We start from the raw sequence: 487,513 nt of genomic DNA on the forward strand, positions 1-487,513 counted from the left end.
GTTCCTCTTAACACTGCTTTCTTTGTGTCCCATAAATTTGGGTATGTTGTGTGGTCATTTTCATTGGATTTTAGGAAGTCTTTGATTTCTTCCTTGACCCATTGATGATTCAGGTGAACATTTGTTTAATTTCCATGTGTTTGTAGGCTTTCTGGAATCAGTGTTGCTGTTGAATTCTAATTTTAAGCCACGGTGATCTGATAAGATACATGGGGTCATTCCAATATTTTTGTATCTGTTGAGGTTTGTTTTGTTACCTAATATGTGGTCAGTTTTTAAGAAGGTTCCATGAGGTTCTGAGAAGGTATATTCTTTTATGTTTGAATGGAATGTTCTATAGATGTTTGTTAAGTCCATTTGAGTTATAACATCTGTTAGTTCCCTTATTTCTCTGTTCATTTTCTATCTGACAGACCTGTCCAGGGGTAAGAGGGGAGTGTTGAAGTCTCCCACTATTAGTGTGTTGTTGATAGGAGCCAACCTGTCTCTTTTTGTTATGAAGTTTTCAATAATTACATACTTAAATGCCATATTCCCCAGATCTCTGAGCAGTTGAGGGCTGTTTATCAGGTAAAACTACAGTATAGAATCTGCCTGGAGAGCTGTGTCTGAGCTTGACTGTACTGGCTCTCAACTTAACAGGTAACATTTACACTCGTAAAAAGACAGAAGAAAAAACTACTTGCAATAGAAGATTAATGGCAGAATTGACAATAGTGGAGAACAGCTTAATATATTTTAAAACTGGGTTGGATTAAGAGACTTAAAACTACATACCGATTTAAAACATGAGACTTATTGCTTTTTAGTGTAGAATGAGCTACAATGAACTATTATAACATTTAACAGTTAAACATAGGTGAATTTAAGTTACATGTATGCACACACACTGTGAACAGGAATTGGGCGAAGTGGATGCTCTCAGTGATCCCTACCAAAGGCAAGCCACTGCACAAAACACACATGTAACAGTCAGCAAGAGGAATTTAGTGACAAAAACGTAAGTAAACTGGAAAACCTGGCAGGGTATACCTCAGGAAAGATGGCGGGACTTGGTCACCTGACCTGGCTCTCAGTTAAGATGGCGGTGAAGTCACCTGACCTCAGTTAAGATGGCAGTAAGGTCACTTGTTGTATGGAAAAGCCGTGTTTTTTGAGCTGCAGGAGTTTTAAACATAATAACAAGAGAGACCTTGAGACGTGATCCGCCCTGTGGCTGAGCTGCTGTGCCACAAGCCACAGTGGGGAACAAAGGCTGGAATTGAAAACAGCTGCCTTGTGGATCCAACCAATCTTGTCGGCTACAGTAGCAGTGGCAGGGACAGTTTGAGGAAGAGTGGAGCCGGCAGGACACCGGCGGAGCATTTACAGGTGGGTCACTGATAGTTTGAGGGTTTATACCATAGCTCAAAACGTGAAAACCCACGAAAACCTTGTTTTTTCTCCTTTCTTTTTTTTTTTTTTTTGGAACAACAAAAAGTAAGGAGAAAAAAATCCGAGGGACCCTGGGCCCCAAATCAAATGAACCGCACAGTGTGTGCAGTGCTTGCGCGGGAGGACTGACCCTGGGTTGTCTGGTCATGGTTTTACCTATGGAAAGCAACCAGAGATGAATGTCAGCGAAGGGCTCAACCATAGCCTTGAAGGCTGCAGGTGGCTGGAAGGGGAAACGTCACCACCGAAGCTGCTGGTGTGCACAGAGGTCGGTGTTGAGGCAGATACAACGCAGACCATGACACTAAACAGGGTAAATTTCAAAATGTAATATTTGAGGAGAAAAGGAACACCAGGAGGTAGAATGGAGCTAAATCCTGTGTTCACAGGGATAAACAGATTAAGAAATGGAACAAAGGGAGTGGTGACCTCAGGTTAAGACTGCACCTGCCTAAATTTCTAATTTGTGAAAAGGAATTAAAGAAAAACTTAGAGCTATGTGTAGTGGTACATGCCTTTAATCCTAGTACTGGGAAGGTAGAGTCTGGCAAATCTCTGAGTTTTAGGCTAGCTTGGTCTACAGAGCAAGATCCTGAAAAGCCAAGCTTAGACAGAGAAGGAACCATTGAATATAGAAAGCTGGTGAAGATTTAATTGGACGAGGGGGCCATGATCCAGCCCCAACCAGCAGCAGAACTTGGCAGCTTCGGCCATGTGGTTCTGGAGCCAAGGACAGAAGAAAGGAACTATGGGATTCCCCTCCACAGCTAAGGAAAGCTGCTGTGTCAGGAGCGTCCCTGAACGGAGGCCTAGAGAGGTCACCATGTGAAGCTGTGAGGGTAAAGCCTGGATTGTCTTGGGGTCCCCAAGATGTTGGAGATGCTGGAATCGTGGGATCCCTGCTACCTGAGTGGAACCAGCCCAAGAGAAAGAAGTGTGTTGCAGTCAACAAAGATGGAATGTTTTTGAAATGGAAAAGTATATCCTGTGCCATTATGTATTAGAAGTATGTGATCTAATTTTTATTTTGATTTTATAGGGATTACAGTTAAAGAGTGCATGAATCTCAGAAGAGACTTTGAACTTTAGACTTCTAAATATTGTTGAGACTGCTATAGACTGTGGGGACTTTTGAAGTTGGACTAAATGCATTTTGCGTTATGCTATGGCTATAAGCCTTTGGAGGTCAGGGAATGGAATGTGGCGGTATGACAAAAATGACCGTCAAAGGAAATGGCAATATTAGGGAGTGTGGCCTTATTGGAGGAAGTATGTCGCTGTGGAGGTTGGCTTTGAGGTCTTGTATATGCTCAAGCCACTCCTGTTGCCTTCATATCAAGATGTAAAACTCTCAGCCGTCTCTCCAGCACTATGTCTGTCTGCACACTGCCGTGTCCCACTGTGATGATAATGAACTAAACCTCTGATCTGTAAGCCACCCATTAAATGCTTTCCTTTATAAGAGTTGCTATGGGGGCTGGAGAGATGGCTCAGAGGTTAAGAGCATTGCCTGCTCTTCCAAAGGTCCTGAGTTCAATTCCCAGCAACCACATGGTGGCTCACAACCATCTGTAATGCGGTTTGGTGCCCTCTTCTGGCCTGCAGGCATACACACAGACAGAATATTGTATACATAATAACTAAATAAATATTTAAAAAAAGAGTTGCTATGGTTATGAATCTCGTCACAGCAATTAGGAGCCCTAATTAAGACACCACTGCAGAAAAAAGAATTTCTAACCAAAGTTACAGGAGCATCATTCAAACACCCAGAAAGCAGTTTGATAGCCTGACCATTCAGCAAAACAACAATAAGATACCCTCCAGGGTCTATCACCTCCCCCCCCCAATTCAGGGACCTTGCCACATAAACTTTATGACATCAATGTAGCACGTATTTTTCATGAATGCTAAACTCAGAAAAGGTTTTGTTTTAACAAAATTGATATCATCTAATAAACAATGAGATGCCCTAAAATTCTAACATTAGTAAATTAAGACAACAATATGTTATAGGTTTGCAAAATATATGAAAACTGTGTACTTCTGTGTAGAAAATACATCGATGAAGGGTGATTATATAAGCAAATTCTGTGGCATAGTTCCTGCGTTCTCCAGGTTACCTTGCAGATAGGTGGTTGCTTCTAAGATTTTCACTGGTTAGTTCATATATTAAATCTTTGATCAGTTTGCTTATAATGTGATAAGAGAATAACTCTATTCTTTTGTAAGTAGATATCTTGTTTTCTTAGTAACATTGATTGAAAACAAATGTTCTTTTCCAACTGGCCTGTATGTCCACAAGCAGCTGACCATAGATGTTGATTCTCAATTTTATTCTGTCAGTCCAAAATTACCAAAACTCTGTTGTGGTTACTGGCAACAGTGAAAAAGTGATTCTCCTTTTTTTGAGGCAGCTTTTTACTTTGTAGTCCAAGCTGGCCTTGAACTTGCAATCCTCTTGTGTTAGACCCCTGAGTACTGGGAGTAAAGCCACGTGCCACCAAACCTGGTTTATAATAATGCTTTGTCCAGCACAGCTCCCGAGACGACCTGTGTGGGCCAGGGAGGAAATGGAGAACTGACAGACAGACATGAGAAGAACTGACTTCCACTGGGACTCTGTGGCCACTGAAACGCCCCTGAAAACCAGGGGGTCATGTGTATAGACAGGTCCTGGAGTGTGTGTCAAGCTACTGGATGGAGAAGCACAGGTTCAGGAGGCTTCTCCTTGACCAGTCTCACCTCATGGATGCAATTACCTAGTAGCATTTAAAACATTTTTAAAAAATTTTCTGTGCATTGATGCTTTGCCATGGTTGTTGGATCCCCTGGGACTGGCATTATAGACAGGTGTGAACTGCCATGTGGGTGCTGAACAGGTGTGAACTGCCATGGGGGTGGGAATTGAATCCCAGTCCTCTGGAAGAGCTGTCAGTCATCTCTTCAGTCCCACATTTAAGACCTTGAAAGCATTAAAAGCAAACACAAAACCCTTTGGCTGGGCGCCTCCTCCATCCACAGGCACATTTGGCTGCCTTTTTTTTTTTTTTTTTGCCTCCTAGCACTTGGCATTTATAAATGGGAAACACTAATTGAATTCAGTTGGTTATTTAAAAAGAAGACATTGTGGTTGTTTAAATAAGAATGGTCCCTGTAGGTTTGAATATTTGAAGACTTGGTCCCCAGTTGGTGAAACTGTTTGGGAAGGATTAGGTGTCCATGGAGAAAATTTGTCACCAAGGGCAGGTGTTGAGGTTTCAATAGACTGGCACCGTTCTCATCTGCCCCTGGAACCATGAGCCCCAAATTAATGCTTGCTTTTACGGGTCATCCCCGCCATGGTGTTTCATCACAGCAACTGAAAAGTAACTAAGACAGAAGTGACTGTTGGGACCGTTTGGAGTCCTAGCCTCCAGCTGCTCTTCCCTGCTAGAGATCTTTACTTTCCTTCTGATTTGAGTTACTGAAAGCTGTGTCAAAGTTGTTTATCAGCTCTGCTTCACGAGCACGTGTTGCCTTGCCTTGAGGATCAGAGGATGAGGTTTTCACCTGTTGGCCCACCTGACTGTGTTGGGTATATAAGCCTCTGTGGCGCGATTGACGAAAGGGCTTCTTACCAGTGACTAGAGGTCTGTGTGTTTGTCTCTGTGTTTGTGTGTTTCAACCTCCAGCCCCTTGCCTGAAGCTCGGGAACTGTATGGTAGCGCAGACAGGCGTTGTGCGCTGCACATGAAGTCGGTAGCTGGATGACTGTGGATCCAAGAGGAATTAGAGGACTGGAGGGTAAATATGTTCAAAATACATTGCATGCATGTGTGAAATTCTCAAAGTAATAAAACTGTATCTTCCTCAAAAGAATGTTAAGAGTTTTGTTCTGGATTTTCCAAGTCAGCTCTAAATCCAGTGACAAGGAACAGTGAAGTGAAGGACAACAGATGCAGAAGAGGAGCAGACGATACAATGCTGGCGGTTAGGGACTGAATGACACCAATGAACGTCAAAGAGTGCCAAGAAGCCAATAACCACCAAAGCTGGAGAGGTGAGGAGGCAGTCATAGTACCTGCTCATGGAGAAGGCACTGGCCGAAGGTTTCTTTCTTGCTTGTTTTGAACGCTTTAAAAGTTGTAGATGCTTCCTGGTAATTGTATCCATGAGGTAAGGCCGGTCAGGGAGAAAGCCTGACACACACTCCAGGACCTGTTTATACAAATGACTCCCTTGGTTTCCTGGGGTGTTTCAATGACCACCCGGATTCCCTGAGGAAGTCAGTTCTTCATTTCCTCCCTGGCCCAGACAGGTCCGTCTCTGGAGCTGTGCTGGACAAAGCGTTATTGTAAATGTTTGACAGATACCAGGTAGACATTGCCTAGGCTCCGGGTCTGGCAGAGTGCAGGTTGCTGAAGAGGGGCCACCTCCAGCACCCCCGACTCGGGGCCCACAGCTGCCCAGTCACTGCTTGGAGCTGGTTCCACCTCCCCCAAATATAACAGAAAATCTGTCAAGCTAAACTGAAGGTGTATTGGGAACACACTGGGTTGGGATGGGTTAGGGGCCTCGACCATGTATCCATTCCTCAGGTTTTTCTGGTTACTTTTTTTTCTAAGTGGTTGACTTCATCGTCCTCTTTCTGGCAAGGAAGGGCAGGCCTCCGGAACATAGTTCAAGAACCAAATGAATTGCAATGCCGTCATCCTACATCCCAGGTTTCCCAAAGTCTCCCCAAGGCACCAGCATATAACTACCCATCTCCAGATTTCTTTCTCCAGAAGCTCAGAATTGCACTCCTTTTTCCCCTTTTTTATCCTTTGCTCTTCTTCCTTTCTCTCGTGTTCCCTCATCTAACAAGCCAGAGTTCCCCAAAGTCAGTGTTCATATTCCTTTCCCTGTTTGTATCCGTGTTAGGTGCCATTTTGCCAAATCCTGCCTGGCTCTAGGGACTTGCTCTAATTAGAAACAGTGAAAAGCTGGGATCAGGTGGCCTTTGATGGAGAAACTGCAACTCCCTGGAGTTCATCATGTTTATCATATGCAGTTGAACAGAGGCAGGGGTCATTGTATACAGCTGAAGGACATGGGGTAATTACAGATAAACAAGGAAGCAGTGTTTTCATATCCAGCTAAACAAGCAAGTGGGTTTAGTTAATCTCAGTAGAAAGTCTCTGTAGCGGAGACCCAAAGGAAGGCCTCACCATTTCCCAGAGCCTGTGGGTGTGGGAGGGGGCCTTGCCATTTCCCCAAGCCTGTAAACTTGACAAGTCTTTAAACTAGCTCTTGAGTTGGGAAGACACAGCTTCAACCTGGGTCACACCTTCTGCTGGAAGCCATATAAGGACCTAGAGGAAGGAAGTTTTGGCTCTGTCTGCTTGCCTCTCACCTTGCTGGCAAGTCCATTCCTTCACTGCATTACAGTCTACTTTGGAATTCTAGTGTACACTAAAGACCAGCTGAGACGTCACAGTCTCGTGAACTGAGAACTGCTGGATTCTTGGGCTTTCCGTTCATAGTTGGCCATTGCTGGGCAGCTCGTGAATCATTCATATATATATATATATATATATATATATACTTATATATATAATATATATACTTATATATATACACAAATATACACTTTTATGAGCATATGTTCATTCTAATGTATAGATACACATGCATACGTATATATATTATATATAATGTATATATATTCATTCTGTAAGTTCTAATACTCTAGAGAACCCTGACTAACTCAGATTTTGGTACCGGGAGTGTTTTAGAGCAACAGAAGTAGATGATGAACCTTTAAGGATCTGGAACGGCTTTTCAGTTTGTCAGCATTCACAGTAGCCCAGTAGCTCTCTAGTTACTGAAGCCTCTCCTGGGAGCTCAGACAGGACTCAAACTTAAGAGAGAAATGCATTTGATTCTTTAGATTTATCAGTTGCGGGTGGTGATGGATTTATGGACTCTGTATGTGAAACTTTGGACAATTTTGGAAAAATTAAGGAAGGTGATACTGCTGGTTGGTTGCTCTTAGTATTTCTGGATAAACTGACAAAGGATAGGGATGAACTGAGTGATAAAACTGACCAGATCCAGATGTGTATAAGAGTCTAAAGATTTCCGAGTGTGTCCTGGCAGAGAGTCTCTCCAGCAGCCACACAGCCCAAGTTGCAGACAATCAAACTGAAGTCCTATTGTAAGGCTGCCCGAATCACAGTGCATATTCAAGTTCCAGACGTTAAGGTAAGGGCATGAATGGGTAAAGAATGGGATCCTATAACCTGGTGTGGGGATGTGTGGGAGGATACCACTGAAGCTAAGAACTCTGCATCCTCAGAGTCTCAAGGGTCTCACTAACCTGAGGAAGTAGCACTCTCAGCCCTACCCCTTGAAATATTGTGTGAGAAATTATGCCCAAATCTAGGCTAAAAATAATTACCTTCTCATCGTTCTCAGGAAGTTTACAAATGCAGGGGTGCCCTCCCTGGCTAGGGTGAGGAGGAGGTTCTGGGTTGGAGTCTTTTCTCTAATGGTCCAAAATTAACTAGCAAGCTTTCAACAGAGGACAGGTCTGCAAACCCTACAGCTAATAGCACGTTCACTGGGAAAGCTGAGATTTCACTCAGCCCCCTTCAGACACAGACCAGGATCGCTCCTGTAGAACTACACCCTGCCCAAGCTGCCTCAGTCTTTCAAGAGACTTCAAAAATATTTTGTACATATGTGAATTGCATTATAAAAGACTAGCAGGTATTTGGGAGAAGCCTACGCATTTGGCAAACAGTAGTAGTGAAAAGGAATTAAATTTACTTGAGCTGCATATAGAACAGCACTCAAATGAACACGGGCTGCGAACCACTAATTTTTGATACTACAAACTGTGCCCAGATAATGTTTAGGCTAAGGACTTGGCATCTCTTCCTGGCTACAAAAGAATGTTTAGCATTATACACATTATTTTTTTGTTAAAACATCAGTCACATTTATTGCTGCTTAAGAATTTGGCTAGCATCCTGATAGTGTTTTATTAGATTGTCCCACATCTCTACGCTTAGTGGATTTATTTTTTGAGATGGAATTTCTCTGTGTAGCTTTGGAGCCTGGCCTCGGACTCACAAAGATCCGCCTGCCTCTGCCTCCCCAGTGCTGGGACTAAAGGCATGCACTACCACTGCTCAGCTGTGGAATATTTTTTTTAATATTAAAACTTCTCCGTTATGGCTTCAACCCAGTTCTAGTAATGCAGGTAACTTAAAAATGCTTATTTTACTAATTAAGTTTCCATAGCACTCACATTACATGGTTATTTATTAAGACATTTGAGTTAGCAGCTGCTGTGAATTAGCAATTGCGTGCTGCTCTTCTGCATGTGAAATCTAATACATTATTTTCACTATTAAACTTTGGCATCCCCATAAATCTCATTTTTATAGCAATCACCAATTCTCTTTCAGGAAATAGTAATTTTTCTGTTTATTTCAAGAGTTTTAGGCTTGAGTGGGTACTGAATAACCTATAAAGAAAAACTATGTGCAAGATACAATATTTTCTTCAGAAGTTACCCAAAATAAGATGCTGGTTAGAAAAGGGGGGGGACATATCCTGTGCTGTTTCCATCCACTCAGTGCATCTTCCAAAGCAGGCGTTTGAGAGTCTGCTGTTAGCCTACATGAGGCTACAACGAAGCAAGTTATAAATCTTCATCACAACATAACCCACAGTGTGTAAAACAGGATTTATTCTTTATCAGTTATTTACAGTTTTGATCCAGGGCTCTTGTTGATTTTGACACTCGCTCAGCTTTTGGAGGAGCCCCATATGGGCCTGTAGTCTAATCACCTCTGACCATTTGCCTCCAGTCCAGGCACCTGCACCCGCTAACTGGGGACTATTGCACCATGCTTTGCGGATCGCGCCTGGTCTAAGAGCATTCCTCCACGCTGTACACCTCTGATCTCAATTTCCTGCCCACAGCCACCTTTCTAACAAACTTGAGTGGGACTTTTAAAATCTTCCGCCCTACTTAGCTCCTCCTACCTGCCTTTTACCTCCACCCCAACGAACCCCAGTTCCTCTTCCCAGTTCCTCCAGCAGCACGGGAAACAGCCCCCGGTACATCTTCAGGGCTTGCAGAACGCAGGCTGCCTCAGCCTCTGCGGCCCAGCGTCCCCGGCCCTTCCGACTCCGCGCTCGCACCGCCTCCCGACCTGCCCTGGGGCGCTTCCCCGCCAGCGCCTCGGCCGGCTTCGCCACTTCCGGATCCCCGGTGCCTCCGCTTTACCGGTCCGTCCCCCGCCCCGAGCGCTTCGCAGCGGTCGGCCCGAACCCCAAACGCGACGGCAGCGGGGTTGCGGGCCTAGGGAAGCCGGTGTCGTCCCAGGCAGACGCTGAGTCGCCGTTCCGCCCACACAGCCTCTCGGACCGCGAAGCGGGCACACCCGGAAGTGGCGCGGAACGCGAGCAGCGCGGCGCGGCCAGGTGCCCGGAGGTGGAGCTCGCGGGAGCCGCTCTCGGTGGCGTGTGTGGCTTCGGGGCGGGGGCGCGGCTGCGGCGGGCCGGACGCCAGCTCGGCTTCTATGGCCAGAGATCCGGCTGCGTTCCGGGAGTCGAGCGCCTCAGGGGCCGGCTGGGCTGCGGAACAGCGGGCGTGAAGGGGGCCGCGCTCTCCTCCCACGCCGGGGGACCGTCGCCTGCTGTCGCCTGCCATCGCCGCCCCCTCTGCCCACTCTAGGCCAGGTGAGGCGCGCGGTTAGCGGGGAGGTGGCGGCCGGACGCGGAGGGCCGCTCATCGGCCTCACCAGCCCTCCCGAGAAGTGCTTTTCCATTCGCTGCCGGCCGATCCAGAGACTTATATTTCTCTTTTCCCCTTTCAGGATCCGCCATTGACTCCCAACTTTGAAGATGCTGGAGTCATACGTAACTCCAATTTTAATGAGCTATGTGAATCGCTATATCAAGAACTTGAAGCCTTCGGATCTCCAGCTTTCACTATGGGGTGGGGACGTGGTTCTCAGCAAACTCGAATTAAAGTTAGATGTTCTGGAACAGGTATGTCGTAAGCTGTCATTGGCAACATCTCCGGCTCCGTAGACATGATCTGTTGACTGTTTTGAATGACAAGTTTCCTGCTAGTATGTATTGGCTACTGTGTAGCTAGAGACTTCTTATAGCTCTATTAGGATTCCCGGTTTCCAACTGATAGGAAAACAGTTGTGTTCTTGCTAGCAGAATTTTTCATCCTGTTTACTCAAGCATTGCCAGATATGCTCAGGCACAATTTCAGATGAAGCTGGAAGGCATTTCATTCTTGTTCTACTTTTGGGTCAGTGGAAGAGTGTGAAAGGCAGCAAGGTCACACACATGTCAAAGTTTTGCTCCTTTTTACCAGGAAAAATGTAGACACAGATTGAGAATGATGATAAAATTGGAAACATCTTTATTAATCACCTCCTATTTTAGCATTGAAATGATCTGATGCAAATGAACTGTGACTTCAGAGTTCACGTATTTATTAATTCACTTACCACACTTATCAGTAACACATGCCAAGTACTTTGGTTCTGCTTGAGGGTACAGATTATCTGTGGAAGCTGAAGGACCAGAGACCAGCTGTTCTGTAGGCGATAGGGAGATTTGATCTGATGGGGATGATGTGTGCTCTGTCGTGTTATTGGACAGTCTAGACAAAGCCCCAAGAAACTCAGATCCTTCCTCATTCCTTCTCGGGCTCAATGGGATGTCTTATTTTCATTTACTATTTTTTTTTTTTTTAAGAAATGAATTTACCATCAAGATAGAGACGTGGGATGTTTCTAGCTCCCTACAAGGTTCTCCTGTGTAGCTCACACACCTGACCCCTAAGACACTGCTAATCTCACTTCTGAATTTTTGTTTTACACGTTCAGAGGATTTGATTTAGGAACTCATGCATGCTGGTCAAGTGTTCTGCTATATATACTGGCAGTTTTATTTCTGTCAAGAAAGTGTTTTCTTTTAATTTATTTGTGTATTTACGTACTGTTGAGGCTCAGCTAAACTGGAATGATTTCTGAGTTCTGTTTAGCATCCTTCCTTGATTAGCCCACGTTGTTGAGTCAGCAGTAGTTTGTTCTTGGTATTCAATCATGGTATATATGGCCACAATTTAGCTGGTTGTTGGTGGTGTAGGTTTCAATCCCAGCACTCAGGAGGCAGAGGCAGGTGGATCTCTGAGTTCTAAGGCCAGCCTGGTCTACAGAGTGAGTTTCAGGATACTAGGGCTGTTACACAGAAAAACCCTCTTTCAAAAACAACAAAGAGTGCCACAATTGATCTGTTCTATCGTAGCACTTTTGGTTGTTTATATTTTTGGCTCTTATGAAGAAAGTGCCTATGAACATGCTTAAATGTACATAAACAGTAGGCTTTTTTATGTAAGCAATAGTTTCCCTTACGTACATACCTAGGAAGTAGGCATGTTTGGTTTTTAGTATGTATTGCTACTAGTTTAATGGTATATTAATAACAGTGTATTAATGGTCATACTATGGTGGTTTTAATTATTTCACATTTTTATTCCTACTTGGTATGTTTGTTGCTTTGAATTTTTGGCTTCTGGTGGATGTGTAGTGATATGCCATTGTATTTTCTTTGAATATCCCAAATGGCAGGTCATTTGGATATTTTTGCTAGATTCTGGGTTTTTTTTTTTTTTTGAGACAGTAGGGGAAAAGATGAGAATATTTGCCCTTTCTAACTGCTGTGTAGGAATTTATTTTGTTTATGTTGTTTCTGGGTATTGAATCCAGGAGCTCACATGATTAAGCTTGCCTTCTGTGCCTAAGCTATACCTCTGGCTCCTGTTTTGTATCTGGGAAATGAAGTCTTTGTCAGATATGTGTTAATATATCATCTCCCAGTTTGCTTGCTGCTTTTACTTTCTTAAAGACATAATGATGAATAGAAGTTCATAAAGTTATTGTCCAGGATATCAGTGTTTGCCTTTGTGCTTAGGGCTATTCCTATCCTGATTAATTTATCTAAAAGATTTTGGTAGGTTTCTTCAGACCTATTGCCTATGCCATTATAAGTAATGCTACTTTTGGATCTTCTAAGCCTGTTTTTTAAAAATTGGTATATAATGTGCTAGATACCATTGATGCTTTTAGTTTATTTTATTATTGCATGGCTAGAAACTTAACAAAATGTGGAGCCGATGTGATGAGACTAGACTTTCAGATGACAACCGGCAGGAGCTGGTTCTCTCCTTTAGGCATGATCCAGGTGATGGAACTGAGGTCATAAGGCTTGAGTGGGCCAGCGCTCTCACCTGCTGAGCCCTCGTGCCTACATTCCACTAGTATTTTTATTATTTTTTGATATGAGTGTTTTGTCTGCATGTTTGTCTGTGCACCAAGTTTGTGTCTGGTGCCCTTGGAGAACAAAGGTGTTAGATCTCCTGGAGTTAAAGATGATTGTGAGCTGCCATGTGGGTGCTGGGAATGGAGCCTGGGTCCCCTGCAAGAACAAGTGTTCTTAACCACTGAGCCATTTTTCCAGCTCCTGCGATTATTTTTGAGGTGTTTTTTTTCTCTTTGCAGTTTTGTTAGATTTTGCTTATGTATTTTGTGACTTCTTGTATATTTTATATGTTCTTCATGAATTGATCTTTTTATCACTGTAACATGTCCAGTTTGACCTCTTTTTTGTTTATTTGGTGTGGCTGTGTTTGGGTGAATGTATTTACGTGTTTGTGAGCGTGGTGCCTGTGAGCATGGCATATGTGTATGAGGTGTGTGCACATTGGCATGTGCACGTGTTTGTACCTCTGCGAGTGTAGGCCAGCGGAGGACACTTTGTGCTCTGCTCTGTCTCCTTCCACTGTGCTTCTCTAGGCAGGTTAGTTACTGAAGCTGGAGATAGACTGATGGCTGCAAGTCCCAGCAATCCTCCTGTCTCTCCTCACCCCTAGGACTAGAGTTAGAGGTATGACTGTGCGTATGTTTTATTTTTATTCATGAGTACAGGGATCTGAACTGGCTACTCAGATTTTCCTAGTACAAACCGTCACTCACTGAGCCATCACTCAGGCCTGCCCCTATTAGGTTTTCATATTTTGGGTGGGGTTTCATGGAGTCCAGGATGGTCTCCCAACTCTTCTGATCTTTACTGTCAACTTTTTTCTCCATCCCACTATGGTGTCTGTCTTACCTGATAATTATAGTTTACTTTAGCTTTCTGTACTTACTGTTTGCCTGCTATGTGTGGTGCCTGATCACCAGACTGGCCTGTGGACAGACCTGTGGGGGCATTTCCTTAATTGCTAACTGCTGTGGGGAGGCCCAGCCTGCTGTGGGCGGTGCCATCTCTAGGCAAGTAGTTGAGCAAACCAGGGGAAAGAGTCAGAGAAAGAGCATTTCTCCATGGTCTCTGCTTCAGTTCCTGCTCCAGAATCCCGCTGTGACTGCTGCCTTGGCTTCCTGTGAGCCAAGTGACCTGTGCTCTCGAGGTCGCTCTTCCTGTGATGGTGAACTGTGACCTGTGCTCTCGAGGTCGCTCTTCCTGTGGTGGTGAACTGTGACCTGTGCTCTCGAGGTCGCTCTTCCTGTGGTGGTGAACTGTGACCTGTGCTCTCGAGGTCGCTCTTCCTGTGATGGTGAACTGTGACCTGTGCTCTCGAGGTCACTCTTCCTGTGGTGGTGAACTGTGACCTGTGAACCGAGTGACCTGTGCTCTCGAGGTCGCTCTTCCTGTGATGGTGAACTGTGACCTGTGCTTTCAAGGTCGCTCTTCCTGTGGTGAACTGTGACCTGTGAACCGAGTGACCTCTCCTCTGGAGGTCGCTCTTCCTGTGGTGGTGAAACTGTGACCTCTCCTCTGGAGGTCGCTCTTCCTGTGGTGGTGAACTGTGACCTGTGCTCTCGAGGTCGCTCTTCCTGTGATGGTGAACTGTGACCTGTGCTCTCGAGGTTGCTCTTGGTCAGGATTTGGTCACAGCAGTAGACACAAACTAGGACACACAGTTTGCTTTTTCTTTTCATATCTGAAGTGTTTCTTTATATTCACATCTCTTACAGGTTTAAATCACCTGACAGTCTTTGCCTTTTAGTTGGAGTATTTAATTCTTTTATGTTCAGTTCTTATATTTTTATGGTTGGATTTTCATCTTTCATTTTCAAATTACTTTCAGTGTCTTAATGTCATTTTTTTCTTCTAGTGTGTCTCTGCCATTTACTTTGTATTTAATAGAGATTTTTAAATCTCCTTTTTCTTTTGATTCCAAGTTATTTCTGAGTTATCGTCTTAGTGATTGTTCACAGGATCTCCATTTTGTGTGCCTTTTCCTGGGGTAGATGTGAACAAACTTCCATTGACTTTAGACACTGACAACAAAGAAATGATTCTAATAAGTCTGGCTTAGGGAGCTAGCGAGTACATTAGGGTTACTTGCAGGAGTGTGAGTGTCTCGAAGGCACCAGCACCACTGAAAATCCCCCCTTAATGTGTGTGACAGCTCGTGTGTGATGCACTCCTGGAGCTCACTGCACCGTTTGCAAGCTGCTCTCCTTACTACTAACCTGGGGGAGGGGACTGTTAACCACCTAACACTGAGGGCTTTCTAACTAAGGTACACTTCATTAGCTTTTTGAATTTTAGAAGTCTTCCTCTTCCTTCTAGGAGGAAATGTTTCCATTTGAAAAAAAATAGCCAAACAAGTCACTATGATACACTTTCCTCTTCAAAAACTCTCTTCCTTCCTGCTTTATTAGTTCTTGGAGGGGGGGCATGAACCATGTCAGTTTACTTGAGGTGGGGCACTGATGACTGTTCAAGATGCCCAGGTTGCTGAATTACTGAGTTTCCGAGGGGAGGTTTTATTTAGAGCTCGTTTGTCAACCTGTAGGTCTCAACCTGACAAATGACCCTTTCATAGCAGTTGCATATCACATGTCCTGCATATCAGACGTTTATTATAGTTCATAACAGCAGAATTAGTTAGGAAGTAGCAATGAAGATAATTTTATTGTTAGGGTCATCATAACATGAACTGTATTAAAGGGTTGCAGTTTTAGGAAGGTTGAGAACCACTGATTTAGATTGTAATGGGTGAGGGAAAGACAGCTGCATCATTGACGTATTCACCCAGCATAGGTGATACACTCCTAACACTGATGTGCCATCGCAGGCAACCCTGTGAGTCTGTTCTGAGAGTCCCGAGTCTAGAGAGTTGGGAGAGCTGTTCTGTGTCTCCAGGAGGGTGTGTTTCAGTTTAGCAGACACTGCACACCCTCCCCTTCTGTAATCTTTCTCCAGTGGGAGAAGACAGGAAGAGAGTCCTGCAGCTGGCCGCTTATAACCATCTGCTCACCTTTCGTTCTTGTGGGTGGGTTTTCTGTACAATCTGGTATTACTCTGGAGAACTTCTTTCCATATTCTGCTAGTGATGAATCTATTCCTTATTGATTTGTGTGTCTTCAATCACATTTTCAAAAGTGTACATATCAAATAAGGAATCAGAGCTCACTGCTTTAGATTTGAATATTGACCATCTTTGACCATCTTTTTATATACTTGTTGGCATTTGTGCATCTTGTCTGTGGAGAAGTCTCTGTTCAAGTTGTTTATTATCCTTTTCTTTCTTTTGGGATAGGGTCTCACTGTGTAGACCTGGCTGTCTGTAAACTCACTGTATAGACCAGGGGCTGGTCCCAAACTCACAGAGATCCACCTGTTTCTGTGCAAGTGCTGGAATTAAAGGTGTGCACCATTGTGCATGGCTTATTTATTTTTTTTTAAATAGGATTTTGTTGTTTTAGAAATTTTTAAGTTTTAGAACTTCTATACAGTAGATATTAACATTTTCCCAGATAAATGTTTTTCATCTATTTTCTCTCATATCTGTTAATGTGGCCCACATACTCTGTTGTTTTGTTTGCTATTCAAAGGTTTTAAGTTAGATGTAAACTCGCTTGTTTTGTGTTTGTTGCCTTTTATGTTTATTTAATATTTTAAAATTATTCTTATGAAGGAACACTCCCCCATCATACCTTATCTAAGAGTAACTTGTTTTATAGATGAGGTCCTTTGTTTCCTAGTCTGACCTGAAAACTTGATCCTCCTGCCTCAGCTTCCTGAGTAGCTTGGATTATAGGTGTTAGATTTTTGAGAGATGTTCAGCTCTCATCTTAAATCTTAGCTAGTACTATCCCGTGAACAGCCATGTACAGGTGTTTAGGGAAGCGTCTCTCCCTCCTTTGTGGAGTTCTTGTGGTCAAGCCCCACACTACTCTGTAAGCACTCTGCCTCGTGTTTGTGTAGATAGTCCACAGTGAAGGGTGGGAAGCACACCATGGTCAAGATGGAGATTTATATTTCTAGGACAGGAAATAGCAGAAAGGAAGTAATTTGCTTCTGGTTACTTCAAGATCTAGGTACAATAATCAGTATCTGTATTTTTCCCTTCTCAAAGCAGATACATTCTTACTTATTTATCACAATACTTTGTACAAACATTCTTGTTGACAATCAGGTGACTGCTAAATATAGAATTTGATTTGCATTTCTGATCTGGCCTGTATGACTTATAATTCCATTCGCTAATGTAGAGAACTACTTTTTTTTAGTATGTTGGTAGTGGCTCAGTTGATGATTAGCATTCAGAATTTAATTAAAATTGATTTGCATTCATAGACGGCAAATTTGTTAGACATTTTGCAAATACATTGTTGCACAAGTTAAGAGGTGCGAGAGGTAGAAATGTAACCACTCATAGTATTGTGATTGAAGTTAGTGTTGGTAAAGGAGGTAGAAGGTCAGCAGTTTTAGTGGTTAAAAGCAAGGACTCTGGAATCTGGTTTGATTTGTATCCTCTCTTGTGCAGAGGTTTCATTTTGTGAAATTATCTAACCCTTCATGCCTTAAGAGTCATCATTATAAAATGTGGATGATATCTAATCTTCTCATAAATAATCCCATGTAGGGGTGCTGCTTATAATTGGACTTAGTATGCAGTAAGTATTTAGTAATATTGTGGTGGTGTAAGTACTGATTAGCATATATTCTTTTTTTTTTTTTTTTTTTTTGGTTTTTCGAGACAGGGTTTCTCTGTGGTTTTGGAGTCTGTCCTGGAACTAGCTCTTGTAGACCAGGCTGGTCTCGAACTCACAGAGATCCGCCTGCCTCTGCCTCCCAAGTGCTGGGATTAAAGGATTAGCATATATTCTTGTGCCAGTATTGGAAGAAGATATTACCTCTTTAAGCTTATAATGAGATGCACTTACTAGTAAAGGTTAGCAACAACAAAATTTTGGTAGTCTAATTTTAGACAAAAAAAAAAAAACCCCAAAAAACGAAAAATAAAAACAAAACAGCAGCAAAAACTTCTGTCTGTAGTCATACTTTTGACCCACACTTACATAATAGTAATAATCATTATCAGTGCTAGCCTCCTTAAAGTGGGCTTTGTGTGAGAAACACAGTTCAAGCCCTCAAACTGTTTTCTCATCTAAAGTTGCAGATAATGAGAAGGAGTATGTCCGGTGTGACTGGGTTAGCACATGACAGATTCAGGATTTGGGTCTGTGTCTGATGGTTCTACAGTAATTGGTTTTAACCATTTACCTATACATAGATGTATTTTTATTGTTATTGAAACAAGTATGTTGGCAAAAAATTGTATGTTTAATAGTTATTCAGTTTACAGGTTGCTGCAGTATTGTTGCGGTGCAGCAAATATAGTTTCTTTGATTTGCCACAAAAATTTTCTCTAGGAGATTAGTCTAAAGTGATTTTGGTAAAATTTATATTTGTTAAACTTCTGCCTGGTGATAGTGGAAAGCAATTGAAAGCATTTCGAGTTGATGCCCACATCATAGCTAGGTTAAATCATTAGGTGAGCACAGTAGGCGTTCAGTCTGTTTTGTCAGGCCAGCCTCCTGTCTCCAAGTAAGCCTCTTTCAGCTTGCTTTGGGAACATGTTTTGTGGCATATTGTGAGAGAGACAGGAAAAAGTACGTTGTGGGTAGCACAAGTCTTGCTGCTAACTACTTCTGTGGTCACTGTTGCTCCAGCATTTGTAAAAGCCTGTAGCCTGTGCCCAGGTGGGAGGCAGTTCCTGTTTGCTTTATTAGGAAACTGAAGCCTGGAGAATTTAACTTTTTAAATGTAACTTGTTTAGCACATTTTTGTGGTTTATTATTACCTATACTTTTTCTGTTTTTTTTTTTTTTTCTCCCAGTTTTTTGAGACAGGGTTTCTCTTGTGAAAAGCTTTGCCTGTCCTTGACTTACTGGCTCTGTAGACCAGGCTGCCCTCAAATTCACAGAGATCCACCTGCCTCTGCCTTCCGAGTGCTGGGATTAAAGGCGTCCACTGCCACTGCTTGGCTGTTTATTCTAATTTTTGATAAGTAGTAATGTCCCCCAAACTTTTAAAAAAATTTTCCTTTAAGGAAAGAACTTATATGAGAATAAAAACACTTATGTATTTACTTTTATGATTTTCTGTTGTAAGGAACTGAAGTCACCATTCACATTTTTAAGTGGCCATATTCATGAGCTGAGGATCCATGTACCGTGGACAAAACTGGGCTCCGAGCCTGTGGTCATTACGATCAATACAATGGAATGCATCTTGAAACTTAAAGATGGAATCCAGGTAAGAAACTGCTGAGCCTAACTATTAATGATTTTATTTGCTTTTGGGTCTGTCAGCTGTCACATAAATCTTATGTACTTTCTGCAAGTCCATTAAAGTAACATAATTATTTACAAGGAGCTGTTTTATATTTTGATCTAAAGGGTGTTTTTTATTTTTATTTTAGTAGAGTTTTGATTAGTCAGTTGTACCTTACTAGGGATGATGTAGAGTTCTCATTCCCTGTACCCTCAGCATACTGGATGTTTATTGATTTGACTCTGAAACAAGACCTTGGTTTGTAGACCTTTGTGCTGGGACTGTACTTGGATATCCCTGCCCCAGTGTTGCCTGATTGCTTTCCAGTCTGAAGAGAACTGACAAGTTTGAAATGCCATTCTTTATAAGATCTATAAGACAGTTGTAGTGTATAAATCTTATTTTAGATAAAACTTTTAGTTTCTGTGATATTAGGGTTATTTATGAACTAATAAAATTATTTCCTGTTTTAAGTAGTTTGTTAGAGTGACTCACTGGGCTTTTATACTTTTTGTTTTTATTAAGTTTATGTGATCTTTGATTCAAAATCTGTAATATACAGCTTCACTTAAATAATATGATTCTGGGAAAAAATAGACCAGTGTTACATTCTCACAAAAATTTATTTTGTGAACTTTTAGTATTTTAGATTGTTCATAAATCTGTAGTGGTATTGCAGCCTAGTTTCCTTTTATAATTATATCTGGTAGTTAATAGTCCGTAACCATCATCTTCCTTCAAGTTTTTTTTTTTTTTTTTTTTTTTTTTTAAAATCTGGCCTTGGTTATACCACCATATGGTGCTCTACTTTAAAAGAAGGAAAATCACCCAGACACGGTTTTCCTCAGTGGGAGGTGGAAGTTCGAAGGCCGATGTCCTATAAAGACTCACTTTAGAGAGACAGAGCACAACCGATTACAGGGTGGGGATGGGTCTGTAATACACGACAGTGCAACCTCGAACTAATATTTGATATTGGGCCCTGTGGATAGCCACTGCGGGGTGATCAGATGTCCCTTGCACGGTATTTGAGGTCTGAATTTTGTGGTGCGTACAGCAAAAGGCCAAATGTCATAAATAGAAACCATTCTCAAAACAAGTGTTTTCTATTAATGTTTAAAATTTTGGCAAGAAAGAATTTTGAAAATTACATTTGACATTTGGACAAATTATTTATTGTTATACACCCCTGGAGAGTAATACTCATATTTATGCTAGTGGTTAGAATTAACATTTTGACAAAATCATTACAAATGAAATGACATTTTAATGGTATTAAAACTGTTTTTAGGTTTTACATTTTGATTAGTAGTTTGTAGTAAAGTTAAAAAATGACAGGAGTGAGAACTGAGGAGCTCTGCTCCAGTGCAGCTGCAGAGCAGAGAAGACTGGGAGATGAGGGTTTGAAATGGCAGGAACGGGGTGGCATGCGCGTGGAAAGTCAGTGCTAAATGATCCAGAGCTGTCTGAGCCTTAGCTGCTGTCACTGTGCCACGCACAGTTGCTGAGTGCTCTGTGGGAGCTGTGTCCTGTTTGCAATGCTCAGTCCCTTCCCCAGCACCTGCTGACTGCAAGTGCTACTCAAGCTCTCTTGTCAGCAGAGCCACTTAGGGAAAGAGTTCCAGAACTTAGTGTGACTGTGGCCTACAGGGTCACAGCCAGCTGCCCTGACATGCATTGTATTCCACTGTAATTACAAAACTTGTAGGATGTGAAGGTGACCAAGTTGTGTTAAAGTGAAGATTACATTGTGGGTCATGCAAAACTACTTTTGATACTTAGAAATTTCCTAGTAATGTATTTAACTATTTGCTGCTTACTGTGGTAGTCATATCTCTGTCAGTCATTGTCCCTACCTTTAAATCCTCTGGCTCTTGGCCTATTTTTTTTTTCTTTTTGAACTTTATTGATTCATGACATACTATGAACACTCTAGTGTAATCTATTAAAGTCCTCTGAACATAAAACTCAAGAGCTAAAACAATATAATAGCGTATATTTAACTGCACATCCCTTCCCCCCGCCCCCTTTCTCAGTGTTCAACCTTTGTGGACTTGCTCTGTAAAATAGTAGTAGACTTTCTACACACTTAAATTCTGTGCTGGAGAATATATATCTATATCTGTATATATACATGTATTTATTTTATTAAACCTTGCAAAGTATTTCTTCAACTTAAGTGAATAGAAATTTGTCCTAAAACTTACTCTGATTTTTATATCATCTAGAAAGTAAATGTTTAAAATCTTTTTTTTTTGAGGCAGGATTTTTTCCATGTAACAGTCCTGACTGTCCGGGAACATACTCTGTAGACTAGACTGGGTCTGTCTGCTTCTGCCTCCTGAGTGCTGGGATTAAAGGCCTGTGCCACCACCACTCAACCATTTTTTTTTTTTAAAGGGTCTCAGTATGTAGCCTTCTCTGTCTTGGAACTTGCTGTGTAGAACAGGCTGGTCTTGAACTCATAGAAATCCACCTGCTTTAGTCTCCCTAGCTGGGATTAAAGGCCTATGCCACCAGACTTACTCATGTTTAAAATCTTTAAAGTTAAAAATTCAGTAATTTCTAAGGCTGTCTATAGAATTAGCTTTATTATTAAGATTGAAGAAATTGTTTTAACCTACACCAAAGCTTCAGTATATCACACTGAAGAACTAATGAGCTTTAAATTTGTTTTTGGCTAATACATGGAGTTGTAAACTCTCCTTAGTATTTGGAGTTATAGGATATGTTTTTCCAGTGATCTTTTCTTGCATTTTTAGGAGTTTTGAGAATTCCTTATTGGCTCAGAATTTCTGATTTGGGCTGTGGAATCACCATACTCTATTGATTTTTTTTTTTCATTTCTTCTAGCATTGGCCATTGATGACCTTGATATAATGTGGATAATATAGTCCAGTTTCTGTTTGTAGCCTCTTTATTTCAAGACTGAGAAGCAAGAATTTTGCTTCTCATATCCCACGGCTAGCATCTTTACTGCCGTTAGAGAAGGGAGCCTGTGCCTCCTGTGATGGGCTAAGTCTTCCGGCCTCTGTAAGAGCTCCAAAAGCTACACACTTGGTAACAAACTTTATAACTGCAGGCCTTGGGTTTGAGCTCTTGTTTTGTGTGTTGTAACTGGTAGACTGGCCCGTAAGTCCGTAGACCCTCTCCTCTGTTCGTTAGCTCTGCAGTCACAAGCAGTGTGGCATCATTGTCCTCATTGTCCCCGGCTTTTTTACATGAGTGCTGGGATCTGAACTCAGGCCTTGTTCTTGGTGGGGGACAAGTACTTTACTAACTGATCACCCCAGCCAGCTCCTTTATGCTTTTGTTGTTGTTGTTGTTGACACAACTGTATGAAAGGTGAAATTAATATACAACCAACTCTTTAAAAATGTACAACTTAGTACAACAAATGGTGGTGGCGCATGCCTTTAATCCCGGCACTTGGGAAGCAGAGACAGGAGAATCTGAGTTCGAGGCCAGCCGGGTCTACAAAGTTAGTTCCAGGACCAGTTCCAAGGCTACAGAGAAACCCTATCTCCAAAAAACCAAAAAGAAAAAAAAAGTACAACTTAATAGATTGTATTATTATATTTACTGTAAGGGTTGTTGTATTCACAATATTTTTCAACCACCAGCACAGTCGAGTTTAAAAACTTTTTCATCACCTCATAAAATGCCCTCTACCTATTGATGTGTGCTGTAATCGTCTTCCTATCTCTATCTCTGTTTGTATATTCTAGAATGTTGCCTAAAATAATAAGGTATGTGACAGTTGTGTCTAGCATCTTTTGCTTAGCTTCCATTTGTTTCTATTTGCTCCACAGGTTCAGTATGCAATAATTTCTTGATCTAGATCTGATGATTAGATGCCTGTTATTTTCTTCTTAAATGTACTCATTTTAAAATAACTATAGCATGTGTGTGTCCGTGTTTGCATGTATGAGCAACATATATATGGAAGTCAGGACAACTTGTGGGAGTTGGTCCTTTTCTAGCAAGTGATCTCTGGGAATTGAATTCGGCTTTGGTGGCAAGTGCCTTTACCCACTAAGCCATCGTTCTTGCCGTTCTGAACCTATTTGTTTTGTTATGGCTTTCTTTTTAGTTTTTAAAAATTATACCGAGCGTTTATATCTCAATTGAGTTTTGTCTCAGTTTTTTCTTTTAAAAATTATTTTATGAGAGTTTTATTTGCTCATAGAGACCAGAGAGGGTATCAGGTCAGGTTCCCTCAACTAGAGTTACAGGTGGGTATGAGCCACTGTCTGGGTCCTGGAATTGAGCCTGGGACCTCAGGAAGAGCAGCCAGTGTTTGTAACCACTGAGCCATCGCTCTAGGCCCTGGAGTGTTTCAGATTGTTTATATTTCATGTACTTTTTAGTATGGCTGAGTTATGCAGTCTTTCTCCTTGACTTCTGGTTTACCTTTCTGTGAGTTCGGTCAGTGGCCAATTGTGGTATGGAGATACTAAATGGAAAATTCCTAAGCAAACAACTCATGTTTTAAATTTCACATCATTCTTGTTAGGGTCGTGAAGTCTCTAGGACATGAAGTAACTCTTTTCCCAGCATGTCCTTGTAGCATATGCTGCCCACCTGTTAGTTCATTGTTAACATGTAGCGAGGTCTCATGGTTCTGCATTGCTTGTACTCAGGTAACCTATTATACTAAAAAGTAACTTCAAAGAGCAAGAACAATAATAATGCAATTTTGATATGCCATAATTGTAGCACAAATAATAAAATCCCAGAGACAGATTTATGGGTTAAAGCTTAAGGTCAGAGAAGCAGAGCAGTCCATGAGAGATCTTACCTCTACCAATGCTCAGACTGAAAGGACGATCCTCAGACTGCCTAGACTGCACTGTCTCTACCAAACCTCAGACTCCATGCTCCAGTGAGTTCCTGTCTCTTCCCCCTTTTATTCCTCTCTCCACCCATCCTTGTCGCTCCTGTCCCCACCTCCCTAGTGCTGGGGGTAAAGGCATTTGATTCCCAAACAAAGGATTAAAGGTGTGAGCCACCAGCACCTGGATCTGTTTCTGGATTGATCTTGTGTAGCTCAGGGTGGCCTTGAACTCACAGAGCCTCTGGCTCCCAAGTCCTGGTATTAAAGGTGTGTGCTACCATTGCCTGGCCTCTAGTGGTTTAACTCTGCACTCTGATCTTCAGGCAAGCTTTATTTATTAAAACAGAAATAAAATAGCACTACACATAATCTTTTTTTTTTTTTTTTTTTTGGATACAGGGTCTCATGTTGCTTAGGCTGACCTCAGGCTTGACTATGTAGCTGAAGATGACTTTACATGTACTCCTGCCACGGTCTACCAAGTGCTGGGGTTACATGTATGTGCTACCATGTGTAGCACAGTTCTATCAGTAGTAGTTCTGTTTAATCTTACTCAAAAAATTTTATAAAATCATTGTAAATATGTTTATAAAAGAAAAGCAGATTATATCTCTATTAGGTATTTGTCTTCTTGCTGGAGTCTTGGCGAGGAGGCGGTCACATTGAGTCTGCAGTCAGAGCAGAGAGCAGGGAACGTTTGTGCTCTGCTGATCTCGCCTTTCTGCTCTTTCACTGCGTCCCTTGGAATGGTAGAGCCCCTGTGTATTACACTTCAGTTAACCTAATCCAAAAAGTCCTCATAGACATGCCAGAGATCTGTTTCCACGGTGATTCTAGATCCCATCAAATTAGGAAGATTAGCAATCAGATTTCAGGTTCTACTCTACAGTGTCTTCTTTTACATACATATATATATATATATATATATATATATTATTACTATATATATAAAATCCTTTTAGTTTTTGGGCATGATATGTGTTTGTGTACTTGCTACAGAGTTCATGTAGAAGCCAAAGGACACTTCCCACCTCATTTGAGGCAAAGTCTGTTTTGTTTGTTACTGCATGTTACTGCCTTTAAGCTTTGGGGATTTCCCAGTCTCCACCTCCCACTAGGATTACAGATGTGTGCCACAGTGCCTGGATATGTATGGGTTTCTGAGGATTCAAACTCGGGTCTTGAAGCATGCATGTCAGATGCTTTACCCACTGAGCCATCTCCTTATCCTGCATCAGTTGCTGTCCATGGACACATGCGTGTGTGTGTGTGTGTGTGTGTGTTGGGTGCATTCATGCCATGGCATTTGTACGGGTGTTAGAGGTCAATTTAAGGGAGTTCTTTCCCTCCTTTCACAGTATTGGGTCTGGGGATTGAACTCAGGTCTTCAGGCTTGACAGCAAGGGCTTTAACTCACGGAGCCAGCTTGTTGGCCTCAGTTTTAATCTCTAAGTCAATTTGTTTATGGGAAAGCTAAGAAATGCTTTTATTCCTGTAAGTAAAATTATTTCAGCATTGGCAAAACAAATACCAATTTAGGAGAGGAAAACGTTCTTAGGGTTTGCTTTATGTACTGCTTTTTATTAATAGAAGTTTTTCATATGCATCGGGGAAACCCCAGTAAGAGTAGATCCACCTTTAAGGAAACTTACTACATTAATATTACTTTCTTATATTCAAGTGAGATGAAGTTTAAACTACTGGAGAATATGGATGGACTCGCCCCCTCTCTCTTAATGCATTTTCTTTTTTTTAAAAATTAATTTATTAACTATACAGTGTTCTACCTGCATGCATGAATAAGAGGGCATCAGATCTCATTACAGATGGTTGTGAGTCACCGTGTGGTTGCTGGGAATTGAACTTAGGACCTTTGGAAGACTAGGCAATGATCTTAACTGCTGAGCCATCTCTCCAGTTCAAATATGGACTCCCCAAAATAAGTCATGTATTTAATTTTTAGCCTTTATTACATACGTATGCATGTTTTCTTGTAAAAATTAAAGGTATTTGGACCTTAATGACTGTCTAAGATATCTGATTATGGATAATGTAGAATGAATGTTAGAGAACTGTAACTACTGAATAGGGATTGCTCGTTAATTCAAACAAGAACACAGTAAACATTATGCATTTGCTTTTTCCTATAGCTCTTCTTTAGGAGCCAAAGTCTCCTTCGTAAGAAATAAAGCTGAAACACATCATTATCTGAAAACTGATAAATTTTATGCCTGCTAATAGTATTATAATATATAATTTGATGTTTCTGATTTTACTTCAGTTATTTGAAGACTTTAATGGATAAGTTGACTTCATTGATACTATTGAGAGTAATTCTGTGTTCGATTGAAATTGACCTGAAATACATCTTTTTGTATTTTTATACTAAACACTCTGCATTTCTGTTTTTGACTGATGGTTTTGCTGAGGATCCATCCCAGAGCCCTCAGAACTCTAAACAAATGCTAACTCCGGCTAGCCTCCCAGTATCTCCCTTTTAGAAGTTATGCATGGTCAGTAGATGCTTGTGATGTTTTTTGTCTGCATACTTATCTATTTCCGCTTTTACTTTTTGATCTTATTATGTTGGCCAGATGTTGAACAGATCTTTGCTTTTCCTTACCCATATGTTTAGAATGTGGTATTTAAGATTATGGGAAGTTGTGTATATTTCTTTCTAGAAGTATTTATAGTATTGGAGGAGGTCGCTTGTTCATCCCAGCCTCCCAGAATCAAAATAACCACACAGAAACTATATTAACTAAAACACTGCTTGGCCCATTAGCTCTAGCTTTTTAATGGCTAACTCTTATGTTAATTTGACACATTTCTATTAATGTGTATATCGCCACGTGGCAGTGGCTTATTGGCAAATATTCTGTTTGTCTGACTTGGTGGCTCCATGGCATCTCTGATTCTGCCTTCTTCCTCCCAACATTCAGTTCAGTTTTCCTCCCCCCCACACCCCCTATCAGTAGGCCAAGACAGTTTTTTTATTCATTAACCAATAAAAGCAACACATAGAAAGAAGGACCTCCCACACCATTCTAGTTTGCTTTTTGAGTTTCTGGACTTCTTCTGTCTTTTTATTGATTATTCTGAGTCTTAGTCTCACCAAGTAGCCATAGTTGATTTGCAACTCCCCATATCACCCAGGCTGGACTGCGCTCACCCTTCCTGTCTGCCTCCAAGCACTGTTGCTAAAGATGTGCCCTGATGCCCTCGACTCTGCCTGTCTTTATCTGACTTTTCCTTAGCCAGCCCTTGTCTTACTAAACTCAGTTAAGGGAAGAGGAGTACCATATTCTCTTGGCAGTGCTATCGACAGTTGGGAAGTCTAAACCCCTGTCTGTTTTAACAGGTTCTCTCATAATTTAGATACATTTATTTGTGCTCTGAATTTTTTGCCTAAGTAATCAAATCAAATCACTAGATACAAAATGTTTTCAGGTTGAATAATAGCTATGTTTTAAGTAGTACATTTTAAATGAAGACAAATGGTTTAGAATACTGGTCATGACTCAGTTCCTGCGCCACTGGCTTGTTTTGTAAATATGGGTTTTAGGACATGACTTTATTTGTTCGATTGCTGCTGTCTGTGATGTTTTCTTACGTCAGCAGCACAGATGAGTGGAAGCAACAGAGCCTATATAGTTTGCAAGTCTTTTACATAAAAAGTCTTGTTTTAAAGTTCTATAATTATTTGAAATTTTCATTTAATTCCATTTAAATTAAAAATATGGAATAAAATATTTTCGTAGAAATTTCTTTATTGATTATTAAACATTAGATAGTCTGTATACATTTTTGAGTTGATACTTTATTGAAAAGTTGCTGTTTATGCTATATTAATATTATGATGAGACAATTTAGTAAGGTAAATGTTATGTTAACAGATACTGTGGTATCCGTATAACTAGAACCTCTGTAGTCATTTTGTGTTTTCTAGAGAAAGGGAAATGAGGTAATGAATTGTTAAAGCCAAATTATTAAAATATATATCAAATGTTGTTATAGAGAGACTTTTCATGTGTCTGTGTTTATATAGATTTTAAGGTTTTGGATGCACACACATACACACATACACACAACTCTCTATTACCTTGGCAGAACAGAGCCCCTGAAGCACTGATACTGGTGATGCTGGACTTGCTAGTCTAAGTACTGGTGATGCTGGACTTGCTAGTCTAAGTACTGGTGGTGCTGGACTTGCTAGTCTAAATTCTGTCAAGTTTCTTTCCTGTCATTTTCATATATAGAGCTTGGTAACTGTCTTCTGCCATTTCTAATGGCTGGCTGAGAGTCCTGTCATTTTCAAGTTCTTGAGTGCCAGAGACTTACAGCTCCCTGGGTCTCATAGCCCTGGAAGCTCAGGCTATGGCCTAGTGACTTTTAGGTGTTCATGTCAGAGGTGTGTTGTCAGCTAAGTGTTACAGTGACTAACTTGGGTGTTGGGAACAGTAACTAGTGGTACAACCCTGAGCTTTGGTAGTTAATACAGTATGCTTTTAGCCCGTAACATCTCCGGCCCTTTTCCTGTGGCAGGGCTGACAGTCTTCTCTCCTGCAGCAGCTTGCGTCCTCCGGCCAGCTCCTTTGCTGCTGTTCTTGCTGTTGTACTCTAGGCGGGAAGCTCTAGAGCATGTCTTCCGCTGCTGTTTCTAGGCCACCCCTCTGCCTGTGATATAAGTTAGGAAAAGTCTGGGAGCGGTGGCTGGAAGGATGGCTAGGCAGTTAAGAGCATGTACTGCTTTTACAGAGGATTTGAGTTTGTAGCCAGAGACAGCTTATTTGCTTCCCAGCTGTCCAGCCCAAATAAACACACAGAAACTATATTGCAACACTGGCCTGTTAGCTCAGGCTTCTTATTAACTAACTCTTACAACTTAAATCAACCCATTTCTATTAATCTGTGTATTGCCACGAGGCTATGGCCTACCTGTAAGGTTCCGGCATCATGGTCTTTCTTTTGCAACTATATGGTATCTCCTTGACTCTGCCTACCTTCTCTCTATATTGCCATTCAGATTTCCCGCCTGACTTTATTCTGTTAGCCATTGGCCAAAACGGCCTCTTTATTAACCAATGGTAATAAAACATATTCATAGCATGCAGAGGAGAATCCCGCATCATGAGTTCAGTTCTTAGCACCCATGTGGATCCAGTGCCCTCTTTTGCAGAAGGCACCTGCACTCATGTGCATGGGGGGGGGGAGAAAGGAAAGGAGTGGGGAGGAGGGAGGAAAAAGGAAGAAAGGGAGGGAGGGCGGAAGAGAGAACTAAAAAAGAATCATAAAAATAGATTAAACCATTTAGGAGAAGCCCTGTCTGGTTCTATGTTGCAACACTGGGATGTTAGGGGTGGAGGGTGGAGAGTCAAGGATGGGAAGTACAGGTGTTTGGGGTGGAAATAGGACACAACTTGTTTGAGAAACTGGATTATTCCAACAAACTGAGAATAGCCTGCTGATAAGACAGAAGTCATCTGCTTAGAAAACTAAAAAGGGGGTGTGCCGTGCCTGTGCTCAGGTTTCAGTTCTATCTGTTGTGTGTGGCCAGTTCCCTCGCAAGCCGTATATCACCATTCACAAGCCTGGTTAGGAGTCAGTCACAAGCATCATGTGACACCTATATCACCAGCTTTCTTCTGAGTCTTTAGGGCAGGGTTTCCGCCATCTTACCTGAGAACAGCTGAAGGGTGAGCAGGGTCAGCAAGAGTTAACCTAGGAGTCATGCTTGGTGTCTTCTAAAGTCTGTGTGATGACTAGAGTGAGGTAGAGGGCTAGAGGGGAGTGAGCTAGAGGGGAGTGAGCTAGAGGGCTAGAGGGGAGTGAGCTAGAGGGGAGTGAGCTAGAGGGCTAGAGGGGAGTGAGCTAGAGGGCTAGAGGGGAGTGAGCTAGAGGGGAGTGAGCTAGAGGGCTAGAGGGGAGTGAGCTAGAGGGCTAGAGGGGAGTGAGCTAGAGGGCTAGAGGGGAGTGAGCTAGAGGGCTTGAGTTAACTGAGGAGTCATGCTTGGTGTTTTCTGAGGTCTGTGTGATGACTAGACCAAGGCCTTCAGAGTGGCCGTGGCCGCTTGACTTTACTGCTGCTAGAAGCTGCGTGGGTTTTCTTCATGACTGTAGAGTGTTCAAAACAACTGGTTGTCAGAGAAGGGACTGCTTCATTGGTAGATCCTTCTCTGAGGTATTGGGTACAAGGGAAGAGTCTGACAGTTGTCAATCAAGTAGCTCCTCTTAACAGCTTAGATAAAGACAAAATATCAAAGGTGCTTACAGTGAAGGTCTATCAGTCATGGAATTGACATTCCCAGTTACTGAAGCCAATTTAGCTACCCTTAGGAAAATCTTCAAATCTATCTCCCTGTCTTGTTTGGGCATTTTGGGTCTTCTGTTCTTCCCTCCTGACTACCTTTGGATCCCAAGCAGAGCCATGCTTCATCTCCATTCTCTCACACTGCTCGAGTCTAGCTCAAAATCTCTTTTGTGCTTTGTTGCTTGTGTTTCTTTTCCTTCAGTGTTTCCATTTGTCTACTCAACTGTGTTATCAGAAGAACAAATCCTTTTCTTTGTTTTGGAAATCTAAAGTTTCAAATTCTAAGACTTACTTAAATGAGTCCTGAATTTATATATATATATATATTTTTAAAGATTTACTTATGTATACAATGTTCCTCCTGCATGTGCACCTCTATGCCAGAAGAGGGCACCAGACCTCATCACAGATGGTTGTGAGCCATCATGTGGTTGCTGGGAATTGAACTCAGGACCCCTGGAAGAACAGCCAGTGTTCTTAACCTCTGAGCCATCTCTCCAGCCCAAGTACTGAATTTTTATCTGATCTCCATACCTATATAGTCATCTTTGTTGATATGATGCACTTTCTGGAAATGCCCTTTAACTTTTATCCTTTTACTTAAAAATTATATATATATATCCTTTAGGAAAACTCACTTGACCTCCCTTATGATAGTGTGGTGGAGTTTAGGAAGAAATATTTTCTTATCCAATTCATTATCAAGAATCTATTTCTCAAGCCTGAAATCAGTGGGCCTCATCAACATCATTTCAAAGCTAACACAGATATTGAAGTCAGATCATATTACATAGTCTTTTGGATCCTGAGAAGGAGGAAACGTTATTAGTTGAATTAGGGCATTAAAAACAGATGATTTCTTTGGAATGACATAAGGAGAGTGGGGAAGGAATTGAGTAACTTTTCAGAGTTCATACGTTTCATTTTAGACTTACTATACTCGGGGTGCTAATATTTAATCCCGCTTACTGCATGTATGTCTTTTGTATGCATGTGTATGTGTGTATAGGTACACTCGTGTGCTTTCATTTTTGAGGTCAGAGATTGAAGCTGTGTGTCCTCCTGGAATGTGTATATAGGTTTGTGTATGTGTATATAGGTGCAGTCGTATGTTTTGAGGTCAGAGATTGAAGCTGTGTGTCCTCCTGGAATGTGTATATAGGTGTGTGTATGTGTATATAGGTGCAGTCGTGTGTTTTGAGGTCAGAGATTGAAGCTGTGTGTCCTCCTGGAATGCTCTTCACTTAGTCTTTCACTGAACCTGAAGCTTTTCTGTTGTGGCTATTGTAGCTACCAGGGACTTCTAGAGTTCCACTGTCTTTGCCCCCAGCAGGGTTACTGTAGAAGGTGCTGCTTTTTATGTGGGTGCTGAGGATCTGAACTCAGGTTGTCTACTTGTACAATAAACAGTTGTACTAGTTTATGGTAATTCAACTAGAGCATCTGGGAAGGGGTAAGGTCAGTTGAGGAATGCTTCCAACAGATGGGCCTGTGCGCATGTCCTGATTAATGATTGATGTGGGCAGGTCCAGCCCACTGTAGGTTGTGCCATCCCTAAGCAAGGCAGCTTGACTGTATAATATAAGCTGTACAAGCAAAGGGAAAGAAAACCAGTAAGTGGTGTTCTTCTGTGGTCTGTCCTTCAGTTCTCGGCTCCTGGGACTTGTTTTGTCTTTCTTCAGTGATGGGCTATCACCTGTAAGGCTGGTAAACTTTTCCTTCCCCAAACGGGTTTTGTGCAGTGTTTTGTCACAGCTGCAGAAGGCAAACTAGAACAGCAGTTTTTGTAAGTCATTTCCTCAGCTAAGTTCTTATTGGTGTTTCCCTCAGCGTGCAGTTTTCTCAAGTTTCGCAGCTATTTTTTATTGGTACCTCTGCTTTTGAATGTTTTTTTTCCCGAATGATCAACTTAATTTTGCTGCTTCCCCACTTGCAGCTTTCATTTCTTACCCCACACAGATTATGTAATTCAAGGCCTTCCTACTTTCTCTTCACAGTTTGCTATTTTATTGTTCTCTGCAGTACCTAAAATTAGGCTACACATTTCTCATTTTTGTAATAAATAAGCTGGCTTCCCTTTTACTCTTTTGTTCCTCCTCTCTTGTAGTGACGTCTTTCCCAGCCTCATGCTCTTTGTGATGCTCCTGGGACTCCCGAAGGCCTGGCCAGGGTTGTGTGCATTGAGTATTGGGATACTTTCCAGTCAGTATCTCCTAATGCTTTAATTTCCATCTTTACAATGAGGAGGATATTCGTGTGTCATTGGGTTGAACAGGAAGAGAGTAAGAGGCGTTGAGTGTGATGTTTGACAATGTGACAACTTGAAAGTAGCATGAACACAGATCCCCTGTGTTTTCCTCCTACCTTGCCTTACTCCTTAGGTTTTTAAAAGGAAAGTCTTAGTTTCCTCATTTAAATACTTGCTGCCCAGCACATTCATGTGTTCAATAAAGGAAACTCTTCTTTATACCACATGCAACCACTGATTAGCTCTGAAACTGTTCTTAACATTTTAATGTGCGTGGATATGTGCTGTAGGACAATTGTCTTGTACCCTGTAAAGATTTGTCACTTGTACTGGTTTAATAAAATGCTGATTGGCCAGTGCCAGGTGGGAAGTATAGGTGGGGCGATCAGAACAGGAGAACGCTGGGAAGAGGAAAGGCTCAGTCTGCAGTCATCACCCAGATGCAGAGGAAGCAAGATGAGACTTCCTTGACCAAGCCATGTGGCTAACACAGACAGGAATAATGGGTTAATATAAGAGTTAGTTAATAAGAAAGTCTGAGCTAATAGGCCAACCAGTTTATAATTAATGTAGGTCTCTGTGTGTTTTTTTGGGACTGATCAGCTGTGGAACTGGGGCGGGGGAGACAGACAGAAACCTTTGTTAACAGATATGTCTTCAAGTAGTATGTAAAATATCTGAATAGAAGTACCACTTTCTGTGTTATGTTTTCTAAAAGTGCCCAACATATGCTTTCTTTGCTCAACTATTACTTGTTCAGGAAAAGTACATTTCAATGTATGCTTTATTAAGTGCCTACTTCCCACTCTGAATTCTGGTAATTGTTATATGATGTGGGTCTGGTCAGGATGCCTCTCTCTATATATACTTCCTTCCCTACGTTTCTGCTCATTTCACTTTCCAAATTCAGTGCTTCAGGAAAGGGGTTATAAAGAGGGTTGTCACAGGCATCAGTAAAGAATTGTTCAGTGTGTTACTATTGACTGTAGCCGAGACAGTGTCCTCTGTGAGGTCGTTGAAAAGAAGACCGAGAATGACTGACAGCTGAGTCGCCTGGGACCAGAACCTCTTATCCGTAAGCAGGTAGTGTGGAGCTCAGACACAGATGGCCCACCCCCTAGACATGCTTTCAGTGCCTACACCTTTATTACTAAACTGTGGACTGCTAAGTGGTCCTCTTGACTTTGGGGACAGATTAGTAACTTCTCAAGAATGAGAGGGAGGTTATCACTATCTTTCCTACCCTCTCTCAGCTCTGGGGAATAGTAAGCTGTTGCCCGTGGTTCTTTTTTGCCCTTCCAAGCATTCATCCGCGTTGGCTTCTGCTTTTCTGGTGCTCTGAAGGGTATTGGTGCTCTCACGGTTGCCTTCTGATCTGAGCCTTACAATACGTATTACCAGAGGGCGTTGAAGGAGAATATTCCTGAGTCTTGTACTAGTTCATTTACAAAACCTTTTCATGTCTCAGGAGCTCTTGGTGACCAGAGCTGCTGGGTGAGCCTCTGTCCTTTCCTGCTTCTGAGTTTGATGCCAGAAAGCAAGTGCACATCACTTTTCTTTCCGCCCACTCGGTTTCTCTCTCCATCAGCTCTCCTGTACCCTAATTCATTGCTGTTTATAGAGATGCTCTTACCTGTTTGAACTGTCCTCACTCTTCTCACACCTTTGTGAATCTGATAGTTGATCTTTTTCACTTTCTCAATGACTAGACCTGTAAAGGCCAAGGGACAGGCATGCTCCCTGAAGCCATGACCTGTCAAACGCAAGTAATGCGTCTATTTGCATTCAGTATTTGCTGCATTTCTCTGTTAGGAAGAAATGACATTCTTGCTTGCTTAATGAGGAGTGAAGATCAGTATTTTCAGAAATAGCTCAAGAGAAAACATTTTTTTTTTTTGGCAATGAAATATGCTCTACAGATATTTTGGAAAAATTGAAACTCAAGATAGAAATGTAATAGTTTGGGGTTAAAAGTTATCTCAAATATTCTGACTAGCATTTTTGAAAACATGTTTTTTTTTTTAATTTGAAGTTTTAAGTTTTCAATGTATAAAAATGTATAATATTCCAAAGAGATGTCTACTGGTAAAAAGTAGAAGAGGAATTTAAAAATAATGATGGAAGTAATTCCAGTTTTACTATGTATACACTTATTTCATGATTTTATTTTGCTTTATTTTTATTTAATTGGATTGGGCAGGCTTTGATTAGAAGCCCAATTGTAATTGAGACAATTAAAATATAATTGAAGTCAAATTCATATTTCCAAAAGGATTCTTACCTAATTATAATATGTATATAATTACAGTTTTTAACCACAGTTAGAAAAGTATTCACATATTTGGTAATGTTTGTTTCATAGCATATATTCCTTTGAGTACCATAATTAATGCTCATTTGTATACATACTAAAATTTCAAGTTTATTATAAATGTATTAAGTTTGCTTTTTTTTTCCAATGACAACAGTGTTGTTCTATAGAGGAGCTTTATTAACTGCACATTTATTTATTATTTATCTTAAGGGAAGCCTTGTTGGAAACTCATATTTAGTCTGCCGTATTCCCTTTTGCTTTTAATAACATTTTAGAAATAAAAGTAACTTCTTTCTTTGGCTGTAAAATATTTGTCATCTCCTGTACCCCAGATTTATTGGACTGTGGTAGCGTTGAGTGGCTTTTGGCTGAAATGTTTATTATGACATCATTGTAATCTGATGCAGGCTGTGATTTCAGATGGTTTCAGTGTTAAATATTTTCATAATTATGCTGGTTTTGGCTGTTCACGTAAGACTTTTTTTCACATCTCCTTAATGAACGTGTTTTACTTCTGGGCCTTTGAGGCAAACACATTTCAAAAATGAATAGTGTGCTTTTAATGTTAATATTGTGCAGAGTATCTAACTGGACTTTTTAAGGTCGTTCCTTGAACGAAGGATAATTATAGTGAAGTTCTGCTCATAGTAGTCTTGAAGCCTTTGAGGACTGAAGCATACCCCCAACTAACAGAAGATGACATTGGAAAGATTGAATTATGATATTGTTTTGTGGAATGAAACACTCTGGAATTGTTATGTGTTATCTTAAAAAATGAACAAAAGTTTAGGCAGATTGCCTTTGTTTATGATGTCAAAAATTTGGTTTTTGCTTATATGGGGTTTCAGACAATATTTTCCCAAATGTGCCACTAGCATCTGAAGTTATGCTGCATTGTAAAAGAGACTCAGCTTTTATTAGGATATATTTCTCTTGAGTTATTAAATAAGGGCTTTTCTCTTCTTGTTGAATGTATGTGTGTGTTATGCTTGTATATAGATATATGTATTGTGTATATGGTTCACAGGTGGGTGGGTGCTTGGTACATGTGTATGCACACTTGTGGAGCCCAGATGCTAATGCCAGGTGCCTTCTTTTGTTGCTTTAGTCTGTCTTTAATGAGGCCGGGTCTCTTGCTAAACCTGGAGCTTGCTGATTCTGCTAGTCTGGCATTTCAGCTCGCCCTGCTGACCCTGTCTCTACTTCTTGCATACTGAGATTAAGTAGACTGCTGTGCCTGACTCTTGAGTAGGTTCTGGGAATGCAGACTCTTGTCCTCACACTTGTGCGGCAAGTGTTCTATCCATGCCGCATATAACCCAGCCCCGAAGTTTTGTTTTATATATTTTTGAGATTTTATTTTAATTTTATGTGTATGGATGTTTTTTCTTTATCATATGCATGCTTGGTGCCTCCAGAGTTTAAAGGAAGGTGTCGGCTCCTCTGGAACTGGAGTTATAGACAGTTGTGAGCTTCCATGTTGGTGTCCAGGTCCCCTGCAAAAGCAGCCCAATGCTGTTATTTGCTGAGTCATCTATTCAGTCCCCGAATTTCAGTTTTGAAAGAAGGCCTTCATGTCTTTTATTTACTCCTACTACAAAATTATATCAGCATATTTAGTAATTATTTGTGTGTGTATGTGTGTGAAATAAAAACTAAATTTCCCCCATTGTAAATGTCAATGTAATTACTGAGTGGGGAGTGAAGGTTGGAGGTCATCATCCACCCTCTGTGTTGGTGCTCCTCACTGCACGTTTGCATGTCGCCTTAAGTTGAGCCTTTGTTCTTAGAAAATAGTGCATTGACAATTGTACTTATCTTAATATTCTGTCTTTTCTCTTTTCATACCTGTTTTTATTTTACATTTAATTAAATTTGTGTATGTTTATGTGCATGTATGTTTTAAGGTGTAACTTACCTTGTTTTTCTAAATAGATTGACTATCTTCCTATTAAAAACAGAAAAAGAAGGAAAGGAAGAAAGGAAGAAAGAGAGGGAGGGGGAGAGAGAGGGCGGGAGGGGGAGAGAGGAAGGGAGGGGGAGAGGGAGGGGGAAGGAGAGAAGGAAGAAAGAAAGAAGGAAGTACTGCTTGGAACTAGCTAATGTTTTTGATAGATTTTTGAACTTCTTGATGACAGGTGTAACTAATTTATCTCAGGAAATAAGTCCACCAATGAAGACATGACTATTTTATAAATGTTGATTTAGGACATGAAAATTATACTCATTTCTATTTTATAAAAAGATAATTAAAAAGTATAATTTATGTTTTTATGTATCCATATCAAACCCATGTAAACTTTATATTTACTACTAATAGTAATTTAGTAAGTATTGTTAAATAATATGCGAAGATTGTAAGACATAAGTAGAGATAACTAAGATGACTGCTTGAATTCTAAATAATGAGAATTTTAACATAGAAGCCATAGAACAGAACATTAATTTCCTTTCCATTTATTTTGTGTTTAGATATGGAAATCATTAAAACATTTTCCTGAATAGTCATATAGGTTTGTAAAGCCATAAATAAGACATCTTTGGATAGTGCCAGATAATTTGTTTTGGAGCTAGCTAAAGAAGTGTTAAAGCAGTTAGTGTATGTGCGTGATGTGTGCACTGCCTGTGTGGGCCCGAGGCCGGAGCTGCATGATCTCTGTCATTCTCCACCATATTCCTTTAGGCAGGGCATCTTCTAGACCTGGAGCTTGTAGACTCTGGCTCCGTCTGTGCAGGGCTTACAGATGTGTGCAGCACTGTTATTGGTGAGCTGTGTGCAGGCTGGGATCCGCAGTCCTTCTGCTGTGTGTTAAGTGCTGTTAGCTGCTGAACATCTGCCCAGGCCTTAAATTAGTTATTGTTAAGTACTGTTCGCAAATGTATAATTTAAAATTGGTTACATAAATTTTGAGAGCTAAAATTTGGAAAGCCTGACTTTTAGTAATCTTAAATCCACATGCTGACCAAAATTTCCTAGTCCTTGAATGTGACCAATGTTTCTTTTTTCTTTAAAACAAAAATAGGATGACCATGAAAGCTGTGGTTCCAACTCTACCAGCCGAAGCCCTGCTGAAAACACAAAATCATCCGTCAAACCCCGAAGAACTCAGCAGACTGCTCCTACAGACCCTGATTTGCCACCAGGTAACTTCACGTTGAGATTACTGTTGTTACTGACCATGTGTTAGTGTTTGTAGAATATATATTTTCTGTCATATTTGCTGTCATAAAATGTTTAGGTCATATGCACATGTGCTTTGCCACATGACTTGAACATGCTGGGTCCAGAGCCCTCACAGATGGCTCCTAGTAAGACTTGGTCTGTCCTTTGTGGCTGTAGTCAGAGCCTCTCCCAGCAGAGCCTCAGGGTTTTCTTGCCTTGCTTTGTGCTAAGAGCCAAGAGAAGGCACTGGATCACTGTGTTACTGGATGCCAAATTACCAGGGAGATGATAGGATTTTGTAGCTGTAGCTGAAAGATAACCATAGATGCAACCTGTTTTATTTCCTGATGTCTTTATTCATCCAAGATGGTATGAATTGCAAACAAACACTTCCTAGGCAAATATTTAATGAAGAAAGATCATTACCCGCTAGCGTTGTAGACTCATTGCTGCCTTTACAAGTAAGCTGTCAGTTACTTCTCTTTTGATTTTTAAATTTTATTAGTCATGTTTTTGTGTGTTGTAATGGAGACTGGTGTATGCTTTATTGTGCTACATTTGTAGGTTCTCTGCTAGTTTTAGTTAACATCAGAGGATAGAGTTAGACACACCATTTTGCCAGCCCTGCCACTCTAAAATATGTGTTCAGAGTTCCTGGTGCCCTTGAAGTGAGAGTCCTTTGCACGTGCTATGGACAGCTTGGTGCTGATGCTTCCTACACCTGTTTCACCAAGTGACTGTCTGGGCTAGAGAAGGAGCCACAAGATATTCCTCATTGTTTCCAGAAGTTTCTCGACTTCTTACTAATCACTCCTTTGGGAAAAATTGTCAAGTTAGACTGGTAGCTTATACTAATTTATTAAATGTGTAGCTTAATTTCTTCAAATTCGACAATGTATCTTCTTAGAATTTCCAGCATCACCCATGGTGTATAAACTTGTCTCTTGCTCTTTCCCTGTCTCTCTTGCTTCCTCTTTTCCTATATCTATCTTCTCTTCTGTCAGTTTAAGGTAAATCAAGTTTTGTTGCATATTTTGTTGCATATTTCTTAAGAAAAACCTCAAAATCTTGTTATTTTTTTAACTTCAGATAGAACAATTTTAAGGCTGATTTGTGAACTTGGGTTCTAGATATTTAATGACTTTTTAGAGTTAGCATTAGGATTTAGACTGGTAGAGTTATGACAGTTGGCTAATTTTCAGTGTCATAAAAACAGCTGTGTTCTACGTGGGCAGCTTGAGGTAGTTTGCGGCTTAACATGTGCTTCCTGCCTTGTCTGAGAAGCTAGGAAGTTGTTAAGCAGCAACTAGATCCACTAGCTACTAGAAGTCAGGACAGTTAATTTTTGCTAAAGGGGGAAAGAGAAGAATTTGAGAATCTGACTGGGTAAGCTGATAGTGATCATTTATTCAAAGAATGACCTTTATTGCTATTATTCTGTCTTGTTTTTGTTTTTCAAAGTAGAGGTAGACTCCTGTTTCTAGCTTTCTTAGGGCAGAGTTATGTCTCTGTGGTTATAGTTTTTAGTTGGAACATTTGTTTGGATTCGAAAATGATTTAAAACTTTAACATTTAAACATTTTTATGAATGTTTTGCCTGCAGAGGCTAGAAGAGAGCCTGGGACTGGAGTTACAAGATTTGGGCTGGGCTCCATTGGAGAGTAGCCAGTGCTCTTAAGTATGGAACCATTCTGCCAGATCCTCCAGAAATGATGTTTAAGGAAGGTTTTGGTGTTGTCAATATAGGCATTTTCCCCTGAATAAATAGCTTTTTAACAGGCAAAGAGTAAGAATCAGTATCTAGAACAGTCTTTCAGTTGTGTGTCTTGACTGATTAATTCATCATTAAAGCAGTTTATTGGGTCACAATAAGCATTTTTAAAAACACCTCAGGATAGAAAGCCTCAAGATAATAACATGTAGTAAATGTGAGATCTGAGGTGTGTGTGTGTTTGGGCTAGGATTTGATATCATATCTGTTTGGGCTAGGATTTGATGTCACCTGACTGGCTGAAGGTCAGCATATGTATTTTCTTTAAGTCAATTATAGAGGTCCAAGAGCAGTCTTTTGTGGTGATGAGAGTCTTGAGTTCTAGGCTCAGCTCCTCTGAGACACTGTTTCCCTGTATGTTTACTGTTTTCTGCTTTCCTCCATGTTCTTTGCATATTGTTTGTTGTTCTTGTTTGTCCCGCCCCCCCCCCCCCCCCCCTTTCTTTTCCTTTGCTGGGTATCAAAGCTTCACACAGGTTAGGCAAACACTGTACCACTGAGGGCTGCACTAGCTCAGGTTCCTGTATTTTATTTTGGTGTAAGATGCGTCCATGTCTCCCTTCAGTTCTGTATTCTCTGAATTAGAGTTTGGCTTTTATTGAAGGCTTTTTAAAAAATGTTCTTAAAGAGTATTGGTTTGACTTCAGTTAGAGTCTATTAATTGACTTACACTTTTCTTTACAAAATATTTTCTCTTTTAAATTTTCTACTTTAATTGTATGCTAGGATGCTCAGAGATAAAATTTGTTTCACTATGTAGATGTAGTACAGACGCATTACAGCTCCCCTCCCTCCCTCCCTCCCTCCCTCCCTCCCTCCCTCCCTCCCTCCCTCCCTCCCTCCCTCCCTCCCTCCCTCCTTCCCTCCCCCCCCCCCCTCTCTCTCTCTCTCTCTCTCTCTCTCTCTCTCTCTCTCGCGCGCGCAGCGCGCAGCGCGCGCGCGCTGCGCGCGCCGCTATTTAGAGTTTAGTTAACCTCAAAACTATGTACTCATTGGACCAGAAACTACATCTTAGTCATTTTTGATCAGTAGCACGATAGCAAGCAAACACTTCTGTGAGAGGCCGCTAAGGCCACGTAAGCTGTGCTTTTGTCAGTCTTCTGAGAATATTGTGAAATCAGCTACACATGATTAGTAATGACTGTGGCTGTGTGCCAGTAAAACCGTGGTCTTGACAAATTTCATACAGCCCATACCACCCTGCGGACCACCCTTTCTGACCACGATGCACATGATTATAAGGATGTAATTACTGATGATTTGAGTTCACATTTGCTGTTTTAAAGTCTTTTCTAAGATGTTTATGTTCCTGCCCTACCCTTGCTTACTGTTTTCGGAGAGCTAAAGTAGCTGTTGCTCTGTGTTTTTGTAGGTTTTATGGCTGTGCTTGTTGGGATAGATGGACGGAGCACTTAGAATTACACTTCTTAGACTTGGAGCCTCACTTTACTCTGTGGCCACATGCACACGCGCATGCACACGCACATGCACTTTGGTTACTTGAAATTTTTCTTGGTCTATTAATAGCATTATTCCAGGACATTACTGTATCTTATAATTTATTTTAAGAAAATCAGTGCTATATAGTAGAGTAGTAGTAGTTTTTCTAGTCTGCTACACTAATCTTTTATTCTTTAGTATGTTTTCATTTACAGTTTTATAAAATAGTTTGGCATATAGGCAGATAAATCTTTGCATACATCTCTTTATTAAAGAGATTCTTACTAATTTATAGAATTAAAAGATATAAATGTGTAATATATAAATATATACAAATACATATACATAATATATTTATGATATAATATACATAATATAAATAATATATTTATATAATATATACATATTATATATAATATATGAATGATTTTAATTTTTTCAGTATAGGTGACAAAATTGTTTGACAATCCTTTATTACATCAAGGTTTTGATGCATTACTGTTTTTACTATTATAAATGTTCTATTGAAATTTTCAGGCCGGGTGGTGGTGGCGCACGCCTTTAATCCCAGCACTCGGGAGGCAGAGGCAGGCGGATCTCTGGGAGTTCGAGGCCAGCCTGGTCTACAAGAGCTAGTTCCGGGACAGGCACCAAAGCTACAGAGAAACCCTGTCTCGGGAAAAAAAAAAAAAAAAAAAAAAAAATCCAAAAAAAAGAGAAATTTTCAGGTGGAAAAATGCTATCCCATACATTTTATAGCTATATCTAATCAATATTTTATCATCTTATTTCTGTTTTGTCACTTTGTGTAAAAAAAACTTAAAATATTCTATTAACATATTAATATACTATTTTCAGTTACTGCCCTTTGACTTTTTTTTTTATATAAAATACCATTAGTTTTGTAGGATTAAAAAGACTTATTTTTGTGTATGCATGCATGTGTATGTCCACATTTGTGCCATAGTGCACGTATGGAGAACAACTTGAAGTTGCTTCTTTCCTCCCACATGTGGGTCAACCAGGTCAGCTCGCTATGTTTCTGAGGCAAGTTCTTTTACATCCTGGGTCATCTTGCTATCCTGTTCCTTTGTTCTTTATTTTCCCTCTTTCGCTTCTGGGCAGTCTAGGTATGTTCACACACATCCATTTGTGGCATAGGTATGTTCACACACATCCATTCGTGGCATAGGTATGTTCACACACATCCATTCGTGGTATAGGTATGTTCACACACATCCATTCGTGGCATAGGTATGTTCACACACACCCATTTGTGGCATAGGTATGTTCACACACACCCATTTGTGGTACAGGTATGTTCACACACACCCATTTGTGGTACAGGTATGTTCACACACAGTAGCCTGGGGTTAACACTGAACATTGTTTTTCTATTGCTCACCACTTTATTTTTTGTGGGACTCAGGGTCCCATATTGAGTGGCAGGCACTTTCCTCACTGGAGCATCTCCTCAGCCTTGTATCCCCTCCCTCCCCCCCAACAGTGTCTCTCCATACAGCACTGATTGTCCTGGAACTTGTTAAATAGACCCCAGAGATCAGCCTGCTGCTGTCCTCTGGCAGCTCTGTGCTCCGTAATGTTCTTTCAGCTGTCTCTGTCTTCTTATGCACTCGTGTTTCTCCTCTACCGTGTGTCTTAGATATTGCTGTTCAAACACAGTCACTGTGTAGTAACATTGCTGTACTTTAATTTGTTAATTGATTTTTGAGATCATTTCTTGTTATGAAGCTGTGGAACTCTGCTTTCTTCTGTGTCAGCCTCTAGGACAGCTGGGAATGTAGGTATGTGACGCCATACCAACTGTTGACAAAACAGGCAGAAACCAGACAAAGTATGTCTGTAAAACAGTGATCCTTGTGTGGGATCTAGTGTTAACTTTTTTTTTTTTTTTTTTTTTTTTGGTTTTTCGAGACAGGGTTTCTCTGTGGTTTTGGAGCCTGTCCTGGAACTAGCTCTTGTAGACCAGGCTGGTCTCGAACTCACAGAGATCCGCCTGCCTCTGCCTCCCGAGTGCTGGGATTAAAGGCGTGCGCCACCACCGCCCGGCTTAGTGTTAACATTATTAAATATGGCTTCTGGATTAGTATATTTGTTCATGCTCATGTTTCCTTACAGTGTCTTTTAGGGCTGTCTGCTAGTCTAGTTTATTTAAACTTTAATTTCATCTTTACAGAATATTCTAAAACAAGTCATCTCTTACATACTTTGTTTAGTAGCATTTCAAGAGTATTTGCAGACTTACAGCTAGCTAATTAAGCCCTTTCCTTACTTTGTAGGATACGTGCAGAGTCTGATTAGACGAGTTGTAAATAATGTGAACATCGTTATAAATAATCTAATACTGAAATATGTTGAAGATGATATCGTCCTTTCTGTCAACATCACTTCTGCTGAATGCTATACTGTGGATGAATTATGGGACCGTGCATTCATGGATATTTCTGGTGAGTAAATGTCAAGAAAATAGTGTTTGGGCATACTTCTCTGTAAGTGATAAAATTGCATTCATTTCTTAACCTTTTTGGGTGTCTTTTTTTTTTCTATTTTTCTTTGAGACATGATTTCTCCGTGTAGCTTTGGTTCCTGTCCTGGAACTAGCTTTGTAGACCAGGCTGACCTCGAACTCACAGAGATCCGCCTGCCTCTGCCTCCCAAGTGCTGGGATTAAAGGCGTGCGCCACCACCGCCCGGCTTTTTTGGGGGACCTTTTGGTAGCTGTAACATAAAGCATATGAAGTGGGAAAAGTGCATGTCCACAAAAGTTAGCATATAACTATGGGAGGTTAAAGCAGTTGAAGAAACCATGAGACTGGCCTGGAGAGGTGGCTCAGCCATTAAGGGCTAGGCTTACAACCAAAAATATAAGAAACCATGAGATTGCTTTTGAAAATTAAAAATTTTTATTCTCTTTTACCTATCATATGGTTTTTCAACTATGATACACAATATTTTACAGTATAATGGGTTATACCAATAAAAATTAAATTTGCTTTGTATTTTTATTGCTTTTTTAATGAAACAGAGCAAGAATATTGCCTTACATACCTTTATAAGAACATCTGGAAGTCTTTGATTGTCTTGAAGCTTTTGGCTATGACTTGTCTCATTCTCTGCAGTGCTGACCCTGCAGTGGGTGTCATCAGCCATGACTCTGCCGGACATCCACGCTGCTCGTTAGTCAGAGGAGGGTCTAATTAATCAAATAATAAAATTGGCATATGTCTGATACATTTAGAAATGCGTTCTAATTTTCCTTTATTGCTCACAGTGGTTTTCTTTTTTCTTTTTTAAGCAACTGATCTGGTGCTGAGAAAAGTTATCAATTTTTCTGACTGTACAGTTTGTCTTGATAAAAGAAATGCCAGTGGTAAAATCGAATTTTACCAGGATCCTTTATTATATAAATGTTCTTTCAGAACTCGCCTTCATTTTACATATGATAACCTAAATTCCAAGATGCCATCTATTATTAAAGTGAGTATCTCTTTTTCTAGTAGTTTGCTTACATATCTTTATTGTTTATTGGTTCTTGTGCATTGTAATTATAAGGAAAATCTCCAAAGTAAAAATGAACTTCATCAATATATGTGCTACTTGTTTTTATAAAAAGTTAAATATATTTTCATTTTGAATTTTTTGTATAATGTGTTCTGGTAGAGATATTTTGGAGGCAACCTCTTTTGCAGTGATGAATGTCCTTTTTGGTCTTGCTGGCTATTACTGGTCCTTACCTTGTTTACAGCCTGAGGACGTCATATGAAATCGCAGCCCAAGGCCCTGAGATTTCACTGCAGTACCACTCAAGAACTTAGCACAGCAGTTCTTAAAATTTGCTTGTCGTTTTATAAGGCTTGATATGACAGCCTAACCGTATACTTTAGCTTATTGGCTCAACAATTTCTGCTGCTGCTGTCGAGCTGAGTCTTACTCTGTGTAGCCCAGGCTATCCTGGAATTCATTATGTATCTCAGGTTGACCCTAAATTAGTAGCAATTTTCCTGTCTTAGCTTCCTGCATGCTGCAACAGGAGGCTCCACTCATGCGGGAGAACACACACAAAATGACTCCTCCCCCGTCATTAGATGGGGATCATTATTATGTTCCTTTTATTGAAAATAGATTTTTTTTTCTCATAAAATGTCCTGATTATGGTTTCCTTTCTAGTCCTCCAAGGGCCTCCCAACTCCACCCCCATCCAGATCCCCTCTGCTTTCTGTCTCTCATAAGAAAACAGCCTTCTAAGAGATAATAAAATAAAACAAAAACTGATATCTCAGAATAGGACAAAACAAAGAGAAGGAAAGGAGCCCAAGGAGAGGCACAAGGAGCACACTCAGGACTCTCTTAAAAACACTAATCTGGAAGCCATGATACATACCCAAGGGACCTTTGTATTCCTTGTCTTTGTGTGTTGATGTGTGTGTTGGTCCTGTTGTTCCATTTGTGTTCTCCGTCCTCTGGCTCTTATACTTTTCCACCTCCTCTTCTGCAGGAACCTCTGAGGGGAAGGATTTGGTGGAGACATCCATTTAGGGCTAGTGTTCCAAGGTCTCTCATTTTTTGCATAATGCCTGGATCTGGGTCTCTGTATTTGTTCCGTCTGCTGCAGGGGGAAGCTTCTCTGATGATGGCTGAGCAAGACATGGTCTATGCGCATAGCAGAGTGTCATTAGAAGTCATTTTATCGCCGCATTCTTTTAGTAGAATAGTAGTATTTGGTTTTCTCCTAGGTTGCAGGGCTATCTGTGGGTTACTCCACAAGCTCTGTGCCACCATTGCACTAGCACAGCTTCCAGGGGACACCATTGTGGACGAGAGGGATTATAGCTGGGTTGGTGTTTGTATTTTTCCTTTGCAGCATGCAGAGTGCCTTCCTGCACCAAAACTGCTGGAATTTGGGGGTGAGGGGCTCTATGTTCACCAGCTGAACTTTTCCATGTTCAATGAGCTGTGTAGGTATTGTCTCAGCAATAGGGCCTTGCTGGTAAAGTACAGTAACTTTGCCTACATATTTATGTATGAATTTTTGTTTTTCCTTGATAGGAATCAGTTATCTGTATTTTACTTTTATTTTCCACTGTGTTCAATCTGTATTGGTTTATCTATATTTGTTAATCTTTCCTTCTATATTTGAGTGTGTGTGTGTACGTACATATATACAGGGGAAAGTGTTACTAAGTAGTATTGGTATCTCTGTCTCAAAATAAACTTCTGTTCCTAAGCCTTGGATTGGCTATTGAAACACATACACATGCTTTAGAACCTTGATTTGTATTCTAAGCGGACCTTGAATTTGTGATATCTTCCTGTTTTATCCTCTATAATATTTTGTATTATAGGCTTATATTGTATCATCATACCTGGCTCCAAAACACATTTTCTAATCAAATAATAGGTGTGTGGAAGCTTTACTATATAAAATAAAATAATCTTGCTTGCTAGTGCAAGTTTAGTTGTCCCTTCATAGGATTTGCTTAGAGGTTGAAAAGTGCCTCAGAGCAACGAAGTTTGCTTACAGGTGCTTTTTTTTTTTTTTTTTTGGAGACGGGCTTTCTGTGTAGCTCTGGAACTTGCTCTGTAGACCAGGCTGGCCTCAGACTCACAGAGATCTGCCTGCTTCTGCCTCCCAAATGCTGGGATTAAAGGTGTGTGCCACCACTGCCTGGCTTATAAGTGTTTTTAACTCTGCTGATTGCCACAGAAACTTACTTATCAAGTGGATGTGGTTAAGTTTCTGATCACTTAAGTTTTTTCTTTATTATTCATTTTTATTTTTAATTTTGTAGACCTTTCTCATAGGCTAAAGTGGATTTTGAATGTATTTGTGTTTTGGATACTGTTATAATTTTCCATGTTTCCTGTGAAATGTGTTTTAGAGATTGTGTCATAAGAAATAGATCATATGGAAACATTTCATTTCCCCTCTGTTTTTGCTGTTTACTCTTTTTTTCTTAAAGAATGAAGTTTGTATATATTTAGTTATGTATAAGTAATTCCTTAGGAGAGGTTTTAATATTATAGGTATAAATATCTTAATAGTGGGTTTAATTTTTTTGTAAGGCTTGTAAATCTGTCTCGAACAGTTATCTCCAGAGAGATTTAACCAGGACATATAGCCATTATTATTAAGGGGACTGTTCATAGTATACTCTATATTTCCAACTTGTTAGGCAAGGAATGACAGACAGTTCAACTGGCATTTTTTTCTTAGCATTATAAAGAAAATCTGTGGGCATTTGATTGTTGAGAATCCATTTAGGTTCTTTGTCTCTTTTTGGTGAGGAAATGGTTACAAGTTGATGTGTGTATTAATGATAGATTTTCCTTTTCTCTTGCTTGTTTTGCTAAGGCCGCCTTCTATTGTGCTGTTGTTACTTCAGGGCTTGCAAGGCACAAGGCTGCAGGTGGCTCTGCACCATGGGAGGTCTAAGGAGCTGGAAACCAAAGATAGTCTAATTGTGACAGACATAACTCCAGAGAAGCCCAGGCTGGGTGTTTGGTACATGTGTACCTGTAATCCTAGCAGTCTGAATACTAAGGCAGGAGTTCAAGACCAGCTTGGTTCTGCTCTCATACAAATTTAGTAGCAAATTTACATTCTCCTTCCCACTCATTTCCTATCCTGTCATGGCTTATTCACTGTGTGACTCTTAGGTAACTTTTGTATTTGAAGTTTTCTGTCCCCCGTAGACCCACCCCACATACATCTTTTTCCCTGGCAGGTACTGTTTTTCGAATGCCTTGATTTCCAGTAAGGTGATGACTGTGACCTCTTTTTCATGTTTTGTAGATACTCAAATGCTAGTTATTCACAATAAACCTCGAGGAACTTGATTTTATGGCTTGTGTGTCCCCTCATGTTTATGTAACAAAAGGAAACTATTACAGTTTAGCTGTGTTTGTGTCTCATAGTTGTCTTTCTTTTTAAGGATAACTTTGAGTACTATGTCTTTATGGTAGTAATCTTATTCTTTTCTTATAATTAATTCATGTTTTAAATGTTCTGTCATGTTTTAATAACATTAAAGCTTGTCTGAAAAATTCCTTGAATAGTTACTTGATTTTATGTATTTGATAGTAACACTTTATTTCCATATTTATATATTTATAATGGGAATCTTTTACCCAGTTTTAACATATGGTTTTAGAATGCCTATGGTTAATTGAAAAGAATGAAGTCCTACTAAAATGCTATCATGAAATTTACTATGCTTTGAAGGATGAAGGGTGGAAATACTGTTAATATTTAATTATTTGGTGATATAATTTCTCTTCTAGAATAGTCTAGAACTCTAATATGAATATATCTTCTGGTTATTAACTCTATTTCCACAGTATTTGTCTTAGTCTGATTTTCATCTAAAGTATAATTATTACAGTAAATACTTTTTAATTCCTAAAATTTTAGAGTAATATTTTGGTTTAATTATTAGGAATGCTTTTTATATTATATGTCATTTTAGGACTTGAAATTGGTCAACTTACTTACTTTATTTTTAATATTTATTTATTTACTTATTATGTATACAGTGTTATGTCCGCGTGTATGCCTACAGGCCAGAAGAGGGCACCAGACCTCATTATAGATGGTTGTGAGCCTCCATGTGGTTGCTGGGAATTGAACTCAGGACCTTTGGAAGAGCAGATAATGCTCTTAACCTCTGAGCCATCTCTCCAGCCCCTGGTCAACTTACTTTAAAAGATACTTTAAAACATTGTTTTGATAATGCTTGTTTTTTTTTTTTTCCAAATGCAGATTCATACTTTAGTAGAGAGTCTGAAGCTTTCTCTCACAGACCAGCAGCTGCCCATGTTCATCCGTCTCATGCAGCTGGGGATCGCTCTCTACTATGGAGAAATCGGTGATTTTAAAGATGGTGAAACCGAGGACCCTGCCTGTCACAGCAAAGACGCATTAGGAAGCCTTGCAGGTCAGCACAGTGCAGACTTCACTGCTTAAAACTTGAGCTGCATCTGTCTGCAGCGACTGTTTGGTCACGCCCCATCCTGACAGCGTTTGCTGAAGCTAGCATGTGTTCATGTGTCCCCCATTCTGATGTGTATGTCATCACAGCTCATGGCTTTAGTTTGCAAAGTTCTGATGAGTAAATATTTTGAGTGTTTTCATAGGCACTGGCCTTTAGTAAGTTTTTTATCCTTGTAAAATATATGCTAAATATTGCACATTTCAGAGCTTTTTCTGTTTTATTATGAACTAGTGTTTTTATATGTTTTGGATTCAAATCACATTTATGAGTTTTCTTTGTCAGCCTGTGACTTGCTTATGATGTGTGTGGGAGGGGCAGTGTGGGTGTGCCTGTGGATGTCAGAGGAGACGTGGTGCAGTCCTTTCTCTCTCTCGGCTGGGCTGGTGTGGTCAGCCTGCGGTGCCAGCGCCTTTGCCCTCTGTGCCACCTTGTCAGCCCAACTGCCTCATGTTCAATAGGTGGTTCTTGAACAGAAGTTGTCAGTGTTGATAGAATAACTTCTGCTTGCAGTGCCGGGGTTGGAACAGTTATGAAAGCATGTGCTTTGCTTCTTAAGGACGGGAGCAGGGTCAGCCGGCTCTGTAATAACAGGGACCCTGCCTGGAGAATAAGGTGGAGAGAGTGGAGAACACCACATGTGCACAACACATGAAAGAAAATGCTAATTTCTGTGACCTAAGAGAGTGACTAGGTTTTTTGTTTTGTATGTTTTCAGAGGAAGAAAACAGCTCTACTGTTTGCTTCTGAAGAAGCTTGATTTTTTTTTTCCCACTTTTAAAAATGAGAATGCTTTACTGTTTATGATATGTGTGTATGTTTGGAAAAACTTGCGAAACTCTCAGAAAATTCTGAGCAGCTTGATGGTGACATTTGCTGGTGTCCTGGCTTCATGGGAGCCTTCATTCCTGGGCATCTGCAGCTTTCCTGTGTGTGTAGACAGTGCGGCCAGACTGGTTCATTTCTTTGCTGATTTCTCACTCTTGCCAGAACTCTGCTGAGCTTCCCTCACCTATTAATGTTTATCTTTCTCTCTGTTTCTCTTTGTGCAGTTCCTGGTCTCTTTCTCTCTGTTTCTCTTTGTGCAGTTCCTAGTATCTGAATAAGTCACTAGTTTTCTTCTGCAACTCATTTGCTTTTAGCTTAATCTACCATATGTTAGTGTTTGGAAGTTAAGAAACTTCTGTGATTCATGCCATTTTAAGCATTTTAGAACACATGCCTTCTATTTATATAGCTATTTAGTGTCCTGTTCTAACACTGTGATCTTTATTTTTCTGGACTTTTTCCATTGATTTTCTTTCCCTCATTGTTTTTTATTTGCCTTAATAAATTGTATTTATTCTCTGAATTGAGACTCTTACTAGCTGGCTGGGCTGGACTCAGATTGGTAGGCAAGCAGTGCTGCACCAGCCTCTGGGGTGACCAGTGATGTGCACCACTGTATCCAGCTGCCTGGTAGTTTTGATCGAATGCTAGACACTGTGGAGTTTATCTTGCCGAGTTCTAGATGGATTTTTGTTTCAACAAATAGTGACAGTATCAGAAATGATTCATGTGAGGCTTTAAGTCTGTTAGATGGCAGCAGCGACTATCAGCTCAAGTTCCCAGATCTGCTGTATTGTCGTCTCGTCTAAGAGAGAGTCCTGAACCTGAGTTGGGCTTCTCCTTTTATGAGTATGGCTTAGAATTCTTTCCAGCAGTAAGTTGGGGTATTGAAGAATTCAGTGTTCTGGCCTTCCCTCATTGATGATAGCCATTTTGTGTGGAAACCTTTTATTTCTTGTATTTTATCTTTTTTTTAAATTGGGAGGATAAATTCTCCTGAATATTTTAAATACTTAGGGTAAATATATGGGATTATAAAAGAAACTAATTATATAGTTCTATTTATCCTATTTAAATGTTCTTTATTTAGTTAAAATGAGTTTATTTTGATTGGCAGGTACTGAAGATGAGACAAGAATAGACATACAGTATCCTGCTCAGTACAAAGGTCAAGAATTCTATTCCCAGGACTGTGAGGAGCCTCAGGGATGGGTGTCCTGGGCCTGGTCGTTTGTTCCTGCCATCGTGAGTTATGATGCTGGGGAGGAAGACTACCTTGGGAGTGACCCTGCATCAACCATGCATCAACAGAAAGTGCAAACCCTGAAGGACCCCATTGTTTCTGTTGGGTTTTATTGCACAAAGGCCACTGTGACTTTTAAAGTAGGTTTCTCTTTCCTTTGTTGCTAGTATCTGTTATCTTCAGTGTTTAAATATTAGCAGTACTGCAGTTTAGCCAAGGGGGCTTAGTGGATGAAAGGTAGAATGTCACAATTCTTCATTAAATTGCACAATCCTTCTAACTGAATTCTTGAATTTTGATTTCCTCTTAAAGTTGCCACCACTTTTCTTTCTTATCTACGTCATATAAACTCCCCTGTGCTGGGTTATTCAGTTGTCATGTAACCCTGCTTTAATAATAAAATCTCATAGCTGGGGCTAGAGAGATGCAATGTCTTGGTGATGAAGAGTTTTGGTTCCTAGCATCATGTCAAGTTCCAGGGGATCCTACGCTCTTTTCTGGCCTCTGTGGGTACTGCATTTTTTGTGCACATAGCCCCCACATAGACACATAATTAAAAATAAAGTCAATCTTTAAAATGCCTCATTCTATGATTTTTTTTAACAATATTTTGTTGACACTTTAATTTTCATATTAACGAGACTGAATGTGATATTTTCACACACACATGTAGCATGTATCAGAAGCTAATTGTCCTCTTTCCCTTTTTTCAACCCTCTGCCATGCCTTCTCAACCTTAGTAATCACTATTGCACTTTAAGGCCATCTTCTTTTGGCTTCCTCCTTTGTTTTCTGTTGTTGTTGTGTGTGTGTGTCCGTAATGTTTTCTATTCCCATCCATTTTCCTGGACATTTCATTCTTTATTACTGAGTAATAAATACCCCATTGTGTGTGTGTGTGTATCACTTCAGTGTCATTTACTTGGTGATAGGCTTCTAGGCTGCTTCTGTATCACGGCTTTAAATAAATGAAGGCATAATAAGTATGGGCATTAGGAACCTTATTAATCTTTGGATATGTCTGAAGTGGGTGACTGGATCATCCCCAGGATTCTCGGTACTGTTGTCCATTGACCATGTTCTTTGTATTCTAATGCTTGTAATACATTGTTTCTTCTTTTAGATTTACTTACTTTACTTCATTTGTATGAATGTTTTGCCTGCATATGTTTGTGTATGTGTGATTCTGGTGCTCGCTGAGGTCCTGACACTGGACTTAGAATAGTTGTGAGTCCCCACATGGTACAGGACACGGATCCAGCCCTCTGCAGCTGCGGCAAATGTGCCTAACTGCTGAACCATTTCTCTAACCACATTTTTAATTAATTAATTTATTTTTGCATTTTAATTTTTAAAGGAGTATTTTCCTCTTTTTGCTTAAGAGTTCAATTTCGTTTTTACATCCTCTTCTATTTTAAACAGCATTCAACATACTTTACTACCCTCTTTACTAAAAATGAATATAACTGTATATTCAAATACAGTATACAACACATATGATCACAGCGAGAAAAAGGGAATGTTCTTTTGTATAATCATAGTTACTAGTACTTTGTTAACCCTTATTTGTTCTTTGACAATATTTTGCCTTCCCTTTCAAATATAACTCAGCTTGAATTTTGAGTTGTTTCCTAGCTTTTTCTAATACCATTGCCATACACATCTTTAATCAGTTCTTAATTTTTGCAGCAAATAGTTACTTATTTGACTTAGAGTCTCTTGTAGCACAGGCTGGCATCAAATATGCTGTTTAATAGCTGTGGATAATATTGCATTTATTTTTTTCAAAAATTTATTTATTTTTATTTTATGTGCTTTGGTGTGAGGGTGTAGGTTCCCTAGAACTGGAGTTACAGACAGTTGTAAACTGCCAAGTGGTTGCTGGGAATTGAATCTGGGTCCTCTGGAAGAGGTGTCAGTGCTCTTAACCGCTGAGCCATCTCTTCAGCCCTCAACATTTCTGATCCTGCATCCTCTACCTCTGAAGTGGTAGGAAGGGCTACAGCCACCCACTGCTCTGCCCAAATTCAAATATTTATTGATGCCACCTGAGAACAACTCAGTGAGGTCAGCAGTCCTGGTCTGTTAGGACTTACATTGTAATTAAAACCAATGTGAGGGAAAACATGTTTATGAATAAGTTAGGTAAGAAAGAGAGGAAAGTAACAGTGAGTGTTGCATGGAAAGGGAGAGTATTATGCATTTTAAAACTGGTTGACTGAGAAAGGTTGTCTTGTGAAGGAAGCATTTTAAGCAAAGGTGTGTGGAAGAGAAAGCCTCGTGGGTATATGGGAATGCGCTCATTCTGGACCAGCAAGTGTTCAAGAACTATCAAGGAGGCAGTTTAGAACACCAGAGCTAATGTGTAAATAGTGTAGAAGTATCAGACAGTGGGGGTTCCAGCAGAGCAGTGAAAATCACTCAGGTCGTTGTAAACTTGCCTTTGTTTTGAGTGAGTTAGGGAGCTTTTAGATAGACTCAGACTATCCCTTCGAGGGGATCCTTGAGAGCACGGATGCTGCCGGGGTCAGATTTGTACCTCTGCTCTTCCCGGATGGCAGTGTGCTGTCATTTGTACCTTTCATGCTTTAACACGTACAGTAATAGAACACTTGGTGTATCTGTGCTGTCCTGCCTTCTTCACTGTTCTGTATTTTAAAAACTCCAACCTTATCCATGTTATGAATATTGTTTTCTAACCCACTATGTCAAGTTAGTCATATTCCATACTTCTTACAAGCCCTCCACAGACTGAGCTTTTCAGCTGAGTTTTTCAGGATGCTTTTTTAAAAAAATAAGTAGTGAGGGAAGTAAAAGATGAAAGTGAAGTACTACTCTTTCTAATGACTTTTGCCTATTCACTTTTAAAACTGAAATTATTTTATAACATTTTTATTAAATTACAGATAAAAATAATTGTATTCCATAGAACCAGCATATAGGCACTTATATGCAAAATGTCTATGGAGGGTCAGTATTTGTTATTATTCAGGAAATGTTTTTAAAATGTAAAGCATTTGTGCTTCTCAAATTTTCTTTGAGGAAAATACATTAGTATGTAGGAGGAAAACAATGGAATTCAGGGTTCCGCTTGGATTTGAAGAATGTATGGACTTAATTTGTGGTTTATATTTTGGTCAGAAAATAAGGTCATGTTTCTATATTACCATTTGGAACACTTGATATTAGTCCAACAAAAATCATGCTAAATTAAATGTAGCATTTTTCTAGTAATGTTTAAGTTGTTCTTGTAATGTTTAAGTCCTTTTAATCAATTAATTGCTTTTTCTTTAGAGTAATTGTAGACAGCTGAAGGCTGATCAAATTTTAAAATTCAATTTTACTTTAATATTTTAGCTTTCAGAATTGTTTAAAATAACTTTGAGTATACCATTACTAGAAATATTAAATAAAAGCTTATCTGTAACAGAAAATTTATAGAATTATTAGAGTAAATGAGAATGATTAGTTGCTTCTCAGTATAAAGTATTTAGACTTAAAATTATAATTTCCAGTTGAATAACTTTTATTTGGTTTAAATTTATTTGGTTGAAAATTGTGATCTCTGTTTTTGTATTTCAATTTGAAGAATATTATATATCCATTTTGCAGCATAATTGTAACCAAATCATTGCTAAATCCATGAAGGACACGTTAATTAAAGAAATAACCCTTTCATATGGGAAGGAATTTTACAATTCCAGAAAAGTTGCAGCACCGTTTCCCTGTGTTTGTTATGAGTTTGTGCTATCATGGTGTGTTAACCAAACCAATAAGCAAAGACTGATGCAATGTTGACCTTTTCTAGACTGTAATTAACCCCTGTAATTTTCTTTCTTTCTTTTTTTTTTTTTCTGTTCTGTGATGCAGACTAGGATGGCCCATTGTGTTCAGAGAAGTGCAGTTGAGGTCAGGTGCGCCAGCTCGCCTACTCCCAGCACCTGGGCTTCAAAGGCAGGGGATTTGTTGCAAAGTTGAGGCCAGTCTGGTGCTCTCATTGAGCTCTAGACAGCCAAGGTTAACAGGAAGAAACATCAAAAAACCAATCAACCAAACTCTTTTCCTTTAAAAATAGTGAGGAATCTTGGAAATGATTGAAATATAAATTAAATCATAGTATATATTATATGTTATATATGAATAAAACGAGTGAAAGTCATAGTATAATAATACATTTTTGGTAGATTATTTGAGCCACTTTGAGTGGAACTGTGAATATATGTACCTTTTTCTTTTTAAAGTGCTATGAAGGAGTTAAAATGTTGCATTTATGTTGAGAATAGCATGTTTGACTGGTCTTTAGGCCATGGATAATTTGTAGCAGCTGGTTTTTTTTGCACCTGTTTTTCTGCTTAGTAATTAAATTTCCTGAATCTTAAAATTGGCCTTATTTCATGATGCAGAATGAAGATGACAGTGCATTGCTTATTTACGGCTAGTTTTGATTTACTTAATATTCTTCTGTTTCTTAGCTCACTGAAATGCAAGCTGAAAGTAGCTATTATAGCCCACAGAAAGTAAAGTCTAAGGAAGTTTTGTGCTGGGAACAAGAAGGAACTACAATTGAGGTAATCTTTAAGCATCAGACATGGTAACGCGGGCTCTGTAACAGTTGTGTATTTAAAATACTTAAGTTTATAATCTTGCTGTCTTTCTGTTTGAGTCAGCATTGTCGGTTGAAATGATTATTCCTTTTAATGTGCAACCTGAATTTGTTTCATAATGTGTGTCTGTGTGGTATGGGAGGCATGATGTTCACAGAATGACTTCCTCTGAGGCTGTGAAAATCTTAGTGTCTCGTCTTTGAATGTTTTTGAAAGACAGCATGCCTGTGTCATGTAGAAAGTCTACAAAGAAGCCTGTAATGTCCTTATTAAATACAAGTGTTTAATTCTTCTATCCCCCTTCCCTTACAGGCCCTTATGATGGGAGAGCCTTTCTTTGATTGTCAGATTGGATTTGTAGGTTGCAGAGCCATATGCCTTAAAGGAATTATGGGCGTTAGAGATTTTGAAGAGCATATGAACAGAAGTGAAACTGTAAGTCAAGATCTTCCCTTATTTTAGATAGAATTCAAGGATAATGAAGTATACTGATTACCATATAAGATCTGCTTGGTACCTTCATCTGTGGCTTGAAAGGGGTGCCTTTTTTGTTCCCTCTCTATGTAAGGAATTATGTATCTCAGGAGATATAAAAAGTTGATAGCACTTAACACTTGAACAATCCAAATATATTTCATTCATAAATGTTTCCTTATTGTTTATGGCAGTTGCTTGGAGTTCCTTTCTGGATTATTGGATGTTCTTTGTCAAAATGAGCAATAAATATGGTGTTAGCCTTCCTCCCCTTTTCATAGGACATCAATAAATATGGTGATAGCCTTCCTCCCCTTTTCATGGGACGTAAAGCTTTACTGACTTGTGTGAAGTACTAAATGAGTCTAGTATAAAAAGCTTCTTTAGTAGTCTAATGACTTTTTCTCCTGTTAAGATTTATACATTAATTTTTCAGGAAGCCTGCTTCTTCATTTGTGGTGAAAATTTGAGTACAAAAGGTTTGACATACCTTACAAATTCATTGTTTGATTACCGAAGCCCAGAGAACAATGGCACCCGTGCCGAGTTTATCTTGGATGCAGCTCACCATAAGGTCAGGGAATAGATATTTGAGCCAAATTCTTGTTGTGGTTGGGTGGACACATTGTGTGAATACTTATGATTGCTGTTTGCGTCTCAGTTTCTTCCAAGCACTGATTGTTTACTGAAACACTTGGAAATTATTTGTTCCAAGCTCTAGACCTAGAAAGACTTAAGGGACATGCAGAAATGTTTGGCTTTTTGTAGCGTAGCCATAGTTGTCTCTAACATGTAAAATTGATGAAAAGGAACAAACTTTAATTTTCACTGCATACTTTTTTCCTTTTTCAATTTTTCATGTAATATTGTATTAATATACTTAAAGAATATTTGTGCATTTTCAGATAAATATGTTCAAAGTTACTATTGTATTTAAGTAATACAAACTCATAATTTACATTTTAATTTTTCAATCGAGATTGACTTTCATAGTTAAAATTAAATACTTCAATGTTTCCTGGTGTGATGAGCACACATTGAGAACATTTTAGTGTATCTTCAGTGTTTAAAGTGTCTCATGTCAGTATATTGAGATAATTATGGACTGACTGTTTGAGGGATACATTACTCCACAGTTTTGTGATAGTGATAAAGTTCAAGAGTGTGTGCTACACACTCGTTAGAGCTGTTCATTCACTAGACAGTGTTCTAGATGTCACCTAGAAGGAGGTTAGCATTGGAGGAACACTACATTTATTTCTTAGGAGTGAGTTCCTTGGATAAACCTCTCCTCTTTGGCTTTGGCAATCCTTTGGGTTGATGCAATGTATATGGTTGTGAACCAGATTTATTCTGTTTTAACACTCTGTTCTACCTCATGTTGTGCTTGCATTTCTTGACAGGAGACATACACAGAAATAGCTGGCATGCAAAGGTTCGGTGCTTTCTACATGGATTACCTGTATACAGTGGAGCACAGCAGGGGCAAAGGTATGGGTTCTCTCGCCTTTGCATTGACCTCTGTTGAAGCAGCAGAAAATAAAGGGCCTTGGCAGACCGTATTCTGTTATATTACATTTATCTTCAGGTATCTTGGGGTGAAGGGTTTAATTTTAGTTTTGTAATAGAATTTTAGTGTTAGAATGTTCTGGCTTTTTAAATCCTTCACTTGTATAGCTGTGTGAAAATACATTTAAAATAGCCAACTATATTATTAGCATTTATGCATATTACATATAAAATTATACATATACAATTTCATTTTACAGTAGCATGTCAGAAAAAACACTTATTTTGAAGACTACATATAGAATTTTTTTATTTAAAAGTTTGTCGTGAGCTGAACAGAGGTGCTAATAGACCTTGAGTAAATGGCAGATATGAACTGTGTTAAGGTCAGTAGTGCAGATAGGAGGAGCTGGGCGGGTGTGAACTGTGTTAAGGACAGTAGTGCAGATAGGAGGAGCTGGGCGGGTGTGAACTGTGTTAAGGACAGTAGTGCAGATAGGAGGAGCTGGGCAGGTGTGAACTGTGTTAAGGACAGTAGTGCAGATAGGAGCTGGGCGGGTGTGAACTGGCTTAAGGACAGTAGTGCAGATAGGAGGAGCTGGGCAGGTGTGAACTGTGTTAAGGACAGTAGTGCAGATAGGAGGAGCTGGGCAGGTGTGAACTGGCTTAAGGACAGTAGTGCAGATAGGAGGAGCTGGGTGGGTGTGAACTGGCTTAAGGACAGTAGTGCAGATAGGAGGAGCTGGGCGGGTGTGAACTGGCTTAAGGACAGTAGTGCAGATAGAGGAGGTTGGGGAACTCAAAGCCAAAAAACAGCAGCTTGTTTGAAGGGTTGAAAATTTCAGAGTTGATCTTGAAGGTAAGGTCTTTTATAAAGAGAGAACATACCAGCAATTTTTTGTCTTTTTTTGTGATGTTTTTATAAGTGTAGTTTTCATTGATCAGAATTTAATATGATATGCACTCACTTTTTTATGTCTGACTGATGGCTTAAAATACTAATATAAAATGGACTTCTTGTAGGTCCAGCAAATCAGCAAGACTTTCCTTCAGGGAAAAATGAGGACTTGGGAATAGTCCAAGAAAAGTCTACTAAAAGCCTTGTTATAGGCCCTCTAGATTTACGCTTGGACAGTAGTGCAGTGCATCGGATTTTGAAGATGACTGTCTGTGCTTTGGAACATGAATATGAGCCATACAGCAGGCTGAAACCAGGTTTGTTTTTAACTTCATTCTTGACTGCCAAGATATTTTTTTGGTTGTGTGACTCAGTTTTTCTCTGCTTTTCACTTTTGCTCCATTATATTTTGCCTGATAGATGCTCACATGAAAGCCCATGCTGCCACATGAGTGAGTGAGCTTGTTTGTAGAAAGATTAGAAATGAAATTTGCAGTTTTTGCTGTAAGGACTTGATGTGCTGTATTCGCCAGTGCTTCATTACCATGCTTTTTTAAAAAAATTATTGGTGTTTGGTATTGATGTTTTGCCTGTGTCTATGAGAAGGTGACAGATCCCATAGAACTGGAGTCACAGTTATGAGCCACCACGTGTGTCCTGGGAATTGAACCTGGGTCCTCTGGAAGAGTAACCAGTGCTCTTAACCATTGAACCAGTGCCCCAGCCCCATTGTTATGCTTTTACTAGTCTTTTTAATACGTGATTGCGAAATATTACCTGAACATGTGGATTTAACATTCAAGAAAACTTAGGAACTGCTGATAAAATTGAGCTTGCTGTACAACTAATTTTAATAATGCTATGAAGATAATTATATTTTCTTAAAATAAATTACTTTTAATTCAATGAAATGACTCCATAAAAGAACTTACCATAGTAAGAGAATACAGTGTACTGGCTAAGAACTCACCTATGGAGTCACCTACGGTTTGAGTTTCAACTCTCATTCTTTTTTAGTTTTTCAAGACAGGGCTTTCTCTGTGTAGCCTTGGCTGTCCTGGAACTTGCTCTGTATATCTGGCCAGCCTTGAACTCACAGAGATCCACCTTCCTCTGTCTTCTGAGTGCTGGGATTTAAAGGCTTGTGCCACCACCACCCTTTGTTACTTCCTTCTCTTTTTTGCCTACATGTTCTATGTGAGGGTGTTGGATCCCTTGAAACTGAACAGTTATGAGCTGCTTTGAACCTGGGTCCTCTGGAAGAGTAATCCCTTAACAGCTGAACCATCTCTCCAGTCTCTTTATTTAATTTTTTATTTATGGGTATGTGTGTATGTTTGTATGAATGTATGTCACATGTAACGGGTACCCATAGACACCAGAAGAGGTCAGATCTACTGGAACTGGATTTACAGGAGCCTTCTGACAGCTGGGAAGAAATTTTGGTCCCCAGAGGCACAGTAAATGTTCTTAGCTACTGAGCCATATCTCTGGTCTGTGATCTCACTTTTTGTAACATTTCAAATTTTCAATTCCTCTATATATACTGAGTTAAAGCTTTCATGAAACATAGATAATTGTTTCTTCAGTATTCATTCTTATAATAGAAGCTTCTGTAGTAAAATTAAAGACTGCGTCTTCAGTTTAGTCATTGATCATGCTGACTAGGATGAACTTTGTGGAGTTTGGGGCTGGGACTTTAAAAGGAATGAACAAGCCTATTGCTGTTTTAGACTGAGCTGAAAGCTGCATGTCATCTGTAGGAATGTCAGGGCATCAGGGTGAAAAGTCAGTACTGTGGTTGCATCAGTCAGACCTGGATCCTATAGATTTGTGATGAGATATTTGTCCAAGGTTAATATTCGGTGTCTTCCTTGATTGCTTTCTGCCTTTTAATTTCAAGCTGAAAGTTGACTTCAGTATAGAATAGTGATTAGCAGTTGATGATTTTAGTCATCAGTACAGGAAACAGGCCAAAGTGGTAGATATGGCTTTATCATTTTATTTGCCAAAAGTGTGACGTGACCTCTTAACCCCATATAGTTGACATAAATTCAAAGAGTTTTATTTCTAAATGAAAAACGAAAACAAAACACAAGGAGACTTAGTGTTTCTGTTGCTGTGAAGAGACACCATAGCCACAATTCTTATAAGGAAAACATTTAATTAGAATGTCTACAGTGTAATAGGTTTAGTCCATTATCTTCTTGGTCAGAAACATGGCATGCAGGCAGACATGGTGCTGGAGAAGGAGCTGAGGGTTCTACATCTTGATCTGTAGGAAACAGGAAGAACTGTCTACTACACTAAGGGTAGCTTGAGCAGAGGAGTCCTGTTAGCCCTCCCCCACAGTGAAGCTCTTTTTCTAACAAGGCCACACCACCTAAAGTACCCTTTGGGGCCATTTTTTTCCCCCAAACCACAGAGCAGTGACTATTTCAAGGCAATTGCCAGCCAGCTCCTAAATAACCACACGAAGCATCTTATTAGTTATAAAGCCTCGGCTGATAGTTTAGGTTTGTTACTAACTAGCTCTTACAACTTAAATTAACCCATTTCTGTTAATCTATGTTCTGCTCCGAGGCTCATTTATGTCATCTATGAGCTGCTTTTGTGTCTGCTGGGAACTCTTGGCATCTCTGCTCTTCTTCCAGTGTTCCTTCTGTCGAAATCCTGCTGAGCTATTGGCCGTTTAGCTTTTTATTAAATCAGTCACAGTGACATATATTCACACAGTGTAAAGGAATATTCAATGGCACAATAATTATGTCATATATATTTGCACACACATGTATACAATGCACATATATGTATATATGTAAACATACAATATTTAAAAATATATACAATTTGAAATAGTTGGTTATTTGATAAATATGACACACATCTATTTATATATATGCCTAGTACTTGGGTGATGGGAATCATAATATATGGCCAGCCTGGGCTAGGTAATGAGACCTGGACTTAAGAAAATAAAATAAGAGTACAAAGCAAAGATGTTAGTCACCAGTGAGAAAATAGATTTGTTCTACAGCCTTTGGTCAAGGAATTAAAACTAACAATTCTACTTGTTACACATATGTAGAGAACAAAAAGTAAAAGAAGTTATTAAAAACTAAAATAAACTTAAGAATTTAAATTTCAAAACAACAAGCAAGAAAATAAACACTCCCCTCAAACAGAACAAAAAAAAAACTACCTACAGTGCGGTTAGTTCTTGTATTGTTCTTGAGAATTGTCACTGTACTATGTTTCCTTGACACTCCTTTTTCTGTTTGGATAAGATTTCAGGATTTTTTTTCTTTTATATCTCCAAAGTCTTGGAAATCTGAGAGGTCTTTAAGGACATACTTTGCTTTGCTTGCATCACTTCCTCTCTTTTCTCCCCATCATCCATGGTGTTTGTTTTTACCAAGTTCCTCTGCTTGCATATGTAGAGACTGGAATGGTGCATTGTCGACACTCTGATGGTAAGCTAGTCTATCATACATATCGTTATGTATTGAATATAAATATATAAAATATTTACATTCAACTTAAATATAGAATATATTCAACTAGAATTTTACTTGCTGTATTGTCCGTTTTTGTTTGCTTCACTTTTGTCTTTCATGATCACTTTTGTTTAGATCACTAATTTTTGTAAAATGTCACACATTTTCATTAGTGGTACATCATGTTAGCAGAATTTCTTACATATTTGCCTATAGATATGTATGGTTACTTGTTTTACATCTTAAAAGTTGTTAAGCCGGGCGATGGTGGCGCACGCCTTTAATCCCAGCACTCGGGAGGCAGAGGCAGGCGGATCTCTGTGAGTTCGAGACCAGCCTGGTGCTCCAAAGCCACAGAGAAACCCTGTCTCCAAAAAAAAAAAAAAAAAAAAGTTGTTAACAATTCTGCTGAATTATTTTTCTGTACTTCCCAATCAGTATAGATTTAAGTGAAAAGCTAAGGGTACAATTCAATGAATTTTGCAAGCTTAACCCCATTTAAATAACTGAAGAAAGAAAAATACCATCAGTTTAGAAATCCTCATCCTGCTGTCTTTAGAATACTTCTCTTTCTGTCTTCAACGGTAATCATTATCTTCACTTCTAATATCTAAATACTTTGAGTTTTTGAATGCTTCTTTCTACTATTTATTTTTGAAATAAGGCCTCATTGTCTAGCCTTAAATAGCCTGGGACTTGCTATGTAGCTGTGACTGTCCTTGATCTCACAGAAAGCTATCTGCCCATGCCTCCCGAGTGCTGGGATTAAAGGCCTGCACCACCAACTTGACTGAATTCTTATAAATGGAACTAGGCACCATTTGCTCTTCTTATATTTGTGGTATTTGTTCTTCCTGATGCATAGACTTCTTTTGTTTGGATATAATGTGATTATCCATTTTACTTTCAATGAAAACTTGGTAAACTTTTAGTTCTTTTGCTATTTTATAGCAAACACGGGATTAAATGATTATCCATTTTCACTCTCAGTAGATCCTTCCATACTGCATTTGTGAGTGACTGATTCATTTTAGTTTTGTAAGAGTATGAGACTTTCAGTTGCTTTTGATCAGATTACAGCCTGCTACCAAATTTTTATCATCCACAGCAGAAATAGTTTTATGTCTTGAACAGTTGGAGAATTTCATTTTGTACATATTAAAATTATATGAAATTTAAGTGTGACTATTTCTAATGTGTATGGTGTTTTAACCCAAGGCCTCATGTTCTAGGCAATTACTTAGCCACATTGAGTCCCATGAGTAGAGATTTGTTGATGGTCTTTGGCTGCTGTGTGCTCCAGTGTCTGAGTAGCTGTGACCTGCTCTGGCACACAAAGACTTGTGTTTCTTTACAGTATGACTCTGCAGATAGTTTGTGACCTTCTTGTATGCCTCTCAGAATCCAGTGATTCCCACTTTCAGTTTTGTCTGTTCTAGTGGACGTCCATTGAACTGCCACTTGATTTGCAGTGCTATGATAGCTAATGATGTCTAGGTTTTATATACTGTCTAGCTGTTAGAAGAAGTCATATATTGGGTGATATGTTACCCCAGTTCCATTTTTCCTTAATTATTTTTATTTATTTTTTTAATACCCATCTTGGGGCCTGGAGAGATTGCTCAGAGCATTTGCTGCTGTTTCCTGGAACTTAGATGCTAGTGCCAGCACTCTGTGGCTGCTTACAACCACCTATAACATGAGTTCAGGGGATCTGACAGCCTCTTCTGGCCTCTGTGTGTACCAGGCCCATATGTGCCGCACAGAAATACATACATGCAAAAAGCTCACACACAAAATAAATCCTAAAAGAAATCTATCTTCATAGGGATCTTTGTCTCCACCTGTACATATCTTTATCTGTGTATCTGTCTGTGGCAAATTTTTTTTTTTAGTTTGTGTCTTGTCTTAGTACTTTTAATTTTAGTGGTATTTTAATGTTGAGAATTGATATTATCTTAAAGAAATTAGAAATTCCTGAAAGGATATATCAAAATAAAACTTTTAATCTCTAAATACCTCAGACTTATACATTTATATTTAGTAATTTGTATTATAATTGAGAGTAACATATTTTATGACTTTAAAATTTTTTAATTTCCCTTAAAAATTGGGGAATTGTTTAGCTCAGTTTTTAGTTGATTAAAAAATTAACTTATTTACAATATTCTTTATTGAATTTTTATCATTTTTATTTTAGAAAGTAAGGATGAAAAGGAAACAGTACTGAATCCTGAGGAAGTGGCTTCTCTGGAGGAATATATTCCTACTCGGCACACAAGCGTTACTCTTCTCAAATGTACTTGCACGATTTTCATGGCAGAATTCAATTTGCTAGACCGCTTGCTTCCTGTCATCATGGGCGGAAAGGTACATCTGTTGTTCAGTGACCTATTCCTGTGGGGCATGCATAATTTTCAATATTAAGGTGTATCCCTTATGGAGTAAATTCATAATAACTACAGTTGTTGATTTTTAGAAAGTAACATTGTTAAAAAATGTTTAAATAAATCTAAGTTAATGCCATGTAAGGAAATGCTGAAGTGTGGCGTCTAGAAGTGAGCGCTTCCACTGCTGTTTTACTTGACAGTTGTTTAACAACTTCAGCTCGTGTCTTCTCTTCTGGGTGTTCTGTCTCAGACAGTTGTTAAATTAGGTGTTAAAAATCAAAAGATTTGCTGAGTTCATTTCTTTTAAACATATATTTACATTCTGTAGTGCCCCCCTTTTGCTATAGCACAGTTCTGGAGGCCAGAGGACAACCTGTGGGAGTCAGTTCTCTTCCTACGTGGGGCCCAGGGATTGACCTCAGGTCTTTAGGTTTAGGGTGAGTCACCTCACCTGCCCTTCATTTCTTTATTTATACAGTGAAGGCAAAATCAATATTGCTGTCAACTTCTTTCCCTTATGACAGCACTGCAATCAAAGGACCAAGTGACTTATATTATGTGTGAAAGAGCGTGTGCTTGTCCTACACTGCAGCTAAATTCTTTATAGGTCCCCAGCTGTACTTCAGGAGTGGTATTTAGAAAGCCCTAATGTCTTATCTGAATGAGAGAAGCCAATAATCTAAGGAAGTCGTCTTGTTCCTATTCAGAACCGGAACTGGGCTGTTTTAGGACTAACACACTTGTGTTTGTACTTACTGCTGATATATTATCAGGGCTCAAAGAAAATGGGCAAGAAAAGTGTCCAGTGCCCTCTTCTGACTCCTGCAGAGTAGGCACAGCCTTACACAGATACACTTGCAGGCGAGATAGTCATACTCATGAAACAACCCCAAAACAAAATCTAAGGAAGAGATATTTTCTCTGCAAAGGAGCAGAGACGGAGTGCACAACCGACTTGCACTAAGAAACTACACAAGTGAGAAGGAGAAGGAGTGGAAGAGCTAGTGAGTTGGGAACCTAGGACGGGGTATCTCAGAAAAGCATAATTGAAAATGAAGGCGAAGCCAAGAAAAATATTGAGGACAGCTTTTGCCAATAAACTCTTAGAATTTATTAAGATATTGGAGTTTTGAATATGGACTTTAATCCTAGTAGCATCTAGTAAAAACTTTAAGTAAAGAATATTAACAGAAATTGAGCCGGGTATACTAGTTGTATGCCTTTATCCCAGCACTTGGGAGGCAGAGGCAGGCATGTCTCTGATTTTGAGGCCTGGTCTACATAACATTCAGAACTACATAGAGAGGCCCTGTTTAAAAAAAAAAAAAAAAGAAAAAAATGAATTATCATCAGAAATAAAAGGAACTACTCCAGAATGTTAAATGTGTCTGTTTAAAGAATTAGGGGCATACACAGTTCCTGCAGATGTTTAGTCAAAGGGACTATTCTGTATGATTCTTTCATGCGAAGTTTAAAAAGAGACAAAATTGAACTACAGTGATTAAGTAAGAATGCTGGTTTCTTCCAGTGGTAGTGTCTTGACCAGAAAGGGAGTTAGTCAGCCTTCTGGAGTCCCTCAGATGGGCGGGAGTTACACAGAATCATTGTGCTTCTCAATTCAGACTGGTGTGGTTCATTTTATGGTTTTTTTTTCCCCCACAGGAAGCCATAGTAATTTAGAAAGCAAAACAAAACAATAGCAATTTGAAAGTAGTTTCATAATTACTGAGGATGAAAAAACAGTGAGGGTAGAATGTTCAGCCATCAATTATAGCCATATTGTTTCTCTGAGAAAATTACTGACTTTTGGGGTAGAGAAACAGTCTGTATGTAAATAGGTTGTCTCAAGACAAAGAAGATCTTGATTTTCTTTATTGAAAACTAGAACCAAGTTACTTTGAGAGTTAGTTCCAAGAAAGGTAGCACTTCCAGTAGAGTACATCCTCAAGCTTGTCTGTGCCTGTTTGTGAGCAGAACGGTACATGGAGCACTGCCACTGCCAAAAACTCCGCAAGACGTAGGACTTCAATGTGTGTATTCTTAGGAAATATCTTAGGTCATATTTTGCTTCATGTATACTTTATTATGTCTTTTACAGTGTAATCTTAGGTTTTAGAATGGTTATGGAAATAAAGGGATGATAATACTCCTTTCAGTTATTGAAAAATAAAACTCATTAGCTTAAAGTTCAAGACTAATTTAACCTAAAATGCTTTCTTTAAAAGCTGAGACATACTTGAAATATCTAAAAGATATTTGTATTTAGTTATTTCATTAGAGTTCTAACAAAGGCATTTCTAGAGAGGTTTTCCACTGTGAAATATGAGGGTCTGGAATTTGTTTAGAGAGATGTATGTAGATCAGTCGCTGTTCTGTTAAAATTAATACCCTTACTTTCCAGAACTCAAGTAACTTCATGAATGCCACAAACTTCCAGTCACTTCGACCTTTGCCATCCATTCAGATATTGGTGGATAAAATTAATTTGGAGCATTCTGTTCCAATGTATGCCGAGCAGTTGGTGCATGTGGTCAGCGGCCTCCCTCAGCCTTCCGATAGTCTGCTTCATTATTGCTATGTCCACTGCTACCTCAAGGTAAGGACAGAATTTCCCTAGGTGTTATTGTCTGGTCACTTTAGGAATAGCAAATGTATTTCTTTGTTTTTAAGGTTGTAATTTTATAGAATCAGTATTTCATAAGCTAAAATTTAAGTAAGACTTAGTCTACTGCAGTGTAATTAAAATGTCTATTTTAAAATTTCCTTTGAATTCCTAGAAATTAGTAGTTTGATGTTTATAAGGCAGTTGTGATTTTACAATTTTGAAGATTTAAAAATGTCACTCATAATGAGTTTTGTAAGCAGTATGACAATATGTTTAACGTGGATACTTTTTAAAACTCAGGATGCTTGAAAATAAACATTAATATAGGCATAGTGCTTCATAACACTTTAATGTGCTTTTTCTAAGTCAGTTTCTTCTTGTTGAAAATAAACATTAATACAGGCATAGTGCTTCATAACACTTTAATGTACTTATTTTTAGTTTCTTCTTGTTGAAAATAAACATTAATATAGGCATAGTGCATCATAACACTTTAATGTGCTTATTCTTAGTTTCTTCTTGTTGGACTCAAATTAATTTCTTGATATAAAAGACATGTCTTACTTGATTAGTGGCATGCATGCGTACATATGTGTGGATACATACCCTTGTCCATGTGGCTCTGAAGCTGAGGTTGACAGCAGATGTCCTCTATCACTCTGCCCATGATTTCCTGATAGTGGGTCTCTGCTGTCCCTGCAGCTCATGGATTGGCTGACCAGTGAACCCTTGACTTAGGTTACAGACATGTGTCATTGTGGCTGGCTCTTATCCCTGGGTGCTAGGGACCAAAGTCAGATCTTTATACTCATGCAGCAAACCACCTCCCCAGTCCTTCCACCCCAAACTTAAAAACATTTCAGATATACTCATTAGGTCAGTGAGGTGGCTCAGTGGGCAGAGGTGCTTGCTTCCAGGCTTGCCCGTGTATGGCCATGTGTGGTGGTGAAAGGACAAGGGCCTGAAAGATGTTTCTGCTGCGCTTCAGAGAGGCTTGGTGGCAAGCCCCTTTAATCTGATGAGTCATCTTGGCAACCTAGTTTTATACCAATAAATAAATAGCGCTGTATTCTATGTGATGGACTCCATGAAAAAATTAAAGTACTTCCCAGTCCTTCAGTTGACACACTAGTGCACCTTAGTTATATGTGTGTAATGTAAAACGGTAGCACACCAAAGACAGTCTTTGGATTTCTTCAGATAAATTTAAGTGTAAAGTATTGAAATGTAACTGTTGTCAAACCATCTCAAACAGAACATGTTTTCTCGGTGCTTCATTTGTGGAGTAGAACAAACATGGTAGCATATTTCTTGTGCAGCTGATGAGACATCTCATCCTTGCTTACTCAGCTCTGAACGTTTGATTGTGCTCTGTTGTCTCAGGTGTTTGGTTTCCAGGCAGGACTGACATCTTTGACTCACAGTGGATCTTACTGCTTGCCTGTACCAGTTATCCCCTCTTTCAGCACTGCCCTGTATGGGAAACTTCTGAAACTCCCTGCTCTCTGGTAAGTAAGGACTGGTTAGACTCTGTGGTTTATGTTCATTTTTATAGTTTGTGGATGGGAAAAAAAATCAAACATGTCTATTTTATGCTCAGGTATTAGCTTTATACAAAACTTTTGAAAGCAATTGAAATTGTATTTTTATTGAGACCTAATGTTGTAGAATAATCTTTTTGTATGCTGTGAAGTGCCACTCTGATTGGTTTAATAAAAAGCCAAACGGCCAATAGCTAGGCAGGATTTCCAGGCACAGAGAATGCTGGGAAGAAGGGAGAGTTACTAGGAAATGCAGAGGGAGCCAGACATGCTGGAGGACAGATAAAGCCATGAGTCAGTGGCAAAACTTTAAGAGAAATAGGGTAATTTAAGTTGTAAGAGTTAGTAATAAGCCCAAGCTATTGGCTGAACAATTATAATAAGTTTCCATGTGGTTATTTGGGAACTGGCTGGCAGGAAAGAAAAGTCTGCCTACAACTTAAGAAAATGAAAACCTCTTTTTTTTATTAACGTAATTTTTTAAATTGATTCTTTGGGAATTTCATATCGTGTGCCCCAATCCCACTTATTTCCCTGTCCTTCCATGGCCATCCTTTATCACTGTACCTCTTCCCACAAAAGAAAATTAAAATGAAAATAAAAGAGAGAGAATAATGACTTCACCCCTGTTTTTCCCACTTCTCCATCACATGCTTATTTGTCATAGTGGCCTTGGGAGCTGCGGTGTGTGGCACAGTGGACCCTTTTGTCCAAAGAGCTTTACTTGCAAATGTTCATTGCACTGAGTTGTTGGTCTGGTTCAGGGCCTCTGGCTTCTGGTGCATCATCAGTACTGGACCCTCACTGAGATTTCTCTGGGATCTCCTGCTGTTACCCGTTGTCACGGAGTTCCTGTGGCTGTGGTTCCACAGGACCAGTCTCTTCATGTGTTCCAGTAGGTCATAGATGAGGTAGATGTTGGGATGGGCTAACTCAAAGTCCTGGGTGTGGGCCTGGGTGGTAACTGAGCTGGTCAGTGTTGTCCTCCGCCAGGACCATTCCCCTCATGCAATGGTGAGGGCCAAGTCTCCCTCGCCTGTGCCATTGGGGCCAGCTCTTTTACAAACAGGACAGGTGAGGAATGGGGCCAGCTCTTCCACAATAGGACAGGTGAGGAATGGGGCCAGCTCTTCAATTTGCATGGCCATTTCTTCTGTTATGGCAGCTGGCGGTGGAGGGAAGGTTTTGCAGTCACCGAGGGTCCTGGGGACAGCTATCCTGCGTCCATGACACTGCACAGCTCTTCTGCTGAGTGAGGGGCAGGGCCAGGTCTCCAGTGCCCAGGCCACCCGGGATAGGTGGTTACACGAGTGTTGGACGCCAGCACAGACCCTGGCAGCAGCAGGGCCACTGACTCAGACATGGCCCTGATGTGTCACTATGGATGTCTTTCTCTGAAATACTGTGTTCCTTTAATAATGTACATTTGATGGTGAACTTAGTAAGGTGTAGCATGAATAATAAAAACCTGGAAACAGATATTGGGATTCAAACTGAAGAGCAGAAAAGGAAAGCAGCCAGCCCCTAGCTCTTGCCTCTACCTCAGACTGAAGTGGGTGATCCTGCCTTGAGAAATCCTCAGACCCTGAAACTTGTCTCCTCCATTTTAAATTCCTCTCCAGTGCTGGGAGTAAAGGCGTGCACCACTACCACTCAGTCTCTTTGGCTGACCAGTGTGGCTGTTGGGATTAAAGGTGTGCTCCACCACTGCCTGGCCTGTATGGCTGACGTGTGTCTGCTTTGCCCTCTGATCTTCAGGCAAGCTTTATTTATTAAGACACAAATACTATATCACTGTATTTCTCCCATATTATGTATATCCCCCTTATAGAAGGCTATAAGTAATGTAAGAAAAATTATGTACAATAAGTATAAGAAAAACTATATACAATAACTACAATATATACAATATACATCGACATTGTATTTATTTGCATTTGACAAATTCAGAAAAAATAATCCATATCTATCCTATCTTGATAAATTCGAAAGGTTGTACCTAATTCACTTTCTATCCTAATTTGCATTATCAAATTATCTATAATGTCTCTAAACCTTTTACACTTTACTCCTCTTTAGTGAGTTTCTTTTCTGAATCTGTTAAGAAAGGAAAACTATGACTATTTAGTCTTCAGTTACCTCAGAGACCCAAGAAGAAAATACCATTACCTGAGTAAGCAGGAAATGCAGGCAAGCAATTTCCAAAAAATGTGAGAAATGACAGAAACAGCTGGTTGCCTGGACAGTCACCCAAAGTTCCTCTGAAATGTTGAGGCATCCATTTTTAGCCTACAGATCTAGAATATCCGACAGACTTTTCTCTGAAGCAGGATATTCTGAAGAACTGTCCCACCTTGTCTTAATGGTGGCAGTCACTCTCTTTTGTGTCCTGCTTATCCGGTTAGGACAGCAAGACTGTCAGCAGTCGAGGCAAGGGCACTTCCTTGCCCAGTGACTTTCTTTTGCTACAAAGAAAGTAAACTTCTTGAGTTTCTTCGATGTCCATCATCTTCTCTGAAGTAGATTGGTGCTGCCAGGAGCAGACATGTCTCATTGTCATGAAATAGAGCCTATGTTATTTCAACATCTTAAATATCATATTCTGTAGATATCTGAAGTGTTTAAAGATGACCTGTCTATCTAAAATATATCTTTGTTTGACCTTGAACATACCTAATGTGACTACAAATTCAACTATTACAGGTGACTAGTTTCTAACCTGCATTTCCTTACTATCCTAAACAAAGGGTAATAATTTTCAAGGACTATAAATTTGCATTGCATTGTTAAATGAGCTGAATAGGCACAATTTCTTGAACAAGGTTAGAAATGTATGTGTAGTATGTTTTAACAAAATTAATCTCAAATTTATATCAATATACAAAATTTGTATACAATATCTAAAAGTTCAATGTAAAATATTTAAAGCTAGTTGTTGCTTTTTAGAAGTAGATTAAAAACTACCTTTTTATCTATAAATTTTTTAATTCATATTTATATCCTCCCTTTTTTCTTTCCAGAGTAGACTTTAACAATCTACCGTGTATCTTATAACTATATTCCCCTTTTTCTTTTGAAAACAAGAACTCTCTTGTTTTGATCTAATATCTAATATCCTTTGTTCAACTTTCCTACTGACTGTAACCAATAATAATTTATAACCAACCCCCCTAAACAATGAAAAATATCCAAAACGCACTGAATGACCAAAAATCACCTACCCCACCTCATGCGAATGTCGGCAGCATTTTTTTAAATTTGCTTCTTGCTGTCTGGGGGTGACGGTGTCTTTAGGGATCCTGAAAAGAAAATTTTGGGTTGTTAAGTCCTGAGAGTGGTATCATTTGTTGTCCAGTCTCTGCATAATGGGAAAGTACAGGATTTGCCCCACAGCCTGGCTGGAGCAGTCTGTGAGGCTAGATCATCTCAGGTCACCACGATTGTTCTGAGCCATGTGTGTAGTCTCGTTGTAGTGAAGCAGATCTTTAGGTGGTATGTTTTAGCCTTAGTGGTGTTAACATAGTCCTGGAGGAATCCTCATTGTGGGGCCCCATCTTCCTTCTGGAGATGTCAAAGTTGCTGTAAGGCGTGGTCATGGTACACTGCTGAAAACTGATAGAGACTCAAACCGAAATCATGTATAGAAAGATATAATGCAGCATTTTCTCAATTTACTTAGTATTTTATGTGACCATTAATGTCATAACCAAAAGTTTAGAATATATGTTATTCTTATAAATTTTATCCCCTAAGAAAAGCTGTTAAAGAGCCAATATAAAACCATTGGATTATGAGATTAGTGGCAATAAAGCAGTCCTTAAATATTTGTTTTTCTTCTGTCCATATCAGGTGGCTCTTCTCATGAGACAGAGACTTTGAATTACACTTTAATAAGCATGCTTAGGTTTAGAGAAGGAGAGAGCCACACTCAAACTCCAAAGTCAGCTTTAATCTTTAACTGGATTGGGACTACACAATAACTGTTTGCCTTATATGTCTGTAGAGAACAGCAAAAACAAGCATTTGGGAAGATTTATGAAATTTTTCCTGTTGTAAATGTGATATACCAATAGGCCAATTTACTCTTCTTGAGACTTTTTTTTCTGAATGATTTGTTGTTGTTTGTCCAGTGGTCTTAGGATTCCTTAGTTAGATTTCTTCATTCTCCTGAAAAGACAGAAACAGAACTCCTTCTTAACCTTAATTTTGGGGAGGTTGTCTTTTGGCAAGTTATTTCTGATCAAATGAAAAGCATTTGCTAGTTTTGTAGGTTAGTTTGATTTAAACAGCCATGATGTTTGATGAACTATTATCATCTTTTCTAATTAAGAGGTGTCTCTTGTTCAAATCAAATCTTTATTAATTTTGATCCATATTTTTTTTCTGTGTAAACAAAAGCAAAACCCCTTCCCCCCATCATTAACACATGTCCTGGTTTCCATTCTGAGGTCAGTATATCTTTAAAGTACAGGGTCTGATTTAATTACATAGTTTTTCTACCATCCAATGTCTCGCCACAGCTGCTGTTCCTTTCTTAGCATTTAGAAAAGCCAAAGTTAATGAAGCATTAGGTAGTCTGTTTATGGGTGTCTTTATTATTCCATTCTGTTCATTTAAATATCTTTTAGCGTTTGATTTGATCTTTCTATAATTACCTGGCCTTAGGATTGTGTGGTATACCTGTAATATGCTTTGTATTATAATAAGTAAAAAACTGTTTAATTTGCTTAGAGGCATGTAGTAAGAAGGAGTGGGCCGCATCCCGCCGCATGGCTAGTTTAACCCCAAAATAACCACACAAAAATTAATACAATTAAATTACTGCCTGGCCCATTATCTCTAGCCTCTTATTGGCTAACTCTCACATCTTGATTTAACCCATTTTCAATAATCTTTATTTCACCACGAGGTCGTGGCTTACCGGGAAAGATTCAGCATCTCTGACCTGGCGACTTCATGGCAGCTCTCTCTGTCTGCCTTCCTCCTCCCAGCATCCAGTTCTGTCTTCCGGCCTATCTAAGTGCTGCCCTACCAAAAGGCCAAGGCAGTTTCTTTATTCAACCAATGAAAGCAACACAAATACAGAAGGACCTCCTACAGAGACATATACTGTAGCATTGTCTGTCTATATTTGTGCAGGTATACTCATGATGGCCATAACTTCTAGCAAATGTGTGATTACTGAATCAGCCTTTTCCAAACTCAAAATAGTTGCTGATCGAAAACCTGAATAGGTATCAATGATGTGGTGTATATATTTTAATTTTCCAAATTATACAAAAGGGAATACATTCATCTGCCATATTTCATTCTTTCGAGTACTCTTTGGGTTACTTCCTGCAGGTAGTGGTGTTTGATTGTATAAAGAACAAGTAGGACATTTTCTTACAATTTCCTTGGCTTGTTGTCACATGGTGGGAAAGTCTTCTTTTAAACCTTTGCTATTGATATGATGGTTTTTAGGAAATCCTGAGGCCTTCAGCACATTTCCAATCAATAATTGATCGATTTCTGTATTATTTTGTTCTAGAGGACCTTGCATACTACTATGGGATTGGATGTATATTATAAATATGGGGCAATTCCTATTCCTGATTGCATTTTGTAACCGAGTAAACAATAAAGTCAATTCTGTACCATCTGGTATAAATCCAGTGGTTACAATATGTAAAACAACTCTTTTTGCATGTTGCAAATCGGTAACTATGTTGAGAGATTCTTTAAAAGCCCTTATTACCATGAGAATAACAAATAGTTTGTGATGACTGAATCATAAGGGCTTTGATCCACTTTACTTAAAAAATTTGATTTGTTGCCTGTCTTTCCTGATTAATTTGCATCAGTATAGAATGTAGGGCTCCAGTTATTGGTATTTCCTGTACAATGTAAGGAAGAATTCAGTTTTCCTTATAAGTTGAATTCTATTGCTTTTGGTATAGTTGTTGTTAATCTCTCCCCAAAAATTGCTACAATTTTTTGCCAGGGTTTACTTTCTTCCCATAATTTGTTTATTTCATCATTATTAAAAGGTGCTATAATTTCTTCTGGGTTTTCTCAATTTTCTTTTTAGAATTAACTCCGAGTCCTTTTCCACATAACTTTTTAATTTTTTACTCGGTTTATGTACTAAAAGATCCATTGTAAGATAGTATCTTCCCTCTGCATTAAAACTCATGTAGAGAAATGCTTGGAGGGTGATATGACCAACATACAGTTAAGATTCAAATCCACATGATCCACGTGTGCCTTCTGTAATTTCTCTTCAGTCAAAGCCAATTCTCTCTCAGGTTCAGCTGATAATTTCCTGGAACTACTTAAGTCAGAAGATATTGGCAGACAGATCTCTTTGGGTTCAAGTCTACCCTGGGCTACACAAGATTGAATCTGTCTAAAAGAGAAACAGAGCTCATACAAAGGTGATCCCAGCCCTTGGGATCACATGCCTTTAATCCTAGCACTAGGGAAGTGAAGACAGGAGTGATATTCCTGAGTGGAGAGAGATATATAAAGGGGGGGAAGAGACAATGACTCAGTGAAGCATACAGTCTGAGGTTGGTGGAGAGAATTGCTGGATTGCCACTTTGTTTGTGTCTTGGTAGAGGTAAGATCTCTCTAGTGACTTGGCTGCTTTGCTTCTCTGATGTTCAGCTTAAATCCCATTATCTGTCTCTGGGTTTTTATTATTCGTTGAACAGACTCCATAAGATGGGCTGTAGGTAAGCTTGTGGGACATTTTCTTAGTGACTGGAGGGTGACCCAACCCGTTATGGTGGTGCCATCCCTGGACTTGTGGTCCTGACTTCCACAAGAATGCAGGCTGAACAAGCCAGGATGAGCAAACCAGTGAGCAGCACCCCTCCATGGCCTCTGCATCAGCTTCTCCGGGTTTTTGTTGTTTTTGAATTCCTGTCCTGACTTCCTTCAGTGATGAACTATGATGTGGAAGTATAAGGCAAATAATCCCTTTCCTCCCCAAGTTTCTTTGGTCATGGTGTCTCATTGCAGTAATTGTAACCCTTACTAAGACACAGGGTAGTTTTGGGTAGCTTGTCTTTTTTATACAGTAACTTGAACATGTATGTATCCCTGTTGTTGTTCTATAGCTTCAATTTTTAGAATGTTTATTTAACTAAATTCCTTTTGGCTTGTTTTAATAAACATCTACTGAAAATGAGTTACAGTTAGGTCCTGAAGCATAATAGCTCCAGGCATGAAGAAACCAGTCATGATACAAAAGTGATTAAATTCTATATATAAGACTAATCTAATTTCAAAGTTGGTAGACTTAACAAAGATTTGAATTATAATGCACAGGTCATTGCATTCTTGAGAAGAGTGCCCTTCTGACACAGCTCACTAGTTTGCATGAGTTTTGAAGGTTGATAAAACAAGGTGAGCATGTGCACTATTCTCATGACAAAAGCCTGTGTGTCCCAAGGTTAAAGAGAAGACACCACCACTCAAAGACCCAAGTCTACACAAGCAGTGACTGTAAGATCTGAAACCTTCCTCCAGGTCTGAAATTTAAACATGCTTAGTGAATGTAAGTGTAGGCATTTGTAGGCCTGACTGAAATTATGAATTTTAGAACACAAGATTTGACATGTAAAGTTCAATGAATTTTACTTTATCAACCTTATAAATTTTCATCAGAATCCCACCAAACGCAGGTGATGTTCTTTGCTACATTAAAGATTGTCTTCATTTTAGCTTTAAAGGAACTATAGATTTACTTCATATATATGCATATGTCTTTTCCATTTACCCTTGGACTATAATAGGATGTGGTCTTTTGTTCCGTGTTTCAACCATATCATACATAACAGCAGTTCATTGTATCTTTAAGGAGCATTGTGGATAGACTTTATTTTGTTTCTCAATTCACCAGTAAATGAACATTTGGGTTTTTAAAAAATAAATTCACAATAGTAATTATAAGTATATTACAAGAGAAAGCTCTGTTATTGTCCATAGGCCATGACAAAAACATATTTGTATTACACTTTCACACTTATACATTAGCAAATTAGAAGTGTAAAATCCCAAATCATATAAGTAATTGACTTACATTTTTATTTGCGCAGTTTATACATTTTATAGTGATATTTGTCTACATTAAGATTATATTAATGTAAGGTCTATTATGAATCTTTAAAATTTATTATTTAATATATAATATATTTTCAAAAATAATTTTATGAGCATATATTACCAAAATAATAATTTTCCTTATGACAGGTTCCTAAATCCTTTGTGTTGGCTGATCTTTCACTTCATTCTTCTGAATTTTTTTGTTCTTTGCTTCATTTGTACCCTCTGCTCCCAGTAATTCCCTTTCCACTGATAAAATCTTGTCTTTACGGCACCAGCCACGTACATGGTGCACATACATACTTGCAGCAAACATTCATACACATAAAGTAAAAACAGCCTGAGCTAATGGGAGCTCACCAACTCCAGCTGGACTGGGACTGAACGAGCATGGGATCAAACTGGACCCTCTGAATGTGGTTGACAATTGACTGAGGGGCCAATGATAATGGCACTGGGGTTTGTCTCTACTGCATGTACTGGCTTTTTTGGGGGGGATCCTATTCTCTTTGGATGCACACCTTCCTAAGCCTGGATCTAAGGGGGAGAACTTCCCACAGGGCAGAGTACCCTGCCCTCTCTTAGGACTGGAGGGGGGGTAAGGGAGAGGATGTGGGGGGGAGCGGGAGGGAAGTGGGAGGAGGGGAGGAAGTGGGAATTTTGATTGGTTTTATAAAGTAATAAAAAACAAAAATAAAAGTAAAAAAAAATCTTTATTTTGAAACATGGTCTTTCTCCAAATCTCTGACTGTTCCTGAATTCACTATGTAGGTCAAGCTAGCTTTGAACTCAGAGATCCATCTGCTTCTGCCTTCCAGATATGCCACCATATCTGACTTACAAAGTGTTTTCATTTCTTTTTTTATTTTTATCTTTTATTTTTCCATTCAAAAATTTCTACTCCCCCCCCTTCCATTGCCCTCCCTCTCCCCTACTCCCCTTCCTCCCTCCCCCTCCAGCCTTAACTGAGGGCAGGATGCCCTGCCCTGTGGGAAGTCCAAGCCCCCCACCCCCCCTACATCCAGGCTTAGGAAGCTTTGCATCCAAATAGTCTAGGGTGCCAAAAAGCCAGTACAAGCAGAAGAAATAAAACCCAGTGCCTTTATCAATACCTTCCCAGTCAGCCCCCATTGTCAGCCACATTCAGAGAGTCTGGTTTGATCACATGCTCCTTGAGTCCCAGTCCAGCTGGATTTGGTGTGTTCCCATTAGATCAGGCACACTATCTCAGTGGGTGGACCAGCCCCTCGTGGTCCTGACTTCCTTGCTCATCTTCTCCCTCCTTCTGCTCTTCAACTGGACCTTGGGAGCTCAGTCCAGTGCTCTGATGTGGATCTCTGTCTCTATCTCCATCCATCGCCAGACAAAGATTCTATGGTGATATTCGAGATAATCATCAGTATGATTATGGGGCAAGGCCAGTTCAGGCACCCTCTCCTCTGCTAACCAAGGACCATTTCTTAACATGACAGGATGTAGTGTACATGGTGTCCTTAGCTAGCACTGGTGATGTTGGTTACAGGGTGCTCAGAAGCTCTGCCCAGGACCTTGACCTTGCAGTGTAGCTCCAGGCCGCATTGAGAGAGCACAGAGAAGGACAAGTATTCTAACTCTGATGGAGTTTAGTCGGAGGAAGCAGACATGTCTGTCCATTTCCAAACTGTTATCACTGCAGTGCACATGCTGGGCTTACCGAGGTTTGTGTATGTTCATTTTTAGAGTGGTTATATAGGAGAGAGTGTACACTGTCATTTAACCTATCATTTAATTTTTAGAAAGAACTTAAAAGATTATATTTTGAGTATGAAATGTTATGTCAGTTAAGTAACTGTTCTGTAAAAAAGAATCTCACAATTTCCCATGTTTTACCTAGTCTCATAAGTTAGTAAGATTTTGTATTAACTTAATTTTGGAAAATAATAACCTAATCTTATTTTATTGTACAGGATGTGAACAATAATAAAAATAAATTTTGGGAACCAATCTATGTTTTCAAACTTGGCATTTGGGAACTCTGTAGGAATCTTTATGTCCAGCTGTTGCTATGGAGTGTGTCCTAGAGAAGGGCTGCTTGTGCCTGGAGGGTGCATGTGGAAGACTCCTTAGTTTCTTTGCATCCAGTGGTAGGAAGAACCACACTTCTAAATTTTCTTGTTATGTATTGAAAGCAAGAATTTTTAAAAAATAGAAATTGCATTGGCACAGAAATTTGATTGTCTCTATATTAAAATTTGCCAGGAAATGACAGATCACAGTCTTTGAAATTGTGATTAGGGTATATTCATTTAAAGTATTTGCTACTAAGCAATTAAGATCTACTTGTTTCTGTTTCCTTCAATTTATTCTGGAGTTTGTCCAAGTTGAGTTTTAGTGAGTTGTTTATCCCACTAGTTACTCTAGGATTTATTTTTCCCTAGAGAGTGATGTTTGAATTGGTAGTTTGAAAATCTATTCTGTAAAGTGAACATATATTTATACCATGATTTCTGAATATAAACCCTAGAAATTTGCCAAATTTATGACTTTATATTAACCAATATAACTGTTAAAATGCAGCTTAGTGATATTTTAAGAGAAGTCCAGAACTTGTTAGATGCTTTTGTATGATTTTATATTGAGCTGCTTTGTTTAAATAAATGTGTAGTGGTATAAACACAAGGAAAAGTCACACTTTTATTGTATATTTGCATTGACATATTAAAGAGTCCCCAAGTAGCTGTAAGTTGTAAAATCTATTGATCTCTAAATATTTTCTGAAGCAAAGATAGTATAACATGATGATTTGGTGAACTGGGTAATAAGAAACACAGACCTTTGTTACTTTCCCTAGCTTGCTAACCTGTGAAATATAATTAAACTACAAAAGAAAAACCTTTCCTATTGATATTGTTACATCAACAATAGTTGGTACATTGTATCAGCTGCTGTGTGTTGCCAAATCATTTTGTTTATTTTAGTTTAAATATTAATTCAAAAGGAGTGTAGTAAATTATACTTGAGTTTGTAGTTGGTATAACTGAAAAAGAAAGCCTTCAAAATGTTATGTGTGGCAAAATTACCTTGTTTGTATAGAAAAATGACTTGTGCAAAGTATGTTTTTTTAATAATAAATCTGAAAAAAAGAATTACTCTTCAGCCTTGGGAAATAATAAATGTAGAATAATTAAATTGTTTTTGTATTTGCGTATGTTTACATTTTAGTTAAAACTGTGCAATCCATTAGGAACCATTTTACATGACATCAGATGGTTTGAAAGTTAAAGTATAAAGTAGGTATTTTTATTCTGAGATACTGAAGTCCCACTTGTACCAAGTATCCACTCTGTAATAACTGTATAATTCATGTTATAGTAGGGGTTCTTCCAGGAGCATGGCTTTTGCTGTATTCCCCTGCCCAGGACTCTGTTGAGATGAAAGTACATTGTCTTAGGTTCGTGATACATTTTTCACAATGTAAATGACTCGGTGGTTTGTATTCTTTACTCGTGTTAGTAGTGATAGAATGTTTTTCTGTCCAGCTTCCCTGATGGTGGTGGAGTCAGGGTGGAGGCTCTGGTAGGAGGACTCCACCCGTCCAGCCAAAGTGGGGAGTCCCAGGTTCAGTGAGAGGCTGTCTCAGAAAATGTGTAGAGTGATTGAGGAAGACCTGATAATTGGCTTCTGGTTTCGTTGTCTACACACATGTACACATGTATAAACATATATGAGCATATACATGAGCATGTACATATATATACATACATACACACATGCATAGCATACACAATTTCAATGTAGCCTAATTACTATGTTCTATATAAGTGCTATTCACTTTATTTGTATTATTTTCTTTGTTTTCGTGTATAGGGCCAAAAGATCTCAGACTGTTGTAACTGAAGGTATTTTTGAACTGCCAAATCTCACAATTCAAGCGACAAGAGCACAGACACTTTTGCTGCAAGCAATATATCAGAGTTGGGCTCATATTGGAAATAGCAGCTCTTCAACAGTGGATGAAGCTCTGATGAATGAAGTCTTCCAAACTACAGGTAAAAGCAGTTTTCCTGATAAGGAAAATCTATTTCAGAGTTAACTGATATTTAAATTCCTGTGTTGACATGCTTAACTTATAGTATATTTCTATAAAGTAAATACTAACTTGACTGACATTTATACCACATTTTCTCAAACCTCTTATCATTTCGTGGGCATCTTGACTGATTTCTTAAACTGCAGTTGTAAGTAAAGCAGCGCACATGGATACCCTGGTGTCTCTGATGATTCTCTAGGTCATGTCTGTCTAGGGATTGATCCATTTCTTTTGGAGTTTGTGGCTTATTGAAATAGGGGATTTTAGAGAATTCTTCAATGATCCTTCATCTCCTACATTTATATCTGTTGTCATGCACCCTTTTCCCTCGCTAACATTTGTCTTCTCTGTTTCAGTTTGTTTGGCTAAAGGTTTGCAATCCCTGCATATCATTTTAAAGTGCCATTTCTTCACTTCACTGATTATTTTTTAAAATATCCTCTATTTAAATTTCGACATTTATTATTTCTTTCCAACTTCTGAGTTTGGGTTTGACCTGTTTTTGTGTTGCTAAAACCTTAGTTATATGTGTATGGTATTTAGTTCTTTCTTATTTAAGTATAGTTATTCATACATGTATGTATGTATGTATATATATATATATATATTCTCTCTGAGAGCCACCTTTGCTGTTGTATTTTCTTTGATTCTAGGAATTTTATTTTCTCTGCCGTCTTCAGTGACATACTTGTCATTGTAAATCAAAATTTCAATTTCCATGTGGTTTTTGTAGTTTCTTTTGCTGTTTATTTATAATTTTATGTAATTATGATACAATAAAGGTCATGAAGTTTAATATTTTTATGTTGGTCAACATTTGCTCTTTTAGCCTAAATGTGATCTATTTTAGAGAAAGTTTCAGCTTTCTCCTATAAAGGCATTTCTAATTAGAGTTCTTTTCTGCCAGAAGGACTGGGAATTGGGGATCTAACTGACTGGGTGTAGACGGCCCCGTATGGCAGTCGATAGGAAGACATTTGTCTGCCCATTGTCTTCTGTTCTCTCTCCCTAGGCTGGCCTCACACTTGGGATCCTACTTCCATTGCCTCCTGAGTGCTGGGGTTGCAAGTGTGAAGGCATTTCAGCCTCTCTCTTCTCTTTTGGCCACTGACACGGGGCCTACTTTGATGGTTTTGTCATTTCTATTCACGTTAACCAGGGCCTGCATTTCAGCTTCATGGCCTGATTAAGTTTCTGCCCTCTCAGTACCTCACAGAAGGGGTTAAACTACATGTTTAATGTATTCCACCTTGTAGAATACATTGATACACCATATTCATACTCTGAGTTTCCATGTCCAGGTAAGCTCACTCTATTGCAAGACTATTTAATTTTTTTTTAACTTTTGAGATTATAATACCATTATATCATTTCTCCCTTCACCTTCCTCCCTACTCTTGCATATACCCCTCCTTATTCTTTCTGAAAGTTTTCATTAGTTGTTGTTATATGGATATTGATATGTGTCTATACAAACATATTCCTAACCTGCTTAGTCTATATAATGTTATTTTTATGTCTGTTTTCAGGGTATTTGGTATTAGATAATCAATTAGTAAATTCTGAAATTGTCTGAGGCTGTTTTTGAAAGTAATGTTATAATTAAAATTATCTTATTTTTCATATTTCTGTTTTAAGTGATATTCCATCTGGAGGTCTTGTTTTTTTTTCCTTTTTATTTATTTTTTATTCTTTTTTAATTAAAATTTCCACCTGCTCCCCGTTTCCCATCTCCCTCCCCTCCTCCCAAATATTGCCCCCTCCCCCCACTCCCCTCCCCCTATCCCCACTCCTCTTCTCCTCCCCCCACACCATTCCCCCTCCCTCTCGATACTGAAGAGCAGTCCAAATTCTCTGCCCTGCGGTAAGACGAAGGTCTTCTATCTACGTCCAGGAAGATGAGCGTCTAAACAGGCTAAGCTCCCACAAAGCCAGTTCATGTATTAGGATCGAAGCCTAGTGCCATTGTCCTTGGCTTCTCATCTGCCTTCATTGTCCGCCATGCTCAGAGAGTCCAGAATCAACCCATGCTTATTCAGTCCCAGACCAGCTGGCCTTGGTGGGCTCCCAATAGATCAGTTCCACTGTCACAGTGGGTGGGTGCATCCCTCGTGGTCCTGATTTCCTTGCTCATCTTCTCCCTCCTTCTGCTTCTCATTTGGACCTTAAGAGCTCAGACCGTTGCTCCAAATTGAGACTCTGTCTCTACCTCGATCCATCGCCAGATGAAGGTTCTAAGGTGATATGCAAGATATTCATCAGTATAGGATAGGGTCATTTCAGGTTCCCTCTCCTTAGTTGCCCAAGGTACCAGCTGGGAACATATTCCTGGACACCTGCGAACCCCTCAAGAGTCAAGTCTCTTGCCAACCCTAAGATGGCTCCCTTAGATAGGATATATACTTCGCTGCTCCCGTATCCTCCCTTCCTATATCCCAACCATCCCAGTCCCCCGAGCTCCTCCCATCCTCCCCTTCTCATGTTTCTCATCCTATTTCCCCTTTGCCCCATGCCTTCTCACCCGCAAGTTCCCAGTTTTTGCCCTGCAATCTTGTCTACTTCCCCTCTCCATGCGGATGACTATATGATTTTCTTTGGGTTCACTTTCTTATTTAACTTCTCTAGGATCACAAATTATATGCTTAATGTCTTTTATTTATGGCTAGAAACCGATTATGAGTGAGTACATCCCATGTTCCTCTTTTTGGGTCTGGGATACCTCACTCAGGATAGTGTTTTCTATTTCCATCCATTTGCACGCAAAATTCGAGAAGTCATTGTTTTTTACTGCTGAGTAGTACTCTAATATGTATATATTCCACATTTTCTTCATCCATTCCTCCATTGAAGGGCATCTAGGTTGTTTCCAGGTTTTGGCTATTACAAACAATGCTGCTATGAACATAGTTGAACAGATACTTTTGTCATTTGATGGGGTATCTCTTGGGTATATTCCCAATAGTGGTATTACTGGATCATGGGGTAGGTTGATCCCAAATTTCCTGAGAAATCGCCACACTGATTTCCAAAGTGGTTGCACAAGTTTGCATTCCCACCAGCAATGAATGAGTGTGCCTCTTTCTCCACAACCTCGCCAGCAAAGGCTATCATTGGTGTTTTTGATTTTAGCCATTCTGACAGGTGTAAGATGGTATCTCAAAGTTGTTTTAATTTGCATTTCCCTTATTGCTAAGGAGGTTGAGCATGACCTTAAGTGTCTTTTGGCCATTTGAATTTCTTCTGTTGAGAATTCTCTGTTCAGATCAGTGCCCCATTTTTTTAATATATCCATAGGGTTGTATCCATGAGTATAATCAACTTTCAAACATTACTCCTAAATAATTATATCTTAAAAAAGATTTATTTATTAATTATGTATACAGTGTTTTGTCTGCATGTATACTGCAGGCCAGAAGAGGGTACCAGATCTCATTACAGATGTTTGTGAGCCACCATATGGTTGCTGGGAATTGAACTCAAGATCTCTGGATAAGCAGTCAGTGCTCTTAACCTCTGAGCCCCAAATAGCCCCCAAAAGAACCAGTTTTTTTTTTTTTTTGCATACCCCTCTAATCCTTTTAGCCATAGTCAAAGACTAATCTAGTGTTTGCCTGTTTGAGTTTTTCTACTCTTGAAACTTTATATAAATAGAATCTACAAGACACTTTTGTGTGTGTGTTTTCAGCATACCATTTTCAGAGTTTACGTGTAGTATAGAATGTATCATCATTTAATCCGTTTTGTATTGATATAACAAAATACCTAAATTTAGGTTCATTACAATTGGAAGAGATTGTTTTGCTCACAGTTTTTATGGGTGGTGGTTTCAATATGGAGGAATGTCCTGCTTGACTCTGGGTGTGTTTGAGAGAAGTAGAGGGGACTGAGGCTAGTTCCCTAGTGCAGCAAGGAGAAGCTCCTTCGTCCTTAGTTAACCTTGGACGCACTTGTAAGAATCAGCTCCACCTGAAGTCAGCCTTTCCTGTGAGCTTGTTACACTTTGGTCTCCATATCTTTTTCAAAATGGTTATTTTTTTTTTAATGTGTGTGTTTTCCCTGAATGTGCGTGGGTGTACCTGAGGAGGCCAGAAAGGAGGGTATTGATCCCCTGGAGCTAGAGTTTGAGGCAGTTGTGAGCTGCCATGTGGGTGCTTGGAACTGAACCTGGGTCCTCCGCAAGAGTAGCCAGTGCTCTCAACCCCTGAGCAATTTCTCCATTTCTCAATCCCCATTTCTTAATGGTTTCACCACTTTAACCTTGCCACACTGGAGACCATTATTTCCAGCATGTGAAATTTTGTGGAACACACTCAGGCACCATGCCTGCTGTAGAGTGCCATTGTGCGTGTTTCTCATTTGTCCATCAGTTGGTAGATCTTTGACTGTTAATCTGTTAGCTGTTATGAAGTGTTGTCATAGCTATCATACAAGTTTATAAAATACATATTGTCATTTCTCCAAAGTGTATTTCTCAGAGTAGACTTGTTGGATCTGGAAGTCACTCTGTATTTAATCAACTGCCAAACTTTCCAATATTGTAACCGTTATATAGTCTTATTGGCATGTGTGATGGTCTGCCAGTCTCTCAACACCTATCCGTATTTTTATCTGTATAGTTGGTGCTCGCTCGCATTGTGGATATAAAGTGGTGTATTTGAGGTTTTGATTTTTCTTTTGCTCCATGGAACATTGCTGAGTACATTTTTATGTATAAATTTGCTATTTACAGATCTTCGATTGAAAAATGTCAGAGGTTTTTGCTCTTTTAAAGTGTGGATTATTCTTTTGTTTTGAATTTTGGAAATGCTTTATATTTTGATTCCAGTTCCCTTATGGCTTTCAGACATTTTCTACTACTTTGTGCGGTCTTTTCATTTTTCTGATGGTGACGCTTTTTACATTTATTTTCATTATTTAGAAATTTGTTTCTTATTTATTTTACTGTGTGTGCTTCTTGGTCATTCTTAATTTTAGCCCTTTTTCATTTTTAAATAACATAGATGCATTTCTGGTCTTTTACTATCCATTGGTTGTTAGGACAAACATTTTGAACTAAGCGCACCTAGACTCATTTCCTTTCCTTTCTTTCCTCTGTGCTTGTTCTATGAGCTCTGCTGGGAGTAGCGATGTGCGTTTGGAGTACTTGCAGCAGCCTTCCTGCACCCGCCACGCTGTGTTTCCATAGCTTTGGGGAAGTTTATCTGCTTTTGAGTTACTTCTGTCTCTTTTCATAAACCACAAGTTGTTACTTATTAGAACTCAAATTTTACTGGCTATAACTAAGAGTTTTAAAAGGATAGGATTAAATAGAACACATGTACTATAATAAGGAAAATGTTAGACTTGCTGCTTCATAAACGTAAAAGGTGCACATTATCGTTAAATAAAATTCTGTTTTTGTAAGAATATGGGTAATGTTCTGATCAATTACTTCCTCATATTTTAGTTTCAGAAACTGAGGGGATGTGAGTCATGTCTGGATAACAACAGAGAAAGAAATTAAAAACATTTTATAGTAGCCGAGGAACTTTTTTGAGTCGTATTAGTCTTCATGTAGAAAATGTAGTGCAGTGGTCCGACTCACTGTTAAAGATAGACACACACACACATACACACACAGCATTTTAATAAAAAAGTTGTTGATAGTCAAATTGATATCTAGAAATAATGATTCTATGATTATGACAATTTCATACAATTAAATGAGATAGTAGAAATAATTTTATCATTGAAACAAAGTAAATGTTCAATAGTTAAGTTACATATATGTAGTTTATATTTTTTATATAGTGAAAACTATGTAAATAACTGAAAAAAACCTCTTTCTGGTATAGAATCGTTTCACTGCTGCCATAGAATTATTTCATGGCTTTATTTATTATTGGGTACCTAAAAACATAACTATTTGCTTAAACCCATTTTTTTCATTTTATAACTGATGGTCTTTGGTCTTGTCTATTTAAGGTAGTACAGGATTGTTGCTTCTCATGGGGTCTTAGAATGTGCACAGTAAGTGACTCATTAGTCTTCTCATCCTTCTCGTTGGCAGGAATGTTGCCACACACATGGAATACTATGCTTTATTTCAAACTTCAAAAATTCAAACACTTTTGGGAAGAAATTTCGTTTTCACTGATAAGCTAAATTATTTTTATAATGTATCACAGAAGCAAGAGCTTATTTTGGTGTTTTGAACCTTATGAGCTCCTACTTTTGAATGGGATTATTTATGAGACTTTAAGAGAGTATGTGTAAATGTTGAATTATTAAAGTTTTAGTGATGACTCCATTCTGAAGCTCTAGATAGCTAGAAGTAAAAGTATATTAAGATATACAATAAAGGTTTTATTCTTAATTCCTGTTAGTGAATTTCTTATGTTGGTCAGAGTCTTAGTTGATGTTTCTATTGCTGTGATTAACACCATGATATAAGCAACTTGGGGAGGAAAGGGTTTATTTATTTCATCATGTAGCTTATATCCCATAGTCTAAGGAAGTCAAGGCAGGAACCTGGAGGCGAGATCTGATGCAGAGGCCATGGAGGAGCACTGCTCACTGGCTTGTTCTTGATGGATCTGTCTGCTTTCTTTTTTAAAAAAATTAATTAATTAATTAATTTATTATGTATACAATATTCTGTCAGTATGTATGCCTGCAGGCCAGAAGAGGGCACCAGACCTCATTACAGATGGTTGTGAGCCACCATCTGGTTGCCGGGAATTGAACTCAGGACCTTTGGAAGACCAGACAATGCTCTTAACTTCTGAGCCATCTCTCCAGCCCCCTGTCTGCTTTCTTATAGCAACCAGGGTTACCAGCCCAGGGGAGGCCCTACTTACAGTGAGTTAGACCCTCCCGTATCAAATACGATGACATTTCTTATACATCAATTCAGTTGGCTTCTTACCCAGTGTTGTTGTTGTTGGAGGTTATAGATTCTGGTCTTCGCATGGGAAAATTTATGCTCAATGTGATATGCTTTTTTCCCTCTGAAATATAACTATTCACTAAGTCAGTTTTTGAAGTAAGATCTTTGAATGTTTCTATTATTATTTTTATTGTTTCAAATTATTTTCCTGGTGTTTGAGACCTTTAAATAACTTGTAAAGATTAACATCTGGTAACTCATTTGAAATTATTTAATGGAAGTCTATTGAATACTTGTACTTCATTTAAGATGTAAATTAAAAGAATATATTAGAGTTGTAAAGTTTGGACTTAATTTGTATTACTATATGTAATCATTTTTTGTAGCTTTGTTAATATTTCTGATAGTCACAAAAACAGAGCTAATAACTCTTATTGTTTTTCCAGAAGATAAAATACAAAGTTACATCTGAATTCTATTTGCTCTGGAAAACCATAACTTCTACTTTCTATCAGATTGTTCATTATTTTGTTGACTTAGTTCCATTGATCTGATATTTCCAGGGAAATAATTTATAGATTTAAAAAGGTGTAAAATAATGATGAAGTGGATACTTGAATTCCTCATCTAACTGATGTCTTAATGTTAAAATAGAAATCTACTTTCCAGAAAGTAACTGTAAAAGTATTTTATGCAAGATTTCATATGGGATACCGTAATGGTTGGATAATAAATTTTACCTCATAAACTGAAATTCAATAATACAGTAGCTCTCTCAGCTCGGTAGCATCTGGTCTGTTCTCTCGAGAGCCAATATTTTCCAACTCATTAGGATCATGTCATTCTGTATGTCGTCAACATTGACTTACACAACTGCCAACTATTAAACAGGTCTCTTGTGGAGTGAAGTCAAATATTCCTCTTACTTTACTCTTCTGTCTTAGAGGAGAGAAGAGAATATACATACTGTAACATTTAAACATCTGGTTTAAAACCACATCAGTGTAACTCTGAGCAAATTTACAGATTTGGTATTCTTCCCAGGTGTGCATATAAAAGGGTTTTAGAGTTATTGAACACTCTTTAACCACCGAGGGGATGACTGACGGACAGTGGGATGTTTTCTTTCTCCTCTCTTCTCAAACTATCTATGCCTTCAAATCTGAAAACATGTCTTAAGTGTTTTAAGGTAGATATTTTTGATTTGTTTTAAAAAATCTTGCTGTATAGTGACATTGGCTATGAATATTTATTTAATAACAATTAATTGAGTTACATCTATGTTCCAATGAAAAGATGAGTACTTTTCTTTCTCTTTGTCTTTTTGACTGGGTCTTTCTTTCTATCACTTAGGCTGGCCTCTGTCCTGTAATGACGCTTTCTTACCTCTAGATTGCTTAGCTGATAGGCTTACTTCTTAGGCTCAGCTAAAACTTCTTTTTTTTCTTATTTATTTATTTATTTATTTATTTATTTATTTATTTATTTATTTATTTATTTATTATGTATACAATATTCTGTCTGTGCGTATGCCTGCAGGCCAGAAGAGGGCACCAGACCTCATTACAGATGGTTGTGAGCCACCATGTGGTTGCTGGGAATTGAACTCAGGATGTTTGGAAGAGCAGGCAATGCTCTTAACCACTGAGCTATCTCTCCAGCCCTAAGCTAAAACTTCTTGACATTTAACTTTAAGCAAAACACCATTATCTTTTCAAGTCCTGAAATACATATTTATGTATTTATTAGTGTGCTTCCATATGTGAGTGTATAATCTACATGTATGTAATATGTGCATGTAAACATACGGGTACAAGTTCATTCAGAGATCATAAAGAACTTCAGAGTGTCTTTCTCCATCACTCTTTACCTTGTTGACTTGAAACAAGGTGTTTCAATGAACCACAAGCTTGGGGTTTTGGCTAGGCTGGCTGTCTTGTGAGCCTTGGAATCTGCTCTTTGCATCTCAGCTGTAGTGTCAGAAGCGTGAGCAGCCATCCTAGCCCTTGGTGTAGGGTTTTTTATGCTGGGATTCAAACTCAAGTCTTCATGCATTCAGAGAAAGAGTTCTTACCCACTGACCCATCTCCTCAGGATCGAGTTCTCTATTTTAAAATGTCAGACACCTGTGCTGTGCTTGTTCCTTTGCTGTTGCTGTGATAAAACACCACAACTTACAGAAGAAGAGGTTTATTTTAGTTCATAGTTCTAGAGAGATGAGATCCATCATGATGGGGAAGTGGGACAAGTGGCAGATATAGACCAGGACAAAAAGCCAAGAGCTCATATCTTAGAGTGACCTGGGAGAGCTCATATCTTAGAGTGACCTGGGAGAACTCATATCTTAGAGTGACCTGGGAGAGCTCATATCTTAGAGTGACCTGGGAGAGCTCATATCTTAGAGTGACCTGGGAGAGCTCATATCTTAGAGTGACCTGGAAGTAGCAGACTTTCACTCTGCCCCTGTGACACACTTCTTCCTGCAAAGTTGTACTACTGCTAGTCCTCCTGCCCAAACAGCACCACCGACTGGGGGACATTTCTCATTCAAACCACCATACACACATGTACATCCATACATAGTGCATACGTAATATGTGCATACATACACAATACACACATAGTATGTGAATACATACTTAATACATACATAATATGTGCATACATACATAATATACTCTATATACACACATTCATATTATAAATGATTTGAACATCATGCTTCTTTTCAATTGAATTCATGCCTAGGCATTGTGGATTCATTTATCAACCATGTTATCACTACTAATAAATGACTGTTAATAGATCCATAATTTATATAGGTCTCAAGTACTAATTTGGGATCTTAATATGATGTGTGTAACTTAATTTTTTACTGTATTCTCTTTTAGACATTTGATAATGTTTCTAAGTGTTTTTTTTTTTTTTTTTCCAAATACCTCTTAGCCCAAGAATGATTATTATTTGCGGGAGTGTGGGAAGCTCATCATCAAAAGGGATTGGGTGAATGGTTTGAAGTAGAAAAAAAAACACCTTTTATAAAATCTGATTCTACTGTGAAGACTTGAGAAAAAACTCAGATTAAGTATTTCTTTGGAATTTTGAAAAACATGCAATTTTTGTCTTTCTCATGATTTGTTAGTCTTATAGAAAATATTTTATAAATATCAAGAGTGTATATTGATGTGAATGTTGGTAACAATGTGGCTATAGAGGAATGTGTAAATCTGTTAAGAACACATTTTTGCCTATGAAGCTATCTTTATTGATTCTTTGCTTATTAATGTACTGGTCTGTTGTCATCACTTAATAAACTTGAAAAATTTATTATATCATATGCTTAGTTTTAGGGACAGTTAATTAACCATAAATAAACATGGTTGTAGTATATTTCATATCAACTATTACAGGATCAAGCAGGACTAAAGATACACAGTGGTTTTATGTGCACAATGTGTAAGAAGATGCTGATGATGTAATGTGCACCATCAGCGGTACTTCTGAAAACATATTGCAGAGGGGGTATCTTCAAATGACAGTAGTGTATCATCTCATAGTCTGGGAGATTAAATGTCTGAGGTCTGTGTTGAGAGCTCTAGGGGGGATTCTTTTCTTGTCCTGCCCTTTGGTGGGTGTCAAGCTTTGCTTTTCTTTGGTTTGCAATTTCAGCTCTGACTCTGTTATCATCATGATCCCTCTCCTTCCTCCTCCACTTTTCCTCCCCCCCTTCTCCTCCTTCCTTCTCCCTCTTCTCTTCCTCCTCTCCCCTCCTTTCATCTTTCTTTCTCCTCCTACTTCCTCTTCCCTTTTTTCTTCCTTCTCTTCCTCTCCCTCCCTCCTCTCTTCTTCCTCCTCTTCCTTCCTTCCTGCTCTCCTGCCTCCTTTCCTTTGTCTCTTCTTTCTCCTCCTCCTCCTGTCCTCTTCTCTTTCTCTTCCACCTTCTTCTTCTTCTTCTTCTTCTTCTTCTTCTTCTTCTTCTTCTTCTTCTTCTTCTTCTTCTTCTTCTTCTTCTTCTTCTTCTTCTTCTTCTCCTTCTTCTCCTTCTTCTCCTTCTTCTCCTTCTTCTCCTTCTTCTCCTTCTTCTCCTTCTTCTCCTTCTTCTCCTTCTTCTCCTTCTTCTCCTTCTTCTCCTTCTTCTCCTTCTTCTCCTTCTTCTCCTTCTTCTCCTTCTCCTTCTTCTCCTTCTTCTCCTTCTTCTCCTTCTCCTTCTCCTCCTCCTCCTCCTCCTCCTCCTCCTCCTCCTCCTCCTCCTTCCTTCCTTCTCCTTCTTCCTCCTCCTTCTTCCTCCTCCTTCTTCTTCTTTTCCTGAATAGTCTCTTTGGTGTTTCAGTCTCCTTTGTATAAGGACAGTTACTCGATGTAAAACTCTTCCTGTAGTGAAGACATGCTGGGCGGAATGGGCACAAGGCCTCTTACTTTTCATTACCATCTACCAGAAGAAAAGACAAGAAAGACTCTGGCAGCCAGTCTGCTCACATCTGAATGCAGTCTTTAAGGCGTTGGCCTTCCTCTTGACTGGATTCTTGCCCACTACTTGCATGTGTTGCACTAGTCTTCCACATGGTCAGAGTGAGGCTCTAAGAACTGAGAAAGAAAAAGAATTGGTTTGTCATCTGCCCAGAGGGGAAATTTCTTCCTGTGTCAGTATATTCAGGGTCTTTGGTGTTCAGTATTTCTAGTGGACTTTCTTGTCAAATACTGACAAACTGGATTAGGGAATATGGAACATTAGATGTGACCTGATTTGGTTTGCACGCAGCAAGGTGGAGGCAGTTTTGCTCTATGGAACCTGTTAAGCACCTCTGTGTATCATTGTGGGCTTTTAGGCTGTGACTCTTTCCAGAGAACAGACGCTGGTTACCACTGCCACAGAGGGGTTAGGTTATCACTGTAGGTTACCAGATACAAAGGGGGCTGTGGACCTGCAGCCATAATCGGAGATGTCTTTGTATAATGTGTTCAGACTGCATGAATTATGAGTCCTCTCTGTCAGCAAACCGTATTGTGATTATCATGACATGATGTCAGCAACCGACCACCGGTCGTAAGTTAGTCCTCTATCATCTGGGAACTGTAGTACTGACACATCCTTGCTTCAGGTCTCCAATGTTTCTTTTCTGTGTATCACAAATTATTTGTTTTCCTTTCTGATTTCACTAGTTAAGATTCTGTAGTCACTGCTTTCTAAAGTTCTCTGTTTTCAGTGTCCTGGTTCTATCCTTGAGCTTTAATCACTGCATAGAAACGATGACAGGGCTGAGTAGAGGAAAATGATAACTTATTTTAACTTTCTGTCTTTTTCTGGCTTAGTTAGGACCTTCACCAGTTTTTATTGGGCACGGTGACAGTGGAGCACTTGTTCAGTTGTGCAGAGGGAAGTTCTTTGCCATTTCACTTTTTTTTTTTTTTTTTTTTTTGGTTCCTGTCCTGGAACTAGCTCATGTAGACCAGGCTGGCCTCGAACTCACAGAGATCCGCCTGCCTCCGCCTCCCGAGTGCTGGGATTAAAGTAGTGTGCCACCACCGCCCGGCTTGCCATTTCACTGTTAAGCGAGATGCCAGCTTTGATTTTATTTTTCAGCTGACCTCTCTAGCTCCATTTCTGATTCTCAAGGTTGTTTCACCATTCTAGCCCTAGTTTGTGTTGAAGAATACAAACAAAATGAGATATCCTTGCTAACTATTTTTTTTGTTGTTGATGTGAATGTTATCAGCAAGTTTCTCAGCATCCACTCTTTTGTTCTCGGTAGATTTTATGTTTCTTTTAGAGAATTCCTCTTTTGCCCTGTGAAACAGTAATCCAGTTTTTGAGGAATTGATCCATAACTCAATTTCTACTTCTTTTGAATTCTATATTTATTAGTTGGAAGACCTAAATGAGAACAGTGAGATAGAAAGAATGTTGCTTGTGCAAGTCAGAAACGATACCCATGCTAAGTGAAGTCTGATTCAGAAGTGATACCCATGCGAAGCTGTTTCCATGGGAAGTGAAGTGTGATGCTTTGAAGGACGAGTCTGGTGCATATTTCTGCTCTACTTCATCATAACCAGGGCGATGGGAAATTGGAGGAAGAGGACTTGGTAGGTGAGAGAGTGAGGAGAAACTTAGGGAAGTGCTGTGATGCAGCTGTTAGCATTGGCAGTCTCAGAACTTATCTCATATTCCTTCTTTCCTCCTAAAAAGCAAAAGTCAAAAAATGAACTCAAGTCTGGACTGGTTCAGCCTCACTAGCTACACTGAGCTCATCTTTGTTTGTGGTGCTGGAGAATGAATCTGGAAATCCACCCGTGTGGGCAAGGATGCGTACCCTCAGCTGCTGATGTGGTCCCAGACCTCCTCAGCCATGTCGTCTCCAGTCTATTTAAGAGGTCGTTATTTCTCTTGATCTTGCTAGAACTTTTATTTGTGACAAATAATCTTGAAGGATAAAGCTTGTCATAAAAAATAGGGTAGAAATCTTAGCGTAAAATCCATGTAAAATGATTGTGATGCTATTTGTGATACCAATATTTGTAGCTTTGTTTTCCAAAGTGATGTTTTTCTTTTATGTTTTGTTATAGATGTTCTTATTCATACCATTAGGTTTCTAGGTCAAGTCAGACTTTCATATGCTCCAAATCTTATTTGTTCTTTCAGATTATTATAATTTTTTTTTTTTTTTTTTTTTTTTGTTTTTCGAGACAGGGTTTTTCTGTGGCTTTGGAGCCTGTCCTGGAACTAGCTCTTGTAGACCAGGCTGGTCTCGAACTCACAGAGATTCACCTGCCTCTGCCTCCCAAGTGCTGGGATTAAAGGCGTGCACCACCACACAGGGTTTCTCTGTGTAACAGCCCTGGCTGTCCTGGAACTCACTCTGTGGACCAGGCTGGTTTTGAACTCAGAGATCTGCCTGCCTCTGCCTCCCAAGTGCTGGAATAAAGGTGTGCACTACCACTGCCCAGACCAGGCTTATTAATCTGAATAAGTTTCCTCTTTAATTTTTTTTTAAAAATTCAGTCAAAAAATTTATTATTTCTTCCTTTGTAGTAGTGAATTATTTCATCAGCTCAGTCTAACAAATGTGGTGTTTATTGTTTTCAAAGGTCTTCCAACCTAGCTGAGAAATACATAACATGTATTTTATTTTATTTCATTTATATGTGTGTGTGTGTGTGTGTTTATACCACCAGTGAACTGCTATCTGTAGAGGTCAGAGAAGGGAGTTAGATCTCCTGGAGACATTGAATTGCCTGAAATGGGTGCCAGGGATTGACCTGAGGTCTTTGGGAAAGAGCAGCTATCTCTCCAGCCCCAACATGTAGTTTTTGATAACCATCATTCTGTTGCAATACCTTTTTTGCCTTGTTTTGTGATAAAACCTCACTGCCTAGTTTCGGCTAACCTTGAGCTTGTAGTCCTCTTGCCCCAGATCATGGCCTTGGTGTTAAGGTTTGACCATCATGCCTGGCTGAATTGTAGTAGCTTTGTGCTATGATATTTTCTTCAATTCAGTTTGCTGTAATAGATGATACTATTATGCACCATAGGCTATTCCTATTAGCTATCATTATTTGCTTGCTCTTAATACTTAGAATTAAGCACTTATTAAGGCTATTTAATTAAAATAATAAATTGTTGTTTTGATTATCTCGTTAGGTATTTGCTCTAAATTTTAAGATAAAAAGAAAAGAATAAAATCCTATTTGTTTTATTCATCAATTGACTATTAGAAGAAAACATTTAATTTTCATGTAATATTAGGTTAATGTTGTTTATGAATTGGAATAATTCATTAGTGGATGTCCATATACCTTTCTTTCCTGTCTGAATTGACCATCATTTCAGATCTTTCCCCTAGGAAGCAGTCACCTTGACGTTTCAGTAATTGTTCATTTCTCTGAGAGCCTGCTTGCAGACTGACTCTGCAGCCAATCCAGCTTTGACTGTGCATAACTCAAAGCATGACCCCTGACCTTGAGCTGACCAAGCTTCTGTCCTGAGGGGCTGTTTCAGGTGCTGAACGCCTGCTTCTTGTGTTGGGCCACTTTCTCTTTTTATTACTCAAGTCTTCCAAGATTAATCATTTTTCTGTCTACACTACCATGTGTTATGGAGGCTTTCTGTTAATTTCAGCCCCTCTGAGATTGTGCTTCTCACTATTCCCACAACTCCATGACACCATCGTTTGCACAGCAACCTGCGAGTTTTTTTCTCTTGGTTGTTTTCATTGACTTGTCAGCATCCCGACTGTGTTATTGTCATGTAGCTGTGACAGAAATATGGCAGAAAAAAGGGAGGTAAGAACGATCTGTTTTGCCTCATGATTTCTGAGGGTTTTTGTCCATTATATTGAGGGAATAATGGATTCATGGCAGTGGGAATGTGTGGTGGAGACTCCCAAATCACAATCCATCAGGAATTGGAAAAATGAGTTGGAACCAGGTACCAGGCTTCAAAGGTGTCCCTTAAAAGATAGCCACTCAGAATAGCAGTACTTGCTAATGGGGAGCAAACATTCCAGACAGTAGACCTGTGGAGGGCATTTCAGATCAAAACCATAACATCTTTGCATTTAAAAATCCAATAGAAATTAGACCAACTATGTAATTCTTTACCTTCTATATATTTTCAGGATTGAAGTTTGGCAAATTTTGCTCAGTGTTTGTATTTGTGCATGCATTTTAATATACATAGGTTTTCCCATATAGGCCAGGCTGGCCTGTAACTCTCAATCCTCCTGCCTTTGTTTGCCAAATACAGAGCTTATAGACATATTCCAGCAACCCAGATCTGAATAAAATCTCATTGGAATCTAAATATTATTTGCGTCCACTTTTATTTCATAATGGTTGAATTGCCGTAATAGTTAAAACACTTGTTTTTATTGATTTTTTTTGTGAAAAAGTGACCATACTCATTCATGTGTTTGCCTTGTAACTCATGAAAATTGGCTTAGTCTGATGCTCAAGAACTCTCCTGTGCTTCAAGTAATCTTCACTATTTATTTTCACTCTTTAAAAAATTATATTTTGAGAGGTGTGTGTATGTATGTATGTGTAGGTGTGTGTGTATGTATGTGTATATACATGTATGTGTAGGTGTGTGTGTATGTATGTATGTGTAGGTGTGTGTGTATGTATGTATGTGCATGTATGTGTAGGTGTGTGTATGTATGTGTATATGCATGTATGTGTAGGTGTGTGTGTATGTGTATATGCATGTATGTGTAGGTGTGTGTGTATGTATGTATGTGTATGTATGTATGTGCATCACTATAAGGTCATGGCCTATCAGCAAAGTTTCAGCACGTCTGTCTCCAGCAGCAGCTCCATGGTTTCTTTCTGACTCCTCCCTTTTTTCCTCCCAGCATTCAGTTTAGTTTTCCATGCCTCTTTAAGTTCTGCCCTATCAACAGGCCAAGACAGTTTCTTTATTCATCAATGGTATTCACAGCATACAGAGGGGAATCCCACATCATTTCTTTCTATATTTTCATCCAGTAATGTTTTAGATGTATCTGGGTTAATAAGGTCTTTGTTTAATACCATGCATGTGCTACAGATTTCTGAATTACGTACGTGGCTGCAGTTCAGTTGCAGTCATAGCTCTGGTTAGATTTTACCTGTAGTGAGTTTCAGGAGTTTAAACTTAGGCTATTACTAAGAAGACAAACTACCTGAGGGACACAACTTAAGGGAGGAGTTGTGCTTGGCTCTGGGGTTAAGAGACATTTCAGAAGTTCATTACACTTAGTGGTGGCCTGGGAAGCAGAGTCAGGCTGGAAGGAGGAGTTGGTCTGACTTTTACAGGTTTGCCCCTAACTGCCTACTTCTACCAGCTGGGTCTCTGCCTTGCAACATATTCCCCTAAATAACAGCCGTTTTAGGAGTAGGTGTTTAAAACGTAAGGCCCCAATCTGGCCTGCTCTACAGTCCTCAAGCTAACAATGTTTCTTGGCATTTAAAGCTGCTAAGGTGTTTCAAAAACATAACAACAACAACAATCATAATAACAACAACAGCAATTTTACAGAGACCACATGTCACCTATGAAGTGTTTGTTGTTTGGCTCTTTGTCAAAGTTTACTGACTTGTAGCTCAAGTTGACCTCCACTTCTTTCTGTAAGAACCCTGGGAGCAACCAAAATTACATGGTCCTTTGTAATGAGGCCGTGTTTGGTAGTCATCCACCTTACATTGTCCTTTGTAACAAGAGCTATGTTTAGTAGTCATCCACCTCATTCCTGAGGAATGTGGGTCATGTATCGAGAGACCGTTTGAATGTTGACAGCAGTAGGTGCCTGTGGATTGATAAGGTGTTCAGAGTGTCCTTCCAGTATTGCACTGGAGTTATACTATGTTCTTTATTTTAAAAGGTACACTGCTGACCTCTATTGTGTGGCCTCAGAAGTTAATAAAAAAGTCACAGCTTAATTTTGGTGTCTCCAGTGGTATAGCATCAACTCGCTGATAGGTAGAGGGTGTGTGAAGTCAGCTTTCTCAGCAGCTGGAGAGGGATGAGGGACAAATGAGCATGGCCACCTTACAATGTAATTCTCTTCATGCTTAATCTACCAAGGGGACACCTTAGTATCAGACACTTGTTTCCTCCCTCTTTGCACTATTTGTGATGCTGTGTTTCCCTGTCTAGATGGAGATGATTCCAGACAGCAGTACTGTCATTTGCCTTGACCAGCAGCGAGGTTCTTACCGGTTAGCTCCTCTTGTGCCATCAGCACCGGTAACATGGGTGTTTGGCCAGGTGTTTTTTGTTTTTTTTCCTTTACAGTTTGTGGCACATAATCTTTAGTTTTCAATCCTGCTACTTTCTAATAGAAGCAGTTAGGCCAGGGCAACCATTTATGACAGACACATCTAAAGCAGTGTTGACCAGATGGAAGTGGCCTTGAGGTCTGTGCACTGCAAGTAGGGGCTGTAGTTGGACAATCGTAGTGCTGTTTACAGACGCTGAGCTCTAGTTCTGTGTCGCCATCAGTGAACCTCCGTGTGTGACAGCAGTGTGCCGTTAACTTCAAGTGGTTAAGTTTTTCTCCTAGGTTTAGCCAAATGTGCTTGAGGCAAAAGTAGCAGAATGCCAGAGGCTGGGTAATTTATAGTAAACAAGATATTTGTTGGCTCATAGTCCTGGAAGGATACATTTGCTAGAATATAAAAGTTTATTGCCATCCATTGTCCAGTTACCCACTTCTTTTCAGTCTGTGTGGTATTTATTTCCCTTACTTGTCTTGTTCTTACTGGGAAATTCAGAAGAGTGACTCGCAGGCCTCAGATGTGACCATGAATTAGACACCACAAAATGCTTTTGCTAATGAAACATTGCTATAGTTAGCTTATGACTATGCTTACTAATTTCTCTTTTTGAAAGTCATAGACACTTTCTTGTTCTGTAATAACACAAGGGGGAAATAGAACCACCCTTGGGTAGCAGTTGATAAGCAAGACTCTTCGTTTGAGAAAGATGTTCAGTTGCTATGCATTTCCATTATTTTTCTATGTCTGAACATACTGCAGAGACATAGAAACTCACATGCCTAAAGCCATGTTATTCTTATGTTCTATAACCGTGTCATTTGCAGGAGGACTGTTGTTGCCATAGAAACTGGCTCTGCCCCAGATAAATGGGGTGCTAGTCCGTTACCATAAATCTTTATTCCAGTCTTCATTATAAGGATGGTTTTCATGTGTTTTCAACCAGAGTCCCTCGTCCCAGGTTCTTAGTGTGGTTGATTACATCCTACTCAGCACTGGTGCAACATCCTTATCTCCTCATGTCTGATTACAGCCTGAGGAGCCTGTCCCTCACTGAGAAGAGAAGTAGCCAATTTGCTTCAACATTCGAATGGTTCTTTCTCCACTGATAAATGATAAGGAAACCTGCAGGCCATGGCATGGTGATTTTTATCATAGGGGCCCTGTAATAACTTTCAGGGTTCAGGGAGTCAGTATTAGTATCTTTGTCCATGCTGTTGACAGAGGAGTCTGTTCAAGTGCTATTTTCTTATGGTATAGTCAGGTCCTCAAGATTTAAATTCTAGCTCTCCCCAACCTCCTTCCCACCTATGCATCTGTCGTGTTTCATTGCTTATGGTATTTCACCATGCTGCTTACATTCTGAAAATTTATTGTTTCTTTAGTGGAAATGTGGATATAAAATTTTGTGTGATTTATCATTATGGTGAGTAATTACATTAATAGGAATAACAATTTATTGGCTTGTTTCATAATTTTACGAAAGGCAAATATTTTTTTTTTAAAAAAACTATATAAAGGAAAGTAAGGTAAAACTATGAGGAATTTAGATGGTATAACGGAGACCCTCATCAGAGCAAGGACTGAGCTCCCAAGGTCCAGTTGAAGGGCAGAAGGAGGGAGAAGACAAGGAAGTCAGGACCACCAGGGGTTGGTCCACCCACTGAGATAGTGTGCCTGATCTAATGGGAGCTCACCAAATCCAGCTGGACTGGGACTCAAGGAGCATGTGATCAAACCGGACTCTCTGAATGTGGCTGACAATGGGGGCTGACTGGGAAGGTATTGATAAAGGCACTGGGTTTTATTTCTTCTGCTTGTACTGGCTTTTTGGCACCCTAGACTATTTGGATGCAAAGCTTCCTAGGCCTGGATGGGGGTGGGGGGGCTTGGACTTCCCACAGGGCAGGGTTTCCTGCCCTCTCTCAAGCAGGGAGGGGGAGGGAGGAGAGTGAGGGGGGAGCGGGAGGGGAATGGGAGGAGGGGAGGAAGTGTAAATTTTTGAATGGAAAAATAATAAAAAAAGAACAACCAATGGTATTTTTTTAAAAAAATAACACATGGATTTTAGACATAAAGCAAAGAAAACCAGCCTACAAATCACCATCCCAGAGAGAACCTAGATAACAATGAGGACCCTAAGAGAGACATACATGGATCTAATCTACATGGGAAGTAGTAAAAAAAACAAGATCTTCTGAGTAAATTGGGAGCATGGGAACCATGGAGAGGGTAGAAAGGGAGGGGAGAGGAAGAGGAGAGTAGAGAAAAATGTAGAGCTCAATAAAATAAAAAAAAGCACAGAACCTCAAGACATTTGCTTTTTAAACTTCGTCGTGTCAGTTGTTCTCCAGCACCCTGTGAATTCTTAGTCAAATAGCTTTTAACATTTGCTGCAAGTGATGGTCTTAATGCAGTTATGAGGAGTTCATTACTAATGAGTCGTTAATTCTAGATAGTTTTCATTAGTATAAGGAAACTTCACAATTAAAAAGATTCTTTTACTGTGTGTTAGAAAAATATATCTCACTTGATTTTAAAATATTACCTAAAATAATTGTTGAGTAAAAACTTGGCTATACAACATTACTTTCTCAAAATTATAGAGATTGTTACAGAAAAATGTTAATAATGATGCCAGATATTAGTGTTTGCTATGTGCCAGGCACCCTTTTGAGTGCTTGATATCTCTGTTGCTTCAGATGGTGTCACATCAGTTAGAGAAAGGGACACTGGACACTGTAGCACAGGGCGTCACATGACGTCACGCCGTGTACACTGCGGTGTCTACTCTGTTAGCACTGTTGCCCGCCCATGCTGCCTCACCAGTAAAGGACGGTGCCGTCAGATCAGTGTAGCTGATACCCTCTCTGGAGCCAACGTCTCTCTAGTCTATAATGTGGAGCTGTAGCGCTGCATTCAGAAATCTCACAACATAATTTTTACACTAAATGAAGCATTATCATTTCCTTGTATTTAGGACGCAAAGAATGCTTCCTTTTTTTTTTTTTTTTTTTTTAAAGAGTTGCAGTATAGTTAGCTATCATGATGGTTCTGTACCACTTTCGCACCTGCTGCTGTTGAAAGGGAATGATCAGTTTATAAGTACTAAGAGTTAGGTTCTTTTAGGTCATTCACAACTGTGTTATAAAGTATTTGACATTTTAGGATTTAACCTCTTAGCAAACATCACGTGACATTAGCAGCATGGTGCAATGAGAGCTCTCACAGGAATACTTAGAATGGTAAGGACGACTTTGGGTCTGTGAGGCTGTGTGGGCTTGACGTGACATTTATTTGATATATGAGCTGTGACATAACTGTTGCATGACCAAGATGTGCTTGTAAGTGCTATACTATGCAGATGGGCTTCTTCTGAAACAGCCAAAATAAAATCTTGAATGTGTTCGTTTACTGGGAAAATAATACTTCATAGAAACATATGGAAACATTTTTACATTTTTATTTCATTAAATGAGCCTTTTACTTTTTAAATATTTTTATGATTGTTTTAGTTAATATGTCATTTACCTCATATTTTCCAAGCTTAGTGCAATGGGAAGTCTTACACGGGAAGTACTGAGATATGTTGGGAAACATCCAGCTTCCATTTAGAACCGTGTATGTCAGAACTAGAGTCGATACTATGGGAAGTTATGATTGGATGGCTTGCATTCTTCAATTATTAATAATAAGAGCAGCCACAGCTAATTCTCTTAATTTTATGGTGGGTCTCATGAGGCTTTGTATAGAGTGGTTATTTTCTTTTTACTCAAATTATAAAATTGCAGAACATTGAAGGAAAACACGAGAACAATGTGACTTTAATTTTTTTCAATCTTTTTAATCTTCTGCCTTTATATATAAATTTTATGAGGTTTTTATTTACTATGCATATACCATTTTATGCTTTTCATAATATTTGAAAATTTCTTTTTTTTGATGGTCACATACCACTAGCATTGTCTTTCTCACGGTTGACAGACATTTTTCGCAGACTGTTTCTAGCTCTCATTGCATCTTCTCTTCTGCCATGGAGCAGTGATGTGGAATGATACGTATACTGTCTTCCCTTGGCTTTAATAGTGAGTAACCATGGCTTTTATCATCTTTAGCTTTAATAGTGAGTAGTCCATGGTTTTATCATCTTTAGTTTTAATAGTGAGTAGTCCATGGTTTTATCATCTTTAGTTTTAATAGTGAGTAGTCCATGATTTTATCATCTTTAGCTTTAATAGTGAGTAGTTCATGATTTTATCATCTTTAGCTTTAATAGTGAGTAGTCCATGATTTTATCATCTTTAGCTTTAATAGTGAGTAGTTCATGATTTTATTATCCTTAGCTTTAATAGTGAGCAGTCCATGATTTTATTACCTTTTAGTTTCATCTGTAGCATGTGGCTCCCTTCCTTTGTGTCCTTGATTGAGGAACGAGCACTTTGAACAGTTGCCTCTGTAGCTTCAGGTAACACCCGGTACTGACAATTGGTGTATTTAATCGTGTATCTTGGAACCTCTTCTAGGAGAAATTTGATAAAATAATCATTCAGATGTGACAAGGTATATAAAATTCACTATTCAAAGTGAAACACTACGTTCCTTTCTAACTGGGAATGTTGTAATGTATCTGCGTAGACTTTCTGCCCTCACTGTAGCTTTAGTGATAATGCTACACAGGAATTCTGGTTATCTGCTGGTCATGTCCTTCTACTGCAAGACACATTGGAACTTCACTCTCTGCATCAGCCCATTATCATTTCATGGCTCCTTTTAGAAACTTTCTTTCTTGAGCCCCTTCTGAATAACGGAATGACAGTGTTTATGATATTGTGCATTGTTTTCTAAGTAATAATTGTTAATATCAGTTTTACTTGGAGTATAGCAAGAGAGGGTCTCACAAACCAAGATGGTTGGTGTTGGTGATATTTCCTATTTAATCAATTTGCCATCCTTAAATCACACTCTTTACCCAAATGTTCATACTTTTGTAATTAGTTTTACTTGTGAATAGTGCTGTGGCCTGGGCTCTGTGTAATGAACCAGCACCGTGGTTCAACTTTTCCTCCTTATCATTACTTCCTTGGAGAATTTCAAAGCAAGTTTCCCAAGAGCTTTGACTAAAATAATATCCATAATAAAATTGATGCATTCATTGTTCTAGTTGGAAGTAGTTTTTAAATATGAAGACAAAATGAGGATATCTTCAACTTATTAATGCCATAAGGTTAAACAATTTTATATATGTATTTGGCAATGGTTTCCTTACTTGTAAAATTGCCTCTTTCTGTATTAATTTTGTATTTCAATTTCTAATTCTTTACACTAAAAGACTATTTTTTTAAACTTAGGATCAGATTTTAGTAACAAATAATAAAAATTAGTTGTTTTGTTAAAAATATGAGAATAGATTGCTGAATAGAGTTTAGATTTTCTGTTTTGGTGACGAGTTGAGCTAGTATTAAATTTTTGTATAAAATTTTGTTCTGATATATTTCATATTTAAGTACTCATACCACTAAGTGATTATCGAGTTTCTTTGTCCATGATGACCACATAAGAACTCTTTGTACTTTGGGCGGTACTGTTAGCGGGTTCCTTGCTACAGTGAATAAACAGATGACCTCAGCCCTTAGCCAGCCTTCCATTGCCACTGCTGACCCAGTGCTTAGGCTGTAACTCTATGCTGCCGACCCGGACCCAGGGGACTGTAGGCAATTTTGAAGGTGTGGAACCAAGCCATTTCTCCCTTGGACTCATTTCCACTTTTATTTCCTATGGGACAGCTAGCCGTCCTTTAAAATTGTTGAGTTTTAAAATTGTTCACCTTGTCTGTGATTACTGTGTGCAGTAGTTATAATACTGGCTCCGTTTTAGCTCACTGATTTTTTTTTTTTTTAAGTATGGCTGAACTGTTAGTGTTAAACAATTCTCAGAGTTGAAATTTATAGTTTATCACGTGCTTTTCTGTTACACACTTTATTCTCTCTGGGTGTATGTTTTTCATGGATTACTTTTATTTTATGCTTATAGAGTAAAACTTTTTGACCTGATTTTTGTATCAGGAGTGTGCGAACTGACAGGTTATATGAAGTTGAAAAGAAATTTAATGAGTTGTAAAATCCAGTGCTTCATTTTTCCTTGGTAACTAATATGTTGTTTGTGAGGAAGTTTCCTAAAAGATTCCAAATGAGTAAGCCTCCTGTTTGCCTAGTAGCTTTCCATTTTAACACCAATAATTAACCACTTTTAAACAAATTGAATTTTATTCCCTAAGAGGGATAAAGATATTTTTGGAGTATGTGAATGTTTGGGGCTTAAATATGTTAACCTCAGTTATTCAACCTCACAGGTAAAGTATATCCATATAAAAACCATATGTTTATAATAAGAAATTTGCTCTCAGTTTAGTTTTTTTTCTCATAAAATTATAGAATTTATTTTTTAGGTTAGTTTTTTTGTAACCTTCTGAGACAGTATCTCATAACCCAGGCTGGCATCAAACTTGAGCAACACTCCTTTTTCAATCTCTCGAGTGCTGGTATTAAGACTGTGAAAAATAGGGGCTGGAGAGATGGCTCAGAGGTTAAGAGCACTGCTTGCTCTTCCAAAGGTCCTGAGTTCAATTCCCAGCAACCACATGGTGGCTCACAACCATCTGTAATGAGGTCTGGTGCCCTCTCCTGACCTGCAGGCGTACACACAGACAGAATATTGTATATATAATAAATAAATAAATATTAAAAAAAAAGACTGTGAAAAATTATGTTAATCTAAATATTTTATTTGACCTGATGTATTAGTCTAAGTAATTGTGTTTGTAAATATGGAAAAGCCATGGGTTGTCTGAGCTGCATCTTAAAGAGGCCAACTCATCATAAGCACTGAACAGTGGGTTAAGTGCTGCTCCACGTTCAAATGGAAGCCACAGAAAAGAATACAAGCTTGGTTCAAGACGAGTTGACATTTTTTTTAGCTCTCTGTCTGTGCTTGTGTGTGGGGTGGGGGGCAGGCACATAACATAACGTAGCTCTTTTCATCAAGATGCCTGATCTAAATGAATGGTATGTTCTGTGAAGGATAAACATTTTATTTATAGATATAAGGAGTGTTATTTGAAACTGTCAGGATTCCTAGAAAACAGACATTGAGATGAGATCATATTGAAAACTAACTGGGAAGTCATACTTCTGGGAAGAAAAAGCGGATTATAGTTTTAGACAAAATCATCATGTTTTGAAACAGATTTGACAGGAGTCTCTGCTAGTACAGAAGGGAACTCTAAAGACAAGGCAGTGGAGGAGACATACCGTGGTGTGAATGTCTAGTTGCTTCTGTCAGCATCACTCAGACATAACCGTGCATTTCCCTGGTGGGAGTATGCCTTTGTCAAGTAGTTGGAGACAAACTCTGTAGGACTGGAGGCTTTGGGACAGTTAAAGTCTTTGCAATTAGAGTGTTCTTGTTGAAAGGTAATTGAAGGATCATATCTGTGTTAGCACAGGAATGAAGGTGTGCTGGATATGAGTATGAAATTATTCAGCGAGACCCTAGATACTATTTGATATTTATTCTGTGCTAGGAATCGTGCTGGGCAAATATGGTGGGAGCAAAACAGGTATCTCCCTATTTTCATATAGCATGAAGACAGGAAGAATTTTTTCCTTGGGTATATATAGTTTATTTAGTGGGTTATGGAGTGCCAGGGGAAGAGAGAGAGAGAGAGAGAGAGAGAGAGAGAGAGAGAGAGAGAGAGAGAGAGAGAGAGAGAGAGAGAGACTGCCTTTCCAGAAGGGCAGACAGAGGAAGAATGTTTCAAGCTGATGAGAAATGGGTTACAAAGGACCTATTCTGAACAAGATGTAACAGTAACAGAAAAGAGGGAATTTTGCCTAGAGTTTTTAAGAAAAGGTGTATGTACATGTATCTGAATAGCAAAATGAGGATAGAGATTTTAATAGTAACTATTTTCTAGAGTCCTTGAAAACATGAGAATTTTATAATGCGGAAGTCGTCAGTTTTAATCAGAAAGGAGGCCATTGCAGTTTAATTTATGAATTAGAACATTAACTGTTGCTCACCAGTTTCTGTTTTGAATATTCTGGATACAATTGTATCTTGACTTCTGGCTTACCATGTTATGGGGAGCCTACCAGAGAAGTCCATTTCGATATAGTTTCTCATGAATTGAAAGTCTTTATTTCAATTGGCCTGGACTAAACTCAGGTATTCAGGACCCAAGTGTAGCTTAGAGTGTTTAGAGCAAGGGGCTTTTAAAGGCAAACTCATATCCTGTTATCTTTCTAGGCAGCTGCAGGGGGAGGTTTTGTGCAAGCAAGCAGTTTAACAGAAGCCAAGATAAAATTAGCTGGGTCATCTTTTACCTTTGGTTCCTAGAATAGAGTTGGGTATTTTCCCACAAGGTTTTCCATTAAGGAGATCAAATTCTGGTCAGACTCAAAATGTCCTCAGCAAGAATACAAGATGGAGGAACTTCTGCAGTCTTACCCTGTCACAACTATAGCATGTATTTACTTCAAGAATTCTGTATGTCTGGAGACTTCCTTGATTTCCACATTATTCATTGATGAAAGGCCCCAATTGAACCCAGAGCTCACAGAATTGGCTAATTTATTAGCCCAGGGGTTCCCCTGCCTCTGCCTACCATGCCCTAGGATATCAGGCCAGCTGCCGTATTTGCCTAGCATTAATATGGTGGGGAATCTCTGAACTACAGCATCACACTTAAATGACAAAAGCTTTAACTCCTGAGCCATCTCCCCAGCTTCAGGTAACTCTAGTTCTGCTGGAAGCAGCCAGCCTCCTCCTAGAAGTCTTAATAACTTTTGTTTTCCTGGCTCTTCTTTATTCTCATCCTTCCCTGATGTAGCACTGTTTCCACCAAGCTCTATGTTATCTCTGAATAGTCTTTCTTAGTTCTTTTCCTCTTGTTGATGGGGCCTCTTTTGTTGCCTGCTGCACTCCAGGTCAGTCTGTCTTCTCATCTTTTTCTGGTTATCTTAAAAAAAAAACTTCATATCATTTCTTTGGATTATCTATAAGAGCCCTTTTCATTATAATTTTATACATCTTGCCCTACTGTTTTCATAGTATTTTTCATATTTCATTGAAATGTTTTATTTAGTATCAGTCTATAAGTTAATGTAAGACAACCATGGTAGAAATAACAATATATGTAGGTAGATGGCAAAAAACAAACATGTTTGGAAAGGATCTATTACAGCTCTGGTATTTCCTAGTTTTTAAATTTAGGGAACATGTTAAGTGCTACCGTTACTTCTTGCTCGTCTTGGTGGGCATGGGAGAGAACAAGTGGTGACGAGCCAAGGTCAGGCCATGATGCTGCTCTGTTGAGCTTTGAAGAAAGCGTTAATTTGAACCAGTAACAGGTAAAACTACCTTGCTTCTGTTGGAAGTCTTTCTTTGATGTATTTTGTCATTGTTTTGGTGGAATAAAAAGTTGAAGGATGAAATTTATATTACAAAAACAAAGATTTTGTAAGTTATTACTTCATGTGAAAACTAAAAATATCTACCATATTCAAGTATTCCATTTTTACAGTGACAGTTATTGGCCAGTTTATGTTACTTCACAAGGAGAAAGTGCTCAGAAACTGACTGGTGTTGCGAATAAGTAGCACTGTCCAGGTATAACATATCGTGTGGTGGTGTTTGCTGGTCTGAAACTATTTTCAGGGTCCCACCCCTTCTCACTGCAGGTCACCTAACTCTGCTCATGTGTTTTTGTGTTTTCTGAGCCATTGGTCTTAACTTGGGTGGTCTCCGTGACCATAGAGCCATCTAGTGCCCCCAGTGCATAATGCTACTGTAGATAATGACTTAGCCTTTCCCAGAGTCCTTCAGGAACCCACAGGTCAGCAGGGCCCACGCAGGAAACCATAGCCGCTTTAAGTTTTCATTGCTGTGCTAGGTCATGCTCAGAGGGCAGTATTTTACCACCCATCTCCCCATTTGCAGGCTCTTGTATTCTTCCTACCCCTTTGTCTGGGATAGCCATAAGATTTTTTTTTTTTTTGACAAGCCTTTTTCTCAGTCTGTTGAATAGCCAATAGTGTCTGCATTTGCCACTTGTTCACTGTAAAGAAAACCTTCTCCCCTGAAGGCTGAGGGCAGCTTTGTCTCTGGTATTAGCATACCTATTGATTGGCAGGCAGTTTGACACGTTGCCTGTGATTGTTAGTAAACATTCCAAATGCTTTGTATCCCAACTCTTCTGATTCCTTAGGATGTGGCAGAGCTGACACACTCTGTGTTAATCTGAACTTGGAACAATTATAAGCATTCTGTCATGAATTTTGAACTCTCAGTTACATTGGTTGGTTCATTATTCGAATGCATAAAGTTTTAGGTATGAGTTAATTAAAAATGGTCAGATACTTTGTCTTCTTGGTTAAACATGTTTGCAGGACAGACTGTGCCATTAATGGTTTTGTTTATTACAGTCCACAAAATAAACACTGTTGCTCTAAATGCCAGGGTGGCTCAGAGCCTTGGTGGTGGCTCTTAGCGATACTGTGAGGTGTGCTTTTGTGTCGTTACCATTTCACACGCGCTCAGTCTCTGCAGTCAACTGTCAGTTCTTTAAATCTACTGTGTGTGTGTGTGTGGTTACCTGTGTGTCATGGCACACGTGTGGAGGTCAGAGGACAAGGAGTTGGTTTTCTCCTACCACCATATGGGAACCGGGGAGCAACTTAGGTCCCTAGGTGTGATGGCAAGCACCTTTACCTGATGCCTCATTGTTCCTTTAAAAACTCTTAAAATCTCCCCATTTATTTGTTTTATTTATATGTGTCAGAGGGAGAGACAGACTGTATTTTATATATATATATATGAAAACAAGCTATCTTTTTCCATTATACATACCTGTCCAAGTTCCCACTCCCTTCCCTTCTTCCATTCCCTCCACACACCCTCTTGCCCTACCCCATCCAATCCTCAGAGAGGATAAGGCTCATTGCTTTGTGGAAGGTCCAAGGCCCTCCCTACTATATCTAGGCTGAGCAAGATATCCATCCAAAGAATTAGGTTCCCCAAAGCCAGTATAAGCAGTAGGGATAAATCCTGGGTGCCATTGCCAGTGGCTCCTCAGTCTGCCCCAGCCATTCAAATGTCACCCACATTCAGAGGGACTAGTTTGGTCCTATGCTTGTTCCTTCCCAGTCCAGCTGGAGTTGGTAGCTCCCATTAGCTCAGGTAGACTGTTCCATTTAGAGTTGAGCACTCCATGGTCACTAAATGGATACTGTTACAGTGATGTAGGTAGCACCCCCAAGTCAAGCTTCCTGTATTTTTGTTCTTTGGACCCTCTCCTTGAACCTGGGCTATCTCTGTGATGTGCTTTTCACTAGTAGGTTGTGGGGAAGGTGATGCTGCTCTCTAAGGCTGGGTTGTAAAAAGCATTGAGGTTTCTGACCAGTACCTTTCTCATGTGCAGGAGGGTGAGAGGCCACTGAAGTGAGGTAGTAGTGGATAGGCTGCAGGACGGGGAGACCTGTATCGACCAGAGTCATCTGGAAGACCCGGGGTACGTTCCAGATACAGGAAAGCACACATTCCTTGTGTGACTGACTCCTGTTTCTTGATTACCAGCTCTTTGACCTCAAGTTCAATGGAGAGCTGTGTGTTAGGCAGAATGCATTCAAGCTCATTTTCTAAGTTATCTTTCATGTTTTGTCAACTGCCAGGTGGACTGTGAGCATTTGGGAGGAAATGGAGTTACTTATAATTACTGATGGCCTGAAGTGCTTAACAGATATTTTAAAGAGTATTAATAAGGTCAAACTCAATTAGGTCAGGGTCTTCCATATGATGGCGAGAAGACCATGCCTTGTATGTTCATGTACTTCCCGAGTTTGTTTAGGCCAGTGTACTTGCGCATCACGTTTGAGAGCTCAGTGTTTTATTCGTGTTTGTAGTTTAGGAAAGGAGTTAATTTAAGGCAGTTAAATGTTGTCCAATGTATATTTTAAGCTTTATTATCTTATATTAAGAATTCCATCTTATATAAATAGCAAAGTAGAATTTTAAATATTATACAGCTAAATGTATAACTGGTATGTTAAGATATAGTTATTGTGATTTGTAATATTATAAACATTATGTCATGATATAAATTATAATAGTGAAAATCTACTTTGTAAAGCTATTCACATTTTGCACTTAAATAAATTTATGTATAAATTTTATTATATTTAAAAGTAAAAACCAATTTTACTTTCCTTCACCCATTCCAAAAAAACTTAGTAAGCACACTTTACTTTAAAAATGACACAATCCTTCAGTTATTTTGCAAAACTAGCATAATCATAAATTTCCTATCCATGATTTTTTCCAAAAATACTAACCCATATTGTTCTCTCTGGACCTGTTCTTAGGATGACTAACTCAACTGCTCAGATCTCCCTTTATGTGTTTGATGGAGCACTTGGCTTGCTGGGGCCCAGCTGTGTGTTTATGTGCATTGCACACCTGCAGGGTCCTGACAAATGGCTGTGCTGTGCAGAGGGTACAGAGTTACCCTGGCAGTGCTGCAAATAAGGAAGTTTCTGTTCTGAAGTCCATATGTGTGTGTGCTTGAGATGCCAGCTGGTGTGTTTATGCTGCATGCACAGATGTAAAAGTGCCAACTGATTTTATACCAAATGAAGTCTAACCTGCTTCTATGTACTTTGTGTAAAAGTTATGAAGTGGTATGAATGTTCTTACAACTTAGGTCTTTCAAAGTAAAAGCCGCTATTAAAATTATGAATGCAGGACATGATGAGAATAGAGGATAGTTACATAATGAGAATGTTACTGCTTTACCATTAGGTAAATAAAGCCTTGATTTATTATAACCATTAATGATGTGTATTCTCTTTGGTGGCTAGCACAAATTGGCTCCGTGTTGAATTGCATTTATGGAGACTGAAATGTGAAGGTCAAATTTATAATAGCTACTTAGTACAAAGGCTTTACTTTGCCATTTATAAAACTATATTTAACTTTAAAAATTGAACTGATAGTGAGTTCTTGACAGTTTTACTACATGTATTTAAAGTAAATTCGATTTCAGTTATTATAAATACCAGGAATAGTATTTTCTAAGTTTAGGAATAATTTAAACCTACATTAAAAAAAAAGTAAAACCAACTCTTTAATCAAACCTTTGAAAGAGGTATCAAGCAATTTTTTTAACATATGCTCTCTAACCAAATGAAGAACCGAAGATTTCTTGGAAATTGATCTTCTAATATTTGACAATAAGTTGCCTTGTGTCTGTTATGACTGAGGAATTGGATGTGGATTTGAAACTGTAAAGTTTATGCTTATTCCAGCCATACTTCCTAAAAAACTACTATAACTCTCCAGTTAAACATTTTTAGCGTTCAGTTGGCTTCTAGTATTAATTAGATATATTTCAATTAAGCCATTTAAAAATATTAGCTTTTACTATATTTGAAATCGGTAAAGTTAAATTTGTAACTATTTTATGCAATCATTTGAATAGCATTTTAGTCAGCATGTCTTCATTTTCATCATCTGGTGTGGTATGCTTTTTTGTATAGACAGGGATATATATATATATATATATTTGATATAATTTTTAACATGATTTTATCTGAAATCTTACTTTCATTGACTTTCAGCAAATGTATAACTTTTAGCCTTTTATATGAACCTTAAAAATTTGATTTTTGACTTAACCAGGTTTCTCAATTCATGCTGACAGTTTGATGTGTGATAAGTTTGTGTAATGAGATAGAAAGATAGAATAGAAACTTTGCCTCTTAGTGTCTGACCTGAGCGATACAATGTTTCTGACAAAGCATATAATTTGTCATATAACATAGTGTGGAATAGCTGTATGAGCTTGGTCTGGGTAAAGACGGTACGACAGAAAGATAGGTTGCTCGACCTTTAGTTTGCTTCAGTTTTTCCACCAGAGAAGTGGAACATTAATTTCAGTTAAATATTGTTGTGGATCTCTAGATAATGAACAAAGGAGCCTTTCTACATGCAGTGTGTGGAGCATGTAGGCTGCGGTCAGTGAGACGGAATATTTCTTTCACAGCAGCAGTGGTAATGGTCTGAAATAATTCTTTACGGAGAGGTGTGTCAGCTGGCGTGAGGGTGGGCAGACTATTGTCATGCCCTGCTTCTTAAGGGATATTTTCAAAAGAGAACCAAGACAGAAGCTTTTGCTACTCATTTGAGAGATTATGTTCCATATATTATGAGGTTATTTAGTATCAGGGCCAACTGCCTTTCGTAGGATATCACTTCAAACACTGTTGCCGCCACTGCAGGTTGCAAGCACATGATTGAAGGCTTCTAGTTCTCAGCTCCTGCACAGATGTCTTTCAATAGCTGTAGCCAGTAATTTCTTCAAATTGCTCACTTTATCAGCAGCACATGTCATCAGGCCTGAAGCGGTTGCTCGCGTCAGGCTGCAGGATCTTTAGCTTACAGACGCAGCTGCAAACAGGTGAACAGGCAGAAAGTAATTTGTGTAGCTTGGTGGCTGTCAGACGAAAGACAGGCAATCTGTGTTTAAAACAGATTGCAGGCCTGTATGGGCCAGACGAAAGGGATTTCTCCAACTGCAAATAATTCTGAGGTTAACATATTTTCTTTTCTGCCATTAGGTGATTTGTTAAAATTTGAAACAATGAACATTATAGATCTGCACAGAAATTGGAGACAAGATGAAAGAGAAAATCACTTACTAAATAGGTTTATATCTGTCCTTCCAGAAAGCATTCAGGCTATAGAATAATTCTTTGATACTTATGAGAATGTAAGTCTTTAAGTTACATTAAAAATGACTGCTATTAAAAAACAATGCAACCAGAACAAGACAATTTTATGAAAACATTTAATTTTAAGATTGTTATATTGTAAACATTAGAATTTGTTTTTTTCAAACATTGTTTAGTGTTTTGTGTAAATTTTTTCTAGTGTATTTAAAAAGTAGTGTATTCTAGTTATGTTTCAGAAAACTTGAATATACAAAGCTCTAAAACAAAAACTTTCATAAGGAAAAGACTTCCAGACAATATGTATCTAAAAACTTCTTTTTGGTTTCATTTTTTTGGACTATTAGAACATGGGGTGGAAGGGTACTTGCTTTCTTTTTTTTTTTGTTAAGTAGGCATACCTTAGAAAATTGTTTCATAGCCGGGTGGTGGTGGCGCATGCCTTTAATCCCAGCACTTGGGAGGCAGAGGCAGGCAGATCTCTGTGAGTTCGAGACCAGCCTGGTCTACAAAGGGAGTTCCAGGACAGGCTCCAAAGCTACAGAGAAACCCTGTCTCGAAAAACCAAAAAAAAAAAAAAAAAAAAAAAAAAAAAGTTTCATAATAGTGTTAGTATTGAGAATAGTCCTCATCTTATCCATAGATCTTTTTCATTTTTTTTAAAACATTTTTTTTTCTTTTTTTCTTTTTTTTTTTTTGGCATCAGCAGAATATTTATTTAGAGAAAGGGAGTCTATGGCCAAAACAATTATGTAACCTTGGCTGTCCTGGAACTTGCTCTGCAGACTAGGCTAGCCTTGAGCTCAGAGATCTGCCTGCCTTTGCCTTGTCCATGTTGGGATTAAAGGTGTGACCACCATTTCCAGATGTGAGAAATACTAATATTGATGAATTATCTTCTGAGACTCTCACTTCAGGGTTAGGCTATGTAAGTGCAGTCTCTATACAGAACAGCAAAACAGTATGAAGAAAATGTGAGTATCTCATTATGAATTATAAAATTATAAAGCATGCATATATAGTGTCATGTGCACTCATAGTCATGTGATTAGGTGTTTCAAATATGCATGCCATGGATGCCCCCATTAATTAACCAGCTCACTCCTGTCTGTGTGGCAGGTAGGAAGTCAACTAGAGCTCATGCTGTTGTCCCCCGGAACTGCCTTGACTCGTAACCCTGAGTGAATGTGTGCTGAGTTTTCCATTTTTGTTTTTTTAATTCAAAATTAATTTAATATTGTAATAGATAATGACGATGTATATTTTAAAACAGTTTTATGTATGTAATCTGATGCTGGTTTTGTTTATATTATGTGACTTTGGGCAAGTTGTTAATTGTCTACTTAGTATTTTAATGATCACAATACCATTTATCTAAGTCATTGTTTATGTCATATTAAAAATCATGTTAAGTGTTTTGTCTTGCAAGCATTTCCACTATGCACAGAGGGGAAAACCCTATACAGGGCCTCTTATTCTGGAGTCTCTGGGTCTACAGCCCTACCTTTACCTCCTTTGTGTAAGATTGTGAATGTTGCATATATGTGAGCGTGTGTCCGTGTCCGTCTGTCTATGCAGGCGTTTTTCTGTTGTGCAGACTGATCCAGAGAGAGGACATTGGGTGTCGTCCTCTATTGCTCTCTACCTTGTTTGTTCAGACAGGGTTTCTCATAAAACCTGACATTTGCTATTTTTTTTTCCTCTAGTCTGGTTGGCCAGAGAGTTCCTGAGATCAGCCTGTGTCTTCCCCCATTGCTGAGATCACAGATACATATGGTCTGGGTGGCGGGAACTAAAGTGCAGTCTCTGTCTACAGCAATCCTTGGATTTTTTACTGGAGATTCAAACATTGCTTTCCTGTTCAAAGAGCAAGTGTCGTTACTTACAGACCCTTCTCCTCATCCTTTAGAAACTGATCTCCAAAGTTAACACGGCCACCACCACCATCTCGCAGGCTCATTGGACTCAGGACAAAGTGTGGCCCATAAGTCACACCCAGCCTAGCACCTATGTCTGACTGTAACGAAAGCAATCATTATTATTTAGTTTTTGGCTAGTTATGTTCTTTGTCTACTGTGTGTAACAGTAGTAGAACTGAAGAAGTATAACAAACTCTACATTTTGCAAATATTAAAATACATTTATCTTTAGCCTATTAGAAAAAAACATTTGCTGGCGTTCGGTGTAGACTGAGCTCTTTTTAAGCAAAGCTTCACTTAATTCTGGATTTCATGTTTTGTGGTTCTGATATGTTCTTTTGTGTCCCTGATTCATATTGATGAATATGCTAGATTTTTTCCTGTGTTTTATTTCATGCCTAATAAATTATACCTATTTAAGATGTGCGTTATATTTGTACCACTTTGAATTTTTCAGCACCTGTCATAGGTGTTTTCCACTAGTTGTTTAGGACTGCGACTGGTTCCTTCTGGGGCACCTGCAGTGGGCGGACGGGGCCTTTGCCTGACTCATTTATACTTCTGTTGATTTTTAGTTAATTTCTCTCTAATATTTTAAAATAGATGTTATAGTATTCCTAAGTTATCATCTCATAACTATGAGACATTATTATTTCTCTATTTCTATATTTCCCTTGTCTTGTTTTAGTGTCCTTAATTTTTAGGCTTGTTTGTAGCACAGCATTTCACATTTTCACCACTGATGAATGTAGAATAGCCTTCATTTCTTAATTTAACGAGTTTTGTCAATGACTGAGGTATTTCTGCTGGGAAATTTCTTGGGGACTCTGGTCTATGGAATTGCTTCTGCTTGAATGAGCAGCTGGCTTCCTGTGTCCAGGCTCTTCATGGGTCAGCACAGCTGAGTTCTGCTGCATCGCCACTGTAGGGTTTTCACGTTGTAGGTGGTCCAGAGATGGACAGGGGCTCTCCCAGGCTCTGGTTCTGTTCTGAAGGAAGGCTGTTTATAGCTGCTTCTTGACTAGAGCCTCGTACTGACTACTAAGCATTGCTGTCTCAGCTTTGTATTTCAAATATATTTACCATACATACCTGCATTATGCATTTATCAAGAGAACAGTATCACCATAATACATTTTTTTTAATTGGACGTCCTAGTAAATCTATTTTATAGGGCAGTGCAAAAAGTCCTTAGTCTGAAGGGCTAATCAGAGTCTTTTTATGCGCCGGTATGTGCTGTGCAGTATAAGCTGAACTATATTCCACAAGGGAGGAACATGGAATGGGTTACATACACCATTCCTGCACATGTGGAATAGAAGACTCCATCACTCCTGCTAGGCAGGTGATTGTATCTGAGGCTGCTGGTGAGGTGACTGCTTCCACGGACCCCTTCAGCATCAGTTGTGCAAGATGAAGAAGCTGAAAGTGTTCTGCAAACATTTTCTAATATCTAGTGGGCAGCAGTGAGTGCTTGCTTATCCAGAGGAAACAATGCGTGGTAGCATTGCATAGTGTGTGTAGTTTTTCTGACTTAAACGTTTTCAGGGATGCAGTAAGATTTTGCACTTTTTTTCTTAGTGGGAATGCAACTTCCTGAAGTGTCTTTTATGGATACATACAAGTACTTGGAAAAAAAATACACGTATTGTTTTGTTTTTCGAGACAGGTTTCACTGTGTAGTCTTGACATTCCTGGAACTCACTCTGTAGAGCAGGGTAGTCTTGAACTCACAGAGATCTGCCTGCCTTGGCCTTTTGAGTGCTGGGATTAAAGGTGTCTGCCACCACCACCTGGCTGAAAATGTTTTTGAAGAGTAAGTCGTGTTTCTTTGTAAGCTTAACGCATTCTCCAAAAACTGTATTTTATAGTGTTATGTTTGGGCAAATGTTGGGACATAACATACATTTTCAGCATACACATTGGGCTAAAACTATATAACTCAAAAAGATTTGCAGGCCATACCTGTATATTGAAGCTCCTTTATTTCTCTTCTCTGATTCTTTGATTTCCTCAGAGAGAATATGCGTCTATTGTTTAAGCGTTGAACATTTCTTCACAAAGAAATGTTCTTGTATATGAACTAAAAGTTAAATCAAGAAGATATTAATTTGGTATGTTTTATAATTGTTGTTATTATTATGACTTTTGTTTTTCAATACAGCATTTCTCTGTCCTGGACTAGCTCTGTAGACCAGGCTGACCTTGAACTCACAAAAATCTGCCTGCCTCTGCCTCCCAAGTGCTGGGAGTAAAGGCGTGCACCACTATCTCTCAGCCAATTGTTTTAATTTTTAAACCTTTGAGGGAGTGGGTTTTTAAAAATTCTGTCATTGATACAGCTTGGTTACTCCCTCTCTCCTTCCCCTCTCCCTCCCCTCTCTCTCCCCTCTCCCTCTCCTCTCTCTCCCCTCTCCTTCCCCTCTCCTTCCCCTTCCCCTCTTACTTCCTTCTTCCCCTCTCCCTCCCCTCTCCCTCCTTTTCCCCTCCCCTAGCTCTTTCCCTTCCTCCCCCCTCTCCCTTCCCTCTCCCTCCCCTTCCCTCTCCCTCCCCTTCCCTCCCCTTTCCCTCCCTTTCCCCTCTCCTAGTTACTTGTGTTAATTGTGTCTGATCTCAGTCTGCTTTCTGTCTCTTCCTGGACTTCCTTCCAAATCATATGAAAGGAATCAAAAGTGTGAATCACTGGAGATTTAAAAGCTTTTATTGCTGCACAGTAGTCTAGGATACAGTTAAACCACAGTTTTGATTTATTATGAATAAGTTATATTCAGAACATAATCTTTCTCTTCTCTTTGGTTAATATTCAAGAGTACTATTTGAGTGCCACGGTAGCTATATATTTAGTTTTTGAAGAAATTATCCAAGTGCTTTGAGTAACTTCTATACCAGTTTGTACTCTCTGCACAGCACGTGACTCCATGTCTGCACATCCTCACCAGCACGTGCCATGTGTTCTCTTCTAGATGATGGGGTAGTTGTGCAATGTTACTGTTCTTGTGCTTGTTTTCTACCTTAATGCAAGGATGATACCTTTTTGTTCCCAAAGCTTTTACACATGTATGCAGTGAAATACGAATATATCAAATTCCTCTCATCACCTTCATTCTCTGCTTTTATCTTTCCATCTTTGTGTCTCTGTTTTCTGTTTATAAATCTCCCTAGTGGAATGTCTATTCTTATTTTAGACTATATTTTATATTATTTGTGTATTTAGAGGAGTTCTTACATATTTTAGATATGTTGACTCTTTGTTGGATATATGGTTTTCTCTTCTCATTCTCGTATGCCAGGTTCTGTAGTGGGGAGCTGCTGGCTGTGTTCATGTCGCCCCAGCTCCCAGTCGCATGGCTAGCTTATGCCCCAAAATAACACACAAATTCTATTCATTTAAACACTGCTTGGCCCATTTCTGTTCATGTGTGTAGCACCCCCAGGTGCACTTACCGGGAAGATTCTAGCCTACGTCCATCCTGGGTCAGAGCTTCATCGCATCTGCTCTGGATAGGAGAGCATGGCGTCTGTCTCTCAGAGGAGCTGCCCTGCATCTGAGCTCACTTCCTCTTCCTCCCAGCATTCTATTCTGTCTACTCCACCCACCTAAGGGATGGTCTATCAAATGGGCCAAGGCAGTTTGTTTATTGACAAATGACCTTCCTCCATCAAGGTTCCTTTATTTATTTATTTATTATTATAAATTTAGGTTAAGAAGTCTTTGCCTACTTCTAGGTCCCAAAGATGGATGTTTTTCACTGCTGTAAATTTTTGAAGGAATTGTATGTATGTGTTTCATTTTCTTCCACTTGTGAATTTTTTCTTTCTTTTTATAACTGAGTAAGATCACTAACTCTCACTAATTGAGTTGCTCTTACACCTTCGCCCGTTAGGATTCTGTTTCCTCCCCTCATTAAAGTGTTGTCTTTACCCCATTTGTATGGCTGATTAGGACTGATTCTCTTCCTAACATAGATCTACTGAACTTTCCTTTTCACACCACCAAACCTCAAAGAATAGACAATAAAAGTAGACAAATGGTATTTCTCTAAGTAAAAATAACCCAGAGCAATCTCCACCAGAATTTACGGAGTATCATCAACACAAAGAGAGACGAAGTGCTGGTGATCACAAGATCGTGTTCAGTGAAAGAAAGCAAGTTAGGTGGTGGTTACAGGGGAGGGGAGCATTGGAAATGTAGTAATAGATCAAAATACCCAAAGTTACATCTAGACAGGCTTTTGTACATTCTCTCTGGAGAAGTGTTTTCAGGTCCCTGTTCACCCCCAATTTTGAAACAGGGTCTTGATGTGTAGAGCTAGCTGACCTGGAACTTGTTATATATATGAGCTTGGCCTTGAACTTGAGACTATGCTCCTGTCTCTGTCTCCTGAGTTCTGGGATTACAGGTGTGACCTTTTCCCCATTCTGAAGCATGGGCTCTTGTTTGTCTAACGCTTCATGTCTACAGCCTGCTTCTCTGTTGCATGTGTTCAGCTATCTCTACTCTTACATAGTACAGGACCTCAAGGTAGGATTAGCGTCATTCACTGTGTCCTGGATCTTTGTGGATCAATCACGGTCAAGACAACTGCAGAACATAAGTAGAACATCAGTAGGGCCTATCACATAAAAATGCATACATATATTTATGCCAGCTAATACCCAGTGTTAACATAGAAGCTCTTCAAAGCCTTCTAAAATAACACCAAACAAAGACAACCCTAGACACATACAAAGATAAGCAATGAACACAAAGTTAAAGAAAAATGTAATATGATAAATATTAAAAAATAATTGGACATGAGATTTTAGAAAAAATTTTAATAAGACATAGAAAGTTTATTTTTAAAATCATGTAGAATTAAAGAATATTTAAATATGAAGGATAATACTTCATGTTTTACTAAACTTTGAGGTGAGGAACAGAAAGGAAATAGTATTTCTGGCTATTTATGAATATACTCAAAATGAGTGGTAGAAAGACAAAATTATCCTGTAATATTTATGAAATTTTTGGCACACAAAATTATTCTGTATCATAAATGACATTGTTCAGTACTTTGGTTCTTTCATATATAACCTTTCGTGCATGGTGCAAAATTTTGTTAACACCTCTTATTCACGATATTCTTATCCATACAATGATGGTAGTAACATTTATATCATAATCTTTTGTGAAAATTGAATTCATTTGTATGCATAACACAATGCAAGTCTTCAGTAAATGTCTGATTGCAGATTTTCCTGTGAAATTTAGTTTTCCCCTCCAACCTATGAGGTTTCACTTCAGCCTATGGGACTTTACCCCAACAATGAGGATAGCAATATCTGTATTAGGGTCTTCTGTGGAGACTGACTTGTTTATATAACACATAGTGAGTTCCGAGGAAATGTTAATTCATGAGAGATGATCCCTCACCTTTTCCTCTTCTCCCCATGTCTTCATCAGTATTATATTCTCTAGGGTTCTCTGCTTGTGTGAGCCTCCTCACCACTTCATGACAAGACCAGGATTGACCATTAACATTAAAGTTCCTTAGCTTCTATATTAATAACTGTTCTCTGGTAGAGAGATTAATATCTACTTTTTGATTAAACTCCTCTGCCTTTGTTCTAAGAAATTGCATTCTAGCTTACAGACTATCTTGTCCTGCTCTAGTTCCAGCTCCTCCCTCAGGCAGTTTTCTCTGTAAATATCCGTGCCAAAATAAGTTAAACTTATTTATTGTGTTTTCTAAAACTGAACATGATTTTCAAACTTCCTCTTGAGTTTTATGTAATATTTTATCTGTTATTTCATGTTTTGAGACCTACTAATCAAGATCTGTTTGTAAGTATCATTATGAGAGTTCAGCCCATTTATTTTAAAATTGCATCCTTTTACCTTTTAAATATTGAACTCTGAAACCTAACACACATACTGTAAGAATATCTGAGGTAGATAATTAAACTATAATTAACTTTAAATGCCTTGGTGAAGGAATATAAAAATTATTTAAATTCAATCAGCTAGTACATTTGCAGTTCTCTTTTATTAGGTGTGAAAGCTAAGAATCCCCTGCCAACTCTTGAGGGCTCAATCCAGAATGCTGAGCTGAAGTACTGCAGCACATCATTGGTCAGATGTGCCTCTGGGACCGTGGGATCCATAAAAATCTGTGCCAAAGCCCCAGGTATGTGCAGCTGTGCCGTGTAAAACTTTATTGCCTCTGTAGGAGAATCGGCCTCGCCTTTTACAAGGAGCTTTTGCTGAAACAAGAATTTACTCATTGTTCCCGGGAATCAGAGCTTTCCATTGTTTTATTTGTACTTAATATTTTAAACAGTTCAGGGATGATACTTACCAATTAATTTGGATTTAAGGTGAAGAACTTTGCATAGTTTTAATAGTAGTTATGAGGAACAAATTAAAAGAATATTCATTGTTATAGTTTTGACAGCAATGTGAAATGATGTATGATAATTAAATATTGAATGAAGATGTTAGTAGAGTGGGTGTTAGAAAAGTTAGTTTGTAGTTGTCTTCCTGCCTTCAGTGTTCTGTAATGCTCTCTGTAAGCTACTTGCAGTTCTTTTAGCAGTCTTACACTCTGTTATATCATAGTACATATTTTTCTGAATTGTGTCTCCATCATTTCATTCTATAAACTGTTCTGAGCATGCTCTACATTCATTAGCACAGCGTCAAAACTTAAACAGCCAAAATAGCTTCATCAGTCACTCTTTCGATTATTAACTAGATAGACAGTTAAAGTGACAACTGTTGATTAATCATCGTTTTAGTGGTATAATTTAAGACCAACTATCTCCAAACTAGGATATTTTACATAAATACTATTTTTAAATTTTCCTTTTTTTTTTTTCCAATCAATATTTCTGTTCAGGTGACAATGGAAAAGAAAAGTTGATTCCTTTGCTTCAGGGCCCTTCTGACACTCGAGACCTTCACAGCACCAAGTGGCTTAATGAAAGCAGAAAGCCGGAGTCACTCCTCGCCCCAGATCTGATCGCGTTCACCACCCAGGTCCCCCAGCACATGGATGACTGCCACCTCTCCGGTACGTGCAGCCTCTAAGGCTTCCTTCATCTGCACTTAGAAATGCCTTTAAATGTGAACCTTTCAGTCAATTTATGTTTGTTGGGATATACTCTGTAGTTTTTTTTCTAAAATGTTGTTTCTTTCATATGAGTATTGATAAATGAAGTGTTTATAAATTATGATTTTATGAGGACTTCAAACTCCATGTGTATCATGCAACCACAGAATTGTGTGTGTGTTTTAGTTTACAGCTTTTTCCACAAGGCAGATTTTCTAATGCTGCAGCGCTTTGGCTGTGACCCCCAGTTTACCATACTGAAATGACATATTTGGACCACTCAAAGCTTTTCCAGAAGTAAAAGACTTCGATACTGAAATTAAAAAAAAAAAAAAAAACAAAAAAACAAAAAAAAACAACTAAAAAAATTTTACCAACTCAGGAGTTGTGATTTCTTAGATTGTGTTTTTATTGTTTTGCATTAGCATCTATTCAGAATCTTAGCTATCTTGTTGAGAGCCAGTATCATAAGTTTGAACGAGGGCCAGGAAAGAAAATTGAGAAGACAAGGCCGGAATTAGCCATGTGTACAATAATGTACTTGGTAAACCCAGGGTAACCAGTGGGGCTAGAAATGAGGGGTCCTTCAAAGATTTCGGAGAGCTTTACAGATGGTGCAGAAGAGGGGAGATCTGTTGACATCATATGGGATATACAAAAGGAAGCATATGCTAATACATCCAACACAGAAATTTGAAAAGATTTTTAATTGACCAGTCAATAAGTATGTGTAGACAGAGACTAAAGAAACAAACGGCTACAGATTCAGGACTGTCATAGAGATGTGAAATTAAGTTTTGTAACGGTTATATGCAGCTGAGTCATTAGCCACATTCTAAACTGGACATGAGTCGTTCAAAACACGAGTTTGAAATGCCCGTACCAGGCTGCTGGCCAAGAGAAGACTTCAGAAGGAAGCAGCCATTTACAAAGCAGCATGCTAGCAGCACACAGCCAGATGCCCAGACCAATGGACAGCATAGAAGACCCAGTGATGATCCCACACAACTAAAGCAGGCTGAATATGCACACACGGAAAACCTAAAGTTTTCTCACCCAGCTTTGAAAGGAAGCATTGACTCCTTAGAACTCCTAGCATCCCAGAAATAACAGGAACAATTGAGCAATTGAGAAATATGATCCCATGAAGTTAACAGCTTCTGCACAGTAAAAAGTATAGGGGATAGTCCAGGACCTGCTACTCCAGAGGACTCCGAGCATCCTGGAAATAACAGGAGCAGCAATTGATGATTATGATCATGAAATTACAAACATTTATGCACCGCAATAGGAATGATCAGCGGAGAGAAGACACTGATGAGAGTCAGAAGCTCTTTTCCAGGTATTCACAGGGTGGGGAGTATTAGCATGGAGTATGCGACAAATGAGATCAAGTGTCAAAAGAACAAATAACCCAGTTAGTCAGTGGGCAGATGAGTGCCACACACACTTACCCAGTGATAAGATCCTAGGCCAATAAGCACATGAAAACAGGTTCAGATCTTTAGCCCTTATGGAAATCCATATTTACTACACTGGAATTCTGTCTTATCACAGTCAGAATTAAACTATTCTTTTTATAATATCTAATCCAATACAAATACTGTATAGATAGAGCATTGAGAGAATAATGACGGGAAAAGTATTTGTACATGTCTTTTCTGAATTTTTATCAGTCACAAGACATGAACATGGATGCAGTCACATGGATGCAGGAAAGGATTGGCAGTATATGTTGTTGAGGATGTAGATAGGTAAAGTCACTGTAGGAATCAGTTTAGAGGTTGTTTGCTGACAGTAAAAAAAAAATGGAAGTATTTTATGATTGAGCTGTACCATTTCTAGATATGCCTTAAAGAGTCATTCTGGGCTACAGAAACTTTTATTGTGCCCATGACTATTTTCATATTATTAACAAAGTCATGTTATGGAATCAACATATAACCATATATGCTCATTTCTGGATGAATGGGTGAAGAAAATGCGCACGTGCACACACATACACATGGAATTGCAATAAAGTGAAGCATTTTGACCATTAATAAATCTCAATAAAGAAAAACAGTGTGCTTCTTTAAGAATTATCCTCTTTAAAGAGAAAGACTTTAGATTCTAATAGTAGTATGTTCAGCAAGACTGATACAAGCATGAGATGTTGCCTATAGATAAACTATTTTTCCTGGTATTTAAAGGTACAGTTTTTGTGAATCAAATGGTCTCTTAACTGCCCTGCTCTTACAGCACAAAAATTCCCATTGGCAAAACATAAAGCAGTGAATGTGACTGTGTCGCAACACAACTTTATTTGCTGAGATGGAAAGTGGCTAGTGTGGTCTTTGGTTTTCCTAGCTCTGTGTAGATAGGTAAGCCTGGTGATTCAATAAACCACCTTTGTTAATGTCTGTTTAATTATATTTTAAAAATGTGTATTACAGTAAGCACCTTTGCACAATTATCTGTGCTATAGTTTTGGTTAGGATTTGTGCTCGAGTCCTGAAATAATCAGAGTATTGAGCTCACAAGACCACCAGGTTCTGTTCTGCCATTTAGTAAAGCATGGGTGTTGTTTGTATCTGTTTACTGTTGAGTTAAACAGTCTTCTACTTTTTTGTCTTGCCACATACAGAATTAGAATAATGAGCCGAGCATATTTAAGTGATAACACAATCTTTTTCCTAACAATATTAAGGTTATACCTTATAGTTAAAGGCCATTCTTAGGGTTACAGATTGATTTGCCTCTCACGAAGTTTCCAAACACTAAAAACAAATTGGTATAAGGATAATTATCTGTGACACTTAGGGCATTTATCAGTACAAGTTTTATAATTTCTCGTGGTGTTAAGGAAATTCACATAGTCATGATTAGATTTATGTTTGGTATTTTTATGGATTTGTGTGCACAATGTTAATGCAATCATGCATTTTGTTTTAAAGAACTACTCTTTTGTCCTTGCTTTTTACTCATTAAATATAATGTACTTTTGGTTTCTGTATTCAGGTTATCTTAAAATACAGTATTTCTACCCACCTTGGAAATACCAACCACATTCATGGCTAGGATATAGTAAGGAACTCATAAATATTTTTATAGAGCCAGTTTCAATGTGAGTTGGATTAGTCTTTTGAGCAGCAATCTGGATTTGAATCAAATGTGTGCATGTATGCTTGGGTATCACTGATGTGACAGCCACGTCATAAGTCAAGATGCTTGGATGAAAGGTATGCAGTTTGTAAACTGCCCTTTCCAGATGGGCCCCGCCTGACTGGACGTACACACATCCTCTGCATACTGCCTCGGACCTTTGCCCATCTAGGCCTTTTTTCCTTGGTGTCTTCCTCCCCTCTGGCTGTCACAGTCTTTCTGTCTCCTCTCCTACAGAGTTCCCTGATTTTGAGGGAGATAGGTTTGATGGCGACATCTCATTTAGGACCTAGTGCTCCAAGGTCTCTTATTTTGCACAGGGTCTAGTTGTAGTTTCCTGTATTTGTTCCCACCTATTGCAGGAAGAAGCTTCTCTGATGATGCTGTGCTCTGACCCGTGAGCACAGCAGATCGTTGTTAGAAACCCTTTCATTGCTGTGTGACTCTATCAGAAGAGGGCTGGTCCTGAGCCATGATGCCTGGCCAACCCAGAACACACAGTGATGACATTCACAGTGCTTTGTCTCACAGTGCTTTGTCTGGGTGTTTTTTTTTTCTTTGAACCTTATAGATCTTTTGTTTATATGTTATTGTTTCAGATTTTGTTTTTATGGCGTTTCTGTGTGTGCAAATTTGCTTCCCAGCTTCTATATGTGTTTCTTGTGCTTTTTCTTTGACTCTTTTGTTTGTTTTTGCCTCATTTTTCTAGTTTGTTTTAATTTTATTTATTATTATTTTTGCTGCCCTTTTGTATTCTAATGAGAGAAAGGAAAAATGAATTTAGATGAATAAGGAAGTTCGGAGGATCTCGGAGGAGTTGGGGAAACATAATTGGAATATGTGGGGATAATCTGTTTTCAGTTCAAGACGTTCCTGACTCTGGAGCGTCCCGTCTCCTTTTGTGGCGCTGTCAGAAGCCTCACTTCATGCACAGCATGCTCCGTGCGCCTCCCCTGCATGCTCTCTATACTCGACAGTGTTTACCTGAGGGGAGGGTTCTTGTGGGCTCTTAGCATGCCAGTTTCCATGGCGTCGTCCTGGTCCCTTGGTAGGACTGCTACATGATGTGAGCATTTTTATGTTCATATAAGTTATTAAAAGTAGACATGCACCACAGCTTTTTCTGTGACTTTTTCATTAGTCAAAGCGTTTTATCACTGTAATTTATTTGTAGATAATATTTTTGTTTTTGTTTTTTTGTTTTTTGAGACAGGGTTTCTCTGTGGTTTTGGTTCCTGTCCTGGAACTAGCTCTTGTAGACCAGGCTGGTCTCGAACTCACAGAGATCCGCCTGCCCCTGCCTCCCAAGTGCTGGGATTAAAGGCGTGCACCACCACCGCCCGCCTGTAGATAATATTTTAAAATATGGACCCTCTCTTTTCTTTATATTTTGTGTTTTGCCCATGATTTTATAACATTTGTTGCTAAAAAGCTCTGTGTTTTTATTAAGTGTGGGTTATAAATAGGAGTTGTCTTAGTGTGTGCTGTGTAGAAATAGAGACAGTCACGAAGGACTCATACTCAGGTTTGCCCTCCCTGACCCAGTGTCGGGAGACCTTTTCGCACATGGCCCCTCTGTTGGCTCAGGTCTACTGGCCTGTGTGCTCTCTTTGTTTCTCACTATAATTATATGGAGTTATAGTTGGCATATGGTGTTTTTTCCTGTTGACAAATCTTAACATCTATCCTTGTTTTTTTTTTCTCTGCTTAGAACCAGTTCTGTCTTAAAATATCTGTGCAGTTCCTGCCTCCTTTTCTGAGACTCCTCAGTCCCTCTCCTCACCCAGTTGGAGCACTCTGCTCGTATGTCATCGTTCATGTGTTCTTCTCTCTCAGCATTGTGACAGTACACCCTAACATAGTCTCTCTTTCACCATCTGACAGTACTTTCCAGGGTTACTCACTGCTTGTCATAGTTTTTTCAGGTCTTTGTAGTGTTTGACATGTAACGAATGCTTGAGATGATTTGGTGGACAGTGAATAAGTAAGTGAGCATTTCTGACACGTAGTCAAGGTTATGAGTGTATTGACTGATAAATAGCACGCACTCAGTATGTACTAGCCTTCGCATCCTTTTCCTTTCCTCTTCTTAGAGGTAAACTCAATGGTGGAGTGTATCTGCCAGCATCTCCCCCTGATAGTTCTAATTACCACAAGGTAGCTTGTCCCTGGTTACAGCTTTCGTTGTTCTGGCTTTCCTCTTGACAGTGGCATGAAGTGACATGTCAGCCTCAGAGTGCCTCATCAAACTGACCTCTCCTCAGCTTTCCCTCCACATCTTCTCTCATCTTGTCTTTCCCACTGAAGCCTTCATCATTCCTGGCTCTGTTAGCATAGTAGTCTCCATAGACCTGATATGTTGTTTACAAATCCCGGGAGTCAGGGCACTGACTTTTGTTATAGATTATTATTTCAAAGATGACTCTATAAGTTTATACTGTCTCCTCTAGGAGTCAAAGGGCTTACTGCTTTTCTCAAAACAACCAGTTCCTCCACAGGTTCATATAGTGTGTGTCTTTTGGCATGCAAACATTGTGTTGCAATGTCTCTGTCACAATGTCTGTGGGACATGGGAACAAAGGTAACTGGTGCAGCTATATTGATATCAAAGGTGTGCTAGCAACATGGTGACTAAAACTTTAGTCTCTGATTGGGGGAAGTCTTTTCTTCTGCAGCAGCCATACAACAGATTAGTGCAATTTCAGGTTCTTCATAGTTCCTGATGCCAGAATAATAATGTTGTTCTTTATGGCTCTACCCCCCGACACACACACACACAAAAAACCCACCTCCCTGCCATCATGTTTCTTTTTCTTCCCCATGTATAGGTTACATTTATTTATATTTGTGTCGGTAGGTGGCATATGTACATGCATTTACTGGTGCAGTGGGTGTCTTTGTATTGCTTTTCATCTTATTTTAAAATATGAAGTTCTTAATAAACTTGCATGTCATCCTTGTGTGTGTTCCACAAACATTGCCTGCCTGCTGCCTTCCTTCCTTCCTTCCTTCCTTCCTTCCTTCCTTCCTTCCTTCCTTCCTTCCTTCCTTCCTTCCTTCCTTCCTTCCTTCCTTTCTTCCTTCCTCGCCCTTCCTCCCTTCTTCCTTCCTTTTTTGAATTCTCAACTGAACAGCTCAGCCTAAATATTAATCAGTATCAGCCATTTTCTATATGTTTGAAACTGATACTTAAAATTGGTTCCAGTGAACTAAGCCTCATTGTCTCTAGCATTTCAATACTTGGTTCCCAGTTGGTGGCTATGTTTTGGGAGGCTTAGGAGATACCACCTTGCCACCAGGAAGCAAGTGAGTTTCAAAGCCAGGAGCCATTTCCAATTCACTCTCTGCTTTCTGTGGTTTAAGAGGTGAGCCCTCAGCTTCTGTTTCAGCTACCCTGTCTGCTGTTTGCTGTCTTCTCAGCCTTCTGGAACCATAAGAACAACTGAACTCTCTGTCAGTTACGATGGCCATGGGGTTTTGTCAAGCAACAGAAAGGTGACTGATATAGTCTTGCAGTGTAGCCCAGCCTGACCTGGATTTTGAGATCCTTTCTCTTCATCCTTGCTGAGTGCTAGGATTATGAGCTTGTGTCACCACACACAGGACTGGCTTTTCTTTAGTGTAGCAATACTGAAAGAAACATTTTCATTCTAGAGTTGGAAAGATAAAATTAGGTATTTTCAATGCTATTCTGCAATAATGTAAAGTAAGTGTTCCTTATAACATAATCTTTGACAATTTATTATAATATTGCAAATTTAAGACAGTCTTCTTATTCTCCAGAATAATTTAACTTTGTAAACTAGAATAAGGGTTTATTTTATTTTATTAGGTTTTTATGAATGGAAATAATTTTATCTGTTACTTATCAAATATGGTGGGCTTTTTATTGTTAGTGGAAAGTTAAAACTGCAATTCTGGTGTCAGGAAATTAGTTTGATTGGATTGATTAAATGTAATAGAAAGTGCACACCAAAGTTCTTTGGTCAGGTAGCAGTTTTTAAGAGATCTAAACTCAAGACTGTGCTTTCATTAGGGAAACATCTTGTTTCTCGAAATTCTCTTCCTAATGCAAAATTAGGGGAATTGCCTTGGAGTTACGCCTTCAGAATTTTTGACAGGACACTGGCTAGAAATGCTTTTATATTGTACCAATTAAAGACAATTCACATTTGTGATTTGGATATAAATATGTAAAAATTATACCCATCTATCTAACTATATTTCCTCTGTCTTCCCTGAGGACTTTACTGTGTACTTCATCTGTAATTGTTGCCAGTTTCTATCTTGTTCCCACTGGCTTCTGGTGCAAAAACCTTGTCCTCTTGATGACAGAGCTTGCCCGAATGATTTCATGCTCCTAGCATTTTTGTTCATGGGAATTAGGAGCAAAATGTAACTACAGCTGAACAGAGAGTCTATTTTTGTAATTTTGGAGTTTGGGCTCTGTTATTGGAACTAAATGAAGAGATGCAGGTGTTCTCCAGTCCAAAGCCTTTGGGATTTTGAGGGTAAATGCTTGAAAAGAAAATGCATGTGTTTCCAGAGTCAGACAGCAGCTGTGAGACAAGGATTTATGTTTTTCTCAGAACTTTGCGAGTTCAGAATGTTACATTTAATCACAAGCACAGAGAGGGGAGCAAATGTTAAAGATGTTGTGCATACAAATGAGTGTACTGATGCCTTCACCATGCAGACTAGTTGTGGGGATATGTGTGCACGTGTGAGTTTACCAATGTCTCCACCATGCAGACTAGTTGTGGGGATGTGTGTGCACGTTTGAGTTTACCGATGTCTCTCCACCATGCAGACTAGTTGTGGGGATGTGTGTGCACGTGTGAGTTTACCGATGTCTCCACCATGCAGACTAGTTGTGGGGATGTGTGTGCATGTGTGAGTTTACCAATGCCTTCACCATGCAGACTAGTTGTGGGGATATGTGTGCACCTGACTTTTAAGCATGATGTAAACAATTTCTAAAAGATTATGGTAGTTACAGAATATATATATAGCATTTTGAGAATGTTGCATTTGCAGTGGAGAACTTTTTAATCCACTGATTATGAAACAACCTATTTTCTATTTAGAAACATATGCATGCACATACACATGAGTTAGTAGATGTGGAAAATATTTTCCATATGTACTTTGATTATAGCTTTTTATGATAAAACTTTTAAGTCATAACAATCTTATTATAAAAACTAAAATATTTTTAAATACAAGTGTAAGTCTATAATAATTTTGAATTTTGACAGATTGATGCTTAAATTTTTATATAAAGCATATATAAATATACTTAAAATGCTTTCCCAGATAATAGTTTCTTTGTATTTTAGTTGCTAAAAACTAAAATATTTCAGTATTTGTGTTCTTAGGTTTTTTTATTTTGCTTCCTTTTTGGAAAAAACTTTCTTTTTGACTTTCCGAGGTGGGTCTTCCTGTGTCCTCTGGCAGGCTTGCAGCATTCCTGTCTTCTGCTCTAGAGTGCAGGGACTTTAGGTGTGTGCCGCCACCATGTCTTGGCTATCATGCTTTTTCTTTTTTGTATATTCATTCATATTTGCTAATTTATGTAACAAGTACTATGTTACAGATTTTCTGCATATAAAACTGTAATAGTTAATCATTGTTGCTAGTGTAAAACTCTAATATGTTAAGGAGATAGACATACAAGTCATAGAAGGACAAGTGAGTGGTCTGGTGGACAGATGGGCTTGTGGTCTCATCTGCTGGGCTCACGCCATCTTTGTAGATTGTAGTACTTGGACTAAGTTAACCTTTTTGAGTATTGGTTTCTCATATTTAAAAAATTGATTCATTTTTCTCATCTATTATTTTTGTGAATATTAAGTTTAACACAATAAACTCATTGTTAACTAAAATGTAGTGATAGCTTTAATTGTTTTTTGATGAATAGATAGTATTAATTAGACATTTCAAGTTTTTCTGATTCTGTTATTCTCCTTCCGTGTTCTAGTCATCCTACCTGGTCCCTTTCCACTTCAGTTCTTCCTGTGGTTACTTTAAAACCTGGGACTGTTTGGCTCTGAAACTGGGCAGTAAAGCCTTCACCTGGTTCCAGAATGTTCCTTCCACATGGATGTGTCTCCTGAAATTGTGGTTGGGAGACAGGAGCAGTTTCAATAGCAGCAGGAAATTACTTTGCTCCTTTGAAAATTCCTGGGTTCTGGAGTGAAGCTGGGGACGAGTTTTGAGGGCAGCACGAGGACAATACTGTGCAATTTTTCCTATGTGTTTAGTAAAAAGTGATAGAGAATAGTAGTCATTTCACTACTAAGTTGCAGATTAATATAAAGGAAGTAGTTGGGAAATAGGCTACATGTGAACTAAGCTGTAAACTGTAGAATGTGTAGTATTTAATCATTTATTTAAAGTCTCTTTAAGTGAATCAAAAGCCATAATTATTACCCAAGTTCACATTGTAGAAAGTGATGTAATTCTTCAAATTGTTTTAGCGTTTTCAAATGCTGGTTTCTGTAGTTAACGTCTCAGTTGCACTAACTGTGTGAAGCTGGTTGTTCAGAAACTTTGACAAAACATTCAAGGTTGAAATTCCTGTTAATCTTTGCTCTTTCTCCTTTTCCTAGGTATTTAGCACCAAAGCTCCATCCCAAAAGCAGCTTTTGTATCTCATTGTGATAGAATTGGGAGTTCCTTAAAGGCAAAAACCATTGTTAGTATATGAGGAAGGCAGAGATAGTTTTGCTGTTTGGATATAGCTTTACTGTATACAGGGTTTTGTCTTTTCATTCTTAAATTGCTCAGTGGGAGAAGAACGTCTGGGTGTGAAGGATAATTTGGAATAAAGGTAAACTAATGACCCTGCATAGATACAGAGTATTTCAGTGTCTGCTTAGCTTTTTGTTGTCGAGGGAATCAGGCAGATACTACAAGAAAGTTGAAAGAGAATTCTTAAAATCCACAAACATTTATAGACCAGTAATAAAGTGGGGAGATGTATAAATTGGCTTTTTTCAGTAGTGAGGGAGACTCTTTTTCTCCTTGAAGGAGTTTGTTAATATTTGCATACCTATAGTAAAGGATTATTTTATATTGCTTTCATTTGCTTACAATGTAAGTGTGTGTGTGTGTGTGTGTCTGTCTGTCTCTCTGAACTGAGCTTTCAAAGGTGATGAAAAGTGCAGCGTCCAGAGAACCAGATTCAGATAACCTGGAAGGTGTTCTAAGCAGACAGAGCACCATGCTGAAACGCATTATTTTTCCCTTATCTCCTAACTGGATTCCAGATGACTAGGCTAATTTTTGCTTGGATAGTTTAAATAGAGGCACACAATAGAAGTGATGTGGTCAAGGAAGGTTCAGTACATGGAGGGAATTCAGGGGAAATGATATCACTGGCAGAGGGCAGCGATGGACAGTTTCCTTATGTCTGAGCGAGGTAATAATTGTAGGTAAATTTGTTATGGATCTAACTTGAATTTGGCTTTTGAAGCCTTTGCTTTTAAAGACTTTTTCATCTAGCCGTTTGGTTAGTAACAGAAAAAAAACTCAATCATAGAATTAAAAAAATACCCTAGAGTTCATGTAGAATTATGAAAGCCTGAAAGTAGACAAAGCAATCCTAATCAGAGAGAACACAACTGAAGACATCACAATACATGACCTCAAATTCTACTACAGAGCCATAGTGATAAGAACAGCATGATTCCAGAACAAAATAAGTATAACAGACTAGTGATGAAATACTTATCAGAAATACTGAATAGGTGGCTTAACTTAATTAAGAAAACCTGACTTCAGTATCTAGAATGCAAGTTGAGTGGTCCACAGAGACCTGTAACTCCAGCCCCTTTCAGACCTCTGTGGATACACACACACACACATGTGGCATACACTCAACACAGATACATATACATGTATAGGGATAAAAATAAAGTAAATGTTAACAATCCATGCCTCTGAAATAAGAATAGCATCTTCAATAGATGATAGAAAACTTAAAGATAGTTACAAGAGAATTAAAGATTTATTTCTCATCTTTCACAGAAATCAGTTGAAATTGGGTCAAAGATCTGAAATGCAGAACTTGAAATGATGGAGACATTATTACATCTAGACATATTATGGTATTAAGTAAAAATTTCTATTTCAGGAATAAGCTACATTGTATTGAGCCCTGGTCAAAGGACTCCTCTAGAAACCCCCAAATATCACAGGCTCTTGTCAAGGCTGCGGACTACTCTCCATTATTTCCCCCCAATAGATAGATCAATCACACCCCAGATCATGGTCCATGCTCAGGATGACTTGACCAACACATAATGAACTCTAGCTGCTTTTCTTTTTCTTTTTGGGTAATCTTTTGTGTGTGCTCCTATTGCTTCATTATTTATTTTGTCTTACTGATTTTCTTTCTTTGTTCTAGCTAATGTTTTGAATTTATTTTTTATATTTTTGTCTATTGTCATTTATCTTGCATCTTTTTGAGAGAAAAAGAACAGGAAGTTTGTTGATTCTGGGCATAGAGAGGAGATGTAAGGATTTGGGAAGGAGAAAGAATTGATCAAAACTATTGTGTGAAAAATATGTTCTAAAAGCTGAAATAAAATCATAACAACTATCAAAAAAATCTCAGGGTGAGTTGTTTTTATTTTTCTTTTTTTTTGATGGTGGTTGTGGTGTTTTAAGTGTTTGAGCCTCGTAAATAATTAATTTTACACAATTAAAACATTCTGTTGAGAAAAAAATTTAAACAGCAAATACTTAAAATCCTAGTATGTGCATAGTCATTCTGTTTTAATCTTTAAGGAGAGAGCTAGGTTTTGTTTTTGTAGTTGTTTCTCTTTTATATTTATTATGAAAACTCAAAAGGAAATACTTTAACTACTAGAAGCCTTTCTATCAGTTTAAAATGTTAGGAATTCTAAGTAGATTACATTTCTGTACTCTTTCCTGTATTTAGATTTTTATTTGAAAAGTAGAAATCTGAAGTTCGATGGGAATAGCTGAATGAATATAGGAGAAAAAGTTCTACAAACTCTATTATGGGTTAAGTATGAAGTCACACAAATACTCCCTTGACAGTAATCCCAGAAGGCACAAGCAGAAAAATAAGTTATTAGTAACATATAAGAAAAGATAAACTGCAGGCAGTCAACAAGGTAGATCGTAGTATAACAAAGCATCGTACTGCAGGACTTTCCTCTCTGCCACTTTGTTTTAGAAACAGGATCTCTCTACATAGCCCTGGCTGTCCTGGAACTCACTATATAGGCCAGATTGGTGTCAAACTCACAGAGATCCTCCTGTCTCTTCCTGGCTCACATATTTTTAATAACTTACTCATTGCTATTGGTAATTTATGAGACAAATGACTTTATTAGTCTTTTGGGATTGTATTAACAAAGTCTCCAGAATTCATAAAGCAACGTTTGTGTCAGACATTTTAGGAGTTATTCTCCATAATTCTAGTTCTAAGCTGTACCCTAAGAGGGTGATCCATGATGCATTGAAAGAATTGTGTTTAGGTCTGCAGAGATGACTTTGCAGTGAAGAACATGTGCTGCTTTTGTAGAAGTCCTAGGTTTAGTTTGATTATCCACATCAGGTGCCTCACAACTGCTTGTGACTTCAGCTCTAAGGCATGCAGTGCCCCCTTATGGCCTCCACAGGTTCTCACATGCATGTACAGGCCTGTACACACACACACACACACACACACACACACACACACACACTCACTTTATATAAAGCATAAGTATGTTTATGTCAGTTATTTATGATAATCATAAGTTGTTTTTGCTATCCAATAGTAAATTATGAAATTCTGAATGTACTTCTAGATGTCTCTTGGTAAAAGGAGCCCGTATAAATATTTTCTGTCATTGGAAAATGTTCATATTAAACGCTTGTTTCAAAAAGTAGTTAATATAGCTTACATAGAAGAGGACCGGGAGTATAGCTCAGTGGCAGGACACTCGCTAGGCCTGTGCACAATCCTGGATTCAATTCAGAGCACCATGAAAATAATAAGTAAAAGAAAACAATGCCAAACTGCTTTATTTACTACCTTTCTTATAGCTGTGACAACATGCCTAAAACAACAACTGTAGGAAGTGAGACTTAATTCTGGGTCACAGTTGAGCCTTCTGGAGGAAAGTGTTCCCCGTTGTAGACCAGGGTCCCAGAGTGAGTGTAAAGGAGGAAGAGGAAGCCAGCAGAGCACCTGCACACTATCCTCTTCCTGCCTGGGAACGCGACGTGTACCCACCAGCACGCCTTCCCCAACACTGTGTGCAGCAGAAAGCAAATCCGCAGTTGCTGCTGTTCTAGTCAGCTCCTTGCTCAGCACAGTCACCACACACGCTCTCACAGTATTGGCCAGCAAAGCCTGGAGGAATGGTAGATTAAGTGTGTAAATGCTCTTTTGACTTAAAATGCTTCCATTTTTTAATACATTTGTTGGGATATAATATCATAAATTCTTAATGGTTTGGAGTGTGTTGCCATTGTAGATGTAACATCCTTAAAGAACAATATAAGAAAACTTTAAAATTGATAATACCTTTGCTTTGTTTTTTTGAAGAGTAGGTCAAACTAGTAGTAGAACGGGAAGATAAAAAAGATACTTTTGTGCAGAAACCTGCTGGTCAAAGTGTTTCCCAGACAACGGTTTGTGCTGGCTCTTCCTTTTGGTTATACCTTTATTTCCAATTAACCTTTCTTTTCTTTGAAGCATAATTCATGATTATTATCAAAGATTTTTAATTTTGAAACTAGGTCATTAACGTGATATAAGTGAGTAAAGATTGAGAGGAAGAAAAAAGTCAAGCATTTAAAGAGGTCTCATGTGAATACGGGGCTCAGCAACTCCACAGTGTAGATGCTGGGGCTAAACAACTCCACAGTGTAGATGCCGGGGCTAAACAAATTCCACAGTGTAGACGCCGGGGCTAAACAAACTCCACAGTGTAGACGCTGGGGCTAAACAAACTCCACAGAGTAGATGCAGGCCACAGGAAGTAGCGGACTCCTCACTGTTTGACAGGTGATGCTCAGTCATTAAGTGGAGGGGAATGAGGAAGCAGCATTGATTTAGCTGAAAGAGGTGTCTTTAAAAAAAACTGTTTAATAGAATTAAAGTTTCTAGCTTTCCTTATAAAAGAGTTGCTAACGCTGTAGAAAAATTTCAGGATAGACTTTCCAGATCATTTGTAGTTCAGAAGAATAAAGTGAACATCTTATAGGTGGCCAGACATTGCTTTTCAGATGTGCGCAGGTAGAGAGTGAAAGAGGAAGAACTAACTCTTGCAACCCAGAGTACCTACTGTTGTGTAGAGGAGCTCAAGTGGCCAGGTGGTTATCTTCTTTCATTCATTCATTCATTCATTCATTCATTCATTCATTCATTCGTTCATTCATTTCCCGAACCTTGTGATAAAGAAATTAAGACCTTTTCCTCTCTCTTTTTAAAAATACATTCTCTTACTTTAATATGTGTGAAGGTTTTGCCTACATATGTTTGTGCAGCACATGTGTACAGTGCCTGTGGAGGTCAGAGAAAGGAATCTTAGCTTGTGACTTGATACGGACGGTTGTATCTACTATGTGGATGCTGCAAATTGAATCTGGGTTGTCAGCAAGAGCAATTGTTTTCTTAACGATGAGACAGCTCTCCAGCTCCTTTTATTTGATTCTTTTTTTTTTTTTTTTTTTTTTTTTTTTTGCTTCTTGATACCTTTGAAGCCTTCCTGGTACTTGCTTTGTAGACCAGGCTGGCCTCAAACTCACAGAGATCTTCCTGCCTCTGTCTCCCATGTGTTTAGGATTGAAGTCATATGACACCACTGCCCGGCTTTTTGCCTCTTCTTAATCAACTTATAGTTCCTCAAATGAGACATAGGGTATGCAAATATGTACAATGTAGTTAAGATCTTGTGAAATGGGATAGGATTTCTGCAATAAGTCATGACAAGTGAGCCTTTAGTTGTGAACTACATGAGGAACAGTAGGTCATTTTGGAGCGGTACTAAGTAATTCTCTGTACCCAAAGCTTACACATAGTTTGGGAACAATGTTACAAGTTCATGTATGAGAGAATGTGCAAGCCTCTTCAGAAGGTTTTGAGACTGAAGGTCATTTGAAGGTGTTTGGACTGAATTCTGAATGGAAACTCAAAAGGTTTTGTCAGCTTAATGTTTGGAAACCAATTGGATGGTGGTATGGTTGAATATAGAAGGAGGGTGGGGCCAGCTAACAGAATGATCTAATGCAAACAAAAGTGATATTATCTTTATAAAGAATCCCACAGATTTGTGCCTCAATAATATGTTGGAATTAATAGAAATTGTTGGATTTGATGTACAAGGGAAATGGCACAGTTAATAAACATTCAAGTGTGTGTTCAGAGATCTGGGTAGTCATGAGTGCCTTTCTGTAAGACGAGAAATGGCAAAGAGCTTGGACGAGCCTATCTTAGACTGCTGTTCTAAGTAAACTGGAAGCAATAGATGGTGGTTTAACAATGGTTCTGTCAGCTGCCAGAGGGCACACCTGGTAAGGGTCCTCTTAGTGCTTCAAGAATTTAGAGAGCTCATTCATATGCCTCAGACAGTTGGGCTGAACTCCACTGCTCAGATGACTAACCCAGTGCTACAGCAAAGGCCCACTTCTTGATATGATTCAATTAAATTCAACTTGAGTTTAGGAGGTGACATTCAAACCATAGTGATATCAACACTGATACTTCTCAAGTTCTTCATTTGTGTTGAGTGTGGCTCTGAGTGGTCACCTAAGCAATTTGATTCAAGAATATATGTTCAAAAAAAATTCTCTGTTCAGTTCAGTGCCCCATTTTTTAATTGAGTTAATTAGCAATTTAAAGTCTAGTTTCTTGAGTTCTTTATATATTTTGGAGGTCAGACCTTTGTCTGTTGTGGGGTTGGTGAAGATCTTCTCCCAGTCAGTAGGTTGCCTTTTTGTCTTAGTGACAGTGTCCTTTGCTTTACAGAAGCTTCTCAGTTTCAGGAGGTCCCATTTATTCAATGTTGCCCTTAATGTCTGTGCTGCTGGGGTTATACGTAGGAAGCCTGTAATCACAGGACTTCAGATGCACAGCAGCCCGAGGAGGAGGCTTAGTGCAGCTGGAGAGGGAGTTCCAGGCCTTCCTGGCACAGTGAGGTCCTGTGCTAGCCTCCCCCATCACTCAGAAAAGTCTGCTGGATGAGTAGTCTTGAATAAAAATTTATTTCAATAACTGTTACGTGATAAGCCCATTTATTATGAGAATGAACTTGAGACCAGAATAAGGAAATGGGTTGTCAGCCTGTGTTTCACCTCATAATCAGCACTGACCAGTTTGCTGCTGTCCTCCCTTATCAGTTCACCCACTGGCATTAGTGTTTGGTCCTGTCTGCTTTCCTGTTAGTATTACTGACTTTGTCAGACACAGTGGCTTCTTCTCACTCAGAATAAGTATATGCTTGCAGTGATTCTCTTTTGTTAATTATTTAAGAATGGTATCATTTTTTATTATATTAGATGAAACAATATGAAACTTGACTCTTGTGTCTTTGCACATTCATTGCACAAGTGTGAAATGGATTCACTGTAGTAATTTTAGAATGTCTGGTTAGGACGACTAAGCCGTAGAGCAGATTAAAGAGGTGAAGATAGAGATCCATGGCTTGTAGGCTAAGAAACTAGGGAATTGTATGCACCAGATGAATGTTATGTTATAGAATTTTCTCTTAGAGGCGAAGAATCTGAGTAAATAGGTATGGATGTGGGCAGAAGCAGGTAAGATGTCTAGATTGACATGTGGGCTGGTGTGGTAGAAGTTACGTGTCTTTCTTGTTGCATGCAGGCATCTGCCTTGGAGGTGAGAAGAGATTGAACTGGTGTGGATTGAAGTATATGCCAGTCAAAGCTGATAGATGCCACACACAGGAGCGGCCTGGCCCAGTCAAAGCTGATAGATGCCACACACAGGAGCGGCCTGGCTCAGTCAAAGCTGATAGATGCCACACACAGGAGCGGCCTGGCTCAGCAGAAGCTGATAGATGCCACACACTGGAGCAGCTGACTCCGGGGTTAAACATAGTTAGATTTACTGTTGAAACTCTGGATCACAGGCTTTTGTCTCTAAATAGCCTAGATCAGTCTTGGCCTTAATCACCCAGGAGAGACTAGTGCTCAGATATATTTAGTGAAGACCCTGGAGTAGGTTTCTGTGCCGTTGGCGGAACAAATTAAGCCTTGACTGGTTGAGTGCTTCTCCCTCTGCAGTGCGGTGTGGGAGGGTCGTCAGCCTGTTCATCTTATTGGCAGCAGAACACTCTTAAGTAGAGTTTTCCCATGGAAGCGGTGTCTTACTTGAAATTCCAGAACTTTTACTAAAAAATTTATGAAGTGGGATGATAGTAAGTTCCTGAAGAGTCATCAAAGCAAGTATGTGATTAATTGGCAATTTATTGACTTCATCCCCAGAGCCAGTTTAAAGAAAAGGGAGGGAAGTTTAGATTTGAAGCTATGCTTTGATTGCTGTGTGAGGTCTGTTTGAACTTTCTGGTTTGGCTGCAATTAATTAACTCAATTCAATTAGTATGTGAGTAAAAGTACACTTCTTTGGATCTATCAAAGGTATATTAATGGATGAGGTACTGACAGAATTGTGATTCCAAGTCTGGTTAGCATTAAAGCGCACTCACATTTACCTGTCATCATTAATCTCTTAATAAAACGTAGCAATAACTACTCAGTATTTTGTATGTGTATTCTGAATTTTTTCAGCATATATCTGTACATATATATATATATGTTTGACTTCAGAGGATAATAAATTAAACATAAATTAGCTTTAAGCCTCCCTTTAAAATGGTATTTTAAGATGTTACCTCTTCAGTTCATTTGACTGCTTTAAAAATCTTTAGAAATTACTATCCTCAGGCTTTGTAGCCTGCTTGTATGTATAATTTTATACATACATATAAAACCGAAGATTTTTAAAAATTTCCAGCTTTCTTTTATTTGCTGTTAGCTTTTAGTGGCTGTCTTAGAATTGTCAAGAGAAACAGAAGTGATAGATATAACATATATTAAAGGGAGATTATTAGATTGGCTCCCATGATATGGTTGGAATACTCAATGACTTTCTTGAAAAGGAGAGACCAAAGTTGGTCAGTACATTAAACTAGGTCCGTCAGCAATCCTGTCTGGTGCCTAAAGCTTGCAGGATTCTTGGAGAACCCTGGTTTTTAGTCCACTAGCCCAAAGAAGCTAGTTTTAATATCCACAAAGAGACCAGCAAGGTTTTCAATTGACATTGGGAGCCTGAAGAAGTTGCCTTAGTATCATCAAGGGAATCAGTAGCTACAAGGTAGATAAACATGCCAGTTAAGTAAGAGTCAGGAGAGCACAACCACCAGATCTTTCTCTCTCCCATTTTCTTTTTCTGGGCCATTTCTCAAAGGCACATTTCACCTTCAGGAATATTCTTTCCATGTCAATTAAGTCAGACATGGTCATAGGTCAACCTGATGTAGACGGTCCCTCACTGAAGCTCTTTCCATGTGATCTAAGTCGTGTCAAACTGACAGTGAAAATGATCCATCAGTGCGGAGTCACAGCTTGATACTTGCCTCATCTAAGCTGCTTCTCTCTCTCTCTCTCTCTCTCTCTCTCTCTCTCTCTCTCTCTCTCTCTCTCCTTAGTGAGTTTCAACTTTGAACCTGTTTGAATAAAGTTTAGGCGAAGAATTTGTACCATACACTATAATCTCCGAGGTGGAAACTCTCAAGACCCATTTCGCTATTACTAATGATTCTCTGTCAGGCAACAGTAATTCTCCTTATTTCAAAGATCTTTTGGTATGAACTTAGTTGCTGAAAGCAACTGAAATATTCACAAGTTACTAGCATGTACTTGTTTCCTAGAGACATATGCTTCCCACACAGTTTATATTTCTGTGTGTGAGTGGAGCCAGGAGACCCCTGGACAAATAGAATTCACAGTTATCCACTTCAAAGCTTGACTTTAGTTTTGTTAATTGAAATATGAAACCTATGCCATTTTATGCCTCTCCTAATTTACTACTTGTACATATTCTCTTTTCATTTCTTTGTAGGTGTGTACGTGAGTTTGTGTATCTGTTAAAGACTATCATATTTAGTAGTATTTTAAAACATCATGTGCTATACCATGTAGGTTTGCAAATATGTGCATAAATATTTGCAATCATTTTTTTCTTGGTGGATTGTTTCATTGGTGTATTGATTCTCTCAGACAAGAAAGTAATGTGTGCCTTACTGTGGGCGAAAGGTGGGGCAAACAGAGGCAGAGTGTGGGGACATATCAGGGTGATAGGCAGGTGAATATGAGAAAAATATGATTAAGTGTGTATTAAAGCATGATAATGAAGTCCATCAGTTTTGAAGAGACCAAAAATTGAAAAATAGCACAATTCCAAAGAGTTAATGTAAAAATAATGACTAAGCTGATTCACTTCTTGGGTATTCAGTTCCTGAGCAAACTTATAGAGAAGTATTGTGAAACCAACTGTGCTGCAAACAAATATCCATTGGATACCTGCTGGGAGTAATATAAGGAATAGAGAACTAGATACATGCTAGAAGTAAAATACCATCTCACTATTGTGTTTCCAGTTTAGCTATACCTGCATCGCACTGTCATTTTAGGACCAAGGAAGGAGTAGGTTATAGACTAAGAAATTGAATGCAGTGTATGGAAATATTCTAATATTGAGAATAAATGAGAGCCTTTTCATGAGAAGAGTTGATCTAATTGGAGTACTTTACACCCTTCTGAATAGCTTAGTTAAACCACAGGGATACGGTGATGTAGTCTCTGTCAGAACAGATCTCTTTCTGAACATGCATTTTCTACTGTTCCCTTTCTGTCTTGAAATTTTCTAATTAATATCTCTTCTAAGGTGATGAAACAGTCAATATAACAAGGTAATATTTGAGTTTGGTTGGAAGACTACACAAGGAATTGACCAGGTCATATATTCACTCTGACCCTGATTATTGAGATATTTACACAATTTACCTGTCTATGGGTGTCATATACTGGTAATGCTAATTCTGAGATGTAGGATCATGTGAAATGATGAATATATTGTCTTCAAATTTCAAACAATAACATTTTAAATATTCCTGCTGGGTAAATTTCTCAAGGTTCAAGAATTAAGTATATACTGGCTAGTTTTATGTCAACTTGACGCATGCAAGAGTCATCAGAGAGGAGGGAGCCTCAATTGAGAAAATGCATCCATAAGATCTGGCTGTAAGGCATTTTCTTAGTGATTAATGGGGAGGCTCTAATCCATTAGTGTCACCCCTGGATTGGTGTTCCTGGGTTCTATAATAGAGCAGGCTGGCAAGCATGTAAAGCATATCAGTAAGCAGCACCCCACAATGGTCTCTGCATCAGCTCTTGCCTCCAGGTCCTGCCCTGTTTGAGTTCCCGTCCAGACGTCCTTCAGTGACCTACAGGGATATGGAAGTGTGAGCCAGACAGACCATTTCCTCTCCAACTTGCTTTTTGGTCATTGTGTTTCATCTCAGCAATTGAAATCTTAACTAAGGCAGATTGGGCTAAAACTTTTGTATATATGTAAAAAAAGAAAACAGCTAGAGTATCATACTGAAGTAATTATAAAGAAAAATTTTATAAACTGGGAGAATATAAGTTTACTCTCCTTGGCTGACACTTCATATTCTTAGGCTCTCCTATTCAATGTGACATCCAGAAACCACATAAATGGACTTAAAGATTCAAGCCTTTGTCAGAAATCCAACATCCCTTCATGATGAAAGTCTTAGAGAATATAGGACTAGAGGGAATTTTATGTATACATAAAATTATTTTTGAGAACACAGAGCCAACGTCAGCCTGGATGGAGAAAACTTGAAGGCATCCTTCTGGAGTCAGAAGACTGAGGTGAGGTGTTCACTAGCCATACTCCTTTTTACTATTGGGCTCACTCCTAACTGGAGCAACAAGTCAAGAGAAGGAAATTAAATGGATGCAAATAGTAAAAGAAGTCAAACAATCCTATTTACAGATCACATGATACTATACATTAGAGATCTCCTAGAAAACTACTATAAATGATAAATAAATTCATTGTTGTGGAAGAGAGTATGAAATCAACTTTTAAAAATCAATAGCTTTCCTGTGCACCAGCAGCAAATATGCAGAGCAAGGAGATTGAGCCCACACTCCCATTTGTAGTCACCATAAAGATATCAGGGATAAGTCTACGGAAAGAAGTAGAGGATCCTGCAGCAAAACCTTGACGTCTCTGCAGAAGGAGAAAGACACCCATGCTCATGGGTTGGTAGGGTTCACATGGTTAGAATGACTGCTTTCCCAAAAGTCTTGCTGGAGAATGATGTCCCTCTTATATAGAATCCTTTGGATATATAATAAAGAACCATCATTACAGAGAGAAGACTTGTACTCTTAAAACTGATGTTAAAAAGTTAAGTATATGTGAATGTGCATGTGTGTGTGTGTGTACATGTGTATGTGGGTGCTCAGAGTCTAGAAAAAGACATGAGACCTGGACATAGGATTGTGTCCTTCACAAGAGTAGCAAGCACTCTGAACCACAGAGTCATCTCTAGTCCCCTTACATTTAGTTTTTAGTTCGACTCACTGACATGTTTCTAGTTTCTGATGTTGAGAAGTTGACTTCTCATTCCTTTCTGGAAAATTGGGATGATAGAATCTTTTATATGTGTAAAGTAATGTATTTTAGGTATATAACATGTTAATGCTTGCCTGTTATCATCAGTATGTAGTGTTTAAATCACATCATGCCTCACTATTTGCTACAGACTGAACACGATAGGGGAAGATTGCTTATAATAAGCACCAGGGAATCATCATATGTGTTCTTATTCCCATGTTATGTTTTAGAATTTTAACTTTGAAAGTTTGTTCTTTTAAATTATGGCCTCTGGTTTCCAATAGCATGTAATTGTTTGGCTTGGGGCTCTTACCTTTACTACTTTTTAAAATAGAGACAATTTCAGTCCTGAAAATGGATTCTTTCTTTCATGGTCCTGATTACAGTTATTAGGAAGCCATTACCCCTGATATTTGTTAACTAGTAATTACTGAGTTATTTAGTGTGGCCACTGTTGGGCAACAATCCCACCTTCTGAGGTAGAGTTGAGGATTAAGGATTTCCTAGGATGAGTTTCTGTCCTTTGTGATGGTCCTGGAATAATTTGCATCTGCATTAATGTTTCTAGCAGACTTGTTGCGTGATGACAAGAGAACAGAAGACACAGTCAAGTACTGGCCATTCTGCCTGTCCTAGGGCTTCCCCTGTTGTGATGAACATCATGACCAAAAGCATCTTAGAGTCCATCATCCAATGAAGTTAGGTTTGGAGTTGATGCAGTGGCCATGGAAGATGCTGCTTTCTGGCTTGCTTCTTATGACTTGCACAGCCTTCCTTTTTATAGCACCCAGCACCATAGTGGGGTGGGTCATCCCAAGTCAATCATCAATCAAGAAAATGTACCACAGGCTTGTCTACAGGTCTTTCTGGTGGGACATTTTTTCAATCAAGGGTCTCACTTCTAAAATGACTTCAGCTTGTAGGAAGTTGACATAAAAACTATCCAGCACACTCCCTATAGTTATTTACTTAGAGTATAGTTATCTGGTGTGGGTTAGTAATTGCCATTTTGACAGGCAAATTCCGCCAGTAACCATGGTCACACGCCTGGTGAATGGATGGTCAGGGGTTGAATTATTCATATTCTTTGACCCTACGGGGCAAGGAAAGAGCCAGGTGGGATTTTGGCAGATGCGCTCTGGTTTATGAGTGCTCCGTCACTTTTCACATTCACTTTATTTTCATTCTGGCTTGATTAACCACAGAAGTGTAGGAACAGAGACAGGTGTCTTGCTTAATGATCCCCGTAGGAGTTAGAATAACACCTTTTACTAAGATTTGCAATTTCCTATTTCAATAAGGGATGTAAGGAAGGAAAGTAAAAATTGGGCATTTACTATTATAAGATCCTATTTATCATACTTTTATCTTACATCTTTTAAGCAATGAAGACAATTTCTTCATTGTTAAAATGAGAAAATAGGCTTAGACTTACATATCTCAAGAGGGTTTGTTAATTGTCTCAAAGATACATCAGTCATAAGCAGAAGCACCAGGAATGGAACCAGTAAGTGTGTGCCCTATCGCTCTATGTTCTGTGTGCTGCTAGGCACAACGAGAGCAGAAGAGAACTGTAGGGAGCACTGCAGATCTTACTGTTGCACTGCACTGCCCATGAGTGTCTGACTTACAATAATCTGCTTGTATTTGATTAATCTTGATTGTGTTCTGATGAAGAACTTTAATTTACTTGACTTTCAACCTGCTTAATAAAGCTAGTGATTTATTGAATATCTTGGGACCACATCCCTGACAGGCAGTATTTTAAGGTGAAATTGGCTGTGTGAGGATTTTGTTAACCTGACATTTTGTGGTTTCGCCTCATAAAACTGGTAAAGGACTCCCAGTGTGGAATGTTAATGGGGTGAAGTAATGAGTGCAGGCTGGGGTGGAAGCAACCAGACATGAGTGATCCTATAGTCCATACTCAGTGATCCCTGGGAGGGTTTTGTAGACAGTAACCTTTAAAGGTAAAAGCAATAGGCGATCTTTTGAATCCAGCATTTGATCAAGTTGTGAAGCTGTGCCTAGATGCTAACCAGTGCTCCGCTCATGGGAAAGTAATTAATGTTAGCTAGTACACTTTCTCATGATCATTTTCAATCTCTGATTTCTTCTGGGCCATCTTTATTTTCTACTCATCTTCCAGTGACTGGACCGTCAGTTCCTCTTGTTTATCTCAGTTATTGAGAGCAGTATTTGAGTTTAAGGTTAGTTGTGTTGATTTTATTTTACTGGATCAAAGAAATATGTGTTTTTCCCTTTTTTAAATTTTTCTTGAAAAATTTACAAATCACCAAAGTAAGACACATTTAGAAATGTCTTATGCGGTTCTGAGCTCTCACTTTTAGATTCCATCAAATGACTTTTTTTTTTACTTTTCTCTGCCTTTTTAAAAAAACTACTTATAAGATAAGATTTTGTGTGAGAGAATAAAGTGAATAGGATTTTTCTACTAAGAAAGTTTGAAACCCACAGGTTCAGCTGCAATGAAATTCAAAAGTACACCAATTTTGAAATATTTTATAATTTTTGGTTTGAATTTCGATGATAGTGTAAAAGAATGATCTTAAATCTTTTGCTGTAAAGGTGAAGTAATTGTTGATAGATGGAGAAGAATTTTAAGGCTTTCTTATCAAGGTGATCAGTGGTAGAGATTATAATTTTTTTAAACTTGTTATGTTTTGATATTTTACATTTATTTCCTCTGCTGATCACACTGCTAGGATATCTTTGAGATAAAATTGGAAACTCTTTTATTAACCTATCTCATCTCGTAAGTTCCTGAATATGTAACCTAGTTTGTGTTGTTCCTCTCAAGACTAAACAGACTATAATCTGATTTTCATTGCTTTGTAGTCAGGCAACAAGTTGTGAACTTATTTTCTTTGTGATTCTCTTAGCTCCATCCTATTTTAAACTCATCCTTAGACTTAGTATTAGTTATAGAATTTGCTCTCTTGTCTTTTGTTTCAACTATTGAACTTTGGTTTTTTGTTGTTGTTGTTATTTTTTGGGGGGGTTCTCTTGAAACCTTGCAATGACTCTTGTATTTGCTTTCAGATAAAATCTGACAGTTTCACCAGTACACCTGCTTGTATTATCTGGTTTGGTAAACAGAAGTCAGTCTCATCTCAGGATTCCCATTTTCTTCAGAATATTGCTTTCCAGATTAAAGGGTGCTGATATTTTAACATGCCTCCCAAAGGCAGTTTTGTAAAAAGCGTTTGCTACAAGTGCCCATCAGAGAGTAGTTCTAACCTGCGCAGGTACGTGCTTTAAGTTAGAATGTGGCATATCTAGAGAATTTTAATTCAGATTTCTTAATATGATTCTTCACGATTACAAAGACTTGGATATTTTTGTTAAGGTGTTTGGTCTGAAGCAAGCATATCAGCTGTGGTGGTTTGAAAGAAAATGGCCCCTGAAAGGGGCGGCACAGTTGGGCAGTGTGGCCTTGCTGGAGGAAGTATGTCACTGTGGGTATGTCCTTTGACATCTCAGATATGTGCAAGCCACACCCAGTGAAATAGACTATTTCCTGTTGCCTGTGAGACAAGATGTAAGAACTCTCAGCTCCTTCCCCAGCAGCACGTTTGCCTGCATGCTGCCTAGCTTCCCATCATGACGGTAATGGACTAAGCCTCTCAACTGTGAGTGAGACACTGTAATTACATGGTTTCCTTTATGAGAGTTGCCATGGTCACAGTGTCTCTTCACAACAATGGACACCCTAACTACGACATCAGCCTTCACTTATTAAATAATTTGTGTTTAATCTTTGTAGCTTTGTTTTTATACCTTTTGTTTTATCTTTCTGTTTACATGACAAGTATTCAAACCATGCATTCACTTCAAGGTACAATTTCAGAAATAATAGTGATTTTTTTAAGAAAAAATTTGTTCTGACTAAATTATTCATTAATCATAGAATATGGTTATGAGAATCATTAATCAGTCATTCTAAACTTCTACTGTCATGATTTATTTAACAATTATTTCTTTATATCAAATTTATTGAACTAAAAATAATTGTCTATCTCTTTCTCAGTCCTTCTCTGTAGAGCTTTCTTTTTTGCATATCTAGAACATTTATATATTAGACTAGAAGAATTGAGATGATTGTCACACAAATAAGTATATGTATATATATCAGTCAAATGAGGGAAGCTCAAATGAAAAGCGTCACAGTACCCAAAATATAGAAGACTGGTTTAGTGGCTGATGTGCGAACATAGTTGTAGTTCAGCACTTCCCCTTCTCCTTGATTTTACCTCTGTGATGTCTGCTTTTATGATCAGCTATCGTTCATAAGTAGTGAATGGGAAATTGGATGAATCAACAGTTCATAAATTTTAAATTGTTCACCATGTTGAGTAACATGAAATAATCCTGGCTCCATCTGCACTCTTCCGTACTGGACCTGAATCATGTGTTTGTCTAGTATGTCCCTGCTTCTTAATGTTTCTCCTGCAGCTATCCCGGCTACAGTATGGAACCTGTGACACTGCCCTGCTTGTCATCAGGGACTCACACCGCCTCTGTGCAAGACTGGTGATTTTGGTGATTCAGATCTGTCACAGAGCTCCAGGGTGAGACGTTCTAGGGACAGTAAAAAAGAAAAATGCTGATTTTAGTCTAAGAAAATGAAAGACTAAAAATGTAGAAAAATAAAATTGAAGGTGTGTGTTTTTATATATTAGTGTATATATAACTGTGAGAAAATTTAGAAAAGACTGATTAAAATTTTCTATTTATAGATTTTTGTCTTTATATCCATTACATGATTTAATTTTTTTTTTTTTTAGTTTGAGGAAATTTATCTGCTTTGAGTGTGAGAAAATGCTGTTAGTTACAGATTTTATAAGTACAATTGATTGCAGGTGTATTTTTGTTGTTTTCTCTTGAGCCATCAGCTGCAGTGGGTTACATAGAGCACAGCCACTAAGCATTCCCAGCAAGCTTTACCTTCCTGTTTGGTCTATGATCATTTGTTCCTGTGGGAATTCCACAAAACCAGGTTTTAGTGTTTTGGAAGATTCTTACAACAGACAACTATATGATGATTCCAACAGATAAAAATAGGGAATAATAGCTTTTATTTACCTTCCTCTTCTAATTTTTCCCTTTTTCCCTCTGTCTCCTTCAGCCTGGCATGATCAACATTTCCTACCTGGCATTCTGTCTTGAACAATATTGGATATTTTGTAGCATCTCTCATCTGTAAGATTAAATTCTAGCATGACCACGAAGTTGTGATAATCAAAAATATTTTCAAAGCATATCATTTTTCCTCTAGAAACAAAGTTATCCCTGTTTGAGAATCAGTGTTTGGAGTCTGTGGTTCATTTTAGCTGGAGTGTGTATTAGCTCATTAAAGATGCATATTTAGACAGCAAGAGTTTTCCTTGTTATTTGGGAATTTAAATTATTTAGATATGTTATTTGTACTAGGTCTCCTGGTACCATTTTTGAAAACGTATGGGACTAGAATAATTTTATGTTGAAGTACCCTTTCAAGCCTTTTTGACCATATATATTAAAAATTATAGGGTTGGCTGAGTTTAGTGGCACATGCCTTGGGAAGCAGAGGCAGGAGGATCTGTGAGTTCAAGGACATCCTGGTCTACAAAGTGAGTTCCAGTATAAATGTTGGTATAGGTATAGGTATGGATATAGACATAGATTGATATATGGTGAGACGTATCTTGAAGAAACAAAAAAATGTGCGGTCTTACAGAGACCTGGGACTGCATGTGTGTTTTTAAGGTGGAGGCTTTGGAAAAGAAAGAACCACTGGGATTCAATTAGGTGTTGAAGAAAGAGTAAAGTCCGTACTGGATTTTGTTCTTGAGCCATCAGCTTCCCATGTATTTCTTACCCCGATGCCAAGTGCGCGTTCCCTTCCATGTACCACCTCTTTCTTTCTTCTTTCAATCTTATTCTGTCTCTCAAGTGTTTCCTTTCTTTCCCTTTTTAAAATGTGTATGTGGAATGCACACACACGTTTATGTGCCCATGTGTTTGTGTGTGGGGTGTTTGTATCCATCTGAGGCTAGAGTTACAAGGCCTTGCCTACTGCATTTACATGTGTTCTGTGTATAAAATTCCAGTCCTCATGCTTGGCAAGTACTCAGCCACCCAGTCATCTCCTTAGCCTCTGTTTTCTTTGCCTTCTGTATTTTTTATCCTGACATTTTCCACATATGTTTGTTTGTTTGTAAGTTATGGAAATAGAGTTGTTGATTGAAAAGTGGCTGATGAAAATGAAAACAGTGTTCCCTTGGGTTAGCTCAAGGGGATGTTTGACCTCGTCGTTACCTACAAACTGATACTGGAACCATAAATGGTCTGCATTTTAATTGTCTTTTAGGTAGTTTCCAAGTTTTCACATTAACCTCTTTTTAATATAACTAATAGTAATTGGGCAAAAATGTAGCCCCTCATCTTAAAAGCAGTTTGGAACCAGTTTAGAAAGTCAGATGGGATTCAGTCTCTCCAAGTTTTTGTTATTCTGGATAATGATTGCTTTTTCCTTAAGCTTCCATGCTTAAACTCAAAGTATTCTTCATATTGCTTATAATAGCTAATTTATTACTCATATGTTCAATTTCCTCAAGATTTTATACCCTTTTCAAAGTAATAAAGTGATTTCAATAAGATCTTAACTTCTTTGACTTGTGATAGTGAACAAGACAAATAAAAGAACAGTTAAATGATGCCTATTAGCAATTCTTAGCTTTTTCTGTTGTTTTATGATGGACTGGCCCTGTAAATTGCTTAGAAAAGTTTGCTTGAGAAATCATTTGTGTTAATTTGCTTGTTTTTTTCCCCTTTGAGAGAGGCCCATTGTGTAACTGGCTGGCCTGCAGCTTGCCATGCAGACTAGACTGGGTGCTCACACAGAGAGACCTTGCCTCTGTCTTAGTCTGTGCCTCTGCATCCTGAGTATTGAGATTAAAGGTTTGCAATAGTAGTCCTCGTCTTAAGTAACAGTTTTTAACATCGCATTGCAAGGGAGTGATTTACTACAGTAGCTATGATAGTGACTGCTAAATGACCACAGAACAGCTCATCCATATCAAATAGTTTATATTCTGAATTCTAGAACCGTCCAATTACAGTTGTAGGACAGTTGTTGTCCCTTTAAAAGGAACTGTTTCGTTTTAATTGACTCCTGTCAAATTAGCATAAGTTAATCAGTGATCGTTTTGAAATACAAATTTTAGAATTTCAATTTGTTTAAGTGACACTTAACACTGAGTTAGGCAATAAAATACAGCCTTAAGGGATAGATGTTACATCATCAGCATACAGTTATCTATATTGTATTTGTACATTTTGCTACAAATGCGCACAATGCTCGTTTCTTTGACTGTTATAAATTTCAGGGGATGGTGCCCTCTGAGAACTGCTGCAGGAGTGGTGGGGTTTCATTTGATGGAGGGCATTGCTCCTCACAATGTTTTCTAGGTGGCTGACATCAGGTGACTGAATACGTCCTTGTAATGATTCAAGATTAACCTAATAGTTTAAGGGAAAGGGATGCCTAACTCGGTATATATAGCTTACATTTCTAGTTTAAAATTTTCCCGCCACCACATTGGTAACTCTAGCAGTGCAAGTTAGAACAGAGCTTAATTGTTTATTGTATTTTTCCAAAAATCCTGAATTTTATGGGGTATGTTATGGGGTATGTTAGTTTGTTTAAAGTGTGGCATATCTTTAGTTCTCATGTGTTAAACTCTGCATGAAGACTCATGGTATCATTCAAATAATAACAGCCAGCACTTCCCCCATTCCCCCCAGGTGTGTCTGGTTCACAAAGAAAATGGCCAGCTTCTCTATCTGTGACCATTAGTTATAAAGAATATTTTAGAACAAATCTCAAGGAGATGGAAGCATGGGCATTAATAAGAGAGTTAGTGAAGATTTATGGTCCTCACCTTAGTCCTTTCATTAAGGAAATAGGCATTTTATGTGAATAAGGGAATTTAATTTCTGTGTTCAATTATTTCAGAAGTTTATGTCAAATCAGTTGTGCTTTGATACATTCTCAGGAATTCGCCTGTAAGTTGAGCATTCCAGGAGTCTAGACTTGGAAAGGGCCTATAGAAGTCATTGATATACATATCCTCATGTGTTAAACGCTACAGGAAGACTCGAGCATCACATAAATAATGATAAAATAAAACTTTTCCAAGTTGCGGTCATGGTGTCTTTTCACGGCAATAGAAACCCTCACAATTGTCTCCAAAGGAAATAAAGTATTCTGTAGCAACAGCATCATACTCTGTAGGATTCTACGTGGTACATATTTATTGCCCTGTTACTTTGATTGAGATCTCATAATTTCTGTGTAGTGTTGGCTGTTTATTGGGAAAGTTATTCAGTCACTCTGTTTTATAGTTCTTTCAGTTGTCATGAAGAAGTGGTATTACTTTCTAGGTGGCTGTGTGACCCAGGCAAGAAAACAAATGTCCAGTTCTCACCTTGTTGCTTGGCACAGGCTGACAGTCAGTAAATGGAAGTAGTGATCTTCACTGCGATCCATAGCAGGACTTCGTGCCATATGGAGTTCATATATTTCTCACTGACGCCTTTCCAGTTGATCAAATTCTGAGTGATCCCAGGTTTCCGTAGTTACACAAATCATTTACTAATAATAAATCATTAGTAGATTTATATTAAAAGAGTTCATGGTGACTGGAGAGATGGCTCATGGGAATAGAGCACTGGCTGCTCTTCCAGAGGTCCTGAGTTCAATTCCCAGCAACCACATGGTGGCTCACAACCATCTGTAATAAGATCTGGTGTCCTCTTCTGTACTGCAGGATACATGAAGGAAGAAACCTATATACATAATAAATAAAAATCTTTAAAAAAAGAGTTCATATATATGAATTTACTACTGTACAGATTGTCTACCATTTTGTTACTATACTGATTAAAATGATACACTTATTTTTACATAAAGAATTAAATATCTGAATGTTTGTCACCACAGGAATGTAGAGCATCTTCAGTGTTTGTCAGAATTGATTGATATTTGATTTTTAAATTATTGTTGTTGCTAACATTGTTTCACATAAATATCAGAAGTATATTTATAGCCATTTCAGAAGTTGTTAAAATTTTCACTGTAATGCCTGACCAAAATTTAATAAGTTTCCTTTTTTAAGAAGTAACTCAGCCACTTTTACACAATATAATCCAAAACTTAGATGCTGGGGGATGATAGGAAAGTACTCAATATCTTTGTTTAATGAAAGTAAAACATATTTCTGATTATTTTGTGTGTGTAGTAAAAACACTGCAGTTCATAATTATATTAAATGTGAGTTAAAGTTTTTAAAAATAGATTGATCTGTCTTGGGTGGCACATGTGTAGCGCCAAGTCCCCATGCCCTGACTCAGAAGCAGGCAGGACTGCAGTGACACTGTGGCCTTGGATCCACCGTGTATTTGGTTTTGAATTACCTTTCTTCTATAAGCATTCAAAAAACCTTTATAGTCACAACGTTTACCGTGTCACGCTGTTGTACTTCGCTAAGATCTAGGTTCTGTTTTGGTAAACTGAGATTTTTAAAAAATCTTTGTAAAAACTCTATTTTCTCATGAATTGCAAGTGTTTTCCTAGAGCCAAGCAGTTGATTTGTTCCCTTCCTCTCTCTCTTCCAAGATTGTTAATGTGAACCTAATATTATACTTGGCAATAATAAATTCAGGTTTGTTTGTTTGTTTTTTGGAAACAAGTAATCGGAACATCCCAAAAGTATTGGTCTCAGTTTTCTGTTGGACTAGAAAATGTGGCACTCTCTATCCACCTTTCTGATTGGTGAATCTCACCTTAGGCCTCATCTGAATGACTGTAGTCGGCTACCCAGCCAGTTATTGGGGGACAGTAGCACCACCTTGTGGTGCCTCCTTCTCTGCCACTAACAGATAAAAGTAGATTAGTCCCCAGTCTAAAATTACTCTGAACATATACATAGTGTTGATCACTTCCGCTTGATATTTCCATCTTTAAACTTAAAATCCGTTTATTTCAATGAAAGTGTAGGAATATATTTTTGAGTATATGACTATTCCAATAGCAGTTCTTGCTCAGTTCTGAGTTATATAATATTATTATGAAGCCTTTGATCTTAAAGTTATTTTGAGAATTATATTTTGGTGTGGGATAGTATCTTAGTCACTGTTGTGTTGCTGTGAAGAGATGCTAGGACCAAGGCAACTCTTGTTTTTTAAAAACTTGAGTTGTGGGCTTGTTTACACTTTCAGTGGTTTAGTCCATAACCAAAATGGCAGGGAGTATGGTGACAGGCAGCCGGTGTGGTTCTGGAGAAGGAGCTGAGAGCTAAATTCTGATCCACAGGGAGTAGGGACAGGAGAGGAGGGTGAAGGCGAGACTGACTGGACTTCATGTGGGATACACCTCCTTCAATAGTGCCACACCTCCTAATGCGTCCCGATAGCTCATCAGCTGGGGATAATCATATTAATATATCAGCCTATGGGGGCCAGTGCCATCCATGTAGTAATTAAATCCTTAAGTTCTTTTTCCCGTTTGAGACAGGCGCTCTCTCTCTCTCTCTCTCTCTCTCTCTCTCTCTCTCTCTCTCTCTCTCTCTCTCTCTCTCTCTCTCTCTCTCTCGCCCTCTCTCGCCCTCTCTCGCCCTGACTATCCTGGAATTCACTATGTAGACCAGGCTGGCGTCAAACTCAGAACTCTATCTGCCTCAGCCTCCTAAATGCAAAATTAAAGGTCCATGCCTCCATGTTTGGTGTGATTGAATTTTTGTCTTGACTATTGATGTAGTAGAATATATGACTTTATTTCTGTAAAATGTAGTTCTTTGCCAAAAATGAAATATACTGATAATTTCATTGAAAATAATTGTACAATCATAAACAACATTTAAATGTAGCATTTTAAATGAATATCAGGATATTGATTTTATTCCAAAGTTTCATGGTACATTTTAAAATTTTTGAGCATACTGTTTCTTAGTAGTATTTTTCCTTAGATTGCTTTTTGGTTTTTGTTTTTCTGAAACAGGGTCCTTTTCTTTGCCCTAGGGTGTTTTAGATCAGACTGTATGACTCAGATAGGCCCAGTATTCTCGACAAATCTGCCTCAGCCTCTTGAGTATGGATTTTACAAATGTGAGCTACCATGCCTGGCTTACTTTTAGGTCTTTAACATTTTTTACTTGAAAGCAAAATTTGTGGATTGTTAGGGCAGTATAATTTCTTTAAAGAATCGAGAAGGTGAATGTAAATTTAAGGATTCATAGATATGGTGGATATTCTAGTAGAAGACAGTCTTCATTTTATATAAAAATACTGTATGTATCTTTAAAAGCAGTTAGGACTTTTATTTATTGTCTGCTGTGTTGGTTATCCTTGTCTGTAATAAGGAGCAGTTTAAATGTAGAGCGAGACAGGCCTGACCATCTAGTTCACTGATTAGGTGAAGCACAGCTCAGTTATGCTCTGAGTAAGGCTGCATATGTGGTTAGGGTGTAGAGTGTTGTGTGCCAACATAAGGACCTGAGCTTGATGTCCAGTGAACATGGAAGTTTGCCTTTAATTCCAGCCAGAAGGCAGATGTGGTACCTCTAAATGGTCAAACCGGCTGGCGAGAGTAGCTATAGTTGAGCTTTGGGATAGATCGAAAGGCCCCACCTTAAAGAATAAGGTAGAATTCAATGGGGGAGAATATTCCCAACATCAACTTTTGACCTTCATATGCATCTACATGTTGCATGCCATATATACACCTGAGTCCATATGTGGACAGACATACATACTCATGCACGTTATACACATACACATAGAAATAAGAGTTTGATGCACTGGGAATCGGAGGCAGGCTGCTGGAGGCTCACTGTGTGATGTGTGACTGCAATGCATGTAATCCCAGCACTGGGAATCGGAGGCAGGCTGCTGGAGGCTCACTGAGGGGCCATCTAGCCAGCCCCTCATTGAGCTTCAGGTTCAGTGAGAGACGCTGTACAAACTGAGGTAGACAGCAAGAGAAAAGGCAACCAGTGTTGAGCTGTCTCCAGCACAAACTCTCATGTGCAAATATCTTCCCTTCTGCCCTAGATTTTGACTCGGTGTACAACAAGAATAATGAATGACCACATACAAGGAATTACTGTTTTTTGTTACCTGGTAGCAGAATATGAAAACATTTTATTATAACTTTTATAACTATAAGAAACTGCTGTCTTTGAGAATTCTGAAACTTTGTTTTTGATTGATACTGTTTAAACATATCCATGCCCCCTTTAGTCTAACCCAGCAGCAGTAATAAAGGTTGAGATAGGTAGTCTATTATGTAACTCAGAAAACAGTGTGTAGATGATCGGGTGCCAGCGCAAAGGAGTTAATAGTGATGGCCAATTTGAAGGATAAATTCTTGTTTTGTTTTGTTTTTTTTTGTTTTTTTTCGAGACAGGGTTTCTCTGTGGTTTTGGAGCCTGTCCTGGAAGTAGCTCTTGTAGACCAGGCTGGTCTCGAACTCACAGAGATCCGCCTGCCTCTGCCTCCCAAGTGCTGGGATTAAAGGCGTGTGCCACCACTGCCCGGGTGAAGAATAAGTTCTTAACTGTTTTAAAATTTTTTTCTTTGTTCTGAACGTTGGTTGTAAGTTCTATGACACAGCATAAATGCTTGGAGGTCACCATGTCACTTGGTGTCATTACAGGAAGGGGCCTTAAATGATCTTACCTGAAAATCCAGTAGACCTTCAGATATGTTACCAGGGAACTGAGACAGGTATTTAATATCTCAGAGTAATGAGTCTGAAACTCTATTCATTTTTTTATATTAGTGGTTGGCAGAGTTTTAAAAAGATTATTATGTATAGTGTTCTGTCTGCATTTATGCTTGCAGGCCAGAAGAGGGCACCAGATCTCATTACAGATGGTTGTGACCCATCATGTGGTTGCTGGGACTAAGACTCTGGACCTCTGGAAGAGCAGGCTGTGCTCTCAACCTCTGAGTCATCTCTCCACCTCTGGCAGAATTTTTTGAATGTAGATAATGAATATTTTAAGTTTTTCTGTTCTGAGTTGTGGCTGCTGCGTGCTGCTGCTGCTATTGCAGGGCAGCAGCCAAGAACCACATGTAAGCAGATCAATAGGATGCAGTCCTGTAAGTTTTATTTAGGGATTAGTTTTCATTTCATGTGGTTTCTTAAGTTTTGCATTGTTCTTTTGCTATTTTAAAAAAAAATTAACTAATCCTCCCTAGTTTTCAGATGCTATAAGAACAGATTTTGCTTTACAGAATACATTATGCTTATTCCTTTCTAAACCAAAATGAAAGTCAGGTCATGGACACTCCAACAGAGCACCAGAGACTTCATTTTCCATGAATGAACTATATCATTGTACTTCTATTGTAAATGTAAAGCACACTGGGGTATGTGCATGTGTTTACACATGTACACACATGCATGTATGTGTAGGCATGTATATATTTGTGTTGTGCACCTAATAAGGAGGCCACAAGTGTCCCTTAGATGTTGTTCCTCAATAGCTACCAACCTTGATTTTTAAACATATTCCCTCGCCGGGACCTCTAGGCCTCAACAGATATGCTAGGCCACCTGGCCGAAGAGTCCCCAGGGGCCTCCTGCCTGTCCAACGTTGTATTAAAAGCATCATGCCCCGTTCCTAGGTTTCTCATGTGCTAGAGATCAATCTCAGGTCTTCATGCTGTAGGAGAGAGTACTTCCCTGACAGATTTGGGAAGGATAACTTTTAGAGGCTGTGTCTAGAATGGTTACTATGTTCCCTTAGGTTGTGAGACTAATTAGCATACCCTTCTCCTACCTAGACTGGCTAATTAATGAGTAGAATTATTTTGTTCTCATATCAGCAGTTGCTGCAGAATAACTGTTATCATGAACAAGAGTAAATGGACACAAAGGTGCTGTTTGGTATGATTGCCTGAGACATACATGAATCCTCACAGACCCCCTGAAAAGCCTTCTTTATGTGAACTGCTGGTCCCTATCTTTTGAACACTACAGTGTTTCAGTCCTTGAGTGTGCTTACAAAAATGCCCCCACCTTTTCCCCACCAGACACTGGATCTTCCTTTCTGTCTGTCCTTGAAAATATTGTTTCACCGACTGGTCACCTTGTTGGATAACTGAAAAAACTTCTGCTTCTGATTCATAGCAGTTCCAGTTAAGGAAGGAGCTCTTCTCGTCTTTATGGAATCTCATCACATTAATAGGACTGTTAGAGGAAATGGGATTAGATACAATTATTAAAAACATGAAGTTGGGCGGTGGTGGCACACACCTTTAATCCTAGCACACAGGAGGCAGACGGTGGCAGATCTCTGTGAGTTCGAGGCCAGCCTGGTCTACAAGAGCTAGTTTCAGGACAGGTCCCAAGCAGAGAAACCCTTGAAAAACTTGGAAAAAAACCCATGAAGAACCTTATAACTAAAGTACTAATAAAAGCAATGATCAAGAAAATAGCCATCAGGTGTGGGTGCACACACCTTTACTTTCAGTACTTGGGAGGTAGAGGCAGGCAGAACTCTCAATTGAGGCCATCCTGATTTATGTAGTGAGTTGCAGGCTAGCTATAAAAAACCAATAGCATGGATGAACTAATATTTGGATGGAATAGCTAGTGGTTGTGACCAGCACAGCTGGCGGCATAGCATTTACTTCTAGGGCTTTATAATTTCAGGGCCAGGTCCTTGAGGACACATGCTTTGAAATGATATTTCTCCAGATTATAAAGATCAGAGCCAGTGTGAGCCAACAGACCTTTTCATCATGTGCTGTAACTTTCGGAGCATCGAGTCCCATCCTAGTGTCTTCGTCGTCTGCACTCCGTCTTCTCTGCCTAGGTAGTGATTAACAGAGCAGTGACGTTTCAAGTCAAAAGAAAGAGTTTCTGTTATTATGAGAAAGTTATTACCTTTGGTGTATGTTGGGGGAGGCTTTAATCTAGTCTAATACATCACAGTTTTATGATTTGGTTACACATAGGGAGTGACCACATAGCCTCATGTACCAATCATACTTGACCTAATTTGATATGAACAAATAAGAACTATAATATAAACAGATGGTTTAAATTTAGCCTTTTACTCAAAATAAATAGACATTGTTACGTATTTTATTATAATTCAAAATACAAAAAGTACTATCAGTCCTTTGAATTATTATAGGAAACATGCTCATGGTTGGATGCATATATAACATTTGAGGTTGGGAAATGCTATGGAGTGAGATAAAGCTAGTAAATGACGGGCAAGAGGCAACAGAGTTCGGAAGAAACAGTGACTTAGAGCCTAAGGGATGAGGAAAGAAGTGTATTTGCTTAACATGAATACTTTATGGACAGCAGTATCAGATACTAAAAGAAGTAATTATTTTGAACAGAAACTGCAAATACAGATTTTGATAGTCAGATGACCTGATTTTGAATCCTCTTCTCCAGACTTATTAACTTCAGATATGTTACTTAGATATGTTTTTTTCTAAGGTTCAATTTTAGCATCTATAAAGAGTTTAAATATAACCTACCTTCTTGGGTTGTTAGGATGAGTGTGGGAAAGCCTGTGAATAGAGTGGTAGCTAATATTTTCCATGTGTTATTATATAGTTTACATCCTGGATTACCATTAATGAATAAAGAATCTGCTTTCGACCTATAGCAGGGCAGAACTTAGGTGGGGAAAACTAAACTGAATGCTGGGAGGAAGGAGGCAAAGTCAAAAAGAAGCCATGTAGCCCCACCAGAGCTGGAGGAAACTTTACCCAGTAAGCCACAGCCACATGGGGATACACGGATTAATAGAAATATGTAATAGTTAACCAATTAGAAGCTATAGCTAATGGGCCAAGCAGTGATTTTAATAATATAGTTTCTGTGTGATTATTTTGGGGCTGAGCAGCTGGGAGCAAACAAGCAGCTCCTGCAACAATCCTCTTCCTCAAGGACACCACAGCAGTAACTCCCTCTTTCTCAAGGTCAAGACCATTCATGGTTTCCTCTCTGCTGGATCAACTTCAGCAGCTATAGATGTTGCTATGGGATAATGTTCTTATACACTGTAAAGATTTGTCATCATATTTAATAAAATGCTGGTTGGCCATTATCCAGGTAGGAAATATAGGCAAGGTGACCAGATGAGAATTCTGGGAAGAGGAAAGGCAGAGACACAATCACCAGCCAGATACAGAGGAAGCAAGATGAAAATGCCTTACTGAGAAGATACCAAGCCACGTGGCTAAACATAGACAAGAATTATGGGTTAATTTATGTTGTAAGATCTGGTTAATAATAAGCCTTGGATAATAGGCCAAATAGTTTATAACTAATATAAGCCTCTGTGTGCTTATTTGGTCTGAATGGTTGTGGGACCATATGGGACAGAAACCCATCTACAAGATGTGCTGCTTCCTCTGCCATCTTAAGAATCAGACACTACCCTGGGTTTCATTTTCTCTTACCCATGCACCATATTCAATTACTTTGTTCATATAAAAACTTCTTATAAGAATCCTCTATCCCCTGTCTATCCATGTCTTCTTGTGTTTCTAAACATTTCTAACCAATTTGTTAGTTGGTTAGAACAATTCCCTTTCCATCGAAGATGCTCTTGTCCAAGTTATGAGGGACTCAAGTTTATCCAGTGTTTCGTTCTCAGCCCTCACTTTATCCTTCTGGTGGCAGTATTTGACAAAGTTGGCATTTTCCATGTTTGGATCATTTGCTCTGCTTCCTACATCTCCGGGCGCTCGTAACTCCATGGTCTGATCCCTCAGGATTCCCTGGGCCTCTTGGTTTTGGAGGTGCTCAGTGCTGAGTGCTTGGTACTCTAGCCTTTCTCCTTCTGGTCCTCACCAGCACTGCTGCTGCTGTCATCTCACTCAGAGTTCTCAATGTCATGGTTTTCTACTCTTCTCTTTATCTCTCTTGAAAAAGCGTATTGCCTTTCATTGTAAAAAGTATTTCTATTAATTAACTGCGAATTTCAGACAATGAAATTTATCACATTACTGCCAACTCCTCCCATCCAGTCCGTCTCCCTGCACCTCTGTTGTAGTTTAAATGCTGTTCCCCTCCACCAGTGTTCTCATTCTTTTGAATATTTGGTCCTCAGTTGGTCGATGAGGGGGAGGCTGAAGAGATGTGACCTTACATCAGGAAGTAATATCACTAGGCAAAAATTAGTTTCAAAAGACTTATATCATTCTTAATGTATCTTTCTCTGCCTTCTGCTTACTGATCAAGATGTAAGCTCCTTATTTGTACTTAAGACTGGCTCCCCCCACTACTGTAAATCTTGTCAACTACTCAGCACTAGAGAAGTCATCAGTCTTAAAGGAGAGCCTACAGTCACTACTAAACCAGCATAATAACAATCTTCATAACAATCTGGTCATTTGTCCGCATATCTACAAATAAGGGTAGTCCTCACTCCTTATCAGGGAAACTACTTTTTTAAACAGTTGGAGACCATTTCAGCAAACCACAGTCAATCAGAAGGCAGGGTTGTGGTACCTAGTCCCAGCAGATACATCTGCAAAACAACCCCATCGTTGAGTCTCTGGGAACATTGTGGAAGGAGTGGAAAGAGATCAGGGAGTTTTGTCTCTTAGGAATGTTAGAAGTTACACCCATGAAGTATTACCAACGTGTCTGCCTGAACATGAACTGAATGGGATACCTTTAGTATACATGGCACAGTGGACCAGGGCATGGGGTGGGGATATGGGTACAGGGATCCAAGACAGCCACCACACACGAAGAAGCACAGACAACCAAGGGATGCTGAACGTGGGTGAAGTCGTTCTCTAGGGAAGAACACGCTAATTTTTTATATAATACTGGACTGTCAATCTGGACATACATATGAGTAACATTATATAGACTGAACTGGTTATATTTAGGAATCTGTATGTATATGCATAAATGCATGTAAGAAAAATAATGAAAAAAAGAGGTCATGAATTTGAAAGAGAGTGAAGAGCAGTATATGGGAGACTTTGGTGTGAGGAAAGGGAAGGGAGAAATGATATAATATTAAAAAAAAGTTTGACTTTTCAGTCTTTCCTGCCACTGTGCCCCTTCTCTGCCCTCAGCTACTCTAACCCTCTAAAACTGTGGTCACAATTAAACACTTTCTTTTGTAAGTTGCCTTGGTAATGGGGTTTGGCATAGCAATAGAAAAGTTACTAGTACATTCATTAATTGTGTTTTTTCTTTTTGAAAAATAAACTGTCAAGTTCAATTTGTGCTATACACCCCCCCTCCCTCTCCTAGGTGTAGGGCCATTCACTGGAGCATGGTCTGCCTACTAGGAGCCACATTCTTAAGGAAAACTGACTCTCTCTTCCCAGATGCCATCAGCTGTCCATAGATCCTCAGTGGGTGTCATGAGTCTCTCCCCACTCAACTCCAGTATATTGATTGTCTTGATCTTGTGCAGGCAGCCACAGATGCTGTGAGTTTATGAATAGGGTGGTCCTGTCATGTCCAGAAGACTCTTATTCCCATCTTCCCCAACCTTTGAATCTCATAATCTTCTGCACTGGCTGCGGAGCTTTGGGGAAGGGCTAATGACGTTTATGGTTGAGCACCGCACTGATGTGTCTCTACGACACTGTGACTAGTTGTGGGTTCTGGGCTAACTACTACCTACTGCTTAAAGAAACTTCTTTGACGAGGTCTGAGAGATGCACTTATCTATAGCTAGAGAGATAACAGTTTATAAGGTAGTTTGATGCTGTATCTTTCCAGCAGACAAATAGATGTTCATCCCTAGGGCCTTTGAGTGCCTCAAACATGGATTCTTGACCAGATTTGTCATACAAGACATGTTTTTCCTCCTGTGGAGAAGGCCTTAAATAAAACCAGAAAGCAGTTGGTTGCGCCCTTGACATTACATCACTGCTATACTCATGAGCATATCTTGCCAAGGTGGTTGTTATTGCAGTTTCCAGGGTTCACAGCTAGGCGACTCCCAGAAACCTGTATTGATATCTCAGTATGACAGCTGCAGGAAGGAAGCCTGCTCAGCAGAACTCTGTTATTCTGCTTTGAGACCAGTGTGTGTGGTGTCCCCAACAGTGCACGATGCGCTTCTGCTTCCTCTCCAAGCAAGTCTTAGAAACAAAGCATGACACCATCTTAGCTCCTTTTACTCACATTTGCTGTCTAACATTGTGGAATAATATAGTGACCCTTCAAAAATATTCTAATTTAACTAATATGCCATATTGAATTTTTATCTGTTTTACTGTAATATTAAATGCTTAATGAATTTTTTTAAACTTGTAATTTTGACCATTTGCTTTGGGATATAGACTCAAAATCAGAAGCTCAACTATTAGCTGAGTCTGATAGTAACTGAATAGTGCTACCATGTAGGTGTATATAATGTTTTACTCCATGTAGAATCCAAGTAATAACATATAAATCTTTCATCTAAAAATATTTCATTGAGGAACACTCATTTCAACAGTCATTTCCTAAAATGCAATTCTTTTGTCTTTGCTCAAGCAGAGAAATTTAAATTACATATTTACAAAGGAGCCGCATTCCTAGTGCAGATCATGTTTACCACATCAGAGTGCACCACATCAGAAGCTAACTGGTTTCACGTTCAAGGGCTTTGAATACATTTAAGAAGCCCAAGCATTTCATTTTGGCTGTACTCAGAGATGGATTTTTATACATTTACTTTAAAAAAGATTTTACTGATAAAATGTTAAACATAAAGTACCATTTGTATATTGAATACTTTTAATTTGGATAAATGTTAACATGCTTTGTTAATTTATTTTTGCTTATATCTTTTAGAAACAAAACACAATATTATGATGTGCCAAGTCTACATGCCTCAATTTTTAATAATGTATTTCTCAAATCTAATTGTTTTAGATAAAAGTCAGCATTCTTTTTACTCTCTCAGCACAGTGAACAGAGATTCCTTGAAGTCATCCCCATATGACACAGTATTGAAATTTGACTAGTTAATGCCCCCCCCCCCCCCATGTTAGAGACCAGTTTGTTTAAATCAGAATTCATTCAAGCAATCAAGAGTTTCTTAAATGTCTTGTCTTTTGGACCTTTCTTTCCCCGTGTTCCTCCAAGGCTCTTATTAGAAGTGGCATCACTTCAGGTTTTTTAGAGTTTTACCCTCATGGTCTATTCAACTTTTGTTCTGTCCCTTTCATTTCCTGCATATTAGAAGTTAGATTTGCTACATTCAAGTTAAATTTTGTTGCTAAACTTGATAGATACTGGTAGTGTATATTTAAAATATCAGAGGTGGCACATATATTTGCTCACTGATGAAGTCATGATTCCAGGATTGATTACTAAGTGGAGATAATGTTATATTTTTGTTGTGGGTTTATTTATTTTGAATTATTCTTTTAGCTTATAATTACATCATTCCCTTCCTCTCTTTCCCCTCCCCTCTTCCTTCTTTCTTTTCGCCTCTCTTCCCTCCATATTCTCCCATACATCCCTGTTTGCTCTTTTTCAAATTCTTGGTCTCTTATTTCATTAATTGTTGTTTCATACATATATTATGAGCATAACATCTATGAGAAATCTTCTAAGTCATCTTCTTGGACATAGGACACAGCACTAGCCTTTCACAAATGCTGTTATTGTCCCTCTCCAACTAAGTTGACTAGAGGCTTTCTGTCATAAAGTTTTTTAAGGTTTTAGAAGTAGACTTAATTTCCTAAGATATATTGCTGTTAAGGACAGCAACAGAGAAGCCAAGTTCAAGCAAAATGTGCAGCTTTGATTTTATGTTCACCACCTGTTGTAATAGGAGCGGTGGGCTGCATTCCCACCCAGCTCCGCACGGCTATCTTTCCCGAAATAATTACACGGAAACTGTATTCTTTTAAACACTGCCTGGCGCATTAGTTCTAGCCTCTTATTGGCTAGCTCTTACATATTGATCTAACCCATTTCTAATATTCTGTGTAGCACCACGAGCCAGCTTACCAGGAAAGATCTTAACCTGCGTCTGTCTGGAGTGGGACAATCATGGCGACTGCCTGACTCGGCTTCTTTCTCCCAGCATTCTGTTCTGTTTACTCCACCCACCTAAGGGTTGGCCTATCAAATGGGCCTAGGCAGTTTCTTTATTAATTAACAAATGAAAGCAACAGATAAATATAAGACCCACCTCCATCAACCACCTACTCCATTTCGGCAAGCAGCTCCTTTTTTAGCATCTGCCCAAGTGGCTTTATAATCATCCCGTGATCATGTAGCTTTCCTGTTGGCAAAACCCAAGATAAATATGTCAGATCTCTTTGTACCATGAATTACCAAGTTTTATCAATTTTTGTTAGTATATTAGAAATTGCTTTCGGTCTTTATATTATCACTGTAATACTTGTAATAAGTGGCATTGGTCGAGGCTTCAGCAATCCCCGAGAGAAATCACTGCTGTTTCCACCACTCTAAGGGACAGCCTGAGTGTCCTTGCCTCTGTGCATCGTATGATGGGGTCTGTTGTTCCTCTCGTGTTTCTCCAGCTTTCCTGTCAGTTCTATAAATGAAAACATAAGTAATTGTGTACTTAAGGATGTGGCTCCTGGTTAGCCTAATGCTTTGTCTGTGAATAATAGAAGCATGTCCCCCAAATAGTTCCTTCTACCAAAATGCTGAGATGGTTTCTGTGCTCCTTCTCCAGCATCTACTGCCATTCTTGTTATGTAAGAGACACAAGTTTAGAACACATTCAGTGAGCACAGAGTTTAAGTGGGAACATTCCAGGGCAGCGCTGACTTATTATTTTATACTATTCCATGCTTGAAAGAAAATCTCTGCTCTCAAAACGTCTTACACCACCGGAGACTGCAGTAAGTGATACTTAGCCTAGGAATCTCAGTGTGTGAAGATAAATGCAAACTCACATACACCTTGGGTTATTGAGTCCTTACTATGAAAGTATTAGGATGCACTCTTTGGTTATTGTGCATAGATATTATTTTACTTCATCTGTATTAGTTGCTTTATTCATTACCTCCACTACACTAAGAATTGTGTATGTATTCTTATCATCATTTTAATATGAGAAAATACAAGCCTAACCTTAAGGAAATAACTCTATTGAAATTCAATTCCAGATCTTGTCACCATGAAATAACCCTACAGTGAGGATTTGAGAACCTAGTGATTTGGGAAGGACTGCAATCTGTAGCAATTGAAATGCTTGCTAGTAGTTTAAAGTTATTGAAGAATCTTAACAGTAGTCCAACTATTGTTAATTTCTCCTCTAGGTTTACTTTTAAGTTCGTACTATAATATTCTGGGGAAAATTGTTCTTTAAGAGTGCAATTTAATCATATCCATGTCTTCATGCTACTTTCTACTCTTCCTCAATTGCTCCCAGCACCATCCCAATTTGATTTCTTTTTATTTTTTAATATAAGATACAGAATTGGTTTACAAATTTGATACTAAACATGCCTCAGCAGCATTTCTAAGTTATATTTTTTGTGTCCCACACATTTTGTTAGATTTGTTTATGATTATTTTATTAGTAGTATTGATAGCACTACAAATAATGCTTTTGAACTGTCTTTGAACGTGATGGAATTAAGATTTTCAGAAATGTGTTATTAGATGATTTCTCCTTGTGTATGCATCATATCTTGGAATTATTCACAACCTAGATAGTATAGCCTTGCATGCACTTCCGGGGCTGTGTGTGCATGTATGCGTTCATGTGTGTGTGTTACTGTTAGAGCCACAATGGAAAACACCATGATCTTATCTTTAAATCATAATTTTGTACTCTGCCTAAGTGGGGCATTTCGAAGGCTACAGTCACTAGGCAACAAGAATTTGTCAGTTACTTTATAATATAATGGGTCTGTCTTATGTGTGGACACTTAGTTACAAAAATGATAAGTGTTTTTTGATATGTTAGATTTTGATGTGGGTACATGACTGTAATATAAAGTTAGCCGTTTTAAGGTTGAACAAGTCACTGGCATTTAAATGTTGCATGGTCTCTAACTCTATTTAAGTGTTGTATGGCCTCTAACTGTATTTAAATGTTGTATGGCCTCTAACTCTTTAAATATTGTATGGTCTCTAATTCTATTTAAGTGTTTTATGGTTTCTAACTGTGTTTAAATGTTGTATGGTCTCTAACTGTATTTAAATGTCATATGGTCTCTAACTCTATTTAAGTGTTGTATGGTCTCTAACTCTATTTAAATGTTGTATGGTTTCTAACTCTATTTTAGTTCCAAAACAGTATTGCTGTTATTATCCTGATCTGTAAGAGGAATTTGGTATTTTAAGTAATTACTTCCTATCTCCCCAGTTCGTGACAGCCACCAGTATCTTCTGTTCCTATGGTCTTTCTGTCCTGGAGATTCTATGTCTGGCTTCTTTGATTTAACATGAGGTTTTCAGACTTTATCCATGTTGTGCTATATCGGTATTTATTCCTATCTGTTACCACACTTTGCCGGTGTCTGTTGCCCATGATTTATTTCTCGACCGATTATATTATGAATGTTCATATTGCTCCTACCTGGCTGTTGTGATTACTGCTCCTTAACACATACACACATGCCTACACGCACACTTGGACAGTGTGCGTCTAGAGCAACTGCTGAGTCAGTTGTGTGCTAAGTCTTGAACTTTTCGGGAGCTGCTGATCTCCTTTCCATAGTACCCGAGCCATTTCATTCCCACCACCAAGGTTTGTGGGGGCATTTTTCCATGTTCTTATATACACTTGTAGGTATTGTGTGTGTGTGGTTTTTAAACATTTTGTGGGCATGGATGGCTAACTTCATTGTAGTTTTGCTTTCATTTCTGAAATGATTACTGCTGTTGAACAGCTTCTCATACATTTGTGGTCTTTTGTATATTGGGCCTCTCCCCTCCCGTCGGGTATTTACATGAGTTCATTTGAAGATCTGTTGAGTCTTGTGTACAGAGTTGCCATTGGCTTCTTTTCTGAGAGTTTCAACCACCAGTTCTCTCATTTCCACTTTGTCTTTTTGGTTTGGCATTTCTGCCAGCCGGCAGATAGCTGCCTTCTTCTGGGTGTCATTCTGGAGTTGTTGGGCATGGCAGTAGAATGTGACAGTTTGGAGAGTAATGTTTAATTGTTCTTCAAATTTCATTGTCCACAGTCCTCTGTTAGCAGATTTCCAGGGTCTTACATAGCCTTGTGCTACAAGGTTAAGATGATTTTCGTAGTTTTTTTTTTTTTTTTTCCCTCTCACACAGGAGTTAGAACATGGTCTGGTTACTCCATCTTGGTCCCAAATAGAATATTTTTATCATTATATAGGAGAAGCTGAGGTTGAGAGTATCCCATTTCAGAAGAAACCTGTTGAGATTCTTGTGAGAAATTCATCTGAGCTCTTCTGTGCCGTCACCATATGGGAGACTCTTCTTTTTTCTTTTTCTGACACTCTGCTGACTGCTTTAGATGGGTGTGGAGACTAATCAGTTGCTTTACTGTGCCAGAGGTTGTGATATTGATTAATATTCTTTGGTGAATAGAAAGCTCTCTAAATTAAATGTGAATCTAATCTATGATTACAGGCAAGAATTGAGAAATTTAGATAAGGGCAAATACTTGTTTGGAGAGAAGGAGTCTGCAGATGCATGCGTCACTTGTGGGTGAAGCTCCTCCTCCTTACTTGGGATGGTGCTCTTGCTCCTCCCAGCATAGCTTACAAGATTTTGTAGGATACACCTTTCTTTTTAAAATAAGGAGCTTATGATATTAGGAATTATTTGTAAACTGTTCAAAAGGGTTTTGGCAATAAGATATGTTCAGGCAGATAAAGTTTGTGTAAGGGCATAACCTTGTTTTTAATAATTGCAGATTTGGACGTAAATGTATATTAGTTCTTCAATTTACTTGTAAATGGTTAATAAAGATAATATGTAAGCACAGATACGTGCACACAGTAAAGATAATATGTAAACACAGATACATGGACATGGTTAGTATAGATTATGTAAGCACAGATACACGCACATGGTTAGTATAGATTATGTAAGCACAGATACACGCACATGGTTAGTATAGATTATGTAAGCACAGATACACGCACATGGTTATATAGATAATATGTAAACACAGAGACACGCACATGGTTGGTATAGATAATGTGTAAACACAGAGACATGCACATGGTTAGTATAGATAATGTGTAAACACAGAGACATGCACATGGTTAGTATAGATAATATGTAAACACAGATACACGCACATGGTTATATAGATAATATGTAAACACAGAGACACGCACATGGTTGGTATAGATAATGTGTAAACACAGAGACATGCACATGGTTAGTATAGATAATATGTAAACACAGAGACACGCACATGTTGGTATAGATAATATGTAAACACAGAGACACGCACATGTTGGTATAGATAATATGTAAGTACAGATACACGCACATGGTTAGTATAGATAATATGTAAGTATAGATACAGCTCAAAGCAATTTTCCCACTTTACATTTAAAATTGTTACGTCATTTAACCTCCCATTAGCACTGTGCTATCAGACCTCAGCAAACATCTTTTAAAGAGCCACATAGATGATAAATATTAGGCTCATGTGCCATATAATCTTTGTAGCAGCAGCTCATTTTCTTGTTAGAGTGCAAAGTTAACGCAGACAGCGAGCAACAAGTGTGGCTGTATTTCAGTAAATTTCCTTTATACAAGTCAGGTGACTGGCTCAGAGTATGTGGACTGAAGCATATGTTACCATTAATAATTTATTTCCCTTGTCAGTGCTTAAATTTAATCTTTTATAATTGTATGTCAAGCTTTAAAATTAAAGAGTTGATGAACTTGAGTGTACTTGTACTGTTGTTTTGAGATGGAATCCCGATTGCTGCATGTGGCCCTGAACTCACTGTGAACCCCGACTGGTTTAAAAAAAAAAAAAACCTCTGTTTTTCCTAAGCCTCCCTAGTATACGGGAATAGGCATGAATCACAATGTAAATAAAATCATTTTTAATTACATGTTATTCTAAACCTCCTCCTTATCGTTTAAGACATTAGGGTAGGGAGATACTAATGTCCATTATAATCCTTCTTTAATTGAATCAACAATTCATATATTTTTGTCTATTCTGTATTTTTGGAATATATTTTGTTTATTTCTTTTTGTATCCTAGATAGTAATTGCCTAGTATTAACTGAGTAATATATTTGCATTCTTAATCGCTGTAGCCAGATACTCAATTCAATACCAAATACTGTTTAAAAGTTAGAAGTCTCTATTTTTAATCTTCTTATTCATCAAATCTTTACATCCATGTTAAGCTTCTAACCTTGATGTTCTCTGTAATACTTAGTGTTTCCAGCTCTCCAGTTTCACCTAGATCTTATTTTATGATTTTGTTACTGAGAGAAAACACAAAATTGAATCTCCTATCATTTAATCCACTGTCAGATAGGGTCAGATAGGGTAAAAAAAAATCCTTTGTACTCCAGAACAGTACTATTCCATAGAGTTCTGTGTAGTGTGGAAACAGCCGTATTCTAGATTATCCTCACATGCTCTAGAAAGTATCAAAAATATTAGGCAGGCTAAATTAAAGATGGAGTTTTATCTTCATTTTCCCCCCTCAAAGGCCAACTTATTAGTGTGGGAAATCAATTTTAGGTTACTTTCTGATAAACCTGAGCCTTGGATTTTTGTTTGGTTTTAAAGAATGAAATAAAGCAATAAAAATGTTCCAAGGATAACAGTTTTAGAGTTCTGGTACTTAAAATCAGCCATGGATTTGAAAGAATTAAAAAAACAACTTGCAGCTAGAATAGAGACTAGTATCCTGTTAGTAGATGCTGTTCTGTGATGTGTTCACTAGCTCTCAGGTGAAGGGTGAAGCTATGATATTAAATATCAGATAATACTTGAAGTAAGGATTTACCATTAATAAAACTTTTAGTATGAAATGGTCTGTAATTGAACAGAAATACATAGTATCATCTCATCTGTCTTCTGTTACAGTGATTTTGAAAGGGTTAAAACATCTATTGGGTTAAACATTTAAGGGTTAAAACATAGAAATTTAAAAACTTTAAGATACTATAATGTGGGATGACTCAATATTCTAATTGATTTAGAACATCATAATAAAAATATTTATGAGCAAGACAAATGGCTAAGTTGGTATTAAAAAGATTTCTACTTTAGTGTAGGGTTTTGAGTTTGGATCCTTAGCACCCAGACAAGATATTGGGTCTGCTAGCCCTTACGTGCAAACGCAGGATTGAGTAGGTGGAGACTAAAGGATCCTGAGCCCTGATGTCCAGTCAGTCTAGCAGAATTGAAACCCAGAGAAATACTGTCCCAAAAATTAAGTGGAATATGATTGAGGAAGATATCCAGTGCAACCTTTGGCCTATACACACATGTGCACATGTGCCCATATATATGTTTACACATGCATGAGCATATACACACACCAAGATTCAAATAAGATTTTATTAGACTTTCTGCATGAATCTATAATCATGCATATGGTATTTTATTCTGTGCATTTGAAATTTTGCCCAGATATGGGAAATTGTATATATCATTAAGATTAAAATGCTAAATCAGTATAGTATAATATGAAATAATAAAAAATCTGAGTCAGATGCAAGGGGATTGACAATCAACTTTGTAGTTTCTAAAACAGTGTTAGAGAGATTATATCTTGAGCTGGTTGGCAAGAGTAACAACAGGGAAGTACACAGATACATTTTCATTCTGATACACATGCATACGTGCACTCTGGAATCTAGTAGTACATGTTCAGTTCACACCGTCTCACTGTGAATTCAAGACTAAGGGAAATATGTAGTTCTTTTAATGTGTGTGGGGATCCCAACCTTTTGACAATGTAATGGGCTAGAAAAAATTACATATAAAAAGTCTCATGGTGTTTGCAGTTGTTTCTTATTTATATGGGCCACATTCGTAGTTCTCCTTCATGCTTGTTCCCAAAGCACCTGTGACACCTCTACCACCTTTATTACATGACAACATTCTTACCTTTATTGAGAAAACTGAGTTCTCAGTGACCAAAATGAACCAAATTGTTAGTATTGTGGTCAGTCGGAGAATTCAAATAGAACATGTCAGAAGGATGTGTCGAACTGGAGGTTTAGGGAAAGATAAATGCATTTCTAGTTTACTAGTGTTAGTCAACATTAGTATCTAGTTACTTGACAGTCCCAGTGATGACTTTAGAAGACGGGGAAGGATCCTCTATAGCTGTAGAATGACCCCATTACCAAGCTACTTCCCTCCAGGTCCCCCCCACTCACTCCTCATGGTTAATGGGCTCATTACCATTGTGCATTTACCTCTTGCACAATATGAGCTACACTTTATATGTTTATTACTTCTGCTTTTAAAAGACAAAAGTGATCTGACTGGCATTTAGAAATAATATTTTATTTTATATTCACTGTGAAAAGCAGCATTTGTTTTCTACTGCTGGGTTCTTCGTGCCTCAGAGTTGGGTTTCTGTCTGGTACAGTTTTCTTGTGGCCCAAGCCATTTCTCTCATAATTTATTGCAGGATGCTGTCTCAGTGCTGTTTTGTTTTGTCTTGTTTCTCTGGTTAGTGCTCAGGCCCAGGTCATCTGTGGCTCGGTCTTTACACAAAGAGCACCGTGTGCTCTGCCGGCGTGCCTGCCTCACTGTCCTGCAGCCTGAGTACAGGTGTGGTGTGCACCCTAACTACAGGAGTTCGTCGTTTATGTCTGTGCAACTGTAGTAATTCTAAAATATTTTATTTCAGGTGCTGTGTTTCTTTGTAGTATACAAGGATTAGCAGTTAACATTGACCCAGTATTGTATGCATGGCTCCTCTATCAGCCGCAGAAAAGGACAAGCAGACATATGCAGCAGGTGAGTGGGTCTAAGTTTTTATTCTAACAAAACCATCTTTTCTTTTGTTGTGTTGGGTTAGATGCTGCTGTTGTTAGTGACTCAGATTAAACAGTGCAGTTATGCCATGGAGTTAGATGCTGCTGTTGTTACTGATTCTCTTCTTATTTATGTGCCAGAATCTCTTTAGGCCCCATTTTATGCTTTTTAACAATCTGTAATTTTATTTATAAGAACTTGTGTTCAGCATAGTTTGGCTGTTGAAGTAACTTTCTACATAGTTGCTTATAAAGCGGAAAGATTATCAGGACCAGTGTGGACAGTCCTATCTGTTGTTGCACTCTTTGGATTTTTTAAATAAATTTGTTTTGAACTTTAACTCTGGCGATTTGATAGTTCCTGCAAAAAAAGTTGTGACATGTATTCATTTAGAAGACTGTAAATTGCAAAGAAAGAATAGGTCATTGTAGTTTCTAGATTCGTTAAATGAAACATGCTGTGTTAGGATACGTAATTTTCACAATGGGTACTGGTCACTGGTATTCCATTCTGAAGGATAGGAAGCAACTGTGTGAAACTCTCATGAGCAGACCTGGATTTCAAAACGCTTGCTACAGAGTGCTGTTAGGGTTTCTAAAGGATTGTACCATGGTAAACATGCTGAATTTGAATCTGCAGAAGGAGAGCTGTGTCCGCTTTTGTTTGGTATTCCTCTACCGTGACCTCTCTCAGTCCCTCTGTTTCATCCTTTCCTCTAAAATTTAGAATTATGTCTTTGTTTTTTTTTAATTTTTAGAAACATACTCATTTTATTCCTTATTATGGTTATAATTCTCAGAGTACTTGATTTTCTCTTAGGTATGTTCATGATGGGCAGTGATTGACGGGTTTATTAGGCCACTGACTTAGAACTCAAATCTCCTGCCTTAGTGTCCCTACTGGTGGAATTATAGACATGTGTCACCACGCCTGTCTAAGTATTTAAAGTGTTAAATAGATTTTAAATATAATCAACATAATACTAAATATATTGTTACAACCAGGTACAAAAATATACTTGTTTTCACATTTTCAGTTTTTTTTCTCATTCTTCCCTTCGCTGTCCTGTTGGCATGCTTTGTGAGACTGTTGTTATTGGGAGAGCCACACTGCAGCCAGCCACATGTGCCGGGTTATCCCGAACACCAGCTTACCATAGCTGTCATTCCTTGTTTCCCCAGCTGCACTTTCCTCTCATTTGTGGCTAAAGCCCAGTATTTGGTGATTCATACAGTTCCACATTGATCTTTGATTCTGTAGCAAAATTACTTTTTTTGAGGATAGGATGTGGGGACCTGACAGCCTTGTCTTGGATGTCACTGGCAGCAACCTCACTTTATTTCACTGTCTAGCTCAGTGCCCTGTGCTCAATTGAGATCCATAATGCTTCCCAGCTTTCTCTAACTTGTTGTGTTCTGTGCTGTGACTGCCACTTCATCAGACAACGTAGAATTCTGAGAGTTTCCCCAAAGACTGGACTGTCCGTATCCTCAGGAGTTGTCCCCTCCCCCTCAGTAACATTACTTCCTAACTGTCACGTTTACAACGCGAATTTCAGACTTGAGGTGGTCTCCCAGTATTGTGGTTATATTTCCCTTTACAACTTATGCTAACTTACAGCTTTATAGATTTTCACACAGAATTCTCAACCCTCATTTGAAAATACTGTGTGGGAAATTCCGTAAATAATATTAATTGTTATTGCAGCATTGTTATGTTTTTCACTTTTGTTAACCTCTCATTAACATATAAATTTAATTGAATTACTTGTATTGAATTATTTGTATTGAAAAAATTAGTACCATTATCTTTCAGTATCCTTGAAAGACTGTTGGTTCAAGGAACTAAAATGTGTTGATGCTCCAGTTCCCTATGTGCAGTGGTATAGAGTATCCCAACCCAACCTCATCATATCCTGCCACACACCTGAGTATCAGTAATAATGCAATAATGCCTGATGCAATGTAAATGCTGTGTAGAGTTGTTCCCCTGCGTGTTTTAGGGGAAAAGGACATGAGAAAAGACCCCTATAAGCTTAGTAAAGTTGCATTCTGCCCTGAATATGCTTGATCCACAGTTGGCCAAGTTCATAGCCAGAACTCATCCACAGGCAGGGCTGGTTCTGGAGGAAATCCTCCAGTAGTGTTGTAACATAGTTCCAGAGTCCAGATGGATATTACTTTTGAGAGAGAGAGAGAGAGAGAGAGAGAGAGAGAGAGAGAGAGAGAGAGAGAGAGAGAGAGAGAGAGAGAAAGAGAGAGAGATTAATTTACCCCAGCTTACCAAATACTGTCCTTGGTCCGTGCTTCACAAAGATGCTCATTTATTCTTACTCTGTCTTCCAGCAGCCTGTGGTAGCAGTTCCTCTTGTTGCTGCAGTGAGCAGGAGGAAAGAAGAGGAGCTCTCTGCTGGAAGTGCCCCATTGGCAAAGCAGCAGTCATATCAAGCCTCAGAATATGCCAGCAGCCCTATCAAAACAAAAACAGTCACAGGTATGTGTCAGGAACAGATTTATCAGTTTTTTGAGGATTAGTTTACCTTATTCTTTCCTGTGCTTTTGTTAGAAGATAATATTAATTATTGGGGTAGAAAAAAATTAAACACAACTTACCATTGTATTGATAAGTTCTAAACGATTAGTCTTTATTCTTTATATAATCTAAAAACAATTGGTATAGTGATTATTTTCTCCTTCAGAGTACTGGTGTGTACTGTAGCAGTGGTGGTCTTGTTCTGGGGAGGGTTCTGTCTTTAGTTCCTCCAGCTTTAGAACACTCATGTTGTATAGGATACGTCAAGATTTATAGATGTTAAATTCCATGGGCATAATGTCCTGATTGTGAATTATGCATCCTCTCTCTCAGGTGCCTATCACTTTTGCTTCTTTTGGAACAAAATATGGTAGCAATAATGTTGTTTCTTGAGAACAAACATTTCTTTTACTTAGCATTTGATTTTTGAAGTTTTTAATTAATTTATAGTGTTTGCTTTCTATAATTGAAAATAGATTTTTCTTACATAATATGTACTGATCACTGTTTCCCCTTTCTCTACTCCTCCCATCGGGATCTATTCCCTTTCTGTCTTTGATTAGAAAGCAAACATATAACAATTATAATAAAAAAGATAAAATCTAATACATTGCAGTTGGATCCAGCAAACAGATGGAAAAGTGTCCAAGGTTAGGCACAAGGAACAGAGACCCTAAGGTTTGCACACTAGGGTCCATAGAGACAGTAAACTGGAAGCCCCAGTCTACCTGCAGAGGACCTGATGCCGACCTTGCAGGTCCTGGGCATGTTGCTTCAGTCTCTGTGTATTCCTGTTGATTTAGAGGGCCTGGTTTTCCTGGTGTGCTCATCCGCTCTGGCTCTTACACTCTTTCTGCCTCCTCTTCCACAAAGTTCTTTATGCCTTGAGGGAAAACATTTGATGAAGATATCCTTTACAGGGATGCTTGGTCCAAGGTCTCTTTTTCTCTGCATAATGCCTGGCTGTGGGTCTCTGTATTCGTTCCGTCTGCTGCAGGAGGAAGCTTCTCTGATGTTGGCTGAGCAAGGCACTGGATATGTGATCTATGACTGTAGCCAAATGTCATTAGGAGTCATTTTATAGCTATGTTGTTGCTATTAATATTGTTATTATTATTGTTGTTGTTGTTGGAGCAGTAGTGTTTAGTTTTACCCTAAGTCCTTGGGCTCTTGTGTTTGATTACCCAAGCAGTGTTGGGTATGGGTTCCTATCTCGTGAAGTCAAATCAGATTTCTTTGAACATACACTACACATAATAGCATGTGGTCCTCATTTTTTATTTACATTATATAATAAATTCATGAATTTGGACAGTTATTTGTATGATCATTTGCATATATCTCCAAATTTTAACTGCCCTCTACAATGGAAGAATGAATTTTCCAACTCTTGTTTTTCTTTTTAATGGGATGAGTTTTTTTCAATTTCCAAGGCAAGGCTCAACTTCAAACCATTCTCTTGCTTCAGTGACCTGTACTAAAGGTTCATACCACAACATCAAGATTTATGACTCATTTCTTACTATGTCATTTTCATATTCTTTTTTTAATTTTATTTTTATTTTTCTGAGACAGGGTTTCTTTGTAGCTTTGGAACCTGTCCTGGAACTAGCTCCTGTAGACCAGGCTGGTCTCGAACTCAGAGATCTGCCAGCCTCCGCCTCCCAAGTGCTGGGATTAAACCGTGTGCACCACCATCACCTGGCTTCATTTCCATATTCTTATCCACTGATGCAATGTTGATTGCAAGTTTGTCTCTAATGAAATTATGTAGCATTTTTAGTTCACAGTGACCCAAGCATGGTGATGCAAAGCACTGTGTTTGATCTGGCTTTTCATTTTCAACAAGAAGCACCTGTGTCTTTTTTTTTTTATTCTGGCGTAAGCAATGCTAGCACCAGGTGGCAGGGCATGTGCTAAAGGACTGGGAGCACAGTTAATATCAACAACACAGCAGCGTAAAATTTTCTGTGCTGTCAAGAAAAAGCTGTGCCCTCCCTAGGTAATGAACCATTAATGGTAATCACAGCACACAGAGGGGACTCCCACAGCATCATTGAAACAGGGATAAAAAGAATGTACATTATCAGGTTAAGTCTCATTGAGTCTACCAACAAAAGCCTATGCAGCCAAATATTGGTGCTTTTAACTGTTGCAGATAACATGAGAAAAATTTTATGAATGTATAAGCCCTTTACACATACACGGGGTTCTTCAATGAAGACAAAACATGGCATCTTCCCTTCTGTTTTCTTCATGAGTTTACCATGTTATTCTAAAGTCAACAGTTTCTTTAAATAGTAAAAGATTCATTCTGGTCATTCGCAGTATATTTTTCCAGGACACTTTTAAATGGTGAGACTGCCAATTCAAGTTAATACTGTTGATTCTATGGCACTGATTTTTTAATATCTAATTTTAATAACTTGATTAAAAGCAAAATGAGTAACACCACTCCAGTCAGTATCCATCTATAGCAATTCATCTCAAAGTGCTCAGGCCGTCCTTAATTTGTTAAGTTTGAATTTGAACAGGTATGTTCCTAATTAGAGTGTGGAATTAGTAGTATGCATTAAAACTACATTTTTGTGGATTTATGTATTTCAGAAGTTACTTGCTTTAATCATGCAGTTTAGCTAAAGTTCCATTCTCTTGTAATTAGATATTTAATTTCATTGTAAAATATTAAAGAACTGAAGATAGACATTAATGTGTAGTGTGTAGTTGATTTTATTCTCTGAGATAAAATGTAGTTGAAAAATGTTTTTCTGCCTTAGAATAGAAAGCAATTATGTTTCAAGAATTTTCTCCTTTGGAATATAGATAGAGACCCTATCCACTATAGAATATGATGAGCATCGAAAGTTCCAGTTCACTCAAATTCACTCCAAAGAATCAGTGAGTTTGTTGGACCTATTACAGGTCGACAGCACCTCTTTAGAGTGGAGCTGTATATCCAGCCCATGGGTTTTTGAGATGGGATCTTGCTCTGTAGTTTATCCTAGTCTGGAACTGGTAGTGTTGCAGTCTTGGCCTCTGGCCTTCCTTGTGCTGGTATCACAAATTTTGAAACTCTGCCTTACTATTTTGATTTTTAGCCTAGCATTTATTCAACCAGGGGAATGAATTAGGATGTGTATAATTTTGACCAGCTCAGCTCTCAATTGTATAATTTCTCAGTTTTAACTGTTTCATTGTAAATTTTTTTTCCCAGAAATTCATTAACTTGAATCATTATAAAAGTGATTTGAATTATAATGTCAGTTAACTGTGAAGTTCTTTGAAAACATATTGTGGTGTTGATAAGTACATTGCAAGTGTCTCAAATATGAAGTTCTTTGAAATAAGTAGGTTAGTCTAGTTTTTATATGAATTGGCAAGAATTCAGCAACAACTCAAGTTTGTTTAATACAGTCTTTTCACTCCCTTTTAGCAGTCAGAAGAAGATAGTTTCCAGATGAGATTCTGAATGTCACATAGTGATGACATACATTTTCCTGGTTGGCTCAGCATGAGATGCAATTTTGCATGCCATGTCACGCTGACTAGCAGAATCCAAAAGCCATTATTTCCCGAGGGGCTTTCAGTAGTGATAGCATTGGATGCAGTTTGTGTTGCGATGAAAACTCCCAGGCACTGTTGCCGTTTTGTTACAGGTCGCTTAAAGCTTTAAAATACCCTCTAGCCATTAGAAATTAGAAAGGAATTGTAAAGGTCATTTTTTCTTTCAGTTATTTAAATGTGTATTGCCAAGTGAGGTTACCAAAAAATAATGATCATTGTAAAATACAGATCAAAAATAAGTAAGATATGGGAAATAATTTGTAAATAAAGGATTAAAACCTATAGCTTTGACACTAACCCCAATTCAAATCAAACTAATCACATACTCCAATTTACTTCAATTATAAAACAGTATTAAAGTTATTCCTAATAATATGCTATGTGCCAAGCAAAGATGTGTGGAAGCTCTTTAAAATTGTACACACACACACACACACACACACACAACAGGTAGAGATCACGTTTTTGTGTGTTTTAGATGTTAAAAAGAAAGTGTAGATTTGAAGCAGAGTAAAGCTTATTTCATCTAACATTTTCTCTAACAGTCCCTACCTTGAAGGTCTTGGGAGAGTAATCTTGTTTTTGTTTTCTCCCTTGGGTCCTAATCATATGCAAATTATTTTAAGTCCATTCCATGGCTTCTCAGATAGAACACTTGCTGTTGAAGCCTGGTGATCTGAGTTCAATCCCTTGGACCCAGTGTGATAGGAAAGAATGGACTCCAGGCTGCTTCTCCCTGACTATCATACACATGCTGTGAACAAGGGCATCACAAACTAATGATAAAATATAATCCAGTATTTCAATGAATGTGTGCAGAATACTTAGTTCACATTAATACTACTCCTTCTTGTCTGTTATCTCAAGCTGTTTGTAATAACAGTACTTCTTTTTCAAAGCTGCCGCAGAGCTATTTTGCTATAGCTTTCTGCTTAAGTGTCTTCGGTGTTCCTCAGTCTGGGATGTGTTGTGGCCTACGCTGTCTTAGATACATTTGCCCCTGTGCCTCTCCCTGTCCTGCCACTTGACATGTTTCAAGGCTACAATCAAGATTCCTGCCCCAGTGGCTCTTGATTCTTTCTCCTCTATCTCCAGCGTCGGTATTTAGGATCTGCTGTGTCTCTGCAGTGTCTGTATCACAGGGTAGCTTCGGTATTTAGGATCTGCTGTGTCTCTGCAGTGTCTGTATCACAGGGTAGCTTTGGTATTTAGGATCTCCTGTGTCTCTGCAGTGTCTGTATCACAGGGTAGCTTTGGTATTTAGGATCTGCTGTGTCTCTGCAGTGTTCGTCTATATCACAGTGTGGCTTTGCTGTTTAGGATTTGCTGTGTCTCGCAGTGTTCGTCTGTATCGCAGTGTAGCTTTATTGCAGCCTCAGTTTGAACATGCAACATGTATTCTCTGTCCTGCATATACCATTGTCAAGACAGCACTCTGAAGAAAGCTGCTGAGATGCCTTGACTCACTTTCAAGACTGTGTGATGAGGTGCAGTGTTTTTACTGCGTATGATTCTTCCCGTTGTAATGGGTGCATAGTAGTTTAATTATGGAAAACAAGGATTTTTAAAGTATTTCTTTGGCATGAAAGTATCAAATTATTTTAACTTTGGGTTTTAGCATGTTAGAATGTTTGATTTAAAAGATTGCTGTTTGAGTTGCTGAGTGAGTTTCATGAAAAAATATTTCAGTGGATTTTGGTTTAGGATTAGGACAAATTCTAACAATTTGAATAGTATCTCAGCATACTTCTGACATTTTTAATATATTTCCATGAGGTGGTTTATTCAGCATTGATAATTAAAAGTTCAAGTCACAATGCACACTGAGAACATTGCAGTTGGTCTTCATACCTGTCAGTTGTTTCGTGCTAACATAGGGAAGCACCTCTGTATCAGAGCATGCACATTTGCTTTAATATTTATAAGTGATAAAATTATGTAAACCAAAGAATTGTTTCAAAATAAATTTCTCCATGTTCCACTGTCAGTAGATGTTTGATTTGTATGCCTGTGTATCTGTAATTGGTATTTGATTTACTGGATCTGAGCGGCAGTCTTTCAGGGAGTATGTGTCAGTTAAATATTGTGTGGCGGCAAACACAGTAGCCACAAAATAACTTTATGGTTGGCATAAAGGGCTGCAGCTTTAGGACAGTTATCTGTTAAGTTTTCCTTTAGATAATGAGCTGTTGTTAAGGCCTGATGTTGTCTTTGCTGTAAATGCATCACCAGACAACTTTTTCTCATTAACATGAATGAGTAATATAAATGTGCGTATCTCTTCTTGACTACTGAAGCGCTCACTGAGAAGGAGGTGGAGGAGTGCTCCCGTGCCAGGCTGGTGCCAGGCTGCCTGCCCCACGTCTACAGAAGGCCCTGCCCCTGATATCCAACTGTGCACTAATAAGAGAACATAAGCTATAAGTAGGTTCCTTACACAAAGGGATCTTATTTTTAAAATAATGTCAAAATATGCCAATAGGGAGATTTCCATAAAGATGTATATTAATTTTTCTTTAAAATATTAGCTGATTATGGGTTCAAAACAGTATTTTCTGCACAGGTTCCCATACTAAGTGCTTTATAAAACTAAATAAAAGAAACGCATAGTTCTTTTAGTTAAATTAATGCTGTTGTGAGTGGAGGTCATAACCATATAATTGGGTAGTTAGAGGTGCATCTTTAAAGGAAAACCTGCTAGAGGCTTGAATTTTCTTCTTGTTGGAAATCATCTCGCATCTGACTGATCTCAGTGATGACACCTCCCACTTTGTGGGCTTGAGTTGATAAGTTACATGACCTAGACAGAAAAACTTACTGTTGAGAGTGTTTTCTATGAGAACTGAGTTGTATCAGCTGATTAAATGCTTTTTGAGTCTCTGAGATAATAGATTAACCTTGGGTTCATGAGAATCTCTAACATCAAGATTAAATCATTTGAAATTACATGTTATTATTTTCTCCATTGGTTTTACATAATGAAGACACTAGCCATTTTATAACTGAAATCATTTTGCAAACCTCCAGAATAGCTGACTAATTGATAACATATTTCCAGATCAGTGGAGCACAATAAAGGAATGTTTTGATATGATGATATGGACTAAAATTTTGTGGCAAAAATATTGTCTCATAGTTTTGTGACCTAAGCATTTCTTTAGGTATTTCTGTAAGTGAATGGATGCATGTGTTTCTGTACTTCATATGTGTGTGTCATCCTCACGAACGATGCATGTGTTTCTGTACGTACATGTGTGTGTCATCCCTCATGAACGATGCATGTGTTTCTGTACTTCATATGTGTGTGTGTGTCATCCTCATGAACGATGCATGTGTTTCTGTACTTCATATGTGTGTCATCCTCATGAATGATGCATGCGTTTCTGTACTTCATATGTGTGTGTGTCATTCCCTTATGAACGATGCGTGTGTTTCTGTATGAACAGTATTTTGATAGGAAATATAAACATTATTAGCTTTCTTTAGTGGGTCAGAAGCTGACACTTAGCATGTCTAAAGTGCTTTTCTTGTCATCTGGTGCGTGCTCAGCTGAAGCACTACATTAAATTGGTTCTCAGTACAGTACTTTTTCACAGCAATAAATAATAAATATATTAGTAAATAGTGATATTGCCTTCCTAAAAATTATTATCTATTTTATTTTTGAACGAATAAAATTTATGTCATGGAATTACTTTATTCATTGCTGAAAGAGAAAATGTTTCAGAGTACACTGTGATAAATATTACTTTAATAATCTCTAGTAAGAAAAAGTAAATCATTTTAAGAATTATTTGTAGTATGATAGAAATTTGATAAATCCTCTTTGCATTTGATTAAATAAGATATCATAGTGCATATTTGAATGACAGGAAATGAACATACAACTTGAAAGAATAGACCTTTGAGGACTTTGTGTGTAGAATCTAATATTTCTGTTGCCACCTCTGTCTAGTGAGAGGACTTTGTGTGTAGAATCTAATATTTCTGTTGCCACCTCTGTCTAGTGACTTGGGATAAGTTAGTTACCCTCCTTGTGATTGGTTGCTTTATTTAGCAATCTTGTTGCATCTGGATAATAGTGTGTTTCTTCTGGGCTCTTGTGAGTTCAATGGTAGACTATTTGTATGTGTAGTCTCAGTAGGTGTTGTAGAGGTTTCAGTAATGGTTATTGTTCGATATTAGCAGAGAGTTATACAGAATATCCTGTCCGTAGAAACATGCTGAATTGTAGAATTTGTTACCTTGCTGATAAAGCACGAGACATAAAAGTGAACTGTTCAGTTTTAGAAAATATGGTAGATTAAAAATAGCATATTAAAAATAGTGTACATTTGTATTTCTAATATCCACATCGTTTTTTAATGATAAATGTTAATTATGTTTTTCTTACTTGCACAACACTTCCAAGCTACAGTCTGCTTTTAAGACTCTTATCACTTGAGGATTTCATACGTGGGTCCTGTATCTGCATTACTCCCCACACTTCCTTCTTTGAGATCACTTGTCAGAACGCTTGTGCATGTAGACACGTCATCGTCAGGTGGAAGCGAAGTTGTAATGGTTGTTACATGAACCTCTGTGGAAATCCTTTGTATTCAGATTTCATAAAAGATTTTCATTAAATTGATAGAAATTTAAAATATGTTTAGGCAAGAGGTCCCAATGAGTATAACGTTAATTATATATTAATAAAATCAAGATAGGCAATTGCTACAAAGGAAGTTACATCCAAATGCACATAGTTAGAGCTACAATATTCACTTTTGACGTTCTTCTGACTGACCCTCAAAGGTGCTTATGACTTGGCTTGTTTTTTAGTTTCCCCTTTTCTTTATTTGATAAGTTCTCACTAAAATTTATACACAGTTTTAAAATATCTTTGGGTTATATCACAAAATGTTGGTGTTTTTCCATTTTGGAAGATATTAAAATATGTTTTTGTCAATGCTTTGAACTGCCTCATCTTTACCTGGTTGAATTATAATTTTTCTTGAAGGTAGTAATTTGGTATTTTCTGTATTTCTATCACCTTTTCGTGCTTTTATTCTTCTTTCTTCCCCTCTTCCATTTTTTGCTTATAAATTTACTTTTTGTGGTTACATGTCCAGTTTAAATTTAATATGAATCTATTAAGATAAATGTACATAATTTGCATGTAGCTTAAAGTAATCCTTTAGTTCTGCTGAACAAAATTTTTATTGATTGTGGAATATCAATTTTATTATTTATTATGACAAGATTTTTATATATTTTAATTGTGTCACTATCAAATTTTTTTAATTGAGAAACTCTATTAGTAAGACATCGTCATCTGAAAGTTTCATTTATTGGAAGACTTTATGATGATGAATTAGTGCTCTGCCGCGTTTTATTGGCTTACTACTTTTGTGCTGAGAAATTAATGAAGTCACAGCTTAATCCCTGTTTATAAAGGGGTGCCTCTCTGTGTCACCTCCTCCAACTGTCAGTGGCCCCAGGGGATAGGGTCTTGTGGCACCTGTGGTCTCAGGTGATTGCGGTGATTTTAAGCAGGGAAGGAAACTGTCTTAGAAATCATTTCAGGGTAGCTTGTGAGGCTGCAGGGACTGTGTTTGCTAACAACCAGCTGCTTTTACACCTAGAGTCCCGAGCACTGTCGGTTCCAGTGAAGACCATGCTACACATTCATGAAGGTCGTAGAAGTGCTGAAGAAAGAATGAAAGAATTTATTGGAATACTATGGAATGCAGTGAAGAGCCTCACACTACAGGTAAATTTAAGTATTATAATTATAATGGCTTTACATCTCACAATCTTTTATAATTTTAGCATATTTAATAGTGATATAATTTTTCTGTCAACATTCCCGTGGTCTGTCCTGTCTCTTATACACTAGTGTACTATGTTTATTCCAGACAGCATTTCCATAGTTTGTCTTGTGTTTCTTATACTCTATATCATGTTTATGGTACAGTTTGTTTTTTGCAATCAAAATTATGTTAAAAATATATGTTTTATAAGAATGTGTGTATTTTGAAATGTTTCTTTAAATTTAAAACAACTCATTCTAAATATAATTTTTGAAATATTATTCAATAGATTTCAAAACTGATTTTGTGGATCAGTCTTCTCTCAGAATTAGGAGAAAAATCTGAGTAGTATCAATTAGTATATAAAATCTGTTCATCTTTTTCTTAATTACAAAATAAATGTGAAAATTATTAGCCATATCTTTATGTATATTAATTTTATCCTAATTTATTTTGACTTTTTAATGCATATAGCACAATCTATTTGTTGTTCAACCTACAGTATTTTGGAATTGGCATTTTTTTCAACACGTTTGGCATTATTAAATCTAGTAGGAAAAACTTACCTTTTTAATAAGCATAATTTTTTATTAATTTTTTGGAAATTTCACATCATGCACTCCAATCCCCCTCATTTCCCAGTTCCTCAGTATCTACTCTTTACCCTTTCAGTATCACCCCCAAAAGAAAATTTAAAAAATTAAAGTATTAATTAAAAAAAAACACTTTCTCCTCATCTTTCCCACTTCACTGTCACCTATTCATTTTCCTAGTGGCTCAGAGAGCTACTGAGTGTCGTTAGTGTAACCTTTTGTCCAGACAACTTTGTCAGTAATTGTTGACTGCAATGAGTTGTTGGTCTGGTTCAAGGCCTTCGGCTTCTGCCATGCCATCAATACCATGGACCCTCATTGAAACTTCTATGGGATCTCCTGCTGTTGCCCCGATTTATGGAGATCCTGTGGCTGTGGTTCCACAGGACCAGTTCCTCCACTTTCTCCAGCAGATCACAGATACCGTGAATGTTGGGCTGGGCCAACTCAGAGCCCTAGATGTGGACCTGAGTGTTAGCTAAGTTGGTCACTGTGGGCCTTTCCTGGGAGTCCCCCCCCCCCCCCCGGCAGGGGCAGAGCCAGCTCTCCCTGCCCATGCCATTGTGGTTGGGTGTTCTGTTCCATTGGAGAGGGTGAGGCCAGCTCTACCAGGGCCAGCAGGGCCAGGTCTCCTATTGCAGCAACCAGCATTTGTGTTTCAGCAGGTCTGGCAATATTATATCTAGTAGGAAAGATATACTTTCCTAAACATTTTATATATGATAGAATTTGGTGATAATATCATTTTTGGATATTTACACCTTTTTACATAAAGTTACTTTTTTGTGATTCTTACAAACTTTTTGTCTGTGAAGTACATGTCCATTTTTCTTTGTTTCATATTGCTGATTTTTTTTCTAGTAAAAGTATTACCAGAATCCTAGAAAATGAGTTTATATAGTACACATGCACACAGAGACACACAGTGCCCTGACATGAAATGTCCTCTGTGGAGCCTTTTGAAAATTCTGGAACTCAGAAAGGCATGTGAGTACATTAGGCTACACTGTGGACACTCACTGCCATGTCCCTGATATATTTGGAAACTAAAGCTACTTAATATTCTGTTACTGTGACAGAGTACTAGAGACAGTCAGCTTTAGGAAGAATGTGCTGCTTTATGGCCTTCGGACAGTGCTGGGCACTACCCTGCAGCAGGAAGGTGTGGCAGAGCAGAGCTGCTGACTTCCTTCAACTAGGACCTGCCTTCTAAGCAATGTAGCTATGCTCTCATCAGTGGACATCAGCACAGGTGTTTAGGGAACATTGTGTGTCCACACGATATTATAGTGACCCAGATGAATAGTCAGTGATTACTAGAAGAACTAGTTGACATCATTCTGTGGTCTGTAATGCATCAGTTAACAGAAACAACCAAGTAAGCTAGACCATGTCACTAAGTACTAATATCAGAAGCTTTTATATCTACAAGTTACCAAGCAAACAATTTGTGTTCTATATCTTACCCAGGATGAATTAACAGAATCAGAAGCAAGCAAAATAAATGAACAACAAAATCTGTAGTTACAGAACACTAGGTGATAACTCAAGTTAATAACCACGTGACTCAAGTTTAAGTTAACTTCTTGGTTTTGTTTGTTTTTTGTTTGTTTGCTCGTTTTCCAGGACAGGGTTTCTCTGTAGCTTTGGAGCCTGTCCTAGAACTCGCGTTGTAGACCAGATGGGTAACTTGTTGACCGGATGATTTAGGAAATGACAGTCTGTCGAGGAGGTACTCAGCATTCTAGTTTTGGTGTTTGAGTAGTAATGTCATTTAAATATTGAGTGCAGCTTTTCAGGAGTAGAAGAAAGTACAGTTTGATTTATATGTGTATTCGAAATGACTGTCAGATATACTGGTACTTCAGAGTACTCCTTTCTAGAGTCAACGAACAGAGTTATTGTACAAGTGTTATTTGGAGAATCTTCCCAGAGATGCTTCAAACAAGGGGAATATGAGAGGAAACTCACTACATTAGCCAGCAGAAGAGGAATGTCCCTGAGAGAAACTCATGACATGCGTGGGAGGTGACGCTTGAAGGGCTATGTAGTCTGGGGTGTCTTAAATCTCCAGAGTCACAGCTCAGCTTTCTATTGTTCATCTGTCTATGAAATATACCATGAATATGTAAGGTTATTTCCAATTTACCGTTCTTGTTTGAATTTTGTCTGTTGTTTGATAATGATGCAGTGACCATACTAGCTGTACTTAATATCATTTCATTGTCAATTATTCATAAATAGAGATAATGGTTCTTTGTTTATTTTACATGAAATTAGATGAAGTACACTTAACATAAAATTTATCAACCTTATTCTTTGAAATGCGTGTGATTATGATTCCTCATTTTGAGTAATTCTATTTGCACATGATTATATCATTGCATAAGTTATCTGGCTCTGACCTACAGACTTTAGTTCCTGTGTTCCAGTCATGGTCTTGTGTAAAACCTATTGTATATATTTAAACGTTTCCAGATGTAAATGTATCATATACGTTTTAGAGGTAAAATTATATGTATTCTGATTAAGTAATTAAAATCTAAGTTAAAATATTGTTTGTAAAGAAAGCATTCTTCATTTTCTAAGATATTTTATGGACCAAAATGTAAACCAGAGAACTCTGAACCACTCATCAGATAAAACTGATCATCATTACTTTAAAGCCATCAAAAAATTATTCTATTAGCAAAACTTTGAAGAAATAAATGTATTTGCTTTCAGAGTTTATGGAAAGTTGAGTTTGGAGCCAAAGTTGATATTTGTTAAGACCATGTTATTTTATTTAGGGCAGAAAAACTTGAAAGTATAAATGCATTAACAATATTTGGTATAGCCTATTTATTTTTTCAGTGGCAAAATAGGGCTTTTATACATCCTTATAATGGTTATTTTGTAATAGTGCATGTTGACTTTGACATTTTTCTTGGTTGGGGATCTTTTAACAGATTATATTAGGCTCATTTGTTCTTTCCTTTTTTTTTTTTTAAATCTTGAGAACCATGGGTTCCAGTATTATCAAAGATGATCTTACATTTCAGAAATTTACAATTTTATTCTGTAAACACATAATTAACAATGGCATAAAGTTTCAAAAATAGCAATGTTCTGGCCTAGAACTAAGAAAGCATTTCATTGCTGTTGAACTCCGCTGTTTTGCTCATGTATATTGAGGTTCAGGTTGGTGTCTTACAACATTTCAGTGTTTGATTTGTTTCCGAGTCTCTGACCCCTCAGCAGTTCTCTGCCATTACGCAGAGAACTACTGTCAATCATACTTTCTCAAGTAAAGCGCCGTAAGCCAGTTAAGCCAGTGCAATCGAATTCTCTCCTGGGGAATTTCACCCACATTGTGGCCAGTGATTAAATAATCATATTTCTTGATGTCTGGTGAATTCCCTGGCTTATCTTCAGGATCAAGCATGAATAGATATATCTTATGGACAGATGAATTTCACGTTAATTATGAAAGCACGTTTTATAGCATCCACACTGACAGTTCTGTCTGTGCATGGTAGCTTGTTAGCAGGGAGAGATCTGCAAACTCTAGGAATTTCTCCCCCCCCCCACCAAAATTGAATGGGAAAAGTATGGAAGGTATTCCATGTTTCCCTTTGAGGATTTATTTTGTTTTATTTTTATTTGAAACTTAAACTGCTGTATATTTAGATCCCATACCGAAGTATTTCCATGACATATTGTGCTAACTGTTTTATGTCATTTTGGCACAAGCCAGTGTCATTTACAAAGAAGGAACTTGAGTTGAGAAAATGTCCCCACCAGGTTTGCCTTTGCACTAGTCTGTGGTACATATTCTTGACTGATGATTGGTATAAAAGGCCTCACTCATTGTGGGTAGGAGATATAAGACAGCAGGATGAGCAAGCCATGGTGAGCAAGCCAGTGAACAGCTCCTCATGGCTTCTGCATCTGCTCCTTCTCCAGGCTCCTGTTTTGAGTTCCAGACCTAACGTCTCCTAGTGATGGACTGGGACTGAGACCTGTAAGATGAAATAAACTTTGTCCTCTCCAAGTTATCACAGCAATAGAGACCCCAAATAGGAAACAGGCTAATAAGAGAAGGAATGAATTTGGCTACAGTTGTATGTATGTGTTTGTTATGGCATAAATAGAAGACTGTTAATTTTGAAAGCCCATGTATATAAATAGGTAAATAAATAGTCACATTTTAAAGTATGTGCATCATGTATATCTTTTAAAAGTCTTTGAAGGCCAATACATTTAGTCTCACGAATCGTAAACAGTGTTTGTTTGTGGATTTGTTTAGCAATGTTCAGTTGACATCTTTCTGTCAATGTTGTATTTCCCCTAGGGAAAATGACTTATTACAGATACCACAACTCTGTTTGAACTTGTCCTACTAATAAGTGAGTTTTATTGATTGTACTAATAGATTTCTTCTGTGGGGAACAAAATAGTGAACAACATAAATGAAATGTTTTTCATTTATGGTGGCAAAACTCATTTCCTTATTTCACCATTATTGACTGAGTCCCTAGTGAAGTCGGGCACTGTGTTATGTGGAGTGGGACAAATGAACGACAGCGCTGACTTCGAGTTTATGTTCTGCCCAAGGTTTTCTAATGGTCAGAAATTCTCTCTGAAATATTGTCAAGTAATTTTTTATGCTGCAAGAGAGTCTCACATATTAATGAAGCTCTCTACCATTGTGTTTTCTCAGTCTTTATTTTAATCTTTTCCATATCAGGACTATTTCCTTTGTCCCTGTGTTATGAGTTCCAGCTAAGATCATTGTTTTATTTTCAAGCATTTTTACATATTAACAGTTTAGTTTTGCTCCTGCAATTATTCACATTTATTATGACACAGAAAGCCACACAACAGTGTTAAAAACAATATGCTGATTATACAAAGTGTCTCACATGTAAGTGCTGGAAAGAAATAGTTGATTATTTCAATATTTTTCTTTCTTTTAAGAATATTTTTGTTAATTCCTCAAGGATTTCATATAATGTGTTTTGATTATATCAGCCTTCTAGATCAACCAGTCTCCAAATCCATACATCTTACTGCCTTCATTTTTAAACTTATTTTATTCTTCATCAAAATATAATTATATATTTTCCCCCTTTTTTCACCTCCTTCTATCCCTTCCATGCCCCCCTGCCTGCTTCCTCTCAAATTCATGGCCTCTTTTCGTTGTTGTTACGTATCTGTCAGATCATTGGTGTTAAAGAGGTCACTGCTGAAAAATCATGAAGGAAGCAGTTTATGATGCTCATTTTTTCTTAAATTTAAAATCATTTCTTAAAGAATAAAAGATATTCACATAGAGAATGCCTTTTTATATCATTTTTTTAAGTAAATACAATGATTCCTAAAGTTTTCATTTCAAACGAAGGCAGCATATTATTTGGTAATAGGAAGCGGTTATCTTGTAAAGGGCACCCAGGACAGCATTAGAGACATTTGATGGGCATTGACTCCTTAAGGTTTTCAGGTTAATGTCTAAATACTTCTCTTTAAATTACTTGCCATCACATTTGTACAGCACATAAATCACAAAAATTCTGTTTTTTCCCTTTCATTGAAAATAGATTCTTTCCTCATAAACTATATCTCAATTGCAGTTTTCTCTTCTCGACTCCTCCCAGTTCTTCCCTACCCCACCTTGCCTCTTGTCTGCATCCAGTCCTTTCCTGTGCTTAGAAAAGAACAGGCTTCTAAATTTGAAGTCTCACGTATAGAGCTGGAGAACGACATGGCATAGATCTGTTCTAATAACACATAATCTTGAAATTTAAGGAAAAGAATACATGCAGTAATTTCATTTGTTAAAATATGAATACCAAACTTCTTTTCTTTATTGGTGTACCATTTGTATCTGATCCCTAACGACATAGTCCCTGACCTAGTAGGAATTAAATAGAGGTGGTTCTACTTCAAGAATTTGTAATAATCCCCCTACTTTCACCCATGAATGTGTTCAATGTTGGCAGAAGAACATGTTGCTACCAAAACTGAAACAGGATCCTTGAAACAGAAAGGCTGTTGCCATGGAAAGATGAAGTCACACAGCGCAGCTGCAGTGCAGTAATGACCAGGATATTTTTTTAAAGATCGTTTGTGTTTGGTGTGGTGCAGAGGGTCCCAACCAGGTGGTTTCCATGAACAAAATCTGACCCCGGACTCAGGATGTCTTACTGGCAGATTACTTCACTTTTTTTCCCTTGGATTGTCAGGACCTTACATTAATGCAAAATTTACAGCCACACATTTATGCCCAGTAATATAAATCACTCAGAATTTTACATTAAACCACAGTTTAGACACATGGTTTAACAGTTATTCTAAAAATGTAAAAAGATTCATGTGATAGCCTCAGTGTATAGAACATATGTCACTTCATAATAATTTTGAGTGCTTTACATTATGTGTGTGTAGATTCTAATCACCAACGGAACCCTCATCACATGCCGCCTACTTTAGAAAGCTCATCTTGTAGACTTTTTATCTTGCTCCTGCATGGCTTTACTCTTGATTCTGTATACATTATTACTGTTTCCATGCTGGGAAATAGTTGACATTTAAGTTAGTAGAGTGGCATGTTTTATGATTTTGGAAATTATAGAGTGCAATTAAAATTGTATTTCTAGTTCTGACTTTGTGTATGTGATCACATGTTTTAATATTAGTAAACAATTGGCCTCATATCATTGAGAGCATTTTTAACATAACATCAGTATCTATATGAATTGTTAATCTTGATTCAGATTTTGTTCTTTTAACCTGAATTTTAGGTTATGCCATTGTAGATTATACAATTAAACATCACTAATACATTGTGTTAATTATTTAAAACATACTAATGTTACATATAAGACAAATTAGACTTATTTCTCAATGGAGTACTTTGTGATCTTGAGCTGACCAACTGTGATACACTTGTGTGCTTAAATTGTCTGAGCTTCAAGATAAGGTTCTAAAACTAATAGAGACAGGTTGATATGTCACATGCATTTGTTTTCACAGAAGGTTATGTGCCATTTTTCTTCATTGTATTTAGTAGTTTTACATTTCCAGATGTGTGAAGCCAACATAAACAATGTTGTTTATATGTAGATTAATGATTACTTATTTTATCAAGGAAATCTAAGTGGAATTCCATTTTCTCACTAGAAGTACCTCACCTTGAAAGAAGGGATATCACTATAGACATTGTTATCTCTTTGTGAATATAGTGCCCTTGGTGGTCTAATTACCTGAAGTACCCAAGACTGAAAAACAGTACACTTCTCATCACCCCTTCAAATACATCTTTGTTGTGCAGTTACATAGGAAACTAACAAGTTGTAGTTTGTATTTGCTTAACAAAACAGCTCAAGTATGCTAGAAATGAGGCAATATTGTAACCAGATATAAAATATTATTTTGTAATAATCAGCTAAGACCAACAGAACTTAATATTCACTGGTTCTGAATTAAAAAACACAGATATTAGTGAGTTTTACATGTGGACCTATTTGGTCTTGATGCTCTATAGGTCTCGTGAGTTAAGTAACCATTCTAAATTTTTAAGGGGAATTAAGCATTTTATGTAAAATTACAATTTACATAATAACTTGTAGACTCAAATGACAAAAAGCACTTTGATTTCTAAGATTTTTTTCATTTTATCATGTGTAATACATATTGGCACACGCACACATGCACATATATTGCCTCTTTGGGTGTATGCACAGTTTGTTACAAAGACACCTTCTTCCAGGGGTTGTTTATAGCAAGGAACTGAGTGTATTAAGTATGTGTTCATCTATTTTAGTCTGTAATTTTAAAATATAGGACCCTGAGTGGGCATAACAACAGCATTATTTAAAAAACAGTTTGCAGCTTCATCTGGCTGCTGCTAACCAAAGCTTATGAACTGGAGAAGTGGGGATATCTTTCTCCATTTCCCAGCACTCTTTCTAACTTGAGCATTATTCTTGGAAACAAATGGTGAAGGGCAGCTGCATTTTTAACTCATGTCACTCGATGCTTTGATCAAGTTTATAGCTTGAAACAATACTTTTTAAATTGTCATTTGTGTTTAAGTAAAATAAGTGATGAAGACACACTCAGGGCATGTCTCCATTTTGACTTCATTATTTATTGTGAAGATAGCTGCAGTTCCAGTGTATGTTTGGTCTGACCCAAGTATTTCAATTCTGCTTTTCTTTTCTAGCTCGATGTACAGTCTTGCTGTGTGTTCATTCCAAATGACAGCCTGCCTTCCCCAAGTACAATTGTATCTGGTGACATCCCTGGAACAGTAAGAAGTTGGTACCATGGACAAGCCAGCACACCAGGAACACTTGTCCTCTGTTTGCCGCAAATAAAAATCATCAGTGCTGGTCATAAGTGCATGGAGCCCCTGCAGGAGATCCCCTTTGTCATACCACGACCCATCCTTGAAGAGGGTACATTTACATGGTTTTCATACTGTAGTTTTATGCTGGCATGGATAGACTTCCCCCCCTCCCCGTTTTTTATTTTATCCATTTGAGTGTTTTGGCTGCACGCATGTCAGTGCACACCTAAGTGCGACTCGAGACATCAGCAGAGCCCTTGTATTTGGTGGGCATGGAGCTACAGACAGTTGTGAGCTGCCATGTGGGTGCTCTGGTGTTAACCGTGTAGCCATCTCTCCTGCCCTGTTTTGTTTCTAATATATTAGTATACATCCACTCTATCTGAATATTTATTATAATTGTACTGTGTCATGGTATTTTTGTGCTTTCATACTTCTAAATCATCATTTATAGATAAATGTACATTATCTATACAATATAATATGCTTAGAAAACTCAAACAGGGAATATTAGAATGAACATTGGTTTGAGCTTATTTTGAAAGCTTTGCTGTACTGTGATTATATTCCTTCCCCCTTCTTACCCCTCCCCGATTATCACTGCCTCTTTTCCACCAACCTTCCTTCGCCTTCCCTACCCTACCCCTCCCTGATTATCACTTCCTCTCTACCCACCAACCTTCCCCCCCCTTCCCTACTCCTCCCCCATTATCACTGCCTCTCTACCCACCAACCTTCATGTCCTTTATCTCAAAAAAAAAAAAAAAAAAAAAAATCCAAAATACCATGAGCCAGGACAACAGCAAAAAGAAAAAACTCAGAAAAAGAAAGTCAGTAGTACAAAATAACACCAAAAGAAAGAGAACATGTAATACACAGGGAGCCTGTTTTCTCTTTGCCAGCTACTCCTGGGCACAGGAGCTGCCCTGCATGGGATCCATTGGAGAAATGTGAAATCTCGTTCCCAGTAGGTACCAGTTACATAGCTTTTTGGTTAGAGTGTGCTTGTTTTCACTTCTCATTCTTAGTGCTAGAATTTTGTCTGCTTTCAGCCTGTGCAAGTCTGTTGTGTGGAGCGGCAGTGGGGCTGTGTCCCCGGCACCCAGCTGCCTGCATGGCTAGCTTATGCCCCAAAATAATTACACAGAAACTGTATTCTTTTAAACACTGCCTGGCCCATTAGTTCCAGCCTCTTATTGGCTAGCTCTTACATATTGATCTAACCCATTTCTAATATTCTGTGTAGCACCATGAGCTGGCTTACCAGGGAAGATCTTAACCTGCATCTGTCTGGAGTGGGAGAATCATGGCGACTCCCTGACTCGGCTTCTTTCTCCCAACATTCTGTTCTGTTTACTCCACCCACCTAAGGGTTGGCCTATCAAATGGGCCTAGGCAGGTTTTTTTTTATTAATTAACCAATGAAAGCAACAGATTAATACAAGACCCACCTCCATCATTTCCCCTTTTTCTGTTTAAACAAAAAAGAAAGGCTTTCACTTTAACATAGTAAGATTACATATAGCAAAACAGTTATCAAGCAAAAATTACAATTACAATATTTATATCTATTTTATCTTTTATCATAACTAAGAAAAACTATATCTATCCATTCTTCAACTCCATCAAAGACTCCAGAGGATATAATACAAGTCTTGAGGGTAATGTCACCTACCCTGTGATCTTATGTGTGTCGGACATTGTTCATGTGACGTCCTCTGGCTCTTGCTCTATCTCTACTTCCTCATAGATCCCAGCGCCTTGTAGAGTGTGCGTGTGTCACAGCCTCTCGCTCTCAGCACTTTGTTCACTGCACATCTGTAGGTGCAGGAGCATGTCTCCAGGAATCTTAGTCACTGTGTCCCTTTAACTGAGTAGCAGTATTAGGGTTTTACCCAGGCTTATGACCTGTCTACTCTCAGCTTTTTAACCTCTTTATGGTATCATACATGGTTTTTATTTCATGGACTGATCTTAAATCCAAACAGAATATGGTTCGTTATTCTCATAATATTGGTTCCTCTATTGTACTGGCACATTTTGCAAGCAGGGCTCTCTTGTGGGTTGCAGGTGTTTAGCTGGGTGAACCTGATTATAACGTTTTTCTGAAATTGATGATTTCTCTGGAAGTGTGTGAGCACCTTCTAGCACCATGAACATGAATTAATATGGGTGAAGCTTCTAGTTGGACACCACCTCGATTTTTCAGTGTTCGATGTCGTAAGTTTTCCCTTCAGGTATAACCATCAGGCTGTGGAAAGTAATAACTTTGGAATAGCTTGTGGTATTTGGTGACTGTGCGTGTGTGGCATCTCTGTGAACCCTTTGTCCATCAACTCAACTAGATGTAATCAATTCCTTACACTGGCGGATTTACTTGGTGACATAAAATGACTAGTTGTGGTCTCTTCTCTCCATTGTATGTTGAGTCCATTTAGCTTCGTTTCATGTATGTATATATTTTAGGTATAGTTTCTATAATAGTAGGCTTTTCAAAAGGCCCTGTTTGACCACGCCCCCTCCATTTCCTCCTTTGCCTGCCCTCTCCTTTTCCTCCCCATCTTATTTTATATATATAACTCCATATATTTGTTATCCTATATTGTATTTTCTCCTTCCTTGGAAGTCCCCCCACCCCACCTCCTTTGAAAAACACACATCTATAGCATAAAATCTGACACTCAGATATAAGAGAAAACATGCAATGTTTGGTATTTTCTGCATCCCGGTTACCTCACTCAGAATGATTGCTTCTAGTTCAGTCCATTTACCTGAGTTTCCATTTCCGTAACAGCTGCATAATATTCCATCGTGTAACACTACCACGTTTGAATTACCTGTTCACTAGTGATGGTGATGTAGACTGTTCCCAGTTTCTGGCTATTATGAATAGAGCAGCAGTGAACATGGATGAGCTAGTATCTTTGGATTACATTGTAGAGTCCTTTGTGTATATACCCAAGAGTGCTGTAGCTGAATCTTATGGTAAATTGATTTTTAGCACTTAAGGACCCTCCACAGGATTTCAACAGGGGCTATACCAGTTTGCAGTCCTGCCCGCAGTGAACAGTCCAACTTGATTATGCTGGATGATCTTTTTCACGTGTTCATATTCAGATAGCAGGTCTTTTTATGGAGAAAGTTTGCATTTCTATTCAAAAGGGATATTAGTTTATAATTTTCTTTTTTGGGGGGGATGGGTCTTTGTATGGTTTTGGTATCAAGGTAATAGTAGCTTTGTGAAGAAAAATAAGAAATGTTCCTTCAGTTTCCATTTTGCTTAATTCAAGATGTCCTGTTGTTCTTCTAAGGTCTTGTAGCATTCTGCACTGAATTTGTCTGCTCTGGTGTGAGCTGTGTCAGAATGAAGTTGTCCTTCTAGTGCCTTCTGTGAGCTGAATTGGTGAACATAAATGGATTAAATTTGATTCTGTCTTAGAATGTTTTTCTTTTTCTATAGATTATAATTGATAGTTTTATTGGGCATTGTATTCTGGACTGGCACCAGTAGCCTCTTAGAACTTGTTCACCCCTGTCCAGGACCTTCTGGCTATCAGAACTTTCATTGAAATGCAAAGTTTTAACTCTCATGGGCCTGCCTTCATAGGTGACTCTCTGAAGCTTTTAATTCCCCCCGCCCCCCGCCCCATTAGTTTGCTATTTTGGTTATTTTGTGTCATGGGGAAATTCCTTTTTGATTTTACTGGGTGTTCTACATGTTTCTTGTACCTTGATAGTCACCTCTTTCTTCAGACTTTTTCTTTTATGACTTTGTTAGAAATATCTTCTATGTCTTTGTTCTGGGACTCTTCTTCTATACCTTTAATTTGTAGGCTTGATCTTTACATAATATTTCCTAAATATTTTGTGCTTAGATTTATTTAGGTTTAACCTCTTCTTTGACTTAGATATCCATGTTTTTCTACCTTCTTCTTAAGGCCTTAAATTCTCTCCTCCATGTCTTTAATCTCCTGCTGAAGCTTACCTCAGAGGCTTTTGTTTAACATAAGTTTTTCACTTCTAGCTTTCTTTTAGTTTGCATTTTCTTGTAAATTCTTTCATGTTTTGAACTCTTTTCATTATTTCATTCAACTGCTTCTGTATTCATGATCTTCTTTGAGGCATTTATTCATACCCTCTTTAAAGTTCTTAAGTATGTTCGTGACTGTGATTGGAAAGTCCTTGTCCTGTGCCTCAGCTTCATTGCTTCTCTCAGTGTCTACCACAGTAGGGTTCCTGGACTCCAACGGAGCTATATTGTCCTGACTTTGTTTATGCACTGGGATCTGGTGCAGGTACCTGGTCTAGTATTTGCAGGGTAGGTGAGTATTCTGTTCTTTGGTAGCTGTTGTCCAGTGGTAGTCACCAAATGTAGAGGCTGCTAGATCTTTAAATCACGGTGAAATGTGGGGGCCCCGGTAGACGTCATTCTGATGATGTGTGAGGAGTCACAGAGGATTGAAGATGAGCTACCAGGAAAGGCTGAGTGGGACCGCCAGGAGGTACTAGGGATCCCTGACTCTTCACAAACAGTGTGATTTGGGGTTTGGCTGGTAGTTTGGGGTATTTTTATAGTCCAAAGTAGAAATAAAAAAGGGTGATTTTAATTGCAACCTCTTGGGTTATGAATGAGTACTTTATGTAGACGTCATTGAATATGTTTTCATGTTTCTAATGTGTTTACACCAAGTACCTATTGTGAGATGGCTGGAACTGCGGTTCAGTTTTCAGTGTGTCCCTGATCTCTTAGATTGCCGCCCTTTCAGTCGCAAATTCATACCTCTTTGAAATTGAACATACTCGTTTCCAACAAAAGGTGAACTTGGAAAAGTTGGATTCATAAAGAAAATAATATGGTTTTATATTACAATAACAAGGTTTAATGCTTGATTGTACTAAATCGGTCAACACCTTGTTCATGTTATTAGATCGTAAGATTAGAAATTAGGGTACTTGGATTACTGTATATTTTGTCTTAAGCCAAGAAGTAGAGAGCCTGTGTATGTTGTAGCTCACGATTTGGTATTCAGTTCCCTGCCTTTCTTGAAATGAAAGTTGAGTTGAAAACTTCTTTTCTGGATTGGTGGTATGACATATTAAAAGGAGGCTTTTTAAATTATCTTTTATATTATCTTTCTCTTGATAGAAGCCTTCTTTCCCTAGCATCTTTGACACAATCATTCTTTCCTAATTGGGTATGACGTAGCAGCACATAGTCTGTAGTTGCTTTTCCTTCCTTTTTCACCCCCTTTCACCATCATTCTTAACCTGATCTTAGTTAATTTTGTTCTACCTGTGGTCCCTGTCTTACTCTCTGCTCAGGTCCATCATTAGCATGGCGTGTGAAAGGCACTGAACTCACTGTAGTACCTGTAGTCTATATGACATTTTCACACAGCTCTTAGTAAACCTTTTTTGAAAGTTCATTGGTAATTCAAACAAATTCTTTAAGAGGCTTTCTAGAAGATTACAACGTGATTAATGGGATGGTGTGGAAGCTATCTCACGAGATATGCAAGGCTCTCTCTGTACTCACTTATGTTTGAAGTTCATGACATGGGGCTCCATGCTGAAATGTTTCATCTGATTTCAGATGCAGTGGGAAGAGATGGTCTCTGCTGTAGCCAGATTCAGCCTGTGTAGGGTATTTGGGTCAAAATCAACATCTTGAGTTGCATTAGGGAGCACTTGCAGCCAACACCTCTGAGCAGATGGGTTTCTACCCTGTGCCCAGCAGAGGTTTGTTATTTCTTCTTTGAAAGAGCTGCCTGTGACTTTAATAAAATATTTTGACAGAAATGGAATATTGAGATCATTTGTAAGTTAAAACTTTGCTGTTGTTGGATTTAGTGACTTTCATAGGACCTGATGTGGAAATTGTTGCGCATCTGTGTAAGATGCAAAGCCTCTTTTCCTTATTGCCCCTGTCGGTGTGTATGCATTGTTTCATGTGAGGAGCTAAAAACAGCTTCATAATCTTCTATCTGTTGTGAGGATGGAGGAGTGTGTGCAGTTGTGAGGATGGAAGAGTATGTGCAGTTGTGAGGATGGAGGAGTGTGTGCAGTTGTGAGCATGTTGGAGTGCTATGCAGTGTCTTCCCATTTCTTGTAGACTTCTTGATTTAATTCTTAAATTATGTATGCAAATAAAAATCTTTTGACTCCCAGAAAATAACTTCTAATTTTCTTTTGATGATAATTTTAAATGTCTTGAAAATGACCAGACACATTTTACAAATGATGTTAAATTTTAGGCTTTTCCTGAGCCCAGACTAGGTTTTCAATCCTCGCACCTCAGCTTCCCATGAGATGAGACTATACGTCTGGGCTGTCACATCTTTTGTGGTGCTCCTTTGAGCCACTTCAGTCTGGCTGCCATGGCTGCTGCAGGCACTATTCTCTTGTTACTCACAATCAACCTCTTCAGTCCTTTATTTCCCTAAGGGTTTGGTAGCTCTTAAATGCTAAAAGTGTATTCTTGCACCATCTACTTCACTCTAGCCTGTTCTGTATTTCTGAATGTCTAGAACATTACATTAGAACAAAAGCTAGTGTGACCAAACTAAATGCTTGCCTAGCTCCCTCATCACTTTGTAAAGAAAGCATTTTTTCTTGGTCATTAAGAAAAAGGTAATTGTTGCACAAGTTCTAATTGATCTTAATAAAGACCTGGAGCCAGATATCAGGGCAGATGTTGAAACATCTGAAAGAGAAAGGAGCAAGCTACAGACAGTTCTTACCTTGCCAACTCCCATCAGAAAACAGGCCTGAACCCTGTCTCCTCCTGCCTGGTATTCCTCTCTCTGACAAGTCATGTCACTTCCTGTCTGTCTGTACTGACCTCCAGACCTCTATGGTTACCTAGTGACTAGCTCTGCCCTCTGATATTCAGGCAAGCTTTGTTAGGCACAAACAAAATAACACCACAGGTCATTTTCTTCCTTTTTAATTTTTGTATTTTAAAGTCATTGTAAACTGTGTTTGATACTGTTGTGACACTTAATTTTAGGTTCACAACAAAATTAAGACACAATTGCAGAAATGTCCGATATAGTCCCTGCCCCTTCACATGCATTTCTCACTTGACAACATCACAGGCATGAATGCTATATTGGCTATGATTGATGGGCCTATTGAGGCATCTTTGTTTCTCAACATTCATAGTTTATTTTAGGACTGTCTTTGGGGGATATATGTTTTGAAGTTGAGAGAAATGTATAATAAAAAATTTCTTCCATTAACTTTTTATACATAGTATTTTCATTGCCCCCAGAATTCTCAGAACTACACTGACTCATCTCTCTGCTTCTTTATCTGTTACAACAGCTGGCACTCAATGACCTTACTATTTATTGTCTCCTAGCTTTTCCTTCTTAGACCTGAGATAGTATGACACACAGTCTTTTCACGTCAGTTTCTTTACCTTAATAGTGAACAGTTAACATTTCTTCTGTGCGTTTTGATGGTTACTAGCTCCTTCCCTTTTCTATGCTAAGCTTACATTGTCTGTAGGACAATTTATCTGTTCATCAACCAGAAACATTATGATTACTTTGAAATCAGGGTAGTTTGTGAATAATACACTCACATATTTGTAATATTTTTATGTTAACTCCATTGGATAATTGCAGAAGTATGTGATTGTTGTATCATGTATGCCATGTTTACTTTTGTAAGAAATTGTCAAAATGTCTTCAAAGGAGGTTTGTAATTTTTGTTTGCAGTGCAGTGAGCATTCCTCCTTCCGAAGCATTGCATCCGCAACACATCATGTTGTGTTTTGTCTTTCCAACAGCCATGGGATGCTTTCTCCTTGTCTTCAGTTGCATGTTCTTTGTGACATGTGATGTGAAGCTTAAATGCCATCTGTGTAGCTTTCTTGTTGTCAGTGATACCTTCTAAGGCTTTTACTTTCTGAATAGAATTTTATTCTTATTCAGTTCTAATAGTTTTGTGTTTGGAATTAGAATTCTTTTTTAGCTATCTCACTTAAATATTTTCTCCCAATCTATGCATTTGTTCTCAACTCTCAGATATTCCTTTATTCTTTAGGGCTGCATAACAATTTTAAGTTCATTGCAGCCACCTCATTGGCTCTTTTTCTCATGGACCTCTCCTTTGGGTTATTGCTGAAAAGGATCATCCATTTTTTTTTCCTGTTACCCTTTGATATTTTTCTTAGTTTTGTATATTACATTTAGTTGTAAGCCATTTTGGATAATTTTGTGGCATGCATATATGCTGCTCATTTTTAACAATTTTTGTAATTTATCTAATCTTAATATATTAAATATATTTTTAATTCATGGATTTGTATTATAATTTATTTATTTTTTTGTTTTTATATGCCAACTGCAGTTTCCCCTTCATCCTCTCCCCCCAGTCTCCCCTCCCCCACACACTTTTCCTCCCCTGTTTCTCTTCAGAAAAGGGTAGCACTCCCATGGATATCTTCCAGCCATGGTTTATCAAGTTGTCGGGACACTAGGCTTCTTCTCTTCCTACTCAGCCCAGACAAGGCAACCCAGTAGGTGTAAAGGTTGCCCAAAGCAGATAGCAGACTCAGGAGCAGCACCTGAACCCACAGTAAGACCTGGCTACACAGCTAACAGATGTGCAGTGCCTAGGTCAGTCCCGAGCAGGCTTCCCGGGTGTTCCAGGAGCACAGGTTAGTGGATTCTGTGGGTTTTCTTGTGGTGTCCATGAACCCTCTGGCTCCTACAATCTTTTCTTGGCATCTCCTGCAGGGTTCCTCGAGCTGTGAGTCTCTGCATCTGTGTCTGTCAGTTGCTGGATGAGTCTTCTTTGATGACAGCTGAGCCACAATCTATGAATATAGCACATTATCATTAGGAATCATTTCGTTGACTCCTCCCCCCCCCGCCCCCGGGGCATGTTTGTTCTATCCTAGGTCTTTGGTTTCCTGCCTCTGAGTCCTGGCCATCAGGAGGAAGCTCCCTCTCTGGATCAGCCATTGTTTGACCACTCCCACAATTTCTGTGTCACCTTTACCCCAGCACATCTTTTTATTTTTAATTTTTTTTAAATTCTTTTTTTTAAAAAAAAAAAAAAAAAGGAAACAAGCTATCGTTTTTTCATTTTACGTACCAATCCCAGTTCCCACTCCTTCCCCTCCTCCCTTTCCCCCATCTACCCTCCAACCCCACCCCTCATCCACTCCTCAGATGATAAGGCACTTTGCTTTGTGGAAGGTCCAAGGTCCTCCTAACTATATGTAGGCTGAGCAAGGCATCCATCCAATAGAACAGGTTCCCAAAAGCCAGTACCTGCAGTAGGGATAAATCTGGTGCCGCTGCCAGTGGCCCCTCAGTCTGCCCAGCCATAGAACTGTCACCCACATTCAGAGGGACCAGTTTGGATCTATGCTGGCGTCTTCCCTGCCTGGCTGGCGTTGGCGAGCTCCCGTTGGCTCAGGTGGACTGTCGCAGTGGTGTCTCCGTCATGGTCTTGACCTCTTGGCTCGTATTCTCTCTCCTACTCTTCAGCTGGACTTAGGGGGCTCATCCCAGTGCTCCACTGCAGGTGTCTGCCTCTGCTTCCATCAGTTGCTGGGGATACTATCTATAAAGCAAAAGATATTGAGCCTATAGTCCATGATCCTATAGAAGCTAACTAACAAGGTGATCCCTAAGTAAAACATACATAAATCCACCTGGAAAGAGGAAATAGACAAGATCACCTGACAAAATTGGGAGCATGGGGATGAGGGGAAAAGGAGGGTTGGAAAGAAGAGAGGAAGAGGGGAGGGAGGAGGAAAACTTGAGGGAATGGGATAGTTGAGATGGAGGAAGGACAGAGATAAAAGCAAGGAAAGAGATATTTTGATTGAGGGGGCCATTATGGGGCTAGCAAGAAGTCTGGCCCTAGAGAAATTCCTAGGAATCCACAAGGATTGACCCCAGCTAAGACTCTAAGCAATAGAGAGGGTGCCCGAACTGGCTTTGCCCTGTTGTCAGACTGTTGATTCTCTTAAATATCACCATAGTACCTCAGCATAACTTGGACAAATTATGGGTTGAAGGATTTGTGGCCAGGTTGGTGTTCCAGTTCCTCCACTGGAAGTCTTGTCTGGTTAAAAGAGATGGCGAGTTCAGGTTCTGTGTACCCCTTTGCTAAGAGTCTGACCTAGGGTCACCCTCTTAGATTCCTGGGCGTTTCCATTGCACTGTGTTTTTAGCTCTTCTCAGAGATGCCCTCTCTCCCCCGCCACTCTTGCCCCACCTTATCCCCCATTCCCATCTTTACCCTCCAACCAACAGCAATGTCTGTTCTATTTCCCTCTCACAGTGAGATTCATGGATCTCCGCTTGGGCCATTCTGGTTACTTAGCTTCTCTGGGTCTGTGTATTATAGCATGACTCTCCTAATTACTTTATGGCTAATTCCACTTATAAGTGAGTATATATCATGTTTGTCTTTCTGGGGCTATGCATTGTACCATAGTTCTCCATTACAACTAATATTCACTTATGCGTGAATACATACTGTGTTTGTCTTTCTGGGTCTGGGTTACTTTACTCAGGATATTTTTTTCTAGTTCCATCCATTTTCCTACAGATTTCATGAGTTCATTGTGTTTTCTCGGCTATTTGAGATTCCTCATTTTTAATTGAATTATTTGGTTTGTTGCAGTCTAGGATCTTGAATGTTTTATATATTTTGGATATTAGTCCTCTGTCAGATGTGAGATTGGTGAAGGTCTTTGCCCACTCTGTGGGCTGCCCTTTTGTCCTTTTGACAGTATGCTTTGCTTTTCAGAGACATTTCAGTTTCATTTGTTAATTTTCGATCTTAGTGCCTGAGCAATTGGTGTTCTTTCAGGAAGTAGTCTCCTGTGCCAGTGAGTTCATGGCTATTCCCCACTTTCTCTTCTATCAGGTTCAGTGTAACTGGCTTTATATTGATATCTTTGATCCACTTGGACTTGTTTTGTGCAGAATGAGATATTGATCGATTTGCATTCTTCTACATGCTGACATTCAGTAAAACCAGCACTATTTGTTGAAACTGCTTTCTTTTTTCTATTGTATAATTTTGACTTTTTTGTCAAAAATCGTGTCGATGGGTGTATGGATTTATTTATAGCATGCCATGTAATTCTGCTGTGGGTTGCCACATACACAATAATAGATATATCATTTCCCCCTCTCATTTGACAGCTAGATCTCCTGTCCATACAATGTCATTGCCCATCGTTAAATGCTATCCATTCTAGAGTCTCCAAACACAGGAACATTTATATCCACCAAAGTGGGCAAAGAGGGTTTTGGGACTTCTGTTCTGCTTTTATCTCTTATATTTAATTCTGATCATATATTGTTTGTAATGTACACAATGAAGGGTATAGAAATATATCAGTAACATATAAAATTAAATTGATTATTTTAAGTATCATGTAAATTGTTTATACCTGAATCTCTGGGATCCCACCTTTGCTGTGTCAAGTGCTACATTTCAGATAGAAATGATAGATAATTCTCTGTTAATTATCTTCTCTTACAGGTGATGCATTTCCTTGGACCATCAGCTTGCATCATTTCAGCATATATACCCTTCTTGGAAAGCAAGTGACACGCTCCCTAGTGGACCCTATGGGATGCACCTCTACTCTAGCGGTCACATCACAAAAGCTGCTTCCTCCAGGCCCAGATGGGAGGCATTCTTTTGTCGTCTGTCTCCACGTTGACCTGGAGCCACTAGAGATAAAATGCTCTAATCCCCAGGTTGGTGCATTTGATTTATAAAAGCTAAGTATCTTTAAAACATGTTCATTTGTTTTATCAAAGGACTTTTCTTCTGTTTTACTCTATCTCCTCCCCCCCCCTTTAAAATCTGGTCATCACCATTGTGGTGATTAGATTAAGAATGGCTTTGAAGTTCTGTCAAGTTTTATAATGAGAATGTATTGATGATAAAATAAATTCACCTTTTGGCTGGTAGAATAAAATTAGATGTAATGTTTTGAAATTCTGATGAACTTTTTTTTATATTTAACTGGAGGGTATACTAAAGCGAGCGTTCTACTGAAGTATAATTTTTAATCAGATGCTCACAAACTCTTTCCTCATATTGCTATTTAAATTAGAAAAGAACATTGTTTCTTATTAAAAGTCCTTGCTATTCCCATAACATTCCAGCTGTAATATACCAATCATGTTATATTCAGCAGTTTTACAACTACTATGAATTCATATCATCTTAGTTTCTGTAAATCATTAGTTAACATGAAATTTACATTTCTTAACTTCAAATATTTTGTATATTTTCCACATATCCAATCAATGTTGAATACTATAGAATTCAAAAATACTATTTCTAAAAACAATCTTTTTAGCATAATACTTTAATCTGGGGACCAATGTTCATAAATCTCTATTCCAATTTTAGTAGCTATTAACCAATTTTTGGAGTGTTTAAACAAATTCAGTTACTATCATTTCCTATATAAAACTTTCTTTTCAGTATAAGGCAGTTCTTTTCTGCCTGCTTATTTTTAAAATTTACTAACATTTATTTATTGGGGTGCATATACATGCCACGGCAAGAAGACAACTTATAGGAGCTGTTTCTGTCCTCACACCATGTTGGTATGGAGCGGGAACTCAGATTGTCAGTCCTGTTTGCAAGTGCCTTTATACAGCTTGTTGTCACCCTCCCTGCTTTTCTGTGTTATATGCTATGTAATTTGGTTTCATAGTGCTGTGATTACTGCTCTAGTTCATGGCACGAACCTGGGAGAACTGGGTCTAAAAATGTGGCAGATTAAAGGCTCACGCAGTGGCCAATTTTACTCAGAGCATCAGACAATTTATACCCTGAGTAAAGTATACAATCACAAGGACAAGCCACAAAGTGGCAAAACCACATTTTTCAGAGCATGCATAACAGAAGCTGAAGTAACTCTACTCCTGTGCACCACACCTGGGAGAAGCACACAAACATGTTCATTCTGAAAACAGTTTTCTGTTTTTGAGGAAACTGAGCTTACAAGACTTGTCTTGTTTTCTTTCCCAGCTTTCCATTACTATAACAATAACCTAGATAATGACAAAATAAAATTTAACAATATGTAAAAATGAAAATGTTTGGTTTGTCATGTTACCAAGAATAAGAGTCTGGTATTGTTTCAATTCCCAAACTCTGGAATTAGTTTCTTTTCTCTTCTTTAACCAGTCAACTCTTTACTTGTTGCTCAGAGTTGAAACATAGGCAATTTGTACAAGATTTTCCCTCTTCTGTGCATCCTCACTCCCTCTCTATCTCTTCCCCTCTCCCCTTTTATGAAACAAGGCATTTTTGTTCTCACCTTGCTTCCTTGGTCCTTGTAGAGACAGACTGCTGAGTGAATAACTGTTAAAGTTGTTAGTGTGGGCATAGACCTCAGTGGGGTATCTATGTAATGTTCTAGACCTCAGTGGGGTATCTGTGTAATGTTCTAGACCTCAGTGGGTATCTATGTAATGTTCTAGACCTTAGCAGCTTTCCATCTTGTGTTTGAGACCTCAGTGTGTGTCCATCTTGTGTTCTAGACCTTCATGGATATCCCATCATATTCTGGATCCCATTAGGTATCCATTTCATGTTCTACACCCCAGTGGGCATCCTATGATGTTCTAGAATGTTAGCAGGCACTGATTTCATGTTCTAGATGTCATCCCTGCATAACTTCATCTCCACAGATTACAAAGGAAAAGGAAATGGGGTTTCAAAGAAATATAACCAACTTTTGAGGATAGTTTTTTCGGGTGGCTTAATGAGTGAAGGTATCCCAAACTTTTTTTTTTCTAACTGGGTAACTGAGTTTTTCATGTTCTAGTGGGCATCCCTTTCATGTTCTAGATCTCAGTAGCCATCCATATCAAGTTCTATATTCATAGCAGTTACTGGTTTCATTTTCTAGTTCTCAATGGGTATCCATTTCATGGTAGATCTCACAGATAAGCTTCCAGATGAGTTCCATTCTTTACTGTATAATTTTCTTCATCTATTAATATTTAAAGAATTAAACATTTTTTATTTAGCCAGTAGTTCATAGTCAAATTTTCATTCCTAGTCATTTGTCCCCACAAATAGTTCATAGAATGTTGCTTCACAGGTTCTAATCTTTCATTTATGTCTTAATTCAGTTTCACTAAAGTACACATAGCATGCAATAAACTCTGTGTTTTAGTTACCCACTTAGAAGAAAAGAGTTTGGGATACCTTCACTCATTAAGCCATCTGAAAAAATATCCTCAAAAAGCTGATTTCTTTGAAACTGCATTTCCTTTTCCTCAGACATCTCTGGAGATGAAACTATGCAGTTGATTTTGTTCAGCTTGTTTCATTCGGCTCAATCATACTTTGATTAATTCATATTTTACACATGTCAGTCCTCTTTATTGCTAAGTCACATCCAGATATTATGTGGTTTTGCTTTAATTTGTTCAGTGCTTGTTATTAAACATTTTAGGTTTTCCAATTTTGAGCGATCACAGATAATGCTATAAATGTCGGTTTTATGTTTCTGAAGACACCAGCTTTTGTTTTTAGGGATACTACTTGAAATGGCTGGATATTATAGTATATCTATATCTGTATCTATATACACTCTTTTCTAAACTACCAAAGTAGATTTCAATTTTATATTCTCAGCTAGAAAATCAGAGTTTCTGTTACTCTGCAGTAATATTTAGAATGGTTAGCTAGACTTTTTAATAACACATTCTAATTTTGTTGTGATTTTAGTTCTCAATGCTTCAGTTCAACTCTATGGTTGAAAAATCATCATATATCTTCAGAATGTTTACTTTATTTGGGAGGAGAAAGCGATGTGCTAATAAGTTTTTCTTTGAAAAAAAAATTACATTTGAGATTTATGTCATTGTTTTCCAGGTTAGACATAATGTGCTTTTACATTGTTTAAGAAACATAAAAGTTGAAGGAATTAGAAATAGTAACAATAAAAACAGTATTGTGCCTCTTGAGTAAATAATCCTCAATCTTCAGGATTAGGACTTATTTCCTTTGGTTAATGCTCCCCTTGCTAGACAGTTCTTATTCACAAAAAGAAAACCAATTATTCTCAAGGATTTGGGTTGCAGCAAAGTCGTTTAAGAGAAAAATCTCTCAAAGTCAATTAGAAAATGATTTGAAGTATTGTTTTTATGGAGTTTTCTTTAGTAATTATAGCCATTGGATCATTTTAAAACAAGAAACATTCGTGACCCAAGGTCTCAGAACTCCTTACACAAAGAGCAGTAGGACATAGTATAGCTCGCCCAGCTTTGGCTAAGGAGGCATTGGCAGCAGGATTTCCATGCATCTGTTCTGCCCTCGTGAGGAGCCAGCCTCAGCATCTGGATGTGTCCTGCGGCTGAAGCTTTTTATAAATAGGAGAATTTCACTTTTTAAAAATGGCAATCAGAGTATGGTATCCAGCTGTGGATTTGCTTATGTATTGTGTTTGCAGTACCCCTGGGCTTGTTTTATACAGTATATGCCAGTATGCTCTCATACAAATTTCATGATTAATGCTTATTTATGAAATCTTGTATAAATATCTTAGAACTCAAACAATTTGCAAGTTAAACAGTTTTCCTCTTTCTCTGAATATTGGAATGACATATCCCAGGGGAAGTAGATTGGCTGTGTTTTCTATCTCTATAATTCTCATAATATAATATTTTCCTTTTCCTAGTCTATTTTATATCACTCTCTTCATTTGCCTTGAAAGAAATCACGTTTCAGATTTTTTTATCTCAGAAAAAATGAGAACAGTTAGGTATGGAAACTATCCGGGAAGGAGGACAGGAATCGTTCCATAGTTCACCAAGGAGTCCCGTTCCCAGGACGTGTGCTCGCTTTCTCCTGCTCGCCATTGTCTCCCTAACGCTCTCTGCTGATTGCACTGCTTCCATCCGCAGAAATGCTGCTTTGTTTATCAAACCGCACAGTGTGAGTTTGCGGCTAGTGTAAATAAATCGTGAACCATGATGTACTGGTTATTTGGGGGCTTGTTAACTTTCTCCTATCTAGTATTTTAGTGGGTTGTAGATAGTACTTGAAAGCTTGACTCTTCTCCTCCTCTTCTGCTTAGGTCCAGCTGTTTTATGAATTGGCTGATACGATGAGTAAAGTCTGGACTCGGATTCAGAAGAGAGGCAATCTTAGTTCATCTTCAGTCTGTCCAGAGACCATGGCCGGCCCTGTCCCCAGTTCTCCAGTTCGGAGCAGTGCTGGCACAGCTCCACCAGATACCAGCACGCGCAGCCCGTCCGCTGACGCAGTAACCACCACCGAGGTAAGTGCTTCTGAGAATCCCTTACCCATAGAGGTGAGATAACGATGGAGTCCTGTCTCTGTTGAAAGTTAGTGACCTCAGCACCTGGGAAGCTGACAGATTTGAGAAGATCCTGAAGGGGCTCTAGTGAGATCTGTATTCTGTTCCTTTGAACTGTACAGAGGTTGGGGTGCAGAAAAAGTCGTTTGGGGGTTAGGGAAACTTAGAAGGTGAGTGAAAAAGAGGCTATCTTTTCACTTTGTTGCTTAGGGTCGCCTTGTGAATTAGGGTGTTACTATTGTCAACTTACTGGTTTTGAGCCGTTGTCCTCAGTGTCCTCCTTTTCCTGTGCCATGAAGTCAGCTCTTGATTTAGCACTGTAAGGACAGATGGGATCCATTGTTTATCTTATATAACAAACACTTGGTAGTGATCCATTGAATGTCCTGAAGTGAAATTAAGTATAAGATATAAGAAATGTTATGAAAACAAAGATGATAGAATATTTATGCAATATTATTTTTAATAAATTCTTGAGTTTTAAGATACAAAGGAAGATAATATAAGATCCAGTAATATATATTTTACCGTGTGAATGTTGTGGCATAACTATTAGAATTCATAGCCGCAAAGTCAGATACACATAATTAGAAAGAAACTTACCCAGGATTCATATGCAAAGGCTACAGACAGAATTATATAGGTCTGTATTAAATGTCACAGTGGTGGTGTTGTTATGTATAATTCTCTGAAGCAGTTTTGAACCGGGCACAGTTTGACCTTTATATAAATTTCTGGGGCTATTGTTGCTTAAATGGTAAAAAGATGGGGAAACACATAATGAAATTTTTTGCCGAAATGTTTATCAGCAGCAGTTTTGACTCTGGTCAGTCTGAGAGCCCATCTTCACCGTGCAGGGCTGGTGTATTCTCCACAGGACCTTACTCGCCTCCAAGTCCTAACTTTTAAATGTCAGAAATGACTTTAGTCATTAAACCAACCTAAACTATCCTTGTATTTCCAGTGTGTGCTCCTGTGCCCTCTTGCTGAGAAGCCCTGGTCTGAAGCAGGGGTGGTGGGTGTGTGGTTTTGTGTGTGCAGAGAAGAGGTGTTTTCCTCTGGAAACAAAGCACTCTAGCAGAATAAACGATAGGACTCAAGGACTGGGATGTTCTGTTTATGTAATTCTACAAATCAGGCAGTCAGGTGAACTTCTCCAATGGCCCACTTTGCCTGCTCTTAGCCTTCACAACAGGTGGGAAAGATAAATTTCTTGTCCTCACAACCAACTTCTCTCTCCTGTTCATGCCAAACCTCAAGCACAGCGACCTAAGTGGGGAGAAGTTTTCCTCTTCTCCCAAATGAGAAAGAGTTCGACAGACAGCATTCTGTCAGAACAGTGAACTCTCACATGGGAGCCTCAGTGGTGCTGGTTTCCAAAGCTCTGGCATCTTTCACAGGAAACTCCTGATGCAGTGCAGCTGTTTCCAGATTTATTTACTTGAGCACTCATTGAAGTAGTATCCTTGCTATGATGCTGAGGATAAAAATGGTTTGTGTAGCAGACATTTGAAGTAACAAGTTGATAGACAAAGATGCCTCCCAAGGAGTTTGGTACAGGCCACTAAACTTTCTGTGCAAGATGCACGCCTTTAATCCCAGCACTCGGGAGGCAGAGACAGGCAGATCTCTGTGAGTTCGAGACCAGCCTGGTCTACAGAGCTAGTTCCAGGACAGGCTCCAAAGCCACAGAGAAACCCTGTCTCAAAAAACCAAAAAAAAAAAAAAAAAGAATTTCCTTAAACAGTTGTTTGCCAAGTCCAGTGTTCACGGGAATGTCAACCCTGAGACTTCATGTTATGGAAATATTCTTTTGAAAAGAAACATTTAAAAATCATTACAAGGGTAGGAACCTTACAGGGTTTCATAGCCACTGTGAATTGTTGTTCCCCTTTCATAGTACGAGTGATGTTTGCTATAACCATGCAGTGTGTGACCAGCACAACAAACCTGGTGTCTCGACTGTGATTGGTAGTAGAAACACACAGTATTGACATTTGTACAGAAACCAATACAGTATTTCTTCTGGGAAATTTATTAATGGTTTGATGAGGAAATAATATTTGAGTTTTTAATAAATTAATGACATTTTAATAAATGAGACCTGGGTACAATTTTTTTTTAGTAGAGTTATTCTATAACAGGCCAGAAGAACTGAAGACATTTTAAAAGGAAGAGATTCAGATAGTGAGATCCACCAGGGATGGGAGGCCTTTTTGCTCATTTACTTTAAAACTGCAGATGGAGCTCAGGTAGCCCACCTGCCGAGTTTGCTTATGGCCCTGGGTTCAATCCCTAGATCTGCTAGAGAAACAAAAGGCAAACTAATTCCGGCTTTAATTATTTTTTTCACTGCCTCATGTCAGTTTTGAAAATTAGAGTGTTGATTTTGCTCAGATTTTGTTCTAGAGATAAGTAATGAATTCCCTCAGAGGATTTATTAATTTGAATTAATTTGATTTGACAAAAAAAACTAAAAATGAAAGACTTTTGATGCAAAACATTCCAGAATTAATCATCAGGAAACACTATGTAAGAAAGCTTACAGGAGGCAGTGCAGTCAGGGCCGAGCAGCAGAAGTGGCAGTCATTTGCCAAGTCTCCTGTTAGTGTTTCAGAGGCAGGAGTCAGACACCTGCTCCCGGAGAAGTTCCTTCAAATGCTTTGGCTGGTTTGTCTCCATGTAGGAGGCCTGGTTGAGGTGGTTCTCATGTGATGGGAAGTGGCAAGGCTGGATCTGGCTTTACATCTTGGGTGTTCGTGTTTTACATATCTCAAAGTTTCCTTTCCTCTCAATAAAATATTTATGTAGTGGTCACATTGAATTGTGAGCACACCTGAATTGAAATGTATCTCCTTGATAATTTTGTAGTAAAGGATAACATAAAAACATGGTGATTGTTTTCATCGTTTATAAGAGTGTTTCCGCTGTGGCTCAGCTTGGGCCTGATTAGTTCAGCCGCAATTCCAACTTTGGGCCAGGTGTTCATTTCTCATGCTCTTTGGTTTATGTTTCTCGAAATGTGCTTCATGACTTTCTAACTTTGAGTTACCATATAATGGGTACCTTTATTTTTCCTGAATTTCTCTGTGTGCTCAACTTAATAGAAATAAAACTTTGTTCTCGCCTTGAGAAGCGACTGCATGGGAGCATGAAATGCAGAGAAGCTGTGCCACAGGAAGCTGTGCAGATGCTTCCTTGACCATGCATCCCTGCAGCTCTGCGATCCTCTGCTCCTCTTGTCATCAGTGTGCCCGTGCTCTTTCCCATCACAGAAACCTTCATATTAGCAACACTGTGTGAGCCCAGAGCAGGGCTACATGTTTTGATTACACTTGTACTCCCGGCCCTTTCCCTGTTGTTGCCGATGAAGGGAAAAATAGCCACGGTATTTAAGTCCTAGTCATTTGGCCATAGAAGAATGTATAGTATTTCAGGTAGACCATGAATATATGTGTACATGTATTGTGAGCTGAGCTGGGAAATTTAGTGGGCTGCTTACCACAGACATGCCATTAAAAGGTGAGCCAAAGTTTGATAAACCAAAAGATGCTTCTAACAGTATAACTGTCTTTCCGTGATCCTGTTACTCTGCTGGCTGAGGTGGAGGGATAGAGAGTTTCAGGCCAGTTGGGGCTGCATGGTGATTTCCAGTCAGCACCATGGGTAAACACTGTCTCAAAACCCTGACAATCAAGCAAGAAAAGAATCTAAAATGCGGGGCTGGAGAGACGGCTCAGCGGTTAAGAGCATTGCTGCTCTTCTAAAGGTCCTGAGTTCAATTCCCAGCAACCACATGGTGGCTCATAACCATCTGTAATGGGGTCTGGTGCCCTCTTCTGGTCTGCAGGCATACACACAGACAGAATAATGTATACATAATAAATAAATATTTAAAAAAATCTAAAATGCCAAGTAATTGCGTAAAACACCAGTTCTCCATAAAACAGAAACTGATGTGTTGACCTACCAATGTGTAGAAGCTAGTTTCACCCAAAATTTAAATAGGATTGTTTATTAATCAAGAAATTAAATTGGTTTATTGCTTTTAAAAATCTTAATGTTCATAGTTGCTTGATGGACATCAGTTAATTAAAAATGTAATCAACTGTTAAAGCAAAACTGTCGTCAGATTTTCAATCATTAAGTGACTTTAACTTAATCGCTGGTCGCTTCAACTTGTTCAAATTGCTATTTTTGATGATAAATTTCGTATGAGCTTTTTTTTATTATGCTGCTGTTCTAAGACTAATAATTATTTTCCTAAAATTAGTTTTACTTTATTCCTTAGTTTATCCTCAAATTCAGTGAGAAACTTTTATTCAAAATATGCAAATCATGGCATTTATCTTCTTATCCTTTAAATATCATGAAATAAAGTGTTTTGTTTAATGCCTTCCCTATTCTAAAATAATCATATCAGAAAAGATCTCTGGTGTTTCACTTATTATTTATAGATTTAAAAATATTCAGATGTAAATTTATGTCTATTATTATATCATTGGTATCCACATTGAAATTTAAGTTTTGAGTTTTATTAATTTCTAATTCAACACTGTATTCAAAGGAAGTCATTGATATTTTTATTTACAATTTCTGTATGTTGCTGTCTTATTTGTTTTTGTAGGTCAAAACTATTGTTCTTAAATGCCTTGGAATATGGAATTTACTAGAAATTAATTGTGCTGATAAATACGGTCTTACAATTGTTTGTATTAAGTATAAGTTTTTGTGTGATCCGGATGGTTTAAATTTTGCTGAATGATACACTGATATGTTGGTGCAAGCACCACAGATACAGCTTCGCTTCCTGTGTTTGTCTGTGTTGTGGTAACCTGGGAAGTACGTATCAGACTTCAGTTCTGTGCTTAAAGGCAGGTTTGCTGGAGAGCAGTGAGAGCAAAGGTGCTGGAGACTCAGCAGGCCACTTGTTACTGCTGACTTAAGAGCAAACAGCAGTGGAAGTGTTCAGGCCTTGGGGAGGTTATGTGATTGAACAGGAATGCTGGGGTTATTTTGATAAGGAGGAGGAGCAGTGTGGCCAACTGTGATCTTCCCTGAGCTCTGAAGAGGGTCCATGCATGATAAAGGGCTGAAGTGTTTGTTCTTCCAGATGAATCAATACAAATTTACCTAGAAAAATAAACTCAGCATTTAGGTTAATTTGCCATGAACTTTTATGTTAGACTTAGACAAAGAAGGGATGGAAATAGTTCAACACTGCCATTTTGGGTTCAGTTTTCACTATAGATTTGCAAACCAGAGAGGGAAAGTAATGCTGCAGCACGTTTATTGCAGCCAGTGCTGTAAATCCAAAAAGAAAATTGAAACTGCATGATGGAGTAACGTAAAGCTTTTTATCAAGCGTGCTTACTAAGCTGAAGCCACAGCTCAGCGTTCTTAGCAGGCTGCTCAGGACTGATCAGAGTTGGGTGTTTTCTCCTCTCGTCTCCTCCCATGGGGCATGTTGCTGGTTGGAGGATTTAGTTAGGAATGTTTCTGTTTTTGAAGCTCTTGGTTAAGAAGGTGTAATAGCCGCATCATACTGTCTTTATCCATTTGATTTTGTAAAAAGAGTCCTGTTTTGGAAATGGTTTGTGCTTTTTAGATGTTGTGCTAGACAACTAACTAAAAATAAAATTTCTGTAGCTTCTTAAGTTCTAGAAATTTCAACTATGGTAGATTTAGTGTCTGCTCATTTTAGAGAACTATGAAAAATCTGCAAACACCTTTTGGTTATGTTTGGGACACAGAACTGACTAATAATTCCTGTCACACCTCCCGTGTGAGCTCTCCACTCTCACTTGATGGAAGGGTCTTAAGCTAAAGCACGAGGTCACGGGAAAAGCTTCTGTAGCCAGCTCCTAAGCACCTGCTCAGGACGTCACGTTTGCAGGGAAGAGCGTGGTTTCTGCTTCCTTTTGTGTGGCTTTAGTTTTCACCCTCGACTTTGGGTATGGTTGATCTATAGATGGTGGCTTCAGCTCTGCCCAACTCCAGTAGAAACAACACACTGACCGCCATTGCATGGCTTCTCAAGAATTCTAGCAGCATTTTGATCGTGCACGCTTACATAACCTAGAAAATAGACATTTTGTTTGAGACATTCAAATCAACAGGGAACCATGAGAGATTATGAATATATAAATTGAAAGTGTGTGTCAAATTAAACAAATGACAAAATCAGAAAGGGAACAGATACTAAATCCTACCAGAATATGCAAGTAGGGTTTCTTTAGTATTGGTGTGCCTTGGGGTTAATAATTAACCACTTGTGAAATCTTTACTATGTATACACTTCCTTTATGTTCATGGTCTTATTTATTCTAGATTCTGAGCAATAAATATCATCATAAAAACTAATTTACAAAGGAGGTAATGGACTCTGGAAAAAGCAATTGTTATAAAATTACATGAGTGATGTCTAAAGTCCTTATCCTAACATGTTATACTGCTTACTAGACTCAACCTAATTAAGTAGATATAGATATATATGTGTGAACCAATGCCTCTTTTAACAAATGAACATACTATATTTGATGCATTTCCATTCAAGTTTTATGTGCCCAGCATGGAGGCTCTGTCTCCAGCAGCATCCTTTCCTGCACCCGAGACTGAAGCTGTGCAGCTCCCGTTTACATTCAGATCAAAGGACTTATTTTGTTCTAGGCTACTTAACAGTTTTGAAAACAAGAAGACACCCCAGACAAACAAACAAAAAAACCACCAAACCTTTCACAGAAAAGTTTAATATCACGGGACTTAGGATCTTATACATACGGAGAGTTCAGTATATAGTTGAATAGCTCATACTTTATTATTCTAGGTGCCAGTCATAAAGAGCATTTTATGAAATCTAACCTAGTCCGTCAAAATAAGTTAATAAAATATTTTCTTGATTGTTAAACTATGCAAACCATGTTGTTACATTTTTTTTCTAAATTCATTCATAAATACTCTATATCAAGAGCACACATTTCTCCTGTACAGAGATGCAGGATAAATCCCTTAAGCTGCGTGGGTCTCAGCTTCCCTGTAGCAGCTAATAATCTCCATTCTAAAGCAGAAGTAGACAGTGAATTATGGCTTTGACCGTGATCTTATGAAAATGCTGACTTTGGCTCTGGGCAGCTTGGCAATCCTTGCTTTAGTTAGGAGGTAACCATTGGTCCAATCCTTATACACCTGTGGAGAAAACTGAATGTCATGAACCTATATTATGTTAGTAAACTTTTTGAGTAGTAGTGTTTGTAATACTTAGCTTTATGTGTCAGTGGTATCATTTACATGGTTAGAATATTTAATTTGGAAAAGTTAAGAATGACAATTTTGAATTTTAACTTTATTTTACCTGTTTTTCGTGAGCATAAACAATTGCTGGTTTCTTGCTCTTCCTCACCACAGGGAGATTCTGTGCAAGCTGGTGAGGAGTCCCCGTTCTCAGATTCTGTGACCTTGGAACAGACGACCAGTACCATCGGTGGGTCCAGTGGCCGCATCAGCCTCTGGATGCAGTGGATGCTGCCAAAAGTCACGATAAAGCTCTTTGCTCCAGACCTAGAGAGCAAAGGCGCAGGTACAGGAGTGCTTTTCCTCCCTACTGTAAAGATAAAAAATTACTGCTTTTAGAAGAAATGCAATGTTACTTTTCCTTGCTGTCGTTTATGATGTGATTACCACTTATAAAGTTTTTAAGCATGTTGCTTAGCATTGACTCTCATTGCTGTATAAAGTTTATGTGTACATGTTCTTTGACTTTGTAAAATCTAATTTTGCTTATTGGTAATTAAATTTTACCCCAGAAGATAGGAGAGGCCAACCCTCTGTCCATAACTGCATTGAATTAACAGTATTCAGAGATCATTGGCTAATAAGATTCATCTATTCAAATAATAACTATGGTTTCTCTTAACGTGAGCCTTCTCTTAATATCAAGGCCCTTTACACTAATGTTGCTTATAAGTGTAAAAGTTTGTATAATCTTAACACCCTTTATTTGGTCAGTATGTGTTAGCTAGTGTGAAATATAAAATAGTATACATTTGGATGTTGATTATGAGAGACTCTTGATAATGGCACTTGTTTCTTTGCAGAGGTTTGTATGGTCAGTGAACTAGAAGATCTCAGTGCGTCCATAGATGTACAGGATGTGTACACCAAAGTGAAATGTAAGATAGAGAGCTTCAATGTTGACCACTATCAAAGCAGGTAAATAACAAGGACTGAGTATAGGAAAAGCTGTATTTTCTGTGAGTGCAGTCACCATAAGGATGTTTCCATTTTACACTCTCAAAGAGAATGCTTAACAGATGAAGTTGTTTTCTTAGTATTCTTTTATTCTTATCCAATAAAACTTTATAACATGGCATATAGCTCTTCACAAATATTCACACTAGTGCTTTTACAAATCACCTCTTGAGTGTATGCCATGTGTTAAAGATTTGCTAAGATGCCTAGAACACAATTGACAAGTCTGGTTATTGCTTGCTCTGTAGTCTACACTGAGGCAGAACACCTGCTCATGCCCCTTAACACGCTGGGGACTTCTCCCTTATTATAAATCATACAAATGCCATTACTCTGAAACCACATTATTCCCTGTGTAGTCCCTCTGTGTCAGAAGTTAAGATTCTATGAAAGTATGATTTGTTTGTAGTAATACATAAAAAGTGAAGATAAAGATGCTTTTCAACATTCTAAAACGATCTAGTGGTTAATGTTCCTAAATAAAAGGACAAATCCATTTTTCTTATTTGGCTTATAATATAATTCCAGTGTTTTATTTTTAATTTAAAACATAGCACATATACTATAAAATCCAAAGGTTTTTTTTTATTAAAAATACTTTAAATAGTATTGTATTTTCAATTTCAAAGTAGTTTCTCTTTTGAATAGTCTTAAAATCTATTTTCTTATGGATTTGTGGCATTCATCAGCTCAAGAGCTTCTCATGTAGCTGTCAATGCCCAATGTGTTTCTGTGCATGCATTTATCTGCTACATTCCCTAAAACAATCTGCAAACGTATTTCTTGTACTACCTCTATGTTTGTCTAGTCTCTATGCCAAGCTGCATCTTTTTGTGCAAGCCCATTGCCATTATGAAATATGAAATATTTCAATTGCTGTGTAGTAGAGCTTGTCATACTACTGTCTTACTAATCAAGTGCTAGTTACTTTTATTATATTAAGAATGAATTGTTCATTGGCATTTGATTTTTATTTCTTTAATTTTTCTTCCAGTGTGGTCTATTTAAAATTAAATGATTTTTCATGTAATATAACAGTGCAAGAACTGAAGTAATTTCTTATACGAATATAATGCACTATAGTTTATTCTTAATTTTACTGTTTTATGTAAATTTTACATTATGGATAAGTTATTCGTAATGTTATGTTTATTGATATATTTTATATGCTGGGCTCTATGCTAAGCAACAGGGATATAGGGCTTAAGAAAATAGACAAGGATTTTAAATCTCTTTATCTTCTCGTTTTGTGGAAGAGACAAAATGGATTTAAAAAAAAAAACACAAAACAGTTCAATCTGTCATTAGGAGAAATGCACCCATGCCGAGCCATTGGAATTCCATACTGATGGCGCTACTAGGTGCATCACTCCGTCTGTGCTTTAGTACAGAAGTGGAGCGCGGTTTACTTTAACTCTGCTGATCTGGTTGTGTACCGTCAGAGAACAGATGAGGTGAACTTGTGTTTTCCAGGCCAGGGGAAGGTTGGCAGTCAGGACATTTTGAAGGAGTATTTCTACAGTGCAAAGAAAAACCTGTGGTGAGATTCATTTAGTAATTTTGATATTTGAGAGTATATTTGAAATTGTTTGTATTTGTTCTGCTTTGCAATAGGACTAATTTCAGAATGAGAACTTTGAATAAATTCTATTACACTTTCTCTAAAATTATTTTAAAAATTAAAGTTGCAGCCGGGCGGTGGTGGCGCACGCCTTTAATCCCAGCACTCGGGAGGCAGAGGCAGGCGGATCTCTGTGAGTTCGAGACCAGCCTGGTCTACAGAGCTAGTTCCAGGACAGGCTCCAAAGCCACAGAGAAACCCTGTCTCGAAAAAAAAAAAAAAAAAAATTAAAGTTGCTTATTCTTTTAATCTGCTCATGTTCTGTAACCATATTCTTTTGTAGCAATTAAGTAATCTTATCAAAAGGCAAAGGTAGGATTATATCACATTTATTACTATATTTATTATTTCTGAATGCCATATTGACTTTTTTTTAAAGATCATTACTTTTGTAAATTCATCCTCCATTGCCCTTACTAGAATTGTAAAGTAATAATTGTGTATAGAAAGCAATTATTTTTTTAATGACTTCCATTTGTAATGATTTTGCAGGAGAAAGTACAGCTGGAGAGTGTATTTAGGAAAGGCTCAGACCTGAACCTGTGCAAACTTGAGCAGAATTAAAAATCTTTCCAACTTTTTTTCTTTTCTTTTTTTTTCTTTTTGGCTTATTGTTTTTATTTTTTTCCTTTTCTTTTTTCTTTCTTTCTTCTTTTTTTTTTTTTTTTCTTTTTACCTTCTTTGCTCCCGTCTATCACCTCAAGCCATGGGGAAGAATGTTGGTCTTTGGGGCAATGTGGAGGTGTCTTCCTTTCCTGTACTGACAAGCTGAACAGACGCACCTCGTTGGTTCGACCCGTCAGCAAGCAGGACCCTTTCCGTAGTTGTTCTGCCTTCTTTACTTCTGTAAGACATCATTTTAAAGCTATAACTCAGAATTCCCCTAACAAGTGCCCAAAGAAGGAATTGAGCTGCCCACACAGTCAACTCTTGATGTTCAGTCTTGACAATCAAATTCACTTTGTATTTGAGAACTATAATGTATTCTCATATCATAGATTGGCTTTGTACCATACTCTGGAAGTCTGCTGAAATTAGTATTGCTACTCTGTTTGTAAATAAGAATTAATATTACCATCATTATAAGAAAATCAAAGTAAGTTGTTATGTAAAATGGCTTTCTAGCTGAACTTGTATTGAATGATCAAGAGTTGACCAGTACCGCATCTGTCACCCCTTCTTCACTTCCTGTCCAGACTGCTTTTGGTTTTGTTCTCTTTCTGTTGTGCAGTAGTCATTTTCTCATAGATAATTGGAAGTACATTTTTTTATTGTTATCTTAAATCTAGACAAGTTTGTACTTCTGTTGTTTCCTGGGTAAAAAATGAAATGAAGTTGCTCCCTAATAACTTTCAGAAGTATCAAATATATATTTTTCTAATGGTGGAACATATGTAAATATGTTATTAGACATTATTTTAAGTGACCTTCCTAAAGTTAATAAAATTCATACAACTTTAAAGTATAGCTGATGCCTATTCTACTAAGTTACTACAAACATTCTTTCCTCAGTGTCTGCAAAATACTTTATGTTCTTTACATAAAGCCCAAAAAGGCGTAAGTATTATCCTTGTAAATACTTCATATGATTTTCTCTTAAATGTACAGCTTATTAGTATATTTACATAATAGCAAATGCTTCTTTTATTTGATAGGCTAGAAGCAGAGTCTGCGAGTGGGTTTGTGTCAGCATACACTGCTTGTTTTCTCTCCTTTCCTTGCATGCTCATTGGATCTGTGAGCAGCAGTCTTAGGCAGCCAATGATGTTACCACTGAGCCCCAAGAAACACTCTCAGTCTCATGCCTCAGAGAACCCACAAATTTTATTGTGATTTCTTTTAAATTTCTTGATATTTTTCTTTTTACATTTTAAAGAATTAATTGCCCTGGAATAGGGTTGGAACTCCGTGAGGGACGGCAGGTCCCATGATGACTCCTGGCGGCTCAGTCCTCACCAGAATTACTCCTATGACGATTTCTTAGTTATTTTTTGTCTGTAAAAATTCATTTTAGATGGTATAAGATGCTAATTTTTTTTGTCATATAAAAGAAATATAGTACCTCAGTTTGGGCTGTGTATCTATTCTCCTTATTTACATGGGTACAGCCATCTAGAGAAAATATGAAAGCCTTTCCCTTGTATAGCCTGTCTTTCAAGAACATTTATATTCAACATGTTTCAAAGATTTTTAAAGCATTGATAATATTGAAATGCCTTTTATATTCCTTTTTTGTTTTGTTTTTCAAAACAAGGTTTTTCTGTTTAGGTTTGACTGTTGTGGAACTCGCTCTGTAGACCAGTTAGGCCTCTGCCTCATGAGTATTGGGATTAAAAGCGTGCACCACCACTGTCTGGCACCTTTTATACTCTTTCCAGGGTTTAAATAAAATCATATTATGGACTAATTATTTAAATTAGTGTAACCTTCTCTTCAGAGCTGTGGTCTCTTCCACTGGGGTGACGACAAACCCTTGCCACCTGTTACTGCCTACTGGCCAGCAGCACAGGGATCAACATGGTAGCACTCTATCTTGCTTTACTGTGGTTCTGCTTGTTTCAAGCATAGAAAGAGAAAATAAGGAAATCAGAAGACACAAAGAGGAAGTTTGGAAGGGTTAAATGGTGTCAAGAAAGTCTACCAAGGGAAAACAATATTTAGCACTAAATGATTACGTTCTATGTTTTTCCGGTGGTCAAAGAATTAACTTGAAAAGCGCATACAAAGTCGATTTTCACCTTTCTTCATTATAAAGTCTAGTTTAGAAATAAAAATTAGCAGCTTGCAATTGAGCTCCAAGTCGTGTACTTACATAGCATGTGTAAGACTTGGGTTCAATCCCTAGCAGCACACACTCATATCCGCACAATGCACCCCCGAACCAAAGCAAACAAACAATAGGAAAAAGTAAAAAGTCTGCAGTAATATCTTAATATCTGAATTGTGTGGTTATTCCTCTCATCTGTCGTTTGGTTCTAGGCATCAGTAGACAGAAAGGGACTCTAGGGTGATGGGGTCACAGACTTGGAGACACCATGGCTATCGCTTCCCACCTTACCCTGTTTTTCTATTGTGCTCATTCTGTTCGCTTCTTCTCTATTTGAGTTCTTTTATTAATATCATTCCATGGGCCCTAGTATCTAAAAACAAAAATCTTCACTGGAATTAGGAAGAGGTGTTAGGAGTGAGATAGACTGTACCAGTCTAATTTTATGATAAGTTGATGTGTAAAATAGAATTTTATGTACCACTAATTAGGGGAAAATAGTTTTCCTAGGGAATTGCTAACTCTCAGGTCTGTCCATCTAATATAGCCATGCAGCTTTAACCTGTCTGTAGAACTGATCACTCCCATGTTTATTAAGAAGTGTAGGATGACCAATACAAAAAGGTCAAAATAATTGTCTGTTTTTCCCTCTCTCATACAAGTACTGTCTTCTCTTTAAAAATGACATGTGTATTGTGCTTGCCTTTTCTGGAACAGACGACTGGAAAGCCTCTAGACGGTGCTCACCAGCAGCATGGGTTTCTTTCTCTCACCTACACAAAAGCCGTAACAAAAAACGTCCGCCACAAGTTAACTTCGAGAAATGAGAGAAGAAGCTTTCATAAACTATCTGAAGGTTTACCAGACAGCTCACCTCATTTTCTTCATGAGATTCTTGTTTCTGCACAAGCGTTTGATATTGTGCTTTGCTTCCCTGTACTTAATGCCGTTGCAAGCATATTTCAAACTAAACCGCCAAGGACCCAGAAGGAGAAAAGGAAGTCTTCTGGCCAGCCCCTGAGGACCCGTACGCTGACGTCCCGCAGTTTGCCTTTGATTTATATCAACACAAGTGTGATCAGAATTTTTGTTCCTCAAACCGCAAAAACACAGTCAGCTGTCGAAGGTATAGTTTTCTGGTTTCATTTTCCCCCATGTGATTGGAGTATGGAGATGGGTGGGTGAAGTGCTTTAATACAAGTGACAGGATAAAAGAACATTGTGCCACAGCAAATAATATTCATAATGCTAAAATTTATGACGATTGTGTTATAAACCCTCTAACGGGATAGGAAGAAAACTTTTCTGTTTGTTGTTGTATGTTTGGTTTGGTTCTTTCTTTCCCAGTGCTGAGAATGGAGCCTGTGGCCTCATGCACACATCACCTCTGCACACATCACCTCATGCACACATCACCTCTGCACACATCACCTCTGCACACATCACCTCTGCACACATCACCTCACGCACACATCACCTCACGCACACATCACCTCACGCACACATCACCTCACGCACACATCACCTCTGCACACATCACCCCACGCACACATCACCCCACGCACACATCACCCCACGCACACATCACCTCACGCACACATCACCTCTGTACACATCACCCCGCGCACACATCACCCCGCGCACACATCACCCCGCGCACACATCACCCCGCGCACACATCACCTCTGCACACATCACCTCACGCACACATCACCTCTGCACACATCACCTCTGCATATATCACCTCACGCACACATCATCTTGCACACATCACCTCTGCACACATTACCTCTGGGCTGAACTCCTAGCCTAGCAGTTAATTTCTTAGAACTCCATTTCACATATTATGAGTCAATATTGATTATAAACATAACTTTTAAAAAGGTACATGGGTTTATTTCATTATCAACTTACCAATTTTAAAACTGCACCAAGACTAGGAAGCAGTGTCAGCGAGTTAATTTTTCTGAATGTATTAGTATAAGATGCTACTTTAATAACATCCATCTTAGCCATGCTCATGGACTACACCTGCAATCCCAGAAGCAAGGCAGGGGCAGTAGGATTGCCACAAGTTCAAGGCCATTCTGGTCTTCACGGTGAGTTTTCAGCCAGCCAGCCAGCCAGCCAGCCAGCCAAGGCTACAAAATTAGATTCTGCTGCACCTGTGCTTGCGCCTGCATGCGTGTGTATCTAAATTGTAACGTACAATAATGCCATTGCTTTATGAGTGAATAGCATTTTTATGTAGGTAAATATGGCATTTTGTTTATCCATTCATCTTTTGAATACTTGGTTCATTCTGTTTCTTTTGTGTGTGTGGGGGGGGTTAGTGTTAGCATATTCTGTAAATTTCGGATTCAGTATCTATAGGAGTTCCTGTTTTTAGTTCTTGATATCTCCAAAATATAGGCTTCCTGAATCGTGCAGTAATTCTCTGCTGCAGCTCTGTTGTCGAGAAGCTGCTGACCTGTGTTGTCGCCTTTGTTTAGAGCAGGGTTGCTGATTTTTCTTATGGTTGTTGTTGTCATTGTTTTGTTTTGGTTTGGTTTTGGTATTAATATTTCTGTATACACATATTTAAGAAGTGAGAAAGGGAACCAACTCCAGCTGACACAGTACAGCCCTGTGAGCAGAAGTTTTGCCTGTGATGAGGCTGAGGGCATGAGTTCATCATTTAACTCTTGATGTATTTTATATTATACTTACCAAAAGCTTATCAAAAAGTTCTGTCCATCATTGATATCTATATAATGTCTAAAGCAATAGAAATCTGGCAGATAAGAGAGGTGATTAAAAAAAATGTAGCTTTATTTCTTCTGTACAGAAGTCTCTTTTTAAGCAATTGCAGTAATAAGCCTAGAATTTTACTACTTGATTTTAAAATTATTCATGGTTTTTTTTTAACCTTTATTTTAGTGGCAGTGTTATAATGTGTATTTTCAGAGTTTAAGTGCTTTTTTAGATCACTTTGAAGAGCATTGTGAGACAGAGAATATTGCAGTAGGTATCTTTGGAAAGATAGACACTGAAAGCAATTTTAACATAATTAAAGAAATCTTAGTAGAAGCAGCAATATCATTGTTGTGATTATCACAACAATGTGACTGGCTAGTAAAACAAAATGAAGGACAGAACTCATTATTTCGGAAGTGCTTTGAAAGGAAGTATGTTGGAATGATATCTTGAGAAAAGTAGTTAAATTGAGAATATCTGATAAACAGTCTCAGTGCGTATGATATACTAAATGCAGAAACTCTGCCATAAAAGTGGCCTAGTCTGCACTTAGAGATGGTTGTGTGCCTCACAGAGCAGTCTGACTCATGAACTACATTTCCCTTTGGTATGCATGTGCTCATTATGTTCATGTGTGTTGAACCTTATTGCCAACATGACAGTAACTAATTTAAGCCTTTTGTTGTGTGACCATTGTAATGGTTATGATATTATAACTGTGATATTACACAGTTACCAGTTCAGTATGCTTTCAACTTTAGGTATTTTATTCTATTGAGCTTATGAACAACTTTAAAGGAAATCTCCCAAACACATTTATTTTAGATTTGACTGTTGTAATATGAGCGGCAGGGCTTCGTCCCTGGCACCCAGCCGCCCGCATGGCTAGCTTATGCCCCGAAATAATTACACGGAAACTGTATTCTTTTAATCACTGCCTGGCCCATTAGTTCCAGCCTCTTATTGGCTAGCTCTTACATATTGATCTAACCCATTTCTAATATTCTGTGTAGCACCATGAGCTGGCTTACCAGGAAAGATCTTAACCTGCGTCTGTCTGGAGTGGGAGAATCATGGCGACTCCTGACTCGGCTTCTTTCTCCCAGCATTCTGTCTGTTTACTCCACCCACCTAAGGGCTGGCCTATAAATGGGCCAAGGCAGTTTTCTTTATTAGTTAACCAATGAAAGCAACAGATAAAATACAAGAACCACCTCCATCATTTGACTTTAGAAAATTGGGTTTGAAGAGAAGAATCTTATGCTCATAATTTCATTAAAATCCTATTTACTTTTACTGAGTTGTTTTTAGCCTTTTCACTTAAAGCGCACATTCTTGTGCACACAGAAGTGCACACATAGAAACAGAGACTGCACTTTTGTCTTCCAGCCACCCAGACCCAAATAATCGCACAGAAACTGTATTAATTACAAGGCTGCCTGTCCAGTTTTTCAAGCTTACTCCTAGCTAGCTCTTACATCTTCAGTTAACCCATAATTCTTGTCTGTGTTAGCCATGTGGCTTGGTGCCTTTTATCAGTGAGGCGTTCTCATTTGCTTTCTCTGTGTTTGCCTGGTGACTGTAGACTGAGCCTTATTTCTTCCCAGAATTTTCCTAGTCTGATTGCCCCACCTATACTTCCTGCCTGGCTACTGGTCAATCAGCATTGACCAAACCAATACAAGTGACAAATCTTTACAAGATACAAGAGCATTATCCCACAACACACGCACAAACAAATATGCACACACACGTATGCTGTTTTACTGCCACAAGGATGTTCTTTCTGGATTACAGTTTTTGCTGATGTAAACCTTGGTAATATAAAGCTTTTAATAACCTCTGATGGTGATCAAAGTATCCTTAACATTCTAGAGTTTTATTCAGGTAGGTGATTTTGAAAGTCTGGGGTGCTGTTTGCATCTTAGACAGTTATGAAGATTCTGACCTGCAGGGCCGGCTCCCGTGTTGGTTTTTATTCCAGCAGAGAAGGCTGGTTTGGGGGTAGCGAGCATCTCCTGGGTGAGTGGTTCGTGATGGGGCTCACTATGAATAGCTAAAGCAAAGAAGGACGGCATTGATTTTCCTGTTGAAAATGCTTTAAAAGAGAATTCCCTTATGTGGCCCAATATTAAATGTAGGGTAAATAAGCCAGAAAGGTAAGCTCATCTGTCCATCTATAAAGTAACTGAAGAAATCACTCAAGGTATTTCCTCATATAAATTCATAGTTTCATTATTTTTTCTCATAAATGAAAAAATAAATTTGAAAAATTAAATTCTTTTTATAATGAAATTAATGTTTTAATTCAGTTTACTAACATGAATATTGTCAGTAAGAAGTTCTATGCTATTTTACTCTGTAACCTACCGACAACAGACTTGGCTCTAACAGAGTTCTCCTCTTGGATCTGACTATGTAATTTTCTTCCATATGTACCCCGTTTACTGCTTCTATCGCAGTTGAGATTTCGTGCGGTGGGCAGTATCTACAGCCTGGATGGACAGCTAGCAAGTCCACTAATTAGACTTCTGTGGTCTAGTCTATTCTCCAGGCTTACTATTTATTGATTTAATTGATGCCTTCTGCTTAATCAGAGGCCTTACCCACATGGAACTATTAAGCTTGGTGTATAATGCAAGATCTGTGAAATGTAAACACTGCCCCTAGGATGAGGACCTATAATCAAGCGAGACTCCTGTCATTGGGAAAGAGCACAGCTGTATGGGACGTCGATGTCCGTTTGATCTTTCTCACAATGGACTTTTAAATTATTATGTTTACTGAGATGTCCACATGTTAATATTTATTATGATAGTTCATCTCCTTTACTCCCTTTCTCTTCCCACCTCCTCCCCCTCCCTGCCTCTGAAGCATTTTCTCCCTTTACATCTTCCTCTTACATTTGGCCACTAGCTTTATTTTGCCTTTTTTTTTTTTTTTCTCAATTCTGACTTTCTTCTTTTGGACTAATCAAAGTCAGATCCTACCAAGTGTACTACTGAAGCAGCTGGAAATAATCTCCTAGCTTTTACATTCCTTGGGCAGCGCAGTTTGGGAAATAAGGATTCTGTCTTTGTAGGACATTTTGGAGACCTTGCCTCCCAGCCCTTCTGTGTTCTCTTTGTGGCAGATCCTAATGTTTCCTTGAGAAAAAACAGGTTTCTTTTTCTTTCTTTCCATGTTTCCACACCGCCTTTTTCAGCGGTGTTGCTAATGCCTCAGACAAGGAGAGCAGGTATGCTACCACTAAACTATATCACTGACCTTCCTGGTTTTTAAGTGTATTAACGTAGAGTGCAGAAAGTTGTGTATTATGTCAGTAATGTTTACATAATCGCCAAACAGCTCTCACACTTGATTTCCTGTTAGAAGTCATCATTAAAAAGGCCGATCCCTCCCAAATAATCTGAAGTAGCTGTAAGCTCTAAACAGATGAGTGTGTCCTTTATAAGAACATGAGGTTACATGATTTTCTGTTCAATACAAAGAGAGGACTTAGAGCTCAGATGTCTCTCTTTCCAGCTTCATCGGAAGTGAAGCCTGTTCCTCACCCCATTTTCAGGTGCAGTCCTGGCAGCTCTATGCCTCTGACAAGAAGCTACCATGTTTTCTCATGTTAAATCATTTGCCCTTAGTCATCTTCGGCATTGGAGACATCCCATTTCTCTTACGTTTTCTGACATTTTGTAGCTGAAAGTTCTATGCTGTGTTGTAGGAGGAGACTGCTCTTTCGTTTCTATGCTGCCCAGACCTGAATAATCACACAGAAACTATATTAATTACAACACTGTTTGGCCTATTAGCTCAGGCTTCTTATTAACTAATTCTTACATTTTAAATTAATCCATTTTTATTGATCTGTGTATCACCAAAAGGCTGGTTTACCAGGTAAGGTTCTATTTTGGGATCTTTCTCCTTCAATAGCTACAGGGCATCTCTTTGACTCTCCCTACTCTCTCTATATATCTCCGTTGAGATTTCCTGCCTGGCTTCTTTATTCTGCTAAGATATTGGCCCAAACAGCTTCTTTATTAACCAATGGTATACAACATATTCACAGTTTACAGAGGTGATCCCATATCACCGTGTATAATTGTGATATATTTAGTTACTATTACACATGTAAATTTAAATGTTTGAGTATTTGTGTTGGCTTATTGATATTCTGTTGTATGTTTATAATGTTAAAATTTCAGAACCAAAAATTGCTTTCAAGAACTCTACAGTAGTATGATTATAGAATTAACTCATCGTATGACTTTAGTATTATATACATACACTTAATAGCAACATTGATATTTTGAAGTACAGTTGAATTTTTTTGTTTTTTGGGGGATTTTGTTGTTGTTTTTTGGTTTTTTTTTTGTTTTGTTTTTTTGATTTTTTGAGACAGCGTTTCACTGTAGCTTTGGAGCCTTTTCTGGAACTGGTTTTTGTAGACCAGGCTGGCCTTGAACTCATAGAAATCTGCCTGCCTCTGCCTCCTAAGTACTAGAATTAAAGAAGGCGCCACCACCGCAAGACTCAGTTGATTGTTTTTTGATTGTGATAAACAGAAAACCGTAACATAGTATTTGAAGGAAATAGACATTAAAAAGCATCAACAATTTTATTCTAAATGTAACAGTTTGATGTCTGTTTTCTCATGTATCGGCCTTGCTGTATGTATTGGCGTCCCATTTCCTCAAATATTTCTCATTATGTATCAGAGACCTCACATACACGTGTCTCTCCCTCTGTTGCAGTGAATCAGGCGGCAAAGGAGGACACGATGGTTGTGAAGGTTGGTTCTGTTTCCATGGCTCCCCAGGCTGATAACCCACTCGGCAGGTCTGTCCTCAGGAAAGACATTTACCAGTAAGTTGATTTTCTAATGTTCAATCTTACAGTTATTTTGTCCTGCAGAATACAGTGATCAATAAAACTCGCTTGGTGTGGCCTCTAGAAATACTATTCACTGTGAATCGTTTGATATTCAAACCAGGCTTTTCTGATTTTCCTCAGTTGTGGGTTTCTGCATTCATTCATACAAACCAAGTGTTCCTGAAATGTTGGTGGAGAGCAGAATGTAAGCACCACGTCACCATAAACTGAAGGGAGCAGCCTTCATATTTGAACAAATCTCTAATCACATAAGAAAATGAGGTCCATTTTAGAGATACCACCTCCTACTGGGGTCTTGTTGTGTCCAAACGGAACATTTTCTTAATTTAAGCATAAGTCATTATTTGACATGTAGGCTTGTGGGTGTCGTGTGCATCCAAGCTGTGAAGAGAAGCAAACCTCTAAGGGGAAGTTTCACAGTAAACACTTTCTGTGAAAATGCCAGGCTCTGGATTTTGTCACCAAGTGTTTGCAAACCACACCAAGCGTATTCGGATGGCCCCACTGCTGAGCATATGCGGTGAGCATGATAAAAATAGTACACAACTCATGCTGGTTTGGGCACTGCTACCAGACGTGGACGTATTGCAAATAGTGCCCAGTGAGAACAGTCACAGAAGTACGGACGGATAAGTAGATGTCTCACTCTGCCTGCTGGTCTGGGCTTCAGACGTCATAGCCTTAGTCCTTCAAATGCCTACTACTGTCCAATAGTCAGAGCTTTGAAAAGATTCCAGTTTAAGTATCACATTTACTGACTAGAAGATGACAGGGTCTCCCTACAGAGTCAAAATTGACCCCAAAATCTTGATCCTACTGCTTCAGCACCACTGTCTCCCAAGTCCTGAGGTCATAGCTGTGCAACACAGTCCCCAGAATATAGTTCCAAAAAGACCATCTTTACGTGGGTATAGATTTGATTTATAAAGTTTTTCTAATTTGCTTTGATTTACATAGTGATCTGTTTCTTATATTACTATTTTATGTAGTTTGTAGTATTTTATCTCCTTAGCTTTTAGTTGAATTTATATAAAAATCCGAGGATATCCGAGCTCAGTGGGCCTTTAAGAATTTTCTAACCCATCTTCTTTGGGATTTTAAAAATTAAAAATTGGAACTATTGAAAATAGCTGTTGCTTGTCTAATAATGAACTGTCGTTAGATCTCAGGGCTGTTAGGATATAGCTCAGAGGTAAAGTGCTTGCCTGTAAGTCTGAGTCCTACGCTTCAGTTTGTAGCCCTGTACTAAGAGAGGAAGGGAACAGAAGAAAGGACTTTTACGTTTTCTAACATTTAGGAGTTTCTGTACTTCAGGGATACATGGTCTTCATTTAAGGGCTTATTTTACTTTTGTTGGAAAAAAAATCTGTGTTAAAGATCCTTATGGCATTAGTGAAATAGACAATGAGACTTCCTGCCCTCTCCTTTGCCCCCCTCTCTTTCCAGTTTCAAATTCTTCGGTTTGTAGTCAGTGAGCTGGTTCCCGCAGGTTTGCTTCTCGTCCCTTCTGGACTTGTTTCTTTTCTTACTTTTCCTTCTGCTCCCTCTAATGTCGGCATCCCTCGGGGCTCCTTTCTCTTTTCTTTTGCCTATTTCTGCTGTCCTGGCTCGGGAAGAATTGGATTCCAAGCATGTCTAGTAACTTTGATGCCCCCACATAGACTTGGCTTGCCCTATGTGCCCAAGGGTGAGCCCACACGTGTGCTAGAAACAGCAGGTCTTTTGCAATGCTCACATTCCCAGTCACTTTCATGTAACTAAACTAACAGAGGTTAACCCAGAAGTTCATCAGAAACATTTTAGGATCTCATTGAGATGCTGTGTCCTCGGTATCAGAGAACAGAAACTACCCGGCAATGAAGTTCAGTGTAGGAGTGACTCATTTAGAATAAAAATACAGGTATAAAGCAAAAGACCCTGTGTCCTAGGGCTTTGTTTATTTTTATGAATATTTTAACCATAAATCTCAGTGGACAAGGCCGAAAAGATTTGTATTATATGTTCCTGAATATATGAAACTTTCAGATCACAAAGATTCACAATAATAGTGAATTAGTACTTCTTATGATATGGTATGAGGAAAATAATTACGGAATAATTATTACATAAATAAGATTGTTTACAATTTTGGCCAATGCAGCCTTTAGCCCACCATCCCCTAGTGACTAAATAAAAATTCCTGTCATAATTTTGCCTTTATCTTTCAGAGGACACAGCCCTGTTCACCTCATCAGCTTTCAGATGCACTCATACTCCTCCAGGGACCGGGCATAAGTATGCATACGTACATACACAAACATACTTACATGTCTTTATGATACCACAAGAATGCCTTTATGTTTCATGTGGGAATATAAAATGGCTTTCAAATTATCAGTCAGTTTCTTTTAAGATTAAAGATAGTTATCATATGGTGCAACACATCAGCTGTATACCTATGTGACCACACAGAAGTTTATATTAAGATTATTCAGAATAGAAAAGCCAAAATGTAGTATTACACGTGATTAGCCATCATTCTGCCGTAGGGAGAGATGGAGCAATTATAAACACGGTAGCATGGCCTGACCTTCTGTGTAGCGGTGGGGAGGTAAGTTATCCTACAAAGTCAGAGCACATTACTCTGTAGATAATTCGGCATCTGGGGAAACCCGGATACGTGTGTTGCACTCTATAGGACCTTTTCAAAGCGGAACAGCCAGCTAGAAGAAATTGATTTGCATGTTTCTTAAAAGACAAAGCCACACTAGAGGTATGTCAGCCCATACATTGGTCACAAGCAAGCGTGACTATTCTGCCTTTCAGATATGGTGAGCCAACGCTGGGGTTTTTATTTTTACAGGAAACACTATTGGGTTTTATTGAGAAAATTATTTTTTCTTCTTAAAAAAAGTTTATCAATCTTCTCCTGTGTCACTGTTAGACACGGAGGCAGATTACAGCTCATTCTGTTGCGTTACCTCTTGGCCCTTGAGTAGTCCTGTCAATAAACCAGCTTTCAAGTCATTTTAAAGTATTGACTTCAGCAGTTTTAGAAAATGGTATTTGTAGATTGTGTTTCATACACCAAGATGTTATGAAAACTAATAAGTATGTTATGAAGATTTCTAGTTATTTTTCTACACACTTTTCCCATACAGTGGAGAAATACTGAGCTCCACTTAGATATCTAAGAATCTTACAGAACTGATAAAGAATGTGGAAACCATTTGAGATCTCTTTAACATCTAGGTTGTTATGCTGGCATATTGTCTAAAAATTCAGAAAAGCTTTTGGTATCTATTCTTTAAAAAAATAAGTAAACTGAGTGTAACAATATGCTTTTAAAACCAGTTATGAAGTAACATATATTAAAAGAATTGTTGAAAGATTAAAATCTTTTTCTTGTGTCATTTTTAGTAGTTTCTCAACTTTCCTCCTGTTCTCAGGACAGCCAGGTCATTCATGCACTTCCTTGTTTTGACTTAGGTTCCTACCACAAACACCACCCCCTGCTTATGTCCTTCTTCACAGTTTGTGTGAATTGTCTGCTTTTCCTGCCAACTCTTTGGTAGGGTCTTCATTTGCTAGCCATTTTAGATCAGATTGGAATCTGATCTTATATTTCAGTTTTTCTTCACAAAGAACTTATTCTCTTAAGAAGTCTTCATGTTGCATGAAAATTACCTATGAATTTTTGCATACTAATAGACGTCTTTTGTAAGCGAGACTTCTGACCTATACACCGTGGTCTCTGGCGGTTTTGTCCACTATATTTTAGCTTGACGTACTCTGAAGAGTAGAGTAGCTGGCAAGCATGGTGACGCAGATCCTTAATTCCCAGCATCAGAAGGTGGAAACCGCAAGCTTAGGAGTTGAAGGCCAGCCTGGGCTATGTGAGGTCTTTTCTTTAGAAGGAAAAAAGGAGGGAGGGAGGGAGGGAGGGAGGGAGGGAGGGAGGGAGGGAGGGAGGGAGGGAGGGAGGGAGGGACGGAGAATCACTATTTTGGTTTCCACTGAAAACTCTCGGCGTTGTTCCCCCGCCCCCAGGTTTGAGTACAGACTCTGTGTGTGCCTTGCATCTTCCTGAGCAACTTGTGAACACTAGTTGATCTCACTTTGTCCCTGAGCCTGAAACAGCAGTGTAAGGTACAGAATATATGGTCAGACTTGTCTTCTTATGCAAATACTGAGAAAACGTAACCTTTGTTACAAAACTTCACTTGATGACCAGTATTTTGATTGCATTAAAGTTTACCACAAAATCTTCATGTTTTCTAAATGGAAACTTTATTATTTTGAGATTGACAAATGTTTATAAAATACAGATTAAAAGCTTAAATTATAGTGGCATTCATGTGTTATTGAATTTTTTACTATTTATTTATTTTATGTGCATTGGTGTATTTTGCCTGTGTAAGGGAGTCAGTGCCCCTAGAACTGTAGTTACAGACAGTTGCGAGCCACCATGTGGATGCTGGGAATTGAACCTGGGTCTTCTGAAAGAGAAGTCAGTGTTCTTAACCTCTGAGCCATCTCTCCAGCCCTCTTTTTATTGAGTTTTTAAAAACATTATTATTCAAAGTGTGGAATATACTGTCTTGTTCAGAGTTTCAGCAGGTAAGAAAATGTCCATTTGCAGGTACATAACTGTTTTACCCAGTACTTTTCAAAAATAATTTAACATTTAATTTCAATTCTTCTCTTGTATATAGTCTCAGTAGTCTGTATTATGGCGGCCCTAACTTTCTAAAGGGCTGCTGTTCCTATTCTGGTGAAGAGCATTATGTGACTGAGAAACTAGTGGCTGAGAAGGGCTCAACTTTCCAACTCCCCTTCATTCCAGCTGCATATCCAGCACTTAGATAGAAGAAATTTACAGCTGAGCTTACGCTCATTCCTCACATGGGCTTGACATCAGCGACAACCAGTCATGGTTCTCACTGCAGGGGACATGTGTAAACATGACAGTATGCGGGGTGTCGAGAGGGCTCCGCTGCCGAGAGAACCAGCTGCTCCTGCAGAGGACGGATTGATTCCTAGCGCCCACAGGTGTTTTATATCTGTCAGTAACTGTAGTTCCAGGGGACCCCGCACCCTCTGTGATTCCTGGAGTGCAAGGCACACACATGTGTGCAGGCCAACACTCACACAGATAAAATTAAGTATTTTTTCAGGAATTGTCATCATAAGCTTTCTTTTCTATTGGTGAATGTAGCTCCATTTCCATTATTTTCTTTTGTAGTCTGCTAAAACTTCTATCTTAATAGGGAGCTGTAGTCTCCAGATGTGGTGTTGGCATTAAATTCTACAAATTGCCCCCAAATATTCTGTCCTCCCTTCTCTCAGTCTCTGATTTCCTTCTAATTCTGAATATATAAATGTTCTCCAAATTGTCATTGTGTTGGTTTTTGTCAAAGTATGTTTCATTATCTATGATGTTATGTCCTAATCTTATAATATTTGGTATGGGCTTCAAATAACTCCCCTTACAATCCAGCTGACTCAGAAGAGTGAGTACATAGAGAAGTTTGCCAAGAGTTTTGTTTTAAAATACTATTGGCGGAGTTGTAGCCCGTCATGATCCCTAGCTGATCTGGTTGAGGGCTTGAGATAACTAAAGTAACCACATCTTTTGTGGCTTCCTGTAGCAGGACATAAGTTTCCATGAATATGTGTCTGCTGCCAGAAGCTTCCTCAGCAATGGTCTCACAATGACTCTAAGCTCCGCTGTCACACACTGTAGAAACTTTTAAGTGAGTTTTACCCTATATTGAGTTCTCTAACTTTGTTCTCATAATTCATACTGGAACAAAACCAGAATAGGAGAATATGTTCAGATCCTATCGTGAGTTCCTTAATTTGGAAAAGAATAAATCCATCTTATGGTACTTTCAAATGTCCATGGGTTTTGAAGTGTACCGGATGTGGGATGTATCAGCTGCTGATTGGGTTCTTTCATTAAGGCACTGTTTTCATACCAACTTAATATATAAGCTTTTGTGGGCTTAAATATAAAAAAATAAAAGGCATAGTGTGCCTTTAAAATATACCCAAAGAGTCAGCAAGACGGCTCAGCAAGTAAAGGAGCTTGCCCCCAGTTCTTGAGTTTGAGTCCTGGGACCACGCACAGTACAGGAGACAACCCGCTGACAGCAGTCGCCCTCGGGCTGCTGCTTCTCCACTCACCCAGGACACAGCACACAGCACAGACAGTTTAAATATATGCAAAAGAAATTATAGCTGTAAACCTGTGAAACATTGGAATGTAATGCTTGTTTACCCTGGCTACTGACATGCCAGGCAGATTTTTAGAAAACACTGAAATCCTTTTTGTTCTCTTAAGTGCCTGATATAAAATATCTTTTCTCTGGTGATAGCAGCGATTGAGTGTTCTAATTGAATAACTTCCTGTAGGTTTGTTTCCTGTGGCTGATTATGGATGTGGATGGATACATGGCATACACGTACTTTTTTTTTTACATGTCTTTTTAGCAGACTTGTAAATGTGACATGCGGTGTGGGCCATTTAGTGACAATTGTAGCCTGTGTTGAGTAGTAGCCATTTTTAGCCAAGAGCCTCGTATCTCTACCACTGAGAAGCTCATTAGAAAGAAAACCAGGAAGCAAGGATCATATTCATATTTACTCCATATACATAGTAATATGTCTTGTACTCAACAGTGAAGTGACTTCCAAAGTACCAGTGTGCATGACTCCTGCCCCCACACTCTTCCTCTGTTACTGTGTCTGCTGATGTTGCTGTTCTGGGGTGGACAGTGCAGGTTTCTATGCACTAGAAACGATTGTTCTCTGCCTGAGACCATTCCTTAGTCCGATGTACTTTTCCCTGTAATTTCTGAACTTGGATCAGAACTGGATATGAGAAAAGGAGTGAGGAGCACTGGTCTGTGGTCAAGGTGGTGAAGTGGCCATTTAGTTTTTTCTTATTTGTACTTGATTTATTTTTTGATGTTCTATATTCCGTAGGAGAAAATATTAATCATTTGTACATATGTACACAGGCACATTAATACTACCCAGCCCCCTGCAACCTACAATTCCCTGTATGCCAAAGGTTAACTCTCCTGGCCTGGCCTTTATAATCATTGATAAGTTTTAAGAAAACGAAATGTTGGAAGTGGGGGAACAAAAAAACAAAAACAAAATCCACTGAATGTTGATTTCAGTGTTGAATTAAAACTCAATATTAGTTTCAGTTTTTAATTTGTAAAGACTTTTTTCAACCTGTATTTCTCACCTATAAATTTTCTTGTCATACATTCTGAACCAAAGCAACGCAAACAAAAAATATAAATCAATAATTAGAGCATTATCTTAACATAAGCTCATATTTTAATATCAAGACGTCAGTACTTATCCTCTGGTTCTTTTGATGCAGATCTCCTCGTCCATCGGGGAGCCTTCGTGACTGTGGTTAGGACGTTAGCATTGGGAGCAGGTTCAACCCATGGTGTTTATCGCCTCAGTTCCTTAGTGACAGCTGTCATATACATGTGTGTTTGGTATGTAAGGAACAGAGCACAGGAATCCTCAAGAAATAGGGCCTTGAATTCTGGGAGTGTGTTTCCTTTCACCTGCTCACCTGTCCTCCAGGGATGGGTTCAATACACTGACACGCAGTCAAAGAAAATCCATGTCCTCTATCAGCTCATCAAATGCACTGGGGTAGATGGTTTTGCATTGAGTACAGTTTCAGTCACTTTGTGTTCTGAATAGAATCCATGAAGCTTATGTTCAGTGAGACATAACCTCAGTCTTTTCAGGTGGTTTTAATGAACACCTGATAAAACTGAGGTATAGTACCACTGAACTTAGAATTTCCCCAGATCCAGGAGACATAATCAAATGCATAGTATTACAGAATTATAACATCATTTATTCCATTTTAATGGCAGAAGAGGCATGGTGGTAATGTTCAAAAAGATAATCCCTTAAAATTTCATTCATTCTTGTAAAGTGTCAAGTTATGCTGTAAAAACTAGTTAAATTGTGAAATAAGAAAAATTTAATATATATAATTGAACATAAATATATATGTGTCATATCAGGCATTCTGGAAATTTTTGCTTTTATCTAGATCTATATTTTGTCTAATTTCAATTATTTTATTTGAAAATACATCCTCAGAAATGTAGGATTTTTTAAAAAACAAACAAAATACTTAATGATAAAACAGAAACATTTGTACACTGTCCATGTTCAAGTACAGTTATTTGAGAAAGAAATCTTATGAAGTTTATTTTTGTTCTAAAAATATTCAGGTTCAGGTGACAAGTTGTTTCATAGGATGATACAGTTTAAAATGTTCGACATTTAGCTTCATATCAAACTAAAATAAAATGGCTACATCGTTTCCATTTTGCACATTTGCCCTGTTCTATAATACACAATATGAGTCATTCTGTTCTCTAGGTCACTGAGGAGAAAATGGTGCTGTGCAGCTACAGTACCTCCTCGGTGTGGCTCCCGCGCTGCCGACTCAAGAGTAGCACAGTGGTCCTGGCAGAAGCTGCTCTGCCTTCTGGTGGAAGCCGCAGCATCTAGGAGCTGTTGTAACAGGGGCTTCTTTTAAATGTGTCTGGTCACCTCGAAAGCTGTGTAGACATTTCCTGCCAGGAGCATGAGAGGAAGGAAGCGCCAGGCCAGAGTGTTTGATGTGTGGTGGCTGTAATTCCTTGCATGTGTTTGGTGGCTTTTATATGATGATCAGTGCTCTGCTACCAATTGTGACAGTGGTGTGGTCCAGGTTATTAAAGTTCAGACGTCTTTAATGTATAGGGCCTATAACTATACCTAGCAGCATTATTGTAATTAAGGATCTTTATTTTAAATAGCTACCTCTCATTTTCATTAAAATATTTATTTTTTTATAATTGAGTAATTTTCTTGATGGCCAAAAGAGATGGTTCTGTGTTGGGACTGCAACTTATTACCCTACTAGAGACACTCACAGATTTTAGGTCTCCTCAGTTTACCTTGCGGATAGGATTTTTAAATCAGCATTTTCCCCACAGTTTGAGTATATAAATGTTGAAAAGCAAATCTCGCTTCCCAATGTATATGAATTACTGTTTTTATTGCTGACAAAAAGTAACTTCGGGCAAGGGAGATTTGTTTGGACTTCCGGTTTGAGGTCTGTACGCCCATCATTGCTGGTAAGCCAAGGCAGTAGGAGCAACTCACGGCTCTGATGGTAGAATTGTGGAACTGCTTGCCCAAATCTTGGCAGACCTGGAGGCAAAGCACCAGGTATGGTAACAGGAGTGTGGGGCAGACGTCCTGCAGCCTCTCAAGACCACACTACCAGTGGCAAGAGTGGACATAGGAACATATGGGTACATTTGTAGCTACACTACAGTAAGGCTTTTAATGACACAGTGCGACAATTATATGCTTCTTTATTTTCAGGCCACAGACTAAGAACATTTAGTGGTGAGCTGCACTGGATTTAGGATAGATTATTGATTATATATAATTGACCCGATTTAAGCAATACTATTGCTTAGTTGTAGACAGTGATTTGATTATAATGTCCACAAAGGGAAATTCCTGTCTCTTACTTTGTTGTTTTTATTCTTTGAGTCTTTCACACCCTGCATCTCCATCCCGTTCATTTCCCCCTTTGTATCCATTCATATCCCGTCCCAGTGTATTCACCCTCTGCCTTTGCAGCCCCCCCACCAAATAACATTTAAGAGAAGGAAAAAAGAGAGATGGAAAAACCAGTCTCATCATGGACTGTAGAGTGAGTCTTGCTGCAAACCCTTTTATCCATATATGTCTTCTTGCAAGTGTTCATTACAAAGAGTCATTGGTCTGGTTCAAGGTTTCTGGTTTCTGCTACACTGTAGATCCTGGACCTTCTCTGGTGCTTCTCTTGGTTATCTATTGTTCTGTTGCCGTGTGTTGTGGAGATCTGGCAGCTTTGGGTCTGCAGGATGGGTCCCTTCACCTGCTCCAGCAGATCATAGATGCTGTGCATGTTGGGGTGGGCCAAGTCAACCCTGGTTCTGGGCCTGGGTTCAGGGTTCAGGGTTGGTCAGCCTGCCAGCCCTCCCCTTTCCTTACCACCAGGGTGAGCTCTCCTGCCTTGGCTAGTTTACCCCTTGAAGTGATGACCAAGGGGCAGAGCCAGTTCCTCTGCTTTTCTGTCTCCAGGGTCAGTTTTTCTACACCTACACCTTCAGGGCCAGCTCTACTCTGTTTCCCAGGTGTGGAATAGGGGGCTACTCTCCTGAGTGCTGCAGCTGATGAGAGGCAGAGACAGCTCTCCTGCCCTTATGACCTCATTGCTAGCTCTCCCACCTACCTCAGGCATTAATGGGCAGGAGGTTGTGGGAGGGGGCGACTCTCCCCCACCCATGCCGCCACATGACAGATAAGTAATGGATACAGCTCAGTTCATCCATGTTTACAACCTCTGGGCTTCCTCACCCACATCTCTGCCAAATGGGTTGGCTCTATTGGGCTGCCCAGGTGAAGTCCAGGGCCTGCTGTTTTGAGTGTTGCAACTAATGGCCAGCAAGGGCAGCTCTCCTGCTCTTGGCAACCTCAGGACTAGCCACAAGGGAAATTCTAAGTAGCCATCAAGAATGATGTGTATGCCGGGCTGGAGAGATGGCTCAGAGGTTAAGAGCACTGCCTGCTCTTCCAAAGCAACCACAATTCCCAGCAACCACATGGTGTCTCACAACCATCTGTAATGGGGTCTGGTGCCCTCTTCTGGCCTGCAGGCATACACACAGACAGAATATTGTATACAATATTTAAATAAATATTTTTAAAAAAAGAATAATGTGTATGTCATTTATTCACATAACATGGGATGCAGATACGTAGTTATTCAGTAATAGGGTCTGAACTGTATCTGTACTGTGATCTCTAATGTGTCTCTGTGGTGGAAAATGGCCACAGGCTGGGAAGGGTACAACTGGTAATTTATAACTGTTTGAAATTTTTGGGTAGACCAGATTAAGGTGATTTTATGATTATTTATTTGAATTGTATTTGTCATATACATAAACATAAATATTGTCAGGTTAAGCAATTATTTAAAAATATACAACTATTAAATGATGATAATTATATTCCAAATTAGTATTCAGCAAGTAATGATAGATATGGTATGCTTGTTTCTTGTGAATTAAATCGTGTAAACCTTATACCATCTGAAGTTGGTAGTTGTGTTATCACGATACTATAAAAATGCATTCAAGCTGCAGCTTAAGTCTGCACAGCCTACTACCACAACCCAAAACACCTAGTATGCGCTTTCCATACGGGTCTTCTATCATTAATGTGAACCTGAGTTTTGAAATGCTCTGGGCGTACCCATCCACACAGACAGCAAGCCTTCGACAGCCTCAGCTCGACCAGTTGTACTCCGCCTGTTAGAACCCGATAATTCAAATGTATTTCTCTGAGCTAAGACTGAAGTAATCCTGCTAGGGCTGGAGAGGAGATGATGATAAGAAAAAGAATACTTTTTCTCTTCTCTGTATCTCTCTTATTACAGCATTAATTTTTTTCCTTAATAAAAAGACTAGCTTATGACCAATGTGTGTATAGAGAATCTTAACCTGTGATTTCGGTTCTTCAGAAACAACTTTGTGGTATTTGTGGGCTCAAAAATGCCCATATATTATAAATTAACACAATTTTACTTTTAAAGTAGTTGGATTTTTGCGTGCCAAATGTCTTTTTCCTTCCAAGGTGTTTTAGTTTAAATCAGTTCTAAATGTAGCTCTGGTGGTACTGTTTTCATCTTCTTCAGCTTGATGTCTTACAGTTTTTCACCAACTATATAACAGTTTGTTTCAATAGCATATTATATCTTAAAGCTTTGTTTCTAATAGTGTTTTGTATAGAACATAGGTGACAATTGACTGAATTTATAGTCAAGGTGTAGCTTTGGACTAAGTTGTTTCGGAAATGTCTTACCTAAAGTGTCAGCATTGTGGTCTGTGTGAACCCTGTGGATGGTGATCTCATAGGAGCGCTTGAAGACAACAGCAAGGTGCTGTTGTTTTATCTTCACCATCATTTTTATGTAATTATGTGTTTTTTCTTCCAGACACGTTAGAGTTTGATAGTAGAATTCTAATGGAATGAAACTATCTAATTAAAGAAAACAAAATTTAGATGATACAGAGAAGCATGTCAGTGAAGTGAATATGTTAAGATAGGAAAGGAATTGTCTTTGGTTGCAGTTTAGACCCCCTGGACTTCTCACCGTCCGGTCAGCTCAGTTGTAATTTAACTTTATAAATGTCCCATTTGATTTTTTTTCTCAATATAGAAACTAGTTAGAAGTTGACTTATAACAAATTTTGTAAAGACTCCTTAATTAAGAACTCTGTAGTGGTTTTAAATGCATACTGCAGGGAGGGGGAGGAGGAAGGAGGAGCAGTTGTTCCTGAAGCCCGGCTGTGCCCTGCTGAATCAGACTGTCCATGGGGCATCCAGCGTTTCCTCCCTGCTTCTCAGTGGTTCTCCTGCAGCCCAAGAGCGTCCTGCCCTGAGTCGCTCATCCGAGAACCACGTTGATTTTCATCTGAGCGTCAGCCATTTTATCTCCTGCTGTATTTCCTTTTCAGATTGCTGTCATTTGTGCAGAGTTGGTGATAAATATGTAGACATTTAATTTATTCAATATGCAAAAGTTGTACTTGGTTTTACGTTCCTATTTTCTGGCTTGTTAGCATTTTGTAGATCTCAATTGAACTATAAGTGAATGAATTTTGCTACTTTACATTGAATTCCCAAGATATGCCTATTCAGCAATGAGCAGTAAATGGTTCAACATGAGCTGCTCCTTGTGTAAACATGCAAAAGGCCTGCCCCAGACTAAATCAATTTAAAAAGGAAAACATTAAAGCTATGTTTCCTGTTATACACTTAAAGTCATCTTTGGTTCCTTATGATTACATTATTGACCAACTATTGCAGACTTGAGTTTATCCTCCTCCACCACCTGTTGAATGGTTCAAATGGTCTGGGTGGAGGGTTTCGGAAGAGCCAAAGCAATTACAATTATAACTCCTACGTGGGAGCCAATACAGGAGCCTTCTGTGTTGGGGGAAGGAAGTTATGTGAATTGTGCTTCTCCCTCTTTCCTGATTTGATTGCTTGCTTTCAAAAGCAGCAATAAGAACAGAGCAAAGTTCATAGAATGTTTTTAAGCCATATGCTTTTGAGACAAGAAGATTTGATTTCTATTTTTGATAGTGAATGTGCCTAGACAATATTTAATTGAGAAAGGAAACAATACTATGAGGCTTTCTGTTGTAAGATATTTGCATCATTCTTAAGAAGGGTGTTGTGACTTTTAAGTATTGTAGTCCTTGCTAGTAGTATATTTCCTTTGTAAAGAATTGAAAATAAGTTATTAAGAAAATTCAATAGGGAAAAGTTGGACTTGTATTCTATAAATCTGAAAAAACATCTATATTAAATTTATTACAGAAAAATCAAACCAAACTCAGTTTTTATATTAACTGCTTCCTTAAAATATATTCTTCATATTAAGTGTTATACTTCTGTAGTTTCTAATATAAACATGAATTTTCTTGAGAAAGTAAATTGGAAATATATTTATGTGCCCTGATTTTGATATCTTAGGTTCTAAGAAATTATTGAATAAACTGTTTTGCAAAGATACACATAATTTCAATTAATCTAAATTTTTCATAATAAACGTTTTCTTAGCCTTCAGAGTAAGAGATTTATTTGCTATCCAGCATGCTATTATAATGGTTTTAGGCTAATAAAAATGTAGTTTGAACACATTAAGGACCAGTGTTTTCTCTTGTGTTAGTTTGTTTATTGTTTGGTTTTGATTTTCCAAATTCTAGTGCACATTTTATCTGGCTGTGTCTCTTTGTGTTAATTTCTAGTTATCTCATTTCTATTTAACAGTTTATGCTGAGTCTGAGGAGAGTTAAAATAGGATAATTTTTTTTCTCTTCATACCTACTAAAGATTTTATGATGTAACAACCTCTGCATAGATGGACATGTGTTCTCAGTAATCTTAAATAACCAGAAACCGAGGCTTTCTCTGGATAGCTATGTGCTGTGTAACAATCTTTTTGTACACTGTGAATATGATAGAGAATAGATAAGAAACATGGGTTAATTTAAGCTGTAATAACTAGTTAGTAACCAGCCTAAGCGATCAGCTCAGCATTTATAATTACTATTAAGTCTCTATGTGGTTATTTTGGAGCTGGCCGGTGGTCCTGGGGAAAAACTCCCTCCCTCTTCCATCATTTCTGTATTCTGTTAGACAAAAGTAAAATGACCGCTTTGTAAAGTAAGCCCTCCTTTTAGTGCATGCATCTTCATTCTCACAGCTTCTTTGGATCCTTTAAACTTTACCTAATACATGGGTGGAACTCATTTGATGCTCCTCTTGCCTGTCACCTTCCTTCTTCCCTGCCCGTTCACCACAGTAGCTTTTCAGAACCTTATGTTTGCTAGATCTGCTGTTGCCACACCTTTGGGTCTTGTTTCCCCAGTGAGATAAGTCTTCACTTGTATGAGACAGGACCTTTGGAACTTTAGACCTAAGTATTTTCTGTCTCTCTTTCCTGGGCTACCAGTCTGTTAGGTGGTCCTTGTGTGTTTCTAACTGTGTTCTGTGCTCAATCTTCTGTTTGCTTAATTACTTCTAAGATCCCCACTAGATGTGAGGGGTTGAGTCATGGCAGGAATCATGCCAGCAGCTAGGGACTACCACAGAACATGAAACACAGTGCCCAGTAACTATCTATTCAGGGGCAAATGTAACTTCACTCATTTGAGGAAATGCTGTTTTGATAAGACGATGTGGTTTTGATGGTCCCACGACTAGAGAGATGTTGGACTTGGCTCTCCCACTTACTACACTTTTCAGTAGTGCTTGTGTTGCCCAGGTATTGACATGGGTCATTTTCACACACAGAGAGAACTAGTACAAGGTAAACTGATGTCATATTTAGTGAAGAAATGAGAGGATGCTCTGTGTGAAGAATAATGCCTTCCAGGAGAGTATTGAGTGGTGACCACGAGAGAATTTGGGGTTTGTTTGTTCTTTTTTTTTTTTTTTTAATTAAAATTTCCAACTGCTCCCCGTTTCCCATTTCCCTCCCCCTCCTCCCACATATTGCCCCCTCCCCCCACTCCCCTCCCCCATCCCCACTCCTCTTCTCCTCCCCCCAGTCCATTCCCCCTCCCTCTCGATACTGAAGAGCAGTCCAAATTCCCAGCCCTACAGGAAGACCAAGGTCCTCCCACTTCCATCCAGGCCCAGGAAGGTGAGCATCCAAACAGGCTAAGCTCCCACAAAGCCAGTTCATGTATTAGGATCGAAACCTAGTGCCATTGTCCTTGGCTTCTCATCAGCCTTCATTGTCCGCCATGTTCAGAGAGTCCAGTTTCAACCCATGCTTATTCAGTCCCAGTCCAGCTGGCCTTGGAGAGCTCCCAATAGATCAGTTCCAATGTCACAGTGGGTGGGTGCACGCCTCGTGGTCCTGATTTCCTTGCTCATGTTCTCCCTCCTTCTGCTCCTCATTTGGACCTTAAGAGCTCAGACCTTTGCTCCAAATTGGGTCTCTGTCTCTCTCTCGATCTATCGCCAGATGAAAGTTCCTGTGCCATTCTCCTTGGCCTCTCGTCAGCTCTCATTGTCCGCCACATTCAGAGAGTCCGGTTTTATCCCATGTTTTTTCAGTAGCAGTCCAGCTGGCCTTGGTGAGCTCCCAATAGATCGGCCCCACTGTCTCAGTGGTTGGGTGCACCCCTCATGGTCCTGACTTCCTTGTTCATGTTCTCTCTCCTTCTGCTCCTCATTATAACCTTGGGAGCTCAGTCCGGTGCTCCAGTGTGGGTCTCTGGCTCTATCTCCATCCATCGCTAGATGAAGGTTCTATGGCGATATGCAAGATATTCATCAGTATGATTATAGGATAGGTTCATTTCAGGTTCCCTATCCTCAGGTGCCCCAATGAACTAACTGGGGACATTGCCCTGTTTGTTCGTTTTTGTTTTCCTGCATAAGTTGGGAGATCCTGGTTCTGCAGACCTACTTGGCTTCCACCCATTGTCTGCTCACTCCTGCTGTCCAGTGTCATAGTTTTCTTTTTATTGCAAATATATTATTTTCTCTTTTATCCTTTTATTTTTCCCTCTTGCTAGTAGTTGACCTTTTGTTTGGCCTTGTTGATCATTTATTCCACTGATTTCTGCTCTCATATCCGACTCTTTCTCATTTGTTCTGTGTTTTTATGTGTAGCTTGTTTGTTCTGAACCTCTCTTTCTCAAAAAAAAAAAAAAGTGCTGTGAAAACGGTAAGACAGCCGCCATGCTGGGTAAGTAAGGGCAGCTGCACACCTGTAAAAGCAGTGGATGGTAAGTCGGTCTACATAGTATTTACTAATATCATTCATCTTGATTGTCAATTTAGGACAAATGTGGTTTTGATACTATATTAGTAAACAAATAACTGTTGGATATCTGTTTGCTTTTTGTCATTGCCTTCTCAGGAGAGCCTTGAACTTAGGAATTCTTCGAGATCCTGGATCAGAAATTGAAGATAGACAGTACCAGATAGACCTACAGTCCATCAATATTGGTACTGCCCAGTGGGATCAACTCAAACCAGAGAAAGGGAGTGGCCCAGGAGGACCGCTAACAGAGAGTGAAAGGAACTCTCAGAACCCAGCCCTGGAGTGGAATATGGCCAGCAGGTAGTGAAGGACTGGGAAATGGCCTCCGCTTTCTAACCTTAACATACTCAACATAAATGTTTTTATATTATTTCTGCTTTTTATTACAAACATGAAATCCATTTTGCAACTATAGCTAGTTTGTTTTTATTGTTCTTATAATAACTCAGAAAGATGCTTCCTGGGTTTCATAGTTAATATAAACTAGGCACACATAAAGAGAGTAAATCCTATTATTTTAAATTTTCTAGGGAATTCTCTGTCACTTTCGGTATGTGTTCTAGGAGGTTGCTTGTTTGTTCCCGGCTGCTCAGCCCCGAAATAATCACACAGAAACCATATTATTTGCAATACTGTTTGACCAATAGCTTAAGCATATTTCTGGCTAATTCGTTTCTTAAATTAACCCATCTCCATTAATCTGTGTCTTGCCGTGAGGCTGTGGCTCACCAGGTAAACTTCCGACATATGTCTCCAGTGGGACTCCATGGCTTTTCTTTGACTCCGCCTTCTTTCTCCCAGCATTCAGTTTAGTTTTCCCCTCCTAACTCAACTCTTTTGCCCTACCACAGGCCAAGATAGTTTCTTTATTAGCCAGTGGTATTCACAGCATACAGAGTGGAGAATCACAAATCAGGTATTTTCTTGCTGAGCTAGGCCATTCCTGTTTTTCCCTTTAAGATGGAGTGATGCTTCCTTAGCCTTAGGGGCCCAGATCTAAAGCAGCTCACAATCTCAGTCTGTTGTCTTGACCCCAAGTCTGCCACTAACCTCTGATGGTGCTTTGGGTTTTAATTCCTTTTTAGTTTTCAACACTACATATATCGCCTGGCGAGATAACAACAGTGCTTGTAACAGCTGCTCCTTCAGTGTTTCTTTTTCCTCCTGAGATTCAGCTTTGAAAATAATTGATTTATAACATTTTTAATTACTTTTTTTAAAAGCTTATCATCACTTCAAGTGTTTGTCAGTGACAGCACAGAGGAAGCACTCTTACTTTGAAACAGAAAATGGCGTTGATTTGATGAGATCTCCTTTTCCTGCTGTGGTAATGGGGCTTTTCTAGTCAGTGTCATTGATTTAATTCATCCCCCAAGTGAGAACAGAACAAGCGATGGGAACAAGGACCTTTTCTTTACCGCACCGCTTCAGCCGATGCTCGCTCTTGGCTTGCTGCCATCTTTTCCATTTACCGTCTCTCTGATGCGCCTGTCTTGGCGCTCCCCTCGGAGCACATCATGTTTGCTGTTTCTCACGTCGGTCATTTCGTGGAATCTGAGCTATTAGGCTGTAATTATGGTGTCTCTCAGGAACTAAACCTTCCTCCACAGTCACAGATTGCAGTGCTCTTCCTGCTGCTCTCTGCCCACCAGATCTCTTAATTCTTTAAAATTGACTTTCCTGAAATCCAATACTTATGTGTCACACAACCAGATGATCCAATTTGCTTTTTTGGCAGTTGCTGTATAAAGCTCTGCCCACTGGAAATTTCACAAAAGACATTACTACTCTCTAGACTATTCTCATTTTTCTTAGATACAGAAAGACTTGCATTTTATCTGTATTTTCACATGAGGTATAATTTATGCCAATTTTCTGCTTTTAACTTTATCATTTTATCATATGGGAATAATATTATGAAAAATATTAAATTAACTTAAAAGGAAATTTGGAGGTGTGGTTTCTAGTCAAATATAAACAATGATATTTTATAAAACAAAAATTAAAACAGCAGAGAGTCACTTGGAACCTCTGGTATTTCCCAGTCATCTTCTGTGTTTGCCGTATGTCCTTTGAATTACTAGCTATTGTGGGTGCCAACCAGAAATAACTTATCAAATGTGCAGAGGTTTAAAGTAGAATTAAAATAAGCCAGAAGCTGTGATGGAGACAGCTTACTGCAGGCCGAGTCTAGAAGTTGTTTCCATTTGTCTCTTCAGGCTGATAAAGATCCTTCCTTCTTACAGTCTTGTTTAGAAGAAGCATCAGATTTCAAATACAAAAGCTATTGAATATACAAAGAAGGCTTTAATATCTGTATTATTTTCCATAAACTCAAATGGATCTTCAAGCTTAAAGCAAAAAGAGTTAAGAGATGAGCACCATGGCTCATCCCTACAATCTCAGCACTTGAGAGGCAGAGGCAAGAGGATCACTGCCTGCTCAAGGCCAGGCTTGTCTTACAAAGGAAATTCCAAGCAAGCCAACACTGCATAGGGAGACTTTGTTGAGGAGTAGGAGGGAAATAGAATATGCTGATGAACCTAGTGAGACTGGAAACATGGCCATTGTCATATGGAACATACAATATTAAAAATAAGCAACTAAAAATTACAAAAATAGTAAGCTCATTGATGGTAACAAAAGAGCTGTGAGACTTGGTGAGAACAGGTGGGACTGCAAACAGAAGCGCAGTTCACTGAAGGCCTGGAACGACCGTGACATGAAGTGGCTAGAGCGCGTCCGCATCTCTCAGAGGCAGTGTTTGAAGATTGTACAGAGCTGAAGGGCTGACTAGATGATACCCAAATAGGCACTCTCAAGACGGTGGTGCTATTTTTAGGAAGACTCAAAGTTATCCTTGAAAATATCAAGTGACAAAAATTTTCTTTTTAAACTCTTTGACTAACATTTGTTTGTCTTATCTTTTTAGCATACGGCGACATCAAGAAAGGAGAGCGATTTTGACCCCCATCTTGACAGATTTTTCTGTCCGAATCACTGGAGCGCCTGCCATTATTTTCACTAAAATAATCTCCCCAGAAAATTTGCACACGGAGGTTAGAGCTGAATATAAACTTGAGTTTAATTTAAGTAATGGAGTACTGTGCTTGTGTCTGCTTCAGCCTGTCTTACATCAGATTAGCTCACCAGTAATGACAGTCACCATGGAAACTAGCACTGCCCATGCTAATCCTCTCAGGCTGCTCTAGTAACTGCATTTTATAGGTGAGGAGACTGTGGCCCACCTGGGCTTGTGTTTACTAAGGGAACATTTCAGGTCTGTTAAGTGAGTTAGGAGCCATAGTATTTTCAGGTAACCATGCATCTCTTATAATCCATTGTTAAGTGAAAAGGGCTTTGTATATTAATTTAAAGCAATAGAACGTTAGATTCCTTCTCTGACTTTCTGAAAATTAATTTTTTATAATCTCATTTGAGGTTTATAATATTTTAGTTCAGTTTCTTTTTAATTAAATTTTTACTTATTTTTTTTCATACAATGTATTTGATCTTATTCTTTTCACTCCCCACCTCATCCTAGGTCCTCCCCAATTCACGGTCAGTCAGTTGGTCTCTCTGTCACTGTCTGTCTTTCTCTCTCACCCCCTTTCTCTTTTTATCAAAAACAAAAAGAGGCTGGATATGATTGCACAATACCTTTAATCCCAGCACCCGGGAGGCAGAGGCAGGTGAATATCTGAATTTGATGCCAGCCTGGTCTACAGAAGTGAGTTCCAGGACAGCCAGGGCTACAGAGAGAAATCCTGTCTCAAACACAAAAACAAAAGAAGCAAACTAAAAAACTACCAGAAAGACAAAAAAAAAACAAAAACAAATCAAGCTTGCATGTACACACACACATGCACATACACGCACACATGCACACACACGCACACACATACACATGCACATACACGCACACATGCACACACACACGCACACATGCACACACGCACACATGCACACACACACACATACACATGCACACACGCACACACGCACACACACATACTCATGCACATACACACACACGCACACACACATACACATGCACATACACACACATACAGCATGAAATCCATTACGTTTTGTCCAGCTATTCCTGGCCTGGGCATTGGGCTTGCCGTAGACTGTGAATTCTATGCCCGGTGACATTCCGTTAGAGAACACTTTTTTGCTTTTCTCTTTCCCCACAGGTAGCAGTTGAAAATAGCTTTTTGGTTAAGGGAAAGACTGTGTCTACTTCCCCTTCTCCATCCTGGGATTTTTGTCTGGTTTGAGCCTGTGCAGTTCTTGCGGGTGCTATCTGAGGCTCTGTATCAGAAGTATATCACTCTTGTATTGGAAGGTCCACCACTTCTGACTCTTACAATCTTCCTGCCTTCTCTTCCTTATAGATCCCAGGCCTTGAGATAGGGAGAGCTCTACAGACGCCCCATTTGGTGCTGAGATCTCCGAAGTCTTTGACTCTCTATACAGTGTCTCGTTGTGGGTCCCCATGTTAATTACCTTCTTCAAGAAGAAGCTTCTCTGCTGAGGGTAGACTGCTACTATGATTCGAATCTCAGTTTAGGATTGCAGCTGTGGGCAAGCAGGAGAGAGTGGTTGTGGGTGGAGTCTCCAAAACATGGAGCAGGTCTGGAAGGAAAGGTTTAAAGGGGAAGAACTAGGGAGACCCTGGGGCTGGCTGCACCAAGAGACTGACTTCCTACTGGATAGAAATGGGCCCGTATTATAGCCCCCAAAGGTGTGTAAGGAGTATGTCTTCTGTTTGGTTTCTTAGTAACAAAGCTGGTTTTGTACAACACTTCAGGAGGTGCTTTTCTTCCAAACTGTCACTGCTGTGAAAATATGAACCAAGATGCACATGTTCCAATACATTAGAGAGCTGTTGAACTTCCTATTTTTATTTGGTTCACAAAAATTAAATAATGGGTCTGGTTTGTAGCTCCCTCTTAGAGTACTTAGCTGCAATGTGTGAAACCATGAGATTGACCCCCCAAAACCACCTCCAAAATAAAAGAAGAACAAATAGCCAACAACAAGAAGAAACAAAAGAAAATGGACAAGGAAGAAAAACACAGATCACTTTGAAATAAGAACTTTTTCCTAGAAATATTTCTTTCTTGTATTCTTAAGAACTTACTATCACAAAGTTAAGAAATGAAAATAAAACTATATCAAAATGTAAATACAATTCTATCCCAGCTTAATTAACTGGTAATTTGGTTTGAAGGCCTTAGTAATAATTCCTCATCCCCAAGGGAAGGACTGGAAGGGAAGAAGGAGCTGGGCCGCTTTGTGCCTGCTGGCGTTGGAGGCCTTAGTGGCCGCTTCACTTCCGTTCCTCCCATCAGCTCCTCGCACTTTTCTTAGTTGTCTCATGCAAGTGCCCAGTTCCCCTCCAGGGTTTCCAGGAACTGACCCAGTCAAAGCAGGGCATTCCAGGAGGGATGCAAGTGGAAATTATTCTTGCTGTTATAAGTTACTCACCCTACCCACTGCATTTCATACTGTTAGCACAAGGACAGGCGTGGTCATCCTCCAGTTATAGGACATATCCACTAATACAACTGTTATTTTTGTAGAAATTTATATTCTTTTAAGACATGTTATAATGACAAGACAATTTTTTAAAAGTACTCCTAATCCTTGTCCTTTTTTTCAATATGTCTTGAGAAATAAGAATTCAAGTCTAATAAACAAATACAGCACATTTGTGAAGAAAGTTTATTTAACTAAAAAAAGAGATTATTATGCCAGACATGTTCTTTATCCTTTATTAAAAGCAGCTCTAAACTGTCTGCTGTGCATTTAGTCCAGCCATGGTGTCCTTAAGTCTATTCTTTGTATGACACAACGAGATCTGCTGGACGTTTGCAGACATTTGGACATTGTCCACGTGCGTCCCATGACAAGAGGCAGGGCTTGTGCTTATGAACTTCTGGCGCTTCTGGGTTGCTTTGTTTTGTTTGCCTCCTCTGAGTGGCTTCTGATGCTAATGTTCCAGTGACGCGGTTATGAAAACAGCACCAGTTAGGCAGCGGCCATCTGCCCAGTGCTGCCAAGGCTTAGCAGTGTCAAGAGAGAAGTCAGTGTTCACACTGCGGAGTCTCCAACTGGAGTTTTCACTGTCACTCCAGAGCAGGTTGGCAGCTGTGCTCGGGTCTGCTGTGGAGCTGGACGAATATCAAAAGGTGGAGAAATTCCCTTTGCTTCTTGACTTACATGTATAGCAAGCAACCCAACAGAGAGCACACCCTTCTAAGTACTTGTTAAATTGATCAATTAACATATGCTAGTGGCTGTGCTTGTTAGTTTTGCTTTTCTCATTAATAAGTATGTGTATTGGAGTCCCTAGAGAGTTAGAGAGTTAGTGGTATGCATCTAATAACAAGAATAAAGTATCTGATGACTATCATTTAAAAATTTTCTTTTGAATCTGTCTTCCCCTTCTTTAGGAGATTTTAGTATGTGGCCATTCCTTGGAAGTGAACATAACCACAAACCTGGACTTCTTCCTAAGTGTGGCTCAAGTTCAACTCTTACATCAGTTAATAGTAACAAACATGACTGGATTGGAGCCATCCAACAAGGCCACAGAGGTAACTGTTACCTGGTGTTGATTTCTGCGAACATTACAAAGGAAAACTTAATTAACCAAATGCTTTCTGTTAACTAACCTCTGTTAACTTTTTTCAAAATGTGATCATATATCATTTTAGATCGATGTTTTATGTATGTTTTAATTTGAGTAGTCCCTTTCCCTCTTGTCCTGCAACTTCGACAAATCACTGTGGACCAAGCTTGGAAAATCTCTTACTAGGATGTGAGAGCCTGGTGCGATTTTTTACATACTCAGCTGTATTCTGGGAGGGACCTCGTTATGTGAACTTTGTGAGCGTTCTATAGGAATATCTCCAAGAAATAACATCAAAAGCGTACACATTGTATGCTTGGTAGTGGATGGCCGTGATTATAATTTGAATACATGCTTAAAATTTCAGTTTTCTTCTGGTGTTGATTCACTGAAAGCCTACAGTTGCCTTCCATTGAGTAAAATGCTCACAGAATTGCTGGAGTGTACCTTGTTAGATGGACCTCAGAAAGCTTATCTTTGCTTCTGTTTCCATACTTCAGTCGGATCTCTACGGGAACTGGTCTTCCCAGAGAACTCAAGTCTGAGCCGGGTGATTCAGAATGCGCCTTAGGTGCTCCTGGTAGATGGAGGGCAGGCACTGTGGCCTTGTGCTCTAGGCACAGGGACATGCGGGCACAGATCTTCACAGGGAAATGTGGTTGTTCTGCCCATCACATAGGTGAGGGCTTGGATCTTAGAGGATAAGCAACATGCCTGAAATAGGCCCAGGGTTAGGAAATGAGGCGCCTCAGAGTCGAATTGCAGCCTTTCAAGCCTTCCTATCTGCCAGAAGCTGTGTTGTTCTCCTCGTGGTCTAAATTAATAAATAACAATGTTAAGTATGATAAAGCTTAAAATGTTTGTAAATGGAGTTTCTCTAACGTGATCACCTTTTACCTCTCATAACGCGTTAATTCAAGTAATGGTTTTAAAATGACTATACATCTATGTAGTACCCAAAATGTTTCCCTAGCATATAAGAAAATCCATAAAAAATATAATTGTTTGACATGAAAATGAACAAATTAAAAATATTCTCCATGCATTTTCAGTATGTTTATGAAGCAACTGATGATGGAGAAGAGAATTTTATATTTCCATGGTACTTCTGCCTGTTTATTTGTTGTTATTGACTCTCATATCAAAGAAATGTAACTCAGATTGTGGATTTGTTTGGGAATTCATACAACTTCACAACACTGTTACATGTCATCCACATACTTGTGTTGGTAGGTCAGGTCTCAACAGATACAGAGACACTTCGAATTCATAACGGCTGTGACAATAACTTGAGTCATTCCTTACACTCATTAGGTAGAAGGCATGATGGCGGCTTTTAAGATGCCTGTAGCTCCTTGTTCTTCTTGTGGTCATTTTGAAAGCAGAGGCTCTGTGATCCTTTACAAAGGGCGAGCTTTATGTTCTGTGCATTCACAATTGAAAGGGAAGTTCAGACAGGGATGACAAAGAATAGTTTGGTATTAAAAAGTTATTTGAGTGAAAGCTCATTGCTGGGGAGAAGTCAACACTGAGAAGTAGAGCTTTATTTGGGGAGAAAACAGAAAGCTGCGTTTGTACTTACTACTAAGGCATTTCCCTTATATAAATGAGAGGGAACCAGGACCCGAGAACCTAAATGAACGCTAGTTGTGGAGTACTCTATAGCCCCGGGTTATCACGGAGATGTAAAGACAGAATGGAATGATGACTGTGGAAGTAAGGGCCGGGAGGAAGGACATTCTCTTTCAAGAGTTCCTAAAACTGACTGCAAATATTATAGTGTCATTGCATTAAAGCTTTAAAGCACGGTTAAAATTTGAATGCATGTGGATATTTTAAGAAATAAATCAGAGTATTCTTATAATAAAAGAAAACTAATAATTATTGTAAATGTTATCCTAAAGTTATCACTGTATAGATGTATAGGACATTATAAGAAATATTTCAGAAACAAAAAATTCTGCCATCAGATTATTTTATTCCAGTAATAGAAAAATGTTCACCATAAAGATTATTTGTATGTTATTTTAAAACATTTGGGAGGCATCAGTCAATAAGATGGAAGATAACAATATATCTATAAAATCATGAAAAATACATATAAGATATCAAAACTATCTATTAATTCAATGTATTTTTCTAGTGCATGTTGTTTTCCTTGAGTAGATATCCTAAACTTTAGTAATTAAGACCATCTTGATGAGCCATCTCAAAGTCGCTTCTGTGCTCTTGAATCTCCCACCTCATCCTGCTCATGTTTTCCCACTTTGATCTCAGTAAGCTGTTTCTTCCTGATATTTCCCTCTACATTTCTGATACAAGACCAGATGACCACCTCTTGATTCTCTATGGTCTTAGCTGCTCACGTACTATACCGTCCATCGTCCCAATGGTTACACTTTATAATTCCTCTTTGCCAGTGTGAAGTGTTTCTTTATCAGAATTTCATACGTCATATTCATTGCATAGTAGAGTAGGATAATGTGATCTTCCTTTTATTTTTCATATTTCCTGAAATTAGTTTTAGCAGTATTTATTTACTTCATTTTTAGAAATACTGTTTTGAGAACTTCATACATGAATATTACATCTACATCACTCCTACTCTTCTTCCTCCCCCTCCTCCTGTTCCCTCCTTCCTCTCCAAATCATGACCTTTCTTCTCTAATTATTATTGTTCTGTATATTCAAAAATAGACAGACACACACATATACAACCAAAACCCACTGAGTCTGTTTAGCCTTGCTCATATTTCCATGTTCAGAGCTACCCGCTGTGATTGGACAGCCTCTGTGGGAACTGGTCCGTGGAGGATACTGCGTCTCCCTCTCAGCAGCCAGTGACCACTGTAGCTCACCGTGCAGGGTGAGACCTAGTGGAATCTCCTGTATCGCCGTGCAGTTGAGAGCTCCCGGGCATTGTCACTGCCGTGTTTAGGGAGCATGAGCCATGGGCGTCTGTGGTTTTCTTGTCGTTGTCCCCAGTCTGTATCCTATGCATCCAGAGTCTCAACACCATGCTTAGCGATTCACTTTCATACTTGAACCCATACAACATAACCTCTGTCCCCGTCCCTCACCTCAAGCCACGTTCCCTGCATGTTTTCCTCCTTAGCAGTCTTAGTCTGTCCTGTAGACCTCATGCACCTTGGCTCAAAAGAACCAGGTAAGAGAAAACTTTGATTTTTGAAGTAGATGTAAAGATTTTTTTGAGACAGTCTAGGTGTCAAGAAAGCAATGTTTGATGAATATAAACTAGTGAATTTACCAATGACTTTGTTCCACCTTAAGTATTTTGAGTTATTATACTAATATAGTATAATAGCATGTAAAATTTGAAATGTGTCTTTTCATCACTGGCTAATATAGTTTCCTTGGATGTTTTTAAAGTTTATACTATAGACTATAGCATATTAGATATTTCCTATGAGCTGTGATTGATTATATGGAAAGAAAGTGATGATAGTGATTTTTATACTAGATATTAGTAATTATTATTTATTAATATATAATATATGTAGTATATATTATATATTAATAAATAGTAGATGTTTCAGGGATTTATTTTTTCTTTTTACTTTAACTTAGAAATAAACTGCTTTTAGTTTGCTCTCCAATGTAGGAGTAGAAACTTTTTGTTTGAAGTTAAGGATTTGTTACCAATATTGTAATCTAAGAATCACAGATTTGATTTAAAGAGGCCTTGAGGGTAAAGAAGAGGGAAAGGAGCTCCTACGTGTGTGGTGGTGCATAACTTGAGTAAATGGGGGAAGGAAGGGGAGTGTTCATCCTGAGAACACGGAAGGCAGGGCGCTGTGAGCCCAGCATGAGGGAGTGTGCTTGTGTCTTGATAGAGAAGTTGGGATTGACAGAGAAAAGCAGTCTGTTCATTTACTCTGTAAATATTCACCTCCACCTCTGCATCAAACAATATCATGAATACTAAAATAAATAATGCATGTCAGGTGTCTTCTAGTGTACATATAATCATAGTTCATTGAAAATATCTGTTGTTTCTCACTTGTGCCAGGATTTCTAAGCTAAACTCTAACCAGTTTGCTGTCTGATCGTCCGTCGTGTATCAACCTTACTGAGAATAAAGGCGTGGTTGTCAGGGACGCAAAGAATCCAGGCATAGAAGTTAAATTTGCCATTAATGAGTATTTAAGGGTAAAGTGATTGCCACACAAGTTTGAAAACCTGATTTCAGACCCTGAGAACTCGTGTAAAGCCAGATGTAGTGGCAAGCATTTGTACTCGCAGCAATCCTGTGACAAGATGGGCAGTGCAGACAGGAAAGTTCTGGGGGCTCTGGCCTTTCATAGGCAGCAGCAGACAAAAAACCCCACCTCAAAAGAGGAGGAAGGGATGTGGGACAACACCCAGGATTATCCCTGCCCTGCACATGCACACCATGGCACACACGACCACATTCAGTCCAACTCCCCTGACCCCTGGTACATATCCATCTCAACTTTATGCCCTCTTCAGTTTTTGTTTGGTTTTGTTTTCCTAAACCAAATCAGTTTATCTAGCGAAGAAACTATTTAAGGAAAGAATGAAACATATTTTGAAGTATATCTTGGAGAACCAGTTTAAAGACTTGAATGGATGGGGTAACATAGTCAAGGTGTTACTTTTGTGAAAACCAGTATGTTTTTCTCTTGCTAGAAGATTTGTAGTGGTGTTCACTAGAACATAAGTGTATTAGAAGGAACGAGAATGGCAGACCACCGACTGGGAGCGTACATGCTAGTGATCCTGGGATTGTGGAAGAGGAGGCAGAAGCATCAGGAGTTCATGGTGTTCTTTGGCTCCATGGAAAGCCACCCTAGGACACAAGGAAACTTGTCCTAGAAAAACAGGAATGAAGAGGTAGGAAGAGAGTGTGAGAATGGGGAAGGCAAGAAAGGAGTGGAGGAAGAGGAGGGTAAAAGGGAAGAAAGAAACAAGCAAGGAAAGAGGAGAGGAAAGAAAAAGTTACCACAGAACCATTATTTCTGAAGAAGAATGTGAGTATAAAAACAATCCTAGAGAATAAAATCTAGCAAAACAGAAATAGAATTTTATACCCATGACCAAATAGTATTTACCTAGAAGTACAAGACTGACTTAATTTTGATAATTGAAACATCCAATGAAGAGAATTTTAAGAAATAGATCATTAAAGTGAAAAGTGTTTGGCAAAAGCTTGGGTGCTGTCCTGAACAAACGAGGGGTAAAAGGAGGGGCTTCTTTTGCTTGGTAACTGACTTCTGTAAGAACCCCTTCATGCTAAAGGCAGAAACTAGAGCAGAGCAAAGCTGTCTTTAGTTTCTCTGTTCCATATGGAACTGTGCTTCTAGCCATGGTGGGAAGGCAAAGAGAAGAACGAAAGGTTTCAGGGTTACGCAGAGGGAAAGTCAGAGGCCCTCCTCTTGCAGATGAGATGGACTTCTATGTAGAAAACCACAGTACACTAAAATTTAGAGGTGATAAGTGAATTTGTCAGCTTTCCAAGATATTGTTTGTATGCCCTTGCAATGGGCTATTATAAAGGAAATTAACGAAACAATTTTATAAATTTTAGAACATCACGAAGAATAAAATACATAGAAAAATTAACAGAAGAACTACAAGTTCTAAATAAACTTTAATATTCATAATGAAATGGAAAAACTCAATAGGCAAAAATCTTTAAAAAGACGGATAAGTTAGAGACCTATACTGCTTTTTATAAATGCTTAAGACAGAGGCTTGATGGTGAAAATGGTACCACATTGTGGTGAAGACAGCAGAGTACAGGGCCAGCTCTCAGGTGTGCAGCGGGGGCATTTTGACAAAGTAGTCCGTGCTGGTCAGTAGCAGAAAAGGACAATCATTCCAGTAAATGGAACTGGACTAGTCCCATGCCAAGGTCTTTACACAGCTCATAGGGTTGAAGTCCCTCATCAAAAGCCAACACCAGACTCTTAGAACTCTGGACATACAACTTCATGACTTCAAGTTAGACCCTTCCTTCTCTTTTAGATGTTATGCCAAAAACTCATGGAACCACTTAAAAAGAAAAAGATTCTCTAAGAATTTAAATTTGTATACTACAAAGGGCATTACTAACAATGAACTTATATAATGGGGGAGAATACTTGAAATTTGTGAATCTAAGTTCCCTATCTGCAATGTGCAGAATCCTTATGTATCAGTACTGAAATACTGTATATGGTTACGTTTCTTGTATATATATATATATATAAAATCTATAATAAATATATGTATATATACTTCATATATTGTATATATGTATAATGTTTATACAAATCATAAAATTTATGACATTTTATATTTATGTTACTGAACTGTCAAACTAGAATATAGAATATAGCTACTCACTAGCATTTTGAACAGGAATAGGTACAAATATTTTGAAAATGGTTAAGATTTGAGGTCTCGGCAAAGGCTGTAACGTTCATTCAAAGTCACCAAAGCCCCCAAAAGATGAGTCTCTGATGTGTCAGAAGATGCCCTCACTTCAGATCTGGGATGGTTGCTCTGTATCTAGAAACCCAGTGTCCTCTCCATCTGTCATTTCTAAGGCATCTGTGTGGATTGATCAGGTTCTAATCAGCATATTCAAGGGAAGAAGAAATGGATTGGGGAGCGATGTGCATAGCTATCCATGTAAGAACAAACTCTGAAGCGGTATGCATCATTTGTACTCACATCCCGTCAGTCAGAACTTAGCGTGTGTTCACTTCCAACTGCAATAAAAGGAACAGAAATGTTATCCTTCTATAATATCCAACTGGCCAGCCGGGCGCACGCCTTTAATCCCAGCACTCGGCAGAGGCAGGCGGATCTCTGGGAGTTCGAGGCCAGCCTGGTCTACAAGAGCTAGTTCCGGGACGGGCACCAAAGCTACAGAGAAACCCTGTCTCAAAAAACAAAAACAAAAAAAACAAAAAACAAAAAAAAATCTAACTGGCCAAAATTTTACCGCCATATTCTTTTTTTTTTTTTTTTTTGGAGCCTGTTCTGGAACTAGCTCTTGTAGCGCCGTATTCTTTTCCAAGAAATATTTGGACATGAGGAGACCATGGGTGAGTCCATGCAGATAGTCCGCAGTCTTAGCCACAAGGACTTTGAAGTTACGGTCTAAGCAGAGTAAAAATATTCTTCTTGAAGCAGCTTTGCATCCTTCACAATACAGGAAACATCCTCAAACAGCCTAACATTTCATATACATCCTATACTAGAAATAATCACAGCATGCAGAGCAGTGGGTATTACTGTATAATGTGATGATAGGCCTTACATTTTGAGACAAGTCTGCTGAGTAGGCTTGGTTGACCTAATTTTACTATGTAGCCCAGGCTACTCTAAACCTACAGTATCTCTCATACTTCAGCCTCTCAAAATGCACCCTGCACCCAGCTAGACACCTGGGTTTTTTGGTGGTAAAGTACATTTTTCTGTACCATGTGATTTTGAAGCTAGGGTAGCCATGTTGTACATCTGTTGGGGGAAGGGCCACTTGTTGGTTCCTGGCTGCCCAGCTAGTTTAGCCCTGAAATAATCACACAGAAACTGTATTAATTAGATCCCTGCTTGGCCCATTAGCTCTAGCTTCTGGTACATCTTAGTTTAACCCATCTCCATTAATCTGTGCATCACCATGAGGTCGTGGCCTACCAGCAAAGTTTCAGCACATCTATCTCTGGTGGCTGCGGCTCCATGGCATCTCCAGACTCCACCCTTCTTTCTCCCAGCATTTAGTCCAGTCCTCCCCACTACCTAAGTTCTGCCCTATCAGCAGGCCAAAGCAGTTTATTCATTACACGTGGTAATCATGACACACAGAGGGGACTCCCACGTCATGCATGGCGCAGTCATTGGCTGGTGTGGCTACAAGCTCAGGAGAGGGCAGTATTTGATAAGAAGGTCTCTGAGAAGAAGCTCCCCTTCAGTGGCTCATGCTCTCATCTGTGACTGCTGAAGCTTTCGTTGGCCACAGTCTGTTCTGATTCCTGATCACTATCATGTGCAGGGAAAGGAGGAGAGAGGAGGTGAATGCACAGAGGCGAAGCTGGGGGCAGAGGGTGTTGATGGCATCATCTGATTTCTTGATACAATTCTTGTACATATGGTGAGAGAAATATTCTACAGAGTTCTGGGCAAATCTTCCCTTCCTTGTCCTCCTCTGTGAAGTAGCCACAGTGGAAGTAATTGGTGACACTGTGACGATGTAGTGACGGAAGTCACACAGCACTGAGACGTAGATGGCACTTTACAGTATGTGAGGAGGATACTGCACACTGTTAGGACACCGGTATCTGGGTGTCAAGGTGTAGAGTGGATGAGTCAGGCATGGTCCCGAGAACACGGTGGACGACACTGAGTAAACGCCTCGCTCCATGAGCTAACAGCTGCATTCTGTAATTCATGGAAAATACAAGATCTGTACAACCGACAACCCCAGGGAATTCAGAGACATTGGCACCTAACAGTGAGTGGGGACAGACTCGGGACATGCTGTGACACACTGACCAGAAAGCTGGGGCCCTGTGAGCATGGAGAGCATGCTGGTGTCCTTCACAGCTCCAGCCCATTCCAGCCTACAGGGGTCTGTAGGCGTGTGGCCTTCAATTTCCCTATTGCCATGTCAGAGGACTTCCAGCTAGGAACTGAAACCTTAGCACCACGTAGTCTACATATTGTTTCAGAAAGCTACAAGTAATCTATCTTGTTTGTTCTTACACTATGACCACACTTTTCAAAGCAAACTAAATAAAAGAGGAAGAGGGCTGAAGGCCCTGGGTTATGCTCATTTGCTTGTTTGTAATGATTGTTACTCCTTAATAGCAAGTAATCATCTAATTAGGCCTCCTCACAGAGGTGGTGTAAGGAGTAACACATGCTCACTTTCAGTCAGTGCCTGAGAGGGGGTGAAGCCTTTGGGGGCAATGTGGAGCATGTTTTTGGGAGAGAGACCAGAACCACATCTTTGGAGATGTGCTGTGGGAGGCCTTTGAACCAGGCGGCCTGTGTCCTGGAGAAGGATGTGAGCCACTTACAACACTAATTGAGCATAGCTTCCTTTGCCTCCCTTCCTCCCCCACTTGACCACTTGGTCTTAGGCACTTCCTTAGCTCTATTTTCCCGTCTGCCCCCATCCAGATGCCTTGCTAGTCTGTCCACTGTGTGTGAGATGGCTTTACTGTTTTTTAAGAAAAAGACTTGCTTGTATAAAAGAATTCATTTTATTTCATTCAGCCATCACAAAATCTACAGTACATTATCTGGGCTCCTTTTCTATTCTCAAAGTAATGGATATTTTTACACTCAAAGTGACATTTGTTTCCCCAGACTTTCTCCTGTTACTACATCTAGACTCTACAAGTACCAGTGGATAAAAAACACAGCAAGGTCACATCTTACAGCACGTTATTGTCAAACTGTCCTTTGCTCCTGCTGCCTCCTCACGCTCAACAAACCAGTGTCCTCACTGGGCTGCCGTTCTGCCCTCCCGACCCTAGACCTCACTCAACTGTTAGACCATAATTTATCTTCCTGTTCATGCTCAAGTGTCTTCTGTCTCTTTAATAATTGGTTCTTTCATATGTATTTTTCTATTTCCCAGTGATTTTTTTAGAGCCATGTTCTTGTGTTGAAAAAAATATTTTATGTATTTTATGGAAAGAGAAATTCCCAAGGAAAATAGTTTATAACTAATTTGCTATCATTCTAGTGATAGCCAAGTGGCCGCTGAGAGTCATGGACTGGAGCTCATGATTTAGCTTCGAACATTTTTACCAAGCCAGCTGGAAGCTTTTCTTGCAGTCACGTAAGACAGTTGCCATAAAGGATGGACAGCAGAGCCATGAGAGACAATGTGAGACCAGCGGCAGTTTTCATGTGATTTCAGTTCTCGTATTTGTAGACCTTTGCCTCTTTCTCAAAGGTGTTTCATATCAAATACCTAAAATTCTTCTAGATCATAGAGCTATTTAAGATAAACACCAGGGCTTACACTTTAGTCATCTTCCTTCTGTACTTTTAAGTTTTTACACAAAGGAGTGTGAGCTAGGTGGTCCCTATACTAACCACAGTTATCTCCCCCACACAGACTAAGTGGTCCCTGTATTAACCACAGTTATCTACCCCCCATCCCCCACTAGGGATAAACCCTGGTCCCACTGCCAGTGGCCCCACAGACTGACCAAGCCACACAACTGTCACCCCCATTCAGAGGCCCTAGTTTGGTCCTATGCAGGTTTCCCAGCTGTCAGTTCAGAGTCAGTGAGCTCCCTCTAGCTCAGGTCAGCTCTCCCTGTGGGTTTTCCGTCATGATCTTGGGCCCTTTGCTCACATAATCGCCCCCCTCCGTTCCCCCCCCCACCCCCAGTGCTTGGCTACTCTCTTCATCTACTCCCATCAGTTACTGGATGAAGGTTCTATGATGGCAGGGTGGTTATCAATCTGATTACGGGGAAGGCCAGTTCCAGCACCCTCTCCACTACTGCTAGGAGTCTTAGCTAGGGTCCTCCTTGTGGATTCCAGGGAGCTTCCCTAGCACCAGGTTTCTCCCTAACCCCACAATGGCTCCCTCTGCCAAGATGCTTTTTCATTACTCTCCCTCTCTGTCCCCCAGAATTAACCAACAGTACTTTTTAAGAGGATGAAATTTATTATTTATGAATTATTTTGTAAACCTAGCTTTAAAAAATACTCGAGTTCTCGGTAATGCTGTTGCAGTAAACAAGACCCCAGATCCAGGCGCTCTGCATTCGTGTCCATTGTCTGTTCATTGAACAGCCTGAGACTGTCTCCCACAACCCCCCCCCGCCAGTGTCTTGCTCTTTTTTCTCATCTCTCCTTCCTCCCTTCTTCTTTCCTCCTTCCCTCCCTCTCCTCCTCGTTTCCCTTTATCCCATACTACTTCTTTCTCTCCCTCTGCTCTTTTAACTCCCTCACTTCCTAATGAAAATGCTCAGAATATGTTGAGGTAGTTCCCTAACTTACGTGAGTATGGGGACTACACAGAGTAACCTTTGTTCTTGTCTCCCTCACTGGGCTGGAGACTCCTCCTGCCTAGGTCTGTTGAGCATCTTAGGGCTGAAGACAGACACCCCGTTCCTTTTTACCTGCTCTTGAACGCTTCAGGATTCCAGTACTTCCTTTATGCCCGTACCTAAAAATGTTAGGTTGAACTGTGATTGTTTTATGTTTTAGGCTTTATTTCTAAATATGGAAAAAATAAACATGAAAATGTCACTAGAGATTGAAACGGATTGGAGTGAGAAGGAAAACTGATAGAATAATGCTGTAAATTAGTGAGAGGATGGGATTTTCCTGAAAAGACAGACTGACATTAGAGTGTGTTACACTTGTCGTGCAGCAGGGGAAGCCAGTTGACAGCAGAACTCAGTACGTTTGTGAGTGTAATTGATGGGCAGCCAAGGAGATGCCCACCTGATGATTTGTTTTTATTCTGATTAGGCTGTACCCTTGTATCTTAGGAATAACAACTGGGGCTAGAGGTGGAAATGGAACGGGAACTTGTTGATTATACTGAAATTCTAACTTTTTACTTGGTGCATAGAGATCAGAATCTATAGAAATGAATACATAATAGGAGATTTTAATGAGTTATTTAAAAATAAATAAAACTAGAGCAATATAACAACATAAATTCAGAACTCGGCGGCGAAACCTCAGACTTTATTCTTTCTGGAAGCCCAAGGGAAAGAGATCCAGATACTAGACACTAGTAAGCTGCTTAAAGGCTATCCTAGTTTTTAGAGTGTATGCCGTCCATTTAGATAATTTTAAAGTTTTAGACTTACACTGTAGTATAGAAGATTCCCTTATGCCTTTTACTTAGTAATGTTCTGTGGTGGAAATTTGCCAGAAGTTAATAACCAGCACTGATGCATTATTAATTGGATATCACAGTTTTCATGGGGTTTACCAGTGCCCCTCACTGGGAGGGGATTTTGTTTCAGGATCCCTTCCATAGCACCACATTGTTCTGTCTCCAGGGGTTGCCTCAGACCAGAAGCTCTTGACCTGTGGGTTGAGATCCCTTTGATGTTTGACTGACCCTTTGACAGGGGTCACCTAACACCATCAGAAAAACAGATGTTTGCATTATTGTTCATAACATGTAGCAAAATTGCAGCCAAGATGTAGGAATTAAATAATTTACGGTTGAGGGTCACCACAACATGAGGAACTGTAACCCCTGTCTTAGACGTTGTCAGTTTCTCACAGTCCCTTGTTTTGCATGGCATTGGCTGTTCTGAGTAATAGATTAAAGGCAGTACCTATCTAAACCATGCAAAATCCTTCTGTTCAGATTGATGTGTTAGGGTATACAAGTAAAATCCTTTAGAATCTTTAAAAATACACCTGTAAGTGTTAAAAAATTAAAAACCAATTAATCAACATGTGTCACAGTGTGAGTTAATCAGCAATGTGCCAGGCATTTCCACCTCTCTTACATCCTTAATATCTTCATCTGCAGAATGAGGCTTGAGGCTTGCCTGTTGGGCTGTCACTTCCTCTGCTAGTCGCCATTGGTGTTTTGATAATCTGAGAGAAAGCCCAGGATAGACCTCCAAAGTGGGGACAAACAGTAGTTAAAGTGACTTCATGCGACAGGTTTTCCTAAAACTGATAATAAATCCTAAATTTATTTTAAACCAACCATTTGGTATACACACAATTTTATGGCTTATAAAAGGTAAAAAACAAGTTTAAGATGGAAGAAGACAGTCTGGTGGCCGGGAAATGAGCGAGCAGTCTCCGGCTACAAGTTTGCATGTTAAAGAGATGGATGTGTGTTTTTACCTAAAGAGCCTTTCTTGGCTGAATGTTTGATACTGCAAGGCATAGTGCTTCCTCATTGTTTTTCTGGGTTTGTATTTTAAATTTGTAATCACTGCTGAGAATATCATATTACATAAATACATTATAGAAAATTATGGAGATATGTTTAAGGCTTTCAGAAGTTTTTAGAGATTCTGTCCTAATCCTAAGCCAAACTTTAATTATTAATTAAAAGCAATGTTTTTATTAGATTTTTCTTCGTAACTTGTTATTTTTTGTCAATTTCACATCATACACCCCAACCCTACTCATTTCCCAGCCCTTCCATGTGACCCATCTGTTAAAGACTAGGCTCTCAACCAAAAAAACATGGATGCTTCCTCAACTTTACGAATAAGGGAAAGTCTCCACTGCTGTCTGACTCGAGGAGGAGAGATTCTGGACGTGACCCCTGCATGCCTCATCCTTATGTCATTTACCCCTTGGTGAGGGAAAATGAGGCTCAACTCTTAGAACTCTCAGTTCTTGGGATCACAGCAGAGGAATTGTTGTGCTGCAGTGACTTTGTCTTTATCTTAGGGGTCGGGGACGCCCTTGTCCTAATTCTCCCCAACTTTCTCAGAGACCTCACTTTATCGGCCACATTCACATTGAAAGGACGGGGGGGGGGTCTCTCCCCACAACCCGAGAAGACAGTTGTGAATAGGAATAGTTTATATTTCTAGTCATGGATAATTTCTCTAATACTGCATTTCGTGTTCTCCAGGAAGTGGACCTGGCTTTCTAGGCATTTCTGTAAGTCTCTCATGAAGTGACTATATATATATATATATATATATATATATATATATATATATATATGTGTGTGTGTGTGTGTTGTTAATATGAAGTTAGATGCAAGCCTGGAACACAGCCTGTACAAAGTCTTGAGGTGGGTCTTCCTCACTGAATTCCATGAGCAAGGGCATCAGCACTGTCTCTGTATTCTACATTGAGTGTGCAGGGGGTCCTTTAAGTCAGATATTGTCTCCAGACTGGCTGGAGAGTGCATCTGGGGGACTCTCAGGGAAGAGTCCATCTCCTTGCTTTCTCTAAACCCAAAGAGACCTTCTGTATTCCTTCGCCCTGTGTTCATCCATTTCCAAAGCCAAAAGTCTGTACCCAGTTCTTCTCACACTGTATGACTGTAGCTGTGGCAGGGACCATCTCTCGTGTAGATTGTAGTCACCAGCGTCTATCATAGTCAACGTACCACATTTCAAATAAAGACACCCATTAGAAAGCCATGAGCTGGGGAAGGACAAGGAGTAGGAGGAAGATAGTGTTATAGACAGCTTCCAGACACTGACATATTGCGACATCACATTCACGTTCACATTTTTCTATGTCACCACTGATTTCATCCAAAGTCTGAAGTTATGGGCAGCTTCATGATGGCAGATGTGTTTTCAAGAAAGGCCAACTTTTGCCTGAAACCTTGAGTTTTATCACTAGCAAGAAATGCTGTATATTTTCCTTCAAGTAGCAAACTTACTACTTTAGTTGTGGAGAAAACATCTGTGAAATATCAGTTAAGAATGACAACAGCTTTCACACTCATTCCTTCAGATAACAATGATCTTTCTATAAAAAGCTCAGCTGGTGCAGCGCGTGATTCAGGTCCTCATCTGCCTTTCTCCAAGGCAGCTTTTGTTCTGTGACGTCCAGAAAAATGCTGAATATTAAAATGATATATATTCAGGGGTCACTGTTTCATTAAGGAAATCATTTTCTTTGCATGTGTGTGTGTGTATGTTTGTGTTAGGGCTGCACTGTGTGTGAACATGCATGTGGAGGCCACAGGCTGACATCCAGAGTCTGCTGTTAATTGCCACCTCTCTCATTGGGGTTGGTCTCCATTGAACCCACAGCTCCTCAGCATACCTGCCTCCGCCATCCCCACCTCTCTGTGGCCCCTCCCTAACTTGCTTCCCCACATTTTTCTAGCATCAGTTACTGGATGAAGGTTCTATAATGACTATCTGTAAGTGAAGAGTTCATATTTGCACTTAGTCTGTGCTTATTCTGACAGCAAAATCGATCAAAGCCTATATCATAAAACTTAAGCTAGAAATAAAGAAGTAGGGGTATTTACAAATACACAGTGTGTGTGTGCACGCACACACTGGAGACAAAAACCAAAGTTCACTGGTATGTTAGGTTATGGGAACCAGGCCCTTTGCTCCTCACCTGCCACCAGTAAGTTAGGCATGCTGGTGTTTTGTTTCTTTGTTTGGGAGGAGAGCATCGTTTGTTTTTATCTGTGGTCTGAAGACAGGCTTGTGTTTTCAAGAATTATGGGTATAGTTATTTCTGTACTTTGTAGTCTAATTTAATGACAAATGAACTAACTTTCCTAGAGCTCCATGATACAGGACTGTGGCGTCCAGGGATTGGAAAGGCTCACTAGTAGATTAGGTCAGATGACTAGAACAAGTTTGATAGGACTTTTTTTTTTTCTAACTAGCTAACACAGCTGTTTTAGCTTAAAACAGTACTTCTGTTTTGATGTGGTAAGAACATTCTTTCTGTAAAATCACCCATTCCTTAGAATGAAGATAGTATTGGACCTTTGTAAGTCAGATAGCTTTTAGCAAGGAATTGTATATTATATAAAAATATTTTATTTAAACTGAGTCGGTTCTGTTGCTTGATAATGTTTCTAAAAGTGCCAAAGAGTAAGTCAGAAGATGCCAGAAGCAACCATGGTGGGAAGAGGTACATAGTGGTTGCATCATTTTTCTGGTAGGTGTAACCAGGGTTGAAAATCCATTATTACTATGTGTAAGATATGTTCCTAAGAATGGACAAAATAAATTGGTACCCTGGGAGCTGCAATACATATCAAAATAAAACACCTTCCAGTGCTTCAAGTCGCTGGCCACCTCCATTACATTGCTGAGGAAGCATTCCTCATTAGGCAGCAGTCATGTTTCCCCAGTCAGTGCACTGTGTGCTCTAGACAACTCTCCTGCTTCAGCCTCATATGCCAACATACCTAATGGATTCCCACATGTAATGAATGCTTTGTCCCAGTGAAACCTTGGACCTACCAGGCATTTCCTTATTTTGTTTGAGGCAAGCATGTTCTTGTTAACAGGTTCTGGTAAAGTATTTTAAGGCTTTGGTTCCTAAAGTATCCTTTCTTAATTAAAGTCCAGAGAGCAATATACCCTGGGGAGAAAAAAGCACATTTGTACAAAATTGCTTGAGGTTTTGAATATCGCACAGTAGTCACGATAACACAGTTCCGATGTCTAGACAATAAAGTAGGTGTGGCAGCACATCAACATGTGTTTATTCTCTCGTAGTGCAGAGTGATTTAGAAATACCGAATCTACAGTGCCTTTAGTTCTTGTGAATGGAAAGGGTGTGAAGTGAGTTGTTAGCATCTGATAGATTTGACAGAACTGAGTGGAGTAGAGCACGCCTTTGGGGTGGGTGAGGCAATTCAGAAAGTAGAGGCCTGAAGTAGCAGGAATAATGCCTACTCCCCCAAGTTGTCTGCAATGTATGAACACACCATTAATTTTGAAAGGTCTAGATCCCACCTTTTGACAAAAGGGAACTACTTACCACCATCTTCCAAAGGTAGCATTGTGAGGACAGCAAGGAGCATAGCTGAAGAGCAAATGCAGGCCCTGCTGTAGGGGACACATTAGTGCATGAGCACAAGCTGCTTCCTCGCAAGGCCCTGCTATAGGGGACACATTTGCGTGTAAGTACAAGCTGTTTCTCACACAGTTACTCAACTTCACCCACTTTGCATTGAGAATTATTTCTTATTGTAGACACCAAAAGCTCAAGTAAATTAAATGAAAAAAACAGCTTTATCAACATTAGGAAAGTATAACCCCAATAACAAAATAGGTGAAGGCATTTGCATGCCTCCCAGCTGGTAAGGAACTTACGTGTAGAATATGGAAAGGGATCTTACATCTTCTAATAAGGTGACCTGGTTTAGGATCTGGGCAAAGGGTCTCTACAGACAGATTAAACACTTGGGGGAAAGCTCAGTGTAGTGATTAGCACTTGGGAAATTGAAAATATCGCCTCCAGAGGGCTGCCGCTCTATACCCACCAGCTTGGCCACAGCCATAAATACAGGGGAGCAAGTGCAGACAAGGAGGTAGAGACACTGGGACCCCAAGAAGTGAGAAAATGGAAATGGGAAGCCCCTTGAAAGATTAAACATATGCTATGGAACACAGCCATTCCATTTCTAAGTATGTAGGCAAAAAAATGAAAACATGTCCGTCTAAAGACATATATAGATATTTAGATTGTCTTTATAATAGAAAGCAACACATGTCAACAAGTCAATGAATGCTGAGATAAAATGTAACATGTCCATGTAGTCGAATATTTCTTGGCCTTAAAAAAACAAATCACATGTTACAGCATGGGTGACTCTTGGCAATATTGTACAAAAGAAGTGAGCCGTGATTCCGTTTGCATAAGTTGTCTCAAGCAAATCTGCAGACACAGAAGTGTTACGTAGCAGATGAAGTGACTGCTAAGAATGTAATAGCATAACTCTGACTACCAAACCATGCATATGCTTTAAGTAGATTAATATATATGAATTATCTCAAAGCATATATTTTAAAATTATTTGAGAAGTGGCAGTGTTGACAAATATACAAAGAAAATCAAACTCATGAATTATTGGCAGGAGTGTAAATGAGTACAGCCACTATTAAAAATGATACAGAAGTTTTACAATGATCTAAAGAAGAACTTCAGTGTGGTCATGCTAGTCGTCTTATATCCAAAGGAACTGAAGTCAGAATGTTGAGAGGACAGCTGCAGTCCTATGCTCATGACATCATTTACTCTAGAAAAGATAGTGAATCAATCATTATAAATATCAACCAACTCACACACACATATAGATATATGGAAGGATAGACAGACAGACAGACAAACTTATGCCCAATTGAATACTATTTGGCCTTAAACAGAAAGTTTTGTCTTTTGTGGCATATAAATTAATCTAAAAGCCGGGTGGTGGTGGCGACGCACGCCTTTAATCCCAGCACTCGGGAGGCAGAGGCAGGCGGATCTCTGTGAGTTCGAGGCCAGCCTGGTCTAGAAGAGCTAGTTCCAGGACAGGAACCAAAAGCTACGGAGAAACCGTCTCGAAAAATCCAAAAATAAAAAAAAAAATTAATCTAAAAGACATTTACTATCTGAAATAAATCAGTCACAGGACAGCAAATATTTCTTGATCTCACTTATATGTTACATCTAAAAATGGGGAACTTGTAGAGAATAACATGATGGATGAATTTGGGGGAAAAATTGCAAGTTGTTGATTAAAAGTTAGAACATTTCTGAAAGACTGGAGTTGGATAGATTTTAATATCTGTTCCACAGGAGGATGACTATATTTAGTAATAATGCATATTTCAAAATAACCAACAGAATAAATTTTGAATGTCCAGCCACAAAATAATTAAAGAAGAGTACGCAGTAGGTATATAAATGAGTAAAATCTTATTGGTCTATATTGTGTGTGTGTGTGTGCGCGCACGCACGGATGCATGCATGCATGTGCATACCTCTAACCGTGATTTGTCAGTCAAAAATATAGTCGTGTTTGCCAAACATAGAGGCACACACCTTTGATGAGCAGGTGAATCTGGTTTTGAAGCTGCCTGGTGAGTTTCATAGTGAGCTCTAGGATAGGTTTCACAGTGAGCTCTGGAACCCTGTTGTAATTGGATTCGTCTTTGGGCTGCCAATGCATTAATTATAACAACTTTGCCTTTAGCTTAGGCTCATCTCAACTAGCTCTTATCACTTAAATTAGCCCATATTTTAAAATCTGTATTCTGCCATGTGGTATTACCTCTCTTCCATTTTATACCTCCTATCTCCTGTCCATGTCTGGTTGGCAACTCTGCCTTTCATCTTCTCAGAGTCTTCTCTCTCTCCAGAAGTCCTGCCTAACTTCTTCCTGCCTAGCTATTGGCCATTCAGTTCTTTAATAAACCGATCAGAAGGCATATTGACAAAGACATCTTCATAGTGTAAACACATATTCCACAACATTTCCCCCTTTCGTCTAAAGAAAAAGGAAAGTGTTTAACTCTAAAACAGGAAAACTATATATAATAAATACAATTGTCAGCTAAGAATTACATTTACAATGTCAAGTCCATTTGTATTTGGCAATTTTGGAGAAAATACTCTATTACCTATCCTATCTTGATGAATCCAAAGTTTATCATAACTTGTATTAACATCTTTAAAATATCTTTTTAGAACTTAGAACATATTCTTAAATAACCAAGCTTTCATGTTTCGCAATCTTATAAACTTTACATCTCTTATGTAAGTTTCTTTTTTGAATTTGGTAACAAGGAAAACTATAAAACTATAATTATCTAGTCTTCAATCCCCATCAGAGATCCAAACTAATAAAGTATTACTTGAATAAGCAGGAAGTAAACTACTTCCAAAACTATAGAAATAACAGAACAGCTGGCTGCCTGGACACTCACCCAGGTTACTCTGCAACACTGGGCATCCATTTTCATCCTAGAATATCTGACAGACTTTTCTGTTAACAAGAGTTTTGAAGGCCTGTCCTACCTTGTCTTGGCAATCACCTTCTTTTGTTTCCTGCTTGTCCAGTTTGGTCAAAATACTGTTAGTTGTTTGAGACAAGGGCAGTCTCTTGCCCCGTGGCTAACTTTGTCACAATAAAAGGAGACTCCATATGGAGGTTCTTCGAGCCCATCCTCCTGTTGTGAAGTAAATTGATGCTGCCATTTGCAGGCCTGTCTCACTGTCAGGAAAAGCCTCTTAGTTTACAACATTTTAGTGCCGTTTCTGTAGGCCTTTGAAGTATTTAAAAACCACCTGTCATCTAAATATATCTTTGTTTAACCTTGAAAACATGCCTAACATGACTACAATTTTGTTTTTTATAGATTAGTAACTACTAACCTGTATTTCTTAAATATCCTAAATAGCTTTCTAGGACAAGAAGGTCACCTTACATTTTTAAATGAGCTGCATAGGTACAAAACCTCAAACAAAAATAACCTTATTTTTGTTGTAGTGTACAACAAAAATAACCTTAAATTTGTATCAATATATAAAATTAAACTAGAGTAAAAGCATATATAGAGTATGTTCTTTAAAATTATAACCTTAAATTTGTACAAAAATCCATACCAATGTAAAATATTTGAGATTAATAGTTGCTTTTTAATTAAAAGTAGACTCACTAATCTACCCTTATATCCTATCATTCCTTTATCTCCCCAGAAAGCGGTCCTTGAATCCAACCTCCCTTGCTTAGTTTTCTCCCTTACCATGACCAGTAACAACTTTTAACCAACCCCTAAATGATGTCAAACATTCATAACCCACCAAATAACCAAATCCACCCACCCTGTCTTTTGGGAATGTGAGTGTCATGTTTTCTAGACTGCTTCCTGGTTTTTTTGGGGGGGAGGGGGGCAACAGCATCTTTGGAAGACCCTGAAAAATTTGGGATAATAGTCAAGTCCTGGAAAAGCTAGCTGCATTATCTTTCATTTAGACTCTGTGATGGGAAAGTGTAGATCTTATCTGCAGTCTCGGCTGGATCGTCTCTGAGCGTAGACATCTCAGCGCAGCCTTGCAGTTGTGGATGCAGAGCTTTGAGGAAACTCAACAGAGGCCCTCTCAGAGGCTGGATCGCCTGGGTTACTTGTCTTTATTGGTGTCTGATACTTTTTTTCAGAAAACACATAAACTTTCAAATGTGTGTCTGCATTAGCACAAGTAGAAAATGTGCAGTGTGCACATCCAGCTAAACATATTTTTTTGTTTTGTGTTTGAGCAGGTAGAAGGCATTTGTTAACTTTATAAGTTTGTTTGAACTGCATAACCAAATCTTAGTTTATACCATATGAAAGGATGGCATGTCTTAATTAGTCATGAGGACTCTGTAGCCAACATTGTTTGACACGTCTCATCCAGTCTCAGAGCTGTTCTCATAGTAGAGGGATCAGTATATTTATCGTCTGTCTTTCTTGGTTTCTTTTTTCATGTCTGTTGTCAAGATTTTCAAGAGGTCTCTCCCAATCAAATCTGATCTTCATTAATTTTGAAAAGAACCAGCCGGGCGGTGGTGGCGCACGCCTTTAATCCCAGCACTCGGGAGGCGGGTGGATCTCTGTGTGTTCGAGGCCAGCCTGGTCTACAAGAGCTAGTTCCAGGACAGGAACCAAAAAAGCTACGGAGAAACCCTATCTCGAAAATCAAAAAAAAAAAAAAAAAAAAGAAAAGAACCATAACTTTTTTTTTCATGTGGAAACAAAGTCATAATCTCTCCCCCAACACATTTTTTTGACTTCCATACTGAAGTGAAAACATTCTTAAAATATATTGGTTGGTTTAATTTAGCTGTTTCCATAATCCACTGTCTCTCAGCAGCTGTTGTTTTGTTCATTAGCATTCAAAAAATTCAAGGCACCCTGTGAATTTCCCATTCTTACATGGCTTATTGTTTTTATATTACTTTAGTCTTACTTTAAAGACTTTATTATTTTTAAACTATTTTTTCTCTGACTGTCTATACCCATTTTCTTTATTTGCATCTAAGTTCGTTTGTGTGTGTGTGTACCGCCTCCTCTGACCATGTGAGCCAAATTTTAAACTGCTAGGCTACTCTTATGTGGCTTATGATGCTGCTGTATAGCTTCCCCCTCACCTCAGGTCCACCTAACCATCCCAGCTCTGGGAAGTTGCAGTGTCTATGGTCCAGCAGGCATGTCTATCTAGTTTCCCCGTGCATAGTAGCTCATAGCAGGGCCTCTTAAACAATGAGCCATGCTTCTGTGCCCTGCAGGCAGTGGGCTCTGTGTATGTGCTTCACATTGGATGCCAAATGTAGTCAGAATTTGGGGGGGCCGCCAGCTCACAGATAATGATGTGCAGACTTGGTAATTACAAAAACTTGGCCTTTAGTTTACGCTTGTCCCAACTAGCTCTTATAACTTAAATTACCCATATTTGTTAATTTGTGTTCTGCCATGTGGCATTACCTCTCTTCCATCTTGTACTTCCTGTTTCCTCTTTGTGTCTAGTTGTCAACTTCACCTTTCTTCTTCCCAGAGTCCTCTCTGTCTCCAGAAGTCCCACCTAACCTCCCCTGCCTAGCTATTGGCCATTTAGCTCTTTATTAAACTAATTAGAAGGTGCCGTGGCAAAGACTCTTCAGAGTGTAAACAAATACTCTGCAGCACCTTTTCTCAGTAATAGCAATAGTAACAACATTGATACTAATAGGTACATGAGGGTTGCTGTGACTCTCTTGTTCTTAGCACGCGTACACACAGGATGACACAACTGGACTTTGTGTTCTTAGCGCGCGTACACACAGGATGACACAACTGGACTTTGTGTTCTTAGCGCGCGTACACACAGGATGACACAAGCACTTTGCAGCGATCTTGCTTTTATCTTTTATGTTTTCTTCATCAATCATCTTTTGCCATCAATATCCCAGCACCATTACCCCATAATTTGTTCTTTGAAACAGTTTCTTTTTGGGGTTTTGATCTTTTTGTTTTGTTTTTGACAGGGTTTCTCTCTGTAGCAAGCCTGGATGTCCTGTAGATCAGGCTGGCCTAAAATTCAGATCCACCTGCCTCTGCCTCTGCCTCCTGCCTGCTGTGATTAAAGGCAATCCTCATCAAGCCTAGCAAGACGTTCTTAGAAAAAAAAGACCAGCAGGGTAGGGATGGTTTAATTTTCAATTCATCTTCCTGCTCTGACACACTGAGTCTCAGGTGGCCTGCATTATATCATTTTAACTCCCACCAAAATAACCGAAAACTATAAACACAGCCTGTTTTCCCCACATAGCTGCACGCAGGTGTGAATTAATGGAGATAATGAAGCTCCGCCTCATTCATTCATCCATCGATCAGCTCCCTGGTTCAGTACTCTAAACTCCAAGTTGGCTTTTGTTCTGGAAAACAGTGATTTTCAAACACGCGTGCCCCTAGTTCCAGTACCTCACAGATGTCTTTTCACATCAAATAAAACCCACAGGACTAGAAACGGGGCCTTTGGACGCTCTCTTCCTGGGGCTTGAAGCAGTAAAAGCTCCCAGCTCCCTCCAGGTTTCCTGCTTAGTTCATTTATTCTAAAAAGAAGCAGTGGAGCATTTGCATCCAGCATTGTGTGTGTGGTAGCAAATAAGGTTTTTTATATACCTACAGTTACTGGTTTTGCCATTTAGTAGAGAGACATCATTAACAATCAAAAAAGTATAAAAGCTTTTTGAGTTGGGGTAAAGAGCATTAAAGAAAGTAAGATTCTGGGAAGCAGACACTATAGATTGTGGTTTCCATTGAATTATAGAGTGGATGTAGATATTCAAATCCCACTTCCATTATCAAGACTATGGTTTTGATCAAATTACATTTCAGGGCCTCGGGTTTAGGGGGTTTTCTTTTTTTTCATCTTAAAATGTATAAAAGAGGGAGAGGGAACTAGTATTGGTATGTAAAATAATATTGTTTCAAAAATGAAGAAAACCAACATTAAACTGAACTATAGCACTGAAAAAATGTAAAAAAAATCATATATACTTTATAGAGGTGATATATATGATGAGACAGTGTCTAGTAAATATTACCTGTGGGTTGATACTGTTGCTTCAAAGAATACCCAGTAACCAATTAGGTTATCACTGTTACCATCTTAATCACAGTTATTAGCCTAGGTACCTATCATGTGTACATGTTTGTACACAGAACTTATATGTGCATCATATTCCCAAGCCCCAGAAGCCTGTAATCTAGTTAGGAGAGAAAGTCAGGACTGAAGTCAGCGGTAGAAGGTATTGTATGCTGTGCGCCTGCTCTGTGAGAGAGATCACATGTCCTACGGGATTACAGGAGACTGTGGTTGGATTTCCTTTTACTCTCGCCCCACATTGGAACCCCAAAATGTTGTTTGGTTTTTACTCTATACTCCTGGGGACTCACCACCCAGCTCCCAAATAAACCACCACATGTGGAGGCTTATTATTACTTATAAATGTCAGAATACCAAAATGTTTATTGGGTTTTTTGGTGTTTTGTTTTTACTCTTTGGAGCTCTTTGCTCCTTGTTGCCCACCACCCAGCTCCCAAATAAATCATCCACGGAGGCTCATTTTTACTTATAAATGCCCTGCCGTGGCTTAGCTTGTTCCTAACCTGCTTTTCTTAACTAAATTGTCTCATCTACCTTTTGCCTCGGGGCTGTTTCCTTTTCCTCTGTATAGCTAGCTTTCACTCTTACTCCAGGATGACTGCCCTATAGTCCTCCCCTCCTTGTTATCCCCCCTTGCTCCTCCTCTTTCTCGATTCTCCTTTTATCTACCCTCTGCCTGCCAACCCAGCCTCGCCTATCCTTTCTCCTGCCTTGCTATTGGCTGTTCAGCTCTTTGTTAGACTATCAGGTGTTCTAGATGGGCAAAGAACCACAGCTTCACAGAGTTAAACATTAGCAACACATCTTTACATTGTTAAATGTTCCACATCATGCACAAAAGAAACACTTTAAAGTAATATTCTACAACAGGCTGGTGAACAAGATAAATGATAACATGGAAGCTGGCAGGTGAGTGTGAAGTCCCAGCATGAGAGTCTGAAGTTGAGGAGTTTGAGTGCTGGGCTAGTAAGGAAGTCCCTTGAGCTGAGGAGATGGCTTAGTGGATAAAGGTGCTTGCTGCCTGGTGCTGTTCCCGCTCTGCTGCTCACAAGGTGAAAGGAAAGAACAAATTTTTACAAGCTCTCCTCTGACTTCTGCATTTGCATTGAGATACAGTGGAGAGGGAGGGGGACTTTGATGATTGGTTGATTTTGAAAGAGGAAGTCTCAGAGAGTAGGTAGCTTATCCCATGGCAATATTCTGTCATTGTCTGCTGCCCTTACACACAATTGCCACTTTCACAAGTGCTGTCTTGTGATTGGTTTGCTCAGGAAGTTTGTGTAGCTCTTCTTCATGTGGAATGTAAGTTGTTGGACCTCAGCTCCAACTCAGGCATCTGACACCAGGCTGTGTTCCCTCTGCTTTACTGAGTGCCTTTGCCCGTGCTGACTGACATTCCTAAATGCCCTTGTAGGAGCCTGAGTAGCATCAATTAAAGAGTTGACATTTTTAAACCTGTCACCTGAAGTCATACTTGTTGCTGTCTTTCCAACTTTATCTTCCATTATTCTCAGTCTTCTACTCTTTGAGCTACAGGGACTTTTGCTTTTCTAGATACTTAGTCCTCCTCTAAACTATTGCTTATGTGGTTCCCTCAGCTGTGGTGTCCTTCCTACTGTCTCAACAGTTTGAATCATATCTTCTTCCAGTCTTGTTTCAGATAGGTTCAGAAAGCATCTTCAGCAAATAACAGTCTCTAGGCAAGAAGGCAAGTGCTCACTTCCCCTTTGTAAATGACTTGGTCCATTTGTTCCCATTATGAGTCATTCATTAGATATTTATGAACACTATGTAACAAATATTGTTTCAGGTGCTAGTGATAAAGTGGGAGGGGACTACAAACTTTATTTTCATGGGCCTTTTATTCTCCTGGGACTCATACTTATAATTTGATGAGGACACTTGGGGAATATTTTCTCTTTGAACCTTTCAGAAGGAGTAAATAATAGAAAGGGAAGACAGGAATGACATACTGGTGTTTTAAGTATTTTATTTCTGGCATTGATCATCAGTATCCACGTGGAAACCTTTGGTGACAATGCAAAATCCAGTTGAGACAGACTTTCTGGCAGGTAACTGTGACCCCCCAGCTACTTGGGAAATACAGTTAGCCAGTGTAGGATTTCTGTCTGTCTTTCTTTTTTTCATCTCTTAATTTTTGGGGAATGAAACTTTTACACTACTGTCCAAGAAGTCCCACAGGACAAATGTCCAAACTTAAAGTACATGTCAAATTACCTTTATAGATAACTATGTAGAAAATTACCTTCTTAAAATTCTAACTCTCAGAATTATATGACTTAAAGTACAACACAATATGATAACTTCCTGGTGATCTGATCAAGCTGAACAGAGCTATTTTTAGAACTCTTTGCCTGATTCAAACACAGTCATATTTGTGGGGAAAAGCGTGGTACTGGTTTTCAGGGAAAGACAAAGAAGACGGGAGCGTTTTCTAATGCAGTAGAACTGAAGTAGGACTTAAATGTTCTCTCAGCTTGGTTACCTTTCATTTCAGGACTTTTGCATTATTATCTTCAAAGTATTAGTAATATGACAGGAAAAGCATGAGGCCTTCGTTCAGTGCACACTGGATCTGCTGCTACGAGGGTGGGGTATCCAGTGAGGCGCACACGTGATCCTTATGAACTTCACTACGTCAGGAAGAGGACAGAACACTGAGGGTTGAGTTGCTTTAAAGAAACTGTAGTTAACTAAACCAGGCTTATTTGGGAAATAGACTAGGAACAAAACTTGTCTGCTAGACAGTAATAACCTGTGCTAGATAAAATTAACTATGGATATGCTCAACTTATTCTGCATATTGGGAGAAATTTGTTTTAAAGCATGCTAATTTTTTGCTTTTGAGAATTGTAATATCTTTAAAGACGTATGTGATTCACGTCATAATTGAATAAGAATTTATATACATTTTATTGGTAGGCATTTCTTCAAGTTCAGCTTAGCTGAAATACTTAATAGCCAGTGTCCTACATTGCTGCAGAAGCTAAACATACTTTTGTTTGACTCTTACAGAGAGTGCGCAGGCTCAGTAAACTTTGATCTCCTTCAGGGTTGTGGCTGCTTACATCTTAAAACAAGTTTATGAGAGTGGCTGATGTGATGCAGTTGTTTCTAGTAAAATCAGACCAGCTATAAGGAGCCCAGCGAAGTCAGTGTCTGAGTAACTCTATGAGAAACAGACTCCAGCTCAGACTCCACTGTGAAGCCTGACGGGGTGGGCACTGGCAGCTGAGTCAATCCTATTGCAGATCATTGAGCAGCCATGGGACAAAATGGTTTCCCCATTGACATCAGTAGACGGAGCTTTAGATTTTATCAGTAGAAAAAATAGATACCTTGTACACACAGTAGCCACTTTTAAAGCATTAACATGATGTTTTCTGAACCGATCGTTCCTGATGCAAACCCATCTGTGGCAAGGTGCGCAGAATGTGGTGTTTTATTTTCTTAAAACCTGAGCTCATTAAAAATGAGAACAAATCAGATGTAAAAGTCAGCATATAATATAAAGAATTATATCTGCATACAATGACCAGCCTGTTCTGATTCATTACACATGTGAGAGGAAGAGAGACGCAATGAGAACTGGCCCTGAGTTCAAAGTTTTTCTTGTATTAGTTGTCTTGAGTTTAGGATCTCAGAAAATAAGTTTATGCTGTGAGCTTATGTGTAAAGGGAAACTGGTATAACTAGTAGGTGTTCCTTCCTTCCTTTTTTCCTTCCTTCTTCTTCTTCTTCTTCCTCCCTCCCTCCCTCCCTCCCTCCCTCCCTCCCTCCCTCCCTCCCTCCCTCCCTCCCTCTTTCTAGTCTGTTATTTTGGAACAACACCAATAATTATCTAAGTATTATAGTCAGTTAACTCTAGTCCTGGCCCCCTTTCCTAATTTACAGCTTTGATTAGAACACACGTTGCAATAAAACTCAGCCTTGACTGAGCTGCCTCCGTATTGCCGTTAGTGCAACAGTGTCGTGAAACGTGATGGTTTGAATTGATGCTTAGCAGACAGGAGTGGCCAATAATAGTACTTCAAAGAACTGGGAACACCATGAAAGGGAAAACTGAGACATGGTGCTCTTCACCGTTCCATCTGTTGAGGGTAGTGTTGTTTGTGCTGCTTTTTGGCATAATCACCTCATTATGGAGAAAACTTGCTTGTCATTGACTGGGACAGTTACGTTGTGTGGGATTGTGTGGGATAACATTTGACTTAGAGAAAATAAAGCATTAAAAGCCTTTGTTTTATTATACTCTATAGTATTCAAGTTTATACCTTGATTCTTTATTAAGTTTCAGTTTTGTTGTAGTTTAAGACAGTCTTGTGTACCCAAAGCCTTTCCTAGAACTTGCTAAAAGACCAAATATGGCTTTTGGACTCTGAATCCTCTTGCCTTTACCTTCCAAGTACTGGGATTACAGGCATGTACCACCACCCCAAGCTTAAATTTACTTTAAAAAAAAATTGACTGGGCTCGCTGAAGGAAGTTTTTCACATGAATGTCTATTCTGGTTTTTTTAATTTACTTCACTACGGGCTGAGGCTGCAGCCCAATGGTAGGGCACTTGCCTAGCGTGTGTGAGATCCTGGGTTCACTCCCAAGTATCATGAAAATATTTAATGCCCAAAGATATATGTTACCTAGCATATCAGTGAGTGGAAATAGTAATTCACCATAATTTTCTGATCTATGATACTGAAAATTTGGAAGTATAAAATTATACTCGTTTCTTAATAAAATTAATACAATTTGCTATTTACATAAACTCTCCAATGTGGGCAATCTTTGTATCAAAGTCCAGTAACAACTTCTTCCAGCCCCAGCATGCCATACCATTCCATAAATATTTAGATAACGAAGCGCATGAGTTTTCTCAAGTTTATAAATATGCTCATTTGTAATTTCAGAATGCTGTGACCACTCCTCCCTTTTAACTGTATTTGATTTTGTGAGGCAGACATGATGTTTACTTGTTTGAAGCACTGCTGAGTTTGAGTCAGGGCAGTAAAATTAGGATACATGTCACAGTGATACACAGATGTGGTTGAAACTTTGATTCTGTGGTTTTACACTTGACTTTTTATAATTTATAAGATGTGGAAAATGAACTCATAATTGGAAAAGGCTCTTTTGATCAAGGTCAGAGTCCTGTGTTGCCTGTTGAAGGGTGTGTCACTGCTGTGCCACACCTGCAGTTTCCATGAGGGAGAACATGGCGTGTCCACCTGGCCAAATGTGGACATGCTTCTGCTCACCATATAGTGACCATTGGACAGAAATGTAAGGCGGTCGTGCAGAGTGATCGGTTGGAGTGACAGCTAAGTTTCCCGTCATTGTCATCCATCAAAGCAAAAATTAACATAGTAGGGCTGGAGAGATGGCTCAGTGGTTAAGGGCACTGGCTGCTCTTCCAGAGGTCCTGAGTTCAATTCCCAGCAACTACATGGTGGCTCACAACCATCTGTAATGAGATCTGGCGCCCTCCTCTGGCATGTGGGCGTATTTGGAGGCAGAATGTTGTATACATAATAAATAAATAAATCTTTAAAAAAAAATTAACATAGTCCTTGACAGATCTCAGGAGTTTCCTTCCACACATTTCTTCATGTAAAATATTTGAACATATATTTATAGTGTTTGTGTTAATCAAGGTGATGTGTGTGTGTGTGTGTGTTGGTTTGGTTTGAGGTTTGTGTGAAACAGGGTCTCATCTTCCACCCTGGCCTCAAACTCATATTGTTCCTATCCCCACCTCCTAGATGTCAGGAATGCACTCGTGTGCACCACACCTAGCTAGGGCTGCTTTTCAGAGCCATTGTTGAAATGCTGACATGACCCATCTTATCTTTCCTGTTCCAGAATGTCACTGATGAGCACCTAACTAGAATAAGGAGAAACCCTTCACTTGGTTCTTGGATGCTGTCCCCTTACCGATGTGCTCGAGTCACTTCCCCTGGGGCACTGTGGGAGGCTAGGAAACACCTGTCTACATTAAGAGGAATTAGCTGCAGTTCTCGCTCTACCCCGCTTTCAGCACCATCTCCATGTGCTGCTTGTCTGCATATGCATAGCCCTGAAAGGATGGGGAAATGCACTGAAATCTTGTAAGAAGGAAACTATCAGCATGACATGTTTCCCTAGGTATTGGAAACCTTCTTCTATTGGAGCCCACTGATAGTGAAACTGTAGAATTCCTGTGATTTAAGTGCCATCTGGTTGTGCTCAAGGCTTTAAAGCTGTTATCTCCACGTAAAATTTCAGAGTCCTATACTTTTTTTCTTCACCAAACTATTCATTTTTAAGCCACAAATATTTTTCCATCTCTTTCAGATTTTATCTAAAAGTATATTTTAGCAGTATTTTTAAAAGTTCTTAAACAATAACAATTTATCTTGATGGATGGCCTGCTGTGCTTTTTCATTTTATTTTAATTAGCCATTGTGGAACCAAATTCCCTTTTGTTTTAGTCTTTGGAATAGTGTTTAATTATTGTTATCATGCCAGATATCTTAAAGGTTATTTTACCAATACAGTTTCATTTAACATAACCCATATGGAATCAATAGTCTAGTTTCCTAAAGTGAATGCTTGGAAAATCTTACATTCACATGTTAAGACTACACATCCTTTCCTCATTAGTTGGAAAGTCCGGGGATTTTGGCACAGGTTCTGTGTGGAAGCATTGTGCAGCTTTTATATGGATTTTGTTTTTAGCCTTTGATGACACTGTTTAGAATAGGAAGTATCTAATAAGTAAAGCATTTTGTCTCAAGTGCTGCCAGTGTGTTTAATATATGCCTGGAGGTCTGAAACATTATCTTCTTCACTACAGTAATATGCATTTAATTCTCTGCAAGCAGAAGGTCGAACTTTTAAAAAGGGACGCAAAGTACATTTTCAAACAGAATAATTCAAAACATATGGAACAGGGGACCAGAGTTATGTACAGTTGGTTTTTATGGTTTAATCGTGATCATGTTAATGCACACCAGTAGCTAATTAAAGAAAACTTTTATTGTCCATTTTAAATAAGTTAGGTAAAGAGTGGAAGGCCTGCTATAACAGTACTGCCCAGAGAGACAGCTGGTTTTGAGAACTTAGTCACCTTGCACAGTAACAAACAAAAGTTACCTGGAGATGGTTACACTGTGAACTTCAGTTTTCCTCAGAGCAGTGGTAAACTTGGTGATGCCCAAGTTTAGAGCCCAACACAATGAATCAGAAAGTGTTTTTTAACAGTGGGCCAGATAAATCTACAGTGAGCTGAGACAAACTGCTGGATTTTCAAACATGTCTCAGTAGCCACTTCATCGTGGTGCTTGGAGACTTAGAGGAATGGAGGAGACCCAGACTTTTAGCTAGAGTTCCCATTGAAGGGATGACTTTTAACACTGCAGAATTTTTACCTCTTTTTCTTCCAAGGACAGTCAGCCTTTCATCTTCAGGTCACTTATTCAGAGTTCTGTTGTGGTCAGTAGTGAGTAGAAGGAGCTTCTGTGAAACCTGTGTTGAGGAGCCCGTGTCCTGTCCTCCCTGCAGACTGGACACTCGCTTTCCTTGCCTTTCCCAGCAGTATTGGTGTTTTGTGTTTCCATGTTAACACCTATAGTTCTAGGGAAGACTAGATTTTAAACATCCATCTGAAAATCAGAAGCAAATTCTTCATGTATAAACACTGCAGCCTCGGGTATGAAATTGCGGCTGAGTTTCCTGATTGAGACACAAAAATAACTTATGAGACATGAGCATTTGCTTGGGGTTTGCCATGGAGCCCAACCTGCAGATTTACTAAACTGTATAAAACTTTACAATGCCTCGAAATGCGGGCAATAATCCTTGTTACTGAAGTATTTGTATTGCTTTTTCAAATGTATCTGGAGGTATATTTGAAAATTTTGACATAGTGGCATATGCTTGAAAATGAATATTATCTTGAAAACAAGCAATGTCATTTTTTACGTGGTTTCTAAACTAAACCTTTTCACATTTTCCAAGAATACCAACAAGGTATTTCTCTTTACTTAAAAACTGCCAGCCTTCTCCTCAATGACCTATTGAGTACCTCCTTTAGCCTCAGTTTATTCAGCTGTAAAATGGAATAGCGATATTTTCTCCTCAAAAGATGAAGCAATTAGATAATACAGTGTATATAATATGTAACAATATGTAGCAAACAATAAACACACTTGTTCCCAATCTGAGACATTATATAGTGGGAGAAGTTGAACAGCATGGAAGGGAAGGGAGAAAGCCAAGCTGCACCCAAAAGAATTGTATAAATAATATAATTTTTATAAAGAGGAGGTTGTTTTCACTTACCCTGCATAAAGTTCTTTATTTTTATACTCAGTACATCACCTCACTGGGTGTTCTATCAGTCAGTCACCTCACTGGGTGCTCTGTCAGTCAGTCACCTCACTGGGTGCTCTGTCAGTCAGTCACCTCACTGGGTGCTCTGTCAGTCACCTCACTGGGTGCTCTGTCAGTCACCTCACTGGGTGCTCTGTCAGTCAGTCACCTCACTGGGTGCTCTGTCAGTCACCTCACTGGGTGCTCTGTCAGTCAACTCACTGGGTGCTCTGTCAGTGACCTCACTGGGTGCTCTGTCAGTCAGTCACCTCACTGGGTGTTCTGTCAGTCACCTCACTGGGAGCTCTGTCTGTCAGTAACTTCACTGGGTGCTCTATCAGCCTCACGCGTTGATGCTCCAGTGTGAGAGGGAACTCCTCCAGAGACTAAGAGGACCGCTTGCTGTATGCTCAGCACACAGTGTGCAGGATGCAGAACCCCACAGGCTTGTGAATGAGTCTGTGAAAGGTTTTCAGAGCTCAGGACTGGGAGTCTTCCCACATGTGTGTTTGTGTCTTAACAGTAGTAAATTCAGTCTGCTGTGTGATTTGTTTTCCGTTACTAGTATAGGAAGAACAGTTATCACTGCATCTTCTTCAGTGTGTTGAGGACGTATTACTACTTATGCAGTGATAGAGATCATATCATCTAAGTTCTTCACCTGAAAAAGCTACAGACCTATAGCAGCTGCCTAGGTTAGAAGACTATGTGCCAGGCACTGATACTTTATGAGACTGCATTCCCAAATCCCTGTACCAGCTCTGTGAGGAATAATTAACTCTATCTTATGCATTTCCTTACAGAGGTGATATGGGATTCCCCTCTGTATGCTGTGAATATGTTTTATTACCATTGGTTAATAAAGAAGCTACTTTGGGCCTATAGCAGTACAGAATAGAGCAAGATAGAATTCCAAGCATAGATAGAGGACAAAAGAAGGCAGAATCAGAAAGACGTCACGTATCTGCCGCCTTATCAGTAAACCATGAGCCTCGTGGTAAAATATAAAATAATAGAAATGGGTCAATTTAAGATGTAAGAGTTAGTTAATAAGAAGCCGGAGCCAATAGGCCAAGCAGTGTTTTAATTAATTTAGTTTCTGCCAGGCGGTGGTGGCGCACGCCTTTAATCCCAGCACTTGGGAGGCAGAGGCAGGTGGATCTCTGTGAGTTCGAGGCCAGCCTGGTCTACAAGAGCTAGTTCCAGGACAGGAACCAAAAGCTACAGAGAAACCCTGTCTCGAAAAATCAAAAAAAAAATAGTTTCTTTGTTATTATTTTGGGTCTGGGTGGCCAAGAAACAAATGAGCAGCCTCTGTCAACACAGGTTTGCAATTTTGTTCGAAGTCCTGTAATTAGAGAGTGTTGGACTTGGTCTCAGGTTTGTCTGATTCCAGTGCCCATACAGAGCTATGCCTCACTATTACTTATAAGAATCTCTGAGAAATATGAGCACCAGTAGACACTCTCATAGTTGTAGGAATATGGAGTATTAATGTATAGCCAGCTGCATGGGATATCCTGCTGTACCTGTAGTTTGAATGTATGTTTATATGTGTGTGTAATAGCCCATTGTTTTGGGAGCATGATTAACCAACATAGGAGAAAATAATGCAATCAAGAAAAGTAGTAAATACAATATGTAGAATGCTGCTGTGGCCACAAAAGTGTATTGTTTGCCACAAGCCTTTTGTAAGAAGGAGTGCACACTAAAATAAGGATACAGAACACAGTACATTGTAAAAACAGTGGCATAGCCTCTCAGTGCAGCACAGTGTTGTCTCCTCTCCCCTGTGTCACGTGATTGCGAGAAATCCATTGCATTAGCATACGCAGGATATCACAGAGAAACAGCAGTTGTGGGAACTCTGGCTTATATGCAGTCCGCCATCTAACCATACTGTTCTAAACTATCAGATATTAATACCACAGTGCGTTTTAGCATGATATAATTTATGCTGTAGGAGAATTGTGTGATGTACTAAGATCACCCAAAAGGGCAAGTTTTGATGGCTGACCCTTTGCCAGCTGTCGCCAGCACAGTGCAGTGCGGTTAGGGCAAGAGCACAAAATAGGTAGAGTGACTTCAGAAAACACGGTTCCCTCTAAGACTAGGAATACACTGTTTTGTTTCAAATAGATAACATTTTGTGCTTCTCAGTTTACCAGAGTCAAGATAAACATTGTTGGCAAGCCTTTCAAAAGTGTTCCCTTGTTATCTTTGTTATCTGTTATTTGACACTTTAGCCAAGAGTCTTCGGCAGTCAGCTTACAGTAATCTGAAGCATTTGGCAAAATATTTTTTAACCAGTCAAATTGGAATCTAAAGACTGATAGATAACACTCGGCGGTTACACTGAGCTTTAGGACCGTTTCTCTGTTACTCGCTGCCGTGGTCCTGATGCAGTCCTTCTGGAAAGGTTGGACACACTCAGTGACCTCACAGGTTTTCGTGCTGCTTACCTTATAGCTTCACTCCTGGGAACCTGCCCTGAAAGTTCTTACCATTTCACACGGATGTTTATTGGCAAGAATTAAAAGCTCAAACTTCTAATTATATAGAAATTGTTGAAAAATTACTCTTTTAAATCAACTGTGTGCAGCTCTTTACAGGTTCTTTTAAAAGGTACTCATGGATGAGGATAAGGCAGGAGAGACAGACAGACAGACAGACAGACAGACAGAACGAGAAAGAGAGAGACTGTGTGACTGTGTGTCTAGGCCTGCTTGGCTCTAGAGAACTCAGAGCAAGTGTGGGCTACATGGCAAGACCCTGCCACAGAAACAAAGCAACACACAAGGATAGAAATGGGTTTCAAATTTGTCTCTTCAATATAATTATAATCACAAAAGGGCCTGAGCAGCAGAAAAAATACTGAATATGGTATCCTGTTGATGATACTTGCTAATGCAGTGGGACTAGGGAAGGTTTGTTTTCCTTTCCTTATTTCTATGGATTCTCCATGTTTATATGGATTAATCTGTATCACTTCAAAGGGAAGCAAATGAAACACCCAGTGCCCACTAGGTTGTTAGGGTCCTGGAAGGAGAAGCTGAAGCCTCGGAGGACTCTGCCCATCTGCTGCCACCAACATGGCCTTCCTTCTCCACAGGGAGTCAGAGGCCTTCAGTACTGGGTTGTTGATTCACCCTTCCCTCCTCCCAAGTCCTGTTGTAGAAAAAGATAAATTAACATATTTTTAAATGTCATGCAGTTATTTTAATTTGATCTTTGCCCTTCAAAGTCTAAACTTCTTTTATTTTCCTTTTCTTATTGTTCAAAATCCTATAAACTAGTCTTATAATAAGGATGAAAAGCACAGTAGAATCTGAAGCCATGTGGAATTTATGTTTACCAACAATAAACCTGATTGGAGGATGGAATCATTTATTATATAATATGGGGAATTATTTTAAGATTACTAAAGTAATTATTTGGAGTAGCATTTTAAAAGCTGATTTGTATTAATATAAAGTGAGAAACTGACACCCAGAAGTACATTTTAATGAAGGAAATTTGATATTTGTTCTCAAGAATTTCTTGGCATTGGTTTCAGGCTTCTTTTTTTTTAAAGATTTTATTTATTTATTATGTATATAACATTCTGCCTCATGTATGCCCGCATGCCAGAAGAGGGCACCAGATCTCATTACAGATGGTTGTGAGCCACCATGTGGTTGCTGGGAATTGAACTCAGGACCTCTGGAAGAGCAACCAGTGCTCTTAACCACTGAGCCATCTCTCCAGCCCCGTTTTCAGGCTTCTTGACTGTCGGGGAAACTGAGGCATAAGGATTGCTGTGAATTTCAGTCTGCACAGCATGATTTCAGGCTAGCCCAGGCCAAGGAGCAAGGAAGGCCCTTTCTCAAAAAAAAAAAAAAAAAAGAAGAAGAAGAAGATTTCCCTTAGATTATGAGGTGATTCTGGGGTAGGGAACGTTCACATAGCTTTTGTGGTTGTTATGGCTTTAAGATGTACTAGGTCCATTTTACGTTCCTTTAAATAGCTTATTTAAATAGCATTGTTCATATAGTGACACTTGATACATAACTACTTTGACATATCTGCTTGTTTTTTCTTAGATCTCTAAACAAGAACAGAAAAAAATGGACACATTTGATGGAGGCTTAGCTGAAACTTGTTCCCGACACAGCGGTGCTTGGGACAGTGGAATCGGCAGTGACAGCGTTAAAATCCAGATTGTGCAGATAGAGCAGTGCAGCGGCGCCAGTCAGCACCGCATAGCCCGGCCCTCCCACCAGTCCTCCATCGTGAAAAACCTCAACTTTATTCCCTTCGACATATTTATTACGGCCAGCAGAATCTCACTAATGACCTATTCCTCGGTGCCCTTACCCAAGTCCGCAGTACCAGAACAGGAGGAGGATGGGACCACAGGCAAGAATTCCCTAAACCTCCCAGAAGTTGATGCTGACGTAGCTAAGCCTAACCAGGCATGCATCTCCATGGTGACTGCTGAAGATCTCTTAAGCGGTAGCAATTTTTTTCCTTCAGGAAAAAAAATAAGGGTTCTCTCCCTTGAAAGCCTGCATGCATCTACACGGTCATCTGCTAGACAAGCACTTGGTGTCACTGTTGTCAGGCAGCCTGGCCGAAGAGGAACTGGCGACATAGAGCTCCATCCGTTTCTCTACTTGATTGTCTCCCAGCCTTCCTTGCTTCTGAGTTGTCATCACAGGAAACAGAGAGTGGAAATGTCCATCTTTGACGCTGTGCTTAAAGGTGTGGCCCCTGACTACAAGTGTGCAGGTAAGAGCCTTGGGATATACTCGAGGATCGCTCGCACTGCTAGGTGTAGGGTTAGTTCTGGTTTCAAGATGATCAAACAGGAACAGCTGACGGATCAGACATGCTTTCTCTTCACAGAGTATGGTAAATACATGTCTGCAACTGACTTGAGTTTAAAAAAAGTTGGGAAAATGTATAAATATTTACCATTAGTATTCTCATCGCATCCCTGAATATTTCATCATTTTCCTCAATAGTTTAATGACATGGGCTCTTTCTTAGCTGTAGAGGTACTTACAGTGTCTAGTGTTTGGGAATCATAGCAGTTTTTACTGGTAACAGTCCATAGGTAGGGTATCCACATTAGTACAGTTGCTTAAGAAAAGAAGAATAAAAGGTTTATTGTTTATTGTTCATCTCACTACAATTGAATAAGTTTACATGCAATCAAGAAAGATTATCAAAGTGTAGAATACTAAGATGTGTATACCTTTTATGAAAAAGTTTATTAATGGTATTGACTAGTCACAGCCCCTACCATGCCTTTCTTATATTATCATGTTATAATAACCATATATTATTATATAGAACTTCTGAAATTCTTTGTATCTAGGGAACATGAGCTGTTCAGAGTTAAGATGTATGAGCCAGTGGAAATGGAACCGAACACAATGTAAGAGACCCTTTTCCTAATATAGAGTTGGAGATTTGGCAGCAAGCCAGAGAGTGAGTGTCTAGGTATGTGAGTCAAGACTTGAAGAAGAACCTAGCAAGCACATGAGAGTTTGACACCTAACAGATGGCAGCCAACAGTGAGACATCTGGAGAACTGAGCTGTCTGAAAGTCAGACTGGTTAATTCTTCTCATTAGAGAAGCCATTGAGCTATTTTCTTGTTCTTACAGCAAACACAACTTAGAAAGGAAGGGCTTCAGGCTCATCGCTTGAGGGGTTACATGCAATCAGTTCATCACAGCAACCATGGCTTGGCAGGCCAGACATGAGGTGGTGATCATGTTGTTGTTCCCAGTCAAAGCACACAGATGGATGCTGGTACTCCATGTACTTTCTCCCTTCCCCTTTTCTTCTTTTTCCCATTTTACTTTTGAAATCCCACTCTAGCCTTGGAATGGTACCTCTCCTATTCAGGTGGATCTTCCCTTCTCAGATAAATCATTGGAATGTCCTCACAGTAAAACCCAGAGGTGTGTCTCCCAGGTGATTCCAAGTCCATTCAAGTTGACGATGAAGATGAAAGATCACAACCATTTTACACAGCACATTACTGGAAAACAGATAGCAAGGTTAAGGATGAAGACTCAGGCCAAGGGTGTAGAACAGGCTCTTTCCAAGACTGCTTCCTGGTCTCTCCTGTAGTCCTCTGTCAAATAGTATCAAGCCGGCGGCTCATACTAGGCATCTGAAGGCCAACTGTTCACCTCTAAAGAACTATTAAACCAATGACAATTTAAATCAACCTTGCTGAGTATTTATACTGTGGGTATTGGTAAATGCCATCAAAATAGGTCTACTATTCTGGGAATTATTTGTTATCATTAACTGGCAACTCCTGTCTTCCTTCTTCAAACATTCTCATCATGAGACCCTGTGATGTAGTAGGTACTTCAAGGCACTGGAGAGCTCAGGACTTATATTTTTATCTGAGGACTTCTGCCTGATTAACTGATGCTTCTTTATAGTTCGAATTAGCATTGGTTGAAACTTGGTACAGATTAGAATAGCAAATCTTAATTCCCATCACTTCCTCAAAGTCACTTACCTACAGTGTCTTATGTAGGTAGGCATCTTCAGTGGCTCTGCTAAGGGATAAATGGGAAAGACAGGGAAGACTGGGGGCAGGCAGGAACATCTCTAGCATCTTCCCAAACTTGTACTGTAGATAGCCAAAATCACAGCTCATGTTCTGTATGCAGAGTCTGCTTGTTCATTCCAGGCTTCCCAGACCTGAAATAGTCACACAGAAACTGTAGTAATTGTAATGCTATTTGGCCAATAGGCTAAACGTATTTCTAGTTAGCTTTTACATCTTAAATTAACCCATTTTTATTGATCTGTGTATTGTCACATGGTTGTGGCCTACTGGTAAGGTTCTGACTGGCATCAGGCGTCTGTCTCCTGCAGTGGCTACATGTCTTCTCTGTGACTCCACTTACTCTCTTTATATATCTTTTCCAGCCTGACTATATTCTGCTAAGCCATTGGCCAAAAGCAGCTTCTTTATTAAGCAGTGGCAATAAAACATATTTATAGCATACAGAGGGGAATCCCACCACATCAACACTCTTTACTTACTTCAAGCTCCTATGGGTATGCTGTGAGTGTGTGTGTAGGCATGCATACATGCCTACGTGCTCACACGCGTGCGCACACACACACGCATGAGGCAAGCAAATAGTCCATAGTAACAAATGGATACTGCCAATGATGGGTTTTACTTTTTCAAAAATGTAGAAATAGGTTTGACTTGCTTAATCTATTTTATTAGTATATTTCTAAACCATATGTCTATGTCTTTTTGTCGAAATTTGTATTCAAGGTTATAAGAGCTGAAAGCAAAGAAACATATTTGGATGATAATATCTTCTTAGAATAAAGAATAAGGAAAGATTAAGGTATATCTTTAATGGGTTGGAGGTAAGGTGTAGGACCCAATCACAGTGGAGAAGCTAGAGAAAATGTCATGGACCCAGACAAATCATCCTGTCTCCCTGATCGTTAACTTCTCTGCTGAAGTCACCTTTTGATGAACATTTGCATGGGACGCGAGCATCTTCACATCCTTTGCCCACAGGGATAGGTCTGTCCACCTATCTCTAACGTGCACCAATCAATGTACTTACAGTCACACAGCCTGCTCAGAAACCTTCCCTCTGGAAAGTACATCAAGGGGACTAGTTTTTAAAACAATAAGTACAATAAACTTTCAGCTTCCAGGAAGTTGAACCATGCACTTCCTTTGAGCTATTTTGAGTTTTGCTTTCCAGTGGGTCTTGTTAGTGTGCCCGCACCAATAAACAGATGGGTTTCAGTTCATTGTCGTTAGTTACTCCGCCTCTTAGGTCACCTTATAAATAGATGGATTTCAGTTCATTGCCGTTAGTTACTCCGCCTCTTAGGTCACCTTATAAATAGATGGGCTTCAGTTCATTGTCGTTAGTTACTCCGCCTCTTAGGTCACTTTATTTGCTGCTTGATTGTTTTCCCTTCAAAGTGAAAATGTCTCCTTATAGAGATCTCACTTTTGATGATGTGTCGATAGATGGTACCTTGGGACGAGACACTCAGGGACTGATAGTTACACGGCTCCTGCAAATTAAGTTGAGTCCTCCAGCAAAAAGAGTCACCATGCTCTCCCCAGCCTTGCCGGCTGTGTCTGGAGGAGAGAACAGTGTCCTGTTCCTCTGAAGTGGGGCTACTCTTCCTAGTCCCCTGCTTCACATTCTGCAGTCATGAAAGGGAAGCACGCACTAGCTTGTGTTTGATCTTTACCACATACATTGAATGTCACAGTCAATCGCTTTCAGGATTTTCTTTGAAATAACATAAAGGTTCATATGTGCCAAATTTCATAAGGATCACATGATAAGGTCAAGAAACACAAATTCCAAGGCAGAATTTATATGCCCAGTTCACATATGACAGTAATACTATATAACCATATGTTGAATATAATATACTATATGTAAATGCTATTCTTGAAAGCAAGCCAATCAATAAAGCCTAAAATAAATAATGCTTTAATAACACATTTCAGATAGGCTGAAAATGGAATGGATGGGTTCTATGGCAAGAATATCTCTATAAAAATGGCATTCAAGGGACATTAGAACACAGAGATTAAAGCAACAGTGAAATTAAAGAAAAACTGGATATTGAAAAGATATTTTTAAAGCCTATTATATGCCAACATACAACAGTCATTTTTATTTAAAGAGTTATGTAAATAAAAAAACTATAGATTTCCAAGCCTTTAAAAGCAAGTTCTTTGGCATTGTCTGTATCTAAAATATATTCTTAAAGGATATGTAATGCTAAACAGAAAAAATGAAATACATAAAATGGAAAATATCAAATTAGAAAGAGTCTAAAGTTATAGTCATAATTAGAACTAATAAAAGGTTGACCAAACTTTATCACCATGGGAAAATGGTTTTTGGGAAGGCTACCGACGGCAACTTCAAAAGCTTAGCCGTAAAAATGATTGTGATGTCAGACAAACTTTAAAACAGATCCAATTAACCCCAGAGTAATTCTAATCTATTGCATCTTTTGAAAGTGTATGGGCCTCATTTTTAAGCTGACGAGCTTGCCACTTCTCCGTTTCCAGCATTGTGCGTGCAGTGAGAGCCAGTCGTCAGCATCCGCTCTTTGCCGGCACACAGACCTGTGACTTAAACATTGAAAGCGTTTTGATCTAGTTCCCGTGTTATCATCATGCCTTGTGTACTTGGTCTATCTTTTTTGATATGCACACACACACACATGTATGCCTGCAAACACAGGAAGTACTGAAGTTTGTATGCAGCAGGTTAACCATACTTTGATCTTACTTGTCTGCCAAGATTCACACACCAAACTGAGAAGCTTGTGGTTTCATCAGTGTTTCTCTTCAATTCTGTCACTCAGATCCTGGGAAGACTCTGCCGGAAGCCCTTGACTACAACACCGTGTGGCTACAGACAGTGCCTGGAGAAACAGACAGTAAAAGTGGAATTCCACCTTCCCTTGTTACGCTACAAATTAAAGACTTTCTTAATGGACCAGGTATGGAAATCATACTCAGACACCTTATTTTCTGTGTGAAGACAGACATAGGCCCATCGGGTCTGTCGGTAAGTTTGACTCTCTTCCCAGATAATGAATATTTGGCGTATTTTTCAAAAGATGAGAAGATTAGCCTAAAGACTCAAGGGCAAATGTGAGTCTGAGGGAGCAGCCAAGTCCTCAGTGACAGAGTTCCTGCCTGATATCAGGGCATAGTTGCCTGGAAGCTGAAACCTTGTATTTTCTTGTTGCTTTTTCAGAGAAATTAATCTTAATTGATTTCTTTTCTCTTAATGTTCTTCTAAAGGAATTTATGTACTTTTTTGTTCCTCGGTTATCTTACTGCATATGAAGAAAATTATATGGATGAGTTTCATGATACATATAAAAGGGAGCATGCATAGATGAGCGCACTCACTTCAAATGCATAAAAAAAGGGTTTTGAGGTACAGTAAGCACTTGGCTGTAGATCGATAGCTTCATATCTAATCTTCACATACATGTGAAGAGCCACGGGTTAGCTACTGCTGCTCTCCCTGTTCTGTGAATAAGGAGACTAGGACTGAGACATGAAAGCATTAGCTGAGTTCTCGGGACCCATGAGCTGTTCAGACCGTAGGTCTCTGTGCCTTTGAGGAGTTAACCCGGTTTGCACGATGCTGATGAGCACGGCTGGGTCAGATTCCTCCTCTGTCTCCTCCTTTTACCCTCACTCTCCCCACCCTGCTCCCATCCCTTTGGTGTGAGCTCCACTATTTGCTTACTGGAACTGACTGTATTTAGTGTCATGTTTACTTAAAAGGCTTCACAATGTAATAGTATTCAAAGAAGTATTGTTTTTTCCATGAGAAATTTAAAACAGGGACATTAGACTGTCTCACATCTCTAGTAGCAACTAAAAGACAGCAGTTTTGAAGAGAGATACTATCCCTGTGTGAACCATGCTTAATGTGTGTGCTGCGGCCTGTCAGTCACTTCTGCATCGTGGTAGCTAGAGAAGACGGGTCCTACCTAGCAACAGTGGCGCACACCTTTAGTTCCAGCACTTAGGAGGCAGAGGCAGGCAGATCTCAAGTTGGAGGCCAGCCTGTTCTACAGAGGGAGTTCCAGGACAGCCAGGGCTACACAGAGAAACCCTGTCTTGGATTAAAAGAGAAAAATAAAGGCCAGTCCTCCAGTCCTGATACCTGAACTGAGTAGACCTGGCACTGCCTGTGCTGGTCTTCACTGCCCCGGCTCTGCAGCGCGAATCTCCAGGGCAAATGGACATTCTGATTCTGTTCATAGAAAATACACACATGTGATCTTACAAAATGACAGCAATGGGGGAAGCTGGTGGGTGGGGAAACCCCGGGTTTAGATAGCAGATGGGCCAGAAGAGTGTGGATCCTACTTCCTAGTGAGTGAGGAATAGTGGATGTTATTTAATCCAAACACAATCAATTGTAGGGGAAAAGTAACAATTTACATCCCACTAATGAGACAGGAAAGAGTATCACCACTGAACGTGTGGAGCATGCTCCCCCTCGCTCTGTCGACTGCGGAGTATTCCCGTTACAGACTACAAGACTGGACATGTTGGAACAAAGTGGAAGAGTTAACGTGCAGTCAGCTGCTGGAGGAGAAACAGGAATTTGGGGTTACTTCTTACTTTTCATTCAGATTTTTTTCTAGACAGTGGAACAAGTTTTTCTCTGTCCTACCAGCCAGTTCGCAAATAATGACATGAAGACTTATTATTAATTATGAAAGCTTGGCCACTAGCTCCGATAACTTAACCCATTTTTCTATTACTCTAACGTGGCATTATCTCTCTTCTATCTTGCACCTCCTGTTTTCTGTCTGTGTCTCCTGGTGTCTCCCATGCACCTAGATTCTCCTCCTTTTTCTTTCTCTTCCCCAGAAATCCTGCCTATACCTCCTGCCTAGCTATTGGCCAATCAGTTTATTACACCAATCACAGCAAATATCCCACAAGGCAGTCTTTCAGTTTGGCTAGGAGGTTATCTTACAGTTCAGATTATTGGTTTGTTGTTGTTGATAGAGGGATGGGGTCAGTGGCAAATTGAACTCCATATTTGCAAGACAACCAGATGCATTTATATGAAGAGAAATGCCAGTATCTGAATAGTTACATATTCATAATTCTAGCATTTAGTGTGACAACATTGTAAAAACTCAAACATAGGAAATGGTTGTAAAGCATTTATATTTGTGTTTTTCTTAAGGTATTTTCAAAATTTGGAAGGAAATAGATATATATCATTTCTGATTGCATAGTTAAACATAATGATAATGTACTTGTAAATTCAAACTTTTAAAATATTGATGTAATTGTTTTCCAACTATATTTCTTCAGTCTGAATTTGTTCCTGATGCATCTCTGCAAATGGGGTTTTAGTGCATGTGTTGCTGAAGTCTATTCTACTGCACTCCAGTGAAGTGGGGGCTGCGAGTCTAGACATTGCACCATTTGTAGCAAAGTGTCTTGTTTTGTTTTCACACTTATCTGTGTGCCTGTGTGTGCTGCACAGTATCTGGTGACTTCCCACAGTGCACTGTGGCACACAGGTGTGCTTGCAGGGCGTCACCAGACAGCATGCAGGAGTTGGGTTTTGTACTATGATGTTTTAATCTTGGTTGTTTTAGTCTTTTGACTTTTGTGGGGCGAGGGGCACTATCCAGCTCCCAATAAATCACACAGAGACTTATTTACTAATGCCCAGCCTTAGGTTGGCTTGTTTCTTACCAGCTTTTCTGAAATTATCTCGACTACCTTTTGCCTTCAGGCTTTCCCTTTTCTTACTTTGTGTATCTTATTTCCACTCTTACTCCGCGGTCGGTTGGGTGGCTGGCCCCGACATCCTCCTCCTATGTTGCTCTCCCTCTTTCTCTTTCTCCTATTTATTCTCTCTGCCTGCCCCCCGACCTGTCCTCTCTCCTGCCTCACTGTTGGCCTTGAGCTCAGGTGTTCTGGACAAAGAACCACAGCTTCACAGAGTTAAACAAATACAGCATAAATAAAAGTAACACATCTTTACATCATAAAACAAATGTTCCACAGCATAAACAAAAGTAACACCCCTTAAAATAATATTCCCAACAGTTTTGATCTTAGTGGTGGAACTAGAGTTGTCGAGCTTGGTAGTAAGTGCCTTTACTACCCCTTATGTCGTTGTGCTGGCCTGGGAAGATTTTATATGCCTGAATAAAATCCCTTTTAGATTTTTGCGAAAGCACGCATCATTTCCCATCACAACTGACAGTTTTCCAAAGGCACCAATGACAGTTGAGCCAAGCTAGACATTTGTTGGTAGAGGAGAGTGGCACAGAGGAAGAAGAGCAGGTGTTAACATGCTTACTCTATTATGAAAAACATTGAACGTGGTTCAAGTTCTGCAAACACTAAAACATTTTTACCCAAATACATTTATTTGTTTATTTTGTATTAAGGGACTATTAGTTGGAATAGCATGTCAGCTCTGTGACATACCTTCTAAACACTAACAACTGAACTGCTTTAAAATTTACTGAGACAAAATCTCCCTTGTGGTAAATGATGTCAGTTCCACCCAACTGTTCCATTTCTCTCACTGTTTTGCCAGGTTGTCCCATTATATTCAAGAGTTCACAAAAGCTGCAGCTAGAGGATTAATTAAAAGGGAAGCAAAAGGCACATTAAAAAATAGTCTCACATATAAAGAGTATATTATGGTGTACATATTAGCAACTCAATAAAATTTGGGGCTTTTGTTTGTTTTTATTTTGCCTTACCTCTAAGAGGATGGTCGCTTGTGCTAGGACTAGGGAGCAGTGCAGATGACAGTGTTCTCCATCACTGTTTCTTTGCTTTGGTAGAAGCATCACAAGTAGCACAAAGCATAGCAAATAATACTTCTTTTTTTTTCTTTTTTTTTTTTCTTTTTTTTTTTTTTTGGTTTTTCGAGACAGGGTTTCTCTGTGGTTTTGGAGCCTGTCCTGGAACTAGCTCTTGTAGACCAGGCTGGTCTCGAACTCACAGAGATCCACCTGCCTCTGCCTCCCGAGTGCTGGGATTAAAGGCATGTGCCACCACGCCCGGCAGCAAATAATACTTCTAATTTTATTGGCAACATCAGTGTTAGTATTAAAGTCTTTTGCGACTTGTTTTTAAACTCAGTGTGTACATCAATCATTTCCAAAGATTGTCTTTCTTCTACATCTCTAAATTGTATTTGAAATGTTGAGGGAAAACTGCCTACCCTTCAAGTTCCCTCGAAGGTTATGAAGGTGGTTGCTCTGGGATTGTCTTTCAGATCCATTTTGAGGCTCGGTTTCTCTCAACAAGGTGACACAAATACTGTCCTTTGGCGTTTAAATTGGTAAAAATGAGGTGTTGAGTAGTGTGTGTGTTTGTGTGTGTTATTTAAATAGTACTTAGGCTCCCACAAAGCCAGTTCATGTATTAGGATCGAAACCTAGTGCCATTGTCCTTGGCTTCTCATCAGCCTTCATTGTCCGCCATGCTCAGAGAGTCCAGTTTCAACCATTGCTTATTCAGTCCCAGACGAGCTGTTTAGACGCTCACCTTCCTGGACGTAGATAGAAGACCTTCATCTTCCCGCAGGGCAGAGAATTTGGACTGCTCTTCAGTATCGAGAGGGAGGGGGAATGGTGTGGGGGGAGGAGAAGAGGAGTGGGGATAGGGGGAGGGGAGTGGGGGGGAGGGGGCAATATTTGGGAGGAGGGGAGGGAAATGGGAAACGGGGAGCAGGTGGAAATATTAATTTAAAAAGAATAAAAAAATAAATAAAAAAACAAAAAAAAATAAATAGTACTTAGGCAACTGGCAGATCTAACCCCCGTCACAAGTTCCTCCAAAGTCTTCCAGGCCCCACCTCATTCCTCAGAGGCAAACAGTGCCCATTGGCAAGGTCACTGGCTTGGGGAAACCCAGGAGCTGCAGCTACCACAAACTCTGGAACGGTACTTCCAGCAGGTGAGAGATTAGTTGGAACAAACTGGAACCATTGCAGTTCAGCTATCCTGGTTTCTTTCAACCTGTTTTTAAAATGTCGTCATTTGAATACACATTCTAAGCCCTGCGGAGCAGCCCACAGCAGGTTAATTTGAATCGTATGAAGTGTCAGTGCCCTCAGCTGACATGAGTTCTGTTCCGTGTGTGAAGCCATAATAAATCCATTCCCAACCAAGGAAAATTCCCCGTGAGAAGCTGAACTAATCCCGGCCTTACACTGGCATGCTAGCCCTGTAATTGAAAGCAGGGCACCTGTTCCTGGACAGTTAGCCGACATAGGGAAGAACCGGTGCTGCTCAGATATTTTCACACTGAGAAGTCATTCGTACTTGGTGCAGCTCAGATTCCGCTGTGGAGCGCTCTCTCTGACATCACACACAAGTGCAGGAATGTGCTCGCTTGAGCCCAGCTCAGAGTTTGTTAGCCATAGCTGTTCTTAACTTGGAGAGCTCTTTTTTTAAAAAAAAATAATTTAATCAGAGCTGACACATGAGCAGAACTGGTAAGGACGCAGCCTTTTCTAATTAACTCGAGGTCATTTGTGAAGACTTGTGGCTCCCTGGGATATTTTTTTCCCACTGATCTTTTGCAGAAAAATTTCTGAACCACTGTCACTTTAGCCATGAAGTGATGTTTAACCAGTAACAAAGAACACAAGTGTCCAAGTGGGGTATCATTCTGAGTCATTTCTATTTTACTATGAAGTAATAATTAGCCTACCTCATTCATCATTATTAAAGTAAGTAATGAGATTATATCAGACACAGGTTCCGAAGGGGTTGCCTTTCTTTCCATCTATTGTATATTGCTTCATAGTTGAAGCTGCTGAACTGGGCTTAGGTTATATGTTAGAAAAGCTGCTGGGGCCTTTTTCCTCTAAGAGTCTCTTGTTGAGTCTTTCCCTGATTAACGTGTTCATTAATTTATCCATTTAGTTTTTCTCATTCCTTTTTAGTTTTGGATTGGTTTCATATCTCTCTCTCTCTATATATATATATATATGTGTGTGTGTATGTATGTATATTTATAAATATATATACACATATTATATATAATTATATGTAATCTGTTTTCCTTTATTTATTCATAATCTTTTTTAAATTTTCTCATACATTACATCCCAATGGCAATTTCCCCTCCTCTGCTCATCCCAGCTCCCTCACCCTTCTCAGATCCCCCAGATCCACTCCTCCTCCATTTCCCTTCAAAAAAGAGCAGGCCTCCCAGGGATATCAACCACGCATGGCATAACAAGATGCAAATAACACTGGGCACAAGCCCTCATATCAAGGCTGGACAGGGCAACCCAGCAGGGGGAAAGGGTTCCAGGAGCCGGGGGGAAAGTCAGAGACAGCCTTGCTCACACAAGAACATTTGTTGGGGTGCAGTGTGTAGTACGGGACGGTTGGAGAAAGAAGGCTCTCTAAGGCCTCTGCAGCAACAAGAAGGTCCATCCTCTCTGACCAACTGAGCCCCAACAGCCATACAAAGGTATATTTACTGTTAGACAAAGTATTTCCTCATACCAAGGCCCCTAAACTAATTTACGAGAGCATCCCGTGCCCCCAGGACTGTAGTCCTTTACTGTGTACTGTTTGCAGTACACAATATTACAAGGACCTCAGGTATGCCTGCGGTGTCTTGTGATCAAAGTCATGGGGTGGCTACAATGCCCCTTCAGCAAAACCAGCATTGTTTTCCACAAGGATTCTTTACTACAATAATTCTTCAAGGTCAGAGTACTTCAAGAAAATGGCTGTTCATTCTTATGTCCATAATACAGTAACTCTGCTAAATCTACCCTATTTTTCCTTCCCAGGGAGATGTGTGTTCCCCTTGAGCCATCATCCTTCTTACTTAGCCTCTCTGGGTCTGTGATTGTGCATGGCTATCCATCCTCAACTGTTTCTCTTCTGCGGACCTACTGCATTTGAATTAACATGTATACGTATGTGCTCTGAAAAGTAATGAAACAGCCCCTAGGTACAATGACGCACCATTCAGACGGATTTTATATGGGGGTAAAGTAGAGGCTTCAAGGTTTAAATCGCGTGCACGTGTAAATATGTCTGTATTATATTAGCTTTTCTTGGTGGAACTCTGCTCTTGGCTTCTGCTGTTACTAAATCAGCTACTCAATGGGATTTATTCAGTGCTATTTTAAACGTTGTTGGTGGGAGGGTCTATGTAAGATAGGCTGAAGAATCAGGGACTCAAGGTCATCACAGCTGTACAGTAAGTTCCATGTGTCAAAGGCGGGGAAGGGGGTTTCTGAAGAAATTTCAAGAAAAAAAACTAATTTTGGCATTATTCACGTAGTTGCTGTGTGTGCCTGCGTTGCCTCACAACGTGGCAAGTACAAGGAATCCGATGACAACTGCAGAAGGCCCTTCTCCTTTTTCACCTTGTTGGGTCCAGGGTCCAAGATGAGGCTGTCATTTATGGTGGAAACATCTTCATCCGCTGAGCCATCTTACTGATCTTCTTTGGTGGGGAGATGGGGGTGTTAGTGATGTTATCATTTTTATTATTTTTATATTTTTTCATTTTACATACCAACCATAGTTCCCCCTCCCCCTCCTCTCTCTCACTCCTCCCAACCCGTGCCATCCACTCCATGGGGAGTCAACAAAACAACAAAGTTAAGGCATCTTACCAAGTCAGGAAGATTCAAAGTGAAAAGAAAAGTATCTCTGAAGTCTAAACAATATCTTTTTCTTGATGTTGCCCTTCCTTTAGTCACTGGAGTCTTGGCTCCGGTTTGATCCAGTTTTCTGCCACTGTAGGGCTCACAAGTACAGTTAAGAAACATAAACAAGCCGGGCGGTGGTGGCGCACGCCTTTAATCCCAGCACTCGGGAGGCAGAGGCAGGAGGATCTCTGTGTGTTCGAGGCCAGCCTGGTCTACAAGAGCTAGTTCCAGGACAGACAGCATATAAATATATGCTATTTATATCCCACTCCTGTTACCCCCATCATATCTCCTCCCCAACTTAGTGTTTTATTTTGTTTTTTAAATAACCTCCTAAGTCTAATTAGTGCTGCCCATATGTGTATGGACTTGCGGTCTTCCACACGGGCATGGGCAACCTACCAGTGCTCCCTCCAAAAGAAACGCGATCTCCCAGAAACCATCAGCTGCTATTCACTTCTTAGCATCAGAAGCCTTTCCCTATTCTATGCTGGAACTTTCGCTCTCTTGATTTTGTGTAGGTAACCGAGCTGCGGTGAACTGCTGAGGAGCGGTCATGTCTAGAGGCCAGTGTGACACAGTTCTCCTCCCCATCACCTCGCTCCACTCTCTTGTGTCCCCGAGTCTGTGTTGAAGAGCAGTGTGTCCGCATTAAAAGCTACCCCCTTCAGGAAGAAGCTTCCCTAACCAGGTTGAGAGCATCACAAATTAAATATTTATTAGAGATTTAAATATTAGAGATTGCGTGGCCACTTAGCAAAACAACATGAATAAATTCTCTCTTAGGGCCTATGACCTCCCTAGCGATGCGTTTCTACCATGTTTGTAGTACCAGACATGAATTCCTTCCTGTATAGCAGACCTCAAATCTGATCAAGAGAGAGTTTATTGCTCCCATAGTCTTTTGCCTACTGAACCCTTCTTCCTTATATGGCAGGTCATTGCTGCTGTCTGTAGAGTCGGGTAAGACTACTGATGTCTCTTCTCCCCAGAGAGTGCTTTCAGGTGTATGAAAGCTAGCCTGCAGGGATAGAGTTTCCTGGTCAGTTCACATTGATTTTTCTCCTCTATTCAAACTCCAATTTAAAAAAAAAAAAAAAAGATATGATTAGCCTATTAGTTATTAACTTGTGTTTTCCATACATCCTTAATTAGTGTACTTCCTAACCCTACATCTCTCCTATCCCCCAATCCCAAGCCCACTTAAATGTTAGTTCTCAGTATTTTCCTTTCCCGGTTCTTTTGGGTCATAGCTGTTGTACTCTCTCCTTTTATTGTAATTTTTACTTGAGTTAGCAATGCATTTTTGGAAGGGGCTAGTAGATTGTAAGTGAGAAAAGTGGAGAGGGGGAATACTGGGGCCAGGAAGGTTCAAGCAGATAGTGGGATGATAGGCATGGGATAGGGGAAGGGTCAGCCAAAATTGTGAATGTGTATGTGATGAAACAAACTGATATTTAAATAAGCCTTTTGCCTTTTTATGTCAGTTTTTCTCAAATCAAATCGTCCTTTTCACCCCTTCCTCTTGCTCATCCCTTCCATTTCTGTGGTGGTCAGATTCTTCACAGCTGCTGATGCTGAGGGTGTTGTTGCGTCCTCCCATCCCTGTGCTCCCATCTCTAATCCACTCTCCTTTTAGTTAAGGCCTTTGACCTGGTCCTGCACTGCACCAACTTCTGGCCTCTGCGGGCCTGTGCCACCGGCCCTGCCTCTAAGCTTAAGGTCCTCCTACTCAACGGTTCTGCCTCTCCTGCCCCTCTCCCCTGCCCTCGGGGTACCAAGTCAGAACTTTCTTCACTCCTTCCTTCTTTGCGCCTTCCTCTGTGTTTCCTAATGTGGGTGGTGTTTTTGTTGGTTTGTTTGTATTTAATCTGGTTCCTGTTTGCTTGTTCACGTGAGACTGTATTGTAGTGAGTTTGGTGCTGTCCCATCGGATGCAGATGCCATCCGAAGAGCTGTTTGTGTGACGCTGGCAGTCACTGGTCCTCAGTGCTTGAGTTCTGGTAGGTTGTAAATACCGGCTTCCTGCTTCTTGGACTTCTCTTTGATAGATTTATTTTAGCTGTCATCATGCCGAAAAGAGAAAGAGGCTCTCGCCCATTATTTGGTTATTCTGTGTATCTGTCATCAAAAAGCAGAATAAATGCTTACTTCATTCTCATTATTTGTTCATTTCAAAAGTGAGTTGGGTTTCTGTCTCATCCCAATGATGGCCAACTTGTTGTTATTCTATGGTGTTATTTTAAACTGGTTCTTTTTAACGATTTCAGATTGTAGCATCATTTGACAGTAGGAGCCTCTCTTGACATTTTGAGACCTGATGCTCATTCCCTTGAGAATTCATGCTTCCTGTTCTTCTCCCATGTGTGGTCTAACCCCTTCCCCCGACTGCGCTGTAGTCTATGTCCCTTCCCTGCATGTCACTCTGCTCTCAGTGACTGCTCATGTTAGCAGCAGCTAATAGAAATAGAGAATAGAAACCTACTACACTGTAAACCCAAAACAGTGCCCTGCTCCCTCCAGGTCTAATTCCTTGTCACTATTGAGAACAAGACAAACAAAAATGTAGGCACCGAAGAAACTCCAAAATTAGTGGAACCTTTGATATATTTAGCCCCTCATTAGTTTCTTCTCTTTCCACAGTGACGGAATCCCTAACACAAAGAACTTTAGGAAGGAGAGATTCATCTTGGCTCAGGATCAGAGCAGGTGGTCTGTCTGCAGGGCAGGCAGCAGGAGCAGCTCCTGTCCGTGGTGATGGAGGCTACCCACTCATATCTCAGTGAGTCGGGAGCAGAGGAAGGGGTTCTGGATTCAGCTGACTTTCTCACTCCCCTTCGTATCCAGGACAGACCCCCATCCATGGAATAGTGCTGCTCGCTCCTGCCTCAGTCAGTCCTCCCCAGAAACACCCTCATGGGAGCTCCCACAGGTGTACATCACTGGACTGCCAATCAAAATTAACAATCACGCCCTCATCTAGACTTCCCTGAGGAGAGAGGCTCACTAGATGAGTTTAATCCAGCACATATAGCTAAGTAGTAAAAAGGTTTGGTTAAAATTATCAGGAAGTCAAGCTGGTTGGAGCATGTTACTGCTGTGTTCTGCACTCACTCCCTCACATAGGGCTAGGGATACCACTGTCCGTCTGCCCAGCCATCCTCCTGAGCTGAGCTTTAGTGCTCTAAAATAAAATCTTATCTTTTATAAATAAAACTCCAAAGGAAGGAACACTTAACAATGAAGCTTTCCTTCATAGATGTTAAGATCTGAGTATAAAAAGCCATATTGAACCCATTGGGTTTTTTTGTAAAAGATTTGAAAACACATCATAAATGTAAGTAATATGACTAATGGCGCAAGTCAAGTCGGCACATTTTGAATGAGAAAATAGCTGGAACCGTTTTCAGGAAAGTTCTCCGGTCGGTGTTTGGTCCCCCACAAGGTGTGCATTACCATGACCTGAGGAGAGTCACCCTGGGCTTTGAATTCCCACTCTGTTTTCATTATTGTAATACGATTCCTTCCCGTTCACTGTTGAGTCACCTTGCAGGATGAGGGAAGCATGAAATACTGTAATTTATTTGTATTGGTCTAATCTCCTTTAACTCAGTAGTCAGTCCGTCATTCTGTTTCCTGGTAGCTGTTGAGAGAGTTTGGAAGGGCAATTAGGATCTAATAATTGACAGCCAGGGGTTTATTTGGTAACTTTTAAAGATACAAAATATGTTCCAGGCTTGGTGAGAAACTTGATCTGGCAGACAAGATGACTCAGCTGGGACATTCCATTACTATATTTTCCTAAAATCTCAACTTTGAAAATAGTCCATTTATTAAAGTTTAGTAAGGATTATGAAAAAATTCAAAACTCTCAAGATCAAGAATCCGATAATAATTGGAATAAAGCCCACATTAACAGTCTGTGCTGATTTAGTTACGTTTACGGTTCACACGCAGCATTATTGTATATAACCCCCGTGTCTCCACTGAAAACAGTTCTGAGTCTGTTTCTTTCATTTTTGTTAGTGATGAGTTTATTGTATTTTAGAGATTTGATGGCCCAATTTTTATTTTTCTATGTTTAAACATAGCACACTTTTTCTTACAATTTTTCCATTTCTAAAAATATCCTCCTTGTGCTTGTGAAATTGAAAATGCTCATCATGAAGGTGCTAATTTTCTGCCGCACACACACACACACACACACACACACAATCTTAAGAATGTGGAAGCCTATTGACACTTGGTAGTACAACTATCAGGAAAATTTACTGAATGAGCAGACATGACAGTTGTGATGTCAGTGGAAGAACTCAGACATGCTGCTGAGCTCTCTGTGCCAACAAGTGTGCACATTCCAGGCACTTGCTGGGCTGGCTGGCGGAGGGGCGCTGCCTGGTAGAGTGGTCTCACCTCATTGCCTCTTGTCCAGAGGAGGCTTGCACAACAGCCTGTTCTTCAGCGGGAGGGCTCTACGGTCTCCCTAAAGGGAGAGGGCCTCCGTACGTATGTATGCAAACAAGCATTCGGTTTTTTTTAAATGAATAATTTTAGTGTTTAAATACCACCATTTTTCTTTGGAAAGCTAGCATTACAATTACCTTGTGCTATGTATAGCTCTCGGATTTCAGGCTTCCTGAGAACTTTCCTCAGTTGCTGCTCAGTGATGAAGAGAATATACTTGTGATATCACATTTGTCCTCATCAGATCCTGAAGAACTGACACACAGAGCAGCTTGGACATGACTGCACAGGGTCACGGCTGGTGCTGTAGGGCCAGGGAGGTGCTCAGTGGTATGGGCAAGTCACTCAGGATCCAGCCCCTGCCCCAGGTCAGCAGAAGCCACACTTCACACTCAGGAGACAAAACTGATGTCTGAGAATGGAAACACTCGGACATGATCTTCATATTCCCAGGGAGCTGTGCTTCTGACGTTCTGAGACTTCAGAGTGGCCTGTGTAAGGATGCATGTCCCATGGCACTTGCTCATAGTCCTGTTTCTGCCCTAGAACAAGACCCTGCTGATCATGTCTGCAGTGGCAATCTCCTAGAGTCTCTTAAAAGAAAGCAAAGAAGACAGGAAACTGTACTTGCCCTAATTAATTACACATACGCCTTCTTACTTTTTACTATTATGCGAATAGATATTGTGGGCCGTCCTTTCATCTGCTTGAGGAAACGTGTCTTTTCAACTTCAGATTATTCAAAAAGTTATATTCACTAAAATAAAGTCAATAATACAGCTCAGATACATGTATAGTTGAATATTACCAAAATGACTAGGTTTTTAGAATACATTTCTTTTTATGAATTAATAAGAATTTGAACTCTACTGATTTACAAAAGTCTGCATTTAACATTTGTTTTGCCACATGATCACAATATGTGAAAGACTGTATTTATTCCCATTATAAAGTATTTAAGATTCCTCCAAACTGACCTGTGCTTTTGAGTTTTACTGACTAAAGTCAGCTTGGGTTTAAAGCTCCTAATTTTCATCTGCTACATCTTATGATGTTAATAAATTTAATAATAACCCTATAATTTTCCTGACATTTAGAAATGGTATTGCATCATTCTCAGATTCTGAAAAGGGGCCACCATGACCTCATCGTTTATGGTTCAGAATAAATGTTGAACTGTCTTGGGTGGACTCTGGGAGAAGTAGAAACTTAACTTTAAGAGCACACTGAGGCTTTGGGTATTCCCTGCCTGGGGGAAGTCTGGCTCCATGTGAAGTGAGCTAAAGGTGGACCTGCTAGACCCACAAGGTCATGTAAGCCCACTTTACTAGCCTTTGTGATAATATGTGGGATTCAGATGTGGAGGGGGTCTTTCCTATTCCCCATCGGACACTCAGTAGCCGTTGAAGTAATTGTTTGTCATTAATTGATGTGGGAGTGATTTCTTTCTAATCTGTTGCTTTCACTGGTTAATTAATAAAGAAACTGCCTTGGCCCATTTGATAGGCCAACCCTAAGGTAGGCAGAGTAAACAGAACAGAATGCTGGGAGAAAGAAGCCGAGTCAGTGGGGCGCCATGATTCTCTCACTCCAGACAGACGCAGGTTAAGATCTTTCCTGGTAAGCCAGCTCGTGGTGCTACACAAAATATTAGAAATGGGTTAATCAAAGATGTAAGAATTAGCCAATAAGAGGCTAGAACTAATGGGCCAAGCAGTGTTTAAAAGAATACAGTTTCTGTGTAATTATTTTGGATAAAGCTAGCCTTGCGGGCGGCCGGGTGCCAGGAACTTAGCCCGCCGCTCATATTACTATAATTAATATGCAACAAAGTTGCCTTCTGTTGTACACGTCCATGAATTTGAATGAGACATGACTGCATAGCCCTCTACACACCGCTCTCACCCCTACTTATTATACTGCCATTCTCTTACTCTAACTTTAATGTACCGTACTTAATAAATTTTAATTTAGTTTATAAATTTTTAAAACTGTGAATCATGCTTTTCTGTGCCATCTACAAGAATTGTGTCTTATTTCTAGAACTCCAAGACTCCTTACTTTTCTACCTGGAAACTCACCTATGTTTCTCAAAAAATTTTATATTGTACCTTATACTTAAATCCATTACACATTTTAATCTAGTTTTTGAATGAGGTTGGGATCAAAGTACTTGTTTCTATTTGTATACATATCTAACAACACTTGCTAATACAACTTTGTTTATTTTGTGTAATTGCTTTTGTGACTTTTTCAGAAATATGTGTTTGTACCATTTCTGGATTCTATGTTATGATCAATGAAACACACATGCTCGCACTTCACAGTCAAAAAATCAAAAGAAAACACAATAATATACATAATCCAGACTCTCTGCGTATACTCCATTTTTACATGGCTTTTCTCACTCTATTAATTTTTAATAATTATTGTATTATCTTTACTCCTTTAATCTATGACTGGCTGTTTTCTGTTTCTCTAAAGACTTTGTTTTATTTTTTTATAAACTATTTGTTTTCTTTTATGACTCTGTTTATTCCCTCTCCCAAGCCTACATGCATTTGTCTAACACTGTGACCCATTTAGAGGTCTTTTATATATGAATCTATCCTATTGTGTATCTGTAACTCTCTACTGTCCAGGAGCACTTCTTAAAATGCTAAGCACTTCTTAAAAACTTAAACTGCACCATTGCTAGGGGAAATACAGCAGTGCCTGACTGCCCCGCCCAGCCCAGCATGGCGGAGCTGTCTGCTGCCTCTGAGAGCCATGCTTACTCACATCCCCATTTTTAGGCACACAGCCGATCTATATTGCCATTAAGCAAGTTGTAGAATTTTGCCCATAAAAACCATTTAAATGTTCCATAGCAAGATCTGCTTAGAGTTCACGCTGGCAGCATGGCCCAGAAAGCCAGCATTCCAAATTTGTGTGGCTTTTTTCCTGCTACCACGGAATCAGGAAGATCTCTCTTAAAGGAGCCGCAGCATGCCACCAGCAAGCAAAGCCCATTCGGGAAAATAAATGTGACTAAACTTTGTTTTCTAGTGTCTAGAATTTCTTTTTAAGCTTTGTCAGATTTTGCATGGATTTAGCTCCACATTGGGAGTCAGTTTGTTGGAGGAGAGCCGCTTGTTGGTTCCCAGTTGCTTAGCCCCAGAATAATCACACAGAAACCATAGTATTTAAATCACTGCTTGGCCCATTAGCTTTAGCTTCTTATTGGCTTACATCTTAATTTTGCCCACCTCCTTTAATCTGTGCGTCGCCACCAGGTCGTGGCCTACCAGCACATCTGTCTATGGCAGTGGCTCCATAGCTTCTCCCTTGACTCCTCCTTCTTTCTCCCAGCATTCAATTGTTTTCCCTGCCTGCCTAACTTCTGCCCTGCTATAGGTCTAAAGCAGTCCTTTATTAACCAACAATATTCACCACATACAGAGGGGAATCCCACATCATTTGCTTTTCAGAATCTCCCAAGTAGCCATCTTGGAGATTTTGCAGTCATCTTTCCAGTGGGAGAGATGATATTCCTCTCCTACTTGGGTTCCTGAAACAGTATTGAAGGAGTAAATGCACAACAGAGGAAAAGTGTATTATGTGCTTAATAACTTTGCTATCGGGAATGGTAAAACAAGCTAAAACCAATTTTCCTAGACCCAGAAATTTTATTCATGTTCACATCAGGACCTGCATATGTTGTGTGGGTAAACAACCATATAGAATTTATATTTTTATTGATATAAACAAATTACAACAGATATGAATGAAGTCTCTTGTGGACTGTAGTTGTGCCTAGGTAGGTTCAGCTAGTTTCCATCTAAATGAGTGTGTCATTTGAGATCTGCAGTAATGTGGAGGAGACTTCCTAAAGAGCCTGTTTCTAAACTCACTCCAGTTGTGCCTTGTGTCTGTAGTCCTGACTAGCTGCTGTCCATCTGGAGGGTCAGCGTGTTTCTTCTCGCCTTCCTAAGGCTTCGCATCTCTCATTTTCCCTGGTATCTCTTTCTTGTGCCTTTGAAAGGCACACAAGATTACATCAGCCCCACTAGATCATCTCCATCTCTGTCTAACCTGGGAGTGACCTTGAGCGTAACCAGTTTGAAGAATTTTAAGAAATTTCTATCTAAACATTTATTGGAGTGATGCACGTGAGCGTTTATCAGAGCAGATTGCACAGCAGGTCATAGAGTCTCAGGTTACAGCAGGTCATACAGGAGAAATGGGCGTGAGGGAGGCAACCTGGTCTGAAGACTGATCATGTTTGGGAGACTAGCACTTTGCCCTGCACTGTTCTGGTCCTGTGAGGATTTTGGCAGAAGTTTCTATCCCACCAAGTCCCACAGCCATTTAGTCTCAAATAAACACACAGAAGTCTATATTAACTATAAACTGATTGGCCTATTTGCTCAGGCTTCTTATGAACTCTTATAACTTATATTAGTTCATTATTCTTGTCTATGTTGGCCACGTGGCTTGGTACCTTTTTCGGTGAGGCAGTCACATCTTGTTTACTCTGCACTTGGCTCATGACTGCAGACTGCAACGTCCCTCTTCCCAGAATTCTTATTGCCCCACCTCTACTTCCTGCCTAACTACTGGCCAATCAGTGTTTTATTAAAAATAATACCAGTGACAGGATAAAAGACGATTGTCCCCACAGCATGAAGAGTTCTGTTTCTTTAGGAGACCAAATGCCAGTTTCAGATAGGTACCAAACTGGAAAGCCTGCTTCAGTTTGCCGTAGAACCCGAGGGGAGAAGGACCTGTCCAGGTGTGGGCCTTGTGTGAGTGGACAGCAGTTTAGACCACTACGCAGCTCAGTAATAATCTCCTTTGGTCAGCTACACACGGAGAGGTGACAAGTAAAGAATGCACTGCGCTGGCACTTGGATTAATGTTTAATTAGAAAGCTCCAGTAAGTTTCTTTCCTTTTTTTTTTTATAGCTGACATCAACTTGGATGTATCAAAGCCTTTGAAAGCTAACTTGAGTTTCACCAAACTGGATCAGATAAATCATTTTTTAAAGAAGATTAAAAAGGTACACAGCTTTGAACATAGCAAAGAGACCTCAGCCCCATCGGACACTATCCTGAATAAGGACGAGCCTCCCGTCTCCAGATGTTACCACGGAAAGTCATCTCAGCCCAGAGTTCACTGTGATGGAGTGCAGACTTCTTTTCAAGAAAACATGTGGAGAGCCACTTCCTGCTTTCAAAAAGTTTCTGTCCGCACTACCCAGATTGTGGTCTCCATGGAAACTGTCCCACATCCTCATACACCGTGTGTGTTAGCATCGCTATCAACCCTCAGTGGAAGCCTTAGTGTCAGAGCAGCACAAAGAGTACCAGGTGAGTGACAGAAAAAGGAGGGTAGGGTGGAGGGAGGAGGGGAGACAACAGCACCCTATGTTAGCAGATGAAAGGGCAGCATTTTATAGATCTGTGCTATGTGGAAATAAGTTCCAGAGTCACTAGAGATTCGGACATTTCTAGTTTGTGACCTTATTGCAGAGATGCTGGTTCAGTGTAGTTTGGAGTAGAGCTATTGTCGTTTTGTTGAGGTTGTGATGTCCTGTGAACCTGGGGTATTCCAGGCCCTGAACGGCCCCCTCCAATAGCCCCCGTCCACCTCCTGAGGCTCGCTCTTGCCGTTGCCTTCAGGACTGTTTGGTCATAACTTTCTTCGAGCTGAGAAGGCTGTGACAGCATTTCGGCTTTTTTGAAACATTAGAACAGTACTTTTCACAGTGTGGTTTGTGACACGCGGTACAATCTGTGACACATCAGATCACCTGAGACCGTGCTGGGAATGTGTGCTAGACCCCCACCAGGCTACTGAATCAGACTCTGGGCACAGAGCCCAATAACCTGTGTCTTGTAAGCCTTGCAGGTGACTCTAATGCAGTACATTGCACCACTGGGAATGATTTATTCTAACATGAGAAGTTGCCATGGTAGCAGTGGCAAGAATGCCACTGAGGCATTTTGTCAAGCAGCAACACCTGGGCAGGGAAGGCTGAGCCTCAGTGTACAGCCCACCAAAGGCCTGCTGAGGACTGTGGCAGGGCAAGAAGCTAACTGGCCATGACGTCGCCATTTTTCTTTTGGCCACTATGACTAAGTTGTTACGTACTTTCCCACACTAATCAGAAAGGGTGGACACAAGGAATGTGAAAAGAAAAGTCAACACAGGCAGGAAATAACCATTGCAGCCAGACACTGCTACTGGGAAAGCTGAGAGCCACGTGCCAGACGAGTCCTAAAGCAGATCTCAGGAGGGAACCGTACGTTTTCAGTCCTGCCTGTGTGGAGGAGGCTGTGCACTGACGGTCCTTGAGCTGTGTGCATCTTAGCTGCACACCAAACGTAACGACGTGGCAGCTAGAGACTAATTGTGGTTTAGTTTTAGAGAGCCAGTTTGAACACAGTAGTTTTAAGAGGTTTTTTTTTGTTTGTTTGTTTGTTTGTTTCAGCTTTTATAGTTGAGTGGTAATAAATTCAAGCCAAAACATAGATGATTTCTTTTTCCTCACTGATGTATTTGTAACCAGCCCAGCTAAAAACTCTTCTTTGTTGTCTTTAAAGTTAGAAATGAAAAATGCAGGGTTTGGGGGCATGAAAGATTCTCCAACCCTGAAAACTACAGTGTCAAGTCTGCTGTACCCAGGCCTTTCTAGACACCGTCCCTCCGTCATGGCTGCCATGCTGAGCTGTGTGCAGGCCCTGCTCCTGTCTTGTCCTCACTCCCTCTAAACTCATTTGCTGGCTTTATTTTATTCACTTTTAAAGATATTTGTTCTTCATAATTGTTTTTTCTACAATACAATTGAAAACTTCTCATTTAGCCATACAAATGGCTAAATAAAAATTTATGAATAAATTATTTTTGTAATTTCCCCTTTTATATTAGAGAAATTATATACTCTCTTCTTTTATAATTATGTTCTTCTTATCTTGTTAAACACAAAAATAGAAACTTGGGCTTTGATTTAGAAATACTTGTTATTACTCTGCTGGGCAATGTCCAGCAAACATTTTAAAGTTTTTTTGTGTCACATTAAATCAAAATTGAAATTAGTCATTTTGTTGAAGAAATTTACAATGGTGAAACCATAACCAAGTTTAGTCAGCAAAATCTGTTGTGTGTAAGTTAGCTAAGCCTGGAGCGGGCTCTAGTTGTTGCTGAAGGCTGGCGTCGGGAGCCTTGGAATAGAGATCTCTGCACATCTCCTTCGGTTTGGGTTGTTTTTAGTAGTGGGGTAGAGCCTCCCTTTCTGCAGCCCAAGCTGCTCTGGTACTTACCTTGAAACAAGGCTAGCCCTGAACTTGGCCATCACACCAAGATCACCACACAACTTAAAAGTACATATATAGTTGTAACTATTTTTAAAAAACATAAATTAAGCATTTAACATTTATTTCATTGTGTAGTCAGATGTCTTCAGTTCCGTGTTGTTCAGTTATTTAAAATGCTTACAAATATGTGTACTTTGTGTACTTTGGATTTTTTTTATTTGTTTTTGTTTTGGTGGGCTGGGGAGTTTTGTTGCTGTTGGGTTTAACTTGTTTTGTTTTGAGACAGAATATCACTCTGTAGTCCTAACTACGTAGTATGTAAACTAGGCTGGCCTCATGCTTGGAGATCTGACTCTGCCGTCCAGGTACTGGGCTTAAAGATGCGCACCACACCTGGCAAGTAGGTATAGTTTTGGTAAGTGGTAAAAATGAATCTCTCTCTCTCTCTCTCTTTCTCTCTCTCTCTCTCTTGCACACCCTACCAGTAGTCATATTTCTTTTTGTAGTTTTCAAGTGGTGATGTTCTGTATTCAACCCAATTTTTATGGTGTATCTTTGAGCTCAATGGAATTAATGTCAGATTTTTATAGGTTGACTCTAATGCAGAAATACTTAGCTGAGTCTTTGATTTTACAGTTTGTGTAACCGTTGTGAGCATCTGCAGCAGCTGCACCTCTCAAACTATTTGCTCACCAAATTGAGCACAGTGACAAAGTCGTCATCTCAGTTGCGCCATTAAACAGAGAGGAATGGCGCTGCACACGGCACAGCATCTGCTGCGCACATGGTGTCCTGTATAGAAGGACTCGAGATAAAATAATTGTCGAAAATTTCTTCATTAAGACCTCAACAGTTCGCACTTGTTTATCCGAATCTGCATAGCTCCCCTATGAGAGATCACCCTTGGGGTTTCTTCGGTTCTCGCTCACTTTCTCTTTGATCCTGTTTGATGTGCTGACTTTAATAAACACACTCAAAACCACTGTGCAAGCACATCGTGGAAAAAACTACAAAGGAGCAGCTCCAGCAGCAGAGCTCTGCTAATCCCTAGCTCACGCAGGCTATTTTTAGAGAAGTATTTTTTTAACACTCTTTATGTGACAATGTTATATAAACAGGGAAAAGCAGTTCTTTCCAGATGAATTTTAATTTAAGAGCTGAAATAGATTTGTAATTCTAGAGGAATCCTATGTGCTAAGTAACTCTGAGAAAAGCCCCATTGGGAATGTGCTGTAGCCATGTTCTCCCACTTGCCGAGAGGACAGAAAAACTGAGTTTGCCTAATGATTGTTCTTTTATCATCTAAGCTGTTAGAAGCTTATGGAAAGTATGTGGGGAAAGGGGACAATAAAGACATGAAACAAGAAAGCCCATGTTTTCCCCCCAAACATTGTCAGTACATTTGTACAATCTGAAGACTTTCCTATTCATTTAATCATTTAAAAATGAATAGTTACAAATTATTTACTGAGCTTGTTAAAAGAATTCCCATCTTCATTTTGCAGAACAAAGCAGAGCAGTTAAGTATTTTCTGCCTAAAGGAAATAAATTGGCTATCCAGCTCTCCTCAGACCCCTGTACCCTTGCGGACTCTGAGTCTTGCTGTCTCCCCGTTGTACAAGCCTGTGAGGCAGCGGCTCAGCGACTGACTCTCCGGGTGCCGCAGTGAGATAGCCCTGTGGTGCGACTGCGGATGCGATGCTTCTGCTCTTGTCACTTGGTACCAAGTGTTGCAGGAAATCTTACGAATGCTTTAACAGAAACAAGACAGACCTGAGGTAGAAACTGTATCTTATATTCTGAAATATTTTAAAGCCAATATGTCTTAGCTGTCTGTTAAATCTGTTCCACTGTAGAATATGTTCTTTAAAAGCTGCAGCTTCCCCACGTGGGCACATACAAAGCATGTCATTTTGGAGACACGCAAACTATGTAGTTATAAATTCCGAACTGGCAGCAAGTCTCTTTCCACAGGAGGGTGGGGATTGATCTCACACTGCAGCTCCCTGTCAGCGTAATTTATGGCTCTAGTAAGATGGCACGCCTTAGAGTTCTGCAAACAGGAGTACACAGTTGAGAGCTGGGAAATCCCTGGACTTGAGGTTGCCGTGCTCTTTCTTGTGGACGATTAGCAACCTCCAAATAGACAAAGCACTTGGAAACACAGCATGAACAGCTTGCTGACACAGGGGAAGAACCTGGGTGAAGCCATTGGTTGGCATTTAGAATAGGAAACCATTGACAAGACTCTCTGACCATGGAGACATTGAGAATTTTTCTCCCAGGCAGAACATAGTGAGTTGAGCTCACTGTCAAAGCAACAGTGGTTTAAATTACTTTGCCTACCCTTGCTGTACTTTGTATATAAACAGAACAAGAGAGGGAAAGGAAGCATAGCCATTCTCTTCTATGGAACTAGAATACTTCCCCTCATGCTCCAACACATTCAGGACCAGCAATACCTCACACACCAAAAGTGAAACCAGGTCATTACATGAAGCAAAGCCTTGGCCCCACTGTTTATGCTGTGCTTATCCTGAAGGAGATCTCCATGACACCCTCATAGCCTTTGGGTGCCAGTTAGCATTACATTAGATATGACTGCCTAAAATCCCATGTTCAGTAGTTAGCCCGTGACAGCACCCAAAGACCCTTACTGCTTTCAAAAAGAAATACATCTCTTTCCAGGGTCTGAAGGACAGGAAATAAATTTCTTGACTGTAAAAGACAGAAGACAAACTTAACTTTTAAGGATGCAGTGAGGATGGAAGCATAAATATAAGCTAGTTGACAGCTAGAGAGATCACCAACAGTCCTTAATGAATATTGGGTGTGGGCATCAGGATCCTGTCTTTTTTGATACTCTGTCCCAAGTAGCTTAAACCCAACACTCAAAGAAAAGTGGAATGTTCACTGGCCTGCAACATCTGGGATTTTATTTGTCATTTTGGCATACCTGGCAAGCACAAAAGAAAGAGTGAAGGGGATTATCTTGACAATGAAATGAGTTACCGAATCTTGTGATAATGAAAAGCAGAAGAATTCTTATGCCTTTCTATAGTCCCTGAGGTAGAGGTGCATTTATGGGTTTGCAGAAGTAAAATGTAGGCGGGCAGAACAGATGGGCCAGAATCCCTGAAACACAACACCTCCTCGTCCCTGGACTGAGAACCACTGTTAACTCCAGGCCGAGTTCCTCCTTTACCTCTATTATAAGGTTTACAGTTTCCCCGGTAAAAGCTGGCATAGTGTCTTTTCACCCTGAAATTACTCATAGACTGCTTGTTTTTTTATCTGTGAGAATGTTTTTCTGCACGTTCTTGGCATTCTCCAAAAGGTACGAAGTTCTAAAACTTGAAAATGAAATAAAAACTAGTAAAATATATAATTTCTCCCCCAAGTAATAATTTATATTACTTCTCTAATATGATTAAAAATAAAAAAATACATAACTATAAGAGACTCAATGTTGAAATGGTATTTTTGCTATGGTTGTTATAATGTGTGAGTAGATAAAGTATTAGACAAGAATGAACACTATCAATCCCACTACTTAGGAAAGGTCATTTTAATGTTTTATTTAGTGTGTGTGTGACGTGGGGTGTGGGTGGGTTCACATGCCACAGCACACACATGACGGTCAGAAGACAGCTCTATGGAGTCAGTTCTGATGTTTCATCATACATGGGTTGTAGGGACCAAACTCACATCATCACTGACCATCACAGTACCGTTACCAGGTGACCAAACTCACATCATCACTGACCATCACAATACCGTTACCAGGTGACCAAACTCACATCATCGCTGACCATCGCAGTATCGTTACCCGGGGACCAAACTCACATCATCGTTAACCATCACAGTACCGTTACCGGGTGACCAAACTCACATCATCGCTGACCATCAGAGTCCTGCTACCCACTGTGCATCTCACTAGCACAGAAAAAGGCTTTCTACATGGTGTGGAGGATGAATAGCTATGAGTGGTTAGTATTTTAAAAAGCTAGTCAGTTCTTGCTATTTGGACATGTTTATACAGAAGTTATTTATTTTGTTGATACAAGTTATGTCCCTGCAATGCCCACATCTTCGATTTTGTGGTGTGCATTTGCTCTGTGGAAAGGAGCTATGTCTGCACCATGCTTACTGTTTGTCAGGTACGTTTGTGTTTTAGTTCTGATGGGGTTCCCACATCTGGCAGCCCAACAGGAATCATTTAGAATCCAGAGTATAGTAACTTCAGAGAAATAGAAGTAAGCACTGTGTCCAGTCTCTGATGTATTCATTTCAAGGCTGCATGAAAAATGAAAACTTTGTAACGAGCCACAGAAGAGGCCATTAGGGTGATCTCCTGTGCAGTGGTGAACATGGTGTACCTGCCCAGCCGCTCTAGAGGGAGATGAGCTCACATCAGAAAGATAACCATCTCTGACTTTGTCTTCTGATTCATCACTGACCTGAACTCCATTTGAACCTAGTTAGACAAAAAACAAGCAGAATTCCTGGCCCAAACTATAAAATGTAATTAAGCCCTTTTGAAAGGATGTGTAAAAGAACATTGCCGTACCCCACTTATAACACTGCCACCACCACAACCAATAAAGTTAAATCAAGCGCTGCCTGTAATGGATTAAAATAATAAATGTTCCTGGATTTCAGTGTTTGAAGTACTTGAAGAAAACAGACTTCCAACATCCCGAGTAGCTGAATGTAGGAAAGACATTTATTAATGACGAGTTCAAGGATGTGGCCTGCTCAAGATCATTGCTTTCTGTTTACCGTTACACATCTCTTGTGTTTTTACACAGCTCACATGTGTCCGCACACAAAAGAATCGTTGATTGTATGAATATGGTTCTCTTGGGGAACCTTTCTGACAAGAACCCAATCACCACTGCTACACCGCCTGTTTAAACCTACCAATCTACCTTCCAGGCTTGTCTCTACCAGGATTAGCCTCTTTCTCCCATCAAATTTAGTTACAAGATTTCAAACCAAATCTAAGTTTTTGTGGCCCCCAGTGATGTATTTTTCACCATAGTCCGTGATAGTGGCATGTGCCTGTCTTATATGATGCCAGGGGTGGTGGATCAGTGCTTTCTGCTTCAGTTTCTCTAGATCTGGTTGCATCTGGATAAAAACAGCAACTGTACAGACTTACATATTTATTTAAACAGTGTGAGACCTGTAAGACAACAAAATTGCTGTCAGTTGCCATGAATTTCATTGCACAGAAGGTTACCGTGGAAGAAAGGTCCTGGTAACTAAGCACTAAAGATCTCTTCCTAGCAGCCTTCCGTCGTGTCCTGACACAGCACCTTCAGTTTAGTGCTCTGTGGAGTAGGCGTGTGTTGTGAGTCCCAGCCCTATAGACTATAGGAAACTACAACCCACCACCCATGCAATTGAATTTGTGACGATACTGAGTTCTGTTTGTGGCCACAGCAAATTGTCCTGTTGTCCACATAAGCCAATAGGCTGTGTGCTAAAGAGATTACTGGCAAAACAAGGCTGGCAGGAATGAATGAATACAAATATATCTGAGATACTCTTTTATATGCTGACTGGTCCTCTAGACCTGTTGGCCATGTCGGCGTTACGTGTTGAGGCTGTGCAAGAGAGCTGGGACAGGATAGCGTTTATTTACAGTGCTGTTACCACTTGTGAAATGGAACTGCGATGACCAAGGAATGGAGTCTGCAGAGCAGCAGAGTGTGTAAGGCCGGAGGGCAGGTGGGTGCGCTCATCCGCCCCTTACTCACTGCCTGGCTGCTGGGGCAGGTGCTGCGCACAGCTGCTTCCTACTGCGGAAGTGTGGGTGCTTGGCATAAACTAAATGCCTTTTTTCTTTTTTAATCTTCTTTCCTTCTCTCAGCAAAATTATATCACTTGAATGCTGAAGTCATCTATCATTAAATGTTTTGAGTTAAAAATTATTTCTAAATAACCTCATGGTCATTTCCTCATGTAAACCTTATTGTCCAAACTGATTGCATTTAATACTAACTAGATAAGTAATGGTGTCATGAAGTATTAGTTAATAGGTGTCCCATGTCAGGGAATCCTGGGATGAAGAACAGTGAGCTAGTCTTAACTGCCTTGTTGAGTTAGTCCTGAAAGGGTAGAGATTTGCCCAAGGACATTCTGAGTTAGAGAAGACTTTTCATGGCCTCTGGTTTTTCTTTTGATCAGACTTCATTATGTAGGCCAATCCCAGTTTCTAAGCCATTGCAGCACATTACCTAGCAAGTGCTTTTGCTTTCAACATTAAGTTTCTGGCCAGTCTTCATCCATGTGATGACTACAGAAATGACTTTGGGAGGCACGATGGCACCACCTACCTGTAAATCTACTAGGAGGATCTGGGGTTCACGGACTGTGTAGGCTACACCTTGGCCACCCAAGCAAAACCAAAAACAAATAAAAAGCAAAAACCGCACAACAGAACTTTCTTTATGGAAATTAGCTACTGTGTTGATCTCAGAAACTTCACAGATATCTTTTACCATCCTTCTTCTCTAAGAAGGCTGTCGTTTAGTCTTGAGTAGGTGGCCAGATGAGCCAGCCTGCCTTCCATAAAGTCAGTTTCTAACGAACCCATACAGACAAGGCAGAGCATGGTAGCAGACTGGAAAGGAGGGAAGAGCTGTGACTTTCTGCTCTTTGCATTCTGGTTTTCCAGGCCAAGAGTTTCTAAAGACAAATATACTTTCCCTAGACAAGGACCAAGTATGTACAGCCAGTGTAGAAGATATTCTTCTTTCGTGAGAAATTCTCCTTTTATATGGAAAGGAGAAAAGAAAAACTTCCTCTTGTCGCTTATTTTCCTGGTTTCTTGAATTCAGAAGACCAGGCTTGGGTTAAAAGGTGGGAGTCCCAACTATTAGTCTCTAAGGAGCACTGGGTCAGAGGTTCCAGGAACTCTAAATTCTCCCTACGAGAAATTAAAAGGTGCTTTGGAGAAAGCTGCACTCTGAGTTCTCACTTCCTGTGGCTGCTCTGTTCACTGAACAATGGCTCCATGTTTTATTACATTACTTTATTCTGACTTTTCATTTATGCTAGTAATAGGCATATATGTTTACATAGGCTTATTGCAAAACTGAATGTAAGTAAGATCCAACCAATTTACACCTTCTGTTTAAGGATGGAAAACAAGGTGTTTTGTTTGTTTTTTTATTTTCTGTTAAAACGCCCAAATGCTGTATTTTATGAGATTCAAAATATTTGTTTGAAGGAATATAAAAAGAAAAGATTTTGGCCTTTGGTAGCTTCATCATATTTTTGTGAATTGTACTTAAAAGATTTTTTTTCTTCCTTTTTGAGGCATCCTGATATTTCACTGGTACACAAATTCGCTTCTGGATGTTTCTAACATATCTTTGCTGATTTTTAGTAGCCCAAGATTGCTTCCAGCTGGATTTAAAAACAAAACAAAACAAAAACCTCACCTACCTGGCTCTGCTTTGCTGGCACATGTCATCACTGAGCACTCTGCAAACTCAGTCTTCAGGGGCTCCGTTCAGGTGCACTTGGCGCAGATGGCATGTGGAAAGGAGGAGCATCACATGGGCCTAGCACATCCCGGGGCTGGCAGACTGGCGGTGTTCTTACATGGTTTTCAAAACAAGTGGTTTGCATTTATTGGTCTTCTAAAGGAATATTTTAAAGGTCATAAGACTGTTTGTTCCTTGAATGTAGTCTTATGCTCACTTGAAAAGTGCGACAGTACGCAAACAAAGCACGCTTCCGTTCATCACATCGGTCACTTCTGACATTATTCCTCAGTGCTGTCACACCTCATTTATTCTAATTAAATGTCTGACATTGGTTTCCAAAAACAAATTAAAAATATAAACAGATTTTTGAAAGAGGTAGTTCAGTTGGAAGCTTGAGCAGAAAAGTTATTTCTTTAAAGGAGAGGAGACAGAAGTTCCAGTCAGAACGACCCAATCACATGACTGCTGAAGACAGCACTGCATCTTGCCACAGTAAGGAAGTTATCAGAGCAGAAGGCGGTGGGGTTCAGGGTCTGTGGTCGCACCGCTGTCGGGTGCTTGCTGTTGAGATCACAGCCTGGGTTTGTAGAAGTTAGCTGAAGCACCTCACCTTGTTGAAAGACAGTTTCAGACCTGGAAGTTTTAAAGATGATTTTACCAGTGGGATGTGGTGGATTATTCCTTTAGTTTTGGCATTTAGGAGGCAGAACTTGGGTGAGTTTCTGAGTTCAAGGCCAGCCTGGTCTACGACTATACAGTGAGACCCTGTCTCAGAAATTCAATAAATAAAAAAGCTTGATCTCTAAAGAAGTAAATTTAATATTTCTTATTTTGAAGGTAATGATAATTTTACATCTTTCAACTGAGAAATAGTTTTAATTTTAAAATCTTCCAATATTTGAAAACTTGGAGAACAAAATGTACAGAAAATGTAAAAGCTAGCATTTCAAATGCCTTTGTACTTCCCAGCCAGCAGCCGTCCTACTGGTTGTCAGCACAGAACTCTCTGGAGTGGCCCAGCCATCTCCAGTGTCGCGTCCTTGAAGGTAGCTGTGCTATTTCCACTGTGGACATGGTGTCCCACCGTGCAGAAACCCACTGAACAGAACAACCCATGCCTTAACTTACCTTCTCCCACCACTTGTCCAGAGTGAAAATGTCCTGGGGTCCAGTTCACAGTTTACGTAGAGATCCATCATGTGAGTGGTGGATCTATGGCACACGGTTCGTCTTATCCCCAGAAACATTCGGTGTGTTTCTTAATGATAAAAGACAAAAGGGAGGCTGTCACATAGATGGGCTCTAGAGTGGAAGAAAGGGGAAAGGAAAATGAATGACCCTGTCATGAGTTCCAGAGACTGTGTTCATGTTTTGTCAAAACTATGAAGTTGATTGTTCTCTCTTATGACCATTTATGAAATTCATTACCACTCCTTGTTAATAAAAAAAAAAAATGCCACCTGGTCCTCCTGTCTCCAGGCCTTCTGGGAAAAGGGACAGCACGGGGCGGGGGGGTGTGCTTATCTGCTTCCCCTCATCCATGAAAGAGCCCAGTCCAACACTTTCACTCAGAATCAGTATTCTGGGGACACCCCCCCATCAGCAGTAGATGGTCTAGAAAGATTTGGAGGTTCCCTGGCTGGTCCTACCCTGTTCCCTCCAAGTGCTCCCTCTCCTCTGCTCAGGGGAGGGTGTAGGGACAGTGTCTTCAACTTCTGGGATTCAGGTTGTTATTGAAATAATTTTAATTTAAAAAAAATATGAAGAAACTTTAAAAAAAGAAAAACCAAAGTAATAATAATAATATTGAATTTTGATTTGTAAAGTATTTAGGATTCCATACAAACACTAATACAAAAACAAGTTTTAAAGCAGGGAACTAGAAAGTCAACATTATCACACAACTTAGCAGTAATCATTCTGAATTGCATTAGTGAATAGTGACATTAGTGTATGAAAGGTAGATGAAAAGTTATCTACTTAATCTCCAAGAATCTTCCCCGAGGGGTAACTCCATACTGAGTGGAAAATCTGACCGACAAAGCCCTCAGTTACTGTACATGTCCCATGTGATGCCCAAGGGCATCCTCTCTTAGGTTATCCTCTGGGACATACCTCATTCTGCTCATGGGAAAACAAGTTAAACTGAAATTGACAGACAGGCCTTAGGATAGTTGAGATTCAGAATATCAAAATCACATAAGACAAGGAAACTAGAATATTGGTTACAGATTAAGATAAAAGTCTTGACACCTAAACTCAATGGCATCTAATTTGGGTTGTATGTCAGGAGAATGATGTCATGGGGGAAGAAGAGAATTTTAAATAGGATCTGGCTGCGGGGGGGGGGGGGAGGGTGTGCACACCTCTAGAAGTAGAAACAGGCAGATCTCTGAGTTTAAAGCCAGTCCGATCTACAAAGCAAGTTTTCAGGTCAACCCGGGCTGCATGATGAGACCCTGACTCGAGGGGGAAAAAAGTAAATAACATGGCTGTGTGCGGGATCTATTGGAACTCCATATTTTTGAAGCATCTGCATAGCCCTAAAATATTTCAAAGTTCTTGGTTTTTCGTTTGTTTGAGGAAGACCAAGAAGAAGTAGCTTCCATGGCTTTCCATTCATCCTTCTACTCTTATGGTGATATAAGATGGAAAATGGCAAAGATGTGGGCAAGTCAGAAACTTGGAGGGCAGATTCGAAACTGTCACGTCCATTCTGTGGGGCAGGTCCCACAGCTAGTGCTGTGCTCACGAACGAGCTGAAGTGTGACAGCCTCGTGCAAACTTCAGCTACACGGCTTCTTTTCCTTGATGACTTAAAATTTTGGAGTAAGAGAATGGAGCTTGAAAGAATGAAGTATCGTGCCACATGTAAACACAGTTGTCAGGAGGTATATTGACTTCGTTGAGCTGACTTTTAGGTTTCTATTCTGTGTGTGTGTGCGTGCATGCGCGCACAGCTCGGGTGGAGATAGCCAGCCAGCATGGAGGTGGATGACTTTACTCTCAGCACTCAGTAGGCAGAGGCGGGGCAGGGGCAGACTGACCTCTTTGTCTGAGGCTAGTGTGTTCTACTTAGCAAAGCCTTGTCTTAAAAAAAATCAAAAACAAAAACAAAAAAATCTCAAGGTAATTGTGAAAAGGGAGAAGTTTCAGTGGTACATGTTTGATAAAAAGATTTAAGAAACTCATTTCTCATCGTGGTAACTTTAAAACAAGCCGTAGCGATAACACTTGTGGTTCTGGTGCCTTCTGTGGAGGAAAGTTGTGCCTCTCATTGCCACAATAAGTACTTACAACATTGATGTTTTCAGTTTTCCACAGAAAGTCAGTACATGCCTACACCCTGGGCCTAAGGTGTTTCTTAATCTTTCATCTTTTTCAGGATCATATAGCATTAGGAAAATAAGCCCTGAGCATTAAGATATGGCCTGGTGAAATTCAATATTCTCAGTGACAATTTAGAATATGAGTTTCTTGGGAGGAAAATGAACTCACCACTTTAACTGGGCATCCAGATTCCTTAAAGTCTGCTATAGGCTTTATGAAAAGGTTTTGATCCACACTCCTACTTCAAGTTCAAAAGGAAACCTACATTTTAAAGTGTATTCCTTTTCTGTACATATTTACTTTGAACTCTGGCATATAGTTTTTCTCATAAATCTAACCTGCCACTATCTGTTTTTAAGACTTTGTAAAATTCGAGTGGTTATGAGGTGAGAAGTTTGGATTAAGCCAAAGTTTTTAGAAAGCACATGTTATGTATTTTGATTGTTTTGAATTTTAGCATGGGCCAGCCCAAAACTTGTGTGTCCAGCAAAGTGTACTAAACTGCGCTCTGTTGCCGTAAGAAAGCACAGAAAACCGCCCTTCACGTCATGGTAAGGGGTGAATGGAGCAGCTGTCCTTGTCCCTAATGTGCTTGCGGAATTTAATGAAACCATCTCCACTCATAAAACCTAAACTGTACACACATGGAAAAGTCCTAATGTTTTTGTCAAATATTGCTTTGTTAGGAGTGTGAATGTCTACCTGTTTCAGAATTTTGTAATAATGGAACAAGGCTGGGGAGAGCTGACTGGGGAAGACCCTGGCCAAGAGAGGACTCCCCACTGTTTTTTAAACATGCCTAGTCCTTTCCCTAACTTTTTTTTTTGTTCAGGAGTATTTAAACTATACAGCCTCTCTTTTTCTCTCCTTCAGGCATAAGTCTTGGATCATCATTCCTCCTCAACATAAGTGATTTTCTCCTTAAAACAAGCCTCAGAGACAGAAGTCGGATTCTCATGGGACCGTTCTCTGCTACTGTCAATCTGGAAGCCAAATGGTGTAAACACAGTGGCAATCCAGGCCCGCAGCAGGCCATACCAAAAGTAGCCGTGGATTTAAGAGGTGGTCTGCTACAGGTCTGTAGGGGCCGCCAGATTTTCCCCACAAGTTTTTAACTGGTCTGTTGTTGTTTTGTTTTGTTTTGAAATACTTCACCAAAATTTAAATTTTTTGTGTGATAAGGAAGTGTATGGAATGATGGTGCCCATCTTAACAGCATGATTGAAGAACGGGTCATCTCATCTCATTTTCCTGTTTCCACAGTGTAGTTCAATGGGTTGGGGTCTTGCTGCTCTTGTTGGTATATTCAGGGTTTTGTGCTCGTTGTCATCACAGTCAAACCTTAGAGTATCTTCTTACCATTCATTCATCAGTTGAGGGAGTTTTGGAATCGTTCCACTTTGGACTATTCCTGAAAAATACTTCTGTGAACAGCTGTAGACAGGTTTTTCCATGGACATACAGCTTCGTTTCTCTTGGTTGTAAAACTGAGAGTGGAAATGTCTGGGGAAACTTTTTACTGTGTGGAGTTTCTAATAATAGAGCAGTCAGCCTGTGTCAGGTCCAGTGTCACCCAACACACAGAGCTGTGTCATAGTTGCAACTTCCTTAGGCGTATGATGCTCGGTTACTAAAATTTGGTATATTATATCCCAACCTCTCATTCATGCCTATAGCCAGGTATGGAATGCGTGAGATTCTCTATTCTCTTTCTTGATAATACTTAGGTAGCTCTTAACTTCATTATGCAGTTTCATGTCCCTCAGGATTGTTGGAAATCAAAAAAGTTGCAAGATTCACAATGATAGAAATTTTAGTTTATCACTAAAGGGGATGTATTAGATGTATATTTCTTAAAATCAACCAAAAATTGCAATCTTTCAACTTTTTTTTTAGTTTCCTTTTTTTTTAATATTTATTTATTTATTATGTATACAATATTCTGTCTGCAGGCCAGAAGAGGGCACCAGACCTCATTACAGATGGTTGTGACCCACCATGTGGTTGCTGGGATTTGAACTCAGGACCTTTGGAAGAGCAGGCAATGCTCTTAACCGCTGAGCCATCTCTCCAGCCCCAAGTTTCCTTTTTTTATTAGATTTTTTTTTTAAAAAAAAAAATAGCAATCCAAATTTCCACTTCCTCCCCTCCTCCCATTCCCTTCACACACACTCCCACCCCATCCCCTCTAGTCCTAAGAGAGGGTAAGGCACTTTGCTTTATGGAAAGTCCAAGGCCCTCCCTACTACATCAAGGCTGAGCAAGGTAAACATCCAAAGAGAATAGGATCCCAGAAGGCCAGTACATGCAGTAGAGATGAATCCCAGCGCCACTGCCAGTGGCCCCTTTGTCTGCCCCAGCCATGCAACTGTCAGCCACATTCAGAGGGACCAATTTGATCCTATGCTTGTCCCTTCCAAGTCCAGCTGGAGTAGGTGAGCTCTCATCAGCTCAGGTAAACTGTTTCAGTGGATGAACCCTTCATGGTCTTGACCTCGTTGCTCGTATTCTCATTTCTTCTACTCTTCAACTGGACCTTGGGAGCTCAGTTCAGTGCTCCGATGTGGGTCTCTGCCTCTGTTTCCATCTTTTGTTGGGGAAAGTTCTATAGTGATATTTAAGATAATCATCTGCCTGACTACAGGGCAAGGCCAATTTGGGCACCCTCTATTGCTTAGGGTCTTAGCTGGGGTCATCCTTGTGGATTCCTGGGGGTTTTTCTAGAGCCAGGTTTCTTGCTAACCACATAATGGCTTCCTCAATCAAGATATCTCTCTTCTTGCTCTCATATCTGTCCTTCCTCCATCTTGACTATCCCATTCCCTCAAGTTCTCCTCAACCCTTCCCTTCTTCCCTTCCTTCTACCCCCTGCCCTCATGCTCCCAATTTTGTCGGGAGATTTTGTCAGTTTCCAATTTCGAGGTGGATCTATGTATGTTTTTCTTAGGGTTCACCTTATTAGCTTCTCTAGGATCGTGAACTATATGCTCAATGTCCTTTGTTTATAGCTAGTATCCACTTATGAGTGAGTACATGCCATATTCATTTTGAGGGGAACTGGGTTACCTCCCTCAGGATAGTGTTTTTTAATTCCATCATTTGCATGCAAAATTCAAGATGTCATTGTTTTTTACGGCTGAGTAGTATTCTAATGTGTAAATATTGCCACACATTATTTATCCATTCTTCCATTGAGGGACATCTAGGTTGTTTCCAGGTTCTGGCTATTACAAATAATGCTGCTATGAACATAGTTGAACAGATGCTTTTGTAGTATGATTGAGCATCTTCTGGGTATCAATCTTTCAACTTTTTACCCCTTTTTTATGACATGAACCACAATTTGGGGATATTCCAAAGAAATTACTTGTCGCTTTGAAAAGGCTTTCATTTCTGTCAATAACCTTTTAAACGTTTTAAACACAATGCATTTTAACTGCACTACGTTTTCCTTAGGAGAAAAGTACACATTAAGAATAGTAATAAGAGAAAAATGAAGTTTATCCTCTCTCATTCTAGGCACCTGACACTAATCGCTGTGCCCTGGTCTTTGTCATTGTCTCTCCCTCTGACACTGGACACTGTGCTGCCGGAGGGGAGCTGACGCTACAGTCTCACTAACACAGACTCCAGGAACCATACAGGGACCAGCTTCCTTCTCTCCTGTTAGGACTGATCTCTGACAAATGGAGGAAGTCAGTCCACGAGACTGTTATCATTTTATTAATATTGGCCTAGAGAACCTGTGTGTCCTGATCTTGGACTTTAAGAAACGTTCTTTTTCCTTTTTGTTGAATGAATTGGCAAACAGTGCTTCACACCATTGTAATGTCATCACTAATCTAAAGTTTAAACTTTACTCTTATCCACACAATCCATGATAGGTTATTCAAGTATTAGAATTTCAAACAATAAATTATTATTTCTTGGAAATTGTAGTTTATTATTATTAATTATACTGAACATGATTATAGCCTCACATTAATTCAAATGTGATTTGTACCTAATTATTCTCAAGAAATGTTTATGTTTAAAGACTGTTAATATTTTCATACCCTTTTGAAGGTCTTCTGGGGTCAAGAGCATTTGAATTGCTTGTCCCTTCTGCATGAATTATTCAGTGGGTATCTTCAGAAAGAGGGGAGCTTTGAAGTGCCGGTTCCCGAATCAGCACCCCAAATGCCATCTCCTGTGGATAAGACGCAAGCTCTGAAAAGTGAACCAAGTTCAGATGACCTGCGGACAGGCGCCTTTCAGTACCTACAGGATGCTGGTGAGTACAGGCAGTGTCCGCGTGAGTGCGTGTGCCATGTGTGGCATGGAGTGAGTGCAGTGATAACACTGGGGCACAAGAAAGCGGTCCATTCACACTGACAGTGTGGGAGTGATAACACCAATCAGTCCCTCTTTGAAATTGACTTTTTCCATCTCAAATCTTATTTAAACTGATCAGTTAGTTTCTTTATGTGATTTTTTTTAATTCTCTCTCTGAGAAATCAACGTGTTCCCTTTTAAAAACTTGTAATGTTGTTTTCATTTGGCAGAACCGTTGAAACTCCCTGGTGCCTATGAAGTCTTGTTCTGTAGAGAGACAGACGAGAGCCCAGGGATGATGCTATGGAGGTATCCGGAGCCTCGCGTGCTCACCCTGGTGCGGATAACTCCTGTGCCTTTCAACACCACAGAGGACCCAGATCTTAGCACAGCGGACCTCGGAGATGTGCTGCAGGTGTGTAGTGGCTGCTTTTATCTTTCTAAAATAAAATGAGAAAATGATGACCGTTAAGAAAAAAATATCAGAGTATACATGTTTCTTCTGTCAGTAGTAGCAAAGATGAGTACATTCACATGTGTGCTATATGCATGCTACATGTGTAAAAAGGAGAGAGAGATTTTGCTGTCTCTGAACCACCTAAAGCAGTAAAGATCAGGGGGAGTTCCAGGGATCCAAGCAGCATACAGGAAACTTGGCTATTCTCAATAGCCAGAGTCAGTATCTGGTCATACAATGTTTTATAACTTAATAAAAAATATAAGGAACCTCCGGGCGGTGGTGGCGCACGCCTTTAATCCCAGCACTCGGGAGGCAGAGGCAGGCGGATCTCTGTGAGTTCGAGACCAGCCTGGTCTACAAGAGCTAGTTCCAGGACAGGCTCCAAAACCACAGAGAAACCCTGTCTCGAAAAACCAAAAAAAAAAAAAAAATAAGGAACCAATGTATGGGTAAAGTTCAAAGTAGAGATACCGTCCTATGGAACAAGACAGGGCTGCACTTTCTGGAAGTTGAACTTGCTCTAGAATTCACAGCAAGGATTCTATGTATACAGTAGTATAGCGTTCACAGTAAAGATAAAGCAACAGCACACAACAGATAGGAGAAGTGTCCTGATGCCGTTTCCTGAGATCCTGGAGCTGTCTGTCCTCATGGTCTGCCTTTGAGCAACAGAATTTAATATGTGGCTGGGAATGGATCTCATGGACAGAAACAACTCTTCAGTTGCAATCTTAGGATCCTACAAATTGTCTTGTTTCCTTAGAGAAGTTGAGAACAGAAACTATGTTGCATCGGTTACAGGATCATATCAGCTTAGATTTTCTCCTTTGTACCTAAAGGTTCAGGTCCTAGAGTTGCTCTTAGGGGTCAGAAAGCATCTGAGCCACTCATGTGCTGGGAGCTCCGTCAGGCGTGAACAGTTCTTTGGTTGTTGATGGGTAGAAGAGTCTCCCTACGTCCTCTCCCTACGTCCTCCTGATGTCCTCATTGTACTGTGATGGTCTGGATTCTGTTCTGGAGGCTCAGGTCTAATGTTGCGTGGCTAACCTGAGTGGAAGGAAAGCATGAAAGGTGGCCCTGGAGAGTGTGGTGTAGTGCAGATTCTGTGGGCTGTGAGGTTCTTCTGACCGTCTCCTTAGGCAAACTTCTGAGCTTCCCAGACTTTCAACTTCCTTTCCTAAAAGTAACAGTTGTCGTCATCAACCTTCCAAAGTAATTGCAGGCTATTACAGTAAATGAGACATTATAGTTAATATGCTTAAATCAGTGCCTTTACACATAGTGAGGTCTTCTCTATTCAGCTTACACAAGCACCTAGAGATTATTACGAGACTTTTCCATGCCATCTCAGCCTCCAGTCTCCCATCCAACCTAGCCCTTCCAAAATTGTCTAGGAACAGAGAGATCACATGACTCACCGAGGGAAATGCTCCGTGGGTCTGTCACCCTGCTATGCCTGCTGTGATAACCTGGCATGCCCTGGACATTGAACATGCTTAGTTAAACTAGCCTATTTGTATTTACCAAACCAACTTTAACTACCCACTTTTTTCCTTGTTTATTAGTTTGATTTCTATTGTTCTGATAAACTTTATGTCCAGAACAGTCTGGGGCAGAAAAGGTTTATTTCAGCTTACACTTCTGGGTCACAGTCTACTATTGGGAGAAATCAGGACAGGAACTCAAGCAGGAAGTAAAGCGAAGACTCAGAGGGACACTGCTTTCCAGCTTGCTCTCATGGCTTATGGCAGCCAGCTTCCTTATACAGCTTGGACCTACCTGATTTGAGATGCACGGCCTATGGTGAGCTGGACCTTCCTACATCCACTAGCCATCGAGAAAATGCCCCAAAGACATGCCCACAGGCAGTCTGTTCCATGTAGTGCCTCAACTGACTTGACTTCCCTCTTGACTCTCAAGAAAAACAATAGTAAAATTAAATAAGCCAACACACTGTCAGTTTCTCCTTTCTTGAAAACTAGAGTCCTGTCTACTCTTGGATTAGCTAACATTCTGTCTGACCCCTGAAAGCTTCTCGGACAGTGTATCTAGATGTGCCGCCATCCTCCTGAAACCCTGGAGCACTGATGTCACTACTTTGATGCTGCCTTTCACTTTATTCTGTTTCTCTATATCTTCTTCCATTCCCAGATTGTGTGTCTCAAGAAAGGGATCACATAGCTTACCACTCTGTTCCTTGTACTAAATAGGGCCACTCAAAAAACTGTTAGTGGTAAATACTTGGATGCCTGGGTTCCTGCTGCCTGCTATGTAGAAGTATTAAGAAGTTAATTAATGTAAATTAATTTAAGTTTAAAGTTAATTATTAAGAAGTTATAGTATGTTAGTAAATTTATTTTGGAATTTTAATGGAACATATAGGAACATGCCTGTATTATTCATCTAACCATAGGTTCTAAAAAAAAAAAAAAAAAAAAAAAACCCCTAAGTTTAATATTTATAGAAACCAAAATGACTTTATTTTGTCTCCATTAATGATTTTATCACATAAATTTAAATACTAGATGCCACCAACTTGTAAAGAGTGTTATTTTAAATGGGCTTAGGTGTAAGAACTTCTGGTGTGTGATTTTGTGTGGCAGTTTCCAGGGTCCCCTTTTCCTTCAACTTATTGCATCTTATAAGGATTCCAATTTGAAATGTCCACTTTCTGACTTGGCAATGTGTAGTAGGAGCTGCAGGCTGTGTTCCTGCCACCCCAGCTCCTGGTCGCCTGGCTAGCTTATGCCCCAAAATAACAACACACAAACTGCATTCTTTTAAACACTGCTTGGCCCATTATATCTAGCCTCTTCTCGGCTAACTCTCACACCTGGACTAGCCCATTTCTAATAATGTGTGTAGCACCCCAAGGTGCGCTTACCGAGAAGATTCTAGCCTACGTCCATCCTGGGTTGGAGCTTCATCGCATCTGCCCCGGAGAGCAGAGGCATGGAGTCTAAGCTCACTTCTTCTTCCTCCCAGCATTCTGTTCTGTTTTCTCCACCCACCTATGTTCTAACCTATGAGGGCCAAGCAGTTTCTTTATTAGCCAATGACCTTCCTCCATCAGCAATGGATTGTTTTTAAGACAGAGTCTCTCTGTACAGCCTTGGCTAACCTGGAACTTACTGTATATATATACCAGACTGTACAGCCTTGGCTAATCTAGAACTTGCTGTATATATAGACCAGAGTGAACTTGAATTCAGAGAGCCTAGAAAGTGTCTCAGCCTCCCAAATTCCAGGCTTAAAGACTTCTGCCACCACACCGGATGGACATTCTAATTTTTATGTAGATCCGTTGTTACTTTCTATGGGTTGGATAATATTTAGCCTGACTGATTGTTATATGCAGCATATTAATGAGGAAATGAGCACAGTATTGATGGAACAAGAGTAAAATTAGAAAATGTCTTTTTAAAGTATTTTAAGGTCTATTTTTTATCATCTTTTAGTTATATGTATGTGTATCTCTGCATGTGGGTTTATAAACTTGAGCTGTGGTACCTGTGGCAGCCAGATGCATCATAATGCTTGGAGCTAGGGTTACAGACAAGGGTAATGTACCTGATGCGGGTACCTTGAGTTGAACTCAGGCCCTCTGGAAGAACAGCAGGTGCCCTTTACCCCTGAGCATCTATCTAACCCCTTGGAAGTGCTCTGACATTTTATGTTAGTGACAAATATATTTCTCCCATGTAAATTTGCCCTTCAGATCTCAAAATTCCCTAATTGAATGATTTCCTTAGCGAAATCATCAGTGTTTGGTACATATTCCTTCTTGGTACATAATGAGAAATAATCATACTTGTAATTCCTTAAATGTCTCTGCACAGGGGACAGGAGGAACAAGCAAAGTCAGTAGTGTCGTTTGTTGATTCCAGGGGAGAGAAGCGTATGCTGAAGACGTCAGTGCATTTGTGCTCAGTTCTCTTCCGCTCATCCAGCTTAAAAGTCAGGACAATTGTTTTTTCTTTTTTTGAAGACCTGTTTTTAGTTGCGTGTATCTGTGTAGGAGAATGTGCGCCTGTGAGTGCCGGTGTCTAAGACAAACAGAAGACGGTGTTAGGAACTCAGGTACTCTTAGCTGCTGTAACAGTTAATAATGAATTAATATTGCTGTAAAAATCAAAGCGAAGCCACACTGAATGAATAACAAATTTTAATTTGCTATGAAATGGGCATCATCTCCATTTTACAGTTGGGTAAACTGAACTGTTCCTGGATCACAGAATTTGTTAGTAAGGGAAGTCTCAACTTCACACCTATCTGTCTGACTACAAAGCCCATAAAAATCTGGGAAGAGACTATTCTAGATGGTTTACCTAAGTGACAATGAGCCCTGCACTATTGGGAAATGTGGGGAAGAAGAAAATAAAATTATCATTTTACTTTATCATGAAATAATTATCCAATAATATGCCAAAGTAGCTTTAAATCAGTAAAAGTAAATGCAATAGAAATTAGCTGTTAACATAGCTAAAGGAAGACGTGGGACGTAGAAGGAGGGAAATGCCCAGAAAAAGTGTTAGGACACAAAAATAACCTCCAAAAATACCACTGAATTTGTTTTGTGTTGTCCATTCACTGCTGGTCCTGGGACCTGCTTTTAGGTGTGATTTCCTGTATCGTTCGTCCTCAGTGGCTCTTACCTCCTCTTCCACAGAGTTGCCTGAACCCTGAGGGGAGGGTTTTGATGGAGACGACGTCCCATTTAGGACCAAATGTTCATAAGTGTCTCTCTGCACATTGCCTAGTTATGATTCTGTTTTTGTTCCAGTCAACTGCAGGAGGAAGCTTCCTGAGATGGCTGAGCAAGACCCTGATCTATGAGTTTAGCAGATGTTGCTAGTCATTTTGTCTGTGTTCCTTCAGCAGAACAGTGGTTTTATTTTTCACCTTGGTCCCTGGCCTATTTAGTCTTGGGTTCTGTGTCCCCTGAGCAGTGTCAGGAATGGGTTCCATCTTAGGGAGCCGATCTTAAATCCATTTAGATGATGGTCAGTTATTCCTACATTTGTGCCTCTACTGTGCAGCTCACATTGTAGATGGTCAGGTTTGTAGCTGGCTTGGTGCTTACCTCTCTCCTCTGGTAGTGTACAGAGTACCTTCCAGTAACATGAACACTGATCAGTAGTGGTGAAGACTCTAGGTAGGCACCAGCTTGACTCCTCTGTGTTCAGGGAGTTACGCAGATGTCGTCCTCAACAATAGAGCCTTGCCATCAGTTTGTAGAGATCACCCATTAGCCTTGCCAATAGCCTGGGTTGTTTTGGGCTTTCCGTGGAGCTCTTTGACCAATCCAAGAACATAAATCTTCTAAAGGAAAAAGAAACTCTGAATTTCCTTTTAGAAAAGAAGCCCCATCTTCCCACAAAAGGTGGGAAGGTCACCTTTTGTGTTGGCGGCTTGTTAGTGTTGTGGTAGTTCCGGGGAATGCTGGATCTGTGTGTGGTTAATAGAGGCTTTTGCTGACAAAGTGACTATCTGAGGAGACATTGCCTTTCTCACAGCTACACCATCAGTGGTGTCTTTATGTCCAGTGTGGGAAGAGATTCCACTGAGACTTGAGCAAAGGCAGGGAGAGTTAACATTCAGATACAGCAAGGAGAGCAGCCCTAGAGTGCAAAACAGGCTGGTGTGGGAGGACCCTAGGGGAGTAGCCCTGGGAGGAGGGCCATCCCTGGCAGAGGGGCTCTAGAAAGAACTCTCCCCTAAAAAGGAAATAGGAAAGGAAGAAAAAAAATAGAATTTTTTTTTACTGTTTTTCTAGCTTCTTGTCTTGTACCTGCCAAAATGATCCATGCCACTTTAGTCCTGTCACTGTCCTGACACCATCTCAGGTAGACAGGGTCCCATATCACTCAAGACACAGGAGGTCACTTCTCACAGAAATTTAAAATCAGTGCCTGCACTGGCCAGGGCAGCAACTGTGGCATAGCAATTGTACAGATTCACAGTGATAATGAGGTTTCAGCACTTAATCATATCATTTTGTAATTCTAAAAAATTTGAGTTTATAATATGGTGTATTGGGATCTCTAGATTAGCATGGATTTGGTTTATAATATGGTGTATTGATATCTCCCGATTAGCCTGGAATTGGTTTATAGTATGATGTATTGATATCTCTGTATTAGCATGGATTTGGTTGTAGTTTACTAGTGACATTTTTAACCCATTGTTTGTCTAGATACCAAACTAAAACCTCATTAAATTTTACAGTTGTGTGATTTTTTTCTTTTCCTTTTTATAATTATGTGAAAATATCCCAGGTCAGGCATATATAATTGGCTTTACGAAATAACGTAGAGAATACTGTTGCTGCTGTAAAATTGCCTTTACAGTCACCATATAATTCTAGAGCACATGGACCCAACAGGCAGAGATTATGGTGGCTCACGGTGTAGTGTGATTTCTCTCTTCCTCACATAGCTTAAGAAGAATAAAAGGAAGTAGTCTTGGGTGTTTCTTTTCAGCAGCATGGGGCTGCTTATAGTTCACTTATAGTTGCACATGTGTTCCCAGAATCCCAAGCTTTCCATTTTATAAGCACCTCCTGCCCACTGGCAGCTGTACTAATGTGTCCCAGAAGGCTTTGCGCCTATCCATCATCTTTAGGAGAAGTACTCAAAGCCAGATATGAGATTCATTGTTGAAATGGGAAAAAAAATCTGGATAGGCCTGAAGGAAGTGAGAAGCTGAGCCAGAGTCTTCAGAATCAAGGAGAGGGGAAATGCGTGTACCCAGTGGACACTAATAAATGTTTGTGGATGATGGACAGTGCTGGACCAGCTACTGAGAGTGGTAACTTCCAGAAGCCACCGCCTCTTTTTTTGGATGAAAAGAGGAAATACAAATAGAGTATTCCCCAAATACATTTTTAATCCTTCTGTTTTTGTGGTGTTGTGAAAGTCTAGGAATAGATAGATCCCAAAGAACTTCTGATCACCTCAGTAGACAGAGGAGGCGAGCAGGGCTAGGTGCTGAGTCGTGGGAGGGCTCTCGCTCTATTCTCAAGGTGCCTGTCGCTTCCTAGGAGGGACAAGGGCACAGCATAAGCCAGGCATGACCTCTTATAGACTGGAGAAGATGCCAAGAGTGTGCCTTTTAACAAAAGAAATTTACAGCTCATTGGAGCCACCACAACATGGCTGCATGAAGAGATGGATATCTAGGTGGTCACTGGTGAGGAAGTAGCATTTCAAGAAATAAAGGAGAAGGTGTATTTTAAAAATTACTGACAGGGTTGAGAATTAGCTCAGTGGTAGAGTTCTTGTCTATCATGCGTGGGGTCTTGGGTTCAGTTCCCAGTACCTTTAAAAATAAGTATGTTCAGAACTGAATAGAGAAAGTTGAACATAATATTTCTAGAAAGTAGAATAGTCTGATTTGACAAGGACAGGGTGAACCGGGATGGAGTGAGTAGTAGAGCTGCAGGCTGTGGTCGTGGTGAGCCAGCCTGTGTCCGCTCCATTGAGGACAAGGAGGTGACGCATTCACAATGTGCTATTTCTGAGTCGTGTCTCTTCATTATCCCTGTTGCCCATGAATCAGTACTGTGATCTCCACTTTGGATAGAAGGTAAGTGGGGTCTAAGAAGTTAAGTAATTTGAGAAAGCAAGAAGGAGGTAAAACTAGGATTCACGCTGAGATGTCTATGGGTCCGTGAGTCCTGTGTTATGTTGCTTTGACTACTTGGAGACTCTGGAATTCGTCTATCCCTTTATAGCTTCATAAGCCGTTGGCAGCTCAGTCCTTAGAGTATATTGGCCCAGAGTCTGTAAAGATGGAAAGGAGAAAGTAAAGACAGACTGGAAATGAGAGCCTTGGCAGGTTATGGTAAAGGGGTTATAAACGAAGAAAGCTCTTAAAAGTCAAAGGTGGCTGGCAGATGTCAGACCAATGAGAAGTCACATTGTGGAAAGAGAGGGTGCAGCTGTGCCAGTGTGGCTCACTTTAGCTGGAGTCAGCCCTGTAGAGGGCTCGGTGGTACCCTCATGTCAGAGAGAAGGAAAGGGTCTGAGTCTCCTTGGGCATCTTCCCTTGGGAAAGTGCATGAAGTCACAGGGTTTTGACCCTGGAAGCTTTGTGATTCTCTGCCAAGAGTCCCAGGAGTATGGGAAACACTGCTGGAGCTGTTTTCCCTCATTCAGAAAATACAGGTTACCAAGAGCTTAAACAGAACATTAGTTCATCCCCTCCCCTGCGGGAAGCCTTGGAGTAGCTAACCTAGGGCTGTCCATATGCAGCCTCATGCTCTCTCCAGCACTAGATGTCTGCAGAGTCCAAGATGGCTGCACAGACTTCGGGTACCTTATTTCTGCTCTAGCATAGGAAAAGGATAGGACAGACAGAAGTCAATCTCCTGCCTTAAGCCGCCCACATCTTGTACTACTGTGCTGCCAAGATACAAAGTCCAGGGTTAGGTCACTTGGCCATACGCAGCTAAGGGAAGATTAGTATTAATTTGCAGAGGAGGAAAGAAAGAGAAGATGCTGGAGACTCGAGCAGTCCCACTGTCAGGCAGGAGCAACCCCAAGGACGGTGTCCAGCTGTCTGCTTTTGTTTGCTCCAAAGCTCTCCTTTTCTGGCCTCACTGTGGGATGCATCACCATTCAATGGTGCAGTAAGAAACCTCACTTTGTAGTTCATTAAGTGAAGTCTGTCCAGGTCGAATTAGACAAAACTTAAACAGTCAATGAGATTTTGGAAATAAAAAGCAGTCAATAGTTTGACGTGATAACATTTCTAGCCCTCAGAGAGGAGGTGGGAGGAGTCTGCCAGCACGATGTGCTTTTAGAGTAAATGGAAACCATTTGCCAACTGGAAGAATACTGAAGTCATGTTTGTCCTGTCACTTTATTTGGTGGTAGAAATTTTATTAGCCTATTTCTCTCTTCCTATTAAAGACTCTTGCACTTAAGGGTGGGGGAAGGGAACTGTTTCTTCCTGGAAACAAAGGACTGTGTTTGACAGCTGGAGTGTTTGATGTTTACTATTCTGCATTAGGATGTTAGGGAGGGGCTAGGAAGATGGCTCTGCAGGTAAGAGCTCAAACATAAAAAGCTGTGTGTGGCTATGAGGGTGCCTGCAGCTCTGAGCACAGTGGTGGATAGAGGAGAGAGGATCATTGGGGCTTGTTGGCTGCTGGCCTCACTCAAGGGTCAGTGAAAGATGATTTCAAAGGAGTAAATTGGAGAGGAACAGCAAGACAGCCAGAGTCTTCCTCTGACCTCCGCTGCATGCACCACATACACAAAAAGTTTGGGTGTAAAACTATCAAATGAAGCGATAGTAAATATATCTAGATAGTGTATGAATTAGTTACTAAATAGAAGTCCTCCTCCTTAGATCCATAGTAAAATTCATATTCATTGACTATGATTTCTTAGATACTACTTTGATTCAGAGAGCAAATTTGTAATGTACCTCAGTGGTGTGGGAGGTCCTTCTATGTGCTGCTTTTATTGGTTAATGAATAAGAAACTGGCTTGGCCTATAGCAAGGTAGAAGGAAGGCAGAGTCAGACGCCATGTAGCCCCGCTGGAGACAGATGCCGGAACTTTAGCCTGTAAGCCACAGCCACATGGCTATACACAGATTACTAGAAATGGGTTAAATTAATATATGAGTTAGCCAATAAGAAGCTAGAGCTAATGGGCCAAGCAGTGATTTAATTAATACAGTTTCTGTGTGATTATTCCTGGGCTAAGCAGCTGGGAACCAACAAGCAGCCTCCTCCAACACCTCTGTATTTTTCATTTGTGGTTGTACATGCTATAGTTGAATCCTTCCCACCCTCCTTCTCCTGATCCCTTGATTGCTGGCTCATCCTGGAAAAGAAAAGAAAAGTAAGCAAGCTGGTTCTTCTTCTCTCAGAAGCCCATCACCTAGGCAGGCTCAGGGCAACTTTCCACCATCTGTGCTGGCATCTCAGCTGGTGAGGTCTCTGCAGGTCTTGTGGTAGGCAGTCACACTTTTGAGAGTTCATAGGAGCAGCATCCATGTCCTGTCCCATAGCAGTTGTTCAGGTCCTCAGGCTCTTACAGTCCCCACACCCTCTTCAGCAGTGTTCCCTTGAGATTTCCCACTGGATGCTGGACACCTACAGTACTTACTCTCCGCCTTTGATTTATTATGGATCTCTGATTGTCTCTATCTGCTGCAAAGAGAAAAGTTTCTTTGATGAAATATGAGAACTACTTTTTTTTTTGAGACAGCGTTTCTCTATAGCTCTGGAGCCTGTCCTGGAACCAGCTCTTGTAGACCAGACTGGCCTCGAACTCACAGAGATCCTCCTGCCTCAGCCTCCCGTGTGCTGGGGGATTAAAGGTGTGAGCCGCCACCACCCAGCTAAGACCTTCATTTATCTATGGATCTAAAGAGGAGCTCCTAGGAGGCAGTTGGAAACTATGTTACTTTAGTAACACGATGTTAGTAGGTCCTCCTCTAGGGTCTGTGACATTTCTAGCCCCTGGATCTTGGCTAGGCTTATAGTACAAGGAATGAGTTCCCTTTAATTGATTAGACCGGTGACAATTGCTCCTAAAACAGAAGTGTACTGCACCACTGAGGCCCATTTTTAGGAGCAAAGATTTGGGGATTAAAAACCGGTTCCACAAACTAGATCAGCTGGTGACCATGAACAAGTTCTATACCTTCCCTGCTCTTTGACTCCCTGCTCTATAAAGTGTGGCTAACACTGTAAAGAGCACTTAGCATGGTGTCTAGCACATGGGAGGGCCTGTGTGAGTGTGAGCAGTTATTACATTCAGCTAAATCCAGTTTGCCTCTGGTCTTGCCTAGGCTATGAATGTTGAATGACAATTGAGTTTCAAAAGTACTGCAAACTATAAGTTCTTTAGCCATTTCCTACCCTCTTTATAAAGACATTCATCATTCAGATGAAAAAATCATTTGTTATATATTTTGAAGTAAATGACTTCCAATTTCTTAATCCACCACCTAGTTTTAAAGGGGGGAATTTGGTCTGACAAGATGGCCCCGTGGGTAAAGGCACTTGCTGTAAGCTTGACGACTTGAATACAGTCCCTAAAATCCAGGATAAAAGGAGAGACCCGACTCCCTAAGGTTGCCTTTCAGCCTCTACATGGGTGCTGGCCATGGCATGGGCATTCCACGCATAAACACCTTGCAGGTATTGGTTCTTTCCCTGTACCATATGTCTCTTGGAGATCAAACTTGGGTCACCAGGCTTGGTGACAAGGACCTTTACACACAGAACCATCTCTCTAGCCCTCAAAATGCATATCAGTTACTCAGGAATAATACTGGGGACAAAGTTGGAAGAGGATATATACGTGAGAGGCATCTAGAGTTTTAGTGTCTAGACTTGGCCAGAGAAAAATTAGAGATAACTCTTTGGGTCCGTTCTAGGGAACTAACAGGGTAGAATGCTACCATTAAAGGGAGTTTGAAAAGTCAGAAAATATGGAGTAGTCAGAGGTATGGTAGAGATCAGTTCTTCAGTGGACACTTATAATTTAAGCCTGTAATGGAGTAATTGTAAAATTTTTATCGCAAGTTTAGAAATGATCTGGCAGTTCAGCAACTAGCAATAGTTATTTGAGAAACAGTTGAAGAGTTGTGCTCATAGAATTAGAACAGGAGCGTGTGCAATAGAAGTCCTACTCAGAGAAAGTGCAGAGTTTGGAAAGGAGGGACCGGCAATAGAACCACGAGCAGATATAGAACCACGAGCAGACAGCAGGCGAGGGATTGTTGCAGGCGAGCAGTGTCCTGACTGCGGAACCTCACACACCCATGTGCTGCTGTGTGTGGCTGACAGACTTTGCCAAGTGATAGCAAACCTATGATCTTGGGACTGGAAGAGGCCATTTCTGACACGTTCTTAGCTCTGTTCCCATCCAGTGTTTTCCTGCTGGTGCCAACCTTGTGCAGGCCACTTTAAATTAGACTACTTTGGTGCTCATGGTACAAAACTCATTCTAATTGCATCATAGCTGTTACTCTTACTATACAAAAAAGCTAAGGCTCACGGAGATTAAAGAAGGCTCCTCAGGCTATACCATCAGTCCAGGGCAAAGCCAGGATCTTAGCTTAGATGGATGTGCTCTTTTTAGAAAGATGTCCTGCTGTGGCTTACTGAATTTGAGGCACTTTAGGGCATGAGTTTAGAGATGTCTTTCCCAAAATGCACCTTCACGTATAGTCATTGTGCCTCAGATTTACCAATCCACAAATTCTGTCCCCCAAAATGAGCCTTCTTCCCCCAACACATTTTTTAAATCTCTTCTTTTTCCACTCAAACTCTATATTCTACTCTATAATGCATCATATTGCTTCTATAATTATGAAATAAATTTCTACCATATTACAGATCATCTTACATCGTATAAAACGGATCTAAATCAAAAGCATGTGTCACATAGTTTTCTAGATATTGGTGTCACCAATTTGAATACCTCAGACTTGCAGATGATAATGATTTCTTCACAACTTTATCAGCCACATAGTAGCATTGAGATACTTGGGATTCTGCAGAAGCAGCTGAATCACATGTTGACTCTAGGCCACCACTGGAACCCATTCTGGTGTTCTTCCTAGGACTTTTGTTGTTTGTATTTTGTTTTATTTCTCTTTTGAGTCACTTATTGGTCTGGTTGCTTTTTGTGCAAAGAATACAAAAGAGTCTTAGCTAGCCCTAGGAAATAAATACCAGTCAAAGGGCAACTGTCATGAAAAGATGAAAGATGTGGTGGTGGTGGTGGTGGGGGGGGGTGTGTGTATGAGAGAGAGTCATCTATCAACTGACTTGAATAATCTCAGAGGAACCTTCGTCAGCTCTTTAACTCACTCTCAGATGCATTCTGCTACACTGACATAGAAATAATCATCAACTAAATTCCTAGATTTGCCTTATTCAGAGCCAACGAAATGCACTATCATGCCTTACAAATCCTCGGCATGTTTTCTCCCTTGAAGTAACGAAACTTTGTTTCCACAATTGATTTGTCCAACTCAGGATTCTACTGAGGCTCATGGATTGCATTAATTTATAGATTTCTCCTTTTTATTTGTGTGCATGTTTGTGTATGTGTACTTGTAGGGGCAGAGGTCAAAGTCAGGTATCTCCCTCTATTGCTCTCCTCTATGTTTTGAGACAGGCTCCCTAATTGGCTAGGCTGGCTGGCAGGCCTGCTCTGGTGACCTTCTTATCTCTGTCTCCCCTGTGGTTTGCAGATGCATGCTGCCATGGACAGCTTCTTTTATGTGGATTCTAGGGATCTGAACTGAGGTCTTTAAACTGTGTAGCGAACATTGTGTACCCCCACACCAGGCTGCATTGGTTGATACATGTCTGCTATCTCTTTTCATTTATAATTGTTCCCCCTCCTGTGCCATGTGTTTGCTAGGGGAAAGGATTCTCTGACCTGGAACATCTCCTGTCTGTGCTGTGGATCATTGGTTGTGGTATTAACCCTATCTAACACCTTCCTTATCCCTCATACTGTTTGTAATCTTGCAGTTGTTAAGATCTTGACTAGATGTAAATTGAATTCTGGAATGGTTACTTCGCAGGCAACATAGTGTTGGCATCACAGTGGGCACAACGTGCCTGCTTACTTCACTTTCAGTAATGTGAAGACAGACCAGTGTGACCCATTAACTTTAATCAGCTGTGTAGCATCTAGTACTATGCACTGTGTAATTTCCCTAACCCACAGACCTTAAATCCACAGGCAGTCCCTGCATTGCCAGAAGGTTGCTTGCAGTGGTCCTACACTCTAGCTTTGCTCTTGCCCATATAGTGAACACTCCCTGTCTCACTCACATGAAGTTTGCTTAAGATTAATTAGCTTAAGGTCTTGTAGCAAGTAAGTGCACCAACCATGTAAATTTGGAGAGTTGTTTAAGGAAAAAATGGCTATAAAATACTAAGAAATGAATAAGGTAGATTGAAAACAAGATTGAACAAAGAATCACAGTCACAGTAGTGGTGAATTATTATGAATAAATCAGTACTAATGACCTAGAGACTTTATATTTTCCTAGCCTTGATTTTAGATCCAAGCCAGTGATTGATGTCAGTGTTCGCATCCCTTGAATGAGGAAAAGTGTAAGCTCCCTGGCGGCTGGCTTTGCATAAAGCCATGATGTGCTGCAGCAAACCATTCCATGAAGTGAAGCTGTCACAGAACAGTTCCTACAAATCTCTAAGTCATTGGTTTTTATGGCTCAGAGTTATCTTGTCCAGAGCAGCAAGCTGCTGTCTGTATGACCTCCCAACCTCCTTCTGAGTACTATGATTGTCACACCAATGAACTCAAATAGAAACGGGTTGTTGGGGTAGAACTCAGAATCTGCCTTCAGAGCCAGAAATGTAGGATAGATTACAAAATACAGATGTCTGTCAGGGATTCAGTCCAAGGAGAAAAGCATGCCAGAAGTTAGAAATAGATATGTTATTCTACAAAAAAAAAAAAAAAAAAAAAACTTGAATTTGGCTTTTAGCCAGAATTTTTTTTTTTTTTTAAATACTCGGATCAAGCTATTAAGCCTTAATGTGCTGTTGAGGTGCAGTGGAGTGTGTGGCTGGAAAGCCAGACTTTAAAAGTCAGAGTTCATCATGTTCCAGTGAGGACAAACCTGCTTTACGTTCTCAGAACTATACCAGATTGTACCTGTCAAGGAATCTGTAATCCTATATTCTTATTCATGACTAGAATTGTTTGAATGTTCTCTGAAATCATTAGTTTTTGCATATTAAGAATTTAAACTGGAACTAATATCTCCAAGTTTTTTTAAATTACATTTAATTCAAAAATGTCCATATTTCTAAATACTAAAAGTAAACCATTCTGTTATTTTATTGGGATTTCTGTTGCATTTATTTGTTTGTTCTGTCATAATGTGGGTGGGCACACATTTGCCACATCATGTGTGGGGTTTAGAGAAAAATTTTCGGGGCTTGGTTCCAGTCATGGACTCCAGGGCAAGCAAGTACCCCAAACTGTGGAGCCATCTCCCTAGCCCCTGTTGTTTTTTAATTAAGGGAAATGTCTCTAAATTCAATGCAGTTTATTTGATTACATACTAAACTTTATGAATTGGTTATATTAGAATTTGTCCTTTGTAAGGTCTTGTTGGTGTTTTATTTTCCCTTCAGTAAAGAGTTACTTACTCTAAGAGGCAGAATGGGGATGAGGAGTGGGAGACAAGAAGACTCTGGTTACTGTGTGTTAAGAACATTGTGTAGATGCTAGTACTGGCAGGGTTTTGTTTTCTATTCTTGTTACCTCTATTGATACTGTGTATTAGTTCTCTACTTCACACTTTTGTTTCTTTCTCAGTAAATCTTCCTAGGAAAACTCCTGCTGAAGTCTGCTTTGTCCCCTAAACAAATTCTGTAGCTGTAGCTTATGGTGTTAGGAATTTGACGGAATTGCCTAAATAGTTAAGTTCCCAAAATGTCTTTTCCACATCATGTTCTTTCTACATGATGATCTACTCAACAGGACATTGGTCACTACAGCGGTGAAGGTAGCCAGTCATTCTAACTGAGATAATTTGCCTCTCTAAAGTTTGAAGAGTTGACCTAGAGACTTAAGAATTAGCAATAGCTTTGAGAACATTCTTTGTCTGTTAGCTTACCTGGAACCTGAAAATGAGCTGAGTGAACAGAGCTGGGTTTTGACATGCCCAGCTGAGACGTCACGGGCATGCTTCTCACACTAGGATGATGATAACTGTCAAAGACATTCATGTTTTTGTGATGTTATGTACCACACACGTGACACTTGTCCCACACCACTCTTTTGCATTCCACTTGTCTATAATGTTGAGGTGGTCACATATGAATATGATTTAGTTGATAAAATAAATACTTTTATTCTCTTTAATTATATTTGAAGAAATACTTGTAAATTCCAAGAACTTTTACATTTTGTGAGCAAAATTTAATCACATATAGTTACAAAGATTTTATTTGCTAATCTTTTGATTTTTACTCTGTAATTTATGTTTTTTCAAAGATAATTCACTGTGGTATGTGCTAATTATATTGTCATTTCTTGGTAATTTGATTTGTGGATGTTTGAAATGTGATAACACAAAGTGGTATGCATTTTGTATTCATAATGAAATTTTTTAAGGTAAGAGAGGCCTTATCCTGAGCCTCAAGTATAATCAGGCACATCCTACTTCTTTGTGTTTGTTTTTTGAGTTTTGAGTTTTTCCTGTATTTTCATTTCTTGACTCTTCAACAGAAAACCTTGTATGGCATCCGACCAGATGCAGGGAAATTGTCCTTCTTTAGAGCCTTGACATTACCTGGATCTGTTTATGTTGCTCACTCTGTCCTTCACTTGGCCTTCTTGAGAAGTCAGGTCGTGTGCTGTTTGTCTTTGCTCTCCAATATCTAAGGTAGTACTCAGTAAAAATCAGCCGAAGTGGAAACTCAAAAAGTACTAGGCTTGTCTAATTGGTTGAGCCTGTCTCCTGAAAGTCTTAGCCGAAGCAAAGCCCTTTCTGCATTCACTGTAGTTAGACTCCAGTGAGATCCTTGTGATATTTCTGGTAAGAAATTAATACACAGCCTCTAGAATTGATGCATATCTGCACTGTGTACCATTAGAGAAGTACAGAGTCCTAGGAGCTCACCAATTAAAAATGTCCATGCACAGCATAGGATGCTTTTAAGTGCAGTGAGAAATCCTTGTGTCTGATTTTGAAGTTCAGAGAATGAAGTGCCTTTTAGCTTGAATGTTAGAAGGGTTGTTTTCTGGCTTTTGCTTTTCTCGGAGGAAGTGTAAGTAGTTGTGAGAGAAGGAGATTTGGGGAAACAGTGAGGAGCAAGCTGATAGCATCTAGAAGCCTGTACAGCATAAAAGCCAGAAACTGGTCTGCAGAAAGAGCCAAGGGTCAGGATTTGGACTAAATCTTAGAAGTTTGCAGACAAGTTCATTTCGATGAATCCAAGTTATTCTCCCGAGACGTTTACCCAAAAGTGCTAGAATTCAGCCAAGCACATCAGGAGCTGATGATGTGGGCACACGTGTGTCGTGCACATGTGTGTTATCCAGTCCGCCCCATACTCAGGAGTTGGTGGTGTGGGCACGTGTGTGTCATACTCGTGTGTTATCCAGACTGCCCATACTCGGGAGCTGACGGTGTGGGCACGCGTGTGTCATACTCGTGTGTTATACAGACTGCCCATACTCGGGAGCTGACGGTGTGGGCACGCGTGTGTCATACACGTGTGTTATCCAGACTGCCCATACTCGGGAGCTGACGGTGTGGGCACGCGTGTGTCATACACGTGTGTTATCCAGACTGCCCATACTCGGAAGCTGACGGTGTGGGCACGTGTGTGTCATACACGTGTGTTATCCAGACTCCCATACTCGGGAGCTGACGTGCACATGTGGTCTCACGTTTCTTCTTGTCCGTTCCTGATACCTATAACTAACTTTTCTTCCTGTCAGAATCAGAAATCTCAGGTCCTTCTTGCCTGCTTGTCCACATCTTTGTAGAATACTGGGATCTCATTCATACTCTGGTGTCCAGCTGTTTGGCTGCGCTAATTTAGAGTATGAAGATGAACTCAGATTTATCAGGAAAATATGGAATTTGTACATTGCGAGAAAAATATGCTTTTAAAAACATATTTCAAATCTCTGGTGGCAATCCAAGGTTTTGACTAATTTCTTATTATATGTTCTTGGTTTCCTGAAGTCAAGAATTGTGTGTGTGTTCCTGACACTGGTACCCAGCTTTCTCTTGTCATGGAAATAATTCATTAATACTGATAAACTAAGTGTGAGTGATCTATAAGGTAACTAACTAAAGCATGTTATATATACATTCATTATTATTGTACATAGACTTATTTGTGTGTGATATGAGGCATATATTAATAGATACTTTATCAAGAAGCATGATGAATCTGTTTTACGCTATGTGAAAATTATTGAGTTAACCATTGAGTGTAAACTATGCTGTGGACAGTAGACTGTTAACATACAAAAGAATAAGGTTTCTAAATACTTAGAGACAGATTAAAATATATTATGAATTTAGGATTTATATTAGTTTTATTAGAAGAAACCCCATAATAGTAAAATTGTCTCTGTTTTAAGTTAGTTTTTAACCAGAAGTTCTTAATATATTGGTATTACTCCTCTTTTGAGAAAAATATGATCTTGAAAGATGTCATATTATACACCTCCACTTGCTTGCAACCTGGTCGCTTGATAAACTGATAAGATAACTGGGCCATGTGTTATGTTTTCTGAAAAAACAGGCCAAACAGAGATCCTAATAAAAGAATGTTACACATTTCCTTTTAAATACTACAAAGTATTTCTCAGGGCTCTTAAATTACCATATTTTGATACCAAGGGAAAATGAAATCTGGACTTAGAGTCTTGTTTGTACTTAGAGGTTTTCCGGACAGGAAGGCAGTCTGGATGCAGTGCAGTAAACCGCAATACCAGTGGGGCATCGCAGGTGACGACTGCAGCTGTGCCCTCGCCGCAGCGGAGTGCAACTGCACGCTGGAGTAGTTCCTGTGCAGAAATGGAGTTTGCTTAGCTTTGTCTCCCAAGAGTAGATCATATTAAAATCTTATAAAATCATAATTTCCTGCATTTGAATACTTGTGGTTTCTCAACTGATTCCAATATTATAAGGGTGTGTGTGTGTGTATTTCCACATGCATACCCATGTGACTTCCATTAGCTGAAGATGTGTAGAAACTTCTCCTATTCTTAGAGAACAGACGGAAAGAGAGCTGCATGTTGAAATGTATGCATATGAGCAGAAGCATCAGAGACGAAAACACTTGCACTTTACTTCATTCAATGCCAGGCTTTTACAGTGAAATGGAAACACACAATAAGCAGATTCCGCGGTCAAAATATAATTTTATTAAGTACTAAACACTAAACTTCCATTATTCTATTTGATGACTATGTCTCCTGTTCTGTGTATAAAGAACCGAGTTAGGAAACAGTCTTCCGAACAGCTGGAGCATGCCCCCAAGTGCACCAGCGCATGCAGAATGGAACAGCTCTGGAGCATGGCCCCAAGTGCACCAGCGCATGCAGAATGGAACAGCGCTGGAGCATGCCCCCAAGTGCACCAGAGCATGCAGAATGGAAGCTCCAGGGCGAGAGAGAAAAGGAAGGAAAAGTAGCTGAGGAGAGGAAGGTGATTTGACCCGAGCCTTTGTGCGTATAAGAGGCTTGTTGAACACCCACTGAATAAACTCAGATTAGCCATACTGGGTCAGAAAGACAAAGAAAATATCCTGGAAGCAACCAGAGTAGCAGCTCATGACATATACAGACGGTCGATAAGATCACCGTCTTATTCCTCATCAAATACTGTACAACTAGAAAGCAGGAGAATGCATTCAAAGTGTTGAAAGAATGCTTTTAATTACAGCTCCCCACCTATAGTTTAAATGCCTGAGGGAAATGGCAAAATCGAATGTGTATTCTACATTTATTTTGTTCCAAAGAATCTTCTTTTTGAAAACCCGAAAGTGCATAAGGACTCACAATGGCTGTGACTGCACCTGGACAAACCAGCCAGACACCCAGTGGAGAGGGAAGTGTGGGAGGGCAGAGAATGGGGTGGATGCCATCAAAATAGGTGTGTGTGTGTGTGTGTGTGTGTGTGAAATTCTCCAAAAAATGAGAGATAAAATAGTCTATTTTTCTTCTTTAAATGAAGAACATAATGTTTATAGTCACTGGTTATGTATCTCTGAAGTTCCCTAACTCGTATTAGCCACAGATGACTTATCTGTAAAATGGAAATATTTTCCTCACTGAGCTAATTTGTAAGAAAAATAGGGAACTTAAGAGCTCAGACCGTTGCTCCAAATTGAGTCTCTGTCTCTATCTCGATCCATCGCCAGATGAAGGTTCTAAGGTGATATGCAAGACATTCATCAGTATAGGATAGGATCATTTCAGGTTCCCTCTCCTCAGTTGCCCAAGGTACCAGCTGGGGACATCTCCCTGGACACCTGCAAGCCCCTCTAGAGTCAAGTCTCTTGCCAACCCTAAGATGGCTCCCTTAGTTAGGATATATACTTCGCTGCTCCCGTATCCATCCTTCCTATATCCTAACCATCCCAATCCCTCAAGCTCCTCCCATCCTCTCCTTCTCATGTTTCTCATCCCATTTCCCCTTAGCCCCAAGCCACATCACCCGCTAGTTCCCAGTTTTTGCCCGGCATGAGCAAGGAAGTCAGGACCACGAGGGGTGCACCCACCCACTGTGACATTGGAACTGATTTATTGGGAGCCCACCAAGGCCAGCTGGACTGGGACTGAATAAGCATGGGTTGAAACTGGACTCTCTGAACATGGCGGACAATGAAGGCTGATGAGAAGCCAAGGACAATGGCACTAGGTTTCGATCCTAATACATGAACTGGCTTTGTGGGAGCTTAGCCTGTTTGGACGATCACCTTCCTGGACCTAGATAGAAATGGGAGGACCTTGGTCTTCCCGCAGGGCAGGGAATTTGTACTGCTCTTCAGTATCGAGAGGGAGGGGGAATGGAGTTGGGGGAGGAGAAGAGGAGTGGGGATAGGGAAAGGGGAGTGGGGGGGAGGGGCAATATTTGGGAGGAGGGGGAGGGAAATGGGAAACGGGGACAGGTGGAAATTTTAATTAAAAAAGAATAAAAATAATTAAAAAAAAGAAACTGCAAAAAAAAAAAAGAAAAATAGGGAAGTGCAAAGTGGCTTAGTGGGTAGAAGTGCTTTTTCACAAGCCTGCCAACCTGAGTATGGTTCTCTGACCTTCACACTCTTGCCATGGCACACCCACGCCCACACACATGTGCACACTCTCACAAACAGAAGGGACATGTGGTTGAAAAGCTTAGTATCTCTCTTACCATATTTCCCTCTGTTGTGATCATCAGTTGGCTGGAAGTCCTGGGAAGACTGGTGTGCTGGGAGGAGCAAGGAAAGTAGCAAACTCTTCTGTGAGTGGCATCAGTAACTGAGCCACAAACCAGTCCTACATGGTCATTGAGCTTACCTTGTTTTGTGGTAGGACAACTGGGGCAGAGTTGTGGGCTTGAGTTGCTAAATCTGTCCTGTCTACCTGGCAGCACAGCTGTACAGGAAAGATGGTCCCTTTGGCCCTTCGCCTAGGTGCTGTGGTGCTGACCCCGCACAGGGGGACCGCCTCACCCCAGCAGCCACTGGCGCAAAGACGTGGGAGTCATCATGAGGACAGACGGGCAGTTGTAACTGCTCTTAGTGTTGGTGGCACTAGTGAGTAACAAAAACAAATTAAGTGCCACAATATTCTTAGTACCAAAACCATTTTTTAAATGTCCAACACACATGCAAATCTTCCCAAATTAGCCATCAGCTGGAAACAAATTGTGAAATAACATTTTAAATGCATAAATAGATGTACTTTTACCAACTGGCAGATAGACCGCCTAAAATATCCGTATGCAAAGGCCTCATATGCTCAGAGTGCAGTTTGTTACGTATGGCTGGCTAATTTTTTAGATCCTGTCAAATAGTGAATAGGAAAACAAACTGTAATAAAAGAATATATAACCTTGACAGTTATTTAAAATGTACCATGTGTTGCGTGTGAATGGCTGCCAGTGAGACCAGTCGACCTGTTCCACTTCCCGTGACTCAGTGCTAGATAGCCAGGCTTTCTAGTTTTTGGCAACCAAGCTTTCTTGGAATAGTCGTCTTTCTTTCAAGTTATTCAGCACAGGCATTTGTAATAAATCCGCAGTTATGGATATATAACTAAAAATCATTCACATGGCCTCCTTCAAACCTAAGAGCTCGATCACACAATGCAGAGCCAACTCTTCCTTAGGAATAATTAATTGTTACCATATGAAGCTGTGAGAACAATGTGACCATGTTCGACTTTTAGTTTTATTATGTCACTACTTATCTAGAAACGAGCGGGGTGACGTTAGCTTCTAACTGCAAGACAAAGAAGATAAGTGAGCAGAAAGCTAAGTTATTTACAAATGGCTTTGATGGCAGAATCGTCTGAATGAGAGAACTAGTCCATAGTGGATGTTTTTAGAGTAGACGGCATTAAAACTGACATTGTTTTCTCTCCACCAACTGTCTACAGTCATTAATGTGGGGTGTGCATAGTACAGGAGGCTGACCAGGGCCTCTCTTACACTAGGTGAGAGCTAAACACAGCTGTAGTAAATCATTTGAAAACTTTTCTCAGAATATACAATGTGCTGGCCCATCAAAACCACAGTTCTTTAAGAACAGTCAAGGAAGAATCCATGGGATGCAAAAATATCTGAGAGAAGTAGCGATGGCTCCTCTTCAAACCAGAGCGTCGGTGCTGTCTCTTCTCGTCATGATGCAGTCACCACTCTCTCCCCTTCTCCTGAGTCACCATCCACATTGTGAGATTTAGCCTTTCCTGTCTAAGTACTGAATGATATCTTTTCCTCTTGGTGCCCTCCAGTCAGATCCCTGTTTCTGTCAGACTCACTCCATCTGGCTATATCCTCCTTACCCTCCTTGTTACTTTCAGTGACTTGAGCAGTTTCTCATTGTCAGAGTCCTTTGCCCACAACCCCAGCCTTCTTCAGTGCCATCGGCTCCCGTGCTCTGTCTTCTTTGCAGTGATCCCTCTCCTCTCGCCTCCTCACTCCCTCATACACCCCCCCAAACTTTCCTGCCTTCCACGTCAGTTACCCCAGCATCCTGATCTCCGTCAGTGTCTCATAGCCTTGCAGCCTGATGACCCAACAGTTTCTGCATATCCCAACTCATGAGACTGTGAAGTTCTACGTATAGTTCCTGCATGTTTCCTGCCAGCCTGCTGTGTCTACGTACTCTTTTAACCAGTCTGTATTCCTAGCCTTATTTGCACCCTCTTGCAAATCAGTACCCCACAGCTCACTAGTTGCCAATCAGTACCCCACAGCTCACTAGTTGCCAATCAGTACCCCACAGCTCACTAGTTGCCAATCAGTACCCCACAGCTCACTAGTTGCCAATCCGTACCCCACAGCTCACTAGTTGCCACCCTTCCATTCTCACTCTAGCTGTGTCTCAGCAGCTCACCCCCTTGCACCCTCTGGACTATTTCTACTGGAATGACTCCTTGGTACTTCCAACTCAGTTTGTCTATGAATGAGCTCATGGTTGCCCTTCCTCTACCCCACACCTGCCACAAATCTCCTCTCCAGAGACAGACTGATCTTGGCCCGCCTAGTAGATGAGATCAGCTTGCACAGAGTTGCTCAGGCCAGCAGCCTCGTCATAGGATGGCTCACTCATATCTGATCAGTCAGTGAGACTGATTGTTATGTCCCAGGAGCTTCTAACATCTCTAGCATAAATCTTCTAATTGGCTGCCTTCTCTCTTCACTTACCTCTTAAATCCATTTTCTATAATATCTATAATCGTTTAGAAATATAAATTTTGCTATATCATTTCTATGTCTCCAAAGAACATTACAATAAATTGAAATTCTTACTTTGCCTTTAAAATATTTTATGTTTTGCCGGGCAGTGGTGGCGCACGCCTTTAATCCCAGCACTCGAGAGGCAGAGGCAGGCGGATCTCTGTGGGTTCGAGACCAGCCTGGTCTACAAGAGCTAGTTCCAGGACAGGCTCCAAAACCACAGAGAAACCCTGTCTCGAAAAACAAAAACAAAAACAAAACAAAACAAAATTTATGTTTTATGAACCTCATTTTGCAAATTAGGCAGTTGTGGCTTACATTTATTAAGTTGCCCAAGAACTGTGATTTATTTGCCAGGCCCAGGATTTTTCCCCATGTAATGCCACTGGTCACGGCTTTCTCTTGCTCTTCTTCCAGTCCTTCCGCACCTCACCTCCCATCTTTTCGTCTTTTATTTGAAGAAGAAGGAAAAAAAAAAAAAAAGGCTTCTGAGGGACAATAATAAAATGTTATATATTAAGATAAAACAAAAACTAACATCTCAGAATAAGACAAAGCGGGGCTGGAGAGATGGCTCAGCGGTTAAGAGCACTGCGTGCTCTTCCAGAGGTCCTGAGTTCAATTCCCAGCAACCACATGGTGGCTCACAACCATCTGTAATGGGGCCTGGTGCCCTCTTCTGGCCTGCAGGCATACATACAGACAGAATATTGTATACATAAAAAAAAAAAAAAAAAAAAAAAAAAGACAAAGCAAGCAGAAGGAGAAGAGCCCAAGGAAAGGCACAAGAAATAGATATAGATGCAGAGCACACTCAGGAATCCCATAAAAACCCTAAACTGGAAGCCATGATATATACCCAAAGGACATGTGGGATGAAATGAGAGAAAAATATGTATAAATATTATAAAAATAAAAAATAAGATAAAAAACCAAGACCTGACATGACATTATGAGACAAGGAACCTCCTCCAGAGGTGCCCAAGACCAGGATTGTTCCCACATGGAACACTAGTAAGGTTTTTCTGTTTATAACGTTTGGATGAAATGATAATATAAAGATGAACATCTATAAAGTTTTATTTTATCAATAAATTGGTCAGTTTGTATTTGGAACACTGTATAAAATTATCTTTAAAATACTGGAACTCAATAAAAACTCAGAGCCGGGCGGTGGTGGCGCACGCCTTTAATCCCAGCACTTGGGAGGCAGAGGTAGGCGGATCTCTGTGAGTTCGAGACCAGCCTGGTCTACAAGAGCTAGTTCCAGGACAGGCTCCAAAGCCACAGAGAAACCCTGTCTCGAAAAACCAAAAAAAAAAAAAACTCAGAGATAGAAATTGGGGTTCAAACTGAAGATGCATAAAGCAAAGCAGCCAGCCACTGACTGTGACCTCAGCCTCAGGAATCTCAGAATGAGACTGTGTCTGACACTGCCTCCTCCCACTTTATAATCCTTTCTGGTTCTGGGATTAAAAGCGTGCGCCACCCAATCTCCATGGGAACCAGTGTGGCTACTGCCTGGTCTGTCAGGCTGACCAGTGGGGCTGTTTTACTCTCCCAATCCCCAGGCAAGCTAATTTATTAAAATACAAATGAAATGCCACTACACAATACTAATAATACTTAAGTATCTTTTATTTTAGTGGCAAATACATCTTTTTTATTTTAGAAGGGAAATACATTTTTTAATATTTTTCCATTTAAAAATTTCTTGGACAATTTCACACATGTATATGAGAATTTTGGAGCCGGGCGGTGATGGTGCATGCCTTTAATCCCAGCACTCGGGAGGCAGAGGCAGGTGGATCTCTGTGAATTCGAGGCCAGCCTGGTCTATAAGAGCTAGTTCCAGGACAGCTAGGGCGTTTACACAGAGAATCCCTGTCTCAAAAACAAAAAACTTTGTTCATGCCATCTCTCCGTTGATAGTTTCATGTAAATAAGAATGTTGATCATGTCATCCCTCCATCCCCCCTTTCCTAGTACCTTCCTTTCCTGCCGAAACATTCCCCTTCCCAGAATATCTCCTCCTCCTCCATGACTTCTTTTGGTTTGTGATCCACTGAGTTTAATTATAGTTGCTTATGTGAACATGGATGAGAGATTATTTTCTGGAATGACACTCCTTACCCAGGCAGCCATTCACTGCTGGTGGTGCACAGGGAGGAGTAGAAGGCCCTTCTCCAATGATGCATGCTGACAGACCTCATCTGGTGCAGTGCTTGTCCAGGTAACATAGCCAGAGTGGGTTCACAGCACAGCAGCTGTGCCATGCACATCACTGTTACTGCGGTAAACAGCCCTTCTGATGAAGGCTGAGTGTAACTTGTCTATAAACATGAGTATTCAGAAGGCAGTTGAGCAGAATGACTGTGTAGCAAGACAATATCAATTAAAGAAGGTTTGTCCTTTGGCACCTCCCCAGCCATAAGCCCTGGACCAGTTTTACAGAACCAGGCATGAGTTTCCTCTTGTGGAAGAGGCCTCAAATCCAGCCAGAAATCACTGGTCATCCCCATGACAGTTAAGCCATTTTTGCAACAGAGGACGTATCTTGCCTGGCAAATCCTTCCTGTAGCTGTCATAGATGGATGAGCCTGTTGGTGACTTTTTCTCCTCCAGCTCCCTGAATGCCACAAGCCTTAAAGGAGCTAGCCAATAGGAGCAAAGCTCTCTGGTCAGCTCCATCTCGGTTCCCGTATGTCCTCTGACCAAAGCGTATGGTGTTGAAGTCAAATATATCCTTAACTCTTGTAATGTGTGTATAGGCATATAATCGAAATGTTTTCAATGGGCGTTTCATGTGAATAGACTCATGCCCTCCCTTAAGCAATAAAAAGAGGATACATGACTGAAAATCTTGACACCCTCATAACTGGGTTGTAGTAGAACCTATTTCTATAGTAGTTTTCTATTGTTTCCAGAATTCTGAGTAGCTTGGAATGTTTCATTGAGGAATATTAACAGTAGGGTCAGCCCCCAACAAGTTGTGAACTCAGAAGTTTTTCTTTGGCTTTCCTCAGTGTTTTAGACTTACACAGTTCTCTTCCTCCACCCCCATGTCGAGACAGCTGGCTTCTATCACCTCTGAATGGCCTAATGGCTCCACACTGCCTTCAGCTTAGCCTTTCTTAAGTCAGGTATTGATCCCATTAGAACTTACTGGTGCTTTTTTCCCTTCAAATTTCCAGTATGACAGCCAATTTTCATTAGCTATTGTGTGTTAACTCTGACGTAGAGTCAGAAGCAATTTTTAACCCTCTTCACTGTGTAAACCTCTCCACCAAGACAACGCAGAATTCCACATTCCACTACGTGTGTTATGGATCGTGTGTTAGCTAAGTATGTTAATGTGCTGTCTAAACTCCTCCAGTCTTCCACCAAGATTCCTGAACTCCAATCTAAGGTTCCTGCATACCTCATAGCTCACATTTTTCTTCTCCTAGTTATGAGTCCCTTGACCCACAGAGCAGGCTCACTGGCTGTCGGAGAGGAGTTAAAGACTGAGATGGTGTTGATCTCTGAGGTCAGTATGGGTAGAGGACCGTGCTTGGTGATTGTGCAGCAGATAAAGCACATGGACCTGTGGTGTGGTGCCCTTAAAGTCCAAATTCAAGATTTGTTTTGTAAAAGTTCAGCTCAATGTTTTTTTTTTTTTTCTGAAAACGAGCTAGAGAGATGTCTTAAGGGTTAAAAATACTTGCTCTTATAGAAGACCAATCACACAGGGAGACTCACAACCACTGGGACTCCAGTTCCAGAGATTCTGATGCTCCCTTCTGGTCTCTGAGGTTACTTCAGGGAAATGCTCATACACATACATTTTCTTAAACACCTAACAAGCAGAACTTATCACTTGCCAGATTGCAATAGCATTCAAGCTCCTGGGCTCTTTGGGCAGGAGTAAGGTCTAAGTGCTAATGTTCTTTATGGGCTCAATGTATGCTAATGAGTTGCTTTGCTTCATTTCATTCGTACAGAAAAGCATGACAATACCTACGTCATTATCCACTTTTTAGAGGAACTAGTGTTAGAAAAATCAGTTTGCCAAATAACCCGTAGCAAGTGGAGCTGGTGTTTAAATCCCAGTAGCTCTGACTACAAACTTTGTGGCAAACTGATATAGGCTGAATTACCCACATCAGTTCAGTGTGTGAATGTCTGCTCATTTACGTGTGAATTATGCACTCGCTGAGCATCTCTCTGAACATTTGCTGTACACCCTTCCAGGTGTGAGATAACCTGGTACTTGGCCAAATGGAAACCATTCCCTCGAGGAATGTGTCTGCAGAGAGAATGCCATGTACAGAGATGACGCGTGCATGACCTGGATAGTGGTAAGAGAGAGCTGTGAGGCAGACTCACAGAGGAGAAACCTACCGGCATTCAGAAAGCAGAGGATTTCTCTATTTGGGGAGTTGCAAGGCTCAAAGAAAGGTAGCATTTGATTTGGGCTTTGGCAGATGGGAAGAGTTTAAACATGAGACAGTGAGAAAACAGGCATTTTCAATTCAAAGGATCATAGAAATAATGGCCTAAAGAGGATGTAGAAAAGCTTGCCGTGGGTAGCAAGAACAGAATTTCTTTTCTTTTTTCTTGTTGATCCCATTTTGTTTTGTTCTTTTAGCACAGGCTGCCTTCAAACTCCCTATGTGCCTGTGTAGCTGAGGATGACTTTGAACTTCCAGTCACTCTTCCTCCACCTCACAAGTGCTGGGAGTGCACGTGCACACACCATGCCTGACAGACACACTGGGTTCTGTGACTGTCCGCAAACACATGCATCTCTTTCTGTGTACTTCATCACACATGCGTGCTCAAAACACATCACTGTGGGGCTTAAGAGGTGACTCAGTGGATAAAGTACTTGCTGCCTGTGCTGGACAGTTTTATGTCAGCTTGACACAAGCTAGAGTTATCTGAAAGAATAGAACATCATTGAGAAAATGCTCCCCATAAGATCTGTCTGTAGGGCATTTGCTTAATTAGTGACTCATGGGGGAGGACCCAGCCCATCATGGTGGTGCTATTCCTGGGCTAGGGTCCTCAATTCTATAAGAAAACAGGCTGAGCAAGCCAGTAAGCAGTACTCCTTCATGGCCTCCGCATCAGATTCTGCCTCCATATTCCAGCCCTCTGTGAGACTTCCTTCGGTGATGAACTACAGTGTGGAAGTGTAAACCAAATAAACCCTCTCCTCCCCAACCCTCTTTTGAACATTGTGTCTCATCACAGCAATAGTAACCCTAAGATACTGTCTAAGCCTGCGAACTTGAGTTCAGTGAAAAGCCAGTGTAGCAGCCTTTGCCTGTAATCCCTACGCTGGAAGGCAGAAGTGGAAGGATCCCTGAGGATCCTTGCTGGCCAGCCAGTGAGCTCCAGATTCAATAATGTGAAGTGTGACAAAGGAAGACACTTGATGCTGCTCTCCATCCTTCACGTGTGTGTGTGTGCGTGACACACATGTACATCATGCTCTCTCACTTCACAGTAACAGTAAAACAAAAGCTTAGAAATAAACGAAGATACACAGCCCTAGTTCACAGTCCCTAGGAATGTCTCTCCCCACACACCTGTGCAAAAACTGGAGCTGTCAACCTCTTCAGCTGCCAGATTAATAAATAAATTATTCCATTGTTACATATTTGCTTAAATTAGAATTTCTTGAGTATTATTAAAGTTTGGTAGCATTTTCATGTCTGCAGGTCAGTTTTATTTGTTCTGTGAAATAGTTGCTTTTAAGGTCTGTGCTTTAGCCTATGCAGGCTGGTGTCTCACGGGTGCTATGGAAAGCATCGGCTCCTCAGTCAGAGTCAAAGCCTGCATTAGCGGACAGTCCAGCAAGCAATGTGAGCGTCACATTTTGTGGGTTCTCCTTGCTTTCTAACAGTGCTATGCAGAAAGGCCCTGGGGAAATGCTGTGCTGCCGTGGACACTGGGCACAGCTGAGGTATGTGGAGCTGGTGGTGTCTCTTTAAGGCACATATGTTTTCTTCCATACGCTTCCCAGTTTATAGGAGCTGTCTCCTTTCTGAACAACCTGTGCCTGATCTCTCATTGAGTCTTGCCTGGCTTGCCCTGTCTGCTTTTTCATTTTTTATTTTTACCAATGACATTTTTTTTCCTGATTGCTGAATTTTGTTGCATACATAGCAATATTTTGCTGTTTAAAAATCAAAATGTAGCATTTTCTCTTAGCTTTCACTCTGTGGTCTTTACAGATTTGGTCCTGTGTTTACGTTTATGTGAACAGTGATGTGGGTCTCACTTTTTGTCCTTATACTTCCGTCTTCCGGCTGCCTGTCTGGAAGTGTGCCCTTACTTCGCCAGTACTTGCCACTCCCTGCTGTGCTAGCTTTGAAATAATGGAGGTTTAGAAAAAGTACTGAGTTTGTTCTCCATTGGTTTTCTTTTGTATAGAAAAGTGTGGGTGTTTTTCTGCTATTAAGTGAGTCTTTCTTTTAAATGAGTCCTCTGGAGTACACAGGGGTAACGTGACTGAGAAGAACATCCTACAACATTCTCTTGTACCTTATCTTCCTGCCACATCGTAAGGTTATAGCTTCTTAGGAAGTTTAATTTGCATTTTGGAGCATGTACAGAGCATGATGTTAGTTTTATATTTTTAAGTTTTTATTTATGTATTTTGTGTGTATGGTTGTTTTGCCTGTGTATTTGTCTATGCATCATGTACATGTGTGTGCCCTCAAAGGTCAGAAGAGGGTATCAGATCCCCTGGGTTTGGAGTTACAGACAGATATGAGCTGCCATGTTGGTGCTGGAGATTGAATCTGTGTCCCCTGAAGGAACGCTGAGCCATCTCCAAGCCCCATAGTTTCTAATTTATAACTTAAATTCTCGCGTTTTTTTTTTCTCTGTTTTCCTGTAGGTCCCTTGTAGTTTGGAATATTGGGATGAACTCCAGAAGGTCTTTGTTTCATTCCAAGAATTCAGCCTGTCTGAAAGCAAAGTCTGTGAATTGCAGTTGCCAGACATCAGTCTTGTGAGCGACCAGAAGAAACTGGTATCCTCCGATCTGTGGAGAATTGTTCTGAACAACAATCAGAATGCAGCAGATGACCAGAGGTAACAGAGGCAGACGAGAGAGGAGGGCAGCAGATGGCTACTGGGCATGTACCTGACGAGAGATAAAGGAGGCAGAACTCAGTTCTGCTGCTTGGCAGTCTGGGCTTTGATCACAGTATAGACTGAGAGACCGGGAAAGAGCCTGTTACCTAAATATAAAATTAAAATAATGTATAGTGTCAGTTGAACAACACAGTCCATCCTTCTGAGCCAAAAACATAGAGGAAATGGCTTGATGGGCTCTTGATGTAGTACTCAGAATGGTGAAAATAAACCTGGGGCAGTAAACAGAGAATCGTGTAAGCGTAATTGTCCATATATAAAGTCAAACTTTGAAAATATATTCATCTTTAATGATTTTTTTTTAAACTTTAAGAGGTAAATCTGCAGACGCTAGGAACATTTGACCAACCAAGATCAAGCTGCTGGCATTTGCAGCTGTGAAGTCACAGCTGTCGTGATGGATTCCAGAAGCTACAAGCCGCAGATATTCTTGATCACATCTCCAGAGCTTCCTAGACACATTATAATTCCAAATTATGCCCATTTCTAGTATTTGCCTTCTTGGTGTACGTCTAGTCTTAAAGCTGTTCAGCAGGTCTCCTGCTAAGCCTTTGTGCTTACGTTGTCACGAAAGAGGAGAAAAAGAATGTGACCTCAGCCCTCCCTGGACCATAGGCTATGTGCAGTGAGACACTGCAAGCAAGAACCCCTCCCTGGACCATAGGCTGTGTGCAGTGAGACACTGCAGCCAGGGACCCCTCACTGGGCCGTAGGCTGTGTGCAGTGAGAAACTGCAGCCAGGGACCCCTCCCTGGGCCGTAGGCTGTGTGCGGTGAGACACTGCAGCCAGGGACCCCTCCCTGGGCCGTAGGCTGTGTGCGGTGAGACACTGCAACCAGTGACCCCTCCCTGGGCTGTAGGCTGTGTGCGGTGAGACACTGCAACCAGTGACCCTTCCCTGGGCCGTAGGCTGTGTGCAGTGAGGTGCTGCTGCTCTTTCCTTTCAGTGTCTTACCTTCAGGCCTCCTTGAGGGTTAGCCTTAGTGCTTGCTGCCTTAGCTCCCTTGTAGTAGAGGAGGCTATGGTGGTAGAGATACTGGATAAAATTAATTTGGGTGTGATGGCAGTAACTGGGATTGTGGCCTGCTTGTACTAGAGGAAGCTATGGTGGTGGGCCAGGATATGGAAACCAAGGTGGTGGACACTGTGGTAAGGAGGAGGACATGATGGTTACAATGAAAGAGGCAATTTTGGTGGAGGTAACTGTGGTGGTGGTGGAAACTATAATTGTGTGTGCAGTTATGGTGGACAACCACAGTCAGATTCGGGTCACCATGAGGACAGTGTTGGTCGAGGACACTCAGGCAGTCCCTGTGGTGGTAGAAGTTTGGGGTGAGGTAGCCGAAGGTTTTTAAGGACAGCAGGAAAGGGCTGCTGCATTTCTTAGCAGGAGAGAGCAGGGGACTGTCAGGAAAGCTGCAGGTTACTCTGAGAAAATCGTCCCAAATGCACTAGAGGAACTTAAAAGTCTGCCACAGTCAGAGATGTCACTGCAGTTGTTGGAGGAAGGTCCCTTGTTAGTTCCCGGCTGCTCAGCCCCAAAATAATCACACAGAAACTATATTACTTAAATCACTGCTTGGCCCATTAGCGCTAGCTTCTTAATAGCTGACTTTACATATTAATTTAACCCATCTCCATTAGTCTGTGTATCACCACAAGGTCGTGGCCTACCAGCAAAGTTTTAGCATGTCTGTCTCCAGTGGGGCTCCATGGCTTCTCTCTGGCTCTGCCTTCTTCCTCCCGGCATTCTGTTTAGTTTTCCCTGCCTAGATAAGTTCTGCCCTACCAACAGGCCCAGGCAGTTTCTTTATTCACCAATGGCATCCAGAGCATACAGAGGGGAATCCCACATCAGCAGCATCAGCAGAAAACCCTTTTTCTCAGGATAGAGAGAGCACAGCTATTGAATAATGCAGTGTAGGGTCCATTAGTGTGCATGCCTGAGGTCTTTCCTGTGTTGTAGCTTTGCCTGTTTCTTTCTCTTTTCATTACATCAGGTAGTTGTGATTGTGGTAGGAGTGCCAGGAATCAGAATTAAAGAGTGTTTAGCTTTTCAGTGTCTGCATTGTTCAGTCTTTTCATATTTTAGTGTAGAGTTTGTTGAAGGTCTTTTCTTGTAAGTTAGCAAGTAAATATCATTGTTAATTACAGTTTTGTATAAACTTTCCTAAAATTAACTATAGAGAAACACCTACTGACTTCCTGTTTAAGAGGACTCATTCTCCTGTTTCTGACACTATGATGGATGGGCATGGCATATAGGGAGGGTAGATGCTTGTTGGCTTGCAATGTATGCTTAGATAGTTAAGTTTGGGTAATTAAATTAACATATTGTGAATTTAATAGGATTAAGAATTCCTTAAAATGAAAAAATCAAAAGTTAATGTTTGATTTATGTACATTTTGTTTCAAAATGTAATCATGATTTTAGATGTGTTAGATTTATTGAGTTTTAACTGTGTTAAGAACTTCCCTGTTCCACATTTACATGGTCTCATTGAAACTGCTGGTGGTAGTTTTGGGGGTAACCCATGTCTCTTGCTCTGCTTGGTTTCGGGAAAGGGACAATAGATGTTTCCCACCTCCCACTTTAACATTCTTGACTGATAGTACAGACCACCGAGGTCTCTGAGCAAACTCGGGGTACCTGGTTTTATTCTGTTTTCAAAGCTAGTCTAGGCTGTTTCTAGGCTAGTCTTATAGCCTAGAAGCCATCAACCTTCAGTCACTTTCTTTGCTTATTATTGGGTTTTTTTTTTTTTTGGAGTTTTTTTGTCCCATACAAGTTTTCAGAGCTAAAAAATAAAATTCACTAAATGAACCCCTAACTTGCCAACATACTGTTATTGATTTACCATATACATCTTGCTACATGAAAACAAGGATAATTCAAGTGCCACTGTCCAAAATAAGTATAGCTTCTCACTTCTCCATATCCCATTGGAGTAGTCTCAGATTCCCTAAGAGCTCAATGACTGTCCTATGTATTTCAACCCCAAACATGGTGCTGTGAGTTACAGTTAGTCTGGAAGGCCCTGATTGAAGAGATTTAGAATATGAGGTCATATATCTGCAAAGTCACGTCAGCTGCCTTCATCCAAGTCCTAAATGAACAGCCTGCTGTTTACCCTTTCTTTGGCAGTTGAACACTGAGCTCAAATTTTTACTTGGTTTTTTTAACTGCTAAGCAAAACAAGCAATAAAAAGGATGACAGGGAAAAAATAAATCACCATTACTGTGTTTTCCTAAAAGGAATATAAATACATTTTATGCAATTTCTAGAAAGAAAACATCAATCCTTTGATAATGTCAATATTACATTGACTAGGCTGTAGTTCCGTGGTAGTGTGTGCCTAGCATATCCAAGGACTGGGCTGTAGTTCCGGGGTAGTGTGTACCTAGCATATCCAAGGCCCTGGGTTTTCTTCTCAGCACCAGAACAACAAAAACTTGAATGTAAACAGATGCTTTTATAGTTAGGACTGATGTGTTTGTCCAACACTCTTATGACTAGAGATGTTCTTACCATAATCCTCTCAGTGGTTTAAGACAGATCAGCTCTTGTGCTTTACTGTAAGGAAGGTCATGTGAATAAAAAAAAAAAAGTCTCATGGACCAGAGAGAAGAGGGGAGTGGAGGGGAAGAGTCCACAGCCTCTTGCCTACAGTTGAAAATAAGTAGGCAGATTGACAATGGCATCCCTGGACATGTGTGGATAGCAGGATGCCCCTAGAGAACTTGACAGTGGATGGCATCACTGAATGTGTGTGAATAGCAGGATTAACCATCTAGAGATGTCAAGATCAACTGAGGGCTTCACTGGTAAAGACAGATTATTGTTGGGAGGTGTGCCACTTTTAGGGGTTCACTCCTAAAGAGCTTATATGAATGAATTTGTAGATATTATATCTGACCTCCCTACACTGCCATTAAGATAGGATCAGTTTACATGCCGACATTCTGAATTCCCCTTATTTAAAGCATTCATGACCTTCTATGGGCCACCCAGAAAAACTGAGAAGTAACCCTTTGGCCACTCTGGAGACCCAGCTATGTAAAAGCCCTCTGTTTGTTGTGCGGCCTCTGTTCTGTTCTCACTGCTCCAAACATCTGCATTTACAGCTTAACTTCACTGTGGTTCATCACAGTGCTAGGTCATGAGCTCCACCTAGCTCTAGAGTTTTTGCCTCTAGGAATTGTTTCTCAGCCTGTTACAAGTGAGCAGTGTCAAGCACCCTGTAAACACTCTGATTGGCTTATTCTGAAGGGATGAAGTGTTCAAATATAAATAGTATAAGTTGTGAGGTTTGGGGTTTTACTTCCTGTTTCTGCCTAGTTCCTACAGCTTCTTTACTGTGGTGTGTCAAGTGCATGAACAACTGGTATGTCACTCCCTCTACAAGTACACATATGATTTTAACCCTGACGATGATATTTGAACCTCACACACAAATTCATAGAAAGTTGCTTAAACCGGCATTTTCACTTAGAGACATTGTAAGAATTCCTCGTGTTGGGCACAGTGATGCACACCCGCCATGGCAGCACTTGGAAGACAGAGGCCAGAGGACAGGGCATCCCAGAGCAGCCTCTGCTGCAGAGCAGCTTTGTCTGAGACCATAGCTGCAGCTTGTGCAGTCGTGGTGCCCTGGAGTTTGTATTCTGTCTGTAGTCAGTGTTGATTTACTAGCCTATAGTGCATGCTACATTCCACATAAGTGAAAACTGCCGTTGAGACACGTCGGTAAACGTTCCAGTGTGTTAGCTTCGTGCTTACCAGCCTTTCCATAACCACTTCCCACAGCGGCCGGAGTCACACCCCAGAGAACCCCACACGTCCACGCTATCCTTCTGAACTCCTGTCCCATGTCCACTCCCTGTACAAGCAGTGTGTCACCATTTAGGGTGTGCGTTCTTCTGAGACTGGATGACTCACTCTTCGTTTTAACCAGATCACTACAAAATGTAACTTTAAGAGGATGACCAAGTGAAGAGAGAATTCTTGTAGTGCTGTTAGCCAAAGGACCACTTTGAAAAGTCTATCTATGCCACTCAATGCAGTATCCAGTGGGTCCTCGATACAGAGTGTAGATTAACTCATGGAATATAAGTGTGGACAGTAGAGAAAAGTAAAGCAATAATGGGACATTTGCACTGGCCCAGGAAGTCTCAGGTTTTAAACAGCAGAGCCATGCTCAGAGCTGTGATCTCCTTGCGCCAATATGACACCAAACTGTCCATAAGTTCTGTGAAATGAGTATAGGAAAAAATCGGGTGTGATGTAAGTAAACAGGCATGGAGACTGGAGAATAGTTTGGAAGCTTTCTGCAAATAATCCAAATAGAATATTCAACATAAAGTGAACTAAAAAAACCAAAACTCTTGTGTGTGAGTACCACATAATACTTGATGATTAACATATTGACTGTAGGATTTTCCATCATGGCTGTAGAAAGACATTGTGCTCTTGTGATGCTGGGAAGTAGAGGTTCCTGAGCTGCTTTTGTCTTCCACAGCTCTGCGAGTGAATCTGGTTCTCAGAGCACCTGTGAGCCACTTGTAACTCCAACAGCCCTGGCTGCTTGCACCAGAGTCGACTCCTGTTTCACCCCATGGTTTGTCCCGTCTCTCTGCATGTCATTCCAGTTTGCTCACCTGGAGTTTCGTCTTTGCCATCACTTGGACCAGCTAGGCACAGGTATGCACCACTTCAGCATCCAGAGGGCATCTGCTCGGTACCGTGGCACTTGGTGTTCTCCACATAGTGCCTCGCTTTACCGCACCAGCCCTGGGCACTGGCAGATTCACCCTAAGGCTGATCTGGCACAACAGGTGTGACCCCTACTCCTCACTGAGTGGCATTGTGGTGACATGTTTTGACATGTTTCCTAAGAGAAGTTTCAGGAAAGTTTTTTTTTAATTACTGTTATTCTAATTACAATATTTTTGGAAGAAATACATGTTTTAGTCTGAATCCTACATTAATGGGAAATAGATCCCAAAAATACTTGGTGTTTATCACCTGAGTTCAAGATGCCTATCCTATAAAAGATAGGCACATTCTCATGAAATTACAAGACTCATAATTTTACACATTTTAAAAACTATGAAAAAACTCCCCCATCTAGCAAAAGTAGGCTCCTATAAATTCCCAGTATTACTTGAATAATTACTTCTCAAGTGTTGTGTTCAGTATCAATGCTTTTCTAGTTAATTTAGTTTTAGGTTTTGGGTTTTCAACTTACATGTCATGGAAAAAAAGAGGGAGATTAAAACTGGACATAGTTTCTGTTCAGCATGTTGCCTTTTCAGCAAGAATAGAGTTTACCTGCTTTTTCCTGAGTCACGTCTTTGTTTAGAGATTTAGACGATTGTCTGCTCCTGTTGCTGCAATCAACAACTTTATCTGTGGAAGCGATGACAGCCTTTGAGCAGACAAAACAATGTATCTGCAGTGTCAGCCGGTCCTTCAAAGACTGTAACAGTTTAAAAACAATTGTTTACACTTATGAATACCAAGTTCTAAATTCAAAACGAAGTGGGTCATTTAAGTCACCTTCTTTGTTTCCACGCAGAATCGGCACATCTTAATTGCTCTTTGTCTTGTTTCCTTCCAAGCTTCACCACGGCATCTCCAGCCGTTCATTCCTGATAAAAATGTGCCCTCCGAACTGGAGTACATGGTGATTTCCTTCAAAGAACCAACCCTGTATCTTCGACAGTGGAGCAGCGATTCTGTCTGCCAGGAGATCCGGTTCTCATCACAGGTGGACTGTAGGCTTCTGGAGTGCAGAAACGTCACGATGCAAACTGTCGTGCATCCCTTCGGCATCTCGGGACAGATCGCGCTCTCCGACGGAGTGCAGAGGGTGCTCGACGGCACCGTGATCATGGACTCCGTGCTTGTCAACTTTGGGCAGCATATGGTTCACTCCCTGAACACCGCGATACAAGCTTGGCAGCAGGTATGCACATTCCCCAGCAGTGTGCAGCTTAGCCACGTCTGGTCTGTCATTACACTCTCCATGTTATTAGTGAGAGAATGGAGCATTTGACGGGCACCACCGTATGCTGGCCTTCTTTGTCTAGGTAAAGTGATGCGAAGCTTCTCTTCAGGAAACTTTGGAGGATGTGGGTTCACACACATCAGAGATGTTGCCCATCCACTCCCGACTAGTACACCACATCTGGGTGGAAAGTAACATAGCCCAAGACTTTGAAGTCCTATGGCTTTATTTAGCTAAAGCTTCAACTTCAGTATATTCCAGAGTGTCTGAATGTTCAGTGCAGAAATGAAGGCCTTACAGTAAGCCTTCCAGATTCTCAGACAGTCTAGTCTTTTCCTTTGCTGACATCCTGCCTTTTTATCCACTAGAATATTCTTACATTCATTGAGAATTGTAGTAACTTTAATAATTGTCCTTGTACTTTTATAAGAAATTATTCATATCAAAAAACAGAAGATGTATAAAACAATCCTGAGTGGCTTATTTAAAATGGAAAACCTGCCAGTGTCTGGCACCATGGAAACAGTCCCATTGGATGTTTGGATGATAATACATGCAGAGATGCAGAATAAGTCACTTCTGCTTGTGCGCTGTTTTCATCGCTGCATCATCCCCATTCCGCACACACTCCTGTGCCGACCTCTCCGCATGGGCACTAGGCAGCATGGTGAGGGTGTCTGCTCTGTAATGGAGTTCAAGGAAGAGAACTCAGCGGAAATTTTTGTAGGAATAACTTGAGCATCTTTATGGAAAGAATTTTATGAAATAAATAATTCTAAATAATTTTTAAGTTATCCAACCTAAAATGCTTTATGAGAATTAGATTTTTTAAAAATAAAATTTAATGTTCACTTTATACGCATGAAGACCTATACAAGACTAAGGAATTAATTGCTTGACATGGTACTACAATAGCAAAGGGAAAGAAGATAACACATCTGGTTTATATTTTAAGTCTTTTTTAAGGGCATTCCATGGTTTTCTTGTTGCAAAAGACATGCGTAAAATAAGAGCTAGTGTGATCTAAATCTTTGCAGCTGGTTCAAATAGCAATGTGAAAAAAACTTCCATAGCTCCAATTTCTAGGGTTTTTTTTTTCATATTTTGAACAAAGCATTTAATAAAAAACAAACATAGAAAATAAAAAAGAATTCTTGATAGAAGAATTCAGCCCAGGATATTTTTGTCTTGGTATCAGAGCTTTTAAAGAAGACTCATATGTGGCAACTACTGCAAAATGGCCTTCAAAAATATCAGTTTTCTCCCAGAGAAAAAAATGTTCTCCTAGACACAGCTATACACATAAATAAAATATGGTACATAAATATTTAAATGTCTTAAACCACATCACACTGCAAATGACTGACTGGCTAACGCAGTGCCTTGCAGGAATACTCCATTGAGTAGAGCCATGTGTCACACAGCAGACTGCTGACAGGTACATTCTATGAATAGTTGGTTCTGATTTATACAGGGATTTGGCAATGTTAACATGAGCCACAGAGGATATGCTTCTGTAATTGTTGCTGTAATTTTCTTGTTTCCTCGCATGTCAAGGGTACTTGCCACCAAGTTTTAATGTGGTAGGCGTTGAACCCTACGTAGTCTAAAGTAAACATGAAAGTACACTACTTTGAAATTAGAGGACAGTTGACATGGAAATGGGCTGATACAGGCTTATTACACCCGTTATTTCTGTCCTGAACAAGCTTATTGTCTTTAGAGGGAAGTTTATTCTGAAACTTGAATTTTATTGTATGTTAATAATGCCAACATACAGTATAGTTATTGACAATTAAAAATGAATTTAATAAGTATAACAAGAGATTTGCATTCTCCATCTACTTTTTAACAGATTATTATCAGGCATGAAATAGTTTGACCCTTCACCTTCATGTCATAAGTTCAAAATTAACAGACCTTTTCATCAGTTTCTGATTTCTGTGGTTTTAGAGCGTTCTTTCTCTCCCTTTTTCTCTCCTTTTCCCTCTCCCTCCCCCCATCTCTCTCTGTCTCTCTCTTTCCCTGTATATATGCATGTGTCAGTTGATGATGGTTTCTTTCATGAGACTAAGAATTCAAAACTCCACTTTGTTTTTGCTTCTTGTGTCAGTTTCCAAGGTTTGAACAAATAGCATTTAAATGGAAATCACACTCACGTGTCTCCCTTATACCAAATGTTATCTCTACCATGCAGATTCCCGTACTTGAAATATGAATCTTTTAACTACAGATCCTTGCGAGCATTCTGGGACTTAGCATAGATGGTGTCACTTAAATGAATATATGCATTTTATATTATATAACAGAATCTAAAATATCCCAAGAAATGTTAAAGCTTATTACAGTTATAGTAAATTCTGTAGATGAAGGAGCAGTGGAGAAACACTTCCCCGAGGACCTTACTTTAGAAAAATGTAAACAACCCCTTTGTGTTCTTTAATTTACATTTTCCCCTAAAACCCTCGTTGTTTATTAAATCCTCATCAGTTTTTCAGGATGAGGAGAGGAACCTCCAGCTGGTAACTTAACCTCTGTGTTGAGACTGATTCTGACCTCGGGATGTGTAACTGGGGGGGGGGAGGGCCTGCAGGCAGACCCTCCTTCATATCTGTGCTCTTGCATGGAAAGGAGAGAGAAATGTTTACAGGAAAGCAGTTTATTTTGATTATATAATACCAAGTGGAAAAATCTCATCAAAACTAATCACACACTGTGATTCTGGTTTGATTAAAGGTTTTAGATAAATACATTAAATAGGATTGGGTAGATCAGTCTGAAATAGTAAGAGCCAGAATATTCAGGGGGGGAAACATTGCTTGAGAAAAATTCTTCCAAATGAGCATAACATTGACAGTTTAAATTCACTTTTTAAATATTTTTCTAGTTTTTATAAAGTCAACATGTTTTCCCAACATAATTATTAACATTAGACTAGGTATGGTTCTTTGGTAGAGTGCTTACCTGTGTGCATCTGGCCCTGTGCTCAAGTCCCCGCATAGTCAGAAGACCCACTTTCTTTAGTTGTTTGTGTCCTGAATGTGTATTGAGGACCTAAGTGTCAGGAGTCCTGATGAATGCTGGAGGTAAAGTTCCTTCGTGGGTGGCAAGCGCAGCATCTGACCCGAGCTGATAGATGCTGTCACGTCCTCATCGACTAGGGAGACCTGGGGGATCTCAGAAAGCTGCTTTGGAGGCACTGACTTTATACACGGGAACCTGCAAGCCGGTCCAATAAGAGGTCAAAGAAAAGAGGTCCCGCAGTAGGAAGGGGCTGGACCAGGAAGCAGCTTCACATTTGACTGAATAAAGGAGGTCAGGGGAATGTGGAGTTCCTGGGAAAGGCAGGCAGAACTGGAGAGTGGAGGATCTGGGGAAGAACTGGAGTGTGGAGGACTTGGGGAAGAACTGGAGTGTGGAGGACCTGGGGAAGAACTGGAGTGTGGAGGACCTGGGGAAGAACTGGAGTGTGGAGGACCTGGGGAAGAACTGGAGTGCCCGTAGAAAATGACACTTGAAGTGCAGCTAGTGCTCTCCGTGTGGCCTGGGTGAAACTGACGTGGGAAACCCAACAGCAGGCATGTTTTAAGCTCATGGCTAATTGTTAAAAGCCATGTAGAAAGCAGTAACGGTTGTAAGTGGGTCTCAGCCTGTCAAGCAAGGTTCTGCGCCATAAGAATTGGAGGATAAGCAAGAATGGTAGATGACTTACAAAGGAAAGGGAGAAGAAGAAAGAAGTAATCATAGTAGTGGTGATGGTGTAGTGGTAATGGTAATGGTTGGTGTAGTGGTGGTGATAGTTGGTGTGGTGGTGGTGATAGTTGGTGTGGTGGTGGTGGTGGTGGTGGTAATGGTGGTGGTCTTCACAGGTGTCTAGGAAAATGAGTCCTGTCAAGGCCTCTTCACCACCCAAAACTATGGAACACACTCCTTGGGTGTATTCTGCATGGCTGGGGTTGGATTTTATTTCCCACAGTTCTTTGCTGATGGAGTTGTAGGTCTGCTCTCTGTCCTGCTTGGGAACCACTGACATTTATCTGTACGCACCTTGGGTTTGATCCTCCGAACCCCGTGAATCATCCTGCTGCTGAGTTATGTCACTCTTTACTTTCCTCCCCTCAGTAAAGGGGAGACTGTAGTGCGTGGTATTCTTTGGCTCCTGAGCCGGAAAATAGAGGCCCCCATTACCTGCAAATCAGTTAGCTACTTGGGAATTCTTATACCCTCGAGCTGATACCTTTCTTAGCTGTACTTTGTTTCCCGAAAGCATTTGACTAGTTTTTAAGCCACAGCCTGGGTGATAAAGACAGCACCGCCAGTGTTTTGATGTCACAGCAGCCGGGAGGGACACATTGAGATCCATTATCAGAGGAGCCTTAGACATTTAGTGAGGAGATCTGCTACTGAGCTGTTTGCTGAATGAAACAGACACTGGGGATTTTTTCAGCTTACATGATTCTTCTTAAAAACTGCAACTTGGCCTTTAAATGGATTCTGGAGTTGATCTGTTTTGTATGTTCAACCTCTTAACAATAGAGGGAAAGTTATGGTTTTATTTATATCTCTCACTGAGCAGATTTGCACACACACACACCCCTCCCTCCCTCTTAAGGAACCCAGGGTTGTAGTAACCTAAATGATCCTTACTTTCTGTAGGGTACAAACTGTGGCTTTGGTAATTGGCGTTGATTGTAGAGTTTCGAGGGCTGGGTACATGGTAATTCTAGCCTCTAGTCCTCTGCTGAGAAGCCTGCACGACCCAGGACAGCACTCTTTATAGCATGTTAATTCGTTTTAAGAAATGCTAAATGTTTGTGGGATCTCATTGTTCTTTTCCTCTTCTGTGTGTATGATTTATTTTGTAGGAGTATAAATTGAAACACATTCCTGGAACATATGATGGCTTTAAGATATTTTTGTTGTGCTTATCCTGGAAGTATAGAATAGGCTGTGCACCAGAGCTAATGACAACAGGTCCTTTAACATTTGTGTGTTATAACAATGGCCACTGGGCAGACAGCTGCCAAACATCTTGCAATTAATCTGATACACACATTGGCTTTTATATTCTTTTCCTTCCAGAACAAATGCCCTGAGGTAGAGGAATTGGTCTTCAGCCACTTTGTGATCTGTAACGACACACAGGAGACACTGCGGTTTGGCCAAGCGAACACTGATGAGAATTTACTGCTGGCGAGTCTGCACAGCCACCAGTACAGCTGGCGCTCTCACAGGTCCCCACAGGTACTGCAGAAGCCGGCTGACAAACAGCCACTGTGAGTGCTGCTCAGGAAAGAGAGGCCTCAGAGGTCATGGTCCTTCTGCAGAGCGGGGTGACGCGGTCCCTGCCCTGTGGAAGGAAGGTGCTGTGCTGCTGTGCGGTAAAGACACAGCCAAGGGTTCTGCTCTCCACGTGGTGCAGCTCCGTTTTCCTGTCGCTGTAGCCGGGGAAGTTAGAGAGATGTACCCTGCAGGGATGGTCTGCGGGTGAATTAAATGCAAAGATGTGGTCTAAATGAGAAAAAGAAATCCTAGGACGTATTCCCAGGAATAAACTCCTATCTGCTTGTGATTAAAGTGAGTCACTAGATCAGAGAGCATGGCTTCCCCATGTGCTCCATAGGTCTGTTCACCCCAAAGAGCTAGATACTTGTCTTTTGCTTATTTTGAGTTTTTTCACATGAAATCACCCACTATTGATATAAAATTTGGAAATATAGACACAGTGAAATATCCTTTATCTAAAAATCTTAATTTTAAATCAAATTAATCAGACAGGACTTTAAAATTCTAAGCTTTTGTAAATACAAATTCTCTTTTTAAAGATTTGTTTTTATTATTTTTGGTTATGTGTATGGAGTGAGTAGGTATGTGTCCTTGAGTACAGGTGCCCACAGGTGCCAGAAGTGTGGGGTCCCCTGGAGATGGACTGCCTGACACAGGCGCTGGCCCCGAACTCTGGAAGAGCAGCACAGCTCCCTCCGGTGCCTTGAGATATAAATCCCTACGAAAGCTTCTCACACAGTATGGCACTGCACTTAGAATTTTGTCCTAAATCACACATACTTCCCAACTTTTCTCTTGAAAATGTTCCATGTTAGAGTTTTCATTTGCCCTGTGTGACAGGATGGACATTGTATTTATTTTGAATTTTTCTTTTTGCTAGTTTTTTCTTATTGGTTGAAAAGTTAGGAGCTTGTAGGACAAAGGCCAGTGCACATGCAGTCCCAACCATAGTAACACTCATTGTCTAGACGTTTCCATGGCCACTGCACCACCACCACCTCCACTTCCACAACCACCTCCACCACCATCACCTCCACCATCACCACCACCTCCACTTCCACAACCACCCCCACCACCCCGACCTTCAGGATTCCTGGACTCTGGAGCTCAGCTGGCAAGGCTGATGTTAACACATGCCTCAGGACTGTGGGGACTAGAGGTCAGTGAGAAACAAGAATGGGCAGCCGCTGTGACCATTACACTTGGCATAAGTGTGCTTTAAAAAAGTTATTATGTAGTCTGTTGCTATATCTAGTTCAAGTATAAGGGCACTTGATTTTGTTAGTTTATATATGTAGTTTTATACCCATGGTCCTATCTTCTTCCCCTGTATTTTGTCTGTATAATTCATCTGTTAAACTCGCCAAGCTCTGCGGTTTTAGGAGAAGGGCTGAGAAATCTCTGATACAGTACCCAGGAAAGCCTAAAGCCAAGAGAGAGGGTTCTTGGTCCATGTGTGACCCCTTGCAAAGGGGTAACTTCTGTAACTTTTCACTTGCATAAATGAAGTTCGTATAGAGCATGTCTGTAGCCAGGTGTGATGGTGCACCTGTATCCCAGCACCCAGGAGGACCAGGAAATTCACACCGTTCTCCACTACCTGGGAGTTCAAGGCCAGTATCAACCCCGTCCCCACCCAAAAAAATGAGAAAACTTCGAGTTTAAATCAGACTCCTTTAAAAGTAAATGATGTCCTTTTTATGTTTCTATGTATGCTGAAATGTATTTAAGACCTCTGAAGCCAGAGGCCTTAATGGGCCCAGAGGGCGCTCACAGAATTCCTCTCCTCCACAAGAGCACAGCTGCCCCCTCTAATGAGAGGCTGCATCTGAGCTCAGATCAGAACAACCGGCCACTAACGCACCTGGGGCTCGTCACAGATGCACGAGTGAGCAACATGTTCCCTCTTCCAGATTCCAAGTCATAGCCTGCATTGCCCAGCAATCTTGGGAACATTTGTGTCTGTGTGTTTATACAACCTCAGGTATTAGTTCATAGTCTCCAGGAGAATCTCTAAAGTTCATAGAACTTAACTCCACTAAACAATGCAGCTTATATTGCAGAGACCAAGAGAGTGGCAATGACACCGGGAAAGGTTTCAGAAGGTCAGGATGTCCTAGAACCACACAGAAGGTTGCTAACAACACTGAATCCCAGGAGGACAAGAAGAAACACGGACATACCAATCCCAGAAACCTTGAACTGAGGAACCTTTTTGGAGCGAGAAGTCATAAACTCCCTTATAGTTTGTAACACATGCTTTGAGGCAGTCACTTAAGATGTTGGACATTCCACAACAATTTCTTGCCTAAACAAACAAAAGAAGAATAGAACTGCTTCTCGGGGAATAAGTGAACATGTCCAGCTGCACAGAATTGTAGATGCTACCACAGGGACTTACAAGTATACAAGTTCAGCTCGCCAGATAGGTTGTATGACCAGAATCGTCAAGGAGTTGGTCTTCAGAGAAGTTTTTCATGGCGTCCCGAGGTGAATCTAGATCCTGGAAGTGTAAATTCATGGCATCTTCCCAGAATACGAGCAAGTATATGTGGTTCAAAGATAAGAGAAGCCTTGTTTGATTTGACCAAGCTAGGAAGAGCACTCCTCCATAAACCGTAGAATTTACATATAAGCTGTCAAAAATAGCTTCCTTTCTGGTTCTAGAGAGCACTCTGGTTAATCTTTTGAAATAGGAATACGTCTGCCTTGTGTGTTAAAAATTTGTACTTCTGTCTACCTTCAAAAGGCACAATTTATGAATTATGTACATTTTTAGAGGTGTAGAATTCCAATTATCAGTGATTTAGTTTGTTTTATATAAAGATTTATTATATAAATGTGTATGTGCACCATTGTGAGTAGTGGTGCCGGAAGAGGTCAGAAGAGGGTGCTAGATATACAGTAACTGGGGTTAGGATGGGAGCCAGCGGGTATGTGGGTGCTGAGAACCAAACCCTGGACTTCTGCAAGAGCAGTCAGTGCTCCAGCCCCACAGTCGCTTAATCTTAGTAATTAAATCAAGCGGGGCAAAAGGGGGGGGAGTCACTAGAGAGTGTATATAAAATAATAAAATATTTTTCTGAAATGGATATAAAAGTAGTTTATAAGTTTGTGAACATAACACATTTTTTAAATTGTAAAATGTAGCTAGTTAGGAATTAATTTTGATGACTAGCACAGTATCTTGCAAAATATTCAGCAGAGATAAGTGCCAAAAATATAAACCCTGCCTGTAAGATGGAGGCTGGCAGCTGTTCGCTAAGGTACCAGGTGGTAGATACACAGGCCCTTCCAGCCTGTGCTGCAGCCTCTCCGCATGCTAGGGCACAGCAGAGTCCAGAGATGACGCAGCATTAACAATGTGAAGGTTCAGGCTGGGACAGCAGCTCAGCAGCTGAGAGCACTTGTTGCTCTTAGGGAGAACCCAGGTTCAGTTCCCAGCACTCACGTGATACTCACAAGCACCCATCATTCAGCCCCTGGGACCCAGCACCCTCCTCTGACCTTCTTTGGCACCAGGCATGTACATGGTGCACAGGCACACTTGCGGGCAAAAGCTCATACATAAAATGAAAATGAATAAGTCTAATTTTTAATTTTTTAATAAAATCTTTTTTAAAGTTAGTTTTTTAAATGTAAAGGTTCCTAAGCTGCCCCAAAAATGCTCTGTTTTCCCCTAAGCCTGTGTTGCCATCCTTGTTTTCATCCCTGTGCTCGTAGATGCCAGCGGGCTAACGTTTGGCTCGTAGTTCTTACTCCAGCCTTTGTGATACTCTCATCACTTCAAAGCTTGGCAAACGTTCTCAGAACCTTGAGAAGTGTAACTCATACCACGTACACGCCCCTGAGACAGCGGTGATGTCTTCTCGTCTTCTCCCTCTGTGCCCACGCAGTGTGTGAGCTTTAGAAGGTTCTCCACTTCCCTCAAGACTGTCTTAGAATCCCAACCAATTGTCCATTTTGTGAGCTGGCCTATAACTCCTGTTCAAATGGATCCGTATAATGTGCTTGTTTGCATGCATCCAGAGCAAAAAGAGGGTCCTTGTTGACTCAGTCACAGTTTAAAACCTCAGAAAGCAGACAACGGCAGGAAAGGTTCTGTGTTAACAAGACTGATAAATTTGTCAGGTGTGCTCTGTGTGTGCGTATATGTTAAAGCTGGTTTTATTCTGTTTATGGTGCTGGGGATAAAAGGGCAAATGAGCAATATTTTTAATGAATTGAGGATATCATTCATATATACAGTGAATTTTCTCCCCCCCCCCAGTCGTCCTGGATCCTACAAGCACACCTCCCCCACCTTTGATGGAAGAGTAAGAAGGTTCCAAGCCACTAAAATAAGCCTGGACCGTGACCCCATAACTTCCTTAGTAATCTCATGTTAGAAAAGAACATAAACTAGAGCAAAGACTTTAGAAACACTAAGAAAATCAAAGGTACTCAAATGCTTATGTTTTAAAATACGCTTTAATTAAAATTCATCACTTTCCCTACAACCCCTCCCATGTCCCCTTCTCAACTTGATAACCTCTTTTTATTTTATTATTATTGTTACATGTGTATGTACAAGTACATACATACTACCTGTTGAATCTGTTTTTGTTGTTTGTGTGCATATGGTCTCAGGGATGACCACTCTGTATTGATAGTTAATAGAGGACCGCCCCAGAAGCAGTCAGTCCCCCCTCTCCCTGCAGTCATTAGTTGTCTGGAGTCTGTGTGGGGGGCAGCCCCACGGCGTTTTCTCCTCCACACTGGCATGTGTTTGATATTGCCATTGCTCCAGTCTAGTTTATGTGGCTGTTTCTAGGAGAGACTGATTCCTAGCAGACTTCCTGGTAGTCTGACTCTTAGCGTCGTTCTGTCCCGAGTTGTTCCCTGAGTCCTAGATGCAGGAGCTTTGATGTAGATGTGCACGCTGAGGCTGGGGTCCCCACAGTCCATTGATGTCTACATTGCGTCCAGTTGTGGTTTGCTGTAATGGTCTCCATTGGCAGCCACACCTATCAGAGTTTCCACACCTCCTGTTCCCCCTCACGTGCACCACTCTGCTCCCCCGTCTTCCACACTCTTATCACACGTTCATTCATGAGCCGTTGGTCTAGTTCAAGTCCTCTGGCTTCTGCTACTCCCACAATCCTGAACTCTCTTGGAGACTTCGCTCAGATATCACGCTATTGCCCATAGCCATGGAGATCCTGTGGCCGTGGCGCTGCAGGACTGGCCCTTTGACCCACGCCAGCACTCGTCAGAGGGGGTAGGTGTTGGGATGAAACAACTCTAGGGCCTGCCTCTGGTCCTGGGTGGTAGCTGAGTTGAACAGCCTGGATCTCTGCAAGGCCTCCCTTTCCCCTCGAGAGGGGCAGGGCCAGCGTTCCTGTGCCACCCCTGTGAGGGATGGGGCCAACACTCCTGTGCCCACATTACTGCTGGTGCTGCAAGTCAGCTAGGGGCAAGGCTCTCCTGCTTGTGGCCAGCAAGGGGCAGGGCCAGATTTCCTGCCTGCAGCAGCGGTCAAGCTGCAGAGCTAGGTATGACATCAGCATGACTTCAGTGGGCAGCCCAGACCACGGACATCCACTTGGCTTTTGGTGGTCACATGGGCCACAGACATCAACAGCCTCCTGTTGCAGTAGGACCATGGACCAAATGTTTATTTTTAAAGAGATATAGTAAAGTAAAATCTTATCTTTTTAAGTTTTTATATAGGAAATAAGATTGTTGCTATCTCCTAGAACCAAGAGAAGAATACAAATTCTGTATATAGAATGCCATCTTCACAATATAAGAAAAAAATGCACAAAAGTATTGAAAGATGATGTTTATATGATGGAACACAGTGCCTGATGTTTATATGATGGAACACAGTGCCTGACTTGGTGTCCTCCCAGGTCCTCCTGTCATTTTCCTCTGCCTTAATCAGTCTCCTTTCTTCTGTTCGTTTTTGATGGTGCTTAGTTTCTCTGGTTGTATGCATTAAATGTGCACATTCTCCTAAGGAATATGTTTTCAACTGAGACAAATTTTGTGGACACAATCAGTACCTATTAGGCTGTCGCTGCAAAAGTTCAAGACAGGGAGAAATGCTCTCTGACTAATTAAAATCCCCATCTGGGGAAGAAATGCCAGAGAATCAGGAGTTAAATCAGTTGCATTCAGAAGCAAAGTCCTTTTAAAAAAAAATAAAATATTTTAAATTTTTTACAACCACAGTTCCCCCTCCCATTCTACCCCAACCCATTCCCCATCCACTCCTCTGAAAGGGCAAGGAGAGTCAACAAAGCCTGGCACTTTAAGTTGATGCAAGACCAAAATCTTCCTGAGGTGCTGGAGTTTGGCAATGTCCCCTCTGTTTATATTGTATGGAATAATTTGAGGAGATTGGTATTAGCTCTTCTTTGAAATTCTGGTAGAATTCTTCTCTGAAACCATCTGACCCTGGGCTTTTTTGTTTGTTTGGGAGACTTTAAACGACTATTTCTATTTTCTTAGGGATAATAGGGCTATTTAAGTTATTTATCTTGTTTTGATTTAATTTTGGTATGTCATAATTATCCAGAAAGTTGTCCATTTCTTTTAGATTTTCCAATTTTGCTAAATATAGATTTTTGAAGTATGACCTGATGATTCTCTGGATTTTCTCAGTATCTGTTATTGTGTCCCCCTTTTCGTTTCTGATTTTGTTAATTTGGATATTCTTTCTCTGCCTTTTAGTTTGGATAAGGGTTTATCTATCTTGTTGATTTTCTAAAAGAACTAACTCTTTGTTTCATTGGTTCTTTGCATTTTTTCTTTGTTTCTATTTTATTGATTTCAGCCCTCAGTCTGATTATTTCCTGCCGTGTCTACTCCTCAGTGAGTCTACTTCTTTTTGTTCTAGAGCTTTCAGGTATGCTGTTAAGTCGCTAAGTGTGACTCTCCAACTTCTTTATGCAGGCACTCAGTGCTATGAACTTTCCTCTTAGCACTGCTTTCATAGTGTCCCATAGGTTTGGTATGTTGTGCCTTCATTTTCATTGCGTTCTAGGAAGACTTTAATTTTTTTTAAATTTCTTTCTTGACCCAGGGATGATTCAGTTGAATATTATTTGGTTTCCATGAGTTTTGGGGCTTTCTGTAATTTGTGTTGTTGAATTCTAACTTTAAGCCTTGGTGATCCAATAAGATACAGTGTTTTATTCCATTTCTTTTTTTTTTTTTTTTTTTTTTGTATCTGTTGAGAACTGCTTTGTGACCAAGTATGTGGTCAGTTTTAGAGAAGGTTCCATGAGATGCTGAGAAGAAGGTATATTCTTTTGTGTTTTGGTGGAATCTATAGAAACTTAACAGAGAAATAAGGAACCTAACAGATGTTAGGACTCAGATAGGCTTAAGTTTCTGTCTAGTTGACTTGTCCATTGGTGAAAGTGGGATGTTGAAGTCTCCCACTGTTAGTGTATGGTGTTTGATGCCTGATTTAAGCTTTAGTAATGTTTCTTTTACATATGTGGGTACCCTTGTATTGGGGGCATAAATGTTCAGAATTTAGACTTCATCTTGATAGATTTCTTCCTGTGATGAATATGAAATGTCCTTCTCCATCACTTTTGATTAATTTTAGTTGAAGTCTATTTTGTTAGATATTAGGATATCTATACCAGCTTGTTTACTTTGCAGCTCTTAATATTCTTTCTTTATTCTGTCTGTTTAGTGTTTTGATTATTATGTGGCGAGGGGATTTTTTTTTTTTTTTGGCCCATTCTATTTAGTGTTCTGTAAGCCTCTTGTATCTTCATAGTCATGTCCTTCTTTAGGTTGGAAAAGTTTTCTTTTATGATTTTGTTGAATATATTTTCTGTTTCTTTGAGCTGGTATTCTTCTTCTTCTATCCCTGTTATTCTTAGGTTTGGTCTTTTCATGGTGTCCCATATTTCCTGGCTGTTTTGTGTTATGATTTTGTTGGCGTTAATATTTTCTTTGACTGATGAATCTATTTCCTCTATTGTATCTCCAATGAGAGAGATTCTGTCTTCCATCTCTTGCGTTCTGTTGGTTATGTTTGCATCTGTAGTCCTATTCATTTACCCAGATTTTCCATTTCCAGAATTCCCTCGGCTTGTGTTTTCTTTATTGTCTCTATTTCTATTTTCAGGTCCTGAACTGTTTCTGTCACATATTTGTTTTTTTTCTTGACTTTCTTTAAGGGATTTATTGATTTCTTCCAATTTTTTGTTCGTCTTTTCCTCAGTTTGTTTAAGGGATTTTTTTTCATTTCCTCTTTATTTTTGAGGTCATCTTATTCTGCTTCTTCATTGGGATGTTCATGTCTTGCTGTTGTAGAACCACTGGGTTCTGATGTGCGTCATGCTGTTGAATGTATTCTTGCACTGATGTCTACCCATCTCTTCCTCCAATTGGTACAGCACTGTGTGTGCCTCCAGGACCACTAGTGCAGTGAAGGATGGTTGGGTTTGTGGGGTGGAATAGAGTTTGTAGATTACAGGGTCTAATAGGTGGGGAGTGGCGAAGAGGCCTGTGTGCTATGAGGGTGTGAGCCAAGGAGAACCCCTGTAGAGGTTCCTGTTGATGCCAGGAGACACACAGGGGCTGCTGGTCTAGACAAATTCTGAAACCCACCAGACAGATGTTGGGTATTTCTTGATTCTTAGTTCAGTCCACATATTCTGTTAGGAAGGAATTCTCCATGGCGCATAGCTTCAAGCTCTTGGCTCTAGTTTCTGCACCATACATCTGTTTCTGTGAAAGTCATCTCTCTGTCATTTTCTTAGCTTGCTTTCTGCTTGCAGAATTTGGAAAGTCTAAAGACCCTTCATTTTGCACTGTCTCTTTGAGTCTAAGGTGGCAATATTCCTGACAATGTAATCTTTTAAACAACTTTGAGGGTCACTCATTGATTTTATTGAGGATCACTATATTTGGAAATTAAACCCACAGATCTCTCCTAGATAAGCCCTCTGAAATTCTAGACTCTACTAGACAGTGCTGAAGGACACTGTACTTGAGCATCTGAGACAGCAATGTCAAATGCCTGTGACGCTAACAAAGAATACCATAGGCATACTCTATGACCACTTTTCCTAGCCATGGCCAACTTTGGATTTTAGCCTGGGAGCCATTACTTTGTTTAGTGTCATTTTCCATTTGAAAAATCTGGGAGCTTTCAGAACTAGCCAGTTACAGCCTTCTTTTATAACAACCATTCCTTAATCTGGATTTCAACATAAGCAGGAGGTAGAAGCTAGGAAGTCCTTAAGTACTGTCCCTTGGCTTATTAAGCCTGTTTGCTCCTTTCCGTGAAACTGTGGCTAACAGTGCTGCTGGACTTTGAACTTCTCAGCAGCTATCCCTTTCCACTTTCCTCAGCCCCAGCCTCGGCTGCTCTGCCAGGGTTCTGCCCATCTTCTCTTAGGAATCCATTAATACTGTCTTACATCGTCATAGATTCTATTCTTCCGTGCTCCAGATCCCCTCCTACATCTTAGACTCGTGTTACAGGAGCACCAGTTTATAAACAACACAATCTGTCCCTCGCCCATTGCTGTCTCGCCAGTCATCCTAAGATTGACTACCTGAAACAATCAGCCTAGTCAGGAAGTCCAGGACCAGGTTAATTCTTAAGACTCAGGGTCTGAAAAGACTTGGGCCAGAATGGAAATGCAACCTCTGAAGGCTCGACTATGCTGTAGGACTGACATCCATAACGGTGTGCTCGGGTGGCTCATGGCAGGGGTTTCGGGTGTTCTCTTCAAGGGTCCTTCCATAGAGTTGCTTGTATAGCCTCTTGATTTGGCAGCAGGCTTTTCCTAGGTGAAGGAGTCAAAGACAGAATCAGGCAGAAGCCAGTATTTATGTATAAACTTGAGAGTCATTATCATTTCTCTAACATTCTAAGGGTAACACAAATCAAACCTCCATAATGGAGAAGGAATTACACAAAGAAACAAGAACCAAGCATCATTAGACTATCTTAGAAATATGTTTGTAATAATGACCAGTAGTAGAGTTGGTGGGGATAGGTTGAAAAATGGAATCTGTCCAGGGCAGATAAGATATATAATAAAAAATAAGCTGTAGTAGAAAAGCTAGGACATACCCATATTTTAACGGTCAAGAAAGGGAGAATTAGGGAGATGAGTCAGTCTCCCCAACTTGTAGCACCAGCAGCCATGTTTAAAAACAAATAAAAATTAAAAACCTGAGTACAGTGGCGTATGTCTATAATCCCAGTGATAGGTAGGTGAGGACAAGAGAATCCTAAGGCTTACTGGCTAGCCAGTCTAGCCAGTTGGTGAGCTCCAGGTACAATGAGAGACCCTGTCTGAAGAAAATAAGGTGATGAACCATGCAAGAAGTCAACCAACATTGACCTCTGGCTCCTCACATACATGCACACATGTGCACATATATACACAATTTGAGGTTCATTTGGGGGTTACGCCCATTAGACCTCTCAGGGTTCAGAAAGATTTGCTATGGCAGGGAAAACTGGCTGATTGGATCCGAGTAAATGGAATAAATCAACTCACATACGTTACTGCGACATTTTCTTTATTTCTTTGCATAAAAAAGCAGGGAGAGGAAGCAAAAGAAGAAGCAGAAGGAGTTGTTATGGTGAAAGTAAAACACTGCAGGTCCCCGAGTGACCTCAAGGGACAGTGGGTCCTTAGACCATGGCGGGCCATGAAGGCAGCTGTCCCAGGCAGGGAGCCCAAGATGGACAGGCATGCCATGCAGAGTGAGGTTGAGTATTTATTTAGTGGGTAATGGAATGGGGAGAGGAGAGAAGGGAGAAGAGTGTGTGTGTGCATGTGTGTGTATATATATATATATATATATATATATATATATATATATATAGAGAGAGAGAGAGAGAGAGAGAGAGAGAGACAGAGAGACAGAGAGACAGAGAGACAGAGAGAGACAGAGAGATTGGGGGAGGGAAAGAGGAAAGGAACTCAGACTAGAAGCAGAAGGAAGATCTGCTTGCCCAGCAGACGGGGTGGGGGGAACAGACCATTACAGGAGTGATCTCCAGGGGTTTTTAGTTTTTGCAGACATAGTTAGAAAATACATAGGCAAAGACAATGATATCATGCATTTTAAGATCACAAAAAGGGTCAGGTAGAACCTGACAAAGCAGCACTATGGAACAGGTGATACCAGCCAGCAAAGAGCCAGCAAACCACCAGATGCGTTACTAAGTGTCCCTGAACCTGGACTTCACCCACACCCAGACCTGTCTGTCTGATAAGGGCAGGGCATGCTACCTTCCTGCCCAGTGCCTGTCTTCTTTAGAAATTTCTATGTGGTCTGTTAGCAGGTAATTTTGTGAGGTTGACTCTATGTAAATTTGACTGTTAGAACAAAGAGTGAATGTTATCGTTCTAAGTCTCATGGTGTGGGGGGATGGAAAGGTCACTCCATTGCCCATGCAGGAGAAGTTATACTGCTGAGGTGTTTTGGGAATTAATTCCATTTTGAAGGGAGAATCATGGCCTCACAAGGTTTCCACAGATATGACAGTGACTTTTCCAAAAGACAAGTATTCCCACAGCTCTGCAAAACAGGTTATTCCATGTGGATGTGTGCATATAAACTTCACATGGATCTGTTTATTGATCTATCAGCTGTGCCTTTGCTGAATAGTCTTGTGGGCTCCAACATCCACACAAATCAAAAAGAGAGAGGGAGTATAGCTGGAGAGTTATCACTATTGTTAGATGTCACAGGAGATTAAGATACAGAAACTGAAGAGACTGTGGTGTTGGACATTTAGGACATAATTGATTGTCTCATGGCTGAAAGAGAGCCCCTTGTGTGGAAAGATGAAGATAGAAGCCATACTCTAGTAGGCTGAGAAGATGAAGATAGAAGCCATACTCTAGTAGGCTGAGAAGATGAAGATAGAAGCCATACTCTAGTAGGCTGAGAAGTGAATGGGAAGTAAGGAAGTGCGGAGGGTACACCTTGAGTTTTTGCTTGTTTGGTCAGTTTTTTTTTTTTTTTTTTTTAAATCTTATTTGGAGATCAGATACAAAAATTACACGGTCAGGAAAGATTTTAAATAAATGTAAGTATGCTCATATGAAAAGAAATCTTAAAGAGATTGATGATGTAGACTAGAGAAGGAACTATTAAGACTTAGAAAATAGGAGCTTTCAAATGTTAGCCACAGGTTGACCTTGGATGGTGTCTTAATTGGGTTTTGATTGCTCTGAAGAAACACCATGACCACAGCAACTCTTATAAAGAAAACATTTAATTATGATGGCTTGCTTATAGTTTCAGAGGTTTGGTCCATTATCACATGACATGATGGAGTAGTAGCTGAGAGTCCTACATCTTAGAGGCAACAGGAAGTCGACTGAGACGCTGGGAGATATCCTGAGTATAGGAAACCTCAAAACCCACCCGCCAGTGACACACTTCCTCTAAGAAGGCCATTCCCACAAAGCCACACCTCCTAATAGTACCGTATGAGATTATGGGGGCCACTTACATTCATACCACTGCAGATGGGAAGTCTACAACAGACACCTATTGCTGCTCAGTCAACTTCTCCAGTTAGAGGCTTAGACCTCTCATCAGTTCACGAGCCTGCCTATAAGAGATGCAGAGCCACTCCAGCCAAGAGTTTGCTGCTCACATCAGGGTACACTCAGCAGATGGCCTCACCCACATACGTGGTAGGAGGCAGGATGTTGGCCAGGTGTCTTGGTTCTCTGGCATGCACAGAATTCTTCACATGGGAAAATCGTTCTGAAAGAACAAAAAAACTGTGTTGTCTCTTGAATCTCAGATAAGAACTCTTAGTATCATTCTGATACATTGGACAGAGCATGTTACAAAATTAGGCTGGCAAAGAGCCTACACAGATGATTGGTGGTCTTTTACAACTTAGAAGGGCCTCTTCCTAGTCTGAGGTCATAGACAGGATAAGTAGTAGTGGGCTTACCCGGAGTGAAAGGGAGGGAAGTATAGGAGACTGTACTGCCGCCAGCCACACTTTGTGATGGGCTGTCGGTAGATGTTTTCTGAGTAGAGAAAGCGGAGTGTGTGGGGGGGGGGGGAGGGTGTCTCAGTAACTTCTCTAATAGTTCTCAAGATCAGAAGCTTAAAGTCATAATTTAACAATCCTGTGCTCTAATCCCAACTTCTGTATCATTCTGGTTGCCTCTGTATATACTATGCAGATATTTAAAAATATATATGTGTGTGTATGTGTACGTATATACATACATACATACACCATCAGGGAAGTCAGGTTCTTAACCAGGTTCTTAACCTGGTCCTCTCCATCCCTGCCTTTTAGGTCACAAAGCCAGTGCTAAGAAGGGGATCATTTATATGTTTCAAATGCATGTTCAAGTTCTCACTCTTGCTTAATCTTCTGTGTTTATTCTGTAAAAAAAAAAAATTATTACTTACCATAAACTAAAACTGCATAGAATAATTACTAAATATTGTGTATTAAAAGTAGACTCCATTTACTACATGATGTCTTTTTCTCTAATCATGGAAATAGTATCCCAGGAATCTACAGTATCACCCTTATCAGTGTTAAGCACACAACTGTCCACAACTAACAGCTCCACAAGGGAAGGAAGGATTCTGTGCCTTGTTCCGCAGTGACAGTAACAAGGTTCTTTTTATTGTTGCTGACATCAAGAAAGCTAAAGTCAACAGTGAGGTAAACACTTCTTGGGACCATCTGGCAAGGATTTTAATCCAATCTGTAAACACTGATTCTGTTTGAGAACCAGGAACTACTGTCCGCTTGGCATCAAGGGCTTTCCTACTTCATTTTACATGGCAACCAGAAGAGCTACAGAGGAGTACAGACTCAATTTCTTCACTTCTGTTTCTTCAGGGGTTTTACTTTCATCAAGGATTCCCTGAGGGATCTTCCAGTGTCTTCCAAAGTCACCTGTGGTAGAGGAAATGAGGCCAGAGCAGGTTCCAACACTAAGTATCTAGCAATGGTGAAATTCTTCACTTCCTTATATTAGATGCAGAAGTTTGAGACTCAGCTTCTTTACCTGTGTGTTTCTTGATAAAAATCAGCTGCAGTGCGGCCTTTCCAGTCTTTTACAAGAGATCACCGTGATACGGCTGTGATGGGCACTTCATCCAATCCCAGAGCCCATTTCTGGAGCTTTCTGTAAGCCTGACTGTGGAGACTGACTAGGGATTATTCAACAGTGAGGGTCAGAGAGAAATGGCTGCTGGAACTGACTTTGCCACTCCCCTGGCAGCAAATTCTAGATATTGGAATATAGTTTGGAGAATACATACTACAGATTCCCTAGGCTTTCCACAAGCCATTATCCTGCAAATGTGAGTCCTCAGTGTCTAAACATAAAGGTCCTTCAGAGGGTTCCTTTAGACGTGAGTGTTGACGGCACTTGGAGGAACGCTGTGCCGCAGGGCCGTTGAAGCACGATGGTATTTTGCCATTTTTAGCTTGTGAGAATTGCTGATTGGGAATGTGATAAAGACCTCAGCATGCATAATGTGATTGTCTGTAATCATAACCCATTTCCAAGTGTCTGTGTGACAAACACATTAACTGAAAGACAATGGCATACCATTGCATGTGGCACTTCTAATTATTTCCATGCTTTTAATTGTTTCCAGGATATAGAAGAACTTATTATTTAAAGGTCAGAATAATGCCCAAGATATGGCCAAATCCAGTGAGTGTCACACACAAGGAATGTTGGATGACTTCACAGTTATGAAATTATTTCATTTCTCATGATAATTCTTGACTTGCCAAGTTAGTGGATTTTTGAGGAGGCTGAGAGAGATTTTAAGATAAATGTGAACTAACCCCATTCTGTGGAGTCAGGGGCTGCCCTGCAGGCAGTAGCTGACCTTTCACGTGGCTGGCTTGCACTTGGGGAGAGCATGAGTTAGGACAGGGTCTCACATAGCACATTCCCTCACTGGGCAAGAAAACCAACTGCAGGGCTTGGAGCAGCTCCGAGAACCCACAGTCACCATGGTGATTTTAGGCTTTATAAAAATGTTTTCTCAGCGTGGCAACACAACCCAGATCAATGAAAATAAATATGAATTTTGGATTTCTTTTCTGTCTATTAACTTCTTTTTCTCTAGTTAAAAATTAGAGATAACAATTTTAGTTGTCCAAATCGTCATAATGACTAAAAATAATTTTAAAATCTCATAAAAACCACTCAGTCTTTTCTTAGGACATGTGTTGGCAGTCTCCTAAATTAAACTAGATTTTCCTGAACAATGACTGTTACATTTGAGAGCAATCTAAAAGTCCAGCTTTGATTCTAACTTTGGGTAGGTTTCTCCATCATTTATACTTGTATTGAGTCACAATGGATTTTTAAACAAACAAAAGCTAACAATTTTGATTCACAAACTGAAGAATATTCAAATCTGAATGACCATCAGATGTCCTCTTCAGTTTACTCTCTTGGCTTCTATTTCTTGGCCTCCTAAATTACTCCTTATCATTTCCAGCCAACGTATTCTGAACTCTTCTCAAAGCGTTATACCTGACCGATTTGTGACACGCATCAGCTGCCATGCTGTCCAGGGAGTGTGTCTGTGTGTCAAACTCCATTACAGGATAAGACGTTTTCACTGTTTTGCTTATTAATTAAATAATAAGTTCATTGAATTCCAGCGTTAGACCCCATGTAGTAGAATTAACAGTAGAAAGGCTTACCCAGTTCCGAGCTTAGAACAACTATCTGTTAACACCACAGCTCAGGCTGTTTAAGTCACTCATAAGTTAACTGTAGGGAAAGCCCACGCCCCTTAGAAACATATGTGGTGCTGAAATGAATTCTTCTATAACAAGCCTGTATATCATTGCTTACCTTGTTAAACCATGTGTATTTATATCTGAATGAAAATATTTGGAATGCCATTAATGATAATTTTAATAAATGAACAAGCTTGATTATTAAAGTTTTTGTAAAAAAAAAAAATCCCTATTTTGTTTCCCCTAGTCTTTGAAGCGAAGAATACCCATTAGGTAGCCCGTTGTTTGGGAGGCAATATGTAAACGGGAGTGCGGCTGCTGTTCTGCCGCTCCCTTAGCGTCCTCCAAATAGTGTAGACAGCCAGCCCCTAAGAGAGACTCATGCTACACAACAGAAGTTCATGAACAATTTCGCTTTACAGATATGTTAAAATATTGATATTCCAGAATACTTATGAGAAAGGTGTGGTATTGGACATCGTAAGTTATCTCTGGAAATTCAAATGACATTATAAACTCGTGATGAAATGGCACAGTGCATTGACTGAACTCTGAGGATATCAGTAGAATATGCAGGTGACATGTGTCCTTCAGCCAGCACACTCTTTGTTTCGGCTGTTCTCACAGGAGCCCATGTGCCGTGGTGGCAGTCAGCCTTGGAAAGTCTCATAAGTTAGCCCTCTGCCATTTTTCTATTTCTTACCAAAAAAAAAAAAAGCTGAATATAAAGTTCAAATTCTGTACTAAAAAAAAAAAAATTATTTCTACCTAATCATTCTTTCCAGTGAAAAATTGTGTTCTACAAGTGTGGAATGCTCTGCAGTTTAGGCAGAGACTGCTCTTTCGTTTCCCAGCTGCTCAGACCTGAATAATCACACAGGAACTGTATTAATTACAACCCTGCTTGGTCAATAGCTTAGGCATATTCCTGGATAACTCTTATATCTTAAATTAACCCATTTCTATTAATCTGTGTATTGCCACGAGGCTGTGCCCTACAGGTAAGGTTCTGGCTGGTGGCAGGTGTCTTTCTCCTTCCTCAGCTACATGGTATCTCCTTGAGTCTGCCTACTTTCTCTATATCTCTGTTCAGCTTTCCCGCCTGGCTTTACTCTACTAAGCCATTGGACAAAACAGCTTCTTTAATAACCAAAGGTAATAAAACATATTCATAGCATACAGAGGGGAATCCCACATCATCTCCCCTTTTTAAGGAACATTTTTAAAGATGTGCAGATTCTCTAAAGCAGGCAGTGGCTCCCTGGAGGGTGTGAAACCGGAGGCAGGTGCTGTGGAGCCATGGGCAGCTCTCAGCTACTTTCCTCCAAACCCAAAATGTGTGGCTGGCCTTGTGGGTTAGCCCCACATTGGGCACCATTTGTAATCGGAGATTGTTCTTTTGTTTCTTGGCTACTCCGACCCAAATAATCACATAGAAACTATATTAATTACAACACTGTTGGCCAGTTAGCTCAGGCTTCTAATTAAGTAACTCTTGCATCTTAAATTAACCTATTTCTATTAACTTATGTATCACCATGAGGTTGTGGCCTACTGGTAAAGTTCTGGTGTGTCCTTCTCCTTTGGCAGCTACATGGTGTCTTCTTGACTCCACCTGCTTTCTCTCTGTATTGTAGTTCAGAATTCCCACCTGGCTTTACTAAGCCATTGGCAAAAACAGCTTCTTTAATAACCAGTGATAGTTAAACATATTCATAGCACACAGAGGGGAATCCCACATCACTGTAAGGGTCTAGAAGATTTCAGTGTTTAGTTATGATGATGTATAGAAGCCATGTAAAGAATTATTTCTGCATGACTTTTAATCATAATTTCAACTAGCTTAAGCATCCTTAAATTGAGCTTCCTTGAAAAGTCACAATGCATGACATATTTCCCATTTTTTCCTCTCATTGTTGTGGTAATTTCCCAGCATTTCACATACATGTTCCATGTAAACCAGACACTGCAGACAGATAGTTGAACTTTGTTTTCCAGACATTATTTTGGATAAATAAGATTTAAAAAAAAAATCCTAAATTTTATTCATGATACTCACCTATCGTATTATTTTTTGTTTACTTGACCTTTTCACATATTTTTACTAAAAGTTGTTCACACAATCTATTTTGATGGTCCCTCCTCCCAGATTCTCTCCTAATTGGTATCTTTCTGTCAGTGTCTTAGTGTCTGGATATGGGATCTTAGAGAGTACACTGATTTGTAGTTTAATGCCATCCATATAAGACAGAACTCCTATATTGAAAGAGTACTCAAAGCAGGCAAGTTTTTTAACATTGTCATTTAATTTAACACTAATTTTATGCATAAATGTCTCTACTAAAATTTTAGTATATATTTTTGGTTGGTCTTATTTCTTGATTTATTTATTCAATAAATTTATTAAATTACCATTGTAGACTAAAATCTTACCGTAATGAGTTTTAAAGTTTAACAAATTAATGGCTTATACGTTTTTGTATATTAATATATAGAAAAGTTATAGGTTTAACACATATCAATATATATCCAATTGTTTATTTCACTTGAATTGCATTTTAATATTTTACCTACCTCAAAAATCCTTATGAGTACAATGAATTATGAAAATTTTTGAAGTTGCTGGAATTTTTAGTTTCTCTTTAGAACAATTATACCCTTCTCTAAATTTTAAAACACAAAAACAACGTCACTAATTTATTTTTGAGCCTTAAAAATGTTTGCAACAGTTTTTGAATGAATGATGAATATATCAGTTCCCAGAACTTTAAATGCAACATGCAACACTCACCCTTTTCCTTTCCTGTTTCCATCGTGTTTTTCAGGAACTCTCTCTTTAGACATGTCTGTGGGTGGTCCTCAGGGTTGATCTCCAGCTCCCGAACCACTGATTCTGTTTTATTTTGTATAGAAAAAAATGAGTTGAAAGCTGTACATACTCACATCTGAGATCTTCAGTAGTAAAATTACACATTCAGTCTGGCTGCCAGCACAGCATGGGGTCCCTGGGGACCCCCAGCAGTTGTGGCCACACTCCCTTGCCTGCTTGCCGCCTTTTAAGTTGTTGTTTAAATGTTCTGAGAGAGAATCCTGCTGAAGCTTTCCACTCTATGGAAGATATTAAGATTCGCTGATTAGTGCAGAGAGAATGAAAAGCCTGGGTTGTTGGAGGGCAGTGGAGGAAGTGGTCCGTAAGGAAGACTTCAAAGAAAGGAAGTAAAAGAAAAGCTCCCAAGTGATAAAGGAAGACAAGAGAGCCTCCCCCACCTTGCCTTTCATCCTGACGTGTGGTTCCTGTGCCTCCACACACCGCTTGCTCTTCTGCCAGTACCATGCTCGCTGTGCTGGAAGGTCTGTGCCTGCCCACTAATTCCCAAATAGATCACAGATTTCTTAGCTTCAGAAGCGGTACCTGCACCCCACCCTTTCCCAGCAGCTGTCACTCAGCTTTGTATGCTGCTGCCTTCCAAATCTCACACTGAACCTTTGCCATGGAGTGGACTGTGATCTTTACCAATAGAAGCGCTACCCAAACTGAGACCCGGCTGCCATTCTCCTCAGAGGATGGCCACTCCTGCTGCCTACACCCCTGTGCCTCATCTCTCCCGTGGTACCTCCACAATGCCTTTCTTACGCGGCCGCACATGAAGATGTGCTGGCTGTGACAGAAGATACCTCACTAAAATATAAAATAAATTTCATATTTATGTCTAGAAATTAAAACCCAGGTAGGAGTATTAATTCTTAAGTTAAAATGTTCAGTTCCTATAGCAGGGAGCTTCAGTCACTGGAAACAAGGTGACGACTCCCACCCTAGCCTGGTGTCTGTGGACATCTGATCACTGCCATCACTGCAGCTAGTGCCAGGTCTCAGGCCTAGTGACCCCACCACGAGCAGGACAACTGGCGCGTTCCTGGGTCTTCTGAGGGCTTTCTCTTGGGTGTTTTCACCTAAGAATATAATTACTTTCCTGGTAAATTCTGTGCACGCAAGTACCAGTGACAGATATTTTTAACGGTAGACCCAGAACATTGCAAATACCCAGTTGATGCATATGAGGAGAACTGTCATGTCTTCTCCCGCTTAGCTTTTCTGTGTGAACCGAATCCAAATGTATCTGAATTTTAATAATTCAAAGAAAGTATCTATGCCAGCATTTTGAGAAGAAATAACTGCCAAGGAAAATCTAGCAGCATATTCCTCGGTGGTGCTGAGGTAATAGGAAGTGTGTGGGGGAGGGAGCAGCTCTAATTCAATTAAACTCATATGCAAATATGCACATTCTCAAAATCACATTGTGTATTGGTATATTTAAAACCTCTAGAGCCTTTGACATGTTCAGGAAATCTAGCTTAATTTGACCTTAAGTACCTTGCTTTTTTTTTTTTTTTTTTTGGCATTTCCAGCCACTAGCCTCCAAAGAAAACAACTTTCTTGTTTCCTTTAGCTTTGTGTGGACCTCAACTTTATTCTCAGTTGCTGCTATTAAAAAAGAAAGAAAAGAAAAAAAGAGAGAGAAAAATGATTCCAAACGCTGCCATTGTTTCTCCTCCCCCCCCCCCCCCGCACCCCCTTGTACCCAATATTTAACCATGAAGATACTCTGGTACTTTTATGTTATAGGGTGAGACCATATTTCCCCGAGGGGTACGAGCTCATCGGCCCTGTGTGGAGGAAGAACTGAGGAAGGCCGTAGTAAAAGCTGGGGGATGTTGGGCCATTCCAGGAAAGACTTAGATATTCTCAAAGAACATGCTGCTGTGGTCAGCCATCGAGACACGTCTTGTAACACAGTGGCCTTGGGGAATTTTCAAACTAAAGCTGTCAAAGCTGAAATTAAAAGGAAAAATCTGCTTCCAGCAAGACTCTCATTTTGATGATAACACTGTGTGTACATTTAGGGCTTCTGTGTGGGTCCGTAGCTCTGTGGATGTTTTCAGTTTCACTTAGTCTGCAGCTGGGAGTGTTCCATGAGTTTCTCCTTGGGTTAGTTCTACTAAATAATACAATGAAAAGTGTTGGGTTTCTATTTCATACAGATGCTTTCCTTAAACTCTGTTTACTTATAATTACAAAGTATCAAACACTGCTTCTATATTTTATGAAGAAGTGCTAATTATTAGTTTAATATAGATATATCGTTAAATTGATTTTTTAGGTTTTTTTTTTTTTTTTTTTTTTTTTAAGACAGAGTTTCTCGAAGCCTGTCCTGGAACTAGCTCTTATAGACCAGGCTGGCCTCACAGAGATCCGCCTGCCTCTGCTTCCTACGTACTGGGATTAAAGGTGTGTGCCACCACCGCCCAGCTGATTTTTTTATGATTTAGGTTAATGATTAATAGCCAAAATAGTAAATACCTGAGTGACCACAAAAGCACCTGTTACCACAGTCCCAGTTCTGATGAGTAAGAGACACTAGCAGATTCTGCTGTGAAAGCTACAGTCAGGGTAGAAGCAAGAATAGAGGGCAAGGCATTTATCGCATATCAAAATGCTGATTTTTCTGACTTAATCCTGTAATTTCATAAGAGCTATCTTAAGTAAACTTCATCTTCTGTTTTGTGTTTTATCAAAAGAAAAAATTAAGAAGTGGTAATTTATAGTCAAAAATTGCACTATGAGCCAGACTTAGCAGAGTCTGCTGTCAGCCAAGGCCAATGTTCTTTGATCTCACAGTTAAACCTTCCTGTCCTCCAAATGAATGAAATGGCCTTTTTTCCTCCTCAAATGTTCAACAGACCTTTGGCCATTTGATAGGACCGTTATTTTAACATGTGATCTGGAAAACAACATTGACTGTGGCACATTTGCTGTTCTTAGCCTGGTGAACGAGCTGGAGGTAGATGAATGGTGCAGCATAGAAAGAAAACACATGCTGGCAACTGCAAATAGAGAGGTTCTCCAGCAGCGAGACTCTCGTTTTAGGGCTAGATTTTTGTTGGCATGTTTGGCATTATGACGATTATTGTTTTTCTTTCCAGCTGTTACACATCTGTATTGAAGGCTGGGGCAACTGGCGTTGGTCAGAGCCCTTCAGTGTGGATCATGCCGGGACATTTATTAGAACGATTCAGTACAAAGGGCGAACGGCTTCCCTCATCATCAAGGTTCATCCGCTCAGCGGAGTGCAGAAACAGGTGAGTTTCCCTACGTTTGTGCCCAGATGGCGCTGTGTGTAACGGACATGAATCCTAATTGTAATCAAGGAACAAGGAAGCGAAGCAACGCCTCTGTCCTGACACCGTGGCCTGCTGGTGATGCTGTTGATGGTGGTGGTTCTCAACCCCGTCCCTTCTGGTGATGGTGGTGGCTCCAACCCCGTCCCTGCTGGTGATGCTGTTGATGGTGGTGGTTCTCAACCCCATCCCTGCTGGTGATGCTGTTGATGGTGGTGGCTCCAACCCCGTCCCTGCTGATGATGCTGTTGATAGTGGTGGTTCTCAACTCCGTCCCTGCTGGTGATGCTGTTGAAGGTGGTGGCTCCAACCCCGTCCCTGCTGATGATGCTGTTGATGGTGGTGGCTCCCACCCTGTCCCTGCTGGTGATGCTGTTGATGGTGGTGGCTCCCAACCCCTGTCCCTGTCTTTTATAGGAGGTGCTAACGAGCAATAAAATTTACTGACTTTAGCTCCACCTTCTCTCCGGTCACCACCTGCCTTCTGGTAGAGGTGCTAATGAGCTGTGAAATAGCCAGAAGGCCTCTTCTGAGTGGAGAGGAGGAGAGCGCAGCGGACTGGCTAATCCACCTGTGGATAACCAAGAGTTCTCCTCAGGCATTTCACATATGAATAGTCTCTCCCGTGACAGCTGAGCCACGCTCCAGCAAGCTTTGCTTCTCAGAGTGAACGTTAACTGCAGCAGAAGTTCGCTGCAGTCTAAGTCTTGGCATATAAACCTCAGTCTCAGCACATATTTTTACGTATTTTATAAAACTTCCTTTTGGCCGTTTTTGAAGTTCTAAGACTGCAAAGGGAAAAAAGTATCTGACACTTTTTTTTCTGTGTTCTTAAGATGTGAAAATGTGGTTTCTAAAAGATGTTTTTCAAGTATGGAGCATATGACAAAAGTAGAAAGGAAAAAAGGGAAGTATTAAAATCTGAAAACTGGCTTCAGCACACACACACAATAGCTGGGTTTTCACATCCATGTCTGCATCTGGATCGTAACAGGCAAAGTGAGCGTTTGTGAAGAACTGGGGACCTGGTAAGGTCAGCACTTAGTCCTGGGAAAGGACACTCTCTGAGAGAGCCACAGGGGCACTTTTCTAGAAACAGGCGGGCCGCGACTGGCTAAAGGGGATCTGGACTTCAGGTTCTCATGACTGCTGACAACAGCAGTGAAACCTAGGGGAGAGGAGCCCCCATTAGATCCATCACCCCTCAGAGCACTGACTGTCCACAACCCCAAGGATGGGACTCAGTCTGCATTCTTAAGTTGGAAATTCATGTAAACCCTGGCCTGTTCACTACTGGCAGCAAGTTTAAGGGAATTTAGAGGCATCATTGAAAAGATAATGCTTCATTGAGTCTTTGAAAAATATGTAGGTTTTTAAGAGAGGGCACTGCAAACAAACATAATCAAGTAGACAATGACATTAACATGGAGCAAAGGACGTCTGCTGATATGAAGAAGAACCACAGGCTCCTGTCTGCCCTAAGAGTTCTTACATGTTTGTACTCTCAGATGGCAAATGTGGTCACTAACAAACACATCATCCACCTTCCCATTGACTAGCATGTCCGATATCACACACCTCGTAGTCCTTTCTATGCTCGGTTCTACCAGCTCTCAGGAAATCCCTTATGAAACTGGATACAAAATCTTCTACCAAGCTTTACTGTTCCCCATGATTGTAAAGCATACACAGCCAGCACACAACGTACTGTGAGGACTCTGCAAGCAGACAGCACAAAGAACAGAGCCGTACCCAGCAGGCTGTGTTTAAATAGTTGCATATATACATTTGCATAATGAAGAAAGAGGCTATCGGTTTGAGAGTCTGGGCAGGACTTGGGAGGAAAGGAAAGGGGGAGTGATATAGTTATATTTTAATTAAAAGTGTATGTAAAGGGCTAGAGAGATGGATCAACAGTTAAGAGCACTGACTGCTCTTCCAGAGGACCTGGATTCAATTCCCAGCACCCACATGGCAGCTCCCAACTGTCTATAACTCCAGTACCAGAGGATCTGGTATTCACACAAGCATTCATGCAGGCAAAAGCACCAATGCAGATTAAAATAAAACATTTTTAAAAGTATATTTATAAATAAATAAGGAAAAACACATTCCAATATGGATGGGAAGGTCTTGGAAGCCCCAGGCTGCAACAGCATATGTACATACAAAAACAGTTTATAAAATCTTACCAGTTTTCCCTCTCTCCTCCCCTCTTCTTTCCACTCATACACACAGCAATATTTTAATTTTTTTCTTTGGATTTCATTTATTTTGCCATGATAATTTAGTGTTCAGATCTGGTGGTGTTAAGATACATCCAAAATACAGAATTTTTTCAAGTGGTTGAAGTTAGGAAGAAAGGAAGTAGTCAAGTTTCTGGGAGCTTTGCCTCTGCTCGTCTTGGCCTCTGTCCTTCTCTCCCACCTGGATTTAGAAGGCTGCAATAAGCAGCAGCTGCCTAATTCCAGAGGATCCTGGATGCAGGTCCCTGGTGTGCTGTAGACAGACTGATCTGCCTCTGGACAGCAGAGAGCTGGCCAGAACTCTCTTTAGTGTTGATCCTTGGTCTGTCTTTCTTACATTACTTCTCACAAGTGAATAGAGACTGACCGTGTACACAGTTTCCCAGGACCTTTGCGTGCTGTGCAACTACTGTTGTGCAAATGTTGTGCCCACATTTGCTTCTGAGTTTCCTGTTTCTTCACTGCAGAACACTACCAGTCTCAAAGCTCGAACGCATGTCTTCCTGCATCTCTGCACATGCACTTTTAATCACAGTTAAGATATCGTTTTCCAGTGCATCTGGTGCTGCGGAGCTGCTCTGTCATATCACTGTTCTTCTTGGCACTGATCTAATGCGAGCTCTGAAACCTGCTAAGTGAAGTCACATGTAGAAGTCTTCAGTGCACATCCTTGTGGCTTTGGGGAAAGCAAGCAATTAGTGTGAGGCCTGGAAATGTGCATTCAAGAGAACCTGCATTTAAAGAAATTAGGTAGCTGTCTTCAACTGGTAAATTAATCTTGAAATTGTAGCCATGATTTGCAAAATAAAGGCACTGTGAGTTGACCAATTTGAAGAGAAGCAGACAAAGCTCTCCTGAGCCCTGTTCCCTGTGAGAGCACCCTGCCAGTGACTGGCCATTTTGGATTTTCCCTCCCTGGCCATTTTTAAGGATTTTCCCTTTTATCAAATTTGAAAGCCTATTTAAAGGGCTTTTTACTTTAAAATTAAACTATAAAAACGCACCAATTCTTTGTCTTTAAAAGAATTGTGTCCCAGATGATTACAAAGGTAGTTTGGTTTCTGTTAGAGAGCCAAATTCTTTCTCCGTCTCCTCGGCTGCAAGAGTTGTGAAGTAAGCTCATGCATACATATTGCCAGGCCTGCCTATATTAAGAGTAAGCCGTTTAGGTACTGCCTTGGAATTTTCAAATGTCTGTTTAAACTAGGCGCTACTATGGCATCATAAGGCTTACTACCGGGAGTGCCTACTAATCCCTAGTGTGTGTTAAAAGAAAAGCTTGCCTGCTAATTTAGGACTCACAGTTGAGTTTTATGGTTTGTTTTTGTGAAGGTATAGTTCTAATCTAGGGGAAGTGACAGTGAAGAGCAGCTTGTTTCCCAACTGTGCTCCTACAGAAATGGAAACAAACAGTTGTGAAGAAAATGCTAGGGGTTGGAGAGATGACCAAGGCCTAAGAGTGCTTTAACGACTTCCGCTTCAGGGGGTAGAGGCCTCTGTCCTCCAGTGTGATCCGCACACATGCACATCAGTGGAGTGCTACAAAAAGGCCGTTTAATATTTGGTCTATCCTTCTAGGAGGCTTGTCCTGGATAGATAATAATTCACTCCAATGCAGTTATTCATGGGGCTGGAGAGATGACTCAGCAATTAGGGACGTCCTGCTCTGCCAAGGGCCTGAGTTTGGTTCCCAGCACCCACAATGGGTGACTCACAGCCGCCTGTAACTTCACTCCTGCACACATGGCAAACACACACACACTCATAAATAAAAATTAATTAAAAATAGTTATTCGTGTTTATTCATATAAATAATGGTACATTGAAATCATAGTCTCAGTGTGCTATCAATGGCAGGAAATCTATTAACTTTCAAGGTTACTTACACCTTGATGTTATAAGTTACGCCTTTTAATCTTCATAGCAAGATAAGGCGGACTCTGTTACTCTGTTATGCTCCTCACCAGGAGGAGGAAGACAAGCCAGTGTTAGTTAACTCAGCATCTCAGTGCTCATTCTACTTCCCTGCTTCTTTCTGTATTTGACTTCCTAGTCTCAACATGGCTACACAATCTCTGCATGTCCTCTTATAAGACATCATGACAGACGCAGGGGACTTTCTGAGTCCCAGATTACCTCCTTTACCATTGAAGAGTGAGATCTTCACATTAAAAACACAGTTCCATGTTTTCCCTAGGCATTGACAACAGGAGAAAGGAGTTACCTTATATCACCTGAGTTCAGCTGAGGGCCAAGAACGGTGCCTGGGCTGCCTTTGATACCTGAGCCAACTTGAAGTGTCTAATAGCAAGGGGAAAGAAAGACGTGCTTTTGAGATGAGCAGGGAGCCAATGGTGCTTGTCAGGTTTGTAAATCTGAGTTGATGAGTAGGTACTAGTTTTCTAAGACACATGTGTATTGGGGTTATCTTCAGTATCGACCGTGGAACAGATTCTGTGGGAGCCACGTAGCAAGCTACTCAGTATTTGCATACTTGCATTTTCTTCTTCTCAGGGAATCATACCGGCCACCTACTTTATAAGAATTAAAATTTGTGAAAATAATTTGTATTGAGTTAGGGCTCTCTGACAAAACAGAGCCAATATAGTGTGGAGAATTGATTGATTGATTGATTGATTATAAATCAGTTCCCATTACTATGGAAACAGAAGTCCCAAGATCTGCAGCCAGCAAGTTGAAGAGTCAATGTATAGTTTCAGTCAGACCCTGAGGTCCGAGATGCAGAGCTGCCCAAAGATAGCAAGTATTTCCATCCTCGTGAAATGGCTAGAAAAGGTCAGTGCCTTGCTCAGTCAGCAAGTACGCACCCTGATGCTTGGCCCTGCCACATTGACCGGATGGTGCCCTTCCCTGGAGGTATGCCAAGTCACATGGTGGTGTCATCCAGAAATGCCCGGGATAATTAACATCTGACTAGATTTCATGGTCCAGTCAAGTTGATATATGAAAACTGGTTATCTTAGACCTGTAGTAATAATGTGTAGGAGTTATTGATACTATTTTATAAGCTAGAAATATCACAAATAAGTGATACAGTTGTATTAGGGTCTGGAGTTATAGCTCAGGATAGCACACTAGACTAGAATGTGTGAAGCCCAGGGTTCAAGCTCTAATACTACAAAAAAGAAGAAAGTCCTATTTTCCTTAGTAATAGTAAATATTCATATTGCAGAAGGATCTGCTTTCTAAAATATTAACTATGTAAGAGTAAGTTTCGTAATATCTTTCTAATTTCAATCAGCTTAGAAAATATTTCTTACTACCTCCTATGGCCTATACTCTCAGCTGTGTGTAAAATTAGATAATCCATGGATTAAATGGAAACTTCTATTGTTTATTTTTAAGGTTTGTATAGTTCTATGATGTAGAAAAACAAAATGTAATTCTGTATTTCAATCAAAGCTCATTTGTATTAGTTCCCACCAAGATCTCTTAATAGATAAGATGAGTTCTTGGAAAGAGCCTGGGGATCACAGTGACAGATGGTACAGCCAGTCTCATGTCTCAGAGCTGCGTGCTAGCTCTCAACTCCTCTACCCACTGTCAGTACCAGCCCCAGTCTCGAGACATGACAGAAGGACTTGCTATAGGCTCCCCTTTATACCGGGTCACCCTTCTCCTCCAGCCCTTGTCTGTCAGGTAAACTATGCACCGGCATGCTCTCAAACTTTATCTCAGTTATCTCGCAAGAGCCTGACGACTTCCAGCTGTTCCCGTCTATCTGTGTGTCTCCTCTTGGAATATCACCAACTCTGTTTGATCAGAACGAAGCTCGTGTCTTCGTTCAAGACTCCTTTCCCTGCCTTACTTCATTGTACTGCACATCAGCGGATCCCTGAAGGAATACATTTGTCTGGTTAATGACATCCAAATGGATTAATCGTTTGTGTACTTCCATATTGTCTTTTAGATTATCATCTGTGGAAGACAGATCGTGTGTAGTTATTTGTCTCAGAGCATAGAGCTGAAAGTTGTTCAGCATTACATTGGTCAAGATGGACAAGCTGTAGTCCGAGAACACTTGGATTGCCTCGCAGCCAAACAGAAATTGCCTTCGTACATATTAGAAAACAGTGAACTGACGGAGTTGTGTGTGAAGGCCAAAGGAGATGAAGAATGGTCGAGAGATGTGTGCCTGGAGCCCAGAGCCTCTGAGTACAGCACTGTCATCCAGGTATGCGAGGTGTTGACTTAATAGGTGACTTTAAAAGCAGAAATGGGCTGGGCATGGTGGCGCACGCCTTTAATCCTAGCACTCAGGAAACAGAGGTAGGAGGATCTATGTGAGTTCGAGGACAGCCAGGGCTACACAGAGAAACCCTGTCTCGGAAAAGAGCAGAAATGTGGAGATGTTCTCAGTGTGCGCCTCACTCGTAGTCCTTGCTCTGCAGTACAGACATAGCTGTGTGTGCATATGTGAAGTCTGGAAAAGCATAGAAAGGCTGTGGTGGGGGTTTCAGGCAGCTGGCTCCCCGTCAGTTCCTCCCAGTCCATCTCGTATCACTCTCTGTGCACAGACTCCTGCCCCTCTGTGGAAAGGACCCCTTTGTCTCCCCACATTCTGTCTGTGCCATTTAGAAGTCTCGTTCTGCTTAGTTGGTTTTCTTAGTGACTTTTTCCTTTAACTGTAAACTTCTTTCATCATCTAAGCTGATACTCTGTGACTTATTTTGCTTCATTATCAAGCTGTTTAGAATCTAATAGGGCCTTTCCTTTCTCCTGTGCAGGTGCCTTCCTCAAACAGTTCCATTATTTATGTGTGGTGCACAGTTTTGACTTTGGAACCCAATTCTCAAGTTCAACAGCGAATGGTGAGTGCTTTCCCATCCTGAAATATGGTGCACAACTCTGACCTTTCCTATTCGCAGATAAATAAGGTCAGAGTGACCCAGGGAAGAGATTTATTACAAGTTTGTTTCAGCATCAAACAGCTGGAAAACTGCAGCAAAGCAAATATGAAAGTTGTTCTTTTTATTTTTATAGATTGTGTTCAGCCCTCTTTTTATCATGAGGAGTCATCTACCAGACCCTATAATCATACATTTGGAGAAAAGAAGTCTGGGTTTGAGCGAAACACAGATGATTCCAGGAAGAGGGCAGGAAAATCCGCTGCAGAACGTGGAGCCTGACCTTGCGCATCACCTGACGTTTCAAGCACGGTATGAGCAGAGTGGGTTGCTGAGGAAGCGCGGTTGAAAAGTGGCCTTGAGCTATTTTGGCTGCATGGATGCTTATGTTTTTGTCTGAGAAGAACGTTACTTTAAAACTGTCATTCCTCATCCGTGGGCTTAGAATTTGGCCTTTTTCATTTAGCTTATAAATAACCAAGTGGAATCATTAAGATGTAATTTACTTAGATTTTATTGACATATTTCTGCAGAGAAGAAGGGATGACAAAGATCTCACCCAAGTATGGGCAGATGGAGAGCGAGCCAGGGCCCAAATCATCTAATAAGTGTCATAAATCTCTAACTCCTCATGAAACAGTGTATCAATCTAAGTACATTTATAATTAGATTCCTTCAGTAAATTATAGATCACTTAGAAATCTGATAATGTTTCTCCTTTCCATTTTGTAGAGAAGACTACGATCCCTCAGATTGTGCTGTTCCCATATCAACAGCCCTCATTAAGCAAATAACCACTAAGGTAGAACCTGGAGGCACGGTTAACCAGATGCTTGATGAGTTCTATGGGCCAGAACAGTCCCACGAGCCCACTTGGCCTTATAATAAGAAGGATTCGGACAGGTAATAGTCATCATTAATTCTCTACAAGTACTTCTAAACATTAAGAAATAACCAATCACAACAGTACTAGCAGTGCTACTCAGATTTGTTGTTGCTGAGACACAATACCTGAGTAAAATACCTTGCAGGAGGAAAGGTTTGTCTCACAGCTTTGGAGGTCTCAGTCCACTAGAGTAGGGAGGGAGCACAGAGCAGAGCGACTCCCATCATGGCAGTGGGAATACAGAGAAGAGAGGGAGCACAGAGCAGAGCGGCTCCGTCATGGCAGCCGGGGCATAGAGCAGAGCGGCTCCCGTCATGGCAACGGGAGCACAGAGCAGACAGGGAGCACAGAGCAGGGCACAGAGCAGAGCGGCTCCATCATGGCAGCGAAAGCATAGAGCAGAGAGGGAACACAGAGCAGAGCAGCTCCGTCATGGCAGCGGGAGCACAGAGCAGAGCGGCTCCATCATGGCAGCGGGAGCACAGAGCAGAGTGGCTCCATCATGGCAGCAGGAGCACAGAGCAGAGCACAGAGCAGAGCGGCTCCATCATGGCAGCGGGAGCACAGAGCAGAGTGGCTCCATCATGGCAGCGGGAGCACAGAGCAGAGCACAGAGCAGAGCGGCTCCCATCACAGCAGCAGGAACACAGAAAGAGGGTCTCTGCTGTTCGTTTTCTCTGTCTTGCTTTTTATTGCCTCTCGGCCCCAGCCTCTTGGATGTTGCTGCTCACATTCAGGATTAATGCTCTCTTGAAACATCTTCATCAGCATACCCAGAGGTGTGCTTTGATGGGATTCTCATATATACTTCTCAGTACAGCCAAGTTTATAGCTTGATTAGCCATTATGCCAGATACAATAAATGCCGCAGAGAAGATCATTTGCAAGCATCTGTCAGAGTCAGATGGCATCTAGTTTGGTTTCACCTTATAGATATCTGTACTCATAAGGTGCTTTCTCCTGCTGGCAAATGCAGCCCTGGGTGAGCAGTGTGCAAAGGTATTCTGCGGGAGCATTGAGCATCTGAGCTCATCATATTTCAGTGAGTCACTTGGATGTGTTTGGAGCAGGAATGAACAGCTGAGTCAGTGGGACAGCCCAATGCGAGTGAAGCTGTCAGTCTGGAAACCATACGTTAGAACCCTGCTGATAGAACTGCTGCCCTGGGCTCTGCTCATCAACCAGTCCAAGTGGGACCTCTGGCTGTTTGAAGGAGAGAAGATTGTTCTGCAGGTTCCTGCTGGCAAAATTATTATTCCTCCTAATTTTGAGGTAATATAACTTGAAACTAGCATATTCTTTTTCCTCAATAGCTAGATTTTATTCTTAATTTATATGTATGATCTTAACAGGATAAATCACTTGTGGGAAACTGACCTGGTAGTGCACACATAAAGAGTATGGAATGTTCTTTGATAGTTAAACACTTTTCAGGTGTGTTTGTGCTCATCAGCAGTGCTACCATGAATTGTTACATCTGATAACACGTGCTACTTACATTCTCCTTCCCATTCCACACAGGATACTTGACAAGCACTAACCACTAAGTCCTTTTTCCATTACAACTGGGACTTGGATGTCCACAATTGTGAACGTTCACTTGTTGATGATAACACCGCAGATCATTAGTGACACAGGGTAGAAATGTTAACCAGGAAATAAATTCCACAGAATGACTTCATATTCTGATACCAGAGAACTGACTTTAGAAAACCAACCCATTTCAAGAAGAAATATGTGTTTGTAAGGAAATCTTCCTTTGGAGTTCCACTTATAAACATCTTTATTCAATTGTATATCTCCTGCTTCTTAAAGCAATCAGATGCCATCACCTTATGGAACTGGAATGTTAGCCCGTATGGACCTAATGTTACATGTTATTCTGATGTCAGATGAGATGAAACCTCACAGTCTTTAAGTCTTTGAAATTCATGGGGTAGTCACAGCTTGAGTTTGGTTTTTCTCTTTTCCATGAACTTAAATTTCATTGTGAACCAAAAAGGATATTGGAAACCCAAAATAAAATACACGTTGTTGTTACAAAAACAAATAAGTACAAGGGGACTCTTTGGTTGTGTTATTAAATGTATTGTATACTTTTGTTTTTTGTTTTGGGTTGGATTGGGTTGATTTTTCAAGACATGGTTTCTCTGTGTATCCCTGGCTGTCCTGGAACTCACTCTGTAAACCAGGCTGGCCTTGAACTCAGAATCCACCTGCCTCTTCCATCCAAGAGCTGGGACCTTTTAAAGTCATGCACCACCTCCACCCGGCTTTGTGTACTATTTTCTTTTAATCCTGAAGTAAAATATGGAAAAAATAGTAACAATAAAATTGAGGCCTTATTTTTCCAGGAAGCTTTTCAGATAGGAATTTACTGGGCAAACACAAACACTGTGCACAAGTCAGTAGCGATTAAACTGGTCCATGATCTGACGTCCCCAAAGTGGAAAGATGGCGGGAATGGCGAGGTGGTGATGCTGGATGAGGACGCGTTTGTCGACACTGAAATCAGACTCGGCGCTTTCCCAGGACCTCAGAAGGCAAGTCCATGTGGATATGTGTTGCAGGGGCATGACCGCCACTCTCAGTACATCCGCCTCCTGGTGTTATTCACTGTAAATTGTACTTGTCCTACACTTCTGGTTCACAGTGTGTTTTCCCCCTGGTAATAAAGCTGGTATGTCGTTTATCCAGTAACTGCTCCATTTCAGAACACGCACCAGTCACATGATTGATGGTATGGGGAGTGGACTTAGTCCCAAATGTTCACAAACTACATTTGGCCTCCTCCTTCAGAACAGGAAGTGGGATGTCTAGTGCTGTGAGCAGGAAAGGGCACCCTGACCAGAGTGATAAATCTGATTCTCTTGTGGAATTAATGTCATAAGAAGAAATTATATTATTCAATGCATGATTGTAAGAAGTTTATTGGTTCATTGAGAGTTACATACCATATGTTCTGACCATATTCGCTCCTCTCCCCCAGTTCTTTCCAGATTCACCCCTACTTCTATACCCTCCAACTTTGTGTTCTTTAAAAAAAAAAAAAAAAAAAAAGACCAATTTGTGCTACCCAAATATTATTATTTGATGTGTGGATTGAGGACGTCTTGGACGGGGGGGGGGGGCTGTGTTCTCTAGAGAACCCACACACTCTCTCACAACAATTAACAATTGCCAATAGTTCCACTGCTAGGAATTCCATACCCAGCTCCTGTCAATGCCAGAATTTGGCCTGGCTTGACTCGCTCAGATCTTGAGTGTACTGTCTCAACTGCCACGTTCATATGTGCAGCTGCCCTGCAATGTCTGCATGACCTCCGGCTCCTACACGCTAACCACGCCCTCTCCTGCAGTGATCCCTGAGCCTCGGGAGGTGGCACAGTACACACATTCCCTGCCATCTCTCTGTGCCTTGTACATCTACTGCAAACAGAGAATGCTGTTGAGTTCTCCCCACAAAGGTAAAATTGGTACTGTCCTGGGCAGATCCATATGTCAAACAACCCTTCAGGAATAGCTGAGGCTAGGTGCAGTAGCACACACCTGCAGTTCCAGCCCTTGAGAGATATAGAGGCATGGGGTAGCTTGGGCAATAGTAAAGACTCTGTCAGGAAGTCTTCGTATGTGTGTTTGTGGTGTAAAAACTGCTCCCTCCTTGCTTCTCCCATAGCTGTGTCAGTTCTGTGTCTCCTCCATGGTGCAGCATGGCATACAGATCATTCAGATTGAAGATAAGACTACAGTAATTAATAATACACCATACCAAATATATTATAAGCCACAGTTGTCCGTCTCCAATCCCTATTCTGGAAAGGAGGTAAGCAATCCACAGTGCGGTTGTTCTCTTTGATTCTATCAATTCACTATAAATAGACTCAACTTTTTTTAGCCTGGGGCAAAGAAAAAGCTAACAGTGAATATAGAAATCCTGTTATTTCTGCTGGATTTGAGACCAGCAATGGCAAGTTGAAGTTGCCACAGTGAGAAGTGAGCAGGATGCTGCAGCAGCCCTGAACAGTGCTGAGCAGCTCGCCGCAGCAGCGTCTGCTCAGCGGCACCAGCGTCTGCTCAGCGGCACCAGCATGGTCCTGATGCTGCTCTCCATGACCCACTACACGGTAGTGGCTCCTGAGTGTGAGTGTGAACACGGCAGGACCCGAGTGGAAGCAGAGCGACTGGTACACCTTGTCCCCTCTGCTGCCATAGTGAGCATGCTCCTCTGTCTTCTTTCCAGCATTTCCATGTTCCAGACACCGCTACTTTCAGCATTAGTCCAGGTGGAGAGCACTCTGCTATGAAGTCCAGCTCCCTGCCTTGCTGGGACTTCATGCCTGATATGGGGCCATCATTGGACACAGCCGTGCTTCAGAAACAGATACTGCTGGGCTTTTCTCCTGCACCAGGTGCCGACAGCTCGCAGTGCTGGAGCCTGCCAGCTGTCGTTAGACCAGAGTTTCCCAGACAGAGTGTAGCAGTGCCCTGTGGAACCTTGAGGGAGAATGGACTCTGCACCAGGTATTTTACACGGGTGTCAGTGCTCTGTGCCTGTCATTGTTGCCGCTCATCCAGAGGCCAGGATAGCAGAGTTTCCGTGTGTAGTTCTAGGTTCTCTTTCATCTTTAATGACTTTTAGACATTGGATGCCGTTGAACAAAGGTCATGATCACAAGCAGGTTGTCCGCTTAGAAGTTTTTTCCCCCTTTGCACCGTATGCTGCAAAGAGGGCTGGGAAATGGTGTTGTACCAGAGTGCATTGATGTATGGCAATGAGAACAAGAAGCAATCGTTTTAGGAGCTCTTGCTCTCTGGCGAATGATAAGAAATGAAGGAAAAATGAAGAAAGTCAAGTTGAGACATTTTTCTTCTCCAATTTTTACTTTTACTTCAAAATGGAATTTTTCACAAAAGACATTTAGAGAGATAATAACACAGATAAACACAAGCCAAGGAATAGGCTGTGCTGTGGTTGTTCCTGCACACAAGCTGTTCCAATTGCAGATTACCAACTATGCAAATGACAGCCACAGGGTTGGGTCAGAGACCTGTAATGGTTTGTTCGCACTGGACATGGATCTTGTGGTTGTTTCATATCAGGGTCTTTTTCCCAGCTGTCAGGCATAACTTACTATAGTGTATACAACCACAAAAGAAAATGTGCTCTGACCTAGTGAGAGGTGCCTTCTTCTCAGGGTCCTGCTTTGTGTACTCTGAAGTTTAAACCATCCCAATTTTTTAGATGTGTGCAGAGATTTGTAAGAACCATTTTATTTATTTATTTATTTTTTATTTTTTTTTTTTCGAGACAGGGTTTCTCTGTGGTTTTGAAGCCTGTCCTGGAACTAGCTCTTGTAGACCAGGCTGGTCTCGAACTCACAGAGATCCGCCTGCCTCTGCCTCCCGAGTGCTGGGATTAAAGGCGTGCGCCACCACCGCCCGGCTGTAAGAACCGTTTTAAAGATTACAGACTAACAGAAGATCTCCATAATGGCCAGAGCCTGTTCCCTCCACACGTCCTTTCTCCTTTCGCGCCACAAAGACCCTGATTGAAAAGTAGTTTTCTCCCCTAGTCCTGTGAGGATGGTTGTTTTTGTTTGGTTTTAGATAACATTAAGCATGTTGAGTTCTCTTAAAAAGTTTGTGAATTATTTTTAAATGGAAAGTCAAAATTTTTCACAAAGCATGTAGACATTAGGTTTAAATTTGCTAAGACTCACAGTATAAATTAATCTTATGTGTAAATAAGTAAGTTAAAAATATGAACATATAGTCCCAGCCCTGGCTTCTATGGCCCAGAAGAAAATTGTCCAAAACTGGCTTGCCCAGGTACTTCAGAGTAACTGGAAACGGCGTCCTTGTCCATGTGAAGACTTCACTCTGAAAGGAGTGTGCTCTCTGTTCTCGCGTCTCCTCATTCGTCCCCCTCAGTCTAGCAGTGGACATTTGGGAGCATGCTGACTGCACCTTGACCAAATGCCAGTGCACAGCTGAGGAAAGTTCTAGGGGAGGACTCTCTGCAGATGCAAAGGGTTTTCATCATCTTAAGCTAAGAGCTGCATTTAGCAAATTACCTAATTTCCTTAATTTTGATTATTAGCGTAGTGCATCAGAGAGAATGTTTCCTCCTGTTAAGACATAAATACCATGTTAATCTGCAGGACACTGGTAGGTCTCTCTTCATGATAGCGTTCTCTCTCCTTGTGCGGCCACTAAAAAACAAGGAGTCCCAGCTTGCTCCGGTGAAAGTGTAGGTCCTGTGAAGTACGGGCATTCTGTGCTGACTGACAGCGCACAGACGAGTCTGCCTACCTTTAGAATGGAAAATAGTGCAAATGCACAAATTATCAAGAAATTTCTTTTTTTTTTTTTTTGGTTTTTCGAGACAGGGTTTCTCTGTGGCTTTGGAGCCTGTCCTGGACCTAGCTCTTGTAGACCAGGCTGGTCTCGAACTCACAGAGATCCGCCTACCTCTGCCTCCCAAGTGCTGGGATTAAAGGCGTGCGCCACCACCGCCCGGCTATCAAGAAATTTCTAACAGAGTAAAAATTAAAATGGCCCAGCTCTTTCTTTACCAAACTCTTTTGCGGAGGAAGAAAGTGCTGTACTTGAAGAGCGTAAGGCAGGCACAGAGGGAACTGGGGTGACAAGCAAGGTTAGCACACGGCCGGCAATTGTCTGTCTTGATGATAGTGTCGTGGAGGGTTTAATTTAAAATCATTTTTCACATTTTTGAATATTTTATAATAAACGCATATTACTACTACTATAAAATTAGTAAGCCTACTTCATGTTCGTCAACTATTAAATGAGGGACAGGCTCGTTTTCTGGAAACACACCTGCCGTCTGAGCACGCTCAAGTGAACGGGGACCAGGAAGAAACCATGTCCCCCGTGAACCATGCTGTCTGCTCTGTTCCAGGGCAATAGCACTGACGTATCAAGAACACGCTGGAGTCACTTACTTGACCCTCTCAGAAGACCCCAGCCCTCGAGTAATTTTCCACAACAGATGTCCGGTGACGATGCTCGTCAAGGAGAACATCAGAGGTGTGTGTCACAGCCCTGGTGTGGGGCCGCAGAAGACATGGGTGTTTGGGGGGATGTTGATTTAGTAGATACCTGTGGTCCTCTAAAGAATACTTCCCACATTGTCAGTCGCTGCTTCCACATTGTTTGATGTCCCTTAGTCTTTGTCCTTAAGACAAAGGTCTACATGGGCCCCTTTTTTAAATCTTTCAGATATTCCAAAGTTTGAGGTTTATTGCAAAAAAATTCCTTCTGAGAGCTCAGTCCATCATGAGCTGTATCACCAGATTATCAGTTACCCAGACTGCAAGACCAAAGACACACTTCCCAGCCTCCTGTTAAGACTGGAGTCGACAGGAGAAATGACAGCCGAGTGGAGTGACGCTGTCGACGTCAACAGTCAAGGGACTCAGGTCAGTGACTACTCTTTCTAAACACAGCCCGCTTCCTCCTTCCTTCCCTCTCTCCTTCTCTCCCTCCCTCCGTTCTCCCTTCCCTCCCTTCCTCCTCCTTTCCTTCCTTCCATGTGTATTGTTTGTGTATGTGTGTGGGCACACATGCACGTGTGAAGGTCAGAGGACAGTCTGTGAAAATCAGTTCTGTCCTACCTCCAGATGGCTGACAATACAGTCCAGCAGATAAAGCCCTTGCTGCCAACCGTGATGACTTTAGTTTAATCCGTAAGACACATGGGTATAAAGAGAACCATCTCCCAGGTTGTTTGTCCTCTGACCTACACACACCCACACAACACATAAATAAGTAAACAAATGTTGCGCTGAACTTGTCTCAGTGCAAGGGTACTTGTTTATACACTTTTATATCTTCATCAGGTCCTAAATTCTTAAATACCAGGTACATGAGGGAAGCACATGGTAAAGTGAATCCATCTCACATCTAATACCTGTCAAAAATAAAATTACAGACTTCTTTATATGGAAAATTCAGCTGTCCAGGTTTTCAGATGATTAGAGTTTTGATTTTAGATCAGTTCCTTCTTTTGAAAGCGTGCCAATTTAAAAATTATGTTAGTAGGGGCTGGAGAGATGGCTCAGAGGTTAAGAGCATTGACTGCTCTTCCTGAGGTCCTGAGTTCAATTCCCAGCAACCACATGGTGGCTCACAGCCATCTGTAATGAGATCTGGTGCCCTCTTCTGGCCTGCAAGCATACATGGAAGGAATGTTGTATACATAATAAATAAATAAATAAATAAATAAATAAATAAATAAATAAATAAATAAATATTTTTTAAAAAATTATGTTAGTAATCTATAAAAACTCTGTAAATATGTTTTTAGGATTCAGCAATGTCTTACCTTACTCTAAGTGTTCCTGGTATTATTTTTATTGAAATTGACACTTGAAACTAGTATTTCTTCTCTGTTTTGCTTAAAATTTGAATACTGTTTTCTGTCACCATGATAAAATACCTAAGAAAATCAGCTTAAATGGAAAAGATTTATTTTGGCTCATGGTTTCAGAGCTTTTAGTTTCGGCCGGTTCTGTTCTTAGATCAAGACAGGATTAGGGCACAAGAATATGGCAGAGGAGGGGCTGGAGAGATGGCTCAGAGGTTAAGAGCATTGCCTGCTCTTCCAAAGGTCCTGAGTTCAATTCCCAGCAACCACATGGTGGCTCACAACCATCTGTAATGGGGTCTGGTGCCCTCTTCTGGCCTGCAGGCATACACACAGACAGAATATTGTATACATACATAATAAATAAATAAATAAATAAATAAATAAATAAATAAATAAAAGAATATGGGTGCAGCAAGCATGGAGGGGGAACAGACCAGAACAAAATATATCCCTGGCATACCCTTCATCCAGCTAGGAGCCGCTTGCTAGCAGTCTGTCCAGCTGTGAACTAGGAATGGCTGACTCCGTGATGACGTGAGCCCCCTCATGATCCACTCACATTCCCAGCATCACCAGCTGGAGATCAGCCTTAGTACTTGTGCCTTTTACATCCAAGCCGTAGCACTGACTAGCTAACTTCATTCCAAACAGAAACTGCAATCTTCCCATCCCCTGCTGTAGTAGCCCCTATTCTGCCTTCTGTCTCTCTTAATTTGTCCACTCTAAGCATCTCAGATAAGGAGAATGATGAAGTATTTGTTCTCAGTGCCTGGTTTATTTCATTGAATATGTTATCTTAAAGGCTTATGTGTGTTATAGGATTTATCAGAACATCATTGCTTTTTATGACTGAATAAATTCGTGCTTATACTTTCTTATAGGTCTTTCACATTAGTTATTATTTACAAAAGCTTGCAAAATATGACCTGTTATAATAGCTATGTGTGTTAAAGTATAAAGTATTAACAATAATAATAATAGTGATCATTTAATAGCCACTCTACGTCTAATGCAGTGCTGAGTGCCCTCACTCTTCTTAAAGCTTTAAAACAGACAAGCAAGTTATGACTCGTCCTAGCCGTGGGAGGGGAGCCCTCCAATAGTAGCATGACCTAAAGCCCATGCATTTAAAGAGTGCACCCGGCCCTGCCTAGCTCCAGCATGTTCTGCCTGTGCTGGTCTTCATTTGGACATCCTCATGGACGTTCTTTCTCCTGTCAGGAATCCGGAGAACCCCTTGACAGTCTCCTGCCTCCGTCTTTGGGCTCTCTGTGGGTTTGTATAGCATTTATAATTTTAATTGAACTTCTCTTTTCTTTAAGCATTAAGCATCCATCTTAATCCTCTATGTGATATTTATTCAACTTGAATGAAAAAATGTCAAAGACAGTTCTGCAATACAAATGCAAACCATCGCGATGTCGTTTTTGTTTCAAAGAAGGCACCACGCTCACTAGTTTATTCAGCATCAACTTGCACGTGGGTGTTCTTACTAAAATTTTTGTCTTTATATATTTTATACATGTGTATCATATACTTTGATTGAGTGATTGTCTTCCTGAGTCTGGTTTATTTTATCTAATTTGATGATGTCCAGTTTCATTCATTCTCCTGAAAGTGACATAATTTAGTTCTTTATATTTGAATAATATGCCATTATGGGGATATATCTTGATAGAGAGAAAGATAGATGATAGATAGATAGATAGATAGATAGATAGATAGATAGATAGATAGATAGATCACAGATGATAGGTGATAGACAGTTTTAGATATATGTAATGTTTTCTTTATCCATTAATCTGTTGATACCCACCTAAGTGCACTTAGATGATTTCCTATCACATCCCCATGCCCATCCTCAGCCTTTAGCCCAGTACCTATAAGCACATTGAGATCTTAATAAGTTAATGACCAAATGAATAGGTTGAATAAGAAGCAATAGTTATCAAAAGTCTGTGTATAGACCACAAGAGTCTCAGGTGTGACCTGCAAGCACAGAGCACCAAGAGAGACAAGGAGAAGAGCACCAGATGGTGACAGGAAGGCCCTTAGCGGGAGACTGACAAGGTGCAAACCAAAAGCCAGAGTAAGACAGTAGAGAGAGTTGCAAGCTGGGAGTGGGCAGAAGGCCCTAGGACATAGGAGGCGAGAATGTGGACGACCATAAAAGTGTGGTCAGTGTGGGTGCAGCTCTTCATGACAGGAGAGGAGCAAGGCGGGGGATCCCAGAGAGACAAACCCAAGGAACAAGAGAAAAATTGCACTCACTAGAGGGGAAAGAGGCAGGAGTGGGCACAGGAGTAGCTGAGCCATGTAGAGGTGGGAGGCTGGGAGTGGACTAGAGTTTCTGGAGCAGATAATGAATGGTCTGATAAGGGAGAGAAGAGCAGTAGCTGTGAAAAAAGATGGCGGCCTGACTAGGGAATTCTTTACAATAGGCATGCTGCCTGCCAGACAGTATTTTGGGAGTTCCTGTTCACTTGAAATTCCTCAGCCTTTTGTACTGGGAACACTTCAAAGCTCAGGAGAGGTACTCTTTCTGACACTTTGTCACCTGTGGGGCAGGACCCATGGAGGCTCATGTTCCCATTCATCTTTTAGGAGCTGTGTGCCATATGTCCTGCAGACTGGCGCACTTCCTCCTCTTCTCAGTCATACCCAGGCAGATAAACCCCTGGGGGAGAAGCAGCCTTGGTAAGCCTGGTAGTCAGTGGTATATTGAAAAAGCCAAAGCAATATGCAGAAAGCACATAAAAGTTAGCATAACTAGCCTGCTCCATCTAATACAAACTCTGGGCTTCTGGTGTGTACCAGACACTAAGTTAGCATAACTAGCCTGCTCCATCTAGCACAAACTCTGGGCTTATGGTATGTACCAGACACTAAGCTTAGTACTGAGGCCCATACTGTCCAGTGTGCATGTGAAAGAGACGTCGTTAGGAAGAACAAACAGCTGTATTATTCCAAACTCTCGTAGTGCTGTGAAGACAGGAAACCGGTATGCAGGGGCTGGGAGTGCCTCTGGACAAGGACCTGCCTGCCCTCTGCACCTTCAAGGCTAGAGAGGCAGGGATAAGACAGGAGGGTAGGAGAATTTTCTGAACAGAAAGAACATGTTTGAAGCTTCAGAGCTCAGATTGGAGCATAATCCTCTTAGGACACTAAATGCCAAGGTGGCTATGATGCCAAGTGAAAGAAAGGGCGAAACCAGAGGGCTCAGGACATTTAGAACTTGGTCCGACCATGTGTGATCTTACAAAGACTGGGACTCAGTATCATCGGAGGTCACTACATTGTTTATGCAAAGCCATTTCTTTTCTATCTCTGTGCATGCATGTGCATATGGGTGCATGCATGTACAACATACATGTGCAAGTTGCAGTTCTTCTCCTTTGTTTGAGGTTGTCTCTTCCCCCTTCCATCTCACTATAGGAACATGGAGATTCACATACATGCTCAGGATCTAAACTCAAGTCCTCACACTTAGTTCGCAGGGACTTTGCCCAGGAAGCCATGTCCCACTGCCTGAGTGCGGTCATTTCTGAGCCATTAAATGACAGTGGGAAAAATGTTGTTGTTTTTCGAGACAGGGTTTCTCTGTGTAGCCCTGACTGTCCTGGAACTCGCTCTGTAGACCAATCTGGCCTCATACTCACAGAGATCCTCCTACCTCTACCTCCCAAGTGCTGGGATTAAAGGTGTGTTCTGCTAAGGAAAAAAAAAACTGGCTAAGGGAAAAAAAAAATCTGTGACAGGATCTTTCCCTGAAATCTGGGGCTCACTGGACTAGCCAGCTTGAGAGCCCCAAGGACCCTTTTCTCTCCACGTGACCAGCATGGGGATTACAAGAACACTGCACACTAACATGGCCCCAAATAAGGTGTAAGTATCCACTCAAGGACTTGAGTAAATGAATGAAGCAGTTAAGTACAGCAAATCTAAGGTAGCTGCTTTAATCGCCACGAGCTCTCTCAGCCAGCAGCTTTTGAGTTTGTTTACTGGTGAGAGGTGCTGACCTACAACTAAACCCCAGCTGGTTGGCGCCTGGAACCTACTCATAAATCCCCCCAACTCTTTTCCCTCCACCAAGTAGAGATCACTGGCTGGTCTCTGGGGTCATCCTTGGCTACAGATACCATCACTTGCAAGTTCCCAAAGTTTAACTTAGACAAGCTTTCTAATCTCCCCCTTTTGCTTAGGACAGAGCCTCTTCAGAGAGGTCTCATCTCAAAACACCCCTGTGTCGTAGCTGTGGCTTTTCCATTGGAGAGGGGAAGGAACGTTGTTCTTACTTCTAGTTGGAAGCTACCTCGGTAGCATCTACTCTTTATCCTTGTTTTACCCTCTAAGACAGTGGTTCTCCGCCCCCGTTCACAGGGGTTACCTAAGACCGTCAGCAAGCACAGATGTTTACATTGTGTTTCATAGTGGTAGCCAAATTACAGTTACGAAGAAGCAACAAAAATAACTTTCATGGGTGGGGTCAGCACACCATGAAGAGCTCTGTGTGAGGGGCTCGGCGTTAGGAGGACTAAGAACCACTGTTCAGGGCATCACAGAATACACTTCCTCTTTGAACAATCACACTGCCCTTTCTGATGGTAGCCAAAACATCTTCTCGGAGTGCTTCCTTACCCAAGCCAAACATTCTGGCTCCTTGAATCACTCCCTCAGCAGATGTGATCCCAGACACATCACTATTACCCTTGTCTGAATGCAACAGCGTGTTACGTTCCCCCTTTAGAATCTGGCAGCTGGAATAGCCACAGTATTCCAGGTGTGGTCTAACCAGCTATTCTTCCCCATCCTTCCATCAATAAAGCAGGAACTGGACTAAGTGTTCTGTTAACAAGTCCAGACTGTTTGTTATTACTGAACTTGGGGTTAGGCACATCCCCCAGGTCTTTGTCATATGATTTGCTATTCAATTGACTTTTTGAACCCAATGATAAGATTTTAAATTTATTCCCAATACATTGTCATATTGATATTGGCCTAGCCTATCTTGTTGAAATTACTTTTTATATAAAAAAAAATGGGGGTGTGGGGACTGTCATTTAACATATTAAGTATTCATGGTAGTTTTATGTTCTTTATAGATGTGGTGAACATATGTTCTGCATATTCATCCAAACTAATAATAAGTATGTTAGGTGAGAAAACCCTAGGCTCTCCTGTGGAGAACCCCTGGACACTCTTCTCATAACTGGGTTTAATCATGCCGTAACTCACCAGAGAGTAATTTCATCTGTGCCACAGTTGTGAAGTAAGACAGTGTGCCCACAAGCACTGTTAAATCATGCTGAACATAATATGTCACATCCCTTGAGGGCTGCAAAGGACACAGATAAGACTCAGTTCATAGCACAAGGGGTCACCGTGAACAGCGGGGTGCGGCTGGGATCTGGCCTCCATCCTGGAATGGACTGTGTGTGAGGGGCCGACGTTGGATACTTGGGCTGTGGGTACTGGAGCATCTTGCTTACTTCTCACACACAGCCCAACACCACGTGGGCCAGAACTGACACCAGCGCACTGACACCCACTGCCCATTGTCTGCCGAGCGGCCGGGTACACCAGCGCACTGACGCCCACTGCCCAGTGTCTGCTGAGCGGCCGGGTCTAGAGCCTCCCGTGTGTGCATAGTACAGCCATTTCCAAGACAGGAGCAAAGCAAGCCTGGAATGTTTTTCAGAAGGTGTATAGATGGTGAGATTATATCCAGAATACGTGCTGCTCTCCTTTCTTCCCCTATCCAAGCTTTTCTGTTTTAATCATCTTAGAAATTTATCTTTCTCCTTTTCCTTTCTGGGAAATGTGATTAAATCCGTAGCATTAGCTACTGTCTACCACCTGATCACTCCGAGACCCCTCTCTGGCCCATATATTCTTCCTAAGCTCCAAATCTGTATTTTTGGCCACTTACCAAACTTCTCAGTCCAAAGGGCTTGACAAGCACTTGAACCTCAACCTGTTGTCTCCCAGACCGCGTGCAACCAAGCGTAGCTGGTGAATGCAGCCCAACAGAGAGCCTCAAGCTTGGAAGTTTGTGGTAACTCAATCGTGTGGGTCTTGAGCATGAACTTTGTACATGATGCCACTGTGTTGTCAGAAGGTCGAGCACACCTGACCCGTGTCTCTGCTTCATTAGTGTCGATATTTCCCAGAGCAAACACCTTACATGGCATTGATATATATTCTATCGAAAGCTGCTTATCTCAGACACTCTAGATGTATTTCCATTAGTCCACCACAAAGGCCTCTGTAGATGCTACACCTAAAACTGGAGTAAGTGGACTGGGAATTTTAACCCGAGGTCCAGCACAGAGACAGCATAGAACCGAGCACTGCTGACTGCAGTTGTCCCGCACTCTCCTCGTGGGCGAGAGGACGGCTTCTCAGCACCGCTCTTCAGAGGCAGTCTCCGTAGATACCACCCTGCTCCTAGCTGAGGTGCTCTTTAAAGAAGTTAGCACCGCTGGGTGTGCAGATGCATGCTAGAATTCCAGCACTGAAAGGTGGGAGGACGGTCAGGCAGTCACAGCTTCTGCTGTATACCAGGTCCGAGGCCAGCCTGGTCTACATTAGAACATGTCCCAAAAGAAAAGGCCTGTGGTGTGTGTCCCTAATGTCAGCATGAGCAGCTGGGCAGATCAGGACTCAGTCATCCTTGGCTGCAGAACAAGTGTGGGGCCACCTGGGTTCTATGAAACCAGCTCAGGAACTTAACAAAAAGTGAGTACTTCATACATGGGAATATAAGTAACAAGGTTTAACCTTCCCAGTGTGGGGATGAATATTTGATGACAAATGAGTCATAGGTTAAGTCAGCTGAAAAAATAAATGCCTAATTATCGTATCTTTGGGTCACTGTAGACGAACAACTCTTTAACTTTATATGATCTTTAACTTAAAGTTTCAAAAGTAGGACACTATTGTCTTTTATCATTTTTTAATAATAGACTTTCTCTGAGGAAAGAAAAGTATCTAAAAATTTTACTTATTTTTGAGTGTGTGTATTAGAACACATATTCTGTGGCACAGTGGAGAGGTCAAAGAACAACTTTTTGGAATTGATTTTCATTTTTCACATTAACATGGTCTCTGGGATCAGACTCAGTTCTTCAAGAGTGTTCAGCAAAACACTTTACCTGATGTACTGGCTAGTTTCATATAAACTTGATGCAAGCTAACCATTTGGAAGAGGGAAACTCATTTGAGAAATGCCCCTCCCCCCCCCAGATCAGGCAAGCCTGTGGTACATTCTTTTGATTGAAGCTCACTGTAGGAAGTACCACCTCTAGACTGGTAGTCTTCGGGCTATAAGAAAGCAGGCTGAGAGCAGGCCACTAAGTAGCAACCTCCATGGCCTCTGCATCAGCTCCTGCCTCCAGGTCCCTGCCCTGACATCCCTCACTAATGGAATTTAGATGAAATAAACCCTTTTTCCCCCAAGTTGCTTTTGGTCATAGTGTCTAGCACAGAAATAGGAACCCCTGTAACACTAAGACAGTGGGATAGGCAATTTTGTTGGTTGAAAGGTAGCTAGAATAGGCTGGGAATAAAAGATAAGGTTGCCTAAACTCTCTCTCCTAAGAAAAAAGCATGAAAATTTGAGGTGGGACAGGAGCGCTCAAGCAGGAGATATGGTGAGACAGGAAGTCAGGGCAGCAGGATGCATTGCAGTGGGAACTGGGGACCAGTGGAGATGGGAGGAGCAGCGAGCATACAAACTTGACTGGCGAATAACTTATTTCAGTGTGGGTACCATACTGAAATGCTTTATAAGTCGCTCTGGTACCCACAGATCCTCTCATGGGTTCCTGGAGAATACACAAGGAATGTCTTCCTGTGTATCACCACAGAACTGGTTTGCTTAGGAAAGTTAAATTGGTATAATTTTAAAACACTGTTTGCTAAATATAAATGGTAAACATAGATGAAGGACCAGAAGAGCACAAGTTCCTTTACTTGTTTCTTATTGGTAATGGCATGGCGCTCCGTCGGTTACTGTTTCCCTTCGTCACCAGACAAAAGAGCTTGGGTGTGAAGGGATTTCCTCTGGCTGTGGCTGCCCTGGCACGGAACGCAGAGCAGCAGCGTGTCTGCAGTCACAAAGATCACAGTCACTGTTGGTGCTCAGCACCCTTGGTCCCTTTTCCTCTTTGGCATGCTTCCAATTACGGGTCTATCCCTCTTCCACATGGTCTGTATCAACACGCCCTGGTGCCTTTGTCTCCTCATCTAGGGGTTGTCAGTCTTGTTTGTTCTTTCCTGGCTTGGCCCTAGGTGCTATTGCAGATCTCGGCTCTTGCCTCTGCCCTCGGGGAATCTCAGCTGTGAACATGATGTTCCTGGTCTGTGTTCAGACAGTTATCACTTAGGCATCAGAGGTATTGAATGAGGAGAGGCTGTGTGTTCTGCTGGCCTGGCACCTGGCTTCTGAGACAGTCGAGGCTCTTACTTTTAGCTCTTAGTCCACTTTCTCGTGGTTGAACAATTAATTTTGATACTAAGCAGATTAACTTACCTGAAGTTTCTGGTCATATGAGGGTCCTTGGGGGTCTTACTGATAATTCTGAGATAGTTTATTTTTGTTTTCCACATGTGGGGGTGTCCCTGTAATAGTAAGACACCCCCACATTGCATTCAGAGTCCTGAGTTTCCCCACAGCCCTTCATATGCACATCTAAAGCTGGCCTCCAGCCCACGTGGGGTTGGTGCCAATTCCATACGCAGAGAATGAAGACACTCCTGCTCCACCATCCATCATTTCTTTCCTGGATATTGAAAAATCTGGATTTAATTTTTTTTCAAGTCCACCGAATAGCCTGTACACATGGTTAGAAAGTGTTTGCAGTGTTGAATCAGGACTTGAAGTTAGCCATTTCAACACCACTCTTATTTCTTTTTAATCAGATTTGGACCATTCTTTTGGCAGGTTGTGTTCCTTACCGGCTTCGGATATGTGTATGTGGACATTGCCCATCAGTGTGGCACAGTCTGTATCACTATAGCCCCAGAAGGAAAAGCAGGACCCATGTTAACCAGTGCCAACAGGTAGGTCTGTTTGCCTAAGAAAGCGCAGTGAGCTTTCTTCTGTAATGTTATACACCACTATTTATCATTCCTGTTGTCCATACACACATAGTGAAGTGTTTGATTATCATGTAATCCACAAGTAAAGATCTAGTTGTTAAATTTTTCCTCGAGCATATATAGACAATAAATAATAATAATAAAACATCTTTTTTGAGTCTCCTGGTTCAATGGTAAGTTCAGCAAATTGATTTTCGAGCTACTGAATTTTGTGATTATTTTAAGTTAATGATATGAATTATTTGCATAGCTTATATTTTTATTTTTATTTCATTTTTGGGGTGAATGCTCATGCTGTGGTTGATGTGTGGCAGGTTAGAGGATAACTTGCAGGAATTGGTCATCTCTTTCTACCATGTGAGTTGTGGGGATAGAATTCAGGTCATTAGACTTGGTGGCATAAACTTCTACCTGGAAGCCATCTTGCTATCCCCTCTACTGGTGTGGGAAGTCCTTCTGTCTATGTGTTGCTTTTTTTGGTTAATGAATAAAGAATCTGCCTTGGCTGGTGATATGGCAGAGTAGAGCTAGACAGGGAAGACTAAACTGAATGCTGGGATAAGGAAGGTGGAGTCGCTAGACGCCATGTAGCCGCCAGAGGGGAAAGATGCGAGCTGCCAGCTAGAACCTTGCCAGTAGGCCACAAGCCTCATGATAAAATATGAAATAATGTTAATGGGTTAGTTCTAGATGTAAGAACTAGCTAGCAATATGCTTAAGCTATTGGCCAAACAGTATTGTAACTTATACAGTTTCTGCATGGTTTTGGGTCTGGGCAGCAGGGAATGAACAAGCAGCTTCCTGCAACAACAATGTGGTTACATTCTATTTTTAAGTGAATGACTATAATGAATACAGGTAAAGACATGCTTTTCATCTCCCTTACATGATTAAACATTTTACATATTACAGGTAAAAGAAATTATTCCAAGAATCCACATATATTGATACCCAAGCAACTTGTTACAGATTAACCATCTAGGCAAGCAAAATATTCTTCTCAGTCAGGTCTTTTACTGGCAGGATGCATTTTGCAGTTACAAAGAAAGGGCTTTATTATCTTGAAAGGTAATCACAAGGAATCTTAAAGGAATCATAAACCTAAACTTTTATAAATGAAAAAGAATCAGTCAGCTCTACTTTAAATCTTTTTTCCCACAAGAGGGCGCCAGAGCTCAGGACGGATGGCTGCCAGCCACCATGTGGGAGCCGGGAATCGAACTTGGGACCTCAGGAAGGGAGGGAGGGAGGGAGGGAGGAAGGACAGGAAGGAAGGAAGGAAGGAAGGAAGGAAGGAAGGAAGGAAGGAAGGAAGGAAGGAAGGAAGGAAGGAAGGAAGGGCAGGCAATGAGTGCTCTTAACTGCTGAGCCATCTCTCCAGACGGTTTCTGCTTTAAATCTTTAGTGTACATATCCACTCCTTAGTAGTTTTTTTTTTAATATCAGGAGATTGAGGGCAGAAGTGGGTATAAGGAATTAATCATCACTTTTGGTAATCAACCAATCATAGCAAGAAAGGTATGTCAGCCAAAGTTAACTGGGCTATTTTATTCTTGTTCCCTGACCTCAGTGAGTTCCACATTCGACTCTGTGCCTTTCTAAAACTTAAGACTGCCTTCTTGGGTTTTCACCTCAAACAACAAAAACCTCTTAGTCTAGCTTTATTTTCAAAGCTTTGTTTCAGCTATGATGCACTCCGAGACCTGTGAGCACAGTTCCCAACATTAAGGTGAAAAGGGTTTAAACTATCTGGGCTAGTTAGTCATTAACTTGAGCTACAATCTGTCAGCTCCTAGGGTGAAACTCATGGGTCCTGGTTGTGTAGCATTTCCTTGTATTTTTATTCATGAAAACTCTGTATAAGCTATCTTTATTATTATCAATTAGACAGCACAGCTTAGGGGTCATCTTCTGGACAATCCACAGGAAAAATGCCCAGTAGGATGGGGTGTTTCCAAGAGATAAACACAGCATATTACAGGCAGTGGAGATCTCCCCAAGTCCACTCACAACATGCTCGATACCAGAGGAATATTGCAGTAATAAACATGTAAAGGCAGAGCAGAAGCAAAAGACAGACTGGGGTCTGTAGTCCCATGGCCTTGCCTAAACGAGATCCCCATCAGAGTCCCTCCTGGTACCTCGAACTTCAATTGCCGCCTGCTGCTCCTCTGACAAGCCCGCCGGAAGGAATTGGCACAGTTTTCTTGAACAGTTTCTACGTATTAAAGACTTCAAAACCCCTTTGGCTTAGAACAGTGGTTCTCAACCTGGGGTTGAAGGACCCTTTCATGGGGGCATGTATCAGATATCCTACACATCATATATTTATATTATGATTCATAACAATAGCAGAATTACAGTTAATGAAGTAACAACGAAAACACTTTTATAGTTGGGGTCAGCACAGCATGAGGAGCTGTATTAAAGGGTGGCAGCGTTCAGGGGGTGAGAATCACTGGTTTAGAAATTCCACTTAGAAGGGTATGAGTTCAGAATAAAAATAATGAAAACAGTACATAAAAATACACACAGAGGTGTTCATTTCATTATTTATAGTGACATAATATTGAGAGTGCAAAGGCTTATCAAATATATCAAAAATCACAGGATATAGGTGGTAATGGTTGTAGTGGACCAGAAGAAGCATAGGATCTAATGTAAGGCATCATTAGGATGCTGAATATGTGTTCCATCTGTGTGAACAGACACCTGTATGTCCATCTCTGTAAACAGACAACTCTGGAAGAGGAAAAGTCAGCATTAGTGATAGGTGTGGATCTTTCAGTGCTTATTTATTAATTTCTGTACAGATGGATTTTTCTTTGGGCCTCCAGCTCACAGTTAACAACACAGAGACTTATGTTAATTATGAAAGCTTGGCCTTAGCTTAGGCTTGTTTTTAACTAGCTCTTATAACTTAACACACTTCTGTTAGTCCGCATTGTCACGCAGCATGCACGCTGCTTCCTCCGTGTCTTCTTGCATCTCTCTCATGAGCCTGGATTCCCCTCCTCCTTTCTCTCTCTGCCCAGAAGTCTCACCTATACCTCCTGCCTAGCTATTAGCCATTCCACTTTTTACTATACCAATCATGGCAGTACATTTCACACAGTGTATAAATACCCCACAACATCTCCTGTTTTTGTCTAAATAGATAGGAACACAGTAAAACTACAATAGAAGCAATTATTAAGGAACAAATAAATTCACAATGTCCAGTCCATTAGTATTTGGCAAATTCGAGAAAATATTCCATTGTCTGTCCTATCTTGGTAAGTCCAAAGTTTTCTACCTCACTTATTTACTATCCTAACTTTTATTATCAACCCAAAACTATCTTTTTAGACCTCAAAACATTATCTTAGGTAAACAACTTAAGCAGATATATTTTTAGATTGATAGGTGGTCTTCAAATACTTCAGAGACCTACAGAATATGGCATCAAGGCTTTTCATGACAATGAGATAGATATGCTACAGGCAGCACCAATTTACTTTAAGAGAAGGAGTATGGACATCAAAGAACCTCCATATGGAGTGTGCTATCATTGTGGCAAATGTCTCTCAACCCTATATATTTTACACCTTTTTTTGTGAGTTTCTTTTCTGAATTTGGTAGCAAGGAAAACTCTAACTCTAACCAATCTTCAGTTCCATCATGACCCAAGAAGGGTATACTCTAAACTGAGCAAACAGGAAGTGCAGAGCAAAAACTTTCAAAACTATAGAAATGACAGAAGCAGCTTGCTGCCTAGACAGTCACCCAAGGTTTCTCTGTAACATCTTCAGCCTGAAGGCCTAGAATATCTGACAGACTTTTCCACGAAGCAGGAATTTTGAAGGACTGTCCTACCTTGTCTTGGCAAAGCTTGGCAGTTTCTTCCTTTTGTGTCCTGCTTGTTCAATTTGGAGAGCATGCTATCAGTGGTCAAGGCAAGTGGCTATCTTTGCCACAATGATAGCACACTCCATATGGAGGTTCTTTGATGTCCATACTCCTTCTCTTAAAGTAAATTTGTGCTGCCTGTAGCATATCTATCTCATTGTCATGAAAAGCCTTGATGCCATATTCTGTAGGTCTCTGAAGTATTTGAAGACCACCTATCAATCTAAAAATATATCTGCTTAACCCTGAAAACATACACAACTTGACTACAAGTTTGATTACTAATGATGACTAACTGATAACCTATATTTCTAATTATTCATTACATTTTTAAATGAGCTGGATAGGTAAAATACCTTAAACAAGAGTAGAAAACATATATATTATAACAAAAACAAACTTAAATTTATATCAGTATACAGAAATCCATACCGATGTAAAATATTTGAGATTAATAGTTGCTGTTTATTTTAAAGTAGATTCAATAATCTTTCCTTTCATCCTAACCTTTCCATATCCCCCTTTTTCTTTAAGAAAGGGATCCTTGAATCCAACCTCCCTTGCTTAGTTTCCTTCCTTATCATGACCAGTAACAACTTAAAACCAACTTCCCTAAATGATGACAAACATTCATAACCAGCTAAATGAGCAAAAACCACCCACCCCACCTCTTGGGAATGTGGGCATTGTTGTGTGCTTCCTGTTGTCTGGGGGTGATGGCATCTTTAGAAGACCCTGAGAAAATTGAGATCATGGTCCAGCCCCGGGAAAACCAGCTGTATCCTTTGTTGTTCAGTCTCAGTGTCTGACGTCCTGTCTAGAGGATGGAAGGCTGGGCCATCTCAGCCTCCAGATTTGAGGTTGTTCTGGATACAGAATTTTGAGAAACAGCAACAGAGGCATTCTGCGAGGCTGGATCACCTGGGCTACTTATCTCTATTGGTGTCTGGTTCTTTTGTTCTGAAAACACACCGCCTTTTAAAGGTAACATATCTGCACTAGCACAAGCATGGAATGTGCAGTGTACAGAGATCAGCTAAAGGTGAGTTTTTGTTCTATGTTTGAGCAGGTAAAAAGCATCTATAATATAAATCAAACCAAACTATAGTATAAATCTCTATCCATGCCATATGAAAGGATACCATGTAATAATAAGTCATAAGAACTCTGTAACCAGCAGGGTTTACCATGTCTCATCCAGTCTCAGGGCTGTTCCCACATTACAGGGATCAGCAGATACATCACTTGTCTTGTAGTATTTCTTGGTTTTTTTTTTTTTTTCTTCTTGCCTGTAGCCAAGATTTTCAGGGGGTTTCTCCCAATCAAATCTGATCTTTATTAAGTTTGAAGAGAACCATAACTCTTTGTTTCCTGTAGAAACAAAGGCACACCCTCTCATAACACAACATATTTTCTGACTTCCATTGTGAAGTTAAAACATTTTTAAGATCTATAGATCGACTTAGTCTAGCAGTTCTCATAATCTGATGTCTCAGCAGCTGTTGTTTTTGTACATTGGCATTTTAAAAATTCAAGTCAACAAAGCACCATACGGGATCCAAACACCCTGTGTATCTCCTATCTTTATGTGTTTTTTTTTTTTTACTCTTTCCTTAAGACTTTACTATATTATTTTTAAACTATTTATTTTTTCTATGGCTGTCTAGACCCATATTCTTTTTTCAGCGCATCTAAGCACATTTTAAAACATATGCACCTTTTTAGAGGTTTCCTGTGTCTGAACATAGCTTTAAGCGCCTGAAGTGCCCTCTGACCACATAGAACAAATCTTCTGCTACCGTGTCAGCCCATGTCAGCTGAGAGCACGGTGCTGGCACAGGACGCTAGCTGGCTCCAGCCCATAGGCAGCGGCCAGGAGTTGCATCTCTGTACTCGAGCAACCTGCCTGAGATACTATAGAACTCAGAACCCACATCTGACTTTGTCCCAGACTTAGCTTTCTCTGGTCCTCTGTGTGGGCATTTGAGCCGCAGCATTGGGCACCGTGAGGAGACAGACTTCTCCCAGGCTGTCAGCTCCAAACGGCAGCACAGGGACTTTGTTAACTAGTAGAGCTTGCCGTAGCTTAGGCTTGTTAACTAGTAGAGCTTGCCGTAGCTTAGGCTTGTTAACTAGTAGAGCTTGCCGTAGCTTAGGCTTGTTAACTAGTAGAGCTTGCCGTAGCCTAGGCTTGTTAACTAGTAGAGCTTGCCGTAGCCTAGGTTTGTTAACTAGTAGAGCTTGCCCTAGCTTAGGCTTGTTAACTAGTAGAGCTTGCCCTAGCTTAGGTTTGCCTTTAACTTAAATTAACTGTTTCTCCTGATCTGCATGCTGCCGTGTGCCACCCATCTTGCTGCCCCCTCCACCTCACTCTCATGGGCCTAGATTCTTCCTCCTCCTTTCTCTCTGCCCAGAAATTCTGCCTGTATCTCCTGCCCAGCCATTCAGCTTTTTATTTCACCAATCACAGCAATACACCTTCACACAGTGTACGAATATCCTACAACATTTCTCTACTTTAAATTTCTGTAACGGTTATATTTAAATTACAGTATAAAATTATAGTGTAAATTTTCATACATTTGTTTAGGATTTTTAAAAATAAATTTTTTGTACCTGTGTATGACTAAAAACTCATTAGTTCAGACCTTGCTACTTTTTTATAATATTTCAAATAATATTAGATAGGATGCTTACTTTGTCCAAACATGTTTTTTTTTAAAAAAAATAGTATAACAAAATTGGAGAGTAAAATTTGAATTATATAGAATAAGATCTCAAGTCTACACATGTATTTCAGAAAATTTTATCTAAGGCTTGAGTATTAATGATAGTAGCCACAACCCACACATTTGAATGATACAGTGTCTACTCATATTTGTTTGGCTTGCTCTTCCCTGGGTCATACATTCGAGTGCTTACTAGACGTGAGGTCTGTTCCCGGGATGGGGAGTTAGTGAGAAAAAAGATGGAACCCTTCACAAGATTCCATTCTCACAGGCAGAGATGGGAGAGGCTGGAGCAGAGAACCCCCATGGGTGTGGTAGAAGATCATCAGCACTCTGGAGGGTTAAAAACAGCCAAAGGAGAGAGCGTGAGGTGAGGGGGCCTCCGGACAGGGAGAGTGAAGTTGTGAAGAAGTTAGTTGGAAGGAAGCCTTTTCAAGAGACTGGCATTTGAGTGTGGGCTTGAAAGGAAGTGCTTTCCTGTCCCAGCCAGTGAGATGAGAAGAGCATGAGCCAGAGGATCTGGGCTGGAAGGGGAGCAGAGTGTGCTTTAGTGCCTCATGAGCTGTTGTGAGTGCACGAGTCTAACCCTGGTGAGATGTGGAGCTGTTGTGAGCACATGAGTCTAACCCTGGTGAGCTGAGGAGCTGCTGAGCACCCGAGTCTAACCCTGGTGAGCTGAGGAGCTGGTGAGCACCCGAGACTAACCCTGGTGAGCTGAGGAGCTGGTGAGCATTTAAGCAGAGAGGTCATGTGAGACTTACTGTGTAGATCATTGGCTGTTTTGTTGAAGTAAGATCTAGAGAAATGAGGGCAAAAGCAATCAGGAACCTCCTCCAGTTACCGTGGGTGTTCACACTAGAGGCCCTGTATGGGGAGAGTGGTAAGAATTGGTCAGATTCTGGACATACTCTTATGGAGAGCCCGAAGGAGTCCTGCCATTAGAATAGGGACTGAAATAGAAGCCTCTGCAAGGATTCTGATCCTCTAGTTGGATGCAGTTGCCATCGACTGAAATGAGAGAGGCCGTGTAGACTGTGGGTAGGAGCAGAGCTCCATCACAGACGTGGTAAAGTTGTTTGTCAGTGGAGATGGGGAAGGAAGCCATGTGCTAAGTCTGAGCACCACTGGGGTAAGAGAAGAGGATAAGAGAAGCATCACCAGTGAGAGGGAGGGGAAGGATTCACTGGGCAGGGGGCAGGGAGTTCTGTGAGAATACAAGGGAGGATGTGCGTCCTGGAAGAGGGGCTGCTAACAGCCACAGATGGGGCTTTTGCTTTAGTGCTAGTGGCCTTGATAAGGGGTAACTTTGTCAGACTGGGGAACATAAGCCTGCCTGCAGCAAGCTTCAGAGAACAGAAAGGGGAGACTCGGAGGTGGTATGTGTGGAGATGCTGCAGTTTCTCCTAAAGAGGCCTGGAGACATGGGAAGCAGGTGGAGAAGGAAGAAGTGAGGCTGTAGCAGGGCTGTGTCTGCTCAGAAGAGGATACAGCGTGTTCGAGCACAGGCAGGATCGTAGAGGAAGGGAGTGTGGAGCACCTGGCACTCTAGAGCAGGTGAGGGAGGGGTGTTGGAGTACCCCAAAGAGGGCATGGACCTGACCAGGGACTCCAGCTCTCGGAGTGAGGGCAGGGTGGGCAGGACACACCGCGCACAGTGGTTGTAGGTCCCTGCTGAACTGGGCTTTCTTCTTGCTCAGCTCATCTTTCTAACATAAAGAGTATTGCTGATTTTTTTTATCTGCCATGATCATTATAACAGAGAACTAGTGCATAGAAATGAGGGATTTAGAGTAAAAACGGGGGATCTGGTGTTGATAAGAAAAACACTTACAAAAACATGACAAGAGCTTGTAATAGTCCCAATGGGAATGTTTCCCAACTGTCTCCAAGCATGGCTGTCTCTGTCCAGACATGCACTGAAAGTTGAGTTCTTATTTGTTTTATGTCCCATCATGGTGTATGCAGTGAGGCACTGTACTTAAAGAAGAGACACTAACGAACTTTGCCCTTCTTCTAGAGCTCTGGAGAAGATGGTTACTTTTAAAACGTTCATCACCCGCCTGAGCCTGGCAGTGACTGACGACCTCACACACCACAAGGCATCATCTGAGCTTCTAAGGCTCACTCTGGACAACATTTTCCTCCACGTATGCCCTGTGCCTGGTGGCCTCCCAGGGGAAGAGCCTCCGTCCACCCTGCTCCAGCTTTTTAGTGTGGAAGTCTACTTCGGGGACCTGCAGCTGGACAACCAGCTTTATAACAAGTCCAATTTCCACTTCGCTGTCTTGGTCTGCCAAGGAGAGAAGACAGAACCAGCTCAGTACTCGAGAGTGCAGAGTCTCCTGGTCTCCAGCAAAGCCTTGGAGGAATACAAAGAGAACTGCTTCATCAAGCTTCGCCTCACTGTGTCTGAGGGGACGGACTTCCTTTTTGATGTCAGTGAGTTCTCAGTTGAACTGAAACCAGCACGGCTCTATGTGGAGGATACCTTTGTATACTACATCAGAACTTTATTTGATACCTACCTTCCTCACAGCAGGGTGGCTGGAGACCAGGCACAGCTCTCTGCAGGGGAGCAGGTGCTGCCCATGCAGGTGAGACAGCACGCCAGGGCCTTGGTGAACCCGGTGAAGCTACGGAAGTTGGTCATCCAGCCAGTGAACCTCCTTGTCAGCATCCATGCCTCTCTCAAGCTGTACATAGCCTCCGACCACACCCCTCTGTCCTTCTCTGTGTTTGAAAGAGGACCAGTATTCACTACGGCAAGGCAGCTGGTCCACGCGCTGGCCATGCACTATGCTGCCGGGGCTCTCTTCAGAGCAGGTGAGGGTGCAAGTGAGGGGTCTGTGGTGGGCCAACACCAGGGCAGAGATGGCTCTGTCTGTCTGACAGCGCAGGGGAGGGAGGGAAGGGGCAATGCATGCAGGCTGCACGCCTAACAGAACTAGAGCCAGGTGTGGACTCTGGCGGTACAAGCCTTGGATGACTGCCACACCTCCCTTCTGAGATCTGCATTTCCATCTGAGATCAGCTGAAGTATGCCAACCCTGGCATTTTACTTGGCACTTAATAGACTCTCAAGCCCTCATAGCTATAATATTTTAAATGTTACCTAACATAGAAATTAGTTAAATTTAGCAAACACATTTTTGAATGCCTTACAGGCACAAGACTCTGTCTCAGAATACGAGTGCAGCTGGGAAGGTCAGCCTGGCCCTCAGCTCCTGGCCTGAAAGACTTCCAGTTCTAGGTGGCCAGTTTCCCTCTGTACTGATCGTGTAAGTGGGAAGTTCAGAGGAGTCAAAGCACGTGCAGAGAGCCCCGTGCATCCCCAGCAGGCACTGCCTGGCTTGACAGAGCACAGAGAAGGCTGTGGGTGGCTCTGCTCAGTGGCAGGCAGTGGCCTGCTGCAGGCTGTGGGAGGCTTTTAAGCTAGGGACCGAGGAGAGAGGCAAGGTTTCTGTTTCCCGTCTCTCTGGAAGAGCCTGCACAGGGTGTCTGGATGAGGGCAGAATTTCCCATGGGGAGTACTTTGTGCTAAGAATCAGCAGTGGGCTCCCTGTGATCTCAGCTACTTGACAGCCATCGTCTCCAGGGTGTGTGTTTCTGACTCAGGGTCTCCCTGAGACAGGGCCAGGTTGATAGCCTGGTCCTCGTGGTCACTAGCATTCATGTCCAAAGCAACACCACACTTGGCTTCGTTAAGTCTTAAGAAGCTGAAGACTGACTTCCTGGAGTGACGCAGGTAAGAGCGGCTGTCCTTCCGTCTTTGGGCCTTGTGCTTGCAAATGAATCACCAGAGACAATTCAGACTGCAACAGAGAGGCCAGTAATCATGCCACATGCATAAGACTAAACTTTCTCCATGATGAAATACATAGAGAGAATAGGGCTCTCCTAACTTCACTGTAGGAGAAAGTGGCGGCTGCTAGCTGAGAGCCTTTATGACTTGTTGTCTGGATAGTTCGCACAGTAGTGAAGAAAACATCTCCCCTTGCTAAGGAGTCATTGTAAAATAATCCGTAATACTTTAAACTGAATAAATGTGTGTATCTGCAAACTACCCCAGACTTACCCTTCTGGCCGATTGGCTTGTAGCAAAGCTAATCAAATGCCAAGGAAGGAGGAAGGCTCCCTGCAGTCATGAAGATGGGCTGGAGGACAGACCGCCTGTGCCCAAGCAGCCATGGCCTCTGGAGCCTTAGTGCTGAGCTGACTGCTCATGTCACCCTCTCTTGGGCTTTTTCCTAATTCACTTAAAAATCCTGTGATTATCTCAATCTCAATACACAGAAGGGAAGAAATTCTAATACCAAAGCTGGATTCTTTAGAGCTGTGGAAATATGGTCACTAAAACGCTGTGGTCAGTCAGAATGTTTTCTGAAGAAAGCAGTCTTCGGAGGAGTGAGAGAAAGATCACAGTGAGGGTGGCTGACAGGCCGAAGGGACTCACATTCCTGTAGAGGGGGTGAGGGCTGGCTGGGAGGAAGCAGGGTGTATCCATCTCCCTTGGGTCAGCATTCACCCACTGGACCCGAGAAGGTTCCTGCCTGGGATAGTTGAAAACACCCTGACCTCATTTCTAGGGAAGCTTGTGAGGTCATTTGTCGAGGCTTTAACAATAAATGACTGCTAACTAGAAATGAGTGACCCTATTCAAAGAAGGGGTGTGGGCTTGAGACTTTCCGAGATCCTTACCTGCCTCTCACTCTCATACCAGGCTAAGTAGACTCAGGTTATCCACAAAAGTTCCTGACAACTAAGCCAAAAATGTACAGAGATGGCCTTCTGTAGTTGGTTGAGTTCAACCAACGGGAACCTGAAAGTACCCAGAGGATCCCGTGTGAACAAGACTTTTGTCCATGACGTTATCCCTAAATATGCAACATAAAGAGGCCAGCAAGATGGCCGGCTGCTGGCCCAGTGGGTAAGAGCGAAAGGAGAGGGCTGACTCTTACAAGTTGTCTCCTGGCCTCCACAAGTGCGCTGTGGCCTTTGCACACCCGGCCTCCACAAGTGCGCTGTGGCCTTTGCACGCCCACGGCCACACAAATAGGGAAATAGAATAAACATTTTAATTTCAGCATAAAAACATTTGATGCAGATTTTGCATTATGCTCAGTATTACACAGTCCAGAGGGTTTCCACATGCTGGAGGCTGAGGAGGCCCAGCGCGCACTCTCTGTACATCGGGGACTGGGCATCTTTTGGTGTCTGCAGAGTCCTGTGTCTGTTGGATGCAGAGGAACCACTTCATCTGCTCTTGTGGAAAGCCAACAGAGTATTCCTAGATGTTTCTCATGCCATCCTCTGGGGGCATCGGGTTTCTCTGAACATAGCGGGGGGGGGGGGGGGGGGATGACCAGGAAGAACAGGAGAGGGCGCTCAGTAGGGGTGGGAGCTAAGAGACAAGGCTGGGCCGTGCCCCCCCCCCATTCCCAGGTCTCCATATCTGAAGCAGAGCTCATGAAGATTCTCCTTGACATGTACATCAAGGGAACCTTATGACTATTCTAGACTAAGAAAAATCTGCTTTTTTAACCCCCACAGAGTACCTTTCAGGAATAACTTATTCCACATGACCCTGCTTTTTTTTGGGGGGGGGCAGCGAGCAAGTAAACTAACCTAGATTGTAAACTCTACTCCCATGTCTCATCAGCCTGAGATTGTGACTTACTGACATAATCTTAGCCTTAGAGCCCTCTGCTTCCTCCCCAGGGGAGGTACAACCAACCAAGTGGAATTGTCATCTGTCCCCTATATCTCGGTGGTCAGGGTACATTTGCAAGGTGATGGTGGCACTGTCTGGAGGATCCCATGAGCAATGCCTTCCCCCAGTGTGGCTCCACTCCCCACTGTGACTGAAACCCACCTGGTCCTGTCCTCACAGCTTCCCCAGGAAAAAGGCCACAGCACAGGGCTGCTGCCTGAAGATTCCTGGAGGAAGTTGCATTTTCAGATTCCTCCCCACTTGACCCTGGTCCTCGCCTGCTCATGGCCCTCAGTCCCCCACCCCCAGCAGCTGAAGGGGACAGGCAGCTGCTGTGGACACAGCACAGCCTCATTCCCATGAGGCAGGAGGTGGTGCTGGCCACTGAGCAGGCCAGCTCCTGGCAAGCCTGAGTTTAAGAGGAAACCAAACCCAAAGCCACCCTCCTGGGACTTTGGTGGGGAACACTTCCCCCTCTCTAACCTAATCAGTATGTCCCTGTCATTGATGTTTACACAACCGAAGCTGGGGTTGAAGGGGAGACATTTGTTCGCGCCAACTCCACTCTAAGAGAAGCACTCAGCTTGATAGGATTGGGAAAGATTAAAAATAACTCCTCCATCCTTGGCAGAGCTTGCATCCCTTTTGCAACACCCATTTAGCATCTGGCTTCTCCCCACCAGGCAGCTCTGCTGCTGCTGCCCTGGCAGGTTGGGGCTCCCAGCCTGTGAGCACCTGCAGCCCAGAGCGCCTGCCTGGGCCGGGGTGTTCTCTGCACATGGTTCCCTTTACAGGGGTACAGGAGGCTTAGACACAAAAGTCATATTAAAGCCATTTGCAAGGCTGCCAGGGGATCACTGTGATTTATGAAGTATGAAAGTTCACCATTTATGAATTCATGGAGAATGAGTTATTTCCCATGTTTTGCTCCAAAGAAGCTTATGACACCCTCCATTCTAGTGTGAGAGGCAACTTCAGGGAAAGCAGGCCGCTCTCCACAAATGTTGAAAGTGGAACTCAAGGTCTCAATAACTCCTTCCCTTTGTGTGTTGCAGGCTGGGTGGTGGGGTCTCTGGAGATCCTCGGCAGCCCCGCCAGCTTAGTGAGAAGCATTGGCAATGGGATCTCGGACTTCTTCAGGCTTCCGTACGAGGGACTGACGCGAGGCCCAGGGGCCTTCGTGAGTGGAGTCTCCAGAGGGACCACATCGTTCGTCAAGCACATCTCCAAAGGTAGCTGTGGAGTCCTCGCCAGTCTTTGTCTTGTTTTCCAAGTGCTGAAGCTTCTCAATTCTTTAGCCTCCAGCTTCTGAGGTGTGTTTGCTTGCTATGAACGCTGGTCTTGTAGCAAAACTTGTGCATACTGCTCTGTGTTTTAAGCAAGTCACTGCTTGCCTGTAGTGTATGAAAATATTTCAGAAACTTGAGGATTTTAAACCTCTCACTGGGAATACATGGATGGACTTAACCATTATTCCATGCAATAAATATAGAAATATTGAAAGTATCCATGATTTCTGCTCAGCATCAGGAATCCTACACCAGTTGCCTCATCGTATTTTTGAAATGTAGCTACAGTTGTCATAACTTTGTTAAGGACAGGACCCCATCTGATGGGGAAGCGGATTCCTAGGCAACCTCACGGCAGCTCCCTGCTTACACAGTGCCATCTTGTGGTCCACACAGGTCACAGGCATGGAGGCTGAACTGCTTCCCACCAGGAGAAAGCCTGCATTTCATCCAATGTTTGCTTGATATTTTGGCCAGGTTGGCAGTGACTGGGGAACTAACAAGGGCCATCTGAGTCCCCTTTTCTTCTCAGCAGGAGGCAGAGAAAACAGGGCAAAGGCCTTCTTGCCCATAAAAGGCATTTTACTGTAGACAATACCATAACTCTGTTATGAGTGGGCAGGTTACGGAATTCTCTAGAAGGCCTCAGAAGAAGACTTAAGCTTGAAATATGAGAACCCATGATCCATAGAGAGGATGGGGGCTGTGGGTGGGGGATTGGCAAGAGAACAGCAAAAGCAATAAAAACAAAGTCGGTGGACAATGAACGGGAGCCGCCCCAGATCCCAGAGGCCTGGGAGCTGACTAGGGCCTCACAGCTGTGTGCCTGGTGGGCTTCGTGCTCCTGCCACGCAGGCTCTGAGGCCTCTTGTTTCTTTTTACAGTGTCTCAACAAACACCTGCTGATTGAAACTCACCGGTTAATTTAGTGTCCTGACTGGGATTTACGTTTGTTCTATCTGAACAAAATCTTAGGGGTGTGTGTGTGTGTGCACGCGCATGTATATTCTCCCACAGGTGGATGGTGTCTTCCTTCCGGTTTTGCTGACTGCGATACCCCTGCACTTGTTGGAGGGCTAGGACTGCTGGAGCGTGTGACTGGTTATCTTTCTGAGGAAACAGAATCGTTGCTCTGATCCCTCTGTTGGCCTTTCTAGTAGTAACATATTACCAAAACTACATAAATTTTCTGTAGTAGTTTTTTACCATGCCAAATGGTAAGAGTTTGGTACCTGTGGTCAGTCCAAAGCCAATCTAGCTTACAGAAGAGGAGGGAGGAGAAGACTGAATTCATAAAAAGACAAGTGATTTTAGACCTAAAGTGGGAACATTTCCAGGTAATCTATAAAACTAACCACCATAACCTTACAGGTAGAATGAGCTCAGAAAGGCAAACAGTAGAAGAACCCTTACCTAAGCAAGGCCATGGTTCAGCCCTCACTAGCATACATATGTGCGCATGCACAGGTGAATTTTAAAATTGGACCCCATGGAGGCCTTGGAAAGTATTTCCCCGAGTCTCAGCAATGATTGGAAGGGTGTGGAGCTCTTAGCTGCACACTAGAGATGCTAGCGCTCCTCTGCTCAAGTGTCTCAAGTGTTACTCCCCACGGCACATGCTGCTGGTGTGCTTTCTCCTTGTCCCACCCTACAACCTCCAGGGCTACCACCCGAAGTCTGCCATGTCTGTGACAAGTAAATCAACCCATGCTCTTGTGCCCTCAGGTACCTTGACATCCATCACCAACTTGGCCACCAGCCTGGCCCGAAATATGGACCGGCTCTCGCTGGATGAAGAGCACTATAACCGGCAGGAGGAGTGGCGGCGGCAGCTTCCTGAGAGCCTGGGCGAGGGACTGCGGCAGGGCCTGTCCAGGCTGGGCATCAGCCTGCTCGGTAAGGGACTGTGGCACCCCTGCCCATCTTCACCCAGCTCTGCAGCTCTCCCAGGAATGGCCATGGTGCCTTCTCCGTGGGAGTGGTTAGGAAGTTCATGACCTTTCAGAGGCAGAGCTGAGCCTAGAGAGGATTGGACAGTTGCTGGGCGGCCTGCAGTGCTTCTGTGGAGCATAGGATGGGGCCAGTTCCATTGCGTTGTGCTCCTTAACAGGGCTGCCCCGGGACTACCCTGGCACAGTTCAGGAGTAGCCACAGCCGTGCCACAGCGTTCGCCCCATAACCATGCTGCGTGCTGTTGTCTGAGCAGAACGGGCAGTGTGCACATGCCATGTAGACTGTGGTGAGGAGCCAGCTTTCCCCTTCAATTTATATATTTCAGATCGGCCCATCTCAAAGCAATTACTGTTTGTCAAGGAGTCAGATGGTATAGTTGGAGGTGAAGATTGCTGTGGGTCTTTCACAGTATCAAGCGTTTGGAAGAATCTATAAAGAGGAAGCTTCAGAGCTAGAAACGTGCAGGGCGGGGTTTGGGATCTCCAAGGGTGCTCTTTGTTTATTTGCTTACAAAGGAATCTAAAGCTGTACTGCTTGGCGCCCTGCCTCCCATGCATCCCAGGGAGTTTGCAGGGTGTGGAGATCAAAGCGACAAGGAGGTGCAGAGCAGGGGGAGAAGAGATGAGCCTGGAAGACCTCCTCCTCCCTTACCCTGATCTCCACTCAGCCCCCCACCCAGCAGCACAGCGGGCGAGGCTGTGGGAGGAAGCGGTAAAATGTTCCAAGCACAGGTTGAATTACTGGTGATTATGTAAGCAGTAACAGTGTGGCATGGGATGCTGCCATATGATAACGTGCGGAAAGGGGACGCCAGTGACTCTGTGATGAGTCTTCTTGCTTGATTCTGCAGTCCAGTGGCCATGGGACTCCTTGGTGGGGATGGAGGGTAGAGTGACAGTGGACAGACTATGTCCCTCAGGGCCCTGGACTCCAGGCTGTTACCCAAGTCCTTTCTTAGTGACCTTAGACAAGGTTTTAAGGGCTTTAATCCTGGGTGTTTGTAAACTGGAGCCGGTAATGCAGTTATAAGAAACATGAGCAGGCAGGGGCCACAGGGCACATATGGGGTAGACACAAATTGTTGTCATGTTCTACAATTCAAGGGACTGTAAATATTGCCCTGACTTCAGAACAGCATTTGAGCAACTACAGGAATGTTGGGAAAATCTAGTCCACTGACGTCACTCAGTCCAAAGGGACTGAGAGTAGGTCATCCCGGGGGCCTCACGGTGGTTCTGTGGGGACTTCGGCTGTTTAAAGCTGAGTCACCTTTGTGTGGCACAAGTGTTCCCTTCACCTTCTCAGGTATCTGAGCTATTTCCATCCTGGTCCTGCCTCTTCCCACAAGGAAGCTCTGTCACCCACCAGCCTCCCTGTTCAGAGTTTACCCTCTGGCAGACAGCTCTGCTGTGTTCCTCGGGTCTTGCTGCCCTCTGCCGTTGTGGCTCATGTACTGTCTGCATCTGAGGATGATTTGAGTGTCCACACCACCCCTACCACCAGTGCCAGCACTGGCCAGCTGGGACCCCAGGAACTCCAATCCCTAACCCCTCCCCCAAGAGCGACAGACATTTCTGGATTCCTCAGAGTTTACAGTGCATGGCTCCAGCTTGGTGAAGTGACTTCCTTTCCTCCAGGGGTTCCAGGGCCTGTCTGTGCCACACAGAATATACAAGCTGTCCTCTAGTGCATGGCTCCAGAACATCAGATACGTGCCAGGAGGAAGAGAAACAAGCCTCCTTGTCACCATTCAAACTGATCCCCAGAAAGTGTTTAAAATTGCCACATGTAGCTCAGAGCTCTGCTCAGGTTGGGGCTGCTGTTGTAGAATAATTGAAGCCCACAGCAAGGACTGAAATTCTAGCTTCTCAGACTTTCCCCTCTCTGAGGGCTCAGGGCTGAGATGTATTCACAGAGCACTTGAGGGCTGGCGAGGGCTTCCACACGTGTCATTGTGCCCCCTCAGCAGCCTTGGAGTCAATTTTAAGAGGCTTTCTCCCCGTGTCACCTCCTCTCAGGGCTCTCCGCTTCAAACCGATCAGGACAGTAGAATGAACAGCTGAGAGATCCAGGGGGAACTGCATTTCCCCTAAACGTGCCCCTTTTTGCCTCCTTGGGACACTGGAGTGCTGTGAAGCCCTTTAAAGTCCAAGGACGTCTGAAGCTACTTCCGGCCATGCGACTCCAAGTCAGTGAAGCCACCAGGGCGTTGGCAGAGCTTTAGTCCCACATTTGGGGACTGTGGACCCTGCAGAATTGGCACTGGCTTTGTTTACACGTACTAAATCCACTTCACTTACCCAAAGTACCACACATGCTTCTGTGCCCTGGACCCATGCTAGGAAAAGCTGACCACTTCCACATCCAAGTCCTGCCTCTTCCACTCGCCAAGGGTCCTATTGCCTAACTAAACCGATACAGTTGTATTGGGTCTCACCCACCTTGACGCACTCTGGGAAGAGGCAGGCTGGGCCTTTCAGAAGCCCCAACTAAACAGGCCTATAATAGGCAGGGCGGGAGCAACAGAGGAGGTGCACTTGAGGAGGCCCTTGGACATCAGATCTGCTCCCAGCAGTTGGATTTTCAGTTAGCTGGGACTCGCAGAGTGACAGATTCAAGTTTAATTGCTTCCCAGTTTGCTCTTGGTTCTGTCAAGAAAAGCTGGCCCCAAGCTGGAATGCCAACTGCACTATGTGGGTCTCACTGGTAGGTACCCCAGCAGCATGGTGTTCTAGCTTAGACCTATACCCCTATTGTGAACAGTAACAACAAAAACTGCATTCTATGAAAATCTGCCATCAAAACAGATGAACAATAAATGCCCTGTGGATTCCTGGAGTCACAGAAGAGAGAAGGAAGCACTGGGTGGTTCCTGCTTCTTCAGGACAAGCCTCCCACAGCTCAGAGTGCTGCTCCCCTGCTGCCTACGGCCTAGCACTGAGTCCGTGGGTGCCCCCTCCCCCCACCTCACTTCATCACATTACAGCTCTCCATGTGACCACCCCCTCCACAGGCTGGTTGCCAACAGACAAATCTTGAGATCAGTTTCCATTACCTCAAACCTTAGGGCAGTTTGAGCACATGACAGTAAAGAATTTAGCAGTGGTGGGATTTGGCTGGATTGTACCTAGGAAGAGGCCTCCTACAGCCCCCAGGAGCTGCTTCCCTCAGCCAGACTTACACACTCTAGGATGGCTATTCATATCCAAACAGCCTCTGTTCTCCAGGTCAGTAACACAAAACAAGGGGTCCTCTGGGCTATATGAAGGGTGGCTGCTGCTCACTGCAGAGTCTAGGGCTGAACTGAAGACAAGTGACCCTGCAACTCCTAACTGGCGGAATCTAATACTTCATCTTGGAGTTCAGGGTTCCCACTTTTCTCTATCAAAACCACTGCAATTGGAGCCTTGAGTAAGTATAAGTATGAGATCAAAAGGGAGTTTGACTGAGGTATCTGTTTACACTTAAGGAGACGGAAGTGAGCACCCCATGTGGATGTTATCAGCTATAAAGGGCACAGTCCTTGCCCAGGTTAGGTCTGGCACATGGAAGGGAAATGAGGGAAGATCCTAAAATAAGGCAAACACCTGCACAACTCAGAGTCAATAGTTATAATGAAAGCCAAACTGGGAAAAGGGCATTTTCACCTGAAACATTGGCAATAATTTGTGGCGTATTTGCAATTATTTATCCTAGCTATTAGGTGGAGGATTAAGGATAAAGAAGTCAAAGCCATCCTTGCCTCTGTAGTGACTTGGAAGCCAGTCTGGGCTACAAACCAGTTTCAAAACAGACTCCAGTCCCTAGGTCTTCATTGTACTGCTCCCTGCCCCACCCCCAGTCACCGACAGCACCAGCTGCCTAGGGTCCTAGAAGATGCTGCCCTGCTCTTAGGACCAGCTGGAAGCTGTCATCTCCTCTCCATCACTTATTTCCTTAGGTGTGGGTGGCATTACCCTAAGCTGTCACCGCTGGCAAATTCTTAGTTTGTCAATTCATAAACTTAAATGTCTGTTAAAACCTAAAGGCCTGGAGCCTATGAAGAGCAGTCCCCTTGGATGTGACCTGAAGGAGCTAGTCTAGTCTTTTGTTTCAGCGCTCAATGGAATGCAGCTTGGAATTAGCAGGTCATTAACAGAGACCTGGAAATCTCCTTTTACCCAAGAGACCTTGAATTGTTGGCACAAGGAATAATGGGATTTGACATGCACTGAAATTTCCACCAAGGGACTGTGCATTTGCAGTGCTCCTGCCAGTTGTAAAGCAATCTCTCCTGAGCTAAGGAGCCCTCTGCTACATCATGGAAAGTCAGAACTCATGAGGCCCTTCTTGACCTCATCACTGACCCCTGCAGGTAGAGGACTAGAAGCAAGAGCCGCATAAGTGCCTTCAAGCTCAGTTAAAAGATGGTGGCTGCACCAGGAAGGCTGTGAAGCCAGTAGGGTAGCCAAACCTCAACTAAAGAAAGAAGGTAGTTTTTTCGATATGGAAAAGGAGAAACGAACCTGTTTGATAAAACAGTAAGCAAATAACCCAAACTCAGATCAAGGTCCAACCACTCAACAGTTGTGTGACCTTGGGAAAATTCCTTAACCTCGCTGTGTTTGTTGGCCTTACTCATAGAACTGCAATGATTAAATGACCTTATGGGTGGAGACCTTTGTACAATTCATAAGCACTCAATAGACTAGCTATAACAGAAATCACCTGTCAACAATTACTTTTATTAAGTAAAAATTAACAGTGATAATGTTGGATTATTAGAAAATAATTGTTTTAAGTCAAAGGAGTGGTGAAATAGGCCAGCAAGAGCAGTTGCTGTGAAATCCCGGGTCACTGGGTGAACCCCAGCATGTATGTAAAGGAGCAGGGCATAACTACATGCAACCCAGCAACAAAGGGTAGAGACAAGCACTGGGCAGCTAGCCAAAATGGAGGGCAGGGTGCACTAGAGGACGATACCTGATGCCTTCCTGTGGCTTCCATGGGTACCTGTCCCCACCCCACACAGAAATGGGGGACACGGGTTCTCCCCAGAATGTGTTACTTCTGCAGAGGCACAGGGGTAACTGCTGTGGGGTATTTGTGTCAGTGTACTGCTGTGATAGAAAACTGAATGGCCAATAGCTAAACAAGAGAGTAAGCCTGGACTTACTAACGGAGAACTCTAGGAAGAAAGATGGGGTTGCCAACCAGACGCAAAGGAAGCAGGGTGGGCATTATGGAGGTAATGAGCCACATGGAAGAACAGAGATTAAAAATACGAGTTAATTTTAAGTTATAAGAACTAGTTGGTCCCAGCACTCGGGAGGCAGAGGCAGGCGGATCTCTGTGAGTTCGAGACCAGCCTGGTCTACAAGAGCTAGTTCCAGGACAGGCTCCAAAACCACAGAGAAACCCTGTCTCGAAAAACCAAAAAAAAAAAAAAAAAACTAGTTGGGAACAAGCCTAAGCTAAGGCCAACCTTTTATAAGTGATTATTTGCGGCTGGCGGTTCCAATAAGAAAGTACTACTACAGATAACATTCCAAAGGAAGTTATTTTATTATTTTCTGAGAGTTTCTCTGTAGCTTTGAAGAATCCCAAGTTTCTAGATCCTGATTTGTGAACCAATCTGAACATTGTTTGGATGAAGAAAACATCTACTGTAAATGTCCCTTGATCAATAAAATGTTATGAGGGCAGAGATTCTTTTTCAGTCGAGACTAAACTGAGTTCCAGATTGAGGTTTCTATAATCGAGGACGTTAAGCCGCTGTCCTCACTTGGAACCTTGTATTATTTCAGGTGCAATTGCTGGTATAGTTGATCAGCCAATGCAGAACTTCCAGAAAACATCCGAGACCCAGGCTTCAGCAGGACGTAAGGCCAAGGGTGTCATCTCAGGCGTGGGGAAAGGAATCATGGGGGTCTTCACCAAACCCATTGGGGGAGCTGCAGAACTTGTGTCACAGACTGGCTATGGTAAGTAGGTTAAAAAAAAAAAATCAGGCCAGCTGAGAGCCTATTAATATACATTCCTGCTCAGTTCTCTGAATTTAGTCTTTCGCATGGGAAAGGGGTGAAAACAAGATGGATAACTAGTAGCTATCTTTTCCGTATCCTAATGTCTATGTACAGAGTATGACGGCTGCCAATGAGTAACATCAGTTACTAATTTCAAGCCCCCCCTTTTATTCAGACTTTAAAAGTAGCCAGTCAGAAGTTTTGAACGGTATGGCAACTGAGAAGAGAATGTTTACTTTTCATATGATAAACTGGAGCAAGCAGGTCAGGAAGACATCTGTGCCTGTGGAGAGCAGGAGAGGGCATGCACACTCATCTTTGGGAGTCATCAGTGTCTCCTGGCCAATGAGAGCAAAGACACATGGTGTCTAGCTAAAATCCTTTTTCCCAAAGCGGAGGCTGGGAGACTCGGGGCTTGGCAGTGCCAGGACATGTCCTAACTGTGCCTGTGTGCTGTGCATAACGGACGGTGTGAAAGGAAGCCTCTTGGCACAGCACATTAAAGTACCTTGCAGTAAACATGACTAGAATTACTTTTTTACTTAAACTTGATGGCATCCTTTTGGCCATGCAGCAGGCAAGTTAGCTGGCATTTCAGACCACAGGAGCGGCCACCCACTTGTCAGACAAGATATACTCTGTCTGCATCTGGCCAATCAGCAGGCATCCTGTACCTCAGTTCTGACAGGGCACATACCCAGAGCATCCTCTGAGAGACCACACTAGCAGCCGAGCTTCTGCTCCCCTCTCCACTCCAGTCCACTCCCAGGGAAATTGACAGTACAGACTGCTACAACTCAGAGGTGGAACGAAAGGTTAAACTCTCCCTTACTTATTAAGAAAAATTGTTCTTTTTGCTCCAGACCCAAGTGGGTTTTAATGCCATTGTCTCTTCCATGTTTCCCAGGCTTAGGAACTTATGTAAGAGTATCTCAGAGCAGGGTTTCACGTGGCCTTTTTGGTTTCCGTCACTCTTGTAAAACTTTTACTACCACACTGAAGGTTTTACAAACCACTAACTCTTAGTCTAATGACTATGCCTCGTTTATAAACATTTACAAGCCCTCAGAAAGCACACACACTGTACCATCTTTGGTTCTGGAGAGTCTCTTTGGAGGCGTATGTGGCTGCTGCTGGGTGCCCTCATTTGGTACTGGCACCAGGGAAAGCCTGTAATAAACCAGAGGCCCCAAGAGCACTCATAAATGTATACAAAATCTTGTTTAACAGCTGGATTAAGTCATTTAAATTTAAATACTGCATCTAGGCAAACCATATGCTTTTGTACGTTTCTGGTTTTGTTTTTCAGCCAGTCATATAGAAAAATTGTATTAAGCAGCAAAGCCAAGTAACAGTGACTTTTAAAACATTTAAGTTTTATATGACATATAAGATACTGTCAATGACCAGTTCTCTCAGGAGCATTATGCTAAGTCAGTGGTTCTCAACCTTCCTAATGCTATGACCCTTTAAAACAGTTCATGTTGTGGTAACCCCCAACGATAAAATTATTTTTGTTGCTACTTCATAACTAATTTTGCTACTACTATGAGTGGTAATGCAAATGTCTGTGTTTTCTGATGGTCCTAGGCGACCCCTGTGGAAGCAAGTGGTTTTATGAGCAGCTGTAAGAGAACATCACTGTAGCACACATAGAATTGTTCTCCAGGAAGTAGCAGAGCTCCTTTGCTTCTCTTACTACAGGTATTTTACATGGAGCTGGACTTTCTCAGCTTCCCAAACAGCGGTATCAACCAAGAGATCTCCATGCTGACCAAGCTCCAAACAGCCATGTCAAATATGTCTGGTAAAATTCTTGAGCTATTTACTCAGTTAACATCTACACTGTGCGTTGACAGACCCTGGTTTGCTGTCTTGATAATGGGCATGTGTCTGGGGAGACCAAAGGAACAGCTGTTTTGACACCAGCATCTTGGGCAGTTTTCTTCCTAGGTTGAAGCTGGATAGAGAGAGAACTCTGCTCCACAGGCTAGGTGTGGTAGAACAGAACAGCTGTAAGAGACTGAGGCAGGACTGTCAATTCAAAGCCAGCCTGGGCCACACAAGGAGACAAAAACAAATTTATCTGCTCTACTTGGATTTCTTAAGGATACACATTATAGTCTGGGCCTGCAACAAGAATCAAAATTCTCTGGGGACAGAGTTCTAATTGGGGGTGTCATTTCTGATTTATAGGAAAATAAATACCTAAATGAAGCATAAGAAAAATTTCTTCTCCAGGAGCTGGTTCTACTGACCAGAATCAACTTGATAATTAACAATATTTTTTAGCCAGCTGTAGCAAATACTGTAACATCTAGTTAATAGTGCACCCTGTCCTTGGGAAGGAGGGAACATGCCCCGATGGTTAATATACAGTGATAGCTGTTGTGACTGTCTTTCAGGCTGGCTCCTGACCACTTTCTTCCTCTTAAACAGGAAAATGCTTCAGTCTCTGGGCAGACCAGAAGTCCACATGGCTCTGGATGTGATTCTGGTGAGGGGTTCAGGCCAGGAGCATGAAGGGTGCTTGCTATTGACATCAGAAGTGCTCTTTGTCGTAAGCATCAGTGAAGACACACAGCAGCAGGCCTTCCCCATCACAGAGATCGACTGTGCACAGGACACCAAGCAAAACAACCTGCTCACTGTGCAGCTCAAGCAACCAAGAGTAGCCTGTGATGTGGAGGTACAGTTCCAAAAACAGGACAACTGGGGCTGGCTTTCAAGGGGTTGAGCTGTAGCCTGATCACTGGTACTTAGGCATCTCTGAGACCAGGAGAGCCAGGGAGGATTAGGAGACAGGTAGGCATTGTAAAAGGAACCAGGAAGGCCACATCCCCCTGTGCATGGGAACCCTAGGTGGAGCCTGGCAATGCTCACCTAGAATGGCCGCTCAGGTAGAGCATCCGGAACACCAGGAGGCAGCAGTAAGCCCTGCCTGAGCAGAGTGGCTCTGGCCTCTGTCTACAGTCCCACCTCCAACATGCAAATGCATCCTGTGCACCTCCCAGGTGATGGCCCTAATTACTGATTTAGAAGATAGGAGATAGAGGTAATCCTTACTGGACACTGAAGACTGACAACCAAGGTTACAGAACCACCCCCAGCAGGACCTGCCCAATTCCTTCTTTGATATTTTTCCTGATAAGGGATCCTGTCTCCCTCACGTTATGTGGGTAGAATTATCTAGCAGATGGAAAGCAGCCAACCACATCTCCTGAGACCTCTCCTGTTTCTTGGACTGTCATCAGTTAGGCTTTAAGCTGGGGCTGGCACTAAGACCACACTGCTGCTTTCAGTTGATGACTTTCTGGGAATAAACAGGGGTCGGATGTCCAGGCTGACTTTATTAGATCTGCCAGAAATCTTCTGATCCAGTTGACAACAAAGCAGCAGTGATCTGGCTACAGAATTTGGCAAAAGACAGTAGCATTGCCTTCAAGTCCTTAGTCCTGGAGAAGCCTCCAAGCCCCAAGAAATATCTGTGACCAGTATTTTTCTTAGCTGGCATAGAATTATTTCAGATCTTCAGCTATCAGACTCATGTTGTACTGATACTTAATTCTCATCCTCGTTTGCAATTCTGTTTGAGGATCAGGGCATGAGACCTGTTGTTTTTATGGTAACCAATTGGCATGTGTAGAAGCTGGAGGTTAAGGCGATGAACTCGGCAAGCTATGTAATGGGAGCATCCAAACCTACTGCTGTTCAGGGATAAAGGAATGGCGGTCAGAGGCAGAAACACAAAGCAGTCCAAGACAGCCATGAAATAAGCAAGTTCACACGCTTCTACCTGGTACTGTGCAGCAGACGCGCAGTGCTCACGCTCCACACTGTACTTCCTCCGTATTGCAACACTAACCCTCCCCAAAGAGAGAAAACTGGAGCTGCAAGACCAGCGCCATCTGATCTAAGCCTTCGGCTGTGAAAACCAAACGCAGTATTTCAAGCCCTATAAAGTGTCCTTTACCTTAGAGGCTAGAAACAGAACTCCTTTGAATTTTGGAAGGAATTAATTTGTAGATGACATCATTGAGCATATTCAAATATGGCAGGTTTGGACTTTTTTTAAATCAGCTTTGTTTTTCTTGGTTAAATGCAGTCATTTTTTGGGATAATTGCTTAATATGCCTGGCACGTTATTAAAATCTCCTAAGAGAGGCTCAAAATGAGTCAGGAGGTCAATTTATTCCTTGGCCAGGTTCCTTTGACAACACAGGCTTTCCTGCTGCTGTTCAGGAGGAGCAATTAAGCCCTTTGTATATTCCAAGCTCTCCAGCTGAACTCTGGTCCCATCCAATGATATCATCACAGCTCTGGCCTCTGCCTGGTGGTGCACAACTTTCATCTGTCAGTGAATCTTAAAGGCTTTCCTTTTCTTTCTCAGGCTGAAAAATATAAGACCCAAACGATAACACAAGCCTTAATGTACTCCTCTGGCAGGCCCCTTTATTACCTGTTTTCTGTAGCTTTTTACAACTTTTTATACTTTTAACTACTTTTTTTTCTGTGCCCTGTTTAAATTTTTACATTACCACAACTCTGAGAACCAAAACACCCCTATTAAGATGTTTCTAATTCTTCCAGAATCCTTGCCAATATTCAGGAGGTCGTACACACACACACACAAATTCTACCGACCAGTGGTCAGCTCTGCCAATCCCCTCTCAACTTGATCTGCACACTAGATAACCGTGGGACTTTAGGATAAGAATTTATAGTCCCGACTGCCTTTGATGGGTGCTTCCTCAGACTGTCTCGCTTAGGAACTTAGTAGTTTATCTATCTCCGTCCTCAGACTGTCTCAGTTACGAACTTGGTAGTTTATCTCTCTCAGTTCTTGAGTTCCACTGAAGACAAGCCAGACTTTTATAAACTATAAATGTAGTTTGCATCCTCCCTTTTTGCCATAAAATTTTCCCCTTCCTCTGCCCGGTTTTTCTATTTTTTTCTGGCTTTAAATCCTAGTATTTATAAAAACAGAAAATGTTACAGTTCAAAAAGGCAGGCGTCTGTTTTGTAAAAATGCTCTGGTGTGGATGAGAGCCTCGTCCCTGCCTTCGGACAAACTGAGGAGGCTCTGCAAACCAGAGCAACTTTTATTCTGGGATGCTGAGTTGCATACTTATTACATTTAAGCACAGGGGACTTTGCTGCTTTGCTCCTGGGCTGCTTGGTAAAAAGCAATGACAGATGTTAATGAGTACTATCAAATGGTTAACTTTAAACACAGGAACTGTATGCAAAATGAGCTGTTCATTCTAAGCAGGGAGATCTGGTAGATAATGCTTTATCTTGGATGTGAACAGAATAGCTCACTAGATGACCTAGGAGACACTATGAACAAGTGTACCCAGGAAGATAGTTTTGTTAACAAACCTGTGTTTCTGAACCACAGATGGACGGTGCCCGGGAGAGACTGTCAGAGCAACAGTTCAACAGGCTTGTAGACTACATCTCAAACACATCTTGTCACCTGGCCCCAAGCTGCTCGTCCATGCAGACAACATGTTCTGTGGTTGCTGTGGAGCTGCCCCCTGCCACTGTCAGAACCTACCACTACTTAGCTGACCCCCACTCTGCTCAGGTCTTCGTTAGTAGGTTCACCATGGTGAAGAACAGAGCCCTGAGGAAAGGCTTCCCCTGAGTCCCTTTGACTGCTGAGCAATACAGAGAGTTCCAACATTCAACACGGACACAAGGCCAACATGTCTATAGTAACAGGCATACTAATTTTGCAGGGATTTTATATAGTACCTTCTCCCCAGACCAAAAAGAAAAAGATACTCCTCCTTCAAGTTACAAAGAAGAAAAACTCAAGTGGGAGAGGAACAAATGATCAGAATCCTGTTTTCGTATTCTTACCATATGTAGAAAAATTTTTCTCTATGCCATCTGCAGAAGTTGTCACTGTAATTTCAATCTGTTAACGTTCTGCTATATAGTAAAATGTGGACAGGCCCTAGAATAGACGCAAAGTAAAACCCCACCACCCCTGTAACACCTAGAGTGTTGTTTCACTTGAGTTTTTTCATTTAACTACAATACCATTCTTTTAGGAAAACCGATGTATATTATCTTCAAAGTTAGCATTCTACTAGTTTACAGACTTAACTGCTCAGGTATATTTTGGAAAGCTTATGTTTTACCAAGCTAAAAAGTAATATTTTGTGTCTACCGACAAGAACAAAACATAATGCTTGTATGTTTATTTAGTCCCAGAATTCCTTAGTAAATGGGGTAAATTAAGAACCCCAACATTACCAAACCGTGGTGGCGCACACCTTTGATCCCGGCACTTGGGAGGCAGAGACAGGCGGATCTCTGAGTCTGAGGCCAGCCTGGTCTACAGTGCGAGTTTCGGGACAGCCAGAGCTGCACAGAGAAACCCTGTCTCCAACATTAAGGCTAACAATACCATCAGTCCAGGTAGTTCTCTATGTACTGACTTGATCAAGCATGCAGGCAGTTCCTAAAGGCTGGTAAGAATCATTTAACATCCAAGAAAGGTTTCGATGCAAGACCTGGAGATACCAGCTGTCTCGCCATCCGCTGACGGCATCTGTGCATGGGCCTGAAACCTGTTTCCTTCAGCTCAAAGACGACCACTGAGCTCCAACTCCCAAGTCTGCTGGGCACACACCCCACTACATCGCTACTACTGGAAAGCAAAAGTGGACAATTCAAGCCAAATATGAAAACCATCTCTGGAATTAATCTGTTACTCATTTAGGAAAGCAACATTTTGTCAACCTCAAGAATAATTATTTTTAAGAATGTAAATATGTACTGAATCTTATGACTTATGGTAATTTTACATATTGCTAAGAATTAAATAATAAAAGATATTCCTGAATTACTGACCACCGGATAAATGTTTTGAGTTTTTAGTTCATAGGTTTTCACTGCTCCCTTACTTTAATACAGCTCACTCACTCACTGAGTCTGCACAAGTTAAACAGGGTAAGGATAACTTCTGATTAGACTTGCTTCCTCATTTATACACAGGATAGAGCACAGTCCAAGAGCCCTCACCTGGGGTGCAAAAGCAACAACAAAACTAGGATTGCATTATTTTATGCAATATAACTTGGTCACAACAAAAGCTAAGGGATAGAAATGTTCTAACGATACTTATGAAAAAAGTTATCATTTATCAGACTTCTTTTTGTGACCATCAGACATTACTCAGTACTATTTGTCTTTCTAGATTACACACACATTTCCATTTCTCATCCATATTCTAACAGTGTATCAATTACCTATTCTTTCTGGTGACAGCAGCACCACCAAACAGTTTCAAGGACATCCAAGGACAGATTTTCTGTAAGGACGGCACCTGAACATCTACCCCTGGCTGACCTGGAACGTGTGAAACTCACCTCCCTCTCTGCCTCCTGCAAAGACAGGTTTGTTGACAGGACTGGAACACTCAAAGCTGGAAGTCCAGCTACTCTTGTGTACTCCAGGGGACCAAAGCCAGCATATAGTAATGACAAACTATAAAAGCAATTATACATGTGTTGAAATAATAAATTGACAAGTTATCTTTATATTCATACAGACATAAGAATATATGTCAGATTTTTAAGACCCTGAATTATCCATAATAATAACCAAGCAGCTGGGTGGTGGTGGCGCACGCCTTTAATCCCAGCACTCGGGAGGCAGAGGCAGGCGGATCTCTGTGAGTTCGAGACCAGCCTGGTCTACAAGAGCTAGTTCCAGGACAGGCTCCAAAACCACAGAGGAACCCTGTCTCGAAAAACCAAAAAAAAAAAAAAAAACCAAGTAAAGACTTACTGTCATATAACTCTTAACTGTTTATTGAGATAAACTATTCCTTAGCCCACATATTCATGTTTCACAGTTCAGGAACACAGGTCAGCGATGAACTTCTTTTGAGTGCAATCCAAATAATTCTATGGAGAGAAACACAATGGCTATGTTAATGATGAACAATCTTTATTAATCCCAATGAGGTCTATAATCGCTCATCTTCACCCATTTCCTGGTTGTCTAATGACAAGCTCCCTGGCCACCCTGCTTCTGTTCTGGGCACACCAAACTTACTCTTATTTATTTTTTTTGCAACATTCTTGATCCTCTGGCATCTGCATGCTGTTCTTTAACTTATTTAACTTTCAATAATGTTTTTTATGTCTCTTTATATAAGTACTAAAGGACATTAACAGTCCATGTCATGATAAAGATCATTCTTACTAATTTTCCTGCCAGTGGAAAAGAAAGTTGTTTCTGTTTTACACTAATGATAAATCAGCAGTAATACTCTGGATATTTAACGCATGCAACTGTGGTGGTTTGAACAAGAATGCCCCCCCTTTGCTCATTCATCAGGGAGCTGCACTACTTGAGAGGGATTGTATGGCCTTGTTGGAAGAACTGTCACTGGGTAAGTTTTGGGGTTTCAGAAGCCCAAGCCAAGCCCTCCAGGGGTTCCTGCTGCTGCCAATCCAGACACAGAACTCTCAGCTACTTCTCCAGCATATCTGCCTGCATGTCTCAAACTGTAAGCCAGCCCGGTTAAATGCTTTCCTTTACGAGTTGCTGTGGTCATGATGTCTATTCCTAGCAACAAAACACGAAGACATTTTGGATAATAACAAGAAATAGAACATTACAGAATTAAACCTTCTATTAAGCAAGTTAATCAACTTGAAAACATCTGCAATAGAGAAGTGTAGCAGGCCTTTTCCTCATCCCAGAGCTTAGAAAAGGTACATATTTTAGTGGAGTTGAAATGCTCATTAAAGAACGATATACATTATCTATACCACATCTAATTCATTTTACAGAGCACAGAACCAAACTGAAGAATCTTTAAATTGTTTTTTGCCCATCTGTTAAGCTTGAATGAAATTAAATAACAAGCATAAGATTTCCAAAGCATGAACAGTGGAGTTGACTATTTAACAACCCTTCACTCAGTCTTTCCTCTAGACACAGAAACTTAATTTATCCTGTCCATGAGGCATGAGGGCCCCCATGTTATGACAGACCAAACCAGAAAAGCATTCATAAATACCTATAAAAGGTGTCTTTTAAATGTGTATTTTAAGAAAGCTGCTTTATCAGAGTAATGTTCCCCAATGTCAACCTAGCAAATTGATAATTCCAAATAATTTTGAGTTTTATGGCAGCAAGACCGCATCCCACAAACTCTGAGACAGTTCCCACCTCACCTGACTGAATAAACAATAAATGAGCCAAAATAACTGAGAACAGAACCCCCAGTTGAGCTCAGGAACCAAATGAACACGGAACACTTCTGCCTGTCTTTACCTCCATGCCTCCTCTGTGTAGTGTAGTGCAATACGGCCCAGAGGAACCACCCTGTTGTTGGTCCTCCCTCAATGAAGCCAGTGAAGCGTGGTACCTGCTGGTAATACCTATTTGTCTGGTTTGTCTCGCCAAGGAAAACATTGGTGGATGCTGTGCTGTGCAGGAGGATTACAGACCTCCAGGCAGAGGAACTAGAACAGCTAAGGCTCCAAGGGCAAACAGGAATGAAACTCAAAGGAGGATTTAGGAGTAGCTGTGTAGACAGGTAAACTGGATCCAGAGCACACCACAGACAGATTAAAGATGAATCACCAGACCAAGAGGAGCTTGAGCCTCTAGACTACAATAAAGGCCTGCCTTCCTTCACAAGCCTTCATACAACGGGAGAGATTTTCTAAATGTCAAATTTTCAACAAAAAGATTACAAAGCATAGACCATTTCAATCACCAAAGTGGATCTCCATAAACCAACCACAAAAAAAAACCCTGGCCTTTGGTTTTATTGAAAATTAAAAAAAAAAAAACAACTGTCTTTAAATATGTTCAATGAGCAAAAGAATATGAACAATCAAGTAAAAGCCTCAGAAAAATATGAAAAATGGGAATAACAAAAAGACCTGTAAAAACACTAATTGAATTGGTGGGGATCACTAGTTTCAAAAGCGTACTCCAGTTGGCAGGAGATACAGCCAGCAAATCTGAAAACAGGTAGGTCATTTGAAATGGCAAGAGTCTGGTACAAAAAGTAGAGCAACAGTAAAGAGAACGGTGGAGCTTATAGATTAGCAGGTGGGCCTACACACGCATCATGGGATCACAAGAGAGAAAGGTGCAGAGAACTTAGAGAAGCTGCAACTAGAATAAGCCTAGCGACTACACCAATACATTATCTTCAAGCTGTCAAAACCAAAGGCAAACAGAATCTTGAAAGTGAAAATAAGTACCAAAGTAACTGGTGATGTACAGGGCCTATAGGCTACCAATAGACGTCTCAGCCTGGCTGCTAGAGGCTATACTGAGGTTCTGTCAGCCGTACACTGTGTGATTCCATCACTAGGGAGGACGAGGCAGGAGGAGCACAGAGTTCAAAGTGAGAAAAATTCCAATAAATAAAATTGTCAAATCTGCCAAAACTATCCTTCAAAAAGGGAGAAATTTAGAAATTTCTTGGTAAGCACCAACTGAAGATCACTGCCAGGGGACCTACTCTTTAAGACAGACCTTGCTAGAAGCAAGCAGAAGCACAGCTCCTTTAAGAGAGGTTTTCCTGATTCAGCCCTAGCAGAAAAAAAGCCATGCAGTTTTAAACCGCGAACTCCAGCTATGGAGCATTTGAATGACATTTGTGGGTACGGGTGTTTCTGTGCCCACTCAGGGTCCCCACCTGGGCAGGTGACAGGATCAGGTCTACTAGGCTTACACAGGCAGGGAGCATGGGGGATTACTTCCACCCATACGCAGAGATATTTCCAGGCTGTGCAGTCCTCTGCATGGCAGGTTTAGCTATTACTCAGATAAAAAAGGGTTCATGTGCTGCACACTCACTGTCAGTGCTGAGCGCAGCTCCTACCTGGTGGCCCCAGAGCTGGCAGGAATGGTAGCTCCACCATTTTAAAAGTGGAAAGAGGTGGAGCCAACATCCAGAGTAGCTGCAACCAAGCTGCTTACCATTTTAAAAGCTCTTCAAGACAGTAAAGAATTACAGATACACAATAGGACATATTCAGACATAAAAGACCTCTAAATGGGTTACAGTGTTGGATAAATGTATGTAGGCTTGAGAGAGAGAAGAAAAGAATATAGACAGTTATAAAAAAAGGTTTGTTTTTTTTTTTTAAAAAAAGGTAAAGTCTTTAAAGAGAGCATACAGTTATAGATTGAAAGGAATAAAGAAAAATAAGCCACATAAAGATAGAAAATTCAGAGTCTGATTTATGTATATTATTGTGTTTTCTTTGAATTTTTTGACTGTGAAGGAGCTAAGTACAGAGAGACATTTCATTGTATAGGCTGCTAAACAACCACGTATATTATAAAGGTATCTTGACTTCAGAATTTGGGTCTAATGCTTTGGAAAAGAGGTTCTTTTGTTTCCACAGAGGATGAGAACCTGTGGAATCTTTCTAGACTACTATGGTTTGATAGACCATGACCTTCCAAGAGGTCACCATGAACACCCTCAGAAAATTACTTTGCCCAATAAACAGCAGGAAGAAGTTTGGACAGAACTGTGCCCATATTCCCAAATACTATTTGTAAATGTTTGTTTACATTTAAAGGGGAATATGCTATAGAGATTTGCATTGGTATGGATCTTGGTTTATTGATAAAAATTTAAGGTCAATTGCATATTGTATATTTCTGCTCTTGATTAAGGTACTGTGTGCAGTTCATTTAAAATATAATGCATAATTAAGAAATATAAGTTAATAGATACTCATCTATAATAGTCAAGCTTGTAGTCATGTTAGATTTTCTAGATGTACAGAGATGTATTTCAGATGGAGAGGTATCCTTCAAACCTTTCAAAGACTATACAATATGGCATTTAAAATGTTTTAAGAATTTAGGCTTTCTCTTTCTCTTCCGGTCGCAGGCGCTTCGGGAGCCGCCGTCCAGCCATGGCCAAGTCCAAGAACCACACCACACACAATCAGTCCCGGAAATGGCACAGAAACGGCATCAAGAAACCCCGGTCACAAAGATACGAATCTCTCAAGGGGGTTGACCCCAAGTTCCTGAGGAACATGCGCTTTGCCAAGAAGCACAACAAGAAAGGCCTGAAGAAGATGCAGGCAAATAATGCAAAGGCCATGAGCGCACGTGCGGAGGCCATCAAGGCCCTGGTGAAGCCCCAGGTGGTGAAGCCCAAGGTGCCAAAGGGCCCCAGCCGCAAACTCACCCGCCTGGCTTTAATTGCTCACCCCAAGCTTGGGAAGCGGATTAGAAGCTACATGGCCAGGGGTCGTAGGCTCCAAAAAACAAAGCCCAAGGTTCAAGCCAAGGCAGAGGCCTCAGCTGCAGCTCAGGCTCCCAAAGGTGCCCAGGCCCCTGTGAAGGCCCCATAAAAAAGGTCTCAGTCTGCCAATGTGAAGACAGATGGACTGGTGTGAACACCTACACAGTATTTGCAGATGTTCAGGACCTTATGCTGTTTTTACAAATAAACTTGAGGCAAGTTCTGTTAAAAAAAAAAAAAAAAAGAATTTAGGACTTATCATGACAATGAGACATATCTGTTCCTGGCAGCACCAATTACTTTAAGAGGAAGATGGGCATCGAAGAGGCTCCTTATGGAGTTGGTTAGCCATTTGGGCAAGAAACTGCTCTTGCCTGCACTGCTTGATAAACTGGACATGCAGGACCCACAGAGAAATGAACTTGCCTAAAGGTGAGACGCTCCTTCGGGGTTTCTGCTACACAAAAGAGTCTGCCAAACATTCTGCAGGACACAGAAAAATCTGACAAACGAACTGCCAATATAGGTGGAACTGTTTTTGAAATTTACTGCTTCATGGAAAAGTCTGCTGGATACTATGGGCCTGTGGGCTGAAGACTGGATGCCCCAACGGTACAGAAAAACTTTGGGTGACTATCCAGGCAGTGAGATGTCTCTGTCAAGTCTAGAGTTTTGGAAGTTGCTTACAATGCACTTCCTGTTTATTTAGGTAATATTATATCCTTCTGAAGTCTTTGATGGAGTTGAAGAATTTATAGTCATAGTTTTTCTTAGTTATAATAAAAGATAAAAGTAGATATAAATATTGTAACTGTAATTCTTGTTTGATACCTGTTTTGATATATGTAATTTTACTATGTAAAAGTTAAAACCTTCCTTTTTATCTAAACAGAAAAGGGGAGGTGATGTGGGAGTCCCCTGTGTGCTGTGATTACCTTTAATGAATAAAGAAACTGCTTTGGACCTATAGCAAGGCAGAACTTAGGTAGACAAGGAAAGCTAGGCTGAATGCTGGGAGAAAGAAGGGCAGAATCAGAGAGAAGCAATGGAGCCATCAGAGACAGATGCTGGGAATTTTAGCCAGTAAGCCACTATCATGTGGCAATACACAGATTAATAGAAATGGGTTAAATTAATATGTAAGAGTTAGCCAATAAGAAGCTAGATCTAATGGGCAAGCAGTGATTTAATTAATAAACAACAAGCAGCCTCTCTCCCACCACAAGCTACACAGAGGAACTGTTCTGCTGGAAGGCCCGAGCTCCCCATACTGTAACCCTGGCTTTTAACTCTCACTTCCAATCCTTCTCTCTCTCTTTTTTTTTTTTTTTGGTTTTTTAAGACAGGGTTTCTCTGTATAGCCCTGACTGTCCTGAAATTCACTCTGTAGACCAGGCTAGCCTTAAACTCTCAGAGATCCACCTGCCTCTGCCTCCCAAGTGCTGGGATTAAAAGCTAAAGGCATGCACCATCACCACCAGGCTCTTAAATACTTTTATAGTATTTAAAAAACAAAGGCACCGAGGAACAAACTATAAATCTGTTAACGAATATACGATATATAAAAATGTGTAACTATGGCATCAATAACAAAGGGAGACATCACAAGATAATGTTTTGTGTTGAATTTACATTTGTTTACTGTTAGAGCTGTGCTGTGTCTCACAGTATAACTTAAAAATACTAATTCATACAGAAAAGGATATAAACCATTGAAACTTCTTCATAGGCATATGCATGCATACAAAAGACCTTCCTAAATAGCAATAAAAAGGGGGGGGGAGCCATAAAAAATACCAAGTAAAAAAATGTAATAATGCTTTTCCACACTAATAACTGACTTACATGTACATAAATTAAATTTCCCAACCAAATTACACTTAGGGTCCTAGAGAGTGAAAGGAAAAATATTCCACAAGTAGAAACGAAGTGGCTACGCTGACACCAAACAAAACCAGCTTAAGGGAAGGAAAAAAACCTGCAAGAAGCACTTTATGGTAACAGGGCCAGTTGTCATGGAAAACAAAAATACACATGAGAAATCCAAATGCATGAAGTATGCAGAAAAAGAAATGGAGAAATAGCTCAATAATAGTAGTTGAGGACTTACTCTATACAGACAAAAGATGAGGAAATAAAAAGCTGAAAAGTAGAGATAATTGTAATCATACATCAGCACCTACTCATAACAGAATACAGAATTTTCTAACACACATTATGTGTGGTAGCTTGAATAAAACTGGCCCACATAGGTCCATGCAGAGTGGCACTATTAGGAGGTGTGACTTTGTTGGAGGAAGTGTGTCACTGGGGGTGGGGCTCTGAGGACTCAGATGTTCAAGCCAACCCTAGTGTAACTGTCTCTTCCTGCTGCCTGCAGATCAAGACACAACTCTCAGCTTCTTCTCCACCATGTCTGCCTGCACCACCTCAATTAAATGTTTTCCTAACTAACTTTCCTAACCAAGACACCATGATAGGGCAAAACAGGCATTGACAAATCTCAGGAAGCTTGATAAGTATCTTTTTACCACACTGGCTTAATTAAACTAGAAAATCCCCCACATACACTGAATTTAAAATTCTAGAACCAATGGATCAATGAGGAAGTTACAAGGAAAAGTTAAAAGCTCAAATGAACAACCGAATAACATCTAGTAAAGCTGCCAAAAGAAAGGAAATTAACAAAACAATAAGCAATAAATAAAATCTTGGTTCTTTGTAAATGTCAAATATACTGAAAAATCTTTAGTTAAAATGGCAAGAGAAATGAGAAAGTTCAGCAAAATACAAAAAGTGAACTTGTAACTTAGATGAAGACTAGACAGCAGACTAAAAATATTAAAATGGTAAGACTGAATCAAATCAAAAAATTTATAAAGGAAAGTCAAGGAGCAGATGAATTTTACCAAAAGTTAAAGAATTAACACCAATCCTTCTAAAGTTCTTCCAAAACAGATAAGAGAATAAAACGTCCACATTGATTCTAAATCCAGCACTGTCCTGACACCTAGACTAAACAGACAAAAGATCTCAAGTCAAATAACAGTGCAAAATCCTCAACACCAGTGAGAGTCATTAGCAGGACTGATTATATATGAAACCCAAGAGACTAATTTCTGGAATTAAGGGTGAATCAATATATAAAAATTAACAGCCAGGCAGTGGTGGTGCAGTCCTTTAATCCCAGCACTCAGGAGGCAGAGGCAGGCAGATCTCTGTGAATTTGAGGCAGCCTGGTCTACAGAGCTAGTCTAGAACAGCCAGAACTACACAGAGAAACCCTGTCTTGAAAAACAAAGCAAAACAACAAAAAACAAAAACAAAAAATTAATAGATGTGATATACCATAAATGGAATTTTTAAGATTCCACAACCATCTTAATAGATGTAGAAAAAAAATCTGATCTAACATCTTTTTCATGATTTAATACAAACAAACAAATGAACAAAAACAAACTAGGGGCTGGAGAGATGGCTCAGCAGTTAGGAGCACTGGCTGTTCCTCCAGAGGGCCCGAGTTTAATTTCCACCATCGTATGCCTGCTCAGAACCACCTGTAACTCCAGTTCCAGGGGATCTGATACCCTGTTCTGACCTCCTCAGGCACCAGGAATGCAGGTAGTCCACAGACACACAAGCAGACAAAGCACCCATATACGTTATTTATATAGATATAGACACAGATTTATGTAGAGCTATATATACATTTTTTTTTCATTTGGTGGGGGTGATGAGATGGGTAAATCTTTGTATAGCCCTGGCTGCCTTGGTACTTGCTATGTAGACCAGGCTGGCCTCAAACTCAAGATATCTGCCTACCTCTGCCTCCTGAGTGCTGAAATGAAAAGCATTTGCTACCACATCTGGCTCTAAGTGTTCTGACCTGTAAAGGCACATACTAGGTATAGTAGTGCAGTGTATCTCAGCACACCCTGACTACCATCAGCTGAAAGAGAAACTGAAACCTTTTCCTTTAGACTCAAGAAAATGACCATGCCACTTCTGTTCAACGTAGCACTAAAAGTCCTAGTCAGAAAAATTAGTTGAGAAAATAAAAATACACCCAAAAAGAAGTAAAATCTGTCTTTGTAGGTAGAAAATTCTTATAATACACACAGAAACGGGTTAGAATGAGTTTTGCAAAGTTGTGGGGCATAAAATCAAAATACATTAATAATAAAAGAAGACTAATTCTATTCAGATTTTTGAGCAAAGGGACACAAGCACTGCTGAAAGACACAACAGAACTTCCTATTAAGATATCCATACACTGGCCAAGTGGGCAAAGCACAAAAATACCAAATCAAAATGCAGTCTGGATCCCCAGAACCTCTGTAAATGCCAAACAAGACACAACAGTTCACCTGTAACTCCACCCTCAGAATAACCTACTTGCCTCATCAGGGCTCTGGGGTCAACGGAGACCCGCCTCAGTCAGGTGGAAAATAACACAGGAGCACTCTCCACATTAGCCTGGGACCTCCACATACCCACACACATGCAAACACAGTGCATACATACACATAAAGGGGGAAAATCCCCAATATACCCAGTACTCATACGAACATGCAACACTCAAAACTACAAATCATTAGGGAGGGCCAAATCAAAACTTCCGTGAAGGATGCCAACCCTATTCAGGATAGCTAAGACAGTCACTGTCAAAAGAAAACAAGCCAAGTGCTGTGAGCACATGGAGAAAGGGAAGCCCTGAGCACTGTGGAAGCGTGACTACTGCAACCACTAGGGAGAACAGGTGCTAAAACACAGATCATATGATCTACCAAGCCCAGCAACTGACAGGCAAAGACGTCCTACCGTCTACTGACAAACTGATGAACAGAGTTAGTATATACTAACAACAGGACAGGCGTGGTGGCACACACCTATAATCCTAGCTATTCAGGAAATAGTGCACAGTCAGGTTCCATAACCTGGTAAAGCCATTCCTCAAAAATAAAGCATCTTGAAACATTACACATTATGTTTGTGTGTATGTATATGTCATCTATATTATATATAACATGGTACATCATGTGTTACATCTGTTACATATAACAGATACAACATATTGTGCATTACTGTATGTATTCTATAAATATATGTGTATGTATAAATGTGTGTAAGTACATGTATAAAAGATAGGGTGTAGTCAGGAAGTCAGTGATCAATGCTTGCCAAGTAATGCACCACGCTCCAGGTTCAATTCCCAGTAACAACATACAGTGGAGTACCTTCAGCCTTAAGAGAGGACGTGGCCGACAACAGCTAAAACACTATGCTAAGTGAAATAAGCCAATCACAAAATGACAAACAGGGCCAGCAAGATGGCTCAAAGGGTTACGGTACTCAATGCCTACGTCTAGCAACCTAAGTTTGATTCCTCAAACCCATGTACCAGGTGGAAGGAGAAGCAACTCCAAAGTTGTTCTATAACGTCCACACGCATGCACCACCCACAGAGTAAGAGGAAGAACCGACTCCACAGAAAGACAAACGATGTGGTCAGATTCCTAACAAGTACAGCAAAGCCGTCAGGGTCTGGGAGGAGGGCACGGGCAGAGTCACAGCACAGTTCTGAAGGACTGGCTGCCAAGAACTGACAGCTAAGAAAGGCTAAGATAACTCACACTGGGCTAGCTAAGACCATTCATGACAGACCCTCGGGGCACTGATCACCTGAACATTCTGAGGTCACTTCGCACTCTGGAAGATGCCAGCCTTCCTCATCTCTTCGAAGTCCTTCATGGAGTCGTACTTCCTGTAGAAATCTGCATATGCCTTCTTTCTGGGTTCAGCCACGCCAAACTGAAAAATAACATAGCCCATTATTACACTCATTTTTCAGAGCAGAAATACCTAAGAACAACCTAAAAATAAATCAACACCACATTTGTATTCACTGCTTACTGAGCCATCTGTTTCCTGAGACAAAGGGTGACAATGAAGGAAGAAGCTACAACTGCACAGCGAGAAGCTCACTAGGACACATTACCCCTACCCTTGTGCAAGGTTGTGCATCCGTATTTGTGTGTGTGTTTGGTGGAACAAGTGCACAGTTAAATACAGTACAAAATAAATGAATGGCCTTCCCTCCAGCAAACCCTAAATATTGCCAGTTGGAACACAGTAACATATCCTGGCTCAACCTAAGCAGAATGTGAATTTTAAAGAGACCTAAAACAGATTTAAAGACATAAGAAAGGACCAACAAGTTCTAGGCGACTACACTTTAACAGGGTCTGAATCATTTTGCAAAGGAGAGAATGGAACCCAAAGTGATGGCTCATTACTTCAAAGGAAGGCCTTTAAAGGAAGTACTGACACTTCAGCATCAAAGAAAAAGACGGGAAGAGGTGTGTTCATGTTGGGTTTCATCTTCATACAGACAATCAGCACAGAAGGAAGAATATTTCAGAGACCAGATGGAGTTCAAGCAACTGATCAAAGTCTAAGCAGCAGCCACAGCTGACATTTGGTTATCCAAATTCATGTCTGGGCACGGCAAAGATTTAGTCTCCACAGAACACTATTTAGTGTATTTTGCCAAAATCAATCTCATCCGGCACATAATAATTTCCTGTACCAATCCACATCAGTGAGGCGCTAAAGAAACGCACAGAACCATGCTATCTGAAGTGAAGTAACGCAGTAGACTTGACTGCTCCTCCTCCTATTAGAATCCCCAGTTTATTTCAGCAAGAGGACAGGAAGAAGGCTCCTCAGTATCCTCTGAGCCTGAGGTCCCTCCCTCTATTAGAGTTTAGGTTGAGTTGATGTCTACATGACAAGGTTAAAGGATGTCCAGACACCTGTGTTCTGAGAAACTGGACTAACAGGCATCCACCTACCCTCCAACCTTAACACAGAAGGTCCACACAGAATAAAAAGTTGACAAAAGACAAATTTTCACTCTTCTTGAGCTAGGGACATTGAACCTCCTACTTTAACTCCGGGACTTAAACCAGAACACCCCATTTCCCTCAGGCTTTTCATTAGACCATCGAATCCCTTGTGTTGTGGGGAGCAGCGGGCCGCTTCCTGCTGCCCAGCTCCTGCACGGCCAGCTTTACCCAAAATAATTACACGGAAACTGTATTCTTTTAAACACTGGCCCATTAGCTCTAGCCCTTACTGGCTAATTCTCACATCTTGCTTTAACCCATTTCTAATAATCTGTGTAGCATCACGAGATGGTAGCTTACCAGGAAGGATTCTAGCCTACATCCATCTCGGGTTGGAGAATCATGGCAACTGACTGACTCAGCTTCTTTCTCCCAGCCTTCTGTTCTGTCTACTCCGCCTACCTAATTTTCTGTCCTATTAAAGGGCCAAGGCAGTTTGTTTATTTAACCAATGAAATCAACACAAAACAGAAGACTCCCACATCACCCTTGGCTCTCAGATCCCCAGGTTTCTTGGTTGTCAGCTTCAGTTAACTTGACACACATGTGGGCATATATGTAGGAGAGCCCAGCCTACAATGGGCAGTGTCGTCTATGGGCAGGTGGTCTTGGGTTTTATAAGGTAGCTGAGCATTTAAGAAGAAGCAAGCCAGTAAGCAGCATTCCTACTTGGTCTCACTATGGACTGTTACCTGTAAGCTAAATAAACCCCTCCTCAAGTTGCTACACCTGACAATGGAGTGCCCCATTTAAAAAAAAAAAGGCAACAGACTTTAAAAAGTTCCATCTGTTAGCTGGGCTGTGGTGGTACACACCTTTAATCCCAGCACTAGGGAGGCAGAGGCAGGCGGATCTCTGTGAGTACAGAAATATCAAAAGTTACTAAAGTCCTGATTTCAGTCAGGCAGTGGTGGTGTGCACCTTTAATCCTGGCATACAGGAGACGAAGGCAGATCTGAGTTGAGACCAGCCTGGTCTACAGACAGTTCCAGGACAGCCAGGGATACAGAGAAACCCTGTCTCCGGAAAAAAAAATAGCCCTCAACTTTCTCAAGATTTTATTACAAAAATATGATAATATGCATAATAATAAACGTTTAAGAGAATCTTAATATAATCTGACTTAAAAGGGGAAGGTATGTGAAAGAAACACTGCAGTCCATAGGCAGGTCAGGCACACACCTTTACATCGCAGCACTAGGGACAAATGTCCCCCAACAATCAGCTGCAGGCACTCTCATTCTGTGCACCCTCAGATCTCTGAGTGGTCTACAGAGCAAGTTGTAGGCCATCCAAGGCCTCATAAAGATACCCATCTCACCACTCCCTCAGATCTACACAAGGCCAGCGTTAAAATGCTACTCTTGTCAATTCTTCAAAACTGCCAAAATAGAGAACTGCTTGCCCTATACCCCGAGCATCTGCTCTCTGTTGGAGGCAGGACTTTATTCTCCCCAAATAGACCAAATCCTACCTTACAAGACCTCTGGAAAAATAGGCCTTAAAGCAAGTTCAAAATGGCATGGGTCCTAACCTAGTCTCTTTATAGGAAATCCAGTCAGTTACATAAGACCGTGACGTGAAGAAGACAGCAAAAGAGAATGGACCCAGAAGGCATTACCCCTGCTCTTATAAACTGAGCATGTGGAGGTGCAGGTTTTTTAATCCCAGCACTGAGACAGAGGCAGGCAGATTACATGAGCTGGAAGCCAGCCTGACTTAGCCATGGCTATATAGTAACACCCTATCTCGAAACAAAACAGAAACACTTGTGAGAAAACAACTGTCCGTGTTTAACCCACTCAGCCTGGTTCTTCGATATGGCAGCCCTAGCAAACGAACACAGCTTCACTTGAGGAGGCGAACAGCATGGCGCCTGAGTGGCTTCTTCACACTGAAGCCCAAAGGTGGGAGGCAATACATTGAAGACGAAGTCTCTTTTTTAAAAAGCCCTTAATAGGTGTAAAAATAGGTTTTTAAAATCAACAGCTTGTGACTCAAAGCACAAACAGCAAACACATACCTTATAGGCAGCAGCCACTCCCAGGGCCACGACGAAAGCGCCAACAATGTGAACCCGCAGGCGCTTGGCCAGAAGACCACGCATCTGAGGTTTCGGCAACACACCGGAACTCATGGTCGTGAATGTCCTTTACCCGTAAAACAACAAAAAGAAAACCTTAGAACAGGGTAAGTGAAGGACCTCTACACGCACGACGCACCGCTTGTACCTTACACTGTGACTGACCCCTCCCGCAAGGTTGCATTCTTGGCCTACTCCTCGGCTAGGCAGCTCCACCATCCGCAACAACGGCCACGGTAACCTGCACCACCAGCAACCCACGACCAAAAACTACGAACGCAAGTGTCCCCAGGCAGAGAGGCGACCTGATCTGCTAGTGCTCCTGAGAATCTAGCCTTACAAAGAGAAGTCTTGGGCGACAACTCGGGGTAGGGAGACTGGAGGCGAGCAGGCGCCAAGGAGCCCAGACTCCCGGGCTGCAGCAGGGCCGCGCGCACAGGCCAGGGGCCTCCAGCTTCAGTTCTGCTCTCCCACCAGGCCGACCAGCGATGTCACCGGTGCCTGAGCCGGCGGCTGCTCCGCTTCGGTACCCTCCGTGACGGCGCGCCAGGCCCCACGGGTCAGACGACCCAACCAAGGTCACCCTGGCCTCGGCAAAACACAGCGGAAGATGGGCCCCGGCCGTCCACCCAGGGAGCCCCGGGGCTCCGCAAGGCTCCTCCGAGGCCCCGGCGGCACGCACGGGCAGACGGCGGGGTCGTCAGAGCCCCCCGGAGCCCCCCAGGTCCGCAGCCTCCGGAAGACGCGGCGGGGACGAGCGCGGCCCCGGGGAAGGGAGGCCCGCGGCCCCGGTAGGCTGGGACGCATCAGAGTCCTCGGTCCCGGGACTGCCGACCCCGCAGCCGTCAACCCCCAGGGTCTGAGACGCCGCCCGCCTCACCTCCACCCCAACGTCCTTCCAGGTTCACGCAGAAATGGAGAGCCTTCCCGCAGCGCGCAGGCGCACAAATCCGTGGAGGACCTGGCTACGGTAGCCGAAGAAGTTCAAAAGTGTGCAAACGCGAATCCAATCGGTCACAGCTGAAGCAAAAGCAGACCCCGGTTTTGTACTCTAGGTGTGTCTTTGAAAATGAGTCTTGACTACCTCAAAAGGTTTCTTCAGTAAATTGGAAATATTACTCTTGACCCGTGTTGTGAATTTATTAAGGAATCCATAGATATTTCACACGTGGGGAAAAATTAATGTACAGAAACGCACTATCTTGTGGAATGAAAAGTGGGCGCAGTAAAAACGTGGACCTGGAGCTTACAGATGTCTGATAGGCAAACACGTGGAATATACCAAAGACGATGACTCCAAAATGGTTGCCGTGGTGACTCACCAAGTCGAAGCCAAGTCATCTGTGTACTTAATCAGATGTGACGATGATTTCCATATTTATGTCTATGACTTTAATTGATTGGCAAAGTTACGCTGCAACTGTTGAAATAAAATTGTAATTTCTAGGGGGGAAAAGCATATTAAATAAAAGGATACCAAGCCTAGGGAAGGACTGGAGCTGTGACCAGAGACTCCATGATCTGCACAACGACCCTACTAACTGTAATGGGTAGTTGTGTTGGGTTCTGGGGGGGAAAAAAAAAAAAAAAAAAAAACCTGCTTCAAACAGTAACAACGCAGATGATTTTGGAAAGCCGGCTTGTGCTTTGGGATGTTTGTCTTGCTTTTTAGTGAAATCAGCTAGATTCACAGGTGTTAGTCAGCTGAGTAAATCTACTTCCATGCAGGGCTTTAAACGGAGTAGACTGGTAATTCAGGAACCCTGGCAGGGAAGCACACACCAATCACAAAAACCGAAGGTGGTGTAACCCAGGGCATAGTGAAGCTGGTAAATATTGGAACCCTGGTTATTGCACTAATTTTCCGACCTGATACCAGCTTCACACAGGATCCAAGGGTAGGCCAAATCATGTCATACATCCCCTTGGCCACGCCGATTTGTTAGGTACGAACACAGGCCCTGGACAGGTCAATGAAACTCAATTCTACAACCTCTGTCAAAATTAATGGGGGCGGGGGAATCTTCCAGGTCGGAAAATTAGTGCAGTGAAGAGTTTTGTAAGTGTGCAAGAGCACAGTGCCATGGGGGCTGGAGAGATGGCTCAGTGGTTAAGAGCATTGCCTGCTCTTCCAAAGGTCCTGAGTTCAATTCCCAGCAACCACATGGTGGCTCACAACCATCTGTAATGAGATCTGGTGCCCTCTTCTGGCCTGCAGACATACAGACAGAATATTGTATACACAATAAATAAATAAATATTTAAAAAAAAAAAAAAGAGCACAGTGCCAGAGAGTTCTCTGTGCTTACGTGGACCAAGTGCTGTTTGCAAAAATAAATAGTGTTAATAATGCGCCCTTATAATGGGGCTTTTATGAAATTAATTGTAAGAGTAATTTTATTTCATTTGCAGGAAAAATGGGCTCACAAAAAAAATAGTAAGCTTTAAAAATAAGCATCTGGGGACACTTGAAAGGGAGTTCTGCAGTTAGAGCATGCACTGGTCTAGAGGACCTGAATTCGTTCCCAACACTCACATCAAACAGCTCACAACCACCTGTCACTCACAAGGGATCCACTGACTCTGGCTTCCTCAGTGCCTGAACTCACATATACAAACATAATTAAAAATAATAAAATCTTTTTTTCTTTTGTTTTTTGTTTTTGCTTTTTGAGACAGGGTTTTTTTGTACAGGCTTGGCTGTCCTGGACTCGCTCTGTAGACCAGGCTGGCCTCGAACTCAGAGATCTACCTGCCTCTGCCTCTGCCTCCTGAGTGCTGGGATTAAAGGTGCCACTCACATGCCAAACAGCCACATGTAACTCTTTGAAAAAGCACAGAACGTTTCAATCATAACAAAATTTAAGCCATTGCTAAATAAAAGGCAGGCCGGGACTGGAGAGATGGCCCAATGACTGAAAGTGCTGGATAACCTTCCAGAGGACCCGGGTTCAGTTCCCAGTATCCACATGGTGGCTCACAACCATCTGTAACTCCACTTCTGGGGGCTCTGATGCTCTGCTGGCCTCCATGGGCACCAGGCACCCATGCCGTGCACAGAATTACACTCAGGCAAAATACTCATATACATAAATCAAAAATAAATAATAAAGTAAAAATAAAGACAGTCTTGTTTTTAGAAAGGTAGGCTCAAAGCCTATGTTGTATGATCTAATCTTGAAACATATACATGCATGTATACATGTGTATTTATAAGCAAAAGTGGTACTAAGTTGGAATTCCCTCAAAATTTATGGGGTTGAGGGTTTTTTTTGTTGTTGTTGTTGTTTTTGAGACAGGGTTTGTCTGTGTAGCCCTGGCTGTCCTAAAACTGTCTCTGTAGAGCAGGCTGACTCGAACTCAGAGATCTGTCTGCCTTTGCCTTCCCAGTACTGGAGTGCTGGGCTGAAGGCATAAGGATTATTCTTATATTACATTTTTCTGTTTCACTATAGCCCAAGTTTGATCATGTACTTATGGTTAGAAAACAAAAAAACAAATGATATCATTTTTAAGTAAGCTATATTAGCTTTCTGTTGTCATTGTAACAAGTTGCCTCAAACTGATTGGCTTTAAATAACACAAATTCAGAATGCAAGTCTGCAGTTTAAAACCCAGAGAGGGTGCCTACGGAGTCCAAGCTTGCCGTGTGAGTGGCATGCCTTCTGGAGGACCTGCTTTCTTGCCGTCTATAGTGTCGAGAAGCAGTCCACATTTCTTTGCTCACAGCTCCTGTGTGACTCCACTTTCTGTTGCTGTAATGAAATGCTTGAGACTGTCATGTGGGAGTGTCATATCAATCTGTTGCTTTCACTGGTTAATAAAGAAACTGCTTGGCCTGATAGGTTAGAACATAGGTGGGTGGAGTAAACAGAACAGAATGCTGGGAGGAAGAGGAAGTGAGCTCAGATGCCAGGCAGCTCCTCTCCAGGGCAGACGCGATGAAGCTCCGACCCAGGATGGACACAGGCTAGAATCTTCCTGGTAAGCACACCTCGTGGTGCTACACACATTAATAGAAATGGGCCAAGCAGTGTTTAAAAGAATACAGTTTCCATGTAATTATTTCGGGGCATAAGCCAGGCATCTGGGAGCTGGGTGGCAGGAACACAGCCCGCAGCTCCTTCTACAAGACTGGGAATTCCATTCAGAAAAGAAAACTACGTCACTCACAGTCAAGAAGGTTTGAGGCTATGGCGTCATCATTATCCCCAGCTTCGGTGAAGACCCTCTTGGCTCTGTCACGTGTTTGATGGGATCACGGTAGACCCATCCATGAGAGCAATGACATGGTAAGGCCACAGTCAGAGAGCAATAAACAGGTCAGCTTCAGCCCCTTCATGGGAATGATCCAGGTTCCCAAAGAGCATACCCATTCCTTTTAATGCAACTATCCCAGCGACCTTTTATGGGTCCTACGTCCTAACAGTCCTACTTCTCAACATAGCCTGCCATGGGGACCAGGATTCAGTCCCCGAAAAGTGTGAGCATGCCACACCTGAATCATAGTGGACACCTCCTTCGTCTTCAAAGCCAGCTCCTCCATTGCATTTCTGCCTCCTCTTCACCACCACCCACTTCTGTATCATGTAACCATGGATAAGGGTATTCTCCCTATTTTAACATCACCTAATTCCACATGAAAATCAGCTTCCCTTTGCCGTATAATATAATTCAGGAGTTAGCAGATAGAATTTTTGGGTGGTTGATGCCTACGGTAAGAGGTGCCGTCATAAAAATGCCATATAACACGTATTTCTACTCTCCATTCAGGCACACAGTAAGGTTTATTTCCTGTCCCCCTCCCCCCTTTTTGTAGTGTTGGGAACAAGCCTAATACTTCTTCAAGGCTGGGCACATCCTTTACCTCTGAGCTACATCCCAGCCCCTTCTGCTCCCTTTAAAGTTAGAGCCATATATAATTTGCTTGGCTGGTGACCTCTGAGCAGAGGTGGCATGTATCATTTCTGATAGAAGCTCTACAAGCCTATGGTAAAGCCATGCCCCTGCCTCTGCTGTGTTGGGTGTACGGACTGAGTAGAGCCTTCCTGGCCTGTGCCTGCCTCCTGACCCGAGTGAAGCCATGCTGTGAGAGGGCTATGTGGCATGTTATCCCACAGAGAGTCAGGGGGTGCTCGGAACTCATTCTAGTTTGGTCTTCTTGTCAACTGGAAACAGTCTGGAGTCATCTAAGAGGACCCCTCAACTGAGAAATCGCTTACACCATATTGGCATGTCTGAGAAGACTGTCTTGATTCTGAATTGATGTAGAGGGACCAGACCACTGTGGGTAGCAGCAAACCTAGGCCTGGGGGCCTGGGCCATGTAAGAAAGCAAACTGGGCATGAGCCAAGAGCAAGTCAGCAAGTGGATGTGAAAATCCACTGATAATGGGTAAGCAGGGTCTTACAGAGACACCAGAATCATTGATCATCACCTTATCTTCCAGGTTAATGCTATGGGACAATCCTGTGGTCTATCCTGTCAACTATATTTTAAATAAACACTGATTGGCCAGTAGCCAGGCAGGAAGTAGAGGCAGGGTGACCAGGCAGGAAGTAGAGGTGGGGCAATGAGAACAGGAGAATTCTGGGAAGAGGAAAGCTTGGTCTGTAGTCGTGACCCAGACAGAAGAAACAAGATGTGACTGTCCGGCCGAATAAGGTACCGAGCCACATGGCTAACATAGACAAGAATAATGGGCTAATATAAGTTATGAGAGTTAATAAGAAGCCTGAGCTAAAGGGCCAATCCATTTATAACTAATGTAGACCTCTGTGTGATTTCTTTGGGACTTAATGACTGCGGGAACCGGGCAGGACAGAAAGCTCAGTCAACAGGTTAAAGACAAAACAAAAGGTTGAAGCTCTTCCCTGGATTCACCGTCTCCCACAGCCTATCTCTGGCCTCCAGAGGAACTGTGGAGAGGCTCTGACTCTTAAAATGGAGGCTGCCTTATGCCTACAAGATCTGTGTGTGGATCTAAGAAACTCTAGATATTTGGGTACCTTTAGGTGTTGAAGGCCCAAGGGCATCAGCTCCCTCCTTTAGTGTCCCTCCTTTAGTGGGACACAGGACTCCCCTAAAGCTTAAGCATGGATCAGGGACAATGTTCTCTTGTTACCAAAAGGGCTAAGCCATCACCTCCTGTTCCTATAAACCACGGGCAGGTCTAGGAGCCTGCAAACCATGCTCATTCTCTTTGCAGCCTCTCGCCATCCCATGAGAAGAGCATGGACTCCCGTTATCTGGGATGAACCGAGGGCTGGAGGGAAGGAAGATGATGGCAGAAGCAGAGCTAGGAACTAGAGCATCAGGCTCTAGGCACGTCCTGCTGTATGAGAGCTGGAGAGAGAACCTCCAGAAACACAGATCTCGGGCTGGAGAGATGGCTCAGTGGTTACGAGCACTCACTGCAAATTTACATCACTGGCAGTCTTCATTGGCCTATGAGGATTCAGTGGGCACCTACTGTATACTCTGTGCTGTTGCTAATGGCTAGGAGAATTATCCCAGGAGGACACTCTCCCAAGTTTATTTTCACAGGACAGAGATGTCCTCCTAGGTCCTACTTAGAAAACCAAGAGGTTATTCAGTCTCCCTGCAATGAGGTCTGAGGTTCCTCTGGGCATTTCAGAGCCAGTAGTAATTAAAACCGCTTTCCCAAGGTCAGCCTGCTATCAATCACAGAAGCCAAGCACAGATGTTCCAGCCTGATAAAGGCTCGTATGAAGTGAAGCCATTAAATGCAAGAGTTGTGTTCAACTTAGCTGCGTTAAGCAGAGAGAGCAGTAGAATCAAAGTTTACTAGGTCAGGAAAAAAAAGAGCAACCAGGAGGAGGAGAAGAAATAGCATCTTTCTTTCCAAGAGGATGCAATAAAGCCAGAAGATATAAATTATCTAAGATAGGACACTTGATAACGGCCTTTTAATTGACTTGAAAAAAATGGATCTCTTGGTAGTTACTTCAGAATCCCACTTTGAACTTATGTTTATTTTAATTTATGGACATGGTGAACTAATCAAATCCAATAAACACTGGTATCTTTAGTTACCAGATGTTCTGCAGGGTAAATAGTCACTGTGTGCCAGCAGGGTGCCGTTTATACAATTGTTAGAGGAATGCATGGTCACACTGACATTGTGCCGCCTTTAAAATATGCTGCCTGGGCCTGGGGAGAGGGCTCAGGGGTGAAGAGCACTTACTGCTCTTGCAGAGGACACAGGTTTGATTCTCAAGACCTACATGGTGACCCACAGCCATTTTTAACTCTAGATCCCCCTTCTGGCTTCCACAGGCACCACAGACACTCGGTCCACAGACAAACATGCTGGCAAAACATCCACGCGCACATAGAAAACAATTCAAATCTGGGGCTCCCAGTAAGCTTTTCAGAAAGGATCATGTCTATCAATCCACAAGAATGAGTAGACCTGGCCCCTTTTGTACCTGCCCTCTTCACACCTGCAGCCTTCTCTGGATTTAAGATCGCACCACACGAAGGGTGAACTGCATGGTTTCTACCTCATTTTCAAGAATTAGGGTACTCAGGGAGCGGCTGCTCTGTTTCTGTACCTTCTGCACCTGCGCTTGCGCTTGCGTGGAAGGGTGAGAGCTATGCAGCCCATCCCCTTACCTCTAACAGCTACCAATTTTGTTAAAGAAGACTCGTGAGCACTAAGACCAGAGACTAGAGCTCAGTACCAAATGAGATAGAAATAAAGATGGAAGAGCCCTTTGAGGTCGTTTGCTCATTCGTGGGTTCAACAGTCATGAAACAAACCCACAGGCCGAGCATTGTCCAAACTTCGGAGGACGATGTGAAAAGTTCTGGTTCTCATGAAATGTACACTTCTGCAGTGCTCACTCTTTGTTTAGCACAAGGGAAAACACATCTTACATCTTCTAACAATGAGGGATTAGGCGAGGAGATGAAAGAGGAAGCATGTGGTGGCGCCCTTATGGGGGGGGGCATCTTCCTCGGAGGGGTGGGGCCTTGAGCAGTGTGCTACCTGTCTTAGGCGTCCTAGTCGCTGTTCTGTTGCTGTGACGAGACGCCCGTGACCAAGTCAACTCTTATAGAAGAAAGAATTTAGCCGAAGGCTTGCTTGTATCTTAGACAACTAGTCTGTTTTCATCATGGTGGAGAGCATGGTGGCAGGAAGACATGGTGCTGGAGGAATAGCTGAGAGTTTTACATCCTGAGACACAGGCAGAAGGGAGAGAGAGAGAGGGAGAGAGAGAGAGAGAGAGAGAGAGAGAGAGAGAGAGAGAGAGAGAGACTGGGCATGGTGGCATGGGCTTTTGAAACCTCAAAGCCCATCCCCCAGTGACACACAGCAAGGCCACACCACTCCAACAAGGCCCCTCTCTGGTGACTAAGCATCAAATATATGAGCCTATGGAGGCCATTCTAATTGAGATCACCACAGGTACCAAAAGAGGAGAAAGAAAAACCTGCAAAGAAAACTACACACTGAAAAGCAGTTAGGTGGCAAGCAAGATTCATGTCCGCCAGCACACACACACACATACACACACATATACACACACATACATACACACATACACACACATACATACACACACATATACACACACATACATACACACACACGCACACACACATACTATGATTTTTTTAAGTATCCAGGAACATGTTAAAGATCACAATTAGTGAACTATATTTTTAAAATCCACAGTAGAACAAAGAAAAACAAGAAAACTACAGACTTGGAAGTCAACAGAAATGTGGGTAACAGAGATCCGCTGAGCTGGACCACTCTGTGGGTAGAAAGACAGTTTATATGGGAAATGAAGCTTCTGGGCTTCTCTGGGCATGGGGAATGGGGTGGGGCAGAGAATAGCAAGGAGCAGGAGAAGTCTTGTCAGTTTTATGGGGGCAGGTTGAGGGCAGAGGAGGTGCAGGCCAGAGAACCCCGGGATTTATCCTGGGGGTTCTTTGGGTTAATCAGAACTAGAAACCCTTTGCCAGAGGTCACTGGAGGCAGAGAAGTTATCTAGCCAAGGGAACTGAATGGGGGAAAGTGAAGGACGAGGCCATCCTAGAGGGGTTTCCCTATTGGCTGAGAAGGGGCTCAGGACGATTCTAGCAAGCACCAGGAAGTCGTGCTCCTGAAACGTTAGTGTCCTCTAGATTCCGAGTCCGCCACAGGACCTGACAGTCAGCATCGACGGTGCTCGGAGGGCGTGATACTCCTGAGAGACCACATTTTGTTGCACAAAACTATAGAAGATCCTAGACATTCCCAAGCCTCACCAGGGCTGGGGTGAGGAGGGCTCTAAGACTGGTGAGTGAAGGATCCAGAAGCGGCTGAGTCAGGCGCCCCTGAAGGCAGGAACCAACGCCTAAGCTCGCTGTGGAAGACTTGGGAAATCACAGTACATGCTATGAGGGAGACTAGTATGCCTGGCGCTGGCTCACTCCCTGACTCTAGATCACAAACTGCTTCAAGGAGCCCAGGCACGGATGTGCTTGAGCAGAGTGAAGGACATGCTTGGGGAGGGATGCAGACAGACACACGGTAGCGTTCTCGCACGATGCACGTTATGCAGCCGTGCATGGTGCATGCCCAGCGCTTCAGCTCCGGAGTTGTCTGACATCTCCAATATGGAAAAGAATGAAAATATGACCCGCTAAACCATGTGGATACACTTCACTTCAGGAAGGTGATGTGGCAGGGTCTCCAGGCAACAGATCAGGGCCCTGCGCTGAAGGTAGCGGCCAGGTGTGGTGGCACATGCCTATCACAGCACTAGGGCAGCGCTCTGACAGCAGAGCTGGGAGGGTCACTGTGAGTTCCAGGATAGCCAGGGCTACAAAATGCACAAAATGCAACCCTGACTCAAAACCAAAATAAAATTTAAAAAATTAGCTTATTGGAGCAAAGAAATGAGTCATTGTGTACATATGCTAAATATAAACAGAGAAAACTTGAAGTCTTCCAGAGTTCCAAGTGGGTGTCGTGAACAACACAGTAAGACGCACGACTCCCATTAGCCGCACTGAGAAACCACTGCTCTCACCCACTCATGAAGTAAATATTTGATATGCAGCCGTCTTTATATTATTTAGAATTATCTATATATTCCATAATGGAACTATGCACTGTTCATTAATGATTTTAAATTTCTTTCTCAGTTAAGGGAAATTTGCTTTGCAGAGAAGGAGGGACAGGACTCTGAGGAGAGTCCTCAACTGACCCAGGAAACAGGGAACTTTAAACTGAGATCGAATTTGGTTCCATTTTCTGTCATTAACAGAGAAAAAGGGCACAAGAGCTTATGTGCTCAGTGGAAGAACTGGAACACATTGGGCTTCAGGGGCTGGAGAAATGGCCTGGTGCTTAGGAGCATGTACCTCTCTTACAGAGGACCAGACGTGGGCTCCCTGGACCCATGTGAGGTGGCTCACATCCTTCAGGGGGAATCTCCTGCCCTCTTCTGGCCGTTACTGGTAACTGCACTCAAGTACACACATGCACACAGGCTTGCACTTGTACACAGTTTTAAAACAAGGCCAGCTGGCCGGGGACTGAAAAAGCATGGGACAAAACCGGTCTCGCTGAACATAATGGACAATGAGGACTACTAAGAACTGAAGAACAATGGCAATGGGTTCTTGATCCTATTGCACGTAATGGCTTTGTGGGAGCCCAGGTAGTTTGGATGCTCACCTTAATAGACCTGGATGGAGGTGGGTGGTCCTTGGATCTCCCACAGGGCAGAGAAACCTGCTTGCTCTTTGGGCTGAGGAGGAAGGAAGACTTGATTGGGGGAGGGGGAGGGAATGGGAGGTGGTGGCGGGGAAGAGGCAGAAATCTTTAATAATTAAATAAATTAATTAATAAAAAAATAAAATAAAATAAATTTTCTAATCCAAAAAAAAAAATAAATAAAAAAATAAAAAAAATAAAAATAAATTGTGCTAACCAAAAGAAAAAAAAATAAAACAAATCTTAAAATGAATCAAACATTGTAGGTGACTTTATAATGAAGGACCACAGACCTCTGCCCTCCTGCGGCCCATTGTTACTGTACTTTCCAAAATCAACCATTTTCAGCTATTCAGTGGAATACCTTTAATTCAGAGATAACATCATCACACATAATAACATGAAAATATGGTATCAAGTAAGTTTCTTGATTTGTTGGCATTAGGCACCCTTCTGAATTCCGGTTATGGCAGACCAGCTAAGTCACCCATCCTCACTACCCTTTCCTGTTTCTCCAAATGCATCTCTCTTGGTTACTCTGAAAGCTGCTAGTAGTCACGTGCCTCAATTGTGCTAAAAGCTCTTGAAGTTCCAGCTGGCAAGCAGGGGAGAGACCTGCCTCCAGGCTGTGTTCCCTCCCCTGCCACCCACTGGACTCTGTCCCACCAAGACCCACTCTGCTGCCCAGCCCTACACACCTGAACATCCTCCCCATGGCCAGCCCTCCCCCATAACCCCAACAGACTACATAGGCACAGGCATAAACCACACCAGTTAGAAAAACACATGAGTGACCTGCCTCCCAGTTTGGACTGCCCTGAAGCCCAGATGCTAACTAATACCCAGGGCACATCCTGTGCCACTCCCCTTCCCAAACTAGCACCTAGCAACTGGGCTCTGCCTCCACCTCTGGTGGAACTCCACTGCTCTGGTACGGTCCCCACTAGCCAGCATGCAAGCACCTGAACATCCTGTCGGTGGCCAGTCCTCCCCTGTAACTCCAACAGCCTATATAGGCACAGAATACAAGAGATGGAAGAGAGACTCTCAGGCATTGAAGTTATGATAGAAGAAATAGATTCATCACTCAAAGAAAATGTTGCATTCAGTATAAATTCCTAACACAAAACATCCAGGAAATCTGGGACACCATGGAAAGACCAGACCTAAGAATAATAGGGATAGAAGAAGGAGAAGTCCAGCTCAAAGACACAGAAAACATATTCAACAAAATCATAGAGGAAAACTTTCCCAACCTAAAGAAGGACATGCCTATAAAGGTACAAGATGCTAACAGAACAACACCAGCTAGGCTGGACCAAAAAAAAGTTCAAAAACATGACTCCACAAAATTGGAAAATCTAAAAGAAACAACTTTCCAAATAGGTACTATACCCCCAAATTAAATCAAGAGACCAGAAAAATAATTTAAATAGATCCATAACCCCTAAGGAGATAGAAACAGTCATTAAAAGTCTCCCAAACAAACAAAAGCCCAAGGCAAGATAGATTCAGTGCAGAATTCAACCAGAATTTCAAAGAGCTAATATCAACACTCTTCAAATTGTTATACACAATAGAAACAAGAAATATTGCCAAATTCTCTTTAGAATTAAACAGAGAGAAACTCAAAGTGACCCCACTAAAATCAGGGACAAGACAAGGCTCATGGATCAGTAGGATTGACATAGTAAAAATGGCAATTTTACCAAAAGTAATCTACAAATTTAATGCAATTTTCATCAAAATCCCAACACAAAATTCTTCACAGTCCTTGAAAGAACAATGCTCAACTTCATATGGAAAAACAAAAACCCAGGATAGCTAAAACAACCCTGTTCGATAAAGGAACTTGCAGAGGCATAACCATTCCTGACTTCAAGTTCTACTATAGAACTATAGTAATAAAAACAGTTTGGTATTGGCATAAAAACAGACATGTGGGTTATGGAACTGAACTGAAGACCCTGATGTAAATCCACACACCTCTGAACAACTGAGTTTTAACTAACCAAAAATATACAATGGAAAAAAGAAAACATCTTCAAGAAATCATGCTGGCAAAACTGAATGACGGCATTCAGAAGACTGCAGAAAGACCCATATCTGTCCCTATGCACAAAACTCAAGTCCAAGAGGATCAAAGGCCTCAACATAAATCCAGTTACACTGAAGCTGATAGCAGAGAAAGTGAGAAGTAGCCTTGAAAGCATTAGCACAGGAGACCACTTCCTGAATTCAACACTGGAAGCATAGACACTGAGATCGACAATTAATAAATGGTTCCTTCTGAAACTGAAAAAGCTTCTGTAACACGAAGAACACTGTCAATAAGACAAAATGGCAACCTACAAAATGGGAGAAGATTTTCACCAACCCCACATCTGACAGAGAACTGATGTCCAAAATATATAAAGAACTCAAGAAACTAGACAACAAAATATCAAATAATCCCATTAAAAATGGGGTACAGATCTAAATAGAGAATTCTCAATAAAAGAATCTTGAATGGCCAGATGCATTTAAAGAATTGTTCAGCATCCTTAGCTATGAGGAAAATGCAAATGACTCTGAGATACCATCTTACACCTGTCAGAATGGCTAAGATCAAAAACACTGATGACAACTTATGCTGGAGAGGATGTGGAATAAGGGGAACAGTTCTGCATTGTTGGTGGGAATGCAAACTTGTACAGCCACTCAGAAAATCAGTATGGCAGTTTCTCAGAAAATTGGGAGTCAATCCCTTAAGATCCAGGGATACCCCTCTTAGCATATACCCAAAGGATGTACACTCATACCACAAGGAAGTTTGTTCAACTGTGTTCATAGCAGTATTATTTTTAATAGCTGGAACCTGGAAGCAACCTAGGTGCTCTCAACCAAAGAATGGGTAAAGAAAGTGTGGTACATTTACACAATGGAGTATTACTCAGGGGGGCAAAAGTATTGGTGATGCAGATGTCTTAGAGTCAGTTCTAATCCTTAAAGGAACCCCGAACCCATACTCCTTTAAATATTCCCAAGAAACTCACTAGTTCACCAGGTTGGACTTCAGTTGTCTCTTGCTATTTTTTATCTGGGGCGAGTTCACATCTCCCTAGGAATAGTGTCAACAGAAACCTCAAGACGTCAATTATGAATATAAATAAATGGCCCAGACCGCCTCAATCAAACTAGCTTTGCTAGAGAGCTTGGCAGATCCTTAAGCGTAGCCTTGGAGGATGCTCTTTGTGGTCCGTCAGTCAGTGAACTGAAAACTGTTGTGTTGAATGCCAGTCCTCTCTGGTGTGTGTAACGTGAATACGTTCTGGCCAGGGTCTCACCGTGGCAGGGGCTGGCCTATCATCTTTTAGGGCACACTAAGTATCCTATAAACACATGCAAACACCACCCAATAAACCTAACCTCTTAATTTTTATTGGCGTGAAATTAAAGTCTTACTGGCTAAATGTTGTTTCTGATTAATTGATTCATAAAGATTTTTGTTAAGCTCAAGATTTTAATACTGCAGCTCACCGAGAAGCCCAAGGCTATAGGAGAATCGCCATACCTTCGTTAGCCTCCGCAGTTACTGTTTCTATTGCTTAGAGAATAAATCATAATCGCTTTATAAATTTGGGACATAACTCCTTAATTCTTCCTTGATCAAAACAAAGTAGTGGAATATTGTGATATACTTTTGCTCTTTTGGCTTTTTGAGGGGCCCATCACCCAGATCTCAAGTAAATCACAAATGGAGGCTTATTCTTAGTTATGACTGCCCAGTCTTGGCTTGTTTCTAGTCAGCTTTTCTTAAATTATCCCACCTACCTTTGCCTCTGGGCTTTTCTCTTTCTCTGTTTCTGTGTACCTTTCTTTGCATCCTCCTCCGTGACCTGCTGCGTAGCTGGGTGGCTGGCCCCTGGCGTCCTCCTCTCCTTGCTCTCCTCGGTCTCGAGTCTCCTCCTGTTTATCCTCTCCGCCTGCCAGCCCCGCCCCTGGCCATTCATCAGGTGGTGTTTCACACAGGCACAGTGGCACAGCTTCACCCACTTGAACAAATGCAGCGTAAACAAAAGTCACACACTTGACAATAATGATCCCCAACAGCGAGGTACACTCTCTTTCTCACACATGCCGACGCTAACTGATGCTCTCATGGGAAGGCTACATCAGGCCATTTTCAGATTTAACCAAATGTGTAATGAGACTGCCTCAGAATAGCTCAGCTCCCCTCACCTTCAGTGAATCTTGAAAAACAACATTCTATATACATTACCAACAAAGCACTGGCTCCCTGCAGGGTGGGAGGGCTGCTCTGAGTGACCTGGCCTTTGGGAAATCAAGGTCTATCTGCAGGAGACTGCCTAGTTTGGTAGCAACTAATTACAATGCAGAACAGGGCTCCTGTGTAACGGCTTCGTTAACTGACAGTATACTGATAAGCCTGAACACCTTTCTCCTGCAGAACCGGGCTGCGTCAGCTGCTGCGAGCAGTGAGAGAAGTGCAGTGTGTCTCCTCCGGGGCCTGGGAAAGGACATTCCTAGAGCAGTTTACCAGCTGCTGTGAGGCGGGAGTGGGTACCGGGGGTGACATTCACGGGGAGCAGGTGCGTGGTGGTGTCCACAGGGAACCAGTGACATGGGTAAGATGCATTCACAGAGGACTGCCCAAAGACACTCAGAGGTCAGTGTTACTAACGCCATGGATATGACACCAAGGCAGAGAGGCACAGACTTGACAGCAGCAATACCGACTTTGTATTAAAGAGAGATAGCGTTGTCACTTAGCAAATCAGATAAAATAAATGAAAACAAGTGACCATTTCCTCGGGAACAGCGAATTCACACTAGCCCTCCACATACCTGCTTCCTTCTCCAGTGTGTAAAGCTAAGTGAGACCAGATATGCCTATCCCAGGTTCTATTACTAAAACATTCCTTTAAAGTTGTTTGTGAGAGAAGGCTCAGGGATTCAGAGCGCTTGCTGCTTCTGCGGATTGCCCCAACCTGGGTCTCAGCATCCACACTGGACTGGCTACAACTACCGAAAATTCCACCTCCAGGGGATCCGCTGTCCTCTTCTGGCTGCTGTAGACAACACACACACACACACACACACACACACACATGCTCACGCGCCCCCCCCCCACTAAAAACAAATCTTTAAGTCATCTAGACAGATGTAAGAAAGTTAGCCCTTTCTATCAAACACTTTAACAAAAACTTGCATTTAAGATATGGATGGAGTGCAAAGTGGCTTAAAGACATTAAGGAAATGCTTACATCCCTAGCCATCAGCTGTAGCAAATCAAAGCACCAGCAGGCTCATGCATGGTGCACAGACATTCATGCAGGCGCTCGCATACACACAGAAAATGAATTTGTTTTAATTTTAAAGAATTTAAACTCTAGGACTGGAGAGATGTCAGAGGATAAGAGAACTGGCTGCCCTTCCAGAGGACCCAGGTTCAATTCCCAGCAGCCACATGGCTGTTCATTCCCTGGCCGCCCATACACGAAAAATCACACAGAAACTATATTAATTCCAATACTGCTTGGCCAAAGACTTGGGTGCATTCCTAGCTAGTTCTTAACCTTAACTCATTTCTGTGAGTCTGTGACATCACATGGCAGCTCACAACTGTTAACTGCGGTTCCAGGTGATCCCACACCCTCACACCAACGGACAAAAATTAAATAAATTATAAAAGAGTGGTAATGTGAACTTAAAAAACCCTCAAATTCCTAACAGTTACATTTATCTCACCAGCTTCTGAACGATAACTAGGACATCTGTTTATCGGCTTTTCTCTTTATCACAAAGGTCACACTGACCCTGTCTGTGTTAAATGAGTTTGAAATCTTTGAATTAACTTTACCTTAACAATTTCAAATGATACATTTTTTTTACAATTGTTTCTGGATCTATCAACTAACAATCCTTCTACTCTTTTTAGATACTGATTTTAATGATCTTATTCCCCCCCTCACAAATTTGCATGCATAAGCATTGTATTATTAAATAATATATTAACAGGGAAAAAATGTCTTCCCAGCCAGTATCTTCAGGTCAAGAACTAATGTTTAAATCTAAAGGCAAGCATTGCATCTTAGGAAACCCAAACACTTGTAAAGATTTTACTCTGATGTGGGATTCCCCTCTGTATGCTGTGAATATGTTTTATTACCATTGGTTAATAAAGAAGCTGCTATGGCCTATGGCAAGGCAGAATAGAGCTAGGAGGGAAAACTAAACTGAATGCAGGGAGAAAGAAGATGGAGCCAGGGAGATACCATGTAACTGCCGGAGGAGACAGACGCCAGAACCTTACTGGTAAGCCACAGCCTTGTGGTGATACATTGATTAATAGAAATGGGTTAAGATGTAAGATTTAGTTAATAAGAAGTCTGAGTTAATAGGCCAAGCAGTGCTGTGATTAATATGGTTTCTGTGTGATTATTCAGGTCTGGGAAGCCGGGAATGAATGAGCTGTCTCCATCCATATTACTCTGTTTCCTTTGGTCTTTGCCATGATCAAAGGAGAATTAAGGACAGAGAAAATCATGATTTGGTGATAGAAGCTGGAGGACCAGAGCCATGGACAAATTATCTAATCCTTTGTATCCCAACTGTCTGTAGGATACTTTGTGCTGGTTATTGTGAGGAATGCAGCAAAACAGGGCGTGAGACTACTCAGTGAGCACTAGCGATCACCGCCCCTGCTTCGTTCACTTCCTTTCTCACTACTGTGGAAAAGCCACAGGACAGAACAAATTACGGGGGAGCGTTTAGTTGACTGTTTCTGAGAGTCCAGCTGTCCAGCATGGCAGAGATGGCACAGAAGCCGGGGAAAAAGGAAGGGGAACTCTTGGCTGGCTTCCTCCCTTTTCTTCCTTTATCCTGGCAGGGGTCTCAGCCCCTGAGATGGTGTCATTCAGGGCGGGTCTTTTCCCTCAGTTAACACTATCTGGAAAAGCCCTCATAGATATTCCCAGAGCTGTGCATATACACTCACCAGTCTCCAAGATGAATCTCAATTAAGTCAAGGTATCAACGCCCTTTATTATCAGTACCATCATCTTTAGTAAAGAAATCTAGCTGTTATTAGTTCTGACCACAGCTATGTCAGCCACTCTGTGTGGGACCACAAAAAAGAACATAAACAACAAACTTCATCATTTTGGACCTTTCCCTCAGCTCCCTTAGTAAAATGAGAATATTGTTAACAGCACACGTTAGAGGCCCTGAAAACTACAATGGGTGCTCAGGAAGAAGTCACGAAGGAGCTGTTGATAGCTCAGCGGGATCACAAGGACCCGAGTCTTCATCTCCGGCACCAAGTGAAAGTCTGGCGTGGTTGTGCACACCTGTAACCCCAGCTTTAGGAGGTAAGCCCGCCAGTGGTGCACACCTTTAATTTCAGCACTTGGGAGGCAGGTGCAGGCGGATCTCTGTGAGTTCAAGGTCAGCCTGGTTTACGAGACCTAGTTCCAGGACAGCTGGGGCTGTTACACAAGGGAACCCTGTCTCAAAAACCCAAACCAAACAAACAAAAAAAGATTTAAAAGAAATTATTTTGAAGAAAACGTGTCATTCTTTTGTGTTGGTCAAACACTAATAACGAGTACCTAATACCTAATATACTTAAATGACCATTTCGCTGCCTAATGGTTAATCACCACGCTCTTGGAAATATGGTGGAATTACAGGATGCCTGGAAGGTCTTAAAGCATATGTACAACTTTCAAACAATTGAGAATTAAGACAGCAAGGATCTGCTACAAGCTTGGTAGGTGAGGGACACAGGTAATTTTCGGTTCATTTCATCTTCACTAAGACGATGGCTGTATCACACCACCGACCTAAATTTACTGAGCTATTCCTAGACATAGCGTCTGCCGGCAAAACAACTGCAGATGTAAACTTCGTGGTCTCCACGGAGTTTCTATGTAGGTCTGAACCCTATAGTTACCACTCCTGCGTATTGTCACGAAGGTCCGCGGAGGCGTACGACTGTCTGGTTTTTAAAGCCATATTGCTATTGTTTTATGCACTATTTGGGACTTTTAGAAGTCACAAAATGGTCTATTTTTACTTTATTGTTTTACTGGGAGACAAACTAATTAGGAAAACATAGATCTCCTATTTCTGTTGCATTGAAAGGCTTGCACTGGGTGATTAACTATATTGGCAACAGCTAACAGTGTCAACATACCCCACAAGTGTTTCTTGGTTGAATGCATTAGACCTCCATGTAAGATGCATTCTGCCACGTTCAGTATGATACTAGACATGGTTAGAAAAAACCAGCAGATATTCAGACATTTAATTGTTCCAAGCAGGAGGCATAGGCTGCTAAAATGCTCAGCCCCCACAACGGTATTATTAATCAGCGTGTTTCACCCCCCAAAGCTGTAAGGTTTGTGGGGGAAATTCTAGAAGGAGCATCAAGCTAGAACAGGATATGGGAGCCAAATGGAAAACACGAACCAATAAAAGAAAAACGTTAAACTCGCTGAAGTCTCTGCTTGGTCTTTGAAGTCGGTTCAAGTCCCGCATACTTGAGTTCTGATGTAATCCTAAGACGGTGGGTACAAACAAGGACTCAGAAACAGCTTTTGTAACTTTTGGACGGACTGCAGTGAATCCGTTTGCTGGCGGCTGTAATGGTGATCAGTGGCCGTCGCTGAGATGCGTTCGAATGAAAACGGTTGTTCTCCCCAGGATGAAATGTGTTAATAAAGACTTACGAGGAGGAAAGTTGTGAGCCCAGCTCACACCTCCCCACACCCGAACAGGAAAGATTTCACACGGACGTTGCCCTCCGCCGCTCCGCAAACTCGGTCTCTTAAACAGCAGCGATGCATAAGTTCTCGCACGCAAGCGCGTTCTTCCTGGGTGACTGCGTGTTGTTCCTTGTTGGTCCCGTCATGTGTCGCGTTTCACATTCTAGCTAATGAGATGATTGCTTTGCTCTGCACAGGAATATTTTTCTGAGAAGAGATAATTTCCTTGATTTGGAAAAAAGAAAGATATTTCTAGTAGGATGGAGGATTTTAAACACACATGGTATCAAAGGGCCATGCCCATAATGGACAAAAATGTATTCAATTAAAAGCACATCTCTAAGTGTGTTCTTTTGTGTTGACAAGCCTTAAAAGTAAACAGTATATAAGATGAAAGGACACAGGATTTTTTTTCTAATAATAATGCATTTAAAATCCTTAGATGAAATGAGTGTTGCTATAGTTCTCTCTCTCTCTCTCTCTCTCTCTCTCTCTCTCTCTCTCTCTCTCTCTCTCTCTCTCTCTCTCTCGTTTTTGGAGACCAAGTCTCATAAGCAGCCTAGGGGAACCTCAGACAGCAACACCTGTGCTCCTGCCTCCCGCGGACGGAGATTACATGTGGGTGCCGTACTCTGGAGCTGTGGAGTGCGACTCTCTGAAAGACATTCATCTTTTGATGGCAAACAGAAAAAGTTAGTAAATCGTACTTTAAAAAGACAAAACAGCTTTGGCTGCCTACACTATACCCTTAAGTGTAATTATGGTGCTCACTGGGTAGGAGTCAATGTGTTTTTATAGAATATATATCAACAATAAACAGAGTAGATTAACCAGGTACACGACTTCACAGGGATAGGCTAGGCCCCACATGGTGCAAAGCCATCTGGTGGCCGTGCTGTTACATTTAAACGTGGTAGCCCACAGAAGTAAGAAAAGAATTGCTGCTGTCATGATTGTCTGGGGGTAAATTGTAGGACCGCTTCTCAAACTGTCGAGCACCGCTAATCAAGCAGGCAACCAATCGGCATCGTGGTGGATACATACTGCTGAGGTACGTGGGAGACAGGAAAGTGACGCCAACCTCGCTGACAGGGACATTTTAAAATGAGCTTAGCAACAATGAAAGAAGGAATCCCCAGGCGGATGGACGGGCCCCAAACCACCCCAGGCCGCGGAGTTGTAGGAGACTTGATTCCAGGAGTTGTTAAAGTGTGCCAAGGACCCAGTTTCAAGGGTTGAACACTTCATCATAATGCTACACCACCAGGAATGCGTGGATGTTTACCATGGCTGCGTCGCCATGGATTTCGTTATCTTTCTGGTTTGCCTGATCATTTAGGACTTGCCCAACCAACGGTATAACCTCAGCGTAAGTGTGAGGTCGACCTTCCTGTGTTTTATGCCATCATGCATTGGTTATTCCAGCTTTCACAATGATCCTGGCCCAGATTACAAGCTCTCCAGGGGCAAACCATCTACCACAGATAAGTAGCGTTATCACATGACGGTAACTGGGCAGTGTGCCTGCGTGCGTGTGTGCATGTACAAACAACATTAGCTCAAAATGGCACAGGCTGTAAGCTGTGTGTACTAAGGTTCAGGAATTTTTCCTTAGATAAGTGCCTAGAATTCTTTGGTGGTATTTTTGACGATGTTTTTCTTTTTGTTTCTTTTTTGTGAGATGAAGTCCCACCCTACTTAGCAATTAAAAATAAAACTTGCTAGAAGCTCCATGTTTGATATGTCAAACACATACCTTATACATCCTCTCAAATTCTCACAGATAGGATAATTTTAAAAAGCCAACGAGAAGTATACGTTCATGTGGAATGGGAGGGGAATTGTGAGCGTACTTGACGAGTGTGTGAGGTAGAGGGTGGACACACAACCGAGGAGAGTCTGAGGGCTTGAAAAATGGTGGATGGGTTTCAGCCTGTGTCCAGGAGCCCCGAAGAGGCCTCTTATGCCTTGTCCTTTGGGCATTTGGCTTTGACTTCTAGGAACTTTTCCCTCTAACCTTTGACTTCTAGACTCCATCTCGAGTTGGCACTGCAGAGGCCTTCTGTGGGGGTTGTACAAATTTCGTAGCTTGTTTCTGATCAAGTTTGGGAGCCTACCAGTTTTTCAGAAATTGAAAAATTATAGGTTTTCAAGTCAGGTTAGTGGTTTTGTTGAGAATACAATCCCATCAAAATTTTAGCATTCAACCCAGTCAGTATCAGTTCCAAGTCGAAATCTCTTCTGATTATAGTGTTTAAGCAATCAGCCCTCGGCCGCACATTTCTGTGCTCAACACTGCTTCCTGGTTTAATTGTGTCTATTTTAAGCCCTTTAAAAATAACTGGTTACAATAAAAATGGCAGACACCTTGGAGGCGGGTGTTGTGAGAGTCAAGGAGTCTGGGCTCTTGGTAGGCTTGACTCAAGGCCGGTGTGTCTGAGGGTCACCAGAGCCGTCCTGAGCCCAGAGGATTGAAATGTTCTGGGAATGAACATAGACTGAGGAAAAGTGTGAATGAATTCCCCCAAACAGGAAAAGTCCTAAGGGTGTGGTCTTACCCGGGGTCTTTTATGGGTCTTGACCTTCTGGTTGTGGAGTTAACCTTTACCACTGAGCCATTCCGGCCCTCTTCTATGGGTTTTATGGCAGGAATCGGAAACTGAAATTATCTTTATTGAGATTGGTCATGTTGAGGACATCGTTGGGTAGGCCAGCAAGGAGTTTCCATGCCATCATCATGGTCCCCAGCATAACCAGAGACATAGTCATTCAGTCATGGTTGTACACATGTTTGCGGCTACCTGGTGATCAGCCACGAGCCGTTCCCTAACTCCTGCCTCATCTTTGCTTGGGCCTTGGTTAGGAGGCTACCAACACCTAAATAAAAAGCCTCAGGCATTTTTAAAGGTGAGGCATTCTGCATAGTTGACTTTCTGAACTTGGAGGGTACAAATCATCAGATTTTACACTCGTTTAATTGTGAGACGTAGGCAGAGAATGTGCCTCCTGGCTGTACCGTACTTCCTTCCACATCTACCAGGGAGTGGATTAGCTTCCGCCCAAGGCCTTCTCAAAATTCTAAAAAGCATGTGTCACCAAATGCACAAACGTCAACACCTTTTAGCCTCTTTTAGAGCTCTGGACACGGTGCGCCCAGGATCTGCCTTTTAAGCCATCTGAGATACCAGTTTCACCAACTATTTTGCCATCTTACAAAATTTGCCTAATGCACACCGACCTTGCATTTTGGGGTTTTTGTTACCATAAACCTAGTAGTGCCTTGGCATTAGTTAAGGCCTAGATCGGCTGCTGTAACAGAAAGTCGAGAAGAAAGTGATTGAAAAAAAATGGTGATTTGGTTTCTCCAACATAATTGTCCAGAGCGAGAGAACTCTAATTCCACAGAGGTTCCAGCTATATGCGAAAGTTCACCAACAAACACAACTGGTAGTTTCTTACAGGAAGGCTTGGATGGATACCACACACTTCCGTGCACACTCCTCTGGGCTTGAAGTGGGTCAGACAGCTACATCTATTGCCACAAAACCCCTCCCCTGGGGTACCTAAATAACAGCCTACCCTCCTCCTTAGGTCCCTAGGACAAACCAAAGTTCACCCTGGGAAATGAACGAGTGTATTATGTGTGCTTATAGATCATGGATGAGGCTGAAGCGTGGGTGGCCGACCCCAAAGCAGCAGGTCTTAGAAGGCTTGGGGTCAATGGTGGCATAGGACTTGTGGGAATAGCCAACCAACGCCTGATTTGACTTAAGGCCCACTCCATTGAGAAGGAACCCATACCCGACACTGCATGAATAACCAAGAACTGGGAGGAGGGAGGGAAATATAATCATGACATATTGTATAAGAAAAGAATCTATTTTCAATAAAAGGAAAGACATTAAAAAGCACAGAAGAAGCATGGCTTGTGCTCCACGTGATGATGGCCGCACTGATGGCCCCTTCTGTCGGTCTCCTCCGGTGTGTACTCTGGAGACCACATGCAATTAGGGCAGAATTGTATACAAATGGCCAAGAGGAGTTGCTGGAAACCCCGTTGAGTGCCCAGTGATCTTTCCCACCTGGTCTACGAAGGAATGTCAACAGTCCACGAGCCCAGCTGCTGCAAGCAGGCAAGCTTAGCTGAGGATGACGGTGGCTGTTTGCTCTATAACATCTACCCATGAAGTAGACTGAGACATGATGGTGAGATGTCCTACGTAGTTAAGGGAATCCCATGGCTAAGAGGAACAGCAGTCTGTCACCGTGGGATAAAAACTGGCAGATCCCACTAAATGTATCACGTACTGCTGAGTATGTTAGTTCTATGCGACCCAACCCCGCACAGCTGAAAATTCTTTTGCTGTTCAGATGGAAATCGTAAACAGGGAAAATGTGACTCCCTTGGTGGCAGCAACTTAGGTCTCCCGTGTCCGGACTGCACCCAGTGTGGCAGCTCCGGGCTGTACCAGTGAGTCAGCAACAGGAGTTAGTCATGGATCTGAGCTTATAGCGTTGGGACCCTTGTTCCTCAGTGCTAAAGCTCCAGGCTTGGAGTGCCAGGACCCTCACCTCTTAGCATTGCAGCTTCTCGGCAGCCGGAGCTGGTCACTCACAACAGCTTTCTGGCTCCCCTTTGGCTGGGATCTGCAGCTTTTTTCAATCTGCCCCTCTCCCAGCCCCCCTCCCACAGCTGCTTCTGGGGGATGGGCAGTGCTG

General features: G+C 40.6%; 2 protein-coding genes across 8 annotated transcripts; one reads left to right on the forward strand and one right to left on the reverse strand.

The window, feature by feature from the left end:
- The first annotated feature begins 9,903 nt into the window (after positions 1–9,903).
- Positions 9,904–448,888, forward strand: Vps13b (vacuolar protein sorting 13 homolog B). Of its 7 annotated transcripts, none has more exons than XM_057791252.1 (63): positions 9,921–10,155; positions 10,293–10,467; positions 18,910–19,053; positions 37,804–37,924; positions 43,455–43,622; positions 44,471–44,652; positions 48,935–49,109; positions 51,109–51,374; positions 55,707–55,802; positions 56,151–56,273; positions 56,749–56,886; positions 57,716–57,803; positions 58,845–59,036; positions 64,417–64,586; positions 67,008–67,202; positions 68,595–68,719; positions 80,690–80,871; positions 121,261–121,395; positions 122,107–122,280; positions 172,996–173,105; positions 175,469–175,616; positions 184,844–184,971; positions 193,811–194,045; positions 205,460–205,680; positions 210,036–210,239; positions 217,683–217,854; positions 218,372–218,486; positions 219,999–220,065; positions 223,631–224,039; positions 230,398–230,509; positions 247,065–247,268; positions 249,901–250,027; positions 253,433–253,576; positions 289,620–290,307; positions 294,933–295,070; positions 312,191–312,595; positions 326,248–326,450; positions 329,440–329,647; positions 329,919–330,103; positions 359,481–359,540; positions 360,480–360,676; positions 366,260–366,441; positions 367,362–367,708; positions 372,833–372,994; positions 394,767–394,922; positions 401,139–401,402; positions 401,956–402,039; positions 402,212–402,387; positions 402,808–402,978; positions 404,032–404,233; positions 405,316–405,504; positions 406,638–406,784; positions 407,202–407,482; positions 409,884–410,011; positions 410,204–410,403; positions 420,298–420,416; positions 429,090–429,895; positions 433,838–434,014; positions 435,797–435,967; positions 441,811–441,987; positions 443,734–443,836; positions 444,469–444,718; positions 447,431–448,888. In XM_057791252.1, the coding sequence occupies exons 2-63, from the start codon at positions 10,321–10,323 to the stop codon at positions 447,677–447,679; spliced, it is 12,042 nt and encodes a 4,013-aa protein (XP_057647235.1). In that variant the 5' UTR covers positions 9,921–10,155; positions 10,293–10,320; the 3' UTR covers positions 447,680–448,888. The 7 variants fall into 7 exon arrangements, with proteins under 7 accessions (XP_057647238.1, XP_057647235.1, XP_057647232.1 ...); XM_057791249.1 differs by lacking the exon at positions 219,999–220,065 and adding an exon at positions 220,851–220,992; XM_057791250.1 differs by lacking the exon at positions 219,999–220,065 and adding an exon at positions 220,851–220,992 and having other exon boundaries at positions 175,472–175,616.
- Positions 448,889–449,835: 947 nt separating this feature from the next.
- On the reverse strand, positions 449,836–464,322 carry LOC130889050 (cytochrome c oxidase subunit 6C-2). The gene is made up of 4 exons (XM_057792532.1): positions 464,166–464,322; positions 463,226–463,352; positions 459,977–460,105; positions 449,836–449,954 (listed from the first exon to the last, which is right to left on the reverse strand). Exons 2-3 carry the CDS (start codon positions 463,337–463,339, stop codon positions 459,992–459,994), a joined length of 228 nt encoding a protein of 75 aa, XP_057648515.1. The 5' UTR covers positions 463,340–463,352; positions 464,166–464,322; the 3' UTR covers positions 449,836–449,954; positions 459,977–459,991.
- Between the last annotated feature and the right edge of the window lie 23,191 nt (positions 464,323–487,513).

This window comes from Chionomys nivalis, chromosome 17 (genome assembly GCF_950005125.1).
Source record: "Chionomys nivalis chromosome 17, mChiNiv1.1, whole genome shotgun sequence".
NCBI classification, from domain to species: domain Eukaryota; kingdom Metazoa; phylum Chordata; class Mammalia; order Rodentia; family Cricetidae; genus Chionomys; species Chionomys nivalis.

What these genes read in the sequence shown, in the direction of transcription:
- Vps13b (XM_057791249.1), top strand. Translation starts at nt 10,321, where the DNA reads ATGCTGGAGTCATACGTAACTCCAATTTTAATGAGCTATGTGAATCGC. An exon ending in CTTGGACCAGCTAGGCACAG is followed by an intron (nt 366,442 to 367,361) that starts GTATGCACCACT and finishes TTTCCTTCCAAG; the next exon opens with CTTCACCACGGCATCTCCAG. An exon ending in GAGTAGCCTGTGATGTGGAG is followed by an intron (nt 444,719 to 447,430) that starts GTACAGTTCCAA and finishes TCTGAACCACAG; the next exon opens with ATGGACGGTGCCCGGGAGAG.
- LOC130889050 (XM_057792532.1), bottom strand. Translation starts at nt 463,339, where the DNA reads ATGAGTTCCGGTGTGTTGCCGAAACCTCAGATGCGTGGTCTTCTGGCC. An exon ending in GAGTGGCTGCTGCCTATAAG is followed by an intron (nt 460,106 to 463,225) that starts GTATGTGTTTGC and finishes GTTATTTTTCAG; the next exon opens with TTTGGCGTGGCTGAACCCAG.